The sequence below is a fragment of the Euleptes europaea genome, chromosome 3, assembly GCF_029931775.1.
Source record: "Euleptes europaea isolate rEulEur1 chromosome 3, rEulEur1.hap1, whole genome shotgun sequence".
Taxonomy (NCBI): domain Eukaryota; kingdom Metazoa; phylum Chordata; class Lepidosauria; order Squamata; family Sphaerodactylidae; genus Euleptes; species Euleptes europaea.
The window spans coordinates 58,568,525-59,145,240 of NC_079314.1; the positions used below are offsets into that span (position 1 = coordinate 58,568,525).

At 41.7% G+C, this 576,716-nt stretch overlaps 3 protein-coding genes across 5 annotated transcripts; 1 reads left to right on the forward strand and 2 right to left on the reverse strand.

The window, feature by feature from the left end:
- Positions 1 to 13,081: 13,081 nt before the first annotated feature.
- Positions 13,082 to 13,337, reverse strand: LOC130475460 (40S ribosomal protein S27-like). The gene has a single exon (XM_056847247.1). The coding sequence runs from the start codon at positions 13,317 to 13,319 to the stop codon at positions 13,086 to 13,088; it is 234 nt and encodes a 77-aa protein (XP_056703225.1). The 5' UTR covers positions 13,320 to 13,337; the 3' UTR covers positions 13,082 to 13,085.
- Positions 13,338 to 22,472: 9,135 nt separating this feature from the next.
- Positions 22,473 to 88,384, forward strand: TSPAN12 (tetraspanin 12). 3 transcript variants are annotated; one of them, XM_056847153.1, is made up of 7 exons: positions 22,473 to 22,573; positions 45,335 to 45,417; positions 48,629 to 48,764; positions 68,367 to 68,441; positions 79,918 to 80,025; positions 86,511 to 86,654; positions 87,998 to 88,384. In XM_056847153.1, exons 1-7 carry the CDS (start codon positions 22,508 to 22,510, stop codon positions 88,301 to 88,303), a joined length of 918 nt encoding a protein of 305 aa, XP_056703131.1. In that variant the 5' UTR covers positions 22,473 to 22,507; the 3' UTR covers positions 88,304 to 88,384. The 3 variants fall into 3 exon arrangements, with proteins under 3 accessions (XP_056703131.1, XP_056703132.1, XP_056703133.1); XM_056847154.1 differs by lacking the exon at positions 68,367 to 68,441; XM_056847155.1 differs by lacking the exon at positions 45,335 to 45,417 and having other exon boundaries at positions 22,497 to 22,573.
- A 12,297-nt stretch (positions 88,385 to 100,681) lies between these two features.
- KCND2 (potassium voltage-gated channel subfamily D member 2) lies at positions 100,682 to 421,323 on the reverse strand. Its single transcript, XM_056846794.1, has 6 exons — positions 420,209 to 421,323; positions 120,937 to 121,099; positions 110,777 to 110,875; positions 105,575 to 105,670; positions 103,275 to 103,516; positions 100,682 to 100,914 (listed from the first exon to the last, which is right to left on the reverse strand). Exons 1-6 carry the CDS (start codon positions 421,321 to 421,323, stop codon positions 100,737 to 100,739), a joined length of 1,893 nt encoding a protein of 630 aa, XP_056702772.1. The 3' UTR covers positions 100,682 to 100,736.
- Between the last annotated feature and the right edge of the window lie 155,393 nt (positions 421,324 to 576,716).

A 576,716-nucleotide genomic window follows, 5' to 3' on the forward strand; every position in this document is an offset into this window, starting at 1 on the left:
CAAAAGGAAAACGGTGAAAGGGAAAGGATAAAGATATCTAGCATACAATTAAAAAAACAATAATAAAAAAGTCTAGTGCAAATCAAGCAAATAACATTACTGTGAGTTTCAATATTTGGGCAGGTTATACAAATAACATAATCGATAAGTAATCACCGTTTATGTCTAGTTAAAATATCAACAAACCAAATAACTGTCTAAATATAAAATTAAAGTTACATTACGATATCATAGGAGTGTACTGATGGATGGACACTTACTTTGCAGTAAGTCCTTTGCATTTAATAGGACTTATTTTCAAGGTTTGGACTACTTAGGCATGATGCTATTTACTTCAAGATTATTTGTGTATTATTTAGTCCATTTTTTCTGCCCTTCCCCCAAGGAGATACAAAACACAGCTCATGCTGTACAATAAAGTCAATACAGAAAAATCACAGCAGCCACGGCCAATAATACAACATTCAATGCTCCCAACGTTTATATGCAAAATACTTTACCAATACTTTTTTGTGGTTTGGCAATTCCAACAAAGAAAACACTCCAAACAGAATGAAGAAAGAATTTTACTACAGCAAAAGGCAAAATTCATTCACCTTTTTGACACAGTTTCACCTAGAGGTCTGAACTCCTCACTTGACTTGGCATGTTTCCTTTAACTTACCTCTCAAGAGTGCACAGCGCTGCAGCTCACCTGTTGTTAATTTGTGGGTATAAGACTGGGTTCTTGACCTGTAAGTGTTACTGATACGAACATATGAATTCATAAACAAAGACTGGAAAATCGCAAAGGTGCATTCCTTGGTGAGTTTTTTTAAATTAAAAAAACGGTGTTATAAACATCTGTATTATAATTAGAGTATGTGCATATGTTATAATGGATTATGTAATTTATAGAATTTTGAGATATTGTTACACATCCAGGAAATATTTCAGAATGTGACTTTACACAACTGATGAAGGCACTACGAAACAGGAAGTTAGCGGATCCCTACTGGCTACGTTCTAGTGCTCCTTTTTTGTCTGACCACTGCTGTCTTTCAAGATTTGGACTGTGTACGGCAAAACTCGATGTTTGAGTTTTTTTTATTACTATATAGAAGTGAAGTGATATTCTTATTGTTTAGAGATTATTGGTAAAGCATTTTGCATATACACGTTGGGAGTGTTGAATGTCGTATTATTGGCCATGACTGTTGTGATTTTTCTGTATTGACTTCCCCCAAGGAAATCAGGGAAGTGTCCACTATTCTACCCTTCTCCGTTTTATCCTTAGAACAATCACCCACTGACTTTTCATGGCACAGTGGGGATCAGAACCTGGGGCTTCTGGCTCATAGGCCACCATCCTAACCACTACACTGTTGGCTCTTACTGTATTTTTCAGTTACAATCCTGGCAGGATGAGGAGAATAGACACTCAAGGCTTAATATTGCATGAAAATCTAACATTTTACTTTTGCCTATGCTACCTTGTGTGATTAAGGAGACACATGTCAGTGTGAATTTGCCTGAGCGTAAGGAAGAAAATCTTCCACCAACACTCTCTTCTAATGGTTATGCTGGCTTCAAAAATAAAGTTTATTGAAGGGAATGATAGACTATCAGGACTGAAGAATTAGCAAAGGCAAGCAGTCAAAATAATATCAAGCATTCACTCTAGTACCCAATATGAGAAGACCCACTACAAGGACTCAGTTGTTCTAATCATCCAAACACTGTGCGAATTAGTTCATTCAAGAGGGGAAGAAAGAGGCCAAAGAAGTAAAGGGAGTAAGAAGGCAGATCAGGGTGTAGCCTACCTTTCACATTGAGATTCAAGGCAGATTACAAAATGTACAAATGATTCAAACAAACAGCAAACAGGGCACTAAGACTAGGATTACAGAACTAGAAAACAGTGCAAACAAAAATGCTATAAACAATGCAGAAAATGGATTGCTGCAGTAGAAGACAATGCAGTAAGGGCAAGATAATACATACCATAATTAGTGTAATAGACCACAATCCTATTACCTTATAAAAGTGCCCTCTTGAACCAATCCATTACAATGCAACCCTGTATACTTTCTGAACCTTTGAAGAATAGAAATGGTAAAGATCTCCCTGGGCATGCCCATTCCTCTTGGGCAAGGCCAGAGTAGTTCTTTAGCTCATTTGATAACTGAACCCTGAAGAAACACCTGGATGTAGCTTTGAAGCCAGGTTTGTGCATGCTCTCTGATCATAAAACCCAGAATTTGATGGCCAAAAATCAAGAAAATTGTAGAATTCTGTAACTTAGACAAATGTGTATTATTTTATTCTTGTGCATATTCTGTATCTCCTGACCACTGGACGTATCAGTTTCTGAATTCTCACTAGTGATTTTTCTGTTAAGCTTATTTTCCCAAGCATAAAGGCGGGAGACTTTTCTTTAAACAATGACTGCTGAAAATGTCAGAATTTTGAATTCTGTGGACCACAAGATAGCCATGGTTATTAAATGTCCATGTCTGGCTAGGGACTGTAGTTTAATGGTAGAGTACCTTCTTTTGCATGTAGAAGGTCCCTTATTCAATCCCTGGCATTTACAAACAAAAGGATCAGGTAGTAGATGCAGATGCTGATGCTGAAGAGTTGGTTTTTATACCCTGCTTTTCTCTACCTTAAGGAGTCGCAGAGAGACTTACAATCCCTTCCTCCCCCCACAACAGGCACCTTGTGAGGTAGGTGAGGCTGAGAGAGTTCTGAGAGAACTGTGACTGGCCCATGGTCACCCAGCAGGCTTCATGTAGAGGAGGGGGAGATCAAACCCGGTTGTCCATATTGGAGTCCACTGCTTTTAAACACTACACCACGCTGTTGTGAAAGACTTCTGCCTGACTCTGGAGAGTTGCTGCTAGTCAGAGGAGACCATACTGACCATGATAAAGCAATGGCCTGACTCAGTATGAGGGAGCTTCATTTTACTGATAGTAAAAATAGATGATTAAGTTGTAGAATTCCCCCCCCCCCTGCATTTTCTATAGCAGCTGCAGTTGTTCCCAGAAAGGCAATTTCACACGGGATACTAAGATTTCCATGCACTAAGGTCCTAGTGGTATTTCTCTTTAAAAATTATGCTTGAAGGGTGGGATTCTGACTGGACCAAGGGTGTTTAAGTATTTCCCTGCATCGTTTCCCCACTTGGGAATGGCCTCAGGGAGCAGTGATTTGCCCCTTTGGGGTAAGCATACAGGAGTCTGCAGCATTATGTTTTTGAGTGGGTAGCGATATTGGTCTGCAATGGAAGAGGAAGATTTGAGTCCAGTAGCACCCTTAAACAACAATATTTCTAGGGTATAATATTTCAAGAGTCAAAGACCTGATGATGAAGAAGAAGAGTTGGTTTTTATATGCCGACTTTCTCTACCACTTAAGGCAGAATCAAACCGGCTTACAATCGCCCCTCCCCACAACAGACCCCCTGTGAGGTGGGTGAGGCTGAGAGAGAATGACTTGCCCAAGGTCACCCAGCTGGCTTCGTGTGGAGGAGTGGGGAAACAAATCTAGTTCACCAGATTAGCCTCCACCGCTCACGTGGAGGAGTTGGGGAATCAAACCCGGTTCTCCAGATCAGACTCCACCGTTCCAAACCACCACTCTTAACCCCTACACCACGCTGGCTCTGAAGGGACCATTGACTTTTGAAAACTTACATCCTGGAAATCTTGTTGATCTTTAAGGTGCTACTGAACTCAAATCTTGCATCATTATGTGTAAGCTTGTCCGAAGCAGTCAAATAGAAGCTCATCAGAATCAGTCCAGTCTAGAGTTGCCAACTCTGGGCTGGGAAATACCTGGAGATATTGGGGCTGGAGCCTGAGGAGGATGGGGTTTGGGGAGGGGAGGGAGGTATAATGCCATAGAGTCCACCTTCCAAAGTGGCCATTTTCTCCAGGTGAACTGATCTCTAATGCCTGGAGATCAGTTGTAATCCTAGGAGATCTCTAGCCGGCACCTGGAGCTTGGCAACCCGAGTCCTGCCTATGGATGATTTTTAAAGGGGGAAAAAGAGTGGTTGGAGCCAAAGTCTGCACAGAGCATTCAAAAGAGTCTTGTGTCATTACCAGTAGCCAGCAGAGGGAGCAAATGTACTGTCTCCTGGCTTAGATAAAAGGCATTTGGAGTAACTGTTGTAACACTCGGTTGTAGAATATTTGGGTACTGAAAAGCAAGTATAAATAAGCAGTGTAAAAATGATCTATAAAGAATAAAAGGGTTCCATTGATTATATTGTTGCCAAGTCACACTGCAGATCTCAAAAAGGCTCTTGTCAAATACTGAGTGTTCCCCATTTATTTATTTATTTCCTTCATTTATTCACAATTAGTTTCAAAGTTTAAATACACAAAATGGAAAGATCAAAAGTGATGCAAATTTATAAATACTATAAATATTTCTGAAGGATCTGAGCAGAAAACGGTCAAATTCCAAATTCAGGCATGTTGATAAAATGATAATTTCAAGAAGGAACAACCACATTGGATATCCATAAGGCCCTTCCATGGAGGTAAAATAGTAAACTAGATATAGTGATTGATCATTTGCTGCATCTTTGAGTCCTAAACCTTTCCACCTGAGACAACCCGTTTCATCCTCTGTGGTGAGGGGGATTATCTAGCAAGATAACGTCTCAATATGCAAGCATCCTTAGGTCTCAGTATGAGATTTGGAAGATTTTCTGCTCTTCTGACTCCATAGAAAGATAGTGGATCTCAATATCTTTTGCTTCCTTTTTGCTGAAGAAAGCATCTTGCTTCCCTTCACGTTTACAGGCAGATTGCCATGTGCCAGTGCTCTGCCCTCCTGTTGCCAGGAGTTCATGACTTCACGCACAATGTTCTTCCTAGTGTGAGGGTGGTGTGTGCCCTTTGCTGTCGGTGCTGAAGGAAACGTTTTTGTGTGTGCATACCCAGGGGTCCTGTTGGATGTGCAGAAAGCTTACTCTGTCTTGTACATGGTCCTGTTTCCATGCTGTACTGATTGGCCGACGGATAGAAGGTTCAAGTGTACACATTCCACTGTACATCCTATGGGACTGCCTGTAGCAGGAGGATGTGAACTTGAGTGGGATGACGCTAGGCATTTTCTGCGAAGGAAGTTGTTAATATTTAGCACGTTCAACTCTTGCAAACTCTATCCAGAGATGAATTGTGAGAAGGAAGTCCTGATGACAGCTTGAATGAGAACATAGCAGGCACTAACAAGCAGATGTGCTGATTAGCCAAAGCCATCATGAAGAGTGAGTGGGGGATTTACTGAGGAAAGGATATTCAGAACAGTGATTCCTAAATGGTGTGTTCCTGACAGAACTGTAATGTGTTAAGGGACATAACAGACTCCTATGAGCCCAAAGTACCCACTCATAGAGAAGGCAGTTCACAAGAAATAATTTTTTTAAACAAGTGCCCATATACAGATGGACAATTAAAATCCAGTAATTACAGATATGCAACAGGAAGGACAGAGATATTGACCCTGCCAAAATTCAACAGGCAGCTAAGACTTCCATGACCCCTCAGCCAAAGGCACTTCGAAATCCTGCATGCTCTGCAAACACTATTGAGGTAGTAGATCTTCTCTCCACTGGTAACTCATTCCAGAGCAATGAAGCAACAGCTGGAAATGCCCTGGAATGGGCCATTGCAGAACAGACTTCCTTGATAGAAGACACAGTAAGGAGACATTGGATGCAGGGATGGAGTTTGTACACAGACTCATGCTGGGAGAAATGGTCCTTCAGGTAACTGCCAGGTCCCAGAGCATAAAAAAATGTTGGGGTTCTTTTCATATTTATTTATATTTGGTTCTTAATTCATTTATACTATTCTCAACAATTGAAGTTCTCCACTACACTGCATAAACAATAACTTCCCTACCTATCTGCTTCTGTCTTCTGCGACATCCCAAATTGTGATACCCAAGGTGATACAGTAGATACCTTTGTGGGTGGGGGGAGCACAGCAGTCAGAAGAGTGAATTGGTCAAAAGTGCCCTGCCACTTTTCCACAAGAAGGAAGTACCTAGCATTAGTGGGAAAAGAAGTTAGGATCTAAACTGTATTTTTATGGCATTTATACGTACAGTTTTTGGTGGGGGTTTGCCATCAGGTCACAGCTGACTTATGGCAATCCTGTAGGGTTTTCAAGGCAAGAGGCCTTCAGAGGTGGTTTGCCATTGCCTGCCTCCGAGTCATGATCCTGGTATTCCTTGGAGGTTTCCCATCCAAATACTAGCCAGGGTCAAGGCTGAGAGTGTGTGACTGGCCCATGATTACCTGTACTTATACTCAAGTACAAGGTTCTTAAAGATGATTCTGGGCTGGATCATCAAACACAAATTTTGCATGCACAGATAATTTGATATTAGACACATAATCAAACTTCCTGGAAATCTCAGTTTCCTTTTAAAAAACAAAACCAAGATTCTAGGCCACATGGTGGCAAAGCAAGGTGCTGGTCTTGATTTTCAAAGCCCTATATGGTTTGGGAACAACATACCTGAAGGAACACATATGCCCTTATGAACCTGCCTGACCACTACAGTTATCTTCAGAGGCTTTGGGTGTCCCCACCTTTGGACATTAGGTGGGTGGCAACATGGAGAGGGACTTCTTGGTCTTGGCACCATAGCTGTGGAACTCTCTCCCCAGGAAGATTAATCTGTCTCTTCAGTTGCCATTTTCTGCCAGCAGTTGAAGACTTCTTTGTTTCAGTTGGTAGCCCCTCAGTGTTCCCTCCATCCTAACCAAATGTTTTAAGTGCTGTTTTTATGTCTTGTGTGTATTCTAACTTTGTTTTCAATTTTTTTAAGGATGTGGGGGTGGTTGATTTTAATGGCTTCTAAGATGTGAGTTAAGATGTTTTAAGTTGTTAGCCACCTTACTGGCCCTTGTGAGGGCAGAAAGGTGGGATACAAATTTTGTAAATAAATAAATAAAATAAACATGTTTGGAATACTTGTATGATACCCATGGAGCTGCCTTATACCAAATCAGACCACTGGTATATTGAGACCAATATTGCCTATGGACTAGCAGTAGCTCTGTAGGGTCACAGATAAGGTGCTTTACATCATTTACTGCCCAATCCTTTTAACTTGAGAAGCCAAAGATTGAAGCTGAGACCTTTTGCGCACAAAGCATATGATCTATCACTGAAATACTATATGTGGAAAATAATTATTCCACTTTCTTACTGCAGTGTAGCAACAAAATTAGTATGCTGTTAATCGAATAAATATCTTTAAAATAATCTAAAATAAATATGGAATGCTAATTCTTAGTTCCAAGTGATTTATATACTGGAACCAGACTACCTTTAAATAGCAAGACTTCCACCGTAAACAGGATTAAAGTAAACCAATCTGCCAGGAACACGATGATAAATTATTCTAAAGGCTATCGGTTTACAGTTGTTATTAATGGGCCTGTTATGCCTGGAATGCCTGCACTTTGTCACTTAAATGGCAACAAAGGATAGTTTGCAAGAATAGATTATAATCCTTCATAATCTACAGTAAAACTGCATAAACACTTATGGTTCTCATGATTCTTGCCACTTTATGACCTGATTTTATGACTCAGGGTACCTAAGTAGTTGTTTATAAGGACTCACAGCAATGGTGTGATGTGGGTGCAGTGATCGAGCTAGTATAGCTAGTTTACTTGTTCTGCCTTGATCCCCCCACCCCTTCTCTGCGTCATCCCTTTTCTCCCTTGCAAACATGAAGGTCTGCACAAATATGGTAGCCATAGTTGATTATCAAGGTGGGGAATATATAGGACGTCTTGTCATGTTGGATAGAGTCTTCAGATTACCCAAGTATATAGATTTGTTCATCAGTTGTAGCAGCTCCATTGGTTGTTTGAGTCACTGTAGGATGGAAAAGAGAGATCATTGCTCAGCAGCTGAGTGCAGGCTTTATGTATAGAATTTCCCAAGGTCAGTCCCTGATTGCAGGTAGTAGGCCTGGAAAGCTAAAGGCTGAGAACCTGAAGGGCTGCTGGTCTGTATAAAACTACAAGGCTAAGATGGACCACTGGTCTGCTTCACTCTGGCAGCTTCTTTTAAGCCACTTTGTAGGCTCAGGAACCGTTCTGTTGATTTTACATTCACTTTGCTTTTCCCACTTAACAGACACTGAATCTCATCCTCCATTCTGCAGACTAACCAACCAGGTTTGGAATTCTTCCCAGGCTGTTTGGGACTCTGTCATACTAAATGATTGTGTCAGGTACAGGCTTGGTTGCCTTACGATTTACTCTGACTCCAGATGACAACGGGAATGTTTATCTTTGTTACATCAGTTGTGAAATTTATCTCTGCTCACTCCTGTCTGCCATCAGATCCTATCAGTCAATATGTGAATGGTTTTATTTGCATTTAGCCATAGGCCATTACAAACATGTCAAGGATACCACAGATACATCTGTGAAATCCCAATGTGTGTAATGTTGCTTTTACTTGCAGTCACTCTCATCTGCTGTTTTGATGCCTGAATTGGAGAGATGTGGTAGCCATAGCTGGTGGTAAGGGTGGGTAATATACAGGGCTTCTTACCAAGTCCTTCACAATCTTCTTAGGAGTCCCTCAAACCATCTATACATTTGGATACCTCAAGGTCCACTCCATTGTCTGGATCACTAATAAATAATATTTGATCTGGGAAAAACTAAGGCCTAAGGTATATGTTATGTTGGATACCTCTACTCCAGCCAAATCACATCTCCTACTATGTTTTTTTATTTTTTACTCTCAAGAGCAGCTACACGTGGAGAGGCCAGCTGGACCTGTACTGCAGCATTGAGGATGGCATATTCTTTCTCTTTCCCCCATGCTGTTTCCTGGTTGAAACAGACTCCTTTGGGCTGTAATTTGCTCAGGTTATCTCCTTTCCCTGACTGGGTTACTTGCGGGCCCAGGAGTGGTGATTTCAGTGAGGGAAACAGCATAGGGAAAACAGCTAAACCCCCTCTTGGTGATTACTTTGCCCCCAATCTGGCTCCCTCCTCCACCTTTAGGTCAAAACCACTTTGGGAGATGCGATCACCAATTTACAAAGGAACATGTAGTTTGGTCCTCAATGTTTCATTTTCCTTTGTGAAATCTTATATTCTGAAATTACTATTACCACATTTTGTCTATTTAGCAATGGTGGTAAGTGTTCTGAGTAGAGACTTATTTTCAGATGCTGTATAGCACTCAGCACACCCTATTGGTGCTAAATATGTGTGTTTATTCCTGAATTCTACTTATGGTTGCCAACCTCCAGGTGTGGCCTGATGATCTCCTGGAATTACAACTGACCTCCAGACTACAGAGATCAGTTACTCTGTGGCATTATACCCCACTGAGGTCTCTCCACTCCAAAAACCCCACCCTCCCCAAGTTCCACACCTCAAATTTCTCAAGCTAGAGTGGGCAACTCTACCTCTACCACACATCCACCAAACAAAATACTTCTGGTGTGTAGTACAAAAGCAGCTGAAATTTGGATTGTATATAGGTTGAAGGTGTTCAGATAAGCAAACTCTACATAGATCTCCCAGTCCCATCCTGGTAGGGCTTTTTCTCATGCAGCTGGTCTGAAGAATCTACGTCTCTCTGGGAACAGTAATTTATCACATGATTTTATCTCACCCTGCCACTATGGTGTTTAGGATGATGTGTTTTGGGGTTATCCATTCTTTTCTCACAACACATCAGTGATACTTGATTGCTAGCCAGGCAGTATATTAGTAGACCAACTGATCAAAAAGTGTTCTGCCAGGTGTGTGTTGGGGCTGGGGGAGCTTCAGATTCTTCCCAGGCTCTTCCCATCTCTGATTGCCAGATTCTTCCCTACCACTCTAGTTGTATTGTATTGTATTCCACATCTGCAGCATCTAGATTCATCTATGCTCCACCCTAACCTGCCAAGTCCAGCCTGTTTTCACTCTCTGGCTTTGCTCAGACGTGCCTGTAATTTTTGACATCAAACATCGGCAACCCCCAAGTAGGTTGTAAGAGACAGTGATACTCCAGGTCAGCCAGTGAAGTTCCTACCTTCATAAGGATTCAACTGAGGTCTTCCTTATAAAAGTCCAATACTTTGTTCACTATCCCACACTGCCTTTTGTTCTCATTTCATCCCTGCAGGCAGAGGTAGCAGGAGCTGGCTGTAGAATCCGGCCCCGACCATGCAGAGCAGGAGCAATTCTGGCGTGCGGCTGGATGGCTACGCCCAGCTGGCGTAGCAAACCATCCTGTGCCACCAGGTGGGCGAGTGCACCACCGGTTGGATGCCTGCCTGCTTGCCCGCACGAGGGGGTGGTCATCTGGGGCAGCTGCCTGCTTGGGGCTTGGTCGGCTAATTTTTAAGTTGATTATTTTGTATGGCCCGCGAATGATGTTATAAATATCGAAATGGCCCTTGGCGGAAAAAAGGTTCCCCACCTGTTTTAATGTGTTTTATAATTGTTGTTTTATTCATATTGTAAGTTGCCTTGAGTTCCGCAAGGTAGAAAGGCAGCTAATAAATGTTTTAAATAAACAAACTTATAACTATAATCTCAATTGGTCTATACATCGACAAAATACTATTAAAGCCACCAGGATTTCCTTAAATCAACTCAAGCAGTTTTTCTACGCGAAGGGGAATCAGTGTGTTCCTGCAGTGATAAAAATCCTGAATTTGAAAATATTCCCCCAACTTCTGTTTGGAGTTCCCTTATGGCTTGGAACTCTTAATCAAGAAGTGGAGAACATCCAAGCCATATTTCTTAGACAAATATTGGGGATACCTAAATGTGTCTCATATTTCACAATTTGTTATGAAACTGGGCAAAACTTGATTGCCACCAAAGCCTGGATTCAAACAATAAGATATTGGCTCAAATTATATTTTCAAACTGAGCCAAGTTCCCTTTTATATTTCTTGAAAAGTGAACTTCATTATTTCTCATGGGACATATTGATTAGATCTAGACTCTGTCAAATTGGAATTGATTTAGATAATCTTGCTCTGGCCAATGAATCTTACATCTTTAAAAGAATCAAGCAACGTCTCCTTGATGTAGAATTGCAGAATTTTAACCCAGCTCTTCCCCCCATCTGCTCTCCGGCGGCCCTAGGCCTTAATAATGGATCGGGTAAAATGGCTAGGTATCTAGATAACCTAGAGATACCTTCTCAACGCCGCGCTTTTCTATTAGCTAGGGTTAATGCATTCCCATCTAGGATGCTCTTAGGCCGATACCTCCAGATCCCTAGACATGAACGCCTATGCACATGCCGTTTAAACTTGTTAGATACAATTGACCACATCCTTTTAGATTGCCCCTTCTATGTGACTCTGCGGGATAAACTGCTATCTACTTTGCTCCAGTACAAGACATACAGGAATAATGAAGTGAAATGCAAATTTCTTTTGAGTGACCATGATCCCAAAATTACTGCTACCGTGGCTGAATTTCTTACAGGAGTTCTTAAAGAACAAGAAAAGTTTTATTAACCCGACTGTAACTTATATGTATTGCCCTTTGGAGGTATTTTGTTGTTGTTTTTTCTATCTCTGTCTTTGGTATGCCAATAAAGGTTAATGAAATGAAATGAAAAAAAATAAACAAACAATCCCCTCTTCACTCCTACCAATTTTTCCACGCAGATCACCACACAGATATACTGCAAGAGTATATTTCACATTAAAATGAGGGTTAACCCCCCACCACCATTATAAATGTATGCCAAAGATGTCAAAATGAAAAACATACAGTGCAATACTTTTTGTGGGAATATCCACACGTTGGACATTCTGGCGTCAGATGCTGGCCAATGTGACAGAAAACTCTAAATGAAGGAAATGTGAAATTCCATTAGACTGGTGACTTATGGTTGTTGGAATTGCTTGGTGACCTCTAAAGTTACAGGACAGATGTAGTTTGCTTTCTTTATTTACTGATCCTGGCTCATAAATGCATTGGACAACACAGACAGCCCCCTTGTGAGATCCTTTAGTTGAACTTGACTGAAGAATGCCTTCCCTTTGAAAGCATAATATTTAGTTTCCAGCAGGGAACTGTGGGATACTGTTTTGAGCTATCTGGAACATAAGGGGAAGAAGAAAATTAAATTATCATGATAGCGCTCAAATGGCTTTGTGTAGACAAAATGTGAAGTACCTGTACAGAGACTGCCAGTCAATGGATGTTTCTTTCTAGTCCGCTTTGAGTTTACATTTGAGAGCCACGTTATAAGGCAGAGTTAAGCAAGTTTAAGCACATTGATTTCCAAAGGGCATAAGACTCTTAACTCTGTGTTGGATAGCGGCCAATGTAGTTGACACCAATTTATTGGGAAAAGAGCAACAAAACAAGATTTAACTGTTGTGATTCACCAAAGATTCTGACATGTCGCTAAGAAGTTGCAATATATTACTACCCTTAGATGACACTGGTGGATACTCTAAACAAAATCTCCCTGAAGCCCATATATTTTTTGTTTGCACAAATAAATCTTGAAATACATGTTTTAGGATAATTTTATATATGAAAGAGTGCCAACTTCTGCATTTTCTTCACTGTTATTTGGAGGTCAAAAGTGTACATTAGTGCAAAATGGGACTCTCTTTCACCTATAGATAGACAGTACTGTAGTAAAGGATCAGTAGCTATCAGCTGGGGCCAGGAACAAATAGAGCTCCCCAGTATGTATATGGGCTAGTGGGTGTACTGCATTATTGCATTATTGCATTATTGATGGTATATATTATACTGTTTCGTTGCCTTGTTCTTTAGTTTTGTAATCTTGCTTTATTGTATGGATGATATAATAATTTTACTTTAGATTTTATTGCATTGCTTGTTTTTTAATTTTTATCCAAACTTTATTGAGTCAAATGGGTGAGGCTACAAGGACAGTGCACATTTCCTTCTCATGTTCCATTGTGAGCGGCTGAAGTCTCAAGGGTCATGTAGTCACAGCCTGTGTTACTCACATGCCCTGATCAGCACTCTTGAGCCTTCAAGCATTTGACCCGGTGATTGTGCACATAGCCCCACCCATTCAGGACAAATGCTGCTTTCATTTGAAGGAGCATCCTTCTGTCAACCTGGCCTTTCCTCCAGTGGGCTGCCACAGGACAGTTGAGCAGCTGACACAGAGAACCACTGTCTGAGCATGACTGAACACAGTGGTGATTTTGTAGCAACCTGGACATTTCACATCCATGAAGTAAGGACTCTGAACCAAGCACTTTTTCTTATGCTCCCTCTTCTCCTCGGGGGAGGGATGCAGGAGATCTTTTGCCAGAGGCATGTTCGCGTGGAAGCAGCTACGGCCAAACATTGCTTGTTGTATGCTTTATACTGTTCCTGTTGTTTTTACTTGTGTAATCTGCCTTGAGTCTCTGCACAAAAGGTAAACCACAAATTAAGTTTTTAAAAATAATAAATAAATAAGAAGCTTGCCCCAGAGCCATCCAAAAAAACACTCCCACTGCCTTTACTTGTGACTCACCACCCACCACAGAAATGGCCCTCATGCCACCCTACACGACACAACTGGCAGCAATATTAGTGTTGTTCTCAACAAACTCTCATTCTGGTCAAAAAGGTTCATACTGTATACAGAGCCTTTTGATTCTCAGACATAAGTATTTTTTTTTTAAAAAACAAAACCCTTCCATTTAAGAGAGGCAGGAGAGGGTCATGTGTGCTCCCCAAGGGTATGGTGGCTGATGGGGAGGAGCCTGTGCTCTGGGCAATGCCATTTAATTGAGCATTCTGGATATTCAAGTGCTGGATAGCAAAGCTTTTTTTCTGTAGCTGGACTGTGTAGATGTAAAATCACCTACGTTCGTACTACCTTTCTCAATAAATTTATTATTTTTTGTAATTTAAATTAAATGAACGGCATTGAGTTGGATCCGGTCCACTTTTCACTCAGTCTTGCTCAGGTCTCCTTCTTACCAGAGCTTCCACCCCACATAGCTTTTGCCCGTGCAGATCCACCAATCCCCATCATATCTTTTTGGGCAGTCAAAGGGGATTCCCCCTTCCTTTTTCACCAGCGGAATTGCTGACTGAATCCAACCCATCTATAATGAGATGACAACTGTTATGTTAGCTTTGAAGAGGTGTTTCACTTTAACTTTCACTTCAGAAGATTTAGAAGGGTATAACTCTGTAAAATATGTAAAATGCTTATGATTTACCATTCTGAATTTAACCACTGCTTTAAACTTCTCTTACAAACATAACCAGAGGGAAGATTTGTGTGTGTGTGTGTGTGTGGGGGGGGGGGGGTTTGCATAGAAAGCAGAATATATGAAAGCAGGAATTGGAAAACCTTATCACGTTTGGGAATTAGAAAAAAAAATCTTTTGATTTTAGTTTAAAAGCATCCCAAAGTTGCTCACGACTTTTGTTTAATCTTATCAAAGTGCTAAAAAGTAAAAATAAATCCCTATTAAACTTGAGGTTTTAAAGTAATATGTATACATGCCACCTTTAAATGTGTACAGAAGCTTATTGATCCGATCCTTATGAATTTTTATAGCTTTTTAGTATAAGGGATTTTTTTTTTTAACCAGAAGGCAGTTTTAGTACAGCTAGACTGTGTATGTACTTTATAATAAGAATTTTTATAGGTTTTTTAGTATAAGGGATTTTTTTTAACCAGAAGGCAGTTTTAGTACAGCTAGACTGTGCATGTACTTTATAATAAGTAAATTGCTAGTTGCTATTATTTGCTGCTTCAGTAAAGCAGAAAGAAAACAGCAACACACCTCAGAAGACCCGTATCAGATTACTGACAAGAACATGCCAGCTGTTCTTTTTTGTTCCTGTACATTTTGTCGTTTTCAACTTTTTGGAATGATTTCCTCTTCCCTTGCTGGCCCCACTGCTTTTTAAAAGCACGTGACGTGCCTCCCATGAAATGCAACCAGCCAAACAGGAACAGTTTCAATATGTCTTATTTCAGGCAGTTATCCGTTTTGTTCACTGTATGGCTGTCCACATATAAGGGTACAGAGACACAGAAGAAGTGATGAGATTTCCTTGTCCTAAACTGGCAAGTGGAGTTTTTATTAGTGTATTTAGATATTTATACCCTGCTTTTCTCCCAGTGGGGATCCAAAGTGGCTTACAACATTGCTCTCCCCTCCTCCATTTGATCCTCACAAGCATTTCATCTCAACAAGGTAGGCCAGACGGAGCATGTGTGGCTAGCCAACATCACCCAGTGAGCTTCCATGGCACAGAGGGATTCCTAGTGTGATTTGTATTTATTTATTTTCTTCATTTATACCCTACTTCTGTCCCCTGTGGGGGCACTCTTCAATTTTATCCTCACAACAACTTTGTGAGGTAGGTTAGGCTGAGAGTGTGTGACTGGCCCAGGGTCACCCAACAAGGCTCCATGGCAGAGTCAAGATTCAAACCCAGGGTCTCCCAGATCCTAGTCTGACACTCTAACCACAATACCACACTGGCTCCATGACAAACCACTCTCAAATCTGATTCAAATGTCTGGGAAAGGATACGGCACAGTCTTCTCAAAGTGCTTGTATTTCATAATGCGGTTTGAGATTCACTTCGTCTGAATGTTCATCTGCAATGTGTGAGTGTTCACCCACATTTGGAAAGCTAGTATATCTGGGGGGGGGGAGTTTGTTGTTTTTTCCCACCCTACATAATGCAAGGAAAATTACCCATCACAGCAGATGGTACAGAACTTCATCACTGACATTCATCACCTTATTTTTCATTTTGTATTTTGGGTGCAGCATTGCAGCCGGCATCCAGAGCCATTCGAGTGTGGCTCTGGATTTTGTGGGAAAGACCATATATGGTTCTCCACTGTCTGTTCCTTCTTACATTTCCAAAAGCTTTCAGTAGAACTCAGCTGAGATGAGCAAGGACTGTCTGGAACTCATGGCTAATTTTGGACCAGAGTTAAGGCTGGCTTCCAGTACCAGGCCAGCAGGACATCTTTCATGGTTTTGGGCCCGCATGTGTGATTTATGCAGTAGTGCCTTAGGAAAGAATCCAACTGGGTTCTGAAATTCAAACAGCTTATAATAGTCTAACCGTGCTATCCTAAACAGTTATACCCTTTTAAACCTACTGAAGTCAATGAGCTTAGAGGGGTTTAACTCTGCTTAGTGTTGTTGTACTATAAGGGTCGTTAGCTATCTTGGTTGAGCTTTTTAGTCCAAACCTAGTTGTTTCCAGGTGACAACACACCCAAGCTACTAGTCACATTTTCCCAATTCAAAGAAGCCTTCAATACACTTGGAGCACGTTCTGTAAGGCAGTGCCCAGTTGTTCAAAGAGGCACGTCAGAGCAGCATAACATGAGAATTACTTTGGTAACCCCTTTAAATCTATCTTTATCTATAAAGCACAGTGAACTTTCCTTTGATCCTATAAAGATAGAACCAAGTGTTCTATAGATAGTAGTGTGATGCAATCTGGGGAGCCTGTTTAAAGTGAAGTATGCCATTGAGTTATACAAAACATCCAAACACTGTAGGGATGAGACAGAAACTTCATGATAAACAATATACGAGCAGCCGGCTTAGCATTTCATTCCGGTTCAGATCAGGAAATAAATATGGCCTTAAAAGGTACCCAGCCAATAAACATGACTTAAAGCTCCAGTCCTAAGAACACATTCCTGGAAGTATGTCCCATTGAATATTCCTGAGTTGGATTCTGAGTAGACCTGCTTATGATGAACCAGAAACATGAACAAACAACATTTTTTTTAAAGTAAGCAAATGGCGCAAGTTGTCTTGGGCTGCAGATATTCAAAGATTTGACTTAAATGTATCTTCTTTCACCATACCCCTCATTTTCTAGATCTTTCTTTCCCCTTACTGGAATTCTCCATGAACAGTGCAATCCTGAGGGGGTAGTAGTTGGGTCTGGCTTGGGTATGGCACCGTCAAGCTGCTTCCCGAGTGGCTTGCTGGCCTGAAAATGCAGGTTGAAAATGTAATTGTTTTAAAACCTTGCGAAACTCCTCCATAGAGTTCCAGGGGGCTATGCCTACCTTTTTGCTGGTTCAAGGTAATGCTGGCTAAAGGGAGCATTCCTGGAGTGAAAGGGCTTTGGGAGCCGGTGTGAGCCCTTGTGCCGGGGAAACGCTGCTGGCGAGGCTGTGCTGGTACCCATTGGCTTGCACTGCTGTTCTGCTCCCTAGAGACAGTGTAAGTAGCCCTGCACTGCATTCCCTAAACCCATTCATCCTGGGTACTGCCCCTTTTGCAGGTGCCAACTTGTGCCCGTAAAATGGCTGGCACAGCCCCTTTAAACCCGATGGAGCAGTTTCACAGGGTTTCCTACAAAATAGCATTTTTGGCTTGCTGCACTCAGCAGCAAACCTCTCAGGAGGCAGCATGGCTGCGCCGTCCCTGGATGCTTCCTAACCCTCCCCCCCCCAGGATTGCATTTTGGAACAGTAATTCCATTCATTCAATTAATCTGGATATTTCTTAGTCACACTTTAGAAATCTATTCAAGGTCATCAGCAATCAAATAGAAACAATAAAACAATCAATTAAAAGGTCCCAAACACCAGTAAAATTAATCATAAGCAGTGGCTTAAAATACGATAATAATAGACCAAACAGATAGCAGAATTGTGTTAATCCATAAGAACAAGATCAAATAAAACAAAGGAAAAATAAAATACCAACGTAAGTAAAATGGGTTAAATAAAAGAGTTCAGAGAAATCAAACAAAGTCGTGAGCAACTGAAACTGTCTTTACATGGCACCTAAAAGATAGTGGGCTGGGTGCTAGGTGGCCCCTTGGGGGCAAAGCATTCCACCGTGCCCACCATTTTAAAAGCCTTTATTGTTACCATTCACCTCTCCTTGGTAAGTGGGGACAAGCAGGACAGGGCTTGAGGTGCACTGAGGTGAAGATCACAATTGACAGGCAGGATAAACGTTTCATATAGTTTTGTTCTTGCAGTCAAAGTCTTTTCAGAGTCTGATTCCTATGCATAGTTACTCCAGTCTAAACCTCGATTTAGATTTACTCCAGATTTAGATTAGCACATGATGCAGGGCTACTCCACTCTTAAACCCACTGATTTCAGTGGGCTTTGACTGGAGTAGCCCTGTATCAGTTTGCACTGTATATTAGAGAACATGTGTTAATCTAAATCTGGGAGCACTAGGATGGTGGGAGGTCCCTTTGACACTTGTCCCAAAGGCTTAATCAGGATGCTGTACTATTCTAAGAATGTGTCTTTATATATAGTCATCTGCAAAGCCACTTTCAATGGAGCTAGGAGAAAGCGTTATAAGGCTGGTTATCTCTTCATACTCATGTAAGGACTATCATTTTGCAAATTATTTTGCAATCAATTTGTTATTGTTTGGGGGGATTTTTATGCAGCTGCATTAATACAACAATAAGTACATCAATAAATCATTTAATAATCTTGAACTAATGGCAGGGGTGAGAAATATTAACTGGAAAGGTCACGCTCCTTGCGTCCTTCTCTCAACACATTAATATTATACATATATTGCAATTTATATTTCTGAACAAGCCCCTGAAGTATCTGGAGTGGTTTTGATACTCAAGGAAACTGGAATGCACAAATAACTGCATCATTAAAGGTCACATTATATCTTTGAATTTTCTGGTTTTCAAATCCGTATTTTAAAGAATGACTAACACTGATAATAATTCCCCCCCCACACACACACACTCCTTTTCACTCATAAAAGAATTTAATTTCCCTTCAGGATGTTTTATTCTTACTTGCTCCATACAGAACAAAATGGAAAAGGAATTTCTGAGTTGTGGGTGAATTGCTAACCCGACCAGTTTCTTTGCACCACTTTAGTTGGCTGGGAACTTTTCTGAATAGCTCTTTTCCAGTTTTGGTGTCATGGAAATTTTACAAAAGTTGACACTCCAGTAGAAAGAAGCACTCCTTGGGGACTGTTCATTAGACCTACAGAGCCTGCCAAGCATTCATACGTGAACCCTGCCTTATTGCCAGAAGTGCTTGTTCATGCTATATAATTCATCACTGAAAGAGAAGTGAAATAATAGAATTATCTTTACACACATTTTGCTTCTTTTACATTAAGGCATAAAATCCCAGGAAAACAGGAAGTGTACTCTGTGTGTGTGTGTGTGTGTGTGTGTGTGTGTGTAGCTTCAGGATATTGAACATATTTTTGAAACTCATAATCACTTTTTATGTTTAAAGCCAAATATGCCCAAAGACAACAGCTCAAGGACATATGCAAGGTTTCAAAAATATCCTATTTCAATTAAATAAGAGAAAAACAATTTCCTTCTTTCTGGTTATTGTAGCATTTCCTCTAAGGGAACTGATTTCTGTGGTCTGGAAATCAGCTCGCTGTAACTCCAGGAGAACTCTAGTTCCAATTTAAGTTGTAACCCTGCAGTCTCATCTTCTGGTTCTAACTGGCAAATTGAAAAGAATGTGTGGTGGTTTTGTGTGTGTGTGGAAGGGAATCTTTGGTTTGCAGCCCTAGCCAAGGTCCTGCTTTTGGCACCTTTAGTATTTGATCCTATAATATCCTGCCAGGCAGTAGGCCACTACTTTCCTGCCCTGAGACCAACTGAGCAGCTAGGTAGTTGTGTGACATCAGAGTTATGTGATAGGAAGAAGGGGAATCTGAGTTATGAGCTGATCCTGTCATGTGGGCAGGTGATCAAGAACCCAGGGATGGAAAGACAGTCAAGCAGAGGGTGGTGGACTGCAGTGAGCTATAAGCCGAAGGTCAGAACCACTGAGAGACCACTTCTCATCATCCTGCTGCTCTCAGGGTGCCTGCAGAGAGATGCCGGAGGGTATCTACATGTACAGTGACAGCACCGTCAGACAAAAGCAACAAAGTGTGGAGTCTCTGTAGGAGCGAGGTTTATGCACCTTCAGATGGGGCCTGGAATTCCTCCCAGAATTACCTCCAGTTCCCTTGGAGAAAATGGAGGGTGACATCACATCCCTGTTGAACTCCCTCTCCTCCCCAAGCCATTGTTTACAGGTGTGGCCCCCCTCCCCAACATCATAGAGATATTCCACTGCCCTTGTCTTTGTATATGTGTTTTCTTTTCCTGGAAAAATAAAATCACATTAAGATTCTGAAAGAAATAACTAGTTCCCCCCCCCACCACCACCACCACAGTGGGGCAAGAAGCCGGCCGTTCTAGAGCTTTTGGTCCTTAGAGGTTTTTAAATTAGCAAGCCAGTGCCTCCAGGATTCTGGCTGCCATACAATGTTGTTGTATTCATGGCTACTAGTCAAAATGGATACTAGTCATGATGCATACCTATTCTCTCTGGTATCAGAGGAGCATGCCTATTATCTTAGGTGCTGTGGAACACAGGCAGAATGCTGCTGCCTCAGTGGTCTTGTTTGTGGGCTTCCTAGAGGCCCCTGGTTGGCCACCGTGCGAGCAGACCGCTGGACTTGGATGGACCTTGCTCTGACCCAGCAGGGCCTTTCTTACGTTCTTATATTCTTCGGTTCTAAGGACGGTCTCTTCTTCCCGAGACGCAGTGTGAAGGGGGGACGATTCTCAAAGATCTGAAGAGCAAGTCAACGATAAGCTGACTTGCCCGCTAACTGCGCCTGTTCGCACGTGAGACCATCGCTACCGAGAATGGCCAACCAGGGAAATCATCATCATCATCATCATCATCATCGTATATTATTAATTATTATTAATTATTATAGTATATTATTGATTATTATTAATAATTATTATTAAATCATATTATATATTGTATTATTATTATTATATATTATATTGTATTATTATTATTTTATTATTATTATTAGTCGCAGCGTGATTTCATATCGTAGAAAGCATGTGACCGGGTCGCAAAGCCCCTGTTCTTGCCCCCGCTCCGTCAAGAGGGCAGCGGGCGACCCCCGGCTCCCGAGAGCCCCAGTGCGAGACAGTGGAAGCCCAGGAAAGGAGCCGGCGCCGGCGGGGCTCTAAGACCCGACAGAAGCCTCCGAGCGGGGCGCGGAGCATGCGTGGCACGGGTTTGTGCAGCTGGTGGCTGCCTTTCACCGAGCCGCCGGGCCGGGCTGGGAAAGGAGGGGGGAGCGAAGAAGAGCTGCAAGTTACAGGGATTGACCCGGCGGCGGCGGCGGCGGCGGCGGCGGCGGCAGCGCTGTGCCTTGGCGGCTCCTGGCTGCGGCGGAGCTCTTTCTGCCTCGGCGGAGCCCTGTCGGAGCCGTTTGGCAGGGACTGTTCTGCAGCCCACGCGGTAAGCATGGTGAGTCCTGAAACTTTCCCCTCCCCTTGCAGTGTTGCGCTGCTTTCCCAGGCAAGGGAACAGGCGCTGCGTTACCGGGCACGCTCCGAGCGCCCTCGGACAGGGAGGGAATGCAAATCCCCGCGGGGCAGAGGAGCTGTCTGCAAGTCCAGCAGCACCTTCAAGACTGAACAACAATATTTTCTGGCAGAAAATTCTTTTTGTTCGTCTTTAAGGTGCTACTGCACTCTTGCTCTTTCCTACTACTGCAGACAGACCAACACGGCGACCCACTGGGAATTGTCTGGAAGTTAATGCCGTCGATTTGCCCAAAGTAGCTGGAGGGGAGGGGAGGGGGGGGGAGTTAATAACTCCATCGTTACTTTTTCTTTGCTGCCACAGCTGTGGAGCCTCTCCCACCGGGGGCTTCCTGCCTATCATTTCTTAGGGCGCGCTTTCACACACGCCAGATAATGCCCTTTCAATCCACTTTCAATGCCCCTTGAAGCTGGATTTGACTGTGGGAACTGGCCAAATCAACTTGCAAGCGAGCGTTAAAGTGTCCTGAAAGTGGATTGGAAGTGCATTCGTTGGCATGTGTGAAAGTGCCCTAAGTGACCAACCCCCCACCCCTCCATGCACACACACACATGCACGTTCCTCTCGGCTTTTCGTTTTGCAACCCTGACAGCTCCAAGTTTCAAGGGATCATATCCTTACCCCACAAGCAGGTTAATTTTTTTAAACAAGCTGGAGGCTCTATTGCCAACAGCCCCCCCCCCCCCGCCCCAAGGAGCGAAGCACCAGCAACACCCCAATCCTAAACATATCATCTCGGGGCAGAACTTGTGTTCGGATCATTGAACACACATTTGTTAATGTGTCACACTAACCATCCTGCGTCTCTATGGTTAATGTGTAATAACAGGATCAACTTTTCCCACCCTTCCAAAGCACGCCTTGTGGTTCAGCTCAGCGTAAATGACTTTGTGAGACCCGGAACAACGATCTTTTTGGGGAGGGGGATTGATTATAGTGGATTAGAAAGGTGCCATCTTGACAGGCTGTGTGACCAGATGCCAATGGACATTACTGGGTACTTCGGTTTGAAGGGAAGGATATTCCCCCCCCCTTTTTTTCTTTGCAGGTTGCTGGTATTTGGCTGTCTGGGGGCTCTAATAAGAGGACGTAGCCAGGCTGAGGATGGGGCTTTCTCCCAAGCGGCGCTCACAATGGCCAGAGAGGACTCCGTGAAGTGTTTGCGCTGCCTGCTCTATGCCCTCAACCTGCTCTTCTGGGTGAGTTCCCACGTCCCTCTGCGAGGCAAAGCAGGTGGCAATGGCCCTGCTCAAATTACAGGCCCTGCGCCTGCAGACATCGCATCAAAGGGCACAGCTATGCATGCATTTAATAGACCCGGATTCTTTATCTGTTTTTTCTGCAGGATAGAAAGTGCAAGAGAACCATTTATTTTAAAAATGCAAATACATTCTGGCCAATGTTGTGTTTGCCTTTGAATCATGTGTGGAAAAAGTAAAAACTACTTTTAATATTCCATGTGAAAACACCCCAAGAGTACCCCCTGCCGGATGCAGAGTCAGTCATGCAGATTCAAGGATGTGCTCCTTGGTATAAGTGCAGATGTTTTATTCTATCTGCAAAAATTTGGTCTTCCTTGAGTCTTTCAACTGTTTGTTAACATTTATGTATGCATGTTGATAAGCTACTGAAGATGAAATAAATTTATTTGGTTGAAACAGCCTTTGGGGTGTGTATAGAGAGCTTCTATAAGGCAAGGATTCAGAGCGGGGAGGGTGCTGGCATTTCCTTTCCTCCTCATTTCATCCCTGCAGGATCCCTTTGAGAGATGACCAGGGCCATCAGTGTTGGGCAGAGGGAGATTTTGTCCTTAACACGAAAGTAGCCTCTTTCCTCCGATAAGTGAAGTATATCCCATTTACTCCAGTGTGTATAGTGAAGCCAGTTACTGTGATGAATATAAATAAGAGCCAGTGTAATGGTTAGAGTGTTAGACTAGGACCTAGTTGAAATCACCCCACTGCCATGAAGCTCGATAAAGCTAGTCATTCTGTTTCAGCCTAACCTACCTTACAGGGTGGTTGTGTGGATAAAGTGGAGGAGAAGAGCATGAATGGGTGCCCCCTGAACTCTTTGGAGAAAGGGTGGGGTAAAAATGCAATACAATAGAAAAAATACAATAGAAAAAATACAGTACAATAGAACCATTAACCTACATGACAAAACAAAGAGGTTCACAATGGCGTGGGGAAAGGCTAAGCTGATTGTATGCCATCGGAGACTCTCTCCGTATGGCCTCATTCTTAATTTTGTTTCCTGGTCACACTAAAGTGTGATGGAATGTGAAGAGGCTGGGAAAGAATGCCAGAAACTGCTTTAGCTAATCACAAGAGCGGGACCTGTGAAGACTCTGGAGAAGGGAAATTACTCACTCCCCAAGCTGTGGCTCTGTTCCCCCCTCCCGAGGCACTCTCTCTTGCCTGCCTGCCCACCTGCTTCTTCCTACCTGTGGCCACTCACACGCCTGCCTACATTTTCTGGTTGTACCCCCTCGCTCACCTGCCTCATGATTTCACCCAGGGCAGCTCATAACTTTTTTTTTAAGCATGATAAAATAAAAGTTACAATTTGAAAACTAAATGATTCTCATTAACTTGTGCACTAAGATGGGCCGTTGAGGGGTGATCCTTTTAATTAATGTATTAATGCTGCTGTTGTTACTAATGAACAGCCTTAGATATTCACTAAAATGGAGGAGAGTGCTCACAATTAGAGGCCTAAACAGTTATAAGTGTATAAATTAGCATACTTTACAGTTCTAAATGACTCTCACAGCACCCTTGTAAGGCAGGGGGAGAGAAAGAATGATCAACTTAGGCGAAGCCACCAAACACGTTTCATGGCTCATCAAACATCCTATCTTGCCCCCCTTGTGTATAGACTCCAAACAGTCTCCATCATGTGGTCTACATTGTCCCACACTGTACTGTACCCTTGTAACTATTGTTATGCTGAATCAGGACAAATCAGCTAAATTGTTTGATTCTATCTGTATGATTACATTTGTTCTCTTTCCATTCTCTGTAATCCTCCTTGAGTCTCAGTGGGAAAGGGGAGTGATAAATAAGCTATGTAAACAAACATGTTACGGTAACTCTTGGTAACAATATGTTTATTAACAGTACAGTCCTAAACAGAGTTGTACCCTTCTAAGTCCATTGAAGTCAATGAACTTCAAAGAGTGTAAGTCTGCTTGGGGTGGGGCCGTTCAAGGATCGTCACAGCTGCCCATCTCAGCACATAACTAAAACAAGAACCTATCAGTTTTCAGATTCTGTCATATACTTATAATTTTTAAACATTTTGGCAAATTGCATTGATTTTGAGATGATTTGACCAATTTGAACATCTATTAGGGCTGCAACAAATCTGTAAAAATTCAAATTTCAGTACTTTTTTGGGAGGGAAAAATTAAACATATTCTATTTTGAGTTTCCTTCTCAGTGTTCATTGTAGCTTTGTTGAATAATGTGTGAACAATAACAGCATGTTTCGGTATACCTGGTGGGCAATCTTGTATGTGAAATGCTTTGATGATGGCGCTCCCCCCTCCTGAAATGAGCAGGGTTGCTTTTAGCAAGAATGAGCTGGGATTTGCAACCTCAGACCTGTGTTGTCTAATGCTGTTATAGGCAGAATTGGGGCTGCTGAAGGGTCTCCTCCTTATATTGGTAGGTGTTCGTTCACTTAAATAAAGGAAGCTTGTGCGAAAACCTTTCATTGTATAGAGGCAGGTAGGCATATGGAATAAACACCTGCTAAAATGAAGTTCAGGTTTTGTAAACCAAGTGTCAGCACAATAGGACGTGTGCAAGTCATGAGCAGCATTTGCTATGCCAACCAGGCAGACTTTTGCTGTGTGTTCAAATATTTGTAAACCATTTATATACTTCGTAGTGCTCAGAATATAACTTGGCTTCTGTGCAGTGCTCTTACGTAGAACAATACTGGGGTGGATCCTACCCAGATCCTACCACTCCACTGAGCAAAGTTTATTTCCTACCCTTTTTTTACCCTAGTAGTCTCCACTTCAGTTGAGGGAATTAGCTAGAGCAGGGGTGGGGAACCTTTTTCCTGCCAAGGGCCATTTGCACATTTATGACATCATTCAGGGGCCATACCAGGTGTAGATCTCCTGGGGGGGGAGAGGCTAGGGTCGCCAGGTCTCCAGCCACCACCTGGAGGTTGGCAACCCCAGGGGAGGCCACACAGAGAAGGCCTGCAGGGCGCCCCTGCTCCCCCCTCCCAGGTGGGAGGGCAGCCAGCGGTGAGCCCGAGCAAACAAGGCACCAGGGGGGCGCAGCCCACAGTCGATCGGCAAGGGAGGAAGGGAGGAAGGAAAACAGAGAAAGAGGAAAAGGGAGGGAGAGAGAAAGAGAGAGAAAGGGAGAAAGAAATGGAGAGAGGGGGAGAAAGAAAGAAAAGGACGGAGGGAAAGAAAAGGATGGAGGGAGACAAAGAAAGAGACAGAAAAAGAGGGAGAAAGAGAGGGAGAGAAAGGAGAAGGAGTGACAGAAAAAGAGGAAGAAAAGAGAGAAAAGCCTTCCCACGCACACACACTCCCGCACACGCCAGCCCTGCGCAACCGGGCCCCAGCCTCCCCGCCTCCCTTGCCCACACACACACAGTGGCGCACGGAGCCCCACGCGACCAGGCTCCAGTCTCCATACCCTTACCCCCAGAGTCCACAAAAGCCCCCCCCCCGAAGCCCAATCGACTCCCGCATGCATGCTCTGCCACCAGGAGCCGCCGGCCTCTTCCCTCCCCCTTGCTGCTCAACAGCCGACAGGCAGAGAGAGGGGCTTACAATGTGCTGCATCGTTCCTGCATGCCGCGGCTGTAGGTGGCAGCCTTGGGGAAAACATTCCTCCCCCTCCCCTCTCGCCGACCAACAGCCGACAGTCGCCGAGAGGAGGTCCAAAGGGCGCCGCAGCGCCCCTTTAAGCCACAGTCCCAGGAAGACCCTCGGGGAGGGCCACCCTGTGCCCCGCCTCTGCGGCAGGGCCTCGGAGCTCCCGAGGGCCACAAAAATGTCCTCGGGGGCCGCATACGGCCCCCGGGCCTGAGGTTCCCCATCCCAGAGCTAGAGACAGAGAGTGTGAGGGGGTAACTGGGATCAATAACCTATGTATACCAAAATAGTCCTGGGTGAAAACTCATAAATGAGTACAATTAAAATATGGTTTTAGTAAAGAATAAAAATAGTAAATCAAGAAATATATTTTAAGTAATCAGTATACGCATACAAAGCATACCAGAGCCGGCTAATAGAAAAGGGAGGAAACTGGATAGGGATTCAGGGACTGGTGATAGTTACCAGTCTTGATGGGACGTCCAGGGAAAGCAGTGCTGAAGAGGAAAACAACCAGCTTTTCCAGGAGCAAAGGGAAGAGCCCACACACAAGTGGGGGTGCATGCATGGATCCAGAACACACACACACTATGAATGGCCAAAGGTCCAATATTTGTACCCCAAAATGGGTCCTGAGGCAGAAACAGCACAGGAGCAGGTAGAGTGTGTGAGTGTGTGAGTGTGTGTCTGAAATCTCTGCCCCTTCTGAAAACAGAAATGCCATTTTAATGGAAGAACTGCATAGTTGGATACACACCAGTGTTTTGCTATTTTTGCTAAAAATGCTGATCAGGCTCTGCAGCCCCACTTGCAGCTTTTTACCCATGCACAAAGGCTTTTCTGCTCCCTTCTTTTGGCAGCACTCTCCCTACCCTCCTGAAGCTTAGGATCCCACTGTGACAGCTCCCAATGATTCCAAGGTTGCTATTGATAGGGAAAAAACAACAACCACCCAAGTATGCATGGAAGCATGCTTGATGTGCAAGGTTTGTTGCACCCCAGCCGCTATTTTGGCATTTGATGGTTCTGATATTTGCAGAGATTTTCAGTGCTGGGATACCCGAGCCTCCCTCCCTCCAGATTATTTTGAAGTCGCTTTTTTATGCTCCATGCTGTTGCATGACCTTCCCTTTCAAATGCTGTTCGTAGATTTCATAACTCTTGCTGTAGGGTACGGGTGTCCTTAGTGTGCTCAACTGTCATGCCTGTCAAGGTCTGTGTGTGCGCATCAATTAAGTTCCTTTCCCCCGGCACAAGAAGACAAGCTTTGTGCTCTTCAGATTGCAGGTCTAACTGTTGCTTACTAAGAATGAAGGCTCCTTGAATTCCCTGGGACGTCCTTCTGTGCAGTCATGTTTAAGATTGGTCTCGAGTCCTGCACCTTCAAGGGTGGCGATCTTTCCTTTCTGTTTCAAAGAGCTGTTTGATGTGCTTTACCAAAGCATGGCTCTCACTTTGTCCTTCAACAATTCAGACTGATGTATCACAACAGCAAGGCTTCTTCCCCTCTTTTAGAAGTTCGGAAGCATTGTCCTTAAACCCTTTTCCTTTTAAGGCATCTTCAGATAGAATGGCAAAAGGCTGCATAGTGCATATCAGAATTCTGCAAGGGCTGGAATGTGTTGCATGGAATTTGTGTAATGGCTGCCATTCTGGAATGACAAGCATTTATTTGAGATTTCTGTCACTGGCCTCTCAACTCATATAGTCCAGGAGATGGATTACATAGAAGAAACGTGTTCCTATCCATTAAAAATAACGAAGTAACAATAAAACACACCATAACCACTAATCAAATGCTCAACTGCTAATGCTACAATGACGTAGCAACATATCCCAGTAACATCAAAAAATCACAGCACGATAAAAATGAAAGGTATTGAATTACCTCATGCCATCATCACTGTCATGGTTTACCATAGAGGGGATAACTAGATGGGTTGAACAAACAATCTTTGACACATGGGTTCAATGCTGACAACATGCTTACATGGCTAAGCATTCCTTCTGAGTATCTAAGCCAGTGATTGGATGCAAACCAGGGTTTGCATCAGCTGTGGTTGACTATCCTCATTCCCTCTCCAGCATCCCTGTTTGAGATCTTAACCAGGGTTAAAGTAAAGAGCTGGTATGGTGAAGTGCTTAGAGTATTATATTAGGATGTCGGGGATCCATGTATGAATCCCTGCTTTGCTTAAAAGGCTTGCTGGACAACTTGAACACATGAAGCTGCCTTCTACTGAATCCGACCCTTGGTCCATCAAAGTCAGTATTGTCTACTCAGACTGCCAGTGGCTCTCCAGGGTGTCAGGCAGAGGTCTTTCACATCACCTACTCGCCTAGTCCTTTTAACTAGAGATGCCGGGGATTGAACCTGGGACCTTCTGCATGCCAAGCAGATGCTCTACCACTGAGCCACACCCCCCTAACAATATTGTGCACTTGAAGCTACCTCATACCACGTCAGACTATTGGTCTTTCAGAGTCAGGATTAGTATCGCTTCTCCAGTGTCTTTCACATCACCTTTGGAAGCTTACTGGGTGACCATGGGCCAGTCACACACTCTCAGGTGAACTCACGTCATAGGGATATTGTAAGCAGAAAATGGAGGAAAGAAGAACAGTGGAAGCCACTCTGGGTCCCATTAGGGAGAAAGGTGGGGTATAAATGAAGTAAATTAATAAAAACAAATAAAGAAATGCTACCTGAGCCTGTGTTACAGTGATTCTGTGTACATCCTGCTTGTACATGGGTACATCTGTTAGTAAGAAAGAGCCCACATACATTGACTTTACGGATGTAACTGGGGACCGGTACCTGGATAAATATGGGGATTCTATTACATATTCAACTGTACATATGACTGTAACATGAAAGTAACTCAATGCATACACAAAGAGCAATCAAGTTTACAGTGTACATGGACTGTGCATGCATTCTTTGTAACTTGTGAACAGGGCTGTGACCCCACACCTCTTGTTAAGTGGTGACACCAGCGATCGAACCTAGGGCCTTCTGCAGGCCAAGCAGATGCTCTACCACTGAGCCACGGCCCTTCCCCATTGTTATGAGGAGAAATAGAAGGAGAGGAGAATGGTATTTTAAATGGTGTTGTGAAGAAAATCAGGTTATAAACATCTAAATAAATAACAAATAAGGCATGTGCTAGTAATAATTTGTGGTTATGTTTGTACTGAACTGGATTATAAGAGTGGATGGACAAACTCAACTAACCATAGAGTGCTCACATCAACCCTCCTCAGCAGATTATCTACTTTGTTTTTATATTACTTGTACCTGACTTAACTAAAAAGAAGACAGCTATTGATGGGAAGGTATTTCTTAAAGATGTCATTTTTTCCCTGATAGCTGTCTCCTCAGGGCAGGCCCAAACTTGGTGCTACTAGCCAGCAACAGTTGCTTCATTGTCCTATTACAGGCGTGTTACAACAGCTTCTCAGAGGGCAGTTGACTTTAAGATACATTACCTGTTTTATAAAATAAAGTGGTATAAAAGATACCATTGGTTTCTGATCTCTCATTCCATGTACTCGGCAGTGTTTAGTAAACCAGAGAAAATTGGCAATTCTCAAATTTAACGCCAAATATAACTGCTTTTCAAGGCACTGAGGTGGACATTTTGCTAGGCTTCGGGCGATGCATTCAATTTTGCTCTTTGGAGTACCTGGGGAGTCACAAAAATCAGTTCCCTGCATGCTGGCTGTAATTTGTTGTTCTGTGAGTGAGGCATATGAAGTCAAGGTTCATATAAAAAATGGAACAGGGCGCTGGGGCTTATTTTCTCACCTAATGCAGAAGCGACAGGATTTCTTAAGAAACCAACTTGCATCAGGAATAGAAATGAGCTGAACCACACAGAAGGAGACAATGGTTCTACAACGAATTAATGGAACAATGGCTGTCAAACAAATTAATGGAAGAATGGACTTTCACAGTGCAATCCTATATAGAGTTGCCTGTAATAATTTTTAATAGGATTGCATTGCCAGTGGATTACTCAAGATGGCCACAGGGCCTGCTCTGGATGGTCAAACACCGGATGCCCTGTAAACCCACATTTGACTAATGTCAGGAATAGAGTACTTGAATGGTTTTTTAAAATTTTGGCCATTGTAAATTTCAGCATCTGTAACAGTCTGGTGTTGGAAAGAGGATGAACTATTGCTCTGACTTTGGAATATATTTTCTTAGGAGGATGTTGTGTCTTTCCTGGAGGAAAGAATGGTTTCCTCTTCAGGAAAAGGACTCAGCATTTTCAATGGCATTTGCCCTGAAAAAGAGAAAGGAAGAAAAAACCCTGTTGCTAGAACATTTAAGTTGTTATATTGTTCTGAAGCTGTTTCAGTGCTGCCAGATACATTTGGCAAGGATCAAAACAATTCTCAAAACAAGGATCAAAACAAGATTCCTTTTGTCCATTTCCTAAAAGAGATAAAGGAATCTCCTTTGCATTCAACAGCATAGGGGCAACTACTAAAAAAGCCCTGCTCTTAGTGGATGCCGATCTTGCATCCACAACAGATGGCACCCAAAGCATGGCCCCACATGCAGGAGAGGGATGTTATATAGGAGAAGATGCTCTCTGAGATACTGTGGAACAGGCCATTCATTCATCCCTGCCGATGTAAAACATGCTTTCATCTATCCATTCATGAATATCTGAATTCATTATGGCTCCTGAAGGCTTTTAACTGTCCTATTGTTACAGTGTTTTCTGGAACTGTATAAAACTACCACATTCCAGGACTAAACAGGTACACTGTAAAACTAAATGAATGCTATTAGGGTTTAGAGTCTGAATGATATGCTAGAACCCAATGTAAAAAAAAAAAAAAGTAATGGTTAAGGTCGTAGTGGTGGTAAGCCTGTGGGGCGGTATAGCATTCAACAATGTGTTTATATTTTAAATGTTTATGTTGCAAGGTCAATTGGGAAAGGAGGAACAGACAGTTAACATGTAAAGGCAGTAAGAAAGATAGAAGAAGGCTGTGACAGTACACCACAAGATCCTTTAAAATTTATGTTTAATTCAACAAAGAATATTATTGGGAGAAGGGTTGCCAACCTCTGGGTACTATCTGGAGATCTCCTGCTACTACAACTGATCTTCAGCCGATAGAGATCAGTTCACCTGGAGAAAATGGCCGCTTTTTCAATTGGACTCTATGGCATTGAAGTCCCTTCCCTCCCCAAACCCTTCCCTCCTCAGGCTCCGCCCCAAAAACCTCCCACCAGTGGTGAAGAGGGGCCTGGCAACCCTAATTGGGAGCAAGATACAGATAGGTCAATGGGAGAACAATCTGCTTTGTGTGTGGACGGTCCCATGTTCACAGTCCCCGGCATCTCCGGTGGAAAAAGGATCAAGTAGTAGGTGATGGGAAAGACCTCAGCCTAAGACCCTGGAGGGCTGCTGCTGTGTGAGTCTGTTGGTTTTTGAGAAATTTTAGAGTACAGGCAATTCCCATGAACCATGGATGCACCCAGATCTCTTTATACTTGACTGTGTGATGGTTCCCATCTTCTGAAGAACCAGTTGTATTGAAAACTGTGCATGGAGATTGGGGACTGTTTTGTACCCAGCTGCAAGCCTACATGCCCTCACAGACAAATGTGTATATGTGCAATACATCTGCAATATATGCACAGTTTTAGCCTCTGCAAAGGCACACGGGGCAAGGAAGAGAGATCTGCCTGAGGCTAAAGCAGTTTCTGTTGCAAAAGGACAGTGATGGACTGTGTTTAATATCCAAAGCAGCCAATAGAATGGCACAGGTTTAAAAAAATTAAGACTGGAAAATATCAACCCAATTGACTGTGTAGTTCAGCTTTTGAATTTAACCAGGGCTGACTTAATTTGAACAGATAGTTCCACTGAGAATAAAGATTCCAAGCCAGATGTTTAGACCACCAAGCCATAACCTCCAGAAGAGTCTGAAAGGTCGGTCACTCCTGTGGGTGACTTCTTTAATTTTCCTGTGAAAAATCATTGTTCCTCTGTGGTGTAAATATGTATGAGAGGGACACATTGCGTTGAGTTTTTTGATGAAATAGTCTTCTGCCATGCTTTGCTTTCTGGTTCTTGAACTGGCTTAGTTTTCCAGTACATTTCTAGCAAATGAGGGCCAAAATTGATGCAATAGTGACAGATCCCTATGTTTAAAGGTGGCCTGGAATGCAGGGCCGATGGTGGAGTGTCTGAGTTAAGAACCTGGACTGTCCTCCCTCCATATGTTTCAACTATTGTCCCCTGATGCTCTTCTAGGGTTGCCAACCTCCAGGTACTGGTTAAAGGGAAAAACAGCACCAGCTCCAATTAACAATAATCAAACTGAATTTTATAATGATTACTCAAAAATAATTCAGTATTGGTGTACTATTCTGTACATTTGTCAATGATATAATCAAAACAGTCACAACCAAGGTGTCACAGGTTACCCCACCAATGAAAAATAAAAGTATTATAAACATCAAAATGAAAGAGACTACAAAATGTACAATTCAAGTTCAAATCAAAGTCCAATACTGAGTCCTCTTTAGAGAAAATGAACTGGTTCCGGGAAGATCCAGAAACCATCTGGTGTAAAACTTGTAATAATAACAGTGTTCATCAAGGTCCAAAGTCCAATAAATCCAAGACAACACCTCCGGATTTGAGTGTGTTTCGCCTGGAAAGAGCTTCTTCAGTTGATTAATCAATTTTCATAAGGGTACAACGACCTCAACTTCTTCAGTTGATTAATCAATTTTCATAAGGGTACAACGACCTCTGTAATAAATAAATATATCCAACAGAACCATATTGTATCCAAATTCCAATTAAGAAAATTATTATTAATAAAGAACCTCCCACCGATGGCAAAGAGGGATCTGGCAACCCTATGCTCTTCTCCAACTGGGTTTTGCTATCAGAGGTGAGCCTGGCTGAGTGAGAAGGACTTGGTGGGCTGAGGCTACATGCAGGTAAACTGTGGGAATGGGGAACAGGAAGGTCAGAAAAAAGAAACCAAAGTCTATAACCTCTTTGGTAATAGTCCATATTACACGCAGGAGAAAAACCTCCACAAAATGTCAACTGGCCACTGTGTCTACTTTTCATGCCTGCTAATTTCTGTCTTAATTGTAATCCTTAGTATATATAACCTTAGCTTTTCACACACTTTTATTGTTTTAAAAACAGATGCAACATAGTACCTTTTATCAAGGCCAACCAAAATAACACAAAAGATTGTGCACATTTTCAAGTTCTCCAGAGCTCGTCATCTGGCTAGAGGCTTTCTCTTTAACATCTGCCCTGATGAAGAGTTCTGGAGTACTTGAAAGCTTGGACAATGGTTTTTCTATCTGTCTTTCTGTCTAATAACATTTATACCTCACCTTTCTACCCTCATAAGAGCTACCAAGGTGTTTGTGTTATTTTGGTTAATAAAAAGTATTATGTGGCATCTGGCTTCTGGTAATAATGTGGTGATCTACATTATTATTTCATTACTCTGGACAACCACCATGCTGTGTTGGCCTGTATTATCCCCACCTTGCAGATAAAAGCTGAGGCTAAGAGAGACCTAATGGGTTTATGGCACAGGCCAGATTTGAATTGGGGACTTCCAGCTTTATTGATGTGTTTTTAGTTTCTATGTCATGCTCGTTCATTTCTTAGATGTGCCACACAACCTGGCAGGTTTGTTAACAGTGGAATGAAAGTCTAAATTGGACCATGTGATATTCCCTCATAAATTGCTGCAGATTTTCTGGTACTGGTTAAAACTTGATCATTGGGGAGCTGCACAGCTGCCAAGTCCACACGTTTATAGTTGGTCCCATTTTTCTTGCTTAACTAGGCAGGTATTTAGCTGGCTGGTAGTAACCTTGATTTCAGTGAGTGCAGAAGGGGCTTATGTTGATTCTCCCCCCTCCCGCTTTTTTCTTTTTTGAAGGCAAGTTCAGACTAAACCAAGAGGAAAAAATTATTCTCCAAAGTGCAAAGTTTGTACTGAAAACCTTAGGCACATTTTTCAGTCTGTAAAGTTTTTCTTCAATATATTAATAAAAACTGCTTTCCCTTGCAATTCAGATAGGAAACGAGAAATTTTACTGTGACTTTTAATGACCAGATTACCTTGACCTTTTATTGTATGCATAACTTTGGAATTGATAAAACTTTAAAACAATCTTGCATTTAGGAAGTAGAATGTGTTTTTTTTTAAGGATTGGGGCAAGATGTTGGTCAAGATAAAACTAGAACAGGAATTCAGGATTCATATCAGTGAGGCTGCCATTTAATCTAGGGATCGACCGTATATACTCGGGTATAAGCCGACCCGAGTATAAGCTGACCCCCCAAATTTGAGGCCAGAAAAGGGAATTTCTTATTGACCCGCGTATAAGCCGAGGGTCAATAAGAAATTCCCTTTACCGGCAATGCTGCGCTCTAAAATGGCGGCCACCATTTTAGAGCGCAGGGCCCTGCCCCAGGTCGCCCTCCCGCCGGCCTCCCAGGCCCTCCCGCCCCACCCCACCCCACCCCCAGTGCCATTCAAGGGGGGAGGGGGAAGAGCCCCTTACCTGGAAAGGCGGCGAAGGGGTGGCGGCGGCGGCGGCGCGGCCTTCCTGGGCTGGCAGGAGGCCCCCCCCCGGCCGGAGGAACGCGCCCAGGCGGGCGGCGGCGGCGTGGCCGGCAGGGGCCTCCTGCCTGGGCGGGAAGGCCCCCCCCGGCCGGAGGAACGCGCCCAGGCGCGCGGGCGGCGGTGGCGTGGCCGGCGGGGGCCTCCTGCCTGGGCGGGAAGGCCCCCCCCCGGCCGGAGGAACGCGCCCAGGCTCGCGGGCGGCGGCGGCGTGGCTGGCGGGGGCCTCCTGCCTGGGCGGGAAGGTCCCCCCCGGCCGGAGGAACGCGCCCAGGCACGTGGGCGGTGGCGGCGCAGCCGGCGGGGGCCTCCTGCCTGGGCGGGAAGGCCCCTGCCGGCCGGAGGAAGGCGCCTGAAAAACTCGGCTTATACGCAGTATATACGGTATGCCTTAAGTTACATCTGGACTATTGCAATGTGCTCTACTTGGGACTACCCTTGAAGAGTATTCGGAGTCTGCAGCTAGTGCAGAATGCTGCAGCTAGACTGCTTGTCGGCCAGTTACTGGGACCATGTGACCCCACAATCCTACAGAAGAAGAGTTGGTTTTTATATGCTGACTTTCTCTAAGGAAGAATCAAACCGGTTTACAATCACCTTCCCTTCCCCTCCCCACAAGAGACACCCTGTGAGGTAGGTGGGGCTGAGAGAGCTCTAAGAGAGCTGTGGCTAGCCCAAGGTCACCCAGCTGGCTTCATGTATGGGAGTGGGGAAACCAACCTGATTCACTAGATTAGAGTCCACCACTTATGTGGAGAAGTGGGGAATCAAACCCAGTTCTCCAGATTAGCATTCACCACTTCTAACCACCGCTCTTAACTACTACACCATGCTGGCTCTGCAATTACACTGGCTTCTGACCAATTCACAGTGTTGGTTATAATGAGAAAATGTATGTTCTGAAATACCTGATTTAACTGTTGTCTGCAGGTTTTTAAAGACCCTGGCTAGGAAAAAAAAAACTTGGATGTTTTCATTTAGGTCACATAACACTGTGTTTTGGTCATGTCTATATTAACAATTAACTCTGTAGCTTTAAGTGCCTGCTTCTTTTCTGTGCAATTAGGTAAATACCTAATTTAAATTGAGCAAATGTAGCTTGAGTTCTAAATGTCAGTCTGCATGGCTTCATCACTTATTTTCCCGGCAATCATGATAGTTGGCGCATCCAGTGAAATTTTAAAGTAGCAATTTCATGGTGATGACTATATAACATCCTGATGGTTTAAAATGAAACCAGAAGTGATTTGGGCAGCCATCTGTAACAAGTAGAAAATGTTGAATTGGTTACTGTTATGTTTATAATGCACCACAACTGATATCTGCAGAGAGAACTTGGGATCTTAGTATTAATATATTGGCATTTCCAATGCCACAAGTCATTGATTTTAAAAACAACATCCCATGCTCGCATGTCATATGGTTACCTTGGACTAGTACAGGGATCTCCAGTATGGCACCTGTGGTTACTATGGTGCCTGCTGATGTGTCTCTTGGTGGCCACTTGCTTCTTCCCCAAAGGAAAGAGCCAATCCTGGCTTTCCTCCACCCAACTGGAACAGGATATTTTTCAGAAGACCCCAGGAGTCATTGTGGTAGATCCTACCCCTATTATTTCCCCGTTATACTGAGAGAAGCACTCATTCAGAAACAAGATGCCCATGTGGGAGGATACGTGACTTGGGAGCCTTCCAGCCTTTTGTGATTGTCCCCCATGGAGGCTGTTTTGTAATTGACCCCCATCTCATGGCAGCAGTTTTGTACTGGTGCATTCTGAGTGTTGTTAGTTATGGGGGAAAAAGATGCATATAAAACAGGAATGTCAGTTTCCAATAACTTTAAGTTCTCCTTGCAATTTTTCTTCATTGTGTTGTGCTAAGTTGACACAGATCCTGAGAAAGCTAGCTGTGCAAGTTCCTCTCCCTAATACCATTGGGACTTGCAGTGCAATCCTAAACAGAACTAAACCCTTCTAAATACATTGACGTCAGTGAGTTTAGAAGGGTGAAACTGTGCTTACGATTGCACTGTCTAACATTTAACTGTGTTTGACTACTGATTTCAGAGGGAACTAGAGCTGTTCAGCAAAATCACATATGATTTCTTCTTGGACTGTATACCGCAAGTGGGAAGTTTACATTTATTGCTCCAATGTAAAAAAACAAAACAAAACAAAAAAACCCTCAATGCATTTAGAAATTACTCTAATGTGAAAGGTTCTAGTGCACCCTTTTTGTGTTTGGTATTTTATTATGGGAGTGTTAAAATGTTGTGCCTCCAGCTCAAGTCTGAACTGGTATAGTTCTAGTAGGACTGTACCATGTGATTTTTCTGAGCGCGTTGACTAGCCTGTGTGTTTTGATTGGGTGAAGGGCTAATAGATTTTAAAGATTTGCTGGACTGCACCCAAGGGATGTGATCTGAAGTCTTGTACGAACAGGGGCTTCCTCTTCTGTTCTGTGATGGGAAATGCTCTGCCTATTAATGGGAAATTCCCTGTTGCGTTTGGAGTGTTCCCCTGCTCATAAAAGAACACATGAAAGGCCCTGTTTGTGTCGATCTCTTCAGGAGTATCAGCACTAATGGACCATGGCCAAGTGTTTGTAATACAGTACAAGCATTCTGGCATAACCAGGCTGAGCACATATTATAAAGGAGCAAATCTGTGTGAGAAAGCCAGTGGGAATTTGTGTTCCTGATTTATTGACACAATCTGAGGGGGAAAGCTTGTATTTGTTTAATGCAGACATAATGCAGTAAAGGTTAATTTTGGTGTAGAAGTCCCTGCTCCTAATTTTATTGAATGCCTGTTTTAATTTTGCATACTAAGGGGAAAGAGGGAGGCTAGACAATCCTTATTTTGTCTTGGAAACCAACATAACTTCTGTGTAATTGTGGAGTGCGTCCTTTGGAATCCGTAGATACAGACAAGAGAGATTCATCTGGAAATCTTCAAAATTCAGTAGGAGGAAGTGTTGAGAAGAACAAATTACATTAGAAGCACAGATGCTGTGTGGGCCGATGTTTTTTTCCCCCTGCAGTCAAAAGCCAAAAGTGCATATTGAATATATAATCCAGATGCCAGATGGCTTCCACTTATGTGTAGTCTTTGGGCAATAACCAGGCTGTTTCTTTCTGTGTATACGTGTGGGGTATTACCCAGAGTATTCTTTACACATATCTATCTTTGGCCATCCATAATGCAAAGAGATACCAGGTTGGTGTTAATTATATTAAAAGAAGGTGCCCGCCTAGAGCAAGGCCTGTGAGTTTTATTTCAGCACAGTCTAGGGAGGACACAGAGTGCTGTAGAGATTTTGATGGTGAAGAGGAGTTGGTACTGCTTCACTGGGGAAGTTGTGGTGGCCAGCTCAGCAGTGGAATTTTCCTCTTTCTGGGGAAAGGAGGCCGGGGAATTTTTTTGCTTGTTTTTTTAAAGAGCTCTTTTGGGTGGAAAGGCATCATAGAAATGTTTCAAATAAACAAACACAGGGTAGAATATATTATAGTCTTTTTGCTTTTATCCTTACAACGGCCCTGTGAGGTAGGCTAGGACAAGTGTGTGTGTCTGGCCCAAAGGTACCCAGCAAGATTCAAAGCTGAGTGGAGGACTTGAACCTCGTTCTCCTAGTTCAGTGTTGCAACTGATATACCATACCAGTTCTAAGTACGTTTATCTGGAGGTGCCCTGGCCATTTAATTGTTATTTCAAAGTAAGGCTTGCTTTGAACATTATGAACTTCCCATGGGGAAAGCATTGAAAACTGGGTGTAGCTTGTAATGTGTGAAAATGATACATGTCTGCCATTGAAGCATATATCCCTGACTTGCTTTTTCTTCCCTTTCAAGATTCTCCTGACAAATGTGCCATTTTGTTTTTTTGGTCATGGTTGCTGTCTAGGACTGTATCTATTTCCCCTTCCTTTCTTCCTTCCTTCCAAAACAAAACATGTTTGGATAAAAAAGCTGAGATAAAACTTGTATCTCCTTTTCCTGTATCAAAAAAGATTTGGGGAGCTTGAACAAAATATTTTCTATGGCACTTGTATGTGCCACATAATTTTAGAACCCTTTGTTTAAAACTAATAGGAACACTAATTCTTGAACAACAGGAATTCCTAGTTCTAGTATCTGGATGGCATTATCTTATTATTGCAGTTGGTTTGGAAGAAGAGTTAAGAGAAGGAACAAGAAAAACATATGAGTCCCATGCTGCTGCTATAAGTTGAACTTGCTTAACTGAGGCAGTTTGATCTCTGCCTCTTATACAGGAGCTTCTGAGTTCTGACTAAAATTACCTCATCAAATTTTTCACAGACTTGCTTTACTGATAGTAATCACTAAGTCTTCCCTACAACTGGAATCACTGGTGAGACTACTTAGGAGATCCAGTTCTCTCAGTGTATGACTTTTATCCTTACTGTTTGGGTGTGAAGTCTTCCCATGCTTGCTCCCTGACTGTGTCTTAAGTGATTTCTTAATATTACTATATCTAATTCTCAACATGGCCAAATTTGGGGATATTTCTGTAGATTAGAGCTATGAACAGATCTTTCTGTTCTTGGTAGATCTTTTTATAAACCTGGCAAAAGCCCCAGGTTTGCAGAAAAATCTGAAATCTTAAAAAGTAATAATTGGAGGGTTAAAACCTTCAAATTATACAAGCAACGCTTGTAGCTTTAAGAAACAAATGCTCTCGGTGGCCATTGCGAGGCAACCACAACAGTATTACCAACCAGTTTGGAAATTTATATAGGGTTCCTCACCACCTCGGATTTTTTTTAGATAGGATGCAACTTCCATTCAGTGAAGGAGGTTTTGGTTTCCCTGATCTTAGTTTACATCTTCAGGCATACTTGTTAATTTGTACTAATTATTGGGATCACTCCTTGCAGTTGGACCATCCATCTTAGCCTCTTTTGGAGGCTTCTTTTCTGGCACCCTTCTCTAAGTGGAATGCATTGGGTCTACTTATGCTAGAGTGGACTCCCTTCCTCCTACAGTTTCTGCGACTTAATATAATATAATGTTTAATGGCATGACAATATCAGTTTCGTCCATTTTCATATGCTAAATTAACACTATGGACCAATCCAAATCTAAAAGTTGGAAAGAAATCTTTTTTCTGCAAGGCTTGGACCAACTGATTTTCCTGGGTAGAGGCTGCCAGGGGGAAGGAAGGAGGGGAAGCTGAAGACAAGGGGGCAGAAAAAGGTAGATTGACTGGGGGATGGGAAGGAGAGAATGAAAAAGGAAAAGGGAAGATGCTATGGGGATTTTCAGCAAAGGTAAAGATGAAATAGTGGGGGAGGGGGAAATGAGATGCCCCTGCAAGTCTCTGAGAGCCCCCACCTGTTTGCATAAGATTAACGCTGCATGGAAAGTACATGTATCATCTTATGTGTTCCTTCTTTTCCTTCTTGGAGTCCAGTCAATTTTATAAGTATTGGATTGTCAAAACTAACCACCTTCTAAAAAAGTACTAAAATAGAAATCAGCATCCTCGTCCTTGCATCTGTATATGCCACATGATGGATAGCATTTCTCTTGGATAATGATTTGTGATTCCCGTCTCCATGGAGAAAGGATATTTTTGAAAGGATATTTTGGGGGTTTTGGCCAACAAGACCTCGATTGAATATCACTTACAGAGTTGGGTCAAGCCAATGGGGAAATTAGCTTTGAATGTGTTTGTTAATTACTCAAGGTGACTGGGACAATAACAGAATTACTCTCAGGGCAGAAATGTTTTTTATGGTATCTGTTTTTTTGGACACAACCAATTGTTTGTGCATTAGGTACATAGGAAGGCTATTGGGTTGGAAGCCACAGTGGGTGGGGCAGAGCTCCCTGAGACACATGTGTGATTTCTCGGAATGTGACCAAGCCAGTATGCTTTTCTGGCAGTCATGGGGCCAGTTGTCATTGATAATTAGCTGGTGTATCAAAATAAATGTACCACACAAGCTTCAAGAGACGGATTCTAAGGAAATGAGAGAATTTTGGTATGAGTAAATTATCTTCCCCTTTATGATTTAGGAGATTATAGTATGCGTAGCATATCACTGAGGCCTGAAGTATAATATATAATCTGGAAATAGGTATGAACATTTCAGTTTGATATTTCATCTCATTTATTATAGATTGGTTGTTTGTAAACTGTCCCGAATGGCTGTGATAAAGGTTCTGTTCATGCATGCATGTTTATCGCTCAAAGACTGCAATGTCATTTGGTGACTAGATCATGTGAAAAAGCCATCAAACCCCACAGACAGAGGTTTTGTCTCTCTTCAGAGCCCATCCTTTTCAATGGAGGCAGTTTCCATGTTCAGTTGTGAACAGTGATCAAAGCTGTATACACATTGTTATATATTGCACAATCATTGTGATATAGCAGTAATTTACAATTGGATTAGCTTGTCCTCAAGGGAAAATCCAGTTGCAAACTATTCCTATATCATGCAACTGGTGTAATATATAGCAATGTGGGGATGCAGCCCAAGAAATGTATATGTCTATATGAACCGGTCCTCAGATTGTTAATTCAACAGTCTCCTATAGTAGCAGACAAAATAAAGTTTCACCAACTTGTCCATTGGGAAGTGAATAGTTCTTTTTGAGTAGAATTCTAAATGCTACTAAATGCTACTTTTTCTGTCTTCTGTTCCTTGGAAAAGGAGTGACTGAGGAGTGTGCAAATTGGGTGAGCACTTTATTGACTAAATACTATCCGGAATGCTTGCAGATTTCCTAGCTGAAACCTTATTGCATACCAAGGAGACATGCTGCCGTAGCAGCTGTTCTCTGGCTCTTCTGACATTCCAGCTACAAATATACCAAATTCTGCCTTGCATTGAGTTCCTTATGGAATGTAGTAATTGTCCATCCATCAATTCAATTTTCTTTTGAAATTTGATTTTCCAGCGAATATAGCATATAATCAAGTACTGCTGATTGAGATACAGGTGGTATTTTTAGAAGCGTTCTCGGAGTGATTACAAGCTACATTTGAAATGTATACAGTCATGAAGTATGAGGCAGTTAACTGCTGAGTAGTGGTGTCATCCTAAGCAGAGTTACACTCTTCTAAGTCCATTTAAGTCAATGGCTTAGAAAAATACAACTCTACTTAGAATAGCACCTCAAAGGAAGTAAAAGATCTGTGTGTGTCTTTCCCTTAAGGCAGAGCAGGGGAACTGCAAAAGATTAACCAAAAGATATCTGGATTATATAAATAGGCAGATAGTGGTTTTATGTGCACAGTCCGTAGAAGCTAAACAAGTAGTATTAGTAGATTCTTGTTTTTCAGTCAGTGGCTCACATATGTCAGGCTGACCAGGATTTTCTGACCAGCTCTCTAACCTTCTAGATTTTTTTTCTCTGTTAGCATTCTCTCTGCACCTTAATCTGCTGTTTGTAATTGATTTCAATCTTTAAAAATTCAAGGATTTTTTAAAAAATAAAATCTTTCTTCTATGAAAAAATTGGCATATTTGATGAAGCACTAAAAAAAACCCTCAGATGAAATATTTCCTCTTTTGGAATGAAGTGCTTTTTAAGACAAGGTTTTATTCATTCAATACATGTAGCTCAAAGATTTTTCATGTAAAACAATTTAAAGCATTAGATTATGATAATTCCTTTGTATATGTAGAAGTGGGTATCAGAAGATATGCCTTAAACTGGTTAAAATCATTCCTCATGGATTGGACTCAGAGGGTTGCTATTGGAAACCAGTTGTTACTGGTGAGGGACCTATCTTGTGGGTTTCCACAGGGCTCAGTTCTATCCCCCATGCTTTTAAATCTCTATGCAAAGCCCTTAGGACAAATCGTTTGTCGTTTGGGGGCTGGTTGTGATCAGTATGCTGGCAATACTCAGCTGTATATATCCTTATCTAAAGTCAGGCAGGGTGGGTGGCAAGTGGCTGTCCCTCTGAGCAATTATGAGTTTGTGTGTGTGTGTGGGGAATGGGATTCCCTGTCCACAAATCCTATGGGTCCCCACTTGTTATTAAAAAGTGTTTTCAACATGACTGAGTTTCACTTGACATCCAGATATGCTGGTTGGCTACATGAGACTCTTTCGATTCAAATCACTCATTTTATTTGTTTACTATTGTTTACTCGTTTTCTAATTTCAAACTTTTATTTTTTTTCTACCTCTCAGAAGACAAAAATTAAAGTAGCAGGTTTGCACCTCTCTCAAAGATTTAGTATACTAGCAATTTGCTGGCACAAAACTAAGTAGAAAATAATATATTTGGTAGAAAAATCTGTGATTTTAAATTCTATCAGTGTGCCACACAATACAATTTTATATGCTAAGTAATTCATGAATAATGCACTTTATGTTGTTAAAGATAGAAATTTATGTTTAGTAGAAAAGCAAAGGTTGCATATATTGTAATTTTTCTTGAAACTTCTGTGGGGTTTTTAATGAGAAGAAATATTTTTTAAGGAGAAAGAAAAAACACATTTTCTCCATGACATCAACATTTCCAGACATGTTATTAAGATAAACATGCATGAGAGAGGAGTGTGCATTCTTGCAGCCCAGGCCTCACTCCTTAAAAATGGTTAGGGAGTTAGTAGTGAAATCTTAATGCAGAACTGGACATATTGAGATATTGGCTGTCAGGATTTCTAAACCAGCAGAAATCCATGGGCTTAGGCTGGACTCCCTCTTCATAGGATTGCAGTACTGAAGTGTTATAGCTGTCTGGTCTTCTACAGATTGATAAAATCTAAATTATGCTAATCACTGGCAATAATAACCTTCAGTTTGTTGTACCCAATGGGCTTGACTCGAGTATAAATTCATAATGCCCTTTAGATTACGTTTTTAGTGGATAAAAGCTGAATGATGAGGATACAGGTAGTTATTTTGCGACAGTTCCTTCTATCCGTAGATTGTGAAAACTTGGCTTTCTTCTTGAAGTGGTAGATTGTCTTTTTTGTTTGGACTAGCATTTGTTGACTGAGTTTGATACTGGTTGTGTCCTTGTGTAATAATTAAGTGTTTTTTATGGTTTTTTTTATACATTGCAAAACAGAACCCAGGAGGACTCATGGGGCAGAGACTGGTCATTCTCCTCAGTTCCCCTGCCTCCACTGTGTCTGCTTCTCCTTGCTGACTTGTGCTTTTCCTACTCTTTCCTCCATACTTTCTCCAGCTCTCCTTCCCACCACCAACCATAGCTGTCTCACTTCCTTAGTTTCCAGTTTCTTCCTTCCCTTCTCCACCTCCTTTCCCCCTCACCTCTCTTATTGAGTGCTGCTTCCCTCATGACAGTGCTCTCCTTTCCTTTCAGCCTCTACTATATGGCTGCCTTACTCTTCTGTCCCTCTTCATGATTTCCTGACCCCTCTTCATGATTTCCTGACCCCTCAACTCTCTATCCTTGGGTACTGCTTTTCCTTCTCTCTAGCTTTCCTCCCCTTCCCATTCTCAGGTCCCATGTTCTTTCTCTCCACTAATACTTCCCCTTTCTGCACCTCATCTCAGACTTTTGTTGAGTTGTGTAGACTACCAAAATGGTGGTCAAGATGCTGTGAGGTATTCTTATGAGATATTGGCTGTCAGGAAGTCCCATTGTTCCTTTTCACAATGTCTTCGTAGATATTGCTTGTCCTATTGTGCAGGGGTTCAACTATCCACATTAAGTTTTAGGAATTTCCTCTAAACTACAAGGTTTTCCAGGGTTTGCAAAATTTTTTAACTTAGCCCCTCCTTCAGATTTTTTGATCCACACAGTGGGACCACGTAATGGTGTTACATATATGATGTGTTTCCAAGGGGTTTAAGGTAATAAATCCTTGTACTGGATAAAATTCACAATCTCATTTATTTTCATTTTTACTTTGATCACCCATGTCTGAATACAACACCAGGCACTGGTCAAAAGTTTGTTTTTTAAATAAGCAACTATAATGGATCTCATTAAATATATCTTAATTCATGCCTGAGTGGGCTGTGTGTTCTGCCATAACTACACAAGTGTTTTATTTACCAGCTTGTAAAAGCTACTTTTTCTTTTGTACCAGTAATCTGGTAATTGTTTATACAATGGTACCATGTTTTCTTTCACACATTACTAGCTTTTTGTGTCATGGTGGCTTGTGGATTTCTATTATGAAATCTCTGCAGGAATTATTAATCTTATAGCAAGCAGAAAATAAAACCTCAAGGCTTATGCTCTCTCTGAGGAGTACAGTTTTGAGGAGCACAGTCAATACTGAAATCACCCCATTGAGAAATGTGCTCTTCCAAGGTATTAGTAAATTGGAGAGGAGCAGATTGCTGTGTTTAGAGAAGTAATGCTTTGGTAATACATCTGCTTGCAGCACTAAGTACAAAAAAAATATTCTGCGTAAAGGCACACTGCTGATAAAGCTGTTTTAATAACCAAGCTGCTCTAAATGAGAAGTGTTTGCTAAATAAAATCCCTGCTTTTTCCCCCCAGTTGATGTCCATCACAGTTTTAGGAGTTTCGGCCTGGATGAGGGACTATCTGAATAATGTTCTCACTCTAACTGCAGAAACAAGGTAAGCTTAACCCTAAAACGGTATCTTCAGGGAACCTTGCCTGTCTCAAGGTTTTAAAAGTGTCACAATGGACTTAGGTAATGTGGGCACCTTGTTGATTGCCATATTTCTAATGCTAAATATGGGAATGGGGGGCAGGAATGACTGGTGGTAATGTTGTCAGAATACAGAACTACCGTATAAACTCGGGTATAAGCCGACCCGCGTATAAGCCGAGGTGCCTAATTTCACTCCAAAAATGGGAAAAAAATTAGGCACCCACGTAAAAGCCGAGGGGGAAATGCACCCCCTCCCCCCCGCAGGCTTACCTGACTGGGCTACAGGCGCAGGCAGGCGGTGGCGGCAGCAGCGGCCCCCTCCCTGCGTGCAGGAGGCCCTGCAGGGTCAGCTGGCAAGCGGGAGGACCGGCCCGGGTGAGGTGGGGGGTGGGGGTGGGAAGAAACCACCGCCGCCCAGCAGAAGGCGGGGTGGGGGGTGAAGAAACCGCCGCCGCGCAAAAGGCGTGATCGCGCAAAAGGTGCGATCGGGGGGGGAGAAACCGCCGCCGCCGTGCAGAAGGCGCGATCGCGTGGGGTGGGGGGGGAAGAAACCGCCGCCGCCGTGCAGAAGGCACGGTGGGGTGGGGGGGAGAAGGCAGGACAGCGCACCGGCGGGAGCGCGCTGGGAGAGGGCCCGGCCGGCGAATTACCATATTGACCTGAACATAAGCCGAGGTGAGTTTTTTAAGCCAAAAATCATGGCTAAAAAACTTGGCTTATACTCAAGTTTATACGGTAGTGGGTGAGATAAATGTCTGTTGGACAAAAGAATTCAATGAAAACTTTGAAACTCACTCTTCTAATGTCCTTTTATTTTAGGAAATGTCTTGTGGTAACTAACAAGTTTATTTTATTTATTGATCTATTTAAAACATTTTATGCTGCTTTTCCACCCGATCATAGTCCCCAAGGCGGTACACATAAAAACATTAAAATATTTAAACAATTTAAAACATTGAAAATTATAAAATAATTCAATAAAACATATAAACAAACAATGTCAGGAGGGTCAATAATAGTTATTGGGTGCAGAAGACACCAATAGAGGGGGATAGATAGATCTCCCTGGGGAGGGAGTTCCAAAGTTTTGGTGCCATGGCTGAAAAAGCCCTTTCTTGGGTTGCCACCCATATATCCTCAGATGGCAGGGGCAAACGAAGCAGGGCCTCCGAAGATGACTGAACGGGTAGGTTCATTGGGGAGAAGGCAGAAGGTATGTTGGTCCCAAACCAATAGGGACCTCCATTTTTTGGGGATTAAGTTTCAGCTTGTTAGCTCTCATCCATTTTAAAGCTGCCCCCAGGCACCTGCTCACGGTTTCCACAGCCTCCCTGGGGATCTGCTGGTCGTGTGAGATAGAGATAAGTGTCATCTTCATATTAGTGGCAACTCAGCCCAAACTTTCTGATGACCTCTCCCAGTGGCTTCACATGGATATTGAAAAGCATGAGGGACAAGATGGAACCTCAGGGAACCCCAGAGGCCAAGGGGCAGAGCAGTAGTCCCCCAGCACCACACTCTACAACTTACCCTCAAAGTAGGACAGGGATTGCAGAACAGTGCCTCCCAGTTCTAAAAGACAATCCAGAAGAATACCATGATCAATGGTATCAAAAGCCACCAAGAGGTACAGGAGATTTTACAGGGTTGCACTATATTTCCATTACAAAATACACACAAGGCCAATAGACAGTATGGATTTGGCAGCAACACCATTAAAACCATCAGAGACCAACCCATAATTACAGGTTAGCGGCATGATCAGCAAAAGCCCTTGTAAAAAGAACCAGTTTTATGCATATGGGGGAAAGCTGCTATTTATGTGCCAAGGTGGCTTTCCTTGCATGGGAATTCCCAAGCTACAGCAGCTTTTCTTTTGTAGTCACCAGTCCTTCAAACAGTAGGGGCACATGGTCTGATAAAAACTCCCCTCACAAAAAGATGACAGGTTCAAGTTGATGTGGCTGTCCTTGGATAGCGTATTCCATGGTTATTGGGACCACAACTGATCTAAATGTCTTTTATAATCCAACAGTCGGCATGAATCAAGTAGCAGCAGCCAGATGCCTCCCATTTCAGCTCCCTTCCCCCTATCCAATGTGTGTTTTCTGCTCCCCTTCAGGCTGTACAGAGTTCGCTGCTGAAAATGCCATTGTACACGCTGCAAATGTGATTGCAACATAAATTGTGAAACGGCCTCCAGTCATTTGTGACTGCCAACACAAACCCTTCATGCTACAAAGGCTGGAAAGCAAATGATGCACACTTTGTCACTTGGCTCTGGCAGGATACACAGGAAAATCTGTTTTTAAAGACATTGTGCCACCTCAGAAAAGGGCTTTCTCCCACCTCTGAGAACCATGGTTAATACCTTGAATTTGCTTTCGTAACAAGAGCCTGCTGCAGTATGAATGATATAGCAGCAAATGAAAATGAAAAAAAACATCCTTTTAGTACCTTTGTCTTTGGTAAAGGCAACACTATATTTTGTGGAATATCTCTGTGCTGTTTTTAAAAATTTCAAAGGGCTAGAGACTAACAAAGTGACCTTGGGCTAGTCACGACTCTTAGAGATCTCTCCGCCTCACCTACCTAAAACCAGGGGATCTCCAGCTATTACCTGAAGTTTGGCAACCCTAGTGGTAAAGAAAGTTGGCATATAAAAACTAACTCTTCTTCTTCTTCTTGACAGTCTCAAAATAATCTACTTTTTTCTGGGTCATTGAACAAAAGAACAGAGAAGCCTGGTTAGGGTTAGGGTTAGGGAAGGCAAAGGTGATTGTAAGCCGGTTTGATTCTTTCTTAAGTGGTAAATAGGGTTGCCAGGTCCCTCTTCGCCACCAGCAGGAGGTTTTTGGGGCGGAGCCTAAGGAGAGCAGGGTTTGGGGAGGAGAGAGGCTTCAATGCCATAGAGTCCAGTTGCCAAAGCGGCCATTTTCTCCAGGGGAACTGATCTCTATCGGCAGGAGATCAGTTGTAAAACCAGGGGATCTCCAGCTATTACCTGAAGTTTGGCAACCATAGTGGTAAAGAAAGTTAGCATATAAAAACCAACTCTTCTTCTTCTTGACAGTCTCAAAATAATCTACTTTTTTTCTGGGTCATTTGAACAAAAGAACAGAGAAGCCTGGTTGACTTAAATTTCTCTGACCCTATATTTTGTTTGCTTTCAGGGTAGAGGAAGCTGTTGTTTCCACTTATTTTCCTGTAGTTCATCCGGTCATGATTGCAGTCTGCTGCTTCCTTATCATCGTTGGGATGCTGGGGTATTGTGGAACAGTAAAAAGAAATCTTTTGCTGCTTGTATGGGTAAGTTGAATTCATTGGTGTTATTTAATATTTAACCAAAGAAGAGATTTTTTCCCGTTAAAAGTATATTGTTAATAACTATTGCTACTAGATAAATGCCCTCTAGGGGATCATGTCAGCCTATACATTTGTTAATTTTTTCAAAGAACTTACTAAACCCATGCTGATTCTTCCTCAGCGGGGCTTGTTCTTCTGTGAGTTTAATCAGTCTGCCTTGGGCGTCCACAGGAATAATTGCACTGTAAATCAGCTTAATTAGAAGTACTGAGGTTTGGTGCAGCCCATACTGACACCTGTGTCTGGACATTGCATACATTATAATACTGTCCGCCATTATGCTGTAGATTGTAAGAGGAAGATAGATGAGAATAGGAACATTCTGGAATTGCTTGATTTTTTAAAAATGCTCGTAAATCACTTTGTTTTGAAACTTAACATTTTCCTGTTTTATTAGTAAATATATCAATATAATTTTCAGAGTGATTTAATATAAACCATTATAATATAAACATAATGTTACCATAGAAAAGCTTCTTAAAAGGAACAAATTCAAACCTCACAGAAATTGTAACCTGAAATCCTAAATCAGTTCTACGCATCCTGATCTATAATAACAATCACTAACGTAATTCCAGCCTTCAGAATTTATTCCAGTTCTGTACCTTCAGATGTTTTGAATTTTCTTTGGTATATTTTGCTTTAACCTATCATTCCATAAATCTACAAATGGATTCCAATCGATAAAAAATAATGTAAAGAATAATCTAACCTTTAAAAAATCAGAATACCATTTGGTTTTATTACATTTGTTTTTCATTTTTAAATCATACAGTGTTTTTCAAATAATATCTTGAAGTACCAAAATGATTTAAAACTGGAGCTTAATCTTTTTCTTCCTCTGTTTAAAATGCTAGCGGAGAATAAGAATCAGTTACTGAGGTAGTTACTTTAAACCAATCTGGAAGTAAACACACGTAGTGTGAGTAGAGTAATCAAACTTCATTAAATCAAGCCTAGACATTCCTGGAGCTCTTAACCTCAAATATTTCACTCAGGCAAGTCTGAGAACCAGCTCTTGCTGGCCCAACTGATAAGCAAAAAATAAATGATCTTTTCCTAAGTATGCCACATTTCTTGACTAATTGTTAAATAAGCAGTTTACTGTTGTACTACAGAGATGTGCAGGCACAAGTCAATAGTTCATTCATCACAGTAATCAGAAAAAAAACCCTAACAATGATTGAAAAGAGCAAGTTTGGAAGGCTCTTGTGAACAGTGGCATTGTGTGGCACATGGGCCTGCAGGAAGAAGGTGAAATTGTTCTCTCTCCCTCTTGCACAAATGGAGCAAGTCTTGGAGCTCCACATTTAGACAAGCAGGGTGGGAGAGTAGCATGAGGTGTGATATTGCTTGATTCTCCTTCCATGCTGCAGCCTCCTCCCACCATAGGGCATGACATTTTGTTTAGGAAATATCCCCCCCCCTCCTCCAGTCTTCAGCAAAGTCTTTGTGGGGCTCACAGGAGAGAGAATGGCAACGTGGTGAAGATTTAGTTCCGTGAACTCTTTAATTAGGATCCTACCCCATATTCTTAAACCAGAAGTATCTTTAAAGTGCCATGATGGCTCTATATAAAGAATAAAGGCTGTATATGAATAATTATGAGCCAAGTCTCACTACTAACTCTATGTTAGTAGTTGCAGGGTTGGACGGTGCCAGGGTGCCGACTTGTCCAATTGTGTGGAATTCCCATTATTCAATCTGAGGATATGGACAGGAGCCTTGGAACTTTGAGGCCTACCACCTGCTTGTATGACCCTTTCCCTTCCTGGTTACTTACATCTTCTGGGTGGGGAGACTGGCTGACTGGGTTCAAGAGGTAGTTAATGCTTTCTTAAGAGAGAGGTTGGTCGCCCCAACCTGGAAACAGGCTGTGGTGCATCTACTTCTAAGAAGCCTACTCAGGACCCAGGATATCTCAGTAATTGTCAACCAGTTAGGGTTGTTTAAAAAAAAAAATTCGGGCCAGTTCGGATTCGGCCAAACCCCCTCTGTTTGGAAATGCCGAATTCGGAGGGAAATTCGGCATTCCCGAACAAATTCAGTTTAAAGACCCCACCGCCTGGTTTCCCAGGAAAGCGGGCGATGGGGGTTTAAACTGCTCCGAGCCCTTTAAACCCCCCCGCCCAGCTTCCTGGGACTCCCCCAACAGCTGAGCGTCGGGACCCAGGCAGCAGAGCAGTTTAACCCCCCCACTGCCCCGCTTCCCGGGAGTTCCAGGAAGCCGGGCAGGGGGGGTTTAAAGTGCTCGGAGCAGTTTAAACCCCCACCGCCCGCTTTCCCGGAAGTCCCGGGAAGCCGGGTGGGGGGGTTTTAATGTGCAGAGCAGTTTAAAGACCCCCCCCCTGCCCGGTTTCCTGGGACTCCCAGGAAACCGGGCGGGGGGGTGTCTTTAAAGGCGGGAAAAGGCAGGTTCAGGGAACGCCAAACCTGGCGAATTTATCCGGCGATCGCCGAACTCGCTGAATTCGTCGCATCCTTTCCCCACGTTTTTTTGAGTTTGGTTCCATCCGAACTGAAAACCCCCGAATCGGGGGAAATTCGGCTGTTTGTTCGGTTCAGTTTAACCAAATCGACAGCCCTACAACCAGTCTCAAAGGCTCTGTTCTTGAGCAAGGTGATTGAACTAGTGGTGGCTGGACAACTCCAAGCTTTCCTGGAAGACACTGTGTTGGTTTGGCCTGGTTATGGGACTGAAACATTCTTGGTCAGCCTGGTGGATGACTTGCTCCAGGAGATGAATAGAGGGAGTGTGATTCTGTTGACTGCCCTGCATCTCTCAGCAATTTTTGATACCATCAACCATGTTATCCTTCTGGACAGCTTATCTGTAGAGGGATTGGACCATTCTATGTTGGTTCTGTTCTTACCTAGAGAGTAGGTTTCAGAAGGAGGTGCTAGGGAACTGCTGTTCAGCCTATTGGCCTTTGGCATGTGGGGCCCCACAAGGCCCCATCTTGTCCCCTATGCACTTTAACACCTAAAGAAACTGCTGAGTATGTTCATATGGACATTTGGGCCAGATTGTTACCAATATGCGGAAGACACCCAACTCTGTCTCAGACGCCCAGCTGATCCCAGGGAGGCTGTAGAAATCCTGAACCATTGGCCACTATGGTGCATGCCCTGGTTACATCTAGATTTGATGACTGCAATGCGGTGTTCATGGGGATGCCCTTGAAAAGTGTTCAGAAACTTCAGTTGGTACAGAAATCTGCAGCCAAGATGTTGACTGGAGTGGGTCGTAGGGACATATCACTCCAGTCTTGGTTTATCTACACTGGCTTCCAGTTTGTTTCCAGGTGCGATTCAAGGTGCTGATCTTGACCTTCAAAGTCCTATATGGTTTGGTACCAATGTACCTGAAGTAAAAAGGTAAAGGTCCCCTGTGCAAGAACCAGGTCATTCCTGACCCATGGAGTGATGTCACATCCCGACGTTTACTAGGCAGACTTTTGTTTACGAGGTGGTTTGCCAGTGCCTTCCCCAGTCATCTTCTCTTTACCCCCAGCAAGCTAGGTACTCATTTTACTGACCTCGGAAGGATGGAAGGCTGAGTGAACCTTGAGCCGGCTACCTGAAACCAACTTCCGTTGGGATAGAACTCAGGTCATGAGCAGAGCTTGGACTGCAGTACTGCAGCTTACCACTCTGCGCCACGGGGCTCTTAATGTACCTGAAGGACCACCTAATCCCTTATAAATGTGCCTAACTGTTATGGTCATCTTTGGAGGGCCTCCTTCAGGTGTCTCCACCTTTTGTTATTAGGTGGGTGGCAACCCAGCATTAGGCCTTCTCAGTCATGGCACCAAAGTTCTTGAACTCTCTTTTAATTTCTCCTACAATAGAGAAAGATATCAAAGATGGTTGATGTTCCAGAAAACGTACCATGAGTAAAGGTGGAAGGAAATGGATATAGCTGCAGAAGGGTAGTTTATAGTGCTATCACATGGCTTGTTCTCTGCTGCTCCATAGGGCAGAATTCATGGGTTTAAATACTGGAGAGTAGATTTTGTTTTAATGTTAGCAGAAAACCTCCTAATGATAAACAGTTTGACAGTAAAACCAGTTATGGGGTACTGATGTTTTTTCTTTACTAGAGGACTTTAAGCAGTCTTCTTTTGGGAATGCTCTAGCTTTGAGATGGTGTTGGACTAAATGACTGTCCAGGGCATCTTTCCCCTCTTTCTTACTGTAAGGCCGAGAACTGGGAGAGATGTGGCCTGGCCCCATGGAGGGCCCAGGAACATTGGAAAACAGCCAGGCCTGGAAATGCAGCGGGACACGGCATGGCAACTGGAGAGGTGCAGCCTGAGACCTGACCTCCTGCTGCACTGTGGGGCTTGGCAGCCCCCGAGAAGCAAGGCAAGGCAGTGAGTGGAGAGGAGCTGCCAAGGCCGATTTTGTAGCTGATGAGCCAGCCTCAAAAGACTCAGCCTGCAGTTTGCGGGGAGGAAGGATGGGGGAGGAAAGGGGAAGCCTTGCCTTCCTTAGGCCTGGCCAGGCTTGAAATGCTGGTCCTTGAAGACTCCTGGTGGGTGGAGCTGATGAAGGAGAGACCCAGGCAGGCACCCTATTGGCTCTAGGCCTTGAATGGCCCAGCCCTCACAAGGGGGAGGAGGAGGTCTGAGGACGCCCCTCCCTCTGGGTGGCCCTTGCAAAGAGCCAAGGAGGAAGAGCAAGGCCCCTCTCTAGGTTATGTGGGAAGGTCCTCGTGTGTGCAGGGGAGAGGGAGCTGGATGAAAGTAAAGCTGCTTGCTCCTCACATAGCAGAGGCTCTTCCAAGGTGCCGGCAAGGGAAACCCTGGAAAGCATCACAGCCTTGGCCTCCATCCCAGCACAGAAAGAGATGGACAATGACCTAAGGCCCTTTCCAACTCTGGGAGTCTGATTCTGTAAGTAAACAATTCTCATTAATAGCTAAGGAGAGAAGCAAAGTGCTATACTTTGAGGAATGGTCCATTTGAGGGAGTTCAAGAAGGAGACTATGCCCCCTCCATCACACATAAGTCCACCTCAGATATGAATCCTCTTCCCAAGGAACATGGGATTGGAATGAGATTTGTACTGCTTGTATTCCAGTAAAATGCTTTGGGTACCTAAATAAATACACGTGAGAGAGTGTGAAAGGGTTACTGAAGGAATGGAAGAGAGATCTAGGACAGGAGGAAGGGAAGAACAGGAGAAGGCCAGAGAAGTGGGAAAGGAATGAATATTTTGGGTGGGAGTATAGGATGCTGCGTAAGGAGTGGTAAAAGTGAAAGGGTGGAATGAAAAGTTATCAGAGAAGGAGATGAAATCTTCTTCTAACACCAGTCCCTTCTACTGTCTTGAAATTTCGGAGTCCAGTTGTCAGTAATTTTTATGAGAGCTTTGCTGGGAGGCCAGTAGTGGACCAAGAAGAAGGATGGAAGAGACAGACAGACAGACAGATAGATAGAGCAAAACACGGTGAGCTTGTTTGGATTAGAAACAAAATGGAACCAGTGATTTCATGGTGAAAGCTGGATTTCTGTACACTGTTTATTCTCGGCCCCTAAAATGCCATCTTTCATTTGCAAAATGCAACCTTGTAGTAAAATTTAACGCAAATGGAAGTTTTTTTGATTGGATGTTAGACACAAGTCTAAACCAAACTGACATGTTTAGCCTCTCTAATAGCATTAGAGTATAGCTACAAGACGATCGCCATCTGTCATCTTCTACTGCTTACACAGGGGTCACTTGGCAGCAGTCTAAACTGAGAGATTTAAAAGGAGGCTTCCCTATAGTTACTATTGAAGTTGTTTGTGTCAGGATAGTTTGGATTACATTGATTGCAAGTCTATTAGTGAAGAGTTTAGTTCACAAGAACTAAACAGGCAGTACAAAAAAAACCCTGGAATGGTCCCTATAAAATGAAAATGGTCACCATTATCTGTCAGATTGGACACCATCTGTGCAATAAACTGCACTTAGAACTAAAACTTCTCAGGGCTCTTAGGACCTCACATTTTAATGTGATCTGATATGTAACAGTACAGTCCCTATGCAGACTTACTTCAGTCTAAGCCCATTGATTTAAATGGGTTTAGACTGGAGTAACTCCGCACAGGAATATACTGTATGTCTTATGGGTACTCTCAGTGCCATGCCTCTTTTCTGTTGAGTGCCTAGCCTTATGTGAACCATATACAAATATTAACAGCCCAATTCTATGGGGTCCCTGTGGAGACCTAATACTATGTCCTATTAGTGCAAGCCTGTCTGTACCCTTTTCCTAGCCAGCATCATGGCTAGGACAGTCTGGTATTTGTTCATGGTTCTTTGTTCTGTTCTTTTTGTTGTAGTCTTCAAAGGGTAACTGTTTGTCTGTTGTAGCAAAATAAAAACAGAAGTCAAATGGCAAATCAAATGGCACCCTTAGATATGAATGGGAAGATGTCTGTGGCAATGCCTGATCGTTGGGATTTTCCATTCTCTTTTTCCTCATGTCAAAGTTCCTGTTTCTTCAGTGTTTTTTAAAGTTCCACACGTGTTTTGCTCCCTCTAGTGATTGATTCGATATTACACCCATTTTATGACGAGTAAACAGCTGCTGCATAATTCAGCAGAGCAATAAGCTACATTTAATCTTCTGCTATATCGAATCAACTACTAGAGGGAGCAAAACACGTGCAGAACTTTTTTAACCTTCCCCCCAAAGAATAACATTTTTTGACATCAGGAAAAAGATAATGCAGAAAAGCCCATTGCATTTTTAAGTGTATCATTGTCTATCTGTAAGTCTGCTGAGGCCTGTGTGGCTACTCATACTGATGGTTTTGAACATTATGTTTTATGTCATGTTTTATGCATGCTTTGTGGTTGTGTAAGAGAGTGTGCATGAATTGTCTCCTAGTCCTGCTTAGTCCCAGTCCAGTTTTTCTTTAAATCTTATCATAGCCTGTTCCTACATACTTGAAGGACCTCCTCTCTCCGAGTGAACCTGTACACTGCCCTTCATCCCTGGACCAATTTTTTCCTAACTTTTCCTGCAAGCAGGTGCAGACAGCTGTGGTTCGTTTGTGTTCTTTTATAGTTTCAGCTCCTGTTTTGTAGAATAGGCTTCCTGAAGATGTGAGAAAGACGCTCCTCATTTTTAGGAACAGCTGCAAAAGTGAGCCTTTTCAAAGGGCTGGTGGCACTGCTTGATTTGTTGGGACGCAGTAGGAGACACAGCGAATGCAGGCATTAAATGTTTTTATTGTTCTATTTTAATGTGTGGTGTTAGTTATGGTTTTATGTTGTTCCTGTATTATGAGAAAGGCGAGTCTATAAATGTCTTAAAAGTAGCATCAATAAAATACTGGATAATATTGTGAAAGTTGCATTCTGAACATCTGTTAGGTTTCCAGCCTTAGATCTAGCAACTATAAAGCTTGAAGGGAGAAAGAGAACTTCATGTACAGCCTCCCAGATTCAGGATTGTGTTTGGAAGTCCATATGTGAGCATGTTTCTTTATTTCTTCTACAAAGCTAGAAAAATGGAGCTTGGTATGTAGTTCCCGGAGTGCAGCCCAGTTTAAAAACCAGGGATACATTTTTGAGGCTGTATGTCTTGTTGTCGATATCTCCTGATTAACCTTGAAGAGTCGGTGTCTTTTAAAACCAAGAGCTCACTAAAACTAGAAAGGGCAAAGAGAGTTTGTCAGGTTTCCTGGCAACATGTCTTATTTGCCACAGATGATTGGGCAAATGTCAGATGGCAAGCCTGGCTTGAGTGGTTCTTGAGGCAGCAGAGAGCAATCCTAAGCAAGTCTACTCAGAATCCTAGTCAGGTTTATGCAGTGTGGCTTACTCCCAGGAAAGTGTTCTTAAGATTACAATATTATCTTCTGCATTTATTTATTTGTGCAACTCTACGGCCTCATTATTGAAGGATCTGCAAGACCAACTCTCCCATTGTACTCCTGTGCAGCAACTGTGCTCCTATGATAAGGGTCTGTTTCAGGTTTGATCCTTGTATGTGTGGAGCAACACCTTTTTTGGTTGTGGTGTGTGTGGTATTTTAGTCTTCTGGCAACAGTGTAAAACCTAATTATTTAACACAACAGTTGTTTTAAATGAATTCATTAGATGATTCTGTATGACTTATTTTACACAGCATTAACAATCGTCCAATTAATCCATCTGGAAGAATTATTGAGTTAAATAAATAGATTACTGGATTTTATTTTGTGTTATATGTAATATTGTAACCTGCCCTGAGTCTCTTGGGAGAAAGGCTGACTAGAACTGCTTTAAATAAAGATCATCATAGAAGGAAACCACACAAATTAAATGGTTCTTAATGTAATGTATTCGGGTTAAAATTTCCAGTGAAGGTAGCTTTTGACGTTTATTTAGATGACTTCTCATAAGAAAGATGGTGTCTTAAACTGAACATTCTACATGACTTTTGAAACATGCACAGAGACTGAACTCTGAATGCTCAGTCTGCCGAATGATTCTGCTAGGAAGAAAACCTGCTCATTTCAGTGGAGAATATGCCAGTCCAGTCCTTTGGAGTAAGGTATCAATTGCTGGCTGGCCTTTTGAGAAAACTAAATTCTTAGTTTCTATAATGCTAAGCTTCCTGAACAGATGTGAATTAACATCAGTGCTGCTGGGGAAATAGCGGTTAACACAATGAACAAGTTTATAGTCTTGTTTTTCAAAGTGTGGGTCTAAAAATAAAAGCCAGCAGAACTAGATAGATAATGGTGGTCATTCTCATTTTCCAGGTACAATACAACATTCTTTTGTATTTCCCATTTCCTCTTAACTAGACTCTTCAATGTGTTCACTAATAGAATTGTAGGGATAGTAATTCTAGTAAGAGACAATTTAAGAAGAGGCAAAGGATAAAAGATATCAATTTCAGCGGAGTTCAGTCCTGGAGGTGTCAAGAAATTGAACTTCCATGTAACTCAATGAGAATTTGGGCACCAATCACCTCTCAAGATTAGTTCATTGCAGAGTAATCTACTTTTCCCTTTAGTATAGATGACTTACAGAGATCCTGGTTCTTAAATATTTAGTTGCAATGGTTCAGTTATTAAAACACACACACACAAATGCCATTATTTGCTATCTTTGCTGTTATCTGACACATCTGAAATGGCTATCTATCTATCTATCTATCTATCTATCTATCTATCTATCTATCTATCTATCTATCTATCATCTCCTGCCCTTCCCTTCCCTTGGGTCACAGGGCACAAGATGGCTCAAAACATACAATGATCATTTGGCACCCAACAACCATGTGGAGGTGAGGGGAGTCAAACTCGGTTCTCCAGATTAGAGTCCACCCTCCTAACCACCGCTCTTAACCACTACACAATGCTGTCAAAAACAGGTGACATGTCTAATAGGTGGTAGAAAACTGTCCTTGACTGTCCTCAATGGAATGCCTGGTGGATTTTTCAATGTTATTTCTTTTATTTCTCTAAGCTTCTTCTTATGAGATTCATATGCACTGATCCTCATATTACAGATGATAGGACTGAGGCTGGGAATGTAGGGTTGCCAATCTCCAGAGATCTCCTGCTGTTATAATTGATCTTCAGAGAAAATGGCTGCTTTGGAAGGTGGACTATGGCATTACCTGATGAGGTCCCTACCTTCCCCAAACCCCACCTTCCCCAGGCTCCACCACCCAAATTCTCCAGGCATTTCCCAACCCAGAGCTGACAACCCTAAGAGAATGGGTTGCCTAAGGCCACATAGTAAGTTCCTTGCAGACACGAGATTAGAACCTGGAAGTTCCTTGATCATAGCTCATTTTCTTAGCTACTGTATTACATCAAGTCCTATTAGTGCTGCCCCCTACTCCCAGACATTTGGGAGGCTGTTTTGGTTTATCAGCGGTGTGGAAAAATGCACTCTTCAGAGGCTGTTTCCTCTGTTACTACCTTTTCTAGGACTGAAAGAAACTCTGGGGCTAAGATGAAACCTTGGACATTTCAGATTGTAACAAGTTACATCCATAAATATTTTCTGCTCTTGAAATTCATTATAATCTTGCTTAGTCAATTAAAACAAATTAATTTGTCACTATTTGACAAAACATTTGTTACACCCAACAGAAGCATGCAGTCTAGAATTATTGCTTTCCTGTGGATTTGTATCTCTACAACAAAGAAAATCTGTTAGGAATATATCTCCAAGCTGACGGCACAAATCTCTTTACTAATAGCCTTTATCGGGAAAATGGCAGAAAAATAAATATTGTTTGGTAGATAAGCACTGGAAGGGCCTTAGTGAACAGCCAAGGGATTTGTATTTTAACATTTGCTTAACACAGTCATGGTACAATGAATCTATAAATTGGCCTGTCCCCATCTACGTCAGCCCCATCTCTACAGTGTGTAATAACATAGTTTAACAATGATTAAGCTCTTTTATGATAGAATTAAGTTGTATAGATATAGCCAAACTTATCATAACAACAGATAAGGTCCAGGCATTTGTATGTACTGGTAGTAGAAGATAAATGGCTAACAAACATGGCCTTTGTGTGAACCATTAAATTGTACAATTACGGTAATTATTTTACATATGGATAGCAGCATTTTGGTTGGTATGGAAATGAAGGATATTTCTTGGAACTGAATTTGACCCTCTGAAATAAAATGTCCTCAATAATTGTGAACATGGGCTGCCACAGGGAAATACTGCTTGCAGTCTGAAGGACAGAATCTTATAAAATGTTTCACGATGTACAGAAAGTGGATAGAGAAAACTTTACCTTGCTCTCCCATTATTAGGAACACCAGTGAAATTGATGGGTGGTAGATTCAGGACAGAAAAAATAAAATACTTTTAAACGCAACATACACTTTACTTATGGAACTGACTGTCTTAGGATAGATTGATACATCAGTAACTATCAATAATGACGGCTAAGTGAAATTCCCATGTATAGAGCAGTTAGGGAAGAAAACAGCCTTGAGATACCTCACCCCCAATTGCTGGGGAACATAATCAGGGACACTTTGACATCCATTAACTGCAGGGGTGAGGAACCTTTTTCCTGCCAAGGGCCATTTGCACATTTATAACATCATTCGGGGGCCATATCAGGTGTAGATCTCCCGGTGGGGGGGGAGGCTAGGGTTGCCAGGTCTCCGGCCACCACCTGGAGGTTGGCAACCACAGGGGAGGCAACGCAGAGAAGGCCTGGGGGCTCCCCCGCTCCTCCCCCCTCCCAGGAGGGAGGGCAGCCAGCGGTGGGCCCGAGCAAACGAGGTGCTGGGGGCGCAGCCCGCAGTCGATCAGTAAGGGAGGAAGGAAGGAAAACAGAGAAAGAGGAAAAGGGAGAGAGGGAGAAAGAAATGGAAAGAGGGGGAGAAAGAAAAGGCTGGAGGGAGACAGACAAAGAAAGAGAGGGAGAGAGAAAAGCCCCCCACACATACCCGCCAGCCCCACGCACTCTGGCCCCAGGCTCCATGCCCTCCCACCCCCAGAATCCACAAAAGGCCCCCCCGAAGCCCGATCGGCTCCTGCGTGCATGCTCTGCCACCAGGAGCCGCAGGCCTCTTTCCCCCTACTCCCTCTCGCTGCTCAACAGCCGACAGGCAGCAAAAGGGGCTTACATTGTGCCCCGGCATTCCTGCACGCTGCGGCTATAGGGGGCAGCATTGGGGAAGTGTCCCTCCCCCTCCTCTTGCCGACTAACAGCCGTCAGTTGGCGAGAGGTGGTCCAAAGGGCGCCGCAGCACCCCTGCAAGCCGTGGCCCCAGGAACACCCTCAGGGAGGGCCACCCTGTGCCGTTTCTCCTCGGTGGGGGCCCCGAGCCCCCGAGGGCCACAAAAAATGTCCTCGGGGGCCGCATACGGCCCCCGGGCCTGAGGTTCCCCACCCCTGATTAACTGTTTCTGGGAACATTTTGCTAGCCATGTGAGAAATGGTATCCTGGTCTAGATGTACCATTGCACTCATCCAGCAGGACTCAGGATTTTTTGTGAACCCCATATCCATCATGTCCCCCTCTTCTGAAAGTATTCACACTGTACCACTTAACAAATCCCTCCAGAATTCAGGTAAATAACAGCACAGTTGTATTGTTTACAGACAGATAAGAATTGGACATACATCCATGGCCAAACTATGGCCCACTCTAGATTGTACTGATTACCCATTGTTTATGGTTATCAACTCTGGCTTGGGAAATTCCTGGAGATTGAGGGGTGATGCCTGGGGAAAGTGGAGTTCGGAGAGGGGATGGGGCTCATTGGGGATGTGATACTAAAGAGTCCACACTCCACAGCTGCCATTTCCTCCTAATCAACTCATCTGTATAGCCTGGAGATCAGTTGTAATTCTGGGAGAAGTCCATGCCCCACTTTGAAGTTGGTAAGTCTACTAAAGAAGTGATCATTTGATTTGGGGTTCCTTCTCTAGCACTGAGAGCGGCAGATTTCTAATCTGGTGAGCTGGGATTGTTTCCCCACTCCTTCACATGAAGCCAGCTGGGTGACCTTGGGCTAGTCACAGTTCTCTTTGAACTCTCAGCCTCACCTACCTCACAAGGTGTCTGTTGTAGGGAGAGGAAGGGAAGGAGATTGTAAGCCGATTTGATTCTCCTTAAAAGGTAGAGAAAAAGTCGGTATATAAAAACCAACTCTTCTTCTGAGCTTCAATATAGGTACAGATCTAATTTCTGTGTAATTTTATATTGATAAATAGAGATCTTTAGAAAGAAATGCATTGGCCAACAGAGAAGGAATCCACAAGACTCTAAATACCATACAGTATTAACGCATTTTGAAAGTAATTCACAACATTCGGAATTCTCTCCTTCTCTAAACATTAGGCATTGGCCATCCCCATTAACAAAAAAAACCTGCTGAAAGACATAGAATCCACAAGTGATGGATTCCAGTCTCTGTCATGTCTAGTTCTTTGTAAACAGCAGTGCTGAAAAATCTGCCAGTTTCTTTCCCCCACTCATTCATTCTCATTAGGTATTGAGTGATATATTGAAATGTCTCCATTCAGTAAATAATCAAAGTCCAGTGTCAATATTTGACAAGGTAATGGAGGAGCTGCTGCGCTGTTAATTCTGTACTTACATTGTGACACATTCCTTTATAAATAGGCATGCCGAAGTGCAGGTGCTTGGTTGTTCCAAGTGACTAGCAGTGCAGTCCTAAGCAGAGTTACACCCTTCTTAGCCCCTTGAAGTCAATGGGTTTAGAAGGGTTTAACCTTGCTTAGGATGGCGCTGTAAGGGTCTGTGCCTGCATGGGGAAAAATGAGGAAAATATGTGAGAAATTGTACTGGTAGGAGAAGGAACGGTGTTATGAAGACAAAACTTGTGCCTACGCTTGTGCTTAGACCCAGGTACACACTGAACCAACTATTGCTGGCCATGTGACCAGCCCTCAATTGCAATTAGAGCCCTCACGGTGGAGCCTGAAATTCTCTTGGAATTGCAACTTTCCCTTGAGGAAATGGTGGCTGTGGATTGCCAGCATCATGTCCCCATTGAGCTCTCCCCAGGCAGAGTCTCCAGAAATTCACCAAGCAAGCTCCTGCTAGTCAGGAGTAATGATGGATGGGGGAGAAGAGTCACTCTGGAATGAGTAAGTCTTCATAGCCTTTTCAGGAAGCATGACTTTCTGAGTTCTTATCCTTCTGGGATCAGTGGCTAGTGGTACCCCAGCTATGTAATGAGTACCACTTCTGCCACTCAATTGTTTTATTCAGGATTGTGGAAGGGATCAAGAGCACATTGTCCACATCCTTTTTGAAGTGAGTCCTCCAGAACTGTACACAATACTCCAGGTGTGGCCTGACACAGTGGGACTACGGGATCTTGTGATTTGGACGCTATGCTTCTGTTGATACACCTCAAGATCGCATTGGCCTTTTGTCGCTGCATCACACTGGCTGCTCATATTTAACTTACGGTCCACCTGTACCCCAAGATTTTGTACACTCACACTGCTACCCAGAAATGTATCCCCCATCCAGTATGCATGTTCCTCATTTTTGTTACCCAGATGTATAACTTGGCACTTATCCTTGTTGAATTGCATCTTGTTCACGTCTGCCCACTTTTCCAGCGTGTTCAGATCTCGTTGAATTTTATATCTTCTGAGGTGTTTGCTGCACCTCCCAATTTGGTGTCAACCGCAAATTTAATGTGGCACCCCACTGGACACCTCTGTCCATTCAGATGAAATGCCATTGACAGCTGCTCTTCGTGGTTCTCCAACCGGTTCCCTATTCACCTAACTATCCTAGAGTCCAGTCCACACTCCTCCAGTTTACCCATCAGAACATCATGGGGAATCCTGTTGAAAGCTTTACTGAAATCCAGGTAAAGAACATTGACAGCAGATATCTGAAGGACAATTTGGTGATCTGGAGAAGTCAGCATGGATTTGTTCCAAACAGGTCCTGCCAGACCAACCTCATTTCCTTCTTTGATCGAGTGATGGGCTTACTGGATTGCTTGAATGCTGTCGATGTTGCTTACCTGGATTTCAATAAAGCTTTCGACAGGGTTCCCCATTATGTCCCCATGATGACTCTCATGGTACAGGTAAACTAGACAGTACAATTAATTTGTCAGCTGTTGATTCTAGAAATTGTAGCATCAGTTACATTTTATTTTTCATTGCAACCAGTAGGTTAAATCCAACTAGCTTTTCTGCAGGTGAAAGAGAAAGGAAACATCACCTCTGACCACCTAAAAAGGCTATTCTGAGAATCATGGGTCCTGCATGCACAAAAACCCTGTAGGTTGGGGGCTGCAGTATAGAGGTATTGGGTGAGACTGATGAAAAACCTGGCTGGATACAACCCATTGCATAGAATGCTTGACTTGCATAGAGGCACTGAAAAGGTGGGGTGTGTCAGTTGTGGAATGTTTGATGGCCTTCTCAGAGTGAACAGAATAAGCCAGTATAGATGGATGCAGAAAAAGTGGTGGAACTCTGAAGGCAGAATATTTTTTTTATTGCCTTATCTGCATTAACTTTGTCATTGTCTAAAATAATGATTGTGAAGACTGTCCTCATGATAGATTCTTTGCTGCTCAGAGACAGTAAAAGGAAGCAAGTGGATAAAAACAGTTGGGAAGCCCTGACACGTTCGTTTTTCTAGCGGTGATGTAACTGACAGGGCAGAGAAAATAGGAAACATTTGCTTTATTTTTGCAGACCAGGAGACCAAACTTTCCTCCTGTGCTCCAGATTGCCTCTTCTGCTACCTCTGCATCTGCTTGGCAATGCCTGGTCTGCCGTTGCCCATGTAGTTACAGTCTGTTGTACTAAATCTGCCCACCTATCTTGGCTGGCTTCATTTGTATTTTGCTGCGACAGGTAATATACTGTGCATAACAGAGTGGGTGGGACTATGTCTTGGCAAACTGGGGTCTTGAATGAAGAAAGTGCCTGGAGCTGCAGCTTCCTTTGCCAATTTGCTTCTTTTAATGAGGCTTAGGGTTCATTTTTTCTTGGGATCTTTTTATTCCTGGTGCTTTTCTTGCCGAGATGCAGTAACAAAATAAACTTTCTTTTTGAAAACATAACCTCTAAAAAGATTCCAGTGACTCTTCTCCCCATGTTCTCAGTTGCAGGCAAATGAATACAATCTTGGAAGAAGGGTATTCTTTAAAAGTAATACATTCTCTCCCATTCGTACACAAGCAGTGCAATCCTAAAATGAGTCACACCCTTCCAAGCTCATTGATGTCAGTGGGCTTAGAAAGGTGTTACTCTGTTTAGGATTGCACTGCTAGTCTTAACACACACACACACACACACCCTTAATATTTAACCTTACTGGGGATAAAAACCTGGTATAAGTTTGACTGTCCACTAAAGTGACCTGGTATTATGACTAAATCAGAAGACAGTGGAAATCTGGGGTCTGGAGACCAAGTCCTATGAGGAAAGGTTGAAGGAGCTGGGTATGTTTAGCCTGAAGAGGAGAAAACTGAGAGGGGACATGATAACCATCTTCAAGTACTTGAAAGGCTGTCATAGAGAGGATGGTGCCGAGTTGTTTTCTGTTGCCCCAGGAGGTCGGACCAGAACCAACGGGTTGAAATTAAATCAAAACAGTTTCTGTCTTGTTATTAGAAATAATTTCCTAAGTTACAGCAGTTCCTCAGTGGAACAGGCTTCCTCGGGAGGTGGTAAGCTCTCCTTCCCTGCAGGTTTTTAAGAAGAGGTTAGCCATTTATCAGCAGTGCTGATTCTGTGACCTTAGGCAGATGATGAGAGGGAAGGCATCTTGGCCATCTTCTGGTCACTGGGGGTGTGGGTGGGGGAGGTAGTTGTGAATGTCCTGCATTGTGCAGGGGGTTGGACTAAATGACCCTGGTGGTCGCTTCCAGCTCTATAATTCTATAATTCTAATTCTATGATTCTTTGTATAACTGAGAGATGATACCCAAAATAAATCTTTAGAACTGCATTTTTAAACTAAAGTTTTTAAATAGTTGGTGGAGAACAGCGCTTTTGAGAGCGTGCCAGGACATCACTGGTCCAAAGAGCTCCTTGGGCATATTTATTTATTTCATTTATGCCCCACCTTTCTCCACAGTAGGGACCCAAGAGGCTGACCTCCTTTTACTCCATTTTATCCTCACAGCAACCCTGTGAAGTAGGTTAGGCTGAGAGTGTATGACTGGCCCAGGGACACCCACCAAGTTTCCATGGCAGAGTGGGGATTTGAACCTGGGTCTACCAGGCACTCTAACCACTACACATACTGGCTGTCATCAGATAACCGTACAGCACAAACCTGTGCAGATGTACTCCAGGCGAAGCCCAGAGATTTCAATTTGCACAACTCTGCACAGGATTGCACTGTTAGACATATCACTTTGGCCTCTGCTTACCATATGATTTATACTGGCCTACCATATAGGGTTTTGTTTTTTTTGTAAGACTATTAATATACTTGAAGTGCTTTGAAAACTCAGATTTTGTTACTGCTAGGGTATGGGTTGGGCAGGTTGAACACTGGTGGCTATACTGCTAAGGCATTCTTGTGAAATAGTACTATCAACCACTTCCCCTTGGCTGTATAGTAAACAGTTGCCTTGCAATTTGATCCTAAATGTATCACTTAGAAGCGAACAGCCCTAGATATGTAACATGCTATATAATGTAAGAAACTGATAGCAGCAGCTGCCCATTCTGAGTTCCTCTCTTTCATCTTTTACTGATGAAAACTACTCTCCTGTCAACAAACAATATAGCTCTTCTGTAAGTAGATTTTATTGGGACTGGATTAACTATTCTCCTAACAACCCAGTCTCTCTTTGTGCACAGCACAGCCCTAAACAGAGTTACACCCTTCTAGGTCAACTGACTTCAACAGAACTCATTAGGGTTGCCAGCTCCGTACTGGGAAATACCTGGAGATTTTGGGGTTGGAGCCTGAGGAGGGTGGGGTTTGGAGAGGGGAGGGACTTCAATGCCATAGAATGCAATTGCCAAAGTGGCCATTTTCTGCAGGTGATCTCTCTCGCCAGGAGATCTGTAGTAATAGCAGGAGAGCTCCAGCCACCACCTGGAGGTTGGCAATCCTAGAAACAGTGTAGCTTAGTTTTGGATTGCTGATGTTTACTCCTTGATCTTACGCTACAAAACAGAACACTAGCTTTATTTATTCATCATTATCCCAATGTGAATGGTTAGCCAACCTTTGCATGAACTCTATTTATTTGTGTTGCAAACATCATTAAAATTGCTGTCCTTATATGTTTTAGAAATCAAAAGATTGGCCTCTTTGGGTTTGTTTCTTTATTAAAATTTTATTATTCTGCTACATTTCTTAAAAACTAACTCATGTCCCTGGAGCAGTATTTCATAAATGTGTATTCCATCAATGTAAAATAAAGTATATTTCTTTTATAATTTCACACTGTTAAAGGCAGGGGTGGGGAACCTCCGGCCGTTTACGGCCCACGGGATCATTTTATCCGGCCCCCGGCCCACCTGCGGAGGTCCACCTGCCAAGCCCCTTCCCGTTTGAACCCCCGGATGGCGCGCGCTTCCTGAGCGGATGCCGGAGGGCCCCCTGGCCAGCCCGTCCCTGCTGGATCTCCCGGCTGGCGCAGACTTCCCGCACGGCAACTAGAGGGACCCCTGCCAAGCCCCTCCCCGCTTGAACCTTCAGCTGGCGCGCTGTGACGGATAAGGGGTTAACCAGCAGCAAGAGCTGACAGGCGAAGAGTGGGCGGAGCCAGAGAGCTGACTCTTCTGAGCAATAGGAGACAGAGAAAGCATTCGAAGTTTGGGACCCAGCCTGACAGGAGGGCTGTGATAGGATTCGAAGCGTGGAGCCAGCCTGAGAGGAGGCTGAGAAAGTAGTGGAAGCTTGGGACCAGCCAGAGAAGGCTGTGATAGATTGAGAGCTGGGTGAAGAGACGAAGAAGAAGCCAGACTAGACTCTGAGAACCTGAGGGGGGTTCTGTGAAAGCCAAAGCTATTGACACACACAACCTGTGGGAGTGACAGGAGTGAGAATTGGGTTAGAGAGGGCCCATTCTCAAGTCACAAGGGGAATTAGTCTCTGAGGTGGAGCTATTCCAGTAGCAGGAAGGTGTGGAGGGTTACAGCCACTTAGGTGGGGTAGTCAGAGAGAGAGAGCTAGGCTGGGAACAGAGTGAGAGTCTGAAGCTGAATGACAGACTGAGAGTCTGAACGTCTGAATAATAGTTCTGTGAGGTAGAACGAAGCTTGAGAACTGAAGGAACTTGTGTGAAGGAAACATCTCCTTGGCAGGGGCTGTGGATCAGGGGGAGAGCATCTTCTTGGCAGGGGCTGTGGATTAGGGGGAGAGCCTCTGCTTGGCAGGGGTTGTGGCTCAGAGGTAGAGCATCTGCTTGGCATGCAGAAGGTCCCAGGTGCGGCATTGCTGGCTCGGGCAAGAAATGAACAGAGGTGGGTTGCCATTGCCTTTCTCTGCATAACGACTCCGGTATTCCTTGGTGGTCTCATATCCAAGTACTAACCAGGGCCGATTAGCTTTTGAGATCTGATGAGATCAGGCTGGGCTGGGCCATCCAAGTCAAGTTCCAGGCAGCATGTAAAATTTCCCAATAAACAAATGTACTTCATAGTTTCTCTGGGCCAAAATGGGTAGGTTGCCAATAGGTTAAGATCCTAGACATCTGCAGGACAAACCTACTGACACTTTCCAATGAGTAAGCCCTGCTGACTGGACTTCAGTAGGATTTAGAGTAGACCTGCATAAGATTGCACTGCTGATCACTTTTTGTTATATATATATATAAATTTTATATATATAAATTTTGTATTGCCCCCGAATAATGTCCAAGATATCAAATGGCCCTTGGCAAAAAAAAAGGTTCCCCACCCCTGGTTAAAGGAATCAGAACCTTAACTTTATGTTATTTAAAAAGTGATTAGTACCTCATACTTTGGATTTCCAATGAGGGGGGGATGCTTTTGCATTTTAATTAATATGCTTTTTTCATGACAATAATTTTGGAGGGAGGTACTAATTTTTAGAAATATAAGTAACATTCTCTTGTGTTCTGCAGTATTTTGGCAGTTTGCTTGTGATATTCTGTGTTGAACTGGCATGTGGCGTTTGGACCTATGAACAAGAAATTACGGTGAGTGAGATAAAACTACACACAGGTAAACAAGACCAAAAATTTCTACTAACTAATTAATTTTAAAAAGAAACTTCTAAAACAAGAGTGGAAGACTTTCCTTCTAACTTACACTCCAATCCTAAACCTACCATGCATAACTGTAACTTATATGTGAATTTTAGGCTTCTGTTTTTCTTGATTGCATATGAGCGCAAAAAACCCCTCATCTTCCTTTCAGGTAAATAGGGTACTTAGAAGTCTGATCAATAATACGTATTATTTAGGATGAAGGAAGTTTGAAACTCATACAAGTGCTTTCCCTCCCTTTAAAAGTCTCCTAAAACATTTAATGTAATGCACTCTGAATTGCTTGTGTGTAGATTGGATTTTTTAAGTTTAAAAGGAACAGCTCTGTCTTGTCTTCTTAGATATATGTGGGTTGAGTACAGTCATCAGGTGCATTCTGCATGCTTCATATTATTTTACACGTTCCCCAAGCTGAACTCTAGCAGTGGAAACAGAGTGTAGGGCTGCGTTCTAGCTCAGGTTAATTCTTGGCTAGCTATCCTTGGCTTAACAGCTGGTGCTTTTATCTTTTTGTCAACTCTGTTTTGTATGCGAATGATTCTAAGCAGTCTTTCTGGAAAAGCAATTGTTTCTAAAATGTGCCTAATATGACTGCATTCATAATGTTCCTCATTACAGGTCAACACAAGATCATTCCATTCCTCAATTGCAATAGCATTACTTTCTTGAAGGGTGAATCTTTATGTCTTGTGCCTTACAGAGGCTATTCAAAAGGATTAGAGGCCTATGTTTTGAGAGAAGTTGCATAAAAGTGGGTGCATTTACTGACCAAATGAAAGTGTTTCAGAATCAAGTTAAACCAGAGACCTTATTTTCAAAATGGAGTCTCTTTATGGCTTAGGCTGATGGGATATGACCAAACACTGCACCATCTGTTGGTTACAAAGTATTGTTGTTATTTTATCTATCCGTACTTATTGATATGTAGTCACATCGTTAATGAACCTAGTTTAGCTCTGTTCTGTGAATATCTTTTGTTATTTTTAAAGGGTTGGAGTTTGGGAAACTTCAACCATTTCCCCAAAAACTTCTATAAATAATTTTAAAAATGGCAGCATCATTCACCAAGTTTCTCATTTCTCATTTCTCATTTGCTACCACACACCCCAGATTAAAATGTCAGATGTTTGTTTGGCTTAAGCTGAAGTTTATTCAAACTTTAAAGTTGAATTGCTAAAACATTCACTGTAATTTTTTTATCATTAGTGTAGACCCTTGAAAGGTTTCCCAACAGGCTCGCTAAAATTTGAGCAGAGTCACCATGGCTTGAAGCATGGCTTGGTACCATCTTCATGACTTGTTTTTCCTTGCAGCACATCAAACCTATGCTGAGATACTTTTCATCAGCATTGTTCCCCTGTGCTGGTGAAGGTGTGAGTTCAAGTGATGATGCTCAACACTGAGGGAACTCCCTCACCAGACACTTGAACTGTTTAGGCCACAGTGTCAGAATTGGTGACCTCTTCCTCCAGGCTCCTTGCAATCTAAACAAGTCAATAAAAATACCTACTGTACTAATCCTGCCTTCCTTAGCTAGAGCATTACCAGCAAAAGCCAGGTAAGCCATGAACAGGAGTCTTGTTGTGCTATGCATGCCACTCTAAATCTGATTGGTTCAAGACACCCCAGCAACAATGGGCTTTCCTATAATATGGGCTTCTTTAATTTGAAACAATGTGGTGGCAGCCACTAACTGATTCAAAATTCATCCTAAGGAACATGGATCTCAGTATTCTATATTTTATGATCCAGGCATAGCCCCAGTGTAGTTAAAGCTAGTTGTATATAAATCCAATTTAAACCAGTTGAACAACTAACTAAATTCCTCTTTCTGCCTTACATTTTTATCCAGCCTTTCCTCCAAAGAGCTCGGTGCACCTACATGGTTCCCCCTCTCGTCCATTTTATCCTCACATCCTATACCAGAGGTTCCCAAACTGAGCTCCACGGAGCACTTGTGCTCCGCGAAACATATCCTAGTGCTCCATGATGAGATTGGAAAGAAAAATACTACTGTCATTCAGTTTAGTATATAGGTGCTAGGTGTAAATTAGTGCTCCGTGACGAATTTGTCTCCTGAAAAGTGCTCCATGACTCCAAAGGTTTGGGAACCTCTGCCCTACACAGTAGTCTAGGTTGTGAGAAAGAGTTATTGGTTCAAGGTGAGATTCATAGCTGAGTGAGGATTTGGACCTAGGTCTCCTATAACCTAGTTAAAAACAAACCATTTTACCGCATTGGCTCTCTGTTGTTCAGCAGGAACTTGATCACTACTAACTAGCTGGCTCAAGGCCACTGCATTCCATATGCTAAGTAAAATTGGCTTGAATCTATAGCCACTACTTTTTAAATGCTTGCATTTTATGTCAAGCACATATCTGTTTTAAAGTACAAATATTTAAAAGAGCATTTGCCATTTTTCCTTCTCAAGCGAGAGGTGTAATTCTTATGTGGGAAAATAGTTTAATCACTGAGGAGAAAACAAGCTGGCATGCTATTCCACTAGCTGTTAAATTCTCCCATCTTATTTTCCATTTGGTACATATTTATGAAGAGAGTGATGAGAGTTTTCCATAGAGCTGCCAAGATACACCCAAGGTGCTGGCCTTTTCAGTAGTAGCAAGTGTATTAGAAATTATCTTGCTGTGTTGTTGCTTTTTTATTTTTTAAAGGTTCATTTGTTGTTTGCACAGCACTGGGACCAAAAGTATTTCTGGCAGATCTTCAGATTTGAAATTGCATGCTAACGGTTTTCATCAGAATTCATTCCCTTGCTATACAGATTCCAGCGAGAGGCTACTATTCCAAATATAACTGTGGTTAAAAATATCACTTTGTTGAAATGTCAGAATAAAAATGGGATTGTAACTATATGTGCTTCATTCACCCCGCAAGCATGGTTACCTTCCTTTGGGATTCTGATGAGGAAGAGCTTTTTTAAGCTTTATAATTAAGCTGCTCGCCAAGGGTTTCATGCAGGATGGATTGAAAGGGAATTCTTCTATGTGTACAGGCCCTGTTGCCCTACTTTCAGGCAGCGCCACTGGCTGTGATCAGCAATGAGATACCCTTTCTCTTTTGCGGGCTTTTGTGTCCCTGTGTTGCTCTGTCAGCAGCTGATAAGTCGTAGAACTCAAACAAGCTTGTGCATTTGTGGTTTGGAATCAATATATTTTGAAACATGAGAATAGGAAGTGTTGTTTTCTATTGCTTGCACAATGGTAAAAGTTTTTTTTTTTTGGTTCTATTTGTCGTTATGGTGATATCTTGGCCTCCCTTTAAGGAGTGCAAAATCCCATTTTATCCTTTCAATAATCCTGTGAAGTTTTAATTTTGTTCACACCATTTTTGAGACATTTCACCCCCCTCCTTGGTATAAATGAATTGCTTTCTTTTGTTTTTTGCTTATATTTATTATTTTATGCAAATCTTTCTAAGCCGAAATTATTTTTGTAACATTATTATTAATTGCTCCTGAAAAATGAAGCATTTGTCTTTAGTTCCATTAGGGCTTTTTTCTAGTAAGATTTTCATCTTGCATTTTTAAAATCTTTATTTTAAACATATTTGTGATGGGTAGGATTCTTAAGGTTCCAGTCCTGTAAACACTTTCCTGGGAGCAAGCCCCACTGAATAAAATGGGACTTACTTCTGAGTAGACATGCTTAAAAGTGTTCCCCATGTCTTTTGTACATGAATGGGCACATCCATTTTTGTGTGTGGTCATCCCTTCTCTTATGGTAGACACCCCCCCAACAACATTTCAGGGAGCGCAGCAGGCTGGAGTGAGAAACGGGAGGTGAGGAAGGTCTGCTGTACTCAGTGACTTTAGGATCCAGCCCATTGATATCTTCTAAAAATACACACTTTTAATATTTGAATGCAGTAGATGTGTGTTAATAATTCCTATTAAGTTGTATTTGTGCATAAATGTTCATGAATGACCTCTGCTTTGGCATTTCCCTGCCTTTTTCACAGTTGTGAGGTTGTTTTTGATAGCATAGTTAATGTAGTAATATTTATGATCATTTTCCCCCTTCAGAGTTCCTCTTTCCACAAACCTTTGCGTCCATCTGTTTTAAATGGTTACTAATACCTAGACTTTATTTGAATTGAATACAGTTATTTCTACCCTTGTCAAGGTCATTACGGTTCTTCCTTTTGTTAGGAGGAGGGGGGAGTTGAACAACTATTCGAATTACTTGTCTGCTTGTGAATGTTTCTCACTTTTTAAATGTTATGTTTAGACAATATCTCCCGGTTCCCTCTTACTTTACTGAGTGAGCTTACTATTGGTATTCAGCCTTTGAAAACAGTTTCAAATATTTCTTCAATATTTTAAAAATATTCATTTCTCCCCTCAGATTTCATTTTTTCATGTACATTTATGTTTTCCACCAATATTAGTGGTTTATGATCTTAACTGAAACCTATTTCCTTCTTTTATAATTTTGCTTGATAATTTCCCACCTTTTGAGGGTCTATGAAAACCCTCGTATGGTTTTGTATCGGTCAGTTTCCTTTATTCATCAGAACATGTTCAGACATTTAAACACGCACAGTGCTAAGTTTCTCAGATTTCTCTGTTTCTTCTATTTAAAAAAAAAACCAGCAAGATGTTTAGAAAATATTAACAAATGACACTCTTACTTGCATGCTTTACATATTCCAACCGAAATGCCCATTTCATCTGTATGCAAGGTCTCTTCTGCATTAATAGTAGTTCCTGCCTTTGTTCCTCTGCACAGCCCTTAATTTCCACTGCTTGGCCTTATATTTCTCCAACTCTGCTAACATAGATGGTCTGTTCTTTTTTAAAATGGTGCCTGACATCTAAATCTTAGCAGTATGTGTGGCCTTTACCTCATAGAGCTAGCACGGCACAAGACTAAGCTCTGGGACACTCAGATTTGAATCCCTACTCTGCCATGGATGCTAACTGGTTGACCTTGGGCCAGCCTCTCTCTCTCTCTCTCTCTCTCTCTCTCTAACTCTCTCTCTCTCTCAGCATAACTTAATCATGGTGGCTGTAGTGAAAATAAAATGGAGGAGGGGAGAACCATGTTGTAAGCTGCTTGAGGGAAAAAGAAGGTTTTTATATACTGACTTTCTCTACTACTTAAGGGAGACTCAGACAGGCTTACAATCACCTTCCCTTCCCCTCCCCACAACAGACTCCCTGTGAGGTAGGTGAGGCCGAGAGAGCTGTGACTAGCCCAAGGTCACCCAGCTGGCTTCATGTGTAGGAGTGGGGAAACAAATCTAGTTCACTAGATTAGCCTCCACCGCTCATGTGGAAGAGTGGGGAATCAAACCTAGTTCTCTTAGGGTTGCCAGGTCCCTCTTTGACACCGGTGGAGGTTTTCGGGGCGAGCCTGGGGAGGGCAGGGTTTGAGGAGGGGAGGGACTTCAATGCCATAAAGTCCAATTGCCAAAGCGGCACCGCACGGGTGGTTTACGGAATTCTGTGCCCGTGCCAAAAATTATATTTTGGTTCCATCATTCGACCAATTAGGATTAGGATTAGTGAACATAAGTTGCGCATACGCGCAAAATTTTTGGAAGCGCCCCTCGTTTCCCATTTTGTCAAATGCCATCATGATGCCAACTATTTGAGATTTTTTGTTGCATGGACACATAAAGGGCACCCTTATAATGAGAGTAATATTTCTCAAATCCTTCTTAGACAGGAAATGAGACTAATTTATATGTTCCAAACACTGGCCCCCTCCGGTCTCAACACAGACTTTGATTTATCATGTTTTTTATAGAATTTTCATAGGATATTTGTCTCTAGTACACCATGCAGGATTGATTGAGATTAGGACATTTGGTCACATTGGAAGTTAGGAAAGATCCATTATTCATATAGAGAAAGATTTGTACATTTGTGTGTCTATATCACTTTAAGAGCAGAAGCGGGGTTTGTAACTTCTCCACCTGAGGCTTATTGCTCTGCTGTATTTTTAAATAGCCTATGCATGTTCTGACCTTATGGCTGGAGAATTCTCTGTGAATCCTGCCATAGAAACCTAGGTGTAGGTCTGCAGAAAGTAACACTGATGGTATGTATAAAACTATTTATTGTCAAATTGTAATTTATTATTCTGTGTGGCAGCACAATGAAAAAATTCTTTATTGTTTGTTAGAAAGCTGGGCTGATGAAGCCAATTGGCGAAAGCGTTTCCGGATAGAACGCTCCCTTTGTTTGTTTCGGAGCGCGGCTCTTACCGGCCGCGCCGGGACCTCCCGGTCTCCCGACCTCGCCTCGTTGTGGGAGGCGAAGAGTTCTAGCAGCCTTCGGGCATACTCAGGACGCCACTGGGATCTTTATTGACGCGACCGCTCTTGTCTTCAGCGTCCTGTTCGAACTCATAGCTACCAACTTGCTTTGGACTTGGTATATTACGGTCTCTTCCATTTCATGGACAATTCCACAGCCTGAGAAATCATTTGTTTGTATATAAACTGTTGAGGTATACTATAGTGAGTATTTATACTGTGTTAAAATTTATTCAACAAATATAAGGGTATTGTGTATAATATAGAGCTTGTGGGCTGTTTATTTCCTAACTACCTGGAGGTTGGCAACCCTAGGTTCTCCAGATAAGAGCCCACCACTCCTAGCCTCCACTCTTAACCTCTACACCATGCTTGCTCTTAGGAGAGTTTAGATAACTAAATAGAGTAAGCAGGTATAAAAACCAATTCTGCTGGGTCCCATGATGGTTTCAACTTAGCTTAAAGGTATGAAAATACCTGAAACAGTGCCAAAATACTTGGATCTAACTAGATTATATTCTTGTAAGCTGCCCTGAGCCCTACTTTGGTAGGGATAAGACGGTATAAAAATCTAATAAAATTAATAAATAAATTATACATCTACATTCCCAGATATTCACATGCCCATTTCAGAATTAAATAATTTCCCCACCAATAGCATATGGTGTGCCACAACTGAAAATACTTTTTTTCACTGAACATCTTATACTTTATAGAAGAAAATAATTCATTCTGATGGATGCATTAGAGAGAGATGAGATTGCAAATAAATATGCTTGATTTCATAATTAATTTGTATTACAGTTGAAATTTAGAATGCCAGTTTTAGAAAGATTAAAAATATATATATACCTTATTTAATGACAGCATTTGCGTGAAGCCATTACGGTGTCTTGTAGATGATCAGACATTTACTGAGATATCCAATTACCCTGAAGATTGAGACTTTAATTTCTTTGCTTATACAGTACAGATATTTTAAGCGCCTGTTGTTGCAAGTTCACATATGTTAATCTTTACAAAAACTGGAAGAATTCCAGCAAGGCAGTCAAGCTAGCCAATTAACTCCATCCACAGCTGTGTCTGGATATCCTCAGGTGACACAACAGATTGTCCCGTCTGTCTTTAACAGTAGTTTCCAGTTTCCTCTGGAGTTGTCATTTCACTTTCTTACTCTTTGTCATGGTGTGATATTTCGTTTTCAGGAAACAATTAGTATTAATGAAAAATGTGACAATGTCTGATTTCACCAGTTTAGTATTGTAACGAGCTATGGTATAAGCAAGTGACCTGTTCACTTTTACCTCTCTCCTTCTAATAGAAAAAAATAACCAACCAGTACAAAATTTGAAGTGTGGTTTGCACAACATCTGAGAAAGGGAATAAAGTCTTAAGGTTTATTTTGGCATTTCTGAGCTTTTCAGACAAGCTGCCCTCAGACTTACACATTTATTTCTAAGACTAGAACATAAGAACATAAGAATGGCCCTGCTGGATCAGACCAAGGCCCATCAGGTCCAGCAGTCTGTTCACACAGTGGCCAACCAGGTACCTCTAGGAAGCCACAAACAAGACTATGAGCAATGCCACATGTTATGATATTTGCTTGACAATTATAGTTATTATTTGTCAGCATGAATGCTCAAAAGTTATTTCTCAGGTGGGTGATGTTTCAGTACAGATAGGAACCACATCACCTAAGGTAAAAACATTCAACAAGTAATCCCACAGTGACAAGAAGCAAAAGTCTATGACGACACACTATTTGGTGATGGATGCTGGCATTACTTTGAGTATGAAGCTGTTGTGTCCCTTCTGAGCTCATTGGTGAGCTGCCGTTTGAGAGCTGTTTTTAATGGGGAACGTTGCCCAGTCAAGCTTACTAATATTAGGCAAGCGCATTCAGATGCATTTATAGGAGTTTTGTTCTGGTTTGCTGATTATGTTGATAAACCAGCTTGACATGTTGCAAAGCCATCCAAACACTGAGTTTATTGATCATGAATAATTTTATGGTTTTTTTTTTTATTTGGTTGATTATATCTCTTTCCAGTTTACTCTGCATAAAATGTTTATGAACTTTTGGTATTGATTTTTTCTTTCTTGGCAAATTGTTACTTAGGAGGCAATTGTTAATCTGTCTTCATAATAATAATCATACTTTTTTCTTTTTGTTTGGTGCACTTTTGTCTTGAGTTTACATCTGCTTTTTAAAACTGTGATAAAGTGTGGGAGAAATAAACAAAGGTAGTAGCTCATGCATGCAAAATGTTCACACCAGAAGACTAATGGATCAGTATTCATTGAGGTGTTTATGGGCTAACCGTGCTTTGGAATCAATGTAATAATTAACAGAGGTTGTTTTAATATAGAAAAATACTACACACATATTTTTGCAATGCTATACTTTTGTCAGTTTTATAACACAGCAATTACTATTGTTTAATATCTGCTGATAGCCCTTTTAAACTCCATGTAAATCACTAGCCATCAACACATTTCATGGCAGTAAGTTCCACAAGTCAAACACATTGTGTGAAGCAATATTTCTTTTTATCTGCTTTGAATCTGTTGCCCAGTCATAGGATGACCCAGAGTATTATGGGAGAGTGAGCCATTAATTAGTTTGTAGACTTCTATTGTGTCACCCCTCAATCTCCTTTTTCCCTAAACTACAAAGCCCTCGATGCTTTACCCTTGTCTCATACACTGTGATCATTTTGGTTGTGCGGTTCTGCACTCCCCCACCCAGCTCTTTAATATCCTTTTTGAGGTGCAGCAACCAAAACCACACTTAATATTCCAACAGTAGAATACTATGCAGAGCTATTTCAATCTAAGTTCCTGCAGTCTAAGCCCACTAACTTCAATAGACGTAGATTGGAATAATTGCACAGGGTGTACTGTAAAAGAAATTGCACTAAGGATGTGTATACTGGCAGTTTGATTCTCCATCCCTAGTATCCTTCACATCTTTCAAACAATCCCTTTGTTTTCATTTGTCTATTTTGAAAAGAAGAACAAGAGTTGGTTTTTATATCCCAATTTTCTCTACCTTTAAGGAATCTCAAACCAGCTTACCACTGCCTTCCTTTCCTCTCCCCACAACAGATACCATGTGAGGTAGGTAGGGCTGAAAGAGTTCTGAGAGAACTGTGACTAGCCCAAGGTCACCCAGCAGGCTTCATGTGGAGGAGTGGGGAATCAAACCTGGTTCTCCAGGTGAGAGTCCGCCACTCTTAACCACTACACCATGCTGGCTCTCCATCAAATTACATGCACAGTAAAATCATAAGTTTCCCCAAGATAACAAAAATGTTACAATAGCTGAGGAGTCTTGAGCTCCTTAAGTACATAAGAACATAAGAAAGGCCATGTTGGATCAGACCAAGGCCCATCAAGTCCAGCAGTCTGTTCACACAGTGGCCAACCAGGTGCCTCTAGGAAGCCACAAACAGGATGATTTGGATGATTGTCAGCAATTTATCATCCAGAGGTCTAAAGTCTGGCGGCAATGTCAAGATTGTTGTTATATACTTTGGGGAAGGTACTGATTGTGTTCTTTACCAAGCATAGTGGTGACTTCTTGACTGGGTACTGAAATGTGGTGCTACAAGAAAATGAACATGCAAGTGTCCCCCTGAATTTAAAGATTGATTTAAACAATATTATTTGAAGTTGGCGTAATTTTAACAGTGGATCTCAAAGAACGGAGGTTTATGCTCCAAAATGTATTCTTTATTGGAACATTCATTATGAACAAAAGTTTTGAATTGTGCCATCTGTTTTCACAATAGGTATTAGCATTATTTCCTACATGATAAATTGCTGCTATGTCATAGTTGCTTGATTTACAAGATGCGATTATTGCAGGCCTCCTACTGTGGAATTTTTATCCTTTCCTATTTTTTTTTTACCTAATAAGGAAAGACAGGGCCAAGATGAGATATGATGGAGTCTATAATAGCGGCTTCATTGTGACAATAGCCCATGAATAAGCAGTGGAAAGATACTAGCAGTTTGTCACATGGAAAATCAGATGGGATATCACTGAAATAATTGTGTTAAATCAGTAATCTTTGGTTTATTGTAATATTACTCAGCCAAATAATAAAAGGCCAAAAGCCGTAATACATAATATGGGAATACAGAATTATACAGTAAGGATATTTGATTATTGGTGTTTTACTCAGTAAACTAAAAATCACTTTTAAATCTTGACAGTTATGCTAGAGGAAGCAAAACTGTGCTTAATGTTGTTACTCATGCGCTGATTGGGGTCATGTTCTGTGACATGAGAAAGCAAGCTGTACATCTAAAAATAGTTTTATTTTGGGAAAGTCATTGGAAAGGAAATACTTTCTCAGTACCTACAAAACACACATTGCAAAAGTAAAAAGAACATGCTAGGCAAACCCTCCCGCTTCTAGAGCTTTTGGAATATGCTTTACCCATGAATAGAAATGTGTCTTCTAATTATTGATTTGAATCTTGGGTGATCATGTCCTTTGTATACAAAAACAAAGATTGCAATAGAAAATGTGATTATTTTGCTCACTAATTTGGATGCTTTTTTTTTGGAGAGATATAAAATGAAAGTCCAAATTATGATTTTAATCAATGCTGCTGAAAACATAGACATTATTAGAACTAAAATGTAATTTCCCCCTACATTGAAGTGCCAGGATCATTTTATATAAACAAAATACATGTCAGACGTATATCCACTTTTTTGAAAGGGGATTAATGGCCACAAGAAGGCTTATCTTCTTTCCTTACGGTTGTTCATTTAACTTTATGTGAAATGATACTGGTATTTCAATGCAGGAAAAATACATTGTAGCTGTAGTAATATTTACAGTAAAAAGAGAAAAAAGTCCCATCATGAAAAACACTAGGTAACAATTTTGGGGACATAAAAGCCTTGTTATCATATTAGAGAACATTTCCTCATGACCATTTTACTATATGACCAGTGCTGAAAGGCAATAAGTCATCTCCAGTGGTTCTCCTCAGAAGTGTTGCTATGAATCTGCCCCAATTTCTGCAATTTTCTATGAATATCTTCCAGTTGTTTTCTGGACATGTGACTTTGTTTATTTAAATGTTTCCCTTTTCCCCTCAGGTTCCTGTGCAGTGGTCAGACATGGTCACTTTGAAAGCCAGAATGACCAACTATGGCTTACCTAGATATCAGTGGCTTACTCATGCTTGGAATTTCTTTCAGAGAGAGGTAAGATGACAGCCAGTTCATCATGTGGCTATGAAGTAAATTAATTGTGTACTTTAAACTAGCTAGAACAGTTCTTGGTTGGGCTGATGCACATGATTTCACATCTCATTCCCCCCCCCCCCAAGTGCTAGAAGTTGATAGGCAATTAAATAACTATGCAATAGTTCTTCACCCCTCCTTGTGATGCATGTTATCTTCAAAGAGACCTATTGTTGAAAAGCAGAAGAAAGCAGAACCATATTAAAGTAACTTAATTTGGACAAATGAGGGGGTTATCTCTCACACATATTTTTATCTTACCATTCCTCTGAGAGTGGCATTCATAGTTCTGCCGCCATTTTATTTTCACAGCACTCCGTGTGAGGTAGGTCAGACCATAGGTTATAGAGAGAGAATAACTAGGCCAAAATCACCCAGTGAGCTTCCTAGCTGAATGGGGATTTGAGACTGGTTCTTTCTTTCTTTCTTTCTTTCTTTCTTTCTTTCTTTCTTTCTTTCTTTCTTTCTTTCTTTCTTTCTTTCTTTCTTTCTTTCTTTCTTTCTTTCTTTCTTTCTTTCTTTCTTTCTTTCTTTCTTTCTTTCTTTCTTTCTTTCTTTCTCAACTTGTATTCATCGATTGAGTTCCTTCTCATCAAACATGTCAATTTTGACATCAAAGCAAAGTCAAATAGTTTGTTAGTCCACTCAGCCACATCTGGTATCTTTACATCTTTCCAGTATCTTGCATATACAATTCTGGCGGTGGTGACCGCATATTGAAAACGTTCTGTGTACACCACATTTAGTTGAGGAGGTAGTATTCCCAGAGACTGGTCTTTCCAGTTCTAGTACACCACTCTAACCATTAAACCATCTCCCCACTGATACTTCTACCACACTATTCTTTTGAGCTTCTCTGAAACATTAGCTTCCCACGGCTGGATATCAAGTACTGAGCTAAATGGACGTTTGGTCCTACCCAGGGGGACAAGTCCTATGATAGTTATGATTGTAAGATAAGCTTTTCCAGTATACTAAAGAAAGAACTGAATTTGTTCCTTAACTGAAAATACAAATGTCTAAAACTGGGTTAGGGGCAGAAAGTTTAGGAAAGCTTGGAAAGAGCCTGAAAGTTTTTACAGAATAGCAGTTTATGACTTGCACGACTGCAAAGTAGTGCATTTTATTTTTTGCCTCTCTAACTGATGATGAAAATAGCACACTTATATTTTTGGTCCTTAGCTGAGGGAGAAACACAGAGCTCCTTTTTAAAAGAATGAACTATTATATTGCACAAACATGGAAGTGCACAAGGTAAAAGCCATTAATTCAAGATATATGTTCGTGTGCAGGAAAAGAACACTTTAAATGCCTATCATTCTCTTGCCTAGTTGAAATTTATCACTGTTGCACAGATTTCCTGTTTATTTAAACACTACCTTGCTACATATGATAAGAATGTATTTGTTTCAGAAAGAGCCCAGCAGACAGAATATAAAATTAACTAGTTTTATGTTATTTTCCTCCAAAGATGCTCCTGTATTAGAAGAAACAATGTAGCTTTTTATGAAGACAGTGTTTTTATTAACTTAGTTCCTTTCACCTGAATGAACTTGCTCTTCCTTCATCCTCTGGGGTCAGATTAAATATGGAGTCACTAATGTCTGCATCTGGAAAGACCAAGTTCTAAAATAGCCATAAGGAGCACTTGTGGGGTCATCAACCCCCTAGCAATGATTTGAGGCCTTTTCCCTGAATTTTTGACGTTAGTTGGAAAAAAAAAGGAAGCATGTAACCCTTATCTCTTTCTAGCTTCAAGCTATTGAATGAAAGGCATTGGTATGACCAGCAAGAAGGGAAAAGAGTTATTTCCCAGCAGTGCTTATAAAGAGAATTTCTATATGTCTTTCTTTTGGGTCTAAGAGTTAGTTTGTTCCAGTTGCCCATGGCTCCATTTCTTCCCTCCAGTTTATGCAATGCCCCCTTGACTTTCTAGTCTCAGAACAAAATGAAGCATATTAAGCACTTGTTTCACAATTTTATTAAAAATTAAGTTTATTATAACAATTTAACAAATATCTTTAGCCTTAACCAGGCTGGCAACTGACGCAAAAAGCAGCAACAATACCAGCAGAGGGATTTAGATTTGGGGCAGTTTTCAAACAGCTTAGTCAGCCGGAGTGGACAGGAAGAAAGTCAAAACCAATGAAAATAGGAGCAGTAAAGAAAATGGAGGCCAGTGGAGGAAGACAATCAGTACAGCCTGAAGCTATGAGTCAGGCAGGAGGGTCTGAGTCAAACTGTAGACAGGAGCAGTGACAATATTAGGGCAGAAAGGAACACCAGAATCAGAGAACTCAAGGCAGAGGAGAAGAGTAAAGGGATGACCTGCTCTCCCAGGCCTTTCTGAGGTCAGAGGCTAAGCCCTCAGATACAGGAGAAGGAGGAGGAGAAAGGAATGAAAAGGAATGAAAATACAGGGAAGAGTGAGGCTCAAATAGGACAAAGGAGCGGCTTGGATCTATATTGGAGACTAGAGTAGGGTTGCCAGCCTCCAGGTGGTGGCTGGAGATCTTCCGCTATTACAACAACTCCAGGTGACAGAGATCAGTTCACCTTTGAGAAAATGGCTACTTTGGAAACCAGACTCTATGGCATTATACCCCATCCAAGTCTCTCCTCCCCAAATTGGGTTGCCAAGTCCCTCCTCGCAACCAGCGGGAGGTTTACAGAAGTGGTGTTGGGGACATCAATTAGTGTCATCTACACAATGACATCACTTTCAGTTTATGCAGAAGTTCCAGCATCGCACTGGGGGAACGCTCTAGCACTTGTGGGAAAACTCTATGGTTTCCATAGAGTTTTTTTTCTTCATGAGTGCTAGAGTGTCCCCCCAGTGCAATGCCGGAACTTCTGCATAAACCAGAAGTGACATCATGGACTAGATGCTGCCAACCACTCCCCCCTCCGCCCACGGACCAGCTGAGAGTCGGTGGGCAGCAGAAGCGATTGGCGGACAACTTCCTGCCATAAATTGGCAGTTGGAAACCCTATCCCCAAACCCCACCCTCTCAGGCTCCTCCCCCAAATTCTCCAGGTATTTCTCAACCTGGAGCTGGCAACCCTAGCCTAGAGAGATCTGTGTCACTCAGTACTCAAAGAGCAGTATTGCACGAGACACATACCAAGCAATTAGTGGGGTTGATAATCCAAATGGAAAGCATCAAGCTGGTTGCAATGGCAAATGCTGCCTACCTAGCTGATGGCAAAGACACCAGTCTGGAAAGAGGGGAATGAAGAAGGAGGCATACTTAGCAATGCACTAGTGGGTGGATCTTCTCACACAATTGATAGGTTATTTAAAGCAGGGACAAATCCTATGGTGAGAAACCAGACAAGGACAAGGAAGGGAAGAGAGCCAGAGCCCACAGAAGAAGAGTATAGGCAGAAAGGTAATATACAAGTATACAGACCTTACTTTTTCCAAATACAACTTTTGAAAAGGATTACCTACCCTACTGAAAATGATTGTAGAATATAGGTAAAGTGAAGGAAAAAAAGAAAAGGTGAGGGAAGGTGGAGGAAACTGAAGAAGCCCAGAATATGATTATATCCTGATCATGAAAAAGACAGTGGCAGGAAGCCCAAAACAGTACAGGAAGTCAGCTGGAACAGGAAGAGGAAAAAGAAGATGACAGACAAATGAAGGTCTCACCAAGCCCAGAAGAATGTGCTTAAATTCCCAGTCAAAGGAGAACAGGAAGTAAGAGTCGCAACAGCAGCAGTTCAGACCAATAAAGCCTAACCCTAACACAAATTAAAAATAAGATAAATTGGGAATTCAGGCATCTTCCTACTTTAAGAAAGATCAAATGAAGCTGGTATAAAGTGCAATTTAGTTTTAATTTTCCCCAAGCTGCAATCTTAAACTCTAACCTGTTTACCCTCAACCTTAACCGGACTGTCAACTGACTAAAAAGCAGAAGCAAGACCAACAGAGGGACTTATCCTCAGGGCAGCCTCCAAACAGCCCAGCTAAGTCTAAACCTTTTCTTAAAGTTTACCTGGCAACTTATCTTTCAGTCCCAGCAGGGGAGAATGGATAGGGTTGCCAGCTCCAGGTTGGGAAATACCTGGAGATTTTTGGGACAGACCTTGAGGAGGGTGGGGTTTGGGGAGAGGAGATTTTAGAATCCAATTGCCTAAGTGGCCATTTTCTTGAGGTGAACTGATCTCTATCGGCTGGATCAGTTGTAATAGCAGGAGATCTCCAGCTACTACCAGGAGGTTGGCAACCCTAAGAATGGACCTGTGTGAGGCATTGCCGTAGTCCCTGGCTACTGGAGGTTATGTTCCTTTTTTACTTTCTAATAAGTTGCCCATATACTTTCAAAGCTGGCTTTGGCCTTGAGCACCAGAAACTTGAAATTGTTCTTTAAAAGGAAAAAAACAACGCACTGAGGTTATCAAGATGCAGAACATGCACAGTACTGAACTCTGCCCTTGTTCTGATTATAATGCCATAGAAGTGAATTAATAGACATATCCTGTCCTAAACTTCACTTTGAAATAAGCTAAACTGCCCAAAATGCTTCCTTGCCAAATATACAAACCCTTATTTTTCCAAAGACAACATTTGAATAGGATTACTTAGGAAAGATGCTTCACTGTAATAGAATATATATCTGATTTAGGGTATTTCTGATGTTGAACACTATGCAAACTATTTTTCACCACTCAGCTACAGAGAGCATTAACAGCCTTACTCCCGTTACTTTCTAGTATGTGCCTGTTCTTTTATTGTATTGAAAACACATATTTTTTAGTTCAGAAATGCTTTTTATTGTTTTGTTTATTCCCAGATTCCTTTTGTGGCTGTGTTTTTATGCAGTGGTCTCTGATTTCTTAAAATTGAGTTGTTAAAAGAACTCGGTTCACCAAAATCAGTCACAAGCAAACAAATAGACCTGTGGCTAGGAGGACAGTGTTAAAGGCTGCAAATCACAAAACGTATTCTTGGAGGAATTTTGCCGGGGCTTTCCAACTTGGCCACCTCCAGAGTAGTTTATGAGTTTCTGCCCAGGCAGAAGAATGGCAAAGCACCCCAATAGCCTAGCACAGCCGGATCTTGTCTGAGGTTTGAAGTTAAGCAGAGACAGCCTCCATTAGTATATGGATGGGATACCACCAAGGAAGACTGGGGTTGCTGTGCAAAGGCAGGGAATGACAAGCCACCTTGGCTTATCTGTTGCCTTGAAAATCCCATGAACTGAGTGTGCCCTGAGTCAGTTATGACTTGATGGCACACGATTATTATTAGAAGAATGGCCAATAGAAGTATCAGCTTGCTTTGGTTTAGTTACCACACCAAATAGTATGCCCAGGTTTTCTTTTGAAGATCTCCAGTGAAGGAAGGAAGGAACTGCAGTCAGCAGGAGCCATGTTGGTTTGCTAACCCGGCGTTTAATTGGGGAGCGGTTGGAGCCGGCTACACAGATCCCAACCCCATGACCAAAACCCTAGCATGAAAAAAAGAACACAGACAACTTATTGGGATAGAAAATGGCCACGACTTTTATTGGTTACAGCATAAGGGCATTGGCGTAGCATAGGGGCCGGATCCAGGGCGTTGGCCAACCTGCCTGCTGGCTGATGTACCTCCAACTCTCTGCCCACCTGCTGGAGAGTAACCTGGGAGGACCTCCTACTCCCGGCACACCTGCGGGGGAGTACCCTGGGATGACAGTATGCAGGACATCACTTGGACATGAGCCCCTGGCACTTGGAGGGAGGCCGCCTGATAGCCCCCAAGCTGGGCATGTTCCCTGCTAGGCCTCTCCCAAAATCCCTTATTGGGATACCCAGAGTGGGAGAAAGGGGGCATGCAGGCCGGCTTTTCCTCCAAACTGGATCTGGCTTCATGCAACACCGCCAAAAGTTGTGATGACAATAACACAAGAAAAGCAAAGAACAAACCAACTGCCAAATTATAGGGACGGAGGGTGGGACAATCCAGAGGCAAGCGAGCTGGGAGTGGGCGAGGGCTCCTTAAAATACTCGACCAGCGTACCTGAGAGAGAAGCTTAGGCTGGCGGTCCACTGGCTTGGCCTGCCGCCAAAGAGCCCAGGCCTGATTGGCCCATTTGAATCTGGGAGTGGGCCAGGAGGGAGAATGGCCGGGTGGGAAAGTTCCCGCTGTGGAAAACACCACAGCAGTGACTGGCCTTCCCAGCCAGCTGCCATTTCGCTGCCGCCTCCGGCTGAGCCACTGCCACCTCTGCCAAGCCTGGGACTGGCCGGGCAAGCCTCGCCTCACCCGGCCCCCTCCCCAGCCCCTCCCCAGCACGGGCCAGCAAACAGGGCTCCTGGTAATTCATGAGGCCGTGCTTCTGGCTGCATGGTGTAGTGGACTTTATGAGATCTTTGGGAGGTGGGAAAGTACCTGGGTTTCTTTTAAGCTTTCATTGGCCATAGAGTATTATGCTTGAGTGGACTTTCTTTTGCAGTTTAAATGCTGTGGAGTAGTTTACTTCACGGACTGGTTGGAAATGACAGAGATGGATTGGCCTCCCGATTCTTGTTGCGTAAGAGAGTTCCCAGGATGCTCCAAGCAAGCCCACCAAGAGGATCTTAGTGACCTTTATCAGGAGGTAAGAGGGGAAAGGAAATGTTGGCAGTAATATTTCAAAATGTGTGCTGCTAATGCTATGATAACTTTTTTATGGATACATCATATACCATAAAGGAGCTTCCCAAATCTTTTGCTGCATGACATCAGAGAGAAAAATAGGTGACAGAGGGTACCTCATAGGAAAAATAATCTCCCTCAGCAAGGAACCATGCTACAATGCACACATATAACTTCTGCATGTTAGCTACCTCCCAAAGGGCCACTCACACAGAATAGCTTGTTTATTGGAAATAAATGGAAAAACTATTTTGGGCAGAGTAACATGTCTGGTTTTTTTAGCTCCGTCACTTGCAGCAAATCACTGGATTGATCATAGCCTAAGCGCCCCCCCCCCATCCCCCACTGTTCTAAGCTTCCTCCCTGAATGCTCCTTTAAAAGTTAGTAAAAAATATTTTCACATTCTGGCAGGAAGAAAATTGGTAGAAGGGGGAAGTGTGCCCACTGTGAATAAAACAGTTGATCTTTCCTCACCTTCCCTCTCACTTCTGCCACCTGAAGAGCTGAAGAATTTCTTGTGGAGGTTTAGACGCAGTAGGAACCTTTGCCCTTCATAACCTTTGGAGAGCAATTATTGGTGGCTCTGGCCTCACTTGCCAGAGCCCTCAAAAGGAGCCCTCAAAAGTACTTGGAGAATGTGGCCTTTTATATTTCCACCATTAAAATCTGTAGCTTTTTAAATCAAAATTGTATGTTTTTTGTTTTTTTGTTTTTTTTTGTAAAAGGAGCCATTTATCTAATCTGCTGAACAGTTCTTTTAAAAAATCTCTGTAACATTATTAGGAGCTTTGCTTCATATCAACCTCGAATAATTCACTAGGAAAGGGAAAAGAGAGCTCTAAGTTTAACCCAAAAAAGGTGATCATGACTAGGAAACTCAAGACAGGTACAGGGTGTATATGTATCTGCTCCTTCTTTGATAGCTTTTAATTACCCTGTTAGACTTGATTTGATTTTTGGTTACTATAAAAATTACAAATATCTGTAGCATTTTTCATAGTACAAAATGCTTTATCTTACTGTCACAGCATTCCTGAGGAAGAGAAGACTGAGATACAGGGACCTGATCTATTGAGTTTCAGTACAGAGATTTGAACCCTGTGTTCTTGCCATCCTACCTCAGACAACTTTCCATCCATTGGCTTGTTATTAAAGACATGTGTCACCTGGACCAGCTTAATTTCCCCATTTGAGTCTTCTATTACATTAAAGATAAAGAGAGGCTTTGCGCAAAAGAAGTTGAGATGTCTGAGGTATATTGTAATAATGGCAGCTGACCTTTTCCATCTTTCTTTGTTGCACAGGGTTGTGGTAAAAAGATGTACACTTTCTTAAGAGGAACCAAGCAACTGCAGGTGCTCCGATTTCTCGGAATCTCTATTGGGGTTACCCAAATTCTGGCTATGATTCTTACTATTACTTTGTTGTGGGCTCTGTATTATGACCGACGGGATCCAGGAGCAGATCAAATGCTGTCCTTGAAGAATGACACAGCCCAGCACCTGTCATGTCATTCAGTGGAGCTGCTGAAACCCAGCCTGACCAGGATCTTTGAGCACACATCCATGGTGAACGGCTTTAATACACACTTTGAAATGGAGGAACTGTAGGCTGATGAAACAGACCTGAGAGTCACTGCAATCTCTTCCTGTTTTTCAAGTGCACCGTACTAATTAATCTATATTAGAAAAGAAAATAGACACCAATGATATTCTTAAGGAAGGGCAAGGATCATGCCTTCTGCCTCTTAACACCGTGTTGTGGTTCTAACCCTAGTTTTTACTGGTATTTTTAACTACTAGTTTTCACTAGTAAACTAGTTTTCACTAGTCAAAACTTCTCTTTTGTTTTTTTCTTTTAAGTGAACTGGCTCTTCCCTGTTCTCCACACATGCACGTTCTGTAGAACTGTGCATGTTACGAATACTATTCTGCTGCAGAAGACAACATAGCATTTTTAAAGAAGCAGCATTTTTTTAAAAAAAATCATGATTTTTGTTAGGCTGTTGGATAACACCCCTTTTTAGAAGAAGGGTGGACAACTGGTTCAACACTGAAAGCCTTACTGAGAATATATCAGGAACGGAGGGCCATGGCTAATCATGGTTTGTCAGCTGAATGTAACTTAAGTAATTTTTATATCATTGTGAAGAAATGTTGGATGGCAAACCTCATATGTTGGGATATGTTGCACTGTGATATACTTATTCTGGAATTTATTGCATCTGAGCAAACTCTCATAGTCAGTCCTCTTCAAATCCTGAATATGCTTCTAAAAGCCGTGAGGCTGGAATAATAGTTACAGCTTTCACTTGCCCCCATTGTATTGTTCCTTTTCACACTAATCAGCACAATCATGAAGGCCAGAAGCTTGAAAATGTGGCATTCTCAGGATTTAGCAGGAACACATAACCCTAAACAAACATCTAGTGTTGCATGTAAGAAAATAATTCAGAGTGGTACCCGTCTCTGTGTGGGGGATGCACATTTCCATCTGCATAGGGAGATGGACTGAAAGGCTCGCTGACATCCTTATGTTGGGATAGTAATGTTTGTATGCATATGAGAGTGGTAGTGTGTGCACATGATATTCAGGAGATCTGCACCCAGCTCCAAGTGTGTCAGTTATTGGTGCACAGTTGCATCCAATGCAGACATAAGTAGAGTCTTCCCTTTTGTCCTTGTATTGCACCATTCAGGGTATGTTGAATAGTTTGTCTGAATATGCACAAAACCCCATAACCCGCGGGCACAGTGGCCCAAGGCAATGGAATGCCCAAATTTGCTTTGGGAAAGCAGATTTCAACTCTTGTACCAAGCCATTATGGGAAAAGATCAGGGATATTTTTGTATATAAATGGTGTGCGTATGTATAGCAGAATTGCAATCCATATGAATGCTTGATTTTTTTAAAATTGCAGTTTTTATAAAAAGAGAGACCTTTTTAACAACACTTTGATTTGAGCTGTTTTTAAAGGAGATATCTTAAATATGATATTTTTTCTAACATGACTTTTTAATTTCTTAAATTAAAATGTTTAGTCTAAGGTGAATTTTAAAATACTGCTAAGTGAGTGTATCTCAAATGTGATCCACTTTGAAATTTTTAAAGCTAATGTACGTTTTGGAACTGGACTTATTGAGGAGTACATTGTATATTCTTTCCTGACAAGAGTTCATTAAGTACACACATACACACACACTTTTCTGCAGTCCACAGTCCAAATAGAGTTTAATATTGGTGAGCCTCACTATTTTGACTGAGAGAGGTTCACAAAAATCTTTAACTGTCCCAGTGACATCCGAGATACTTACAACACAATCCTAAGCAGAGTTACACCCCTTTCTGTCTGTTCTGTCAGCGGCTTTAGTGTGCAACTCTGCTTGCACTGTTTGCACTGTTAAACTCTGTCTGGAAATGTCACCTTCACTGTTGGACTTCTGCTGTGGCTTACGTGAAGCTTCTGGGCCGGTCTGTGCTGCAGGCAGAGTTTCAATGGTGGCCCGCGCTCTGCTAACGGCATCCCGTGGCCCGGATTATGTGTAATCGGGAGACGAAGCCTTGTGTTAGTCAGCTAAACTAGATAACGTTTTGATCCCTCTCAACTCTATAATTCCATAACTACAGGGAATCGATTAGCTACTTTTATTCATGCTGTTCAACAGAGTGTAACATCACATTGTAAGATGCTTGCTCTTCCCCCAACCTTTAGAATATTTGGTGGATAAAATGGCCACCTGTTAAAGATTAAAATATATTTATTGAGTTGTCAAAAAAGTGCATTTTACTGTATTTTATACATACTACGGGCTTTTATTTTCCAGCTAGCCATGTCTCGTTTTGCAGTCTATGACAGTGAATTCCAGCGCTCAGGAGCCATGTGGTAGCTGTTTCAGAGTTTACGACATAAAACCTGTAATGTCATGGAGAGGGGATCATCTGTAGTCTCTGACCACATTGCTAAGCACAACTTGACCCCCACCACAATTCTGGGGAATTGAGGGGGAAGGTTGCTGATCCAAAACAAATGACTTGGGTCTACAGATTCCTGCAATCTTTTAAACTGCCACATGGGCCTGGGTCATTTGAATCCTCCTTCAAGCACAATTCTTTGAGAATCTTTGCTGTGCCCCTGCCACGTGCAGTTGACATTCATTTCTGCGTGGTTTAGATCGGTAAGCTTTGGATAATGGAGCTCTGGGACAAGTGGGAATTTGTAGTCTTAGATGGTTTAAAATTTGTTCCAGTTTGCACAGGTATTGATGAGGGAGGGGAAAGTATTGTGTAAAGTGGCAATCAATAAAAACCACAATTGTCTTATTTTTTTTATATAACTTAATTCATTTGAAATCCAGAAGGTTTTCCCCATATCAGTTCCTTCTGTGATTTCCTTGATTGTAGAAGCTTTTGCCTACAGTTATCTTTACTGGTGTGGTTATTTTCGATAATCCTTTTGGAGCTGGGCTTTTTTAATTTTGTCACAGTGAGGCTCTCCAAGTTTTCCACTCCTTCCCAGTTAACAGCCAGGAGCTTTCAATCTGTGGCTATAACTCCCACTAAAAGAAGAGAAAAGGGAAAAGGAATGCCTAAGCCAATAGCATCTTTAACATTCCAAAAAGGGACAGGGGACGGGGGAATAAATAGAGGAATTCCAGAAGGGATACCTGAATTAGTCAACTGAAAACAACAACAGTGAGTCTTGTGGCATCTTGAAGATAACATGTTGGGAGTCATGTGGGATAAATGATTAGGACATTTCTGTCCCAGTACTAAATCTCTGTGCTAGGACACTGTAAGCTCTTCAGAGTCTGAACAGGTCAAATGTCCATTCTCCTCCATTTTCTTTTTTTGTCCCTTTAACTAACACTGAAACTACCAATAAAATCCAGTGCTTCTAAGAGATCAATTAAAATGCCCAGTCTTCATCAAGCTCTTTGTTGTGGAAAAGTGATGGGGGTGCTCTTTTTTTAAAATAAAACTATGCAACATTTTCCTGCATGTCTTGAGTTCCACATGAATGCAGAAACCCCTTCCTTCTCTGTGGCTGGTCCCTCTCTGCTACCCTGATGACAAGTACTTGACCTTTAAGTTTGCTAATAAAGAGAATAAGCCGGGGGAGGGGGGGGCACAACGAAACATGGGGCAGGCAAACAATTTTCCTGAATAATGTAACAATGCTGAGCTCTGGAGCTAGATGAAAAGCTTCTTTCTCACCTTGGCCTGGATTTGCACAGTGTAGCACTATAATACAATTGTTCCATAAGCCGCTCTGAGCTTGGCCTTTGGCTGGGGATTAGATAAATAAATAATACAGATTGATGAGTATGTAGGGGAAAGTGAAAGTGTGTAGGTGTGAGAGCATGCCTCATGCCCTCAAGGGTAATAAGCTCCTCGGTCTTGAGCAGGCCAGTTTCTGCTTCCCTTCTGTTTACCCCCCCCCTTTGACTGACACCTTTCTGTCCTTAATATTCCACACCTCTGGGAGGACAATGAACATCAAGCCATGTGGGTGTCTTTTGGAGGCAGGGCTGGTGCCTTGTTTTGTTCCTTTCCTGGTAGGCACTTGACAACCTGGAGGCCCAAGATGAAATGTGAGGGAGGGGTAAACTGTTGGGAACTGTTCACCAAATCTTTCCTTGTATAAGAGTTACTTAAGCAGCCCAAGCCCCCCACTGATTCTCAACCGCTGTCAACATAATCATAGTCATGAAGAGGAGGCTGAGAGGGGAAATGATTGCTCTCTTTATTTAAGGTACCAACTGGATATTAGGAAAACTTTTTTTTTTTACAGTATGAGTTGTTCAACAGTGGAATCGGCTACCTAGAGAGGTGGTGAGCTCCCTCTCATTGGCAGCCTTTAAGCAGAAGCTGGACAAATACTTGTCAGGTGCTCTAGGCTGATCCTGCATTGAGCAGGAGGTTGGACTAGATTGCCTGTATGGCCCCTTCCAACTCTATGATTCTATTATATGCTTCCTGGCAAATGCCCAGTCCTTATCAGCCCATTTTTTTCTGTGTGCTTTTATTTGGTTTATTTTAAAACTCATACCTTGTTAGAGGATGGCCTGCTTTTGCTACTTTCATGATTGTCATGCCATGAGTCACCCATTTACTGTTATAATAATTATGACTGAAATCCAGACTAATTTGTGCATGGGAGCTTTTCAGCACTCCCATTCTGGTAGCAACCATCAGCTCCATCAACTCAGAGAATGTATATGGTTGTAGTTCTACAGTGAATGCCAGCATAAACAACAAACATCTCTGGACTGAAACATAGACAGCCACTGAGTGGGGTGGGACCTAAAAAATTCCTGGGGCCCAAGTTGGCTGGAAGGCCGCTGAAACCCGTATCATTCTGCTTTCAGAATGCATCTGGATTTGGAACACAAGTTAGAACTCCTTCGCTCTCCCATTCCCTTAATTAGATTTATTTGCATTTTACACACTATTTAGGCAGTGGCTGTTGTTGTATAATGATACTGCTCATTTAGCCTACAGGCCTTGAGCAATGTCACACTAGATACAACAAAAAATAAATAATTTAACTAACCAACCAGCTATTGTGCTTGAGGTCCTTTGGATTTAATTACATGAGCAAAAAAAAAAAAATTGGCTACAGCTAATGTAACTCCTAAATCTACACCTGCCTAGAGTTTCTTGACCTTATCTGGTGTTGACAGCCCCTCATTATTGCAGAAAAGAGGAGTAATCCACAAATCCCTAATACTGTAAAAGGTACCACATTCCAGTAAGCAATGTTCCAAAGTTTCTAGCTGTTCAGAAGCAAAGTCTGAGTATGGAGGAGTGGGGAATCAAACCCTGTTCTCCAGATCAGACGCCACCACTCCAAACTACCGCTCTTATCCACTACACCACGCTTCTAAAATCCCACACTGCTAAAATCACTACTGCTAAATCCCAGTCTCCATAAGTCCTAGTCTCCATTAATTTTCTCCATGGGGTGGCATATGAGTTAGATTTTAATAGATAGAGGCACCCTTTAGCTTCTGTGGCAAATCAAAATTTTCAGCCAAAGCCCATGCTTCCAGAAACTGTAAACCTAGTTCTGCCCTTAAAGAGACATTAGCCACACAACTTGGCATCTCTGTGATCTTCCACAAGAATAATGATAAAAGGGACGCTATAGTCTCTCTATAGGCCTCGATCCATACCAGGGCCCCATAGAGAAGCCAATCGCCTACTTTTGCGTTAAAAACCGAAATAGCAGTAGGAATAAACTGGCCACCTTTGCTGTAAAACCCTCCCACACTAGGGTTGTGCATATTGATAAACCTAAACCAAAAATAAGCCGAAAAAAACAATTTTGGTAAATTTCAGGTTTGCGTTTACGGAATTCCAAAACCTGGAATAAAAACAAAAGCCGAATTGGCCATTCCTCCCCAAAATGGGTAATTATCCAGCTTTTTCGGGTTCTCCCCAGGTTTGTACACAATCCCCATTCTGCTTATGTATACTATCCCACCTCCCAGTATGGAGGACACCTTCCTTATCATGCTATTTCTGTGGCTAAGTGACTAGTGGGGCCAGTATTATTCAGCAAACCAGTTTATGAAATCAGATGTCACAGCAAACCACAATCAGCACAAACTGTGGCCATCAAACTAGTTCCAGACAACATCCTTGTTTGTGCTCCATTTGGATGTTTGTGTTCCATTTGGATGGTTAATCATAGCTTCAACAAACCATGATTTGTAAACTGCAGTTTATCATAATGTCTGAATGCTGCCTAAAACTATGGATGGATAGCTGAATCACACTGAATATCTGTCAAAAATAGTCCTACATTAGAAAGATTTGTAGTAGAAGAAAGTTAAAGTGTGGGTTATTTTGAGTCATTTGTGATTTGTGCATATTTACCTGTGAAAGAATTAGAATAACTGGCATCTTCCATCACAAGAGGAATTTAAGGAAAGTTACCCACATTCACTTGAGCTTCATTAGAAAATCTGGGCAGGCACACAATGCTCCATGAATGAGGTTATTGCAAAACCAGTTGTCCCATTCAAGCATGCAGAAGTTTTATTTAAATATTCCTCAGATGTCTGATTTATTCAGCATAACACATCTTGTTACACTGCCCTTCTGAAGTACAATATGAATTTCAAAGCAAAAAAATGGTTAAAAACAACAACCTCCGTTTCTTTGTGTGATACACAGAAATAATTACATTTCATTTACAGTACAGATGCTCATTTTACACAGTCGCCAAGTCATTCACTATTAAAAAACAGCATTTAAATCATTTAAACACTATCAGAGAAAAAAATTGTAATGGTTTTTGCATGAGTGATGGGAGTTGTCTAGCATTATGCAAAATCATTCCAAATCTAAGGGCAGGGTATTCCATTATGGTTACACTGCTTGAGTGCAGCCTGTTAGGTGACCATTGTTGTGTTCCACTTTCCCATTGGTATGAAATTAATCATCAATAGAGACAGAATCTTTTACATGGCTTCACTGGGTTATGTAGCTTGCAGTTTGGAAGAGTCACCTCTCATCAAAAGGAAATATGGAATAGGAAATGGGAAGTAGTAGAAATGATGCTGCATCCATGGAACGACATTGTACAAGCTTAGGGGTGCATGGAGATCCCTGTGGGATGAGACTTAGAGTTCCACTTGCATTACTCCATGGTTGAGTCTGTTCTTTTTTCATCAGCCCAGCAGGGCCATTTGAACATCATCTGTGCATGCAGACCCTGGATTAGGGTCTGCATTTTGAGCAGCTTTGGGCAAGAGCCCTTTTCTATCAGAAAGTGAGCATCAATACATGTGATTAAGAAACTCTGTGTGATCTGTTTTCAAAGAAGAAGCTGTTGGAAATTGTTAATATTAGGGATTTTTAAATCCAGAGATAGTTTCAGTACAAAAAAGTGTCACCAACATTAGTTGTGAGTAGATATTGCAAACCTTGTGACACTACTCCTTGTTTTATTAGTCAAAAGGGCACATAGTCAATTCTGCCCTTAGCGAATGGTAAGCATGTCAAGGACTGCTTCACCATAGGCATAGTGTAGCATACTAGGAGTAAAGGGTTGCACCAGTTGGGTGCTAAATGGGAAGTCATGTACAAATCTACTGAATCTAGGTCATTGGCTTCACTAGAGTCACTTGGATAGAGAACAGAAAATCTAGAAGAAGGAGAAGAGTTGTTTTTTATATGCCGATTTTCTCTACCTTTAAGGAGAATCAAACCGGCTTACAATCGCCTTCCCTTCCTCTCCTCACAGCAGACACCTTGTGAGGTAGGTGGGGCTGAGAGAGTTCTGAGAGAACTATGACTAGCCCAAGGTCACCCAGCAGGCTTTATGTGGAGGAGTCAGGAAACCAACCTGGTTCACCAGATTAGAGTCTGCCGCTCATGTGGAGGACTGGGGAATCACACCGGTTTCTCCTGATTAGAGTCCACCGCTTTTAGCCGTTGCACCACACTGGCTCTAGCTTTGCAACTTTGTAAAATTTCAGTCCAGTTTAGACTTAATTCACAAGTATAGTATTTTCAATTTTCAGTGATGAACTAGAATCTAATGTAAATAAATAATGTTAGTTCTTCCCTCATAAGCTATCTGTCTTTCTTCTTTAATGGGGTCTATAAATAAGCATCAGTGGGACCAATTTATACAATGTTTTTAAATTTAATCAAATAGGGTATCAGTCTAGTTCAGCATCTGCTGCAATGTCTCTTAGCAGAAACTGATTACTATTTTATTTATTTATTTAAATATTTATATTCTACTTTGTCTCCCCCAGCTTACGGCAGCTAGTTTTAGAAGTGTGTCTCTCTCTCTTAGTTGGTAGCATGAGATGAAGGGATGGAGAAACTCTCATAGCCCAATATTAATATAGGCCATGGCAGCAGACCTAGTGCTCATATGTTGAGAAGCAAAATGTTGGTTCTGACACGAGTATACTCAGGTGCGCTTCTAGGTAAACTTTTTAAAGGAGAAACATTTGGTTTGTTTTCATGATAAAGAGAATAAGATGGAGGAGGGACAAAGGTATTTGACTGAATTCCTGCAGGTTGTAGAGACAATACACTTTGGATCTATGTATCCAAATAAATATATGGAAGAAATATACTCAATATATATTTTAAACCGACATTTCATTCCTGGTATTTGTCTGTCATCTTTAAATGTTACATTCCATTTAGTGCCAGAGTCTGAAAAAAATAGCACCACTGCAGCAGAAAATATTAATGGTTGCCCCGGTATAGTCCCTCTGCTCCTCTGCATTGCAACAAGATCTGTCCCTTGTTGCAGTGAAGCATGATCAAAGAAGCCCTCTTCACAAATTACAGTGAATACATGCACTATCTGTGTACAATGTATACTTGACTTTAAAAAAAAACATCTGTTGAGTAATTCTCATATTACATTCAATGCATGTGTGATAACAAACCCTATATTTACCCAGGTACTGTTCCCTGGATTTGTTTGCAAAAGGAACACATGTTGGCTCTTTCTTACAAACAGATGGATGTACATTCACTGTAATGTGGTAACCAGGCTACTGAGATGGGATATTCTAGAGCCCTGAAGTATCCCCTGCATTAGGGTTGCCAGCTCCGGGTTGAAAAATACCTGGAGATTTTGGGGGTGGTGCCTGAGGAGGGGGGATTTGGAGAGGGGAGGGACTTCACTGCCATAGAGTCCAACTGCCAAAGCAGCCATTTTCTCCAGGTGAACTGATCTTTATCGGCTGGAGATCAGTTGTAATTGCAGGAGATCTCCAGCCACCACTGGGAGATTGGCAACCCTACCCTACATCTACTCATGCAAACTCTTGCCTTGAGCCTGATAGTTGTAGGTTCCAGTATCTCCCCTTCCCACCTGATCTCTCAGAGGTGCTACAAAAATGGCAGAAGGAGACACAGCCATAGACAAATCCTTCATTTTAGGGAATGAAAGCCTTGCATTCTACCTTTGTTAATAACAACATGATCCAATGGTCTGGGAAAGTGAAATGCATTTCTTCAGATGAGATGCTGATTACAATAAACTACAGCAATAGATGTGGCTAAGCCACACTGGACAAACAGGAAAGAGATGACAATGGAATCCAATGACCAACATCCAATTTTTTATAGAAACATAATGTGTGATGAGAAATCACTTAAGGACATTCTTAGTTTCATACATTAGTGGATTTGATGATCAGATGAATCTGACAATACACTATCAAATAAGACCTCAGTTTTAGAGGTGCTATACAAATCCATCTAGCAATTTCTTTAGTAGTACTTCAAGATTCATTTACACATTCTTACTTAGAAATATCTTTTTTGCTTCAAGACTTGAAAGGATGGGAAGCCACCATGATCTTAAAAAGATTAGCAACTATTTAAAAAGTGACTTTTCTGGAAACAACATTTTAAAATTTCTCTAGACAATGAAACAAAAAGACAAGTTTTTAACAGTAAAGTCTGTGTATTGATCCTACAGTGGCACATCCTTCAATGCCAACTATTGTTTTGCAATCTTGGGTTGCAAGCTTCCATTTCAGCAACAGTCTTTGTTAGGCTATCTTACTAAATGTTCCAGACGTTTAATGTGACCAACAACCTTTTGAGTAATCTTCAGCCAAACTTAATTGAATGTCTCTCAGTACTCAGTTTCCCCAATAATAGTACACAATACCAATTACCAAACCATGTTATTGTTACTTGAGAGGAGAACTATATTGTAACACTACACTAGGAAGACTGCTCGTTTGTTCAGAAAACATAAAACTATAACTGGTGTTCATAAAACAGGGTTTCTTAGCTAATTTATGAAAACCCTGGACATTCAGAGAGGAAAGAAATATAGCAGAAGGCAAAGATTGGCATTAAGGAGTTATAGGGTAATGATAATTATAAGAAGCATGATGTAAAAACAAAAGTACATCTGCGATAACAACCAGTTTTGGTTATGAGGTTATTTACTTTTCCATATTATGGAAAATACTGTACTGTCTTAAAATATTGTCGAAGGCTTTCACGGTCAGAGTTCATTGGTTCTTGTAGGTTATCCGGGCTGTGTAACCGTGGTCTTGGAATTTTCTTTCCTGACGTTTCGCCAGCAACTGTGGCAGGCATCTTCAGAGTAGTAACACTGAAGGACAGTGTCTCTCAGTGTCAAGGGTGTAGAAAGAGTAATATATAGTCAGAAAGGGGTTGGGTTTGAGCTGAGTATTGTCCTGCAAAAGTATTGTCCTGTAAGTATCAAGATAATGTGCTAATGAGGGTATGGTATGTTAATATGGAACCATTGTATCCTGAAGTGATCTGTTAATGTGTGTAATCCAAAACTAATCTGTATGGCTATTGTTGAATGTTGTCTTTGTCTGGAGGTGTTTCAGGGCAGGAAGCCAAGCCTTATTCATTCTTAAACTCTCCTCTTTTCTGTTAAAGTTGTGCTGATGTTTGTGAATTTCAATGGCTTCTCTGTGCAATCTGACAAAATAGTTGGTAGAATTGTCCAGTCTTTCAGTGTCTTGGAATAAGACCCTGTGTCCTGTGGAGAAGTTTACATCGGGACCACAAAACGCAGCATACAAACAAGGATAAAAGAACATGAAAGATACTGCAGACTTGGCCAACCTGAGAAATCAGCAGTGGCTGAACATGGACTGACACAAACAGGACACAGGGTCTTATTCCAAGACACTGAAAGACTGGACAATTCTACCAACTATTTTGTCAGATTGCACAGAGAAGCCATTGAAATTCACAAACATCAGCACAACTTTAACAGAAAAGAGGAGAGTTTAAGAATGAATAAGGCTTGGCTTCCTGCCCTGAAACACCTCCAGACAAAGACAACATTCAACAATAGCCATACAGATTAGTTTTGGATTACACACATTAACAGATCACTTCAGGATACAATGGTTCCATATTAACATACCATACCCTCATTAGCACATTATCTTGATACTTACAGGACAATACTTTTGCAGGACAATACTCAGCTCAAACCCAACCCCTTTCTGACTATATATTACTCTTTCTACACCCTTGACACTGAGAGACACTGTCCTTCAGTGTTACTACTCTGAAGATGCCTGCCACAGTTGCTGGCGAAACGTCAGGAAAGAAAATTCCAAGACCACGGTTACACAGCCCGGATAACCTACAAGAACCACTGTACTGTCTATCCATGTGGTTGTGTTATCTGTTTTGCTGAAATTGTGCAGAGATATAGGAACAAAAGCCTGATTCCTGATACAACAGATGTACATTGAATTATTGCAGTTGTAACAGTACCAAGGAAGCAAGATAAAACAATAATAAATACTGAATTAACTGAACACCTCAAGTCCACTAATGAGTGTTTGGGTAAGAAATACTTCTTTTTTCCCTCTGAAAAAGGAAGCTATTTGTACAACTACCATGGAACATTAATAATCAGCTTTTAAAAAATCCACAGAAATGTCCCTTTTTCTACAGTAAAATGTTATCATGCCTAACCTGAAGAGAAAAAAAAACAACAGAAGTAAACTCAGATCACACAGCTCCAAAGAATTTTCACATGCATTATGGTTGTGTTTCTTTCAGTCAGTACAAATATTTTATGAGACACACTCTCTCTCTCTCTCATTGAAAGTCAGTTAGTCAACAGGTTCATGGTTTATTAACAGGAAAAAGAGAACACATTATCAAAACATTGTTTCCATCCTGGATTTTGCATTCAGTTGAAACATAAATTGTCTGAATGCTTTTTTGTTTTCGTTTTATTTTAGATATTTTATTAAAAAGATTTTTCATGGAAAGAAGCATCAATGGGGGACATTTCATTGTGCTCATAGAGTAAATCAAAAGAGTCACAGAATAGTTTCTTATGGAAAAATTCAAGTGACATGTAGAAATTCCATTTGGTTGCCCACTGCACACAACTTTGTACTGAAAACCCAAAATTGTTTTGTATCATCAGAACCATTCAGTCATCTGTTCCTGATCCACTGAACAAAGGGGTTTGCTGTGTCCTTTCTTCAGAATCCACAATTCAACTTTTAAGTGGTCTTTATTCTAAGTGTTTTATAAAGCAGATACTCTGACAATGTTTCCTCCTGAATACGCTGGAGATCCTGGTCTATCATTTCCCTCTGGTGTGGTCACAGGTGGTGTTGGAATGCTGATTATTGCTGTGGTTACATAAGGCTGCTCACAGTTTAGTTTAACACACTCTTCCATTTTGGCATTTAGACTGGATCGGCTAGAAAAGTAAAAAAATAACAAAATGGGTATAATAATTATAGAAATGTTTCATCTGCTTAATGTTCTTATTAAATTATGGCAAGTAAAAAACCATCATTCATCATAAAGATTCAACTAACAGGGTGGCCCTAAGCAGAGTTACACCCTTCTAAGTCCACTGAAATCAATGGGCTTATAAAGGTGTAACTCTGCTTAGGCTTTCACTGTAAAATGTCTCTCTTCCTCCCTCCCAGTAGTAATTACACTAGTTAGCTATTAGGGTGCGTTAGAAACTAAGATCTCATTGTGCAGAATAAAAACAAACAAACCATAGTACCCCAAATACATGCAGATCAGAGGAAGATAGGGTTGCCAGCCTCCCTGTGGTAGTTGGAGATCTCCCGCTATTACAGCTGATTGCCAGGTGACAGAGATCAGTTCACCTGGAGAAAATGGCCACTTTGGAAGGTGGACTCTGTAGCATTATACCTCACTGAAATCCTCCCCTCCCCAAACCTTGCCCTCCTCAAGTTCCATCCCCCAAATCTCCAGGTATTTCCCAACCTGGAACTGGCAACCCTAGAGGAAGTAACAAGGCTGTTGTCTTGGCTTCTGATTATACTCATCTTAGTAAGTGCCCACCATATCATCCCAACTTGCTGCATTGTTGTTGAGAATAAAGGAACTTTAAAACTCAAATGACTAACAATAATCATCTGATCCATTATACATTCATATATATTACAACAAAAATTCTTACATTCTTAGCTCTTCAACTTTTAACTGAATATGCTCAAGAACTGCAAAGCACTTGGACCTTAGTAAATCAAAGTTCTCATTGTTTTGGCGAGATGTAAGTTTTAGCATAAGATGAACATCCTTTACTTTATTGAGCCATTCACTAACTTCAGGCGTCTTGTTTTATTTCCAATAATGTGCAAAAGTTAAACATGCTACAGTAACTAAATACAAATATATCTTGTAACCTCATCAGAACTCTTGGTACATAATTCAATAACCAGCATTCTGGTTTTTTTTCTATGGTCCTTTCCAAACCAACACTCACCAAAAAAGCAATTTTTTCCCAATAAGAAACAGCTCTTGGGCAAAATCAAAACCACCCAAAGATAGTTTTAAGGCTGAGGAATTTTAATTCATTTACACATGTAGCTCCCCGTTCACAAAAATCTTGGAACAACCACCATATATGAGTATAAAGAAGTTTATAAATGTTTATACATTTATGCATAGGGTAGACAAAGTAGGTAGATAGAGCTTTTTCTCCATCTTCCATAATACGAGAACTTAGGGGCACCCAATGAAGTTGTCAGGAAATAGGATCAGGACAGAGTTAAGAAAATACTTTACTCAAAAAGTAATTAAACTGTGGAATTCACTGTCAGTGATGGTCACAATGATATATGGCTTTAAAAGGGGGTTGGCCAGATTCATGGAATACAGGTGCTTCGATAGCTGCTAGCTATAGTGAATAAAGGGACCTTCCATATACAGGCGTATTGGACCTGAATACCAGTGCTGGGGTGCAGCGTCAAAGCAAGGCCTCAGCCTTTATAACCTGTTAGTTTGGTTGTCCAGGAAAAGTGTTTGGCTGCTGTGTGAAACAGTATGCTGGACTAGCTGGATCACTGGTCTGATCTAGCAGGCTCTACTTATGTCCTTAAGTGCTTGTTGAGATTGGGGTACCTCATTGACATTTATAGAACTGATCACACATGCAGGAGATCCTTGTGCTCTTTTGAGAACATAAAGATCTCTGAGAGGGATTGCATGTTCAGAATTTAAGCTCAGGACAGGAACTAGATAGGTTAAGAACCTTGGTGATAGGGGCTTTTGATGGAGTAAGCTAGTTTTCAGATAGTTTTCAAAAAAGGTTGTCTTAATATGGGCCAGAGCTTTCACAAGAAGTATACTCTGTGTCATGAAAGCTCATGCTGGAATAAATGTTTTTAGTCTTTAAGGTGCCACCAGACTTGCTTTATTTGACACATGGCTACCCTTCTGGAATTAAAATGTTCAGACCTCTATATACAGAGGCAGCAAACCTCTGAATACCAGTGCTAGGTGACAGCATCAGGGGAAATCAGGGCAAGGACCTGGCCTCTGTGTCTTGTTTGTTGGCTCTCTAGGGCAACTGGTTGGCTGCTGTGTGAAATAATATGCTGGACAAGACGGACTACTGGTCTGATCTAGCAGAGCTCTTCTTATGTTCAGACACCAACGTGCCTTGGCTTCAGCATTTTAAAAAAAGGACTTGTGAATGTATTGGAATTCCTGAGTAATCTCAGACCAATATATTCTTAGTAGTGCTTCTGAAAAGACTGAGCATGTAGTATCTATTTAATATTATTTCGAACATACCTGTTAGATAGAGGTGTCCTCTCCATGCATCTGATCTGAATGGTACTAAGTTCTTGAACGCTACTTGGGCGGCTGCTGGTTATGTTGGCATTTGGGATGTGGAATGTCTTTTTATGTCGCCGTGAACAGCAAGTGCTTGTAACTCCTTGTTGGGAAGAAAGAGAAGGGCTGGACTGTCTGTTAACAGTAGAAACCTCCATGCAGTTTTCTCCGTAGGTATGTTCGTCCACAAAATCATGGTTCTGTTTAGAAAGAAAAGCAGCATTAAAGTTGCTTTAAAAATGAGGGCTTACAAAAGCATTATGCCTAATCGTATGCATGTTGAATTCAAGTAAGTTTCAGGGTATTCAATGAGACTTGCTGTCAAGTAGTACACCAGCATTTGTCAGCCTTAAATTATATTAGAATGTTTTGAGGAAACACAAGTCAAAATTCTTCCTCACACCAAACAAAGAAAACCCAACCATGCCCCCCATAGAACTAGTTCTTTGGATTTAAGGGGGCTTTGGCCTTGAATCTCCTGAACCACTCATGCTGTTGGTCAAAATCTTTTAAAACTAAGGGGACCCTCAAAAAGAGTTTGTGACATGATCTGAGAGCCTGCTGACCACAGTACCCTAAGCCCTCCCTGAAAGTCCCATTATGAGGTCTTGGGGTATGGGATTATCTAAAGAAGCTCTTTGGACTCCAGCCACTGTTTGCACCCCCACGGGTGATGTGCTTTACATACAAATAGTACAATAAAACCACATTTATATATAAAAAAATGAAATAGTGTTAAGGTGAAGGGGAGGAATGGCAAAGAAAAAAATACTATGGGCAACTAATAATGGATCTGTACTGAAGGGAATGAAAGAGTGGCTGCAGAGATTATTATATTAAAAAACACACTCCTTCCACCAAATCAATACAATGGAAGGTTTATCAGAAAGAACATGGAGATACACTTAGTTGAGTTTCCAGAAGCATGTGAAAGTCATGAAAGTTAAAGCAATATAAAATAATGTAACTATTTTGTAAAGAAAACATATAGGTCTGCTAATCCAGTAGTTTTGACTTTTTCCTGACCAAGGGCCCATTTTTCATCCCAACCTGCAACATTGAACTCAGTGTTTCAAAGCAGACACTGATTTGTAGTGGAGATATATTCTCCTCATCTTTCCCCATCTACTTGTTTTAAAAATTGTCATACCAATAGTGTGATTCACCTTAGGCCAAGCCATTATGCATTGGGGGGTCTGGGCCAGGGTTGACAGTTTTTTACCAGGGGTGGGGAATTTCCTGCCCTGGCTCCTGTTTTTCCCCACCGCTCCTGCAGCTGGTCGGAGAAAAATAATGGGCGGCGGGGGGGAACACCATCATGATAGTGTGAGATCACTTCTGGGACAAACCCAGAAGGGACATCAGTTGTCTCTAGGAATCATCAGAAAATCTATGGTTTTACCACAGTTTCTGGCAATTCCTAGATAGGCCAGACATCTCTTCCAGGTTTTCCCTGGAAGTGTCATCAGGCTATTGCCAGTGGTGTCTCCCAATGTCCCTGCCCCCACTGGACTCCTATTGATTGCCAGCCAGTGCCTGGTAAATCTAGCCTGGCCACCTAGTTGGTCCAGTGTGAGTCCCAGCATAGTACAGTGGTTAAAAGTGTGTCAAACTAGGATCTCAAAGACCTAGGTTCCAATATCCCCTCTTTCTTTTTCTCAGCTTGGTCACATTTTGCTACCAGAATTACCAAAGACAGGTATGGACATTGGCTGCCTAGTGTTGCCTGCCCAGCAGTCTGTATGAACTGTATGAACAGTGACCTCTCTAATTTCCCTATGGCTCTCCTCCTCCCCACACTTTGATACTACTTGCTACTGTCAGAAAGCTCTCAAGAATGGGGATTTGAGGAGAGGACCTCGAAAAGCAAAGGTTTGAAACCAGCAGGCTCATCACTCAAGAAGTTTAGTGTGTGTGTAGGAAGGGGGACCAGAGATTACTACAACTCAATGTTATAGTTACTCCTCCATCATCATTTGATAGAAAACTTTCTGATCAGGCTGTTCATGTGTTAAACTGAAACAATTATCACACAATTCAGTTATGTTCTGACCAGAACTAATAAAGTCCAAAATGAGGGCCATGCTATACATATACATGCATTCAGACTAATCATGTTCCATGAAATTGCCTTTGATAAACATATGCATAATGGCATCAGAGTATGTCTTAATTAGAAACAACAAGTCAACAAAAGTAAGTCAACACCATATCTGTTTTTCACAGATTACAAGGAGGTTGGAGGTTTATTTTCTTACTGTAGTTTTTTCCAGACAGTGAAGCAGGTGGTGGTGTTGGATTTCAAAGGAAGAGCCATATTTGCCAACAAATCCGCCTTGTTCTTCACCAGATAACTGTTAATAAATGAAAACAACATAATATTCAATGTGAGGATCAATGAGTGTTAGATTATGGTTTGGGCTAAGGGGTAAATAAATAAATAAATAAATAAACAAACAAATAAATAAATACCCTGCCTGCAATATTTCACCATGGAAATGCTGGCGAATGTAAAATAATTATGCATATTGTATTAATTTAAGAAAACTGGCTTTAGAATAGATTGCAACTATGTTTCTCTCAATAAAACATAATTCATATTAGCCAAAATACTTGCGCTTAATACTAGAACACAATAAAGCACTGAAACAACTGGACAGCATCCCCCAACCCAGAATCACTGAGATGAAGTTTTCATAATAACTTCAATGAAAAATTGGGTGTAGCTTGCATCTGTTTGCTTAGTTGACATCCACAGAAGCAGTTGGACACTACTAATACAGGGGGGCTGTTAAATTCAACAGGGCTTTAAAATAAATCCCTTTATAATCGGGCCATTATATTTTATGAGCGGATGAAATAATAGTTCCACAAGCAGACTCTTACTTGCAGTTTTCTTGATCCAGGCTTCCATTTACAATGACTTCAAACTGCCACAAGAATGGCTACTTTATTGTCTACATATTGTTTTTCTGTCTTATCTTTTTTTTTAAAGTTGCAGATAGCATTTTTATTGGGATTTATTTGTACTGCAGGAAAAGGATTTTTTAAAAAAGAAAATTCAAATCACTCAGCAACTTTTCTTTGAGTTAGAAAGAGTAGTGTGGATGCTCAAAGAGAGCACGTAATCAGAAATAACATGAACATTATCCACTGATTTATTAACTGCGGCCTTATTCATTCATGACAAGGCAATAAACTAAAACTATGGAATACAATAATAGGAAATGATTGTTAGAATCAGACCGGGCACAAACTCTAGGAGTAATCCAGTCTCTGAAACCTTGGTCTCTTATGTAAAAGTTTTCAATCATCCACAAGCATAAACATATCAAGAAAAGTGAAACTGGTATATTTTGCTCCTACTTTTCTTTAGTTAGATAACAGGTCTTTTCCTAAATCTATACACTTGACATTCTTTTCATTTTTCATTGCTTTAGTTTCTATTGATTACTGTATGCAATTTTGTAATGCATGTAACATTATTTTGTAGCATGCCTACTTTTAAATTGTCATTTTTCTTTGCAAGTTTGCACTGTTTTTACTTTATAGTTTTTATTATTTGCATACACATTCAGATCTTTCTTTCCTAGGGCTACCAGCCCCCTAGTGGAGACAGGGCATCCCCTGCCCCCACTTGGTGTTTTCCATTGCTGCTTACAGCATTGTTGAGAAAAATATAAAATTTAAATTTAAAAAAATGGCTGACAGTGTGATGGTTCTTCCAGGGATACCTGGAAGTGATGTCAAGCCTCTCTAGAAATTGGCCAAAGCTCGTGAAATGGAAAAGACCATGCCTTTTCCTGGAGGTCTCACCACTGATGTTAAGGGAACATAGAACAGAGTTCTTGAAAATGAGCTCAAGCAGTAGGATATTTGACTGAATAAGTAAATGGACTGAGTTGCTTACTATCTGATGTCCATTCTGAATGTAATGCATAATGTGTGCATCCATCCACCTGAGTGGCAGGCAGCCAGGCCCTTCTCTTGTCACCAGATTCTGGATTGGTGGTTCAATGACATGCTATAGTGCCTACCCAGTGAGGGATGCTGTGGTAGGGGTGACTTCCCCACAGCATGGGGGTGGGAACTCATATGCCAAGGGTGCCAAAAATCCTTGGGCTGGCCCTGACTCTGCTTAAGATTGCACCAAACATTGATTGCCAAAGCCAAGCTCTGGTACTGAAATATTCTCAGAACAGTGGAGATTGGATGTAGGGCTGTCAATTCGGTTCGAACCAAAAAAACAGCAGAATTTCCCCTGATTCGGGGGTTTTCAGTTTGGATGGAATCGAATTAAAAAAGGGGGGGAAACGACGAGCCGAATTCGGTGAGTTTGGGGCAATCACCGAATAAATTCAGCAAATTCGGGGGCTCTGAATCAGCAGCATAACCGTCAGTTAGTAAACAACTAGCAGCATTCTCCCGCGGCCAATCAGTGGCCAAGCTGGGTCTTCTTCTGGCCAATTAGTCGCGGTTGAGTGCGTGAGCCCAGCTGCTGCGTGGCCCAGGGAAAGAAAGAGAGAGCGTCTTGTTTGTGTGTGAGAGAGATCCCCGTGGGGTGTGTGTGCGTGTGCACATTTGCGGCTTTCTGCGGCTCCGGGGGGGCATTTTTGGAGGTAGACGTCCCAAACTTTCAGGGTAGCTTGAGGGAGCCCTTCTTGCAAGAACCCCCCAGGTTTTGTAAAGATTGGATCAGAGGGTCCTGAGATATGGGGCCCGGAAGGGGTCACCCCCCAAAATCGCCCACAGGAATAAAGCCATTAAAAACACATTCGTGCCTTTCCGTGGCTCCGGGGGGGCATTTTTGGGGATGGAGGTCCCAAACTTTCAGTGTAGCTTGAGGGGACCCTTCTTGCAAGAACCCCCAGGATTTGTGAAGATTGGATCAGAGGGTCCTGAGATATGGGGCCCGGAAGGGGTCGCCCCCCCCAAATTGCCAATTGGAGTAAAGCCACTTAAAGCACATTGGCTGCATTCCGCTGTTCCGGGGGGGGGCATTTTAGAGGTAGATGTCCCAAACTTTCAGGGTAGCTTGAGGGGACCCTTCTTGCAAGAACCCCACGTTTTGTTAAGATTGGTCAGAGGGTCCCGAGATATGGGGCCCTGAAGAGGTCGCCCCCCAAAAAAAATTGCCCACAGGAATAAAGCCACTTTAAGCATATTGGTGGCATTCTGTGGCTCCAGGGGGACATTTTTGGAGGTAGATGTCCCAAACTTTCAGGGTAGCTTGAGAACCCCCAAGTTTTGTGAAGATTGGATCAGAGGGTCCCGAGATATGGGGTCTCCCCCAACTGCCCATTGGGATGAATGGGATCAGGCGATCCTGAATGTGCATCTCTACAGAGCGGCAAATCCAAGGCAAAACCTCCCATGCATAAATGGCCAGAGAGTCGTGAGAGATCCTGAGCAGCTACTGCAGCCCTGCTTCTGCTGGAACAGAAGACATCCACAGTGACCCATTTTGGGGCTTTTATCTATAACTTTTTTCCTGTGTGTGTGTGTGTGTGGGGGGGGAAAGCAGATTCTGTGTGTGCGTGTGAGGGGGGAAGCCAAAGTGGGGTGGATTTGATTGCCTCTGTGTGGGACTGTGCTTTCTCCTGTTTTCATCGGTTGCCAACTTCGTCTGGAGTTAACTATGGGTCAGTGAGTCTCTTTCTGGCTGGCTGCTATTGTTTCCAATGGGCTGTGCAACTGTTCCTGTTGTTTCTAATAGGCTAGCCTGTCATTCGTTTTAGTGCATCCCCTGTAATGTATTTTCAATGGAGTCAATGTAAGTCAACTGACATTCCCCTCTCCCATTTTCTTCAATGGGCTGGGCAGCCTCTTCCATTGTTTCCAATGGGCTGACTTGTCATTCCTTTTAGTACATCCCTTTTAATGGCTTTATTCCCCAGGGCCGGAGTAATGGTACGGCCCAACTGCTGAGGCAGCCAGACCCCCGGCCAGGCAGATGGGGGGCCACCCCTTCCGGGCCCCATATCTCGGGACCCTCTGATCCAATCTTCACAAAACGTGAGGGTTCTTGCAAGAAGTGTCCCCTCAAGCTACCCTGAAAGTTTGGGACCTCTACCCCCAAAAATGCCCCCCTGGAGCCGCGGAAAGGTGTGAATGTGTTTTTAATGGCTTTATTCCAATTGGCGATTTTTGGGGGGGTGACCCCTTCCGGGCCCCATATCTCGGGACCCTCTGATCAAATCTTCACAAAACTTGGGGTTTCTTGCAAGAAGGGACCCCTCAAGCTACCCTGAAAGGTTGGGACCTCTACCCCCAAAAATGCCCCCCAGAGCCACGGAATGCCTCCAATATGCTTTAAGTGGCTTTATTCCTGTGGGCGATTTTGGGGGGGTGACCCCTTCTGGGCCCCATATCTCGGGACCCTCTGATCCAATCTTCACAAAACGTGGGGGTTCTTGCAAGAAGGGTCCCCTCAAGCTACCCTGAAAGTTTGGGACCTCTACCCCCAAAAATGTCCCCCCCTGGAGCCGCGGAAAGGCACAAATGTGTTTTTAATTGCTTTATTCGGCCGAATTTCCCCCCGAACTCGGAAATTGGCGCCGAATTCCATGGATCCAAATCGGGGGAGTTTGGACTTCGGCATTTCCTGAATTAAAACGGGCCAAATTTTGCCGAATCCGAATTTTACCGAATTTTTTTTTCAACAGCCCTAATTGGATGTGCTTTGCAACAAATTTTATGATATCCTGGAAACAAATGCATGAATCTGCCCTTTACTGGATTGCAGCATTGGTCTAAATGGACTCTTCAGAACTCTCAGCATATTCATACCAAGTTGCCCTATGCTGAGACAGGCCATTGATCTATGACTGGCTGCAGCTCTCCATCATCTCAGGCAGATGTCTCACATCACCCACCTATGATCCTTTTAACCCAAGATACCAGGAATTGAATGTGGGACGTTCTGCATGTGAAGCAGATGTTTTACCACAGAGTTACAGTGTTTCTCTCCAGTATGGCATGCACTGGAGGCTAGCAAGCTGTGTTCTCTTTTGGCATACAATTGAATAAGTATGGACACAAGCTGAGGGGAGAGCTACATTTTGGACGATGGTCTGAGACTCTTCGTGTTCACCAAATGAAGTCTGTTATTAGAGCTGAACAGGGGAAGCAGATGCCCCCCCTTCCCCAGATATTAGCTGATGGGCATTAGGAAATTTCCCCTCAGGAAATCCACTTGCCTGACTTGCAGATGTGCAATCCTATGCCAAGTTACTTGAGTCATTCATTTCAGTGTGCTCAGATTGGAGTAACTCTGCATAAGAGCGCACTGTCGGATGCTCGCTGTCTCTGCTAAGAACAATTACTCCTTGCTCAGTCTGAAAGGAAGTTGTCACGCTATGCTGGGAGTCAGATTGACTTGTTCTGATGAAAAGCAGAACATGGACATTTGGGCTATTATTAAATAGGGTTTCTGGATTTAGAATGCACATGCTCATTACCTGCTGCAGCTGGTTACTGAGTAAGCCATTTCTTTTGCTCTGCATGTAAGCGTTTGCACTCCCACTCTTTGCAGCACGGATTCGAGCAAGCCTGGATTTCTGTGCAAAGAAAGGGGGTGGAATGAGGAAGAGAGAAATTCATTATTTGTCTTTGCATCCTGCTTTCAGAAAATTACACTGCTAAAAAGAATGGCTTCTTTATGAGTTTCAAAGCACCTAACCAAGAAGGGCTTTTTCAATGGGGCTTTCAAGCACCAAGCCTCAAAAGTATTTCCATATTTATAATGCAAATGAGAGAGGAGCATTTGTTTCTCACCATGCATCAGCCAACAAGAAGAATGAATGGTGTTTGGAGTCAGTGTTTACATATACTTTCACATTAGGTGCTTGTTTTCCCCTTTTTACTGTCAGTGTGATCATGCCTCTGCTCGTACGTCAAGGTCAGGAGTGTGGCTTTCATCGCGGCTTTAATTAAACGACGTTTGATTCTCTCACTAATGGTTCCTTGAGAGAAAGGACAATAGACCAAAAGAATGTATAGTTGTTCAACCACTGGGAAGTGTTGCACATAATTACTCAGAACATTCTGATTTGCCCAGGAACATCTGCGTAGCACAATGAGATCTAAACCAGTGGTTCTTGGTTTGTTTGTGCACTGGGACGAGGAACATGAAAAGCAGTATACACCATGGCCTGGTTTATGTTACTTGCCTTGGGTAGACTCCAAAACATTGCAAAATTCAAACGAGAACCTTTAGGCATAAATAGTCTATTTTTAATTGCTAAGGGAATCTAGGAATTCCCACCAAAGCTAAAGTATTAAAACATTAACGAGTCACTGATAAATGCAAAACATTTTTAGTTTTCCAGGGATTGAGGTGCAGAAGTCCAAGGCTGGAATCTTGAGAAAGAGTGACCTAAACAAGACGTGTCAGAGGATAACGCTGAAACGCTCTCTCTTTTCTACAAAATTTAATGCTATGCTTGACTGGCAAGTGGAGCTGTCACATATTATGAAAGGGGCCCAAACTGGAACTATGAGCGAGTACAGCAACCTGTTTTCACCCCTATTGTTTTTGTAATGTTTGAAAAACTGGGGCCATTTTTCTCTGCTGTGTGATTGAACACTTGTGCAGCAACTGAAAAAAGATGCAGGGTCTTCTAGGGTAGAAAAAATGGTACCAGTGTTGAAATATTGATCAGTTCTGTGTGCATGAACTTTTGTGTTCTGTATGCTTGTTCTACATGCAAGATTTTCTTCTGTAGTTTTTGACTTTGTTATATAATACACAGTGGATTGTTATATTGTTTGAGATATGGTGTATCCTTTGGCATTTTTTTTTGGCAATCATTTATTGGATAGGAAGAATTTTGATTTTGGGGAGTTTATTATTTTATTGTAGTATTTGTTTTACAGTTCTATTTTATATGGTTTGGGAAGCTGCTTTGTGTATAGAATAATGGTATAAATTGTAAAAACAAACAAACAAACAACATGCTGTAGTCTTGTGAATTTCCAAGACTGGGAATGACCAACTTCTGGAAACATTCAAAGATGCAAGTAAGAAAGTTTGGACTCTTTAATCTCCACACAGTAAGGATCTATAATAAAGTAACGCTTGCTTTTAAAAGTTTCTAACAGTAGTGATGACACTTTAAAAATTATAGCAAACACAACACACACCATCAAATGCACCTCTTCTTTGTCTAATTGACTTTGAATGCAGCTCAGGTTGAACCTTTGAACTTTGCTGAATGAAGCCTTTCCCCACTTCTCAGTGTCTTTTACTTACCCAAATTTGAAATTATATCTCTGCCTTGATCCTTTCCAGTTCTGTGTGGCTAAGAAGATAATCTTCTTTCAATAGGGGTTTTGTCATAGAAATCTATTCCTGGCCATGTGCTGATCCCAATGCATGTTAAATTCATTTTAAATAGAATTTAATAAGCATTCAAAGGAGACTTCAGACATGCCATCATCTTCTTTCTAGAACTTCTGAACTAAACATATCACTTCTGGGGTTTTCATATTGCAGGGCTTTACCATACCTGTAAGGGCTGAGGCAGTTACAGAAAAATATAATGATAGTATGGGTAGCAAAGTATGTGGTAGATTCTGGGTGGTTATAATGGTGGAGAAAAAAGGAGTAAACAGCTGTATTGGCTTATACAAAACCCAGAACAAGAAACAAAATCCATGCAATACCTTGCATTGGGGCCAATCAAAACAACATCTGGCTTGGTGAAGAGTTCTGATGAGCTTGAAAGTTTGCACAAACTTTCAAGCTCATCAGAACTCTTCACCAAGCCAGATGTTACAGATTAAAAAAATGGTCACATGGTGGGTCAGTTCCCAGGGCCAGTGCATTCATTCCCCCTCCATTTCTCCACATAGGGTTTTCAACATGCTGATGTTGTCTAAAGAGGACTAGTGTATACTTGGGTATCAGGCATGGGGGGAAAGAAGAATACATACAGCCCATTCCTGAAATAACGGCATGTAGAGTTGGCGGGAAAGAGGCGCAGAACTGCGAGGCTGCACCTGCTCGGAAACAGGCACAGCACTGCCATTTCTGGCACCGGCGTAGCCGGCCGAACTGGGATAGGAAGCCACCTAACCGGCGGCTCCTCCTCCACCCCGCCCCCGGAACACCCCCCTGCGCCGGCACGTCCTCTCTACGCCAGCATAAGTGCATGTAATCACGGTTTTACACGCACTTACACTGGCGGCGTGACCCTAAAGACTTTCAGCCCAAATTTTCAGGAATGGGCTGATTGTTGGCACAACTCTCTCATACACTCAGCTAGATGCAATCTTTTGCAGATACTGACAATCACTAATCATTGCTCTGGGTTTCTTTGGGGTTTCTCCTCTAACAGGTGCAGAGTTGAGGGTATACTCCATTCACAGTACAGACCAGACTAGAAAGGAAGACCTAGAGCTACACCAGCAGCAACCATGAGCAGCAGTGATGACCTGTGTGCATCCTGCCATTATTATCCTTTGAAGTTGCTCTCTGCTCTTGTCCTAGCAGAGTTGTTGCACCTCTGTAAGCTGCTTAACAGACAATCATGTTTGAATCCTAACATGGATGCAGTGATAGAGAAAGCTTTGCTTGTTGCTGTTCTTCACATATCTGGCATTTCATTCCAGAAGTGGGAGAGGGAATGATTCTAATGGATCACAATCCCCCTGATCCCTGCTGGTGTGATGTTAAGTTAGGTGGCATGATGTGGAGAGGAGATAGATAGCAAGATGTTTTTTAAAAATCCTGGTGGAATTTCTCTTCCATATTGGCCATTCCTTCCTTCCATATCCATCCCTCTTTTCTATGGGGTAGCCATTTGCTGTCTGTATGGTGTAAAGAGTATCAAATCCCTATTCAGAAACCATAGTGATTCATTCATTTGAGGTGATGTGTTGTTATTATGCCCACAAGGTGCTGTTATATGTGTGTGGTAGGACATTGTTACATCACATCACAACATTGCCACAAGCAAACTGGCTCCTTCCATGTATAGCTAATACATCAGCATGCTGATTCTTGACTGGAGGGTGGTGATGATGTCACACTGGTGGTGTTTCTGTGCTCCCTGTTCTTTAAATTGACAGCAGTTTTTTCAGTGTCTCTTTGGGGAGGCCACAGGACAGCAATTACATTACACTGAAATTATGCCAGTATTAGTGGGCTGCAACTTAATGGGATTACTGGACGTTTTAGTTTATGGGTTGGATGTAGACCAAGTTGTCGATTCTCTCTGATTCAACCTTCCTGCAGCATGACATTCCTCTGGGTCCTCTATCCCCAGGAGTAGCATCATATAGAGATCAATGGGCTGTAGTGGGAGGGGGGAAACAGAAAAGTTCAATTCTGCCATTGGAAAATTTAGGCTGGATCCAGCCATATTTTCCCCATTCTATAATTAGAATTTTGACAAGTGGCAAATTTTAAGACACATATCTACCCTCCTTTTCTCCTCCCACCAAATATCCCACAAGGAATGGTAATGCTGAAATAGATGACAATAACATTAAGGAAGATAAAGAAGACCAAAAAAATGTCAGATAACAATATCAGCTTAAGCTACTAAGATATGTAAACTGAACAGGAGGAAGCCAACAGTAAAGATAACAAGGATAAAGAAATCAGATATGTAGTAGATAATGCAACAGTCATTCCTTGTGAGAAGTTGCACCTTTCTCCAATACTTTTTATGGTTGAATCCCTACACAGGATGCAGCCATCTTGAATTTGTTCTCATACTTAAGTCACCTACTTGTGATGCCCGAAGTCAATTACAGAGAAACATTTTTTTCTAAGTGCAGTTCAGGTCTACTTTTAGAATACAAGATACAGCAAGGTGGATGTGCCTTGACTGAAGTTTACTTCCAAGGAGACTGGAGTGTTCCTTTACTAAAGAGATACCCAGTTGAATGTTCTTGAGAAACGGGGGAGTTTCTATCCCAACCCCTGTGATGCTGGGAATAAAAGAAATTGTTAATAGCGTAAATTGATGACAAAATGCCTTGAATAATATCCATTATTATGGATTTTTATCCATTATTATAATATCCATGGGTAGAAAGCTTTATTATTAATCCATTATTTTATTTATTAATCCATTATTATAATATCCATGGGTAGAAACAGAAGAATCATTGTTATCACTCAAATGTGCTTCCTTGGGGTCAAATATTGTGCTACCTGCAATTAGGGTTGCCAGGTCCTTCTTCGCCATGGGAAGGAGTTTTTTGGGAAGAAGCTTGAGGAGGGCAGGGTTTGGGGAGGGGAGGGACTTCAATGACATAGAGTCAAATTGTCAAAGCGGCCATTTTTTCCAGGTGAACTGATCTCTATCAGCTGGGTATAAGTTGTAATAGCAGGAGATCTCCAGTTAGTACCTGGAGGTTGGCTACCCTACCTGCAATAGAGCTCTATGTCTGAAAACAGACTGTGTAAATGTAAAATCAAACTGGGAGAGAACAACATGTCTATTCTGCTTTTCTTCTAGATCCCCTAACAACACGTGGTAGAGAAAGCCTTTCACTACACTAAATCTTTGCAACGTGAGCAACATTAATGGCGATGCAATCTGTGGGCAATTCCTTCTTTTCCAAGTGGTGTTCCAAGCAAATACGTGTCCAGTAAATAGCACTTAGTTGTTCTCGAAATTACTGCTGTCATTTTTTCTCTCGTGCTGCCACTGCGCTACTAATCATGGAACAGGCTGCCAAAATTGAACTTATCAGTTACTGTTCATATTCAGCCGCTTTTGACAGAATTCACTGGGGCGATATAATACGTTTAGTCCCCGCGAGGTGCCAGGTGGAGAATGGATGTTTTTTGTATGTCATCAGAGAAAGAAGGGAACTGTATTTTTTTCATTAGCATCTGCCACCAGAGTGTTTTGTCAGGTGTAGTGAAGGGGCTTGGGGTTTGATTTAGCCAATGCAAAGCACTTTTCTTTTTTGTGCGATAGGGGGAAAAAAAGAACAGAAAAAGGAAGGGAAGCACCACTGAGCAAGTCATCTCTATTTGCGGTGATGTCTTCCATTTCTCCCCTTAATCAGTAGGATGCTGACACTGTACAAAGGCAGCTGTGAGTCTTGTAGTCTCTGGAGGAAGGGCAGAACGCCTAAGATTAAAGATTCCTTTTTTTGTACACTCAAAAAAATGCCAACAATAACCTGGCAAGTGGAACTTTTGGGGAAATCTGTATTTTCTCCCCAGGATTTTTAAAATAGATACAGTACCTGCTTTGACACTCAGTTGCTTGCTGAGGTATACTGAATTTGTACCCAGTGCTTAAGAGTTCTTACCCATTGTATTTAGATGGCTGGGCAGAATATAGTCTGCCTCAATAATATTGGCCTTTGACATTTTCTCAAGTGAAAAGTCAAAATGGCATGTCTCCTTTGCTGATTTATTTAATGACACACAGAACTGGAATTTGGAATAGAATTCCCTTTGGAACCTGTTGCCTGAAGCAACTATTTCACTTGTTGCATAGTTAACAGTGCAATCCTAAGAACACCTTCCTGGAAGTAAGTGCCACTGAGTAGACCTGAATAAGGTTCTGAGTAGATGTGGTTAAGATTGCCCTGTAAGTCTGGCCCCAAACCTTACAAGTGGACTTGATCTCACAACCTCCTTACCATATAATTAATTCTAAACCAAACAAACAAAACAAAACAAAACTTTAGTATTTTGGAAGAAAGCTGTTAAATAGCTGGAAAAAATATGCTGCCAAGATTAAGGTTGGAAGTATTATTTGGCTGGATATACCAACAGACCCACAGAAATAGAGCTCACTTTCCTTGCTCATGTACTGTAAGAACTTTGTTTACATCACACAAAATGGATGGTCAGTATACCTTTGTCAAATGTTGAATAGCATGGATATCCAATAAATACACTTGGGTAACAAAAGCCTGAATATATCCAGGGGTCTCCTTGTACAAAACAATCCAGTCTTCTCAGTGTGAGGGAATTCCACAGTTTTGCTGACACCCCCCACCCCACCCCCGGATGCCACATTTCATGTTTTCCCAGAAGGTTCGAAGACTGGGTCATTGGGAAGGGGAAGGCAGGGAAGTCCCATCCTGTAAGAGCAGAGCTTTTGCGGGTACTCCTCTTCTTTCTCCATCTTAATACATATTCAATGTTATTGAACCTTTAAGTTTATTAGTATTAGTTTTTCCTATGTTTAAAAAGACAAAGCCCTACCAGAAAAGAAATGGTAGCAGTGAAAATTCTGCAAAATATAAGGCATCCTTACATGTAGTTCAGAACACAGATTTATATTTTCCATGGAACTACTCATAGCATAATAATTTTAAGTGAAGAAATTTCTTTCCCTTATCTTTTCACAGAGATATGTGCTTATGACAAATGGAAGATTCACAGATCCTTAAGGAATTGTTGTCTAAGGGGTGCTTAGAGTGTATTTATACAATGCATAGACCTCGTTTCCCATAATAAATACCCAAAGTGATACTCAATAGATCAGTTTATCTTCTGAGTTAGGCAAAGGACAGGACTGATAACTCAGCCCCTTGTGGATTTTATAATCATTCAGAAAATCAGCAATGGCAAATAAATCAAAGCAATGTCAAGCCAAGAATCTTAATAGATCACAATAATATGGAAGGGCTAGGCTTAATTGGCCATAATAGTCAACTTCTCTTTAAGCTCCTGGTCGTGGCACATTTTATTAAAAGAATCCCACTGGACTCTTCTGGGGAACAAGGTTTTGTGGCTTGTTAATTAAAGTTTCCTATACTCATTTAGAAGGAAATTGATTTCTGTTGATTCAGAGGACTATTCCATTCATAATTCCTTGGCTGTGCAGAGATTAAGTGTTTCATGAAAGTCTCATGAATGAGTGAATGCAAAATTGGAAAGAAGGATGACAGAAAGAGGATTTGGAGATAAATGTTGAGTCCATGGGAAAAATACAAAATGCTCTCACGAATAATGCCGCCCTAAGCAGAGTTAACAACCTTCTAAGTCCATTCACTTGCTGTGGGAGACCAGTTGTCATCAGTGTAGGACCTATCCTGTGGAGTTCCACAGGGCACAATCCTATCCTCCACGCTTTTCAATCTCTCTGTAAAGATCTTAGGACAACTCATTCATAGCTTTGGGGCTGGAGGTCATCAATATGCAGATGATACTCGGTTCTATATATCCTAATCCAATTCCCCTAGTGTCATGGTAGAGATCCTGAATGACTGCCTTGCAGCTGTGGTAAATTGGCTAAGAGTGACCAAATTGAAATGAAACTTTGAAAAGACAGAGATAATGCTAGTTGGGAAGTCAGAGATCTTGAAGGACGTTGTGCTCCCCACTTTTGACCATTTCTGACTCAGTTAAGAGTCTTGGGGTTATACTGGAAATGTTATCTATTTGTTTATTTAATCACACTTCTACTCCGCCCTCCCCGGAGAGGAGAAGCAAGTTAATGCAGTTGCAAAAAAGGTTTTCTTCCTACTCAGCCTAGCCTGAAAGATGGCCCCTTACCTTGATATAGCTGATCTGGCCACCTGGATCCATGCCTCAGTAACATTGAGACCAGACTACTGTAATGCTATGTACATTGGTCTCCCCTCAAAATCATTGCAGAAACTCCATTTGGTGCAGAATGCCACAGTGTGGCCAATATCAGGAGCTAGATGGAGCATGCATATTACTCCCATCCTGTAGGCTGGCTGTCCATCAGTTACTAGGCTCAATTTAAGGTATTAGTTATGATGGCCTTGGATCCTCATATCTGTGAGACTGCCTCTTCCCCCATGCTCTACCACGATGGCTTTGCTCATTGGAGCAGGGTCTTTTGCAGATGCCAAACTGAAAATGGGCAAAACTAACAACTGCCTGTACCTGTGCTTTCTCTGTTGTGGCCCCTACCTTATGGAATGGCCTGCCTGAAAAGGTCAGGAAGGCTCCCACTCCCCTGGCTTTCCACAAACTATGCAAACCTGAATTATTTAAGATGGCTTTCCTACGCAGGCAATAAAGTTGCTCTGTACTAAACAATTCACAAAGTTTACTTGGAAACAATTATTAGGGACTGTGATCTATATTAATGTGTATAGCTTGCTGAAACTAAGAGTCCTCTATGAAATTTTGCATCATTTAATGTGTCATGTTTATACTTTGCTTCAGTTCTGTTTTTAGACTTCTAGTTTAGTTCTACAGCCCTAATCCTATTACCTTGTTTATTGAATGTCCCATCCTGTCAATCGTATTGATCTCACTCTGTGTAATCCGCTTTAAGTCCAAGTGAGAAATGTGGACTATAAGTAACATAAATAAATGGACTTAGAAGGGCGTGACTTTGCTTAGGATGGTACAGTCACAGTGCAATCCTAAGAATACTTCCCTGGAAATAAGCCCCATTGAACCAGTCTGAGCAGGATTCTGAGAACTTCTACTTAGGATGACACTGTAAATCACTTAAACTATCTCATGTAAATTAATTAATCTGGCTGAAGTCTTATGTGCTCACTGATAGTACCCATGCTTTCTAACTACCACTAATTTTAATTATGATTATTTGCAGGTATGCAGAAGATCAGTCTTAAAGGATCCAGATAAACATCCCTCCACATGAAAATTCTAAATTTCAAAAATAAAAATACATGTTTCAAATTCATTAAAAATTGCATACAAACCCATTAAAAAGTACACTGGACTGGACCCAAGAGTTTCTTTCTACTAAGTGAGGGGGCTTCCATGGAAGGAGGGAAGGAGACTTCTTCAAATGAATGACTTCTTTGGCTAAGAAGGGTCTTCCATACTTAGCAAAAGATTCCTTGCCTGGCAAAAAAGAACCATTGGATCCACCCCATTATCTTTTTTAAAAACTATAAGCTATGTCATCCAACATTTATACATCTTATTTTCTGAGCTCATCAAGTGACTGTTATAGCTGTCTGAAATGGATTTTAGATCACATATGATTTAATATCTGCACGCATGTAGATTGTGTGTTTTCATTTTTATTGTTAGTTAAACAAAGTTATTACTTCTTTATGGTAAAATTGAAATCTATTCTCAGTTGGATGAAACAGAGATCCAATAGCACTTTATAAAAGACTTAAAATTTACTCCTGCATGCATTTTTTTTTGTGAGTCGGGGTTGATGCAACAAGCAGCTGATGAAGTGAGCTCTGACTCACAAATATTCAGGTCCAGTAGCACCTTAAAGACCAACAAAATTTTCCATAGTATAAGCTACGCCGAGGCAGGCAATGGCAAACCACCTCTGAACTTCTCTTGCCTTGAAAACCCTACAGGGTTGCCATACGTCGGGCTGCACCACCACCATAAGCTTTTGTTAGCCAAAGCTCACTTAGTCAGATATGGTGATATTACATGCCTACCCACCTGAAACTATATAACAGCATAGCTACTGTTAGTCTTTAAGGTCACACTGGATTACTGTTCTATTTAAACGCAACAGACTAACATGGCTACCCTTTTAGAATTAGCTTGGTACGCCAAGCTAATTCTAAAAGGGTAGCCATGTTAGTCTTTATGGGTTTCCTATCAAATAAAGAAAAAAAAATCAATTTGATAACAAGACAGTGAACAGAAGAACCACCTGTCTACTCCATGCCAAACCAGAGTGTGGAATGGAAATGGGGAGCGCACCTTTTGTGCCCTGCGCTTATCTGCTCGTTGGTTCTGGTGGTAGATGCGACTGAAGTTGGACACAATGACAGGAACTGGAAGGGCAATGACTAAGACCCCACTCAGGGAACATATCGAGCCAAATATCTTGCCAGCTATAGTCTTCGGCACCATGTCACCATACCTGGGATTTAAACAAAAAACAACAACAACAAAAATTGTTTAAAAATTATGTTTCCCATGTTAGAGCTTTAGTTAAAACAGTCACAGTACTCTTTCCTTTCTGTTTGCAAATACTTTTCCATGCTTCATATCGCTTGCTTGTGTCAGCTTTCAGAGCCTCAGGTTAGCTGCTGATAAGTCCACACAGTGCCTGCCATGTTCGTATTCCAAATATGCGGCCTTCCTTCTGTCTTACAGGAGGAATTTAGGTACCACACTGAATAGTGTGGGAATTCATGGTGGTGGTGGTGGTGGTGGTGGTGGTGAGAAAGTCAATATTTTAGAGGGTGAAAACACTTTGTAAATAAGTACTTCTCCTTCCTTACCTGATAAATAAGTACCCAAAGAAATCAGGCATTTATCATAGATTGAAATGCTCAGACATTTTGGTTTAGGAATAACAACTCACTAAGAGAAGGATGTGATAAAGGTCTGTAAAATTATGCCTGGTGTTGAAAAAACTGGTGGAGTGAAAATTTCAGAAAAAGAGAAATGCAACTTTGCTTGTGTAAGCAGCAATTGGCTACCAAAAAAAGAAGAAGCATAGAACCACTGACCATCAATACTGGAGCAAAGAAAAATAAATAAAAGGAGTGATACACATCCTCTCACCCTAGGTCTAAAACGTACCCACTATGGTGATAAATTAAGAGATAGGTAGAACAAGCTTATGACTTCCAGGTTTCGGGGCAGGCCCTGATAATGACATCACTTTCTCTGCCATCTTGTAGGCCTCTTCCCCTTGAGGTTAGACTCACCTCAACCCTCCAAAAGGATTCTAAATAGCCTTGATATAGTCTGTGAGACACCTCCCTTGTGACCTAGTGAAAAAGAAGATTCCTGCTCCCTTCACTGAGAATGTGCAGTTCCCTAGGACTTGGGTTGCCAACCTCCAGGTACTAGCTGAAGATCTCCTGCTATGACAACTGATCTCCAGCTGATAGAGATCAGTTCACCTGGAGAAAACGGACGCTTTGGCAATTGCACTCTGTGGCATTGAAGTCCTTCCCCTGCCCAAACCCCACCCTTCTCAGGCTCCACCCCAAAAACCTCCCGCTGGTGGCAAAGAGATACCTGGCAACCCCATCTAGGACCCTGGCACAAGGCTATTTATTTTCTGGCTAATTCATCAGCATATGAATTGACACATCCTGCCAGCTTTTGTACACTGGAAGCGAGAAGGAAAAAAATCTGTTCAGCAAACCTTGGCCTACCTGTAAATATATTTTAGGTTAGCCTCTGAGAATTCACAGAGTGCAAATTCAAAGTTAACCATGCAACGCTCTATAGATACCTGGGGTGAAGTGACATTTCTCCACAGAGGGTAGATCTGATACCTTTCCTAATTGATTTAAAAGGTTAAAATAATGGATACTGAATACCGCAGATAAATTTTTAAATCTTTTGAGTCACGAATGGATCCAATGTATCAATGAAAGAGGGCTACTGCAGCAGAGAAAAATTAATGTTTTGCAATGATCAGATACTCCACTAGAGGGCATAAAACACCATTAGAAAAAAGGTAGACTACTAAAATGTGTCATATTTTACACCACAAGACACAAATGGTACCCAAACACGTATAGATACCCTCCCTTCCACTTCAATTACATTCTCTCCACAAATGCTATACCCATGTGGGGTTTCTTGTCTAACTTCTGCTGTGCTTGCTGAAAGAGAAAAAGATGGTACAATGAATTTTCTTTTTTACAGCTTATAAAAGGGGGATGATGGAGATTGGGAAAGTAAAACCAATAGAAGGTCATTGAACCTGACAGCATTCCTTTTAAAAGGCAAGGTCATCTCTTACTCATGCATAAAAAGATGAAAAACTGTAGGCACCAGTAATCATAGTCCTTGATAAATAAATTAGAAGGCAAAAATTCAAATTTTGCAAGAAAAAACCAGGCTGGAACACAGCAAGCAAATATATTCAAATTTGCATTATTTATTCCCGTCTGAAAATATGGTCCTTCTGGTTGAACACAAAGATGTTTAGCAATTCTGAAAAAGGGGGGAAATCGTTGGTATCTTAAATTGACTGCAGCGGAAGCTTCTGTAAACCATATACAGAAAGTAGTCACCTTGACTGGTATGTACAGGTTCCCCTTAGCAGACAGTCTCTCTGTCTAGTAAAGATAGCACACCACATCATGGTGCTCATCGGTGCCACGGTGCCTGCCGGTACTTCCCTGCATGGCTGCCAAGCTTTTAAGAAGGTGGATGGGGCCATTGGAAGGCAGAGCTTGTTATTGGCTGCCCTCAGTCAAATGAAAGGAATTTCCATGGATGCAACAGCAGCAACTGCCACTGAAGCAACAGGAGGACCAGCAAGCATCCAAGCTCGTGGTTCCATCCCCTGCCCCAATCAGGATTTGCTTCTTTTTATTTCCCTTCAGCAATTCTTTTGCAAAGCAGGGAGGGAATATCCACCTTTTGTGGCAGCCATTGTGGGGTGGTTCCTCAATAAACATATTCCATTTCTCAAATGGCTCCAGCTATATATGACCCAGCTTACTGGGGGTAAAGTGTAGATGACTGGGGAAAGCAGTGGCAAAGCACCCCGTAAAAATAGTCTGCCTAGTAAACACCAAGATGTGACGTCACCCCATGGGTCAGTAAAGACCCGGTGCTTGCACAGGGGACTACCTTTACCTCATATATGACCTCGGGCTGTGGAATGGTATGGTATAGCCTGATCTCAGCAAATCTCAGAAGCTAAGCAGGGTTGGTACTTGAATAGAGGACCACCAAGGAAGACTCTGCAGAGGAAGTTAAAGTGCCCCTCACTTGCCTTGAAAGCCCCTTGCTGGGGTCTCCATAAGTCAGTTGGGACTTCATGGCACATATGTATGTATATAGGACCTTATAGATCAAATCTGGCATACTGACATGCTCAGAAGAATACTGGAAATCATGACAGAAATTTGCACCTGGATATTATATCCCCAGTTCTGTTAGGAGATATCAATTGTACTAACATCACCCTGTATATAAACATTGCATCTCACCTTGAACACTTTATGGTAAAAACAAAATAGAGGAAACTGAGAAATGTTTCTGTGGACCTATGGGAACCAGAAAAAGAGAGGATAACAGAGATTGGGGTGCATACATATGGTGGTGCAGTGTGGGAGAAAATAAAGGAGGGAGTGTACATTATTGGGTACTGAGGAGAAAAAAAGAGGTTAACAGGTTCAAAAGACTGAATTAAAATTGTTTCCAAAGTGCTTCTTCACAGTTAATGTGGCTTTCCTGGGTCAGTAAAAAAATGTAAAAGTGTTTTGTGCAACCCCCATCTATTTCATTAATTTAGCTCAGGAGTTAAATCCTGATGTGCATGTCTGATTGCTCTGGTCAGCTCCAGTGCATTCTTGGTAACATTTTTAATTACTAGAAAAATCCTTTAGGGAGTGGATTGCCCTCTAAGTGAGAATAAAACTGTGATCCTAAGCACATTTTCTTGAAAGTTTGAATTCAACGGGACTTGCATCCTAAGGGTGTGTGTGTGTTTGCAGGAGGTGAAGAAAGGGTCACCATGCTAGCACTTTCCATTTTCAGTCCTTAACTGTAGTATTATATTCTTTCTGGTATACACCGATAAATATTGACTGCTACTGCACATAAGAGGGAATAAGCCATGGGCATCCCTATTAACATAAACCATGTCTAATACAGTGTAATAGTTCTGCACACTGTGCATAGAACATAGAGTACTTTCAAGGGGTGTGCACTCAGACATCGATTAATAAAATAAAAAAGCCATTTTCATTGTTGCCAGTACAATAACATATCCAGTCACTAGAAATTCCTATCGTTGGTAATCTCCAGACATCATTGCAAACATCTAACTTCTAGCACCTGCACTGCCTGCTTTTCACACTGCCAAGAGGCACTTAGAAACAGGAGGGAGATAGATTGGTTGGGAGAGAGAAAGAGTGAGTCAGCAATGAATGTAAAAGATAGACACTTCATCCAGACAGAAGAGTTAGCAGGCATTCTGAAGCAGACTGCAGTGATAGTGCATAGTATTGCTCTGACCATTATGTTGTCCCATAGGCCTGGAAAGGGCTTTTTGGATCTATATAAGTTGAGATCCTCTTCTCGAGCCCTACTCTCTGTGCTGCCACCTGCAGCAGTAAGGTGGGTGGTAACCAGAAACAAGACTTTTTCAGCAGTGGCAACTCAGCTTTGGAATTCCTTCCCCCTTGTGGGCCTGGCACCTACTTTCCTGTCCCTTAGGCACCAGGCCAAAACATCTTTCCCAGGCTTTTAACTTAAGAGGGTCCATCATTTGTAGCTGTTTTATGGTCTGTTCATATCCCAAAGACTGTTTTTATCAAAATCATTTTAGACTACACTAAAATGTGTTTTTATGCCCTGGCTTGCTCTTATTGGCTGTTTTTATTGACATTTTAAATTAAATGAACATTTTATTTGTGTTACTGATTTGGATTGTTTTATAGACATGTTTCGATTGATAGGACATGGTTTTTATTGCCTTATTGCCTCCTTGCTCTTCTCTAATGGATGGAGGGTAAAAAGTTACTTATGACTTTCAAAACGATTGAGGCTAACAACAAACAAGCGAACAACGCAATCCTATGCAGAGTGACTTCATTTTATGGCAATGTGTAACTTTAGGCACATTACACATGAATCATTTTCCACAACTGGGTCTTCAAATAAAAGTTGTAGAAAGCACTTGTACCACTAAGAAAATGTCAATTGATCAATATTAACTGGCATTCCATGCCAGAACCTAGAAAGAGAAAGGTATTTGTTGACACAAGAGAAATATGACCTATGCCTTGTGTGCTGGTTAGGGTTGCACATATTGATAAACCTGAACTGAAAATAAACCCGAAATTAGCTGTTTCAGTAAATTTCAGGATTCGGGTTTACTGGATACCAAAACCTGGGGATAAAGTTGAAGCTGAATAGGCAATTCCTGAAAAAGCCAAATAGATATTTTGCTTTTCGCGTTTGGGTAATCGCTTTTGCTCAGAGGCATGGCTCTGTGCTTTCTCCCCCCCCCCTTTTTTCTTTTCTTTGACTGGTTTTGTTAGGGCCCAATGGTTGGGGCCCTTTTGAGATGGGGATCGGGTAATGGGAGCCAACTTGGTCTGACCAACTTTCCAGGTATATCACCCAACAGAAGACTACCCTGCATAGCAGAAGAGTCATTTAAAAGATGGGGCTCACCCAGTCCCGTCCAGAGGAATATACCCTCCAACTAAAAAGAGCCAGCTTCAACAGCTGCGGACACCATCAGGCTCCCAAAGAAGATTTCTTCATCCACATGGATGAGCAATCTCCTTCAGACAGCCCCTGTGGTCGAGACTTTGGCTGGCTCCAATATCAACCCCCTCCCCAAAAATCTGCTTTCCAAAAGACGGTCACCCCAAGTGGAGGCTTCATTTCCCTGCACTGTGACCATTTCTTGAAATCAGATTTTTGATGACCATAATAAAGGACTGTTCACAGGATGTCATTTGCCACCAAAAGAAATGTTTTCTGTGCCTTATTTTTCTTGCATTTAAGCCCTTTCCCTCCGTTTGGAAGCTAATTTGCATGGACATGATGCAAAGCGACCCAGAAATGAAGGCAGCCCCCAGACTTTGAAGTACCAGCCTGGAATCAGCTCTTTCTGCCAGTCCTCGGCAATGCTGAACTTTTGAACCTGAAAACTGATGGAGACCTCGCCTCACAAATGCCTGCAGGATGGGGGTGACCCCTTTGTGGGCCCATAAAACTGGACCCCCTGTTCCAAAGTTCACCAAACTTTGGCGACCATCTAAAGGAGAGCCACACTGCAAATCTGGGGATTCTACCTCCAAAAATGTCCCCCCAGGAGCTTAAAAAAAAATCGCCATAAACTATAATGGGCCCAAATTTTTCAGGAAACCCGAAAATAAGCCAAATATCCATATTTACCGATATGGGTATTCGGCTTATTTTGGGTTTAGTGAAAAAAATCGGGCCCAATAAACCAGAACCTGATTTTTTTTTTTTTGCACAACCCTAGTGCTGGTGTTTACAGCAATTACCACTACCTATAAGTTGCCAGAGCCTGCAACGTCTGCTTATTCTGAGTACAACAAATTTCAGAGGGGTGCTGAGTTATAGAGAAAAAGGTATAATTCTGTGTAGGCTTTCACTGTTCATATGTCACACCCAAATCAACAAACTTGCGACATTTTAAAGCCTGAGAAATTTATTGAGAACCCAGAATGTATAATCTGGATGCTGTTGACATGCCTTGTAAGTGTGCATGTGTAGGACCTATGCAGAGATGTTCTAGGTGCCTGTTATACAACCAAGGAATTTTACTTGAGCAGATGCACTGAAGGCTGAGCTTTGGTAATGCAAGATACTTCCATTTAATCTTGGATGTGGTTGTGCAAATGCATGAAATTGCCTTTATACTGATTCAGGTCATCAGTCTATGAAGGTCCTCTAACTGGCAGTAGCTCCCCAGGGTCTTAGGCAGAGATCTTACAATTCACCCGCTAACTGATTTTTTAAACTGGAGATGCTGGGAATAGAACCTAGGACATTCTACATGCCTTGCTGGTGGTCTACCACTTAGCCATGCTCTCTCCCCGGTTGTTTGAATCAAACCTGAACAGAGCTATTATACAGAGCTATTTGACTTTAACACATTTCATATTTTTAATATAGTATTTTCTTTAAATATTATCATGCCCACCTTGATTTCTGAGAGCAAGCAGGAAAAAGCACACACACACACAAAACATTTACTCACTAATAGCAGATCAATTAATGTGGAAAATGATGGGAATTCTCCAGTGCTGGCATGCCTCATTGTACATTAAAAAAAATAAATAAGTTGGTCACTTTCATTTTGGAAAGTGGCTCGAGAAAAGACCATTAGTGAAGGACAGAAGCGGTTTGTGTTGACACAGTAGAATAAGAAATGCCAAATATGAAATAATATTATAGAGTTGTCAAATTATATGTGACAACTGCAAAATACGCTGCCTTGTCTGAGGAGGATGCAGCAAATTGTTATAAAGCTGTTCCCTATAGCTTCCAAGCTGCTTGGTGACTAAACACTGGCAAGTGGACCCTAATTAGTCATTTATTTCAGCATTGCACACTACAGCGGATAATTCAAAATGCCACTGGTAATAACTTTAAGTAGCATTTGGAAGCAGTCATGACCATTCCAAAACGCATGTGGGCATTCCGACTGCCTCGCGTTCAGGTTTCCACTGTTTGCAGTTTCTATTTCAACATAAGCCAGAGTCATCTCCATGCAACCCCCCAACCCTCCTGTGAATGTGTACGTGGCATGAGCAGGGGCTCCCCACTGTCAACAGTGCAGGGAAAACGCTTCATGTGCAATTTACACATGGGAGATAGCAGGCCGGAAGAGCTTCAGGTTCTTAAGCTCATGCAGAGCTTTGTGGGGACAAAACATTGGATCACTGCTGTTCCTTGAACAAAAATTCTATGGCAGGATAAGAGGTTTGTAATTGGCTGGCTTTTCCCTTCAAACAAAGAAGGTTAGAGAAAATGTTTTATTTCCTATGAATCAGAGCTGGTGCCAAGAAAATTACGCTGCACTAAATAATTAGAAGTGCAGTCCTAACCAGCCCACTGGCTTACTGGAGTGTAACTTTGTTTAAATAGCGCTTGAAAGGGCAGCAGCAACTATTTGCTGACCCAGCACCAAATGGGGGTGGTGGCGGAGACGGCTAGATGGGGAACCCCCAACCCCCACATAAATAAGACCATGACACAGTGTTGGGGTGTAAATGGCCACAACTTTTATTGGTTATAGCTGATAGGGCATTGGCATGGCATAGGGGCTGGATCCAGGTCACTGGCCGACCCGCCTGCTGACCGATGCATGACCTCCTACTCCCAGCCCGCCTGCTGGAGAGTATCCTGGGATAGCAGTATGCAGGACACTACTTGGACTTGAGCAGCTGTGTGATTCCCCTGCCATTTGGAGGGAGGCTGCCCTGACAGCCCCTGAGCTGGGCATGTCCCTTGTAAGGCCTCCCCCCCAAATTCCTTATTGGGATCCCCAGAGTGGGGAAAAGTAGGCATGCAGGTCGGCTTTCCCCCCAAAACTGGATCCGGCTCCATGCCAACATAGCCACAAGAGATGGCTGTGGACCAAGCAGGACCAGATCGACTCTCGCCAAAGCACTCACAGCTGTGGCAAGCACTGGGGAGCCAAATGTCCTGTTCCAAAAAAGAAAGGTGGACTCCATCCGGGCGAAACAGTCCAGGTGGACTGAAATGTCTGGGTGGCAAATCCTACGGCGACCCGCCTGCTGCCTGATGTATCAATATCCCCCCCAGCCCACCTGCTTGGGGGGGGGCGTGGACTGTGGAGCAGCAAGACCCAGGGTCCCCTGAAGGCAGTGTGTGGATCACCTGCCACCTGATGGTGAAGTCTAGCCGACAGCCTCTGAGCTGGGCATGCCACTTAATGGCTCCCCTCTCAAGACCCCTTAAAAGGGTGGGGGTCATGTGGGCTAACAGCCACCACTACCACCATCTCCCCAAACAGATCCACTTGTTGCCCAAATCACCAGCTAAGCTGTGACAAAGAGTAAAGCATGGAACATGTGAACAAGGAGGTAGAAGATCATCCAATCCAACCCCCTGCCAATGCAGGGAATTTACCACCACCTGGTGACCCCATGCTCCATGTCCAGAGGAAGGCAAAAACCTCCAGGATACCTGGCCAATCTAGCCTGGAGGAAAATTCCTTCCTGTCCCCAAAGTGGCAATCAGCACTACCCTGGGCATGTAAGCAAGGACCATGAAACAATCCATCAAGCTCAGGAGCATGCCACAGCCAGTAAAGTTGCATACCTGCCCAGAGCACGACTCTGCGCCTGCAGGTCTGGGCCCATTTTGCCAATGAGCTGAAACTAAAAAGACAGGTTATAGGATACCATGTTGTGGCCAGATGTATGCCTTAGAATGCCATGAACCTCTCCTGCTAACGGCCTTGATGCGAGAGGTGGAAAAATCCTGGCTGTCCACCATGGCAGCAGCACTGATCCTGAAAGAAAGGAGCCCAAACTCACAGGGTGAGAAGCGAGCCATGCCAGGCCCCACCTACATTATATAGCACCAAAAGGATTGATGGTGTTTACTGACCCAAAAGCATCCAATGCGACTGGCATTGGGCTCAGAAATACCTGGAAATTGGAGGTGAAGCCAGGGAGAGTGTGGCCTAGGGAAGAGAGAAACCCTGCGCCATGCAGTTCATCCTCTGAAACAGCCCTGTATTCCAGGAGATGTAGCATCTATGAATGCAATAGAGTAGAAGGGATCATGTAGACTGGAGGTCAGTTGTAATCCTGAGCAATCTCCCACCCCCACCTGGGGGCTGGCACTGCAAGTGTGCCACCGTGAACTGAGACAAACCACAGCAACCTAAGCATGCTGATCTGTTCCGCACTGTCATGGGCCCCCAACACACACACACACACTGAACAGTTTCAAATCTCACAGGGACAAGTCCCAGGGTATTCCAAAAGCCAAGTCCAAGGGTTCAAGCCAAGGTCCAGATAAAGCAAACAGTTCACAGCAAGGTCAGGAGTAGATAGACGTGTTGCTTCCACACAGCTATGCCCTTTCCATCTGCTTATGAACAGGATGCCACTCAGGCAGCCTGTAATGCCGTGCACCTGCCAGCCACCTCAGGCCTATTCCTGCAAACACTCCTCCCCCACTGTCAGTGCCGGCTCGGTACCGAGCTGCTAGGTGGGCACTTTGTCTCTTGTCCTGTAAGACCCTACGTGTTCGCCTCCTCCGCTGTTCCTGAGGCTCCAGTGATGAGGGGTGGGTGGGTGAGCAGACAGGCAGCTGGCTCTCTGCAGCCTGCTCAGAGCTGGAGGGCTGAGGGGTTGCTGTGCTAGTTGCTGGCTGCAGCTCTGGGTCCGGCCCCTCAGGGGCTGTTTCTTTCTGTACAATCTCAGCCGCTGGCTGGGATAGAAGCCAGGGCTGCCGGCTAACTCTTCGTCAGAGGAGTCAGCAGTGTCTCCTGGACCCGGCTGCGCCATGAAACACACTCTCCTGCAATGATAGCAACCCCAAAGCATTCACAGACAGAAAGCCTAAACAGCCAGCATCAAAACTGGCCAGCTTCTACTCCAAAAGGCCCCTAAAACCTGCTCGCTTATCCTCCACCTGCTACAAGAAACAAGTTACTATCTTGAGGAATGTGTGATGAGAGGGAAGGCCCTGGTCCCCTTCTAGCTTGAAGCTCCCCCTGAGGGCCCCTGTTTTCATCCAGGCACTGGCTTGCCCGGATAGAAGACCATCTACGAGACTTGAGAAAACAAGAATGGGTCCAAGTTCAACGGCTCCAGACATCATGATTATGCATTTTGCTCCCCCCCCAAAAAAAGTGCAAGGTTCCCACTTTGGAGCCCCTGGAGCCCTCCTCCAGCCAACCCCCCAGCACAGAGCCAGCAAACAGGGCTCAGGATAAGTCCTGAACCCGCGCTCATGACACCCAGGTGATGGGGTCAAGTAAATCTTTTATCATAACCTTTTCTTATGATTTATGGCAGACTGTTGTGATCAAAAGAGAATGTTTTATCAAATAGAATTAAATACTTGTTACCATATTCAATGTGGATGATTTTTTAAATAAAATCTCTTAAGCGTATACTATTACTACACCCTAGGGTTTCCAGGTCCCTCTCCATCACTGGCGGGAGGGTTTTTGGGCAGAGCCTGAGGAAGGTGGGGTTTATGGAGGGGAGGGGCTTCAATGCCATAGAGTCCAATTGCCAAAGCAGCCATTTTCTCCAGGTGAACTGATCTCTATCAGCTGGAGATTAATTGTAATAGCAGGAGATCTCCAGATAGTACCTGGAGGCTGGCAACCCTACTACACCCATTAAATATATTTGACTTTAACATTAATCATGAGGTCCTGCGTGAAGTTCCTGTTTTAAATCCATGATGCTGACAGAGTTGACACAGATGTTACTTCATTCTGGCAAATCTGTGAACATTGTAATGTGCTATTCCAAAGATTTGCAGAAGACTGCAACAATTCCTTCTCAGATTAGAAACAATGGTCAAATGCAGCTTTTCCTGAGCATGGAAGAAGTCTTCAGTGACTCCCATCATCAGATGCGATGCTGCTCGTGCTGATATTTGCACATATGATCTGGCCATGGTAACAGCGGCAACAATTCACAACTATCAGCACTTGGAAAATGGGGCAGATGCGGCTAGATCATTATTGACAGACTTGCAACAGGAGTACAAAAGAAAATAATCGTCTGTACTGCATCTCTCCGGAGGCTTCGCTGCTAGGCAGTAATTATGTGGGGGCCAACGTGCTTTTATTTTACACTGATCAAAGAAAAACAAGTCAGCAAAAAGCTGATATAAATGCTCAGGGCAGATTCTTCCTCATTTCCCCATCTTACCGATCTTCAGAATGGATTTTTTTTCCAAGTGGCACAATGCTATTTTTCAACAAGGTTGTTGCATTCTTGTTTTCCCACCCTGTGGTGGAAAGATTAGGTTGTCTGACTCTTGGGGGATTCAAGAAGAGAAACAAGGACAAGATTTGAGAGAATGTGCTTCTTTCCCTCCTACAGCATCTTACAAAGTGATGCATTACTATTGGAGTCATTGCTTCTGTTCAGAACAACATAATGTCACAAGATGTATTAATGATATTTTGGTTTTGGTGAAGGACATTAATCTGTGACATTCACAATTTACAACCACCGTCATTTTTGTATTGTTCAGGTTAGATCTTAAACACATATATGAATTAATTATGACTGTTCAGGTCCTGACAAAGAAGATTTAAACTACTACACTGAACCCTTGGGAGAGAGTTATTTCTGAAACCGTGTTACAATATTTCCTGTATCCCATTGTCCATAATATAGGGGTATGTTGAAGTATTGTTCAGTGGAACTTCACTTATTTTGGATGGAGTAAATAGTGCTGATGCTATCACCAGATCCTGCTACATGAAACTCCAAGCAGATTTTCATTTGGCTGCTAGAAGCAAAGTATGGCCAGACTCCAAAGATGTAAGAGATTTCTTGAGTTGTACCTGTGAGAGGGAAAGAGAGCATGAGGGAACTGCTCCCTTGAAATTCTGGTGAGTAGAATTTGCCTCCATTCAATATGGAGATGTTGAACCCCCATGACACTTTGAGTGGCAAAAACACAACTGCAGCCAGGCAGATACAATATCGTTTAAAACAACCATTGATGCATTAGATGTATGCATTAGATGTATGTAACTTACCATTGTGACATGGAATGGCATGTGTTGCTGTAGTTACAGCGCATTTCTTTGCAAGAGGAACAGACACTGCCAACCAAATCATGTATCAGTTGCAATCCTAACTATTACTGTATTTCCAGTGAAGGTTTTCATCAATGCATATGATGACAGGTATAGCCATTTAGATTATTCCCTAGTATTAGATATAATAACTAGCCAAGGACCATGAATTTACTAGTCTTTGGATAGCAGGAAAACAGAAAAATGGAGTTGAGAGATATTCACTGTGGTATAATCACACTGCCTCCACTTTGTCTCTGTTCTTTCCATCTTGGTACCAAGACCTACATTCTTCCAAGTTTGCATTAAAACAAGTGTGTCTATACCCAGTGCAAATCTAAAGGCGGAAACTGAAGGTGAAGGAAGCCGGGCAATGTTTCATTAAATCACCCAGCGTGTGTGCCACAGTTTACTTATGGTGACCTCATAGGTTTTCAAGGCAAGAGACATTTAGAGGTGGTTTGCCATTTCCTTCCTCCGTGTGGGCTGAGAGAGTTCTGAGAGAACTGTGACTGGCCCAAGGTCACCCAACAGGCTTCATGTGGAGGAGTGAGGAATCCAACCCAGTTCTCCAAATTTGAGTCCACCGCTCTTAACCATTACACCAAGCTGGCTCTTAAATCACACTAGGTAAGTGTAAATATTCTGGCTATGGAAAACACAGGGATAGAGAGGATTCAACCAGAAATGTTATTCCAATTATTAATAAAGGATCTTCTCATGAGTGGATCCTGCACCACAACTGACTCTGATGTTACTACCACATCCAATCCTCTTCCCCAGTATCACCCAGAAAAATGTAAAGACCTGTCTACAATGGAAAGCATTCAATATTGGCTGATAGATGTTCTAGTCTTATGCTTTAATTTGACTAGGCCTGGGGCTTTAATTTGGTACTGTTTTAGCATTTTATGGATTTGCTGCTGATTTTAACTTTGTTGTATTCTTTTCTTTTGATATTATTTGCTTTATGAAAAAGTGAGATATAAATGCTCTAAAATGAATCAATGGATACATTAAGGGAAATAATCCATTGTAATCCTAATTTAATGTTTGGAGGATCATATAATTGCCTTGATCCAGAGGGTGGCTAGAAGGTTGACATAGATGCCTTAGAGCTTTTGATAAAGAAGTAGATGTAATGATGTATGCATAATTAATTATAAATACTTCATGGAGGTATTGGAGGTGGTATTGTTTTCTGTCCTGTAGTCACTTGGTATAGCTCACTGGTTCCCAACCGGGTGTCCACGGACCCCCAGGGGTCTGTGAGAACTAAATTAAGGTCCGCGAAACAAAGTTATAAACCCATAATAAATATTTTCAATTAAAAGTTCTCTATTATAAAAAAATATATTCAAATATTATTCTAAGCTTAATGTTTAACTAACAGTTATGATTAAAGTTTATTTTCAAATTCTCGGAATTTTTATTTTGAACCTTGGGGTCCCTGCACCGAACAAAAAAGTCCTAGTGGTCCCTGGTCAAAAAAAGGTTTGGAACCACTGGTATAGCTGATCGAGACCAAGAAACCTATTTCTATAAGTAGATTGCATTGTCTGAAGCAAATTACTATTGTACTAATAAACACTTTTCCTGTGTAAAAGACACACATGATCCTCATGGACTGACCCTCCTAACTTTGATGAAACAAGTTTTAAGATAAGACTAAGGCACTAGTTCTAAACTTATTCATGATATCGATACAATTTTTCTTTATCTTCACTTTATAGTATCTTATCCTCATGCTTAACATCCTTTGACTTCAGCATCCCAATCCCTTCTGTGTATTTATTAGCTAAGTGAACATTTTGAGGACTAGGCTTTCATAATGTGACTCTTACTTCTCTTAGGAATCATTAACCTCACGGAGGTTAATACAGAATGCTTATTTGAATGTAGCTGAGCTGCCAAATTGCACAACAATAACTGCAAACCCAACTTGCTAAACTATTATTTCTTTTTCCTTTAAGTCTTGTGATTGTGGCTATTACATGCTTAATTTATTCCAATTTTATATTAATTGTAAAGTATTGCCATCATTGGGCCTTGCAACACTTCTGTGATTAGCCTGGCAAATCTCTGACTATGGATGCCATTTGCCTGCTGTTGGCAGGTTTACTGCTGCCCACCCCTTCCCCTGCCAATGCTCATTGGAGCAGTGGCAAAAATGGGGTGGGGGACCAGTGTTTCTCAATGCATTCATGTTACTCTAGGAATCCCCCCAATCCATGGTTTTTACCATAGAGATAGGGAAATTCTTAGAGAGTTGTATAACATGATGATGTCAGTTCTGGCACTCCATCTGTAAGTGATGTCTACATGTTGAGCAATGCCGTTTTTTTCAGTCTCTGCCCCTCAGACCTCCTGCCAGTTGCCAACCCTGTCTTTGACTCTTCTCTACCCTCTTCATTGACCCATTTCTTCTGGGGTCCTGGGGCCATTTGCCGGGTTTACTTATGTTTCTACCCAAACATAGTGGATGGTGGTGGCCCCAGTCAGTCCCAGAATGAGCAGTAGGTGTGCTGATCTAAGGTAGCAGGTCAAGAGGCACATCCATCTAGTATTTAATTGGACAGCATTGCTCTCCTGTTTAATAAAAATTAATGAATTACAACAGCTTGCATTATTACACACTCGCAATTTCAAATTTGGTTAATTGCAATGAGTTTGAAAACACAATCATGTCACGAAGTTCAAGGCATTAATGAAACCTACCGGTAAGTGTTATTTATTGAGGCATGCAGTGGGTGGGAGTGGGGGTGGAGTGAGAAGCCTTTGCAATCCAGAATACATAAAAGCATGTTCACCTCCAGCTATAATATCTATCCAATCAGATGCTGGAAATTAACTGCACATGAAATTACCTCTACAGCAAAGTGATTATATTTTACAGCATCTCACCAAACTTTGCCATTGCGTCTTAGCAGACATGGAAGCAGGTGCCTGCAAGCTAACAAACACAGACTGTTTACTAACTCAGGCCAAGGGAATCAGCTCCCAAGGCCTGGCTGCCCCAACCAAGTCTCATTATGTCCATGGTACAGATGGTAAACTAAGCCACAGCAAGCTTTAGGGACCTGCCAAAGGTTTCACAGGAAGAGAAGCCAGGAATTTCATATCTGTTAGAATGAGCCTCTAAAAACTCTCCCATGTGGGAACAAGCTTTGTTACACAATGCTGTTGAGACATGAATTCAAGCTACACTTGCTAAAAATAATGCCACAACTTATGCTGTTGCTGCTTGTTCACTAAAGATACCCTTTTCCAGCTTTCCTGTAAGACCAAAAGCCCCACTTCCACCGCAGATATTGTTCTAAGAACAGGGAGTACATTTCATAGCCTAAAGGCTTAAGTATAGAAGCTGGATAAAGGCCTGGTGAAGGTTTTGATTCGGAAATAAAATATGTTATAAAGTTTCCAAAAAGTCACAAAGATACCTACGTGCAATATAAGCTAATGCTGAAATTCTAATTAGGTCAGGCTTGGTTCATTAGCAGGCAATAAATATAAAAGTGGAGTTTGTCACTTCAGCCTAAGACTGCATTCCAAGAATATTCATACATGTATTTCTTAAGATTTTAAGAAATTAATTTAGCATGTTTTCAACAGACTATATGTTAGTCAATACACACAGTCAATCAATATATCTAATAATCAACATGGCCAAATCAGTGGATAATTAGGTCTGGAGACTAGAGCCATGAACAGGCAAGACAAATCTTTCTACAAACCTGAAAAACACCCCAGGTTTGCAGAACAATTTGAAATGTAAAAATAAATAAATACAAATAATTTTTTTGGGTGCGGGTGTTAAACTCCTCCCACATGATAGAAACAGTACCTGTAGCTGTACCTGTAGCTTTAAGTTACTGGGCAACCACTGTATTGCCAGCTTGCAAGCCTTGGTTTCTCTCAGTAAAAGGTAGGGGGAGGGCCGTTTGAGGGCTGTTTTGGCTAAGGGAAGACACCCTGGGGCCGGTCCCATAGCAACTGCTGGGTAACTTGCTACTACATGACTTGCATGACTCACCCAGGCCCGTCTGCTAGCTACTGTTCAACAGCAGCCACCTCACAATAGCCACTGTGGTATAGCAATTAGAGTTTCAAATTAGGATCTAGGAGACCCAGGTCTGAATTCCCACTCTATCATGGACGCTCACTGCGTGACCTTGGACAGTAGGGTTGCCAGGTCCCTCTTCACCACCAGTGGGAGGTTTTCAGGGGCAGGGTTTGGGGAGGGCAGAGACTTCAATGCCATAGAGTCCAATTGACAAAGCGGCCATTTTCTCCAGGTGAACTGATCTTTATCGGCTGGAGATCAGTTGTAATAGAAGGAGATCTCCAGCTAGTACCTGGAGGTTGGCAACCCTATTGGCCAGTCACATACACTCAGTCTAATTTAACTTTGAAGGGTTGTTACGAGGATAAAATGGAGGACAGGGAAGTGATGTAAGCTGCCTTGGTCCATCATTGTGGAGAAAGGTGGAGCATAAATGAACTAACTAAATAATAAATATAACTGAAGATGGGGGGCAAATAAAAGGCAGGCTGATTGGTGGGTGGGAAGGAGAGAAAGAAGCAGAGAAAGATGATATGGGGCTTGCCAGGAGAAGGGAAAGAGTAAATAGTGTGGATAGAGGGATAACAGGGAATGAGGTGCCCTAAGGAAGTCCTTGCAGGTTCCTCACCATGCCACTAGGCACAAGCCCAGCAGCTGGCATTGGGAACTCAGCCCATCTTTTCCCAGGGAGAAGCTACTGGGGTAGGGAAGGAGAGAAAACTGAAGATGGGAGGCAGGGGAGATAAAGGTATGTTGGCTGGTGGGTAGGAAGGAGAGGAGGCAGAAAAAGGGAAGATGCTATGGAGGCTTTCAGGGAAGCGCAAGTGGAAATTGTGGGGGATGGGATGATGACCCCCCACACAAGTCCATGCAGGTCCCCTGCTTATACCTACAAAATTTCCAAACAGAAAGCTGGATTCTGCAATTGGTTATACAAATACAGCAAAAGTACCTAATGTTCTGGTTCCCAGACTATTTACGACTTTTTGTACTCCCGGGTTTCCCCCCCAAATTTTTCAAATAAAGATTTGGAACTTTATGGACTAATGAGGCTGACATAAGGACTTGGGGCAAAGGAGGGTGGAAAAAGGGCAGTGATGGATGAGGTAACACCATCCCTTGTCACTTGAAGTGCCACCTAGACCTCCACTGATTTATATCAGTTATATCCAGCAGAGGATGGAAGTCTTACCCCCCCACACACAAGCTTGTTTCCTTGATCAAATAGCCACTATATTCAAGATTCACTGAAGCTATATTCTAGATAGGATTACCAACTCTGGCTTGGGAAATTCCTGGAGATTTAGGGGCAGTACCTGGGAAAGGACTTCCATTCTACTGGACTCTATGATATGGTCTGTTATCTGAAGCTCCAGGGGAACAAATATCTGACACTTGGAAATTTGTGATAATTCTAGAACTACAGCCCCCACCTGGAGGTTGGCAAGCCTAATTCTGGGTAGCACATGTGATTCTTAGACTCTATGATTATACTGCATTTTTCAATGCAGATGTAAATTCCAATAGGAGTTGTTAAATAGCAATGGTACCAGTGCTACAACTATCTGATCCTTGTTTGTTTATTTTTAATTTCATGGTGGCTGTTAAGTCTAGTTTAATAACATGGTACTGGATAAATATCAGAAACATGACGTGACTTACCTTACCTCTCATATATCACAATCATATATCATGACCACAAGCAGTAATTCAGGCATGGTGGATGTTATAGGAGAGCCAGCGTGGTGGATGTTATAGGAGAGCCAGTAGTTGTTAGTGTTGGAGTAGGAAGCTTGCTGGATGACCTTGGGCCAGTAAAACACACTTAATGTAACCAACCTCACAGGTTGTTGTGAAGATAAAATGGAGGACAGGAGAATGATGTACGATGCTTTGGGTCCCCATTGGGAAAAAAGGTAGGATATAAATGAAGTAAATAAATGAAATAGATAAAACCATCTCTGGACTCTCAAAAACAGGACTAAAAAATTTCTGAAGTTGGCTATGAATCCTCTGCGAGTCTATTCAGTGAGGGTTACTCGCAGGAAAACTCTTTTAGGATTTCCCTGAAAGTTATCTAGACATCAGTAACTAACTTAATTCAGCATCCTAGAACTTGTTTAGGAAACACTATGTCTGGGAGCATAAGAAATTGCACACCAGGCCGCTTCATGTATCACAGTTGTCACAGTCCTCACAGGCTGTGTCTCAGTTCAGTTGGTTTATAACAAAATGTGACAGTTTATATTCCAGAAGGAGAGATACCTGGCTACTCTGATTCATCACAGTAGCCAAAATAAAGGGCTGTGATACCCTACCATCAGAAGTAAGCTTGCCAGATCTCCTGAGGACCAGGAGACAGAGCCTAGGACCCAAAGAGTGATTTTGAGCAAATTGCAGGAATGGAGTCTGCTAGATTATTGGTGGAGCCCAATGCGACAATGGTGGCCAGAGGATGGTGCCTAATGTGCCAGGGACCGCCCCAGAAGCCATGTAATGAAAGAGGATATTGCAGCATCACAGAACATAGCACAGCATGGACCATCTCAGGCACTAATCAGGAATAAACCCAATCCCTTCCTAGCAAAGGGGGCCTGGTAGCATCAGGAGTATGGAGTGAGGCCAAGTTTTTATTATTCCTTTAAAACATTTTTATTTCATTTGCGAATGGGATCTTAGATCAAGCTAAGCAGCTGACAAACAAGAGCAGTGTAGCATTTTGCTTATTGCCATTATTCTCAACGGGGAAAACTGTTTCCAGATTTTTATCTCTGCTTCAGGCAAACCAGGAATACACAATATGGTTTGCGCCAGTGAGAGATTGATACTGGCACAACATTTTGCACGAAATGCTGCCAATTATTGAACACAGCAGCACAAGACGTGATTGAGAAACACTAATTAAAAAGTTTATTTTAAGGATGGAATTAAAATACTAAGAGCTGCTATAATATAAAGAACCATTTATGGCCAGGGGGGGACCCCCCCATTTTTTTCAATATTAAGATATAAAACCTAGTTGTGGCTTACCTGCTCTCTTGATCAACAGTAAAAATAATATTTCCCTCCTAGCTAATGCTTTCCAGGCCTTTTGAATCCCTTTTTCTGGATTCAGTTGTCCCTAGTCTTTAAGATACCACAAGACCCTGTTAATTTTTTTGCCTCAACGGACTGACACTACTACCTCAATGTTTCCTATTATATTTCCTTTCTAGCGGAAAAATGTTACTGAGATACTTTTTACATTTTAGTGATAGATTCCTTTTCCTATCTCACTCTCATCCCGTCCATTGATTCATTTATATAGGCCCCTACATCAGAACAGATAACTGGGGAAACAAACCACTGTTTTGAGCAAAGGAAATGTAGGAACCAGAATCTGAGTTCAGATAATAAGGCTTGTCACTACTAAGAAGGCTCACTACTACCAAAGCTTTCACTACCAACATTTCCTCTACACTCAGGTCAAGTCTCTAGGAAAACAAGGTGGACAATACTGCACTCAGACCTTTTACACTCCCCTAGCTGGCTTAATTTGTTCCTGCTAAATCCAGTTTAACCTTTCCCTACCTAGTACTATCCACTTGTATCACATTGAGGTAGGACAGACAAAATTCTTCGTTTATCAAACCCCTTGAGCATTCTTTGTTCAATGGATAAAACATCATGCCCTTTGTTATAGATCCATCTTGTCCAAAGAAATAAGGCATGAGATTATTGATCTGAATAACCTCATGCCTTATTTCTTTGTACCAGGTTGGTAAATAATATACCAGGGCTGTGCAAAAAAGTTTTTTGGGTAAATTTCGGGTTCAGGTTTATTGGGCCCGATTTTTTTGGGTAAGCTCAAAATAAGCCGAATACTCTTACCAGTAAATATCGGTATTCGGCTTATTTTCAGGTTTCCTGAAAAATTCAGGTGTGGTGTAGTGGTTAAAAGTGGTGGTTTGGAGCGGTGGACTCTAATTTGGAGGTCCGGGTTTGATACTCCACTCCTCCACATGAGTGGCGGAGGCTAATCTGGTGAACTGGATTTGTTTCTCGACTCCTACACACGAAGCCAGCTGGGTAACCTTGGTAACCTGTTAGAGCTCTCTCAGCCCCACCTACCTCACAGGGTGTCTGTTGTGGGGAGGGGAAGGGAAGGTGATTGTAAGCCGGTTTGAGTCTCCCTTAAATGGTAGAGAAAGTTGGCATATAAAAACCAACTCTTCTTTTTCTTCTTCAATCGGTTTTTTTTCCGAAGCTCCTGGTTGGCATTTTTGGGGGTAGAGTTCCCAAATTTGCAGCGTGGTGGCAAGGGACTCTCCTTTGATGGTCTCCAAAGTTTGGTGAACTTTGGGATAGGAGGTCCAATTGTATGGGCCCGCAAAGAGTTTACCCCATCCTGTAGGCATTGTCCATCGGTTTTCAGGTTCAAAAGTTCAGTGTTGCTGAGGGACTGGTGGAAAGAGCCGATTCCAGGCTGGTGCCTCAAAGTCTGGGGGCTGCCTTCATTTCTGGGTTGCTTTGCATGATGTCCATGCAAATGAACTTCCAAATGGAGGAAAAAGGCTTAAATGCAAAAGAAATAAGGCATGGAAAACATTTCTCCTTCCTCAAGCATGATATCTTGGGTCCCTGACTGAGAATACAGAAGAGAACTGTGCTTCCAGAATTAGCAGGATGAATCCATGGATTTATTGGGTGACACATAATTTCCTTATGAGAAAGATCTTTGATTTGGCATTTATGGGTAAAATAATATGACCTAAAGTAATGTTCGCTCTTGGAAATCCACTACAAGCAAACAGTGGAGCTGGATGAACCAAAGTATGACTTGCAGTGTCATTTCTGAGTAGTTACACCCTTTTAAGCTCATGGACTTCAATAGACACAGAAGGGAGTAACCTCTGCTCCTGCTTTTCCCCTTCACATACTCTCTCACTACATGCTTTTTTCAGCCAGTGAAAGGGCATATGGCATTGGGGTTGTCAACTGCGAGGAGTAAAAATGTCCTGTCCCTTTAATAGAGGCTTGAAACATTATTTACTTGGTGACGTTATTTACATTCATGCCATGGAAAACTTCAGCATCCCATTTCCACACATTAAGCCTCTATTAAAGGAAAATAACATTTCTGCAAGCTGGGAACCTGCGTGCTATGCATCTCATCCCAAAGCATTTAAACTATGTTATTTATTTATTTATACACTGCTTTTTCACTCAAGGTCTATTTTATCCTCACAACAACCTTGTAAAGTAGCTTAGGCTGATAGAGATTGACTGACCCAAGGTCCCCCAGTCAGTTTTCATGGCAGAGTGGGCATTTGAACCTGCATCTCCCAGATCCTAGCCCAGGACTCTAACCACCACACAGTGCTGGCTCCTAATACTGTAACCCACTGTTTCCCAACCTGTGGATTTGGACCCAAATGTGGGTCACAAAGCCTCTGAACGTGGGTCACAGGCCAGCCCTCCCTTAAGCCAACCCTGCCTTTTCCATTGTTTTCATTTGTATTTTAGAAACCAGGATCTTACCCTGGAAACGGTATCTTCCATGTCATATGTTAGTTGGTATTTTTTCTTCACTGCATATACATGTTGAGTGAGTTTCTTATACTCTTAGAGGGGGTAATGAAGAAGGAGGGGGTGGTCAGAGGGTGGAATGTATTCTTCATATGCAAAGGCTGCATATATTGGAATGCCGCTTGCTTGGGGTTCATGGTAGGGGCAGCAGTTCCCTTTGTGCTATGTTGGTTTTTCAACAACATCTGGTTAGCCACTGTAAAAAAATGGAACACTGAGATACATGTGAGCCAAGGCTTGCCTAGGGCACCAAACAACCTTGGGCCAGCCCTGGATGGGTCACCATACCAAGTAAATTTTTACTTGTGGGTCAACATATCAAAAAGGTTGGGAACTGCTGCTGTAAACTATACAGGACACAATTCTTTCAAACAGAAAGTCTCATTTGTAATACATCTGAAGCACTAGTCAACACTGATGCTTAATGAAAACATGACTCTCCAAATATGTTTCCCCTGTACTTTAGAACCCTATCACCTTCTTCCAACGGTTGTAAGGATCTACTGCACTATTCAAGATAAGAACACTCTGAAAGCTTTTCTCTTCCTTAGATGCCGTTCAAATGATGCTCCATATCAGCTCAAAATGTTTTGTCAGATGCAGTCAGTACTACCTGACCACCTTCTGTTTTAACTCAGCATAGTTCTCTTTGGCAAATGCCTTTAGATTTTCTCTATTTCTGTTCAAGGTTTGATTCAACCTGGCTACTTTTATCTCCGTGACAGCCTGCTTTAAACAGAAGGGAGCATCAATTAAATGATGTCCATCAAGGCCTCTGTGTTTTATAGGTTTTAATTTTCTTTTTCTCCCCATTGATTCTAACAGTCCTTTTGGAAATCCTAAAATAACAAGTCTCCTGTCCTTTTTTGTTGTCAGGTTTGTCCTTTTCTGTTTGTCAAACATTGATTTTTTTTACTCCCTACTGCAGCTTTCTTTTTTTTTATTTTGGATACTCCCTTGTTTGAACCTACAATACAATGTTGGCAGAGCTGCAGGGAGGCAGTTAGTTAATTAATTGCTATTCCTGGTCCAGCAGAGCACGTTAACTGCAGTCACATTCTTAATACCACTGTGAAAAGGAGCTTCACAAGCTGAGCAACAATCTCTTTTTTGAATTGTTTGCATGCCAGTGAAGGAGACAATTCCCCACTCTCAGGAAGGGCTTCTCTAGTGTACCTGACATTGGGGTGGGCTTAAGAGGGCAGGAGCAGGTCAGTAGGCAGATAAATTCTACTCAATGACTTTCATCCATGATCCTGACACATTGCTATCAAAGGCCTGCCCCTTGAGGCCTTCCTCAGACGTTGGCTCTCACATAGGGTTGCCAACCTCCAGGTGGTAGCTGGAGATCTCCTGGGATTAAAACGTATCTCTAGGTGACAAAGATCAGTTCACCTAGAGAAAATGGCCGCTTTGGAAGGTGGACTCTATGGCATTATACTCCATTGAAGTCCCTCCCCTCCCCAAACCTCACCCGCCCCAGGCTCTACCCCCCAAATCTTCAGTCATTTCCCAGCCCAGAGCTGGCAACCCTACTCTCACAGGTGATCTGGAGGGGAAGCCTGCTTCTCTCTAGTCCATTCCCAGGCTGCAAATGCTGTAGCTGATTATGTCATAAATAATTTGGGCTTTTGGAGCAGAAAGAATGGAATTCTCATTCCGAATATTGAACATTGCTGGTGCCTTGACATTGTACCAGTCCTTCTTCGAAAAGGGATCAACCACTTTTTTCTTAGCGCCTTTCTTGCCTCCTTTCATGAGGCGCTTGTTCTTGCCGACCGCCATAGTGCCGCGCCGGGAACCAAAGAGGTCGGAAACACTCGACCACATGAGATTAGGCGAGAACTGGGCTCGAGTTCTTCTACCCTTAAAGGGCGCAGGGGTAAGATATTATGGGTCATTACAGTTTGGGAGATGTTTTAGCAGCTACATTCAGATTGATGGTAGAGGATAGACAAAGAACCTGTCTGTTTTCTTAACCCATTCTTCCTCTCTGAGTGTTCAGCATTCTGGCTGTGGGTTCTTGCATTGTTATCAGGTGGCCAGCCAACTTGGAAATGCCTTTTCTGTGTAATGCCTAATCTTGTGGAAGCTACAACCAATGAACTTGTGACCACAACTAAGTTTTTCTAAAGCTATTCTGTGTATTTACTCATCAGCAGCTTATCATATGTCTCTATCATATGTCCCTAGTCCCTATAAAATGAAACAGGGGTGAGTGGCACCTTCAAGACCAGCAACAGGTATTCCAGGCTATGCTTTCATAAGTCAGAGCTCACTTCATCAAATGCATCCAATGAAGTGAACTCTGACTCATGAAAACTTCACTTGGAATATCTTTTGTTAGTCTTGAAGATGCCACTTGACTACTGTTTTATTTTGCTGCTACAGATTGACACACCTAGCCATCTGGAATTATCATAATGGAAGTCTCTAGTCCCTACAGTTTATAATGTTTGAAAGTCAGCAGGGTTTGCCTTATTCTGACAATGACCTGATAATGTCTGGCTTTAGAACCAGGAGGTATTGATCACCCATCAAAGAAGGAATGTAACTTCATGGATTGTCATGGCTAATGCCATGATCACACCTGGAGAAACCTACCCATTGTCCTTAAAATCAGTTGCTAGGAAAATCAGTTGCAGCAAAGTAGAAGCAAGGCTATAAGGCAGGTATCCAGCCTTCCAATATTTATACCTGGTCTGAAGTTTCCTGTACCCTGCCAACTGTATGGAGCTGATTGCACAGAGCCTTGCTTGATCAAACCAGTGGTCCATCTGGTCCAGCATCCTGTTTGACACCAACTCTAGTAAGCCATTCATAGACCTTTCTTCCATGAATCTAATTCTTTCAGCACCACCTATGCTTGTGGCCCTCATTACATCATCACAGCAAGTAATCTGCAGTGTCCTGTGGTAGCAGGAAATGTAACAAATGAACAGGGTGTTAAAGCAGAGAGAGGTCCAGTAAGTGCCACAGAGTTTGTGTGTGTGTGTGTGTGTGTGTGTAGCTTCGTTGCTCAGGCAGGATGATATGGCTGACAAGGGGAGCATTTAAAGGAATTGTAAGAAGACGTGAATTAATATGTAATGGGAAACCTTTAGGGTCTGTCCACCCAGGAGAAGTTCCCAGTTAGGCTGCTGTCACCTCTTATATGAACATATCCACTAAATCCTCGGTGTCTACGCCATGTTTTCTTGAACCCATTCTTCCTCTTCCCCTTCTTGGCAGTAGACGTAGCTCAGCAACAGCCATAAGTGAACTGAGCCTTCACCTAAGAAAAATAATCATGTTTTCTCATCACTTTTCCCATCACTCCTGTTTCTAAAATTAAATTGCAAGATTGTCAGGGCAGGCATCTCACCCATTTCATTGTATTGCAATTTTCGATGCTACAAGCCAGGGGTTTCAAACTGCATCCCAGCCAACCTGCCTTAAGTTGCCAACCCTGCACTCCTGAATATGCTTCTTTAAGTCTCTCCAAATGTAAAAAAATATATAGATTTACAACACGACATTTTATGTTGCATTGCAAACCTGCTGTCTCTGTGACACATGCCACAACATGCTGTCTCTCAGCTCAGTCCACATTTCCAAGATTTTCCAGACGTTAGAACATTTATAAAGAGCACTTAAAATATACATTGCTCTGTGGGGTACAACCCACCCATGTGACCGCAACATGTTTAGTTTTCAGGCAACATTGGTTTAAAAAAGCCTTGGGAAAATTATGCATGATCTCAAAAACCCTACCAAGGGACTATATTTCAAAGTTGCTTGTTTGGCTGATTCAGACTTACAACATGGAACAGGAAGACTTTTAACTTTTTTTTGACAGGAATAGCACCCAAACCTTTATAACACAGAGCAGATAGGCTTCCATCTTTTTCAGTGTTTTTGACAAGAACACTAAACCCTATCTATCTTCATGTTACCTTAAGTGCCTTCTTGCCTAACCAGCAGACCTCCTAACTTTTCACTCACCCAAATACAACAACCCTCCACTCTGTCAGTTGGCCAGCAATTAAACTGCCAAAATCCTCCTTTTTTCTTCTTAATTAATCCATTCCACTATTTGCAAATGATTGGCTGAGGCTCCTGGAGAGTGGAACTTGAAACTGTCCATCACAAGTGTCATTTTTCATATGGGGTTCTTTTAAGTAAATTGCTTTCCTTGTGAAAGCTAAGAGAATGTCATCCCATGAGAAGACTGTGCCACTTTTCAGTGTTGGTTGAAATGTCCCTCAAAAATGGAGGGAGGCACCACCATCACATGTAATTTCTGGTAAAAACTGGAAATGATGTCAGGGGCAATGTGCTAGGATTTGCCCAAATCTCTGTGGTTTAACCATAGGGTTTTGGGGAAATCCTAGAGCATCACCCCCCATGTCATGATGTCACTTCCGGTTTCCACTGCAAGTGATGTCACATACTAGTGCAATGCTGGAGCACCTGTTTCCACCTCCCTCCAAATCCTCCCAGCAGTCGGCCAACCTATGCCAGTATGTTTGCCCTAATGGAACAAGCCATTGATTCAGGGATGTTTCAAGTTGGAAAAATAACATGGGGGGAAAGGGAAATCCCACTTCCACCTGTGCCATCATTCTGATCCAGATTGGGGTCCTGTTGAATTAGTATTTTGGGAATAAAGTTTGAGAACTCTAATCACATCACCACAGCATTACAGTTCCTCATGTAGTTTGACCGTAGGCATACTAGTTATTTATTTATTTATTTATTAGACATATAGCCTGCCCTCCCTGGCAGAAGTTGGGCTCAGGGCAGCTCACATAATAGGAAATATACAATAAAATATTGTAGACTTATAAGACCAATTGATTAAAACAGCCCTATAAAATGATAAATGATAGTTCTCTCCAATGGTGCTTGGATTGTGACAAAAGGCCACAGTAGTCCCCGCAGATGGTTCATATAAGGTGCAGAGCCTGCAGATGGAATAGTAGCTTCCACGCATGGTGGAGTAGGATAGGGAGGCCAGCAGAAATGAAGAAAACCATACCTGGCCTCAATCATAAGCCTGGTGGAATAGTACTGTCTTACATGCCCTGCAGAACTCCAGAAGGTCCCATAGGGCCCTTTTCTCATTGGAGAGACTATTCCATCAGGCTGGTGGTCGAGGACAGCTGGACACTCTTTGGGCTGAGGACCACCAGTAAATGAGTATTTGGGAAAGTACCAGGAGAGGTGGTCCTATAGATATGCATAGGTGGTCCTATAGGTGGTCCTATAGATTACTGCAGTAATCTTAAAAGCTACAGAGGCACTTAGGTCATAAGGCTATTCTTCCTTCACTCTGGAATAAATGCCACTTCTGAAATCTTTCTTCATGTTCACCAATATGAATTAGTATCACAGTTCCACATTTAGGTTGCATTCTCAGTATTAATGAATGGGAATTAGTTATTCCTTTATATCCTTTGACTATGCACCTTTGTCTATACAGACAGGGCAGTTAACCTTTAATTAGGTGGTAGATGTAATTCTTTCCACTGTATTTTTTTTTTTTTAGTGGGAGCATTCTTGTAATGTTACATTACTCCATTTACATTACACTCCCCAAATAATCAGGAGTATTCTTGCAAAATTTAACATGGATTAGAATAACCAATCAATCATTTAAATGCTTTTAGAATACTAGAAATAATCCCTCCCATTTTAAATGCTCTTTGTTAAGAGGTAATGACTGTTAGGTGATTCTGTGAAGGTTCCCTATAAATAAATAACTAAGGCTGAAATCCTATGCATGTTTAGCAGGGAACAAGACCTATTGAACACAGTGGGAATTACAGCCAGGTAAACATACACAAGATGAAAATAGATCTTTTTTCAAGGGAAAGCTTAATTTAGTTTACTTTTAATAGCATTTCTTTATCAACATTTTGCCTGATACAAGAAGGGAATTTTATAAAATACTGCCTTGTAAGCTTGGGCTGTTTTCTCTACACAGGTCTTTGCTTTGGCAACAAAAAATTCTGAACAGCTTCAAATAAATGGTAAAGACAGAAGTTTATAACATTCAAAATAACTGATCCATTTTTGCTTTCGGCTGAAGGGTTTAAGGGATTTATTTAATCCTTGGGGGTGGGGTGAGAAGGAAACTTAAGAAGTTCAGCGAGCCATAAATTGTGTCCTCTGAAAATAAATTAGAATATAATAGAAACTTCCCCATAGGTATTCCATTTATTTTTGAAAATATTTTTTTCCTGTCAGACACAATTACTTCATATTTCATATTTCAAATCAAAGGACTGGGGGTAGAAGGTTATCATGTGCTGTATATCATATTAACTGTGCAATCCTAAGAAGAGTTGTACCCTTCTAAGACCAATGAATTCAAAGGTCTTATAAGGATGCAACTCTGCTTGGGATTGCACTATAACCTGTTCCATCCCATCAAGCTGCTTTGCAGAATGTACAACTAGTGGACAGTTAACAATATTTTGCATATGCCTATCAATGCATCAAAAGGCAGTTTCCCTACATCCAAACAAATCCCCCTGAGTGCAATGCTGACCCCCCTCCAAACAGTGGGCCTATAAAACCTGCTTGAAATTTTTTTTCATTCCCAGCAACAAAGAATACAACAAACATGTAGAAACAAGTATGGGCTCCAGCTTTTGGCATCCAGCTCCAAGTGGTACATTTGGGGCATCTGCTGATGTATTCCGAAGACTGTATAATTTATGTGATGGCAGACTCACGTTGCCAGCTGTATGAGGCTAGGATCTAGCATGTACTAAGGCCAACCTAACTAGAAACATCTTGTGATCAAAAAGGTGCATCCTTAGAATGCTTTGAATTACAACACTTAACAAACACTTAACAAACATTTAACAACATTTAACAAAGAATGCTTTGAACTGCAACATTTAACAAAGATTAGTGGGATTCTGAACAAAAGACAATTCAGTAGGAAAATTGCTATAATTCAATGACAGTTTCTCCTGCGAAAACCAACTGAAATGAAGAAAGAACTGAGCAAGATAATAGTAATGCTTTTAGAGCCGTTGCCTTAATTCATTGAAAAGTTCTTCAAACTCCATGCAAATGAATGTATGCTTTGTTGAATATGAAGGAGAGATTCCATTCATTACAATGGAGCGTGTGTATGAGATATTCCTGGTGAATTATATGCTATGTGGCTAACACAGAGATAAATATGAGGAAGATTAGAGTCTAGTAGCACCTTGGAGACCAATAAGTTTTTCAGTGTGTAAACTTTCAAGAATTAAAGCTCCCTTCATCAGATAAGTAGGAGCTATTCATTCCCTTCCCAACTACTACTTTTGAAAATGCCCAGTATGAACTCAGAGTCAAATATTGACCTCCCAGTTTGGATGCCAATCTCAGAGTCTGAAATCAGAGGCCTGATTGCCTCATTGTCACTTGGAAAATCCCCTGGGGAGGTCATTATCATCCCTGAACTATATAAAGCTTTCCTAAACTGGTGGTCTCCTGTTCTAGCCAGAGTCTTTACACATATCAACAAAACAGGTTTAATTCCCTCTGGCTGGAAACTAAGCATTGTCATCCCCATCCATAAGAAGGGGAGCAAGACAGAGCCACAGAACTATAGACCCATAAGCCTGCTTGACATTGCAGCAAAGCTATATAGCAAACATCTGCTGCATAAATTGGAAGAGTGGGTGACCAAGAACCTTCTGCACCCACACCAAGCAGGATTCAGAAAGGGATTCTGCACAGTAGGTCATTGCCAAACACTCTACCAACTTGCTTTTTCAGGTGTAAATGGCCCAACCAAAGCACTATTTGTAGCATTTGTAGACCTGGCCGCCGCATTTGATTCCATCGATAGGGACCGTCTGTGGTCAAAATTATTAAAGAAAAACATTGATAAACGGCTACTCTTTTTGTTGCATGCGTTACATACGGACATCTATGCCCAAATTAGGGTGGGTATAACTGGCTCTTTGACCAACAAAATTCCAATCTGTAAGGGAGTGAAACAGGGGTGTGTTTTGGCCCCCTTGTTATTCAATTTGTTTATAAACGATATCGTTGAAAGGCTGTCAGGTCCACATTTTGTTCCACCCTCACTTGTACATCAAAATCTCAGTCCTATTATATGCGGACGATATGGCCCTAATCTCCCTTACCAAAGTTGGCTTGAGAAGGTTGCTGCAACAACTGGGAACGTACTGTAAGGAAGAGGCCCTTAATATTAACTACGAGAAGACAAAAGTCATGGTCTTCAGGAAAATGCCCAAAATATCATCTTGGAGTATACTTGGCAACCCAATCAAGAAGTGTAGCTCCTTTAAATACCTCGAAGTTACATTTAAGGAGACCCTCAACTGGAATGTGCACCTAGCAACATCTAGGGCCTCTGCATTAAGGATAGTGGGGTCTATTTTACATGTTTTCTACTCCAAGGGAGGTTTTCTTATAGACCCTGTCCTAAAACTATACAAAAGCAAGGTCATACCACATCTCCTCAATGGAGTGGAAGTATGGGGCTGGAAAGATGATATTCTTATCAGTCTAGAATCAATCCAAAATCACTTTCTCAGGCGTATCTTAGCTCTCCCCAAGGGGACTCCTGCTGCCCTGATGAGGGCCGAAACAGGTCTTCCCTCACTCAGGGCGCGTGTATACCTAGCGGTATTAAAATTATGGGGGGGAAAACAAAATAGCTAGAACAAAATCATTTAGCAATCAATCATTCAACATCATGCTAATGAAAGATCCATCATGCCTTAATTTCTTAAATACGATATTATCTCAGTACTCAATTCCAGATGACCTCTTAGGGCTATCAGCAGATTTTCCCTAACTTAAAGACTGGGTCTACAAATTAGATGCCCTGATGGTCAGAACAAAGATTCTGAAATCGGGAACTGCTCCTTGGTTTAAACTTTTCAAAACTGACCATCTTAGAGCTACTTATTTTGTCAATATACCAAACCCCAAGCTTAGAGCAGCCTTTACATCCCTGTGGTTTCAAACAATGCCAATGGCTGTACTGTGTGGGCGTTATTGCCAAATTCCAAAAGACCAACATTTTTACATCTGTGGAACATCTGCTCTAGAGGACTTATATCTCTACTTATTTGAATGCCCTCTATATGTGGAACCCAGGGCTAAATTTCTTGCTGGGTTGGTTTCTGGCCTAAACACCTGTCCTAGAGCCAAGAAACTAGTATTTTTGTTAAAAGATACAAATGGGTTTGTCTCTTATAGGACTGCCCTGTATGCTCTGGCAGCAAAGAAAATAAGGGCCAATATAGCTGCTAAGGGAGTAGATCCTTCAAGTTGATTGTAATGGTTGCTAGGTCCCATTGTCCGATTGGGACACCACCACAATTTTTAGCTATTATTTTGTTGTTTTGTATGCATAGTTTTAGCAAAGTTTTATTATGTATATTTATTATTAATCCAGTATGTTATTAATCTAATATTTTATTATGTATTTGTGGTATCCTTGATATGTTTGTAATGGCCTAAGGCTAAATGCAAATAAAACCATTCATTCATTCAATGCCATAGAGTCCACCCTCCTACGCAGCTATTTTCTCCAGAGGATGTGATCTTTGCAGTCTGGAGATCAGTTGTAATTCCAGGAAATGGCAACCCTATTCCCAAGGATCCTGAGGATTGTTGCTGGTTTTGCCTCTGAACTGCTCTTCAACCTCTGGCAAATCACTTAGCCTCATCACCGGTTTGGGCTCTTCTCTTAATTATCGCTCTTGCTGAGTGTGGTATACATTTTGCTCCCTCTTACTGTGCAGTATTTTGCTAATGGAGCCTTAGACCTTCAGGCACTGTTCGCAATGCAAATATGAAACAACAGTGTTAAAAAGATTAATGAGATATAGTCAAATAAAGGCCTAAGAGCTGGAATTCTTCCCATGGAACAGCTTATACAGTGCCACTAAAGTTGACAGGATGTCTAGCTAATATCAATATGCAAGCCTCGGGATCTTCACTTCTGTTTAGTGTCACACCAGAGCTGAATTAAAAATAACCAAAAACCCGTTTGTGTCTAGTAGCCCAAGGCTATGGAAATACTGATCGGCTAATGGTGTTTCTGAATTCTTGCCCCAATGTTTCTGCTCTAGGCTACTTTCCTAGCAAGATTATTAAATGAAGCTGAGTATGTGACATGGTACTCAAATCAGAAGTCCCTCGTTTTAAAAGGATTAACTGATTCTTATTGGTTTCATTTTTCATTTAATTTTAAGCTCTCTCTTCTCAGTGTAATTTCAGCCTTTTGTTTTCACAAATTGGGGTCTGTGGGACAGACTTTCTTTCTAATAAAACAATATGGCATTTGGTTTGCAAAAATGATCAGTCATATTGTTCTATTTTGTTTCCATAATCTACTGCTGTCATCAACTTCAAACTGGGTTGAAATTTTTAATCAGCATATTAGGTCTAATGAAGATATGGCTGATTAATCACTGGGCATCATTTTTTAATTAGTGGGCAAAGAGATTTTTTAAAGACCATTCTATTGCTAGTGTGTTACTGAGACAGAAAATATTGAAGACTGGCTTTCTATCCAATGGCAAGTTTCACTTTTTGGTATCCCCCAAAGATGTCAACTATTTTACTTTTCAGTATCTCAAAAAGTGTCATATTGAGAGAGCACACATGCGCTAAATCAAGCCGGTCACTGAACTCCAAGCTCTCCTTTGAACTAAAGTATTTACAGCTCAAAAGAATGTAAATAGGGGAGTTCTAGTATATACTTACGAGATAAGAGGGGAGGGAAACCAAGAGAAGCAGAGGAGACTAAACTCTAAGTGGTAAGACTTTTATTTATAGCTCTTTTCTAAGGAAATGCCCTGTGCCTGCAAACAGCTTACTCATTAATCCTCAAATTAGCTACTAAAGATGGCAAAGAATATCACGGAACCGCTCTTATTTATTATAGCGATAGAACAGTTAGCTGAAGGGATAAGAAACAGTGCAAGGATAGAAGGCTATAAGATGAAAAAAGAAGAAATGAAAATCAATTTATTTTCAGACGACATCATAGTTATCATGACAAACCCTAAAGAAGCGATAAAAGAAATAAAGATTATACTAGAAGATTTTGAACGCTGCTCAGGATTAAGAGTCAATATGGCTAAATCAGAAATTATATATCTCAATGTGAACAAAGATGAAAAAAGAGATAAATAAAATTACAAATATAGGGATGGGAGCTAAAAAGTTTAAATATTTAGGTATAGTACTACAAAAGAATATTAATAGCATTCCGGAGGTCAATTATAATATGATATGGAGAAAGATAAGGAAGGATATGAAAAAGTGGAGAAATAAAACTCTAGGTATTTCTTCTAGAATTAGAAGTACTAAAATGTTCTGGGTGCCTAAGTTAATGTATTTATTTCAGATGATACCACTAGAAATTCGTACAAATAAGTTAGAACAATGGAATAGAATGATAAGAGGGTGGATATTTGGTAATAAAAAATGTAGAATTCAAAAAAGGTTGGTATATAGCCATAGATCAGAATTGGGTTGGGGAGTCCCCAACTTGAATAGATATTATGATGCCTTTCAAGTAAAGTCATTATTAGAGATAGGATAAGGAAGCGACCAGAAATGGGTTAGATTCGAAAACGAGATGAACAGTGACATAGGAAGTTTTGGTATCTTCTCCAAAATTATAAATAAAGACTTAAAATCAATCACAGGGCCCAGACGCTCAGCACTAGAAGTATGGAGTAAATGGCAGCCTTTATGGCTAGGGAGGACCTCAAGATGGGCACCACTAGAGACCATGTACAGCGAGACAAGGGAAAGTAAATGGTGGGAAATCCTAAGGTCAAAAGGATACTATAGACTGGGAGATATGTTCAGAGGAGGAACCCTAAAACCTGTACAGGAGATAGTAGAAGAGATAGGTAAGCAATACTGGTTAAAATAACAGGTCTCTATAAAATGGTTAAAAAGAATAATGAAAAAGGGAATATATGGATAGAGGAACCAATGGAAGAAATATACAAAGAAATGCAAAAATCAAAACAAGGATTAGCAGGAAAAATTTATAGGAAAATGATATCAAACAAAGACAAGACAATATCATATTTACAAAAAACTTGGAGTAAAGAAGGTCAGATATCAGAAAACAAAGTAGGTAAAATTATGAAAGGAATAGAGGAAATTAAAGTGATTAAATTTAATGAGTTGGAACATAAATTCTTTACAAAATGGTATAAAACACCAGCGCAATTAGCAAATATGTTTCCGGGATTGAGCCCCATGTGCTGGCATTGTAGACAATCTAAAGGATGGTTCTCCCACATGTGGTGGGAATGCCCAGAGGTCAGGGTTTTTTGGACAAAATATTAAAAATTATAAGGAGAATATGTAAAGTACCCTTAACTATAGATTTTAATCTAATGTTAATAAGTATAACAGGGAACCTGGCAGTAAACAAGGGGGATCAGGCCACATTTAAGGCTATGATACTAGCAAGCAAAGCAGTTATTGCTCTGGGATGGAAGGATAAAAGTAAATGGACGGTAGAAATCTGGCACAATTATTTGTTTGAATTTATACAGTCAGATATAGTCGAGAGGCTGTGCCAGAAGACTACATGGGAAGACAAGATTACAGAAATCAGGAGGAGATGGAAGACCTACCTAGAGTGGATATCAACAGAAGGAAGAAAAGACATTCAGTGGAAGATTCAGACTTTGTGCCCATGGCTGGGACTAAAAGATTAAAAACTACAAGAAGAAGGAGGGGGGAAGGGAGGGGGGTTGAAGGGGTTAAAAGGAAATATGAAATGTACGGGATAAAAACAATAAGTAACATATATCAAAAACCTGTATAAAAAGAACTAATAAAAAAGTGTCATATTGTGCTTAAAATTACTTAAAATTAGCCAGTTAATCAAAGTGATAAATCATATAATCCTATAATAAATTGGCTGCCCTACTTTTAAAGGGGCTACAGAAACTGGTAATTGTATCCCCACATTTCATTGCATTTCTGTCTACTGAAAATTCAATCAAGTGAAGATCATGACTGTATTGTAATTGTATCTTCATATTTCACTACTGACCTTATTTATCAAACATTTTTATTATGTGCCCATCACTTTTTGCTCTAATGCCCATGCTAAGTATATTTCAGAATGAATTCATCAATGAATTTTCATTGTTCAATGACTGTAACATCAAATGTTGATTTCAGTATGTGAAGCAGTCATCACGGGTGAAACAGCACAGTCAACACTTTCATATTCTCTGATATCATCACATACACTAAATTCCCTTCATCTCCTTTCATATCAAACTGCAGATATCAATCAACCAAAGTTTCTCCCAAAATTGACTTGCCTTCCCTGAAATAAGATGGGCAGGGATTCATGGAAAGGCCTTTTCAGCTGCTCCTTCCAGTTTGTGGAACTTTTGCTTCCAGGGATGGATTTAGCTTACCAGGAAAGTTCACCAGGGCTGCTGCCCTGGAGGGTGACTGGCAGCTACGAACAAGTAGAGCCAATCTTAAGCAACTCTACCCAGCACTGCTGGAGTTGCTTGGTTCAGGCTCTTCAGCAGCAACAATGGTTGGAGTTTTCATTTCCTGCCCTGCCACTGATGGAAATGGGTAGGGTTGCCAGCTCCAGGTTGGGAAATACCTGGAGATTTTGGGGGCAGAGACTGAAAAGGGTGGGGTTTGGAGAGGGGAGGGACTTCAATGGGGTATAATGTCATATCTACCTTTCAAAGCAGCCATTTTCTCCAGGTGAACTAATCTCTATCTCCTGGAGATCAGTTGTTACAGCGGGAGATCTCCAGCCACCCCCGAAGGCTGGCAACCCTAGCAATGGGTGAACTGAGGCCAATTACTGGCACAGCTGAGCTGCGTGATCCCTGCAGAGCTAGCTCACAGCACTGCAGGATCAGCTCAGCTTGGCTTGTTCTCGGGCCATTGCTCTTTCCCAGTCCACCCCTGCTCTTGCCTCTGGCAGGTGAGGCTGAAACTGTCTCTGCAGCAGGCTATCCAGAAAAAACTGAAAATGTTTCTGACCCAGAATCCATTTGGACTACCTAACACTTCCATGTCTTTTTCTTCTTTCCCTGTGTTTTTATGTATCCTGCTGTTGTTTTAAAGTTTTTAGGTAAATCACTTTGGAGGGTATTGTGTGTGTAAAGTGCCGTCAAGTCGCAGCCAACTTATGGCGACCCCTTTTGGGGTTTTCATGGCAAGAGACTAACAGAGGTGGTTTGCCAGTGCCTTCCTCTGCACAGCAACCCTGGTAATTCCTTGGTAGTCTCCCATCCAAATACTAACCAGGGCTGACCCTGCTTAGCTTCTGAGATCTGACGAGATCAGGCTAGCCTGGGCCATCCAGGTCAGGGCTTGGAGGGTATTAGATGAGGCTAAATTTCAGCATACGTATTAATTAACTAAATAAATGTTAATTAATTATTATCACAGGACCACATTATTATCACAGGACCAACAAAGATTTGGAAGAAAGATTTGTCCTAATGCATTCTCAATGAAGTCTCAGGAATAGTTCTTGTAGCAAGACACAATGGGCAAAAATGCACGGGAGGTTTTGCCTTGGATTTGCCGCTCTCTAAGTGCACATTTTCCCCAGCCAAATTCTCAAAACTCAACAATAAGGCCCCATGCAGAGTTTTCAGAATTTGAATGGGGGAAATGTGCATTTAGAGAGTGGCAAATCCAAGGCAAAACCTCTCATGTGTTTTCGCCCAATTATTCCTCTCCTCCCTCCCCCACGCACAGAAACATGCTTCATTAATGGCTTCAGATTACACCACAAAGATAACAAAAAATTACAGCTTAATTACAGTAAATTTTCTGCTCATGTAAGGCATGTTTCTCAGTGAAACAGAATGTTATGGCCTCTCCCCTTCCACTGTAGCCCATAGATCTCCCCCAAAATAGTGCTTCTGGGGGACGAAGAACCCTCAGGAACAGCATGAGAGGCAAACCAGAGGTCTGCAGTGGAACGGGAGAACTGGTGGGAACTACCGCACTTCTTGTTAGCAAAAAAATTAGTCTGGATCCATCCCTATTTTTACAAGGAAATTGCCATGTTGTGTTGTTTCTTGTACTTCTGCCTTGACCACTGTATGGAATGTGAGAATAGAAAAACACATATGGCCTTATTCAGGTTGTACAGTGAATAAATCCATTCTGTTATTAATAAGACATTACGGCTTCCTTTATAGTTAACCAAATACAATTTTCTACTGTGCAGGGATTCTGGTCCCCTGGGCAAAAATCCAGACTGAGACCCCATAATCACTGCCACCCCATTTTGCCCACCCAAGGGCCAAGCAAGAGATGGCCCTCGCTCTGTTCAAGGTGGGCCAGAAGCCAGCTGCCCAAGCCCCAGGCAGAGTGGGCTTAAGTTGTGGCACAGCCTACTCTTCTTTTTGCCCCTCCTTAGGAGGTGGTGGGGTGGCCAGAGCCCCTTCTCGCGTGATGCCTGGGGCAGCTCCCCCGGTTGCCCATTGGCCAAGACTACCCTGGTTTTCTTTCTTTTTTAATCAGGTCTGAGACTCAACAGTCAAGAGATCTGACCAAAATGATTCTCTTAATTGATCAGTTCTGTCTATCAGGAACCAGTGCTCCATTCTTCTGCACTCAACTATGGTAACCATTATTCATGTCTCCACAGTCTTGAGGCTAGACTTCTGTATGCTTTAAAAAAAACACACACAACTGAAGCACTTCCCTCTGTGACTATATAAGAACTGCAGAAGCCACCAAATAAATTGCTTGCTTCTTGGCAGGGACTAACTGCTGGGAGCACTGAAATGAGTGCTGCAGGTTTTGCATGTCAACCTCACATCGCAATGACTTGTGTTGTATTTAAGACACCATCATCCAATTTCCAGCCATGTGATTTCAGATGGATCAAATGCATTATCCTCCTTGACCTGACTTACAGCTCATTCCTGAGCCCTACAGTGGCTGGGGATGGTGTGGTTGTGGTGCTACCGCAGTGCCTCCAAGGAGGGGGAAAGGGGGGCATTTTTAAAGTAAACATTTTAAAAGGGAGAGAAGCCCCATAGAGGAAAGTGATGCTGCACTAGCAAAAACCTGGTGCAGCAACGGTGAAGCATAAGGAAGTGTTCCCTGCCTGAAAGGGGTTAGGAGTCTGCCTACTTGCGCTGACAGGACACCAGTGGGAGGCTGAGCTGGCATCTGAGGGGTGTGCTGCTGCAGCAGTCCTGGGGGCCACTGCAAGTGGCCCTATGCCAACCATCCATGCCAGTTTGCACGGCACAAGTAGCACAGATGCTGATGCTGGGGTCTGGGCGCCTCCTAGGCCCATTCAGCCCCTAGGCTCAGGAATGCACTGTTATTCATGTACCTAGAGGTTTTGACAAAGAAGTATAGAAAGACTCTCAAAATGCATAATAATGACGATAATAATAATATTTTCTTTTTGGGGACCCAGAAAAATCTGAGCTTGGTCAGGTTTTCATATTGCTTGTTTTAAAAGTTTATCCAGAGAATAAAATGGGACACAATTTTAAATAAATGCAGTATGAGCATAACCTCCAACAATTTATCCACTTAGACAGCAATATCATGGTGCTCTCTGTGTCTCCAGAACCAGGCACCTGATTTTATGCAGGTCCTGATATGGATGGCAGTGTCAGACAGTTGATGTAAAGCCTAAAGGTCTTTCAGGAGATCACTTTATCAGTTTCAAACACAGACTGTATTTTTGCCTTTTGCTTTTTTTTTTTTACATTTGCATGGCTGTTTTCACTTTCATGCCTGGTTAGCTGCCTACCTGGGTATCAGTGACAGAATGTTCTCCTCCTAGCAAGTTTGCTAGGACTTGGGAATGTTTTTTGCAAGGAAGATGAATCATTACAGGGGGAAAGTCCACTAGTGTAGCACCCAAAGGAAACAGGATAATAACAACATCATCTATTTTCCCTTGCAATAGTCTGCCATTAATTCATCTGGAAATGAGCACTCTTGTCCTACTTCTAGCAGACTGCCAAAGCATGTATCGGAAATGAGTGTGTATCAGAAATTAGTGTGTATATGAGCCCAGGAAGCAATCAGGATTGAACAGGTACATGGCAGAAAAGTGCCTTTCAGAGTTAAGAGCTCAGAGGACCCAAACTAATGAGACGAGTTGTATTTTGCAAGGGAAGGCAAAATAAGCACAACCAGAGTCTATCTCTAGCTTATCAAAACTGGGGGAAGGGGCTACTTTCTCATCTCAGATCTGGCTATTGATTAGACCTTGACCATAAGCAAAATGCATTCACCGCACAAAGTCTTTCCAAAGATACAAATCCATGACCCCCAATGTACAAATTATAGCTCAGATCCACTCATGCATTAAAGTTTATTGGGGTCTATGTCAATCATCCAAATTCACAAGCTTCAAAAAAGGGTATTGAGATTTGTCAAGTAACCCAATAAATCCAGAAACACATGTACTGTTTGGGACTCTTGCTTCAAATTGCAGGACCCAGATAATATTAATGCACTGAGCATGGAAAGGTAAGCCCACCATTGCGAAATACCCTCCCATTGGTGCCTACACACATCAAATGAACTATAACAAGCAAAGCCAGTCCATAACAAAAATATCAGCTTACAAGGGGATCATATGAAAATTGCAATTCTCATCTGAAAAACACATATGTTATACATCCATCCATGGTTTTAGGAAAGAATTTTGGATAGAAGAAAGAAGCCAGAGACCTTCAGCGAATGAACAGTACAATCCAAAGCAGTCTAAACCTATTGACGCAGAAGTATGTAACTCCATTTAGGATTACATGACAAATGTGGTAAAACAACCCACTCAATCTGCAGCACAGTGAAGTTTATGGCAGCACTGGAAAAAACAAGAACCAGAAATAAATAATACTGCCAAATTATGTCTGCCTTAAAAAAAAAAAAAAGAAAGCCTAGGGTTTTTGTTTTTTTTACAGATAAAATGTGCTTATTTAAAATACAGCTGCAAATGTCAGCTGTGTTCTGGCTAATGTCAGATCATGGAAACCGCCTTAGAGTTAATATGCAAGAATTGTAATGAAGTTTAAATATAGTACTCTCTGACAGAGCACATATGTGCCGCACAGATAAGGCTCACTTTCAGTGAATGGAACTGAGGATGAGAGTCGGTTTCAGTTCACTAAAGCTATCTATTGCCCTGACAGTTCAACAAAAGAAAAAGATGGTTCACAAATTGATGATTATGCCCTCAGTTAAGGAGATAGATGGAACCCTGATTACAGTATATGGTGCACAGATTAGTTTCAGGCATCCAGAAATAATGCTTGCTAAAAATATTTCAGAATGGTCCAATGCATCATTAGAAGCGTTTGCTTTTTAAAATTTTGGTGCCATGTAGCAGATGATACCTGAAAGGCAAAGGAAGAAGTTGCAGGATGTTACCAAGGTTACAGGAACAAAAGGATAGCTAGGTTTTTCTAATAACGATCTCAAAGACGTTGGACTCGGCCTCCTCCAGAAAGCAGAGCTATCATCACCTAGAAAGGACATTTGTGGAGCAAAGCTGGAAAAATGTTGACTGAGCACTTGCACATGCTTAAAGCAAAACACTGTTGATGCTCACTTCACACAGAACTATGCACACTACCATAGACATAGACTTGCATATAATCATCCACACAAGATGATTATTGACAAGAATCTCTTGTTTTTTTTTACCAGAGGTCAGAAGCCAAAAGAACAGCCTTAAAAACCATGCTTGGGGCATACAAATGTTGGTCATTAACAATGAAATCCTAAGTGGAGTTACATCCTTCTAAGCCCAATGAGTTCAGGGGACTTGGAAGGGTGTAACTCTGTTTAAGATTGCATGGTAAAACTGGGTGCACCTGGGACTGCTTAGTAATTTCTGTTACCTCCAGCATGCTGCTGATCAATGTACTGTGCATCTGAATTGGTTTGAAGCTGTGGACATTTGCCCTTGTAACAGGCCTCACTACTCACTGAAGCTGATAATTAGTCGCTTTGGGATTCTAGACTAAGTGGCTGCCAATGGAAAGCATGTTGCTAGTTCATACAGTTATTTCCGCTCCACTGCTACCACCAGATACTGCTGACGGCACCTTAAAATTCTTGACAACAGGATGGCTCAAAGCACTGTTGGGTTCCATGGCTTTTATAATTATAAGACTGAGCAGCAATGCCAAGTGGAAAGATGAGAAGATGAAATGGATGCTCAAGGAGAGGCCTCATGGAACCATCAAATGTATCTCTGCATAGTAGAACACATGCTCCTGCTATTAAACTGTGTAACAATCTTGCTCTTCTAAAGCCTGCTGAAGAACTAGCACCCCGGTTCGGTCGGTTACGCCGCCGGAGGGAACAGCGGTGCTCAGAGACAGGGAATGACTTGAAAAAAAAAAAAAGCCTTGAAAAGGCTTTTTTGGGTCCTGCAGTGTGTGTGAATCGGCTTAGGAAGAGGCGCCGCTGCCTTAGGAAGAGGCGCCGCTGCCTTAGGAAAAGGCCCCACCTACTTTGCACACCACCATTTGAGGTATGCACTGCTAGTCACCCCATCAAAGGCTATACCTTCTGTTGCAAAGAACCATTGAAAACATCTATTATTTCATGATTTTTCGTAGTGAAGAAATGGCTTTAAAAATATTTTGTACAGAATACTTAAAAAAAGGAAAGAAATGGCATTTTGGTACTAAAGCCAAGTAGCAAAATGTATAACTGGTGGAATGGTACAAGAAACATGACGTTTTCATACGTATGTAAAGAAACAACTGTAGATCAAGATTATAATGTTTTAGGTAATTGTCAGCTTTATTGTATAACAAGTATGATTGAGAGAGAAAGACTATATATTCTGAATAGCGAAGATTAATTAATTGCAAGTTGTTAATGGAATATTACTGTTTGATTATGTTGATGGGACTTGGTCCAGACATGGGCCCAACCATGTGTAAATGCCCTTGCCTCCCCCTTTCCCTACTTTTCTCTTTTTGTATCATTCCTATACAAAAATTTAATGGAAAAAAAGAAACATGACGTTTTCCATGAAAACATACACATTTCAGTTTCTTGAGGGTACACTATATGAAACAATGAAAACAATAGTATTATTATAGTGAGGGGAATTTCTTTTCCCCAAATTCACTTTTTAAGATATAATGATTGATTTCCTCTCATTCTGTTTTCTCCTTTTTAAAAAGGGGATTTCTTATTTCACTCTTTGTACAGAAATCCATGCACCCCTTTGTAACTTCAGCCCTTGCAGTTGTTTTATGTTATATATCACAAAGTGGTACTCTAGTGAGAGGACAGGAAGATTTGAAAGTCATTCCCTGTCTCTGAGCATTTACAGAGTGAAATTCTGAAATTCTGTAGAACCTCTCTTCCTGCCCCTCCTCACTTGGAATTTTTCTTTGACCAAATACAGAATTTGAAATAGACTCCCAGTTCATCAAAACTGAAAAATAGATGGATTATTGGAATTCAGGGAACAATTGGGTAAAGAGGAATTAAGAGAATTGCTTTGAATAACACAAGAAAATTACTACTATTGATTGGATGTTTCAAACATATTTGTTACTGAACATGACCCATTAGTCCACTGAGTTAAGCTATTGCTGTTCTGATTGGCAGTGGTTCTCTGGCAAGAAAGTTACTTCTGAACTCCTGGCGTCTTTGAATGGGAGGTACAAGGGACCTAATTTAGGATCTTCTGTTTGCAAAAAATGCTGCTTAGAGAAATACAGAGGAGCTCACTGGGCCAAAAGTCTGCCCCATCTGTGCTTCTTTGCTGTCTCCCATCAGGTGTTCCATGCTACAGTGTAAAAGTGATGACCAAGCGATAGGGTTTCAAAACACAGAAGTGGCTCATTGATTCTATTCAATTAGCAATTAGGATATTGAATGTACAATAGACACAAAGCTGTCTTATACTGAATCAGAACATTGGTCTAGCAAGGTCAGTGTTGTCCACACAGAGCAATCCTCAAGGGGATGGTGGTGAATGGCCTCAGGAGGCGGCATAACCCCTGTGCCGGCGTTAGTGCCACTAACACTGGCTAAACTGGCGCTAACAACGGGATGACACCATTTATGCTGGTGCTGTGGAGCTGTGGCAGTGTTTCCATGGTGCAAGGGCTCACGTCAGCACCAAATGGGGCATTCCCAGGTGAGGGGTTGACTTTAGTCAACTTCCTAAGCCCTTTTGCCCCGGGAACATCCCCTTTTACCAGCACGAGCTTGCACCTGCAAAAAGGGAGGTGCAGCCCTGTGGAACTCTGTGGAGCAGCTTCACGGCAGCAAACTGTTCAGAAGACGGCCCAGCTACTCCAACCCTGGGATTGCCTCTACTACCTCCCCTTAGGATTGCACTCTCAGACTGGCAGCCTCTGTAGGATCTCAGGAAAAGGTCTTTCACATCAGCTACTACTTAACTTTCACCCTGATGATTGACTCTGGCGACTCCTTCTTTATGCAAAACAGAAGTTCTACTACTGAACTATAGCCCCCCCTCCAGAATGCTCAACTACATTACTAATGTTTCTTCTTTGCTTTCTCTACCACATTCAGATGTTACTCCAAATAGCACAAAGAAGCCTTAAACAAGCCACTCATATGCACACTCCTGTAGAGGCCTATACATTATGTGATACTATCTGCTCAAAAAAGGAAGTGAGTGTGCAATTCTAGCCTTCATATAGCTGCCCTTCCTGCTGTGGAGAGTTGCTCTTGGATAAATGCTGGAACCAAGCCTGTGTGCATCATCCGTGTCCCACATCTGCAGTCACCTGGTCAGCATGAGACTGACCAACTATGGTTTTTGTGTTTTCCTTTCTCTGAATTGACTATAGACAGGTATCAAGCCAACTGAGCTTCCTCTTTGCACTCTGTGTTCCAGTTTCTAAATTTACCCCTGCTGTTGTACCATGACAGTAGAGTCTACCTGTGTTTCCCTCACTCTGCTGTTTATATTGAATTTTCAGATCCCTCTAGTTTTGAATCACCAGTGCATTAAATGCTCCATATTATGAAATGACAGCATCTGAAAACCTAGTAATTCATTATTTTTTCAAGTGGCCAGAGACAAAAGGAGTAAAGTGTTGGATGAGAAATGTAAAACAGATCCAGTTACCATGGCAAATATCTGCACTCATGGTCCCCAAAGAATGTAAACAATTGATCTGAATTCGTGTTATTTTCTATTTCTCAACTCAACGTGAAGCCTGCCTTCAATAAAATAGATTATGCTCATAAACATTTAAAAGATTATAGTGTAAACTCCAGTTTATTGGTGAAGTGTTTTATTGAAAGCATCACTACTTCTTTACAGTACACTTCTACTAACACCAGTCCACAAAAGGAAAGGGAAAAACTATTTTCTTGAAACTCAAAATCTGGGGGAGAACATTGAATGTTGGGCTATGAAATAAAACACCACTGTGTGAACTAGGGACGTGCATGGATATTTTATTCAGTTTAGAAATCAGATCAGTTTTTATCAGTAATCTTGTTTTGATTCTTTAATAGTGTATTGGCACATGTTCAGATTAGTCTTCATTAGCTGTTTCCATGGATTTCAGTGGGAAACCCATTTCTACTTGTAACATTTCTCCACTCACTCAATTAGAATGAAATCACCAGGGATTGTAGACCTCATCCAAGGGATCCACCTAATCTCAGCCAGTCCTGGAAAATATCAGCCTCAATCTCTGATTGACCATGCAAGCCTACTAAGGCCTAAGACCACCATTGTAACCCTGATTGTTTGGGACCTTGGAGCTTCCACATGAAATGGTGCTCCCCATTCTTGATTTTCTTTCATAGAAATCCATGCACCAGATATGATCCCCACTGGTATTTTCATGGATGGGCAAGAAGACATGTTAGGTCATAATCCCATTAAATTCTCATTGAGTTGAATCCTATGGACATTCTTCTGATGGAAGAAGGAAGAGGAGATGTAATCTTGCCCTACTGTGGCCCCCTGACCCTCATGGGCTTTGGCTGCAAGTTCCCCACAACCCCTAGCAGTGCCTTTTGGGAAGTCACAGAAGATTGCTGGTGGAAGAGGTAGGGAAAGATCCATTTATTCCAGCAGGATATGCATAGCATGCAACCCTTTCATTCAAGAAAATTTCATGGTAAGGCTGCAACACGAGTGAGTTCTAACTATTTAGAAATGTTAAAGAACAACTTGTGACAAACTGTGCAGTAGATGGTCTATTACCTAAAAGCCTTGTGGGTAAGCCAAGATAGACCATAAAATCCATGGAAAGACTCGTATATCTGAAATGTAACATTTGTGTTTGTTAGTGCATGTGGAAAAAGGTTTGCTTCCAGCAGCTGCTATCATCATGTACCACAGAAAAAGCAGTAGGGACTGAGTTTGGGGAGCCATTATGCTCCTTTATGTCTCTTTCAATTTGTTTCTACACCATTGATGCATGACTGCCACCCAACCCTGTCTTGAGGGTTGTGTAAATTGTGGAGTCTTTTAATACATGGGCAGCAGGATCTCATGTGATTGCTAATTGAACATTCCTAAGCAGAAACATTGTTTTCTTCTTTGGCTCTACTCGAAGCAATAGGAGTAGGTGTCAAGAAATGTGCAGTTTCCTGTGCTCTTACATGTTGGTTCAGGCTTCAGGCCTACAATAGAAAAGTTTAGTTGGAAAATAACTGTGCTGTTGCCTGAGATTCAGCAAGCTGCAACCTTTTGCAACTGAGATAAGAGTCCAGGTGCCGGGAGGAAGCAGTTTCTATCCTGACTTCCCTCTAGCCTCCAAGGCCGAGAACAGAGGAGCCCCATTCCATCCAATTAGTGAAGATGAAATCATGAGCCTCAACTCCTGTGAGAACTCGGTGGGCTTAGCTGCAGATGAGCCTTCACCAATCCATCACACTCTGTCTGCCCCAGGTCATCTGGCACCAGGTCACCTATGTAACAGGGTTACATAGCTAATTGATATCACGAGCCATGGATCTGATTGGTCAAATGAGCTCAGGCCAACTCAAACCCTTGGCCATGAAGTTTAGCATTTTCAGTATAGTTTTCCTCTTGGTGCCTTATTCATGGCTCCTTGATCCAACCTTGGACCTTTTGATTTTATACCTGCTTTATGGGTCAGACAGGCTGTCTGTCCATGCTGACTCTTGGAAAGAGTGCTCCTTTATTCCCCATTTCAGCCAGGATCAAAGAGGTCATAAAAGGGGAAACACTTTGTTAAAGTTTCTAGCACATGCTGTTTTTGTCACATAGCTATCAACGAGACCTTCCTCACTGAGCAACAGAATTAAGATGTAAAGTAATTGTTCAGTGCAGTCCTATGCATAGGTACTCTGAATTAAATTCCACTGAGTTAAATGGGACTTACTCCCAAGTAAATGTGGTTGCAGGTTTTCATGGGATAAATCTAATTCTACCAAATGTAGACCTCCAAAATGTATAACTTTGTAAAAAATATAAATCTAGGCCCATTGAAATTCATCAAAATGAAAAGACAGAAAAAATATAATGTATATTTTCATGTAATATTTCATCTAAAATCAAATCGGTCTGTGGGCTCACCATGCACTTTGATTAATTTATTATTACTCTTTATACTCACAAGATTAGGTTTACCAATATGCCTATAATCCTCTATAAAGAACGGGCAGTAAAATTTTAGAAGCTTCCAGCGGCACAGCTGTTTGGAAACCTTGAGCTGCCATAAAATATTTCTGAGTGAAACTAGTCATGCTTTACTAGAGCTCATGGCTATTAGAGAAATAACTACACAATGGAAGATAAAATGAAATGATGTGGCACCTCTTTTATATATTTTAACAACACAATACTTTTAAAGATGATTGAACTGGTGCTATAATTTCATTGATTTGCTGTACCCATTCGATTTCTAATGACTTGTTGAAAATATTCTTTACAGAAGAATATATGTGCTTACTGGAGTAATGTGCTATTGGTAATGGAGAACCTGTGTTGAGTTTGAAGCTCCTCAGACCATTTATTAATCTAGATCAGGCTTGTCTATTCAGCTTCCAATGAAGCATCTCTCCAGGATCTTATCAGGTCTTCCCAGCCAGGAACAGTGCCATCAAAAAAGGGGGGTAGGATTACTATGTGTCTGCTGGGGCAGAAGATCTCCTGCTCCAAGCATACCTTCTCCAGCAGACAATGAGAGAAAGAAAAAATTAAAATAATTGCTGTTGGTGGTGGTACGATATCACTTCCAGGAAATCTTGGAAGTGATGTCAGTCCTCTCTAGGAATTGCTGAAAACCCAGAAGTGACACCAGTCTTCTCTAGGAATTGCTGAAAACTCTATGGTTTTACAATAGAGTTTCTGGTGATTCCTAGAGAGGTGTGACATCACTTCCAGGGTTTCCTGGAAGTAATACCATGCTGTCATTGTCAGCCACCTCCCCACTTCTGCTGGGGAAGAACAAAATACCTCAGGCGTGGTTGACCTGGGGACCAGAAAAGCCAGACAGCTCACCTGCCTTATTTTGCTCTCATGTGAGAGCAAGGGGGCAGCTGTTATTATAATCTCTGAGCTTCAGAATCAACTAGAAATCTCTTTAGCCATTAATAAATCCTTTGCTCGGCTTGAAATCATAGCAAGTGCTCTCCTGCAGAAAGATAGCATTTGCTATGTTTTCCACTTATGTGAAGAGATCAAGGGAAGAATTATGGATTCCTAGAGAGGCTCCCCTGTTTTGTTAAGGATTCAAAAGTTTCCTCCTTCTCAGTGTGTGTGTTCTTTAAATGTGGACAGTTTTTTCTGGAGGCACATAATGGCTTTTGGCAGTCCTGGCCAAGGTCTGAATCTGGGATCTTCTGCATGCACAGCATGTGCTTAATCACTGAATTATAGCCCCCAAACCTTTAGGATACAGATAGGAGTGGAAAGAACAATTCAAAACCCTGTAGATCTGAAGTTATATCTTTGAATTTTCAACAGCAATATAAATGCCCCTGACTCACATGATAGTTAGCAAAAATTTGAAAATGATTTAAAATAATCTCTATATACAGGCACACAATACATTTAAGAGGATGTTTATTTTATTTCTTATCAGTATGGTTGCCACCACATTGAACTCAATTGCAAATTTTAAAATACTATTTTAGAATCTCAGGATTGTAAAATGTTCAGTTTAACACTCCTGGTGCTTACCTGATGAATATTGTTCAATATGAACATGCTTTATGAATTATGACTCTGTATTAAGCATTTCAGGGCTTTATTTTAATCACACAGTATTTTATTTTGTTAAGAATAGCAGCATTATATAGTGTAATACAGTCTTAAGATAATTAGAAAATGTTTTACTACCATTCATGTGTGGAATCTTTTGGACTTCAAAGTGCCTGATTTAGATAGTTCAAGGGACATAAATTAAAGGATAATCCGAGGACACAGGAAAAATATTCAGAGCATATTTTCCTCTATATATTCCGTTAAGTATGTATCTGCTTTATAACTAGGGTTTCCAGGTCCCTCTTCTACATCAGTGGGAGGTTTTGGGGGCGGAGCCTGAGGAGGGCGGGGTTTGGGGAGGGACTTCAATGTCATAGAGTCCAATTGCCAAAGTGCCCATTTTCTCCAGGTGAACTCATCTCTGTCGCCTGGAGACCAATTGAAATAGCAGGAGATCTCCGGCCACCACCTGGAGATTGGCAACCCTATTTATAACGTTTTTGCTTTTGGTTTTTATACCAAGATGGCTGTCAAGTATTAGTGAGAGAAGTATCCTTTAGGTCAGGGGTGGGGAATGTCAGGCCCGGGGGCCGTATAAGGCCCACAAAATCATTTGGTCTGGCCCTTCATGGGTCCTAGCAGATCTCTAGCTCAGAAAGATCTATGCCTGGTGATCCACACCCTCCCACGGACAGGAATAGCCTCTATTCAAGGCAGTTATGAGTTTGTTTTACCGAGAAAAGGAACCTTTTTCCCCCTTGCAGAAGAGTCGTTAGCTATGGAGCTGCTAAGACCACCCAAGAAACTGTGTTAACCCTTTCCCACATGGGCCATGGAGAAACGTATTGGTCGGCTAATTTTAAAGTTGATAATTTTGTATGGCCCGCGAATGATGTTATAAATATCCAAATGGTCGTTGGCGGAAAAAAGGTTCCCCACCCCTGCTTTAGGTCATGAATAGATAGTACAAGAGGGACCCTGTAAGGACTTGTGGGAGGCATCTCATTTCTCCCTCCCTATTTCCTTTTTCCCTTCCCTAAAAGCCCCCATAGCTTCTCCCCTTTTCCTGCTTCCTTCTACTCTTCCCACCCAACAGCCAACCTACATTTATCTGCCCCTCTGTCGTCAGGTTTCTCTCCTCCCCCCCAGTAGCCTCTACCTAGGAAAACTACCTGTATGGGCCAGTTGTGTGGTACTGGCCCCTGGGCAAGGCTCCTTGAATGGTAGGGAACCACCTCACCTTCCTCTATATCCCCCTCCCCACACAATTTCTCTTTCTTTCCTCCTGGCAACCCTATATCTGCTCCCCTTTCCCTGCCTCATTTGTGCCTTCTCAGCCATCCACCAGCCTACCTTTTATCTGCCTCCCATCTTCAGATATGTACCATATTATTCTGTGTATAAGATGCCCCTGTGTATAAGATGCACCCTATGTGGAGATAAGTCCACATAGGGTTGCCAGGCCTGGAAACCAGGGGAGACTGGGGAGGGGGCTAGGAAATGGGGGGTCAGCAGTCAGAGATAGTGTGATATCACTTTGGGGAAAAACCTCTCTAGTAATTGACAAAAATGTTATGGTTTTCCCATTGTTCTGGCAATTCCCAAATATGTCTGATGTCATTTCTGGTTTTCTCCCAGAAGTGATATCACACCACTGCTGATGCCTTTTAAAAAAAAATTATCTTGTCAGCCGTTGGATTTTTAAATTCTCTTGCCAGCCGCTGCATTGCCAGGCAATGCATGGTGGGGCTTGGAGATCTGCTCACAGCAGGCATATGGAAACCCTAATTCCACCGAACCCTGGGAAGGGAGATAGAATTGTGAAGGTGCAGACCATTTGTTCAATGTTCTGTGATCAATCCTGTGCTTAAATTACAATTAAATTCCTTTCCTTTCTTTTTATCCCTTAGAAGCTCGTTGATCCATTGATCTTGAGCAGCATATATCTAGTGTTTGAGGGATATAAGGACTGAAACAAATCTTGCCACTGACAATGTAGCCTTGGGATCCCTATCACTTAGTAAAAAAGGCATTATGTCAGACACAGAGGCATTAGATTTGTATGTTAAAAGGGGGGAAATATAATGTGATCGAAGTTCCTCGTAAAAGCGGCATTCCAAAAGGGCATGAGCTAGTGAATCGATAGAGCCAGAAGAGCAAGGACAGGTCCAGTCTGAATATGGTATATTCAAAATTCTGCCCTGCATAACCATAGAGGGGTTAGCATTCAATCTAGCTAAACGAAAAGCTCTAAATTACAATTAAATTGCATCCAACCTTCTTGAACAATTAAACAAAATGTCTACTTTTTATCAAGCACTTAAAATTCATCTAACTTGTATGGCAAATGTTTTGTATGTACACTTTCTCACAGAGCTGCCCCATGCATCTTCTCCATTTTGGGACAAATTCTCTTTCTGAGGATACTCATTCATTTGAATTAAATTTTGCTTCTTTGGATAATTAATCATTTGAGTTTAATTTGGTCGTATAATTGTTGTAAAGTACTCCTGATATCAGAGTAAAGTTTCTTCCATCTGTCTTAATTTTGCTGTGAAATGAAAAATCAGGTGAAGCTCCCAAGTGATAAAAAAATCGGTCAGTTAATAAGCATGGGAACATAAATTGGATGAGCATTTTTAAAAAGTAAAACATCCTGCAAAGGTTCCAAATTTATTTTATTTTCATTTTACTTGTAAATAATTTTTATACAGCCTCTTTCCTCACTATCCTCGCGGAGTAAAAGCCCCCCCAAAAGCATTACGTAATTCCCTTTGTGACTGAAATTTGTTGTATCTATGTCTATAATAATAAAATCAGCTAGTGAAGAATTTCATCAATTTATAATTGAGGGCTTTTATAGTTCAAGTGTTGCTTAACAGGTATGGATTAAGCCAAGAAGGATTTTAAAATGTCACAATAAGCCAGCATTATTGGCATTACCAAATGAGATTATATCATTGGCTGATGGAATTCCAGAAACTCTGAGGGCACCTTGTCTGAATAGCATCTAAATGGGTAAGGAGATGCACCATTATTTTCTCCTTGTAGGGTGCTAGCTGTAAGGCAATTCAAACTGTTTATTCTCAATGCCACAGGTCCTCTACCAGGTCCTGCTCTTGGATTCCCTCCACTGTTGATTCCTCCTACTAGCCCCTAAATGGAGATCACTTTCATGTAGGAAAATGACTAATTAATGTGTGTGTGTTAATTTCACTGTATATATGCACAGCAGGAAGCATCTGTTGATTAGCATACAGCAAAAAAAAGGCATGTGTGCATTCATTGCACATTGCTTGGGATACACAAAATTTGCTGCAGGGAAGTAATACTCTCACAGGAGATTGGGTATGCAAGAAAAGAGACGATAAATAAGTTCATAAACAGTTAATGTCTGAGTTTAATAGCTTACCCCTTCCAGAGTTTTCCTAATTGCCTATGTTTTTTTCACTTTTAAATTCTGAGCCTGTGGGTTTCTATACTAAAAACCATGACTCCTAATTTCAATATACAATTGAGGCTTAGGGTTGCCAACCTCCAGGTAGAAAATGGCCTCTTTGGCAATTGGACTCTATGGCATTGAAGTCCCTCCCCTCCCCAAACCCCACCGTCCTCAGGCTCCAGCCCAAAAATGTCCCACCAGTGGCAAAGAGGAACCTGGCAACCCTATTGAGGATTCATAATATTTTTCTTTTTACAAAAGTGTAATTTTCCAAGGAAACTGGTATTCCATTTTTATACCGCCCTCAGCATTTTGTATATACAAGGTTGCTGTCTTTATAAAATCAAATAGGGTTTTATTATATGGTCAACAGAACTTTCAGTAATACATTCTTTAAAACAAAATATAGGAATTGTACATGTCTGATTAACAGAGTTCTATCAACATCCTCTGGGGAGGGTGGGGTATAAATCTAATAAACAAACACACAAATAAACGAAGTATATATGACAAATCTGATGCAATGAAAAAGCTGGTCACTCCTATATGATTCAGGAAACGTCTCTTAATTGTTTAGTTCCCTGCCCTGGCTTAACAAGGCATGCTACAAAGTCAAAATGACATCCTGTCACCCTATTAACGTCCACTGCTGATATTTTCCCTTTGACTGCTGCTGCCACATGGCATCTTCAATGGAATGTTGGGTCAAAAATACCCCAATGTAGCTCTTAAGGTAAATCCTGCATTATTGGTGGCAGAGGCAGGGGAGGTGGATATTGTTGCTTCATTTCATTGGGCTGCATTGGCTGGACAATTCATTCAGTCAGGTCAACTGGAATAATATGCAGACATTGCAATTTATAACTCAGCATTAGGGATGAGATGCTGGTTTTAGTTTGATGTGTTCATTACCAGGAGCAGAAGCCAGATATCTGTGCAGCTTAATTTTATAGTTTATAGAAATGTCAGCATAATATTTTGTCATATATGGCTTACAATATTAGTTGCATATGAGAAGCACTGCATGTATTGGGGGCATTTTTTAAAATTGAGAGAACAAGTCATCGCTATGTTCAATAAATTTCATTAAGGGAAAGGTTAGGGAATATATTTTCATTATCAGATGCAGTAGCTCTGACTCGAATATCATATTGCATTACCAAGACACAAATCATTTGATATGATTCTGTCTTTTCATTTCAAAATGGGCTATGTATACAGTGTTTTAGTCAAAAGTTTTTATTTGCAGGAAGTTTACACAAAGTCACTCCTTTTGTATGTTCCACATGATTTGATTATGGATCGCTACAAACCCCAGGGCTACCCAATGTATGGAGAGCTATGATTGGGTACTGTGAGAGTTCCCAACCACTTTGTGCAAACTCCATAAAATCACTTGCTCAGACGGTGATGCAGAAACAAGGACTTTATTGAAGGCTTCAAGTAGTACAGGTCAAACACGAGTAAAAGTTGCAAGTGAGCAAGACTCCAAAACTACAGAATTATATCTCCTACAGGGCAACAAAGTTCACACCTATGTTATGGGAAGCTACAAGATAGATGGGTACAATACAGACATCAATCGACCCCAGAGGGCTTGTTAGGGCTATCAGGTCTCCAAGGCCGAATCTGGCAAGAGGGAGTGAATCAAAGCGCAGCAGGGGAGGCATATGCAGAGAGGGGAGGCATTCCAGCCAAGGCCTGACAGATACGGCGCCTGAACCCAGGAAATGCCAAACGGTGTGAACTGCTTTTACGAGTTCAAAGGAGAGGGGGGCGGAAAGACAGAGACATGCAGACTCTCACAGGTACCCATATATGTGCAATCCCTGGATTGCTTCTCATGTGAATTAATGTAGCAGTTTGGGAACTGCCAGACAGGGACTTAGATCCTGAGCCTTGATTCCGCTTAAAATGTTGTCCACTGCAGAGCATTCCTCTGCTGCACAGAATTGGCTCATATTTTATTGTTTTTTAAACAATAGGGTTGTTTTTTCTACTTAGAACTTTTTTTGGTTTTCCAGTTTTTGAGTGAGTTTAAGTTTAATTCCCCTTCCCTTCCCCACTGGGTTTACTTCCCATTAGCCACTGCTTGTCACCTGTGGGGATGTCATCTCACACCACACTATATCACAATACAAAGAATAACAATATAAGCAGTGTCACATAAGCACTGAACAATTGTAAAGCAGTGCAAAGGTTCCGCACAAATAGCAACATAAGATAACAGCACCCTCCCACACACACTTAGCTAGCCGCCTATATCAATGAAAAGGCATTAACATGGTAAATTACTGCAAATGTGCTTTCTGAAAGATTGGTTTTGCAGCATTTTTGACTGGTTTTGCAACAAAGTGAAAAAACAGGTTTATGCATCAGGAATAGGGTTGCCAGCTCTGGGTTGGAAAATACTTGGAGATTTTGGGGGGGGTGGCCTAGGGAGGGCAGGGTTTGGGAAGGAAAGGGACCTTAGCCAAATATAATACCATAGAGTCCACCCTCCAAAGCAGCCATTTTCTCCAAGTAACTGATCTCTGTCACCTAGACGTCAATGGTAATAGTGGGAGATAGTGGGAGATCTCCAGGTGCCACTTGGAGGGTGGCAACCTTAATCAGGAAATATTTTGATATCTTTATAAGCGCTACATTTGTTTCCCCCCCCCCCCCACAAAATAGGGAGACAGTCACCACAGTCCTGGTTAAAAACAATAAATCTCCAGTTTAATAAAAACAGTTAATTTGTGGATTGTGTGTGTGTGTGTGTATAACATGTCTTTGTCTATATAAAAACGGTAAACTGATATTGTTTCTAAGAATTGCATAGTAGTTCATTGTTTTCATTTTTTCCTGCTTATGCACAGCAAAAATGGGTGTCGGGGTGTCTACAGAATACTACGTGCCGCTTAGAAGTTAGAATTTTAGATCAACATTGTTTTTCCCGTCTGATGAAAGGAGCAATCACAATGGTGTAATAACTATAGTTACTAAGGCATAATTAGCAACGCAACTGTGAGAAAGTAATGGTGTGTAAATTACTACTGTCTCAAGAATCCAGTAGCTTATATGTACCTCTTTTGCAAAAGTTTGCACTTTGATTATCATGCCTCATTTATGCCATCAAAAATGGAAATCTTTGTGCCTTAAAAAAAATAAGGCTGACTTTGCTGCCTTTTGAGCAAAATAACTAATGAGCAAAATAACTAATTAACAGCCAAGGTTTGAGGCAATGCTTAATTTGTAAAATAAGAGGTGCTGATTCTGCTTGGAAGGTAGAACTTGTGATGTTGCAACTCTCCCCCTGACTGTTATCTGTCTTGTGAATTAATGTGTTTGCTTGGTAGCAACAGAGAAAAACTTTGCCTGAGACCCTGGAGAGCTGCTGCTGGTCTGAGTAGACAATACTGACTTTGATGGACCAAGGGTCTGATTCAGTATAAGGCAGCTTCATGTGTTCAAAATTGCAGAGTGAATTTTATTATAGAATCAGTACATTGGTCATTAAGGCCAATAGGAAGAGTTCCAGTGAGCTGATGGCCTGCCTCCCCACTGGGACCCCCCTGGTTCCAAGTAAGGAGTAGCCCTCACCCTGTGCACTGTGGGCAGCAGCCACAGCCTACACAAGCCAGTGGCTCTCACCCTGTGTGGAGCAGGCAGCAGTGCTGTTGGCCCAAGCTCCATGAGGACCAAAGAAGGAGGCATGGGTTGCTAGGGTTGCTAGATAGCTGGGGTTGCCAACCTCCAGGTAGTAACTGGAGATTTCCTGGGATTACAACTGATCTCCAGGAGACAGAGATCTATCCATGTGGAGAAAATGGATGCTTAGGAAGGTTGACTCTATGGCATTATACCCCACTGAAGTTTCTCCCCTCCCCAAATCCTGCCATACTCAGGCTCCACCCCCAAAATCTCCATGTATTTCCCAACCTGAAGCTGGTAGCCCAAGGCCTGGCCGAGCCATGTGCAGTGCAGGGAAGGAGGTGCACTGCCTGTCTAAGCAGGTGAGGAAGGAGGTGCACAGTATGGTAAAGGAGATGCCCGGGCAAATGATGCATGGTTCAGAGCTGTCGGGACAGGATCTTTTTGCCTTCCTTCTTTTAGTGGGCAGGGATGGGGGCAAGATGTGTGTGTGGAGATAGGGTTCTTTTCCTGGGCCATTTTTTCCTCCTAGTCCACTCCTGTATAGAATCAAATTAATTTTGTGGTGATCTAGAAATCTAAAATTCTGATCAAGCCCATTTAGACTTCCATTCCTTTTAAAATATTGACCTATGTTCACTGATGTAAGACATAATTTTATGCACTTGTGTTTTTCTCACAATTGACCTGCATTATGGGTTTGTAAATCTGGCATAAAACCAGTATATGTTCATGCATGCATGTGTGGTGGGATTCTACCATGTTAAAGTTGACAGTTTGCCGTAAATAATAGATCATGAGATAAGAATACAGAATGCTGGCTCCCATGACTCCAAATTAGACAGGCAATCAATCTCCCAGTCCAAATTCACACATGGTTTAAACAGTTTAAAAGGGATCATGTCAGAGCTTCATACCTGGTCAGTATACTCTTCCATAATCTCAGAATAGTTTTTATCTCCATCTGGTTTCAAACTATGCCAATGACTTTGTTAGCTGGACGTTACTCCCAAACACCATGGGCCTCTTGCCTATGTATTTGTGGAGCCACAGTTCCAGAAGACCTAATGTGTTTTGCTTTATTTTCTCCTCTTTATACAGAGCCCAGATTTAAATTTCTCACGGCATTCCTAAAGGGCCTAAATCTTTTTTCAGATCCAGAGAAGCTACTCTTTCTCCTATCAGATGCCAATCCAGATGTTTCCTACGAAGTGTCACTTTTTGCTTTAGCAGCCCAGAAAATCTGAGCTAAAGTTGTTTTTAATCACGGTGTTTAATATATTTAATTACTAGCTTCTTGGGGGGGGGTCAGACTGTTTTAATGTAATTTTAATGTTATTTTAACGTTTTCTGTAGGGCTGTTGATTCGGTTCGGCCCGAACTGAAAATCAGCCGAATTTCCCTTGATTCGGTGGTTTTTAGTTCGGGACGAACCAAACTCAAAAATGGCGGGCAACCGGGAGCGCCGAATTCAGCGAGTTCGGGAGTTCACGAATAAATCCGGCAAATTCGGCCGTCAGTAAGCAGCATAACCGTCAGTAAGCAGCATTCTCCTCCCCTGGCCAATCGGTGGCCAAGCTGGGTCTTCTTCTAGCCAATCAGTCAGGATTGAGTACTGGAGGAATCAGCTGATGTGCGGCCCGGCCGGGGAGAGAGAGAGAGAGGGAAATCCTTGTGTGTGTGTGTGGGGTGCTTGTGCACATTCACTCCTTTCCGTGGCTGCAGGGGGTGCATTTTTTGGGGTACAGACCCCAAACTTTCAGGGGATATTCAGACAAGCCTTCTTAAGAGACCACCCAAGTTTTGTAAACATTGGGTCAGGGGTCCCGAGATATGGGCTCCCCCCTTTTTCTTTCCATGGCTGCAGGGGGCGCATTTTTGGGTGTGCCAACCCCAAACTTTCAGGGGATATTCAGACAAGCCTTCTTAAGAGACCCCCCAAGTTTTGTAAACATTGGGTCAGGGCCCCCCGAGATATGGGCTCCACCCCTTTTTCCTCTCCCCCATTTTCCATTTCCGTGGCTGCAGGGGGTGCTTTTTTGGGGGTGCAGCCCCCAAAATTTTATCATAGCTTCAGACAATCCTTCTTAAGAGACCACCCAAGTTTTGTAAACATTGGGACAGGGCCCCCCGAGATATGGGCTTTCCCCTTTTCCCTATTGGGACGAATGGATCACCCTCGAGAGATGCATACATATGGATCTCATATTGGATACAAATGGAATCATATTGGATTACCCAGCCTCCCAGCCCCTCCTGATGGAACAGAAGACAGCCACAGTAAGACCCCTTTGGGGGCTTTAATCTGTAATTTTTTTTCTGTGTGTGTGTGTAGGGGGAAAGCAGGGTCTGTGTGTGTGTGGAGAGGGAGCAGTTTCTGTGGGTGGGTGGGGGAAGCCAAAGGGGGCTTTTGCCGGTTCTGCCTGGGGTGTGTGTTCCCCCTCCAGTCTCTCTCTCTCTGGTTTGAGGGGGGGCTTCATTAATATGTCTTCAGGTTTTCCCTCATTCATAAGATCAGTTAGGTTATTTTGATGCTTGCTCAAAACTGGTTTTCAAATGGTGACTTAAAGAATGTATCTGCCTGGTCACAAGTCCAATGCAAAAGGAGAAATTCCACCCCCTCCTGCTCATTATGCATAGCTAGCTGCCTCTGTCCCTTTCCATGGTTTGCAAACTCCCAGGTGTCAGGTGTTGCTTTGCACTGTTGCAAAGGTGTTGCATTGCGTGCTTGTGTTGCTTTGCAGTTGTATTGTTTTGCAAAATTCTTCACACCTGCCCCACCCTTTGCATGTTTTCAAAGGTGTTGCTTTGCAGTTGTGTTCCTTTGCAAAGTTCTTAGCACCTGCCCCGCCCTTGCTCTCATCAGCTGTTTGTCGGGGCTGGGAGCTTTGTGCGTGGGCTGCAAGCTCTGCTCAGAGATGCACATTAAGGGTGGGGGGGACCCCTTTCGGGGCCCATATCTCAGCCCCCCCTGACCCAATCTTTACAAAACTTGGGGGGTCTGGCAAGAAGGGTCCTTTGAAGCTCCTCTGAAAGTTTGGAACCTCTACCCCAAAAATGCCCCCCCAGAGCCGCGGAAAGGCGCGGTTGTGTTTTTAATGGCTTTATTTGGCTGAATTTTTTTCCGGAACTTTGAATTCCTGCCGAATTACACAGACCCGAAGTGGGGGAGTTCGGACTTCGGCATATGCCGAATCTAAACGGGCCAAATTCAGCCGAATCCGAACTATACCGAATTTTTTTTAATTCAACAGCCCTAGTTTTCTGTGATAGTGATGGCCTTTGGCCACAAACAATAAACTTTTATCGACTTTTTATCAACTCCAAATTAGTGTATTTCCTGTCCTGATACTGCAGATTGACAAAGACTTGGACATTTTCATAAAATCTTCCATAACTTTAGAAATCTATTCCAAAATTAAATTTAAATTCAGCTTCAAATGTTTTTGGACATCAGCTCTAAAAGTTTTTGTTTTCGTGCAGTGCAATCCCAAACAGAGTCTAAGCCTACTGACTTCAATTTATAAGGGCACATTTCTGGCTAGGGTGGCACTGGCAGTCAATGACTCTTACAACAAGAAATACCTAGTTATTTTGCTATATTGAGACCTTGCTGACCTACACTTTTATGTGAAAAAGTATGAAATAATCTAATGGGAATTTTCATACCAGCTGTGTGAATTTGCAGTGCAGTCCTAAACAGAGTTATACTCTTCTCAGTCCATTCACATCAATGGCTTTAGAAGGGTGTAAATCTGTTTAGAATTGCAGTTTTACATGGACCTTTTCTCTGCTTCAAACTGAGATTTATTCATTCCATCTTCCTGATTTTCTGAATACATCTGTTAACTGAACAGCCTCCTAAATCTAAAATATTAATTGCATAGGCAAATAAAATTCACTTGCCGTAGTAGCAAGCCTTACTATCAGATCGAAATATAATGTGTACTTTATCTCACAAATTAAAAGATAATGTACAAAATAGGGTTGCCAGGTCCTTCCTGGCCACTGGAGGGGGAAAGGGGGTAGGGTCGCCAGATCCAGGCTGGGAAACTCCTGAAGATTTGGTGATGGAGCATGTGGAGGACAGGGACCTTAGTGGGGTACAATGCCATAGAGTTCACCCTCCAAAGCATCAGTTTTCCCTAGGGGAACTGATCTCTGTAGTCTGGAGAGGAGTTGTAATTCCTGGGGATCCCTAGGTCCCACCTGGAGGCTGGCAATCCTAGTACAAAATGGTTTTATTTTTCAGGCTGAGTAAACAAATATCTTCTGAATCTACAGATTATCTGAGAATAATTATTTTCTTGTGTTTAAATATGAACAAAATAATTGTTCTTTGTTAGCACTGGTCCACCAGTAAAATTAATAAAGCAGCCACCTGTATATCTAGGTTTACAGTGCAATTCTAAACAGAGTTACACTCTTCTAAATCTAATGAGTTCAGTCTGAATTAAGACTCAGACCAAATGTATAATATGGCTCTTATTTTACATGGAATATAACATTTCCTGAAGTCTTAGCATGAAGATCTGATGCAACCATTTAGAAGCCTCAGCCTTCTTAACATGCTGTCTACAGTTCATCCCTTCCCCCTCTCTCTCACCAAACTGCCAAGTGGTAAGGATACCTGCTGTCAATTAGATTTCCAAAAGTAGTAGAAAAGGGTGGGCGGGCAAAGAGAGCACTACTGACTGATTTTAATTGCTATCACCAGCTGCAGGGCTTTTGCCTACCTAGAATAGGGCAGTAGCCTGAAAACCTTCCAGTTGAATAATAGAGTGCCATTAGCAAACTCACTGTTGATCATAAAGACAGAATTGCCATTGCAAAAGTCAGCAAATTTTAATCAGGCTCTTTCCCAATGAACCCAAGTACTGAATCTAATTCATTTTGGCTAACCTATATTTAGTAATCACCTATTCCAATGGCTTCCTCCTAAACTGCTTAACAGGTTAATGTATGTCTGCCCAATCATTCAGTCAGGGTGGGAGGTAGACCCTTGACTGACTTAGCTTTCTGTCTTTCTTGTTGCTTGAGCTAGCAAATGGCCCAGGTGTCAAGAAAACCACACTTGGCAGTAAAACAGCAGCCAGGGGGCAACCTCAAACAGACCCCACTGTCAGCACAGCACGGCAATGGCTTGTTACCCACCAGGCTGCCAACAGTATTACATTTCACTAGACATATTTTAACATATTGGGTAATGACTGAACTCTTTTATTTCTTCTGAGTCTGGAGGGTGAAGTGTTACCAGCAACTGCTTGCACAGCTCAGAGTGAAAGTATTTCTAACGAAGATGTTGCTACAAAAGTGATAATTTTGAAAAGGGATTTCAAATATTGTTGTGTAACCAGTGTCTTCTGTAACTGCTCCACTTCTACCAAGTGACATTACCAAATAAGCCACTAAGTAAAAATACAAAACACTATCCAGATTTCTGCTGTGCACATAACACCTGGGCAGGCTAAATTTGTTCAGGGCAAAATAACGCTTTGAAATTATTTTTTATTAAAAGAAATAATAAATGTTTGAAAAGACCATAAATAGCAAGCAGCAGCAGCTTTTTGCTGGGTAAAGGGAATGCAGACTAGGGCAATGACAAGGGAGCATCCAATTGCACAGTTGCAAATCTCCAATACTGGGTTGCTGGCAACCAGCAGGAGAGTACAACGTTCTAGCAAATACCCAGAAGTAATATCACTGTGTGTGTGTGTAAAGTGCTGTCAAGTCGCAGCCAACTTTACATCAACCCAGTAGGGTTTTCAAGGCAAGAGACTAACAGAGATGTTTTGCCATTGCTTTCTTCTGCATAGCGACCCTGGTATTCCTTGGTAGTTATACAGAGACAGGGAAAGCTATGATTGGCTGCAGACTTATCTGGTATCCTAATTTGCACTTTGGCCTGGGGGTACGGCATGATACTAAGTGGGCAGTTGGTATTTTCACAATCTGTGATCTCTATGTGAATATTTCAAGTTACACTAGGGTTGGTACTTTCATAATAATACTATGACAGCAGCAGGATGAAAGCTGGAGAGGCTTTTAGGATAGCAATATACCACTAGTGTTGCTCAATTCTGTGTTGGCATATCAACCCCATATTGGCATAGTACACCTTGGCCACAGGGTTTCTCCAGGTTTGCTGGGATATCTCCCCTTTATGCCAGTGTATTACGTTGACAGAGAGTTTATCAACTATCATAAGACAATGCAGGGACAGGATGGCTCCTTTAGCTGATTATAGAAACAACCAATATTATTAATAAATAAACAAAGGATAATTTAGATAATTAAAAAAACCACTGAATTTATCATTCCAAAATGCCACAAACGATATTAGTTTTCCAATTCATTTGGATAAAAATGGGGGAGAGGGGAACAATGCAAGCCACTTTGGATGCTCTATCTAGAAAATGAGTTCCGTTGATGCTCCTCTCCTTAATGAGCTGCCCTGAGCCTGGCCTTGCTGGGGAGGGCGATATATAAGATAAATAAATAAATAAAGGGATCATCTATGTTTTTTGATGGTTCAGATTAATAGAGCATAGCCCAACACTCCCCAGTTTGGCTTCTGCATTCCCCCACCACTTTATAAATATGTGAGCCAACTTATGATGACCCCATGGAATTTTCAAGGCAAGTGAGAAACAGAGGTGGTTTGCTGTTGCCTTCTTCTTTCTTGCAAAGTCTTCCTTGGTAGTCTCCCATCCAAATACCTACCCTGCTTAGCTTCTGAGATCTGATGAGATTGGGCTATACTGTACCATACTGTAAATAGCCCTCTCTAAAAGAAATACCAAAAACCTAACATCTCAACACAATTATATTCATAACTGGCATTTATGCTCATTCTGGTGACATCTCTCACTGAACAATCCTCTCTCCCACATATTTGCATAAAGGTTCAGGTAATCATGGAATTCTTGTTTACCAAACACATTAGAATCAAATCATATTCCAAACTTCATACCTTGATTACACTAAGAGCATGTTTATTCATTCATGGTCCTTGCATCATTATTAAGCTTCCCTAAAAATATTTTTATCAAAGAATGTTATAACTTTGTAAAATAAAGAAAACCACATCAAGCTGAAATGAAACAAAGTAAAATAATAAGCATTTCCATTAGATGGTATTCATAATGGCAACCTTGAATTACATTAATGAGTTTAAAAACTGTGTTAATTACTCTGCCTCATTCCTAGCTGCAAAAATATGTGAATATAAATGTACTTTAAAAATTGAAATGTAAATCTGACACAGAATACAATGAACATCACAAAACATCATAGCTAATAAAACAAAACAAAAATAATTACCAGCAAACTAGGAGCAGGCTACAAGACATACTGTTAAATCTCCGAGTCAGCTTTCTTGAAGTTAATGTAGTGCTGTTGAATTAAAAAAAATTCAGTATAGTTCGGATTCGGCTGAATTCAGCCCGTTTAGATTCGGGATATGCCGAAGTCCGAACTCCCCCGCTTCGGGTCCGTGCAATTCGGCGGGAATTCAAAGTTCGGAAAAGAAATTCGGCCGAATAAAGCCATTAAAAACACAACCGCGCCTTTCCACGGCTCTGGGGGGCATTTTTGAGGGTAAAGGTCCCAAACTTTCAGAGGAGCTTCAAAGGACGCTTCTTGAAAGACCCTCCAAGTTTTGTAAAGATTGGGTCAGGGGGGCCTGAGATATGGGCCCCGAAAGGGGTCCCCCCACCCTTAATGTGTATCTCCGAGCAGAGCTTGCCGCCCACGCACAAAGCTCCCAGCCCCGACAAACAGCTGAGAGCAAGGGCGAGGCAGGTGTGAAAAAATTTGCAAAGCAATACAACTGCAAACCAACACAAGCACGCAATGCAACACCTTTGCAACAGTGCAAAGCAAAACCTGACACCTGGGAGTTTGCAAACCATGGAAAGGGACAGAGGCAGCTAGCTATGCATAATGAGCAGGAGGGGGTGGAATTTCTCCTTTTGCATTGGACTGGGGACCAGGCAGATGCATTCTTTAAGTCACCATTTGAAAACCAGTTTTGAGCAAGCATCAAAATAACCTAACTGATTTTATGAATGAGGGAAAACCTGAAGACACAAAACTGAAGCCCCCCCTCAAACCAGGGAGAGAGAGACTGGAGGGGGAACACACACCCCAGGCAGAACCGGCAAAAGCCCCCTTTGGCTCCCCCCCACCCAAAGAAACTGCTCCCTCCCCCCCCACACAGACTCTGCTCCCCCCCCCACACACACAGAAAGGAAATTTTTTAGATTAAAGCCCCCAAAGGGGTCTTATTGTGGCTGTCTTCTGTTCCATCAGGAGGGGCTGGGAGGCTGGGTAATCCAATATGATTCCATTTGTATCCAATATGAGATTCATATGTATGCATCTCTCGAGGGTGATCCATTCATCCCAATAGGGAAAAGGGGAAAGCCCATCTCTCGCCCCCCCTGACCCAATGTTTACAAAACTTGGGTGGTCTCTTAAGAAGCCTTGTCTGAAGCTCCGCTGAAAATTTGGGGTCAGCACACCCAAAAATGCGCCCCCTGCAGCCACGGAAAGAGAAAAGGGTGGGAGCCGATATTTCTGCCCCCACTGAACCCATCTTTACAAAACTTGGGTGGTCTCTTAAGAAGGATTGTCTGAAGCTATGCTGAAAGTTTGGGGGCTGCACCCCCCAAAAAGCGCCCCCTGCAGCCACGGAAATGGAAAAGGGGGAGAGGAAAAAGGGGTGGAGCCCATATCTCAGGCCCCCCTGACCCAATGTTTACAAAACTTGGGGGGTCTCTTAAGAAGGCTCATCTGAAGCTTCGTTGAAAGTTTGGGGTCTGCACCACCAAAAATGCGCCCCCTGCAGCCATGGAAAGAAAAAAAGGGGGAGCCCATATCTCGGGACCCCCTGACCCAATGTTTACAAAACTTGGGTGGTCTCTTAAGAAGGCTTGTCTGAATCTCTGCTGAAAGTTTTGTGTCCCTACACCAAAAAATACTCCCCCTGCAGCCACAGAAATGAGCGAATGTGCACAAGCACTCCCCCCCCACACACGAGGATTTCCCCCTCTCTCTCTCTCTCCCCCCAGCCGGGCCGCACATCAGCTGATTCCTCCAGTACTCAATCCTGACTGATTGGCCAGAAGAAGACCCAGCTTGGCCACCGATTGGCCGGGGGAGGAGAATGCTGCTTACTGATGGTTATGCTGCTTACTGACGGCCCCGAATTTGCCGGATTTATTCGTGAACTCCCGAACTCGCTGAATTCGGCTCCCCGGTTGCCCGCCAGTTTTGAGTTCGGTTCGTCCCGAACGAAAAACCGCCAAATCAAGGGAAATTCAGCTGATTTTCAGTTTGGGCCGAACCGAATCAACAGCCCTATGTTAATGTAATAGTGTAAACAGTCAGAATGAATAAATAGCAGAATGCACCAGTATTAAAGATGTGCATTGGATTGAAAGGAAGGAAGCCATGCTGCAGGCTTCTTGTATTCCTCGATAATGAAAGGATGTACTGCATCCATTCTCCAGTAATCTGTATTTGAACCCAAGACTTGACATATTCTTCACACACATGAATGTTTCCTGCAGACCAACCCTACTTTCCTAAATGCCAAAGTGCATGTTCACCAGCTCCCCGCAGATCAGCACCCACAAATTAGACCACAACATAGCAAACTAGAGAGTATGTGCAATGGGAAAAATGCCTGGAATGAAGTCAACCGGTAGGAGATTTATGGGGGGAGGGGCTCACTGATGGCATGGAAGCCATTTTTGGACATATTATTTTAGTTCTTTAGCTATTTTCCCGCAATTTAAATTTAAACATTTAGTTCTATCTTTACTTAGCCAGATACCTAGATATTTAACGTTTTCTGCTTTTCTTAGATCTTCTGTCTGTATTTGTTTCTCCTTTTTATTGTCAAAGTTAAAAAAATAACTTCTGATTTATTTGCATTTAATTTTTTAAACTCTGTGATAACTTTTCTAATCTCAGTTCCAGATGTATCTGTTTCTGTTAGAAAGAGCACTGTGTCATCTGCATAAAGGCTTAATTTAAATTCCCCGCCTTTAATCCGTATGCCTTTAATTTGATTATTATCTCTTATTGAGATTGCTACAGGTTCTAGAAATAGAGCATTTAATAGAGCAGACAGAGGGCAGCCTTGCCTAACCCTGTTATTTCCCTATTAATTCTTATTTTAGCTTGACATTTATTATATATGATGTTAATCCATTTGTAAAAATTTTCTCCGAAACTAAGTATGGTTGCTTTCAAATATTGGTGTTCCACTCTATCAAACACTTTTTCAGCATCTAAGAATAAAAAAGCGGCTTTATCTCTTGTCTTCTTTATATACTCCTGCAGGTTAAATTTTTTCTGGATGTTCAATGTTAAATATCTTTTAGGGATGAAACCTGTTTGGTCTGGATTAACATTTTTGTTTATTATTTGTCTTAATCTATTTGCTAAAATTGAAGTTAAGATTTTATAGTCAATATTTAGAAGACTAGTGGGTCTATAGGAACTAGTTAGAGTTGGGTCTTTTTCTGGTTTGGGAATAACTATAATGTTACTTTCTGCCCATGTATTTGGTAATTTTCCGTTTCTAAAAATATCATTTAATGCTTTAAATAATGGAATTTTAATTATGTGACTTAATTTTTTTTATATAAAATTCAGCTATATAGCCATCCAAACCCGGGGCTTTATTAACTTTCAAATTTTGAATAGCCGTTTCTATTTCTTGTATGGTAATATCTTTTTCCATAAACTCCTTATCATCTAAGTTTAGTTTACGTATATTGGTTTTTTGTAAAAACGTTTTGATATATTTTTCTACAGAACCTGCCTTATATAATTCCTGGTAATATTCTATAAAGGAATTTTTAATTTTATTAATGTCATTGCTAATTTCTCCATCTTTTAATTCCAATAATTAACTTTTTGCTTCTTTCTTTTTTGACTTTCTGGGCTAATAGTTTCTCTACTTTATCTCCTTTTTCAAAATACCTTTGTTTAGTAAAAAGTAAGTTTTTATGTATGGAAATTGTATCTATTCTTTCTAAGGTCTCTCTCTCTGATTTCAGCTCCTTTGTTATTTTTTTACACAAATTAAGTTTGGCTTGTTTTTCCAATTCTGCAATTTTTTTAAACATATTTTCCTTTCCTTATCTCTGTTCTTTTCTAGGAACAATGATTCACTTAGAACAATCCCCCTAAAAAAGACTTTAGCTGTTTCCCAAACCACTATATCTGAGCTGGTGGGTAAGTTAGTATTCTTATGCCCATGTAGCAGATGGGGGAACTGAAGACTGAGGTTGAAAGACATAGGCCTGCCTTAACATTACCTAAATAGTAGGTTTGACCTGGGGACCTTCTTTTTTGTAGCTAAAGTCTCTTAAAAAGTGTGTTATGGCTGGTGTTCAGTGCAATTCTGCCCTTCCTTCCTTCTTTTTCTTTGTATATGATCATAGGTTATTAGGACTGCACTCAAAAGAATAGCAACCCTCTTCAAATCTATTGAATGGGCTTAGAAAGGTGCAGTTCTACTTAGGAGTCTGTTTTTTGTGGCTTTATGGAAATTCAAAGACATATATCTTCATTCCTTTTGCTTTGCAAAACTTCATAAATCCAATGGAGAGCTCATGTATCCTAGAAGCAAATATATGCAGTAATATAAAAAAGGCATTTAAAAGGCTTACTTTACTATCCGAAAAGCCATCTGTGCAAAGATAGAACATGTTTCTAGACACTAATGGTGCAAACCTAAAAACATTTTCCTGGGAGTAAGCAACATTGAATAGACCTGAGTAGGATTCTGAGTAGGTCTCCTTACAATTGCTCTCTAAACCATTTTAAGGAGACCGCTTATCCCATACCTGTGCTAAACATGTGGCATATAAAATATGACAATTGGAGCCATACATTGTGGTGAACACATTTTATTTAAAAAATTGTTCCACCACAACTTATGGCTCCAATTGCATCTCAAGTTGTCACGTTTTGTGTGCCACATATTGTTTTTAAAAAAACAGTCAGTTATGTGTTTGTAGAATAACCATTGTGACATGTTCCTGCTCCTTCCCCCTCAGCTTCTTCTCTTTCCTCCAAGGAAGGTCTCATCTTTCTGGTCCCCCATCTTACATTCTACATATGTATATGTAGCCCTCTATAAATTAAATCCACATAATCATGAGGGTCATCAGATGTGCTACTGGAATTATTTATTGACATCACAGTGAGTGAATTCAGCAACACACTCTTCAGTGAGTCAACCATGGGGACATATTTAGTTGATTAATCTTGTGCCATTTAGTTAATGAATGAATGAATGTATTAATATTGTAGTAAATTGACTTGAAATACTTTGCATATTATCAATATAGAGGGAGCCATGAGAAACAGAACATAGTTTATGAGGCCTACAATTTAATAAACAAAAACTACCATTGACTGTTTGAAGGAAAGGTAATCTTTAATATTTCCCTTTTCCATCACTGTTACGAGAATCAAAATATCCACCACAAAAGTCAGTACTTAACTCAGTAAAGTTTGCCCTTACCAATTAAAATCGGCCCTTAATCAATTAATCAACTTATGCTTACCTTTTAGTCTAGACTAAATTTTTTATTTCAATTCTTGCCGATTGATATTCCAGACAGAACAATAGAAAGTTGGCAAAAACAAATCAACCGATTTGTTTGGAATGGGAAAAAACCTAGAATCAGATTTAAGGTGCTACAAGACGAAAAGAAAAGAGGAGGACTGGCGTTACCTAATCTCAAATTATATTATCATGCTGCTTGTCTAACTTGGATCACAGAATGGATAAAATACCCCGATGCTAGCCATGTCATTCTAGAACGAGCGGATCTTAGACAAGGTTTCCACAAAGTCTTGTGGGACTCTACAACAAAAATTCAAAAGGATAAAATACCAGAAGATTGCGATATCAAAATAGCGCTTATGAAAATATGGAAAAAATATCAAAAGAGAATAAGTCCTTCTCCACCATCTATAATGTCCCCAGTTGAGGCTTACCATGATAACGTTAAACTAAAACCGGGTGTCCTTTTTACCTACAATCAAATGATAGAGCCTACCGGAGAAATCAAGACTCTGACCAAACTCCAAGAAAAATTCCAAAAACTGAATTGGCTGACCTATCTACAACTGAGGTCCAATTTACAAAAAGACTGTTTTTATCCTCAGCCATTTCGTGAACTAACAGAATTTGAGCAGATAATATCTAAAGATGATTCACATTTATTAGGTAAAATCTATAGACTTCTTTTGAAATATGAAACAGAAGAGGAACAAGTGAAAACTAATATGATAAAATGGATGCAAAATTTCGGAGAAATGATTAACATGGATATATGGGAAAAACTCTGTACTCATGAACTGAAATATACTGTGTCGCAAGAAGTGAAAGAAAACTGGTATAAAACATTTTATAGATGGTATCTGACTCCTAATATGCTTTCCCAGATGATCACTCCTGGCAAAACTGGCAAAAGGGGCGCCTGCTGGAAATGTCAGGACACGGACGGTTCCTATTTTCATGTTTGGTGGACATGTTCAAAGATACAAACATTGGAAAAGAATTCATCAAGAATTGCAGTTGATGTTAAATATCAAGCTTACATTTGACCCAAAATTCTATTTACTCAGCATAACGCCACAGAACTTGCCTTTAAAATATCATGATGTTTTTAAGTATGCAACAACCGCAGCTAGAACGGTTTTGGCAAGAACTTGGAAACAAAATCACATTCCCGAAATAGAAACTTGGAAAGAAAAATTGTTGGAATATGCCAGCATGGCTAAGATGACACACGAGATAAATTCAAAATCCAGCGAATCTACAGAGCAATTTGACGATAAGTGGGCGCTATTTTATACTTATATGACTTGCAACTAATTAATTGAAATATGCTGGCACTGTATTACAGAACTCTGTTTCAAATAGTTGTTACGCTAATAAACTCTTACACTATAGAATAGTATTATATATAGAGTAATCTAATGACACACAGTATTACATTTCTTCTCTTTATTATTATTACTATCATTGGCATAGAAAATGTTTTATAATATACAATTTATAATATATTACTGAGCTTACTTTTTATATAATATCTATATTTACTGTTTTTATATTTACAACGCTTATCCCTTCCCTTTTTTTTCCTGTACCCCTTCAATTATATAAATAAAAATTAAAAAAAAAACAAAAACTTATGCTTACCTGATTAATCTGCCAATTAAACCCCACAACCACTAAAAAACTGGCTTTTTAAAATACTAAAATAGCCAACCAACTGATTGCTTGAGAAGGTTCTAGCAGTGATTGTAAATCTCTTTACAACACAGAGAACTACCTAATGTTGACATGTAGGATTTACTATGTCTTTTAAATTTAAGGTGCCTTTTCACGCTAAGCAACCATTTAATGAAAGTGTTCAGCCATGCTTATTGACATTTACTCTTCCCTTTACCATACATTTATTAAGCCTGATACCACATAAAATATAAAATAGCTGGAAAAGAACACAAGACATATTTTAGCACTTTGATGTTGATGCCAAAGTTTTATTTAAGATATTTATATCGCCTAAAAAGGATAATAAATTTCACTGAAGGCTCACTATATTACCAGACATTCCATCAACAAACTCCACAGGGTATGCTAAAAGTGCCGAAAGGGGAGGGAGACAGAAATACTACTGAATAATCAATCTTCAAAAGCACTGGATGTTATTAAAAAAATACGTTTAAGATACTCATAATTTAAAAGCTGATTTATGAAAAGTGGAATGATGTATATATTGTAGTTCTAGGTCAGGCACCAGAAGCAATTCAAGTAGCTTCTTTTTAATTTCATTTTTCTAATCTGCTTTATAAGCATTGACAGGGAAAAAAAGTATTTTGCATGAAGTACTGAGTTTGAAGTGTGATATGATTTAGGAATGCTTACTTTGGGTCACAGCCAGGGGAAGGTGAAGGTAATTCCCATGACTTTCCAGTCACTACTAAAGGGGAGCTAGATGAAAATAAATCTTGTATAGATTTGTAGAACACATGCACAGGCGTAGGATGAACCAGATTCCATTCATTCTGCTGTAAAACCACAGGGAACTAAAAAAGGGATACAATTGGTCCTTAGGTATTAGAGGCAAGAAAACACAACCTGTTTACATGCTGGCTGCCCTCTGAAATAACGTAATGAATAAATATTTGGAACAGAATGTTACATCTCAGTTTTCAGTTTTGGTAATGACATTTCTGGACGAAAAACTGCCCGATGTGGAGTTTTAGAATATTCTTCATGAATTCCATGAGCCATGGTTGGAAATAGCTTGAGAGCAAAAAGTAGCTTACATCATTTCCCTCTCATCCATTTTATCCTCTCAACAATCCTGTGAGGTTAATTAAGCTGAGTTTGTGTTACTTGCCCAAGGTCACCCAGTGAGCTTCCATGACAGAATGGGAATTCAAACTGGGTCTCCTGGATCCTAGTCTGGTATTCTAACCATTACGCCACACTGGCTGTAGAGACATGGAGGCTCAAACTATGAGTCTAACAGTCCTGGCTTATTCCAGCATTCACTTGCTGGTGCTTAATCTGAATGCAATAGAAATAGAAATTTTGTTGGCTGAAGGTGATGGCAACAGTACTATCAGATGGCTGTTTATAATTCTGTACGTATCTTCTTTGAACTGTCTGTGCAAATATTACAACATTCCCCATTGACCTGTACAGAATTGCACATTTTTATGTTCCACAATGGGAGGTAATTTCATCGCATCCTGTCCAAACCCTTCTTTTCAAATGTCAGAGAGTTCCACACTCAAATATTATAGCTGTTTGAAAGATGAGTACTCTCTTAGGTTTAGAAACAAAGATAATATGCTTCAACATGCTGGAATAAAGTATTAGCATCGTTGTTAACGGCCCTGCAACATGAAACAAATTCATAGACAAAGATCCTAAAACATTACTTAAATATGCACAAGCACAATTTTATGATGCCCTGCATTTGATTTAATGCCAGCAACCAAAATGCACTAAGACATTACCTTGATCACATTTGCAGACTGAACCTTAAGATAATCGATGTGCAGTACCTTTTGTCAACAGCTTTAGAAACAGTTGTTTGCAATATATGTAATCGCTTTCAAACTGCATCTCCTCAAGGCTGATGTGAGCACTAAGCCAAAGGATTTTCCCCTCTAACTTACAGATTTTGTTATCAGATGCAGTTAGCAGGACTCTCAGAGCATTAGCAGTCATATAAGCCTAATTTCAAATTCTGCCATACGACATTATATTAGAAGTCTGCTTCTGGCTAGAATCATTTGCATAGTAATACAGTTGGGGAAAAACATGGAAAGGAGATGTGAAATTTTTATTCTGAAACAGTCCAGAGTCCCATGGTTTATCATAAACACAAAATATGAGAAAATATGATCGCAAAAGCTTATTTTTACCTACAGGACACAATGCCCAACTTGTTTAAGCAGGTCTACTTGAATTCATGCTGATAGGTTCGTCTGGCTTTAGGGTTTATGTATGGATAATGCCCACAGTTTACATTGGTTAATTTTAAATTTTACTGTATTGTCAAAAATGACTAGAAATATAAGCGGCAGACATGCTGATCATCACATTTAAAAAGCCATAGACTTTGGCATGGTAAGCACTTGTCTGAAACAACCCTGAGTCCCACTTCCTTTATTAGGATGGGCATCTGCTTTATCTGCAGCAGCCCTATGCACCGTAATGTCCTGCCTCAGACAATGCAGTGAAGTAGGCTGAACAAGTAGCTATGTCCTACACCCAGGCAACCCTCCATACTAAAGCCCTCACTATTAAATCAGGTTTCCATAGCATTGGACTGGTCTCTGTGACTCTGAGTAACTCAACCCAGTGGTTGCTTTGGGGATGAAAAGATGTCTGAGTTCAGTAAACTGATGATAGGAGTGTTTGTAATCCCAGGTCCAGTGCCTTCTTTCCTAGCAATTGCTTCAGAGATGAAAGGAGAACTGAAGCAGGTTTTGAAAAAGAGACATGGCATCTCTGAAGCAGGTTTTGAAAAAGAGACATGGCTTAGGGAAGGCAGCTATGCAATAATTAAGATGCAGTTATCCAGTAACTTCTCAGGTATATATTTATAGACTGATACATAAGAAAGAAGCACAAAATCCTTCATGAGCATCTAGCCTAATCCCTGACATTTCAATTTTCAAATTTGAGGCATAATTTGGGTTATTAGTGTAACCCTTTTTGCTGTAAAAAGGGCCAGGTTAGTGACCACAGGATTTTAGAGGCCCTATTCAAAACCTGGAACGCTTAAATGTTTATTGAAAGGGGAAGGGAATAATAAAGTCAAACTGGGAGTGTGAAGCAAAACAGTGAGAATAACCAGTCCCAAAGTCAGTGGGGAAAGGGGAGGAAGTCTCTTTAGTCTCTGGGTCCTGACTCACAAACCCAGACGGCTACATAGTTCTCCTCACAGTTCCTGAGAGAAACCCCTTTTCCTCACAGTCACAGCAAAGTCCCCGTGACTCTCAGGATCAAAGTCCAGAAGATGGCCACTCTTCTGCCAGCTGGCGTTCTCTGCGTCCCCGGCTGCTTTCTCCTCTGTAGAGTCTTCTTAAATTCCCCACAACATCAGGAGGACAATCCTCAGCTTCTCCTCTAGCTGAGCCTCCATCTTGGAGTTCTCTCCCCTCCTTTCTTTCTTCCTGTTCCCAAGCCCAAAGCCTTTTTTCCCCCAGCCTCCCCTGTAATAGGCACCTCCCTCTAGAGGGCAGTGCTTCTAGGTTAGTGTTTCATAACTTTGCAAGTCAAACAGGGCAATACACTTTTCAACATAAATGCAATTTTTTACAAGGCTTACATTAGTATGATGGCTGAGCAGATTATCATATTGTTGTCAGTCTATAGGTTTGAAGAGAAAAGCATGTGCACAGCCCATCTGAAAAATCATATTCAAAATAAATTAAGATTAAGCCTTGATTCTCAAAGAGAGGCATGTGTGTATAGTGAACGCTTCTAAGAACAACAGCAGCAGTATGCTGCAGCTAAAACACGGGGTTGGACCCCATCTAAATTTTCCTCTTGCACAACGGGGACCAATTTTTATTGATTCGCCCTCCCAAAGAAGACCTTCAACTGACTCCCAAGGTATTCCTGGAAGTGCCCCATGCCCTAGGAGCAGCATGTGGGACAGCACTTCAGGCTGCTGTGAGGTATAGCAGAAGTCATGCTTCCACAGAAGGAAATCCTTCCATCCTCTGAAAGTGCAGGTGGGATCCAAGCGTATGGAAAGAACGTAACTGAGCACCAATTTAGTCCATGGCATCTTCAATTAAATGATCTCGGATCACAGTGTTGAGAGGGCTTGCTTGGGACAACTTTTGGTAGCAATGATTTGCTGCCAATAAGGAATGACAGCCCTTAACTTGCTCTGACTCAGAACAACTCATCTCCTTATATACTAATTTGGCGTTAATTGTCCAAGTGAAATTCAGAAATTTGTCTCAGAAGAGCATGAAGATCATTATATATTTAAAATTACAAAGAGCAGAGAAAAGCACAGAGGAAAGTGGATGCTCTTCAGTGAGAAGAGGAATAATATTCTTCCTAAGCACTGGCCCAGTGCAGTTTTCGCAAGCTGTTATTGAGCAGAGACTCACAGATCAGATTTATGCCGGTAATTTATACTGATCTATTTTTGTTTGGGGATCCAAGCAGCTGCCATTCAGCTTCTGGAAACATTCAGGAGAGACTATGGATGAAGTCAGAAGGTTTGGACAGGGACTGAAGTGATAGAATGAGTAATCTTTGCTGAGATATATTTAATGAGACTATTAAATTTTGCTATTAATAGCTATTGCTTTGCTGTGCTGTTTTGCTACTCTTTCTTCAATTACTTAATTTGCTTCACTGGCTCTAAGTGATGGGATGTGCTAAATTACTTTTTGCTGGACACTGTGTAATAAGGTTACTGGTAAGACACCATAATTAATTCTGTGCCAGTTATAGGAAATGGGAAGTTTTTCTATATATATATTTGGTTTTATATATATATATGTGTGTGTGTGTATATGTATATATATGTATGTATGTATATATATGTATGTGTATGTATATATATATGTATGTGTATGTGTGTGTGTGTGTATATATATATATTGCCAATATGTGCGTGTGTGTGTCCAAAGCAATGATAAATTGTTTGCCTAATAGTTATACACTATTTACCTAGTCAGAATTTCAGAAATATACAAGTCAATAGAATTATAACTAAAAAGAGCCAATAAGCTACCCCACTAATAGGAACATACAAACACCTGATGCGACAAACGCTAATAACTACTGATTAATATATTTTCATAAAGATCTTAATTAATCTCAAGAAAATGGAAAGCAAGTTAAAATAAGATCATAAGAATGATGCAAATCCCAAAATAAAAAAATGTTAAAAATCAGGAAATAGGAGTAACAAAATGGTCACCTGTTCAAGTCACGAATACATGTCCTAGTTTTCCTGCCAATTTTTAGTACAGAAATAGCATATAATAAAAAAAAAATTGCAACTCTTTTGGTGGTGGAGGAAAGTGCCATCAAGTCACAGCTGACTTATGATGACCTCCAAAGGGTTTTCAAGGCAAGAGACGTAAGGCATGAGATGCTCAAAGGTGGTTTGCCATTGCCTGCCTCTGAGTAGCAACCCTGAACTTCCGTGGGGGTCTCCCATCCAAATACTAATTAGGGCCAACCCTGCTTAAATTCCAAGAACAGACTAGATTGAGCTAGCCTGGGTCATCCAGGTCAGGGCTTTCAAACTTCTTAAGCCCAGTCTAAATAATGGGAAAACTGAACTGGAACCATGGACAGCTCCATCTTATAGATACCTTCCTAGGCTGCTTGGGATACATACATACACTGGCCAATTTTCTACATACTACATTACTTACGGAGACTCTGAGTTTTCTAATATTCTGTCCTAATTAGTACTCATTTTACCAGTTTTATGAACGGCATATACATGGATCAGAAAACAACAAAAAAGAAACATTTGTCTCCTATTTCAAGAACACAAAAATATATAAAATATATAACATTTTGCTTCTTCTTTATACCAATGCGCCCTTCACATGAAATTAAAAAGCTAAATCCTTCTAGCAATTATAGGTTTGGCAGGGCTTCCTTCCCCAAAAGCCATTGTGGTGGAGATTTGGGCTTAGATACAATGCTCTGAAGAGTCGCTGTTGCTGAGGCCAATTTATCTCCATTCCCCTAAAATAGCTTCACAGGAGAGGAGGGTTCACTCTCCCTTCAGTACTGAAGCAACCACTGAGAGAAAAGGTTTGAGTTATGAGGCACTGTGGGCTGGAACCCAAATTGCCTCTTATGGTCACTTCTGAGGAAAAGAAAAAGCTACAGTCGTGCAGAAGTGTGGACTCAGACTTAGGACATGTTGCATCAGCCCAACCGCTTCCTCTCCTAGTGATTGATTTAGACTGAGCCTCCCTTCAAGATGGCCATGGCAATTGATTTGGAATGCATAGTGCTATATGCCTGGGAGCACACTGTCTCCAACTCCAATTTTGCATGTGCTAGTGACTGTGTTAAAAGGGAATGGAGGTTTCAGCTTCCCTTCATAACTAAGGCAACTATTGGAGGGGATAGCTCTGGACTCACAGACAGCATGCCCCAAAGAAAGTTGTGCTCAGCAAATGCAACTACATTTCCTGTTCTTGGTCAGGCTAGTGTTTTGTGTGCTGTCTTCTGCTGTTGTGGTATTCCTTATACCAATTCTTGTTGGAGATGGTTTTTGGAGCTAGAGGGACTTGCCTCTTCCAAGTGCAGGATATTCCTGAGTATTTTGGTGATCCCACTGCCTGGAGGGACTCAGTCTCTCTCTCCTTCATGACATTTGCATGCCCAGCACATCAACACACTGGCACTTTACTAATAGGAGGAATGATGAAAGTTTCTCTTATTAATGGTCTCATAACAATTGATAAATGCTGTTTTACTTGCCATGAACATTACTGATGCTGTTTTGAGCACATCTGTAAAAAATAATGGATGCGAGAGGCGGCAATAACCAACCCATATTAGTATAGATAATCACCTACATATTTATCAGTGAAAACTGTCAATAATTTATGGTCTACATCAAATATTTATAAATATTTCAAATAATAATTTATCAGAATAATTTATCCTGTGTACTTTGTGAAATTTCTCTTCTTTGCTGAACTGAAAGCATTTAATGTACCCAGTAACCTAGAAAGAGGAAATATTTCCTTCCTAAATAATGATTTCATGTACTGAACTGCATCTATGGAAAGATTAAGGTCATATTGCATCACCAAAACTCTTTGTTTGTGTGCTTTGTTCATCTTGAATTGTAATTGAGGGACACATACAATACGAACCAAGCTCTGAAACAGTGTATCCATTGTGAGGCTGTATATAAACATATATGTGCAGTATATTCCCAAGATTTCCTTTTTTTTCACTACACTGTATATAGTTACATTAACACATTCTAGTATTTTAAAAAATCTAGTCTGCACAATTAATTTTTGCAGATACATATTCTTGCAGTTTTCATGAATAAGTATATTTCTTTTCTTGATCTCAGATAAATGCCATCCCTTGGTTGTACTCTTGAATTAATCTGGCTGCATTTTGGTCTGCATTCTCAAGGTCAGTTAAGATGGAGTACTTACACCTTAGCACACACAGAAAAGTGGAAGAATCCATCTTTTGACTACATTTTACCTTCCAGGTTAAGCATGCTTAATAAGAAGCAACTAATCAATGTTAAATGACCTTCTGAGTGCCTTGTAGAATGTTCGGGCTACTATGGATATAATAATGTTTTGTGTTTTTGGGGGGGGGCGGGGGGAGGTTGTCTGGATGTATAACGGAAGCCTCTATCTATTCCAATGCTGCACAATTTTAAACAACTTATGAAAACAAGGTTCAGGTCTGAATATAGGTGGGCAAATTGTTCTAATCACAAAGCTGGCCCAACCATATAAGAGAACTAGGTGGTTGCCTAGGGTACCAGGTGGCACATTAGACAGAAGTCCTCTGTGGACTTTGTGGAGCAGTACTTCCCTGTTTCCCCTCTCCTACTACAGCTCACTGAGGCCCCACCAACTTTGTTCCTGGGGTTGAGGAGACCCTTGGGAATGACACAGGGGACAAAGTGGGGATTGCAGTAGCACCTGGAAATTGGCAGAAATATCAGGTTCCTGTTCTGCAAATGGAAACACCATTCTTTCCTTTAATGGTTGACTCATTTGACCTAAGGTCTCAAGTCAGGCCACACTAAATTATTTTTATTTTTTCTTTATTATATCTATTGTTATACGTACATGTTACTATATATTTTAAATTCTACTCTATTACTAAATTTGAGATTAACCCTATAATTTTTCTTAACCCCATCATCTTTTCCTTCCATGTAATCATCACTGAGAAGAATTTGCTTTGGCTAAAGTAATTCTCAGATGTTGGATCCTCATGCTTTAATAAAAATGGTACAATCTTAGTTCTATTAACATATACTAAATTCCTCAGGAATGGTGTGGAAAATGGTGTGGAAACACCATTCTGTTGGTGGAAGTGCATGGTTGAATACATTCCACTGCTTGGAAGTGACCACTAGTTCAAGTGATAGGAGAAACTAAATGGTGTGGAAAAGTGAGGACAGGAGCCTTATAACCAATATGTGATAAAATATCCCACAGAGCTCACACTCTACAGCCTGCTTAGTACCTATACATCCTATTGAATACCCCCCCCCCCAGTTTTTTTTTCCTGCAGAGGAAAACCCACACTGCATAACATCTTCAAATCACTAATTATCCTCCTTCTCAAATATATTTTCATCTAATATAATAAAAGCCATGTTCTCATTTTCACCAATTTTTGGTGGAAGGATGAAAACAGACCCTTGAATGCCACTCTGTGACATTGGAGCAGGGGGTCCAACAATTTTTTATGCTAATGATAAAGGGAGGAAGGGTCCCTTTAGACCACCCCCAAAGGTTATGCAGATGATTATGACCTACATGGACAAAAGCCATGTGAGACAGGGGTGTAGTAAGGAGGGGAGTTAGGCATGATTGAGTAGAAAAGATGGCTGGAGCCACCTCATTACATCGCCCCCCAACCTAAGAGTTAATATCCTTTTCCAGTTTCTTGGATTACATTTTCTTACTCTTTACTTACAGTAATCTACAATCTTATCAATGGCTCACAGTCATTACCTCTTGTGACTTCAGCTCTTAATTCTAAACAATAGCACACCAATGCCACAGCTTCCAAACCCATGTTCTAGGTCTGACCATGTTATTTATTCAAAGGACCAACATGGCTATGAAGAATTGCATGCCTTCAACAAAATTCATTGGAATACGGAATTCGTTGGAAGAACCTCAAGCAGGACAATTGAATTTGACCATGTTTTGGCTGAAGAAGTTAATATAACTATACCTTGGCTGATAAAGCTAATATATTAGTGAAAACGCATAAGATTTATTCCGGAAAGAGCGTTTTCAACACAGTTTGCAGTCCGGGTCCTCCCGGTCCCCCAGCTGTCCTGCCCAGACTCTGCACTTCTCAGCACTGCACGCACCGTTTTCAAGCTATTTCATCTCGGGCTCTCCCGGTCTCCCGACCTCCTGCCGGGATCCCCTTTCTTCTCCACAGCGCTGATGCAGCATATCTGCATGCGCCATCATCAAATTATTCCAGCTGATACACAGCTTGTGCCCCGTGGTTCGGCTGCCACAGCTGCACACTCCATGTCTGACTTCACCGCCCAGCTGGGAATGTAGATTTTGGTTTCATCCGCACTCACCTGGATTGGGACTGGCTCTTTGTACTTTCCGTTTGTCCAGCTAAGATTAATAACCCATTGGGTTAGTATACCTACCTTAAGCAATGTTAAAAAATATAGTTGGCCTCCTGAATTTACAAGTGAATCCAACCACAGCCGAGAAAGGCAATACTCACATTTCCCAGATATTACCATCACCACTGGATATTTTATTTCATTCTAATAAATTATATTTATTTACACACATAAAAATCATATATCACATCCATTTGGGGAACATCCAACAAGCTTGCTCTTCCTCTCTTCCCACTCTTTTATAGGGTGATCAATTTTGAACATTGCTTTTTCCTTCCAGGGCAGGAAAAAAAAACGCCTCCAAGATACATCTTTTATATCTATTCATATTTCAGTGTAAGCAACAAGAACAGCTGTGCAATATAACAAAAAGGTACTAATCTTCCACTTATATTAATAAGGTGACTTTTTGCAGGTTATTTATAAAATTATGGATACAATGCATAGTGTATAATAAATTGTGTAGAATTGTGGGGCATAACTATATTGTTGGGACAGATGCATAAAGCTGTTGGAGGGAAACAGTTTCAGAATTTGTTATAATTGTGATATGATTAGGGGTGACATGGAGGCTCCATTCGGAAAGATCTAAGTATACTTCACTGGCCATTATTTCTTTTTGAGGTCAAACTAGATATTCTCTTTCAACCTTCAGTTTTATGAATCAATGAATATCAAATGAAATCAGATGTAGCCTGATGCAATGAAATGGGTGTTTTAAAATCACAATCTGCAACACCCCCCACCAAATTCTATAGTACCTGCAAAGGCAACAAGAAAGTCTACATCTCCAATGATGTCCATCCAAACATCATTAGAATAATTCCTTTGCAGCCATGCATATGTAAAATTTTATGATGGAATTTATGATACCAGAAGTGGGTTTTTCAAGAAATGTATGCAAGCAAAAGTTGGCAGATGTCTTACTTACAAGTCTTCCTAAAATATCTACATGGATTTCAATTCTGATGTTATGTTGGGTCAGATCCTTCCATGAAAATTATTCCAAAATTTCTATAGAGGAATGCCCTCAGAACTTTCCCACTGTATATTATGGAAGTCCCTTTAGATTCAAGTGCAGCGAGGTTACTTTTTTTTTAAGTTACTTATTCATCATGTAGCTTACATCCTGTACCTCCTCGAACTATCATGATATCAAATTAAGTTTTCTTCCTCTTCTGAACGTGATTATCTTAAACAAACAAAATAGAGCAGTTTATATCAAAGTTGTACAATCTGAACCTATGGTAATTTTAATTTCCCCAAATAAATTAGGTAGATAACCAATTACAATATAGTGGGCAGAAGTGGGGATATACTATATCACTTGAATTTATAATCTTAGGCATATAATCAAGCACCCATGCTAATGAATTACTATCCCTGTGGATATTTTACACTGAAGTTACTGCTTATGTTAGTTTGATATGACAAAGTAGCTCAACAACCTTTCAGGATGAATAGCTTCTCAGTGTTTCAAAAATCACAGCTACATTTTATCCTGATTTAGATGATGAAGAAGAAGAGTTGCTTTTTATATGCTGGCTTTCTTTACCACTTAAAGAAGAATCAAACTGGCTTACAATCACCTTCCCTTCCCCACAACAGACACCCTGTGAGGTAGGTGGGGCTGAGAGAGCTCTAAGAGAGCTGTGACTAGCCCAAGGTCACCCAGCTGGCATCATGTACAGGAGGGGGGAAACCAAACCAGTTCACCAGATTAGCGTCTACTGCTCATTTGGAGGAGTGGGGAATCAAACCCAGTTCTCCAGATTAGAGTCCACCGCTCCAAACCACCACTCTTAACCACTACACCATGCTGGCTCTTCTAAACTAAAGAAGCAGATACAATGGAAAGAAAGGGAAAGGCTGCAGTACTGCAGACCAGTGATTTTCAAACTTTCAGTTTTCAAGAGACAATTTCCACACTGGACAATCTGGTGAGAGACCTGCAGATATCGGCCATGGCTCTAAGTAAAAAGGATTTCTAGAAAGCAATGTACTGGAACCAACCAGTTTTTCCACTAGTGAAAAAGTCTGGAATTCTCTTTGACCACCAAAAAGGCTATGCTGAGAATTAGGGGTCCTATATGGGAAAGGGACTGTTAAAAGGGGGAGGGGGATTGAGGGATATTGAGTGAAAAAGCTGGATAAATCCAATCCAAAGCTTATAAGCAAATTCAGTCAAAAATAACCATTGCTTTGAACTAACCAAGAATTCTTGCTGCTATGGGAATGTTTTGGTGATGTACACAGAGTGTTGGGAATGGGGGATAGGGTTGGAACAGGGGACAAAGTACCCAATGTTGGAATAGTATATGATACTAATGAAACTCAAAACAGAATGCTTCATAGGCAGGTTAGTAGTATCACACACTTTAGTTGGAAAAAATAAGTGTTTTTACATGGCATCACAATGTTGAAATGAAGTCTTACTTTGACAGCAAATTGAGTACTGGAACACATAGGAAACATAGGATGGATTTTATGAAGAATGAGTAGAAGGTGTTAATGTAAGGGGCAGTTGGTCCCCTTTCCCCCAGCAGTGTCAGAAGACCTCTGAAATGACAATACTGGGGAAGGGGATGTGAACAAAATTCCATGAGGAGAGGAATGAAATCACCTCCAGTTCCTTCATCCACTGCTGGAACAAGTGAAGTGGAGCATGATTTCAACTGGGGTGGAGAGAGAAGGGTGATTTTTTTTCTGATTCCACCCCAATTGTGTCTCACAGCATTTTGTCCATAAAGCTCCCCTGATTCCCAGCACTGGCTTTTCAAGGGTCTTAGGGGGCTGCTGCAGGATGGAGAAGAGGTGGGCCAAGGGGCTTTAAGCATGGCTAACCCCCTTGTTTAGTAGAGACAGGGCAGGTTGCTCATGATAGGTAGGGAAGAGCAGCGAGCATCTTAATCCATCAGACATGAGGAAGGGCATGTCCTGATCACTGGCTTCATTGAAGGATGGGGCTTGCGAAGGAATGCCTTTGGTACTGACCAACATCTTACTGAACCTGGTAGTGGCTTTATGGCACATCAGGGAAGGTGGCTGGGGCTGGATGCCTCTTATCACTATATGTGCCAGCAAGGATAAACAAGGCTAGCAGTACCTGCTGGTTGAGTTTGGAGCCAGGCAGGATTTGCCAGAAAAAGGCAGCTATGACCAGGCTGCCTAGCACAGCTCAATTAATATTAGTCTAATTAATAATTATTTAATTACATAGATCAGTTAATTTTAATAAGCTACTTACACCAAATCTGTGGTCTCATATCTTTATTAGGGGTACTGGGGCAATAGGTTTGTTGTGGTGATTTTAATTTCCAACAGGTTTTGGTCATGACTAACTTCGGCTAGATTTAGGCCTTTAAAAAATTAATGAAAGGGGTCATTGTCCAGAATTGGATGCACGACTCACACTGGACAGGAACCAGAATTTGTGACTCATTTTGCAATCATGCCAGTGTGGTGTAGTGGTTAAGAGCTTTGGCCCAGTATCTGGAAGACCCAGGTTTGTATCCCCACTTGTACCATGGAGGCTCGCTGGGTGACATTCTCTCAGCCTAACCTACTTCACAGGTTTGTTGTAAGGATAAAATGGAGGAGAGGTGAATTATGTAAGTTGCTTTGGGTTCCCATTGGGGATAAAGGTGAGGTATAAATGAATTAAATAAATAAACAATTATGTCTGTGGATTAAGCAATCCATTCCAGCCAACAAACAAAGTAGATTGGTCCATGTACAACTCTATTTTCTGAGAGTTTGTGTGGGAGGGTCATGCAAGCTATAAAATGAAGAAGAGTTGGTTTTTATACCCTATTTTCTCTACCTTTAAGGAGTCTCAAACCAGCTTACAATCACCTTCCCTCCCCTTCCCCAACAGACACCTTGTGAGGTAGGTGGGGTTGAGAGAGTTTGGAGAGAACTGTAAGCCCAAGGTCACTGAGCAGGCTTCATGTGGAGGAGTGGGGAAACCAATCCAGTTCACCAGATTACAGTCTGCCGATCACGTGGAGGAATGGGGAATCAAACTTGGTTCTCCAGATTAGAGTCCACCGGTCTTAACCACTACAACACACCGGCTCTCCATGAATGGAGGCTATGCTTTAGAAATAAAGGCTGGAATCCTAAACAGTGTTTCATCCTCCTAAACTAACTGATTTCAGTTGGCTCAGCCTGGAGCATTTCTACATATGTTCACTCCATACATATGCTGAGAGAAAGGGACCATGACTGCATAAAATAATAAAGTCAAAATTGCTCCATAGTGCCAGAACTGAATAATTTTAGAATATATACAAGACAAATATACAGCTTTAGAACATATATAGGAATAGAATTCAGTCAGAAAGTGATGTGAACAGATGCTGCAGACAGCAAAAGTTCAAAAATAGAATATTGTAGCAAAAGAGAGAGAAATGTGTGTTTCCATGTTCCAATATAGAAGAGAACAGAAATGAAATGCACTCAGCTGTGCCATGTGTTTAATATTTTGCCACTAGCAGAGACTTTTAATATCACCCTGAAAAGATTGGGATATTGGCTTGGCAGATATTGGTACATTTGAACAAAACATCCATCAGTTTAATGATATCTTCCTGAAGATCATTTCATGGAAGTCCAGATTAATTTCTTTTGAGGAGTCTTTTGAAGCTCAGGCATACTGCTTTTCCAATCCCTCCTAGGCCTTAAAATACTCTCCCAGTTGCAGAAGCTAGTATGTTTTTATATTTGAGCAAAGGTATTTGTAAAGAGCACAGAGCAAATATTATTCTGGTTTTACATCACATGTAGGGATGCATGTTCAGATGTTTCCCATCCCAATATATATATTAAAAAATACATTATTGGTATTTTTTGAGATATATTTGGGTATCTGGATGGTATTTGGAATTTTGGGGATAATGGTAAATGGATCCTGAAAAAAATCTGGAAATATTTGTGAATATCCGGGGTCAGCATTTTGAGGCTCCTAAAACTGTTTTTCTTCAATTACCCAGTGTGTCTGTATCAGAGTCTTCTTGCTGGGTCTTGGTATTGGCTTGCCATGTTGGTTTGGGTTGGAATCCCATGTTTAAAATTGGTTACGTTGGTCTCACAATGGTGTTCCTTGCTATAGTTGGTTTGCCTTGTCTTATCTGGTTTGACTTTGGTTGTGGTGGACATGCCATAGTGGCCCATGTTTCTGTTGGGATCCTTGGGTTTAACATTGGTTCTGTTGTGCTTGAAACAGTGTCCCTTGCTTCTGTTGGTTTAGCTTGGATTATCTGGTTTGACATTGGTTGTTATAAGCTTGCCCCATTGCCCTGTGTTTCTGCTGGAATTCTCTGTTTGATGTTGGCTTTGTTGGGCTTGTTGGTTCTGTTTTCATTGTGAAGCTTTTGGCCAGTGGTTGCTTGCTGTTGTGTGTTTGGAGAAAGCATGGAATCCCCCCTTCCCCAGGAAACAACAGAGACAAGTAGGATTGCTGGGAACACCTTGTTCAGGGGCCAATAGAATTGGACTCATTGATCCAATCTACTTCTAATTTGGGGGATATTTAGTGGACTGCCTGGACTAGGATTCCTATGATTTTAGTATTATTTGTTTGAAAAACAGCCACTTCAGCCCTCTGGAATTTTTTCCATAAGGAATAATTCCATGGGGAATTCTGAAAAAACATTCTGAAAAACAAACAAACACCACCACCCCAAATCCAAATACCAAAATCATAGAATCATAGAGTTGGAAGGGACCATCAGGTTATCTAGTCAAATCCTCTGCATAATGCAGGAAATTCACAACTACCTCCCCCACACACCCCCAGTGACCCCCAGAAAATGGTATTGGGGACCCAAATAACCTGGGATACCAGTGTTTATGCCATTTGTGAAATTGGAATCTTAAAAATACAGGTTTTTTTCAGGTGCATATCCCTACTTACATGATCCATAGGCAGACTATCACTACATGAGGTTGTCTAAAGATTTAACAAATCTGTGAATTACTGTCTAGGTTCTATCATTGGTTCAGATGCAATTAGATTGTGTTTCTTGATTCATTTTATGCATTTTTAACATTTAAACAAAAATGGCAGGGATGGAAGGTTTGCGGTTAATACTGTTACTATGTGTTTCTCATTGTTAACAACTCCAGCCCCCTCCCTTTTGTCCCTTTGACATCAAAAATTTCATTGATTAGGTGGTAAATATGAATTTCAATTATTTTTTATTTATAAAATATTTTGAGAAGCAAAGCCAATTCCCCTCTGCAAAGTTACAAAAGATACAAAGCAACCTTATAGAAATTATTCAGTCCCCAATACCTAACCACTTTAAAATGTAACAAAACGAGGTCATGTATCATTATGATATAAATGTTATGAGTTATGGGCTGTCCTGCTAACGGGCTTGGCCATTAACGATTGTCAATAAACATGGGGAATCAAGATCAGCTAGGAATGCAGGCCTACCTGCCGAGAGAAGGACTGAAAGCAGGGTCATGTAAAGGATGATGTGAGCTGAGAAAGAGAGTTGGGGCAGTGTCACATGAAGCTGCCTTGTACTGAATCAGACCATTGGTCTATCAGAGTCTGTATTGGCCACTCAGATTGGCCACACTTCTCCAGGGTCTCAGATGGAGGTGTTTCACATCACCTACTGCCTGATCCTTTTCACTGGGCCAGGGATTGAGCCTTCTGCATGCAAAGCTCTACCACTGAACCATGGCCCCTCCCCAGCCACAGCTTACCTGTATATAACATGGAAAATCCATAGGATCTCCTAATTTAGCTGGAAGAGGGTTGGATCAGGGCCATGGGGTAGAGGTAAGGTATTTCATCTTGTCCCCTCCGCCCTTGTCCCAACAGAAATCCCTCCTTGAGCTGCTATTACTTCTGCTGCACGAGGGAGGAACCATGTGTGTCTGCTTTTTCCCTGTTGGGAGTTAGCAAATATTAAATCCTCTTGCCCCAGTGCCACAGCTCTGATCCAAACCCCCTTCCCCCAGCTTGTGCAATTAAACCCTCAAATTATCCAGAGAAATAGAAATAGTTTTTTTTTTTTGGGGGGGGTTATTTGCATATAGTTGGCAAGAAAATCCTTTGTTGAAGTAGTGGTTGTTTTTGAGGACTGATGATCTGGAAGTATTTGTGTACACACCCACTTTCTGTCTGCTTAGCCTATACACTTGTAAATAAACAGTGCATGATGAAGGGTTTCATCAGCCTCCAAAACTCTCTACTCAAGAAAGCTGATCCTATAAATGTCTGCTTCTGGAACTTCCTACCACTCCTTGAAATGTTGTAATACCAATTCCTTCATTTGTCACAATGTTATTTATAGAAAACAGGAAATTTCTCCACAGAGTTTGATTCCAGGAAATGAAGCAAGCTTCAATTACTGACACACTGAAAGTTAAATTTGTGGTTTAAAATGCTGGTTGTTTTGGGTTATGCACTTGCTTTAGATTAAAGACGTATATCTGTGGGAAACTAATATCCATCTGGTTGTCAGATTCAGATGATTAATATATTTCTGTTCTACTACCGCTGTGATGTTGATACAATTGAATAATAACCAAATGAATAACTATATAAGAAACTCAAGGTAAAAATGCTATTTGATAAAGAATTAGATTGACAACCTTCCTTCACAGAGGTACAAATAAGCCCAGTTCCCATAAAAGCAAGTTTGCAAACTCACTGGAAAAAATCAGGGTTGATCAACATTTGCAATATGAGTTTTTGAAAATTGAGTTGAAAGAACTGTGACTAGCCCAAGGTCACCTAGCAGGCTTCATGTGGAGGAGTGGGAAACCAAATTCAGTTCTCCAGATCAGAGTCCACCGCTCTTACCACTACACCCCAATGGCTCTCCATGGGTTACCATGGGACAAGTTATGCGTCATGTAAAATCAGCTGTGTTATGTGGTGCCTTTATACTTGAACAGTTGGTGCCTTACGTAATTTATTTATTTATTTAAAATATTTATTAGCTGTCGTTCTTTTTTGCAGAGCTCAAGGCAGCTTACAATATAGATAAAATACATAACATAAAATTACTAAAAAGCATAAAAACCCAGAATTTAAAGGCATAGTTGAAGAGTGCTAGTAAACTTAACCAGTTGTGGTCCTAAGTAAAACTACATGCTGGCACATGCTCACAACTTACTGGATCAGACTGCATTTTCCTGGCAGGAGTGTGAGAACACATAAGTGCAATCAATGTATAATAAACAGAAATGCTCAGCTATGGGAGACAAGCAGGGAAGAAAAATGGTGAGGCTCAAATGCCACAAAGAAAAGCTATGCTGCTTCCCCACCACAGCAGGACAGAAACATCTGAGTAGAAAACTCTTTGTAAGTGATTTTTTTTGCTTCATAGTGCATGACAGAGGAAGGGAACAGCTACAGAAAAAGCAACATGAAAATGTGCACATGCTATATATATATATATATATATATATATATATATATATATATAAAGAGAAGGCATGCAGTTCCCCACTTCTACCCACTTCTACTTCTTTTTATTTTATTTTGTGCTTACCATATAGCAAAAATGGTAGATAAATAATGGAGTTGGGGGGAAAGTATGTGAATGCACATATGCAAAGAATTTGTAATCCAACCTGAACATCTGAAAAAAAATGAACCCCTCCCCCCAACTATTCAAGTGTACTATGATCATCTCACCTGTGGGTTGTCTGCCACTCCTGTTGCCACATAACAGAAAGGCGCATTTTCCTGCCCCATCCAGTTTTCTAACCCTCCCCTATTTTATATGAAAAAAGCAGGAGACATGATGGTGTCTGAAAGAAGAGTAAATATGGTACAGCTAAACTAATAGGGAGAAAGGGGGAAACTCAGAATTGGAGGAGTTTTAAACACAAACGTTTCCAGTTCAGCAAACATCATGCAATTACAAGCTTGGCCAAACCTATCTGAACTGGGATTGTAATGGGGTTTATCTACACCACTAGCAGACACTAGTTCTCCAAAACAACAAAACAAAGGGAAACATCCTCCCTCCAATCACAATCAAGAAGGCAATCGAAAGTATGTTTAGGAGCATCAGTTTCAGCTATCTCTGCTTTTCCTAATGTGCCGCCCCACTGGTTACCCCCCTCCCTTCACAAGGAAAAGTGTTTTGCCTGGAAAAGATGGAAGTACTTTCTGCATTCACTTTTTAATGTGGAGGAGGAGGAGGAAGAAGAAGAGGAGGAGGAAGAAGAAGAGGAAGAGGAGGAGGAAGGAAGAAGAAGAGGAGGAAGAAGAGAAAGAAAAGTAAAAAAAACCCTCAAGGTTCCCCCCCCCCTCCAAGAATTTGGAAAAGCTGAACAGACTCTGAAGGATGTCAGGAGGTGCTTGCCCAACATCTGCATTACAGTGAAGCCACACGTTCCTGGTTGGTTCCATTTGAGCCTGCAGAGCCAGCAGACCAGTCTTGACAGCTACCTGTGTATGCCCCTCTTCACTCCCTGCCTGAGAGCACTGCCTCTGGCCAACAGCTCCATAGGTCCTCCAACACTCATGACTAGGGTTTTGCATATTGATAAACCTGAACCGAGAATAAACCTGAAATTAGCAGTTTCGGCAATATTTGCATTTTAGTTTTACCGAATGCTAAAACCTGGGGATCCCCCTGAAGCCGAATAGGCGATTCCTGAAAAAGTCAAATAAAAAATCCGGCTTTCCCCAGGCTTTTCCTTATGGGAATTTTTAAAATGAGCTCTGGGGGAGACATTTTTAGAGGTAGAATTCCCAAATTTTCAGGGTAGCTTCAAGGGACTCTCCTTGCATGAACCCTAAAGTTTGGTGAAGATTAGTTCAGGGGGTCTGGTTTTATGGGGTCTGGAAGGAGTTGCTCCCTCCTCCATAGAGAAGTGTTGTAAACTTTACCATACTTCTCTATGGAAGAGGGGGACGATCCCTTCCAGACCCCATAAAATTGGACTCCTGTCCCATTCTTCACCAAACTTCGGGGTTCATACCCTGAAAATTTGGGAACTCTACCTCCAAAAATGCCCCCACAGGAGCTTCCCAAAAAATCCCCATAGACTATAATGGACCCACATTTTTTCAGTAAACCCAGAAATAAAGCTGAAATACAAATTTACCAGTATGCTTTTTAGTGTTCCCAAACAGCATGGAAGAACATTCTTCTCATATCTCTATAAATAGTGTGGAAGCCTTCAGGTATGCATATGTTCCTGTACTTTCTAGATATCACTTTATGGTATCTCTTAGTGAAAAAAAACTGGTGGGATATGAAATGGAATTAGTAGTCTTTGTAGTATAATCTGCCACACTGTTAGAACACAGATCCCAAGCTTTTCTTGGGCTTTAAAGTGAGTGGATTGAATTGTACTTAGAATGAAGTACTTCCTTGAATATTCCAACAAGACATGCTCATATTCTACATCTCAGTGCCTTAAAATGGTTATGTGCATTAACCTCAACTGCTTTTGAGTAAACAGGGTTAGGATCAAGCTGCAAGGAAGGACTTTATCATTATTTTACCTACTATAGCATTATCCAGGCTAAATACCACCACGGACAAATGGTGTTAAAACATGGATTGAAATGTTTATTGCAAACTTGTAGGGGTCGCCTTGACCTTTACTTGCTGCCTGTAGCAACACTGAAATAATGGTCTACATGCAATTATATTACCACACTTCCTTTCCTTGAGGGAAAGAAAACACAATTATGGTTACTTGGAAATTTCATCTCAAGTTCAGTTCAGAACACACCAAGAGAGACTTTTAAATTATGCTTAAATATATCTTACAAGACAGGCATAAATTGATCTCCAGATTGCTCTGCCATAGGGTTGCCAGGTACCCCTGTGCACTGGAAGTGATGTCATCACATCTGCGGCACATGGGGACGTTCTGGTATTTGGGCAAAAACTCTATGGTATAAGCTGTTTTTACCACAAAGCTTTGCCCAAGTACCAAAGTGTCCATGTGGGCACCAGCGATGTGAAGACATCACTTTTGGTGTGCATCAGAAGTGACATTGCTGCATTGCCAGCAACAGATGCCTAGACCTCAGTTTTCTGCTGGTAAGTCCCTCTGCTGGCTGGCTGAACGGGTCCAGGGGACGGGCCATCCCCTGCCCCCTCTGGGGGTCTTGAAACCCTGTGCCATACAATATACATAGTCAGCCTGCTTCAAAACTATATTAAGGCTGCACAATTAAACACTAAACATATAATGGGATATCAATATTAATTTGCAGCAATTAACTATTGCTCCTGTATGCATTCATAGTCATATAACTGTCAAGTATCTGGGGCTCTTAATGGGAAAAAATCTCATTAAGTACTGAGATGGTAGGCTCTTAGCACAATTTTAAAGCACAAACGGAAATAAACACAATACTGAGCTGGAAAATAAGTTCAATTAAAAAAAAGAGTGGGGATGGGGGAATAAACCCCAAAGTTCTGTCTGTTCCATTCATTTAGGTACCCCAAAATTAAGGGGGAAAACAACCAATTAACAAATGCCTTCATTCACCAATTTTATTCCTCTTGCTCCTTCTTCCTTCTTGTCCCCTCCAACAGCCCTTTTGGGGTGATTGCAGCTACCTCTCCAAGCTGGTGGCTTCCAACAGGTGGGAAGAAAATTTCTCCTTTCTTCCCAATCCATGCCTCCTTGTGGATCTGAGGAATGAGTCTTCAGGGTGTTTGCCTGACACTATGTCAGGCACCCTAAGGACTACATTACCTATGGTACAGCTGGCATGTCACTTTGAACATGTGAGAAACAGAGTCTTGAGTTGCTGGAGGAGGCACAGAGGGCAGGGGATAAGAGAGAGCTTCTTTTCCCACCCTTCCAACCACTAGTTTGACAAGTAAGTCCAAGAGCTATCCACCTGCCTACATGGCTGGCTGAGTGACACCGCTACCAGCCTAGAGCCCAGTAAGTTCTATAGGGAGAAGGTGAAGTAAGGGCTAAGAGGGAGAGGAAGAGGATGACAATCACAACAATGAAAACATGCCCAACAATGGAAATGGGCATGACTTCATGCCATAAATGAAAATGAATTTTATAAAACTAAACTGAAACAATGAAAAAAATTACACTACACTTAAATAAAAAGGCTTTCTTGACCTTTGTCCTTCAGTGTCTATCACAACAATCAGAGTATGGCACCATGTTGTGAGGTATCAGAAGTCCAATAAGCCATTCACAATGATTAGTGACTTTCTACTATATCTAAGGTCAACAAATGAATAAAGAAAAGTTTGGTTCCTTTTATCTCCTAGGTCCATTAAATACACATACCTCTTTCCCAATATGTCTGATGGTGTTAGGCAAGCGCCTTTTCTTAATTTTGCAGAAGTTTTATCTTCCTATGTTACTTTTAAAGAAGAGTTAAGACTACGGTGCTGGCTACCAAAGAAAGAATGGCACAAGTCTGTATTTTCTTTCCTGATGATGTTTAAATTACCCTATTTTAATGCAATTTGTCCCTGTTGAATTTCCATGTGTTTCTGAAGTGTCAGAGGCTAATTTACAAGTGCCTACTGTAGTCAAGTACTTCCAGGTGATGCACACATGCAATTGAATGAGAAGTATCATCCTGCGTGGCAGCATGCTATTCATTTTGACATTCTTTCTGCTTCATCCTTTATGTGATGCCAGCTTTCCCCTTGCTTATCTTCTCACCAGTTACTTACTCTCCCCTTCCATTTCCCCATGAGAAAATTCCTGAACAATTGCTCTTTGTTTAAGGGATGTGCTAACATTTTTTTAAATGATGGCCACTAGCTTATTTTTTTAAGGGATTGGGATTGAACACATTTTGACAAATTTATGGAGATAAAACTACTAATTGGTTCTTGTAGGTTATCCGGGCTGTGTAACCGTGGTCTTGGTATTTTCTTTCCTGACGTTTCGCCAGCAGCTGTGGCAGGCATCTTCAGAGGAGTAACACTGAAGGACAGTGTCTCTCAGTGTCAAGTGTGTAGGAAGAGTAATATATAGTCAGAAAGGGGTTGGGTTGAGCTGAATCATTGTCCTGCAAAAAGTATCAAAGGTAATGTGCTAATCATAAAACTACTAATGGCTATTAACCCTGAAAATATATAGCACCTCTGTGTTCAGCAGCAACCCGTCCTGTAAGTGCCACTCTCTGGGGACAAATAATAGCAGCCCTTGAACTCTGCTCAGGAGATTTCCATTAGCAGGAGCCTGGCTTCTTTTAGAAACAGAATACTGGATGTACGTGCAATCCTTTACACATTTACTCAAAAATAAGCCCTACTTTGTTCAATGGGGATTGTTCCCATGTGAACATGCTTTGGACTGTGATGTAACTGGATCTTTGGTCTGATCTAGAAGGCATTTCTCATGCTTTTATGACACATTTGCAAAAAAGCAGCACCACAACCTGTGGTGACTTCCCAGTTTTCAGCTGTATCAGCTCAACCAGGACATTAGGCATAATAATGTTAATTATCACTGCTTTGTTGGTAATTGATATCATTGCTAAATGGAGTTAAGAGCATTCACTAAGAGGGACTACAGATGACCATCTACTAATTTACCACAGTAACTTCACGGCAGGCCACTTACTCTAACCCCCTGCCGAAGTTGTTACAGGCTTTCGCCATACATACACCTAATCAGAAATCTAGGAATGCATGGGAGAGATAACATTCTCCTTTATATACAGAAAAACTTTAAAATTTATCACCTTTCTAAATGTTATATGCACACAGGGGTGACTTGCTATTTTATAAATGATTGTTTATATTCACCCAAAGATACAGAGCCATGGTAGTGGAGGATTTGGATCAACTATTCTCAGCCGGCAAATTTTTGGGTGCCAAACAGCAAGTTATTTCAGAGCAATGCTATGTACCTAATATTTGCTAGTCATTTTTTATAATGGAACTGTGCCTCAGACGACAGCAAAGGATTGGACATGTCTCATTTGGTCAAGTCTGTAAGCACAAGATGTATTGTAGCAAAGACAGCATATATATGAGTGCCAAGTTACTTAATACTGGAGAGTCCACTCTATTTTTGAACTTCGAATACTAGACAAAATATTTCACTCCCAGTGCATCTGATAAAAAAGATCTACACAGTAATACTAACCAACAATTCTCACTTTAAACGATGAGACCATGGCAGCAACTGTTAGCAAGTCTACTCATAAGTAAGTCCCGCTTATTCAGCCTAAATTATCATTTATCAATAATCAAACATCTTACATAAAACAAAAACTTTGATTCATTGCTCATTAATGGAGAAACATAGATTCCCAAAGTAATAAACTGTACCAACACAAAAAATTATGATACATGATGTATAAACATAAGGAAATAACAGATCTTTTTAAGGACACTAAGGGAGCAATCCTTAGCCGATTTACTCAGAAGGAAGTCCCATGTTATTCTATTCTATTTATGTATTTAACCATTTATACCCCACTTTTCTCCTCAATGGAGGCCTGAAGTAGCTTACAACATTCTCCCTTATTCCATGTTATCTTTACATCAATTCTGTATGAAGTATGGTAGGTTGGGCTAAAAGCATGTGACTGACCCATGGTCACCCAGAAAACTTCCATGGAAAAGTGGGGATGTGAACTGGGTCTCCCAGATCCTAGTCTGACACTTTCACTGCTATACCACACTGCCTCTCAGTGTGGGTTACTCCCAGGAAAGTATCCTTAGGATTGCAGCCAAAACCTGTACCAGCATTTCCAAACCCACTACAGTCAGTTATGAATACAAACTGTGCAAATATAGAAAACATCTCATTGTGTCTTGACCCACAGGCTCTGACGCTGGTCCTGTAGCTACCACAAAGGCAGAGCAGGAGGGGGGACTGCAGCCCCTTGGTGGGGACACAGTTCTTACCTACAGTTCTAGAGGCAAGGCTGGTGGTTGCAGGACTGGGCTTTCCAGGGCAGCAGATATGAGTTGCAAGCTGGCAATGCTTTTTCTTCAAGCCGTGACAGGCCAGAAACCAAAGCTATGCATCCGTGGCCCAACAGCATCAGGCCAAGGAAGAGGCCTGAGAAAAGTTGGCCACAAGGGAGGGCAGACTGTTCCCAAGCTTTTTCTAGCGATGGGAGGCAACACCTGGGTTTGGCTGGTTTCCCATGAACTAGAGGAAGGAGGAGGGACTTGCAGGGACTGTGAGAAGCAATTCAAGCTCCTCTAGCCCTGAGCCAAGCAGGACATGGTCAGGGCTACTCTTCTCTCCATGGATGATGGAGCTAGCTTGGAGAAAAGGGCAGGAGAGTGAAGGGAGAGTCCTGATGGAAGGAGATGGACCAAGGTGAAGATTCACACCCCCAGTCTGGGGCCTCTGCAGGGGTGGGGGGTGAACTTGGGATACCCTCTGGTGACCTCACCTCTGTGGAGGCAGATGTGCAACTCTTTTGCTCAATGACCTGCCAAAAACAGATTGGATGGCCTTCACTTTGCACTTTATCATTCACATAACTTTACATCCTGATCGGTAGCACCAATAATTTTTCATTCACTTTATCATTTACATAACTTTACATCCTGATCAGTAGCACCAATAATTTTTCCTCCAGTAGTACGCTAGGCCTTTCAGCAGTTGAAGGGATGGTAACAATGTCATCCCTGCTAGTGCATCTACCATGAAGAGAGCCTCAGTTTTGTCAACGGCCTTCCATTCTACACTTAGCACATGCACATCTATAGCCAATAAATTAGTAAGTACGACAAAGGAGAACCAAGTTAAGGCAGTTGCAAAAAATACATTCTACCAACTTCACTTAACTTGTAAGATGGTTCCTACCTTGACTTGGCTGATCAGGATCCAGTCTTCATCACAAGACTACCATAATACACTCTCCATGGGTCTTCCCTTACCGATAACTCAGAAACTCCCGTTAATGCAGAACACCACAGCCCTGTTAATGTTGGGCACCCAGCAGAAACCACATATCACACCCATTCTGCAGGCCCTCCAGTGGCTACCAGTCAGTTACCAAGTTCAATTCAAGGTTCTGGTTATCAGCTACAAAGCCCTGAATGGCCATAAACCCATACACCAACAGGACCTCCTTGTCTGCCATGCTTTGCTGCAACAACTGTGCTCATTGTGAGACCCCTGTCCTCCCTCTGGATGAGACCCCCTCAATCTGATCCCCAATCCCCTTTTAGTTGTTTTGAAGGGCATTCCTTTAAAAGCCTAAGTGCAGTGGAGATCCCTAGGATGAGTCTCAGAAATAGCACATCTGATCTTCCATGACCCAGGTACATTCTATCATGGAGGCAGCTTACCTTTAGTCACACAATGAAAATCCTTGTGAAGTGGTGGCAGCTGCCACCAAAGCAACATTTAAAAACAAAATCTGCCCAGCCAATCAAATCTCAAATGGCTAATCAGAAGCCTTGCTGGGCAAAAGCCCCTCCTGGACCCATCCATTTTCTAAAAACATTTGGTGGGCAGCTGGGAAGGTGTTGGTGGGAATCATGGTGCCCACAGACACCACGCTGGGGATCTTTGGTTTACAGTATACCTTGTCTTAGATAGTTTGCTGTTTGCATTGTTCTCAAATTCTGTAATTTTAATCCTATTGCATTGTTCATTGACTGTGTTATGCTGGCTGATTGCATTGTTCGTATCCTTGAGTCTCAGTAAGAAAGTAAGTAAAAAAGGCAGACTACAAATAAAGTAAATACATGAAGACTTGGGGTTTTATTTACAGGTGGTTGTCTTACATTAACACAAAAGTTAAAAGTTTGTATGGTAATAAAATTGTATGTAGTTCTTCAAGGAGCATCTTATATTCATGGTCATTTTCCTTTTGAGTAAATATGGTATCTAACCCAAAAGCAGCTGTGATTGCTGATATCTCCTGTATATTTCCACATCCCTTTCATTTCAACATAGAGGCAACTTGTTGAACTGGGTCCTATTCAACTTTTATTTTGATATATTAAACTTTGATTTTAACAAAATATTTTGGATGTCCCACTATACCTCTGGGATAAGTAAAGGTGCATTTTTCTTGTCACTTGAAATCTTAATGCATGCGGACAGATTTTCATCCTTTTGCTTCATTTCTGTAGGGATGCAAAGATGTCATTGAGATGAAATTTATGATAAAATTAGATTAAATTACAACAGCGTGTAGCCATTAATAATTCTCAAGTTTTTTTTAAAGCACTGAATCATTCTGGGTCAAAAAGCTTAGAAATAGAAATTCTTTCTCTGTGTGATAACATGCTGAGCCAATCTGTTAAAGTTTTGTTCTTTATTGAAACAAGCTTACTGGATCTGATCCAACTCTGAAACATCTTTGTTCTTGATTCTGAAGCAGAGGTGGTTGTATGGATAGTTTTATCATTGTTTTATTATATATTACAATATTCATTATGCTTTTTCTGAGCTGTCTTGAGAGCCCTATTGATTAAGGGAGATGTATGCATTCAGTAAACAAATAAAATATAAATATATTTGTCTCAATTTTACTGATTTTTTCGCATTAACACTCTTAATTTCCTAATCTGAATGTTTTAGATCCAAAGAGGTGTATAAAATATACATAATCCTAGATATGAACATGTAAGAAAAAGTGCTTGTTCTGAAGTTTCATTAACTGGGCGGAGTGCCTTTTCAAATCTTACCCTGGATGTCTCATTCAGCCTTGCTTTCACGGAATTTTTTTTTTTTAAGTTTCCATTGCATTAAATAACTTTTATGAAGACCATGCAATACTAATATTTCCCTTGAAGAAAACCCCCAAAGAAATCCCAGTTTTTAAAGATGTTTCAAGAGTTGAGAAACTTCATTGTGCTGAAATTTTTACAAGGTCATACAGAATTATTTATGTCTCACTGTTGCTACTGTAGTTACTTGCTCATTAACATTTTGCTGATTTAAAACAGACGCTCCTGTAACACCCTTAAGGCACAAACAGATATGATAAAGGTCATGGATTTATGTTTATTTGTAAAAGGAAGATGGTGTTCACACACAACCCTATTTCAAGCTGGGGCCACATGGAAAGAGAATTTACAGCACAATCCTAAGCAAAGTTACAATGTGCTAAATCTGTTGACTTCAGTGGATTTAGATGGGTGTAATTCTGCTTAGGACAGCACTTGAATCCTTCAACTACCACTTGGTTTTGCAAAACTGAACTCCCCAATGCTATCATGAAAAGGAAAAGGCAGTTTTTAAAGGCTGTGTATTTTTGTTCCTTTTAAAGTACTAATAACCACACAGGTACCCTGGTTTCAATTAGCATAATTGAGCTAGGGTTGAAGGGTCAAATCCCCTTTCTCCTCCTCATATTGTCCCCATCTGAATCAGAGCTGTGCATGTACGTGAAGAAAACACAATGTTCATGAAGTTTCATATCAAGTTCACTTAGGTTGTTCCTGGCAACTGGCAGGAGGTTTGGGGGTGGGGACATGGAGGGTACCATGCCATCATCTGCACTGGTATGTCACTTCAAGGAGAAACCAAGAAGTGACATAGGGCAGTTCTGGGAATCACCAGAAACTATGGTTTTACCACAGAGTTTCTGGCAATCCCTAGAACTACTCTGTGTCACTTCCTGGCTTCCCTAGAAGTGACATGGCAATGTACACAACTCCGACTTAAATTTTTTCTCTCCTGCTGCTGCTTGGAGTTTCAGTGGGCAAGGAAAGCTACCAGTGGGTGGCCTCCCACCATAGAGGGAGGCCTGGCAGCCCTAGGTTCACTGTTTCCCACCTTCCTGTAGCACAATCCCAAAGGTGCTTCTTTTCCTGAAGTTTATTTATTTGGTCTTTACTAGCATCTGAAGCAGGCTCTGTTAGTAAGCTGCTTGGAACATCTCCCCCCCTGCCCACACACAGGATTTTTAGTCAAACATTCAATCTCACAACAGATGTGGATGCATTTCAATAATAATAATTTATATAGCCCATCAATGAGCACAATGCTTTACAGAGTGCAAGAAGTCAGGTCTCTGTCCTGAGGCATTTACAATCTAAAACTGGCCATTGAAGAGACAAGGGAGGGAATGGAGGGCAGGGATCAATGGGGAGATGACATGTGTTCATTTCAGCTAGAGGCTCTTAGGCTTTGCTTCAGTAGGAACGTTGTACTGGAGGCTTTACAATGAAATTATTAAATACTGCGTGGTATGATTCAATGTCCAGCTCTGTGTGTGTATGTCTATGCATGTGTGTGTATGTTCTCCCTCCCTCCCTTCCTTCCTTGAATATCACTTATATAAAAATTATGTTGCACTTTTAATCAAGCTTTCTTTTTTTAAAATCAAATTTTTTTTCAGAAGTAATATAGTTAGGGAGAACTCCATGGTATGCGGGAAACCCATTAGTATTTAATAGCTGTTCAGACTGTTTAGTTCAGATATTTACTCTATTTGGGCTGTTTTTGCAGGGGGGTTTTAACCAATGAATTAAATTATCCATTATTTTAAAGCTTTTCAAAAAGACAATAAGCAAGAAAATGCAAAATGTAATGTTTCAAATTAGATTAAACTATATAATCTCTGGTGCTAGAGATCTTAGGAAATGTAAATGATTTTGATACAGCAGGACTATATAATTAAGTAAGGGTATTAGAGTTTTTGTTTTGTTATATTTCAACTGACTTGCTTACATAGTCACTAACTAAATAAAGTATTAAGCATTGCTGTAACACTGAATATCACCTTTTACCCTCATTTCTATTGTTTGGATCAGGTTTTATATTTTCCTTATAACAGAATAACAGTGCAGTCCTAAACTGAGTCACACCCCTCTAAGTCCACTGATTTCAACACACTCAGAAGACGACATTGTAAGGTCCTGTTTAGGTTGGCATTGTAAGGTCATTTATGCATGGGTACTTTCACTCATTTATGCATGGGTACTTTCACGAACTTTAGACTAGCGTTACACATCAAGTGGAGAGTCAAGTCTTGATTGAACAACTCGAAGTTGTAGAGAGAGTGGAAGGGATCTGGCGCAGAGAAGCTTGGCTGGGGATGAGAGGTTAACCAATATCCTGATTGCCACTTTCTCCTGTACTTGTACCCCCATCCCCAGTTGGGGATTGTGTTGCTGTGTCAAGAGAATAATGGCTGAGGAAAAGTGTAGCCATCTTAAATTGTATTCTGCTCCCCCCAAAAGCCATTTCACCCATGTCTCTGACAAATGCATCATTCCAGTTTTAGGCCACATGTATTTGAGATTACACATATGCCAAGAGAGATTTTCCTTTCTCCTGAAGGCTTTGGAATCTGTGAACTACCGTATTTTTCGCTCTATAAGACGCACCTGACCATAAGACGCACCTAGTTTTTAAAGGAGGAAAAAGAAGAAAAAATATATATTTTTTTAAAGACCCGCTGCGTCTTTAAGAAAATATTTCTCTTCTTTTTCCTCCTTTTTCCTTCTCTTTCCCCACCGGGACTCCCGGGAAGGGGGGCGGTGGTGGTTTAAACTGCTCTGCGCTGCCTGCCCAGGCAGCGCAGAGCAGTTTAACGTCCGCACACACACACACACCGCTTCCCGACCAACAGCTGAGAGGTTATTATGGCCAGGGCTGGGTGGAGGGATTACTGCACTCCACTTCCAGTTTCCTAGTCCTGCTCTGTGGAGCGTGCGCACAGCAGGGCTAGGAGGAAAGCTCCAGCCTCCCTTTCCAGGCTGTAAGCCCGATTGGGACCAGTCAGGCTTGCAGCCTGGAAAGGGAGGCTGAAGCCTTCAAAGCCCCACTGTGTGCACGAGCTGAGAGCTCAGAGCGTGCGCACAGCGGGGCTTGGGGGAAGTCTCCAGTCTCCCTTTCCAGACTGCAAGCCGGATTGGGACCAGTCAGGCTTGCAGTCTGGAAAGCGAGGCTGAAGCCTTCAAAGCCCCACTGTGTGCACGCGCTGAGAGATCAGAGCGTGCGCACAGCGGGGCTTGGGGGAAGTCTCCAGTCTCCCTTTCCAGACTGCAAGCCGGATTGGGACCAGTCAGGCTTGCAGCCTGGAAAGGGAGGCTGAAGCCTTCAAAGCCCCACTGTGTGCACGCGCTGAGAGCTCAGAGCGTGCGCACAGCGGGGCTTGGGGGAAGGCTTCCGCCTCCCTTTCCAGGCTGCAAGCCCGATCGGGACCAGTCAGGCAAGCCCGATCAGGAGGGGCGGTGGGTCTTTAAACTGCTCCTACGCACCCCCCCCCCGCTTCCCGGTCCCGAGGCTCAGCTGAGCCTCGGACCAGGAAGCGGGGGAGGTTAAACTGCTCTGCGCTGCTTGGGCAGGCAGCACAGAGCAGTTTAAAGACCCCCCCACGCTTCCTGTTCCGAGGATCCCCCCAGCAGCTGAGCCTCGGGACCGGGAAGCGGGGGGGGGGGAGGTTAAACTTCTCTGCCCTGTGCTGGGTGGCTGGGAGGGGCCTTCCAGCTGCAGCTGGCGTCGTCCCAGCTGGCTCCCGGGGCGGCCGGCGCTGCATTCGCACCTTAAGACGCACTGACATTTCCCCTCACTTTTGAGGAAGAAAAAAGTGCGTCTTATAGTGCGAAAAATACGGTACTTGTACATCTTCTGGGGACATCTGGTTGACCTCTCTGAAACAGAATGCTAGACTAGATGGACCATGCAGGACAGATGCGCTTATGTTCCTCTGTTCTTTCACTCACAACAGTAGCTTGCAAAATATGATCCTGATTCATGTTTCTGGCATATGGCTTTGATGGCTCAACAGCTAACACAAACCTGACCAGGGTAGGGTTGCCAAATGGGCACTGGCAACCAGTGGCAGTTTTAAGGGTGGGGACATTCAAACTGATGTTGTGGCATCACCATGACGTTACTTCCGACATGGACCCAGAAGTGATCCCAGAGCATTGGTGTGACACTCTAGGATTCCACCCAAACTGTACAGAGTTTGGGTGGAATCCTAGAGTGTCCTGCCAACATGCTGAAGGGGTGGCATTGGCACTTTCTCCATCATTTTTCTCTCACTGCTGCACTAGGCAGCAGCACAAAGCTGGGACCCTGATCTGGGTCAATTCTGAAGGGTCTGCCAAATGTGTTTATAAGTAACAGTTTTGTAGATTTCTATGAGTATTTAAAAGATATCATCATTTTGGCACTGAATCCTGCTACTCGTATGACTATTTTTCATTGGCCTGTTCCTCTCTAATTTCTGTTCTTCCCTTTTCCTTCTTTTCCCCCCATATTTCATCTGATATAAATTATCAGACTGTGCTGAACTGCAGAAGAGATTGAAGATGGCAGGCTGTTTGACAAGTCAATTCCCTTCTTGCCATGTTTTCTGGATTTGCTTAATCTATTTCTAGCTATCTGCTCTGTTTGTTTGTTTGTTTATTCAGGTGCTACCGGTTACCTTTAAAACGCTGCTCATGGCTGCAATCCCAGTACTGCTCAGAACGGAAATGAAAAAGCTTTTCTAGGAGCGGGTTATTGAAAGAGCCACTAGTGGTGTAATGCCGAGATTTAGATACCTAAATTAAATAGGTGCCACATCCTATCATTGCTTTTCTAAGGGATATACAACATTTACAATTTGAGGATAATTAAGCCACATTGTGGTTATTCTCTGCATAGGGCAGCACACTGAACTTGTAAACAGAGAATAACAGAGGACAATATAGATCTCTGAGGACCAAAATTTGGAAGATAGTGCTCCATGATTCCTGTTACTTTGACCTTTCTAGTTGGATTTCTCAAGGCTTCTACGCCAAATTGCTTTCCCTTTATATTGGGTCAGTTCTGTAAATCTTTTTTTGCTTAGTACCATTTAGAATTCTGCTTCTGCCTCTCAAACTGAGTAGCTGAAAAGATTTCTTTCCTTTTTTTCTTCTTTAATACCCTAGCAAGTCAATTTGGCTGGATGCGTGCTTTCTCACTGAAGCCAAGTCATTTCTCTGGATGGAAGTAATGGTGTTGTGAGAACAGCACTCGAAGTGCCATTTCAGTGCTTCACTATAAAATATTTATTAACCAAAGAAACTATCTACAGGATCCAAATAAAACTGAGAATGCCTAAAGGGAACACCCCCCCCCCCCATTTATCTCTGTTCAGTTTTAACAGGGCCTAGCACACTTATGCGGAAGGTTGCAGCAAACCAGCTGAAACGGAAAGCTGTATATGTCTGGTGGACTCACAGTGCTGCAACTGCCAAAATGCAGCAAACGTAACCTAGAGAAGGGTATGTTAATGCAACTTAAAGGAAGTGTTTACATCATTGAGCAAAGGGGAGCATGAAGACACAGTGGAGTTCTAGCCATGCAGACTGGTCTAGCTCTCTACCCTACATGCCACCATGACAATGGCTCAGAGGACAGAGCAGTGTGTAGAGCTGTCAACTCTTGGAAGGTGCAGATCTGGCAAAGGGTGGGCTCTGCTCAGGGCCCACCTAACTAGGGGTAGGACTAATGGGGTCAAGGGTGGAATGCATGAGCTCAGGGATAGCTGGGGAGGGGTCAAAGGGCAAAGCCAAAAGAAAATATTCATTTAAGGGGCCCATCTCTCTCTGGCTGACAAAATATCAGTAGAGAACAGGAAGCAGGAAAGGCATCCAAAGATAGCTACAGTGTTTAGAGAAGCTGCTTTTGAGGCACAAAAAGTTGGCCTGAAAATTAAAATTAAAACTAGCTGAAGCCTAGTACAACAGAAGTCTTAAACGATTTGCATAACAAGGCCCTTTGCTTTAAAGGCAGTAAAAAGTTGAATATTGGCTTCACTCATATTCCCTCCATTATATACATATTTTAAAACTCTTAATTGGGTAACAAACCAGGGTTGTGGTGGCCATATCCATGGAATTCCACTAGGCAACACTAGCTGCACATGGTTTAGGCCAGAATACTAATGTCACAAACCAGACTCTTCTTGGCTCCAGGACTTGGGTTCCCAACTCTGATGAGGAAATTCCTGGAAATGTTTGGGGTGGAGCCTGGGGAAAGCAGGGTTTGGGGATGGTGGGAGCTCAGCAGGGTAAAATGCTATAGAGTCCAATGTCCAAAGCAGCCACTTTCTCCAGGGGAACTGCTCAAGTTCTTGATTTCTGATTCTCCATAATTCATAGTGTAGCTGTCACACCAACTTCTGCCATCAAAAGTCTGCATCATGTTTTGGGCAGCAATCCTAAGAACACTTTTCTGGGAGTAAGTTGGAGAAAATGGGACTTACCTTTGAGTAGATCTGCTTAAGTTTACTCCTTTTGTTTCTTAACCTCATTCAAACCGTTATTCATGGGAGTGATGCATGAATGGAAGTGGGAAGATGTGCAAAGTAAACCTCCCCTAACCACCACACTGTTCTCAGAACTTATGGATACAGTCTGAACACACAAATGCATATAGTTACAGTATGCATGGTCCATACTCTGGAAAAGAACTCATGTGCATGAGAGTGTGTTTAAGTTCTATGTAGAAGGTCTGATGAGTTTGTAGAGGCTGAGAGGGTGAGCTGGACTGGCTCTGATTTTTTACTTTGCACATTCATTCCTACCAAGAAAGACTGTCTAAATGGACCTGGAGTCAAGGTTTTGTGTGTGTGTGTGTGTTTTAAGAGTTACTGACTGCTCCTTGTACTTCTTCCCTTTATCCTTAAGGAAAAAACTAGTGGGGCAAGTTCTTGCTCTCAGTGATGTTGGCCATCTGGGTGTTCAAGGCCTCTGCTTTGCAGGCAGATAACACTGAAAAAAACCAACCTACTCTGTAGTTTGCTATGAGTGATTTACCAGTTCTCCACCTCAGAATCTCCATCTTTTCCTGTAACACAGACAAGGCTTTGAACAAAGGCAGGACAGTCATTCCAGACACCTTAATCCCCACAACTTTATTTTTCTGTCCATCCTTTATTATCACATTGATCACTTAATCTCTGATTTAAACTCAGCTGCTATGATTTTTCACCTTCCCCACAGTGCTTTGTCAGTAACTAGCTGCTAATATCATATGCATACATTTTAAATATCAAGCAAATCTATTTAAGATCACTCAGACTACAGGAAGTATTTATAGGGCCCTGGGTGTCTACTTTGAATGAATTTCTAATACCTTCTAAGCTTAATACCATTTCCATAGATGTAAGTAGTCCTAATTAGAAGACCACCCCCATCTTTGGTCAGCTAATTCCTTGAGCATGGTCAGGAGACTATGCACTGCTGGAGTTCACTTAATTGGTCTACTAGAAAGGAAAAGAAATGCCTATCTTATAAAAGATATCAATGATGTTGTAATACTAAAGGGAAATTTCCTTAGGTTCACCACTACTTCTCTAATCAGCATCAATTTGCCAGGAGAAAGAAATGTCTCTTTCCCAATGGTTCTCATTAACAAAGTTCTTTTGAACTTTAGGAAATATAAATGCTGTTCTGTCAGTGTATTCTAGTTGACTGTGATGGTGGAAGGGGGCAGGCAATTGTGCTACCATTTTGCCATGAGGCCCCAGTGAGTAATTTGCAAAGGGGCTTGTGAGAGAAGCCAGAGCAGGCCATCGCAGCTGAGCCTGCCATTATTTTATAAGCTAAACATTTCCAATTAGACCTCCAACATAATTAATTAAATAGTTAATTAAAATGGTCTGATTCTCTATCTTTCACTTATTTGTCAGGATATAGGACTTCTGATCACCCTGATGTTGGGAAAAGGATGCCTGTTCTCCCCAAAATCATGGGTACCATTGGCAGTCTTGGTGAGATTAAAATAACTCTCAAGCAGCTGCTCACAAATAGTGGAAATTAGGAGAAAATACACTTTGTTCTACCTTTTATGACAAAGCACCAATCTAATATAATCTTTGCTCTACAAAGGAAGTTTAGAAAGCAGTCTGTTAAGGAGTTATCCAGTATACACCTCATGTATGCACCTCAAATAAATGTGAACTGGAAAAAGCACCTTATCCTCTGACAAACAGATTGGAAGATACCCCAAAGAGATGGTGCAGCCCCCCCAATGTCTAATCAAATTTAGTAGTGCTGTGGCATCACAACATTCTTTGTTTTCCCACACTATCACATTTTTATCCTGCACTTCTTCCAAGGAGCTCAAGACAACACATCCAATTCTCACCACTCTGCCTCCATTATATACTCATAATAATGATGTGTGGTAGAGAGCATGTTCAACTAGTGAGCTTCATGGCAGAGTGGAGACCTGACCCTTGCTCCCCCAGTCCTATGCTCCAGCCACTACATAACATAGGTTCCACTGCCATTGGCAGCCAATAGGGTAGAGCAGAAGCAGGGAAATGAAACAAGTTCTACTAAATGTAGCAGAGGGGGAAAGGGGAAAGTAGATGTGAAGCAGCCACAAGGTTACTATTGCATTTAGCTTGGCTCTTTGGGTCAAAGCAAAAGAAAGATGGAAAGATGAAAGGTAACATGGTGTGGTATAACGACAAACGCCCCTCCCCCATCAATTGTGTAAAAATAGTGCAATATTTATCAAAGTTTTCTGACATGTGATTCTGTCATAAGTACTGGTTTTCACAATTTTGGATTCCCCCCATTTCTGTAGTGACATTTGTGTGTTGCACCCCTCCCCCCAATATATTACATCTGATTAGATGCGAAATCCTCCCCATCTTGCTATAGAAGCTAAAGAAGATTGAGAGAAACATCTGGGTTTCCCCGGAGGTGTGTGATAAGTTTTTCACGCTTCACTACCATCTTCTATGCTATTGTGCTCATTCTTGAATGGAAGTGTAAAGGCCAGCACAATGGCAATTTAAGCTTGATGATGCAAAGTTACAACCCAGGGCATACCACACAGAAATGATGGATATCATTCACAAAATGTAAATTGCACCTTAGAGGTGTATAGGTTCTCATGCATTCATTGTTAGAAGGTCAGACTCCCTTGAACCATACCAAGGAACTCATGAGGTGAGGGAAAGAAGAAACTGGAGTCCTCAGTCTGGATTAAATATTAGCAATTTCCTATCTGTTTCTTACGGGAAGGCAATCGGGCTCCTCTGCTAATTAGTCACTTTTGCTACATCACTGTAACCTGCCCTCCTCCTGTTTAAATTATCAATTGACAATTTACCTCCACTGTCTGCTGCTTTCCCTTGGAAAGGACGTTTAAGAGATTAAAAACTAATGAAGTCTGCATTCCACTTTAAAATCGTTAGTATTCTTGTACACCAGCTGTACCACCCACACTGATGTGTTTTCCAGTATCCATCAGAACACAGCACCCAAAGATGTTGTCATAGTTCACATGTACACAGAAAGTTTTATGTGAAATCCCACATATCTAATATTTAACATTTTCAGAAAAATTGGAAATCTATCAGCTTGCCATAGAGTTCATTCATTGTCTCTCCCCCTCCTCCATTCTAATTAATTTGCAGAGGGTTTACATATTATTAGTGCAAGCTTTAATAACAAGTCAAATAAGTTAATGAATTTTACATTAGGATTCAGAGTTGTCTAGTATACATTCAGCCAGTGACTCCAATATATAACTCCTATGCCAATATCTGAAATATGTCATAACAGACATTGCTAAATGAGGTACAAAATAATCTTGAATATGGCATATGGAATAAACAGGTTTTTTTTAACTTTCCAGGAAAGCCAATAATTTCTGAAAGAACTTGAATTTGATAACTGCTGCTTTATTCAAGGGTAGACCTTTATTCAGTTGTATGACCGTGGTACATGAGGCACAGCTTCTTGGAGCTGTAAGCAGAATCTTACAATGTTGGTGTTGTACACAGCACATATTAATGCAGTTACATTTTACAGAAATCTATCTGACACATCTACAGTAATATGTTTGAAGGCACAGAGGATACGTTGACTCTGGTAGTAATAAATAAATACTTATTTTAGTGGCATTTACTCCTATTAAATATGCTCTAGGGCCCCTCTGCCCCTTAGGTAAGAGGTATTAAGTGTTCCTACATCTCTGACATATAATTAGGCTTCCTAACTCATGCGGCTCAGACAGTTTTCTTCTTTGTTGAGCTCTCATCTGGCAAGGAGTCAGAAATGGGATGACAGAATCACAGGGGAGCATGAGATTAAAAGATACATCAGGACATGACAGCTGACACTGTGTGACAATAATTTTAAATAATAAAGAACACACCTGTCTCTGTGGTATAGTGATTAGACTAGGCCCTGAGATTCCAGGGTTCAAATCTCCACTCAGCCATGAAGCCCCCTGTGTGAGCCTTGGCCAGTCACTTTCTTGCAGAAGGGTTGTTGTAAGGACAAAATGGGAGGAAACTCATGTGTGTCACCTTGAGTTCCTTGGAGAAAGAGCAGGATAAAAATGGACAGATAGGAAAATAGAGATGTAGGATATGAGCTGTGCAATCCTCTGCAGAGTTACTCTAGATCAGGCTCATTGAAATAAGCGGATATAGGATGAGGAGCTCTGCATATGATTGGAATGTCTTGATCCACTCTACCACTCCACTGTGGTGTAGTGGTGTAGTGGTTAAGAGCAGTGGTTTGGAGGGGCGGACTCTGATCTGGAGAACCGGGTTTGATTCTCCACTCCTCCACATGAGCAGCGGAGGCTAATCTGGTGTACTGGATTTGTTTCCCCACTACTACACATGAAGCCAGCTGGGCGACCTTGGGCTAGTCACAGCTCTCTTAGCCTCACCTACCCCACAGGGTGTCTGTTGTGGGGAGGGGAAGGGAAGGTGATTGTAAGCCGGTTTGATTCTTCCTTAAGTGGTAGAGAAAGCTGGCATATAAAAACCAACTCTTCCTCCTTCTTCTACTGCATCCTCTACTGTGAGGACAAAGCTCTCCATAGAGTAGGATACTGGTGGTGGGAAGTCTCATTGCTGTTGCATTCTTCTTTGGAGATGCTCAGAATACCTTCAAAGCTGGTTCTGACTACAGGGGCCAGCCACCACAGGCCCAAGGTGGGGCAGGAAGTAGGGAGTTCATCACTACAATCACAGCTCTTGGGTGTGGTGGCAGTGTTCACAGAACACTTGCTGTAGCATCCCCTCCTCAGTTGTTCAGCGGGTGCTTTTATATACCTTAGCTTTTAGAAATAATTGCTGCTAAGTGAAAGTTGAGTCACAGTGGTAGTTGTATCGGCAGCATGCTATTGGCACTTCATTAACTTATTGAGGAGCATCAGCAAGTGGACTGGGACCTCCACAGACCCATCTATGACTCTGAAGAGTAATAGAAAATGTGTTTGGCATTAAGAAAATAGAAGAACTGAGGAGGAAAGGAAACATTCTGAAACAGTTTAGTACAGTGAATTTTCGGCTTATTCTACAGCAAGAAGATAGATCACGATGTGTTGTATGTGGGATTGTTCTGTGTATACTGCTAGTTTTATGATTGTGAGGATGCCTGGTAAGTCAAAACACATCCTGCACTTAAAGGGTGGTGGTGGTTTCTTTTTCTTTTCTTTTGTTTACCTTCCTGTATTTCTAAAAGGATAAATGTTTCTGTATGTCTTTCACATCAGTTGAGTTTTGCATTGATAAACTCAAAGCAATTTCAGTTTTAATGACAGTTAACAATCTGTGAGGCTACATTATGTAGATGTTTTACATTTTAGAAATGTTTAAAGAATATGGTGTGACTTAAAAACATACACATCTGTTTTGCAAAATTTTCCATCTTAAAATCTGAGCATGGTGCCCAGCTTGTATGGAGTTTATTTGTCTGAAATATTTTTTCCTGTACAACCTTTCTTGGAGTCAAAGTTTGTACCAGGGCCATCTGGGTTCACATCTCAGTCTATTAGGCTGCAATATTAAGTACACTTTCCTGGGAGTAAACCCCATTAAGCCACTACTCAATTTATACTTATTTATTGCTTAATTTACCCTACCTTCCTTCCCAAAGGGCCCCCAATGTGGCTCCTTTCTTCTATTTTATCCTTACAACAACCCCTGTGAGGTAGATTAGGCTGAGAGTGAGCGACTAGCCCAACGTCACCCAGAAAGCTTCCATGGCAGAGTGAGGATTTGAACCTAGGTCTCCCAGGTCCTACTCCAACACTCTAACAAGTAGACTGCACTACTTAGTATGAGAACTCCAATCCTTCTGTAATTCACATGCAAGGCTAAAAAATGCTGGTAAGGAAAGGAAAGCTAGACACTAGAATGCAATTCACAGTGGGTAGCCGTGTTAGTCTGTTTGCAGTAGTCAAAAAGGGCAAGAGTCCAGTAGCACCTTAAAGACTAACAAAAATATTTTCTGGTAGGGTATGAGCTTTCTGAAGAAGTATCTGAAGAAGTGAGCTGTGGCTCACGAAAGCTCATACCATACCAGAAAATATTTTTGTTAGTCTTTAAGGTGCTACTGGACTCTTGCCCTTTTTGACTACCAGAATGCAAGACCTTTTAAAAAATAAAACAATCTGTCAAGATTTCTGGAAGACATAATTCTCTTGATTTAGATGTTTTCTTGGTCACTGAATTACATATGTTAGCACTCTTCTTACCACCGGAAGAAGGGGAACAGGAGACTTACAGTTTAACAGGGATGTGTTGTTAATTCTCTGGAAACAGTCACCTATTAAGTAACCTGGGCATGAAGAGCACTCTGGAGAGGGAGTACACATTGTCATGAGCAAGTGTATATGCTATGAAAGCAGTTATTGAAATGCAGACCTGTTTTGATTGATGCGCATGCTTCAGAGGAGGGATGTTTTCTTTGCTTCAGATGATTCAAAGTAACATTCCACTGATGTGCACTGAAATCCAGAGTATTATACACCTGTCTGTTCAGCAAAATAAGATGCACCTGGTATTTTTTGGCTCCTTCCAAGAATATGAAGGATAAAAAAGATGTCAAATTCAATTAAAATGACATGATGCTTTTATCACAGAGGTGCTTCTGTATGATCACTCTACAAACAATGCCTTCTGCAGCCATTGGAGGCAAACTGCCATTTCCCTTGTATTCAGTGAAAACCGTTTAGCATTTGAGAATCCGTACTATTCAAACTGGTAGTGATAGTAAAAAAAAACCAAACAAACAAATTTTCTCTGTGATGAAAGAAGTTAAGCAAAGCCTAATTGGTGTCATTTTAAGCAGAGTGTCACGACTATCTTGGGAGAACCATGGTGAAATGTCTCTTTTCCATTTTTAAATTAGTAATGCAAGGCTTTGTAAACTGTTTTGTATGTGGGAGGGGGTTGTAAAAGGGAGATTTCTTTTAAATAGAACTATTGCTTTCAAGCCAAACTTGAATTTTAATATTCTATAGACAGAGATGATACTGGAAGGTTAATATCTACTGTTTCTTAACATTTGTGCAAATGCTTTTGACTAGATGTAAAATGTAGTAGGAGGATTTATGAATTAATGGGTGATTGATAACTATAAGCCATTTTTGAATTATACTTTCCCCCCTTTTAATTTGACTTTTTATTATGCCTAGGCTAGGCTAAAGGGATGTTACATTTTATTTGCTTTTTATTTAAGTTAAAGCAACACTGCTGCACTAAACTGCAGGAGCTTTTTGTATTATGGTTTGGTTGCTTAGGCTGATGCCTTTCAGGATTCATTCAGATTTTAAAGATGGAATTCACAGAAACATCTTGGGTGTTTTGGATATAATGCAGTCAAAGCTATGCATTTTTATAACTACATTCTGCATTCATTTCTATTTATAACCAATTGTCACAATAGCATTTAATTTAATAAAAATTAATAGAGCAAACATGAAAATAAGCTATTTTAAATTAATCAGAAATATGTTTAATCATAATTCTTCTAGCACCTTATCCCTGTGCAACCAATTTGACTTGTTTAATTCTGACGGATTTCAGTGCAATAGAAAATTGCTTTATTTTGGGTGGATTGTGCCTTTAGTTACAACCCAGGAATAACACTAGTATAGCTCTTTAAATGTAACATTTGTTATGACTGCAGCAGTAGATCCCCTATATGTCCTATTCCATTTCAAGACAGATTAGGCTCTTTGGAGAAAGTTGGCTGCTACATCCCTGACAACAGTGTTTTCAACTTGACCCTTTGCTCCCTAAAACTGGTAGAATTTATTATGCCTGTGATGACTCATTTGTAGTTGTGGCTCTCTGGACTGCCTACTACTACTACTACTACTGGACTGCCTACTACTGCCTACTACTACTACTACTACTACTGCTGCTGCTGCTTCATATTCTTTTTGACAGTACACCAGTGCTTTTGAAAGCTTGATAACATGTGACAGTTGTCTCAATTTCCTAAGATGGAAATGCCTGGAAGGGGGAAAAAGTCTGCTGAAATTCTGCTGTTGAGTAAACTACAGGAACTGTTCCAAAGAAAGTGGCAATTCTATTGCAGGGCAGACTTGCTCTCTGACTTCCATTTTTACCAGATCTCTAATTCAGGCTTTGCAGAAATGGATAGCTCTGAAGTTGCCATTGGTTCATCTAATCTAGTACTTCCTACACCAACCTGGTACCCATGGTGACTTTTCTGGGGCCCACTTGCTTCTTCCCCAAAGCAAATAGCTAGTCCAGCATTTGCACTTAATTAAAATAGAAGGTGCTTCAGAAGTCTCTGGGAGGCATAACCTTTCTGTCTTCAGGGAGCACCCATTTGAAAACAGATATGTCCATCATAAGAACATGCATGGATTGGGATCTCCTAAAATTTAACAGAATCTCCCAACATTTTGTGGTTGGATTCAGCATGACAACAGTTTTGTTGTGGTGCCTACTACCTAGCCTTAAAATTCCAGAAGTTTCCACAGTTTAACAAGGTGGAGAATGTTTGTTGTACACTAACTAGCAAAAGCCCTGAAAAGTCTAGTGTTTCCCAGCAACTGTACTTGATATCCCTCAACTGAAGATTGTAATTGGGACTTTTTGCATGCAAACTATTACTCTTGCCCATCCCATAGTGGTCCATCCCATAGTTCAGTGGTAAAGACTAGATCACAAACTATACCGTCTTCTTGCCCATTCAAACATTCTGAAGGAGTATCACACTCTGATTCTCCACTGGTCCCACCTTTACTACCTGGTATAACAAGACAAATTCTTGTTTTATCCTATAGCATGGGGTGGGGGGAGCAGGCTGAATAATGGGGTAAAAAGCACAGTAATTGTATATTCTCCCATGTCCTCCAAATTGTTAAGTATATGGTAAGGTTTCCAGGATGCAATCTGATAATCTTATCCCTACCTCACCTCCTATGATGGAAGTGTTATAAGCTTTGGCAGAAATTACAGTACTAAAAATCCCAAGGAATCAGTAAGAACAGTGCTTCTTTCTCCTTTTATCATATTCTGGTTTTCTGTGTAAAATTAAGGCTTTCTTAATTTAAAAAATTCATGTTCTGTCAAGTAGTAGGTTATTAACTCCAGAATCTTCTCTTAAATGGATGAAATTGGCTTTAGCTGGGTAACCTCCATTAACATTGGTGACAGCAATGTGTCTAAAAAGCCTTCAGAATCAACAATGAAAATATCACACTTAAAAATTATTTTAATTTCTAGCATACTTCATTCCAGGTCTCTAATACTGGCCTCTATGTGCATATTTGCATTAAAATTATCTTTTTATCTGCCCCTCAATAATTTTCATTTACAGTGATCCTTTCACTTATGTAGCTATAGACGGGTTTGGGTTTTTAAAAAAAATCAACAACAACAAAGAAAGAAATAGCATAGTTAAAATAAAATTCTGATTAGCTTATGTGTATAGTAACTAATTCTATTCAAATTAGTCCATTTAAAATTCTGAATAACAGAAACAACTTTCAAATGTTCATGATTCATAACAGAAAAAGATAGACTTTTCCCAATGAAATGTGAATAAACATTGCTTTAGCACTGTAAGTATCAAATTTATTGCAATCCAAAACATTGCACTGAAGACAAGAATACACTGTGATGTAAATGACTGGAGGATTTCAACCACAAACATGTAACACAATTTGGTCAAAGTCAAATATATTTAAGCCCCATTGGTTATGACATGGGAGAAGTCCAAACTTGAGTCTATGTCAAAATAAATTTATGGGACTTAAAAGTCTTTAACTCTGGCTGGATTATGGCCATTTACACGTTGCTTCATACTCTTAATCATAATAAATTCTAACAAGAGAAAACATTTATCTAGTGCATTTTTATCCCACGCTTCTTCCAAGGAGCTCAGTGTTTCTCCTTCCTCATTTTATCCCCCCCAAAATGTCATGAAGTACACATGAACACATGAAGCTGCCTTATACTGAATCAGACCCTTGGTCTATCAAAGTCAGTATTTTCTACTCAGATCAGCAGCAGCTCTCCAGGGTGTCAGGCAGAGGTCTTTCACATCACCTACTTGCCTGGTCCCTTTTAAACTGGAAATGCCGTGGATTGAACCTGGAACCTTCTGCATGCCAAGCAAATGCTCTACCACTGAGCACCTTAGGGAGGGGTTAGGCTGAGAAAGACTGGCTGGCTCAAGGTCACACAGTGACTTTCTTGACAGCTTTCCCAGTTTCTAGTCTAAAACCTTAACCATTATTCTACACTGGCTCTCACCATGATTTGAACTGGAAGAAGAAGACTTGGTTTTTATATGGCAACTTTAGCACTTAAGGAAGAATCAAACCACCTTCCCTTCCCCTCCCCACAACAGACCCCCTGTGAGGTAGGTGGGGCTGAGAGAGCTCTAAGAGAGCTGTGACTAGCCCAAGGTCACCCAGCTGGCATCATGTGTAGGTGTGGGGGAAACCAACCCGGTTCACCAGATTAGCATCTGCTGCTCATGTGGAGGAGTAGGGAATCAAACCAGGTTCTCCAGATTAGAGTCCACTGCTCCAAACAACCGCTCTTAACTAGTACACCACACTAGCGCTTCTTAACTAAAGAAGCAGATACAATAGAAAGAAGGGGAAAGGCTGCAGTACTGTAGACCAGTGATTTTCAAGCTTTCAGTTTTCGAGGGACAATTTCTGCACTGAACAACCTGCAAATATCTGCCATGGCCAATATCGGGCTTGGAAAATAAGTGCATTGTAGAGAATTCTGGTACCCAGTGACTGTGCAGTAGTAAGTCAACAGTAATCATGTCCAAATGTTAACCAAGGGCAACAGTAGTCTAATATCATGTTGTGCCTTTTGTGTTGACCTTTGCATGTTTGATGAGGAAGACTCTTCAGTAGAACAGTCAAGCTGACTATATACCAATTGAGTAACATTTTGTGTTAATTAGTTAACGTCCTAGATATTATCGTATTTTTCGCTCCATAAGATGCACTTTTTTCCTCATCAAAAGTGAGGGGAAATGTCTGTGCATCTTATGGAGTAAATGTGCGTCTTATGGACCCTAGCCCGGTCCATCCGGGACTCCCAGAGCCGGGCGGAGGGACCCCCTCCCCTCCCGCCAGCCAGCTGGGTGCGCCGGAACAACGCGAGCCGGCTTTCCTCGCCCCGACAGCTAGCTGGGAGGCGGTCGGGGCGCACAGAGCCAGCTGGCCGCGCTGGAACAACGCGAGCCGGCGTTCCCCGCCCCAACGGCCAGCTGGGAGGCGGGTGGGGTGCAAAGAGCTTGGCGCATCGGGACAGCGCACTGGGAGGCAGGCGGGGCGCACAGAGCTGGGCGCATCAGGAGGGCGTAAGCTGGCGTTCCCCGCCCCGACGGCCAGCTGGGAGGCGGGCGAGCCCGCACAGAGCCTGCTGGGTGCATCGGGACGGCGCAAGCTGGCGTTCCCTGATCCAACGGCCAGCTGGGGGGGGCGTCTTATGGTCAGGTGTGTCTTATGGAGCAAAAAATATGATAATCACAATTTCGAACTAAATAAGAGCTCCAAAGGGAATACACAAGTATTTTTCAAAAATAGAAAAAATGAATATAATCATTTATCCCCTGCTCTAATCAACCTGGTTACATTTTGCATTGTACCATTGCGTCCTGATTCTTTTCTTTGCAGCACCCCTCCCACTTTCTGACTGGGATATAAAAACGGAGTTACCTGAGTTCTTATATATGAAGGAATTTTTTACTCTTAAAAGCTTATACCCTGAAAATCTTGGTGGTCTCTAAGGTGCTACTGGACCTAGCTCTACAGTAATTCAGGCTCAATTCTATTTGGGTCTTGGATTTCAGCTTTCTACCCTGAGTTGTAGGACTTTCTCCAAACATTAACCTTTTGTGCTATATTGGTTCTACTACACTGTTCATCAATCTACCACCCAGAATTCTTCTAATAAATTATCTGTGGTTTGCAGATTATCATCAGTATGCCCCCCAATGTATATAGACAGCACCACATAAATAATGCAACCAGGTGCACAGTTCTTACAACCGGATGAGTACCTTCCACCTCATTAAATGAAAATCAGTGAGAAAGACCTGCACTATTGGCCCCATACTTATAGTCACATCTGATCCCCTACAGCATGACCTAACATGTGTTGTGTATTTGCCCCTTCCTCCTTACCCAGCAGAAGATTTCCTAATGACTTTGTTTCACTGAGAAGTCTTCAGTCTCACAAAGTCACAATGAGAACAAGGCAGAAGAACAATATTTTCACAAGCAGAGAGGAGGCATGCACCTAAACAGTATATAGATGACTCAAACACAGAAGAGCCACAAACATAAGAGCCACATTTTAATTCAGAGAATATAGGACATATAGCTTTGTCACCTTGGTCTGGAACTCTGGCCTTGGCCAGTTTGTTTGTTTGTTGCTATGTCATTGTGTTTTTGTCTATTTTAGTATAACTTCAGAAAATTTGTAGGGACATCAGTGAAGATGGGATATGGGGGGAAAATCTCTGGGTTATTGGTAATAGTTGCTCTGAGGATCTATTGGCTGTCTCTAGGTTGTCTTTGGACATATCTTTGAGATAGGGCACAGTATAGTACACTGGTTTAGGAGGTATGATGGTGGAAGGCATGTAGGTTTGGGGAGACAAGGTAGTCACCATTTGTCCTAATGGTCAAATCACAATCATTTGTCCTGACTCTGCCTTGAGGAATGTAGGAACTCCTAAGGTCAGTTACTAATAAAACCTCCCTCATATGTGATTTGATGGAGGAACATGAAGTTGATCTAGCTTGCATGACTGAAACAAGGCTGGATAAAGCTGACCTCTAGTTCTGATGCAAATTACTCTAACCTGGTATGCAGTTTTTTATCACCTCTGAACTTGGGAATGGTGGCAGAGGTTCTCCACCATCACCACGCTTCCCTAGTTTGGGGATGAGAATAGGTTCATCAATGGCAACTAGTCATGGAGAATAAAAGTAACGTCCACATTTAGAGTCAGTACATCTCCGAATATCAGCGCCAGGAGATGACATCAAGGGAAGGCCTTTACGTTTGTGTCGTTAGTTGGTCCTGCAAGAAAACTGGGTAGTCACTGTCTGAAAAAGGATAGTGGATTAGATGGGCCATTGTTTGATCCAGCATGGTTCTTATGTTCTTACATCTTGAGTTTGATGCAGAAGACCCTTGACTGATTGTGACCTGATCCTGTGTTTGGAGATTTCAACAGCCTTAGGACTTCATGGCCACCATAGGTCTGTCCCAAGTTGTGTTGGGCCGGACTCATGAGAAAGGTTATTTATTTATTTATTGTTCCAAGCAAATAGCTGTTCATCTGGTAAGGGGAATTAATTTAATCTCCGTGTTATGTTTGAACCACTGTCTGCTCAAGAGATGGTTGGTCATGGCTCTTTGGCAAAGAAACCATTAGGATGGTCCATACTCGGTCCATACTCATGTATCTAATTGGTTAACAGATTGCTTTGGGGGACTCTGTAAACTTCAATAGTGTCTCAACGGTGCCTTTGTAAACCTCAACACAGCCAGGGTTGTGTAGTGGTTAAGAGCAGTGGACTCTAATCTGGAGAACTGGGTTGGTTTCCCCACTCCCACACATGAAGCCAACTGTGTGACCTTGGGGTAGTCACAGTTCTCTATGAGCTCTCTCAGCCTCACCTACCTCACAAGGTGTCTGTTGTGAGGAGAGGAAGGGAAGGAGATTGTAAGCCAACTTGAGTCTCCAAAAAAAAGTTAGATAAAATCGGCATTTAAAAACCAACTCTTCTTCTTCTTCTGGTGCTCAAAAGGGTATAGAATGTCAAGTTCTCAGAGGCAAAGTTGTTCCTAAGCATCCTCTCCAGAGTTTTACCCAAAAAGATTCTGCTTATGAAGGACAGCAGGAGGATCTGATGACTGCTTCTGCTGAAGATCTGGAGGCTCAGAAAACCTCCCAGTGTTGCTAGAGCCCCCTTAGAATCTGGGCCCCTCGATTCAGAGACTTGCTTCAGAAGTCACGCCAAAAGGACCATGTCAACCTTCCTGCCTCAGGGGCAGTTGCCCCTTGGTCACATTGGACCAAGACTTGAACGAGCAGTCCCCCATGCTCTCCTTCAACCCAACAGCACAGTCAGAAACAGTAATCCCCCGAGGAAGCAGCCCAGTATAGAAGTGCCTAGCTTTGTAGCCCAGGCTAAAGCCATCAAGTCATACTAATGCTCCTGGGTATATTGCCCCTCACAGGATCATGGCCTAATTGAGTTCTTGAGGCCTCTGGTGGCAGTTGTGTTGGCAAACAACACCTACCTAGTTGTTTCTGAGAAGCCTTGCTCCAGCTCCAGCATCTTGCCACCAAAGAATGAAACACCTTCCTGCCATCATCTTGGTTTATGACGGATCTGGGGGAAATCAAGGGGGTGGGCACATGAACATAGTACTGGTGCTGGAAGACTCATATGAAATCAGATTTGCAGATCTATGAGATGGCAGTGAAAGTGATGAATAGGGCTTTTTCTCTCTGCTACCACTGTGTTTGCTGAATCATATCCAGCTCAATTATTGAGGATAAGTGGAATCTAATGACTGCTAAGTTGGAGTCTCAAAATGAGAGTAATTTGACAATTACTGTGATGATTTTGCACATTTCTTTGCTGACAAAATCTCTCAGATCTGATCTGATTTGGATAGTAATTTAAGTCATGTAGCAGAAGGGTCAGATGGACTCTCTGGTCAATTTTCTATGGAGAAAATAAGGGCAGTACTGGTGAATATTATCTACTTATCATTGTGAGATGATTACATTTATCTATAATTTCCCAAAGCTTTGGAAAGAGGCAATAATTTAATCTTTGTTGAAAAAACTTTATTTTGATATAGAAAGTGTGGTCAATTATTAGCAAGTTCAGTGCAAAACTACTCTTTCGGTGTTAAAGTGATTGACAGGGGGGTGATGAAGTACCTTCAGGGTTGCCTGGATAATTCCTCTACCCTTGACCTATCACAGTCTGGCTTCAGGCCTAGTTTGGGACAGAGACTATAATTGTTACTGTGACCTCTATTTGCACACAGACAAAGCAAAATGTGCCTTTTAAAATTCTGACTTACCTTTCTCCTGTCTTTAACACAGTATACCCTCTATACTGATGAGCTGCACTGAGACCAGATTGAATGTTAAAGTCACCACATTGAAGTGGTTTTGGTCTTTTTTGTCTACATGAACCCAGAGAATCATTGTTGGCAACTCTGAATCAAAGGCCTTATGCTGTTGTGTTTCACAGCCACCCTTTCATCAATGCTGCTTAATTGGTATGCTAGCACTTTAAGTGAAATCATCCAGAGCTTTGGGGTTGGAATCTATCAATATGCTGATGTCACCCAGCTCTATATTTATTATTTCTTTGAATAAATCACTTGTAGTAGAAGTATATCTGCTTGGTCAGTATCTGGATGCCCTTCAGGTGCCCAAGGTAGGGTTGCCAGGTCCCTCTTCACCACTAGCGGAAGGTTTTTGGGGCGGAGCCTGAAGAGGGGGGTTTGGGGAGGGGAGGGACTTCAATGCCATAGAGTCCAATTGCCAAAGTGCCCATTTTCTCCAGATGAACTGATCTCTATTGGCTGGAGATCAGTAGCAATAGCGGGAGATCTCCAGCTATTACCTGGCGGTTGGCAACCCTAGCCCAAGGTGTAATGATCTAAAACTCAATCCAGCCAAGATGGAGGCGATGTTGGCCACTAAATCTGATATTCTGGAGGAGAATGAACTTGGATGGAGTGGTGCTTATTTGGAAAGAGTTTTTTGAAGAGCCTGGGAATTGTATTGGATCCTGCATTGTTGCTAGACAATAAAGTCAGCATGGTGTGTGAAGAATGCTTTGTTTTCAGCTGCTTTTAGAGTGGAAACTGTCCTTTGGTAGACTCAATCAATCTGGCCATGCTGATTCATGTCTCTGTACCTTCAGGCTACATTACTGCAACATATGTTATACATATATTTGGCCTTGAAGACAAATAGGAAACTTCAGATGGCGCAGCTGCTTGTCTGTTGACTACAGCACTCGTGGATTGGGACCCTTAGGTCCCAGCTTGTAGGTCTGCTGTCATAAAGAATTAACATAAATTCTTTTGCTGCTTTTTTGAAGGACCTGCTGCTAGTGCACATGCACAGAGATCAAGGATGCCTTTGCACACATGTTGAGAGGAACACCAAGACAACAATGTGAGCTTGCTCAATAGTTGGAGAGGTTTCTTCCATGGTTCTAACCCTTGGCTTGTTCCACTCTATGGTATACCTACCTCCTGGTGCTCAAACTTGTATTTTCTGTCTTATGACTCTCTTGGTCTTATGACTATGGTTCTAGCCTTGACACTGTTGAGTTCTTAACTATGGTTTTCCCTATTCCTATCATATAACTCAGATAGTCCAGTGTCTTCCTGTCATATGCTTGCAATTCACTAGGTCCCATACTGCTGCTTGGGGGGTTAAAGGTGGGTGGTAGGTCTGGAAAACTAGAAGACCATCAAACTAGACATATAAAACAATGTTTTATATGTTGTTTGCACAGTTTTAAATTTTTGTGCCATGTCTTTTTGACACATGCTGTTAGAGGTTTCACGGACAGAGGGAAGGGTGGGAAGGGAAGGGTGGGTTAGAAATATTTTAATTAAAAATAAATCTGCAATTAGTCTTTTCTATGAGCACAATACAAACTAAAAAAGCAATATGTTTTCTCCTGTTGTTTAGATGACTAATCTCATACTGATAATAAAACAAAATTAGGTTTGGGTCTCTTCTGGTAGTTATTTAACCCTTTCATGTAGTTATCTTTCTTCAGTGTTCTTTATGATGTTAAACACCTTTGTGAAAAAATGACTAAATTTCTAGAGAGATCATTTAAACTAATAGAAGAAGATAGTACAATGTGACTAATTTAACCTGCTTTGCTAATTCATGAACATGGCACCATATAGAAAGAAAGGTATAATTCAGGTACAACATAAATTATTGCCGTCATGATTCATGGGTTTCTAACAAAGTACCTAATGGTGTACTATAAAATGTTATCTTTTTTTAATAATAAACTTTTTACTACAGACTGTGAAATAATAGAAGCAGCAGAGGCTCTGTCGTACAGTTTGCCTTTTAGCTCCCATTCTCCCATATTTAAAAAAGCAATACAAGAGAACCTCAATTAGGATTAATAATACAGCCACACAAAAAGCTGTTGAGAGGTGCAGTTTAATTTTTGAACAGAACATTATAGGCACAATTATTCGTACTACATGTTCAGTGCAAAGCATGATCATTCATGGGCTTTTCCACATTCTCATTTTCCTGGCTTGTAAGTTCCTGTTTCTTTGGGGTTTTTTTCCTGATCTGCATGTGGTTTGCTCACTCCAGTGGTTGATTCGATATTACACTGGTTTATGTCCAGCATATATCCCTGCCTATTTAAACTGCAGGTTTTTATGCCAGACATAAACCAGTGTAATATATAAAAGATGACTAGAGTAAGCAAAATGCTTGTGGAACAGACCCCCACCCCCAAAAAAAGAAACAGAAATTTACAAGTGAGGATAATGAGAATGTGGAAAAGCCCCTGCACACACAGTCTTAAATAAGCAGATCTGCCCTATGGAAGAACATAAAGGACTCCCATAGAAGATAATGGCCAGGGCGTTTTGTTGTGTAAACATCCAGCCAAAGGTGGCAGGTTCAGTTCAGTCCTATGAGATTTCCTTCCCATAATTCCAGATGCATACATAAGAGGATGGATCATAACTTTATTTGCTGAATTCTATTAGATGCTGATTATTTCATGCACTACAGCCCATTTCAGATGCATAGAGATCCATAGATACAAATGGGTGTAGAATTTAATAAGCGGGGGGGGGGAGATGATGGCTTGTGCTTTTACTATGGTCACTGTCACTTTATGGGACAGTTTTTCCAAGGAGGTGAGAAGAGTGATGCCCTTGGAAACATTTAAGAGGCTCTGTAAGCCTGCTTTATTCACCAGAGATTCAATGGAATGACAGTTGTTGCAGATTTTTTTATTGCAGATTATTAGGCTTCACTAGGTTTTATTAGGTTGGGGGTAATTTGGGTTTTTGCCCTGACCTGGATGGCCCAGATTAGTTCAAACTTGATAGATCTCAGATGCTAAGCACAGTTGGCCCTGGTTAGTACTTGGATAGGAGACCACCAAGGAAGTCCAGGGTTGCTATTCAGAGCCAGGCAATGGCAAACCACCTCTGAATGTCTCTTGCCTTGAAAACCCAACTGGGATGCCATAGGTCAGGTGTGACTTGACAGCACTTCCCACCACCACCATGATGTTTGTTTGTTTGTTTGTTTGTTTTTGAATTTATACCCTGCTCTATTACTTTTGAATTTATACTCCCGCAAGTCCTCCCCTTCCCATTTGCAGCTTCCCGGCCTCTACTGCAGCACGACATCCCCCCAGCTGCCTGCATTACCTCTTGAACAGTATCTGTGGTGACTCCCCTGCCTGCCTGTAGCTTCATTGCCTAAGTAGTGGTAACAATGACTTCTCCCACTTGCAGTTTTCTAGCCTCAGTGGCAGAGCTGTGGAGGAGATTGTCTGCTGTATGAGTGTACCTCTGCAGTTCATGTTATACTCTTTTCGGGGGGTTCATCCCCTTTCCCTGTATTCCTCTGCTTCTCACTCTTTCTCCCTTCTACCACCCCTTCTGCCTCTCCAACCCGGTCACTCTTTTTCTCTTTCTGCCCCCACTCCTTCACTCTCTCTTTCTCTGTCTTTCTGCCCCCATCTCATGACTATTTCTTTCTCTTTCTGACCCCACCCCCCCAGGCCTGGTCATCCCATTACTGTTGCTGCAGGCCCGATGCAGCTTCTTTCACACACACCCCTCTCAGCAGTTTGCCTGGCATGGCTGTCAGCATGCCTGCTGAGGCTCCCCCATCACTGCTAGGCTTTCCCCACTCCACCAGGCCCACCAACAGAGGAGGAGGAGGTAAGAGAGTTGTATGCACTTGCTCAGGCAATGTTTTTCTTTTTAGTTTCAGATTTTTGTGCAAATCTGGGGGTGGGCCCCCCAAGTTTGCAGAAGTAAGTCTTTTCTTTTTGTGTGGCTGCAATCCATAGCTTTAGATATCTGCAGATGGGACCACACTTGAGAAATAGATATATAGATGTTATTGGCTGTTTTCCTGTTTGCACTTTGTTTTTATTGTTGTGAGCAGCATTGGACCAATTCTTCCCCAGAAAGGCAGCATACATCACCACACCACTAAAGTTATGTCAAAAAGAAAACTAGATGTCAGGAAGAAGGATTCTAGTTTTCTATGTGCAGTTGAATGTTTTTGTATGGAGCAGCATTAAATCATTGGTGCCCCCATACACTATCTAAAGCGATAAAGGCCAGAAACACATTAGCCACCTTAATTCTTCAGGCTACTATGAAAACCCTTAATACTGTTCTCAAGAAAAGTAGTATGGAACAAGAAACAGTATGTTGCTATGTTGCAAAGACTTGACATGTACCTCTCCAAGAGGTAAAGCTGATCCCATTGATACACCTGATGTCAGAAAATCTGTAGGTTCATGATAATCTGATCAGCATCAGGATCAAGACTCAAGGAAGTACTGCCAGATGCTAAACTCTGGATTGCCAAACAAGAAACATGAGAATAGGATCTGACATTAGGCCATTTCAGATATTATGGTTGGAGGGAAGTTTCCACCCATGCATATTAGGGGTGTACACTACCCATGATGCTGCTGATACACACAGTTGCCTTTTTGTCTAAATACGGAAATGCAGGGTTGTTGTTTTTTAAAGCTTTGGCATGCACAAATGGAATACTACATTTTTTTAGAATATGAGTTCTTGTTTCCTGAAGCCATAAAATAAGCATGTTTTCCTCTTCAGACAAATTGGCAACCGTTTATATTGGGTTTGCTATGGATAGTGTGTGCTCCCACCAGATTGAATATGAAAAGGGATAGTGAGGGCTCATTTTGTTTGTTCACACTGGTAATCAAACTCCCAGTACTGGATAAGTGGTCGTGGCATGTAAGCAGTAAGGGGGAAGTCATTCCAGTTGTTCCACAAAAATAATCAGCCAGGGAAATATCTCATTCTCTTTCCCCTCTTTCCAAATTAAGGAACAGATCAAGACCCCTTTCACTACTAGTTATGAGTGCCAACTCCATCTACAAACAACCTGACATTCACATATTAAAAAATAATACAAATTAATTGCTTCAAAACTGTAAGCCCACCATTTCCCACTTCCCACCACTTTGGAATGTATCTTCACAAGCTTTGCATCTTGTCAAAGTACAGCAGATGCATACTACATGGGTGTCTCAAACAGTCTTCCCACTCTCCGGTGTCTGGTACACCCTGATGCTGTGGGTTTATATACCAACTATCCTGCATGAATGTCAACTCTAATTATTGTAGTCCTCACGTTATTTTTCTTTTAAAATCTTTGTTCATTATGAGAGCTGTAATCTCGGAGGTGAATCAATGAAAAGGGAAGAAAAAGAAAAAAACTCATCCTGAACTAAACAAAGAACCTGAAAGTTGAGCTGAAAGTTATAACAAAATAATAATATTTATTATACAGTGTACACAGAAATATAAACACTGGGCCTTATTTACAGGCCAATCAATTAAAAATTAATATAAAATGACCAATATAAAAATCAATATAAATTACCAATAAATAACCAGACACATTTTGGCCTGTATGGCGTTCTTCAGTGTTCATATAGACAATTATAATAATTATAGAGACACATCCAGAAATACATGTAAAAGATGTGCTATAAAGCAATAACCTTATATATTGGGTGGCCCATTGTCACTTATTGTTGTATATCATGGATATTTCACCATTTGAATTTCTTGCTTAATTTTTAATTTTTTTCTGCTTTCCGTTAATATTAACATTTGCTGCTTCAAAACAACAACCCCCCAAAAAAACTCCACTATGTGTGTGATCAACAATTCCACCTCTTTGACTGGAATTTAGAGACATAATCCATGAAACTTGCTTCACTCTTCTGAAGTATCCTCATCAAGGCTGAGTGGTTTGAATGCCGAAGTAAGAAGTGCTCATTGTTATCTACTTACAGTGATTTCAGCATGATGAAAGGAACTGTGATTTTCTTTTTCTGAGGCTAGATCTATACCTTAACATTTGGTTTGACGTCAAAGGGGGTGCAACACACCTTATACTTTTAAAGTCAATGACAATGCTCTTAGAAATTTGAACGGCTCAGAATTCCACTTCAAACCTAATTGATTCCAATGATGGCAGGAATCTAAGTAGCTCTTGAAAACTCTGCTTTACTGATGTTGGTTAGAGTTTCTATCAGATTTTGCAAGCTAGCTACTTCAATTCAAATATCAGTATTTTGATTTTGCTTCTCCCTTGTGCAAATATGATCTGAGAGTCTTTGTTTTTACTTCACTTGCTTTCTTCATAATATTTTCCCCCATTAAATTTATATATATTTCATTGTTACTGCTGTATCAGTAAATCATCACTATACACATATTTATTCATTGATTTATTGCATTTCTAGCCTGCCCTCCTTGACCAAAACCAGGCTCATGGCGAGTAACAACAGTAAAATCACAGGTTATGTGTGTGTGTATAAATAAATGAAAACATCTAAAACAATAAAATATCGACTCACAAATTATTAAAACCAGATGGTGCACCAATTAATATAGTATCCGCTGCAGCATAGTAAATGTTGAACCAAACAAGTGGGCCACCCCCTTATAGATACAACAGTTGTAAAAAAGAAGGGGGGAATAGGGAGGCCAGCATTAATACCACCTGCAGCTGTCGTCAGTTTTAGGCCTGGTGGAACAGCTTTGTCTTGCAGCCCTGCGGAACTCTTTCAGGTGCCACAGGGCCCTGATGTTATTAGGCAGCGCATTCCACCAGGCCGTAGCCAGGGCCAATAAATCCCTGGCTCTTGTTGAGTACAGCCGCACACTCTTAGGGCCAGGGACCACCAACAAGTTATTATCAGCAGAATGCAATATGACATACATTATACATATAAGTCAATACATATAACAGGGGTGGGGAACCTTTTTCTTGCCAAGGGCCATTTGCACAATTATAACATCATTTGGGGGCCATATCAGGCGTAGATCTCCCAGCGGGGGGGGGGGGGAGGCTAGAGCAGCGCACACCCGCCCCGAGCAAACAGTACCCAGCTTCTCCGCCTCCCCCCCACACACACGGTGGCACACGCAGCCCCACGCGACTGGGCCCCAGTGTCCATGCCCTCCCCCCTGAGTCCACAAAAGGCCCCCTGAATCTCAATCAGCTCCCGAGCGCATACTCTGCTGCCTGGAGCCGTGGGCCTCTTTCCCCACCCCCCGCCGCTCAACAGCCGACAGGTGGCAAGAGGGGCTTACAGTGTGCTGCGGCGTTCATGCATGCCGCGGCTGTAGGGGGCAGCCTTGGGGGAAGCGTCCCTCCCCCTCCCCCTCCTCTCGTCGACCAACAGCCGACAGTCAGCGAGAGGAGGTCCAAAGGGCGCCGCAGCACCCCTGCAAGCCGTGGCCCCAGGAACACCCTCGAGGAGGGCAGTGCCTCTGCAGCAGGGCCCCAGAGCTCCCGAGGGCCACAAAAAATGTCCTCGGGGGCCGCATACAGCCCCTGGGCCAGAGGTTCTCCATCCCTGATATATAACTTTCAACATGGCCAGATCTGAGAATACTTAAATCCAGAGACTGGAGACATGGACAGACTAGACAGATCTTTCAGCAAACCTGAGAAAAGCCTCAACTTTGCAGAAAAATCTGCAATATAAAATAACCCAAAACATAGGGGTGGAGGTTAAATTCATCCACAATGATAGAAGCAGTGCCTTGTAGGTAGGATTGCCAACCTCCAGATGGTGGTCAAAGATTTTCCGCTATTACAACTGATCTCCAGGTGACAGAGATCAGTTCCCCTGGAGAAAATGGCCACTTTGGCAATTGGACTCTATGACACTGAAGTCCTTCCCCTCTTCAAACCCCACCCTCCTCAGGCTTCACCCCCAAAATCTCCAGGTATTTCTCAACCTGAAGCTAGCAACGGGGGGCAAATAAAGTAGGCTGGCTGGTATGTGGGAAGGACAGAAGGAAGCATGAAAAGGGGGGAAGCTATGGGGTTTTCAGAGAAGGGAAAGAGTAAATAGTGGAGGAGGGGGAAATGATTTCCTGTGGCTCTGCTGCTTGCACAATATAATTTGCCATTTAGTGATGATGGCGTGAACCCCAGAATCTGCTATTTGACCATTCAACATCTGTCCCCCTTTAAGAGACTGAGTAGAGCTTTCTAATGCAAATGGTAGGATATGCTCAGTGTTAGTACATACTGAATTAATTTTTTTAAAACAAGGGATTATAAGGCTGTGGAGTGGAATATAATGTTCAAGAATAGTGTCTTCCTCTGATCATATGCAAAGTACTTTATTTCCGAGCATTGTTATGACTTTTCCCTCTTTCCTCTCCCCCCACAAAAACATGTTTTGTCAATCCCAGAAGATTCCCACGCAGAAACAAAAAACAGTGCAGCAGTAAATAAAAAATAGTTTTTATCATTAATTATGTATTTTGAATGAAGAAAACACCAATAAGGAAACAGTCAATGTCCCTCTCTTTTTTGCCCTCTCTCTGTTGCAAGATAAAGTGGAATACGAGAGGAGAGAAGGTAGATCACATCATTCATTCCTGGGCTTGCATTATTGGCAGGTAGGAAAAATGATGTTCCCTTATGGTTGCAGCTACTGTCTGTGCCTGCAACTATATTCACTTTGTAAGACCCCTGTAAAGTACAAGGGAGCTACTGACACAAATTGCCCACAGTCAATCAGAAGTAAAACAGCCCATTTCTGAGCCTGAATGTTGAGGGGGGAAACCATGAGTTTGGATCCAATCAGCTTTCTGCTGCTGAAAAAGGAAGAGACATCCTCTGACCACCCAAACGGCTATGCTAAGAATCATGCCGTTCATATGTATACAAACCACATGGGATGTAATTGGGGGGAGGATTGGATGAGATTGAGTGAAGATGTTGGCTGGATCCATCCCATGACAAAGTTGGTATTCAGATCCTTTGCACTGAACAGGAAATAAAAGGGAGAGGCACTCTTGAATGTCCTATCAACCAAAGAACTTGTCTGATGGGTACATGAGAAGAAGGCCTTTTCAGTGGCAGCCCCACAATTATGGAACAACCACTAACAGGAAATGTGCCTGGCCCCCTCACTCTCTTTAGGAGGCAGATGAAGAAAGGTTTATTCATGATGGTATTTGATTTCTTCTTCTTTAAATTATTCATTTTAATTAGTGTTTTTTATCTATTTTATGTGTTTTGTTGTATTTTATTGTTATTTACAATGAAAGTCACATTGAGTTCCTAGAAGGTAGAAAGGCAGCTAATAAACATTTTAAATAAATAAATAATAAAATAAATAAGTGTTGAAATCACTGTTGGAAAGTTAGGATTTCTTTTTCTCCCACATGCATAAGGCAGGAGACTGGCATGGGAGCAATTTTCAAGGCTAAAATCAAGTCATAAAAATAGAGATGAAAGGGTTAAAATAACTTCCAGATGCCAGAAAATCTGGTAGATTGCTGCAGTACGCAATTCTCCAAACTAGCCACCCCTAGGTGATGAATAGAATCTAGAAAACATTCTTCATTCATATGGGGAGGGGAGGAGGGGGGTAACACTGATGCTCCACTAAGGCTAGCTTATATTCAGCATAAACTATGTGTCCTCAACAAGAAGCCCTGACCTGGATGGCTCAAGCTAGACTGATCTCATCAGATCTCTGAAGTCAAACAGGTCAGCCATGGTTGGTACTTGGATGGAAGACCACCTAAAAAGTCCAGGGTTGCTATGCAGCGGCTGGCAATGGCAAACCACAGCTGAATGTCTCTTGCCTTGAAATCCCAATGGGGTTGCCATGAGTCAGTTGCTACTTGACGGTACTCCCCACCACCAACCTAGAAGATGGAATAGAAGCCATTGCAATGTAAGGCTTTATTCAGAAGATAACCTGATCTGAAAAATGTTCCCTAAAAGGTGGTGGTGGTGGAAGTGCCATCAAGTCGCAGCCAACTTATGTTGACCCTATAGGGGTTTCAAGACAAGAGATGAGCAGAGGTGGTTTGCCATTGCCTGACTCTGCATAGCAACACTGGACTTCTTTGGTGATCTCTTATCCAAGTACTAACCAGGGCTGACCCTGCTTAACTTCTGAGCTCTGATGAGATTGGACAGGCTTGGACCATCCAGGCCAGGGTGTAGCTAAAAGGTAGAATGCATGAAAGAACAGGGATTTATTAGTATTAAAATGTTTGGTTGCAGGTCATTTGACTTCTTAGCAGTCTAATCTTCAGTTTACTTGTATGTTTATCTGATATATAAAAATGATCTAATTTTCTACACGGGGAGGCAAGGTGGCATGGTATAGTCCAATCTCAGAAGCTAAGCAGGGTCAGTACTTGGAAGGGTGACTACAAAGGAATACTCTGCAGAGTAAAGCAATGGGAAACTACCTCTGCTTCTCACTTGTCATAAAAGCCCCTTGCTGGGGTTGAAATAAGTCAGCTGTGACTTGACAGCACATTTTACACACAATTTTCTACACTTCTTTATAGGAGAAATATAAATCTTTCTATGCTGCCTAAAACAATGAAAACATTTGTTTTACTATAGAAGATCTGTGTTAATTATTTCATTATTTCAGCATTGGCCATTGCTTGTTCATATCTTCTTCTGTTTAAAGTGCTTTCCCTCCTCCCTCTACATGTGAGTTCTCTCTCAGCTCCTTCTCTTTCCTCAAGAATTTACCTTCCAGCAACAACAGCAGCAGCATGGGGGCACACAGTGGTGTTAGATTCATACTGGTACTTTCCTTATTTGTTTATTGATGTCTATATTTATAACCTGCTTTTCTCCCCAATGGGGTCTTAAAGTGGCTTAGAGCATCATTCTCTCCCCCTTGTATTTATCCTAACAACAATCCTGAGAGGTAGGTTAGTCTGAGACAGAGTGATTGGCCCAAGGTCACTCTAGGAGTTTCCATTTCAGAGTGGGAATTTAAACCTGGGTCTCTCAGATCCTAGTCCAACATGCTAACCACTGTACACACTGTACTTTCCTGATTTGTATCTTACAGTGCAGTTCTAAGCAGGTGTGTGTATGTGTGTGTGTGTGTGTGTAAAGTGCCGTTAAGTTGCAGCTGACTTAATATACACCCTTCCAAATCCATTGAAGTCAATGCACAGTCTCTCAGCCCCTGTGCATTCAGGAAGAGACATTAATATATTTTATTAAATAATCTTGATTGCTCAACACATTTTTCCATGTAATTCTGACCAGAATTCAAAATTGCTGACTCAGCAGAAGGTGAACACATGTTCGAGGAGGCAATTTAAATCATGTCTCAGACATCCTGTAGAAATGACAAAGATTTCTTATATTATCTAAAAATATATATATGCCCATATGTCTATGTCAGTAGTGCATGCCAGGAACTTTATTTGGTTCCATCACACTTTCTCAAAAGAACAAGAAGTTGGAATTATTTACTGAAAACGAAGACAGCTCCACACTTCCTTGTGGAGAAATCCAGCTTTACACACTTCATGTATTTCTATCTCATCCTGTGCAATAATTCTTTATGATACCTTGTTCTTAAAATAAATAAATCCACTTCTTAATGGTTATTAAGTAACAGAAAAGAAACATTTTACATTTTAAAAGTCTATTGGTGTGTTTTATCTATTTAAGATATTTCATATGCTATCCCTTAGGCACAAGGCTCTTAAGACAGTGTACAAGAAAAAAACTACATAATGACCATTAGAAGAAACCCCCCCCCCAAAAAAAAATTAGTACAAATGAGCAATGACAGTGCATTCCATTTCCCCGGCACCAAAAACACAAAAAAAGCCTTTTAAAGGCTTTTAAAATTTTATATGGGGCTTTTTATCCCATAGAGAACAGCGAGACCGTGCCTGCTAAAAAGCAGGCACAACAACACCATTCTCAGCGCCAGCATTACGGGGCGAAAGGGGATAGAAGGCTGTCTAACAGCAGCAGCACTCCCCGGAATGCTAGAGAGAGACAGAGACAGAGACAGAGACAGAGACAGAGAGAGTCTTACCTATGTAGGTCATAAAGGTAAAGGTAAAGGTCCCCTGTGCAAGCACCGGGTCATTCCTGACCCATGGGGTGACGTCACATCCCGACGTTTCCAAGGCAGACTTTGTTTGCGGGGTGGTTTGCCAGTGCCTTCCCCAGTCATCTTCCCTTTACCCCCAGCAAGCTGGGTACTCATTTCACCGACCTCGGAAGGATGGAAGGCTGAGTCAACCTTGAGCCGGCTACCTGAAACCAACTTCCATTGGGATCGAACTCAGGTCGTGAGCAGAGCTTTTGACTGCAGTACTGCAGCTTAACACTCTGCGCCACGGGGCTCCTATGTAGGTCATACAACAACATTATTTCAATGAAATTCTGGGGATATTTGAAATTGGCAATATAAAACAATGTGTCAGAAATTATGTGCATACCAATAAAATATATTCAATTCATCTAAGGAAATGTAACTCAGCACTTTGAGGAGGCAGGGAAGCAATATCATGATGACCTTTTTAAGTATTACTATTTCAAGGCACTTCCTTACCCTTTACCACATCCATTACTATAGTCTAGCTAGAAAAAAACAAGTGAAGACCTGTATACTACCAAAATGTCAACTGAAATATCATCATTAACTTTAATGTGTTGCTCTTTGCGATCACTATCTAGACAATGATGTCACAGTTCAAGGTCTAGTTTAGTATAGCTCCACCGCCAGTTAAACTAGACACTTTTAGAGATACATGTTTAATTTGTTACTATATCATCCAACACAATAAAAGATGCCTTTTTGCTCTTCCTGGAGAGTAATATTCTACTTATCTCTTGGCAGAGCTTCCTTAATTCCTTTAATTCCTTATTTCATTTTCTTTAAGTAACCAATATCTAAATTTACTATACATTTCACAAGTAAAGTTGCAAATGAATGGTTGTTCTAAAAATTTCTATGCTTCAGAACTCTCTCTTAACATGAACTTACCTTCATGCAATTGGCTTACAGGGCCATTCTAAGGTCACTTTCCTGGGATTCTGAAAATCCAGTAGGATTCTGAGTTGACCAGTTTAGGATTGCTTGCTTAAAGTCAGAGCCTTAAGGTTCTCCTTCTATATTGTGTTGATTTCCTATTCATTTCCAGTGCTGTAATGTCTTTCACTGCAGTGTGTTTCACTTTGTCTAAGGACTAATTAATATGAGTGATTTTCATCTGAGGAGTGCCTTTTAGTAATAGTAAAATATATGTGACCCACCTCTATGTATCTAACAAGCTTTTTTTTTTCCTTGCTGGACCCATGTAGCGGTATCTCAGGAACATGGATATCTCCACTGGATGTGGCAAAATAATTCTATTTAGGGTGTCTGACGTAACATGGAAATTCAGGCTCATCAAGGTATTAGATTACAGATGTATCATGTATCCTTTTGACAAGAAACACAGTTTGAATGGGGAATAAAGGCCTATGTGAGCGGAAAATTTAGCCTGGATCCAGCCCACAAGTAGGGTTGCCAGGTCCCTCTTTGCCACTGGCAGGAGGTTTTGGGGTGGAGCCTGAGGAGGTCAGGATTTGAGGAGGGGAGGGACTTCAATGCCATAGAGTCCAACTGCCAAAGTGGCCATTTTGTCCAGGTGAACTGATCTCTATCAGTTGGAGATCAGTTGTAATAGCAGGAGATCTCCAGCTAGTACCAGGAGGTTGGCAACCCTACCCACAAGGCAGGCATTTTTCTGCGTATGTAAAACTTACGATCTGATCATTGGGACAAATACATAGCAAAACAGTGGATTTAAATGGTCATCCTATTATTTGCATGTGTTTTAGACATCCACAGAGATCTCCTAGTAGAGATCTTCCTATGCCTGCATTAGCCACTTCCTGCAAAGATTTAGATCAAAACACTGGGAAAGATTTCTCAAAGATACAGATGGCCATCTCATTTTTATCAGCTCCTTAACATTCTTTGGGATTTACTGACTTTAGTTCTGCTACCCTATCACTTGGACAACATGTATTCACAGAGCAGATGTGGGTCTGGGATTCAAAGTTTCATATGAATTCATATGAATTTTTGGACATCACTATCAGATAGGGGTTCCTCTTGTTCTATTCCTTTTGACCAATGTCTTAGGATGAGATGGCTAAGATACATTCTTTCAGTATTGGACATAACAGTCAGTCTCATTGCTACTGCAACAAAATTCTGGTACAGAAAGCTCCAACATGCTCTCTTCTTCCATAAAAGATGCAAAGCAAAATTATTCTGATGTGCCTTTGGTGTAGGTAACAATTAACATCTCTGATTGGCAGCTGGTTGTGATAGCTGTTGCAGGAGTTGCAGGGTTAAGTTGTTGTACTTGATGCAGTTTTAATTTGGTTTATGTGACTCAACTATATTTTAATTGTATGTGTTTATATTTCATAAGCCCTGACTTGGATGGCCCAAGCTAGCCTGATCTCATCAGATGGCCCAAGCTAGCCTGATCTCATGCCTCTGCCAAGTTCTGCTAGCCACCCAGTATCTGTACATTTAGATGGTATTGTAACTGTGCCTCCAACCACTCTCTGTTGCTGCCCCCTGACACACTGCAGTAAGGATGGCTCATTTGTTTCTCCGTATTCTGCCCCAACAGTAGCCTGTTGTCCAGAGCACAGGTTGCCCATCAAAACAATCAGATGCAGTGGCACACTCACTTCCTTTAAAACCAGTCATAGCTTTTTGTGATCCACACAGTCAAAGCTTTGCTGTAATCTATGAAATTTGCTTCTGAAATTCTCTCGTATGCTCCAGTAACCAATGTAAATTTGCAATATGCTCTCTAGTGCTTCTTCTTTTTCTGAATCCAGCTTGAACATCAGGCATTTCTCAGTCAATGTATGATAATATTCTTTGTTATAAGATTTTGATCATCACTTTACTCATGTGATAAATTAATGAGATGGTCCGATATTTGCTGCAGTCTTTGATGTCTCCCTTTTTTGGAATTGGAATGTAAATTGGCTGTTTCCAGTCTCTGGGTCATTGTTTTGTTTTCCAAATTAGTTGGCATATTCTTATTAAAATTTTGACGGACTCCGTTTCTGTGGCTTGGAATAGCTCTATTGATATCCCATCTGCTCCTGGTGATTTGTTTCTCCCAATTACTCTTGGGGCAGCTTTCACTTCACTTTCTATAACTGTAGCTTCTTCTTCAAAAGATTCTTCTTGGAAGGAATCTGTCATCCTTTCATCTCACCTGTATAGTTCTTTAGTATATTGTTCCCACCTTTTCTTTATTTTCTTTTGCTCAGTTAATGTATTTCTACATTTATATTTCAGCAGGCCTGACCATACTTTACATTTCCCTTTGATTTCTTGGCTTTTGTGGAACAGATCTCTTGTTCTTCCTTTTTTGTTGTTTTCTTCTATTTCTTTACACTGGTTATTATAATAGTTCTCTTTGAGTTTCTGAAATGCTTATAACATTTAGGATCCCCTAATGAGTGGGTATTCAGACCTATTACACCTACTTGAAAAACCAATATTTGTATGCCTTACTGATCATGCAGGAAAGTATAAACAGTAAGTCATACTATTGTCGAAGGCTTTCACGGTCAGAGTTCATTGGTTCTTGTAGGTTATCCGGGCTGTGTAACCGTGGTCTTGGTATTATATAAAAAATACCAAGACCACAGTTACACAGCCCGGATAACCTACAAGAACCGGTAAGTCATACTATTCAACAAAAACAGCTGCATTTAAAGCTCTAAAACAGCTACAGCCCAGTCCTGGCATGATTTTTAGACTTGCCCCTTCGTGTCCAGCTGTATTCTTCTCTGCATGCACTCTCCCCTGATTCACCCACTCTACTGTGACAATTACAATATGGCATCACAAGGAATACATCTCTGAGAAGACAGAGGAGGCCTGCTTTTCTGTTGCCTATTACTGGAGGCTAAAGCAATCAGACATGCTTGACAATGCATAGGAGAGATGCCTTCAAATACACACAGAGAAAAGGACCATTTATATATGGTAAGTGGGTATCTTAATCCTTCCAAAGTACACCAATAAGCTCCAATGTCATGCATGAGAAACTGTTCCATGGTGACCACCCAACTTACTTTTCTTAGAGCCACTCAAGGGTGACTCTCTCACATGTTGGAAGAAGTACACAAGATTTCACTCTATAATTCAACAATGGTAACTAAACATGACAGTCTTAGCTATCTAAAAAGAAATATATATACACATCCATATAATGATAATATTAGCAAACTTTGAATATGTTAACTGTGCCCCCCTTACACCACAGCAAACACATTTATTTACATTTTTGCCACTATCAACACTCATTTGGGGGACTGTTCCCCCCTCCACATACACACACATTGGGCTTCAGAATCAATTCATGAATCACAGCCTAACCAGAAATGGGGAAATAGACTGCATAAACAGGTCAGCTCCAGAATATATTTCTGTTATTCTCAGAAATTTACTAAGCGATCAAAACATCCCAGTCTGATTAAATGTGACGACATCTGGATACATATTCCAACCACCCATACTCTCTTTGGTTTGATTTAGAACAAAGTACTGAATTTGCAAAGCTCTTCCTGAGAGAATCAATGTGCTGTTTATTCCTCAGTAGTGGCTTTTCAAACATATTCACTGTACTCTGTAACAGATTAAAAAGAGACTGAGAAGTTTTTGTGCTATTATTTTCAAGTTATCAGACATTAAAATATATTAACAGAGAGTGTTTAAGAAAAAGTTCCAAAACACCAGCAGTAAATAATCAATATAAATTACATTCCAGATGTCTCATTTATTTCCCCAAAGAGTGAAGTTCGAGTTGGTGTGGCAGACTATTCACATCACTCCACTAACTATATTAGCACTTGTCAAATACAAATTGATTTCTGTCTAAACTGTCCTTCAGCCTCTTTAGCTTCTAATCAGCTAAATCAGAAAGCTGGATGGTTTTAAGTACTTTTAATTTATCTCAGTTTTTGTATACATACATACATGATTCAGCCCCTAGGAAGTGTCTGTGAGAAAAATTAAGGAGGACCACAACTGACCGGAGGCTCTTGTGGCTAATACAAAAACTTTATGAATCTTCAGCTGCCCAGGTTTCTTGTAGCTTATCCAATTCCTTCTCTATACAGAAGGAAGTAAGACAGGGATGTCTGCTGGCTCCCACTTTGTTCAATCTCTATATTAACATCATGGCCTTCAGACTAAATAACCAACAGTTCCATCCCCCTGTACTGGCACAAACTCCTATCTCGATCCTACTGTATGCTGATGACATACTGCTACTTTCTAGATCCCCAGTGGGTCTACGTCAACTTCTGAGCTCTTTTGCAGAATACTGCTGTTCAGTAAATCTAAAGTGATGCAGTTCTCTAGGTCCTGATATCAGCAGAGACATCTTTGGTGTGTTAATAGTAAACTTATTGATCAGGTCACCCAGTTCAAATATCTCAGGGTTTACTTCCAGTCCAATATGTTCTGGACAACCCATATTAGAAATGCACAGACCAAAGCACTTACTGCCATAAAGCTGATAATCAGTGTTTTTCCACTCTAAAGGCGGTCAATATATTCCAGCTGCTATCACTGTATCCAACAGTAAAGTAGCATCACAATTTTTATATGGTGCACCTATCTGGGTTGTAGCTTGTGGATAATCTATTGATTCCCTTTTGAACTATTTTCTTCATTAAATTATTGGTGCTCCTAATTGCCAGGGTATCACTGCATGCTGATCTGGGCCATAGCCACCTTGAAGCTCGGATTTGGGCCGCGGCTTTTAGATTCTGGGTCAAGATTTATTTTTCCATGGAGTCGAATGGATACTTACATCTACTTCAAGCTGATTCTTATCAGACCTCATGGAGTAAACTGGTTGAACGTCATATCCAGTCTTTAGGAATCTCTCTTTCTGATCTAAAGGATCATGGGTCATTGCCAGCTCTTTCTTTAATCCTGAGCTGCTTGCAAAAAACTGGATTTCAGAAGTACTACAATAAGAGCACATAGAATATGTTCACCTCTATACCCAGGTCTAAACTTGCCGCAATCTCTTCTGATTTATTTTGGTTTTCTGACAATCCCACAATACAGACTATTATTTATGTTGGCTAGACTGAATGCAGTTCCATCAGGGGAGTTAATGGGTCATTTAAATAGTCTACCGTATTGTGACAGAGTATGTCAATGTGGTTTTGGCCAAACAGAGGCTCTTCAGCATTCCTTGTTTAGCTGCAACCTGCTCAACGAAGCTAGAGACAGATGGATAAAGCATTTTATTTGGGAATCTGTGAATTGGATAATAATGTTTTAGCAGGGGTGGATTTTAATACTACATTGGCAGTTGCCAAGTCCCCCCCCCAGTCAATTAAGATAAAAAAATATTAATTTTCTTATTGGTTATCTATATAGTTCTTTTTCCTTAATTTTGATCTTAGTGTGACAGTGTTCAGACCCAAATTGAATAATATCATTAAAGAAAGACATGCATAGATGTTTATGAACACACACATACACTGAATGTTTTAGCCATGTTTAGCCATGCCCTCCAAGGTAAGAGAATAATGTTTGTATTTTTTAAAAATGGTAAATATTGCAGAAGGTAAAATGGCAGCTCTAGTAGAAGGAGGAAAATATTTGACCTGTGAAATATTGATGCATCAGATTAGCAATGTTAAGATGCATGACTAGAACTGGACCAGGCCAAAATGTTGCCACCAAGTAGTCTTGGCTATTTTGTCTCAACAACAGACATACATATTATCTGTGCCTGCCCTTAGATTGAGGGCAATGCTAGAGATTTGCTTGTCCTTCATGATGTCAAATCTAACTAGCTTTGCTGCACTATGATGTCATTGTATCACATGCACCTTGACTGGTTGGAATCGGTTGCAGTGAAGATGAAAGAAGCCTTAGAGATAGCGCCCAACCTGCAGTACCAAGGCTACAAACAGGTGGCAAAATTGTAAAAGATTACTGAGGCAGGTTTTTCTGAGAGGCTTTTCATGCCCTTTGAAAGCCCACTTTCCTCTTGAAAATGTTCAAGTGTGACAATGGTGCAGCATTAATGTCATCAGCTGTTTATCAACTTGGCAGCTGAAAACAGCAATGCAATCCAACAGTAATGGGGAAGTTACTGAAGCAAAGCCCAGGGCCAGGGTTTTAAGAACCTGTGTAACATAATGTATAATATGGCTTCAATGCTGCATTTATACACATAGAACAATCATAAATAAATAGTTCATCTATAAAAGTTTTTACATGTTAAGTATAATTGAACACAAAAATAAAAGTGTAAAATAATAAAGTATTCTGCTGTGAAATATTTACATTTTCAGAGAAAGAGTAATTACTGCTCAGAGCAAATTGCTGTTTATAAATAAAAAGAGACAATTCTGAGCAAATTAGAGAAATTTTCTTCAGAGATAATAATTAGAGATAATATGTGATATAATTACTGAAATTCCTATCAGGGCTTTTCTTTGCAACAAATCTGATATTATCCAGAAATTTGCTTAATGATTTGCTGACGCTGGATACAATGCATTTGCTAGTGCCCATAGCCATTCTTCTCTTTTCTCCTGAATGGAGTTTGCATGAAAATAATGATTGCATAATATTCCCATTCTTTAGAATTTGAGCCAGATACATTGGCATGGCATTATTTCAAATGAGTGTAGAAAATTCATTTCTAATCAAAGTATTTTATCATATAAAATAAAAGCCTAGTTTCAGAGCTGAACCCTGTTTTCGTATTTTTGTATTGTAAAATTGGATTACATAAAATATTTTAATGAACATCAGCTTGATTAAGCAATAAAATTTAACAGTAGTCAACACTGCTTGAATTGTCTCCCAATGTCTCATTATATGCTTCCTGAAATCTGATCATATATGCCACCTTCTTACCATATTTTAACGTCACTAATATATAGAAGGCAACTGAGTTTGCTTCTGGTAATTGTCGACTAATATTTTTGCCACTGGAAAAAATAAAGTTATTTATTTACATTATTTCTCAAATTGTGCTAATACAGATAGGAGCACAATACCTAAGAGTGCCAGTATGGTAGTCAGGTTAGAGAGCGCATTGGACAAGGATGTGGCAAACCCGGTTTAGGATCCCCACTCCGCCATGGAAGCTCACTGGGTGGCCTTGGGCCAGTTACTCTCTCTCAGCCTAGCCTGTTGTGTAATAACATGGAATAGGAGGAAAAGACGTTGTAAGTTGCTTTGGTCCTTGTTGGGGAGAAAAGTGGGGTATAAAGAAACAGTTTGTTAAGCAATTTGGTTCCCAAAATATGATTGTTTTTTCAATTTACCTGGTACTTTACAGAGTACACACACATATACACGAAACTGCCTTGTATTGAATTAGACTATTGGTACAGTACCAATACCAAAAACCTTTAATGGTCTATCAAGGTCAGAATTGTCAACCCAGACTGGCAGCAATTCTCCAGGGTCTCAAGTGGAGGTCTTTCACACCACCTACTATCTTTGAACTGAAGATGCCAAGAAATGAACTTGGGACTTTCTGTAAGCTAAGCAGATGCTTTACCACTGAGCCATGTCCCCTCCCCTAAGGTTTGGCATAAGGAAGACAACAAATGAATGGGAGAAATGTAGAGGCAAGTATGTGAGTAGGGTTGCCAGCTCTGAGTTGGGAAATTCCTGGAGATATTTGGGAGTGGAGCCTGAGAAGGGTGGGATTTGGAGAGGGGAGGGGCTTCAATGGGGTATAATGCCATAGAATTCACCTTCCAAAGCAGTCATTTTCTCCAGATGAACTGATCTCTGCCACCTGGAGATCAGTAATTGTAATCCCAGGAGATCTCCAGAGATTGTAATCCCAGGAGATCTCCAGCCACCACCTGGAGGTTGGCAACCCTACTTTTTCACCATTCAGAAAGGTATGCTGGAGATCACAGGACATGCATGTGAGGGTCTGTATGCCTTGTCTTGTATGCTTGTATGCTCCCCCCCCCCCTGGACTCGTAAAAGCAGTTCAGGTCTCTTGACCTTCCTTGGTTCAGGCTCAGCGTGTGACGGGCCCCAGTTGGAATGTCTCTCCCTCTTCCCACACCCCTCCCTTGCTGCTCCTACTGACTCCCTTTTACCACTGTGGCCTTGGTGGTTGATAGTACTAACAAGCTCTGAGTTCTTTTGATGTTTAGTACCATGCACTATTATCTCGTAGGTTCCCATAATACACGTTTGACATCTGCTTCCCTGTAGGGGTTATAATTCTGTCTTTGAGAATCTGAATTCACTTGCAACTTTTCCAGTGTAAGACTTGTACCACCTGAAGCTTTCAATAAAGATCCTTGTTTCTGCATGACAGTCTGATCAAGTGATTTTATGGAATTTGCACAGGGAGGTCAGGGACTCTCACATTAAGTTGCAAGTCCTGCCGCGTTGACCTGCTCCTGTACCGTTCCTGGACAGCTATGGCAGGCAACGGGGACACCAATGGCAAGCCGGACGACGGCGACAAAAAGGACAATGCTGTACCCAAGAAGCCTGTTCTACCCCCTTCAGAAGGAAAGTCTACTGGGAAGACGCCCAGTGGAGCCGACTCCAGATCAGGTTTGGGAACAAAGCCCAAGCAAACTCGCTTGGAGAGCTGGCTGGAAACTCCCAAGCATTGGTCGCTCTCGAAGAGCGACGCGCAGTCAAGACGGACTGTGGTTCACGGGTTGGGGTTCGAGGACGATCCCGCCCAAAAGGAAGCCCTGCTGCTTCACCAGATGGATGAGGAGCGGCTGCGCTGGCAGAGCGCCAGGATTTACTGGAACGGATGGATACTATGCAAGCAGTGATGCTGGAGATGGCCCGGGCCATGGATGAACTGAAAGTTCAGGCGCCACCTGTGGCTCCGCAGGACGGAGGGCAACAGCCCCCCGCGGCCCCAGCACCTCCCATCCGCCCCGCTCCACCGGCTCGCAGAGATTTGAAAATCACGTATGACGGGTCGAGTGACCAGCTAACGTTTTTCATGGTACAAGTGGACGTTTTTATGCGTGAACAGGCCCGGACTTTTACTTCGGAAGACTCCCGGGTCCAATACGTCGCTTCTCTCCTACAAGGGGAGGCGGCCGCCTGGATGGTACAGCAGTATGAACTTCGCTCCCCGGTATTGCGAAGCCTCGATGACTTCATGGTCGCCCTTCGACACCGTTTTGAGGACCCGCATTTGGGTGAACGAGCCAAGACTGCCTTGCAACAACTGCGCCAAGTGACTAAGACTGTCGCGCAGTATGCAAGCGAGTTCCAGTCGCTCTCGAGTCGAATTTTGGATTGGAGCGAAGCTACCAGGGTGCAGTGTTTCTGCGAAGGGTTGAACCCGGAATTGCAACACTGGGCTTTCATGCAGGGCAACCCTCCCGATGTTGAAGGTTGGGTTCGCCATGCCGCCGACATCGAAAACCGAAAGCAACTTCTGCTCCTGTCCCGACAACGCACCGGGCAAGAGACCAAGACCCGTGGAGACAGACCCGGTGGTCCGAAGGACTCTCGACCCCCCTCGGGGGGGGACCCTCCATGGCCGAACGCCGCAGGCGCTTTGAGAGCGGGGTCTGTCTCGTTTGCGGGGGAAAAGGACACTTTGCTTCTCAATGCCCCTCACGACCCGGACGTCCGAGACCGACTCGGCCGGCTACGACCGAACCTGAGAAGCCCCCTCCTGAGGGGCAACCTCGCCGCCGGAGCGGCGCACTGACACCGAGCCGACGCAGCGCACCCTCGGCCTTGCACGCTCGCACCGAGGTCGAAGCCTCGGACTCTGCCGACCCATCGGGGTCACGGATTACAAAGGAAGCCTTTGACTTATTGGAGTCACGGATTACAAATACCACAGCCGCTTCCTCCAGCGAAGAGGAGGACTGGGACCTGCCGGCAAAAAACGCCGTCGGTCTGCTGTAAGGGGGGCTCCTCAGCAGACCGCTCCAAACGTTGTGCACGGAGCTCCACTAATGGTAAGCGCTCAAGAGGACAATGTGTATGTAAAAGTCAATCTCTCCTTGCCCACGTTAGAGTTTACGGCCCTAGTTGACTCGGGTTGTGCCCGCACCATGATGAGCGAAGAGGCCGCCCAACTGTTGCGCGTTAAGCGAAAGAGGTTACCCGAACCCATCCGTTTTTCTCAGATGGATGGCAGTGATTTTAAGAAAGGACCTGTAACTCACCGCACCGCGGCGGTCATCATGGCTATAGGGGAGCATTGGGAACGCCTTTATTTTACCATTGCCCCCATTGTCGCACCTATTGTGTTAGGCATGAATTGGTTGCTGGGGCACAATCCCTCCATAGACTGGGTTGAGCGAACACTCACCTTTCCCCGCAACCCGTGTGAACTTCATGACAAGGACCGAGTGCTGCACACCCCCGCGGCCGCCCTCGTAGGGGCCCCTTCCATTGAACTTCCATTGCCCCAACTTCCCAAAGAGTATTCCCAGTTCGCCGATGTGTTTGACGTGCGGGAGTGCGACGAACTGCCCCCCCACCGGGAAACAGACTGTGCCATCGAGATAGTGGGGGACGGCAAATTGTCTAAGGGAAAGGTTTACCCCATGAGTCCTAATGAAAAGGCAGTGTTGTGAGACTATTTGGACGTCAATTTGGCACGGGGCTTTATCCACCCGTCTAAGGCTCCATTCTCGGCCCCCGCCTTTTTTGTCAAGAAAAAGACGGGAGATTTGCGACTGTGTATTGACTTTCGTAGACTGAATGCTGTCACTCAGTCTAATGCATACCCCCTCCCTCTCATTCCAGACCTTCTCGCACAATTGAAAGAGGGGTGAATCTTCACCAAATTGGATTTGATGGAGGCCTACCACCGAGTCCGCATACGAGATGGGGATGAACCAAAGACTGCCTTCTCCAGTTGTTTTGGAACGTTTGAGTATTTAGTGATGCCGTTCGGACTTTCGGGGGCTCCGAGTGTGTTCATGCAATTAATTAATGAAGTGCTTCATGATTTATTGTTTCGCGGGGTGGTGGTTTTCTTGGACGATATTCTCATTTATACTAAAACCATGGAGGAGCATGTACAATTAGTGCGGGAAGTGCTGCAGCGGTTGCGCGAGCACAAACTGTTTGCCAAGGTTTCTAAATGTGATTTTCACCAACCCTCCATCACCTTCTTGGGGTACGTGATTTCCCATTAAGGCTTGGAAATGGATCCCGAAAAGGTTCGGGCGGTAATGGAATGGGACCCACCCACCACGCGCAGACATTTGCAGCAATTTTTGGGCTTTGCTAACTTTTACCGGAACTTCATTCCCAATTTTGCCCAAGTAGCGCTCCCCCTCACCTCGCTCCTACGCACAAAAGGGAAGGGAGCGGGAGCCACCTTGCCCTCGGCTCGGTTGCAATGGACTTCGGACTGCCAGCAGGCTTTCGATAAGCTCAAGCTGCTTTTTTCGTCCGAACCCGTTCTTGCGCACCCTGATTGTGAAAAACCTTTCGTGGTCCAGGTCGATGCCTCTGATGTAGCCATGGGGGGGGGGGCTCTCTTGCAACGGGACGAGAACGGTCAACTGAAACCCTGTGCCTATTTTTCTAAAAAATTCTCCCAATCCGAAATCAACTGGGCCATTTGGGAGAAGGAAGCCGCTGCGGTTAAACACACCCTCACCATTTGGAGACATTTTTTGGAAGGGGCAGAGATCCCTTTTGAGGTTTGCACCGATCACAAGAATCTTGAGGCTCTAAAGGGGGCTAGAAAGCTCACCGCGAAACAGATTCGGTGGGCACAGTTTTTTGCCAAATTCCGCTTTGTCCTGAAACATGTGCCAGGGAAGGACAATGCATTGGCGGATGCTCTTTCCAGGCTCCCCCAATATCGCAATGACTTTGACCGGCCGGTGGATTCCCTGTTTACCCCCGAACAGAGAGGGGAAGTGTTGGGACTCGCAGTGACCACCCGGTCCCAGTCCCACCGCCAGGATATTCCTCTCCTCAAGGGCATCCCGGAGACTTTCCAGCAGCGACTCCGGGACGCTTCTCTGAGGGAGGCGGATCAGCAGGTCCTCCCCGCACAGCTCAACCAACAGGGCTCCTTGTGGTTGCAAGGGGGTAAGCTTTATGTCCCCGAGATACTCCGAAAAGAGGTGCTGGGACTGGTTCACGGGGCCAAACTTGCGGGGCATTTTGGGTTTGTAAAAACTTTGCATTTATTGCGGCGTCAATTTTGGTGGCCAGGTATGAGGGCCGATGTGGAACTGTACGTGCGCAGCTGCCCCATTTGCGCCACAGCCAAAAAACGGATGGGGAAGCCCCCCGGACTCTTGAAGCCTCTGGAAACCCCGACCATGCCCTGGGAAGTGATCGCCATGGATTTCATCACGGATTTGCCCCCAAGTCGGGGGAAGACTGTACTGTGGGTAATAACAGACTTATTTTCCAAACAGGTTCATTTTGTTCCTTGTGCAGGACTACCGTCGGCCCAGAAGTTGGCTAAACTGTTTATCAATCACGTGGTGAAGCATCCTTCGATCCCGAGGAAGGTCCTCTCTGACAGAGGGGCTCAGTTCGTAGCCAAATTCTGGAGGGCCTTCCTGAAAGTCATGGGGGTGGAAGAACAGGGACTCTCTTCAGCCTATCACCCCCAAACCGATGGTCAGACTGAACGAGTTAATGCTGTTGTAGAATGCTATCTAAGGTGTTATGTCAATTACCACCAGGACGATTGGGTGGACCTACTGCCTTTTGCTGAATATGCCTACAATAACGCCCCCCATTCCTCCACAGGTTTCAGTCCTTTTCACGTGGTGTATGGAAAGGACTTTGGACCCTTTGGCTCTCCTAACATCACTCCTGAGCTTGAGGGGGTGCAGGAGGTCCAGGATTGGGTTCAAGTAGTGCAGACCAAAGAACTTGGAGAGGGCCAAGCGCAAGTACAACGACCAGGCCGATAAACATCGGTCTCCGGGGTGGGAACTCAAAGTGGGAGGGCAGGTTTACCTTTCCACCAAGAACCTACGGTCACTTCGGCCTTGTAAAAAGCTTAGTGACAAGTATGTAGGTCCTTTCCCCATCACCCGGGTGATCAATGACGTCACGGTAGAATTGGAACTCCCCAAGTCTCTTCGTGGGGTACATCCGGTGTTCCATATCAGCCTACTGAAGCCGTACGTCGCTGCCCCTCAGTTCCACCCCCTCCCTAATACTGAAGTTCCTACAGTGGTGGGAGGGGAATCGCATCTTGAAGTTTCTAAAGTGTTGGACTCAAAACTGAAAAAGGGAAAACTGTTCTATTTGATACGCTGGAAGCACCTGGGCTCTGCCCAGGATGAGTGGGTAGCTGCTCCCCACGTGGCGGCTCCCCGTCTGGTTCGAGAATTTCATTCTGCCTATCCCGACAAGCCTCGTCCGCCCGGACTCGGGGAAGGGGGGCCTTAAGGGGGGCAGAATGTGAGGGTCTGTATGCCTTGTCTTGTATGCTTGTATGCTCCCCCCCCCCCTGGACTCGTAAAAGCAGTTCAGGTCTCTTGACCTGCCTTGGTTCAGGCTCAGCGTGTGACGGGCCCCAGTTGGAATGTCTCTCCCTCTTCCCACACCCCTCCCTTGCTGCTCCTACTGACTCCCTTTTACCACTGTGGCCTTGGTGGTTGATAGTACTAACAAGCTCTGAGTTCTTTTGATGTTTAGTACCATGCACTATTATCTCGTAGGTTCCCATAATACACGTTTGACATCTGCTTCCCTGTAGGGGTTAGTCAAGTTTATTTAAAACAGTCATAGACCAGAATATAAATAAGAACACAATTAATCCATAAGTAAAATAGCTTACATACTGCCAATAAACATCTTATTAAAATACGAATTTACATAAGGCATCTTTATACTCCACTCCCCCTTTTCTTAATTTTAAGAACCAGCCAACCAAATTTGGCAACTTTACAGGTAATCTCCTGCTGCTTATCCGATAGCAGGATTGAAAGAAGAGACCTTCTATTTTCATGAGGGTAACATGCAATTATAGGCACAATCAGGGATTCTCTAATCTGCCTATATATTCTACACTCAAAAAGAATATGTTCTAAAGTCTCTACAGAGCCATCACCGCACTCACATAGACAACTTCCATATGGCACGCCTCTATATCTTCCCTCTAGAACAGCTGTGGGTAGCATGTTATATCTTAACAAGGTAAAAATCCTCCTATATTCCTGGTTATCCAATAACTTAATATATGGCATCATGACCACCCTATTCAACCCACTTATATCATAAAGAGGGCTCCTTAGCCTATTCATATCGTGCTGTCTTTCGACATCCAATATACGGAGTTTAACAATTTCTCTTGCCTGAGCATAGTCATTTGTTTTGTAAAGTTGTTTTGACAGGCCATAGTAGCTCAGTTTTTGCTCAATCATCTTACTCCAAGGGGAGACAAAGGTATCTGCCAGGGTGAGTGAAACAAGTCGCCCAGGGAAGTAAATCAGCTTAAGCCAGTAAAAAATGGCAGCGATCCAAGCTCTAGCCTCGACCATAACCATTCCAACCTCCAGTCGAATGGCAGCATTTGACACTCCAGTAGATACTTGGAGGATATTTCTTAAAAATTTAGATTGAGTTTTTTCAAGTAACATCTTATTTGCCATTATACAGAGTGGGGCTCCATATAATAATTGAGCCAAGGATTTCATATTAAAAAGCTTAATAGCGGCCGCCACATTCCTACCCCCCTTAGACCAATAAAATCTTTGAATAGCCCCCGCACTCATCTGAGCATTCAGTGAGACATGGGCTAAGTGGGCATTCTTCGAACCAGACTCTTGTAAAGTTACACCTAGATATTTATAGGTATGTACCTGTTCTATCGGGGTAGTGTCTATACGCCATGAGTGTTTTTTTGGCCTCTTAGCAAAGGCCATTATTTTTGTTTTTGAATAATTGATCTCCAAGCAGTTCTCCTTACAGTACTGGTTAAATGCATGGAGGGCCCTTCTGAGACCAATGGGAGTTCTAGATAATATTACTGTATCATCAGCATAAAGAAGAAGATGTAGGTGTTTGTCAGCTAACTTAGGGGGATGAAACGCTGGACTTCTCAAATAATCCACAAGATCATTAATGTAGAAGTTAAACAGTAAGGGAGCCAATATACAGCCTTGTTTCACTCCCTTTAGTGTTCTTATTTCCTTGGTCAGCTGACCCTGGGGATTACATCTTATTTTAATAGAGGTGTTTTCATGCAGGGCTCTAATCAGAAATAACAGTCGCCTATCTATATTGGTTGCTTCCAGTTTTTCCCATAGGATGATTCTAGACACAGAATCGAAAGCTGACTTAAGATCAATAAATGCTGTATATAGGGAGACCGTTGATTTAGAGGAGTATTTAGCTATTAAATGCTCCATAATCATACAATGGTCCAAGCATGAGCGACCCTCTCTAAATCCGGCTTGTTCTTCTGAAAGACAATTTTCCTGTTCTAACCAATCTCTAAATTTCCATTGCAGATGTCTTGCGTACAACTTACTAATTATGTTTAATAGACTGATAGGTCTATAATTGGCTGGGTTTTCTTTGCAACCTTTCTTATAAATAGGGACAATTATTGCTAGGCCCCAATCAGGAGGGATCCTACCTGTTCTATCAACTGCAGTGAATAGTGCGGCCAGGAGGGGTGTCCACCATTCCACATTCCTTTTAATTAGGTCTGCAGAGATTAAGTCACTTCCCGGAGCTTTACCGTTCTTTAGTGTACTTATAAGATTCCTCACCTCTGCATATTGCACAGGGGGCCAGCATGGGACACTATTCAAGTTCTCAGTGGAGGGGGCTGAGCTCTCCAAGCTAGAGTAGAGGGATCTAAAATGTTTTTCCCATGCTTCAGGTAGAATAGTATTATTGAACGCCATAGCGGAATTGGTTGTGTAGGGGTTATAATTCTGTCTTTGAGAATCTGAATTCACTTGCAACTTTTCCAGTGTAAGACTTGTACCACCTGAAGCTTTCAATAAAGATCCTTGTTTCTGCATGACAGCCTGAGCAAGTGATTTTATGGAATTTGCACAGGGAGGTCAGGGACTCTCACAATGGATGGACAAAAGCCCTGTGGCCCAAGAGCTTTAGTGTGGCATGGGATTAGGACAGAGTGAGTAAAGAAGCTGACTGGGTCCAACCCATAGTTTTATTACTGACATGTTTTGGAAAGTATGGACTTCCTCATCTGGGTTGGTTTCCCAACTCCTACACATGAAGCCAGCTGGGTGACCTTGGGCTAGTCACAGTTCTATTAAGAGCTCTCTCAGCCTCATCTACCTAACAAGGTACCTGTTGTGGGTAGGGGAAGGGAAGGTGATTGTAAGCCGGTTTGATTCTGCCTTAACTGGTAGAGAAAGTCAGCATATAAAAAACAACTCTTCTTCTTCTTCTTGATTGTAATCTATGTCTTCTATGCACTGAAATTAAACATTTCAAAGAAAAAGGTACTTGCTTGAAGATATGCCTAGCTTGGTCATTTCTGGATATAACAATGCTATCATAGCAGCCAACTCTGCTACACAATATTATACAGACCAAAAAAGGCATTGTGAATATCCCTACCAATTTAATTTTTGTACTATTTGTCCCCCTGACCTCCCCAAATGGGGTTCTGCTACCTTTTGAGAGGTGCTGCTTGAGGTCATCTTATTTCATTGTTTTACACCCACAAGAGCACATATGGCCCTGCATACATATCATGTACCAAATGTACTTGGAGGACTTTCTCAGCTCTCCCCACTTCCTGCCCACTTCCTTCCATTCCACAGCAGTGGGAGCAGCAGCGGCTCTCCCCATCGCCCACCCACTTCTTCCTCCCCGCACAGCAGCAGTGATTGGGGACTCTCCCAGCTGCCTACCTGCTTCTTTCCCTCTCACAGCAGCAGCGGTGGGTCTCCCAGCCACCCACCCACTTCCTCCTCCCACAGCAGCAGTGGAAGGGGCTTTCCTGATGCCTATTTCTTTCTTCCTCTTTCTGCACAGCAGCAGTGGTGGCTGCTCTCCATGCCATCAGCCCACTTCTCTCCCCATCCCCAAGCAGCAGCAGGGACCTGGGCAGCTGGCCTATGGAGTTAATGTAAGGTTGTTGGCAGCAACCATGTTGGTGGCAGGGCCCCTGAGAGCCACAACAGCAGTAGCACGACCCCCATGAGCACCCGCACCAGTCACAGGGTCCCCTTCCAGTAAGTGCTCTGCTCGAGCACACATAATGTTTTTGTTTTGGGAGGATTTAAACCTCCCAATACTTTTTTTTATGTTTTTAGATTTTTCTGCAAACCTGGGGTTTCCCCTAAGTTTGGTGAAAAAGCTCCTTTCTCTCAGTGTGGGCCTGATCCGTGGATTTAGGTATCCACAGATCTGGCCACACTTGAGAAATAGATTCATAGAGGATGATTTACTTTGTTATAAATTGCCTCTTGAGAATGGCAAGATTTTAGTTAAAATATAGAACAATGAAATGTATGATCAATATTTGACTACATTCACATGGTACCTTGTATTCTCAGGACTTTGAACACCAATGATCTTTATTTTTTTTTACTATTACATATTAGCATGCTAACATGGCATAAAAGGGCATCTTAGAAAATCTAAAGTCTTACAGATAGTATGAGAGTTGCAGGTTGTCTCATATTTAACCACAAGGGCCACTTCTAGGGTTGCCGACCTCCAAGTGATGGCTGGAGATCTTCCGCTATTACAACGGATCTTCAGCCTATAGAGACCAGTTCACCAGGAGAAAATGGCCGCTTTGGCAATTGGACTCTATGGCATTGAAGTTCCTATCCTCTCCAAACCCTCCTCTCTTCAGGCTCTGCCTCAAAAATCTCCAGGTGTTTCCCAAACCGGAGCTGGCAACCCTAACCACTTACCCAGAGAACCAATATGGAGGCATTGAAAGTGGGAAGGAGTGGCTGACATTTTCTGGTGCAACACAGAAGTTGCTTCTAACTTCAGCAAGTACCTGAACAAAAACTTATGACATTTTTATGGTTTGTAGAGCTTTTTATAGACTTCTTACAACTCTGTGGAAGGGACTTATACCTTGGTCTCATGAAAGCAGAGGCAGCAATGAGAAGTGCAGTACTCCAAAATCTGTTCAGAAATCTGTGAAATAATTTTTATTCTAAGGAAGCATGTTTGTAGAATGTTTTCAGCTATGGTTTCACAGATTCACCTCAGATGATATCAGGGCTGGCAATCAATCACTTTACTGTCATAGCAGGATGGGAAGCCGATGGAGCAGAGCGACAGCATGGCAATTGCAGCAGGTGATGATAGCTAGAGGCACATCACATGCAAGGTCAAGACAGCAGGCAGTGGGTCAAAGCTGGGTGAGCTGCATGTAAAAGTGAGGTAGACACGTAAATAGGAGGGCAGTTGAGACAAGTTGCTCATACTACAGAGGAAGAACATGCTGTGAGGATTCACAGTGCAAGTTGAACCATCACTGGCTGCCTGATATTTATATTTATATCCCATTTTTCTGAACAGCTTAGTGCAGTTTATAATTTATAGTTTCGTATTTAAAAATTAGCAAAAACTCAGCTTTTCTTTAATAGCTTTTTTTAAAGCCTCCAAACAGCCAGAGACTTTTGCTACCACCAGGGAACAACTACTAGTTCTAAAGGTTTTTTTTAAAGGGAGCTGTCAGAATTTTGGCAAAGGCGTAGGGTATGTTGCTTCGGCTTTCCTTTACTAGTGGACAGACTTCTTGATATGAGGAGAGGCAAGCTCCCAGCAAATTTTAGTCCCCTGGGTGGGTGCCTGGGGGAGGGGTGGAGTCCCCATCTTTGGAGGTCTTTAAGCAGAGGTTGGATGGCCATCTGTCGGGAGTGCTTTGGTTGTGGGATCCTGCATGGCAGAGGGTTGGACTGGATGGCCCTTGTGGACTGGATGGTCTCTTCCAACCTTGTGTGATTTTGTGATTTTTGGGTGGCTGTTGCACACACCCATGTTGTCTAGTTCTTGGCTTATTGTGAAGACAAAGACCAACTGATAGTTCTGGTGGAATCCTAAGTGAGTTGGGCTTTGCTGCTATGCCTTCCTCTCATGGATGGGGTTCCTGCTGGATATGCCACATACTTGGCAATTGTCATTTCACTGGCTGATGGATGGAGACCAAAGCTGATGGATGGAGATTTCAAGGAAATAGACTTTTCCTACAGCACTGGTATTTGTGCAGCTTAAATTGCCTTTTAATATCTTGTGTACTATAACATCTGAATGTAAATGCAGATGAGATAGGAAAGAACATGTATTTGCAGTTTGAGTGAGCAGTCATGTCAGTATAGGTTTTATACATGAACATGTTACTGACAGCTCATTCCTGAGAGGAATGCCCTGGTGACTGGAGACAATGCAGCCGTGCTGCCCCCAAGGGAGGTCCCCCCCTTACTGAGGCCAAAACCTTCCCCTTCCTGAAAAAAACCGTGCAACCGCTCCATAGGGTTGCACCTAAAAAGGTGGCATATCTCAGGAAAATAGAAAGGGGGCGTTCCCAGGCAAAAAGGGCTTTGGAGGGCACCTAAAGGCAGCTCCTCCCCTGGCCCTGTGCTGGAATGCCCCAGGAATGCCCCTGGGAAGACGGTATCCAGGCCTCCCCACTGGCATTTGTGCCACCCTGGACAGCGTAAGTGGCATGTACTTCCATCCTGTAGGCTCAGGAATGGGCTGTGAATCAGACCATCACACATCAAGGTCAGTATTGTCTCCTCAGGCTGGTAGAGGCTCTCCACATTTCAGGCAGAGTTCTTTTGCATCATATCCTTTAACTGGAAATGCTGGGGATTAAACCTGGGACCTTCTGTGTGCCAAGTAGAAGTTCTACCACTGAGCCACAGCAATTGTATATAATTGTGTTGTTGTTAGCTGCCCTGAGCTTGACTTTTGTCCGGAAAGGGTGGGATAGAAATCAAATCAAATAAATCATGTATGAAAAACCTATCATTAACTGTCTATGAAACTGTAACAAATATGGTCCAGCAGGCCTTTGGAACACTTCCAAAAGTTATATCTGCAGCTTCTTGCTTAATATTAACAAATCAAAAGGCCCCATGTTTCTCTTCAGAGTTTTGTCAGTTGTTTTTCCCCATGAGACATTTGACACTGCAGACAGAATAAAAAAATGTCTGCTGTCATAAACATTTGTTTTTTTAACAGTATTTTGAATCCATGAATTATTCAGTGATGCAAAATTTCACTTACTGATTATAATGAAGTCAAAGGTTTTTGCATCAATAACTGCTACTCCATTAGCTGGTAGCCTACACTTTTGAAAATGGCAGATGTTGTGAGAAGAATGAAATATATATTCATTCAAAGGTTTCTTTCCGTTCTTTTGGTGCAACTCTGATTAACTTCTAGAGGGTGCTTTATATGGGATACTTGAGGCAAAAGGTGGAATTCAGAGCAGCCCTGGCATACCTAGTTATTTTACATAATGCCTACATAATTACTAACTTGGACTCTCCTTTAACCTTTTACTTGTGTTAGGTTCTCAGTATTTAACCTTTTAATTGTACTAGGTTTCCAGTATACAATAGCAATCGTTAGATAATAAAATTTCCATTTTTAAATTTTTTATTTTATTTAATTACACACACACATTTTTAAATATACCACAAGAATCTCTTTGCTGTCTGTGTATTTCTAGTTCTTGTTTCATGTTAGAGGCACACTGTGGTCCTTGGAATTATGTGGCAAGCATTGTTGTCTCATATCTGTGGAAGACATTTTTCTTCTAAAGTTAGAATCCCACTCCTGAATGGCGATGAATTTCCCCAAAAGCTGCAAAGATTTTGGTATGGATGCCAGCTGTGGGTTGGGAAATACCTGGAGATTTTTGGGGTGGAGACTGAGGAAAGTAGGGCTTAGGGAAGGGAGGGACTTCAATGGGGTATAGTGCCATAGAGTTCATCTTCCAAAGTGACCATTTTCTCCAGGTGAACTGATCTCTGACTCCTGGAGATCAGTTATAATAGTGGGAGATCTCCACCTACTACCTGGAGGTTGGCAACCCAAATTTTTGTCTAAGTGTTCATGTTTGCAATTTACATTAATTTCCCATGTTCTCATTGTAACAGCCACAAAACTTCTGTTGCAACTATGGAAAAAAATAAGATACACGTGGAATGAGATGTGCCAAAACTGAGGGAGTGAGACAGTGTAGCTCTGGGAGATGATGTTCACCAACATGATGTTTTATCTCTAGGCAGTGGAGAAAGGAGGAGGATGGGGTGAACCTCCAATCCCTTTCCCTGTCTAGGACAGAGGACTTAAAATGGATCAGGCAAGTGGTCTGCCTGACAGAATCTTGCACTGGCAGTAGGGAGCCTGAGCAGGGAATGTGACACCTGAAACATCCATGCATCAGAGAAGGTATTTAAGGCCTGGGCATGCCACCATGCCCAGCAGCATTTCTGGTAGGGGAGGAACTGGGGAAGATCCTGCTATTTAGCAGCTGTTGAATAACAGCTCACTGAATTTGCTTTCCTCTCTGCACACAGGTATTTAAGGCCTGGGCATGCCCAGAAGCACAAGTTGAAGAACTCTTAGCCTAGGGTGGGAACCTAGAACTAGGTTGATCAATTGGTAGAGAGAGTAAGGTGGAGAGAGAAGCTTCCTGTCCCTTTCTTATTTCTTGCTGTATTTGTTTTGTTTTCTCTGTTTTGTTACCCACTTTGAGTGCCCACTGGGTAGGAAAGAAGGATACAAATATACAAAATAAATAATAAAGAAAAATAATAAAGAAAAATGAGGTGGTTCATTGTGAAAGTATAAATATCTTTAAAAAATTATTTTTTGAAAATAATTCCTGTTTATAAAACAGCATACAAAACACTGTTTTGTACAAGCAAAATCAACACCTGCCCAGTTCAAATAAATCAATTGTTCATGACACACTATCCTTAAAATAAGAGTGTTCAATTTTTGCAATCACATAATTCCAAGTTCTCTTAACACTTACATTATCTTGGGATCTTTGCCACAGAGTTAATTTTAACCATTTGAATAATAATTTAAATAATAATGTAACTAATCTCATATTGAGGGTCTAAGCTTCAACTTCAAAACTTCAGCAAAAATTAAACACTTGTCTGATATAGTTTTGGAATAAATAATATATAATTAAGAAGGATAAGTTCGGCTTTTCCCCTCAAATTCACCTTGAAGGCCACAGTCATCCAATTTATTATCAAGTCCCAAAAAGATTCTGCTCTGTTCAATGCCATCACATGTGCAGAAAGGTAGCATCCAGCTGCTCACAAAACCAATAATCACTGCTGTTTCTAAAAATACTGGCAATCTGAAGTGGGGAGAGGTGCCAATGATGGAACATCTTACAAATACTCTCCTTAATGAAGTAGAAACTGAGAAGAAGGAACCATAAGTGAATAAATGACCATACTCCTGAGTCTATATTATAGCCTTATGACTTCCTCCATTTCTTAATGTAACTGGGAATCAAATCACTAATATTTTTCAGTTGCTAAGAAAAAGTAATTGACATCATACCTTGATTTTGTAATAAACAAATTTCAAACTTATTTTTCTCAGCCCATAAATCTCTATTATGCAAACTCTGATTCATAAAACTGTGCAACTGCATATACTGAAACAGAGTAATAGTATAATTGCTATGGTAAAACTGCTTTAAAAGCCTGCAATAATTGTTTAAACAGAAATGACTATGAAGCATACACAAAAATAAAAAGAAAAAAAGGAAACATTACAAGTGACAGTTGCTATCAGACCATTTTCAAATATCTGAAAAAAATCAAATTGCCTCTCTACAGCCAGAGAGACAAGAAGCACAAGATATTTACACTTTCACAAATGGCAAAAGAAACCAGGTCCCCATATTCCCTCTTCGGTCTCTGCCATAACTGAAATAGGATGTAAGATTGATTGGACTAGGGAGCACTCTAGATCATTTTTATCAAATAATTAAACACAACAAAGTTGAGCCTTATGAAGTAGGGAGTTAGCACAAAACCCCTGACCAGAAAAAAATAATTGAGTAAAATTATAGACAGTAATTGGCATCTTGCCTTCTTGTCCCACCTTTGATTCTTTTCAGATATTGTCTGTATTCAGCCTCAATGTCATAAAAATAGAACTCCATGGCAGAAATGCACCAGCTGCTCTGTCCTGGATATCAGGAGTGTGTGCAACTCCCCTCCAGAAGAGACAAAATGGAAAAGTGTAGAAACAAGAAGCACAAGACATTTGAGCTTTCTTTTTACTCTGAACTACTATATCCGCAGCCAGCCCCAGTGATTATGTCTTGGAGAAAATATTCATTCTGACATAAAGGAAAGAGACAGGACAAGAAGAATGTGATTAAATATGAAAGAAGTAAAGTAGTATGCCTAATTGCTGTGACCTAACATAGAAAAAGATAAAATAAATGTAGGGTGAAACAAATAAAAGAGGAAGACAAGACAGAATACTTCCTCCACCACAGTACAAGTACTAATTTTGTGTTTGAAGGATTATTTCACAGCTCATGAAAGCAATACAAGGCTGGGTCGTATGGGTAGGGCTCCCAATGCCAGTTTTGGAAATTCCTGAAGATTTAGAGGCAGGATTTGGGGAGGGAGCTCAGCTGGGATGTCATACCATATAGAGTCCACTCTCTGAACCATCCATTTCCTCCAAGGGAACAGATTTGTTTGATCTGGAGATAATCGGTAATTCTGGGAGAACTCCAGACCCCATCTGATGATTCATAAGCCCACATGTGGGTCATGCCCATGATTTGCTTGCTGGTGAGGAGAGAGGGCGGCATCTAAGCATGGCATTCTTCAAGGCATCCCATAACTGATCCAAAATAGGTTCAGTTGCTGTACAATAAGCCAGCTGGAAGCACCCCAGTATTGCCTGCCTCTGTATGACCCAATATACAGCATCACTCAGCTGAAATTTTACTCTGTCCATGTATAGGCTTCAGAAGATAAATCTCATATTTAAGTACCCAATCTTTCTTTCATTCCCCAGAAATTTGTAATTGAAAGTGGCTTTGAATTACCTCATTTCCCCCTGCATTTGCAGATAGTAACCATCTACCTCTACTTCATGTTTATTACTTTGTTGTTGGGTCACATATCCTCCAAGTTTATGCTTTGTCCTTTCCATCTAACTGAGCAGGGTCACTATTTGTGGGCAAGGGCCACATAATATCTGCATTTGTGCCACGCTGGGCATATTGTCTATGTCATGTACGTGTTGCAATGTGGAATGGTACAGTATAGCCTGATCTTGTCAGATCTCAGAAGCTAAGCAAGTTCAGTACTTGGATGAGAGACCACCAAGGAAGACTTTGCAGAGGAAGGCAATGCTTCTCGCTTGCCTTGACAGTGCCTTGCCGGGGTTGCCATAACTTGGCTGTGATAACTTGGCTGTGACTTGGCGGCACAAATACAAGTATGTGTTAATTAATAAAGCACTAAATAATAAATTAGTCTGCCAAGGTTAATATTTTGGCTTCCCAATGGATAAAGGAAACACCTGACTTGTCATTACCCTGTATTATAATGCAGCAACGTTGGCAGCATTGTATCGAGCATCTGTCATTGTTTTGTGCCCTTAATCCAGATGATAAAATGATGAAAACGTGCATCATTCATTTGATATGATAGGTATAAAGTCACTGTCACAAGATCGATGCCTGTTACTTTGGGAGAATAAACATCTTTGCTTTCCAGAGGTATTTATTTGGCAGCTGGAGACAATTAACCTAAGACAACTTTTTATTTCATTGACATAATAGCTTAATTAAAAGCATGCTGTCAAGAGTTTTAAGAGGGTGTGTGTTCACATTTAAAAATTGATTCTGACAACAGAAAACATATATCTCCAATAGGAATTATGTAAAGAGATCCTAAATGTAAAATCAACTAATTACAGTGCAATTTAATTGAATATAGCTACATGAAGCTAAAGCATACAAATATCAAATGTTAACAAAGAAATAAACTCTGACAGGGAAAAAGGAATCGTTATTTAACGACCTTCCGATTTCCCTATAAAAATACATGTAAATATATCATTATACCTACAATTATTTTTTCTAAAATGTAATTTATTTATATTATTTATATACATTGGTTCTTGTAGATTATCCGGGTTGTGAGACTGTGGTCTTGGTATTTTCTTTCCTAACGTTTCGCCCATAGCTGTGGCAGGCATCTTCAGAGGAGTAACACTGAAGGACAGTGTCTCTCAGTGTTAAGTGTGTAGGAAGAGCAATATATAGTCAGAAGTGGGTTGGGTTTGACCTGAGTCATTGACCTGCAAAGTATTGAAGGTAATGTGCTAATCACTGTCCTGTAAGTATCAAGATAATGTGCTAATGAGGGTGTGATATGTTAATGTGGAACCATTGTATCCTGAAGTGATCTGTTAACATGTGGAATCCAAAGGTAATCTGCATGGCTATTGTGGACTGTAGTCTTTGTTAGTCTGGAGGTTTTCAGGACAGGAAGCCAAGCCTTATTCATTCTTAAACTCTCTTCTTTTCTGATAAAGTTGTGCTGATGTTTATGAATTTCAATGGCTTCTCTGTGCAATCGGACAAATTAGCTGGTAGAATTGTCCAGTATTTCAGTGTCTTGGAATAAGACCCTGTGTCCTGTTTGGGTCAGTCCATGTTCAGATTTCTCAGGTTGGCCAAGTCTGCAGTATCTTTCATGTTCTTTTATCCTTGTTTGTATGCTGCGTTTTGTGGTCCCGATGAAAACTTGTCCACAACTGCAAGGTATACAATTATACTCCTGCAGAGGAGAGGGGGTCTCTTTTGTCTTTTGCTGATCGTAGCATTTGTTGTATTTTCTTGGTGGGTTTAAACACTGTTTTAGGTTATGTTTTTTCAAAAGTTTCGCCATCCTATCAGTGACTCCTTTAATAAATGGCAATAATACCTTTCCTATGGGAGACTGTTTTTCTTGAGTTTTCCAATTTTTGTTTGGTTTAATGGCTCTTCTGATTTCATTTCTGGAATAGCCGTTTGCTAGCATTGTGTGATTTAGATGATTAATTTCTTCCTTGAGAAACTGTGGTTCACAGATCCGTCTTGCACGGTCCATTAATGTTTCGATATTCCTCTTTTCTGTTGGGGGTGGTGGTTCGAGTTTTTGTGTAAGTAGCGATCTGTGTGAGTTGGTTTCCGGTAGACCTTGTGACCTAACTGAAATTTTGCTTTACGGATACCCTTGTCATCCATAAAACAAACTTTCAGTTAGGTCATAAGGTCTACCGGAAACCAACTCACACAGTGCTGACACATTACCAAAAACAAAAAACCTCTACTTAGACTTGAAGGCCACAGTTTATTCAGTCAATTCCTTGGAAATCATCCAAGTATGTATGCTCAGAACGGCCTCTGTCAATTAGGTGGACTTCCCTCCTGCTTGTGTTGTGCTTTCCACCCATCTGTCTACTGGCATCTCTGCTGCCTTTGCCAAGGAGAGTGTCTGCTTGCTGAGCACTGGGGAGGAGTGGATGGGGCACCCAGCACCAGTGGACAGCCGCAGCCTCTGACCTGGCTGCTGCCGCCCCTTCTCTGCCCTCTGCTTAGGGCAGCTGCCCACTCTTACCCCCAAGATCTGGCCCTTTCCCCCCTGATTTTCAACTTTTTTCAGACCTTTACATCTCTAATAGAAATTATCTTCATTTAACGCTGTAAATGATATTTCATGAATATTTTTACTACACCTTCTGAGCAAGTAAAACCTTGTCTTAAAAAGCATTTAACTCATTCAAAAAAATTTTCACAGGAGTTGTTACAGTGTTCCTCAAAAAATTCAATTTTTTTTTCACTGGAAAAATGGGGGGGAGTCCTTGGAAACCCCCCACATTTTCCACCCAGAGGTTTTTCTCCACCCCCCATGAGACTCCACATCTCTAGTCCCTGTATGGCACCCCACCCATTACACTACACTTGCTCTCAGTATAACATTGTACTTCCTTGCCATTCCTTTAAAAAAAAGTATAAGCAGAATGTTTACATTGTTTTCACTTTGAAAATGTGTGCAAAAGAAAAGAAAAAAGAAAAGTTGTGCAGAAGATCTTAAAATTTTGCTTGTAGTTCTGCCGTTCCACATTTACCTTGCACAGTCATATTATTCTAAAGAGACCTCAAAAAATACAAAATAGCTCTCCTCACCAGAGACACATCAGAATGAAATGTACTGTTCAAACAGACAGCTAGTACAAGAAGGAAATTACTCTATCCTTGTCAAATGTCATCTTTAATGAATATTTTTGACAATTTTTGAGATCCTTAGTAGTACATAATGGCATTAAATGACTGAGACCAGGTAATACCTTGCTTTTTTCAATTTCAGATTAGATTCCATGAATATGAAATTCCATGAGCTCATATAACAAGAAGTTGAAATCGAGACTGCTTTCTCATTAGTAAGGTTGCCAACAACCTGGAGGAAAAAATGTTCAGTCCCTTTAATAGAGACCTTAAATGTGGAAATGAGCAGGTGAAGATTTTTATGGTATGGCATGACCCAGTAAATAACAACCCATTTAGACTCTGTTAAGGAACAAGACACCTTTTCTCCAGGCTGCTGGCAACCCTACTCATGAGGAAAACATGTTTTTTTTCCAGATTGTTATTTAATTCACTGCTAAATTTCTCTTTTATTCACCAGTGAATTAAAAATACTCAACAAGTGTGTTTTTAATTCAGTGGTGAATAGGTCAACAAAATCAAGCAATGACTAACATGTGCTACAACTGGTTATTGGTGAGCAGAACTTTAATATAATTTGACAACATCCACTGAGACATAACAGATTTCAAATGAGGCAGTTTATAAGCTCTACCACAAGTCAATAAACACAGAGTAATCAAGCTCCAAAGATTTAAATTTCAAATTATAAAACAGTGCTGCACCCTCTCACAATCATAACCAAGCAAGATTTTTTTAGAGCTTGCAACAATGTTTAGAGCTGGACAGGGGTGGGTTTTTTTTCTTCCTGAAACCATTAGAAACACAGAATTTAGATTCCATCCATCATCATGATCATGATCATTTACAAATTACATTTTTATCCTGCCCTTCTTCCAAGAGCTCCAGGTGGTGCAGATGGTTCTTTCTCTCTATACCTCCATTTTGTCCTCACAACAACACTGTAAGGAAAGTTAGGGTGAGGGAGAGTGATCAGCCCATGGCTGCCCAGTGAGCTTCATGGCTGAATGAGGGTTTCTATATTTTCTTTAAATTATACCAGTGTTGAAGAAATGATCATACCGATTCCTTTTCAGTACTGAAGAAACAAGGACATCGAAAGAACTATGCAAACAGGTCTGTGTTTCCAAGGAAGATTTGAGCTTGTGCTTCTAGAATAGCAGTTGGCTGCTTGAAAAAGAAACAGTGGGCTTGTCCGAACATCTCTTCAGATCCTCTCATTGCCACATACAATCTAAGAATGGGTTGCCAACTTCCAGGTGGTGATATATATATATATATATATATATATATATATATATATATATATATATATATATATATATATATATATATATATATATATATAAGCATAGCGAAATTCACAATAGAGAATCTCACCACGACCACTTCATTATTTCTTCTCTATGGAGGAGGATGGGATGAGCCCTTCCTGACACCATAAAAATGGATCCCTACACCCTATCTTCACCAAACTAGGGGGCTCAGGCAAGGAGAGTCCCTTGCAGCTACGCGGTAAATTTGGGGGCTGTACCTCAAAAATGCCCCCACCAGGAGCTTCGCAAAGCCTGGGGAAAGCTGAATTTGAAAAAGCCGAATAAACACCTTTTTTTTGTGACTGGCCAATTAGGCTTTGGCTTTCTCCCCAGGTTTCGGTATTCGGTAAACCTGAACCCAAAATTAACCGAAATGGCTTGGGGGGGTTATTTTCGGTTTGGGTTTATCAATATGCACAACTTTAAACCTGAGAACCTTACTCTTCAAAAAAGAAGGACTTCACTGCAGAAAGCCAACTAGCTGAGGGAACATAATGTCCAGGCAGTCTTAAGCCCTACCCCCTCTCACTGCAGAAAAATAAAGTATCTGAGAGGCTCTAAATCAATCTGAGTCAAGAATGCTCTGAATATTGAAACTGCAAACACGCTGCTTGTATGCAGAGTGCTTCTTCCTCACTACACAGTAATCCACATCTGTCTACTTGGTACTGGGGGACAATTTCTAGGTTGGTATGTTTAATTTAGGATTCTCCTGCTGTAGTAATTAAAACACTAATTAATTGCCATCTCCTGCATCCTAGCATTCCCAACATGGTTTTGGACCTTACTGACCAGCTTCCTGCTTTGCTACAACACCTGAGAGAAAATTTTAGGTATAATAATGAAGAAAGGACTCCTATTATGATTATACAAGTGCAAGAAATGACTTTTCTCTGGATAGCTCATAGTGTGCCATACTGCAGATATATATGGTTATTTCTAAAACTTCCATGCTTGCATGTGGAAACTACTCCACATATAAATTGGAGACTAGAGGCAATAATCTAGCACTAACTACACTGTGCCCTGACCTGGATGGCCCAGACTAGCCGGGGGATGTCCATGCCCTACCTGGATGCCAGCAACCCAAGTAACCATAAAGGGATATCATGTGCTAGTGGTGTATGAAAATCCTAGTTAATACTGAAATTCAGCATGATATTACCAGGTCTCAGCCCATAAACACCACTCATGTCATGATCAGGGCCCATCCATTGAGTCTCAGGGTTTGAGATTATGAAGAACTGGCAAATGTTCCCCTTTTCGGAGTCCTCATACTCTCTTACCATGAAAAATCTGGCAGTGATCCTATTCATCATGAATCTGTAATGATGAAATGCTGCACCACATTCTCCTGCAGTAGGAGCAAGGAAGAAAGGAAAAGCTGCTTGCATCCATGATGAGTTAGAAACATTCTGGAACAGTTTTAGACAAACCTCTAACAGAGTCTAATTGGAGATATATAAAAAAGTGACCAAAATAGCATACACCCAGCCCATCTGATGAGTAGCCAGAAGCAAAGTGAACACTTTCTACCCAGTACACTATTCATCTCCATCCTTTGATTTTTGAAATGTTAAGTAAGCCCAGGAACACAAACCATCATAATAGTGAATGAATTTTAATTTATCTGATTTATCTATGTAAACTGAATTGGATGGAAAAATGTGTCTTTCTCTGGTTTGCGGATATTTCTAGGTCAGCACTGTGTCTTTCTAGGAAAGGTGTTTTGCTGTTGGCCAGAGTTTCCCTCTTTGTGATTTAACTGACACAGTTGAAACTCTGCCAAGGTGAGAGAGCATTTTAAGTTCAGCAATGAGGAGAGATGCTTGGGTCAGTGCCATGAAAGGAAAAAAGAGCTTTCTAAGAGAGACACAGAAGTTCATACAATTTTCAAAGTGAGAAAAACCAGCATATTATTAACTCTTCCCAAACACTGGGAGTTTTCAAGGATAGTCTCTGAACAGGAGACAGGTTCTTTTGCTTTAATACAAAGAGATCTGAAGTGAACTGAAATTATAGGGATTATGTTTAAGAGAAATAATAAGCAGAATTTCTCTTTGCCTTGAATGATGGAACAGGAAAGTTCCAAGAGTGGGGATGAAAATGAATAAAATCAAACTACTCAGGGGGTTATGTTTAATAGACCAATAAGTAACCATGGTAGCAATGGGACCACACTGCAAGCTAAAGAAGAGTATAGGAAATTATGATAAAATAGTTTCATATTTACATTTGTTGGGGGGAAAGCTCTGAAATGCCTGCTTCTTTACACAAAAGAGAAGGTTTCCTCTTAGGTCATCTATGCATGGTCGCTTTACCCTCCTTTATTCCCTGTTTCAGCCAGGATCAAATTTTTCAGTGTGCATTTTACCTCATTCCTTGGAAACTCAACACAGTTTCAATGCAAAACAAACCCGGCTTTTCCCATTCCTCTTCTGGCCTGAATTAAACTGTTCATCCTGGCTCATTCAGGAGTCACAGAGCATGCATACTCTGTTCTCGGGTTGAGCTTCGCCCCACCCTTTTCCAAACCCCTCTTCAAGGCAGCATGCAGATAGCCAAACAGGGGAAGCACAGAAGATTGGCTTCTCTCACAGTCAATCACAAAGCAGTGTGTAAAGGCAGGGATTCAAGTGCTTCCTGCTGCCTTGGAGCTCTTTCTGAGCAAAAGAAAGGCTTTTTAAAAACGAGGGTTGGATTTCACCCCCCACCCGTACTTTCAGATTGCTCTGTTTTTTGTTTTTTGTTCTTAAAATGCTTTTTTATGCGGCAGTTGGGTCTGGGGGGGGGGAGGAGATCTTCTCGCAGGGTGAGTACTGCAAGTCAGCCAATTACAGAGCAGCATTTAAAGGGGTGGGACTTGATTTGAACTTGGGAGGCTGCTTTTCTGCATTCATGCCTCCATTAGCACACAGTTTCATCACTGATAATTCCAGTCAATGCATACAGTTTTCCCCAACCCGGGTTAATTTGATCCTGGCTGAAACGGGGAATAAAGGAGGTTAAAGCGACCATGTATAAATGACCTTAATCATCCTCATTCAGATCCCAGTATCTATTCTTGGGGGGAAATACTACACCTGAGCTCCCCTTCCCTCTTACCTCCTTTTTTCCCTTTCCTGGTTTCCTATTCTCATCTCCTTTTTCCTGTCTACCTCCAACCTCCTGAAATAGAACACTCAAAAGAGTGTTGATTGACAGCCACCAGAAGAACACCACTCCTCGGTAGGAATGGATAAGTCAAAACTAGATATACTATTATTCTCAGCGTTATTTTAATCTAGTGCTTTAAACTGCGATGTATATTATTTATCATTGTTTTTATGTTTGTTGATATATACCAATGTAAGCCGCCCTGAGCCTAGCTTTGCTGGGGGAGGGTGGGATATTAAAAAATATTCATCATCATCATCATCACTGTCATCATTGTCATCATTGTTGTTAATGCTTTTAACTTTTTTAATACTGTACAACTCCCCTCTATCTGTTTCTTTTCTCTGTGTCAGATTTTAGATAGTAAACTCCATAGGGCCCAAGCCTGATTTTCTGGTTGCTACTCTGTAAATTACATATACTAACTAACTCTCCACACAGAACATGGGTAATAATGACTTGGAAATGTAGGAAGGAAAAACTTCAATAGTGTTTTTTGTTGCTCCAAATCCACTTATTGGTATTGGGGGTGGGAAAACACTCTACCTGTGGATTTTGGTCAGTTTGTGGATAAACTTTTTTGTGTAAAATTTAAGCATTTGGACTGATGGCCAGAATTTGTTTTTTTAATATTTTTTAATTTTTTTAAATATTAAACACATATTACAACATATACTAATAATCAATAAACATCAAAATAGATAAAAACATTTATCCATATTACTACATTTAATCTTAAGTTAAGTTCCCCTACACTCTCCTCCATCTCAAGATAAATTTGTATATTCTTTTGCATAAAATTTCTAATCCTGATATTTATTTCCATTATTTACCTATCCCTTATTATAACATATAAGGAAACAAAAAGAAATAAGAAAAAAGGGGTTAATAATTAATTCTGTCTTATAATAGAATAAAAATAAAAAATAAAAAACAATAATAATAAAAGGATTAGTAGAACAAAGTAGCATTAATTACTTCCATTAAAAAAATTAATTTGTTTTAAGTTCTCCATTCCTCCCAACAAAACCTAAAGCCATTTAGGTTAATCCCCAGTAACTTATTTCTAATAGATTTATTATCAAATAAGATCACTATCCATTTAAATCTTGTCCTTTTGGCAATTCCATTTATCAGTCTTCACCACAGAAGCCATTAAAATTATTTAGTATAGTTCCTTAATACGGGTTTTCCAACATCTTCTTCTTTCCATCATATGTATCAAGCACCGAAGATGATCCTTTGAATTTGTTGAAGGGCTCTCTTCCACAAATAGGTAATCTTCCAATCGCATCCCAGTTGTGATGTTTTCCTTATCCAGTTCCAGAAGGGAAATCCCAACATTGCGAAATTTCCTGTCCACGTAGATGCTGAACCATTCATTGAATGAGTTAAAAAGATCGGTTATTTGCAACTCCATTGGTATCAGCAAGGCTTTTGGGATTTGATGTGGTAAGTGTTCTTTTTCCTCTTCAGCCAGAGGGCCCTCTAACGCTGGTAAATTGGAGATACATCTTCAGTTAATTCATTACTGCTTTGAAGTGTGAGTTGGGTGAAGATATTGAGTGTAATCATCATCTGCTCCAATTGTGATGACATTTGCTCATAAAACCTTGCATTTGTCTCATTTTGTAAATTAATCATATCTTGAATGAACTTTTCCATAATAGCTTTACCAGAATGCCCTTTTCAGCTGTAGTCACTTTATATCGGCGGCTAACAGGAAGCAGAAAGTTGCCCGGAAGTGTATAATTACAGACTCCTCTTTTTTTTTGTAGTTTTTGTAGTTTTTTAAAGAGAGGCTTGCATGCTGCAGGGGGACGTCTTTAAGTCACATAGTTTTAAGTCTCCTTTCCCTCTCAGACATCGCAGTATTTGATTGGTTCCTTACACATCAATCTGGAAATTCGTTAATTTTGTCTGCTCCCAGATCAAACTGATAGAGTCCTAGGCACGTTATCTGGTGATTTATCTTAGCGAAAAGGGGAGCAAATGATGAGGGGGAGGCATACGGAGTTCTCAGTAATTGCTGACAGCCCAGTTAATTTTCTGTTCCCAGTAAGATCAAAAGAATTCTTGTACTCACATGGACGTCGGAGAATAAGGTATTTTTTCTTTAATTGTTTCTTTAGATGGTAATAGGTGCTGGATGTCCTGGCCGGTAACCAAGGAAAACGCTCTTGGCGATGCTTCTCCTGTCAAAGCCTAAGCAGGACACACATCCACAATTCCAAGGGTTTTGAGACTCCCTCGGAAAATATGGGGGTCAGACTGCTATCTTCAGGCAGCAGAGGAATTCCTGCTTCCCCGGTCCACTGTTTAGGACCGGGTTGGAGTGTTGAACCACTCCAATTTAGAGCTAATCTTGGAGTCTCCTAGGAGCTTCCCTAAGAGGCTGGTGCCAGGGCAAGCTCAGTCACCGGAAGTCGATGGCCAGAATTTGTTGAAGTCAAGTTGCTTAGTCAAGTTGCTTAGTGCTTACTTAAGCTGCAGAAGTTACTTATACATACTAAGGTTGTTGACTTTGACTTTAGTGTACAGCTACATGCTATGCTACTGTACATGAGTTATGCTCTTCCTCCTCAGTGTACCCTCTATTAGAGCGATCCACTCTGTGTCAGACCAGAGAAGAACATTTTAGGTTGTGGAGCTAGTGCTGTGGAATACTTTGCCTGAAGAAGTGGGGAGGGCACCTTCACTTGCAATTTGTTGTAGGACTTGTAAATCTGGATTATTTTGGAGAATATTACTTTGATAATCTTGAGTTATTAGATTCTGACAGTTGCATCTGGTAGCATTTATATTGTTTGATTGTATTTTGTGCTTATCGTTTTTATCTTTATTGCAACTGGGGGTTGTCTTTATAAGCCACTTTGAGTCATTGGAGAAAGGTGTGGTATAAATATTTTAAATAAATACATGTTGAAAATTATTACACATGTGTTTATATTTCTATATAACTCTCTGCCCTGGCTCCATTGAGCTGAAGGAAGTAAAGAATGTGAAGAACAAATTCAAGCCATCAAGAGGAGCAGCTGTAATAGATGCCAGTTTAGTGGGGAAGAAATTCAGATGGAGAGAAAGAAGAAGTCGTCGTTATAGTAGTTGGTGAACAACAATAAGAAATCCAACATGTTTGATGGAGTATGGAGTAAATCGCTTTTACTTTCAAAGAGATGCTTATTATCAAACTGTAGATATTTAAAACTCTGCTAGTTCCCCCACCCCACTAGTCCTACTGGGCCCAGTACCTAGCAAAACATTTAGTCCCTTGGGTACAAGGTATTCTCGAAATAGTCACTCAATCAGAGGGCAGAGTAGTTAAGATATGCAGCATGTATTGACTGACAAGCCAGCTGAATGGAACAGGTGGTATGTCATATTCGGGCTTGATTACATTACATGATTCCAATTTAATTTCAATGGGTATGATGTGTGCAAGCATTAAATTATTTGGGAGACGACAAAGATAATCTGAAGAGGTATCTGCCATTCACAAATAATACAGTTAGAATACAGTATCTCATTATGCACTGTTGGCTGCAGAAAGATAAAGCTACTCCAGGGGTAGTTTAATGTAACATAACCAGAAAGGAATGTAGTCTTTGCCTTCCTGGAAATGTTGCCAAAGTAAAATGACAAGATAAACTATATTGTTGTGTGAGTTATTATACTGTTATTACGAACTGTTTGTTTAACCATTGACATATTATTGAACATAGAATCATACCACTTGGAGAAAACTATGGTTCAGTTAGTCCAATCCATTGGCAGAGCAGGATTCTTAGATTTCAACTCGAGCTGACAGGTGCTCATCCACTTTGACCTTTAAAAGATTCAGGGAAGGAAATTTGTCTCTGGAAATGCTAAATTTTCTTTTTTCTAACTTTGCTTCAGCTCTCTCACCTTAACAATTTGTCCTGAATTCTGAGGAGCAAGAGCCCATGCAGGAAGAAAAAGCTCTGTATACATCATATGCTTTCAGTATTTTCCTTCCGTAATCACTAAGGTAAACCATTTTCATATGTGGATCTTAGAATTTTGGCATTTGTTTTTGAGAAACGATTGATATATAGAAACTGCTGTAACAACCCTTCCTTTGATCATGTCTCTTTTTTGAAGCTAAACTCAGTGTGTTCCTTCAGCATTTCTTCATAAGACTCTGGATCACTTTGTTTTTTACTCCCACTGATATTTTTTGAATTGGTGCAGTAGTAAATTAACAATGTTAATAAACTATACTTTGGCTGCACCTAACAAGTACCAAAGAGACCTATAGTATTAAGTACCATGTTTCCCTTCTGAAGCATTCTAATATGCATTAGCTGTGTATTGCAATAGCACCAGATTATTTATTAAAATATCACTGCTAGTTGCTAAATATAATTACTATTTTAGAAATGACTACATTGCCTAAATGCTGAAGAGTTCAGTATTCCTGAACTTTTGAACTCTGAAACAAACCTTTTATAGCTGTTACCCTCTCTTTTCTCTTACTAGGGTTGCCAACCTCCAGGTACCATCTAAAAAACAGCCTCCCCTATAGCCAATTTGTTCGCTTGAAAAGGAATTCCTCAAGAGAGCAAGATTTTATAACAGCAGCTAGAGATAATTGATAATTAGGGGGTATCCTGAACATATAGTGGAAAGAGCATTTCATAGAGCTAGGAATATAGATTGAAAACAGCTTTTGGAAATAAGAAAATTAATGAAAGTAAGTCACTATCCTTTTCCTTAACATACACACATTTGGCTCCAGCAATAAAAGCTATAATATATACAAATTGGCAAATAATTGGTGATATCTCTGGATGCAATTCTTTACCTAAAATAGGTTTAAAAAAAACTCAGGCAATCAGGGATCATCTTATATGATCTGATTTTAGTATAAAAAAGCAAGTTCAACCTATTATCAAGGGTCATTTTTCATGTGGACGATGTGTCCAATGCCATTTATCATTACCTGTAAAAGAATTTGTTTGCCAACAAACAGGTTTTCGTTTTGTACTTAAATCTTTCACAAATTGTGATTCAAAAGGAGTAATTTATATCATCAAATGTGTTTGTAATTTAATTTATATTGGTAAAACCCTTAGATCATTAAAGTATAGGATAGGGGAACATAGTTCTAGAATTCGCAATAAAGTATTAGAGACGCCCATGGTCCCCCATTTTATAGAAAAAGGACATCGAGATGTAAACTTACAATTTTTTGCCATTTGGCAAATACAAAAAGGTCCCTATGTAAATGCTGAAAGGATCCTATGTCAGCAAGAGGCAAGGTTCATTCATTTGTTTCAGTCTATTCATCCCCATAGATTAAATTCAGCTTTGGATCTGTCCAGTTATTTATAAATATTTATAAATATTAATACATAATTTATTCCATTTTTAGAAAATTATATATATATATTTAATTATCCACAGGAGTCATGTTCTCAGTATTTTCTTAAAATTCTTAAAAATCTTAAAAGGTTAAAATTTAAATTAATTAAAAAATAAATGTATTTAAAACTATATGCATTCAATTGAAATAATTAATAACATTTTAAGCCTATACAGAATACTCACCATAGTAGACTTTAGTGTTTACACCTGGTAGATATTATTTAAAGACAGATGAATGGTACCCAAAGAAACAGAGACTATGGGTCATTCTTATGAACTGCAAGTTTGCAGTCAGGTAGGACAAGATCACTTGTATTTATTATTCTGTTTGCACAAGGGTGGGTTTAAGAGGAAATTGTATTTAATTGATATATGTTGTTAATATTTTAGAGATATTGCACAGTCTGAAGAAGCAAATTGCACTTATATGAGAAACAAGGATTAACAACCGGGAACTTGTTACTTTTCTATGTGCCATATACATCATAACAACAAACAACACATAGCTGTGGATGCTAGCGTTTACAACCGGCTCAACCAGCAGTAACGGGAATTGAATCACTTGATTGGTCTACACGTGATCAGCTGACCGCAATTGAGAATGATTTTGATTTGTACTGCCTGATTTGTGGCGGAGTGTAATACACCTGCAAGGACTTTGTGGACTTTGTGGACCTTACTGCTGGTCGTAAGAATTATTCCCCGGGGGGGCTTATGTTCTGGAATGTTTGTAAGATAAGGAGGAGAATTGTGTATATGTATAGAAGGTTAAAGCCTATTACTGACATCACATTTAGACTATTTTCAGTTCTGAACTTTATTGAATAGAGTGTTACGCATACACAACGTGCATATTGGAATAGTATTTAAGTAAAGTTGCATATGTTGAAACGATTAGTGGCTGTGTACTGAGATTATTTCCTTAGGGAATTACTAACCTCCAGGTACTAGCTGGAGAACTCCTGCTATTACAACTGATCTCCAGCCAATAGAGATCAGTTCACCTGGAGAAAATGGCCGGTTTGCCAATTGTACTCCATGGCATTGATGAGTCAGAAGCCATGGGGTGGGGGAGGGATGGAGATAAGGCAGAAGCAATGAAGGAGGATGTGTACCGAGCACCCTTTGATAGCTGAATAGCTCTATTACAAAGTACAGAGAACAAGCCAGATACAAACCAGTTCAGAAGCCTAGTTCACCACATGTCAGTAAATTACAATTTGTTGGGAAGCATGCACTTCAACATCACAATAAATCCCATTTCAATGAAACCATGGTTTATTAACTGAAGTTAATTGTGATATCTCAGTATAGATACTGTCATCTCTCAAAATACTTGATGCCTGCACACATTGTATCAGCACTGTAGAATGTGTTTTCTGCTGACATGGCACAGAAGTTAAGTAGGTAGCCTTAAAGGGGGTTTAACGGTTAACATATTGGCTGGGAGAGCTGGGTTCAAATACCCCCTTGGGAGTATTTGGACCAGCCATTCTCTAGCAGCTTAATTTATCTCAAAGGGTTCTTGGGATGATAAAATGGGAAGATAAAACAATGTATGCCGTCCTGAGTTCTGCTGAGGTAAGGCAGGATTAAAATGTATTACAGATAGATAACTGAAGAAGTGAGCTGTGGCTCACGAAAACTCATACCCTACCAGAAAATATTTTTGTTAGTCTTTAAGGTGCTAATGGACTCTTGCCCTTTTCTGCTACTGAGATAGATAACTTGTAATTTCCACATTCCACAAATGCTGCCACTGCCAGAAACGTTCAGTGCTGTGATACAGAATGGACAATATATATGACAGGAGCCATGCGTATCATGACGACCTTTCAAAAATGACATCCACTACACAGAGAATGCAGAAAGCTGACACTCCCATTAGGGGGGAGGCTGTAATATTTAAATCTTTGCTTGAACACAAAAGCAAACACGATTATGGTTTGAAAACAGCCAATTACATGCTAACATTAATAATGAGCTACTAATAAATGTTTACTTTTCTACTAGGTTAATCAAAACAGCTACAGAATTTCTTACTATAAGAAGAAATTTGAAATTGGCAGTTTTCTTTTTTCTTTTTTTAGTTTTACTTTTTGCTGTATATGGTCCTTCTGTTGAAACAAATAATGAATTTTAGTGGCAATCCTGGCTACTCTAGTACTGGCTTCTAAATATACATAAGAGTGGGTGAGTCTTCTGTGAGAATGAGATGTGGTCTAAGAGGTCTCTGGCTCAAATATCATCACTGCCATAAACTCACTATGGGACCTTCCTTAGGCAAATCATTGTCTCTTCCAACCTTCTTGTTTTCAATATAGAGGTAATAATACTAACCTACCATACAGGATATGATGTGCAATTATAGTTAAATGACTTCTGGTCAGAACTTTTAGTACTACTAGAGCTATACAAATGATAAACATTGTTATTACGAGACATCTATATTATCCAAGTATGCATGAAATTTAAATAGAACCACAATGACACAATGTATATCTGGGCAATATGCCCACCTGCATACATTGGTATATAAATACCAGCAGACTGTATAAATTATTCAGAGAAGGTCAAATGATAACCTGGCCTACAGAGACATTATTCAAACAATTAATTCATGTAATCCTCTTTGAGATAATGAATGAAACCATTACTCCTATAAAAATATGATTTCTCCCTGCAAATATTATGATGTTTAATAATTATGTTAATCTATAATTCATATTCTAAACTCATCTGACAAAATCATTATATGTCTTTACATTGATTGCATAAATATTACATTCCCTTTAATCACACACTGACTGTGCAATTTAGTTAATTTTTTTTTAAAAAACCATTCAGATAAATCAACTGATTTTTTAAAACTGATTTTAAAAATAGTCCTTCAATAGATACTAATCCTTGACTTCCTTAATTAAAACAAGAATTCTCATGGTTTTTCCTCTTAGGGTTCATTCCTGAGGTTGGGGGGTGATTGGGATTAGGAGGTGGTGTTACCCCACTGCGAGCATAAGTGCCTTTTATTCTGTGATGAGAGGCACTTACACTGGCAGCAGGAGCAGTTCTATTGGCGTCTGAGCGCCGTGGAGCTGCACGCCACTCCCCCAGCAGCTTAGTCTCACTGGGACGTAAATCCCAGAAGAGACATACGGTGCTGGCATTGGGGGGGGGCATTACTGGGGCAAAGCTGATGTTAGTCAGCTTCCACAGCCCCTCCAGGCCGGGAACGCCCCCTCCGGGAACAACATTGTTGTGCCAGGTTTTTCCTGGTGCACTCTTGCTGTTCACAGCGGGGGGAAATGCCCCATTTTTTCTTTTTTAAAATTCAAAAGGCTTTTTGCAGCCTTTCAGAGGCCAGGAAACCTCTTTGTAGGCACCACAGCGACACCTCAGCCACGCCGTCCCCGGCTGCTAAAGGCTCAGGAATGGGCTGCCACATGCAGGGGAATGGTAGAATCAGGGCTCCTTGATCACTTGCTAGTTCAACTTGCATTCTGTTCATTGATAATTAACATAGAAGTAGAACCAACATGATGTTTGTCAGCATCCAAATAAGTTGAATAGATTGCAAGGGACTGCACATAGATTGTTGTTGTTGTTGTAGTTGCCCCCTGTCCATTTACCACCACCACCTCCAACTTAAAAAGCCCATTATTAAAAGAAAAAAGTTTGACATTTTGAGTTGAGACTTACTACTTCACCATCTTCTTTGCAAGAAGGTGCATGGCTCACTCATGTATCTAGGCGATGAATCTTGCAATATATGCAATGTTGGCTATTTAAAAGATGCATCTAATTGTGTCAGTAAAAAGGTGATCCCACGCTTAAAAAACTAGATTACTTTAATGATCCAACCATGACCCTGAGGGATACATGGCTTTTTCCTGGTGATGAGAATATTCACTTTCCAGACTGTTCAAGTGCAAGCAGCAAGCAGGTCTGCTAAGAAGGGGGGGGACTAGGGGGCTAAATTCAAGGGGGCACAGTCACACTGGAGGCCCAGAGAGCTGGGCAAATCATTTGCTTTCATATGAAGTTTGGTTTTAATCTGGAATGGGTGGTGTGAAAGGGGCTATGAAGTAATTTTATTTATTTAGGATATTTCTATAGAGGCAATGGGGTGAGAGGGTTTGAGTTGCATATAAACAAGGAGTTTGGTCTGGGTAGGTTTGCAAAATTCTCAGCATCCCTGAATATAATAAAATAGGTTTCCAAATATGTAGATTATGAATAGGGTTGCCAGTTCCAGGTTGGGAAATACCTGGAGATTTTGGGGGTGGAGCCTGAGGAGGGTTTAGGGAGGGGAGGGACTTCAATGCCATTGAGTCCAATTACCAGAGTGGCCATTTTTTCCAGGGGAACTGATCTCTGTCGCCTGGAGATCAGTTGTAATAGAAGGAGATCTCCAGCTACCACCTGGAGATTGGCAACCCAAATTATGAACTATAGTGATGACATGTCTTACACTATCACCTTACCCACATTTTTATGTAGATTTTATCATTTTCTCAATAGCCGTTACTGCATTTTTCATAGAATTCAAATTGTTTATAAGACTTTCACCTAGACTTTGATGGGCTTGGCTTTGTTCAAGCATATTACCTGTGCTTATATATATATTTAAAAACATATATATATGTGTGTGTGTGTTTTTGAAGGTCACAAGACAAGGGCCACACATGGTAATATGAGCGTGCCACTGTTTCAGACAAACTATGAACAGAGTCTAGAAAACCAGGATCTGAAACTTTTTTGCAAAAAGGAGCTTTCATGCTTCCCCCTCCTGCATCTCCTGAAAAACTACTTCTGGGGTTCACAGCACTCTCAGGAATGGTTTAGGGGTCTGTTGCTGAGCAAAAGGAACCCACAGAAACCATGAACTTCAAATATATAAGCAGAAATGATGCCTGCATACAAGAGAGGATCTCAATTGGGATGTTCCCCTGGTACTCTAACAAAATAATCAATGGAAGTCAACGTGATCAGCTCTTGCTAATGAGAAAAACCCCTGATTCAAGGAGCTTTTCAAAGTACAGTCATGTTTTAGCAGAAAATATGATACAACATTGTTTCCAAATAACTCAAATATCCCAATAGCTTCATTTGTAGGGTTGCCAGGTTGCTTAGATTGGTGGGCAATTGCCTGCCAATCCATTGCTCGGCTCAAAAGCGGGGATCGCGTGTGCGCGCAGCTGCACTGATGCGATCGCATCCCTTTCGGTGTACACCTGGAAGCGCTGCATTGCAACGGGCCTTTTGCCACTCAAACTCATACTGGAAATGACGTGATCATGTTGGAGTGGCAGCGCGCATGCGATCCCTGCCTCCGCCCCAAAAACCTCCTGGGGGAGCCAAGGGGGGACCTGGCAACCCTATTCATTTGGAATAGTGTTAGCTTGTGGAAGTGGAACATCACAACTTCTAAAGCTATCTGTGGCTTATTTCTGTTCTTACATTGTTGAATTCTGAAGGATCCATAAATCATTTCTCACTTAAGTAGTGTCTGTGTCTGGGCTGTAGCACTTTAGATGTGGTGAATTCTTCCTCCCCATAGAAAACTAGATGTCACAAAGAAGGATTCTAATCTAGCCTTCTCTTTGGTATACTAATTTTCTTTCTGAAGGGATTTTGAGGAGGATGGAGAAGCAATCCGCAATGCAAGTCTCCACCCACAGTCTAAAATGGTGTAGCCTAGACACAGTTTTACCACCTAAATGAGAACTATGCCTAACTGACAGTCCAGAAGTAAATTGAAGAGGAACACTGAACACTTATGTTTTGTTTTTTTCTTAAGAGCTACTGTTGGCCTTTTGGCATGAAGATATAGCCCATCTGTGGTTAAAAAAAGAAGAAGATAATTAAGGGAATATTTAACAAAGCTGTGATTGTACAGATGGTTTAACTGAGACCTAACCTTGTTGTCTTTCAACAGGAAAACTGTTCGTGGATGTAAGCCATAATTGATCATAACAAGCACGTATTATATATAAATAACCTAATCAACATTCAGCAAGGAGTTGCATAAATGAGCCCATCTACACGTTGCACCTTATAATGAGCCACTACAAGACTAATGACTTATTAGTGCCACAGGCGATGAATGATTAATTAGTCAATTCAAAAGTGACTTTTTAAGGGTCTAATTGTTACCTTCCCTAATTTCTGAAGGTTACATGGAATTATTGCTATGTTGGCACATTACTACTGATATAATAGTATTTTGTTTACCTGCAGCAAAAATGAAAGTAAAGAGTATTTTGAGAAAAATCAAGCCAACTGAACAGTACAGAAAATGCTTTTTTAAATTTTTGATTTTGAAGATACATGTGTGTGATTCATTGTTGCATAAGTAGTACTATAAAGATATACCATATATACTCGAGTATAAGCTGAGTTTTTCAGCCCAAAAAAAGGGCTGAAAAAGCTGGCCTCAGCTTATACGCGGGTCAATACGGTAGAGGGGGGAGGGAGAAGGGAGGAGGGAGGGGGGAGGGGGGAACTTACCGCCGCCACCTTTTCCAGGCCGGGAGCGGCCTCCAGAGGCCCCCTGCGGCCGCGGGGAGGCCGCTCCGCTGCCCCCACCGCCTTCTCCCGGCCGGGAGCGGCCTCCAGAGGCCCCCTGCTGCCGCGGGGAGGCCGCTCCGCCGCCCCCGCTGCCTTCTCCCGGCCGGGAGCGGCCTCCAGAGGCCCCCTGCGGCTGCAGGGAGGCCGCTCAGCTGCCCCCGCTGGGCCCGCACCACTTCCCGCCACCAGGAGCGGCCTGGGGGGGCCTCCTGCAGCTTCAGGAAGGCCCCCCCGCCAGATCCGCAGCTTCCCGCCGCCAGGAGCCCAGAAGGTAAGTCTGCGGGGGGGGGGAGGTGTTATAAGCCGACCCTCGGCTTATACGCGGGTGCCTAATTTTTCCCCATTTTTGCGGAGAAATTAGGCACCTTGGCTTATACGCGGGTCGGCTTATACACGGGTATATACGGTATGCATTGTTGGGTATTGCCTTATTGTTTTCTCAATCTGATGCCTTTATGTTCATCTAGGAAAAATTGTGGAGAAGGAAAGAAAGTTAGGTGGGATGCGTAAGACTTCTGATGTGCACACTGAGAACTGGTTCTTCCATTACAGAATTTTTTTTTGTATACCCAAGAACTTCAAACTGTCTAGTTGTAAAGAAAAGGTGAAGTAGTAGTACTGAATATAAACCCTGATATAAACTCGATGGATCCTGGAAAAGAGTAAGGATACATTGGGTTGTTCGCAGTTTCTTTTTAAATTTGTGAACTGTTTTCCCCCAGATGTGGGAAGTCCTTTCAGTAGGTAGAACTACTTAGCATGTCTGCAGGTGGTTTTGCTGCATTGTTATTTTTGAAGTTTACATATACAGAGTTTCAAGTTATATGGAAAGTAAGCACTGATAACTAGATAGCAAAAAATTGTAAGTTTTCTTCAAAAGCAGCAAAAACCTATGTTGCTTTCAGTATGAGGGTTGTCAGCTATAATGTGGGGAAAGATTTGGAGGTTATGCTTAAGGAGCATGGAGTTTGTGGGGAGAGTTCAGCAGGGATGTGATGTCACATCATGACATACCACACCCAGGTCAAAGGTTCATTCATCCAACACATTCTCTCCCTGTGAGGTCACTTCCTCCCACGAAAACTCAAATTTTAAATTAAAATTTATCACTTTCCCAGCCTTTTTCTCCCACCTTACATCACTTGTAGGCTTCTATAAGCAAGTGTTCATACTAATTGGACTTTACGGCATTGAAGTCCCTCCCCTCCCCAAACACCACCCTTTTCAGGCTCCGCCCCACAAACCTCCCGCCAGTGGTGAAGAGGGACCTGGCAACCCTACATACTAACCCCTTCATACAAAATGTATAACTGTTCCAGTAAGTCTAAGAAACTTCTCAAAATCCTCTTTCCGTTTTTCTCAGAGTTAAAGAGAAAAATTAACTCATAGGGGAGCACCAGCCAACGCCTGTTCCATCTCACCAAAGGCATCTGGCTTTTAGTGTCTTTACAAATGACAATCAGTTTCTCTTAGTATCTATAGTATACCACACGAGAAACAGATATCCTACAGCCTCCACCCTCTGTAGCTTTCTAGGATTTCCATTTCTCCCAGACTGGGAGATCACCAGGTGCTACCTGGAGATTGGCAACCTTACTCCTGAAACTGATATTTCCTCTAGCACAAATTATCTCTGAGGCTAGTAATCTTAGTGAATAGGGATGTCTTTTGAACAAGGGGGAGGGGATGTGGCTCAGTGGTAGATCATCTGTTTGGCATGCAGAAGGTCCCAGGTTCAATCCCTGGCACCTCCAGTTAAAGGGACTTGGCAAGCAGGTGATGTGAAAGACCTCTGCCTGAGACCCAGAAGAGCTGCTGCTGGTCTAGGTAGACAATACTGACTTTGATAGACCAAGGGTCTGATTCAGTATAAGGCAGCTTCATGTGTTCAAGGGGTACTTATATTTGCCCTTAAGAATTTCCAACCTCAATAGCTCTGCAAAGTTTCTGAGTGAGGGGTGATTGTTAAAGAGGACTTGGCTAGCCCGTCTGGGGATGTCTCTGTGAATGAGAGAGGACCTGACGTGTAAAAGGGTGAGGGCTCTCTATATATTTTAAAAGAGGTAAGACATGTGGGAAACTGTGACTGCGTGACCTACTTGCAACCCTGAGCCTATGTGATAGAGGTGTCTGTGAGTAAGCAGCAGGTAGTGTCTGTGAGTAAGCAGCAGGTCACAATAAGTTTAGAAAGGTGTAACTCTGTTTAGGATTTCATTGTCTGTGCCCTTAGTTTACTGACCTATTCCTTTGACTCAGTTTTCCTTAGCTGTAAATTGACTCAAATGGCTTTAAATGTGTCCTCAAAGTAATATAAATGCATCATTTCTAAAAGTTTTAGTGTATATATTGTATTACATATTTAAAATGCCTTGAGTCTGTGGCTTAGCTCATGTTTTGTAATCTCAAATTGTGTGCTATATATTTATGGGGAAGATGTGCCTGCATGCCTGCCTTCCCCTGTTTGGGGACCCCCAAAAGGGGTTTTGGGGTCAAGTCCTATGGCTGATGTTCAGCTCAGGGGCATGTGGCTCTACTCCCAAGAGGCAAAGGTACCACTTAGAGATCCATGTCCTAGTGCAACCATTAATTTTCCACTCCATGGCTGCCCCCAACACTCAGGTTGGGGATTGTTTCATCGGCCGGCAACGTGGGCACCCAATGCCTGGATCCATGCACTATGCTTTGCCAGTGCTCCATCTGCTGTAATCAATAAAGCTGTGGCCTTAGTTTAACCACTTCCTGGTGTTTTGTGTTCACTTTCTTCATTTCCCCACGGTGCTCATGCCCTTGGGACCACAATTACCTTTGACTTTCAGTAAGAAACCAAATAGGAAACATTAGAGGAGGCAAATTTCAGGAACACACTGTTTCAATTTACAAATATGTATCTTGTTTTATCTGGCCAAGGGCCGCAAATTATCTATCTATCTATCTATCTATCTATCTATCTATCTATCTATCTATCTATCTATCTATCTATCTATCTATCTATCTATCTATCTATCCAAGTTTCTGACATGGGTTTTCTCTGCTTGGGATAAGTCAATCATCATCTTTCCTGACCAAATTAGAAAATTATACTGTCAAATAGGGTTGCCAGGTCCCTCTTTGCTACTGGTGGTTTATGGGGTGGAGCCTGAGGAGGGTGGGGTTTGGGGAGGGGAGGGACTTCAATGCCGTAGAGTCCAATTGCCAAAGCAGTCATTTTCTCCAGGTGAACTGATCTCTATCAGCTGGAGATCAGTTGTGACAGCAGGAGATCTCCAGCTAGTACCTGGAGGTTGGCAACCCTGCTGTCAATACTGATTACTCTTGCTTGCATATAAATGGCTATTGTTACCAACCTCCAGGTGGGGCCTGGAGTTCTCAGAGAATTACAACTGATCTCCAGACTACAGAGATCGGCTCCTCTGGCAGCTTTGGAAGGCAGACTCTATGGTATCACATCCCTACTGAACTCCCTCCTCTTCCCACATTCCATCTTCCTCAGACCCACCCCCCTCACAATCTTCAGGAATTTCTCCTAGAAGAGTTGGTAACCTTTAAAATGGCATAAAATGCAGTAAATGAAAAAAAAAGAAAAAAGAATCTGGAGAACCACAACAAGGAGACTCACAGCATATGAAAAAAGGAAGAAAGAAAAAGGGTGCATTCAGACACCCTTTGCCTCTTTTGAGCATTAGCTTTGACAGCAGCACAATCTCCATAATAGTACTCTGCTTTCAGTTTCAGTGTCTCTGTGTCAGCATTAACATTCCGTTTCCCCAGGATAACAAATAGGACGGGAGAGCAGGAAGGGGACAGACTGCCTGACAGAGAACCCTCTCCGACTAAAACACTAAGACCATGTTTATGCCAAATAGAATAATTGTGGTTGGTTTTCTAGGCACAGAAAACATTCTCATCATGTAAAGACTCAGGAATTTGGGAGGGCTTTCTCAATCAGATGAATTAAATAGGGCTGCATACAAACTAGACAGGCCTTCTTGGTGCCTGTTCGTAAATCTTACAAGTCTTTCCCTGAGTTGTCAGGGAAGCCTTCCCTGCAAGACTTTTCAAAAAGTTTTGGGCAAGCAAATCTATTTTTACACAATTGTGGAAAATTCAAATCATTCCAAGAACTTTTTCTGATCACAACCCGGTTGCATTTGAATGGAATAATAGACAAGCATTTAGGTGGAGACTAAATGATAAACTTTTAAAAGATGTGAAATTCCAGAATAAAATAAATACTCTTATTAAAGACTTTTTTGAAATTAATTTGAATGGAGAAATTATCTTGAATACTGTTTGGGATGCCTTTAAAGCTGTCCTAAGAGGATTTATGATTCAGAAACATACCGCATGGAAGAAATCACAATTGCAACTTACCAACAATATTCTTTGGGATTTACAAAACTTGGAACAACAACTTATTGCAGCAACACAAGAAGTGGAAAAAAATGATATTGTGATGAAGATTTCTGTATGTAAACATCAATTGAACTTGGTGCTGATGGAAGAAATGAATAAAAATTTGAAATTTGCTAAACAAAAATACTTTGAACATGCAAATAAACCTGGGAAATTTCTGGCTTCTCAATTGAAAGACTCCTTTCAAAAAAGAATTATAACAAAACTGCAATCAGCAAGAGGACCAGTATATACAACTGTGGAAATACAGAAAGAATTTGTCTCATTTTATACTAAATTATATAAAAAAGATGATATTTCAAATAAGAAAATAGAAAAGTTATTGAATTCAATACAAATGAATGCTCTTACAACTGCCCAACGGAAACTTATAGATGCTCCTATTACTATGGAAGAATTGCAAGAAGTGATACTGAAACAAAAAACTGATAAAACTCCCGGACCAGATGGTATTACTACTTTATTTTATCGAACATTTAAAGACAATATAATGAATCCTCTTTTGACACTTTGTAATACAATTTTGGACAATGGAACATCTCCTGAGATGTGGTCACATGCTTTCATATCATTGATCCATAAAGAGGGAAGAGATCCAGAGAAAACTTCAAATTATAGGCCTATTTCCCTGTTCAATGTGGATTACAAAATTTATGCTTCGATTTTATCAAATAGACTAAAACAGTTTATTAAAGACTTAATACATGAGGACCAAGCAGGCTTTGTACCAGGAAGACAAATTAAGGATAATATTAGGATATTATTGGACTCCTTGGAATACTATGAACAGAACAATCAGCATAAAGCAGCTTTTATTTTCCTAGATGCGGAAAAAGCGTTTGATATGGTCTCTTGGGACTTCATGAAAAAAATCTTGGAGAAATTAAATTTTGGAGAAAGCTTTATGAGAGGCATAACCGCTATATACGCATCACAACAAGTGAAAATTTTGGTGAATGAATCAATGTCAGATAAATGCTCAATACAAAAAGGGACAAGACAAGGATGCCCATTATCTCCACTATTGTTTATTTTAGTGTTGGAATCCCTATGCTGTAAGATAAGAGCAACGGAGGCCATCCGTGGATTACGAATTAAAAAACATGAATTTAAAATGAGAGCATTTGCGGATGACCTCTTATTAATCCTGGAAAATCCAACACAATCGATGGGTAAGCTGATGGAAATTTTGAACAAGTTTGGCTATGTCTCAGGGTTTAAGATTAACCAAGAAAAAACAAAAACAATATTTAAGAACATACCAGAAACAGAACAGTTGGACTTTGTATCATACACAGGATGGGAAAAGGCTACTAAAATTAAATACTTGGGAATCTGGATCTCTGCAAAAAACAAAGATTTGATAGCAAATAATTACCTTAAACTTTGGGAGAAAATAAAGAAAGATATGATAATTTGGTCAAATAAAAAACTTTCTTTTCTGGGACGTATATCAACAGTCCAAATGAATATTTTACCGAGGATATTTTTTTTATTTCAAAATTTACCTGTCATTTCACATGTTAAATATTTTGAAGCTTGGAAAAAAGATTTACTAAATTTCATCTGGCAAGGGAAAAAATCAAGAATTGCTTATAAATATCTTGTGGACTCTAAAGACAGAGGAGGATTTGCACTTCCAAATTTCCAACTGTATGCTGAAGCGGCTGCTTTAGTATGGCTGAAGGACTGGATCAATTTGTCAAATGCACAGCTACTTGACCTAGAAGGTTTCAATAATATAAGTGGATGGCATGGTTATTTATGGTACTATAAAATCAAGATTCAAGCATCATTTCGGAACCATAGAATTAAATCTTCTTTATTCAGGATATGGATGAAATATAAACATCTTCTTGAACCAAAGACACCAATGTGGATATCATCACAAGAAATGTTGACATTGCGTCCACTTAGACCTGAACAATTTGTTAAATATCAAGATCTATTAAAATGGGATGGTAAAAAATGTATTTTAAAAGATTACCAGGAGGTGAAAGATGTTTTAACCTGGTTTCAATATTACCAAATTAATTCAGTCTTTTTACAGGATTTGAAAACAGGCTTTTCTAAAGATAAGTCACCTTTTCACAATTGTTATTGGACAATAATACTCAATTAATTTCCAGGATGTACAAATTGTTATTGGAAATCTATTGCGAACAAGAAAGAATTAAACCGACCATGATTAATTGGGCACAAACTTTGGCTCATGATATTTCTTTGGACAACTGGGAAAGAATGTGGTCTCGAGATTTAAAAGGTATCAATGCACAATCAATGAGAGAAAATTTCTACAAAATGACGTATAGATGGTACTTGACACCTAAGAAGATGGCGAAGATGTATAAGGTGATGTCCCCGAAATGTTGGAAATGTAATAAAGAAGTTGGTTCATTTTACCACATGTGGTGGACATGTGATAAGGCAAAAAACTTTTGGGATATGATATATAATGAGATAAGGCTGATTATTCAGAAAAATATACCCAAAACACCAGAGATGATGTTACTTAGTATGATTCCGAATGACATTTTGACTCAAAGTAAAATTGATATAATAAATGAGAGCTAAGGGTAAATTGGATATTTAGATTAATATCAGGATCAGAATTATAAACGATAGATTATACCACTTTATTTTGAGGTAGATGGAGGTGGGGGGGAAGTCAGTATATATATATTCATTAAATTACATTTATAACAACATATGGACATTTTCACGTCGAAGATCTATTCCTTCATTTGTTGTTAAATTGTTGATAAGTTTATATTTTGAAAATTAATAAAAAAATATTTTTAAAAAAGACTTCAAAAAGTTTTTAAAAACATATTTTAATTTATGCTTATCTTTGATTTGGGGCTTTAATGTTTTTATTATTATATTTTATGTGGTTTTTTTGTAAGGTGCTGGACATAATTTTATGGAAAGGCTCCGAGCAAATGAATAGCAAATGCATTCCTACTATTTTATCTGTAAAATATATTCTCTACTTCCCATATGCTAGGCCTGGAGTGTCGAACTAATTTGTTATGAGTGCCGGATATGACATAAATGTCACTTGTGTGTGGCTGCCTTGGCTGGTGACCCTGTAGCAGGCTCCCCAGCACAGATAGAGAGTGGCGGTGGGGTGGCTGTCATGGCTGGCTCATGGGCTAGATAAGAGCTCTCAAGGGGCTAGATCCGGGCCCCGGGCCTTATGTTTGACACCCCTGTTCTATGTGATTTGTGCATTCAGTGACCATCATAGGTGACCTGCGACCACTGATAAGAGGAAAGTTGTGGATGATGAGCCTATGCAAAGAACTGTAGTGCTTCCCCTTACAAGACCCAGCTACCTAAGAGCAGAATGGATTTTTTCACTGGGCTGCTAAAGCTTTTCTAGACTTCCATCGGGAATAAGTGAATCAGCACATCAACTGAACAACACAAACTGGGCTGTCCATTCTTCTATCATTAATGCTTGATGATAGCAGTTAATGGCAGAGTCTCTTCCCTAGAGATGGTGAGAAGTGTAATGCAAATGCCAACATGGGCTACTATAGCTGCAGTGTCAATGTCTGAGACAAAAGCAGCTGAACACTGAAAAGAAAGCATGAGCAAAGCTAAAAGATTGGACTATGGAGTTGTTTGTTTTTAACCTCAAACGAGCTATTAAATGAGTAAGTTAGAACTTTAGTAAGCATGGTATGGGTAGTTATGGAGGGCATTCTTTAGATTGGAAGGTTGGATTTTTATTTTTATAAACTTGTCTTCAACTGAACAACCTTCCCTCTAGATACAAATTATGATCTAGCTAATACAATACTTTTTACATGCTTAGAGATAAATACATTCACAGCACATTTCTGTAGAAAACATTATTAGGTGCTTTAATTTTAGGAGAGCTGTGTTTGGGTCTCTTTGGTAATGTTGAAAAGGGAACCAAAGCAATTGCATCTAAAATTAATACATCTAATTAACATCTGAGACCTCTGTTAATGTAGGTCATTACTAGAAAAGTGCTGGAATAATTAACAAACCAATGTGAAGCTGAAGAGCAAGTAACAAACAGCACACAAAAAATTTAGAGGTGTACTATTCATCATTTTGAGTATATAAACTGGTCCAGTTATGAACCATAATACATGTTGTACCATCATAAACCTATATGTATCCTTGCAATTTTATGTTCTACAAGTATAGCTTAAAATAAAAATGAAAGCTGGTGAAACTGACCAGATACAACCCACTCCTCTAATTAACATGTCAGTGGTGTGGATCCTACCCCTATCCTATCACTCCTCTTAGCAAACTTTATTTATATACTTATTAATTAAAATATTTACCCCCACTGTTCGTTTTGTCTCAAGTTTGAAGCCTTCTTCCACTCTAAGGAGGCTTCATCTGAATAAAGTGCCTCTTCCATTGGAGGAAGAGCCAGTTAAGTTGGATGAAGGCTCCTTAGGCTGGAGGAAGGCTGTTTGGGGATGGCTGCACCTATCCCACTGATTTCTTTTCAGATTTATTGTTATATGATATGAATTAACTTGCATAGCATTTTGGGATGCCGTCACACAAGTAGGAATGGAAACTCCTGATCCAAGGCTATAGTTCATTTCATTATAGTCTCTTTTGTAGGTACCAGTGCCCTATCTTATTTATTTATTTATTTATTTATTTATTTATTTGCATTGTTTATAGTCTGCCTTTCTCTCAGGGACTCAAGGCAGATTACACAGAGAGTCAGTACAATCAACAAAATGAGAACATTCAATAACCAAAGCATTAGGGTTTTAGAAGTCTGGAACCACCAGAAGGAACTGAAGCATAGCATAAGTATTAACATGACACATTAACACTTTGTCATGGGACTCTCTAGGATTCTTCTGAACTAGAGTTTCAGGTGAATTCTAGAGCATCCTGTTATGTGGTGACATCACTTTAATTATGTAGCTGTTCCCTAGTAAGTATGTGTCACATGTTGTCCTCCCCTCAGGGCTCCCGGGACGTCAAAAGTCTCCTGCCCGAGGGACAGCAACCAGAAGACGCCGCGGAGAGGAAGGGAGTGGGTTGCGGACCCGACTTATCCAGAGGCATGCAGGGCCAACAGCAACCCCGAGATGGATTCCTCCTGGCTTGTGCGCCGGTCTCAGAAGATGCTGCTGCCACGCCCAGCAGCTGATAGGCGGCAAAAGGCGCAGGCGGCCAAAGGGCCGGGTTGCTCCACGAGCTGGTGTCCTCTGAACCTGCAAACTGGAGATGGCTGACCCTGCAGCAACCCCCGCCCAACAGCTGAGGGGAGGGGAGTGGGGGGGAAGCCAGGCTATTCCGGCCAGGCTTCCCATGGCTCTTATGCCTGGGGCCGACAGCTCCGCCCTGCTGCTGAAGTGTGGGGAAGAGCCGGGCAAGCAAGAGAACCAGCTGGGAAGTGTCGGCGCAGGGTGGCAACCTAAGGACGGAGTGGGACGGAGCCCACACTGTCGAGGCCGATCGGAAGGGCAAGGGCGGAGCAATGCTGGGTAGCATGACCCCACCAAGCTCTCTGATGGAAGAGAGCTTGGGAAAAGGAAGAAAGGTGGGCCTTTTATGGCCTCGGGGATGGGAGATGGGAAGAGAATAGAACACAGGGGGGCAGGACTGAAAGAGGGCTTGGGTATAAAGCTAAGGGGATGGAGGCCAAGGAGGGGGCTGGCTGGCTGGCTGGGAACTCTGTAGACACACACAGACTGCCAAGCTGGCAACCTCAAAGGAGGAGAGTTCAGAATCCCCTCTGAGTGTTCAGGCCGAGGAGATCCCCTTAGCTCAGGCCTCAGGGATGACAGTGAAAGTCCCTCCGACAGGGGACAGCAGTGGGGAAGTGGCAGCGGCACAACAGTGTGCTTTGAACTGCAGCTTTAATGTACTCTGGAAGAGAGCATAAATTAACAGAGAAAAGGAGGGAACAGAAATCCTTCTCCTCATGCCTAAGTGTTTAGAGAATTCTGGAGAGAGACATCTTGGGAAATAGAGGTTGGATTTCAAAATTGTTCTTTCTCTTATGATTCCTCACCAACCCTAGTCTCTGTAAATGTGTATGTTAAATGAATGTGCATTTTAACAAAGTAGCATTACCGATGCAACATGCATTTCCTAAAGAATATGCACCAGTGACAGTATTTGATTGACCAGGAAAATGGTTACTGACCTTGGTTCAAATTATTTGTTCCATCACTAGATTACTGATTATCCTTTAGGAAGTCACTGTTTCTCAGTCTCAGTGACCAATATGTAAGTAACATATCTCCCATAGATGCACTGATGTAAGTTATAATGTGTATTAATAGAATCCACCAAAAATGATTGCAGGTTTATCGTCCCAGCAATCCTGAAATGCAGATGAAGTATCTACTCAGCGAAACAAAATTTTCATAAACTCAAAAGCATCTAAAGCCTAAATCTCCATGAAAATGGAACAAGCATTTCCAAAGTGATTTATAAAGGGACTCTGATATTCATTGGGAATATATTTTCAAAATGTTAATCATGACGTAGGTAGCTTTTATGTTTTTCTGAATAAAACTTTAATTAGAAGCATATACACAGTTGTGCCATGGTTAGCATGTATGGTAATAGACAATAAAACACTGAGGTTCATTAAAGTGATCAAAGCGAACTGCATACCCCCCTCACACTTGCTAATAAGTGTTCTGCAGAGAGCTAGAATGGTTTTTTAAAGCCCGAACAGGCCTTGCCATTAGCAAAATAAGTGACTGTAATTACCTAAATCAAGAAAAGACAACTTATTTGCAATGAACTTCCCAAATTAAAATAAACGTTTGACTGCTAACGCAATGAGTTTTGGCTCATGAAAATGCTAATCAGAATGAGACCACAAACTATTACTTTAAAATAGAATGAGTCCATAGGACATTGCCTAGTCATATGTTTGTGAGAGCTGTTCTTTCTAATCTAGGTAATGTCTAGGTTCTCTAAAGGGAAAAAGTATCTGCAATATAGAACATTACATAATAAATGGAATTTAACAGAAAGAAAGAAAGAAAGAAAGAAAGAAAGAAAGAAAGAAAGAAAGAAAGAAAGAAAGAAAGAAAGAAAAGATCCCATCAAAGAGAAACCTTTAAATATCATTGATTTCATGGGAGAATTAAGTACATGCTTAAATCTCTGCCATATGAACCATGCCCATATTTATTTACTGAATAACTTTACTAAAGATAGCAATTAGAGTTGATCCTTAGCATGTTTTGTTTGCATAGAAAAAAGAAAGTCATTTTAATGTAAAATTATGTCTGCTCTAAACATTCTGTTTCACTGTTACATGGAAGTTTTAATATGCTGGAGTACTTCCACCAGTTCAGGTTTTAAATCACCCAGTTTCCCTCCATTATTTAGACTTAGCTGTTCATCAGAGAAAGATTCTGGTAGGCTTTACTCTGGGTGAAGAGAGACGTAGTGTAAAAAAAGGACTCATGGCATGTAGCACTGTTGCACTGCAAGGCCAACTCCACAATTAAAATGAGAGATGAACATCCAAATTCTGAATCAACCTGTCAGTCTCATCCCTCCCCACTTGCCCATTTCCTCAGTGCATCCTCTGCTGCTTCCTCCGGCTTGGGATAGTTTGCTCCAACAGCAATAAATCAATTAATTTGCGAAGCCAGGAAGAACCCATTGTAAGTGCTCCTCTTATTTTATGTCTTTATTCACTTCTGCTTTACATTTCCAATTCATATCAAGCACCCTGTTTCAATAAAATCCATCCATGTACATCTGTGCAAGTGTCAGGTTAGGGTTGCCAACTCCATGTTGGGAAATCCCTGGAGATTTGGGGATGGACCCTGGGGAGGGCAGAGTTTGGAGAGGGAAGGGACCTCAGAAGTGTATAGGGCCATAGAGTTCACCCTCCAAAACAGTTATTTTCTCCAGGTGGGCTGATTTGTAATTCCAGGGGATCTCCAGGCCCCACCTGGAGGTTGGCTATCCTATATTGGGTCCATGAAGTACATTGGCCAAGACTATTCAACGAACTTGCAAGTTGTACGAGGCTGCAACCCTAAGAAGAGTTTCCTGTGAGTAAGCCCCATTGAATAAAATGGAACACTTCTGAATAGACCTGTTAGGCCTTCCCTCTAAGTCAAATAGGAAGAAAACCATGGTGAATATAGCATGTAGCCCATGAGTGCTTTACAAAGGGAGAGTGATATAAATGCTGTATACATATGTAAACAGTAATATATCAATTGTATTTATGGCTTATTCTTCACTGCAGTAATTGACAGCATAGAAAAATATAGGGACCTTGGGTCATTTCATTTAATGACCTAACTAATAACCCTGTCTACTAACCATCTGGGCTAGGAGCCATTGATAATTTTTCTTTTCCTCCAAGAATCTCTTCAGAAACACAAAACCAAAATGCAATCTCTATTTCAACTGGCTTAGCCTTTTAAATAAAAGAAGGATAAAATAATTACCGTATTTTTCGCTCTATAAGACGTACCTGACCATAAGACGCACCTATTTTTAGAGGAGGAAAAAGAAGAAAAAATATATTTTTCTTCTTTTTCCTCCTTTTTCCCCCTCTTTCCCCACCGCCTCCCTTCCCAACCAACTATTTTTAACTGATGTAAAGCAAATCCTTTTTTTAAAAAACCATGAAGGCTACCTACTACCTGCAGGGGGTGAGGAGGCCCCTGTGAGCGGCCGAGCACAGCGGGACAGGGCCGCTGCGGGAGCCGGCCAAGACTCCAGCCAGCTGGGGGTGGGAAGCCCCTGTGAGCTGCCGAGCGCAGAGGGGCTGGGCCGCCCTGGGAGCCGGCCAAGACTCTTTCCAGGGAGGGGGAAGCGGAGCAGGTTTCCAGCGCCAGCGGCCCTTTGTCATTCCAGGCGAGCGAGTGCCCTCGCTCTCTTCCTCTCCCTCTTTCGCTGGTGCGGCGCCTGGGTGCGGCGGCGCAACCCCAGCCTGGGCCGGTTCCCACGGCGGCCCGGCCCCGCTGCGCTCGGCAGCTCACAGGGGCTTCCCACCCCCAGCTTGCTGGAGTCTTGGCCGGCTCCTGGGGCGGCCCGGCCCCGCTGTGCTTGGCAGCTCACAGGGGCCTCCCACCCCAGCTGGCTGGAGTTTTGGCCGGCTCCCGGGGCAGCCCGGCCCCGCTGCCACTGTGCTGGGTGGCTGGGAGGGGCCTCCCGCCCCCCAGCTGGCTGGCGGCTTCCTAGCCGGCTCCTGGGCGCACCGGCTCTGCGCTGGGCTGCCACGGCCGGGCCTCTCCGCAGCTTTGCCCTTCTCCCCGGGGGCCGGATTCCCCCACATTCGCTCCATAAGACGCACAGATATTTCCCCTCACTTTTGAGGAGGAAAAAAGTGCGTCTTATGGAGCAGTATGTTTTCATATAATTGGGGAAGTATACAAAACAGCATCACCTGACACACAGCCATGCCTTGCTCAGTTGGTTTATCCAGTTGTCCCTTTGCTGATTTTTTAAAAAAATAAAAATGCAGTGGGATAAATATTTTCTTTCTCACCAACTACAGCCTTTTTTCTCTGGACAAATCTAAACAACTTGGATTATTTCATATTTTGCTTTAAAAAAATTAATGTGGCTTGGCTTCATAACCTGCAACATAAAACAGGAATAGCCTTGCAAATTTTGCCCTCTGCTTAAACCTAGAATCATTCTTGAGCCTCTCGCTCTTTCATACACACATGCTCACTGCTGTATATTAGGCTGAAAGTAATTGGAACGTTTACAGGGGACATAACTCAAGGCTAAATCAGCTGTGACTTGGGAGATCCATGGCTGGGTTTCCCAATACCTTTAACTGTATTTAAATTAAGCAGCTGCAGGAAAATCCTAATTGAATGGGGGCAGAGGTGCTTGGGGAAATGAGGGTAAATCTTACCTATGCACCATTTCCCTAATCTCAAATTTCCCTGAAGGTATTAGTACCCATCTTTTCCCCCCAGTGCAGGACTAATAGCTTCAAGAAGCCAAATTCATGGAAATGGCTCAAAGGGAAAATATTAAACCCTTCTCCCACAACACTGTAGCCCTGAATACGTTCAGGTCCTCTGTGGTTTCCTTTACATTAAAGATATTGGAAGATCTGGTAATGGATTTCTGGCATCATGTCTGGTTTGGTACTTAGGAATACGAATCAAGGATGGCTCATTCAGAAGATGAGTCATCCTCATTTGACCAAGGGAAGTGATGATTCCATCCATGTCTGTCTTTCTATTACAATTGCATTCTTTCGTGCAAGTAAGCTGGCCCTGGACATTTCACATCATCCATTTGCAAAGCCTCCTTAGCCACGTGGCATGACCATGACAATCTCTTTCCTAATGGTTGTTATAAAGTCTGTTGCAAGCAATATGCCCACACCTACCCACCTGCTACGAAAATGAGCTGGTATTCATGAGCTGCTGTTCTATGTCATAAAGGGAGGGGAGAAATGACTCACTGCCACTTTGGGAATGATAAGAGTCTCATTTTTAAAGCTAGTTTAAAATTATGACGAGAAGTAACATTTGTAACATTTTGTAGAATGTTTTGAAACGTTTTGCACCCTTAATTCTAAATTCAAATATGCATGTTAATATTTTCCTAATTTTAATGACAATTGTATCACCTGACTCCAAGGATGGCATGATGCCCAGAAAATGTTTCAGTTAATTACACACCAAGATGATCTACTCTTTGGATTTTCTCCAGGACAAAGGTCTTGGCATATAATTAAAAACAATGAACAATTAACATGCATCAAATATAACATGAAGGACAAGAGCAGTAAGTTTTACTATAGATAGCAGCAACCCCTCCAACCAGCCCATTTTCCTTAAAAATTATCAAGTAGTCCTGTATGTAGAATTTACATTTATATTATTTTGCCGCTATAAATATTCCCTTACAGCCACTTGTACAAATTAAAATGAAAAGTGAACAGTTACAAAACATATTCAGAATGAACAACACATATTATTCATGTCACAAGTGCCTGGCAGACAAGGGGTCATGAAGTACCCTGACATTCCACATCCCACACTGGAAAATCATGTGGGATTTGTCTTTTTAATGAACAGATCCGATTAAGAGAATATATAAAATACAAGAATGAGAGCTGTTTTTCTTTTACAAAGCAACGAATGGAGGCCCTAAGGAAGCCCATAAGCATGCATACGGGTTCAAGAACTTTTGTCCTTGGGAAACGGGGAGTTGCAGAGTTCTATCTTCTCTTTCAGAATGGCAGTAAGGTGCATTCACATCCTTCCCATACTTTCTGAAGTCAAGGGCTGGTAATGACCCAGATTCACTGTTCCCCTTCTTTCCATTCTGTATGCAGTTAATCTCATTTATAAGTCTGCTGCCACCTTAAGGGATCTGCCATATAAATATTTCTAATGATCAGTCAATACTACCAGGGCTCTCATCAGTCACTGCAGAACAAGTCCTCTTTTGGACAGTAATCACATAAATCGTGCTCTAAGAAATTATAATTCTTCCAGACACACCTCTTGATATCTTTCAAGGTCATACAGGAAAAAATATGCAGAAAAGATGCATAAAATGGACTCGAAAAACTCAGAATGTCACAACAGGGAAAGGAAAGTACACAGCCTTATTAATCATTCATTTGGTTATTTGTTAATTAAAACATTTTTACCCCCACTTTTACCATGGCACAAGATAGCTTACAATACATAAATAAAACATCACACAAAATAAAACCTCAATTTTCTTAACTGTGTGTGCAGAGAAACTCTCAGACTCAATATGATTGTATATTCTTGGGAGATATTTAAGGCTAAAGTACTAAGTATGTGTGCTTAGTTAGTCCTACTTAAATGGATGTTAACTTGAAAATTAGAATTTGACTTTTAGGTTGTGACCTTATACACATTTTTTCATGGGAACCAATGAAGTCCCACTGAAATTAATAGGAAGTAGGAAGGCACAGAACATCAGCCCAAATATTACTTCAGCTATGAGAATTTTCTATTTCTGTGAAGGCTAAATGCTGCAAGCTATGTTTGGCTTTAGCATTTATCTGTGGAGGATTCATGACTTGGGACAAAACCAAACAATAACCTCCTACTTGGGAACTTCTGTTTGCACATTAGTTAAAGAGAAGCAGTCAGGTACTGCTGGAGCAACAGAATCAGAGGCCAAAGGGCACAGGATCTTTCCCCACCTTTCTTGTTCTACCATCTTTCCACACAATTTGTGCAATTGTTCAAGAAGATAGTTGGGACAAATCCTAGCCTGAGCAAAGGGTCGTGTAAAGATACATTTTCTATTATACTTCCCTAACTTCTGTTGTAATAGGAGAAAATGGTGGACATCACAACAATTAAATGTGCTCAGTTTTCATAATTAGCAAACTGTTTGCAAAATATGTACCAAAGGTCACCCTTACCCTAAAGTCAATTCATATTCTTCACTTGAAAATCAGAAATATATTACAAAATTATTCAAGCCAAATCATTAAGTTGGGTAATAACATTGTTATTCTAATCCGACTTTATGCTAGCAATAGAAAGAGCTCTAATGGAGAGGAGGAGCTGCTGTTATAAGCATATGAGATTTTAACAAATGCAATTATTGGCTAAGATAAATCATAAGGAGGTTATTTTCTGCCTCTTCTGAATCTGATAAACTCTTACTTCTTTAATGGACTGGCACAAGCAAGTTTATAGTGCATGTCATCTGTTCAATAGTAACCTTTTTGTTGTAAGGGGAAAAAACTGAAGGGAGAAATGTTCTTAAATTCAGTGTTTGTATTATTAGTATCTCTTCTCACACCTATTAACTTAATTGCCTCTCTGGTAGCTTTTACAGTGATGAGAAACCAATAAAATGCAGCCAGAAGGGAAAGCAAGAACTGTTTCAATGCATCCAAAAATTATTGACTGGTTCTCTCTGTGTCCTGCCCTCCCAGTTTCTTGAGCTTACGCTACATTTGCCAACCTCCAGGTGGCACCGGGAGTTCTCCTGCTATTACAATTGACTGCCAAGATCAGTTTCCCTGGAGAAAATGGCTGCTTTGGAGAGTGGACTATATGTCATTATACCCTGTTGAGGTCCCTCCCCTCCACAAACCCCACCTTCCTCAGACACCCCCTCCCAAATCTCCAGGTATTTCCCAACCCAGAGCTGGCAAGCCTAGCTTATGCAATGCAACCAAAATGACCCTCTGTCTTCTCTTTTACACAGACTCACTTACCCAGGTGCTGTCATGCTCACCAGGTAATCTTTTGGCAACTGTTTGAACAGGAGAGCCACAGCTACAGAAAAAAATGAAACTTTTGCTGATAATATAATAGAAAACTTGGGCCAAAAAATCACACTCAAGATTTCTGTAAAGAAGCTGTACTGCAAAAGAACCAATTGTATTCCCTAGAGAGCAAATATAACAAATTTATTTTAAAGTGCAATTTTACAGAATCATTTTCCAGACAATCAGGAATACACTAGGGAAAATCTTGAACCCGTTTTTGTCAGAAGGAATTCAATTATTGTTTAACTATAACATTATCTTCAAGTCATAATTCATTCCGGTAGTGTATGTACTCAAGGTAAATTACTTTAACATTCAGCTTAGGAGTGCCCTATTATTCTCTAAAGTGGTGTAATAATTAATAGTTCTTAGAGTTTAGAAATACTTATTAATATATTTCTGGTAAAAAGTAACTAAACACAACTCATAATCCAATTAATTTAAAATGTTGAGATTTAAATAAGTTTGATCCCATTGTAATCAAGGTGATTCACAACTAAACTTGATTCAAAGTTACATGTGCAGCAAATCCATATACTGAATACAGCATGCAATGCTTGTCGCAATGTCATGACCACAATAAAGGACTGTTCACAGGATGTCATTTGCCACCAAAAGAAATGTTTACCATGCCTTATTTCTCTTGCATTTAAGCCTTTTTTCCTCCATTTGGAAGCTCATTTGCATGGACATCATGCAAGCGACCTAAAAATGAAGGCAGACCCCAGATTGAAGGCAGACCCCAGACTATAAGGCATGACTTCTTTTATTGTAGTTGTGAACCAGCTATCACAGTTCCAGAAGTGGTGGTGATCCAACTATCACAGTTCCAGTAGTGAAATTTATTTTGGGTTTATTTGAATTTAAGAAACATGAGGAAAATCTAAAGAACATATACATGATCAAATAAATTATACAAAATAACATAAATAAAATAATTAAAAGAAAACAAATTCTGCTGAGCAGTTCAATGTGGTTAGCTCACTGTCTGTTGGCAGTGACACCATTAGAAGTATTCCCACTAGGATTTCTACTTCTGCAAGATCTTCTGCAACTAATTTCTGAGCAATGTAATATATAGGGAGGAAAGTGCTAGGTGTTACACAAGATCTTACACAAGTAGAACTGTGTCATGTCCATTTATGTTTCTGTTTGTGCATAACTGGATACAAGTCACTCTTTCTAAGCAGTTTGGCAACAGCGTCACTAACTTCTCTAACTAGATTTTAGGCACTGTTCAATGGTTTGCTATTTTTTTCTTAACTCACTTTGCCTCCTGTGGTCTCCTGGGATGATCCAGTCACAGATTTCTTACAATCATTTCTGGTTTGGCTCTGACTTTTCCAATCATGTGTCATATCTAGAAATTACGGTCTGCTCTGTAAAGGGAAGAGTATTCCATCAACTCTGCTAGAAGAATCTCTTTCATCAATGGATTATCCTGTCTTTGGCTGCATGGGGTGCTAGACCCATTGTCCCTTCCCCATGACCTGATCTTACCAATTCACTCTGAGGATAAATTGAAGTCACCCATAATTGCAATAGCACTAGAAATGATGGGTGTCAGTTGCACTTATATATTCCACCAAATGTTGTCTTTGTTCCACCCACAGGTAAACTTTCATATGATAGTAACTTAAAAATATCATGCTGATTTTGAATGTGTGCACTAGAGAATTTTCCACAGTAGATAAGCAGCTAGTATTTAAGTGTAAAGTCAGAATGGCACTATAGTCTGAAGAGAACAGAGGAAGAATGAGTATGAAATTATGTTACCAAATTATGTATTGCCTTCACAGCTGCCTTTGGGCTTCTCTTAAGAGTTGGTTTAGCTTCTTTCTTTATTCCTGTTTTATTTCCTGCATATGGTGATGATAGAAACAAACAGATTGGAACAGTTGAACTATATTTTTAGTATTTTTCAGTAATGCTAAGCTTTATCAATATGTACTTCACAGACACATTTTGCCAACTCTCTAACAACCTACAGTAATTTTAAACAGGGCATGCAGGACTCATTCCCACATTACACTTGTATTATGAGAGTTGCTGTTTCATCCCATCAAACACTGGCAATGTGAGCATTTCTAGTCTGGGTTGGTGGAGCAATACTGTGGTTCTCCCATATTGTGCCCCTCCTTACACCAGCACTGAAAGGGGCCCTCATGGTGACCCACAAAGACTCATGGGGGAGGGGAAATCCCATTTTCTTCTTCCCTTCCTCACTAGTAGCCATGGATCCAGTTTCTCATCCCATCATCAATGGATCTGGCTTGCTTCTTCCAGATCCAGTTTCCTTTCCCCTCCCACTGGCTCTCTCTCATTTCCCCCCTCACCTACTTCTCTCACTGGCCTCTTCCACTGCCTACTCCTTCTCCTTCCACTCCCTACTGCCAGTTTGAACAGGGCATCTCAGTAGGGCTGTCAATTCGGTTCAGCCCGAACTGAAAATCAGCCGAATTTCCCTTGATTCGGCGGTTTTTAGTTCGGACGGATCCGAACTCAAAACTGGCGGGCAACCGGGGGGGCCGAATTCAGCGAGTTCGGGAGTTCGGCGAATAAATTCGGCCAATTCGGCCGTCAGTAAGCAGCATAACCGTCAGTAAGCAGCATTCTCCTCCCCCGGCCAATCGGTGGCCAAGCTGGGTCTTCTTCTGGCCAATCAGTCAGGATTGAGTGCTGGAGGAATCAGCTGATGTGCGGCCGGCCGGGGAAAGAGAGAGAGAGAGGGAAATCCTCATGTGTGTGTGAGGGGGTGCTTGTGCACATTCGCTCCTTTCCGTGGCTGCAGGGGGCGCATTTTTTGGGGTACCGACCCCAAACTTTCAGGGGATATTCAGACAGGTTTTTTTAAGAGACCACCCAAGTTTTGTAAACATTGGGTTAGGGGGTCCCGAGATATGGGCTCCCCCCCTTTTTTCTTTCCATGGCTGCAGAGGGCGCATTTTTGGGTGTGCCGACCCCAAACTTTCAGCGGAGCATCAGACTAGGCTTCTTAAGATACCCCCCAAGTTTTGTAAACACTGGGTCAGGGGCCCCCGAGATATGGGCTCCACCCCTTTTTCCTCTCCCCCTTTTCCATTTTCGTGGCTGCAGGGGGCGCTTTTTTGGGGGTTCAGCCCCCAAACTTTTGTCATAGCTTCAGAGAATCCCTCTTAAGAGACCACCCAAGTTTTGTAAAGATGGGTTCAGTGGGGGCTGAAATATTGGCTCCCCCCCTTTTCTCTTTCCATGGCTGCAGGGGGCGCATTTTTGGGTGTGCCGATCCCAGACTTTCGGCGGAGCTTCAGTCAAGGCTTTTTAAGAGACCACCCAAGTTTTGTAAACATTGGGTCAGGGCCCCCCGAGATATGGGCTTTCCCCTTTCCCCTATTGGGATGAATGGATCACCCTCGAGAGATGCATACATATGGATCTTATATTGGATACAAATGGAATCAGATTGGATTACCCAGCCTCCCAGCCCCTCCTGCTGGAACAGAAGACAGCCACAGTAAGACCCCTTTGGGGGCTTTAATCTATATTTTTTCTTTTCTGTGTGTGTGTGTGGGGGAAAGCAGAGTCTGTGTGTGTGTGTGGGGAGGGAGCAGTTTCTGTGGGTGGGGGGGGGAAGCCAAAGGGGGCTTTTGCCGGTTCTGCCTGGGGTGTGTGTTCCCCCTCCAGTCTCTCTCTCCCTAGTTTGAGGGGGGGCTTCATTTTTATTCTTCAGGTTTTTCCTCATTCATAAGATCAGTTAGGTTATTGATGCTTGCTCAAAACTGGTTTTCAAATGGTGACTTAAAGAATGCATCTGCCTGGTCCCAAGTCCAATGCAAAAGGAGACATTCCACCCCCTCCTGCTCATTATGCATAGCTAGCTGCCTCTGTCCCTTTCCATGGTATGCAAACTCCCAGGTGTCAGGTGTTGCTATGCACTGTTGCAAAGGTTTTGCATTGCGTGCTTGTGTTGCTTTGCAGTTGTATTGTTTTGCAAAATTCTTCACACCTGCCCCGCCCTTTGCATATTTGCAAAGGGGTTGCTCTGCAGTTGTGTTGCTTTGCAAAGTTCTTAGCACCTGCCCCGCCCTTGCTCTCATCAGCTGTTTGTCGGGCCGGGAGCTTTGTGCGTGGGCGGCAAGCTCTGCGGAGAGATCCACATTAAGGGTGGGGGGGACCCCTTTCAGGGCCCATATCTCAGCCCCCCCTGACCCAATCTTTACAAAACTTGGGGAGTCTTTCAATATACGTCCTTTGAAGCTCTGCTGAAAGTTTGGGACCTCTAAGCCCAAAAATGCCCCCCCCAGAGCCGCGGAAAGGCGCGGTTGTGTTTTTAATGGCTTTATTCGGCCGAATTTTTTTCCCGAACTTTGAATTCCCGCCGAATTGAACGGATCCGAAGTGGGGGAGTTCGGACTTCGGCACGTACCGAACCCACAAGGGCCAAATTCGGCCGAATCCGAACTGTACCGAATTTTTTTTTTATTGACAGCCCTACATCTCAGTTTACTTTTTTTTTAACTATCAAGTCACAACTGACTTATGGAGATCCCATAGGGTTTTCAAGGCAAGAGATTTTCAGAGGTGATTTGCCATTGCCGGCCTCTGCCTGGCAACCCGACTTTTCTTAGTAGTCTCCCATCCAAGTGTTAACCAGGGCTGACCCTGCATAGCTTCCAAGATCGGATGAGACTGGGCTAGCGGGTTTTTTGAATGGCATCTCTGTTTATCATAGCAACCCAAAAAGCTCACCAAACTGCAGCAGTTTGGTTTTTATGACATCGGCACATGCACTAAAATTGTTATTATCTTATAACGGGGTTTTAACCCTCAAATCAGTTTTTAAACTTTTTTTTTCCTGTCTTGAATGATAGTACTTTATTATTATGAAGCTGAACAGAATCATTTCCAACATTTGGGAGTGGTTGGAAACTGCAAGTTTATTTTGTGAAACGGGAGGTGGGAGAAGATGAAATAAGGAAAGAAGGTGACTCGGTATCAAAACATATGTACATCATTTCAATCATAAGAGTTCTGATTGGATCATCCCAATTGGTGTGTATTGTGCTCAGCATTTCAACTTTTGGTACATCATTACATCATCTCAGTGGCTTTTGGAGAGCTTTGAAAGTTAGCTAAGGCTGCATCCATACATCACTGGTAGTATTGGGCTATAGCAGTTACAAGCAAGGTGAAAGTTTTATCCACACAGGATAAACTAGTTGTGAATTATCACCATAGACCACTGATACTGAATATCCAATAATATGTGGATGAAGCTCATCTCTGTATTCTAGACCAGTGAAAAGATTTTCCTTTGTCCTTGTTGCTTCTAGTACAGATAGTTTATACTTTCTATGTGTTTGTTTAGTTAAAGGTTCCAGAGAGGAGTTTGTTTGGTTTACTATAATTGGTAGTGATTTGATTGATTGCTAGCTTGTTGAGAGAGAGAGAGAGAGAGATCTGATTAGACTGATAGATTGTTCAGTTTTCTCTGTCCAGCTACCCACCATTTATTGCTCTTAGTTCAAGTATAGTGTGTGTTACATTTCTTTAATTTTTGTACTGCATACAATTCAGCTCTGATAATGTGAGTAGTTCTACGTGTTCCTCTTACAGTGACTGCACTGTGTTCACAGTAAGCACTCACATGCACTGAACAATGAGCAAGAGATATAGAGAATAACAATATTTAGAAAATGTTAGCTATCCTCTAACCTCTGCACTGTTCTGCATGCCTTCTGAGTGCATCAGCAGCACATCTCCATCTGTCTTTAATACCACAGCTCCCAAAATCCAGCTCGGCTGACTGTCTCTTCTAGAGGGTGCAAGAAAAACAACTGCCTCTACAGAGAGGAAGGCACCTCTACTGCAGCTCTGGCCTTTCATGTCAAATGTTTCTCTGTGCCTGCTTTGCAAGCCAGAATATGAATGGGTCATCAAATAGGGGATCTTTCTCCAATTCACCAGGAATACAGCACATTTGATCCCTTGCAATCTCTGATCATTCTATTTCAATGAAAACACAGATGTTGTATCAAAAATATGTTTTTTTTAAATGTCCTACAAATCAGAGATGTCTTCTTTTTATCTGTGGAATCTGGTAGGGAAGATTCTTTGGGTAGAATATACCCTCTACCCAAAGAATCTTCCCTCTTTTGCACACAGCTACTCCTGCCACTACAAGGGCCATTGCTCAGTTGTAGAGCATCTGCTTTGAATACAGAAAATTCTAGGTTAAATCCCTAGGGTATCCAGTTAAAAGGATCAAGTAGGAAGTGATGTGAAAGGCCCCTACCTGTGACCCTGGAGAGCCACTGCCAGTCTTACTAGACAATACTGATCTTGATGGACCAATGGTCTGATTCAGTATAAGGCAGCTTCATGTGTTCATGGCTTCATAATTTCAACCTGGGCTCTCTGCTTTGATTCTGTATGAAAATTTCCTCACAATTAAAGTGGTCTTTCCTTTTCTTCACAGAAGCAAATGCTTTTTGTTGCTGACAGACATAGCTGACTGTGAATGTTCCATGACATCACAGCATTTCAGTCAATGATAAGAAAGCGACAGTTAGTTTTTAGCCTTATCTAATGTGAGGAGTTTATTTCCTAAGAAACTCCCTTCCTTTCTAAAACATATCTGTGACCCAAACAACATTTTTTCAAAGAATACTATTCTCTTGTAATGAAATATCTAATGAAAGATAAAAGCAAAACATAATGATGTAATCTCTCTCTTGGTTGCCTAGAGACCTAGCCAGGATTAGAGCCTCAGAAGAAAAGCCATTTATATCTTCTTCACTATTATTTGTATTATTTTCTGATAAAAATACACAAACAAAGAAATAAAACTGCTACTGACATTCTATGCAAAGGAATTAATCATTTTTTGTTCTTCGTTTATTTTGTTATGGCACTTTAATTTAAAGCAAATTATAATAAAAGAGGAATACAAAGTAGACATGATAAGCAATTGATAAGAGCAATATGTGATAATAGAACAAATAAATGAAGTAATCTAACAACTCTGAAGCAATGGAAAAACCAACCCTGGTTGATACACACAATCAAGACACAAGAGTATATTAGGGCATAGATAAGCAAGCAATCAGTTTTAGAGAATAATAATAAAGTTAATAAAATCTTCATCGGCCTGACAAATTAGCTAACATATTTTCAGTCTCTTCTTCCCTAAACTACTGATATGCATTATCAGATTGAGAAAATGTGAAAATTACTTTTGTAGAGATGTAAAGGCACTATTTTTGGAGGAAATAAAACAGCTATATCATTTTTATTCCAAATTCAAAGTACAGTATAAAATATTGTCGAAGGCTTTCACGGTCAGAGTTCATTGGTTCTTGTAGGTTATCCGGGCTGTGTAACCGTGGTCTTGGAATTTTCTTTCCTGACGTTTCGCCAGCAGCTGTGGCAGGCATCTTCAGAGTAGTAACACTGAAGGACAGTATCTCTCAGTGTCAAGGGTGTAGGAAGAGTAATATATAGTCAGAAAGGGGTTGGGTTTGAGCTGAGTATTGTCCTGCAAAAGTATTGTCCTGTAAGTATCAAGATAATGTGCTAATGAGGGTATGGTATGTTAATATGGAACCATTGTATCCTGAAGTGATCTGTTAATGTGTGTAATCCAAAGCTAATCTGTATGGCTATTGTAGAATGTTGTCTTTGTCTGGAGGTTTTTCAGGGCAGGAAGCCAAGCCTTATTCATTCTTAAACTCTCCTCTTTTCTGTTAAAGTTGTGCTGATGTTTATGAATTTCAATGGCTTCTCTGTGCAATCTGACAAAATAGTTGGTAGAATTGTCCAGTCTTTCAGTGTCTTGGAATAAGACCCTGTGTCCTGTTTGTGTCAGTCCATGTTCAGCCACTGCTGATTTCTCAGGTTGGCCAAGTCTGCAGTATCTTTCATGTTCTTTTATCCTTGTTTGTATGCTACGTTTTGTGGTCCCGATGTAAACTTCTCCACAGCTGCAAGGTATACGATATACTCCTGCAGAGGTGAGGGGGTCTCTTTTGTCTTTTGCTGATCGTAGCATTTGTTGTATTTTCTTGGTGGGTTTAAACACTGTTTGTAGGTTATGTTTTTTCAAAAGTTTCTCCATCCTATCAGTGACTCCTTTAATAAATGGCAAGAATACCTTTCCTACGGGAGACTGTTTTTCTTGAGTTTTCTGATTTTTGTTTGGTTTAATGGCCCTTCTGATTTCATTCTTGGAGTAGCCGTTTGCTAGCAGTGCGTGATTTAGATGATTAGTTTCTTCCTTGAGAAACTGTGGTTCACAGATCCGTCTTGCACGGTCCATTAATGTTTTGATTATTCCTCTTTTCTGTCGGGGGTGGTGGTTGGAGTTTTTGTGTAAGTAGCGATCTGTGTGAGTTGGTTTCCGGTAGACCTTGTGACCTAACTGAAGGTTTGTTTTACGGATGACAAGGGTATCAAGAAATGGGAGTTTACCCTCAATTTCCTTTTCCATGGTAAACTGAATGTTTGGATGGATATTATTAAGATGGTTTAGAAAGTCCATTAATTTTTCTTCACCATGGCTCCAAATGGTAAATGTATCATCTACGAACCTGAACCAGACTGTAGGTTTGTAAGGTGCTGATTCTAATGCTGTCTTTTCAAAATATTCCATGTAAAAGTTTGCTATTACTGGACTGAGTGGACTTCCCATAGCTACTCCATCAATCTGTTCATAAAATTCTTGATCCCATAGGAAATAACTTGTTGTCAAACAATGGTGAAATAAGGCTGTTATATCTTCTGGAAAAATCTGGTTAATCAATGAGATTGTGTCTTTTACTGGAACCTTGGTAAAGAGGGATACAACATCTAAACTGATTAATATATCCTTTGGATTGAGTCTTAACGGACTGATTTTGTTGATGAAGTGAGTTGAATCTTTGATGTAAGAAGTGGTTTTTCCAATGTGGTCCTGTAGGAGGGTGGTCAAATATTTAGCTAATTCATATGTTGGGGAACCAATGGCACTCACGATGGGTCGGAGTGGAACGGAATCCTTATGAATTTTAGGTAGTCCATATAATCGTGGTGGTTGTGCTTCAGTCTTGCATAGTTTTCTGTGTGTGTCGGGATGAAGAGTAGAATTCTTGATCAGAATGCTAGTTTTCCTGGTAATTTTGCAAGTTGGATCTCGTTTTAGTTTTTTGTATGTGGCAGGGTCCAGAAGTTCCTCAATCTTCTTTTTGTATTCTTCTGTTTTCATGATCACTGTGGCATTGCCTTTGTCATTTATGACCATCTAGAACGGGCTCTCTTACGAGAGAGAATTCACACTACCCGCAGAGAACTTGCTGCCACAGACAAGGAGTTGTTTTCCTTACATATCAATACTAGCCACAAAATGAGAAGCCATGATTGGGACAAGATTGATAATCTCACCTACAGAAAAATGGAACAGGGGTTAACCAGCCATACTTCCAGACAGAAGCAAAAGTTTAACAAATTACAGGAAAGAAGACAGAACAGTCCAAAACTTGACAACAAACGGATTATCTTCAATCTGACAGACCGACAACTCTCACCTGAAGAAACTTCCATCTTAGCTAAGGGAGGAAACTTTGCAGTCACTCCCACCCAAATTCCAGTGGAAGACATCATTGCGAATGTAGAATCTGCCATTTGTAATCTACCTGAAGAAGATGCTGAGGAAATAAGAGGAGAGACAGCAAGAATTCTATGAAAAGCAAAGCCCCCTGCTAGCAATATAACACGCAAGGAGAGAAACGCCATCAAGACCCTCAATGCAGATCCAGAAATCATTATTCTACCAGCTGACAAAGGCAATGCCACAGTGATCATGAAAACAGAAGAATACAAAAAGAAGATTGAGGAACTTCTGGACCCTGCCACATACAAAAAACTAAAACGAGATCCAACTTGCAAAATTACCAGGAAAACTAGCATTCTGATCAAGAATTCCACTCTTCATCCCGACACACACAGAAAACTATGCAAGACTGAAGCACAACCACCACGATTATATGGACTACCTAAAATTCATAAGGATTCCGTTCCACTCCGACCCATCGTGAGTGCCATTGGTTCCCCAACATATGAATTAGCTAAATATTTGACCACCCTCCTACAGGACCACATTGGAAAAACCACTTCTTACATCAAAGATTCAACTCACTTCATCAACAAAATCAGTCCGTTAAGACTCAATCCAAAGGATATATTAATCAGTTTAGATGTTGTATCCCTCTTTACCAAGGTTCCAGTAAAAGACACAATCTCATTGATTAACCAGATTTTTCCAGAAGATATAACAGCCTTATTTCACCATTGTTTGACAACAAGTTATTTCCTATGGGATCAAGAATTTTATGAACAGATTGATGGAGTAGCTATGGGAAGTCCACTCAGTCCAGTAATAGCAAACTTTTACATGGAATATTTTGAAAAGACAGCATTAGAATCAGCACCTTACAAACCTACAGTCTGGTTCAGGTTCGTAGATGATACATTTACCATTTGGAGCCATGGTGAAGAAAAATTAATGGACTTTCTAAACCATCTTAATAATATCCATCCAAACATTCAGTTTACCATGGAAAAGGACATTGAGGGTAAACTCCCATTTCTTGATACCCTTGTCATCCGTAAAACAAACCTTCAGTTAGGTCACAAGGTCTACCGGAAACCAACTCACACAGATCGCTACTTACACAAAAACTCCAACCACCACCCCCGACAGAAAAGAGGAATAATCAAAACATTAATGGACCGTGCAAGACGGATCTGTGAACCACAGTTTCTCAAGGAAGAAACTAATCATCTAAATCACGCACTGCTAGCAAACGGCTACTCCAAGAATGAAATCAGAAGGGCCATTAAACCAAACAAAAATCAGAAAACTCAAGAAAAACAGTCTCCCGTAGGAAAGGTATTCTTGCCATTTATTAAAGGAGTCACTGATAGGATGGAGAAACTTTTGAAAAAACATAACCTACAAACAGTGTTTAAACCCACCAAGAAAATACAACAAATGCTACGATCAGCAAAAGACAAAAGAGACCCCCTCACCTCTGCAGGAGTATATCGTATACCTTGCAGCTGTGGAGAAGTTTACATCGGGACCACAAAACGTAGCATACAAACAAGGATAAAAGAACATGAAAGATACTGCAGACTTGGCCAACCTGAGAAATCAGCAGTGGCTGAACATGGACTGACACAAACAGGACACAGGGTCTTATTCCAAGACACTGAAAGACTGGACAATTCTACCAACTATTTTGTCAGATTGCACAGAGAAGCCATTGAAATTCATAAACATCAGCACAACTTTAACAGAAAAGAGGAGAGTTTAAGAATGAATAAGGCTTGGCTTCCTGCCCTGAAAAACCTCCAGACAAAGACAACATTCAACAATAGCCATACAGATTAGCTTTGGATTACACACATTAACAGATCACTTCAGGATACAATGGTTCCATATTAACATACCATACCCTCATTAGCACATTATCTTGATACTTACAGGACAATACTTTTGCAGGACAATACTCAGTTCAAACCCAACCCCTTTCTGACTATATATTACTCTTCCTACACCCTTGACACTGAGAGACACTGTCCTTCAGTGTTACTACTCTGAAGATGCCTGCCACAGCTGCTGGCGAAACGTCAGGAAAGAAAATTCCAAGACCACGGTTACACAGCCCGGATAACCTACAAGAACCAATCAAAGTACAGTGTTTGTTAAAGCCTTATTGCTGATTGCAAAGAATGCCGATGTATGCCCATTTGGGTTTTTTTCCAGATGCTGATTGATATTTTGCAGATTTTTGCTGAAACATAAGTAAGTCACACTGAGTACTATGGGTCTTTCTTCTTAGTAAGTGTGTACTTAATACTGCAAAATATTGTTGAAGGCTTTCACGGTCAGAGTTCATTGGTTCTTGTAGGTTATCCAGGCTGTGTGACCGTGGTCTTGGTATTTTCTTTCCTGACGTTTCGCCAGCAGCTGTGGCAGGCATCTTCAGAGGAGTAACACTGAAGGACAGTGTCTCTCAGTGTCAAGTGTGTAGGAAGAGTAATATATAGTCAGAAAGGGGTTGGGTTTGAGCTGAATCATTGTCCTGCAAAAAGTATCAAAGGTAATGTGCTAATCATTGTCCTTTAAGTATCAAGATAATGTGCTAATGAGGGTGTGGTATGTTAATATGGAACCATTGTATCCTGAAGTGATCTGTTAATGTGTGAAATCCAAAGCTAATCTGCATTAGGTTTGGATTTCAATAGCCATGCAGATTAGTTTTGGATTTCACACATTAACAGATCACTTCAGGATACAATGGTTCCATATTAACATACCACACCCTCATTAGCACATTATCTTGATACTTACAGGACAATGATTAGCACATTACCTTTGATACTTTTTTGCAGGACAATGATTCAGCTCAAACCCAACCCCTTTCTGACTATATATTACTCTTCCTACACACTTGACACTGAGAGACACTGTCCTTCAGTGTTACTCCTCTGAAGATGCCTGCCACAGCTGTGGGCGAAACGTCAGGAAAGAAAATACCAAGACCACGGTCACACAGCCGGGATAACCTACAAGAACCAATTAATATTGCAACCTTATAAAGTCAGCAAATCTTAAAAGAACATTAAAAGGTGGTCCAATCTATAAGCCAGTTTTATCAGAATTAATAGAATTTATAGTGCTGCTAAAACCTCAATATATCTATTGAGGAAAAAAGTGTGGATTCGGATGACCATTTTAGTTGAAATGACCAGTTATAAAAGCAACTGAAAATAATCTTGATTGTTTCTAGATACTTACTAGTATGTAGTTTTATATAAAACATGAATATATTTCTTTCGGTTATTATCCACAAAAGTACCTCTCACCAAGAAAGCATGATTGGAAGCAAAATTGTGACCTTCAGAAAACAAGCTGTCCACTCATACATTAATGCTTGTCTTTGGGTCTGTTAATAGCCCATCTGCAGGCCAACTTCCGAAATCAAATGGGTGTCTGCTCCATTGAAAGCCTTTGGAGTAGAAGCTCCTTGTTTATAGAATATCTTCATGAGAAACCTTCATTGTTCTCCTTTTAGTGCCAGGTTTAAAACCACACTATGTTCTGTTAGGATTGATTTCTGTTTTTGCTGTTATAGGCTTTTACCAGACTGCTTTGTTTATTTCTTGTTTCTTTTATAGAGATTCCTATGCTTTAGCTTGAATTTTTAAAACGTTTTTTAAAGTAGAAAAATGACGTAGTCTGCAATCCCAAGGGCACTTTCCTGGGAGAAAGCCCCATTGAATAATATGGAATTTATTTTCAAGTAGATCTGCTCATAAATCAACAATGTAATCTTTAGAAGGGTGTAATGATTTAAGTCAATGGGATTAGAAGCATGGAACTCTGCTGTGGATTGCAAATCAGCAATCTTTAACTCAATACTAGGGCCTAAAACACTTGAGCACATGCACAGAACTTTTCTGATTTTTGCTTTAGCTGTAGTCTTATGAATTGTGAGATGTTGTAATAAAGGAGGCTTTTCAGAAATGGCTGGGATCAGGTCATACTGGAACCTGGCGTATCTCCTTAAATTCCCATTATAACAGTGCCCAGAAATACATTCCTGGTACAGTGACTGTGAGGGACTGGTTGTCACTGTCTAATCTGGTAAAGGAGAGGGACTTTGTACATGCTCATAGAGCACTCCATTATTACTGAAGTCAGAAAATCAGTCCTGCATCCTAAGTTTTGTGTGTAGTGGAGAGAACACGGGGACATATATATCACTTCTGGGGAAAACAGGAGGCCTAGAGATGACTGACGTCACCTCTGGGTTTCCCCCAGAAGTGACATCACATCACTGCCTGACTGATTTTTTTAAAAAAATATTTTTTCTCCCACTGGTCACAGCAGCAGTAGCAGGAAACAGGATCCAGAGGTGGGGGCTTGGCAGCCCTATTTGTTTGTACACAACACACCATAGAAAATTATATATGCAGATCCAATTGAAATACAGGAGACTTGAAGGAAGTAGTGACCTGTGTCCACAACCAACCTCAGAATGCTCCAAACATTAAAAAATAAATAAGGCTCCCATATAATCTTAGTGTAAAATATAATCTTAGTGTAAAATACACATTTTATGAATTATCTGAAGATTAATAGCCATTTCCATTTCTTAACAGTGGTGGGACAGAGACAAAGTACTGAGCATTTCAATACAGAGAATGCAATTCATCTATGTTTTGAACTTTCCTCATGGTTGACATCTAAGGAATTTACACAATAAAGTACATTTTGGGTCAAAACCTAGTAAATCTGTGGTGTAGTCTTTAAATAAAAAGCTATATCTTCCTGTCATGGTAATCTGCACATTTTTTAAAGTGGATTGCTGTCCTCTAGCAGGGCTAGGGCTGCAGAAACGATTCAGAAGAAACTTGCATTATCTAGGCAAGTCCGTGGGAGGCCTTGAGCGAGATCTTTTACACATTCAAGAAAAGCTGAGTCACAGACAGACAAGAAATGTAATACATCAAAGTTTGGAGCTTGTTACTGACCTCAATGATCACTTCTCATTGACTTTGCACAGATTTAAGAACATAAGAACATAAGAAAGGCCCTGCTGGATCAGACCAAGGCCCATCAAGTCCAGCAGTCTGTTCACACAGTGGCCAACCAGGTGCCTCTAAGAAGCCACAAACAAGATGACTGCAGCAGTCCTGCCTGTGTTCCACCACACCCAAAATAATAGGCATGCTCCTCTGATACTAAAGAGAATAGGTATGCAGCATGACTAGTATCCATTTTAACTAATAGCCATGAATACCCCTTTCCTCCATGAATATGTCTACTCCCCTCTTAAAGCCTTCCAAGTTGGCAGCCATCACCACATCCTGGGGCAGGGAGTTCCACAATTTAACAATGCGTTGTGTGAAAAAATACTTCCTTTTATCTGTTTTGAATCTGTCACCCTCCAGCTTCAACAGATGACCTCGCGTTCCAGTATTATGGGAGAGGGAGAAAAACATCTCCCTGTCCACTTTCTCCAAACCATGCATAATTTTATAGACCTCTATCATGTCACCTCTTAGCCGCCTTCTTTCCAAGCTAAACAGTCCTAAGCGTCTTAACCGCTCCCCATAGGACAGTTGCTCTAGTCCCCTAATCATTTTGGTTGCTCTTTTCTGCACCTTCTCAAGCGCTGTAATATCCTTTATGCCTTCCTTGATATACATAGCAACACCCCCTCCAATACACCCTTCCCTGTCATTTCTATACAGTTTGTAACCAGGGTTGACCGCATCCCACTGTTTCTCTCCCCTCCACCAGGTTTCTGTAATGCTCACTATATGTTTTCTCTTAAAACCATGCACTCTAACTCCCCCATTTTTGCTTGGAGGCTTCTAGCATTAGCATAGAAACACCTCAACACTGTTTCTCTCTTTCGACTTGCCTGGCAAGTGCCTTTGGGCATCTTTAAGTGGCTATCCAGCATTTTCCCCCCATCCCCTTCCATGTCCAAGTAATTCCCATGTGGGCAATCTGAAGCAATTTTCCCTTTGTCTGTGTGCACTGAGTTTGCCCGAACTGGATGCTTCTCTGCTCCTGTCAGCTTTCCCCACAGGATCAGTTTAAAAGCTGCTCTGCCACCTTTTTTTTATATTATGCGCCAGCAGTCTGGTTCCATCCTGGTTCAAGTGGAGCCCATCCCTTTTGTATAGGCCCGGCTTGTCCCAAAATGTTGCCCAGTTCCTTACAAATCTAAAGCCCTCTTCCCTGCACCACAGTCTCATCCACGCATTGAAACTCACCAACTGTGCCTGCCTAGCTGGTCCTGCATGTGGAACAGGTAGCATTTCTGAGAAAGCTACCTTGGAGGTCCTAGCTTTTAGTCTCCTGCCTAGCAACCTAAATTTGGATTCCAAGACCTCCGGACTACATTTCCCCACGTTGTTGGTGCCAACATGCACCACAACCACTGGCTTCTCCCCAGCACTATCTACCAGACTACCTATATGATGAGTAATGTCTGCAACCTTCGCACCAGGCAGGCAAGTCACCATGCGGTTCATGCACCCACCAGAAACCCAGCTATCTACATTCCTAAGGATTGAATCCCCTCTACAAGAAGCCCCTCTCCCCCCTGAGGCATTTCCTCGGTATGAGAGAATATCTGTTCATCCACCAAGGAAGAGGTCCCTTCTAAGGTACCACATCCCCTTACCTCAGTGAGATGGCCTCCTTCCCCAAGGGCTCCATCATCCGTGACTAGCAGGTTGCCGTCACCTTGGGACTGGGATGTGACTATTTCATCCCCGGAGTCCTTATTTGTATAAGTGCATGAAATAAATGAGTAAATGGCACACACAGCTTAGCCTCCAGTGTGTCTCACAAGCTACATTCATAATTGAATAATTAATTTTATTTTTCATTTACCATGCATAATCCCACCTTTGTTGCCAATATTATGTATGTGTGGGTGATACATGAGACCGGAGATGGAGTTCCATCAACAACCCCTGCTTATATGCCCGCTCGGCCACATGGGGCCCCGCCTTCCAAGTCCATGTTTGGGCAGCTGCAACCCCTTGAGACAATGAGAACACACAAGCGCAGGAGCCTGGAGAGGCTCCAAGCACAAAATGATTCCAGCTTCCCGCTGCATACATAACACTGACTTTCCCCTCACACCACTTTCCCCTCACAGTTCTCTTGTGAGGGAGGTGGGGATGAGCACTGTGACTGGCCCAAGGTCACCCAGCAGACTCCATGGGGAGGAGTGGGGAATCAAACCTGTTTCTCCAAATTAGAGTCCACTGCTTGTAACCACTGCACCACTATGTTATATAACCTCCTGGATGAGTCTGGGAGGTGTTTTCAGAACTCTTTGTAATGACAGCATCACTTTTTCCATTTAAAAGGTAGCACTGTCCGCAATGCTTTATGGGTCTTCTGGGAGATAACAGATTAAAATCTTCAGAAGCGAGAATAAAACACAGTGTGAAGAAAACGAAAATAACGTATTATGCACACGTGCTTACAGATTAAGTGATTTCTCTGCAAAAAAAACAGCAACACAAAATGTTGTAAGCCACTCCGAGCCTGACTTGTCAGTATAGAGTGGCCTAAAAATCTATGTTGTTGTTGTTGTTGTTGTTGTTGTTGTTGTTGTTATGAAGTGCCCTGATCTGGGCAGCTCAGGCTAGCCCAACCTTGTCAGATCTTGGAAGCTAGTCAGGGTCCACCCTAGTCAGTATTTGGATGGGAGACCACCAAGGAATCAGTGTCCAGTTGAACCCTGAGCAAAGCAGAGACTTACACAATACTGTGTTATCAGTGCCCATGAACAGTAAAGTCAAGCTCTTCTGTTCAAGCAAGTTGAAGCATTGGTATTGCATGAGTTCTGACCTTACACTGTGGACTACTCCAGGTAGCTGTTAAGTAAGCAAAAATGTGCACGAATCAACTTTTATTTCCAATGGGCTCAAAAATGATCTGTGCTTTTTTTTTCAAAATCCCTTAAAGTTGGTCCCTAATATTCAGATTGTGATTAATCAAATATGTCTGCTGAAAACCCATTTAGCAGATGATGGCTGAAAGTGAAGGCTTTTACAGCTTCATTGACTACATCTACATTCCATCTTTTCTCTATGGAACTTTTAAATTGCATACATGGATTTGCTCCACTTTTCAAAACAAGCTTGAGGGTTGATGATGGGCTGAAGGCCATGTTCTGAACAACAGTGTAGTTGGGTGCTTTTAGACTTTGGGTGTAATGGTCATAACCCCCTAGTTCCCAGAATGCACAGGGAAGTAGAAAATGAAAGAATAAATAATGTATAGAGGTGAGCTAAGTGAAGCTGGTCCATCTCTAATAACAACCTGCATGGTGGAGGGGGCACTAGATTTTAAACCTCAATTCTGGCCCTGACAGCATTACTGCATTGTTGCTGGATTCTACATTATGTATACTATGAAGTTCATAGGGTGAGTGGATTGAAATTTTGCTTTCCTACTTAGGACTCCAACCACCAATTACAGTCCTTCTAGTTGTCTAAAGGTAGTAATTGTTTACTTGGGCTATTAATGGGATTTGAATTGTGGGTGTTTGATTTGGGTGGATGAATGTTAATTGGCCTTTATTGTATCATGCATGGTTTTAAATTGGAATTATAAGCCACTTTGAGTCACAAAGAAAAGGCAGACTATAAACTTTTTAATTCATAAATATAAATAAATCCAACCCTAACACTATAGCCACTGTACCCCACAGCTCTCCTGAATTGTGAAGCTATTCTGCATCTATTTAATATTGTTAATTGTTTTAATGAAGAATCAGGCAACCTATGATCCTTCCTGCCCACCAAAGTATTTTCTCCAGAAAATGCTTCTCCCATCTCTTTTGATGTATCTGATTTATCACCTGGCTTTGTTGTTGTATGAGCAGTACATTGGAGGATGTGATAGGTGTCTTCAATGAAAATCTATCATTCCAAATTCTTGCTCCAAATGAATATATATTTGCCAGTTTTCAAAATCTGTTTTTGTACTCCCAATTTTATTTTTTTAATTTTGTTCTTTCTAGGTTTCTTTACAGCTTGGTTTGCAGTATTCAATACCTACTTGATTGGTATGCAATTGCAGAAAATTAAATCAATATAGCTATTTTGTGTTCTACTTCAGCTACCAAGTTTCAAACAGAAGTTGATAGCCTGTCTCTTGAAACATCTGGGTACTAAAATTAAGTACCTTCTTTTTAATCCACATATAAATGATAAAAGAAATAAGCCAAGAAACCAAAATCAGGCAGTAACATCTATTGCAATTCAACTAAAAATGGTTGCACTGGTAATGCCATATAAAAATGATGGAAATCATAAGCATTGTGTTAATATTGTCCGACAACACAATAGTGCATGGGCAGGTTGCAGGAAATACTTTGATGTAATTTGCCCCCAAATTCAATTCATTTCAGGTTAAGAAAATGGCATGCGGAGCAGAACGCTGAAGCCACTTCAACATATGCACCATGTTTCTGATTTGAATTTGGTACCATGCATGTGGGAATTGAGGGGAACCCACAAATTACATTTGACTCTCACTGAGTGGTGATTTACCCTTATGTGTGAATCTGCAAAATAAAGAAAGAAAAATCCTTAAACCAGGGCTGGGGATGGTTAACTACTGTACACCTGTTCTTGTAATCCCTCTTCCCAGAAAGCTGAGCTGGGCACTGCCCAGTTTAGAAACATAGAGCTAGAAGGGACCTCAAGTGTCATCTAGTACAACCCACTGCACAACGCAAGAAATTGACAAATAACCCCCCACACCCCCAGAGGAAGGCAAAAAACCTCCAGGATCCCATGCCAATCTGACCTGGAGGAAAATTCCTTCTGTTAATGCTGCTTAGACATGACATCTAAAAACAGAAATGAAAATAGCTTAAAAGGTCCAGGCAGACTAAAGACAGAGGGTTTTACATAGCAGTGAGAAAACCCAATCATGCAGAAAAATAACCACTCTCCCCTTCACTCCCATAGGGAACTAAATCCACCTAGAACAGCAGAAGGAGACATCCTCATTTACCCTGACTGCATTAGGCTGAAGGTTGCTAGCTTACAGTCTGGAAGGGACCTAGAATCTATACAGTCTTACAGAGCTTTAAAGAACACTGAAAATCTCACTACTTTCCAAAGCTCTAAGTGTGTGTGCAAGTCTGTGTGAGAGAGACTTCTCCTTTGTTTGGAATAAGGGACAGGAAATCTCTCTGCCTCGTGCTAAGTTTGAGAGAGCCTGGAAAACTGGCAAAATATCTCCCTGCTTTCAAAATTTCTTAGAGGTTCAGCCTGAGGCAGAGAGATTTTTCCCTTCCTTTTCCAAACTATGGTGAAATATGGAGTAGTCTCTCTCAGTTTGGATAGGTTTTTATGGACTTTATGAAAAAACTTTGTCTTCTAATAGTGATAAAGGACTTAGATCAAGACCAAAAATGTTTCTTAACAACAGGGTGCAGTATATTTTATCACTACGTAGCAGTTGATGAGGAAAACCTCTAGAGCAGCCGTCCAATCTGAGGATGGCCTGTCAATTACTTTCTTTCCCTCCTCCTTTTCCTCCTTGTCCCATGATCCAACCCAACTCTGATGGGCGCTGCCCCTACCCTTGACCACTTTTGTCTCCCTCCTTCATTGGGGGGCTGTCGAGGTGGGGCAAGTTGCCTGCCCATCCTCAGGGATGCCCTGGAGGGTGGCTTCCTTCCCCTGCAACATCTGGCTTTGCTGGGGCTCTTCCTGCTGTGCCAGCCGGCTCTCTGCCTCCCTGCTGCCATTCACCACCATCAACTGTGGGGTTGCCGGCACTGAAGTCACCCCCCCCCCACACACACACACACCTGGAGAGATGCTGGGCAACCTGCTGGGCAGCTCGGCCTACTCTTCCCTTGCTGGCCCCATTCTCAGTCTCCCCGCAGACCTCAGGTAAGGTGCAGCTGTCTCCTGGTCACCTTGGCATCTCCCAGGCTGTGCAACATCCCGGGGGGGGGGGAGTCCAGGTCAGATGCCAGTCCCGGACACTGCCACAGCTGTGGGATCGAAAGGACTGGTAAGCATCTGCGCTTTCCTTAGTGTGTGGTTTCATTTCCCCTTTAGGCTTTCCTTCTTTTTCGTTCTCCTTTTCTTTTTCCCTCCCACCCCTTGACCTTTCTTTCATTTCTTTTTATTCCACATCTGTAATTCTTTTGCAAAGCAAGGAAGGGGGTGTTGCATTTAGCTCCACCTCCTGCAGCAGCCATGTTTATTTGGCTCTACCTCCTGTTGCAGCCATTTTTGGGGTAGTGCTACCATCTCCTCAAAATTCCAAAGGCTCAAGAAGTTTGAAAATGTATTATTTTAACCTTTACCTGATCTAAAATCTCTCCAATGCCCCATGCATGAACTGGAGTGATGCATAGCTCCAACATTCATCAAAATCACAGCAGTCCTTTTAGGGGATGGGAGAACTACGCCACAACATTTTGAATGGATCCACACATCACTAGATATTGCAATCATTCCCCTCCTAGATTTTTCCATCCACACTACCCTATCCAGCAATATGTGGATCCTACTCTAGTTGTGAATCCTCAGTTATTAATTTTAAATGTGAAGTTTCATAGTTGATTCAAACAAGCTTAGTAATTGTAGCATTTTCCATGGTCATTTCTGATGGTCTTTAATCTAGGTCTCTAGGTTACTAAATAAAATGCATGCCCTAACAACTAGGCGGTCTTTCTGTGGATGGCACTTTTGTTCTTGACACCAAATCTTAGATGACAGGTCACCTATAGTCACTCTAGTTTGGGCTAATGTTCTGTAATTAACTGATGTAACTGTTTCTGAAACTACCTTCTGAAACAAGCATTATTTAAAAATTCTGTGCCACTTTACCACAGTTTAGTGTGCCTTTGTGTTTCCATGAACAGTTCACAAATAAGATAGAAGGGTTACTAACCCTTCATTGAAAATCATCTCGCTCTAACTGAAAACACCTCTTACAGACATTATAGAGTGATGTATTTTTTATCTGCACTGTGAATATTCTTATAATTTCCATGTCCTCCAACTTTTCACAAATAAAAATAACTTCTTATACCAATGTTCTCACGTCAATGAACATTAATGTTGTGTTCTTAATGCTAAGCATCAAAATAAGGAGGCAACATAGTTTCAAATTGGAACACAGTTTAATAAATCCAGTTCTTTCTCTGTCTGGAGCTACAATGAGTACATCTTCCTTTCTCCCTGTTCCTGCCCACATCAAGTCCTGGAGTGGATTAGGGCAGTCTGAAACACTGGCCTGGATTGATGGAACAGAGTTGTCAAAAAACCACGGTTATCTGAGCTCTCCCCCCCCCACACACACACACATTTCTGAAGGCTGTTCTCCACCAGTGATGTGTTGTATTTCATTGACTCTGCAATTACCTATGCTGCACATAGGGTTGCCAGGTCCCTCTTAGCCATCGGCAGGAGGTTTTTAGGGTGGAGCTTGAGGAGGGTGGGGTTTGGGGAGGGGAGGATTTCAAAGCTATAGAGTCCAATTGCCAAAGTGGCCATTTGCTCCAGGGGAACTGATCTCTAAAGGCTGGAGATCTCCAGCTAGTACCTGGACGTTGACAACCCTAGCTGCACAACAACAACCAAAAAGAATGATGAATAAAGTGTTTAAGCCTAAAATGGATCTGGTTGTTATTATTGTTAAATAGCTGCACTCAAACCACATTTAGCATCAGATTGATAGTGATTAGAGGGGATAGAAAGAATTGTCATGTTGTGCCCATGTGTATGTATTTGTATGCATGGGTTAAGAAATTCAGATGAATCTGTTCTGCCTGCCCCCTCCAGATGCCTCTGTACAAAAGGGGCATCTCTCAAAACCTTCCCAGCTGGAAAAATAGAGACAATAAAATTTACCACATACTAATAAAATAAAACAGAGACTGCTCCTGGAAAATAGGTATAGTTGGGGCATTTTTCTTTACACTTTTAATTTGGAGGTGTAGCAAATAAAGCTAAGGGTATGAGTCACATTCCCTGGGATAAGGAAGGTAAATTTGTATGTTACTCAAAATATAGCCTGAATGGATAAATAAAGAAAACACACACAGAGATGGGTTCCTAAGAAGCAACTCTACCAGAAGACATAAAACTGTGATCTATGAAATGCCAAAAGGGAAACATGTATAATAAAATAATTTGCACTGACTCAAAACAGAACCAAACTGATTGAAATGACTAAAAATTATTGAAAATGTTCCACACACAAAGTGTAAGTATCTTTTATTTAACACATTCTGCATAAAACTGTGTTTTATACAAGTTACAAGCCATTTGAAGATGAGACCAATGAATGCTTTCACAATGCCAGCTGTAAATTTCTATTGCTTCTGGGAGATTGGAACGTGTTCATTTCTCACAACACTGCAGCCAATAGCACCAAGTTCAGTCACTAAACATTTGCTGCCTTCATTACTTCACTGCCTTAGGTAATATTTGTTCTTCTTGTAGAATGGTTTGGTTTTTAGAAATTAGTCCAAGGCATGAGGTACAAAGAACATGAATTGGCAAGGCATCATTATATTAGTCTCAGTAGCTACCAGAAGCTCAAAGCCACTCTATAGAATAATGTCTTTCTTGCCTTTGCAAGCAATCTTAACATTCTCTGGTATATAGTTGGGTGGGCAAGTGTTTGTGTGATTTAAGTGATCCCAAAATATGGCTGGCAGCAGTTTCTATGTTTGTGACAACTGAAAAAAACTGGAGCATGATGAAGACAAATACTGCATTCAGTATCTGCGATTGTCCAAATTTCCTGGGAACATTTATCTAGAAAAAAAACAGTGCTGCTGGTGGTATTGTTACATAAACCCTGCTCATCCCTGATGCAACTTGAAGTGGCTTCCATAAAGTTTTTATAGAGTTTCCTATCCAGAATATCTACTGCGCTGCATCTTTCCAGGTGGAATATAATTTTTTAAATAAATATGTAAGAGTAATATCAGAGATCCTGTCCTGTGTGCACCTCATGGCAAGCAGAGGCAGGGCCTTTTCTGTAGGGCCATTTCTATGTCAGGAGACCACTGAGAAATCCTGACCATTGATTGATGGCACCTTAAATGCTTTAAAAAAATGCTTAAAAAGTGGGAGAAAAACTGGGGGAAATGTGGGAAGTGCACTGGCATTATCCAGATAAATTGGCAAAAGTGGAAGTGATATCATAACCTCAGGGGCATTGCTCCAAAACTCTATGGATAAACCAGAGAGCATCACCTCCCAACATCATGACATCACATCCAGTTTTTACCAGCATGCCTGTCCCTCCTCCCATCCTCCCAAGGGTGCCAGGTTATGGCCTAGCATCTCTACTTCACTAGCAGAATAGTAGCTTATAGGTGCCCATTGAACAGAAAAAGCTAGTGCCCCCCACTGCCATGGCCAAGCTCATGAGGCCCCAAGCAGCTCAGGATGCCAACTACAAGCGCAACCAATCAACTCCTCCCCTGTGGTGGCTGAGCCCCCAGCCCAGCACCCAATTGCGGCCCCCTAACCTTAAAAAAGCCTCATCCAAGATACCTCACAATTCACAAGGTAAGACACATGGCACAGGACTCTGGCTGACCACTTTCTGACATGCAGACCTAGAATGAGAGGTGAGGCACTTTGGTGGTAAAGAAGGCAAGGCACAGTGAGAGCACTTAGCACTACTAGGCAAGAACTTCATGCTGGACCCACAGGGGAGAGCAAAGTCCAAACTCTGTGACTGACTTCTCCAATTTTAGAACACCATGTCCGGAGGCACCACCCAAAGAGGTGGCATTGATAAGTAAGCAGGGCCCAGTCCCCCAAACCTCCTTCCCCACCCCCCTTGCTCATGGCCGGGAGCTGCCCCAACAACGCCACCTCCCACACTCGAGCACAGCAGCACAGCAGTCAAGCGGGGGTGTGGGGCCAGAATAAATATCAGGTCCATGTAAAGAAACTGGAATGGTCAGCATTAAATATACATATCTTAGTGGGGCTGCCAGAGCATCCAACAGCTGAATAATCATTAGTGAACACACTTTATCTAATGTGGGGTTGTTTTCGAACATGACCACATTATACTTTGAAGACAAACTGCTTTGAAAAAAAGTTTGTTGCTACTCCCCAGTTTTAATGAATATATTCTTTGTTATATACATGAACTTGATATTTATTCTTATAATGCTTTTGTACAGCTGATGAGTTGATCACCTGGGCATATGCCTCTTCATTAATTCTAGGTCAAGGTAATTGCCTATATTATTCTTTGACAATAATGATTTTTTGAACTTGTGTATTTTATTGTTATTGTGATGTAACATGTATTTTGAATTTTATCTTAGACTACATGACTTTATGTGAACCACTTTTCTGTCTCCAAATAATGAGAAAGATTTCAGTAACTGAAGAAGCTTTTTCCTCAAAATGAGTCACACCTCGTCTTTTTGTACAGCAAATGTAACCTTCAGCTTCTTGTAACTTAGATACATGTAATTAAGTGGTTTTTTGCTCAACAATTGTAACTTTCAGCCTTGTAATCCAGATATATGTAACCAAGTTGTTCCTGTGGTATGATAGTCTGACATTGACACACTAATTTTGTATGTGTGTTTATTGCATTTTACCCTAATTACAGTGTTAATTTTTGATGAGGTCTTGACTTGGTAGTTTTCTTTTTGTTGTTTACACATGGCACCATATTAAATCATGCAATTTTAAAATCTACATTCCTAAAAGCTAGCTTATAAGATGCTATTATGGTCTAACGATGTGACTGACAGAGCAGTTTTACCCGGGGTTATACTGTACTAATTCCATTGAAGTCAAAGGCCTAGAAGGGTGTAGCTCTGTTTAGGATGGCCCTGTTAGTGAACTCTATATGACTCTCCAATCTATGCCATCCCCCGCCCCTTGCAGTGGTGTAATAGATTGTGGAAAGGTGATGTATGGCAATGGGAACATCAGCACGTAACGCCACAGCTGTGCTAAATTCTTTTGCACCCAGTGATGTCCATTAGGGTGTACTGATGCTCCTAAGCTGAGTTATGAGCTGGAGGTAGAAGTACTGTGGAGTGTTGAAGAGGTTTGGCAGCCAGCCAGGTCTGTGCTACAGTGCTGCATGCTTGGTGGAGTGTAGCAGATGACAGCCAATTGCTGGAAATTACAGTGCTCTCATGCTGCCTAGAATTATGATGTGGTGTGAAGTACTGGCAAATGGTGCCAATGATGTTATGGTACAACTGAGCTGCATTAAGGAACAGGGAAGTGTTGCTTAACCGCTTTAAGTCTGTGACAATTTGCTTTTTACTTGCCGAGAATGAACAGCAGAGCATTATGGTTCCAGGACCCAGGGTATAAGAAACTAGCTAAGCCTCACAGAAGTATAGCCAAGACTGCCTAAATATTGACCAGAATGTTGTTTTTTTCCTGTGGAATCATTGTACGTTTTCAATGAGCCAGATTTCTTTCAGAAGACAACTGCACCCTTTCAAATATGAACTGAAAGCAGACAGCAACAATTTTCTTTATTATCCAGCTTGTTTTTCTATAAAGCATTATGTTGGGAAGGGCAAAGCTGCACCTCAGAATAAACAGTATACAGGCAGAAAGAACTAAACGTTTGCCAAATGCATAAAAACCAATCACTACCCTGAAACAGCATCTCTAGAAATGAATCCACATTGTTGTAAATATTGCTACTTGAGACTGGAGGGATACAGAAATACACTCTCATACATTTGGATGCAGTGTAAATCAGGCAAGCCTGACACTCCACATGGAAGAAGCTGCTTTCCTTCATTCATATGAGAGAACAGCACCAATCTAATGTGAATACCGCTCAGGAGATGTGCAAAGAACGGTACCATGAATGTTGTTTATGTGTTTTTGGTGTCAAGCTGCAGGTTCAAGTTAGAGAAGGCAAAAAAAGTGGAATATTGTGAGCCTAGTATTTTGGTATTATTTCCATGGGTGCATGACAATACCTGTATTTTGTTTTATTTCTTTTTAAACTGTTTACAAATAACTTGAAGAAAATCCTCCTTCCACAAGAGAACATTACACCCCTATATTCAGTTATTTCAGTTCCTGGATAAGGGTGCAGAATCTGTAAAAATCACAAGCATTTATTAGTTTGAGGTAGCATGGTATGGTGGTTAGAATGCTGAATAGTGCTGAGGAGCCCTAGGTTAAAATCCTCATTCAGCCTTGAAGCTCCCAAGGTGATCTTGGGCCAGTTATGCTCTCTCAGCCTAATCTATCACACAGGTTTGTAAAATGGCAGAAGGGAGAACTATACACACTATCCTGAGGTAAGCTGGAATAAAAATGTATTGATAGATATGATTAATGTAGAGCTAGTGGAAGAAAGAAAGCACATTACATATACCATAATACTTCTATGACTCAGCATGCATAAAGAAGATCCCTTGCCTGAGCTCGCAAAAAGAAAGAGTAAAATGAAACTTCAATTAATATACTTCCAAGTGAGGGCTTCCCTATCTGAATGATTTGTTTTGCGTAAGTAAACCTGTGCACTTAGGTGCAATTCAAAATGGAATTACAATGCATGTAGAATTACAGACTTCTAATTCCATTGATTTAGATTGCACTGCTAATGTCTCACATCAGTAGCATAAGGATTTGTTGCGTGTAGCTGATTGCACCATTTTGAATATTTGTTTGATACTGCACCACAAAAGATTTATTACTTTAAAAAGACTGGAGGTGAGAGGGTGAAAGTATGGGCACATATGGTGCACCAGTAAGAAAGTGGCTCAAGTCCCAGTTGGAATCAATCTTTGAAATATCACCAAGACATTGGCCAAGAAAGTGGCAGCTGACTGGGGGATGGATGAGGTACTCACATCAGGTGAGCAGCAAGAACCAGGCTGGGGGATGGGAAAAGTACCTGCATGCTGCCAGTGGTAGCAGTTCAACAGGCCAGGGGATAGTCAAGTGTTCATTGCCTGCATCAGGTGAGCAGCGGATGTAGGACTGGATGAAGTGTGTTCCTTGCACCCTCCTGGCCAGCTGATGTTGGCATTTCAAAGGATACTAGCTGGTGATGTGACAAGCCTTCTACCCAAGAGCTGCAGACAATCACAGTAGACCATAGGGCTTGATAGACCAGTGTTAAGAGGGGCATATATGATCCATTCCTTTTTATCCTCATATCTGTATTATGAAGTGTGACAAATAGGTTAGGTAGGGTTGCCAGCTCTGGGTTGGGAAATACCTGGAGATTTTGGGGGTGGAGCCTGAGGAGGGCAGGATTAGGAATGAGAGGGACTTCAATGGAGTGTAATGCCATAGAGTCCACCTTTTAAAGCGGCCATTTTCTCCAGGTGAACTGATCTCTGTCACTAACCCTAAGGTTAGGTTAGGTTCCACCTCTCCCTAGGAGCGACCAATGGGAGCTGACAAAATGTAAGGGAGAGTTGGAAAACAGCAGTTAGGAATGCATTTGGGAGTTGGCAGCTAGGTAGTAAGCAGGTAAAAAATATGTCTGACTTAGTGAAGCTGAAGTGAAGATCAGTTTTAATAAAAATAAAAGTCAATTTGGAACAAAAGATCCCAAATTCTGGAACAAGGAAACATTTCAAAAGTTCAGGGAACAGAAATGTTGTAACCCATCAGTGACCACTGTAGAGGTTGCTATAGTTTTTCCTGTTGTCACTTGCATGAGGCAGGAAGAAAAATCCATCCAAGTCAAGGCCCATTATGCAAGACATCACTGGGCTGTCAAGTGGATCCTTTCCTCATTCATACAAATGGAAAATAAAACCAGAGAAGAGTTATAGTGCAATCCTAAATAGAGTCACTCTATTCTGTGCCCGGTGACTTCAGTGGACTTAGAAGAATATAACTCTGCTTAGAATTCTACCAACAGAAACCTAGACTTCTTTTCATCCATATAAAGTGCCAGCTTCTTTGAAGAAACACGATCTCTAGGGAGCAGTAATAAATAATTAAAAAGAGGAGGCACCTAAGTGTAAATAAAAGAGGAATCATAAATACTACAGAAGTATTAATAGCACAATGTGTTAAAAGCTATTCATCACAAAAACGAAGGAATTCTATTTCACAGTATATACCCAGTGGGAATTCATTCCACATCTGTTCAACCTAAAGGCTACAGACACAGAAAGGTGATATTAAAGAGAGCAAGTGAAGAAAAGAGATGAAATTCTACGATTTTTTTAAAAAACCCTTCAGTTTAAAATCTTAACTGTTATCGTAACTCGCACACCATGGGTTGGATCCCACAATCTGTGAGTGCAAAGATCTTCTCATTCCCCAAGCAGCTCCCTGTGATTCCTCTGGAGAAATGCCCTCCACTCTAGAATTCACCCCAATATTTCAACCAGTGGGACTACATTTGGCTTATATGTTGGAACCCAGCTGGAAACTTGTAGCTGGCAGAAAGGAGGGGACTGGAGGATGAACCATCAAGCCCCAAGCACAGAGTACTTTAGTGCTTACATATGCTACTGAATCTGGCTGAAGTAGGACAATGCTCTTCCATCTCATATCTTGCTAGAATGTGGCACCTAAAAGGACAGAGAAGGAAACAGCCAAATGGCTGGACAGTTTTCTCTTCCTCTTTGCCTCAGGATGAACATAATTCACAGTGGGTAGCCCTGTTAGTCTGTCTTCAGTAGTAGAAAAGAGCAAGAGTCCAGTAGCACCTTAAAGACTAACAAATATATTTTCTGGCAGGGTATGAGCTTTCGTGAGCCACAGCTCACTTCTTCAGATACAGAATGACTCCCCCCCCCCCCCAAGACTCTCCACGGAGAGATTATAAATTCCCAGGACACAAGGAAGAAGCTCTCTTTTTTTTTCCATCTTACTCTTTTCCTTGGATGGGCACATGGCATGAAGGACTAAACTTTTACCTAGGGACTCCCAACTTGCCCATGTGGTGAGGGAAAATGGCGAGAAATCCCCAACTATGAGAACTAAGAGAATGGACAGTGGGTGGGCAGTGGGTGGGCACTATCCCCTGAGCATTCCCAAAATTGCAAAATACAATCAATCACCCCCATGCTAGCTTGGAGGAGCAAAGCAGAAGATGTGGCAACTAGGCAGGGCCTCTAAATGGCAGCACAGGTGTAGAGTGCTGGATGTGCACACCCATCCAGCAGAAGATACTCTTTGATTTGCTGGTGCCATGGTTACTACTCAGTTTGATTTTGGTACCCTGTCATGGTTCCGCCTGCTGACCTCTCCTCAGATGAGGTGAAGGTAGAGGAAGTCAATCTCAGCCCTGGGCTGATAACAGAGGTGCAGTTGCAGGCAGAAGCTGTTGCACTGTGCCCTCAGCCCTCTAGCTCAAGAACTCAAGCCATGCCTGAAACCCAGCAACCATCAGCCTCACCTTTAGGTTCACTGGAGCCATTGGAAGAAAGGAGGAAGCATTTTTGAAGGGAACACCAGGAGACACAGACAAGTGTGAGATTGCTGGCTCAGCATAAACCAGTTTCTGACAGCAGCACTGAGGCAGATGACTTACACCTGGCTTGGAACTGAGCATAAAATCTGGTGGGTTCCAGAAAATATTTCCTGTAGTACAGAACACACACCCCCCAAAAAAAAGGGGGGAGAAAAAAGAACATTTTGTAAACTTTGCCAACCTTTCTGTCTAATACTTTCCACTCTGGCAGTGGAGAACTAAGACTTCTCTGTAGATCTAATAGGGATTCTTTAAAGCATTAACTTATTTCCCCCTATTTTTCTAAGTGAATGAAAAAGCATGTTATTTTTCTCCTTAGATTTTGTACTGCAATATCATGCAACAGGATCCATTAAGTTCAATAGGAGTCGTACGCACTGCCAAGATATAAAGTGTTTCTGTAATTATGTTATGCATTGGGATCAATGTACAGATAAACCAATTGGAATTAGACTTGGCTGGATGTCCTTATAACCTTAGGTGGTAGTTAACGTTAAGTTCCCAAATTAACTGGATATTCATGAAACAAAATATTTCACATATGCAAAAGTCAGTCTCTGTTTTAAGTGATACTTAGCAATTTACTGGTCATTTGTTTCAGCTTCAGCTACAAATGAACTGTTCACTTAAATTGCTTTATAAATTTTCTGCATGGGTTAACTCAGAAGACATATGCCATATAGGATAGGGAAATGAAATTATAAAATGATTTAACTTTCTCTCTTCCTACGACCGCTTTAATGTAAAGAATATAAATGAATACAAATCTTTACAAGCTGATCTAAGCACTGAGATAGCATTAGATACTATGAGAAATCATGAACAATGCGATCTTCTTCATCTGAGGTGCCCTTAATGCCCTTATGCCTTTATCTAGAATGTTGATTCACGCTCAGGGTTAGATTTCAGTGCACACGTTTCACACATACAAATGGAAACAGCACAGAGAACTTTACACTTTTTCCTCCACAGCCACATAGTCACGAAAGCTCACAAAAGCTCATAACCTGCCAGAAAATATTTTTGTTAGTCTTTAAGGTGCTACTGGACTCTTGCTCTTTTCTACTACTGCAGACAGACTAACACGGCTACTCACTGTGAATTAGCCACATAGTCAGTATCTCTTTTCTGAATGAAACCCCATATAGTGCCAAAGTGAAAGGACTGAATCCCATTCCTCTTCCAAAATGGAGACTACTGACAAGGCATGCCATTTGCCCACTCAACCACTGCTCTCAATCCCCTACTTCAATGATTTCAGGAATGGGAGAAAAAAATGGTGGGGGGATAGTGTCAGTGGTGACACTCTAGGAATTTCCCAAAACGTTATGGTAAAAACCATAGATACTGCAGGGATTCATGGAGTATCACCCAGAAGTAATGGCATATCCCCCACCTTCACCCATAAGTGACGTCACATCCCCTGCAACACTATAGGGATTTCTAGCATCTCCAGTCATATCCCCTAAAATTTCACCCTCGTCAGGCACTACCCCCAAATCTCCTGTGATTTGCTGATGCAGGGCTGGCAACCCTACTGCTGACATTTCTTTGCCACTGTGTAAATGAGGTTTCTCATGGGCTTCAGTGTGCACACAGCCTGCTGCTATCCATAAGGATCTGAAGAGCCGCTCTGAGCCTGGCTTTGGCCGGGAAGAGCGGGGTAACAAATAGAAATAATAAATAAAAAATTAGTTCAGGCTTGAAGCTAAAGCAGTTTGGTTAATGTATTAATAGGGCACATTTAGAACACCTGAATTCTAGGGGAAGCTGTAATGAATGTTTCTACTTTTGAAAGCTTGTTGAACTTGTTTTTTACCTGTTTTTCACTTGTTTTTCCTGGTTTTTCACTACCTCCTGTTATGCCTCTTTTCTGCCTGTAAAAGTAATATATTCTGAAAGTATCTTTGTTACTGGAAGATCTACAGTTAGTTAATGCTTTTCACAATCCTCTTATTGCAGTAAACTTTATAGGATGCAACTCTGCATGTGTGGGACTGATTTATTTCCTCAGCCTTGCTAACACAGATGAAGGGGAATGGTGTACATATATATATATCAGGGTTATCAATTCCAATTCTTTGTTAGGGCTGCCAGCTTAAATCCTGCTAACAGTCAAAAACAGATTAGTTGATTTCTGAAATAACAGGGATCCATTATGTGTAGTTTGGACATATTTTTACTCATTATTTTTCTGTTATGTTTCATATCTTCTATGGCTCTATGAGGCTTTGAAATAATGAGCATCCCATCACATTGGAATGCTTTTCACAGAGAGCTGCCTTACAAATAACAGCAATCTCCCCAATTCAGGAAGAACCAGAGACAATTTCATGACTGTAGGGGACAAATATGTTGGCATTATTTGATAATGTGTTGTTATGGTTCTAGTAATTATTTGTGTACCGGGTCAAAGTTTTGGTGCTTTGGTAACTGTCTTGCTTCCTGGCTCTTAAGTGTCGATTTCTACCATGCCATAGATACATTGAATAATTACTCAAGTGGAAATAATAAAAACAATATTATGGAGGAAAAAACCCAGCAATAATAAACGATTTTGCTCATCAGAATCTGGGTTTCTTGCATGGTCTCCATTGAAATACATTACAGCACAAAACCAATTGCAAAGAAAATGCAAAATGGATTTTCCATTAAGGTCACTTGGCCCAGATAGACTACTCTGGTACTGGATTGACAGCCCCCAGAGTGCACCATTCCACTCTGGGTGAGTACAGATTCTGTTCCCTGGGTCTGTTACTCCACTCTGGGGGCTGTCATTATTCAATGCTGGGGGCTGTCAATCCAGTGCCAGAGTAGTCTATCTGGGCCAAGTGACCTTAATGGAAAATCCATTCCACATTTTCTTTGCAACTGTTTTTGTGCTGTAATGTATTTCAATGGAGACCATGCAAGTGCAGCTAAGTTGGTTCCTGATTATGCAAACATTTGCTTCCTCCCCACCCCGCAGCTGGGCTGGAGGAGGAGGGGGAAACCCGGAATGCCTTATGCACAACATTTGAACCAAGTTGATCTCAGAACCCACCTTAAATCTGTGGCAAAACAGTATTGGGAAAACCCGAGAAAAGTGTGCAGTGAACGCAAGGTCAACTCTGAGGGATGGAAAAATCATGCATAACTCCAAGGAACAACCGAGTCAGTCTGGGGGCGAACGTGAGTCAAAGTACCCATGCATAAAGAACTACAGTGGGTCTATATGTAAAAAAAAAACTCAAGCAATACCATGGTGGGGGTGATGGTGGAAAGAGAGAAAGCATCTGCTGGTTTCTTGTAGCAAACTCCACCCAAATGTAGCTTCTATGCCGACAGCCATCATTTTCTTTAGAACAGACTGGCTAACTGCTGGGGGAAAATCAGCCAATTTTTAAAGTTGCTCAAGTTTGAAGAATAAACACTATTTGCCTAAATTTGTTTGAAATTGCATGGCTCCATATTACTTCTGGGTGCTCTTTATTTCACAACTTTGATAATGGATCACAAGACTTCAAACTGTGACAGAACGACATAAAAGTCCAAAACATGTGATTTGTATGGATCTTTCTAAAAGAAACGTGATTCTATTATATGTAACTATGTATATAGAACCTGATTTTCAAAAGAAGGAAATTCAGAATCATGCACAAACACAACCCCAATTTGCATAAGCAGTTATCATGATTGCATAGGCAAAACATGTACTGCATACAGAAATGTTCCATTATGGGATTGTCTGGTGTTGCATGCAAATATCTTGTCTATGCACAAAATAACGTCTTTTAAGACATGTAAATATTTTGTGTGATTAAACTCCCAGTTGTAAATGGCCCCTCAGATCCTGCACTTAGGAAAACTGAACATATAGCACTGCATAGTAAATACGGGCTTGGAATTCCAATTTAAAACGAAAGTTTAAAAGAATCTTAAGGTAGCTGCTGATGCACACAAGCCATCATCTTCTGGTTAATGTGGCTAATACTATAACAGAAAATGCCATGAGCTGTCATATGAGACCAACTGTCATATTACTTTTAGATGTAGTGACATCAGTGTGATGTGGCACATATGTTGTATAATTGCACCATTACTTATTAAGATCTTAAATCTCTGGATTTCTTGCGGCAACCCCTGGGTTTCAGAGTTTCACTGAGCATCGGGAAATTCTTTTGCAGGGGTAACTTGGAGGACACTATCTACTAGCCATGGTGACTAAAAGGACCTTCCACTTTCAGAGGCACTAAATCTCTGAATACCAGTGCCAAGAGCCCCCATCAGGGGGAAGGCCTTGGCCTTTATGTCCTGTTGTTGGCCCTCCAGAGTAAGGTTGCCAGTTCCCCCTTGGCCGCCAGCAGGGGTTGGGGGGAGTTGCAAGATTCAGGTTGGGAAACCCCTGGAGATTTGGGGATGAATCCTGGGGAGGACAAGAACCTCAGTGGGGTTCAATACCATAGAGGTCACCCTTCAAAGCATCTATTTTGACTAGGGGAAAAAAAGGGGGACCTGACTAATCAGGTCCCCCCATTGTGGACTTACCGGACAGGATGCAAGAAAGGGGAAAAGGTCTCCACCAGGCTGGACTGCAGCCCGTCGCCGTCTCGCGAGGCTACACTTGCCTGGGGGTTTCTCCCCCTCCCCCGCCCTTCCCAGCGGTTGGGCGAGGCGTCCTGACGTCACCCTTTCCCGTGACAATTTAAGCCGGCGTAGACCAGCAGCCATCCTGTTTTGCTGCAGGACGGCGAGGTTTTCCATGCGGGGCCAAGGCAAAGCGCGCGATGGTGCAGAGGAGCGAGTCTGGCACGTGGCTGAGAGCGGCAGCAGCTGCATTTTCGACGGACTCCTCGCTCCTTTTCTATTGCGGCGCCTGGCCCCTTAAGAGGCTGGTGTTGTTGTTGTTGTTTTTTTTCTTCTTCCTGTGCTGGGCTTGCGTTTTTCCTGGGGCCGGAGGAGGCAACGGAGATTTTGGAGGTGGACAGCTGATCTCTATCGCAAGTATCTTGCTTCCACACGCTCCCCGATCCCCTCGCCTCTCGAGCCCCGTGGAGGGCTTTTTAAAACGCAGCAGCATTATTCCTTTGCCTCCAGCAAAATCTCTCCCACCCGCATGCAAAACAAGAACAACTTTAAAAGACAAAAGGAGGAACTGGGTTCTTTTAAAGGGGATCTTGCCTTCTATCCTCTCTGTATAAGAGGGAGCTTGGCTTTCTTGGGGGGGTCTTAATCCCCTCCCCTCCATTTTCTGTACTGGAGGACAGTGGGGTCTGTTAACAGGGCAGTAGCCTTCGCCTGGGGGCTTAATTATTGCTTCTGGGGTGCTTAGTTCCCTTGCCTTGATTTTGGCTGTGTTTTCTCTATTGCATTGCTGCTGGTTTATTTGCTTTGTTAAGTCGGTTCTTGCTATTAAACAGTGGTTGGGGCCATTCATTTTGCCTTGCCACATGGTTCTCTCTGCTTAATTCTTAATACTAAAGAGTAGTATCCCCCCCTTGTGTTGTTGCTAGGGCTTACTTTAAGACATTTGGCTGGTTTTTACGGCCTAGGCGAGTAAATATCATGTGGCTTGGGGAAAGGGGTCTATCCGCCTCCCCCCTTCTGCCCCATCTTGAGTTTCAGGATCCCAGTTGTCCTTACCTGACTGTGGCACATCCAGCAGGCACTGACCTTTTCCATCCCATTTGGGGGACTGTGTTGCATTGTCTGAGGCAGATACACAAGCTATAGCTTTCTGAGACCCCCCTTTTCCCCCCTCCTTTTAACAGAACAAACAAACAAAAACTAAGATTGGTGTTCTGAATACGGGGAGTAGTAATTAAGTTTGCGGGCTCTTGCTCCCTTCTTTTACCTTCAGCTTGATTGTGCTGTGTAGCTTCTCAGCACTCCTATTTGGATTTAAGAGCCTAATTTTAGTTCACTTTTCTTGGCTCTGCTGTTTTTGTCCACCTTGGATAACTTATTAATAAATCAATGGTGTACTGATTAGTTGTATTAACTAAATTAATTGTTGATTAAATTCATTTTGTGCTGAGCATTAAATTGAGCCCTTGGGAGTATGTAGAGACCGGACAGGGGTTGAAACTGGATTATGTGATGTTACAGTTCTCCTTTGCAGATACATGGTAAGAAATGGGTTAATACATTCCTGCATCTGGTTGGCTCAGCATTTTCATTAATACTAGGAGCATTAACTGGCTCTGCTGCTGGCAGCAGCCCTACCCCTCCCCCCAGCTGTGAGTTAGAGGCACTATTTTCTCTGTAGTGTAGGCTGCAGTTCTCAGTACTACTGTGTGAGCCTTTAACATTGCTATGCGGTTTTTGTTTTTTGTTTTGTTTTTCTCTATGCATGATTCTCAGCCCCAGGGAGCTCTATTTGGCCCTGTTGTCTGTTCCCACTGGGGGCCAACATGAGAAGGAAATTATTGTGCTAAGCGTTAAATGGCAGCATCAGAAATATACGGAGAACCTAGGGGAGTAGTACTCCGTGTACTATGGCTCACTCTTGCTGCTTAAGTGTATTACCAACATGGTCTAGTGGTTGAGAGTGGTGTTTGAATCGGTGAAGTACCGGGTTTGATTCCCACACACTTGGACCAGACCCAATGGGTTGAAATTAAATCAAAAGACTTTCTGTCTAGACATTAAGTTGGATTTTCTATCAGTGGAAGGTTCCTCGGGGACAGGTTTCTGTGGGAGGTGGTAAGCTCTCCTTCCCTGGAGGTTTTGAAGCAGAGGTTGGATGGCCATCTGTCAGCAATGCTGCTTCGGTGACCTTCAGCAGATGCTGTGAGGACAGGTATTTTGGCCATCATCTAGTCATGGCGTGGGGGCCACTAGGGATATTGGGGTAATTTTCCTGCATTGTGCAGGGGTTGGACTAGATGATCTTGGTGGTCCCTTCCAACTCCACATTTCTATATCCTCCACAAGAGCAGCTAACGCCAACTGGGTGACTAGGTGATTTTCCTGCATTGTGCAGGGGTTGGACTAGATGATCTTGGTGGTCCCTTCCAACTCCACATTTCTATATCCTCCACAAGAGCAGCTAACGCCAACTGGGTGACCTTGTTCGGATTACACCCTCTTGGCCCCACCGGCCTCGTGTGGTGTCTGTTGCGGGGAGGGGAGGATGATTGTGAAACATGAAAGAAAATAAAAGGAACCCTCTGCTTCACTTCATTATTTCACTCGGGTGCCCCCTTTCATCGCAGTAGAATTATAAATGGTTTATTTTGCTGCAGATCTATTAATTGAACTGGGATTGATAAACTAAAAGGGAAAGAGCGCTGGTTTGTTTCATTTTGCTGTGCCCAGTTGCTGACCTGGGAATTGATACACTAAAAAGGGGGTGAGCTACTTTTCTGTTACCTTTTTTGGCCAGTCACATTTCCTTAATGGGGTAATTTGGCTTGATAGGAACAGTTCATTGTCGTCTCTAGTCCTTTGCAATTTCGGCTATGGGCCATGCCTCCAAATCTGTGCTGAATGCCCATATGAAAGGGTGCTGCGCCCCCCCCCTTGCTGCAGCAGGACGGAAAGGGAAGGACCCACACACACACGCCAGGCAAAAGGTCTGATCTGCAGAGGCAGCTACTTCAGGCAAACCTGCTAGCACATGAGTCTGGGAAGCGCGTGCCCGTGCCATGAACCATTAAGGACTTCCTTAGCCGAGCATCACACAGCAGCTGTGTTTAGGGGCTTGCCCAAACTCTGGCATGCCTAGTCGCCAGGGTGAATACATTAGAGACCTGGCAGGCCAAGCCCCCATCTACCACTAGGGAGTCAGGTAACGCCCCCTCATACATCGGGGTGACATTGGGTAGAGGCGGCCTGTGTGCCTGGTTTACCGGCATGGGCAGCGAAGGGGGGGACATGTGGGGCTAGGGCATAGGGCAGCGTGGTTCCTAGTCGAGCCTCCACCTCAGGATAGAGGCGGTGGCCTATATGGCTGCTGATCCACCTGCATTCACCTCACCCAGAAGGGACTAGGTATAATTTTACCGCGATTGAAACCAATTCTTGCCCAAGTAAGAACAAGGGTAAGGTTATGCTGCAGACTGTACCTTGTTAGTTGGTTGTCAGGCTACACTGTCTTTATGGGGCTGGTTTAAGGCTCATGCCCGTAAAGGGCATTGCACCTCACTATTCACATGAGCAATGACTACAGGCAAGAGAGCTGCAAGTGACTCGGGACTATGGACTAGGATGAAGCATTTTAGTTCAAGGGTTTCACACGAGGAGTGCACTTGGTGGGACTTTTAATGAGATGAGCTATGGCTTTTGTGGGTTGGCTCATGGTTCAAGGGCAATGTGTATACCGGCAGGCCTGGCAAGGGTGATGCGGGGGGCAGAACAGGTGATAGAGAGTTTTTGCTGGAATATAACCAGGGCAGGTGTCACCACACTTGTGACAGGTAAGGGCATGCTGGTAATAATTGTTGCGGCCTCCACCCTAAGCCCTCCTGTTTCTGAGCCCATACCTCCCTGTTGCTTTGGGTTGTCCCACTGCATCTGGCATCACCAGTTTCACCACATAATTCTGTTGTAGCCGCAGCTGGTTTTTTCCCTATTCCTCTCCCCAGTGCATCTTGGACTGACCCCCCCACCCTTGTTTTAAACTCAATGGATTCTGGTATGTTCATAAGACTATGCCTGTGGGCATCTCCATTTTACAGGCTGCCTTGAAGGCCTTTAACATGTTCTATGAAGGGGATGCAACACATGGGTCATGCTCCTCAGTGCCAGTCAATATTGCTTGGCTTATTCACAGCCTATCTTCTATAGTTCGGCATACCTCAGGCACCTATGATAATGGTGGACACATTACAGCTTTCAAGTCCTGAGTTCCCAAGTGTTGGCACCGCCTCTTATGGGGTGGCTTCGATGGTAGATGACATGGCAACGTAACTTATTGGGTTCACCTCCCCCTGCATGGCCTAACTTTGCGTATCCCTCAGGGTGTGGTACCCTAAGGCTCCTGTGGATTATAGACATATGCCCTACTGTCTTACCCCTGGGGTTCCTCAGTCACCTATGCCATTCCTACTAATTTGGTTCGGTGTGTTATGCCTCCTTCCACCACACAGTTAGCGACCTATGGGCCTGTGGGGGTGGGTCCCCTTTTCGGCACATGTGGCATGGATGTGACCACCAGTTCTGTTGGGAACCTGTGGGTTCATTGGCCTTGAGCTTTGGGATCAACAGATTGTGGTGTGATAAGGTGTTACATATGGGCCTCGGTATCTTGTGCCACCTTAGGCCTTTTTGACAATTTTCCTGGATGGTTTTTCAGACAAGCACTCATGCACCCTTTCCTGTCATGTACCCTTCTGATTTCCTTCCTGGACCGTGGATGGTGCTCCATTCTGCCAGGGTGAATACTGCTGCCATGGTGGGAGCCTCTGTGCTCACTGTTTATGGGATGTGTCTATTGCAGGAAGCATCCGCTAACATGTCCTCTCGTTTCAGCTCTACATTGGAGAAGGGCTAGACCCTTTGTGTGCAGCCTCGGGTCCCAGAACTGTATGGTTGCAGCTTTACAGGTGGCTCCCAGTGACATACTGATCGCGCAGTGCTCCTGTTTCATATGCCCAGGGTAACACCGACCGCCGTTTTGGGGTCAGGAAGGAATTTTTCCTACAGGCCAGATTGGCCATTGGCCCTGTGGGTTTTTGCCTTCCTCTGGGCAGTGGGCAGGTGTCACTTGGTAAAAAACCCGGGAATGGGTTTTGGAGTTGGAGCTGCCTGAGCCTGACAGGGTGGACTTTGCCAGGAAGAAGATGTGCCGTGCTGTGGGCCGTTTTATCGAGACACTTGGGGGTGTCATGATTCGCCACACGGAGATGTCATTCAGGTCACAGGAGCTGTGTCGCCCTGATGGAGTGCACCTGTTTGACTGGGGTCAGGATCTGTGGCTGCACGATATTCGGGGCTCGCTACTTTGTTGGTCACAGCAGTAGGAGCGTTGGCGGGAGCAGGGCGGTAGTCCCTGCTCTTTGGCGGGTTTTTGCATGGGGTCTGATCCAAGAAGGGAAGATGTGCTTTTCCTTCCCGTTTGTGGGGACCCCCATAAGGGGTCTTGGGATGGAGTACAACAGCGATGCCCAGCTCGGGGGCCTGTATTGGGTGCTCCAATCCCAGGTGGCGCTGGCTCCACACAGAGATGTGCGTCCGGTGGGGCCACTTAAGTGCTACTCCGGTGCTGTGCCCACAGGTGGTTGGGCTGTTTATCGATGCTTTCGATATATATCGGGTTACAGGGTGGTGACCCGATATCTTGGATCCGCCCCCATGGTTTTCCGCCAATGCTCCATTCTGTTGTGATCAATAAAAACTGTGGCCATTTACTTCCCAAAAAGTACGTGTATGTGTGTTTATTTAAGGTTACTTCTCCTTCCCCTTTCCTTGGAGCCGCTTGCCCGTGAGTCCACAATGATCTCTGTAGTCTGGAGATGAGGTGTAATTTCGGGGGATCCCACCTGGAGGCTGGCAACCATACTCTGGAGTAACTGGTTGGCCACTGTGTTACAGGAGACTAGACTAGATGGACCGCTGGTCTCTTCTTATGTTCTTAACTTTACCACATCCAAAAACACCATAAGAATCTAGCACCACATATGCACTCTCTTCAACTCTCTATCTAAGCTATTATTCTAGAAATGCTAATTCCATGTCTTCAAACTATAAGAATATGACAGGAATAGCAGCATATTTCAATGAGAGGCAATGAGGGGAGGGGCCATGGCTCAGTGACAAAGCATAGGGTTTGCATTCATAAGGTCTCATGTTAGTCCTTGACATTTCCATTTAAATGATCTCAAGTCTTTGTCTGGCTGAAACTTCAGAGCTGCTGCAGAGCAGAATAAACAATACATAACTATATGGATCAGTGGTCTGATTCAGTATAATTCCTCACTCTTTCTGAGTTCATTCATTCTCATCCATGGTTTGAGTGTAGCAAGTACTATTCTGCCAAGATTTGTGCTGCCTTGTTTTGAACGAAGACAGTGATGAAGATGCTAAAAATACACACAGAGTGATGCATATGCAAACATAGAGCCCCCCATATAAAACTGCAGAAAAGTTATAGGGTTGTCCAAAAAAGATTTTGACACTTGACCTGGAAAACTACTACAGGGTCAGATCTGTGTACATTCATTGTATATCAGGTACTAAGTAGCTCTGGTTCTTTCTCTAATCTTGTCAGTGCTGAATGTGTTAGCTTTCTCATTTAGATTCAAAAAAGCAAAATATGTAGTGATGCAGAAACGCCTCTCATCTGAAATCACCAATGGCTCACCAACTGCAAAGAGCGTCTGTGAAGGCTGCCTTTTTATTATCTGTTCCAAACTGGTCTACCTTTTTGTTGTTGTTGTTCATAATCACAATGAATTTAAGACACCCTCCCCTCTTATACTTTCATCTCTACACATTTGAAATGATTTTATTTATTTAAAAAAAACCCTTTGAAGAAGCACACAAGCACTCTTCCATGGTAATAACTGAGTAAATGAAAACAATTACAATAAATAAATCACGTCTGTTTTGTCAGAATTTTAATGTACTTTAAAAAAATGATCTCCTGAGTGTATTAATTTACCCAACAATTTAGAAATAAAAACATTAAACCCCCCTTGCACATTAGTAGAATTTTTCAAGTTTTATTCTCTACCACCATATCTACATGAGCACAGTAGTGTTCCTAGGCAGTTTAAAGGTGTAATTTTTTTTAAACCTGCTATATTATTTCAGTCTAGTTTTATCATCTGTTTTGGAATGGAAAGTGCCTTGATTGCCCTAATAGGAGATACCAGGTAAATGCATCCCTGTGTATTTTCCAGGATCTCTAATAGCTGTGAATGCCACCAACTGTCAGTTCTTGCCACCAACTATGTTTCTCTTTAGACTAATTGGCCAGGGTGGGGATGAGGAGCACCATACACTGATGGCTCCAGTTCTATATGGCAGACTTATACCAGGAGATTGTGCTAGGGGGTTGACTGCTCCAGCATATGACATTTATGTCGTGAGATCCTGTATGGGTCAATCTTATCCCCCCATTTTTAAAATCTACCTGAAACCACTAAATTAGGTCATTTAGAGTGAAGTGCTGGCAATATGCGGATGACACCAATATCTTATTTCTCCTTTTCATCTGGGATATGTGAGGCTGCAGTTCTTCTGAGCCAATAAACAGAAGTGACAATGTGCTGTACAAGGGCAAGAAAAAAAAGCTGGAGGCAAACATATAATCCAGGGGTCCCCAATGTGGCACCCATGAGTGCCATGGAGCCCGCCAACACCTTTTCTGGTGCCTGCTGAGTGTTTTCAGGAAGTCACTGGGGCCAGGTAGGGCTTTTGCCCAGCAAGGCTTCTGATTAACTAATGTCGATTTGACTGGTTCAGATTTTGTTTTAAATGTTGCTGTGGCAGCAGCTGCCACCACAACACAAGGATCTACTCTGTGTTACTTTAGTTAAGCTGAGTAATAATTTTGTGGCTGTCTCCTGTGGCATTTTGTGCCCGTCATTCTGTTGCTGTGCCCACCATGCCATGTCAGAATTACTTGAGCAGTGAAATTTGGCCAGAGTTATCTATGCACTGATCATATCCACATTGGGCAACTCTTGTACTTTATGTGGGGCTGTCCTTGAAGACAGTTCAGAAACTGCAATTGTGAAAAATGTGGCAGCTACTTGATGTTTCTTCTAAGGAACAAATGACATTAGCTGATCTGAGCCCAATACAAGGTGCTGGTTTTGACCTTTAAGCTTTACACAGCCCGAGACCAGCACACTACCTGAGAATGCCATATAACATCATATCTCACCTACCATTACTCACTGATCAAGAACGACTTGTTTAGTAGCAGCACTCCACATCTGAAATGCCCTGCCCTTGGCTCATCACCAGCCACCACACCTGTTAAGTTCCTGATACCACGTGAAAATGTATTTATTTGTTCAGGCCTTTTGTTTTATTTATTCATTTTATTTATTTATTGAAAACATTTCTATACAACCTTTCCACCCAGCTCAGGATCCCCAAGGTGGAGAACACCAAAACATTTAAACATTTCAGACATTAAAGCATTGTTTAGAAATCACACACAGGAAATATTTAAAACAAAGTAAACATATAAACAAATGAATGCATATAAACACACAAGCAGGGAGGAAGGCTAATAAGGGTTAGTGAAGGAAAATCAAATTTTAAAAAGTCTCCCTCTGGTGGCAGAAGAAAACAATAGAAGGAGACAGATCAATCTTCCTGGGGAGGGAGTTCCAAAGTTTCAGTGCCACAACTGAGAAGGCCCTTTCTTGGATTGTCACCCATCTAGCCTCAGGTGATGGGGAGACATGAAACAAGGCCTCCTCTGATGACTGGAGGGGTTTGCTAGATTCATATGGGTGTAGGTGGTACTTAAAATATAAGGCTTTAAAGGTCAATACCAGCACTTTGAATTGGGCCTGGAGTCATACAGTCCCTACAACCCACCTCAGTCAACATTCTGACTACAGCATTCTGTATCAGTTGAAGTTTCTGAACACTTTTCAAGGGCAGCCCCACATAAAACACAATGCAGTAATCTAATCTAGATGTTACCAGAGTATGCATAACAGAGGCAAGATCTTTTCTGCCCAGGAAGTGTCAATGCTGGTGAAAAGCACCACTGACAACATCTACCACCTGTTTATCCAATGGGAAGCCTGGGTCCAGCAACTCACCACCCCCCACAAGTTAAGAACCAGTTCGTTTAGGGGAAGTGCAACCCCATCTAGAATAAGAAACATGCCAATTCTTGGGTCAAACCTTTTCCCCACAAGTAGCACCTCTGGTTTGTTAGGATTTTTAGTTTGTTAGCCCTCATCCATCCCAAAACTGCCTCCAGGCACCTCTTCATGGTTCCCACAGCCTCCCTGGGGTATGCTAGAAGAATGAGATAGAACTGTCATCCTCATATTGGTGGCAACTCAGCCTGAATCTCTTAATGATCCCTCCCAGTAGTTTTAAGGCAGGGGTGACCACCTTCCCTCTCAAGGAGGCATCTACTTTTTAAAATAATTGGTTTGGTATTGATTTATTTCTGCTTAATTTGTTTTTTGATTGCTTCTGCATTTTAATGCTTTGTTAAAATGTTGCTGTGTAATGTGATACATATCTTGATTGTTTATTATTGTTGTTGATGTTATTGGTGTAGAATGAATTTTTAACATATATAAAATGGTTTTTATATTGCTTTATGTTGTAAGCCATGCTGACAACCTTAGAAATAAGTAGCAGGGCAGAAGTTCTTCAAATCAAATAATACTTAAACGACAAGCAGTGGACCAGTACTGTGAGTACTATGAGATGAGCAAATTCACACATCAAGCCCATTACACTCAAACTTCAGTGACATCACTAGCTAGCACATTTGTTCTAGCTAGTTAATGTAGCTTGTTAACAAAATAGAATACATGATTAAAAGTCAGAAACCAAGGCACAGAATACAAATCAATGTCAATCAAAATTCTGTAAAGGCATATCCATATACAGAATATTACAATATTTGAAAATAGGAGAAATGTGCCTAATTGTTAAAGGTTTCATTTTTGGTCCAAAGAGGCATACACACAACAGTATGAAATAGAATGTCCACAGCTGAGAGAAGTGTGAATTCATTAAAAAATCCTTTCTATTAATTTTCTGTCCAAATAATCTTGTTCCATTTCCAATCCATGCATTCTTCAAAACCCAAGAATAACAGGTGAAAAATGCAGGTAACTGGTAATAGCCGCTCTACTTAAACTGTGGTATGTGTCATTCAGATTCTGCATTGAAACTGAGCCAGTAACCATGAATTGTGGCACAAGCTATACCTCAAAAGACATACAGTATTTCTTGAAGATGTATGCATTTAATTTGATTAAAATGAACGTCAGCCATCTCTTTTGTAGACAGGCTTTCCAAACAGATTTCATTGTCCCAAGTAGTGGGGAACAGATTATCTCTAATGCGCAGAAAGAATTCTAGCCCAGTTGCAACAGACACACTATAAGAAAGGAACTGATTTAATTAAGTCTGCACAGGCTCCTGGAAGAAAATGGCTTGTTAGCTGGCTTTTCAAATGCTAGCCAATGGTTCATTAGTTTTAATGATATTCTATTCATGCCAGAGAAAGCAGAATCTGTTCACATCCAAAAATATGGTGCTCCATCTTTTAGCGACATAAATAGAGGAGGTTTTAAATATAATTCAGTTAGGTGTTCTTAAAAGAAGTGTCACCATGACACTTTAAATCAATAGTTAACTATCAAAATGTTGTAGACGGATGCCTATTCAATTTAGCTGAAATAAACTGGAGTGAAATTTAGCCTTGCCACAAGTGGGCATTCTGAATAGCAATCTGAAAAGGTGTCAACTGAAGGAGGTGAGTAACAGTTCCTAAAATGAACACCAGATCTAGCAATGGAAAAGGAAGGAAAACAGAAAGCTGTGGGTTACATCTAAAAAGTAAAGGCATACCGGTAGTTATGGTTCCAGCTCGTGAACTGTGTAAATAAGAATTATCATTATTTGTGAGTTTTTCATGTTAAGATCCCAGAATAAATGGGTGTAGTTAGATAAAGAAATGACATAACACACCACCCGATCCTTCTGAAAGTCAATCTATTCCATCAATCAACAGCGGGAAATCTACACTTCTATGACACTTGCAAACAGAGCATCTTATAATGTGTATCTGATATTATCTTCAGTATCTAGTGATTGTCCACACTTAAATGGATCAACAAATATGATTCAGCCATAGTTAATGTTCACCAGTATAAATCCATTACTTAGTCATACACCTCCTACGTGTGGGCTTGTCTACACCCATGTGTGAATGTCGGTATTATGGACATCTACATATAACCACTTGACAGTGGCTAGAACAGCATCTAAAAAAATGATGGAAGCATATGATAAAATACAATTTTGTTAGTTTTCAAGGGGCTACAAGACTCCCCCTTGTTTCTAAGGACTATATAGTGAAAAAGCCATGAAACGTTAGCAGAACCTTTCAAGAACACTATCAAATCTCTTTGAATGTGAGGCTCGCAGGTCTTTTTACTCAGGAAAAACATTCCATAAGAACATGAGAAAGGCCCTGCTGGAACAGACCAGGGTCCATCAAGTCCAGCAGTCTGCTCACACAGTGGCCAACTAGGTGCCTCTAGGAAGCCACAAACAAGATGACTGCAGCAGCACCATCCTGCCCGTGTTCCACTGAACCCAAAATAATAGGCAAGCTCCTCTGATATTAGAGAGAACAGGTATGCAGCATGACCAGCATCCATTCCAACTAATAGCCATGAATACCCCTTTCCTCCATGAACATGTCCACTACCCTCTTAAAGCCCTCCAAGCTGGCAGCCATCACCACATCCTGGGGCAGGGAGTTCCACAATTTAACTATGCATTGTGTGAAAAATTCTCTCTGGTATTGGCAGCATCACAAATGAACTATCATCTGTAGAACTTAATTTCTATGCTCCCTTTCCCAGATCATTAATGAAGATATAAAATAAGGCTGAACTAAAGCCAGTTCTGCAGTGTTCTGCCTCCCCATACAATTCAATATGTAGCTTTATATCATTCCCTTTTCTGTGGGCCACAAATACCACTTTTGCCTCTTAACTGTAGGGTTCAGAAAGGTGGTGCTTGCCAGCAGTTCACAGAGAAGAGAGGCATAGTGACAACCTGTAAGTTGTGCTTGGTAGAAGTGAGGCTATATAAGTCATTGTAGTGCCACCCCTGGGACTTCTTTTCTCTAGCAAAATAAATAGGTGAACTCTCCAAAGCATTAGTTAATGGGTGAAGATGACATTTCTCAGACCAGGGTCTCAGGACTAATGTCATGTCAACAAATTGGGACATAAATCCTCTTGGGGGTGCAATTATTGTTGACCCAAAGACTAGTCTTGGAAGAAGGGATATGGCACCTCTCCTTCAAAGATCAGTAAATGTTCGGTGAAGACAAGCCTAGACTGTTTATGGCTCAGAACCAGGGTGGACTCATCTAGATAATAGGGATGCATAAAGAGAAGAGGCCAGACTTTTCTGTACCCCCAAGCCTTCTGCAGATAGTTCTGAAAGTAGTAATTATAAAACAATTAAAGTCTGAAATGATCGAGGACAACCTCTTAAAGGCTGTGTATTTATGGATAGAATATTATACATAGATAGAAAATTGTCTTAAAATGCTGAAAAATCATGGTGGAGGTATTTCAAAATGAAAAAAAAAACCTCACACAAATTCTTGTAATTATAGGAAACTAACAGATATTTTGAGCAATTAAATAAATGTCACCTTGATCTAAGCATAAGAGCAACCCCATTAGGCCCAGACTGTATCATTTTAAAGACTCTGCTTGTGGGAATCATCTTGGTTGAAATTTGCCAACGCTGGAGGGAATTGGTCAGAATTATGTTTTTTTATAATGTCCCTTGGAGTTTCTACTGAAGGTGATGTTATTCATAATAAAACTCTTACGTTATAACGTAGGCAGCAACTTTGCTAGTCTGTGATACACACTAGTGTAAAAACCAAGCCACTTATTTTCTAAGTGACCCTCTGTCCTTTTCTCTCTCTCTTCTATCTGCAGAAGAGCTGCTGCTTTCTCTGTGATTGTTCAGCAGAAAAAGGAAACAGGGTGAGAAAGTGGAAGGATGCAGAATCTTTAGATAAATAAGAATGAATACATTTGGCATGAGAATAAAGAGTTAGACATACTTGAAAGAAAACCAAGAGCTCTCAAATGCTCTCAGTTCCTAAACAAATTCTGGAAAAAAATGATAGCCTCAATAGTTCCTACAACTACATTCACAAAAATGTAACACACATCCACCACATAATGAATGTAAAATATATCCTGCAGGGCAACTATTGAATAGGGTTGCCAACCTCCAGGTACTAGCTGGAGATTTCCTGCTATTACAACTGATCTCCAGCTGATAGAGATCAGTTCACCTGGAGAAAATGGCTGCTTTGGCAATTGGACTCTATGACATTGAAGTCCCCTCCCCAAACCCCGCCCTCTCAGGCTCCATCCCAAAAACCTCCCACCAGTTGTGAAGAGGGATCTGACAACCCTACTATTGAATGATTGACACCAACATTTCCATTCTGGAGATGAAGAGAGTTAGATTCCATCCAGAGTGATGATGCTGGCTTTAAAAGCTGTTGAGTTTATTCCTTAATGTAAAACAGAAAGAGACATGCAGAATTTGGGAAGTTCAGGGGACAGCTCTCTTTAAAATTTAGTAGCATTCACTGCATGAATAATATTCAACATTAAGTGACTCTCCCCCACCCTTGCCAATAGAAGTGCCTCAAACTTTGCAGTGAACATATTTGCCGGGCAGGAACATATTGTTTTTGAGATCCATTTGTGAGGTGCCGCCGTATCCCCACCACACCTGGCCTCAGGGGGATGATTTTTCTCGGCAGCGTCTCCCACTGTAAGTCTGTAATGAAGCAGAGAGGGCTCAGCTAGGCCTCAGAATGTAGAGGAGGGGGAGTTAAAAAAATAATATATTTCTGCCTGTCAAACATGTTCAATGCAAAGTTCGCAGGGAAGTCACTTCTTCCTCTCACTTAAATCTGGGGAGTGTTTGCTTCCTTCCTCCCTGGCCTGCTGAAACATTGTGTGTGTTAAGTGCCGTCAAGTCGCTTCCGACTCATGGCGACCCTATGAATGAAAGTCCTCCAAAATGTCCTATCTTTGACAGCCTTGTTCAGATCTTGCAAATTGAAGGCTGTGGCTTCCTTTATTGCCTGCTGAAACAGCCCCTTTTTATTCCTCCCCACAAGGCTTTGAGGAGTCGTGAGGAGTCCCTGCCACACAAGAGGGTAAGGAGATCCTGGCCACTCCCATGGTCTCAACCAGCTCCATTTCCTTCCTGTAGTGGCTGATAGGGTTACCAACCTCCAGGTGGTGGCTGGAGATCTCCGGCTATTACAAATGATCTCCAGGCAACAGAAATCAACTCATCTGGAGATAAGGGCCACTTTGGAAGGTGGACTCTATGGTATTATAGCCCTTGAAGTCCCTCACCTCCCCAAACCCTGACCTCTTCAGGCTCCACCCCCCAAATCTCCAGGTATTATTGAACCTGGATCTGGCAACCCTAGTGGCTGAGCAGGCATTCTTCACTGCAGCCACTCCTTCCACGCTTTTAATGGGCCGGATTCTCCTGGGTTGACACCCCACTAATCAGAGGCCTCACATATGCCCAACTCATATCTGCCTGACCCATTTTTGGCTCAAGCTGCAAGGGAGTAGATACTGTTGAAGGCAGAGAGAAGTCTGGACTTGTGCTCTGAGCTAGATACCATAATCACTCATGAGCTGAGCCTCAGAATCCCTCACCTAACTTTCATCCAACCTGAGTGGCTGCTGAACAGCTTTGCAGCTGTGCAGTAGCATGGTGGTGGAGTTTCATGATATTATGCTTTGCAACCAATTGCATGTACACAGTAGGCAAATTGATTCTTCTCCAAGGTCATGGGTGGTTGGTTTAGGAAATTAAATGATACCAGGGGGTATAATATAACTCCCATAGGGCTATGTAAAATAATGTTGATAACACAGCATGGACTCAGATTACTACCAAAGGTAAGAGTTTTAAAAACACAGTGTCTAAAAATAACTGATTCACTGGTTTACTCATTCTTTATTTAAACAGTGGTATGCAGTAAGTGCAGGTCTATGCAGTGTAAAGCTAGGACCTGATTGCACTATATAGGACTTTTTGAACGTGAAAAGTAGCCCCACCAAACAAGCTTGAGCTGCTCACAAACAACTAATCTGCTCCACAAAAGATCACCTCTCTGCTCACAACTGGTGAGCAGAATGTGAGCTGCACAAAGAGATGTTTGAGCATCCCACAGTCAGTGGTATTAAATATATTATTGGGGATAGAAAATTGGATACAGAGATGCCAATAACTATGACCACTGCAAAATAGAACCCAACATTTGAGCCACCTGCTGGCAACCCTCTCCTTCTCTTGAATTTCTGAGTAACAATCACTCTTGCAGGGACATAAGATGACATTTCTCTAGCTCTCTGTCCATTATTTTAACTGTCTTGGTTGACATAAAATCATAAACAACTCTGGTTACATTTTAATGTGTTTTGTTATACTATTCAGATTCCCATAGATCATTTTAGGAATGTACAGCTTTCTATACAGTTCCAAGCACTACTGGAAAGCCTTTAGTGTTCAGAATCTTGCAGAATGGGCTAGCAATTAAGAAAAAGTGAAGATAAAGTAGGCATAGGATGACTTGTTTTATCTCTAAGCCAATTTTATATTTGTGCAGAAGCAGGTCAGTTATCTTCTACTGAAATGTACTTGAAACTCAATGCTGTGCTTTAAAGCTTTGAGACCTTACCAATGCACAAATCAGTACTTTAATACTTAATTTCATATATTTTTCCCAAAGAGAAGTTATTAATAATTGTAGTCACTGAAGCATGTACTTTAAAAGACTGACCCTGCAAGCTGAAGCAGGGGGAAGGAGGAGGGCAAAAGAAAAGCAGGAGATTAGAAAATTATCTAGGTTTCAGCTACAGCTCACCACCCATGTGACATCATTTGTATTTCACAGAGCTGCAAAGCTTATCATGGTAAGTTCCAAAAAGTAACTTATTATTAGCAAATGCTTGACAATGATGAGTTAGGTATTGCACAGCATTTAAAAAGTACAGTATGGCTGCTTATTTTTTTATTAGATCTTAATGACGAGCTCATTGAAAGATGTAGCAAAATTAGAAGCATCTTTCTCTAATTTAACTTTTGAAAGATCAGAATCAGGTCAGAAAAAAAAATATTTTATCAAAATACCCTGCACCACAGTCAACTGAATTTCTGCCAATGCTCCCTTAACACACACACACACACACACACACACAGAGGGGTGGGAACCACTTCCACATTATAATGATACTATGATGCCAGAGAGAGTTTATAAAAAAAAATCCATCGCTAACCATTGGCTAGGACAAGTCATATTGGTCTTTCCCACTTGGAACTGTGTATGGTGTGTGTGTGTGTGTGTGTCTCTGTGTGTGTGTGCATATATGCACACATGTGAAAGAATGGCCTGAGGTAGTGGCACTTTTTTATTGATCTTTCTTCAGGGTATGCCAAGACCAGCATATCATTGCAACTCTTTTATTAGTTACTACATGCTTCTGGTTGAGGATGCGTGTTTAGAACTAGAAAAATGAAAGCCATCCACTATATTAGGCTTTTAAATATCAAGGTCTTTATGTGTATTCAACATGCCTCCTTATCTTCTGTCCAGCTCTTTCCGCCAGGCAAACAGAACAGTGTAAGTGGGTTGTGCAGTTTCCACAAATGATAGCAATGAATTATGGTGCTGAGGCTAAAATAGATAATGCTTTAAAGAAGTAAAAGGAAAAAATTAAATGCTTTGTATGGACTGCAGTAGGAACAGAGCACCACAATGATCTATTTACAGAATAAAGATGAAATGAAAACAATTTCATATACCTGCGCCTCAATTCGACACCTCTAAAGCACTGGACAAAAACAACCAGTTATGACATCATCATTTTGAGGCAGGTAAACATTATAAGTAATGGAGTTATTAGTTGACAGATGCTTGCTTTCCATACTCTTTTTAATGCATGAAAATGCATGCCCTAATGTCGCCTTCCTGGCAGAATTTTTAAAGCTAACATGATATTAAAAGCAGCCACAGATTGTCACATTACCTTCTAGTCTGTTCCTACCTGAAATTGACTCTTTGGTAACACATGCATACTTACATGGACTAGGCTTCTACTAGTCCACATGCTCTTGATGGAGCTAAGTATATATGTATAGTTTCACAATTATTTTTTTCAACATTTTAAAACAGATTATAGCCACAGTGGCTGTAATTTATAGAGGAAACAAGAAGGCGGTGGGTGTTACCCCCAGCTCACCTACACTGAGACAATAACTATCACCCACCTACAGCCACCCATATTCCTGCAGTCTTTGCCCTAGCTGTAGGATGACTTCATCTTAAATTAAACCAGAGAATCCTAGTATGGATTAAAAGTAATACAATGCCGTTTTATGAGGTGAGAGCCAGGCCTATGTGACAAACTGTCAAGTGGGCTTTTTGGTGATTCCATGGGATTTTCCCAGAGCCAGGCTAAAATGAATGACCAGTGTTTACAGTATAACAACATTACATCCAATTCTTATTAAGACTGTCTGTTACAATATAGATCTGCCCAGTAACTTAATCAAGGCCTTAATCAAAAGGATAACTTCATCACCTGCACCATTATTAGCATCCTCCTCAAAATAAAATCAAGTACTCTAAAAATCTGGTTCCCACAACTGCCAGAAAAGGATGTGAATTTTAAGTATAAAAGGCATATTTTAGATGGCATATTAGGGTCCGTTCTACTTTTGGACCTCTTTCTTCCCACCTCATACCCACCAACACTCATCATCATTCATCCAGTTTCTTTTCTTCAGCTTCTCTCTTGGGACACAACACACATTGACACCCATGAGTGGACACCACATACTAGATGTGGGTGGCCACACCTAGCTTAACAGGACAGCATACACTAGGAACTGTTAAAGTGCTTGTTGATTTCTTATTCCCCATATTGTGTCATTTACTTGCTTTCTACTCTATTCTGTTTCTGCCCTTTCTACTTGCTTTCTACTCTATTCTGTTTCTGTTTTTCCTCCTGCTTACCTTTTTAAAAATGATTAAAAATTTTAAAACATGTACTATTAAAAACATATTTTCCTAGCATAACATTTTCCTTGAGCTTCTAATAAGCAAACACTTTCATACCATAGCCAATGGACAATATTTCTTAATTTATTTGGCATTCTATGATGAATAAGACATCTGCAAGTGCTAGCAAAGTTAAGAGGTGGTTTGAGACTGAGAAGGAAGATTTAAAAACATCAAGGAAGGGGAAAAGAATTAAAGCATTTAAATGAAAATTTTTATCAAAAAAAAAATCATTAAGTTTACCAAAGCTTCTCTTGGGGCTAGTTAAAACTTCATAAGAATATTTTTGAATATTAAAAAGCATATCATTTTCATAAACTGCCAACCTGATAATCACAGTCAAACATGCCTGTTAGTGTTGCTTATTAATACATACCTGGGGAGCATTTGGGCCCTCTGTTTTGTCTTTGCTTTCCTTTACATCTTTGAGGTGAGTACTAATTAATCAACACTAACACATGGTTTGTCATTCTTTAATCATAATCCTCTCTCCTGTGGGTTACAGCTCTGTGCTCATCCATATTCCCATGAAAGTATATTCTCTTTAATGTTGAGCAATTAGTAAAATGTACAGCAGAAAGCTTCTTGGGTGGTTTAAATGGATAAATCTTGCTTAACTGTGCAGATACTTAGTTAACACTGGTTCTGTTCATCTGAACTATGACACAGTTTAAACTTGTGCCTGGTTTGTTTAATTTGTCACTGCATCTGACCAACATAAAATTTGCAGTGCAACTGGAGCTGTGTTTAGATTTTTTAAAAAGCTGATACAATCCAATCCCCCACTTTCCCTTTTGAACAGATATGAGCAGGATTTCAACTATTTTAAAGGAGTATGTATGCACAGGCCTGGCTGTTGGACAGAGCTGTGGAATTATACAAGCAGTGGCCATGTCCATGCACAAATTTCCCATTCATCTAGAAATACGAGTGTGGAAACTTACTTTATGACACATGTAATACCTAGCTGAAAGGTGGTGAACCACAGTATTATCTGTGCTATGAAAAAATAAATTCAGTCCAGCTTCAGGAAAAATGCAGGGGATTTTGCAGAAAAGTGCCGTGTTCAGAAAGTAGAAAGTAATTTAGTATACTATTGTTAACATTCTCTCATCACTGAATGATTCATTAGAAGCATATGTTACAGCCAAACATTTTCTTTTAAGTGGTTTTTCCTAATTGCAATATTTATATCCCAAGGTCCTGATGATATAATAAGTTCCACTGAAGAAGACTCACAGGATCCCACAATAAAGCAAAGAGGTCTGCCAAGATGAAGGCTCTGGACTGGTAAAAGAATGAAAAGCCTAATTCTCAAAAGGCTCTTCCAGCACCTCAATTATTTTAATGGAATTACTGCAGGAATTGATGTGTAAATCACATTGACAAAAGCCTATAATGCTGTGCATACTGTCTCTGGGGTGTCCGACTGATCTCAGCAGAACACACTCTCAAGAAAGTGGGTGGAAAATTAGAGCTCAAAAGCAGGAAGCTCTGCCTACATCTGTAAATAATCATGAGGTTCAATGTTTTATTTAGCCATTAATATAAAATAACGGGTGTCAAAGGGCATCTAATCTTCAAGTTAGAGATGACATTATTTCTCCAGCATCACATATAAGTTACTGAAAAGGTGGCAAATGTATTGATTAAATCTTATTTGTGGTGCAATACTATGCATGTCTATTGAAAATCAAATCATTATTTCATCAGCCTTAAGGTAACTAGGATTCCCATTTGCCTGTTTATGTTGAGAGACCTTCAGTAAACTGTGGTGTTGCCTCCCCATGCTCAGCTGATCGGCAGGCAGAAAATGAGGCCAAAGGGGGAATCTCAATAATCCTGGGGAGAAAAAGAAAAAATAAGGCCTCATCTACTTACAAAATGTTCTGGCCATAGAGTTCCAGACAATTCCTAGAATTGGTACCCTTCCCAGAAGGGTAGCTTTAACTATTGTCAGAAACTATTATATTCTCACCACGGAGTTTCTGGAGATTAATAGGGCTATTCTTGTCATTTCTGGGTAGCTCTAGGAACTCTATGATCAGAACTTTTGCCAAGTAACAGAGGTCTTATTTTTCTTTTAAATTTTTCTCCTGGGACTTTTCACCCCCACAACCCCTCTGCTGGTTGGCAGGTACTGCATGGTAATGCTAAAAAGCGTGTAGGATTGCTGTCTTAATTTATTAACAGCATAAATAACAATATAAAGTATTTATTTATTTAAATATTTATTTACTGCTTTTTTATTTCAACTTGGATGTGGCTTACAAAAACACACACATAAAAAACCCTCTTATCATATGTCATTAACAGGGGTCCCATCTTCCCAGGTATGGCAGGCAATTGCCCGCAAAATTGACTGGGCTGCCTCAGCTGCTCGGTGGGCAGAAGCAGGCCAGTTGAAGGGGGAAAAGAGCCATGCGTTCAGCACGATGACTTCTCTTCCAAGTTTACCCAGAGGCACTGGCAATGCACCAGGGATGCACTAGCAATCTCCCCCCAAACTGTATGGAAACACCAGCCCCGCCTCCACGAAACTCCCATTGGTGGCCAGAAGGAACCTGGAAACCCTAGTCATTAAATACCCAGGTGATTAAAATTGTTTTTACTTGATGCTAAAGCTCATTACCAAGTGGGTGGACATTATTTAGTTGTTTCAAAATATGTGGAGAAGAAGTTAAGAAAATATACACATCCTGAGCACTTATGTTCTGCACAGGCATCACCATTCTGCATTGAACCCTGTTTTTGGATTAAGGCCATGTGCATAATGTCAGACAACTTCAAAAGCCTTGGACATCTGCTTCGTGCTGGTGATAGTGATTCTTCCCTAGTACCATGGCTGAGGAAGCTGACAAAACTATCTGTTCAGCTGAAAGCATCTTGCACACACATATAGTCAGCTGCTGCAGGCAAGGATCAGTGGATCATATCCCAAAAGTAATATAATAAATTAAAACATTGTGTCTACCTGCTTAAATTGAGGTGTAAATCAGTATAGGATTGTACTGTAATACTTTCAATTCAAGGAGTCATGGAGCTACAAAACAATGTTAATTTTTTCAGCAATTAAATTGGCTTCTGTTTGGGACTGAAACATACTGTTCATTGCTTCCCCCACCCACTCCCGGGCAGTGCCTTGTAGGTTTTTATCATTATTATCTCAAATGGGGGGGAAAAAACCCTGAAACAATGGTAATTACATATGTTTATGGATGCCATGATGGCTACAACAATTTTGCTGCTTTATCTTTTAAGCCCAAAAGCAAATAAAAGGATATATTACCTTTGCCATGATGAGTGTACTGAAGTGTGACCCTCTACTGGGCCCAAGGAAGGTGTCAGAAGTCCTAACAGGAAGTGCATGTGTGTGGGGATGGAACAGAAACTCACTGGAAAGGAACTCAGTGAGGAAAGCTGTTTTGTTTATATGTTTGCAATAGTTATTGAAAAAGTCACTGAGTCTCTGGTGTTATTCTGACAACAGGATCATCTCTGACAGCAAAGTTACGGGTAGGAGTTGTAAAGCACTGTGGGGAGGAATACAGTGCATAAATTTTAAATGCTTCCTCTGACATTTAGTAACTAACAAATAATAGCTCAAAAATATAAGATTGTAAAATATGAATAAACCAGACAGACGATGTACTGAATGTGAGATTCTTCTTTTGAAGGGGGGGGGAAGAAAAAAGGCAATTTGTTTTGTCTTGCCTGATCAGTTAGGAGTAAATCCTGTCACCAGCAGAGCCTGCAGAATAGAGACTGTAGGAACTATGGGGCCTGCTGGGATCTAAAATCATGCATTGTTAAACAAATTCTGAGGGAAAAGTAGTCTCCACTTGAGGCAGCCACAAAAAACACACCACACTATCATATTTTTCTTCAGTGGGGCACAGCTGGAGAGCACTGTCAAAGGAGGTTGTCTCCCTATGTTTGTGGGTATCAGTATCAGTTTTGGCATAGCCATGTTTCTTAAAACATTTGAGAGCTTCTAAAGTTATGGTAAACTCATGCCCTTCCAACACAGCACTAACCATCTGTCATCATAGCAGAGCAGGCAGAAATCCTTGCATGTAGTCATGGACATGTAGTTTGCTGCTGACTGCCAACATCTGTGGACTGAAACACTAATCCAAGACTGGTATTAGAAAAGGTATTAGACTAGAAAAAGACATATCTGACTCCCCCTTCAACCACATACACAGAAACACTGTTAGGGAAAAGCAGCAGTTTGTCTCAAATCAGGTTGCAATGCTATGGCAAGAGGGAGGGAAAAAACCCATAAATCCAGTTTGAACAAATGTAAAATCATCTGCCACAGAAAGCTGTACATTGGCTGATGAGAGGAAAGAAGCTCTACAACAGGGGTCCCCAGCAGGGCGCCTGTGGGCACCATGGTGCCCGCTGACACCTTTTCTGACGCCTGCCAAGTGTTTTTAGAAAGTGGGTGGGACCAGGTGCGGCTTTTGCCCAGCAAGGCTTCTGATTGGCTATACAGATTTCTTAAAATGTTGCTTTGGCAGCAGCTACCACCACAGCACCAGAATCTTCACTGTATGACTTGAAGGTAAACTGCTGCAGCCATTTTGTGGCTGGCTTCACCTCCCCCAGCAGCCATTTTGAGGCAGTCATTTTGTGGCTATGCCCACCATGCTGTGTTAGAATTCCAAAAGATGCTCACAGGCTCAAAAAGATTGGGGACCCCTACTCTACAACCTCAGGAGCCTATCCCTCTGTGAAACCTTATGCCTCTTCTTTAAGGATGCCAAGCCCAGCCTGGCAGCCAACTGCAGATGGAGGGGGTGGAGACAGCCATCAGTGACGGCATGGTCACTTTTGGGAAAATGATCCCTAGAGAGATGTGATGTCATACCATCACAGATGTCACACCATCATAGGTGTCATTTTTTTCAAGTTCTCCCACCAGCCACTGGAGTGTCAGCAGGAAAGACAAACTGGGAGCGAGAAACGTGCTGTCAAGTCACAGCCAATTTATGGCGAACCCTTAGGCAAGAGACTGCAGAGATGGGTTGTCATTACTTGCCTCTGAGTAGCAAGCTTGAACTTCCTTGATGCTCACCCATCCAGGTACCAGGCAGGGTCAACCCTACTTATTTTCTGAGATAAGGCTAGCCTGGGCCATCCAGGTTACAGCTTTTGAACACATTTACTCCAGTCTAAATAATGGGAAAACTGAACTGGAACCATGGACAGCTCTCTCCATCTTAAAGATACCTTATCTTCCTAGGCTCTTTGGGATATATGCATGCACTGGCCAATTTTATACAGTGGCATACCACATTACTTACTGAGATACTGAGGTTTCTAATGAGTATGCATAATCCAGGTCAGGGCATCCCTAGACATACATACTATTAAAATCTAGTCCTGTTCATCTCAAGCCAGTAGGGTATACTAGAATGACATGATTGCCCTGAATGTGTAAGTCTTCCTGTAACATATAATACATATGTTTCTTAGCTTGGAGAGAAGTGCATGACTTTTTTATCTCATTTTAAGCCATTATTACAGTTAATTGTATTCCAACATGAAAAGAGTTTTGTTCAGGATAATTAAAAGTGAGAAAAACAGTTCTTGACATGCAATTATTCACATATTTTGTCACCATGAAAATAAAAGGCAAACACCACCTGAATCACACCCTCTCCTACACTTCTAAAATTATTTATTTATGATACTTACATCTTTCTTTTTTTCCAAAAAGCTCAAAGCAGCTAACAATGGGAGGTTCTCAGCTGGTCTCCCATCTAGCAATATATATGGCCAGACTTACAGAAGAGCTGCACCAATGTGCTTTCAGAATATCCTTTAGTTGTGAAATAGCAGGTAGTCACTGGAGAGGCCTAGATACCTCTGGTGAGACAGACTGAATCCTGCTGGGCATTGTGGATAACTTTTCAAGATGACCATGGCATTATACATAGTTTTGCCAGAGAAAGTAACTGTGCTGCAATGTGAATTTTAATTTGCTGTGCAACATTATCTTGTTATTCATGTCTCTTTAATATTTTTATTAGGGCCATTTTGTGATTTGACAGATTTAATTTCACAGAGAACATATTCAGAAACATATTTTGAATTTCAAGTGAGTGTTTTTCCTGCGTTTTGTTCTGGAATCATTGCTTCAGAGGAAAACTAGTAGCCGACACCCCCAGTCCAGATGAGCAATCTAAGCATCAGAGAATTATTGCAAAGGAAGAATTATTCATTATATTTATAGTGATGGCCTATTAGTAATATTACCATTTGCTGACTTTTTTTTAGTTTGAATTTCACAAGGTAGAATAATTACATGGAATCTGAACAATAATTTAATAGCAGCTGTTAGACAAGAGAGGCTATATATTTCTCTGTATAATTAGGTTTTCTGTGATTATTTGTTTATTGACCTTTTGCTGTTGAATCATAATATTCTATGTGGCATGTGATTACTACCTATAAATATAGTTCTTCATACTTGGGCCTTATTGTAATGATCCCCCCCTTTTTTATGTCAAGCGTGGTGAGTACAAAAATATCAGAGATGACACAAATACAAGATGTGCATTTCAAAACAAAACCCAAAAAATAGACTCTGCCTCCTACTCAGAACAGCATCAGACAGGATAGAAGGGATAAAAACATATTCTTGCACTAAGGAACACAGCTGCTCAAGTCTTCATGCAGGGAGCAGACACCAACTGGAAAAAAAAATTGCTCTGTTGTTTTGTGCTTCAGAAAACAAGGAAAATAGAATTCCACTACATTTACTTTCTTTTAAAAAAAAGAAAAACTCTTTTAAAGGTATACATTTAGAAAAATTTCAAAAAACAAAAAAGGCAGAAGTGCCATTTCTGACCTAATAATTTGTAAGTCAGTTGATGGAGACTTATACAAATTTTCTGTGTATCTCATTTCATAAAACATTTCCACTCTAAATTCCAAAACCGCAGTAGAAATAGACGTACATGGCTCAGAGACAGAGCATCTGTTTTGCATACGGAATATACAGGTTCAAACCTCGGGGTCTCCAGTTAAAAGGATCAGATAGTAAGTTATGTGAAAGACCTCAACCTGAGACTCTGGAGAGCCACTGCCTGTCAGAGGGAAAACTGGCTTTGATAGACAAATGATCTGACTCAGTATAAGGGTGTTTCATATATGTTCATCACACATAGCTATCCAGGGAAGTTACAAGTGGAACTCTTTTTTGCCTGGGAGCCCCAGCATGAGAAAGGTGAAAATTTCCATAGTAGGACCGTTATAATAACACAAGTGAAGGAAAGCATAGCTGCACATGCCTTCACATGTTTTACAAAATATTAGCTAGTATTGGCAGCAAGTTATGCAACAAGGCTGGCTTGAAACCAAAAGGCAGCCATATGTAATCTTCTATTTGAGAGTCAATGCCCTTGTGACCACCCACCTAGACAAGAATCCCGGTTGTGGCTTGTGAACCTCACCCAAGAGAAGAAGCAGGAGATGAAGCCATCATTGAGTGGCTGAAAGACATGCATCAGCCATGGCTGATAAACATGCATCAGCCAAACTGAAGGGGGAGTGTGGCCAGCTGGAGCCAGCACAAGACCCAGCTTGTGAGCATGGTTTTGGGAATGGTGGATGGCTATATCTTGTCAAGAAAATCCTTCCTGAGAGAAGCAAGGACAGGGGGCAGACAAATCAAGGGATATAAAGAACAACAACAGAGGGGAGGAAAGGGAAAACTAGGAAAAGTGAAGGAGGAGGAAGAAAGATGAACAAGAGGGAAGAAATATTGTTGAAGGCTTTCACGGTCAGAGTTCATTGGTTCTTGTGGGTTATCCGAGCTGTGTAACCGTGGTCTTGGTATTTTCTTTCCTGACGTTTCGCCAGCAGCTGTGGCAGGCATCTTCAGAGGAGAAGATAACCATGGGTGTCACATTCTATACCAACCCTTAACTATAAAATACAACTTCAGTGGGCATCAGCTATGCCTTATTCAGAGAAGGAAGGTTCAATATGCCCTTCCCATTGGGGGGGGCAAAGTGGTTGGCATCTAAACAAGATGACCAGGGAAACAGGAAAAATTCATATAAAAGTTGCCTGGCTTCATCAGACATCTCCTCTAAGACCCAGGGACCTGCAATCATCATTGTAAAAAAGGACTGCCCATGCCCATTAAACCTTGCCCTTCTCAGAACACCTTCAGAACACCTGTGGATGCTCTATCCTTGAAGATTAGGCGGGTGGCAACCAGAGACATTATTTTTGTGTGACTATGCCAAATTTATGAAACTCCCTACTGAGGAAAGCCTGTCAGCTTTTCTGTTGTCTTTTAGACACAAGTCAATTCTGTTCACTCCGGATTTTGCAATGCAAGTTGTTGGTGTGTTTTGTTTACCTTTCTTTCTTCCTTTTCTGTTGTTGCTCATCCCATTGTAATCTGGCTGTTGTACTGCTGCTGACTGCCTGATTTCCTGATCTTCAGAAGAGGGGGCAGCGATTTCCACTGACCCTCCCTCCAGCTGCAAACACCAACTTTTACTGACCCTTGGAAACAAAATTTCATGGGGCTCAATAGATTGCAGTGGGAGAGGGTAGTGGGTGAGTCCTACTCCACAAAGATCATGCACACTTGTATACAGGGCCCACTTATAAATTGGGATGTGTCTGTACAATGAGTACTGTGCAAAATAAACAAGTGTGCAATGAGAACTGCCCAGAAATATGTTCTGGCTCACAAAGCTGTTAACAATGGCTATTTGTTAGTGGATACAGGTGCTATGATCTGCACTTGCATGTGACTTGATCTATGGACTGGAGTCACAAAATATAGACTCTGGTCAGCAAATATAGAGAACCATTTTACAATCACATTTCCATTTTCTGTTAAGTCAGCCTGACCTAAGCAAAAAGTCAGGTTTTCTTTTAACCAGCAGGAAGAACAATTTCATCAGTCATTCCTCTGATTCTGCTGCTGTACATATGTAAGAAATTCTAGAAGATCATTTAAATGGATACATGGCATTAGTGTATCAAACTTTGCAAGCGTATCTGAATATTTTACGGCATTTAATAAGCATACCAGCTTACCTTATCACATCAAACTGCAAAAAATCGAATTTTTAGCTAATATATTCTTCTATCTAGGTAATTCAGGATTTTTCCCAAGTCACTCCTTCTGAGTGCCCTTGAGATGATGTTCAACAGTTTTTCTATCTCAACCGGAGCTAATCTGCTAGACATATGATCTATTATGAATTAATTTTAAGTACCAATTAATCATAGTGAGCTCTCCTGTCAAGTTAAAATATACAGTTACAGGATAATTTGACAAAACTGAGAGTTTGAGAGTATTTTAACATTTAACTCATTCTATTTTATGCGTTAGTTGTATCTTTAATATAGAACCTATAACAGGAATAATCCTTGTCTAAGATAATATGCTTATTTGGAGTATGAACTGTGAAGATTAAGTCTTCATCTGAGCATAACAAAAAATATCAAAAAGAGATTGAATATCTCCCTCATATGTAGAAAGTTAGTTCAATGCAGAAGAAAATACTATTTTTTCAGTATAGCACTTTGACTAAACAGCTATCCTGTGGTCAGCTGCAGAAGAGCAGTGCTAAAGAACAATGACATTTTGGTTGAAGACCATGGGAGTGGCATTCATGCTATATATTGTCATACATCTATTCCTTTCACTCTCTTTCATAGAAATGATGGATTCTTAGCCCATACTTTGCTTCTCTTTAACGATAATTAGGTCTAATTATCACATGAATGGAGAAAATGAGTCTTCTTCTGTAAATTAATTCTGGTATTACCCTTGACCAAGTTTGGCTATTTTTTTTTAATTTTTTTTTTGGTAATTTATGAGCCTTCTAGAGTTAAGTTTTCACACTTCAGATAACTGTTTCTCTGGAAAGTGTATGGGAAGATATTCACAACTTTCTCTTTGACCATAATTTGATTCAATTGTTTCTCTGGTAAATAGGACATCATATTAATCTTTTGGGTTGGCTCTCTTGTTGTTTTGTATGCTTATGCAATCTGACTGGACACAAGGCATGCATCCATTAAGAGATGTGTATCTCTGGAAGATGCTGAACTGAACATGCTTTGGTCATTTCTAATTGCTTTTAATTGAAGTAATTGGCCCACATTTCACTGTTCTTCTAAATCTAAATTATTTTAACAATGGCATTTCTCAGCCTACTTGTGGGGTCATATTTGCCACTATCCCTTAGAGTGTGGTAGCAACCTTATGTTGCACACAATTAAGGGTAGACCATGTTTATTCACAGTCATGGTTATTTAAAGGGACTGAATAAGAATTTATGTTATCTAGTCCTAAACAGATTCCTGAATAGGACCATTGTTTTCGCCTACACTTCACTGGATAGAGGATTTAACTGATTCACAGTGCCATCTTCACCAGAGTTATAGCCTTCTAAGTCCACTGAAGTCAATAGGCTTAGAAGAGTACGACTGTGCTTAGAATCCCACTGTTATTTGGCTTATTTGCAAATGCACTTATTTATATATTTCGAATATTTATACTTTCTGCTCTCAGATACCCAGATTTGGTGAACAAACATAAAATATCATAACAACAGAAACCATAAAGTAATAAATATCCAATATTAAAATTTTAAATATTAAAACACTGACTAAACAATAATAAAAATACGCAATAACAATGCAAACTAGCACCAAGGTTGCAAACATAAGTTATAACTGACTCATTGGTTGTGAGTTAGACAGAAAAGGATATGTAAGGAACAACTCAGGGTAACCCCTTCATTTAACCCAAATTCTGTGCGAAGTATCCATTCGAGTAATATGGCGGAAACAAAATGTTTCTTTTTCAAATTTCTAATGAGGCTCAATGTTCTGTGTCTCCTAAATACTTTGTTTTGCTCAAGATTAATCTTTTCACCCCGGAGCACTAACGTCACATAAGACTTGCTCCCCCTTGATTCTATGCTGCTTAGGGAAGATTCATAGGTTAGTAGTATTGTGTGGCGGCTGCTTCCTTGGTGATGGATGCTACACCATTTTGTTAACGTTTGAATTGAACTGGACAGATAGATTGCATGGGAAGTTCTTCTGTCAAATCTCTAAGACCAAGGTTGATGCTGTTGTCTACAGGGAGTAACAGCATTTTCCAGGTACATAGAATGGGCTGAATCCATGCTAGGACTTCCATATTGCCCCTTCCCCCCACAGCCCACTGATCGCCAATGTGTTGTATATATGTGTGTATGCCTTTAAGACAGCCTTCACAAACTAGTTTCTGTTTCGCCCCTCAAGGCCTGTATGAGAAGGGCCTCATTTAGTTCAGTGCGTGTTGGTTATAGTTGTCAGTTTTCCTTCCCCTTTGGAAGCAATAAAGAAGCCTATTGTTGAAGCTGCCAGAGTCTCCTGTGTGCAGTCTATCTGGATAGGTAAGCTTCGGATTGCACACCTCAGAATCCAGAGGATAGTACACCCATGAAATGCAGTTCCTAGACAATGAGGCCATGAGGAATGACATGAAGGGGGTCTTTTTGTGGAAATTGCCAATTTACACTGGATCCGAGCCTTTGATTTGAGCCAAACTCTTCAGCAAACTCCTGCATACGATGGCTAGATAATATAAACCTTTGAATGTACAAATTAAGTATTCCATTCCTCCTATCTGAACTGAAACAATGCCTCCATACATGGACCAGAATCTCAACAGTGGTCTTCTAACAAACCTATAGCATTGATACTATATTCCTCCAGCCTCTATGTCAGAAACATGCAGTATTCTAAACTCAGGGTCTTCTGTTACTTTTCTTTTAAAAGTTGTTGGTAATGCTACCATAATTATGATGACTAGAATTAAGCATTCACTTTCCTTGAGGAATTACAAGAAAAACTTGCAAAATGCTATGTCCTTTGAACTGGAAAGTTCCTTTTAAAAAAAGAATAGCATCTCTTAGGAATCATACTGGCATCATCACCATTTGTTGTCACAGAGGAAATGCAGCCACAGTGAATAGACTGTTGCACAGAAATGTCTAGGGGATTAAATAATTTAAAGAACAATTTGCAAAAGCACCTAACAGCTGTATGTATGTGATCCTGCTGCTTGCTTAATTGTTAATGGTGTTATTTTTATTTACTTCTTAAGAGACTTACACTGTTTGTTCAATAACACAATATTTTCCAGTTTAGCTCAATTTTTAATTGAATTAAGCTTCCTTGAATATTTAGCTAGTTTAATGTGTATAAATTATGTACTTTGAAAGCATATTATTTAATAAAAGAAATCATTTCCACCCCAACATTTAATATAACAGTTAGCTATGTATAAATAATCCACCACAGTGTTCTACTGTAGCTACACTTTTTTCAGTTCAGGCTATCTGCAGATTTCACATTTTGCTGCAACAGTTTTCAGACTCAGGATCACAGCGTTAAAATAATTATTCAATTCCAAAGTTATTTTTACAAGTGACACACAGCCCAGAATACTTTACTGCATTTATAATCACCTTATCATAAATTACAGATTGATGGATTTTTTAAAATCCAATTTGCCCTACAAGGAGCTCAGAGTGGTGTGTGTATATATGTATTAAGTTAACCCCCTTGGGGTTTTCAAGGCAAGAGATGTTCAGAGGTGGTTTGCCATTGCCTTCCTCTGCATAGTGACCCTGGACTTCCTTGGTGGTCTCCCATCTAAATACTAACCAGAGCTGAGCCTGTTTAGCTTCCAAGATCTGATGAGATTGGACTAGCCTGGGCTATCCAGCCTTCACAAACTGGGCTATCCAGGTCAAGGCTTCAGAGTGGCATACATAGGAATAATTTTATACTCATAACAACAAACCTATGAAGAAAGCTAGGCTGAGATATAGTGATTCAGCCTGGGACAACACTCTTACTTTATAGACATGGTTAAATGGGGATTTGAACTTGGATTCTCTACAATCAAACCCAACAAACTCCTATATTACACATATTCTTCTGTAGTTAAAATCAAGCAAGATATGGACAGAACCTATACATATTTACTCAGAAATAAGCCCCAATATGTACAATACACTTACTCCTATGAAAATGGGCTATGTTTTTAATGTGCTGTGTTTTTTAAGGCTGCAGAAGCAAGCAGGCATGTGAAACTGCATTTAGTTAGGGGGGCAGTAATGCACATATATTACTTTGCAAGGTAAATGCACAAATTATCCACAAATGAGGTTCTCAAGCCTTAATTATGCTAAAAGCTATACATTATGAAAGGCTACTGGTTCAGGCTTATAGCTGTCTAATAATACAGTGTTTATATATGACCCCTATTAACAGCTCCAGGGAAGTCTGCACCTTTGTTTGAGAAATAAATGTAAAGTTGTAAATCACAGCTTATCCACTGATGCGTACTTAAGACTACACACTTCAGGTGTTTAGAAATACAGTAGAGAGTTTACTCTTCAGTTTTTCCAGGATGGCTCATTTGCAGTACAATTCTAAACAGCTGTACCCTTCTAAGACCAATAACCTCAGTTTTGCATAGGATGGCACTGCTAATTCTGTTCGCAGTTTGCTAACGGGAATTTCTGAAGTTATATATTAATATTATTGGTATTTTATCTGTTTACCAGATGGAACTGCACAAGATCTATTACATACAATAAATTCTTCCTTCCTTCAGGAGGCCATGCTACAAGTATAGCTTTTCCTCCCCAGGCTGGTTCTTACTTTGGTTGTTTCAACAGTAGCTGTTCAGACTAGAATATAAACCAGTAATATGGTTTATATTCAAAAAACTTTCTGGAAAACTTTTAGATTTCCTAAATAGAATGGCAGACCATTCTCGACTGCGGGGAGGGGGTAGTTAGTCAACGGCCGGGAGCTACGCTGCCTCCTCAGAAGCTTCGCAGTTGGGAAGAAAATAATTTTAAATGGCTTTTCACAAAAACCCCATGAAACTCTCCCATTAAATTTCACAGGGCTACGCCAGCTATTTTGCTGGCGTAGCAACGCTGCAGCATAAAGGGGCATTCCCTGGACATTAGTCAGCTCCACCCCTGGGAACGCCCCAGGAAAGCCCCCCAACACCGGCACAGGTACTCGCTTCCAGGATTTTGCTGCCTCCATGGCAGTGCCAGTGTCCGAGGCCTGTGGTGCTGCCTTGGTGTCACTCCCCAGTGCCAGTATAAATGCCCCCCCATTCTGGTGTCTGTGCCACTTATCAAGGTGCAAAGTGGCACAGACACCAGTGCAGGGTCATGCTAGCTCCTATGGTGCTTTGCCCCCCCTTCAGGATTGCACAGATAATCTGACTTAGCATGTTTATTTTGACTTATGTATAGTAAAATTTGAAATGCAACAAATGTGAATTCTTTGTCCCAACAGCAATAAATACATGAAATGAAATATTTGATTAGGAAAAAAAAAATAATTCAAGTGTGGATTGTTACATTCTAACAAATTGCAAAGCTTTATGTGAACATTTAACTTTCTTCCATGGAGGTTGCAGGGGCACATCCATTTCACTGCCACTCTCCATAGCATCATGGGTTCTACTACTTTTTCTTTCAGGCCACATTGGAGATTAAAAACTCCCTTCTATCATGCGAGAGGATACACATATATACAAATTTTAGCTTGGGTTTTGTTTTAATTTGCACAGCCATTCAGGAAACTTCATAACTTGATTTTTATATGGAATATATATCTATAGATGTGTGTGGTGCAATTTCATTTCCCCTCCTCTTATTTACATATTTATTTGTTTGTTTGCTGATTTTATTAGATTTTTATCCTGCCCTACTCCTGCTGAACTTTATAAAACATTCATGTTCTCTCACACGTAAATCCTGGAAATAATCAACTGAAAAAAACATTAGTTGCACTTTGAAAGATGCCAAGATTGCCTAACATTGTATGGGCAATGGCATCCATTCATTGCCACTAGTTCTAATGAAGCAATTTGTCTTTAGAAATGAAAATTTTTCCACAGCCACATAGAACACTGAGAATATTTTTGCCTCACATGTCTGGTATCAGTAGACAAATTGCTCAGGGCAAAGGGTTGAGCCTGGGGGCAGAAATTTTCTATCTCCAGGCTAGGTTTTATTGGATCCTTCAGTACTCTGTTTCCTATAGCTCTTTTTGGATCCCTTCCTCCGCATGGTGCACTTCCTCTGTGGACCATCTTGAGAAGGGCAGTGCAGTAATGAGTACATTAGGCCAGCAGCTCTTCCTGAAAACAGCCAGCTCTGGAGCTGGGGGCCTTAAATTCTAGTGGCACCTGACATAATACAGTAAGAGCCTTATAATTCCATCATATTTAAGTTCATTAATAACTATAGTTCCATATATTTTATATAGCAGCCTGAATAGCCCAAACTAGCCTGAGCTTGGAATCTAAGGGGTCAGTCATAATTACTATTTGGATGGGAGACCACCAAGGAAGACCAGGATTGCTATGCAGTATGCACAGCAAGGCAATGGCATCATCTCTTGCCTTGAAAACCCCATGAGGGGTCAGTTGAGACTCGACAGCACTTAATTATATTATTATTTATTGTTGTTGTTGTTGTTGCTGTTGATATACTATATATACCATATTGATGGGTTCCTATGGATTTTAATTTATTTTTCAAAGAATATAAAACTGTGACAATTCTACTATGCAGGTTTCTCTGCAGCATTCATTTAAAATAGTTTTGATTTCCAACCTATTCTGGTTAAAGGAAAATAAATCAATGACAGCACCAATGACAAAAAAAGAACCAGAATTGTTCATTCTCTGGTGAATATATATGAAGTGATCAAAGGTTTCTACCTTTCCTGAAACCAATTTCCATAGCAAAGGATCCTGTTGTTTTCAAGACCCTGGGGTTCCATTATCACATTCACTCCAGCAGGTCAGGCATTGAACCAAATTTTTCTTCTGCTGAATTCTATGGAGCATTGTCATTGACATCAGTGGGATTAAGAACTGGACAACTGATGAATACATTAGCATAAATACAGCTATAAATCTGGCAGTGTTTAATGTAATCCCATGTGGCTTATTTTTGTTGTTTACCACACATGTTAATATACATAATTTATTTCTTATAATTATCCATATTTTTCAGATTTAACAGACATAACTAGAATTTTTAAGGAAGAGAATGAGAGGGTAAGGAACGGCAACCACTGTTATGCAAATTTTAACTATGTAAATTCATGTTGTCTCTCTTATTTAATGACATAACACTGTTTTGTACATAACTTCCAATGACAGCCATGTTTTGGTTGTTCTTGGCTACAAGAGACTGAATTGACCTGGCTTGCATAACATAGACAAGGTTGGAAGAAAATGACATGGTGTGTCTGGTCCAATTAACACCACCTGGTTATGTGGTCTCCACCAGCCCCATGTAACTAGTTGTGGGGAAACATGGCTACTATCCTCCATCAATTCTTCAGTTTCCACAGACTTCCAGCACAAACTATCACTGGCATTGACTGTAAGCTCTTTACATTAGGGACTAAAGATAGATTCGGCATTCTACTTGTCTACTGGTCACCTTGTTCTCTAGTGGGCACTGTCTATGAGTTGACTGATCATTCTGGGGGAGATCAACATTCATGCTGACAATACCTCAACAGGACCAGCCTAGGATTTTACAGCTTCTTTGGCTTCCTTGGACCTCTTTCAAATGGTGACAGGCCCAACACATGAAAGAGGTCGCACCTTGGACTTAAATCTTTTACACTGAGCCTTTGAGGGAAGATTTAGTTTCAGGATCAGAGATTCAATCTGAAGCACAATCTGACTACTACCTACTCAGGGCAAATGTGAAAGTGACCCCAATGCCCCAAAGGAAAGGGTTAATGATGTGCCCACGAGGCTCATTTATCCTACTGGATTTCAGAATGCTCTGGGGCATTTTAGGATTCAAAATATGTGCTTAGTTGAAGCTCCAGTGGGAATGTGGAGCTCCTTGAACAAGGTTGGCCCTCATCAACCACTGCCACATTTGAGGTGGTTCTTGACCCCTTAGTTTACCACAGAGCTGGGTAACCTGAAGAGACCAGGAGACATCTAGAACAATTCTGGTGGAAAACTCATACATAATCAGATTATACTGTAGAGCCCTATGGAGTGGCAGTGATGGTGGCAAAGAAATGTTACTTCTCTGCTACTATTGCATCAGCTAGTTCACGACCATTACAATTGTTCAAGGTACCTCAGCACCTGCTGCCTCGTAAATCAACAGGTGTAGGTTTCTGAGCTTTTGTTGTCTTAGGAACAGACAATTAGATGTGATATTTTGCAAAAATCTTTGTTGATAAAAAATCAAGAATATGCTCTGATCTGAATGTAACATATTTGCCAGAAGAAATGCCTATTACTGTACCTGGTCTGTTTATGGAAACGATAAAATTATGCTTGGGCTATGATTATACACATAGCACTGCCACTGAAAACTGCAGCCTCGTGCTCTCTCCTTAATATAAAATACTACTTATTCTGTGTCCTTATGTTGTTAGTGTGTTTTTCACCACTCCCATTCCTCATCATTGGCTACTACTGGCTGGCATGAGAAAACTCATAGGTTAGTGGTGTCAGTGTCAAGGAGGTGACAGGTTAGGTTAAGAGCAAAACGCACTGCCCAGGGTAATGAGCTACCACCAGCCCCTCTAAGCTAACTCTCAGCAGAGATGCTGAGGGCCCAAGTCTTTAGCCCTGTGTGTGTGTGTTACATGCCATCAAGTTGTTAATTAAGAAGTAAGTCCTGCAAGGTAGAACAATTGCAAGCCGAGTTCCAAAAACCATTGCTTTGGTAGCTGTAGTCAAAACAGGCCAAGGTACTGGGTTTAGATTGAAACCCCAAAACCCACATACCACCACAGGAATTTAATTGATGAGGTTTATTAAAATGAAAGTGAAGAAACAATTGGTGCAAGGGAAATAATATTTTAATCAGTTCTGTAACCCCAATGTGTTTTGTGTAAGATTCTTCTTCCATGCAAGAAATGGGCAAAAGCTTACACATATAAGAGCAGTCCAAAACAGGAAAGAAAATAATAAAACTAAATAGCTAACCTAGAATACTTATTTAGGCTTTTTAGTCCTCTGACTAAGGTTGCCAGCTCTAGGTTGGGAAATACCAGGCGATTTTGGGGGCAGAGCCTGAGGAGGGCGGGGTTTGAAGAGGGCGGGGACTTCAATGTCATAGTGGCCATTTTTTCCAGGGGAACTGATCTGTATTGACTGGAGATCTCGAACCACCACCTGGAGGTTGGCAATCCTACCTCTGACTCAGATTTTACCTGGCCAGACTGAAGTACTGAGTCCAAACAGAATTTGATGTCTGGTGTCCAGAAGCAGGTATTCTGTCCACACAAGGCCCAACCTGCAGTCAAAAGAATGGCTGGAAGCGCCTGAAGGAATCATGGGTCAAAATTATAATGAATTGCTTTATGCCAGACTGCCCACAGTTTGGCCAGTCAGGTGTGTTGCTAAGACATGTGACCATGTACCTCTGTAACTGAGACATATTCATAAGTAGACAGCTTTTCTATGTCCAGGTTTCCTTGCACTAATGAGATGAAATTCCCTCTTGGTCTCTAGCCTTGAAGCTCTCAGGCCCATGATCTCACTTAACTGTGTTTGCCTCCATCTCATTCCTTATCTCTTTCTCTGAAACTGCAAGTCATTGTGACATTTGCTTCCAAGAGATGGGCCTTCAATAATTTAATTAGGCCCAAAGATTTTGAAAGGCCACAGAATGGCTAGAGAAGGCCAGTGTCTTGACAATCAGCACTCAAGGTAGGCTGTAAGTCGAGCTGTGAAGGGTGCATGGAAAGAAACTGGATACTGTTTTCAGCAGCCCCATTTTTGCTATATCATTTAATTCCACCTTTACCCATATACTCAAAGTAATTTCACTCAGTTCTTACTTAGAAAGAAATCCCATTCATTTTGATGGAATGTTTCCTAATAACATTATTTCAGATAATAGTTAATTCATATATTCAAATATTGAAACTACTTATGAAGTCACTCCTATCAAAAGGCTGGATGACAGAACAGATAATGAATTCTAAATAATAGTTTTTCTTCATTCCATACTCTGATGACTTTTCAACTAAGCTTCATGTGTGTTAGCTTTTTATTTTATTTTTTTCAAATGAAAGTCCTGTTAGGCTACAGACTCTGACTTGAAAGATATAATTCATTCAGCCAACCAAAAAATAACTTTTCACTTCTGTCTCAGAAAGCAAGTTATTAGGGATAATATAACTGCCAGATGTAATCACAGCCAGAGAATGCATTGCCCTCTTTTCATATCAACCTTGATTCAAAATAGAATTTTTTATTCAGCTTCTCTTCTCAATTTCTTAGTTCGTTTTAGTAACCTTTATTATGTGTCTACAGAACTCAATATTCCATTCTGAAATAATTAATTATAAGTAAAGACTGCAGTACAAGCTGTGCTCTGACCATAGCAGTTTTAACACAGAACATAAAAAATCTCTTTCTGTATCCTGACTGATGATTAAACTGTGTGAATCTGTTTTTGGCTCCACAGCCACTAAATTTTAAAGGCAACAGGATTTTTCATATTATTTTAACATCTGCATTAAACACTCTATCATTCACTACGTATCTATTTGGATATTTATATTTTTGTCTTCCTTAACTAGTTTTAAAAGTTTTTTTCTTTAGCTTTAATGCACTTAGCATAAAGCAAATTATTGCTTTAGTTTTGAGGTAGAATCATAGAATCATAGAGTTGGAAGGGACCACCAGGGTCATCTAGTCCAACCCCCTGCCCAATGCAGGAAATTAACAACTACCTCCCTCCCACATCCCCAGTGACCCCAACCCTCCCCCCACCATGCAGGATCCCACAATCAAAGCACCCCCGACAGATGGCCATCCAGCCTCTGCTTAAAGACCTCCAAAGATGGGGACTCCACCACTCTTCGAGGCAGTGCATTCCACCATCACAAGGGAATTTCTAATCAAAGCTTAAAAGAACAGAGCAGAAACAAAAGAAATGGATACTCACTACTCTCACCTTCAAAATGAAGGATACAAGCTGTACAGGATCTTATGGGATTCTTCACACTGTTTACTGTACACATATTTCACTATGAAACAGTGTTCATCAATGACCTGGAGTTGGGGTTAAACAATGAAGTAGCCAAGTTTGCAGATGACAACAAATTATTTAGGGTGGTTAAAACAAAATCGGACTGTGAAGAGCTCCAGAAGGATCTCTGCATACTGGAAGAATGGGCATTAAAATGGCAAATGAGATTCAATGTGAGTAAATGTAAAGTGATGCATATTGGGACAAAAAATCCCAACTTCACATATACACTGATGGGATCTGTGCTGGCAGCGACAGACAAAGAAAGGGATCTTGGGGTGGTAGTGGATAGCTCAATGAAGATGTCAACCCAGTGTGCGGCTGCTGTAAAAAAGGCAAATTCCATGCTGGCTATAATTAGACAAGGAATAGAGAATAAAACTGCTGATATCATACTGCCCTTGTACAAATCTATGGTGAGACCACACTTGGAATACTGTGTACAGTTCTGGTCACCACACCTAAAAAAGGATATTACAGTCAGAAGGAACTGGGACACCCAGGTCTGAATTCCCACTATGCCATGGAAGTTCACTGGGTGACCTTTGGCCAGTCGCTTTCCCTCAGCCTAACCTGCCTCACATGATTGTTATAGTCAGGGGTGAACAATGTCAGTGGCTTTGGCTCTCCACTGGGGAGAAAATTAGGGTTTAAATAAATAAAACAAGGGGGATATGATGAAGGATAGAGAAATACTTATAAAGCAACAGCACTAGGATCTGTGAAATAATTAAGTTCTGCTATACTAATGCATTTCTAAATATGAAATGAGTTTATTTAGACTGATTAAAAGCACTCCATTTGATAAGTATTGCTCTGAATATGTAATAGATAAAATATCTCCTGCAATTCAGAATGAAACTATTGTTTATCTTTCTCATAATTTGTTTTATGATATGATCTTCAGTGTTCTTCTCAAGTGCTTCCAAAATAGACCTCTCTAATGCAAGGTTATGAGTAATTTGCCTCTCACGCCACAAGCAATGAAAGCAAAAAATTATATGACAGCCAGATTCTGTCTCTAAATATGGGATTCTAGTTGCCATTTTGTGTTAAGAAAGGAAAAGTGAGATAGAGATAGGATTGCTGACCTCCAGGTCAGGACTGGAGGTCTACTGGGATTACAACTGATCTCCGGGCAACAGAGATCAGTGTAACATGAGAAAATGGGCACTTTGGAAAGTGGACTCTATGGCATTATACCCCATTGAAGCCCTCCCTCACCAAAACCTACCCACCTCAGGCTCCACTCCAAAAATCTCCAGGTATTTCCCAACCCGGAACTGGCAACCCTATAGAGATGACCGAATATCCTAAAACTTTTTCAAATCTCCTGTTTTAAGGAAACCCTTTTTACGTAATACCAAATCAGTAATATCACAAGCCAGAACAAACATTGTGCATCATTCTCCTCCCCATTTAAAAAACCACCCCTACAAAGGTTTGCATCGGTCTTCTGATACAGCAATGAAGGAATGCACAGAAAATTGCTTTCTATTGCAAAATTGTGGGAAATTGTGAAAGATCAGAGCTTAAGATAGAAGAGAAGCAAAACATGATATTAAATGTGAACACTAAGATAGACATTTTATCTGAAGGTTATCTTTTTTCCCTACTCAAACTAGGTAAAGAAATTTGCCCTACATGATAATTAGAGAACTGCTCATCAAAGGATTAGAATCTGACAAAGATGCTGTATTAGGAAAGAAGTTCTAACCGCACAATCCTAAGTGGGGTGGGTGGGGTAAGAAGCGCCTTGGGCTAGCGCCGCTGCACCGCCTCCTGAGTGGCTTCTTGGCCCAAAAAAGGAAGGCAAAAAGGTAATTTTAACAAAATCCTGTGAAACTCCTCCATAGGATTTCACAGGGCTATGCCTGCCTTTTTGAAGGCGTAACTTGGTGCCGGCTAAAGGGGGGCGTTCCCGGGCCAAAAGGGAAAACACTGCTGGCGAGGCTGCACTAGTGCTCAAGCTTCCGTGCTGCTCCCCACACCAGCATTAGTACCAGTTTAGACATCACAAGTGGCACTAACTCCGGTGCTGGGGTCATGCCAGCTCCTAAGCTGGTCCCCCCCGCCCCCCGTTAGGATTGAGCAGCCCATCCTTCGGGAATAATTCCTTCAACTTTCTGAGTTTGGGGGCATGACTGAATTTAGTCTGAACTTAGAGCACTGTACAAATTGTGAAATAAATTTTGAACAACCAAAATCCAAAGCTACATATGTTTGAAAACATTACCTAGCTGAAATGTGGAAAGGCATAAAGATAAGCTTTAAATGTGCAGATGTCTCCAACTGTATATTATGAAATGCTTTCAAAATCACCTACATGCTTCTGGAATATGCTGAGAATGAGATTTTGCTTTTATTGCTCTTCTTGTTCTTTGACATATCAAAGCAACTATTGCTTCTGCAAGGTACCAAATTATGTTTTACAGTTTGTATGCAACCCTGTCAAAAATGTATCACATTCTGCTGTTCCTAGGAAAGAGATTACTGGCATATAGGAAACCATATCCCAGAAAGAATTTATTTCGACAATGTTTTAGTCAGTCTAGCTTTCTGAATTCCACATTATTAGCACAGCTCTTCTAAACAGAAGCTGTCTATCATTCTAGAGAACTACACAATACTAAACTAGATGGATGCTTGGACTGAGTCAGCACTGCTACTTTTTATGATCTTTGTGAACTAGTTTGCATAAATAACAGTACTGGAAATATGATAGGTTTGGTTTAAATGTGTAAACATGAATCTGGATAAATTCAGCAATAAGTACTCTAACATGTAGCATTCAATATAATCTTATTAACAGTCCACTCTCTTCTTTTCTGTTAAAGTTGTGCTGATGTTTATGAATTTCAATGGCTTATTCCAAGACACTGAAATACTGGACAATTCTACCAACTATTTTATCCGATTGCACAGAGAAGCCATTGAAATTCATAAACATCAGCACAACCTTTACAGAAAAGAAGAGAGTTTAAGAATGAATAAGGCTTGACTTCCTGTCCTGAAAACCTCCAGACTAACAAAGACTACAGTCCACAATAGCCATGCAGATTAGCCTTGGATTTCACATATTAACAGATCAGGATACAATGGTTCCATATTAACATACCACACCCTCATTAGCACATTATCTTGATACTTACAAGACAATGATTAGCACATTACCTTTGATACTTTTTGCAGGACAATGATTCAGCTCAAACCCAACCCCTTTCTGACTATATATTACTCTTCCTACACACTTGACACTGAGAGACACTGTCCTTCAGTGTTACTCCTCTGAAGATGCCTGCCACAGCTGCTGGCGAAACGTCAGGAAAGAAAATACCAAGCCCACGGTCACACAGCCCGGATAACCTACAAGAACCAATTTGTATTTTCTTATGAGGTCTGCCAGTAACTATAAAGAAAGTGTCTCGGAATTAGTGGTTTGAAATATCTTAGATTCTTTCTCCACATATATTTTAAATCATTGGTTTTACACATGCATAATTAACTAACAATTGTAGAGTTTTAAAGAGAATAACATCAGTAAAGCTGGCATGCAGGCAGGGATGAAGATTAGCAGCCATTGTATAACAGCTGCTGATATTTGCACTGTTTCCAGACATTACAGTTATGCCCATTTCCTTGCACTTCAGTATTGTGCATTTTAAAATCTTTTTTCAGCTTCCAGTTTTCTGTAGGAACTGCAGAAAGGGTGGAGAGATGGGGAAGCTCAGTTCTTCAGGCAGAGCTATGCTCAGAGCCCTTTGGAAACAAGGCACTGTTTTGAGCATACTTGGAAAAGAGGCCATAATAAGAAGGGTGAGCATATTACAAAGCTGGCTTTATATAAAATTAATTACATTGTTTTTGATCAATGAAATTGTCACCATAAATGCTCATCTCAGAAGAACTAAAAGGAACTAACAAAAGAGCTAAAAGGAACTAACAAAACCAGTCTAAATTCAGGGGGAGTTTACTTTTCAATCAGGTTTGGTTTATAAAGAACCAACCCTTGCTGCAGGCAAACATTTCCATTAAGTAAATTAAACCGAAGTTTAGATTTAAATTTTTTGTTGTTAGATGGTGATAAAAAGCAATCTATCAGATAATGTGGATGAATTCACATTAATCTGATCACAATCTTCTCCCTTTTGTTCCTCTTACCTGAGTACAGCAAGAGTCAACACCAGAGAAAAATTCAGTCTTTCTTCCCAAAAGATCTTACCAAATAGCAGATTGACAGGTAGAAATGTGCAATACATGCTTCAGTGATGAACAGAGCTGAAGCAATAGAAAATACACACACACAATCGTGTGCTATAGTTGGTCTGTGAATCCACAGTAAAATCTGCATGAGAGCTGTAACGGTGAAGGTCAGTTGCCTAAACAAGGACACATTTTAGCATCCGGCAACAACCTCATTTTGCAGTGGTACCGACAATATTGTAAAACGAGGCCTCCTCTTATTATGACCCCAGAGCACTGTGTGATAACCGCAAAGGTAAAAAGCCTGGAAAATTCTATCTTTCATACGTGCATATGCGTGTAAGCACCCTCAAGTCACAACTGACTCATGGCAACCTTTCAAGGGGGCTTTCAAGGCAAGTAAGACATAGAGGTGGTTTGCCATTGCCTTCCTTTGCAGAATCATCCTTGATGGTCTCCCTGCCAAGTACCGACCCTGATGAGATCTGATGAGACTGGGCTATGCCATGCCTCCTTCCCTCCCAATGCTTCATACAGCCATGCTAAAATACATGATTAAAACTGTAATAGTCTCTTCAGCAATACGTAAGGTTGCCAACCTTCAGGTTCTAGCTGGAGATCTGCTATTACAACTGACCTCCCGCCAATAGAGATCAGATCACCTGGAGAAAATGGCCGCTTTGGCAATTGGACTCTTATGACATTGAAGCCCCTCCCCTTCCCAAACTCCACCCTCTTCAGGCTCCACCCCAAAAACCTCCCATCGGTGGAGAAGAGGGACATGGCAACCCTAGCAATAGGCCTGTTTCTGCCTAAAACTACCTATGCTTATCCCATGTTCTTCATTCAAACCCTCCATTGATGCTATGAGGCTCATACTGAGCTTCCAATGAGTGCAGGTATTCTGTTTCATTGCATTGTCAGAAACAGCTTCTTATGCACAATAAGGATAAATATAACAAGTAAAGATGTTTCAGAGTTCCTCCCCAATAGGAATTAACCTTGGAACAATCTGAGTAAACCCATTTTGTGGTACAGAACATCATACTCTTTTTGCCCATATTCCATTCTTATGTCTCATATGCTCTGAAGGTATGCATAGAGATACGTCTTATCTTTAGGGGTTTACTATAGAAGTGCAGATTGCGGCATATGTTCATATGTGTATAAAATTCATACTGAAATGTGTGTTGTTTACAGCAGATCACTGGAAAGATGTTGAATGGAACACTTCATGCTGGAAAAACTATGGAACCATAAAACAAAATGAATAACATTTGTCCAATTCTAAGAAACAAGTGTCCCAAATACTGTATGTAATGAGGAAGTATTGTGGGCAGAGTTTCTGCCCTTGGGAGCTGCTGAGATTTGCATGGAGATTTACAACATGTTAGCAGAATCCATGAGACAACTATATGCCATAGTATCTGCATACTATTTTGGTAGTATCTATAACATGTGTGTTGGCTCTCAAGCTGCTGTAGTGTCTAAACTAAAAATCAGCTTTTGGGGGAGAGAAATCCTAAGCAGATCTACTCAGAGTCCTACTCAAGTCCATTCCATGGGCTTACTCTCAGGAAAGTGCTCTTAGGATGGTACTGTTCTTTAGTAATGTAAGAGACTAGCAGTGCATTCTTATACCAAGTTACACCCTGATAAGCATAATGATTTTTAATATACTTAGAATGGTGTAACTCTGCTTAGGATTGCACTGTTCAGGTGCAACTTCAAAGGAAATTCTGGCAACATGCAAAGATCTCCTTATGTTTGCATATAACTTTATTGGGTCATGGACACAGGTACTTACATTTAGCTACATTTGTAAACAATTGGTTTCACTCTGATGTGGTCTGCTTACAGAAACATGCATTCACGAGAGAAAAAACTCATCAGCTGACAGAATAAGATAATGAACACAGTGATGAAACATGTAAACCACTAATTGATTCACCATTGATTCACTGTAATGAAAGAAATATAACACACTTTAAAATTTCCTGGTCTTACACCATAGTTAGTGAACCTTTGGTATATTCACAATATGTCAGTAAGCCTGAAAATGGCAACTCCCTTACCAAGTTAAAGTTCCAAAATGTTATCAGAAATTTTAACAGTATCTGTAAAGTTTTCCTTGTCTCAGTAGTCCAGTAAAGTAATAACAGGCAAAAAAAAAAAAAAAATCCAGACTAATGTGTTTGTTTAACATGTAGTTTTAAAAATGGAGCAGGCACTACAAAACTCTACAAGTTTTTAGCTTTTCTGTCGCATTTCGGTGCACTTAATATCCTCCTGTCATTTGATTTTCGAATGCAGAAAGAAATAGGCGGTTTCCTCTTATCCTTTCAATAAATAAGTAAAGCAGCACATACTACAGAACTAGTTTGTTACTGAGACAGCCTAAAAGTTTGCCATGATGTATACTTGTAGATACTTGCACAGCGTCTAACCCTTAGAGTTCAATAATGAAGAGTAATTGCATTTTAAAACATGGAATGTTGAAGTCCAAAAGCTTTCTGAAATGAATTACATAAATCAGCTGAAGAATCCAAATCAAATAACACATTCTTCATGTGGGTATGGAATAGAATGTTGTTGACTCTAGCTAGTAAGGTGATTTCTGTTCTGGACTTTCAATATTTGCAGTTCAAAGTGAATAAGGTGACATCTTAAAGACAGATGAATTTATTTGTGATATAAGCTTTCATGGCTATGGTTCATGAAAGCTTATGCCACAATAGTTTCATTACACTTTGATACCACAAGAGTTTATTTTACCAGCCTAGAGGAGACTTAAGGCCAAACTAGACGATACTCATTACACAAGTTTGCCAGAGCAACTGCAGCCATCATGCAGCTACAGGTCACTGGTGAAAACTCTTGTGAAAAAAGTACAGATGGGTCCAATTCTGATTGGGACTGTTGTGCAGGGTTCCTCTGCAACATTTTTGGCAGCTGAAATGACCTGTGGGCTATGAGGGGATGTTATTTGCTCAATTTTATATGCTACACAATTATTTCCAATAATGTTATTTTGAGCACAATCCTAAGGGGGGGGGCTGAATGTGCTCAGGGAGCTGATTGATCTTTACACTGGTGTGTCTTCAAGATATTGGCATAAGGGCCAGAATAGCAATGCTGTTATCTGATATAGAGATATCTCAATTCTTTTCTCATCTTGAATATCTTGTAGCTTATCTGGTTTGGCCCAAAGCCTTTTTTGTCTGTGTGTCTTTCTGTGGAGCAGGAAGATTTTGCTTCTACTCTCCCTCACCAAGTCAGCAGCTGTTTGCATTCCAGAGAGTACAACCAAGGAATCTGGTTCTACTGCAGATGCACTTCCTATTGCAAGGGGGTGGGCCACCTCTGCCTCTATCCGTTCCTCATTCTGCAGGTGCCTGAATTCTAAAGAGTACATGAAAAATGTCTGTATCTGTGCCTGCCTAATAAGCACAGTACCAAAGCAGCAGATAATGGAACAGCAAGCAAAGATGAACCACCTGCTGCTTATATGTAATCAACAAAGCCTCCCTCAAGTCACTGACAGTGTGATAATTGGTGGGAAATGGAAATACAATGTACAGATACTCATATGAGGACAGTTTTTCTTAGCAAATATGTCTTATATCTATTCTGGTTGTAGGTTGCCAACCTCCAGGTACTAACTGGAGATCTCCTGCTATTACAACTGATCTCCAGCTGATAGAGATCAGTTCACCAGGAGAAAATGGCCGCTTTGGCAATTGGACTCTATGGCATTGAAACACCTTCCCTCTCCAAACCCCGCCCTCCTCAGGTTCCGCCCCAAAAACCTTCTGCCGGTGGCGAAGAGGGACCTGGAAACCTTATCTGGTCGTCAGATTCCTCTGACAATTAGATTATCTGCTGAGTCATTCTTATCCATTTCTTCCTGTGAAAAGTAGTCAATAGGGTTGTGCATATTGATAAACCGAAAATGAAAATAAACCTGAAATTAGCCATTTCGGCAATATTTGGGTTTCAGGTTTACCGGATACCAAAACCTGGGAATAAAGCCAAAGTTGAATAGCCGATCGCCGAATCAGCTGAATGGGGGAGGGGGGAGTTTTTGCCATGGCACAGAGTAGCAAGATGCAGTACTGCAGTCCAAGCTCTGCTCATGTCCTCACTTCGATCCCGATGGAAGTCTGTTTCAGGTAGCTGGCTCAAGGTTGATTCAGCCTTCCATCCTTTCAAGATCGGTAAAATGAGTACCCAGCTTGCTGGGGGTAAAGGGAAGACAACTGGGGAAGGCGGTGCAATTGCCATTGCAAACCATTCTGTTTTGATATTTTGATATGAAGGGTTTTTTTTGTTTTTGCAATTTGCTTGAGGATATTGCATATACTAAATCCACATCCCTTTTTTACTATTCCATGACAATAAAGCTTGTTTCTAAATTTATTTTATTTTTATTTAAAACACTTTATGTGATCTTTCCACTCAATCAGGGTCAACAAGACAGGCTCACAAATTGAAACTATTATTTACACTATTGCCTCTTTCATAAATAATAAACTTCTAAATAATACACTTTTTGCTTTTACAAAATATTTTAAAACCAATAAATATTATCTCATCCCCAATATTAACTGTTTTCCCAACCCCCATACAAAGTATCCTCTAACAGGCAGTATATGAGGACTGGATATCATGCTATCGGATTGAATTCTACCATTCTCAAATGGCAGGTGCTCACATGAATTGATCCTCTCTGCTTTTTGCTTCCTGAGTAGCCTGTTCATTCTCTAACAGTTTCTGCTGAGTGTTAGGGGACTCTTCGGAACAATAGGCCATGAAGGGGATCCAGTAAGGATGGAAATCATATGAAATTACACCTATCCATCATTCTTGTACTAGAGGAGCAAGGCTTGGAGCTGAATTTGTACCTCTTACACAATGGGGTAGGGTTGCCAACCTCCAGGTACTAGCTGGAGATCTCCTGCTATTACAACTGATCTCCAGCCCATAGAGATCAGTTCACTTGGAAAAAATGGCCACTTTGGCAATTGGACTCTATAGCTTTGAAGTCCCTCCCAAACCCTGCCCTGCACAGGCTCCGCCCCCAAAATCTCCAGGTATTTCACAACCTGGAGCTGGCAGTCCTACTAGGTAAAGGTAAAGGTCCCCTGTGCAAGCGCAGGGTCATTCCTGACCCCTGGGGTGATGTCACATCCCTACGTTTTCTAGGCAGACTTTGTTTACGGGGTGGTTTGCCAGTGCCTTCCCCAGTCATCTTCCCTTTACCCCCAGCAAGCTGGGTACTCATTTGACCGACCTCGGAAGGATGGAAGGCTGAGTCAACCTTGAGCCGGCTACCTGAAACCAACTTCCATTGGGATCGAACTCAGGTCGTGAGCAGAGTTTGGACTGCAGTACTACAGCTTACTACTCTGCGCCATGGGCTCCTAGTCCTACTGGGGGGTGCAATTTTGTTTGATTCCCACTTTTCCCTGCAGCTCACTATGTCACCTGGCATATTGTTCAAGAGAGTCAGACCCTCAGCAGAAGCTTTTCAGGCACACAGAGGGCCTCTGGTGAGAAGGGAAAGAGGGGAAGATCTGCTTCTATAAATTCATTTTGTTTGCAAATGGTTAGATCCAACACACCGACTTTTTACTGAAACTGCATATCGGACAAAGGCTTAGATAACTATTGTCGAAGGCTTTCACGGTCAGAGTTCATTGGTTCTTGTAGGTTATCCGGGCTGTGTAACCGTGGTCTTGGAATTTTCTTTCCTGACGTTTCGCCAGCAACTGTGGCAGGCATCTTCAGAGTAGTAACACTGAAGGACAGTGTCTCTCAGTGTCAAGGGTGTAGGAAGAGTAATATATAGTCAGAAAGGGGTTGGGTTTGAGCTGAGTATTGTCCTGCAAAAGTATTGTCCTGTAAGTATCAAGATAATGTGCTAATGAGGGTATGGTATGTTAATATGGAACCATTGTATCCTGAAGTGATCTGTTAATGTGTGTAATCCAAAGCTAATCTGTATGGCTATTGTTGAATGTTGTCTTTGTCTGGAGGTTTTTCTGGGCAGGAAGCCAAGCCTTATTCATTCTTAAACTCTCCTCTTTTCTGTTAAAGTTGTGCTGATGTTTATGAATTTCAATGGCTTCTCTGTGCAATCTGACAAAATAGTTGGTAGAATTGTCCAGTCTTTCAGTGTCTTGGAATAAGACCGTGTGTCCTGTTTGTGTCAGTCCATGTTCAGCCACTGCTGATTTCTCAGGTTGGCCAAGTCTGCAGTATCTTTCATGTTCTTTTATCCTTGTTTGTATGCTGCGTTTTGTGGTCCCGATGTAAACTTCTCCACAGCTGCAAGGTATACGATATACTCCTGCAGAGGTGAGGGGGTCTCTTTTGTCTTTTGCTGATCGTAGCATTTGTTGTATTTTCTTGGTGGGTTTAAACACTGTTTGTAGGTTATGTTTTTTCAAAAGTTTCTCCATCCTATCAGTGACTCCTTTAATAAATGGCAAGAATACCTTTCCTATGGGAGACTGTTTTTCTTGAGTTTTCTGATTTTTGTTTGGTTTAATGGCCCTTCTGATTTCATTCTTGGAGTAGCCGTTTGCTAGCAGTGCGTGATTTAGATGATTAGTTTCTTCCTTGAGAAACTGTGGTTCACAGATCCGTCTTGCACGGTCCATTAATGTTTTGATTATTTCTCTTTTCTGTCGGGGGTGGTGGTTGGAGTTTTTGTGTAAGTAGCGATCTGTGTGAGTTGGTTTCCGGTCTACCGGAAACCAACTCACACAGATCGCTACTTACACAAAAACTCCAACCACCACCCCCGACAGAAAAGAGGAATAATCAAAACATTAATGGACCGTGCAAGACGGATCTGTGAACCACAGTTTCTCAAGGAAAAACTAATCATCTAAATCACGCACTGCTAGCAAACGGCTACTCCAAGAATGAAATCAGAAGGGCCATTAAACCAAACAAAAATCAGAAAACTCAAGAAAAACAGTCTCCCGTAGGAAAGGTATTCTTGCCATTTATTAAAGGAGTCACTGATAGGATGGAGAAACTTTTGAAAAAACATAACCTACAAACAGTGTTTAAACCCACCAAGAAAATACAACAAATGCTACGATCAGCAAAAGACAAAAGAGACCCCCTCACCTCTGCAGGAGTATATCGTATACCTTGCAGCTGTGGAGAAGTTTACATCGGGACCACAAAACGCAGCATACAAACAAGGATAAAAGAACATGAAAGATACTGCAGACTTGGCCAACCTGAGAAATCAGCAGTGGCTGAACATGGACTGACACAAACAGGACACAGGGTCTTATTCCAAGACACTGAAAGACTGGACAATTCTACCAACTATTTTGTCAGATTGCACAGAGAAGCCATTGAAATTCATAAACATCAGCACAACTTTAACAGAAAAGAGGAGAGTTTAAGAATGAATAAGGCTTGGCTTCCTGCCCAGAAAAACCTCCAGACAAAGACAACATTCAACAATAGCCATACAGATTAGCTTTGGATTACACACATTAACAGATCACTTCAGGATACAATGGTTCCATATTAACATACCATACCCTCATTAGCACATTATCTTGATACTTACAGGACAATACTTTTGCAAGACAATACTCAGCTCAAACCCAACCCCTTTCTGACTATATATTACTCTTCCTACACCCTTGACACTGAGAGACACTGTCCTTCAGTGTTACTACTCTGAAGATGCCTGCCACAGTTGCTGGCGAAACGTCAGGAAAGAAAATTCCAAGACCACGGTTGCTTAGATAACTGTTGGTATCAAAGATTCGTATGTTGAATAATTTATGCTTTGTTCTCTTGCATTCCTTATTCAAATTTACTATAGTTATCAGCAAATAGGATAGTCACCGCTATGTATTATCCCCAAGGGGTTTTAATAGTAAGAATGGATTTACTTATAGAATGAGCTAGTATCCTATTAAAATTATTATAATTACTACAATCAACAGATTATTAGATTTTGAGCAGTGTTGGTATAGCAAGGAACTATAACCTAGTTCCTACAAAGTTTTGGAGCTATTTCTACTTTTCACCCTTAACCTGGAGAGGAGAGTGTGAACCTCTTTGTAAAGCCTTCTGTTCAATAATGAAAGTATGAAAATAACCATTCATTATACTTCAATAGACTCACCAAACTCTCTTCTGAAGTTTGTTTTAGAAGACAAAGATTTTTAATGTAGTTGATAACACTGCATCTAATAAATATTGTAACATCAAAACAGTACACGTCTGCTCTTATTATTTCAATTATTTACTTGCCCCAACACATCTATCTACCATCTGGTGTGCACCTCTGATTGCATATTCATCTTTGTTTGGGCTTCTTATTAACACTGTCTTAAGTGGATTTGATTTACTGATAAAAACAAAGAATAATTATTTTAATTAAATTCATTCTTGAGAAACGTAAAGAATCCTCAAAATCTTGTTCAACGAAAAATCATAGAGCATTTCAGAGTACAGTGTACTTTAATGTTAAGTGCAAACTCCAGATATACTGAACCGACAAATCAGCCAGTGCTACTTATGGAGAATCCAAAGCTAAGCCCTGAGGTGCCACTTAGTCACCAATGCCAGCAATGTCAGTGCCTGGCATCACATGCTTATAAGCACAGGGAAAAGAAGTACCAAAAAGAGACCCAACTCAAACGTGTGGAGAGCATTGCAATTGAACCAAAGTCTGTATATACCGGATTTCCAATGGCTAATCAGAAAGTCTGCTGGGTAATAGCCCTACCTGGCCCTGCCTACTTTCCAAAAAGACTTAATGGATGCCAGGAAGGGAGTCAGTGGACACTGCGACACACATGGGCAACATATTGGCGATTGCTGCCATTAGGGCCTTAGGAATCCCCCAACAACCATGTTATTGAGATCAGCCATATACACCTGGGAATAGAGGACTCTAGAGAAAGATATAGTGCAGTAGAACTGCATAGATATATCATATCCAGGATTCTCAATAAATATATCATATCCAGGATTCCCACATGGGGCTGTCTACAAGGTAAGACTGAAAGGAGACCCAGGCAAAATGCAATCACTTAGGTTATGTTCCTTGTGGAGAAATGAATTTATTTGGAAGTTTGGATTCTGCACAAACCTCACCCTAGGTTAAAAAAAACTGTGAGCAGAAAATAAGCAGTAAGAGTGAAGCCAATTGCTCTCAGTATTGCCCATTCTACAAGTGGATGGAAGTTGGAATGGCTGCTAGTCACCTAGGACTGTGGTTGTGATCCCTTTGTACCTCCACTTCCATGCGGAGGGTTAAAGAAACATGACATTACGCAGACAATAAGGTGATATGCTATTATCATATTTGCAAGAGAGCTCATCTGTTCTGTACCATGCATGTTTACTACTAGCAACTGTTGAGGGAGGCAAAATGATTAAGAGAAACACGTGGTGGGTACAGAAAAACATCTGCAACTTTGAGGCAGGGAAATTCCCCCTCCCCTGTTTATTTGAGTGCTGTGCATTGATCCTGCATCTTCCATTGGAGAAGTGTTGTACCATTTGGTGTTAAGTATCTAACATGGAGTGTCTCTAAGTGTTCCAAGCAGAGTAGTGTTAGCAATAGGTTGCCTATGTGACAATGTTTATTCGCTTATTTGACTGCGCAGAAGTACTCTCTTTTGTGCAAAGTGCCCTTGTTCCAGTTTCTTTTACCAAAGTCCCCCCCATGTGTAGTCTAGCATTTGTGTGTTACATGCCGTGAAGTAACTTCCTTCTTATAGCAACCGTATGAATTAATGTCCTCCAAAATGTCCTATCATTAACAGCCTTGCTTAGGACTTGTGAACTGAGGGCCTTAGCTTCCTTTATTGAGTTAATCCATCTCATACTGGGTCTTCCCCTTTTTCCTGTGGCCTTCAAATTTCCTAGCGTTGTTGTCTTTTTCAGGGACTCTTGTCTTTTCATGATGTGACCAAAGTATGATAGGCTCGATTTGGTCATTTAAGCTTCTAGGGAGGGTTCAGGCTTGATTTTATCTGCAACCCATTTGTCTTTTTGGCAGTCCATGGTATCTGCAAGATTCTCCTCCAACACCACATTTCAAAACTCATACTTTCTTCTAGTCAGCTTTCGTCATTGACCAACTTTCACACCCATACATAGTAATGGGGAATACTGTAGTATGAATTTTCTTGATCTTAATCTCCAGCAACACATCCTTACACTTATGGATCTTTTCTAGCTCCTTCATAGCTGCCCTTCTCAGTCTCAAACTTCTTATGATTATGATTTCTTAGTTGCAGTCTCACTTTAGGTTGATGATGGAGCCAAGAAATTTCTTCATTGTCAACCTTAAAGTTGTGTAATTCCCCAGTAATCATTACTTTTTTCCCCCTTGCTCTCTGCTGTTTTTTTACATGGATTGTTATAATAATTTTCATTGTCTTTATGAGTGAGTCACTGGAATGCTGCATTTAGACTTCTGATTCTATTTCTATCACCTTTTACTTAGCTTCTTATCTATCTTTAGCAATTGTCAGGCTTGCCCTTACTCACTGTGTTGTCCCTCTTGGCCGCTGCAGCCCCATATGCCTACTGCCTTCCCACCAGCATAAGAGTGGGCAGAGAGATTGGAGCCAGGCTCTTTTGCAGTTCTCTACTTCCCCTATATCTGTCTGACCTTTTCTGCAGTGCTTTCTCTCTGGCAGCTCAGGCTCCTGAGCTAAGATGCTCCATCTCCTCCCAGGCTGGCATCTTGCTTGGGGTATTTATCTTCTCCCATCACCAAACCACTCGCATCCTCCTTGCTACAGCTCTTTCCCCAAGTGTTTTCCATTCCTCTGTTAATTTGCCACCTCCTCCCTGTTGTGTATTGCTCCCCTGTGAGTGTTCTCACTCTCCCTTTTCATGCCCTGCTCATATCCTCTTGCTCCTTATCCCATGTAAGGTTACTTGAGAGTAGGTCCCCTGGCTCTCCCCTTCTGGATTGAGGCAAGGACAATGGAGATCACAGCCATGGCATCCCAGTCCTCTCTCCAGAGCCTCGGGCTCCTTCTGCAACTCCTGCCTTGTCTCTGCCTTCTCTGGTCCTCTGCCGAGGGGCTGTCCCAGGTCCTCTGCCAGAGGCCTGTGTTCTCCCCAGGTCATCAGGGCTGAAGTTGCAGCTGTGCTCGGCACTCTTGACATGCCTAGAAGGGACAGGGAAGTGCCTTGCTGGCCCAATGTTCTTGCTTCAGGTAAGCCTGGGGCCAGTGGGGCTTGGTTGGGGTTGCTGCAAAAGGGAGGGGAGAGGCTGCCAGGGCTTCAGGGGAGGAGAAGGGCTGGCATCAGGCCTTGGCCCAACAGCAATTTTAAGAGTTTCATCAGTCATCCACTGAGGCTTTTCATTTCTTTTGTCTACAAGAATAGTCTTTGCACATTCTTCCTTGATAATATCACAGGTTTCAACCCATTGTTCTTCTGGTCCAAGTTCACTTGAACTTAGTAGTGCAAATGTGTTCTTTATATGGTCTTTAAGCTCTTCGGGAATGTGGCTTAGATTGTATTATGGCACTATGAATGTTTTGGTGTTTTTCTTCAGCTTCATTCTGAAGAATGAACCAGGAATTGATATTAACAATTCCTGGTCTGTACCCCAATCAGTGCTTGGTCTTGTTCGAGCAGAAAGGACAGAGCTTCTCCATCTTCTGCTTCCAATTATGCAATCTACTTGATTTCTGTATTGGCCATCTAGTGAAATATCTGAATGCTTGACATGAATGCTGGCCATTGCAAATGATAATATGCATTGCATAGTTTAGACATTTATGCAAAAATGTTTCCATTGTCTTGTCTTTCCCCCCTTCCCTTTCTAAAGCTCGATGTTCCATATCCCATGAATCACAGTTAACTTTCTAAGAGAAATTATATCCAAAGTCAGTGTTTAAAGTAGAACTACAGACACAGAGATGGCTAGATAGTGTCCGTTCTTTCAGATGATTTGAAATTAGGATTGCCAGGTCCCCCCGGCTACTGGCAGGAAATGGGGGGAAGGGTTGCCAAATGCCAAAGCAGCCATTTTCTCCAGGGGAACGGATCTCTGTAGTCTGGAGATGAGCTGTAATTCTGGGGGATCCCTATTTGTAATCCCTATTTGGAATCAGAACAAAATTGTCAAGAGATACATGATGTCACTAAAAACTTTATTCCTTCCCCCACCAAGAAAATCATATCACAGGCTAAAAAGATCACATCAAAGCATTAAGGAATTCTGAGGTGACTAGCTAATAACTAATCCTGCCAAATACATAATTTTTACAAATGAACCAATGTCACATGAAAACAGAAAACTCCCTCTGATGTGTACCATTTAGACTAGGTTTAAGTGTGCTTGATATGAGGCCAGAGAGATGTGGCCCCTTGCCATACATGCAATCATATAAGTTATGTTCTTGATGGGGCTTATATAGTGCTTGAGAGAGCTGTAATTGACTGCAGGTTTAGTCAGTATCCTAAGAAATACCATGGCTTAGAGATGTGGCAAAAAACTGGTGTGCAATTGTATTTTTATTCTTCATAAATTCTATGGAAGTTTTCCCCATTATGACACGGTTGTTGCTAACATAAATTTACACCAGAACCTGTTCCATGATGTAAACTGCTTTGAGCTTTTAGCTGAAGAGGAGTATAAAAATTAAATACATCAATTTTAAGGGCTTCTATTTTCTTTTGAAGAAGAAAGCCTTCATAATTTTATTAAAAATATGTGGACACAAACTATCTGGAAGATACACAGAAGATCTGAAGGTAATATAGAATATTAAGAGTGCAATATTAAGATCACAGTGTATACCCCAGTCAAACTGTTGATGATAACATAAATCTTCTGTTCAGATAAGTTAGGGAGAACTGAATCCTCGGCTCTCCTTTCAGTGTCCTGAACATATCATAGTCCTCACTAAACATCTGAGTGTTTATGCACTGCGCAGGCTGAATGACATTTTTTGTCCCAGCAAAATGTGCGTGCAGCATTCCAATTATCATGAAAATGTTTTTATGAAACTTTCTGGGAAGGAAAACAGCTAAGATCCTTTAGGGACTGGTTTCCACTTACAGGAAAAAATGTTGTGAATCTCCTCTGTTCCTATAACTTATTAACTTATTATTTTAACTTTGGTTCTATGGTAAATGAAGGGGAAAACTATTCAGTTCAGTGCAGTTTCACTGGAACAATTCTCATATGAAAATGTTTTGGTTTTTATTAATGACCAGATTAAACTCCTTTTAAAAAACCAATGTACAGTGCTTTCTTCTAATTTTGTGATAGGCAACATACCTGTTATTTCTGAGTATAAGAGCCGTGGTGCAGCTGAAATCCACAATAGCAAAATACATCAACTTTATTCCTAACCTTTTTTTTAACACAGCCTTGTGGCTCCTGTCCACCACTGATAAAGGCAGCTCAAGAAAATGTTAGCAGGTTTCAAGGTGTACAAATAGAGATTACAAAAATCGATTGTAAAGTCTCTGCACCATTATAGTATATTTTCAACTCCTATTATAAAGACCAGATCAAAATAAAATGGAACATAAAGAACAACCTTTTCACTTTATTTTAAGTACTACAGATGTGTGGCAATTCCTAAAGATTCAGGAGAAATAATTTTCCTAGGTATAAATTCAGAAAATATTTACCATGATATAGAAACTAAATTATTGTTTCAGCATGATTGATTGCATAAAAAACAACTTTAATTAGAATAGGGATTTTAAGCAGCAGTATCAGTTCAGATAGTTTGTTCTACCATAGTAATAATAACAACACTACAGCCCATTCCTCAAGGGGGGGGGAAATCTGCAGTGGCTGGGAGCGACACATCCACACCACCTCCTCAGAGGCTTCCCAGCAGCCGAAATGAAAGTTAAAACATTTTATAAAGAAATAAAAAATAAAATGCCCCCACTGCAATCAACTTGGCTGCACCACCAAATAAGGTGGCGCAGCAACGCTGTAGCACGAGGGGCCCTTCCCAGGGTGAAAGGGGTTAGGAAGCTGCCTAAAGGTAGCTCTGCCCCCAGGAATGCCCCTCCCCACTGGTGTGGGCTTTACCTTCCAGGAATTCCCTGCCTGCATGACTGGGCTGGCAGCCACGACACCAGTGTGTTTGTCCCCAGGACAGTGTAGGTGCCCCTTATCTCAGGTTAAAGGGGCACTTACTCCGGTGCGGGGTCATGCTGGCTCCTAAGAAGCTTCGCCCTTCCCTTCAGGATTGCAGCCTTAGAGTTTATATGGCATATTTCAAGAGCATATATGGCATATTTCAAGTGCTTTGCATTGATTATTTCAGTAAACCTTATAACAACACTTTATGAATTATTAGGGATATGTGTTCAGAAATTTACTAATCAAGATCTGACATAAACTGTGTTTGTTTATTTATACAGTAAATACTCCAAATCAAAAATAAATTATTTCCAACATTTGGGAGTAGTTGGAAATATTCCAGTCTGGTGGTTATTCTGGCATTTCATTGTCACAGGAGCAGAAAACAGCAAGGGCAGACAGAAGAGAGGGTGATTCAACAGTCACTGCCCCACAGGGCTGCTGTCCAACCACAACTGTTAGCAGATCTTCTGGCTGAACAGGATCATTCTGATTATTTCACTTTCCACCAATCATTGTGGTGTCTCACAAGCTTTCTGAACAGTTTTTTAATTTATTTAAAATATTTATATCCTGCCTTATCTCTTCTGATTCAAGATGGCTAATAAAGAAGCAATAGCGACAAGGACACAGAAACAACAAAGATGTCTGGAAACAAGATTAAAAATGACAGAAACACAGGTAATAAATTCCAAATCTTCCAGAATATTTTACCCTGCACCAAATGCCCTTTGGAATAAAATCGATATACATGCCTTCCTAAAGGCAACAAGTCAATGCGCCTTCCACAGCCACTCCTTTAAGCCATTCCAGAGGAAGGGGCCTACAACATAAAAAGTCCATGGTTCAACTGTTGCTGTAAGGAAATTAAGAGAGAGTATCACCAAGAGAAGGCTGTCTGGGGAACATTACTGGGACATGAGAGTACACCAGAAGTCATTATGCCTTCATCTCCCCTTTCCCCAATATAAGCATGAATACTGTCCATGTATGGGCTACTTTGGTTTTGGGGGCTCTACTTGCTGGGCAGGACCAATGGCTTTATTTAAACAAACTGAAAAGCATGGCAGGAGGGGATAAAGGCAAAAACTGTAGCTCCCCACCCAATCGAGAGTCTACCTTCAGGGTTACCAACCTCCAGGTGAGACCTGGAGTTCTTCTAGAATTACACCTGCTCTTCAGATCAGTTTCTCTCGAGAAAATGGCAGCTTTGGAGGGCAGACTTTATGGTATCAAATTAACCTTGAGCTTCCTCCTGCCTCCAAACTCCTCCTCCCCAGGCATCACCTCTAAATCTGTAGGAATTTTCCAAACTGGAATTGGCAACCCTATCTGCAAATTGGAGAGGGGACAGATGCAGGAGCTTTGACTTGCACCTACTGACAGACAGGTATGGCTGCAGAGTGTTGGGGGAAATTACAGGAAAAGGCACAAACTTTGCACCTTGATGACAATCTACCTCCCCTGCAGAACCTGAGGAAATACAGATAGAGGTTTAAGTATCCCCTACACACGCACATACATGCTTGTAAAGAGAACACAACAGTAAAGAGTACACACATGCACAGAAAATGAAAGAGAGTTCAATGACAATGAAAATTTAAATTTTTCTATACTAGAGATAGATATAGCATGAGCAGGTCTATCTTTTAAGGAAAACTAGAATGCATGGTTGAGACCTGCTCCCACTTTCCCTTATGGTTATCTGCTGTTTGAAGTATATTTTCTTCTACTCAGGCTGCAATGCAAAAGTCAGCTTAAAAGGGAGGAAATAGCGAACAGGAAGGAAAGAAACAGGAGGGAGCAGGATGTAGCACCCCTCACCTATGCAATATATTTGCGAAGGGGTGGGGGAATCCCTAGAAAGGAGAGGAAAGTTCACTCTCATGCTAATTCACACCTTCCTATATCCAAGGGAGAATCTTAATTACTGATCAAATGGGGATGTTTCCCCCTTCTTTGTTGAAATTTGAAAAGAAGATCTCATGGGTGAGTAGTACAATTTCATCCCAAATGGGTGGCTAATGATGGGTAGACAATGTTTTCGATTGAAGCTAATTGAAACAACTATTGGACCAACTTTCTAATGAGTAGCTTTAATTTCAATATTAAAGAACTACAATTTTTAAAAAGGTCAGTTACTGAAATCCATATCCACCATATTTTTTTTGCATGCACATAGAGAGCAGAGTGAGGGGATAATAGTTTCATTGAGGCAAACTGGTAAATTTGTGAGTATGATGAGATTTGAACTAAGGATTTCTTGTAGCCAAAATGCTATGGCACTGTTCAAATACTGCACAGTTTGTTGATCTTTGAAGAACATATGTACTGGATAAGGCTGGGTAAAATGGTAACGTTTTGTCATGATTACTCATGTCTGAAAAAGCATGGGTAATCATGACAAAATAAATATTTTCAGATGTAATGTATACATGGTCACACTTTTTTCCTATGTGAAGATCATCTCCCTATAGGGCAGATGTCTGATTCAGAAAAATCAACCATGGTGATTATAGGCTTGTTCTAAACATTGCTGCATGCATTAGTGCAGTACAACCACCTTGGTATAGTGATTAAAATGTTGCACTAGGGTCTGGGAGACCCAAGTTCAAATCTCTGCTGTGAAGCTTGCTGGATGACCATGGGCCAATCACTCTTTTTAAACTTAACCTACCTCACACAATTATTAAGAGAGTAAAATGTAGGAGGGGGAGACTGTCATATGCTACCCTAAGCTCCTTGGAAGAAGGGCAGAATACAAATGTAGTAAATCAATTAATAGTGGCTTTTATACAAAGATCTTTTCAACATCCAAGGGAATCATGGAATCAAATTACGGTATATTCTATGATCATGTCTTGGTCCCACTCCTTTGGACTGTAAACCGATACGTAGGAATTCCTATTGCTAGTCTGTGGGGGAGTATCAATCCCCCCCCCATTCCCCCAAGGTTTATTCCCCATTACTTTTCCTTTGTCATCTGCCAAGACTGAACACTGAAGATTTTGTTTTGAAGTACAACAGCGGAAGGCCAGGACCTGGGAGACCCAGATTCACACCCCCACTCAGCCATGAAGCTTATAGGATGATCTTAGGCCAGTCGCTTTCCCTAAACCTAATTTACTTCACAGGGTTCCTGTAGGAACAAAATGGAAAAATGGGCCACTCTGAGCAACTTAGAGGACAAGCAGGATGGAAATGTGATAGATGCAGAACTGACAAGTAAAGCACACCCAAACCAATAAATAAAAACAAATAAATATTGACTTGTGGATGTATATACCCAAGACTTCAATAAAGATTATTTCTGGTGTACTTGGAGAATTTTTGAAATTCTCTTTGTATATCCAGGCTTTTGTTTTGTTATCAAAGTCATCAGTCTGTCAGATCCACTCCTATTTAAGTTTGAGTACTTATTTTGGTTGATTTTTTTGCTTCAGTAAAATACATAGAACCAAAGGATCTTACATATAGACTAAATCCTTAACTTGATTGGGGATTGGGCTACACACCACGATCTATTCTTTGATGTGTGAATGTGTAATAGCTAATAGGATTTCATGCGATGGCTGCAGAAAGTATGTGTATTTTGGTCCAAGAAGCTTATACAAGAAACCTTCTATCTAGAGTTTTGCTCTATGAGACACATCTTATACCGGAAACACTATTATGCTTGTGAATGAAGATGAGCACATTGCCTTTGTAGCAAGCAAGAAATGTAAGCTAAGAGTACCTTCTCAGGAAAAGGCAGCTTCATGTGTTCATGCTGGATTTAAATTGAGCTAATGGGCTCAAATTAAGCACTTAAGATCCATTGATTTTAATGGGAGAGAGTTAAGCATGTGTGTTTAGAGCAAGCTAGCTGCATAAGCCTGATTAATCATGTGCTTTATTTTCCCATTGAATTCTGTGAGACTTAAATGTGCTTAGGTTTGGCTATATCATCCTTATAAGGAATCATTCTAAGAAGGTCTACTCAGTCGAGTTTTATTCAGTGGGGCATACTCCCAGGAAAGTGCTCGTAGGATTGAAGCCATAGTCACTAAATGAGCATCTTTGTTACTATTTTTCTTACATTTTATGATTAATAATAACGTACTTATGCAAATGTATATATCTAAAACCCTATATAAGTGCAAGAAAGAAAACGTGTCAACTATAATATTTCAATATCTGTTTCTGACTCAGAAAAGAGGAGAATGTTTTCCATCTCACTAGTATTTATTTTATTCAACATGTTAGAGTATAAAATACTTTAAAAGTTTGAGGAGGCTACTTATTTTCACCAGAACAATTTTGTATCACTCTTTCTCTCTGAGTTTGTTTTTTGTTCTATGATGTGAAAACTGGACAAGATTTCTTTATAATTATTTATAAACATAATTTCAAATTAAGCATAATAAGCATAATGTCAAATTATTGCATTTTAAGTTAACGTGGCCCTGATTCACCTGTAATCATGGACAGCTAATCTCATATCATGCAGATGTAAACACACATCCCATTTGCAACAGCAGATGTGTCCATTCAGAAGGGCTTAGTATGAAAGAGAAGGGCTTAGTAGGGAGAGGCCATGGCTTAGTGGTAGCGCATCTGCTTGGCATGCAGAAGGTCCCAGGTTCAATCCCTACATCTCCAGTTAAAGGGACTAGGCAAGTAGGTGATGTGAAAGACCTCTGCCTGCGACCCCGGAGAGCCGCTGCAGGTCTGAGTAGACAATACTGACTTCGATGGACCAAGGGTCTGATTCAGTATAAGGCAGCTTCATGTGTTCAAAGAGAATATGCATGTAGATTCACATACGAATCAGGAAATTCTTGCTAATGTGATTATTCTTGCTAAGTCAAGACACAAGGACAGAATACAAAAGCATTCCATGTGTAATACAACTTTGACTGTAACCATGTTAAAAATGACAGTTTAAATTAGATTATTACTGATTTTAGCGAAGAAAAAAGGGACGGTATATTGAGCTATTATTCCAAAACATTCAACTAACTTGAAAGCCTTTTATTCACTGCATGAGCAACGGAGCTAAATAGTATATAAACCAATGTTAAATTAAAAGGAAAAAAATCTTGTCATTTATATCACACAGGGAACTATAGGCACAATAACATATGGCATATTTTCCACACTGGTACCAACAAAGCCAATGGAATCTGACAAGTCTGCTACTAAAAGTATATCACTACGGTTGGGGAGTGGTTTCATTTGTGTTATTTTATCTTAAGTAATTATTGGTTTGGTGCAAATTCACTCTGCAGAGATGTCTAGCACCATCCTAAACAAAGGAATATCTTTCTAAGTTAATTGAAGTCAATGGGATTAAAATGGCATAACTCTGTTTAGGATTGCAATGTTAAGCACTAAAGGACTTACATCTTAAATGACAAATGAGTAACAAATCCAGTAAAGTTTATTGGTAAATAATAAATAGTGTATTTTGACTTGTGCTTGTGAAATATTGTGCATTTCAAGAAGATATATTTCATAATAAAAGTTTTTAAAGTTATATTTAACAGTGCAATTATCCTCCCCAAACAAATACATGCATAACAACAACATTCTGAATACAAATATTACAGTTTCATCAAAAATCTGATTCTTCCTCCAATCTCCTTGGAGGGCCAAGAGATGAGTTAGCATTCAACCTTCCAGAATATTTTGCTATTTAAATCAGACCCAAGTTGATTGGAATTTATTCCTTAGTAAATGTGTTTGTGTGTAAAGTGCCGTCAAGTCGCAGCCGACTTATGGCGACCCCTTTTGGGGTTTTCATGGCAAGAGACTAACAGAGGTGGTTTGCCAGTGCCTTCCTCTGCACAGCAACCCTGGTATTCCTTGGTGGTCTCCCATCCGAATTCTAACCAGGGCTGACCCTGCTTAGCTTCTGAGATCTGACGAGATCAGGCTAGCCTGGGCCATCCAGGAAAGGGCTGTGCAGAGGAAGGCACTGGCAAACCACCTCTGTTAGTCTCTTGCCATGAAAACCCCAAAAAGGGGTCGCCATAAGTCGGCTGCGACTTGAAGGCACTTTACACACACACGGGTTTAAGATTGCAGCCTTACAGCCCATTCCTGAGCTTTTGGCAGCCGGGGACAGCATAGCCAAAGCACTGCTGCAGCGCCTCCAAAGCCATTTCCTGGCTTTTTAATTTTGCCACACTGAGAACAGCGAGGCTGAGCCAGCAAAAAATCAGGCGCAGCAATGCTATTCTCCTCCCAGGTATGCCGGGCCAAGACCGGAAGCTGCCTACTGGCAGCTCTGCCCCGGGAACGCCCCCAGTGACACCGGCATGGGGCTTTGTGTCAGTGGGATGCCAGTGGAAGGCCCAGATGGCATCCCTGGGTGGCGCTGCCACAGCAGCACCGGGAGACCAGCATCCGGGTCCTCCCGCTGGCATCCGAGCCCACCAGGACGGTGTAAGCGGGACAGCTGCCAGCGGCCATCCCATTTATGCCAGCGCAGCCCCTTTTTGGCCACCAAAGGACTTTTGTCCTTTGAGGTCAGGAATGGGCTCTTAGCCTCATTCTAGTATCACAGATCACAGAATTCAATGGGAGCATTTTAATGTTTTTTTTAATGGTATTGGTTTGTACATTTTAAAATTGCTGTTATATTGTTTTAAATTGTGATGGCCTATGGTCTTATACAATAAACTACTACTACTACTAGTATCACAGATCACCACATACATAATGGGTCTATAATCAATAAATCATGCCCCACTGTCATTATCACACATGAGAGCTCCTACTGTTAGTACTGCAGAAAAATATTTATCGTTGTGCTTGCCTTTTAACCTCCACAGCACCAGCTGAATTATTATTTTTAATTTATGAGTTGGCTGCTAGAAAACTAGATTCCATCTGTTTCTGACAAAAGAGAAGGAAAATGGAATACCTGCTACCAAGCTATAGCTGCATGTAACAATAAAAAAAATCCCTCATGCTGTGTATGGTTTGGTGAAGTTAACAAAATAGTTAATCAGTGGACAACTAGGTTGTATGCAGAGAAAAAAAAATCATTAGTTTTGGAACCAGGCTTCAGGAGGCAAAACTTTTTACTGTGATATCTTTGTTTCAGGCAGGGCATTACCAGTTCAAGTTTAAATCTGTGCCATGTTTTCATGTTCTAGATTTTTGGGACCATTTTCTGGGCAGATGCACTGCAGACACCATTCTTTTTAATGCACAGTCAATTCCAGGGTCTCCTGCACAGTAGTCATGGCACATAACACCATCAAAATCACACAGAATGCAGTTGTTCCTCTCCTCTCCAGACCCTCCAAATTGTAGCCAAATGCCACAAAGTAGCTCTGTTTTATTGGGCCCCACAAGTACCTCATTTATGCACGCGTGTACCACAGTCATCATTCTTTTCAATACACAGCTAATTCGAGCATCTCCCATGTAGTAGTCATGCCACATCCCCACCAAAATTGCATGGAACACAGTCCTCCCTTTCCTCTCCAGACCTTCCAAATCTCAGCCACATGCATCAAAGCAGATCTGTTTTACGAGGGTTTCCACAGGAAGCTCATTTATGCTCACACATACTGCATACCCTATCTTCAGCTTGTCTGCAAAGGTGATTGGCTGGGAGCATTAGAACTTTGCCAGGATCCAACTGACTGGAAGAATGCTGTTGCCTGGGAAAACAAGCAAAATCAAATAATAATATGGCGAGCAAGCAAATACTCCTACTGGCTTGGTAAACACCTGAACTCAAAACAATACAGTTTTTCAGGGAGCATAGTTTCATTTCAGAAAGAATCCTGGATTCCTAATACTGTTCCGAGAACCCAAAGTAACAACCTGAAACAGAATTTTCATATATATTTTCAGTGAAGGAGTTCCATACATATCTTAGCACATATGCTGATATTCTTAGCGTGTATTGTTCCCTTGTCCCTTCTGTATCCAAAATTCTTTGTCCTTACCTTGAAAACTTTACATTGCCTTGTTGCACCCTATTTTTTTTTTTTAGGCTTCAGTTGTAAAGACACTTGGGAATAACATGGGGGTTACTTCTGAGTAATTTGCTTAGGATTGCTCCCTTTGTCTTGCTATATTCCTGACCTTCTTTCCTTCAGTTCTATCACCCTGAACTGTCACAAATTCTCCTGGCCCTTTATACAACACATATTCTCCATCATTGCCCCTACATTCTGAAACATCGCACGCAGTACTCGCCTTCCTCTCTTTAAATCCCTCCTCATAACCTACCTTTTCCCTACAAAGTCTTTGAATGAACCCCTTCGCCCTCATCTGAAATGTACAGTCTGCACCCTTTAACTTCAGCGGATTTAGAAGATTATACTTCAGTTTAGGATTGCACTGTAAATCTAAACTGCATATTCAGATTCCTTTCCTGGTGCGTTGCATCTCCCTTTCCTTTCTTGACTCCCCTCCCTTTCTTGTTTTGCCCTTTGTCTAATTTTACATTGTAAGCTCCATCAGGCAAGGACAAGCATAGTTTTTATTTGCTTGTTACTCTGTAAAGTGTACATCTTTATTTATAACCTCTATATAAACAATAAAAAACAGCACTATAAAAATCATCATCAGCTCGATGTCAAGCAGATGAGTTCACTTCAACTCCCTATTTGTTTTTGCAATCAAAACGATTACAGAATAGGAAATGGAACCTTGATCTTTTCTCTGTGTAGTAGTGAGCAGAGTTAAATTTACAAAACAAAGCAGAAATCAAGTGGCACCTTAAAGACTAACAAATTTATTACAGTGAAAGCTTTTATGAGATGCATGAAGTGTAAATCCATTACAAAAGATCATGCTGGAATAAATTTTGTTAGTCTTTAAGATGCCATTGGACTCTTGTTTTATCTTGTTGCTATAGATTAACTTGGACTGCCCATCTGAAATAATAAAATGTATTTCAAGACACAATTGATATTTCATCAGATAAATATATTCAAGGTACAGTCTAAAACAACAGTGTGATGGGCCATTATTGAAAGGCTATTTATGGCTCAAAATTCATTGGGTTTTGTTTACAAATATTTGTCTCTTTGCCTTCTATAGATTTTATTTTCATAGTATGCTTAGAGAGCCCCTTCCTTCCTTGAGCACATTTCTCACTATGCATGTGGAATGAGAATTCTTACAGCCATTCTATAATTCATGAAGAGTGAGTTGATAGTTGAAGGTAGTAGAATTTTGGAGCAGATCCTTTCAGACTGTAGAAGGAAGAGTATTGCATTTTTGAATGGTGTCCCACAGAAAACCCTCCTGTAGAAAACATTCTGCATGCCTTGTTGAATGGCTCCCAGTTTCAGTGATTTTGTATATGAAATCAAGGGCATGGAAGCTCCAGATAAATTCAGAACAAGTATTTTGATTCTATCATAGCATGATAGCCCTAATACAGCAGCATCCTATACTCAGCAAGTGAACAAGTTCTTTCAGTACAGAAGAGCCGACAAATAGCAATCCCACTGTAAAAATTACTGCCATATGTTAGATGTAGAGTTGTGTCAATATTGATGTCTCAGTTGAGAATTATATGCTATTAGAATACCATCAATTGAATCATGTCTAGTCCTACCTTTTTAAGATGTACCCTACAGCCTAACTCTGTTCCATGCAGAAGCTTTGTGCAACTCTGCTATGCCGTATAAGTTAGTTATGGTTATTGCCATTGTAGCAATGCTAGTATACTTCACTGAACTCATAGAGTCATTTGCTACACTGTATAATATGGACTCTGTATTGCTACAGCAGTTATTGCACCTCATCCTAAACCAATTATACTCATGCAGTGGCTCAGGAGGCACATTTGGCTCTTCTGAGCACTGTTTCCCATGTGGAACTCACTTGATATTTCAGGAAATTGGGCAAGGCCCTTGCCCATTTGGCAGGTGGTTCCCACCCTAAACAGCCACCACTGGAGGTACAGTTAGGCCTCCTTGAGCTGCAGTTAGGCCTCCTTGAGCTGTTTTGCCCATAGAGCCAGCATGGTGTAGTGGTTAAGAGCAGTGATTAGGAGCAGTGGACTCTAATCTGGTGAACCAGGTTGGTTTCCCCACACCTATACATGAAGCCAGCTGGGTGACCTTGGGCTAATCACAGTTTTTTTAGAGCTCTCTCAGCCCTACCTACCTCACAGGGTGACTGCTGTGGGGAGAGGAAGGGAAGGTGATGGTAAGCTGGTTTGATTCTTCCTTAAGTGGTAGAGAAAGTTGGCATATTAAAACCATCTCTTCTCCTTTTCATGACAGATGTAGAAGTAATTGCAGCTCTTTTGGATGATGGCAATTGTGAATGTGGCTCTCCATGAGTCACCAAATAAGTACCAGTATCCTAAACACTCAGGATGGCTGCTCAGTTAAAAATGCATAGGCATTCGCTAGCTGAACTACTGCAAAAGAACTTACACCTGTATCATGATTCCACTCTTTGTACAACAGTAGTACTTCGGCAACATCCCTACTAGGAGCTTTTTATCTTCATCCTATCAAAATCCAATAAACTGTACAAGTATAGATAACAGCAAACAAAAAGTGATGCGAAGGAAAAAAGTAAGTGATGCTGAAAATTATTTGCAATAAGAATGATAAAGGAGCAAAGGCTTCATAAAATAGTAAAGATGGTTTAAGTCACTGATGACCAACTAGTAGCACACTAATAGCATCCAGTCTCTGCTGACTTCCTCTAATCAGTTTTTGAGTATCAAACATATCACTGGCTCTGATCTGACACAGAGACCCTTTATTTCCTAAGTGCATGGCAAAATGAGACCATGATTCAAAGTCATATTTTAAATGATGGTAAGAACCAGAAAAAACATGCTTTGCTTCTTTTTGTAGGGGAATCTCCCACATAACAAAAAGCCATGGGATAATCTCACATGTTGGATTATTTATTTGAAAAAAATGCTATCTTTCTGGCCCCTGTAGCAAACATCCTCAATGTACCAGCTGTCCAATCTTCAAGAGATTTCTCCAGAAGCACCAAAGCCTCTAGAGGAAACCTCTCAGATCTTTTTGACTCTGGAGAAATATGGCCTCGAAAGTCATTTATGTTACCCTATCCCAGATTGCTTTTCACATTTCAGATACCACTATCCATTTCTTGACCTTTGGGAGGATTGTGCATGTTCTCTGGCCAATCTTTGATTCCCTCATATAGTTGGGGGTAGCCCTCAGACAGACTGACCAAGGACAATCTTGTTCCTTAACGCAGTAAGTTGGCTGTCGATGACAGTATTATCATATGAATTGCATTAATGTAAGTTCAAACCTCAGTCTTCAAATTCATGGAGGAAAAAATGTTGATGTGGTTGGTAAGCTTGACAGTCAAAATGCTTTCAGAAGTTATCAGAAGGACATATTTCAGTGAGGTCAAACAGGTCCAGAGTTGAGGTTTTTGGGGACACTTTTAGGGGCTGGACTGGAAATAAATCTGATGCTTATGATACCATAGGTAAAAATGGCAGCTTAATATCTTTAGTATGAAAAACTTTCTGACATCAGCAAAACAGCAACAGAAGCCTGAAGTCTTGTTTACAAATAACCTTCAAAATCTACTATCTGAGTGAAATATAATCAGGCGCAGCTATACACTCTACATATGAAAATATTACCTGGCTGATTAGTTGTGATCTGCCTGCCAAAAGATGTGTATGTTCATCAGCTGAAGTTTAAAATATGTGGTAGCGCACAAAGTACAACACTGACTAAACATACAAATACACATTCTCATTTCATCCAAATGTTAGTAGCCAGAGTCTTCATGATGGATTTACTATGGAGATCTCAGGCATTGCCAGCATTGCCAACATCATATAAAATAGATTTATGCTGTAGCAAAAGGAAGTAGCAAATTCTAATAAGAGTGTATAGATCTCTGATTTAGGAACACAGCTATATAAGTTTGCTTTGGTTATAATTTCAACAGGTAAAATACTTTCTTCCACTATCTTTCTTCCACTATCTTAAGCCTCTTCTTGTCTGAGAGAATTAAAATCCAAGTTGTCAGGCTAAAATATAGCAATATTTAACATTAGTGGTGCTCTGCAAAAAGAAAGTGTAATCTATAGGGCTTTTAGAAGACTGTTTAATTGCACAGCAATCATGTAGAACTGAGAAATGAAGCTCTGCTCACAACATAATAACTTCTCAAATTACCAAGGTTGCCATTTAATACCCCTACTGTCTCAAGAAAAGAAAAAAAGAGTACTAGCCGTTATCTACAATGTATATAGTTAGTCTTTTGCTTATAATCAACTTTTATATGACTTTACAGCATCTCCAATGATATGCTCAGCAGCTGCTGTCAGCAATCTAAGAATTCATTTGACTTTGCTGATAATTAACAAAATATGTCCCTACACAGACAAATATTAAAAGATGTAGACTTGAGAAACTATTAATGTAAATTAAAAGTTATTTTCTAATAGAGGATTGGGGTGTTTATATAAGATCTTTTCCATATCTATCTGTTGCTTCTCTTGACCTTGTTCTCATAGAAAATATTACTGAAATGTAAGTACTGCTTAAATTATCTTTTAGTTTTTTACTACAATTTGAATATCATTAGCATTACAGTATAGTGTTGTTGTTTCTCAACAACACTCCATACCCCAGGGTTAATGTCAATATACTTTCCTAGTATTAGCACTTCCTTCTTACTAATACTAGTAATAATATTCATAGAACAACTTGATACTTTATGCAAGTGTGTGAGTTCGTAACAAAAGGAGGTAACATACCAGATTAGGAATTCTATTTTCTAAGCTTTCTTGCAAAAGTCAATATGAGCAGTTTTTCCACGCAACATGGCTTGTTCATGGGTTTCTTCAGAGTCTGAAGTAAGAAAGCACTGCTATCTATCTGATGAGAGTGCCTGCTGCTATTAGCCCACTAAGTAGCAATAATATGAAGAAGATATTTCCAGCTTGGAACAACAGAAAACCATAAAGTACTGATACAAAAATCACAATTATCCTGTTCAGTACCATGGACAAGACCATCCAGATGGTACATCCTGCAATTAATATAGTCACTTAAATATGTCTTAAACACAAGCTGAGCTATAACAGCTACTGACCAGATTATTTGACTTCAATTATATGGTAAACATTAGAATCAGTGGATCTAATTTTCAGTTGGAGATACTAATTTTAACAGAATGAGGAATATACAGATGGAGGTGTTCAACCTTCTAGACTGTCTTCCACATACTTTTCTCTGTTAGAATGGGATATCAGAAGTGAGCCTGGCTGCAAGGAATATACAGAAGTGATCCAGGGAACACTGAAGAAGGGGTCATACACAACTTCAACACTTAAACTGGTTCCCACCCCTAGTTTATTCATAACTAGATTTTATATATATTCTATCCCAGTCCCAGACTGATTAATTGACCTGATCCAGCCACATTTAAACACTATTACATCATATCAATGGAACAGTTGAGAACAGCTTTACAGTACAATCCTAAACAGAGTTATGCCCATTTAAATGCAATTTGGTCAATGGGTTTAGGAGGGTGTGACTCAGTTTAGGACAGCACTCTAAATATCCTCTGTTCAAATCAGTAGGGCTTAAGTGGCCCTATTTTGCTCTATGTGTGAAGCAACATATAAAGGGAAAGTAATAATACAATATACAAATGCTATTCATTTCACTGCCCATTACTAAATTGGCAAGTCATCTCTATGAGGAGCTGTTACTTAGTATACAAAATTTATTCCCATAATCATTTCCCCAATTTGTCACCAAACAATACATTACTGAAAGAATTGATGTCAGGGTCCTCTCTCCATCTTCTTGAATGCTATCCTCATACCTCTTTGTATTGAGCACAGTTCCTGCTGTCATGGCTGAGGTAATCAACTGCTTACGTTTATTTTGATGAAGTAATACGCAGACACAGATTATCTTACACTTGATCCTAATCAGTTACACCATTCTAAATCCATTAAAGTCATTAGGATTAAAATGGTCTAACTCTGTTTAGGAATGCATTGTTAATCATTTAAATAAAATGAAATATCTGTTTTCTGGTTCTATTATCTTCCTTTTTTTGATAACAGTACATAGAAGAGATGCAGAAATCAAAGAAACTTTAGTTTTTTTCAAAAAGATACCTCAGTTTTACTAAGATGCTGAACTGTAACAATTTAAGCATATTATAAAAAACTGGCTTATCACTTCAAATGGATTTAGGCCCAATCCTGAAAATTAAGCACCTTTTCAATGAGAGATTTAGACATGAATTACTCCCTCTGAATGGTACCTTATCTTATGTTAAAACATGTTCCTTTGAAATCAAATACATTTCTACAACTCCAACTATAGACCACCAGGTTTGCAAAAAAATAACCTTGGAAACCTAACCAGCCTTCCCAAATTATAGGTCTTCCCATATACATTCCAGTATGTGGGTAAATAATTTTGAAGTAAGTTATCACAATGAAGGAGTTATATCCTTAACTAGAACTTCAGCATATACTTAGAAATGTAGCTAAAACACCTTGCATGTTAATCAGAATGTCTAATTCATTAACATACATCTATGTAAATTGTTCAATGTCATATCAACCCTGATCCTGTTGGAGTTTTAACAATAGAGTTACTGAGGTCAGAGTCAACTTAGTAAAATTATAGTTGCTCTTTCTTGTACGGTCATAGACAACTGTAAAATATCTAAAATATTTATCTTCAACAGGCAAGCAAAGTTTATTAAAGTTCAACAGGCAAGCAAAACCACAATTTCTTTAGTTAGATTTCAACTGCATTACTCTTTTCTTCTCTTATTACTTTAGCTATGAAAGGAAAGTAGGTGAATGATAACTCAGAGAAACTTTAACACTGGCATAATACCATGAGGATGTCCTCTTATGGTTTATTTTTAATCCTTTTCATGTCATACTTATGTGCATCACCATAAATGGACCTTGTTCAGATATACACTCTCACTTTTCTTAGCAGACTTCTTAAACAGATAATCCATAGCATAACAATAAAATACAAAAACCAAATGCACTCACCCAAGGGTGGTCATAGTGACAATGGTATACCAGAAGGCAGCAGGGATGCTGGTGAATTTGCTGGCTGAGGAGCCTTTCTCAGCATAAAACATAACTGTAGCAAATATTATTATGGCCATAGTGAGAGAAAAGAGGAGAAAGCCAAGTTCTGATGCACAACTTTTCAGAGTGTAGCCCAGGATACGTAAACCCTGTGAGTGGCGGGAAAATTTAAAGATCCGGAAGACCCGGAAGACACGCAATGTTACAAAGGCCCCACTGACATCCTCATTGTTGGTCATCACAAGAGCAATGTAATAAGGCATAATAGCCACTACATCAATGATGCTCATTACACTTCGCATGAACTTGTAACGGCTTGGGGCAGCCACCAGACGCAACAGATACTCAACCGTGAAGATCATGACACAGGCTGTATCCAAGCAGAAGAAAGCCACATCATACCGCTCTCCACAGGACAGTTCCTTGATGGCACCAGGACTTACCCCACAGGGCACTGTCTCCACCACATTGGCCATGACAGAAACAGCAATGAAGAAGCCAGTTACATAGTAGAAGACCAGGGCCAGGGTGCTGGTGTGTGGATTCTCAAAGGCCCGCCACATCCTTTGTCGAGCTGTCATGGAGGGCAAATTGCTTTCATTAGCATTATCCTGATCAGCATCATCCTGAAGACGCTCAGCATTCTCCCGTCGTCGATCCTTGTATTCCTCATAGCAGCAATCACCAATGATCTCAGGAATTATACCAAAGAATGCCAGCTCCTCATCATAGGCTGCGATGCACTCTTGACGGGGATAGTGTAGCTTCCCTGTACGATAGAAATTGAGGATGTGTCGGAAGATGTCAGGGTCCCGGTCAAAAAAGTATTGCTGTGTCTCTGGATGGTAGAAAAAATCCCTCTCTGAGCTGCCCAGCAGCGTGTCAGGATAGCGTTCCAGGGTGTCCAGCCAAGTCTGGAACTGGGTACCGCTCACATTCAGCACTATGAGGGAGTCCTGGTTTCGCTTCTTCTCCTGGCGGGGAGCATTCGGCATGGGGTTTGTGGCCACCGGCATCCATCCTATAGCAGCTGCCCGAGCAAAAGGCAACCACGCTGCTACTCCTGCTGCCATTCTGAAAGCTGCTACTGGTGTTACCGACAGATCTTTTGGTAAACAATCCAATCTACTAGAATGTAAAAAAAAAAGTGTATCAAGCAATTAGGATGTTCACCATTTCTAAATGACAAAAAACATATCCTTTTGCCTCTTCTTTTATGTCACCTTCCCCCATTTCTCCCTGCTCCACTATTCATTCAACTCAGTTTAAGATACTTTGATTTAGTATCTTAAAAAACTATCGTACATAAGGAGCTGACAGACACTATCATACAAAATCCAATACCACCTATATTTACCAGATGGCTGCAGATGAAGAAAAATCTATATGTAGAAAAATACGAGGAAAAGATACTGTCTGGAATAACTAATCAGCCAGTCTGAAAGGGCCAGTAAACAGTAATCAACTGAACAGGCAGGCCAAAAGCACAACCTCCTAGCTAGTAAGACTGCTGCTCCATCCTGGTTCCTGGTGATAGGTCCCAAAATACAAATCCAAGTCTCCTCCCACCAGTTTCTATACTGCCAATCAGCTGCCAATAATGGGCTGAGAAGAAAGGAAAGCAGAAGCTGGGTTGCTTGGGATAAATCCTTGAGCAGCTGAAACATATCTTCCTTATTGTTCCCTGTCTGCCACAGCATGTTCTGTAAACAGCATGTAGCAGCAGTGTGAAGAAGATACCCCTTCTTTTCATAGGTGATTTTTATTTCATTCTTATTATGCACGCATAATATCTAAACCACCTGTATACACTTCCTGCTCTATGAAAAGAGGGTACACAGCAAACCAGCAACTTCAAACTTTGACAAACCAAAGCTTTCTTTCAACAAAACATAAGGAAGAACAGTATGGGGAACAGGAAACTGAAGAAAGAAAGGTTGGGGAACATGAGGCAAGGAAAGAGTGAGGAAAGTCTAGATTTGGTTGGGTCTGGAGAAAAATGATGGAAGAAGATGCAGCAGCAGAAGAGCCATAAGGAGGTGTGGAAGTAAAAAAAAAAAAGGAGACTGAAGAAGAGGATCCAACGAATCCAGTGAAAAAGACACATTTTACACAGGAAGAAAATTCAGAAGTGTCATACAACATGTGATGAGATGGAGGATTGAGTCTAAGAGTGAAGTGGGAGACAGAGATGAAAAAAAGAAACATGTTGGGGAGTTTAGTCATAAGTGCAAGGACCTTAGGAAGTCTTAGGAGGGGACCTAAATATGCCAGAGAGAAAAGTCTGTTCAGGTGCAAAGCGCAGGTGAATTGGCAATGAAATGGGCTGAAGGGGAATCCTATGAAAGGACTTAACATCAAGCTTCGTTCTGAAGGGATTATAAAAGATATTGGAGTTTTGTGGAAAAGAGTCGGATTTCAGAAACACAAATAGTTGACTGGGTGCAAAATGGGGGAGAATGTGTGTCCAGGGCTGTTAAGGAGCAGTTTAAGGGTATCAGAAGGCCAGAACTGTCAAGTTGCGAGGGGGGGGGGGTGAGAGCAGTCCGGACAACAATCCACAGGGAGTCTTGTGGCCCCTCAAAGACCACCAGCGTTTTACTGCAGCCTCCACTTGGGGGGGACTCGAGCTGATCTTTTCCAAACGCCACAGTCCGAGAGCTGGGAAAGAAGAGGCCGGCGGAAAAGAGTCGGAAGGAGAGTTTGACCGGCAAAGGAAGGAGGTCGGGGCGGGGTCAGCAAGAAGGTCCCCGGGTTCGCGCCTCTCAGGCCGGAGCGAGAGGGGCGGCGGCGGCGTGGGAGCCACGCGGTCGCCGGCCCGCGCCTGCACGAGGGCGCTTCCTCGGGAGAAAGAACCCCCCCCCCCGGAACTCAGCGGGGCACGTTTAGGATTGCACGGCGCCTCCGAGGCGGAGGTTCGGGCGCGCCCCCCCCCCACACACACACACCCACACCCCACCAAGAGGCGTGGGGGGCGACGAGGGCGCGCTTCGTTCCCCTCCGCCGCCGCCGCCTTCTTCGCGCGCGCGCGCGCACACACACACACCAGTTGCCCTCGCCATCCCCGCGCCGGGCGCCTCTCCAACTCTCTCCTCCGCCACTGAGCAGGTGGCCGGGCGCCCCGCTCTCCGGGGTGTGTGTGTGTGGGGGGGGGGAAGGGGCTCGGGGTTACCGCCGAAAGGGGCGCGCGCGTGGGGGGGAGGGGGAAGAGCGCGAATGGCGGGAAGGAGGGCAAAGGGGGGGGACGGCCTTCTCCCCTCGGACGACCCGGGCGAGGCGCCCTCGCCTCCCCCCCCCCCGCAGTTTCCTTACCTGGAGAAGTCTGGCCGGAGCGCTGGGTTTGCATAGAGGCTCGAAGGGGGGGGAGGGGGCGCCTCTCCGCCGGAGACGCGGCCGAGGGGGGGGGGCTCTTCTGGCCGGCTGGGCTGGGCTGCCCTCCCTCGGGCTCCCGGCAGCAACAAGTTCAGCGGCAGGCGCGGAGGGAGGGAGGGCGGCGCAGTGCCGCCCGGCGCCTCACTGCAGCCCCTCTTCTCCTCCCAGGGCGGCGGCGGCGGGTCTGTTCAGGCGGGAGGCTCCATGCCGCGGGCTGCTGGGCAGGGCTGGGGGTCGGGCTGCTCCTCGCCGCGCCGGGGGGGCCATGCCCGGGCGAGCCGGCCCAGGAGCTTCACTCGCCGCCGCCGCCGCCGCCGCTGCAGACGAGGAAGGCAGGAGGCAAAGGCTGGCGGGGCGGGCGTGTGTGCGTGTTGGGGGGGGGGGAGAAACCCACCCTGCTCCTGCCGCCGCCGCAGGTTAGTCTTTCGCAGGCGCCTGGCTTTGCCTGCAAATGTCACTGGAGGGAGGAGAAGGCAGCGGGAAGTCGCGGCGTGGAGGAGGAGGAGGAGGAGGAGGAGGGCATCGATCCGGAGAGGAACAAAGAGAATTACAAATCGGCGCACACGCGCCGGCTTGGCGGGGCCGGCGAAGGGACGGCGCGGGTGGGTCGTTCAGCCCCATCCACAGCGGCATCTCTCTCTCTCTCTCGCACGCACACAACCATGGGATCTTCGAGTGGCTTCTCCTTTCTGGCGGGAATCAAAATCACAACGGGCGGTTTTTTTTTTAAACAAATGGGTTCTCTTTACCGCAATGGGAGTTGTTGAAACTTTATGGGCTCGCCGCCCTCCTTTGAAAGAAAACGATCCCTGAAAGCCTCAGACCTGCCCGATGGTGCGGACCCGAGCACGCCGGCTGCGTTGGGCGGCACGTCTCCAAATCGCCTTGAGCCAGGCTTAAGTGAGCGCCATCCCTGGGACGCTGCCCGGAAGCTTTTTGCTCAAATCTTCTGCCTCGTATCTTGTCCGTCTGTCGACCTGGGGGGGGGGGGGGGGAGAGAGAGAGAGAGAGAGAGCTCTGTTTCCTGGCCGCTAGATGGCGCATGGAGGACAAGAACTTCACTCCGCGCCTTCCGTTGCTCAAACTCCAGGGAACAAAATCTGACCTAGTTGATACCGAAGTGATAAAGCAGCGTCTGTGGTGCCTAAAAGTCATATATATGTCCACGTAGACTTTTCTGTGCGTGAAAGGCACATTTGTGGCATGGAGTAACAGTCACGGGAACCCCCACCAGCAGTCTGAAGTAGTACACAGCAGACAGAATTATCACTGGTATGTGAAATCTACAACTACTTGTCACTAAAGGACCAATGAGGCAAAACGTAGCCTGACTGCAGCTGACTGATGGCAACCCCATAGGGTTTCAAAGCAAGAGATGTTCAGCAGTGGTTTAGCCATTGCCTATCTCTGGATAGAGACTCTACTATTGCTTGGTGGTTTCCCCATCCAAATACTAACCAGGGGCAACCAACCCTGCTTAGCAGCAGAGTTTTGACAGCATCAAACTAGGTTGGGTAATCCAGGGCAGGACTCTGATCTATTGTTTAACCTTGTAAAGAAGAAAGTAGTTACAACTTTCAGCCCATTCCTGAAGGAGGGGCAGTTAAGCAGCAGCTAGGAGTGGAGCAGCCGCACTGCCTCCACAGAGGCTTCCTGCCTGGAATAAAGGTGAAAAACTCCTTTTAAAAACAAAAAATAGAAAAATAGCCCCGCTGCCTTTAGAAGAAGAAGAAGAGTTGGTTTTTATATGCTGACTTTCTCCACCACTTAAGGAAGAATCAAACTGGCTTACAATCGCCTCCCCTCCCCCTCCCCACAACAGACACCCCATGAGGTAGGCGAGGCTGAGAGCTGTGACTAGCCCAAGGTCACCCAGCAGGCTTCATGTGGAGGAGCGGGGAATCAAACCCAGATTAGAGTCCACCACTCCAAACCACCGCTCTTAACCACTACACCACGCTGGCTACGCCACAGCGTGAAGGGCGTTCCCCAGCTCCGCCCCCAGGTACACCCTGGGAATGCCTCCTAGGATGCCAGCATGGGGAGAGATGCCAGGCACCTGCTGGCGGGAGGCTGCACCAACGTTCGAGAACTATGCTGGCTCCACGGTCCAGGGGGGCCGACGTAAGTCATCTTACACCATCTTCCATGACTGTTTGCACAGAGCGTGGCACAGACGCTGGTGTAGGGGTCACACTGGCTCCTATGGACATTCACCCCTCCCTTCAGGATTGCACACTATGTGTTAGAAATATTTGTCCGATAAGATTTTTTTCACCTAAAATTAGGTTTTTTTGAAAATATAGCATATATCTTAAAATTTCAATCAACTGCTGAGATTAATAGTGCTGTTTTAACCAGAGTTACACCCTTCTTCTATTGAAGAAAGTAGGCTTAGAAGGGTACAACTCTGTTTAAAATTGCACTGTAAATCAAGAAGTTATGGAATCGTAAATATAATTGGATCCTAATTGTGGAAACCCTAAATTAAACATCGTACATGCTAACAGAAGCAGTAAATTGCCTTTCTATAAATGTAAACGACAATGTACAATAAAACTATAAAACATTTAGCAAAGCCACCTAAAGTACATCAGTAACACAATATTACAATTTTATTCTCATAAAACTATATGGTGGCTCCTAACATGGCAGAGACCATTAGATTTGTGATGCCCCAGCTAACAACCTAATCTATCTATCTATTTACTTGAATAACTCACCTGCTTTATCCTTAAGTCCATAGGTAAAGATGTATAAGGTAATTACAAAGGTAATTAAAGACCCAAAATAACATAATGGATTTTTTAAAATATTGTGTTCTGTACATCATAAGAGGTTGCCTCTGACTTTTTAGCAAGACCTAGGTAGGACTCAGCCTGGCTCATTCCTGAAGCATCTTTATAAAGTTCCAACTTAGCACTGCATTCCACTGAATTCACAGCAGGCTTCCCATCTAGGAGGTTCTGATCTAGACTCATTTAGCTTCATAACATTCCATATCGTGTCCATCAGCCACAACCTGGGTTCCAAAATCTATGCATAAATATGCTTGATTTTATGCTAAAAATATTTATTTCAGACTGTCCACTCACAGCTGCTCTTGTTCACAAGTGAGTGTTTTTCCACTCAAAAATGTGTCTTAGTAATAAATTAATTAATTTTAATAAACCTTTTTAATAAATTGAACCTATCTTGCCATTAGCAATGGAATGGAAGAGAATGGAAAATGTTTCCAATGGAGGCTCCCACACCAAGCATCTCCATAGTGATGATTAAAGGTACGCAATATGTACTGTACAGCATTTACAGAAGTGATTTATGATGGCAAAGATATGAAGTCATTGTTGATGGTGCGATGCTGCATTACATTTACATAATGTTTAAATAAAATGTGCTTGGTAAACAAACACAGGCTTTTCATTTTAAACAACACAGTTTACGCTCACACTTTAAAAAAAATCAATTGGATCCTGCAATAACCATAAACCAGATCAATTAAAAAAAAACCAGATGCATTGATGGGTTTTAGAGTACTTATGGTGTGAACAAAGATATACCCTTTGGGAACTGGTAATAATTTTTTTTGTTTTGTTTTTTTACAACTGGGATAATGTGGGTTCTCAAACGTTTGGTATAAGTAGAGCTGGCTGCATTTAAATGGTGGAAAGTGGATCATTGGGAATAAAACATTAATACTTGGAAGTAATGATGCTTTAAATACACTGACTTTTTTGGGGAAAAACTTGTTATATTGAGTTTTGTACTGAACAGAACTTTAACACTCCACATATTGCAAAGATGCAGTAAATAATTGTATTATAATAAGCCCTGCTCTTCAATTTCCTGTAAGCTAGACAAGGCATGTAGCATAAATGTCAGTGATGCCATTTTCCAATTCTAAGTGATAGGCCAGGACCTCTGATCTAATAATGTTGGAAGATAATGTTTTGACTTCTATCAAAGCACTTGCCTGATGTCTTCAGTAGCAATGCAACAAGTTATATATGACAAAAAGATCCTTTAAAAACATCTACTTTTCAGCTGGCCAATCTGCTTCAAAATAGCCTTATTTAAAATGTTCTAATGTAACCCTTTGTATAATTGCAGCTTAAGCATGTTCAATCAAAAGTAAGTTTCACTGAGTTCAATGGGACTTACTTCATATTAAGGCTGTAATGCTATGTGCAATTGTGTGTGTGTAGTCAAGTCACAGCTGACTTACGACGACCCCATAGGGTTTTTAAAGCAAGAGACAAAAAGAGGTGGTTTACCATTGCCTGCTTCTGGTAGCAACCCTGGACATCCTCTTATCCAAATACTAACAAGACCAACTCCACATAGCATTTTAGATCAACAAGATCAGGCAAGCCTGGGCCATCCAGTTAAGGACTATGAATCCTTACCTGACAGTAAGTAGGAATGCTCAAACACATGCTGGTTTTGCTCACTTTCCGTTCACCTGTCAGAAGAAGGGAGCCATTTGTTCACTGGACAGTTTGGGTTGTTCATAAATAGTGTGAACCTGAGGTTACTTTCCATGCATACACAGCGCGCCTTAACTCCACACACACCAATCACTGCCACCTTGCACCATTCACCACTAATTGTTTAAATCAGAGGAGCCCGAGAGATGCGCTACCGCTCGGGGCTCTTGTTCACCAACACCAGCCCCAGGAGGCCTGAGGAGGGCGAGGCCAGCAGGAGGAGGGTGAGGCGGCGGGAAAGGGGGTGGCCGGGCCTGGCCAGGGGGTCGCTGAGGCGGCGGCGAAGAGCCACATTTACCTCACGGGTCGACACTGCATTGAGGGAGGAAAAAAGAGGCACGGGGCAGAATTTCGCCTCTGTGAGGGAAAAAGGCAGGAAGGGAAGGGTGGCCGCGGCTGCCTGTCTGTCTGGGGTGGGGGTGGGGGGGTCTTCCTCGATGCCTGGAGCATGTGCAGTGCTCAGTGGAGAAGCAACCTCAGGAAGGGCTGGAGGGGGTCTCTCGCCTCCCTTTGGGTCTTGGTGGCATGGTATGGGGCAGGGGTTAGAGTGCCGGACTAGGATCTGGGAGACCCAGACTAGGCAGGTAGGTGATGTGAAAGACCTCTGCCTGAGACCCTGGAGAGCTGCTGCCAGTCTGAGTAGACAATACTGACTTTGATGGACCGAGTTTCTGATTCAGTATAAGACAGCTTCATATGTTCATATAAATGAAGAATGAACAAAAACAGTCAGTCATATATAAATACTGTAATTTTAAAAATATAGTCTTCCCACTTCGTGTTCATTGGTATCTGTATGATTGACACTACTGGTTGCTTGCCTGTCTAGATCTGCAGAAGATTCCACATGCACACTTTCTTGCACAGCTCCATGGGTGTTAGTTTTCCACACACACACACACCCCAGTGACATTGAATTGCCTGACCCAACTATATGTGGCCTTGGGGGGAAATCAACTTAACCTACTATACAGGTTCAAAAAGCAGCAACAAGGCAGTGCAGCTATTGGACAGCTGCAAGGCTCAGTTCATGAGTGACAGTGGCTGTCAAAAATAGTGGTCTGCCAAATGTGTTCACTGTAAAGTTCTAGGGATCCCTCATAGTAAAGCCTATGGAACGAAATGGGGCTTAAACATGCATAGAATTGCACTGAAAGAGTGATTTGATTGCAGCTCAGAAACATTGCTGTTTAGCGTGGCTTTCACATGGGGATGGTACTTTGTGGTTTCCCCATTGCTGGCAAGCTAGCACCAGGTTTCCTCACAGGTTTCCATGCCCCCAAGCCCCACAAGCGGTTTCCCACTTCCCCTGTCCCACCAGGGCTTTTGCATTAAAAAAAAATCAGCACTACAATATCATCAGATTGATATACCATTGTAACAATAGGTGGTACAGGTTCTCTGAATTCCCAGCTTTCTTTTTTTTTTAAAGTAAGTCTCTAGCCCTTTGCTTTGAGAAGATATGCTTTTCCTCTTATACCTTATCAAGGGAAGGGGCTAGAGATATGTTTAGAAGTGCTTTGGTCATATACTGACTGGCCAGATTCACTTATATTTTCTCTCAACACTATAAGAGTGTATTCCTCATTACAACATCAAATTGACAATTTGTCTTTCATGCAGTCACCAAAGGCTTATGAGATGAGTTCAACAACAATTTCAGCTTGGAAAAAAACTTCTGGTGTTTACTTTGACATGTCATGTGATCTATATTTTGACACTTAAGGTAAGTCCAGCAAGTACTCCCAACGTTTGAATGCAAGAGTGATATGGTGTAGTAGATCATTAATATGAAGCCCACTGAGAAACATAGGAACTGCAAGCTGATTTGTTCTTCATATAGTTCTTACATTACCTACATGTACCAAACATTTTCACATGCATTCAGGTATGTGGGAAGGATCAATGTTTCATTTTGGCGTATGTAGCTACATTTTCCTTTTTCATGCTTTTTTGATGCTTAAACTAGCTATTGTTTAGCAGACCTTCCTGAAATCTAGTTAACTACATTCAGTCTTTCATGAACAAGGTGAAGATGAATCCTTCTAGCTTGAACTGGCTGAATATGATCTGTACAATGGAGCCTGTAGCTGCTGGCAATTCCAGTTTACTAACATATTTAAAAGTATTATTTCTATTGGACATATTTCACACCTTCAACTATTCAAGCAGCACTTTTCTCCAAACTGAATGTACCAATAATGTTTTCTATGAGTTGTACTGATGCTACCTGCAGCAATCATGTAAAATATGAATGACAGATGCTTATTACTAAACATCTGTGTACATGTTTGGAGGCCACAGCTTCATATGTTTAAGAGCTGTAGTGGTAGAATTTACCATCTAGATACATTCCCTAGTTTATTTACAGTGTGTTAATTTGTGGACTATCCCTAAGATTACATGTCCTTAGTTTGTTTTAGAACAAGGCTTACAGCCCATTCCTGAGCTGGTCTTGGGCTAGGGTCACCAAGCCCCAGGCAGAGGCAGATCTACTGTGAAACTAATGAAGCTGAAGCTTCAGGGCCCCTAATCCCAGAGGGGCCCCCTGAAGCAACATTTTTTAATGAGTGAATTTCTCAACAAAATCGATGGAGTTTTTTAAGTGATAGAATCATAAGCCGATGGGTTGAAGTACTTAATATTGACTTTAGAATATGCTCTAATACCCATTTCATAGGGCCTCAAAATGTCCCTGTAATTGGTAAAATTTCAAAATTTTCTCGGGGGCTTGCAGTGCTTGAACCCCCCTGCAGTGCTTGAACCCCCTCAGTGAGCTGTAAGGGCTCACTGAGCTCGCCAGAATCTATTCACAGCCTACATTTTGGCAGCTGTATTGTCAGATCCTTTGTTGGTGCATGGCTTAATAATACTGTAGTTTTATTTCATCACTGTATGGCCCATTTTCAAGGACTCCACCCCATCACCCTGTTCTCCACCATTTGAGCCTCGAGATCCTTGCAAGGGCAGCAAGGCCCTTTGGACCTTGTTGGATGTTGCCCTATTGTTGCTGGTTGCGAAGGGGCACCCATAACAGTTCAAGCTTCAGGTCCCCAAAAATGTAGGTCCGCCACTGCCCCCAGATGGGACCTGAAATTCTACTGAATTACAAATGATGTCCAGACTACAAAGATCAGATCCTGTAAGATAAAATGGCAGCTTTGGAGGGTAGAGTCTGGAATAATCCCTGCTGAGTTCCCTCCTCTCCCCAAACTCCATCCTCCCCCACACTCTGCCCCCAAATTTCACATTTCTCAGTCCATAGTTGGCAGCCCTATCTTGGGCTAGGGTTGCCTGCCAATTCCCACTCGTTAAATTTTGGGATGCTGCCTGAGGAGGGCAGTGTTTGAGGAGGTGAAGCAGCCTCCTCTTGAAGCAGCCATTTCTTCACAGGAACTGACCTCTGTAGTCTGAAGATCAATTGTAATTCTGGAAGAATTCCAGCGCTACCTGGTGGCTGATAATTTTATCTTGGGCCATGTGCTAGTTTAAAATCTTCTATAGCAGCCATGGTCTGTGTATCTCCACAGGTAGAAGTGAGATAGATTAAGATGAGAGGGCTTCTCTGTGGTGGTGCCAAGATTACAGAATGCCTTTCCCACAAAGGCTCACCTGGTGCCGTATTTATGATGTGCCATTAGTCATTTTTATCTGTCCAGCTGATGGTTTTATTTGATTTTAATTACCCCTTCACTGGTTATGTTAGTCTATTTTTTAGCTGATTGTTTTGTTGTTGTTGACTTAAAAAAAAGTAAAGGTCCCCTGTGCAAACACCGGGTCATTCTTGACCCATGGGGTGATGTCACATCCCAACATTTTCTAGGCAGACTTTGTTTACGGGTGGTTTGCCAGTGCCTTCCCCAGTCATCTTCCCTTTACCCCCAGCAAGCTGGGTACTCATTTGACCGACCTCAGAAGGATGGAAAGCTGAGTCAACCTTGAGCCGGCTACCTGAAACCAACTTCCGTTGAGATCGAACTCAGGTCGTGAGCAAAGCTTTGGACTGCATTACTGTAGCTTACCACTCTGCGCCACAGGGCTCCTTATTAACATATTAATTTTGGTTTGGTTTTAATTTGTTAAGAGTTGTCAAGTATATTTTTGTAGAAAGGCGGGAATTAATTATTTTAAATAAATTAGAAAGCTACAGTGTAGGTGCACTACAATACATTAAATTAATTTATTAGATAAATTCCTTTTGTTTGCTGCTTATGTAAATTCATATGTAAAGTCTGCTCCGAGCTGCCTCTCCTTGCAAGTGGCTCGGGACTCTCACAAGCCACCGCTCAGTCCCCACTTACCAGAGCAGCTGCCACACAACCCAGATGTCCCTCAAAGGGCCGGGTAAGACGAACCCCAGATGCACGACTGCTGCTGGCCCTGGGAAGCATAGCGAGATGCGAGGCTGTCAAGGAGTCGGGCAGGTGGAAGAACGTTGGGTGGTCACCAGTGCAGGGGCCAGGTGCCTCAGACCCAGCAGGAACAGTGAGCCCTGCCATGGTGAGAAGGCCGACACCATGGCAAAAAGCCCTGACACACCCAGCCTTGGCAGGGCCTTATGCAGCTGCTGGACGCAACCAGGGTGGTGGTGTCCAGACAGCCGGTGGACAAGGTCCTCCCCCGTCGCTAGGAAAGTGACAGGACCCAGGATGGGTCAGACAGAGACAGGGGTGAGCCATCAGGCCCAGTTTCACCCAAACTCGTAAGGCAGGCCAGGAGGCCTCTTATATAGCTTTCCAGGGGAGGAACGTGGGAGGAGCCTGGGAGGGGCCTGGAAGGGGAAGGGTGGTGCCTGAGAAGGACCTTGGCTATAAAGAATGCTGAGGCTGAGAAGGTAGCCACAGGCTGCGAGATTGAGGCTACCTAGCAACCACAGAGGGGGAGGACAGTTCTGAAGCAGAGGAGGCTCCTCTGGTGCAAGTGAGGCAGGTCCTGGAGGGCACTCCAACTCCCCCTTCCAGGCCAGTGCTTTACGAAGTCTGACAGTGTTTTGCAGAAAGAAAAACCATACTCAGCCAGCTGGGGGGAAAGCAGAGGAAGATAGTAGTTGCAGGGCAACATGGGTTTGAGAATATTTCCAAAATACTTAATTATTTTACTGCCTGTAAGGAATTTTAGGAATAATTGGTAAACATGAGCCATTTTCAGTCAGAATGATTTTGGCTTTTCTACCATGCATGCCAGGAGAGGGTGCTATGCACGATCCTCTTGATATGCACAGTTGTCATTTTGCCTGAATATGGCAATCTGTGCATTTTCCAGCTTTGCGTCTTACAGTTGGATACCTTGATATTTTGAAGATTCACATTGATGTGTACTGAAGCTGTATTATATATTCATTCAAAATGGGAACCACATATTTGGATAGAATCATGCATAGCACATTTTTCAAGTGCACAAGGTAGGAGCACCAAAAGCATAATAATTGAAATGTTAGGGCAGGTTTGATCACAATTCTTGTGATGAATTCAGAGTGTTTGGGAGGCGGATGGGGGGTATTTAGGATTCCAGCCAGCCCCAATTACCATTTACAATGGCTTCTGGCTTTGAGCAGAGAAAACTTGTTTCATACTGCTCACTGCACCCTAAGGATCAAATCCTAGTTTTCTCCATCAAGTATTTAAGAAAGCAGCACACAGCAAATAATGACTATATGTTACATTAAGGCTGATGCCTTTTTTACACTGGCTTCTCACTGAATGTATGCTTGAGATCTGTATCTTGCATGCATATATCACAAATATACCTATATAAATGAAATTGCCTTGCCTAGAGTGCTGCTTTTATGTCCTAATTTTAACTGGGGGGTAGTGTTCAGTGATAATGTTGTAGATTTGGTTGCTGGTAATGAATTAAAAGCTTAAAAATTGGGGGGCTGGGCCCACTGTTCCCCTCCACTGCTTAACACAATGGTGGGAGGATGAAGGGGGCTCCTTAGTATCAGTCCAATGTGAGCCATCATTTCTGGCAAAAAAAAGAAGAAGAAAAGAGAGAGAGCTCCTCATGCCAGGGTGATGCTCTAAGAGTCACTCAGAACTCTGAGGTTTAACCATAGAAGTTTGGGTGAATCCTAGACTATTATCCTGGTGCAATGATGCCAATTTTGTTATTTTTAATTTTTTGTTTGTTTGTTTTTGCTGGGGCAAGATGTCAATAAAATTGTCCCCACTGCTAACTCTCTGAGTGAGTCGCCAGTGTTGGCCCGCCACCTTGTTAAGAACTAGTGATGTAGAACACATGAACACGTGAGGCTGCCTTATACGGAATCAGGCCCTTGGTCTACCAAGGTCAGCATTGTCTAATCAGTCTGGCAGTGGCTCTCCAGGATCTTTCACATCACCTACTGCTTGGTCCTTTCAATTGGAAATTCTGGAGATTGAACCTGGAACCTTCTGAATGCAAAGCATATGGTCTACCACAGAGCCACAGCCCATCCCCAACATTATGGTATTTCTGACAAAAGGCTACAATATTACTCATGAGGCCTTTGATAGTCTTTCCAAACCACGTTCAATGAATAAGATTAAGGATCAATCATTAGGTTGTACATTTTATTAATGTTGTATTTAAATAATATCAGAATAATGAAGCAATAATCATTATGCATGAATAACAGGAAGAGCAGCATTTATTATATTCAGAAACATAATATTGAAATGTAGCCAAAGTTATGCACCTTAGAATCCAAATTAATTCTCCCATTAAATTCAGAGTTTCTTAAAAGTGCTTACCTGTCAATAAATCATGTCAAAAGTCCCTGTGTGTCTTTCTGTACTATTTGTAATGGGAACATATTTAACTTTTCACAAAAGTATTTCATTTCTAGAAGATGGATGCTGCTCAATTTCACAAGATATACAATACCATACATCCAAAAGCCACTTGACCTACTTTTATGCTTACAGCAACATACTGTAGATTTTTAGAGCCCCTCCAAATTGTTACTCTTATCAGCTATCTGAACTCTGAGGTAAAATATATATGAGACTGGACTGAATTTTTTAAAAAATGGCTTGTGGTAACCAAATGGAATTTGTATGTGTTATAGTAGACAGGCAGTACCTGTAGAATCTTAATGTACCATTTTTAGCCCAATCAATGTGCATTCCTTTATTCTTTTTTTCCTGTCATGGTGCAGACTGAAAGCATTAATGTTTTGAGAGTTAACAGCTATCTTTTCAGTCTCCTAGCAAAGATAAGATGTGGGTAACCAATTTGTTTTAATTATGGGCTTTTATGCTAGGTAGCATAGAGCAAGATTATACAGGAGGGGATTATGAAATCAAAGGATCAGTAAATGAAGCAATGAAGTGGACATGAAAATGATAAAATATAGAAACCAAAAAAAGACTTTTTTTGCCCATGGAGATTGTCTGATAGAAAAATCCAGCTGTTTCATGGGCAGAATGGGTGGCCTTAACTAAAAGGAATAACTGCAGCAAGATGACTTGAAACAGAAATCACTGATGTTTGATAATGTGTAGTAGAAGCAAAATGCTCACTGGTACGGCTGTGCATAGCGATATACCCAAACCAAAAATAAATCCGAAATTAGCCGATTCAGCAATATTTCGGTTTCGGTTCAACCAAATACCAAAACATGAGAATCTGCCCGAAGCCGAATAGGCAATTCCCAAAATGCTGAGTACTTATTTGGCTTTTTTGGGTTTCATCAATTTGCCTTTGCTCAGATGCATGACTCTGTGCTTTCTCCCATTTTTCTATCTTTGACTGGTTTTGTTAGGGCCCCATAGTTGTTGTGTAGGGGTCGTATAATCGGAGCCAGCTTGGTCAGACCAAACTGGAAGGGTCATTTTAAAAGTTGGGGCTCACCCAGTGCCATCCTGAGGGATATACTCTCCAACTAAAAAATGCCAGCATCTGCAGCTGCTTACCAGGCTTCTGAAGAAGAGTCCTCATCTGCGCGGATGAGCAATCTTCTTCACAATAGCTGCCTTGGTCATGACTTCTAATATATAAAGAGGGGAGTGGTACCTGAACATAAACTAATAGAAGCCAATGCCACTATACAAATATGAATCTATTTTGTATACATTCATTAATGATGAACTAGGGCTGTCAATTCGGTTCGGTCCGAACTGAAAATCAACCGAATTTCCCCTGATTCGGTGCTTTTCTGTTCGGACGGATCCGAACTCAAAACTGGCGGGCAACCGGGGGGGCCGAATTCAGCGAGTTCGGGAGTTCGCAAATAAATTCAGCCAATTCGGCCGTCAGTAAGCAGCATAACCGTCAGTAAGCAGCATTCTCCTCCCCCGGCCAATCGGTGGGCAAGCTGGGTCTTCTTCTGGCCAATCAGTCAGGATTGAGTACTGGAGGAATCAGCTGATGTGTGGCCCGGCCAGGGAGAGAGAGCGAGAGAGTGAAATTTTCGTGTGTGTGTGTGGGGTGCTTGTGCACATTCGCTCCTTTCTGTGGCTGCAGGGGGCGCATTTTTTGGGGTGCACACACAAAACTTTCACTGGAACTTCAGATGAAGCTTCTTAAGGTACCCCCCAAGTTTTGTAAACATTGGGTCAGGGGGTCCCGAGATATGGGCTCCCCCCTTTTTCTTTCCATGGCTGCAGGGGGCGCATTTTTGGGGGTACAAATCCCAAACTTTGAGCGGAGTTTCAGACCAGTGTTCTTAAGATACCCCCCAAGTTTTGTAAACATTGGGCCAGGGGGTCTCGATATATGGGCTCTCCCCCTTTTCCCTCCCCCCCTTTTCCATTTATGTGGCTGCAGGGGGCGCTTTTTTGGGGATATAGCCCCCAAACTTTTAGCATAGCTTCAGTGAATTATTCTTAAGATACTACCCAAGGTTTGTAAAGATGGGTTCAGTGGGGGCAGAAATATCGCCTCCCCCCTTTTCTCTTTCCATGGCTGCAGGGGGCGCATTTTTGGGGGTGCAGACACAAAACTTTCACTGGAACTTTAGATTAAGCTTCTTAAGGAACCCCCCAAGTTTTGTGAACATTGGGTCAGGGGGTCCCGAGATATGGGCTTTCCCCTTTCCCCTATTGGGATGAATGGGGCAGCCGATCCGATCCTGTGTGCATCTCCTCTCCAGAGCAAAACGTTCCGTGCCTAATTGGAATCATCTTGGATTACAGCCCGTCCTGATGGAACAGAAGACAGCCACAGTAAGACCCCTTTGGGGGCTTTAATCTATAATTTTTCTCCTGTGTATGTGTGTGTGTGGGGGGGAAAGCAGAGTCTGTGTGTGTGTGGGGAGGGAGCAGTTTCTGTGGGTGGGGGGAAGCCAAAGGGGGCTTTCGTCGGTTCTGCCTGGGGTGTGTGTTCCCCCTCGAGTCTCTCGCTCTCTGGTTTGAGGGGGGAGGTTTCAGTTGTGTTGCAAAGGTGTTGTTTAACAAGGTTGTGTTTGCAGTTGTTTTGCTAATTTCTCCGCTGTTGTCGGGCTGGGAGCTTTGTGCGTGGGCGGCAAGCTCTGCTGAGAGATGCACAACATTAAGGGTGGGGGGGACCCCTTTCAGGGCCCATATCTCAGCCCCCCCTAACCCAATCTTTACAAAACTTGGGGAGTCTTTCAATAAACGTCCTTTGAAGCTCTGCCAAAAGTTTGGGACCTCTAAGCCCAAAAATGCCCCCCCCCAGAGCCGTGGAAAGGCGCGGTTGTGTTTTTAATGGCTTTATTCGGCCGAATTTGTTTCCGAACTTTGAATTCCCGCCGAATTGAACGGATCCGAAGTGGGGGAGTTCGGACTTCGTCATGTACCGAACCCACAAGGGCCAAATTCGGCCGAATCCGAACTGTACTGAATTTTTTTTTTTTTACAGCCCTATGGTGAACTTCATTAAAAGCTTATATATGTAACCTTGTCAAAAGCTTATGTATTTATGTTACAATATCTGTATAAAAGCTTGTGTATATAATGGAGTTAACCATTAATGAATGTATATAAAATAGACTCATATTTGTATATTGTATTGGGTTTTTTTTGGTCATGACTTCGGCTGGCTCCCAAATAATGGCATTGTTTCCCTGCACTGTGACCATCTCTTGAAATCAGATATTTTATTATTATAATAAAGGACAGTTTACAGGATGTCATTTGCCACCAAAAGAAATGTTTTCTGTGCCTTATTTTCCTTGCATTTAAGCCATTTCCCTCAGTTTGGAAGATAATTTGCATGGACATCATGCTATGCACCCCAGATACAAATGGAGTCCCCAGACTTTGAAGCGCCAGCCTGTCAATCGGCTCTTTCCACCAGTACTTGGCAACGCTGAACTTCTGAACCTGAAAACCGATTGACAGCTGGGCTCTCACAAATACCTGGAGAATGGGGGCAGCCCCTTTGCAGGCCCATATAATTGGACCCTCTGTCCCAAACTTCCCCAAACTTTGATGTCTGTCTAAGGATAGTCCCTTGCAGCTATGCTGCAAATTTGGTGGCTCTACCTCCAAAAATGCCCTCACAGGAGGTTCGGGGGAAATCCCCGTAGACTATAATGGACCCAAATTTTTTCAGGAAACCCAGAAATAAAGCCAAAATACCCATTTACCGGTATTGGTATTCAGCTTATTTCAGGTTTGCTGAAAAAATGGCACCTAATAAACCCAAACCTGAAATTTACCGTTGTTTTTTCATAACCCGTCATTGGTATCCACTATTGTCCTGCAAAAGTGAAGAGGATATAATGACTACCCTGTTTCCACAGATTTCTGATGAGAAAGTGCATAATCTGAATTATGATCAAGTTGCTCTTACTTATACAAATATAATGATACAGCTGATTATTCAAGTGGATGTGTACACAAAATTATCAGTTTGTAAACTGATAAAGAAGGACATTTCCATTGTTACCCACATACTATGAGGTTACCATGTTTGCTAAACCATCAACCAATGGTAAAAATTTCACTACATTTCTCAGAGAACCATCAACAGATTCAGAACAATGGCTGCTTTTTCATTTCTAAAAAAGCAACACAGTCTAAGACCATTCCATGGCCAACTGTTGAGTTGTTAAAGCCAGTGTTAATATACAGGTAGTAACAGGACCAAAAATATGCCTATGTAACCCAAGATGATAATTTGTGCAACATTTGAGGGGGGAAAGAAAATTATATGGCAATTTGCTCAGACACAGAATCACCGTAGGTCTCATTTTTAACAGCAGATTAATGGTGTCACAGAGGTGACATTCCATGAGACCCTGTGGAAAATTGGAGATATGCAGAGCGCTCAGTACTGTGTAAATTAAAGCATTTTTGAAGCCATTAATTCTAAGAACAGGCCATACACAGAACAAATTGCCATGATTTCCTTTAACTGTACCTACTGGCAAATGGGGGAAATGATTACAACACAGACACTTTCTCACAGGGTAGCAAGGAGAAGTTTTATTTTATTTTTCTATTCTCATGGCTCCAGAGGCTCCAGAAAACTAAGAGAAAGAAAAGAGTGAGAGAGATCGAATGAGGATGTGTCCAAATATTAGTACACTTGCTGAGAAACATTTTCATGACAGTGTTGTGATATTATGGTATTTTAGACATATTATGGTATTTTAGACATTATGGGCATGGTTATCGGCCTCCTTTTCTCCTCCATTCATTTTATTTCCCCCGTCGTCATGCTATACATATAAGTATCACCCTTGGTGCTGCAAAGGAGTCACCATAAGTTCTCCAAATAAAAAGGTTCCCCTAAGCGCATATTTAGTCTGCTTTCGGGTAACTAATGAGATAAGTAATAAGGAGCTGTGATACATGACAGTAAGAGGTCACATATGATAGCAGTTGCTGAAGTAACCTTCTTGAAAACAAGTCAGTTACAGTGCAAAAGTATTTTAAGCTCCGCGTCTGTCTCTTGTCTTACATGTTTATAGTACAAAAGTCACAGAGAGAAATTACATATCATTATTACACCTAAGAATTAAACTCAACCTTTTTTCCTAGGAGCAAAAAACAAACACTGTCAAACTTTTAAGATGACGTTAGGACTGTGCCACTTATCCTCAGAAGAGAATTAATGCTTTGGAACTTAAAAGTAACAAAATTTTATGAAGTCAGAATCTCTTCATAGACAGATGTTTGTTTATCAATTAAAAGGGATTTTCCAGAACTAATGTTGTCTATAAAGCAAAATGTAAGGGCAAATGTCATGTTGAATTATTCTTTTATTAGTAAAAATAATCACCAAATGAAATATGCCACTTTCTTTTTAACGTGCATGGGGTGTTAACATTTTCCCTTAGAAATGATGTGCTGTAGCAGAATATCAAACCGCCTTGAGATGACGTGTCAAATGGTCTGGAAATCTTGTACTTCAGTACTGAATTTAGAAGTATGAGATATATGGAATGTCAACTTCTTATAGTTGGTATCACATGGATGGAGAAATTTTGTTCTGAGTTTCAAGGAGAATTCTGCTTTTTCTTTCAAAATTTAAAATTGAATGGAAGCAGATACTTGTCTTAAGTGTCTCTCATCTCTGCATTCCTCAAATAGTAAAATCCTCTTCAAACTAGAAGTGCGCATTAAAAAATTGGTATTTTTATATTTGGGTATATTGGAGCCAAAACGTAATGGTATTCCCAATTTTTCGGGATACCAATACCAGTATGATATTTGATCCAGGTTTCATTCAGGAATCCAAATTTATTCAGCTCCATTATAGTTTATGAGAAAGCTATCCAAGGTCTGGGGGGGGATTTAATCTAGAGACACCCCCAAGTTTCAAGAGGATTGGGTCAGGGGTGTAATTCTATGGCCCCCAAAGAAGGTGCCCTATCCATCCTCCATTTTTTCCAACTGGGGAAAAAAACAGATGTTTTTGTCCAGGGCAAAAGCAAAGAGGGAGCAACCACTGATCAATGCATCCCATGCCAAGAACCAACACAATGCCAACAGAATCTAAGCAGAACCCAAGAATCTCAGCAGAACCACAAGCCAATGTTGCAAGCCTTCAGAACCAATGTCAAACCAGACAATCCCTGCAGAACTACAGGGATTAAAGCAAGGTGGACACTTTTGCAAACCCAACAGAACTCAAGAGTAACAGAAATACCCAGCAGAACTCAGGGACAATGTGGCAGTGCAAGCCCAACAGAACAAATGAAACCAGGGAAATCCACAGAAGCCCAGCAGAACAATCTGAAGCACTCTTCTGCAAGCCACTTCTGCAAGCCCAGTAGAACCAAGAGCAATCCACAGAAGCCCAACGGAACCCAGGGCCAATTTGGCAGTGGAAGCGCAACAGAACCAATGTTGAACTAGAGAATCCCAGCAGGGTGTTGTTGGTTTGTTTGGATTGGGGGGCAGAACCTAGGACAATCCACAGAAGCCCAGCAGAACAATCTTACACACAGGGTCACTTTTGCAAGCCCAACACAACCAATGGCAATCCACTGAACAGAATCACTCACATTTATAGACCTACATAAAATCAAGGCCTTCTTCAAGCCAGTGAGCTATCAAGGGAGTTATTATAAGCACTTTTGGAAGGCAGATGCATTGGCAGCTCTCCTGATTAACATGTCCCTGAGCCAAACTAAACAGTGATGGTGGCCATGGGTCCATCCAGTGGCCACCAACACCATTTTAGAAGCAGCTGTCATTAAAAAAAAAGCTGCCTTAGGCCCCAATCTGGCTTGGGCTCATGCGTACTGACCTCAAAAGCTCTTATTCTCCCCTGTACCTTTTCTGAACCTGAAAAGGTACGGGGAAACCAAGAGCTCCTGGGGTCACCATGCAGCACCCCTGATCCAGATTGGGGCTTTGCAGCAATTTTTAAAGAACTACAACTGCTTCTAAAATGGCACTGGCAGCCATGGGATGAACCTGTGGCAGCCATCACGTTTAGTTTGGCTCCCTGTCAGGCACATTAGGTACAGATATACCTTTTCCCTCTTTTCTCTAAGCAAGGCAACCAGGCATCAAAATAGCAAATATATCCAAAAACATTTGAGTATTATTACATGTTGTAATTTTTAGAAATTTCAATATAATCACAATTGTTTCTTCATTCTGTTGTTTGGTTAGCCAATATCTGAATGCACATCTCTAGTATAGGGACCCTGTAACCTTATCATGTATACTACTCAGAAGGTTCAAATTGAATTTCCCCCTCCCCATGTGTATTGACTTTTGTAGCTATTGTGTTCAGACAATCAAATAGAAGATTTTCACACCTTGGCCAATGAGTGAGGGTTTTAGAACTATCGTGTTGAATGCAGGCTGAGTCTCTTCAGGCTGGTGACTGCAAAAGTTTACACATATTGGAAGAAAATTGAATTGCTCAGCAGGCCTGTGAACTGTACTTAGGCTGTAGGATTGTGCCCAACATGTGGCTATGTGACACAAAACAACTGCATAACTGTAGCCATTTTCATTACAGCAAGCTTTCCAAAATCAAATTATACACAAAATAAATGCTTAAAAAATGGGCATTACTGTGCAGTCTATGATATCTAGAGGAATTAACTAAGACACGTTTTCCTTAAAATTGGGTTATTTTGCAAGATTTTATTTAGTGTTACCCTGCTGAAAATACTGTCAATCAATGTACATGTCTTCAGTTCACCAGTGTGAATTCACCAGCTATCAAAACATTAATGTTTTATTAATAATTATTTAAATCAGAGAAACTGCTACTCTCATTACCGCAAATATTTTATTTTATTTTGAGGAGCTCTAGTAGCTGTTTATTAAATATGCATGTAATCCAATGATGAGTTGAAGCTAAAGAGATAACTATTGGAATACTAGTTCAGATATACATAATGTATAATGCATCACCCTGAATTAAGACAGTGTAGTGACCCAACCTTTCTGGCTTTGCTGCCTACCTGAGATGGCAAAAACAGCCAAGATTGTCCATGGCAAGTGAACTGCATTTTGCTTGGCAGGTTACAAATTGAGTGGGCCAGATTAATTAGCACCTCTAATGTATTTGGACCATCTCAGGAACATGTATTTAAATTCAGAAAATATGCTTTACATACTCTGCTAATCATACATCTAGTAGTCAAGTGTGGGTCCATGAGCAGATACTTAAATCTGCAGAGTGGGCCCACACTGGCAGAAAACAGATAGTTCAGCAAACTTGGGGGACTTACCAGGCTTCCAGAAAAATCTGAAAACATTTAAAAATACATTCGGGAATTTTAATCCCCCTCCCCCAAACACAAGCATTATCTGCGCATGTGCAGACAATACATCTGCCTCCTCTGTCAACAGAGTCCTGGCAGCGGTGACAGTGGGGAGGCTGGGAACCACAGCGGGCCCAGTGGCAGAGGCCAGGAGCAGCTCTGGGCTCTCCAGCAACAATGGTGGTGAGAGACAGGAGCTGCAATAGGCCTGGCAGCTTAGGCCAGGAGCTATTCAGGCTTGCTGCCAGTGGCAGGGGGCCAGGAGCCATGGCAGTGGCAGTGGTGATGGGGGAGGCGGCAGAGCCCAGGAGCCATTCCAGGCTCACTGGTTGTGACTGCGATGGTGGGGTGGGGCCCAGTGGCAGTGCCTGGGACACATGCTGAGCTCACTAGCAGCAGTTTTATATTATTATATTAATAAATTAATTCATTGTTCATGGTACACCTTTCTCACTGAGACTCAAGGCAGATTGCAAAGTGTAAATCAATGCAACCAATAGAATGAAACATCTAATAGGCAGTATAATAGGACTAGGATTACAGAAATCTGAAATGAAGGATAAACATGATATGTTCAACAATGCAGAAAACAATATTACCCCTTTCTGAACCATTGTTTTTATAGCCCTATTACTGTTATAAAAATGTCTTCCTGAACAGTTCTATTTTACACTGTTTGTGAAATGTGGGAGCTTTCCTGACCTCTATAGGCAAGCCATTCCACAAGGGGGGGGGGGGCATGACAGAGAATGCATGTGCACCCTTGCCCATTTGCTGGGTGGCATCCCCAGAAGGGTGGCACTCCATTATGTAAAACCCCTTCTCTTGCTCTCACACCTTGCAATGTCAATGACAACATTCTGCCTTGAACATTTGCTCAGAAAAATATCTGCATCCAGTCAGTCCCAATTCTTTTTATGCACCTTGCCATTGGCCAAGCCTGAGGTGGCCTGTCGGCTTTTTAATTTCATTTAATGCTATGTGCTCCTTTTGTACAAGAGAGATTGCAGTGATCTCTGGTGAGGAGGAAAGTAGGAGTACTACAATTTTTCTTACTAAAGTGGGAAAAAAAATAAGAGAGACTTAATTAGTCTTGAAGACCAAGTCTTTTTTCCCTGTGACCTCCATTCTGCTGTTAATTCCCCCCCCCCAAGTGAGTTTATTCTTCACAAATTACATAGTAAAGTCAACATTGCAACTGAACTGAGTGCTCATAGTGAAGTTCACATCCATCAAATTTAGTGGATTCAATTGGCCCAATTTTGGATAAAAGACTTCAGTGAATTTACGAACGGCAAGTGCTATTCTTGCAGGTGTTTAACAAATGGTACAGCTGAGCACACAACACCATTACTTCAGCATCCAAGGAAAATGCATGAGTGACCAAACTAAGTACAGGCTTTAAAAAACTATTCCCAATGCAATACAAATTCAGACTGACACCACCACCACCCCGGTCAGCTCACAAGAGTTTGTTTCAAAGTTCACTGAGAAAGACAAGAAAGAAAGAAAAATCCTGCAGGTGTCCTCTGCAAACCCAGTAATAAAAGCAGGAAGGTAACAATTATGTACAAACTCACAACCAGAGCACCATAAGCCTTTCAGAAATCACTGGACTAGGGCATGACTTTGCTGGGGGTGCATTCCATTGCTGCTGTATTCATATTTTGCTTGAACTCTAGCGACCAACTTACTGACAGATGGCAGTGAAAAATCAATATTTGGATATTGGCAACTTTCCCTGGTAGGATATATAATGGATTATGACAAAGACATTCTCAGAAAAAAAATCTCTTTTGGCTTCAGAATTACTGTGCTAATCTTAAGTGAATGCATGTATGGATCACAGTCTTCATTGTTAAGTATGTTGACAGTCTTGCAGGCATTTATTTTCAAGTCTGAAATTGGGGGATTAATTATTACTGTACTGTGATAGCTCATTTGTGACACAATACAGCATTTTAAAGATGGACACTGTGTACTGCAGGTAAAAGCTATCTGTTATGTGCCATTACTTCCATGGATTTATGTATGTATAGCCCCAGATGAACGTTTAACTCATTCTACTATTCGTAGTTGGACTTGGATATAGTTAAGTTTCTCTGGTGGGCACCATCAGATGTCTTTTCAGAATCTGTTTTAACTTTGTGCAGGCTGTTTACACATCAGTGGGAATGTTATGTTCAGACTGTAATAGTACAAAGTTATTACAATCTGACCAATTATTCTTGTCATTACTGTTCTCTTCACATTTAAAACATTCTGGCCTTAGTTACTCAGCAGCATATATGGATATATTGGTCATATTAGTAGAGCTAGAAATTCATATGAATAATCCACAGATTTAGATATCCACAGATGTGGGCCACACTTCAGAAATATATATAAATGGATCCCCTTAAACTGTAATATGTCCCTTAATTGACTTACAAGATCTTGAATCACCACTATGCTACTTTGTCCATTGTTCAGCTGAAATTTGTACCCTTAGTTTGAGAATCTGTGCCTTCTGGAAAACTTGCCTGTCTTTTTACAACTGTATAATTAGCCCAATATAACAAAAACCAACACCCGCAATTTTGTGTGACCTTTATTGTGTAACATTGTTATCTCAGAGAATATATGACAACCTAATTGGTTCTGGCACTCACCCATGCAAGAAATGAGCATAACAGTTTTCTGATCTTTGATGGTATGCATGATGGTGTTTCATTCTAACATCATTAATTTTCTTTACATTAATATGAGTTTTAAGAAGCAGTTAAATATTCCCAATGGAAGATCATATTTTTTTTAAAATGGACTTTCTTAGAGGTTAATAATATTAGATTATACCACAATGTAATATCCAGAATGCAAGCACCGGTTACATAGTGCATGTATGGACTATGGGACAGCAATTTATTGAAAGGAGGCTGTGCTATGATAACCATGTGGCATGTTACCTGGAAGTAGCAAGAGTTACTCATGCGTCCTGTACAAATGCTTCATGGTGTCATGTGATGGGAGAATATATACTTGTTTCCTGTGGAGAGATGAATACCTCCATCAGTGAGAACTATATAATCTAGACTGATTTGTGCAATTGTCAGAAAGTTCCATGGAGAGATAGATAGCTACTTCTGAAAAATATCATTGAGCAGTCTGAAGCAAGTCCTGGTCATATAGCATAATGGAGTCAGGGTGACGTGATAGTGCACAGAACACAATTTTCTGTGTTCTTCTCTGTTCCAACAACATTCTGTGCAAGGAACACAATTTTCCTGTGTTCCTCAGTGTCTTCTGACCTCCAGAAAGATCATCCCCAGCCACAGGATCCAGACAGAGGGATAGTCACTCAGGTGGAGGGAGGATGCAGTGAGGAAGGATGTAAAAGAGGGTGCCCCCCGGGTGCTATAGTACCTGCTAAGATATTTTCTGGTGCACACTAAGTGGTTTTTGAAAATGGGCAGCTGGGGCTTTTACTTAGCAAAGCTTCTGCTTGGCCATTGGAGGTTTGATTGGCTGATATTTAAAGACACTGACTTTGGCAGCAGCTGCCATCACAGCACAACGATCTTCACTGTATGACTGAAGGTAAGCTATGGCAAGCATTTTATGACTGGCTGCACCTCCTGCAGCAGCCATTGTGTGGCTTTGCCCACCACACGAAGTCAAAATTCCAAAGGTGCCTGCAGGCTCAAAAAAGTTGGTGTAAAATAAGTCTTTTTGCAAGCACAGCTTTCCAGAGGAAGGTGTCAGTTTCACCCCTTCTCCTTCCTCACTGCTGTGCTCCAACATATACATCTATTCCTCTGCATGGATCATACAGGAATGGAGAGAAATACAAGAAAATTCTGTGTGCCTTCTGTTCCCAGATAGTTGGATACAGGCTATTAGTATGTGACTATCCATCTCCACCAGCTATATATTTTGAAATATCTATAGTGCCAAAAATTCCTTCATCAATCCATTAGTAGGAATTCACTGTTGCTTGGTAGTAAATGGACTTTAAGTACTCCTCTCATATTCCATTTAGCGTTGTGAAAGTGTTTCAACATGTACTGTCCCTTTTATCACTGATCAAACTTAAGAATTCAAAAAGATTGAACTCTGCAGCAACTGCAGGAAAAGGTTTAGTGAAGCAACAATGTCCTTTAAAATGACTGCTCTGCCCAGCTATAGATGCGATAGAAAGGTTTAATTTCAGGTTTCTATTCTGACAGCCAGCATGGTGTAGAGGTTAATAGCGGTGGTTTGGAGTGGTGGACTCTAATCTGGAGAACCAGGTTTGATTCCCCACTCCTACACATGAAGCCAGCTGGTCACAGCTCTTGCAGGACTCTCTCAGCCTCACCTATCTCACAGGGTGTCTGTTGTGGGGAGGGAGAGGGAAGGTGATTGTAAGCCGGTTTGAGTCTCCCTTAAGTAGTAGAGAAAGTCAGCATATAAAAACCAACTCTTCTTCTTCTTGCAAAATGTTTTTTTCCTCCCACTTAAAAAAAATTTCTAGTAGCACCTACAGAGAATGTTACACCTGTGATGGAAAATCCACACACTTAACACATGTTATTTAATTTGTCAGAAATACTTCAAACCCTGAGTGGGTCTAATGAAGTTCAATAGATTTATAAGCGTATCTTCAGCTTCCTATCTACTGAAAAGCCCCCAGTTCATTTTGCACAAAAATCTAATTATAGGAAAGGAAGAAATAAGGCTTGAGTTATGAGTGAGCAAAGTCCCAGGCTTAGTCCCAGGCTATGAAAGGTTGGGAACTATATCCCTCCGAGGAAATTAATGCAATGTTTAAGCTGTGGTTAACTCCGAACTAAGGATAGCCAATCTAAGGGGCTGTGGGGATAGCACTGGGCTTCACACAGGGTGCTGCGAGCATGTCAAGACAGAACAGGTGCTTCTAAGGTCCATTTCATGTACAGTACTACAACTCTGTGCTTTCTCCCATATTTCTCTTCAAATAATTATTTGGCTTTTTAGGGAATTGCCTATTTGGATTTGGGCAGATCCCCAGGTTTTGGTGTTTGGTTAACCCAAAACCCAAAAATTACTGAAATGGTTAATTTCAGGTTTATTTTCAGTTCGGGTTTATCGATATGCACAACTCTAATCCAGCTTTATTGCTAGAGAAGCAAGCTGATGCAGCTGAAAAACAGGTGCTCTACCAACACCACTTAGCTCAGAAAATGACCCCCCACCTTAACTCAGCTGGCCTGGCAACATAGATCCATGCTGTGGTTACCTTAAGGCTATTCTACTGTAATTTACATGGGTCTTTCCCGTAAAGACAACTCAAAAACTACAGTTGGTACAGAACGCCACACCTCAACTACTAATGTACCCACTTTCCTGCAGGACTTCCTCCCCAACAGTTTCACTCATCAGAGCAAAGCCTTTTGAAGGTGCCACCCTGCAAACAGATAAAAGTGGCAACTGCCCATTCATGGGGAGTGATGGCTGTGATGCTTCTTTCATTATGGAACATTCTGCCTGAGGCTATTAGGAAGGGCCCCATTCTTTTATCATTTTGCAAAATGTGCAAAAACAGAATTGTTCAGGAGGGCATTCTTGTAGAGGAGTGGAGCAGTATTGTAATGGATCAGCTTGGAAAATGACCTCTATTAGAGATACTGTGTGTTTTCTTTTAGTTCATTTCCAGCCCCAGTGCGTTATGTTATTTTACTAGGAATCTTTGCAGTTAGATTAAAATATTATCACCCAAATGTTATATTTTAATTGGATTGATTGACTGAATTGTTCTATTACATAACAATATGAACTAATTTCCAAACACTTATTGAATACACATGGTCTTCTGCATTATAAATGTTATCTTGTTTAGTGTCATTGTACAATAGATATATTTATCCATTTTGAGCATTCTTGTGTACTATAAACATTTCCAGAAGTGTACTATTTTAAAGAGCTACAAGTACACTCAGAACTCAAGTACCTAGTCTTAATAGAAACATAAACATTATAAATGTAATAATATTCATATCCTTGATTCTGTTGACTTTGAATAGGTACTTCAACAGTTTTAAGATCACTTAAAATACATGAAGGATGCAGATGCTATACTTTGGGTCAGAAATCTGTGGGTAAAACTTGTGCACTATGCTTGGTGCATTTAAGAGCTAAAACAATATTAATGATAGTAGTAATTGCAACTTGTGCATTCTAGCTGCCACCATCTGATCTAGCTCCATCTGATTGCCCTGTCTTTTACCCTTCATCTTGGAGGCCTGCCCAACTCCTTAGTCACAAGGAGCCCAGAAGTTGACTTTGGGGGCATTTCCAATACAAAGGTTGGGAGGCAGCACAGAAGGTGGATGATCCAGTGTAATCACAGATAATCTAATCATGCTTGCTAGAAATGATACCAATCACAAAGAGAAACAAGACTGTCCCTTTACCTTGCACTCAGACTATTAATCAGGACCTTGTGATAATTATTCAGGAGTACTTTATTACAAAGAATCTGGCTGCCTTAGTACTTAAGACTTAAAAAGAACTCAACCCTATATTTAACATCAAGTATTCTTGATCATCTGCTATTTTTTCTTGGGTCTTTCTTGCTGGTCACAATCAGGAAGCTTATCATTCACTGAGCTGTTTGGATGTGACCAAATGATTTCTGATGTGTCTGTTTGCCTGACTATACTGTTTTCTCAACTACCGCCCTGGCCACGCATCTTCTGTTGTCACTCCAATTATTGCAAGGCAACTTACTGCTTAAATACTCTTTGTATCTTTGGTTTCTGCACAGAAACCCAGCTAATCCTGTTATCCTCTCTTGTAATCACTTCATGAATAGATGCTGCTTACTGTGAAGTGGGTGTAAAAGCAAGTGTAAAAAACTTTTTTTTTGTAGTCAAGTCAAGACTTATGGTGCCTAGGGGTTTCTGAGTTTATTCAACCTGAACCTGAAAAATACAAAAAAAAAAAAAAAAAGGTGCACAGCCCTAATGGCAACTCCATAGGGTTTTCAATGCAAGAGACATTCAGAGGTGGTTTCCCATTGTCTGCCTCTCCTTGACTTCCTTGTAGGGCTGTCAATTCGGTTCGGCCCGAACTGAAAATCAGCCGAATTTCCCTTGATTCGGCGGTTTTTAGTTTGGACGGATCCGAACTCAAAACTGGCGGGCAACCGGGGGGGCCGAATTCAGCGAGTTCGGGAGTTCGGCGAATAAATTCGGCCAATTCGGCCGTCAGTAAGCAGCATAACCGTCAGTAAGCAGCATTCTCCTCCCCCGGCCAATCGGTGGCCAAGCTGGGTCTTCTTCTGGCCAATCAGTCAGGATTGAGTGCTGGAGGAATCAGCTGATGTGCGGCCGGCCGGGGAAAGAGAGAGAGAGAGGGAAATCCTCATGTGTGTGTGAGGGGGTGCTTGTGCACATTCGCTCCTTTCCGTGGCTGCAGGGGGCGCATTTTTTGGGGTACCGACCCCAAACTTTCAGGGGATATTCAGACAGGTTTTTTTAAGAGACCACCCAAGTTTTGTAAACATTGGGTCAGGGGGTCCCGAGATATGGGCTCCCCCCCTTTTTTCTTTCCATGGCTGCAGAGGGCGCATTTTTGGGTGTGCCGACCCCAAACTTTCAGCGGAGCATCAGACTAGGCTTCTTAAGATACCCCCCAAGTTTTGTAAACATTGGGTCAGGGCCCCCCGAGATATGGGCTCCACCCCTTTTTCCTCTCCCCCCTTTTCCATTTTCGTGGCTGCAGGGGGCGCTTTTTTGGGGGTGCAGCCCCCAAACTTTTGTCATAGCTTCAGAGAATCCCTCTTAAGAGACCACCCAAGTTTTGTAAAGATGGGTTCAGTGGGGGCTGAAATATTGGCTCCCCCCCTTTTCTCTTTCCATGGCTGCAGGGGGCGCATTTTTGGGTGTGCCGATCCCAGACTTTCGGCGGAGCTTCAGTCAAGGCTTTTTAAGAGACCACCCAAGTTTTGTAAACATTGGGTCAGGGCCCCCCGAGATATGGGCTTTCCCCTTTCCCCTATTGGGATGAATGGATCACCCTCGAGAGATGCATACATATGGATCTTATATTGGATACAAATGGAATCATATTGGATTACCCAGCCTCCCAGCCCCTCCTGCTGGAACAGAAGACAGCCACAGTAAGACCCCTTTGGGGGCTTTAATCTATATTTTTTCTTTTCTGTGTGTGTGGGGGGGGGAAAGCAGAGTCTGTGTGTGTGTGTGGGGAGGGAGCAGTTTCTGTGGGTGGGGGGGGGAAGCCAAAGGGGGCTTTTGCCGGTTCTGCCTGGGGTGTGTGTTCCCCCTCCAGTCTCTCTCTCCCTGGTTTGAGGGGGGGGGGCTTCATTTTTATTCTTCAGGTTTTTCCTCATTCATAAGATCAGTTAGGTTATTGATGCTTGCTCAAAACTGGTTTTCAAATGGTGACTTAAAGAATGCATCTGCCTGGTCCCAAGTCCAATGCAAAAGGAGACATTCCACCCCCTCCTGCTCATTATGCATAGCTAGCTGCCTCTGTCCCTTTCCATGGTATGCAAACTCCCAGGTGTCAGGTGTTGCTATGCACTGTTGCAAAGGTTTTGCATTGCGTGCTTGTGTTGCTTTGCAGTTGTATTGTTTTGCAAAATTCTTCACACCTGCCCCGCCCTTTGCATATTTGCAAAGGGGTTGCTCTGCAGTTGTGTTGCTTTGCAAAGTTCTTAGCACCTGCCCCGCCCTTGCTCTCATCAGCTGTTTGTCGGGCCGGGAGCTTTGTGCGTGGGCGGCAAGCTCTGTGGAGAGATCCACATTAAGGGTGGGGGGACCCTTTTCAGGGCCCATATCTCAGCCCCCCCTGACCCAATCTTTACAAAACTTGGGGAGTCTTTCAATATACGTCCTTTGAAGCTCTGCTGAAAGTTTGGGACCTCTAAGCCCAAAAATGCCCCCCCCAGAGCCACGGAAAGGCGCGGTTGTGTTTTTAATGGCTTTATTCGGCCGAATTTTTTTCCCGAACTTTGAATTCCCGCCGAATTGAACGGATCCGAAGTGGGGGAGTTCGGACTTCGGCACGTACCGAACCCACAAGGGCCAAATTCGGCCGAATCCGAACTGTACCGAATTTTTTTTTTTTTGACAGCTCTACTTCCTTGGTGGTCTCCCACCCAATAGTAAGCAGGGTTGACCAGATTAGCTTGTGAGATGTGATGAGATCAGGATAGCCTTGGCAGGAAAAAAATGTATTAAATAGGTAAGTAAGTAAGCATGGAGATGAAGAAACTCAGCATGGAGATGAAGTGGGTATTTCCACTGAAAAAGGAGAATTTTTTTAATTGCCCTCTTTTCCCTCAATAAAAGTATTATTCAACTGTCTTAAGTGCCATTATGCTGATTATTTATTTATTTACTTCATTTATACCTCACCTTTCTTTCCAATGGCCACTAAAAGCAACTTACATCATCCCCCTCTCCTGCATTTCCATTTAGCCCTTGTTTTCCATCTCTTTCTCTCTCCAAAGAAGAATAATAAAAAGTACATTCCAGTCTAGTAGGGCTAGTTGGCAAATTTTAGATAATAGTATTTACTGCTGCCCAATGCATATAAAACTATGGATGAAATGTCTGCCACTCTAATTTGAAAGATTAATCAGCTGCAGTTTTAGTTGTTTGATCAACAGAAGTCAATTTTAATCACTGAGTACCAATTTTAATTGGTTGGTCATATCTTTAGAGCGCTATTTTTGTGTGAGTGGTAATGCAATATAGAATGAAAAAAGAGATGGCCTTTGTTTTCTACAACAATCATAAATTGTTATGATGCTGTGAATTAGCTTATTCTTCCTTTGACATTCCAAAAAGACATCTATATTGAGTTTTTGGTAACATGTAAATTAAAGTGTTAAATGCTTCTGGATTAGGGTTGCCAGGTAGCTCTTTGCCACCGGCAGGAGGTTTTTGGGGCAGAGCCTGAGGAGGGTGGGGTTTGGAGAGGGGAGGGACTTCAATGCCATAGAGTCCAATTGCCAAAGCTGGAGATCAGTTGTAATAACAGGGGATCTCCAGCCACCACCTGGAGGTTGGGAACCCTATTCTGGATCAATCAACTAAAATTTCTAAAACTGGTTGAAAGCCCTCATTAATGAGAACCCTAAATGTAAATCATACTTTGTGCTGTACGTTTTCCTTTCAAAAGAACAAATATCATTTAACACTACAACCAAAGGATATGCAGGCCTAACTAGGGCTGTTGATTCGGTTCAGCCCGAACTGAAAATCAGCCGAATTTCCCCTGATTCGGTGGTTTTTAGTTCGGGAGGAACCAAACTCAAAACTGGCGGGCAACTTGGGGGGGGGGCGAATTCAGCGAGTTCGCGAGTTCGTGAATAAATTCGGCAAATTCGGGGCCGTCAGTAAGCAGCATAACCGTCAGTAAGCAGCATTGTCCTCCACCGGCCAATCGGTGGCCAAGCTGGGTCTTCTTCTGGCCAATCAGTCAGGATTGAGTACTGGAGGAATCAGCTGATGTGTGGCCCGGCCAGGGAGAGAGAGAGAGAGAGAGAGCAAAATCCTCGTGTGTGTGGGGGGGTGCTTGTGCACATTCGCTCCTTTCTGTGGCTGCAGGGGGCGTATTTTTTGGGGTACAGACACAAAACTTTAACTGGAGCTTCAGATGAAGCTTCTTAAGATACCCCCCAAGTTTTGTAAACATTGGGTCAGGGGGTCCCGAGATATGGGCTCCCCCCTTTTTCTTTCCATGGCTGCAGGGGGTGCATTTTTGGGGGTACAGACCCCAAACTTTGAGCGGAGTTTCAGACCAGTGTTCTTAAGATACCCCACAAGTTTTGTGAACATTGGGTCAGGGGGTCCCGAGATATGGGCTTTCCCCTTTCCCCTTTTCCCTATTGGGATGAATGGATCAGCCGATCCTGTGCATCTTCTCCAGAGCTAAACGTCCCGTGCCTAATTGGAATCATCTTGGATTACAAGTCCTCTTCAGCCCCTCTTGATGGAACAGAAGACAGCCACAGTAAGACCCCTTTGGGGGCTTTAATCTATAATTTTTCTCCTGTGTATGTGTGTGTGTGGGTGGGGGAAGCAGAGTCTGTGTGTGTGTGGGGAGGGAGCAGTTTCTGTGGGTGGGGGGAAGCCAAAAGGGGCTTTCGTCGGTTCTGCCTGGGGTGTGTGTTCCCCCTCGAGTCTCTCGCTCCCTGGTTTGAGGGGGGAGGTTTCAGTTGTGTGTTGCAAAGGTGTTGTTTAACAAGGTTGTGTTGTTTTGCAGTTGTTTTGCAGTTGCTTTGCAAATTTCTCAGCTGTTGTCAGGGCTGGGAGCTTTGTGCATGGGCGGCAAGCTCTGCTGAGAGATGCACATTAAGGGTGGGGGGGACCCCTTTCAGGGCCCATATCTCAGCCCCCCCTCACCCAATCTTTACAAAACTTGGGGAGTCTTTCAATAAACGTCCTTTGAAGCTCTGCTGAAAGTTTGGGACCTCTAAGCCCAAAAATGCCCCCCCCCAGAGCCACGGAAAGGCGCGATTGTGTTTTTAATGGCTTTATTCGGCCGAATTTTTTTCCGAACTTTGAATTCCCGCCGAATTGAACGGATCCGAAGTGGGGGAGTTCGGACTTCGGCATATCCCGAATCTAAACGGGCTGAATTCGGCCGAATCTGAACTATACCGAATTTTTTTTTATTCAACAGCCCTAGGCCTAACATGCCGAAAAATATTGTGGAGGTCAATTCAAACTTCAGTATCAGCAATAATTCATGAACCTGTTTCTCTTTTTATTTATACATATATAAACAGCTATCCAAACTCCTAAAGAAAATTGCTTTCAGTTACAGAGTTTTAAACAGCCTTTGCTTTTAGAAATGTTAAATACATTTACAGTATAATCCTAAATCAATGGGTGTAACTCTGGCTAGGATTGCACAGTTAATCTTAGTTGTTAGAATTAAGCTTTATCAGTTTTGAAAGACATGTGTCAAATATTATTATTTCTTAAATAAACCAGAACACTTTCAGGATAATTCTGAGCTAGGGTACCAAAGGAAGAGAGAGAAAGAGAAATAACAGTGGGATTAGAAGATGCTTTTCAAAAAGAAAATTGCAGGCTTGAATAATTGTAGTGAACAGTATTTGAGGGTCATGATAACACTTCTTTATGCAAGACAGATGAAATGTCAGAATAAATTTACAACCTTATTTTAGTTTTGGTAAATTAAGTGAGGAAAATCCTTTGAAGTGTGCTGTGTAATATATTTTTAATTTGTGTCTCATACCATGGCAAAACTTGTAAAAAACTTTCACATTACAATGTGAGCATCACTTGCTATGTGATCTGCCTCTGTATGAACGTTCTCCAGTTCCTAAGAAACTAGCACAATATTTTGATGAGTTAGCCGACACTCGCCGAATGACATTAGATCTATTAATTTCTTAAAATTTAATTGTTTGGAAATACTACTAGGAAGGCATAATAAGCCACATGCTTCTCGTTGAATGCAATCATTGGAAAGGTAATTTCTCTTCAGAAGTTTACAAAATTGTGCTTAATTGCTGAAATTATTCTTCAGCTGCCACCTCCACATTGCAATCATATACGCAATACTGTTTGGACCGTAATTTCCATAAAGAGGAAAATAAACAAATAGCACTGCCAAGATATGAAGTTTGCTCCACCAAGGCAATTATTTTTATATTAGCGATGTTCTAATGTATTTCTCATTAGGTGGGATGTTGTAATTACAAAGGCTGATAGATTAGAATTTACTTTACCATAGATCACAAAGTCTGGAAAGTATGGCATATTTGCATATTTATTGTATTATTTTAGCTTATTAGGACGGTATATTTTATGGCATGCATATTTATTAGTTCTGTGAAAAGCAGCAAGAGACTTACAGAACTGTCATTTGTGCCACAAAAGTCTGTCTCCCTTTTCATTATGATTGATTATTAATAATTATAGATTTATTATGGACTGTGTGATAACCTCCATGTGTTCCCCTCAGTATATAGTTTCAGTAACCTTTTTTGCATAATTTACACAAAACATTTTAGTGGTTGCATTTCATCTTCAGAGAACCAGTGTAGGTATAACAGTGGGCTAGGCTAGGGTGTGGAAGCCCTGACCTGGATGGCCCAGGCTAGCCTGATCTCGTCAGATCTCAGAAGCTAAGCAGGGTCAGCCCTGATTAGTATTTGGATGGGAGACCACCAAGGAAGTCCAGGGTTGCTATATAGAGGAAGGCATTGGCAATCCACCTCTGTTAGTCTCTTGCCATGAAAACCCCAAAAGGGGTCGCCATAGGTCGGCTGCGACTTGAAGGCACTTTACACACACACAGGGTCTGGAAAGCCTGGGTTCAAATCTGCACCCGGCCATGAAGCTCACTGGATGACCTTGGGCCTCTCACACTTTCTCAGCCTAACCTACCTCTATGAGACTGTTGTAAAGATAAAATTGAAAACAATCTAGGCTGCTATAAAATCCAAACAGAAATGGTGAGATTAAAAAACAACAACAACCTAGACAGAGAGATCCTATGCTAATAACAGTTGATGCTATTCAAACTGTCCCTGTGCCTTAAGGTTAAGTTCATGTGGAAACAGAACCCCTACATTTTGGAATATCATAGAGAATTAAGATGCAGTGATTAGTTGTTTCCTGTGGTGCATTTTATACTGGCTGCATTCAGATGTCACACCACACTATAATCAAAATGCTACTGGGCATCTGTGCCATGTTCCCATCCTTCCTTCTCTCCTCCTACTTCCCTTCTCCCCTCACACATGGAGATTTCCAGATTCATTAAGCTTTGTCATAACGTCCAAATGCAGATACCTTAACTAACTGGAGTTTGTTTTCTCTCACCAGCCAGGATTCCAAGAGTATAATCCTATGTATAGTTATTCCAGTTTGAGCAAATTAATGCTGATTTAACTCTGATTGAAGTAACTCATAACAGGATTGCACTGTAAATCTCAGTTAATCCTAGTTTAGAATCTTGGTTTGTGGGGAATAAACCAGGAAGTTTTCAGTCCAGTTCCATGGGCAAGAGGAATAAGGAGGTGAGGGGTGTATGCAAGCACAGCAGACAATCTGTGTTCATGCCCACCACTGAAAAACCTTTATTTGATTACATTTGATTGCCGTGATGTCAAAATACAGTCATAGTATTTTTTTAAATAAATTTTCAGTTTATTGGCTATAGTTTGTATTGATACAGAAACAAAGAGGGGTTTTTCCCTAATTGTTTAGTTTGTATTGACAACAAAGTGATATTAGGTGTATTTTTTTTTTTAAAGAAAAAGAGCCACTGTGCTTTTTTCTGTTGCGCTATTTAATTCTTTTTCTGGTCACATTTATCTAATGAATGAGAACTAGTCAAACCAGTACCTTGTTTCTGGAATGCCCTCCATCTTGAGGGCGGCTTGCTTGGCTCCTATCCTACCTTGCTTGGTTCCAATCCTACTTTCATGTAGGCACATTTCTTTTACACAGGATTTTAATTGAACAGTTCTATCTTTTTTTTAGCTATTCTATGGTTGATTCTAGCCTTAGGACTGCTTTATAGTATATTAAGCTGCTGAAAATTGTTGTACAGTGCTTTTATTACATGGCTTGTTTTTATGTCATGGTTTATATGGCTTGTTTTCTTGCTTTGTTTCTGATTATTTTATTGTTGTGTTTAACTTAGAGCCTCCTCAAGCAATTTCAAACTAAATATTTTCAAACTAAATAAATAATACTCTGCTGTAATGAAAGCATGAGACACAGTATAGTAAAGGGTACCTTGAACAATATATCATGAATATCCGTCCGACAATGGGTCACTCATACTGCCTGGCTGCCCCACATGCCAATCATTTTGGTCAGCAAACCCACATGATCTATCTGTATTGAAGGGGCTCTTTGCCACCACCTGTTCCTATTCATTCCAGCAACCTTTCTGCCCCATCCACCAGCAGCGATCAGAAAGATTGGGCAGCTTGGAGCATCTCCTGTTCTTTGCTAGAGCACAACTGTGCAGATGGGGAAAGACACCCTCAGCTTCCTGTACTGTGAATCCTGTCTGTTAAAAACAGCTACAGTCATTCAGGAGCAAGAGGTAGGAACAAATCCTTATCTATCAAGTTGAAGTCAGAGACACAGCTGTGAAATGATCCATGCATCTATCAAACACTATCGTGTAACAAAGGCAGATGAATGATTGCCAAGTCTCTTGTTACACTAAGGTTCCTGTGGATTGCCAACTACACTGACATATTGCTGGGTAACAGGTAGAGCTCTCTGTATCATCATGGCATACCCATTTGAAGAAAAAGTATTCAGATGAAACAACTATCTATTAAGCAGCTTCCAATGGGGTTAAGAGCCTAATTAGTTCAAGAGAACCGGCAACCTCCCAACTAGGGTTGCCTAGTTGGGAGGTTGCCAGCTTAATAGAGTCCAATTGCTAAAGTGGCCATTTTCTCCAGGGGAACTGATTTCTATTGCCTGAAGAACAGTTGTAATAGCTGGAGATCTCCAGCCACCACCTGGAGGTTGGCAACCCAACTCCCAACAGAACAGTTAGATGTATGCTAGGCATTGAAGCTACTGTGTTCTAGGTTCTATGGATGGTTGGTACTGTGAATGGAGTCTATCCTATCCTCTTTCAGCAAAAAAGATGGTTGCCCGTAAAGAGTCAAGAGACACTAGTAATGAGTTGTGTTCCATAGTAGCAAGAAACAGTAAGTGGCTTCTAACCCTCTTCACCTTCTAAGCCTCTTGTGGCTCCCTGAGCTCCCTCCTGCTTTTGGGATTCCAATATGGTGAGATACTATTGGGAGACACAGCATATTGCTTGAGCCAAAACTTATGCATCATTGGCATTGGAACTGTGCTTGCACATGCTGTAGGAGCAGCTAGGGCTGTTGAAATTTTTTTTTGGTAAAGTTCGGCTTCAGCAAAATTTGTACCTTTTAAATTCGGGACCTGCCAAAGTCTGAACTCCCCCGCTTCGGATCCGTGAAATTCGGCGTGAGATCCGGAGTTCGGGGGGAAATTCGGCCCCCGTGGGCCTTCACAGGGCTTCCATGAAGGCGCGCGGGGGGCTCTTTAAACAGATCTGTGGCGCAGATCTGTTTAAAGAGCCCCCCATGCGCCTTCACGGGGCTTTGTCTTTTTGATTTACTAATGCAGTCAATTTCGCCATTTCTGCTAGTTCAAACATTTTATTTATCCAATCAGTTTTGTCCGGTGTCTCAGTCATTTTCCATTTAGCTGCTTAGACCATTCTTGCAGCTGTGGTGGCATAAAGTAAAAAAGTCCGTTGTGTTATAATATGGTCTGGTATAATGCTTAACAACATAATCTCTGAAGTTTTTTGGATTTTTTGTTGTAACATTAATCTTAACTCGTTATATATCATATCCCAAATTTTTTTTGCTTTGTCACAAAGCCACCAAACATGGTGAAAAGAACCAACTTTTTCCTGACATTTCCAGCAATTTGGTGACATTGTACTGTACATTTTGAATAGTTTTTTCGGTGTCAAGTACCATCTGTAAATCATTTTGTAAATATTCTCCCTTATCGATTGGGAAAGAATCTTTTTCATATCTCTTGACCAAAGTCTTTCCCAGCAATTCAAGGAAATAGTATGACCAATTGTCTGTGCCCAGGTAATCATTGTTGGCTTGATTCTTTCTTGTTCTGTATATAACAACAAAAGCTTATACATCTTTGAAATTAAATGATCAGTATTATCCAAAAGTGTCTGTGGTAAAATTGATTTTTCCTTAAGAAATCCCGTTTTCATATCTTGTATATATACAGATTGTATTTGATGGTATTGAAACCAAGTTAAATATTCTTTGACATCTTCAAAGTCTTTTAAGGCACATTTGTTCTCTTCCCATTTTAAAAGATCTTGATATGTTATAAATTGTGATGGTCTTAATGGTCGCAAAGTTAACATTTCTTGTGAAGATATACATAGCGATGTCTTTATCTCTACCAGATGTTTATATCTCAGCCAAGTTTTTTTTAATCAAAGATGATCTAATAATATGATGCTGAAAAGCTATATGAATTTTAGTTTTATCATACCACAGATACCCATGCCACCCAAATCTATTATCAATGCCTTCCAAGTCTAGTAAACGAGCATTCTTCAACAATATCCAATCTTTTAGCCATACCAAAGCTGAAGCTTCTGCATAAAGTTTGAAATTAGGGCAAAACCTCCTCTCTCTTTCGTATCTACTAGATATTTATATGCAATCCTTGGCTTTTTCCCTTGCCAAATAAAGTTCAACAGGTCTTTCCTCCATGTATCAAAATATTTTGTTTGTGTTAGTATTGGTGGATTCTGAAACAACAACAACCTTGGCAAAATATTCATTTGTACTACAGCAATACGACCCAGTAATGAAATATTTTTATTTGACCACAATATCATATCTTTTTTGACTGCTTCCCAAAGTTTAGAATAGTTATTTGTCAATAAGTCCTTGCTTTTATTTGTTCCTTTAGTCTTTGTATTCACTGAGGCAATGAAAGCTTGCCCCAAAGAATTCCTTTGAAGGTATTTCTTGTCTTTTCTTGCAATATGTGTTTCTTGCAGGCAGATCAAAGAGTATCTCTGTTGTTGTAGAAATTTGAAAATCCGTCGCCTTTTCACTTTTTCATTAAGTCCATTCACATTCCACGAAATGACTTTAGCCATAGTGTCAGAGTTAAATTTTAAAGTCCACCTACAGCACCTTTTGAGGATTCCTCTTCTTCATCTTGACTAGAGTCGTGGTGGTGTTCCGATGTAGATCCCAATAGTTCTTTTTTATACTTCCTAATAAACTTCCCAACATCTTCTTTGGTTGTTATGGTAAATTTCACTTCCTTGTAGGTAAAGGTTAAGCCTTGTGGTAACAACCACCTGCATTTGATCCCACTCTTTCTCAAAGTTGATGTAAAATCCTTGAACAATGCCCGTTTTGTCATTAAGTGTCTTGGGATGTCCTTTAACAAGATTAATGGATTGCCTTCCAATATTATTGGATATTTATAGTGATGTTGCATCATCATATCTTTCATTCTGATATCATAAAAGGATATCATCACATCTCTTGCTTTTGCTTTTTAAATTCGGAGGCAAGGGCATCCTGTAGATTCTATTCACAGCATTGTCCAGATCATTTAGGTGGAGCATCCCTTCTAATTCTTTTATCAGTGATTCTCTGGTGGTCCCACAATCTTCAGGCAGATTTTGTATGCGTAGATTGGGCTCTCTGACTTTCATGTCCATCATTGCCAATTGATCTTTCATGGATTCCTCTTGTAATTGAATTTTATCCAGTTGCTTATCATGCATTTCTACCTTTTTCTTAACTTCTTTGTGCTCTTCAGTCATTTTCTTAAAGGAAGTATCCATTGCCTTCATGCCCGTTTGAAGTGTAGTCATCTGGGTCTTCATCTCCTGAACTTCTTTGGTAACGTTATCCATTTTTCCAACCAGCAACTCAGTTTGCTGTGTCATCTGCTTTTCCATAAGTTTAGTGAAAGTCTCAGTCTGTCTGGTCAGAAGATCTTGCATTTTTTTATCCAGTTTATCCATTGCCATGTCTGTGGTCGGCTTAGCTGTTACTGGGCTATGAAAAGATCCCGAACGTTGCCTTGGTACAGACATGCAAACTAGCAGTTCTTGAGTTAAATATAAACGCGGCTCCAATCCAGTTAGATTTCAGTACTCCAGTTGCCATACATCCTCCCACCTATTTCACTTGGTTTAGAAATTAACTTTAAAATTATTGTAGAAAACTTATTTTTAAAAATCCATATACCATAGAGTATCAGGACGCTCTAGGTCGGCTTCTAGGACGGGAAGTAGGAAGTACCTCGGACTTTCTATCTCCTCCTCTCTATTTCCTCAGCAGTCGGATAGATTTACCTGCTACACCGGGAGGAGCATTTCCGGTCTGTCGGTCTCGCTTGCAGCCAGAATTCCTTATCCACAGCCAGGAACAATCAACTGTATGGAATGTCGCAGTTAGATTCTTTTCCTCTTAAACGCCATTTCAAAGAGGTGGGATTTCCTCCTTCTCTCCCGATTTTCCAGTCATTTCATTGGAGGTTAGTACTTCAATTCCAAAACTTTTGTTTAGTCTAACTCTAAGTACTTTATTTAAGACTTTTTTTTGCCGCGTTTTTATTTGGAAGTTGCCCAAATCTAAAGTCCAACATTAGGTTTGTTTAGTGGGAGGTCAGGTTTTCATTTCGACATTTGTTAAGTTCATTTAATTATGGATAGCCAGGCAAAGAGGTTCTTAGTACTTCCTAGGATTTCGAAGGTCAAGGCTTTCGTTGCCTTTATTCATTTATTTGATGGCATTAGGTAGGAGAGAACGAAACCTGTTTCCAAAGAGACGTCTGCGGTGATGCTATCCCCTTAGCCGGCGGCGCCAGCCTCCGAGCCTCCGAGAGTCTTAAAAAGCACTCTCGAAGAGTTCGGGAGTCAAACCGCTCTTGATCGGCAGCAGGAGTATTCCTGATATCCCGTTCCACTTTTTAGGAATTGGGGGGCCCCGGGGGGGCGTTTTCAAGACGTTTCTTGGTTCTCCGCCAGGAACACCGAGGAGAAGCTGCGTTTCGGTCAGCAAGCCTACTGGAAGTCCCTCCTTTCTTCACTGTGTTGAGGGACAGAAAGTTGTTGAGGCAATATACAGAGGTATGTACAGGGGAAGCAAGAAAAAACATTTTCAGCAGTGCAAGTTTAAGGCAGGGAACCCCTTTCCCTCTGTGGAGGGTATTGTCCTTGCATCCCAAGTGGAAGGAGTGGAGGCTTCTATTTTTGTTTGTTCTCTTCCTTGGCTGTTTACATAAAGTGCACCACTGTTGTTTAAAGTCTGCATTCTCTGGGGTTCTGATCAGCAAAGTCCCTCCCCTAATGCAAGTTTGAATTGTGCTCAATATGAAACCAAAAAGATTTAGCTCCATACTATGCACCTTATCACCTAAGTCAGGACAGGACAGGATGCCCTGTCGGGCATTTATATAATACTTGGGAGAGCTGTATCTGGTGGTGGAGGAATGAAGGCTGGAGATGTTATATGACATTGCTAGGGATATACATGTGCGGAATTGGGATATCTTCATATACACCAGTGTATTTTTGAGTTATGCCAGCATAGGGCTTGGTCATTCAAAGAGAGGGTTTAAGATTTCTTCCCAATTTATTGACTTACCTAGGACAGATATATAGGTACACTCACACCCTTTGATTATACAACTATCAACTGATTACTGATCTATAGCACATATTTGTTAAGATTCAAATATCATGTGTGCATCTATAGAAAGATCAGCTTCTAATAGGTGGCATGCAGCTGGGAAGACTTCTGTTCTAAGCATTCATGTCACAAATGATCCTCCAGTGTTCTCAGTGCAATATTTTTAATTTAAGCCTGTTGAAATCACAGTGTCATTTCTGAGCTGTGTAGCTTGGGGTATAGTGTGAAGACTAGATTGATTCTTATGAAGCATTCTGTACACAGCAACTAAATAAAAACACGCAGCTTCTTTGACACCAGCATAGAAATCTTCATGTAAATTTCATTGCAATACAACTACTGTAATAGAAAATATAATCTAGCTGGGAGTAGGTACAAGCATTTAGATAGTAGGTATGTAGCACTCCATTAATTGTGTTCGAAATTCTTTAGCTGAGTTGCATCCCCTTCTTAACTGAAAGCAAAGAAAGAAAGCCCAAAGAACTGGGATTAATGCCCTAGGTTTGTTTCACATCAGCACTGGTTGTCCACTTTATTTGAAATATCAGAGCCTCTAACCATTTATTTCACTCAATAAAGGCAAGCAACATCAGCAGAAAAGAGCATACACTCATTTTCTTTTTTCTTTCTTTCATGGTTCTCCAAATGGATGTTGCTTTTTGAACAGAAAAATATGTACAAAAACATCTGCATTTCATAATATCAGCTAGCATTTCAGTGCCTTAAAATGAAGCAATAGATGGATGTAGATTTTCCTTTATTCTCTGAAGAGAAAGTTAACAGTATAGCTAAACATGGCCATAAACCATACCTGAATCCATAACACACAAAAATATATGTAGCAGCAAATATTTCCAGTATACCTTTACCTGTTCATGTGATGGAAAAAAATTACCAAGTACACACAATGAAACATATGGTGCTATTTACTATTTTATGGTAGAACACATGGTTTGCATGTATCCCAGGATCCAGTTCCTGGCATCCCTATTACAGGATATCAGGTGCTCAGAACTGCTGCTAATCAGAATAGCCAATATACTGCTGCAAAGAATAAAAGTGTAATCAGTATAAGGCAGTTTCACATGTAAATATCTACGTGATTACTCCCACAATTGTGCAAAAATAATCAATTTCCCTTAAATTGAAGAGCCAAACAAAGTATGTGACTAGACAATCCATTCTGCTTATGGTAAAAGGCTGTCCTTATTCAAAGCTCTGGATTTTATCATCTGTATGTATTGGGCAACTTTCATGTAAAATGACCAAAAAAAGTGATGAAGAAACCCATCCCCCAATTCAAAGAAGCAATTTGATTGCAAATGGAAGAAAGCACCTTTCAATGCCTAGAACAGTGGTTCCCAAAGTGGGCAGTACCTCCCCCTGGGGAGCAGTGAGATTACCTAGGGGGGCACTAGGAGGCAAGAGGTCAGCAGAGGGCGCTAGAGGTGGGCCCCTTCAACTGTGTTGTTGGATAGGGTAGGGGGCTCTGGGGTTGAGTTTGTGGAACCAAGGGGGCAGTGGCCTGAAAAGTTTAGGAACCATTGGCCTAGAACAATGTTCACATTTTAACACTCAAGATTGCTCTAAATTGTATTGTCCATACATATTCTCACACTGTTTTCTTGTGGCTGTCCTTTTTCTTCTCCCCATATATGCCAGCTCCCCAACACACCTGAAAGGATAAAACTGTGATTTACACAATGTTCCTTTGTTGTTAGGATTATGCAGGAGGGGAAGCTGTGTGGCTTATGGTCTGCCTGACCTTCATTGCTGAACATGTTCAGATTAATGTATTGTTCTAAACTGCATCACAATTACTTTATATGCCCTGGGAACTGTTGCAGTTTTTAGAAGAAGATTTGGTTTTTTATACTCCACTTTTCTTTACTTTGAGGAGTCTCAAAGCAGTTTACAATCACCTTCCCCTCCCCACAACAGACACCCTGGGAGGTAGTTGGGGCTGAGAGAGAGCTGTGACTAGCCCAAGGTCACCCAGCAGGCTTCATGGGTAGGAGTGAGAAAACAAACCTGGTTCACCAGATTAGAGTCCACAGTTTATGTGGAGGAGTGGGGAATCAAACCTGGTTCTCCAGATTAGAGTTTGCTGCCGGGAAAAAATAAGTACTTCTTTAAATAATAAATGTATGAATTCACTGACATTATGACTAACACCTGAGATAGATGGCTCTGAAAGGGGATTTAGACAAATTTATGGGTAGCCATATTTTAGAGACAGCATGCCTATTAATGCCAGGTGCAGGGGTATAAACAGGATCTATTGAGTTCACATCCTGCTTGTGGGCTTTACAGAAGCATTTGATCCAACAGCATTCTTCCTCCATGTTTATGTACATTTGCAAATAGGACCTGGAATACAACAGTGGAAATGTATTCTGTAAAACTCTGGAGTCTGTTAGTTAAGTTTCAAGAAAAGAGGTTACTAGAAGGTACAATCGCTACAAAGCACAAACACCTGGAGAACAACTGTATGAAACTTACCATAAGTAAATAAATTCTGTGGTGTGGAGAAAGTATAATTTTGTGATGCTGAAATTACCCAAGGAAGGTCAGTTTCTGTCTAAGATGGCACTCTTAACTGATTAATAAAAACTTTATTCCATTTAATACCAGGGAGTACTAAGAACACATTCTCTTTTGCCTTCCCAAATGCAATGAAGGACTATGAAATAAAATAATACGTCAATTTTTCTATTTTATTAATATCATTAGATACCATTGAGTATTGAAAATGGATCAACAGGCAAAGGCAGATGATCTCTAGTAGCGCCATTATCAGGTTGGACCTGTAATTTACAGTGCAATCCTAATCAGAGTTGTAACCTTCTAAATCCACTACAGTCTTAACTGTGCTTAGGATGGCACAGTAGCATGGGTTTTCTCTACAATGTAGAGGTCTGAAGGGTGTCCGTCCATCCAGGAATCATCTACTGTGCAAGAATTAGAGAAATAATTAATTCCATTAATTCAATAGATGGTCTTTGTGTAAAGTATCAGATTGTCAGTTTACCTGGATTGTTTTCCTCTGAGAATTCAGATATTTCCAAGAGAGGCAGTGCAAGATCCCATAATATTCTGAATTGTGTTATAGTAACGCTGTAGGCTTCCTACACCAGTTTCCATAGAAACAGCCAGATTGCAGAATTAGATTCTTATAGTACAACATGTGAAATAGCTGGATGATGTACTTTTACCGTCAAGATAGTAAAACAAGACTAACTTTCCATGGTTTAAAATATTTATTATCTTAATGCTGAAACCAAGAGAGTATTTCTAGGAAGAAAGATGTACCTCAAAGCAAATAAGCATGGATCAAGGAATGCTATAGATCAACGTGTGACGTGCAATGCAATCTTTCTGATAATACTTTTTAGAAGACTGACTACATGATTTTGCCTAAAGGCTTTTGACATAAGTGTTTTTTTTGTTTTTTTTATTCCATATTATTGTGGTCTCTGTACATTTCCTAGAATTGTGCCAACAGTATAGAAACAAAAAGATCATTTGAAACAAGAAACAATCTGGGGATTTTTTTTTAACAAAAGGGTAAACGATTCCTTGTTCTGCTTTTCAGGACTGATCTTGCCATCAGCTGGTGATCACCCATGAATGCCTTGGGCTAGGGCTGTCAAAAAAAAAAATTCGGCACAGTTCGGATTCGGCCGAATTTGGCCCTTGTGAGTTCGGTACATGCCGAAGTCCGAACTCCCCCACTTCGGATCCGTTCAATTTGGCGGGAATTTAAAGTTCGGAAACAAATTCGGCCGAATAAAGCCATTAAAAACACAACCACGCCTTTCCGCGGCTCTGGGGGGGCATTTTTTAAGGTGGAGGTCCCAAAATTTCAGGGTAGCTTGGAGGGACCCTCCTTGCAAGAACCCCAAAGTTTGGTTAAGATTGGACCAGGGGGTCCGGAGTTATGGGGCCCGGAAGGGGTCCCCCCCATCCACCCATAGGAAAGAAAGAACAGAAGCCGGCTGCTATTCATGCAATGGGCGGGGGGGGACCCCTTCCGGGCCCCATAACTCCGGACCCCCTTACCCAATTCTCACCAAACTTGGGGGTTCTTGCAAGAAGAGTCCCCCCAAGCTACCCTCAAAGTTTGGGACCCCCACCTCAAAAAATTCCCCCTCCAGAGCCGTGGGAAAAACCTCCCTATGCCTGCTGGTGCTGAGAGATTTCTCATTAAGCTTGTTTCCTCTGCGGTTAACCACAGACGGCCAAAGTGTTAACCCCTCATGGGAAGTAGGTTAATGAGAAATCTCCCAGCATAGGCAGGCATAGGGAGGTTTTTCCCACGGCTCTGGGGGGGGGGCATTTTTTGAGGTGGGGGTCCCAAACTTTTAGGTTAGCTTGGTGGGACACTCCTTGCAAGAACCCCCGTGTTTGGTGAGGATTGGGTTGGGGGGGCTGGAAGGGGGCTTGCCCCCTTCTCCATAAAAACCAATGCAAAACTTTTGGTTTAGGGCTTAGGGCTATCCATGGCTACTAGTCAAAGTGAATACTAGTCATGATGCATATCTATAATCTCCAGGGTCAGAGAGGTTTTGCCTTGGATTTGCCACTCTCTAGATGCACATTCCCCCCAGCCAAATTCTCAAAACTCAACAATAAGCCCCCATGCAGAGTTTGGAGAATCTGGCTGGGAAAATGTGCATCTGGAGAGTGGCAAATCCAAGGCAAAACCTCCCCTGCTTAAATGACCAAGAGGTTTACCTCCCTCACCCAAGCCTGGGTGCTACCCTACCTAATAACTAGTGCACCCTTAAACAAAGTTAACCACCAACATCACAATTCACAAACAAGGCAGCTACCTTGAAGCAGATGGATCTCCCCTGCAAGCAGGAATCACACAGGTGAGGCGGCGCAACACTCTAGGAACCCAAGCTAACTTCAACCAAAGTACACTAGATCCCCCCCCCCGCGGGCAGAGACTCACACTGACCCACTTAACTCCAGCCAAAGTTGGCAACCACAAAAAACAGCAGGAATACCACTCCCACAAAGGGGAGCCCACCCCAACCAGAACAGGTAATCCCCCCAACCAGAAATCACAGCGTACACACACAGAGCAACAACCCAAACATCAAATTTAACATAAAGAGCCCCAAACCAGGCCAAGCTTAACAGAGACTCAGTCAGTAAAAGCCTATGCCAACTCCAGGCCACAGCAGGAATTAGAAAGCCAAACTTGGGAACAGTAGCACAGGCCAGAAATCACAGCCCGCACACACAGAGCAACAAACCAAACACCTTTAAAATGACTATTCACTGTCCGATGCAAAAGGAGAAATTCCCACCCCACTGCACTCGCCTGCTCATTGTTTGCATGTGTGTGTTAAGTGCCGTCAAGTTGCTTCCGACTCATGGCGACCCTATGGCCATTTATTCATGGAAAGGTTTGCATTGGAGTTGTCACTCTCTAGATGCACATTTTCCCCATCTGAATTCTCAAAACTCTGCACGGCGGCTTATTGTTGAGTTTGGAGAATATGGATGGGGGGAAAAGTGCATCTAAAGAGTGGCAACTCTGATGCAAAACCTTCCATGAATGAAAGTCCTCCAAAATGTCCCATCTTTGACAGCCCTGCTCAGATCTTGCAAACGGAGGGCCGTGGCTTCTGTGGCCCCCGCAGGCGGCAGGATCGCTCGGGAGATTGGAGGGGGGATTGGAGGGGGGGAAGGGCAGGCGATCCACTGCAGATCCCTCGCCTGTCTTCCCGGGACTCCCAGGAAGGCGAGCGGGGGGTTGGCAAGCTCCTCTGCTCTGCCTGGACAGGCAAAGCAGAGGGGTTTAAAGACCCGTCGCCTGTCTTCCCGGGACTCCCAGGAAGGCGAGCGGGGGGTTGGCAAGCTCCTCTGCTCTGCCTGGACAGGCAAAGCAGAGGGGTTTAAAGTCCCCTCGCCTGTCTTCCCGGGACTCCCAGGAAGGCGAGGAACACACACCCCAGGCAGAACCGACGACAGCCCCCTTTGGCTTCCCCCCCACCCACAGAAACTGCTCCCTCCCCACACACACACAGACTCTGCTTTCCCCCCCACACACACACACATACACAGAAGAAAAGTTATAGATTAAAGCCCCCAAAGGGGTCTTACTGTGGCTGTCTTCTGTTCCATCAAGAGGGGCTGAAGAGGACTTGTAAAGTAATCCAAGATGATTCCAATTAGGCACGGAACGTTTTGCTCTGGAGAAGATGCACACAGGATCGGCTCGCTGATCCATTCATCCCAAAAGGGGAAAGGGGAAAGGGGAAAGCCCATATCTCGGGACCCCCTGACCCAATGTTCACAAAACTTGGGGGGTTCCTTAAGAAGCTTAATCTAAAGTTCCAGTGAAAGTTTTGTGTCTGCACCCCCAAAAATACGCCCCCTGCAGCCATGGAAAGAGAAAAGGGGGGGAGGCGATATTTCTGCCCCCACTGAACCCATCTTTACAAAACTTGGGTAGTATCTTAAGAATAATTCACTGAAGCTATGCTAAAAGTTTGGGGGCTATATCCCCCAAAAAAGCGCCCCCTGCAGCCACATAAATGGAAAAGGGGGGGAGGGAAAAGGGGGAGAGCCCATATCTCGAGACCCCCTGACCCAATGTTTACAAAACTTGGGGGGTATCTTAAGAACACTGGTCTGAAACTCCGCTCAAAGTTTGGGGTCTGTACCCCCAAAAATGCACCCCATGCAGCCATGGAAAGAAAAAGGGGGGAGCCCATATCTCGGGACCCCCTGACCCAATGTTTACAAAACTTGGGGGGTATCTTAAGAAGCTTCATCTGAAGTTCCAGTGAAAGTTTTGTGTCTGTACCCCAAAAAATACGCCCCCTGCAGCCACAGAAAGGAGCGAATGTGCACAAGCACCCCACACACACACACGAGGATTTCGCTCTCTCTCTCTCTCTCCCTGGCCGGGCCGCACATCAGCTGATTCCTCCAGTACTTAATCCTGACTGATTGGCCAGAAGAAGACCCAGCTTGCCCACCGATTGGCCGGGGGAGGAGAATGCTGCTTACTGACGGTTATGCTGCTTACTGACGGCCGAATTGGCCGAATTTATTCGCGAACTCCCGAACTCGCTGAATTCGGGGGCCCCGGTTGCCTGCCAGTTTTGAGTTCGGATCCGTCCGAACAGAAAAGCACCGAATCAGGGGAAATTCGGTTGATTTTCAGTTCGGACCGAACCGAATTGACAGCCCTACCTTGGGCTGAATGTTATCTATGGTTTACTCTGAAAGATGCAAAGTTGCAAGAATACGTTAAGACAATAATCAAAGACACCACACTGAATTTGTTACACAGACAGAAATTCTGCAGAAAAATGTAGTTCTTGCAGTAACTAATTTGTTGTTGTTGTTTTGAAGAGACTATTTTTTTCATTACATTAGAAATAAAGGATAAAGGGAATGTTTTAAACAAGGGAACACTGCAAAGCAGCAGGGTAATGGCTGCGGTGGCCTCTGCACCTGAGTGGGCTTCCCCCAGTCTGGCCAATCAGGCTGGTGGACCGCACAAAGGAAGTCTTCCCTCTGGTCTGCCTGGCAGGCTTATTAAGGGGCCCTGCTGACCTGCTGGGTCCAGTCAGCCTTGTGACTTTCCCCACCCATCCCTCCCTCCCTCAGTTATGGCATTCAGGATGTTGCATTGGGTTTCTCTGTGTAATCTGTGGCTTGTTACTTTCTTTTCTCTGCCACAACTTTGTTGGGCAGTATCTAGGGTTGCCAGGCCCCCCATGGCCAACGATGGGGGATGGGGAGGTAGGGTTGCCATGTCCAGCTTGGGAAACTCCTGGAGATTTGGGGGTGGAACCTGGGGAGGACAGGGCCCTCATAGGGTGGAATGCCACAGCATCCACCCTTCAAAGCAACTATTTTCTCCAGGGGAACTGATTGATCTCTGTAGTCTGGAGATGAGCTGTAATTCTTGTGGATCTTCAGGTCCCATCTGGAGGCTGACATCCCTAGAAGTATCAGCATGGGGTTGGATCCATTTTGAGCGGAGGTGGAGGTGGCCTGTGTGCCCATTTCCCCCATCTTTGGGGATCCCCTTAAGGCATTTGGGGGTGAGAGCTTACAGGGGACATGCCCAGCTGGCAAGGGAAACCACACAGTGGTTTCAGATGGCAAGGGAACCCACACAGATGGCCGGTGCCCATGGCAAGGGAAACCACACAGTGGCCAGTGCCCATGAGGAATCCTGCATCCTGCCATCTCACAGTATCCACCCTCCAGCAGGAGGGCTGGGCTGGGATAGGGGTACATTGTGTCAATGCTCTGACAGCAGCTGTAACCAACAAAGTTGGGGCCATTTTCAATCCAGAACTTTGTCTGTTGTCATTGCATGTACTTGGTGGGTGTCTGCCTTGCCATCTCCTTTCTCCTTCAGTGCAGGAAAAACAAACAGGACCTTTAAATAGCTGTAACCCCTGATTTACTCTCTTGCTGTATCTCTTTAGTCTTTTGCTTTCCCTTTTAAGTGGAGTACAGGTGCAGCATGTGGGTGCTTGGCATATATGGCTCCTCTACAGTGCAATCCTAAGAACACAGTCCTTGTAGTGAGCCCCATTGAATACACCTGAGTAGGCTTCTGAGTAGACCTGCTGAGGATTGGTGTCTTAGTGGGCTTTCTACTGTTCTACCACAGCACACTGATCTCCATGAAATGCTACTCCTGGGGGGATAGGGGACCCTGAGAAAGGACATGAGGAGGGTCTGCAGTTGGAAAGGGGAATAAGAGTAAATTGCATATTTAGTCTGGATCCAATCCAATGAGTCCTAAAATGTTATTTTAAAAGGAAGTGAATGAACACCATCTACTAAAGAGTTCCATACAAAAGTAGCAATAAGAGAAAAAAGCCCAAAGACATGAAACAAAGGAAGAGATAGAGGGCTTAATAAGGAACAAAAAATGCAAAGTCTGTGAAGTACCATATAGAGAAATAACAGATGAATTTTAAACAGGAGCTAGAAAATGAACACATTTGAAGGTAACTAACACAGCCCTATATTAAAAAAGAAGAATAATTAAAAGCAAAAAATGTGAATATGTGTGTGGGCACATGAGCAGAAAAAAAATAATTTGAGTGAACCTGTCTGTGCTTGAATTACAATGGGCCTGACAACTTATGAGCCACACTGGGGAATTCTTGCTCCTTCCCCCCAAGAGTTCTAAAATAACTTGTAATTGTTACAAACCTCTCCACCGTAGCTCCTTTTCTCTGCCCTGGTATCAAGCACCCTAAGCAATGAAAGAAAAAGAAACCTACAGTTTCCAGATTCCTTTGTGCTTTGAACACTGCTATAGTACATTCAGCTTGCTAGGGAAGGGGGAAGAGTGCACAGAGTTGAAGGATGCTGAGACCTCCCCTGCCGTGACCCCAGAGAAGGGTAGGAGAGAAAAGTCTTGTTCCTGCTGCCACCAGAGAAGCAGAACTAACAGTAGCAGCTAGTAAGCAGGCAAGAATGGGAAGAAGCTCTCAGAACTGGGTAAAAATTCACACTGAAGAAGAACTCAGTGACATAAATCTATTCTTAATATGGAAAGTGAGCATTACAAGCCGCTGAATTTTTTTTCTGTGCAAAGTAATCAGACAATTCATCAATAAATAAAAACTAACTGAACTGGTCGATAGAAGAATGCAATACACAAGCAAGAGGTTTAAAAGGGGAACCATGAAAACTGACTAAAAGAGCATTACAAGAGGACATCATAAGACAATGAATCAAACTATAGGAAGAAGCAACAGAAAGAAGACATGATATTTTAGCGCTATCTGACCATTGAAAATGGCAGGAATGAAGAAAACTGGAAAGTAAAATAAATGTGTCCAAATAACACTAACACATCTAAGGCCTAAAGAGAAGTATTGTCGAAGGCTTTCACGGTCAGAGTTCATTGGTTCTTGTAGGTTATCCGGGTTGTGTAACCGTGGTCTTGGAATTTTCTTTCCTGACGTTTCGCCAGCAACTGTGGCAGGCATCTTCAGAGTAGTAACACTGAAGGAGAGACACTGTCCTTCAGTGTTACTACTCTGAAGATGCCTGCCACAGTTGCTGGCGAAACGTCAGGAAAGAAAATTCCAAGACCACGGTTACACAACCCGGATAACCTACAAGAACCTAAAGAGAAGATTTGATAACAACAGCAGTAACTAAAGGAACAGGAGCGGGAAATGAAGAATCTGGAGGAAAAACAATTCTGAGTTGAATCCTACAAATCTATTTTGCTAACAGTGATGCTTTCCTTTGTCATAAAGAACCTTCTGCTGAAAGAGCCACAGAGAGTAACAGAATCCAACTCAGAATTTCTCTTGCATCAGAGGTAGCCTCCGTGCATGGGAGGAAAGCACTATTGTTAGCAGAACAGACCCATAGGGTTCAACTTGTTCTCTAAAGAATTTAGTTTCCAAGAATAAACAGACAGCCACAATAGGAAGTTAAGATGAAAGATTAACACAAGAAGAAGAAGGCAGATAGGCGATAGGTAAGACTAACTGAGCATTGTCAGTATAGGCATGAAAATTAATGCCGAAATAAAATGAAACCTGGGATGAAGGAAGTAAAACAACAAAGATCCTAAAACAGCAGCATAAGCAAACCCAGTACATGAAGAAGAGAGCAACCATGTATGGAAACCAATAGGTACAGTTAAAAAAACAAGTTAAAAATTCAGACAGAACAGAAACTGTGAAAAACATGATTGTACAAAGAAGGAATTGTCAACTATACTGAATGGGGACAACAGGTGCTAATGCTTCTGTTAAGAGAGTGAAAGATAATGAGGATAATAAACGAATTTCTTCTGAATAGTATGCATGCAAACCAGATTAATATGAATTGGTATGAATTAAAAAAAAGAAGTAGATAAAAGAAAATCCACATACTGAAGTAAAGCAACATATGAACTGAAAAAACCAGGCTGTGCTTAGGACTTGCACCATAAATGTCTAGCTACACAAGTACATGAACAAAGGGAATTTACCTCCTCATTTATCTTGTTCTGCTGGCACATCCTGGGACATCTAGTAACATTTCTCAAAAGATAATGCCATTTAATGGTTTACCACTGAGAAACCTTAGTGACTGGTCATTGTTCATTTGTGACTGGAAGAAGTTAAGGAACAGGAGAAAACAGTAGGATATAGGGATGGATCAGAGTCTCCCACTCCTCTGACACTTTCTTATGATCAGGTCTGATCTGTTGCCTCCTCATATCCCTGAGCCCTTTCATCCTATCTGACAGCTGTCTAGAGCATTTTTATACTGCCCTCCCTCCAAGGAGCTCAGAGGGGAACATGGCTCTCTCTTCCTCATTTTATCTTGTCAAGACCTTTGTGAAGAAGGGTGAGCTGAGAGTGTGACTGGTGAAGAAAGTGCTTGTTGGATACCCACAAGCATCATGTGCCTCAGCATCAAACTCCTCCATACAATGTAGGCTAGGAGCCAAAAGTCATACTCTAGACTGTATGCCGGACCCATCCTTCCACATCTGGAGGGTTACCTTGCATAAAAGCCCAGTGTTGCAATTCCGGGTTTAACCCTTTGCGGAAATATTGCACTCTGGTAGCCTCACTCCAGTTTAAAATCTTACTTGAGAGTGACTGAAATTCACTTGCATACTGCGCCACCGACTTAATCCTTTGGCGCAATTGTAGCAAGGCTGTTTTGGCTCTCTCACCCAAGTGTGGATCCTCAAAACGATGCTGAAGGGCTATCATGAAGTCATTGAGACTTTGCAAGACAGGGGAGCGGAGCTCATACTGCAGGACCATCCAGGCGGCTGCCTCACCCTGCAGTAGAGAGGCCACATATTGGACCCTGGACTCTTCCGAGGTGAAGGTCCTGGCCTGCTTCCGCATAAAAATATTCACTTGCACCATAAAAAATGTTAACTGGTTACTTGACCCATCATACGTGATTTTCAAATTTCGGCGGACCGGCGGAGTGGGGCGGACGGGCGGTGCGGGAGCCACGGGCTGCATTGGCTGCTGTCCTCCACCCGCCGGGGCTGCCGGCGGCTGCGGTGGATTTACTTGCAGGTCATCTAGTGCTTGAGCCATGTCCCCTATCACCGGTGTTATGGCATCCATTTGTTCAAGCATGTCCTGCCGTTCCACCTGCCACTGTTGACGTTCCTCTTCCATCTGGTTCAGCAGGAGGGCTTTCTTACGGGCTGGATCGTCCTCGAACCCAACCCCGGGAACTTCGGTCCTCCGCGCCCGCGCTTCACTCTTCGGAAGCGACCAACCTTGGGGGGACTTCAGCCAGGTGTTTAACCGGGTGGATTTAGGCTTCGTACCCGGACCCAATCCTGAGTTGGTTCAACTGGGCGTCTTCCCAGTCGACTTCCCTTCCGAGGGGGCCGGATCGGGTTTCTTTGGTACGGTGTCATCCTCCTCTTTCCCCATTGCCTGCCATAGCTGTCCAAACGTGGTACAGGAGCAGGAATCGAGGCAAAGGGACTTGCAACTTAATGTAAGGCTTTTCAGCCTTCCTGGGCAGTTTTTATAAAATCACTTGCTTAGACGACTATTTAGAAACAGGTACGTTTATTGAAACGCATTAGGTAGGACTAGGCCCCTACAGGGTTAAAGTTGCAAGTGCTAGCATTTTTAAAAGAGCAAGATTATAAACATTTTTACACAGCAGTTGTCCGTTGCATGTTTTAAAAACCATAAAATAATCGTGTCAGGCCATGCCTTGCACAAAAACATTAAAAGGTTTCAAAAAGCTTGTTATTGCAATTTACAAAAGCCAAGGCCAGGGAAGCAGAAAGCAAGAAGGAGGCAGGGAAAAAATGGGACTCAGCATGACATTCCAGCTTGGGGCCTGCTAGAATTTACAACAGCCTGAACCAAAGTTAGCACAGATCTGTTTTGCTGCTTATACAAGCAAAAACAGAAGCACACACACACAAAAAAAACATTACAATCCTTTACATTATGCTGTTTATGCCCTGGCTTGTTTTTTTATTGTTAGTTATATAATTTTATTGAATTGTTTTACTTTGTCATCTGCCTCAAGCAGGTCTCTGAAGAGGTGACTTATACATTTCCTAACTGATTATTAAAATTTGCAGAATTTGGAATTTGTTGGTAGCAGAACATGAAAGAGATCTTGTTAATACTGCCAGATTAATTGAACCTCGGGTCTGCATGTTGACTTGGTTGTTCTCTCATGTGCCATTTTAGGATAGCATTCTTTTACAAAAAATCATTCTTGAAGGAGCTTATCATAGATGCTTTTGCTAATAAAGCCAAAGGCAGTGCAGCAACAAAGGAAAGAAAACAAGAAACAGTAAGTAGTTTGTTGTTTGGAAAAGGAAGCATGTACAATATTTTCTCTGTCGTCTTACTGGCATCTCTAAATTCAGACTGTTTATCTCTTGAAAAGCGAGGGAGCCTGAGCCCAGGGAACTCAACAAGGGAAGAAGGCTGAAAGGAAAGAGAACTTTTTCCACAGACTTAATGACTGACAATGCAGAGTAAAGGTGGGCCTGATAAAGCAGGTTTAGAAAGAGCCCTAGTATCTTGGCTCTTCATCACTCTCTGTGTAGAAGGATTTAGAAGAGATTTAAGAGAATTTGTGGTTGGCTTCTTCAGCAGCAGCAGGATAGAGAAGGAAAAGCAATTTCAAGAAAAGAGCTGATTGTGTTAAGTTTTATGTCTGGCATCCAAATTTGGTCTTCTTGAATGTTTTCAGTAGATTTTAGCATGTATGGCAGCCATTAGACCAAGGCAGTGGTCCATGAGATAGGATTTGTCCATTCCTGGAGGAAATTATGCACCCTCTGCACCCATGATGACTCCTGTGCCAGCCAGTTCATGCATCTATATGCATTTAATACAATAGCAGAACCATGGGTTTGGACGGATTGTGTCTCCTGGTTCATTTCATGGTACTTCAGAGGAGCAGAGTTAATGGAAGCATGTGACGGTAGAAGTGTCTTGGTGTTCTTGCTGCTGTTGGCTTTCCATGGCAATCTGGTGTGTGTTAACGCATTTACTCAGGGCCAGTTTGCATTTGTTGGTAGTCACTCACAAGAACTCTGAGAATGCATAGGGCCATTATTGTGCTCATGGCAAGCTCATAATCACACACAGGGACCAGTGCAATGGCGCTCCACAGGAGGCTTATATATAATTATCAGAACCCATTTTAGTGTTCCATTTTCCATCATTAGACTGTGGGTGCTTCATACCACAGCACTTTGAAAGACACTCTATGTAAAACTTCACAAAAAGTGGGGCTGCAAAAACATAGCAATAATTGTAGGTGCAGTTCCTCTTAGGAGGCACCTATCCATGAACCCAAATTGCTCATCTGAGCTGAGCAAGTGTGACTTGGCCCACATGACAATTTCCAGATAAACAAGAGTTTGTCCACTGAAAACTGATGTACAGCGTCATGGCAGTTTCATTGCATTTTGCCACACACAAAACAGATGCCTTTTTATTGATTCACTGGGTCTCATGATTTCTTTGAATAGCTTTCTATAAGTAGCATAGATAAATTTCATTAAATTTCAAAGCAAATGATTAACTTCCGTATAACGCCTCCTTAGAGATTAGATGCTTTAATCTTCCAAAAAATAGCATACCAGAGGAATACAGAGATGTCAGTAGACTTAAGTCCAGCAATGGATTTGCACTATTGATTCTTAAATCCTGACGTGTTTCTATATTCTGTCATTATTATAATATTTTCCCCAATATCATTTAAAGCATATAGATAACATTTGAGGTTGCTAACCATCAACTACTGTTCAAACATCTGGAAACTGTAGAAGTGGTTACAGGGACTGCACTGTGATAGTTCTGGTCTTTTAAAAAAAACAGTGTTCACAAAGAGCCTCTACTGGAGAGGATGATTTATCAGTTTATGATCTGAACGATGGAAGCTCTCAGGGACCCATCCTTTCTCCAGTGTCTTTTTCATAGCTATATGAAGCCATTAAATGCAATCATCTGGAGATCTGGAATATTAGGGAATTTATGTTTTTTGTTTTTTTAAAAAAAAAATACAGTTAGCAGAGGTACTCATCAATGAAGTGTGAGTAGCATCACAGCAAACATGCAAGACAGAAATAATAATTTTAAAAAGGAAAACTTACTTTACTGAAGTAGGTTGACATCCACTTGGTTATCCACATCTAGTATATTATTTATTCCTACAAACAGCCCCTCATTGCTGGCTGCATGAGTGCAAGTATGAATGCCTGGCCTTGCCCAGCACGGTCCTTCACAGGAGAGACCCAAAGAGATGTCCTGCTTCTACCAAGAAAACAGAAGAAGAGAAAAAAACAAAGACATGGGAAGAGAAGGAGAGGGTCAGAATTTAAAAGGGACTTAGCTTACTTTTGGACAAGAGGCACAGCTCTTTTTGTTGAGGAGAGAACACACACATTTTTATTCCAGTATGAAGGGAAACATAGGACCCACAAGTGTTAGGGCCGCCAGCCTCCAGGTGGTGGCAGGAGATATCCTGCTATTACAACTGATCTCCAGTCGATAGAGATCAGTTCGTCTGGAGAAAATGGCTGCTTTGGCAATTGGACTCTATGGCATTCAAACCCCGCCCTCCTCAGGCTCTGCCCCAAAAACCTCCCACCAATGGTGAAGAGGCACCTGGCAACCATATCAATTGTCCAAAGCATCAGAGTTGCCTTTAACATGGAGCTGGGTGTCATCAATATGTTGATGACATCTGGCTAAACTGTCCTTTATAAAATCCCAGAAACAGCCAACTCAGTCCTGAATTAGTGCCTAAGTGCTGGGGTTTAATGCCTGGGGGTGAAACAAGATGCAAACAAAATGGAGATGGTGCTAGATAGGAAAGGTGATGTTTTGGATGGAATGGATTTGCCAGCATTAGATGGGGGTGTAATTGTTGATGGCTAATCTGATGAAGAGGCTGGGGTGCTCTTAAACTCTGCCTTGTTAATTGAAAAAAGAGCTTGGAATTGTTACTAGGAGGTTTTTTTTAATTTTTTGTACTTACTCCCAGACATAGTGGCCTAGTCACAGTGATTCATGCTTCTGTAATCTCTTGACTAGATTACTATAATTTTCCTTTATGAGGGATGACTCTTGAAGATGACTTGCCAATTTCAGTCATCTCAAAACCACAATGGCCTGCTTATTAACTGGACCTGCCCTCTCTATACATATTAAGCCAACACTGAAATGCCTATGGTGGTTTCCAGTTTGCTTTTGTGTCCAGTTCAAGATGCTTGCATTTATTTTTAAATGTCTTCATGGCCTTGGAACCACTAAAGGACTGCCTCTCCCTATATCAGCCTGTTCATCAGCTCAGATCAGCTAAGAAATATCTTTTGACAGAGCTTTCATTATAGCGGACCCATCTGGTAATAAATCATTCTCCATCATGGCTCCAGTCTTTGGGATGGACTCTCCATTATGGTGCAGAGAATTCCTTCCCTGTTGGCTTTCAGGAGACTGTTTCCAAATCAGTCATCTTTGTGAGAGAGTATGCATATTTTTTCTTCTGCTTTTTTCTGTCCTTATGCTTAGGCTCTTTTTTACTTGTTCATTTTCCCCTGGCATGTAAGCTTCCTGTAAGCTATTTGAAGGCCAGGTATAAATATTAAATGTCCTATATTTCTAGGCAAAATCAAATAAAAATTCTTCAATTACTTCATATTTGTAATGAACGGGTCTAGATAAACTTTACAATATATGAAGCATTTCTGGCATCTGGATGTGCTTGGCACCATGGAAGATGTTAGCTGCTGAAGAACATGGGAAATAGTATGTGGAGGTGGATCTGTCATTTAGAGAAAGGGAGATGTGTGACAGAACTGCAACTGGAAGTACAGTCAGTCTGAAAACATGGCTGCCAACAAGCGTAACCTTGAGAGATGACACTGAGATGTGACACCAAGCACCAGAAGATGTCACGGGAGCTGAAAAATCCAGTCAAAAGAAGTTAAATGACACCCTCAAAAAAGCTATAAACTTCTCAGAAGGAGCAGTTAGAGAATTTAATAGACAATTAAGGAGACAGACAGTCAAAGACAGAAGAGAGCAGAGATAAACCCAAAGAAGGACAGAAACAAGGAGGATTTCACCCCTATTTAAATTCAAGTGAGTATGAAGTCTAAAAAAGGAGTATATATAAGCTCATGTGAGACATTCAGTTCCAAGACTTGTTAAACCATGCACATGAAAGGACTGCCCTGAAATTACCCAGAATTCATTTGTAATGTTATCGAGCCATTTTTCTGTTCAACCAGCATTTAATGCATGACTGCTTGAAAGATAGAAAGAAGGACAGTCTTGCAATACTTATTACAGAATAATTCAAACAAAATGAGTCCTACAGGATCTTCACAATGAAGCCATGTCGACGTGGAGAATGCATGTTATATCTGATTAGTTTACACCAGCAATAACAACAAAGTAAATTAGTTCTGATTTTTTTATTTACTTTTTGCCCTTGTCATAAAGGTATACTATTAACTTGTCCAAATCCATTATTTTTAATATGTCAAATGATAGATTCATTTTTCATTGTCTCTTAATTATAAAACTGTACAGATGGAAAATCTAATTTTGTCTGGTGGATATTACTTTTCCCATTTGCTTAGTACATATCAACACACAACATTATGTAAGCAGTTGTTGCTGGTAGTAAGTGCATAAAAAAATCAACTGTATTAATAGATACTTTATTTTATACTGTAGTCCTAAGCAAGTTTTCTTAGAAGAAAGTCATGTACTTCTTAAATCAGTGGTACTTGCATACAAAAAAACCTTACATGTGACTACTGCTGATTTTATTTTTTAATTTGAAAGGATGTTTATTCACGGGGGGGGGGGGGGGAAGAAAGGTAGCTATTTTTGACCAGTACTGATGAAAGATGGTGACTGACACTCAGAGCTAAGCTAGACCCTAGTGGTTTTATTTTATGGGAGACAATTTTGGACTAGCACCATCTCAGGTCACTATTTGGATGGGAGACTGCCAAGGAAGACCAGGGTTACTAAGCAGAGGAAGGCAATGACAAACTACCTGTGCACATCTCTTGCCTTGAAAACCCTACGAGGGTCACTATAAGGCACTTGTGACCTGATGGCACTCAATTAGTATTTTTTATTACAAGTTTTTTTGCAGGCAGTGGGGTTTTATACCAGCATTCCCCCAAATGAGGATACTATTATTTGTGTGGGCAACACTAAGACTGTGTTAATTAAATGGCTGCTCTGCATTAGAATAGATATATTTTGTCTATGAAGGGCAGTTTGCATTTGGATAATCACCAGGTGACCCTAATTTTGGACAACTCCACTCTGGCTCCAAACTTGGCCAGCACTACTGCCGGCTGTGTTTACCCTCACCTGCACATTAAGTGTGTGGAGAGATGCCAAGCCTTGTCCCAACTTCCCACATCATGCTACCCTGACAACTAATGGTTTAGTTGATGCTCAGCAACTAGGGCATCCTCTCCACAACCCACCATACTAATCCATCAACCGATGGGTTGTTTCAAGAAGAGTCCTTCATCCTTAGAATCCTGAAGACACTCGGCAGTTATCCCTGTCTATGTTGTAGCAACTCCTCCTATTCCTGCTGGCCTTAGTTATGGTTTAACCAGTCAAAGAACAGGTATCAGCATATATCAGGCAAAAAAGAATCCTCAGCCCCACCCTGTGCCAATTTGAGAAGATCCTAAAAATTCTTGCTCAGCACCTAAGCAACCAGCTAGTCCCAGGCTGAACCCCATGGGAGGGTGAGTGGTTTGGCAACACAGCACAAATACCAGCACAGGAAGAAACAGCCTGCTCAATCCAGACGTTGCCCAGCCAGCCAACTGCATATCTTGACTCTTTTAGAAGTATAATGGAGGAGGCAGCTCCTGCTCCTCTTTTGCCCACTTAATTCGGCTCAGCCCCCCTGCCCTCCTGGCTCAAGGTGGTGATGGGGGTGAAGCAGCTCCCACATGCCCACCCTGCCCAACTCCCCGCTTCCCCCCATCTTTCATGTGATGTCAAACCTGCATGGTTAGAACCTTGAAATGGATTTGATGCATATTCCAAGGCCCCTGCCTCAGGCCTGTGCCTTTTGTGACCAAACAAACTATACTTGTTCTGCCCTGCCAATAGGGTTGCCAACCTCCAGGTACTGTGGTAAACAAAGGTTAGCGTGCTGTAGGATACTCAGCAAACTAGAAACAGCACTTCACAAAGCTAGGCACAATGATTATAAAGTAGTGGTATTTAATAACATATCCACCACTGATAGTATGTAGGCAAAAACATGTGTTGTTAATTATTGCCTTAAAAGTAACGCCAAAGAGAGGACTTTGCCTTGTTACAAACAAATAACAGTATTATAGGTAAGTCCATGAAAGGGGGTGCCAACCTTCCTTTCTTCCACAGATATGCTTCTTGAGAGTAGCAATTCGTGCAGTTGTTCTCAACAGAAGCCCGGTGATCTTTCTGTTTCAGCGATTAACACCTTCTTCAGGGACCACTATATCATAAATTAGTACATAATACTAATTAACAAATAATAATTAACATGAATATGCTAGCAATTGGCTTAAACAAGGGAGAAAATAGAGAGAGATAGAGCATCATACTCACACGCTGGCTGTTCTGCGTTGGCAATTTACCAAAGATACTGCCCTTAATTTTAAATGGTGCAGTCACATGTAAGAATCAACCATTAAAGAGACAGTTACATTTTACATTACAGAAAAACTGAATTCAATTAAAGAGACAGCTGTTACATATATTATGTTACAAATAGCATGCTAAATCCATCGAGGTATTCAGTCCTTTAGGATACAAAGTATCAAACATGTGGATGTATTTAGATTCTTGACGTCTTAATATGAGATCCACATCAGACCTATCATATTTCTGTTGATTGAATCGCCATAACACAAAAAATGAAAGATCCTCATCAGTGTGATTATTGTCAAGGAAATGCTGTGTTAGAGGGGCCTCCAATACACGTTGCCTAATCCTGGACCTGTGTTCACTTATGCGATATTTGAGTTGTCTATGGGTTTTTCCAATGTACCAAAAATGGCAAGCACATTTTATCGCATAAATTAAATGTTTGGAATCACAGTTGTTGAAACTCTCAATCATGAACTTTTGGCCAGTAGCTGGATTAGTGGGAGATCTACTGCTATTCAACTTATCTCCAGCGATAGAGATCAGTTCACCTGGAGAAAATGGCTGCTGTGGCCATTGGACTCTATGGCATTGAAGTCCATTCCCTCCCCAAACCCCACCCTCCTCAGGCTACAACCCAAAAACCTCCCACCAGTGGTGAAAAGGGACCTAGCAACCCTACCTGCCAAGTGCTTACCAGCTTCCATGTTTTGTAACCCCAGTCAGGTAGGTGCTTTATCCTAGGGGAGGTTTGTTTGAACATGTGTAAAAGAGCCTCAGATGGTTGATTGATAGGTCACAGGTTGTACAGGCCTGCCCTGTCGAGCACATAACTCCATCACTGGATTGGTGTGATTGACTTCAAGATCCCTTCAGTCCAAGTAAGCAAGCTTAAAATTGCAGCACTAGTCCTTTAGTAGTATTTGAGGATGAAATAAAAACAAAAGCAAAACAAGGTAAACATACTTTTATCAGAGTACAGACAATTGTTAATTAATTAATCCTGCTCTGCTGCAATTCTCCTTTTTCAGAGGAGAAGGTTATTTCCTCATTACTGAACTATTATCATTTCAAAGCAAATGTTGTTTAAAAAAAACACCCTTTAAAACAATTAGCCCTCTTAAACTATTCAATGCAACCAATATTTGCTTGAAGGCAAAGATTTCAAATTTCTCTGACTCACAACAATGCCGATTCAGAAGCAATTTGGGGGGCTATTTTCCATGCTTGTTCTTAGGTGGAACTTTCAAAATTCAATTTTTCTTGCAGACTGTGGGCTCTCCTCCAATTTGATGAACAACAGACTGAGGCAGCTCCTGCCAACCTTACACAAGAGGAGGGCCACCCATGGCTTAGCCCTGGTGGAGGAGTCAACGGTGTGTGGCAGAATCTCTGGGGCCCCATCCTGGACTTTTACCCTGGGCCCCAGGTTCACTAAGACCACTCCTGAAATAGAATTAGCTCTCCACTCCTCCTCTACTCCTGCTGTAATCACTTTTCTTATCCTTCCATTTAAAACTGCTGCAGTAGCTTCTCTCCTCTTTCTCTTTTGTGCGAAGAAGGTGGTACACACAAAAATCCACCTTTGCTTTGGTTGGGAAAATATTAGCACCAGCACACTTTTCCATCTGCCTCCCCTTCTTCTCCTCCCCTCCCCCCCCCTCCCCTCCCCCCCACTATATGCTTGCTCTGGACAGCAAAAGAGTGTACTGTTGACTCCCCCTGCATCAAAGCTGCTATTAGTTGGGTTGCCAGGTCGCTTAGATTGCCCGCCAATCCAGTGCCCAGCTTGGAAGTAGGGATTATGTGTGCATGCAGCCCCACCAATGTGATCACATCACTTCCGGTTTACACCCAGAAGCGCCACATCGCGACGGGCCTTTTACCACTCAAACTCCTGGCGTTTCCGGGTGTAAACTGGAAGTGATGTGATTGCATCGGCGCGGCCGCACACACGTGATCCCCACCTTATCTCCACCCAAAAAACCTCCCGCTGGAGCCAAGGGGGGACCTGGCAACCCTAGCTATTAGCCTCTTCCAGGGAACGCATGGAAGTACCTGTATATTTTTCTGTTGCAGAGCAAATTACAGTTTGGAGTGGTGGTTTGCTTTTGGGAAACAAAAAAGGAAAGGTTTCCCTAACTAGGCACTGCAGACCTGCTCTGAAATGCTGTAACTTGTGTACAAGCTGCCATGTTGTGACTGGCCTACCTACAGAACCACCATGTTGTGACTGGCTCTACCCACCCACCCCATTTTATGACTAGTAGCTCTAGGATTGCCAACCTCCAGGTAGTAGGTTGAGATCTCCCACTATTACAACTGATCTCCAGCCGATAGAGATCAGTTCACCTGGAGAAAATAGCCACTTTGGCAATTGGACTCTATGGCATTGAAATCCCTCTCCTCCCCAAACCCCACCCTCCTCAGGCTCCAACCCAAAAACCTCCTGTTGGTTGTGAAGAGAGACCTGACAACCCTAGGTAGCTACTAAGTCTCCTGAAAAGTGTTAAGTAGATACCGGACCCAGAAACTTAAATCTGTTTTCTGGGTTTGTAGCACTTTCAGTGATCCAAACACTTAATGTACATTATCTTGCTGTAATCCTTGTAAAAGCTCTGCAAAGTAGGCCCATATTATTGTCCTTATATTTGGAGGGGGTGAACTACCAAATGAGCTTGTGGCAGAGGCAAGATTTGAACTGGGGACCTCCTGGATCACAGCTTAAACTTTAAGCTTCTTCACTATGCCACTCGCTGACTTTATCAGCTACTTACTGATAGCAAAAAGGGCTAGACATTTACTTTTAAACAATGAAATTCAGGAATTCAGAATCGAGCATGCCATATTTGGAGAGGGAGTGTTACCCCAACCCCCTGGTAGCTATGGATCCATTCTTTTCAAAATATCCCTACACAGAGATGGGTCAGAAGTACTCAAATAGAGTTTTCATGCTATTTACTCTTGTGTGGTAAAGTTAGACAAGTCAGCCCCCAGTGACTGTGAACATGAGATGAAGTTGTCATATAATAACTCCAATGTATGTCCAGGATTCAGTCTGTCATTTTCCACTCACATTTTCCTTTTCACCATTAAACCCACTATCAGGAAACTTTATAGTGAGACAGAAAAATTTGATCGCGTACTGAACAATCTGACTATGATTGCTCAGTAAGGTAATCATACAATTGCTTCTTGATTATTCTAACACCAGAATCTATTCAATCTACATGGTATCATAGCAGTCTGAAATAATTTGCTCTCCTTTTGAACTCTTAATAACACTCAAAGAATGGAAAAGACTAAGACACAATGTTTTATACTTGTCTTCCCCAAATGTTGCTGGATGCTGCCTTTGCATCTTATTTCAATGGCTGATATACTACTGAGACAGAACACCAATCACATCTAATTGATAGCAGAAACATTTCCCCTTTCTCAAAGCTATATGATCTGTGGCATGAATGAGTGTGACCATATCCATTAATACAGAAACCAACATGATTTACTGCTTGTATCAGTTATCTGGGCCTGCAGTGGTCTGGGTTCATTATCCACAACCTACTTGCAAACTTCAATCTTCATACAGTTCATCAGGTATTATAACTGGTGGCCACGTAAAGCACTTTCACTCCAAAAACATCATCAAATGTCTCAGTGTAGCACATGGATTTTGTCAGCTGGCATTAGGTCACAGAGCAAGATCTTTCTGAAGAAGCAGGTATTCATAGTTGTGGAAAGTGGATAGCTTTCTACCCACTTTGCCAGTCTAAGAAACATCTTTTTCTTATGTGCTTGCCTTCACCATCTCATAAATAGAAATAAGCCACCAGCAGCTATTGACAGAGCAATCTCACTCAAGTAGGAGCATTCCCAGCTGTAGCAATGGTGCAAACTCCAATAAGTCCCTGCAGAAGTTTACAGAGCTGGCCATCTCTACCCCACAAATATACACCACTGGAAAATCCTTTATTTGAGCAGTGTAGGCTCTGGTAAGTTCCCACATGACTCAGGGACAGATTCAGTTGAATTAGCTGTTGCAGAAGTTGCCACCATTGGAACACAGTCCAGATTCTGGTATATTTAGCTGGAGCTGCAGCAGATGGGAATGAGAAAAGGGGAAAACTGCAGGATGTTAAGACTCTTCTTCATCATGTTTTCAATGTAAGAAGTCCTCTTCCGTCATCACCTGATAAGTTTGTAAGGATACTGTATCTTTGAGATGCTGTCAGTACTTCCTTCTGCTAGTGTTCTTACCCTTCCAAACACTATTCTTATGTGGGCTCCAACTTGGGGGTGGTTGTGTGTCTCCACTCCATTCTATTCTTGATAATATTTCAGGTGGGGTCTAATTTTTGCTAATTATATAGCAAAAGTGCCCAACAGTTGGACATACAGGGCAATTAGAAATGCTGATCATTGGGTCTGTTCAGTTCAGCACTCAGCAGCTTGAACACCTACCAAACAGATTTGTATCATGTTTTTGCAAAGCTTTGTATGTACAAAGACACTGATGATCCAAAGAGATTGCCATCCATTAACCTTGCTAAAGTCTGCTTAGTGAACACTAGGGTTTTTCAAAGCAAGAGTTTATTTATGGCTGATCTATATTATTTATGACAGATTATTGTCCTAGTTAAAGAATTACCTCCAGAGCAGAAAAAGGACAGGGGGAAATAGAACTCCATCAGCCTTAGTGAAAACTTACATGCGTGGAAAGCAGGTTGTGCTGTACAATTCTGTTAAGAAGGAATGGTTGAAGCAACCCAGCAAAGCCATGAATGAATCAGTGAACATGAATGAATGGTTTTATTTGCATTTAGCCATAGGCCATTACAAACATGTCAAGGATACCACAGATACAGATCAATGAACATAAAAATGGTCCATCAAAAACGTGGCTCCTTGTGACTGGCAAACAGGATATGAGCAGAAACAGCAGGTATCTGAGCATCTTTACATGGAACAGACTACAAAATTCTTCCTTATTGGAAATAGTTGCTCTGAATTGCTCCAGATACATAGACTGTTCTAACAGATCTGATCTTGTTCTAAATATTATTCATTAATGCAATTCATGACTGTTTACCCTGTCTTGTAGATCACTAATAAGAATGGCAAACAATGCAGGAACTGACCCAGATGCCCAGTAGAGTGAGCTCTTGAATGTTTGATGCTGATGACCTTCTCTGGCTCTGGAGTAGGCACTAAACATTCACACTATCATAAGAGCTACTTGGGCACTCTACACCAAATCAAGCCAAATTCTTTGCCAAGGAACAACAGTGCTCTCAATAAATGATTCAAACTAAGCAAATTTGCTTACATCACCCAGCTTTATTTGTTCTGGAGTACATGCCTTTCAATAAAGTATGGCTCTCCCCACCCCCAGTATTCTGAAGGGTTAAAGAAAGATGAGGGATTGAATATGGTTGTTCCTGTTTTCAGAAACAAACCATAGCAGTGGAGTTCCCTTGTCACAGAAAAGCCACAACCCTTTCCGCTACATCTGCGCTTTTGAAGTAGGACTTTTAGATCAGGTGGTATAGCCAGAGATGTTGCACCCCTCTCTTAAAATGTAGGCACTGTATGTCAGCTTTTTACAGTATTGCCCTAAGGTAATTTTCTTGGGAATAATCCCTATTTAATGGACTTAAGTAGGATTCTGAATAGACCTACTTATGGTTGCTCTCTCTGGCACTTGGTTCACATCTGAGAATCAGGTGGAGAATGTTCTAGTGGTGGTACAATGAACAACTTCAGGCTGCACTGAAAAATCACAGAGGATCATTTTTAAATGTTCCCCTTATGTTTAAAATTCCTAGGAAATCGAAAAATAGAATAGCAAGCAAAGAGAGGCCAGAACCCCTCCCTGCGGTGCTAGTTATCCATTTCCATGAGTTGTTCTAATGCAAAAGAACACCAACCTGCAAATTTGGTGATGCAGTTCATTCTATAATCTTAGCATGCTTGTTTATCATTCTCACCTTGTTTTCCTGCATGTGTGAGACCTTATTCTCTAGTCTGCATACTGTTTGCAGTGTGAGTTCTATTTGTAGAATGGTCACAAAAATCTGAACACATGAAACTGCCTTACACCGAGTAAGAATATTGCTCTATCAAGGTTAGTATTGTCTACTATTACTAGCCACAGGTCTCTGAGGACCCAGGCAGAGGTCTTTCATAGCACCTGTTACCTAATCTCATTAACTGGAAATGCTAGAGATCATACCTGGGACTCTGTATGCAAACCAGATGCTCTATCATTGTGCCAAAGCTGTACCCAAAATCTCTTGGGGAGCACAATTTGAAACAAATCTGGTATGCTCTCCTTTAACAAAACAGTTGAGAAATTTTGGGGACACCAATAGAAGCACACAAACAGGGACACTCAAGAAACTCACAGAGGAGGGGGATCCTGGTGGTGCCATCGTGTCTTTCAACTTCCCTGATTCTGCCCCCATCACTAACTCACCCACCCCTCTTGTCCACCCCTTCTCTCCCTGCTTTGATTCCTGCACACACACCCTGCTTGCTTTTCTGTCTGAAATAAAGCCAAATACTCCTTTACTGGTATGGATATTCAACTTTATTTCTGGGTTTACCAAAAAAATCAGGCCTAATAAACCTGAACCCGAAATTTACTGACTTTTTTTTTTTTTGCACAACCCTAGTAGGGAATCTGCAAGGACTTCTAAGGGGCACCTCACTTTCCCCTCTAACCCTGTCCCTCCACTATTTCCTCTTTCTCTCCTCCTGGCACTGGCCATATTCTCACCTTTCCTTGCTTCCTTCTCTCCTTCCCACTTACTAAGCGACCTACCTTTTCTCTGCCCCTATCTTCAGCTATATTATTTATTTAAAGGTAAAGGTCCCCTGTACAAGCACCAGGCCATTCCTGACCCATGGGTCTGCCTAGTAAACGTCATGATGTGACATCACCATGGGGTGATGTCACATCATGACCTTTACTAGGCAGACTTTGTTTACGGGGAGGTTTGCCAGTGCCTTCTCCAGTCATCTTCCCTTTACCTCCAGCAAGCTGGGTACTCATTTGACCGACCTCAGAAGGATGGAAGGCTGAGTCAACCTTGAGCCGGCTACCTGAAATCAACTTCCGCTGGGATCGAACTCAGGTCGTGAGCAGAGCTTGGACTGCAGTACTGCAGCTTACCACTCTGCGCCACAGGGCTCCTTATTTACTTAATTTATATCCTGCCTTTCTCTGTAATGGGGACCCAAAGCAGCTCACATAATTCTCCTCTCATCGACTTTATTCTCACAACAACTCTGTGAGGTAGATTAGGTCGAGAGTGTCACTGGCCCAGTAAACGTCCACAGGAGTGCGGAGATTCAGTGGTAGGTCTCCCAGCTCCTACTCTGAAATTCTAACCACTATACTGCACTGGCTTCTGTGCAATGACAGTAGTGAGCAACTGGGCCTGGATAAGTCATGGAAGTCACATTGTAGCAAGCCACCTGGTGGTTGCTGCTGGGCCAGACTGCAATCAGTCCTCCCTCAAAGAGCAAAAAAGCTCTGGAAAGGGCCCTCCCCAAGGCTTTTGATGACTGAAACCAAGCTTGAAGGCTGGCAATACTGTAATAGCTACATAGCAATGGTCACTAAATGCATTAGTTTTTTAAAGCCCCCATTAAAAAAAAGATTTAATATTTTATACAAACCTGGGGGTTTTCTCAGGTTTATAGAAACTAGAAAGATGTGTCTTGTCTGTTCATGGTTCCAGTCTCCAAACTGAAGTATCAACAGACTGGGCCATATTGAAAATTAGGTATATTTATGATAAGATTAGAAGAGCCCCATGGCACAGAGTGTTAAGCTGCAGTACTACAGTCAAAAGCTCTGCTCACGACCTGAGTTCGATCCCGACAGAAGTCGGTTTCAGGTAGCCGGCTCAAGGTTGACTCAGCCTTCCATCCTTCCGAGGTCGGTAAAATGAGTACCCAGCTTGCTGGAGGTAAAGGGAAGATGACTGGGGAAGGCACTGGCAAACCACCCCGCAAACAAAGTCTGCCTTGGAAACGTCGGGATGTGACGTCACCCCATGGGTCAGGAATGACCCGGTGCTGGCACAGGGGACCTTTACCTTTATGATAAGATTGGGAGAAATTCTCAAAGGGTTTGATGTGGCTGGTTTGACACCCAATTTAGCCTAACACAAAATCTGAAACAAATCTGGAGATTCCTCAATCAAGAATTTTCAGAGAGGTTAATGAAATTTCAAGATTGCTTCTCAATACCTGACGAATTTTAAAGGAAGCCAGCTGTGTTTCAGAGAGAAAAGTGGGATTTCTTAGGAAATTTGATCATTTATATTTCTGTGACATATAAACTACCCCTTTTCTAGTTATTTCTATCTCAAAGTCTATCAGGTCACAAAATCCTTTCATAGAAGTTATTATGAATATAGTTCTAATAGCCTTCTTCAGTTAGAGATCTTCTCTGAAGTGCAAGTACCCCATATAGAAATTTATTTTGAAACATAATCAGTATTGTAATAATACATTCAGGACAATTCTATGACGTTATAAACAGGCTCCTAGCATGAGTGCAAAGTAAATCTTATAAACCCTATAAATCATATTAATAATGCTCTGCCTGTTAGGAAAATGGAATGTAGCTCTTGAATATCAAGAAAAACTATTCAGAGAACAGGAGACTGTAATACATACCCATGTATTTGCTACAGTAATTCTTCTTAAAAGCCATTCCTAATCCCATTGAAAAACTTTATTTACCCATTAAAGTACATAAACGTTAATGCAGAAGCTTAGAAAATGACTTTTATAAAGCTATTATGATGAACAATCCTGGTTCACACCTTCCTTCTTTTTTATTACCTGCCACCTTTAAAAATACTTTGGGTATGATCTGTGAGAGCTAAAATGGGAGGCTTTTTGGGTAAATTTCCTGCAAATTATTTCTAAGCCTAATTAGGGGGCTTTTTCAAAGCCCCTCAGATCCTGCTTGATTGAATGCCTAAATTTGTTGAAAGGTATAGATTAAAATGTTTTTAACTTGGAACTTCTCATAATTTTCAACACTTATCCTAGTTAGTTTAATTTATATTATACAATTTCTAATTTGGATGATAAGCCTCTCAGTCACTAACACAAGTGGAGCAATTAAGCAGAATTTGATATCGAACATTTTTATTTAAATAGATTGCTTCAGGAACTGCCCATTACAGTTGATGACTATAGCCAATTCTGCTACATTCAAAGTCTAAATGCATCACACCCTTATTAACTAACACTCAGATCACAACCATTTGTTGGCGTAAACCCTACTGAAACTTTAGGAACACCTTTCGTCTTTCATCACAGGCATTCAGTTTTGATAATTTAAGTGTGTCTACTCTGCTTAATAAAGTCTTCCTCCACTGGAAGAATCCTCCTATCATGGAAGTGGCTTCACCTCCACAGGAAGAACAAACTTCTATCAAAGGAAGTCTCCTTAAACTATTGATACTGTTCTGTACAAATGAAGGGGTAAAAAACTAATCCACTTAAGACAATTGGAGTCCAACAGCCAATTCACAAGATGAATTTCCTACAATACCGCAGGAAATGTTATTTATTTATCATATTCATACCCCATTGCTCATCTGAGCAGCTCACATATGGTTCACAGACAGGCCATATTTCATCCTGTGTACACACAACAGGAAACCCTGAATGGCAGCAGAGGACTTCAGTGAATTCTCCTCACTTTCAGTGGGCCACATTCACCACTAGCTATGTTGGCACAATACCAAATCTGACTGGCAGTTTGCCATTGTGACATTATTGGTCACAGAGGTATCAGGTGGTAAGGAAGAAAGAGCCTTGGTAGAAAACAGGTGTGGAAGCTGCTCCTTGGAGGAGCAGTAAACAGTACAAGGAACAGGCACAGTGAAGGTGGATCTTTTGGTAGACATTTTCACCCCCACCCCCCAAGCCTCATCTTTATGCCAAAATCTTCTTCCAAGAAGATCTGGCTCAGCCCTAGCACAATGATGTACAAATCCCATAACCCTAATTTTCCTCCTTCCCAAGCTCTCCGATACAGCATAAGGAGGAGAAGTAGAAGAAGTAGTAGTGCCAGTATTCATATGTAAGGAGCACCAGTTTCCTCCAATTTCCCCTCCACGTGCAGATCCCCACTTTTGGCCCTGCGACAATAAAAAAAAATCTTTCCCTCCCTTGCTCCCTCCCTCACTTATCTACTGTTAGCTGGGGTCGCTGCAGCGATGCTAAACTGTGCTTTTTTGTTTGTTTAGCATCACCGCCCGCTCTGAAGTCCAGGACTTTGGAAACCTGCAGTGACACCTCCCAGCTGGGAGCTACCACAATCTTCAGTTCCTCCCCACCCCAGCCAAGCTCTGTGTGGAGTTTGGCTGGGGTGGGAAAAAACCTGAAGATTGTGCTGAACCCTGGGGGGATCAGATCCACGCTGCTTGCCAGCTCCCACCTCCTCCAGAAGCCAGAAGCTAGCAAGCAGCACTCATCTAACCCCCCAAGAGGTTCAGAAATGGGCTCCGGGAAGCCCACTGTTCAGCTCTGAGGTGTATTTTTTGGGTTTCGGTTTTATAAACCTAAATTTTTTGTTTTCCAGAAAAGCAGAATCCATTGTAACCAGCTTTTCAGGTTTTCCCAAAAAAATCTGGGTATGCACTCCCATACAAAAGAGTCAGTGAATGGCAAACAGTACAAAAGCAAAAGTAGCAGACGTTGAAGCATCCCAGGCCTCTTTCAAGCATCCCCTCTTGCTTAGCCACACTTAATTGAGTCAGCTGCTGGGTCATAGCTTCTTCTCTTAAAGGAGCCACACAGCATATAGCTGGCCAATAATGCATATCGTTCATGTACAGTTCTGTTCATCCCACCTCAAAGAGAGTACAATACATCTACAAAAGATGCAGAAAAGGGCGATGAAAAATAATCAAAGTTGAAATATCCCCCCCGAGTAAAGGCTAATGATTTGGGGGCCTTTCATTTTAAGAAAAGAACATTACTAAAGGAACATGACTAGGGTTGTGCATATCGATAAACCCAAACTGAAAATAAACCAGAAATTAGCCATTTTGGCTTCGTTCAGGTTTTGGGTTTACTGAATTCCAAAACCTGGGGATAAAGCCAAAGCCAAATAGGCAATTCCCAAAAAAGCCTAACAACAACAATAAGAAGAAGTCTGTCCCAAAGTTCACCAAACTTCAGTGTCCATCTAGGAAAGTCCCTTGCAGCCACGCTGTAAATTTGGGGACTCTATCTCCAAAACTGCTCCCCAGGAGCTTCAAAAACAATTTACATAGACAATGGGTCCAAATTTTTCAGTAAAACCAAAAATAAGCTGAATACTGAAATTTACCGGTATGGTTATTCAGCTTATTCCAGGTTTACAAAAAAAAAAAAAAAAAAAAATCAGGCCCAATAAACCCAAGCCCGAAATTTACCATTTTTTTCATAACCCTAAACATGACAGACATTTGTAAAATGATGCACCATGTGGAAAAAGTGGATAGAAGGACCAGTTCTTCCTCTCAAAATACTGGAGCTTTTAGGCACCCACTAAAATCGATAAACAGGAGATTCAGCACAGACAAAAAAAAAACCCAACTTCTTCATACCTACTTGTTCATATTCTTGTAGAACTGCCATGGGATGTGGGGATGCACACTCATGGTTTTAAATGGAGCGTAAATACATTTCTGGAGTATAGATCCATCGGTGGCTCTGAATTCTGATGGCTGAATGGGATCTATATGTTTAGAGACAGTATACCGTATTTTCCGGCGTATAAGACGACTTTTTAACCCAGGAAAATCTCCTCAAAAGTTGGGGGCCGTCTTATACGCCGGGTATATAAGGGCGGGTGCTGAATTCCGAGCCGGACTGGAGAATGTCCATGTCCGCCGGAGGAGGGAGGGGAGGCGAGCCCTGCCGCTGCCCGGCTGGGAATCGGAGCCAGGCGCGCCGGGGCGCACGGAGGGAAGCGCTCGGCAGCGCTCCAGCGGCAGCACAAGGCAGGCAGGCGGCTGGCTGGCCGGGGCTGGGGCGGCCGCTCTCCCCGCATCCTTCTCCGCCTCCTGGCTCCTGCCCACCCGCTCCGGCGTCGCAACTGCAGCCGCGCCACTAAGCCGCTTTGAATGGCGAAGAGGGGCGTTCTGCTTTCTCTCCCTCTCCTCCATTTGCCACGTGCAAGATCCCAAGAGCGGGGGGGGGAGGGGCCGTTAAGCCACGAAGCGCCTCTCCTGAAGGCTCCAGAACTTTTTTAACAGGGGGCCAGTTCACTGCCCCTCAAACACTGTTGGGGGCAGGACTATAGTTTGAAAAAAATATGAACAAATTCCCCGCGTGTGCGGGAGAGGAGGAGGAGGAAGCGGCGCGAGGGAGCTCTCCTGAAAAGCATCCTCCTCCCGAGCCCGGACCTTCCCCCTTCGCTCTGCGGCAGACGCAGCCTCGCCCCTGCCCCAGCCTCCCTTGCCCTCTCCGCACGCACGCACAGAGGTGAGTTAATGGGGAATAAAGAGGCTGCGGCAAGTGCCTGTGCCTTACAAATGTAGTGGTTAAGAGTGGCGGTTTGGAGCAGGGACTCTGATCTAGAGAACCGGGTTTGATTCCCCACTCCTCCATGTGAGAAGTGGAGGTTGGTTTCCCCACCCCTAGACACGAAGCCAGCTGGCTGACCTTGGGCAAGTTACAGCTCTGTTAGAGCTCTCTCAGCCCCACCTGCCTCACAGGGCGTCTGTTGTGGGAGTGTATGGGAAGGGGATTGTAAGGCAATTTGAGTCTCCCTTTAGTGGTAGAGAAAGTTGGCATGTAAAAACCAAGGCCATTTATGCACGGGAGGTTTTGCCTTGGATTTGCCGCTCTCCAGATGCACATTTCCCCCATCTGAATTCTCCAAACTCTGCCTGGAGGTGGGGGAGCTTACTTTTGAGTTCTGAGAATTCGGATGGGGAAAATGTGCATCTGGAAAGCGGCAAATCCAAGGCAAAACCTCCCATGCATCTATGGCCACAAGTCTTTTTCTTCTTCTCCCTGGAGATATGCCCAGCACCCCCCCCAAGGGGCCCTTACAATTACCTCCAGGCCACAAGGATACCCCCAGGAGGAGAGAGAGCCCGAAGCCGTGAGAACGCTGCCCGACTACAGCCAAAACAGGAATGCCAGGGCCATGTTGGGCTGCATCGTGGAGGGCCCCGAAGGACCAGGCGCCTCTGCATGGAGCTCGAGGAGGCCAGGCCCAGCCACAAAGCTAGGCAATGGGAGAAGTCTCCCGGTGGGGCGTGCTGCGGAAGAGAAGAGGGCGACTGGGCCCAGGAAAGGGGATTTCAGGCCTGGGAGGGAGAGGGCGAAGGGGGCGACTGGGCGGTGCGCGAGGCGGCAAGACGTCTCATGCGCCCAGGAAAGGTGGTTTTGGGTCGGGGAGGGTGGGAGGGAGAGGGCGAAGGAGGCGACTGGGTGGCATGCGAGGCGGCAAGATGCCTCGCTCGCCCAGAAAAGGGGGTTTGGGGCTGGAGAGGGAGCAGGGAAGGGGGCGACTGGGGCGGGAGAGAGGCTTCCGGCTGGGCGCACGCGGCCAGGAAGCCCAGAAAAGCTCTGGGGAGGGGGGCAAGGGGGGACTGGCTTTTTCGGTTCCCGGGCTGGAAAAAAGCCCTTTGAGGACCCCTGCTCCAGAAGCTAGGGAGGAAAAGGAAGGAGAATCCCCCCTCACCGCATGGGCGCCGCAGGAACCCCCCTCCTCCGTCCCCCTGACGGCCGCCGCGCCTGCCTTTGTGCCTCTCCCCCCCCATCCCGATCCAAGCAGCCGAGCGGGGATAGCCCTTCCCGTCCCCTCCCACCCCCCGTCCTTCCGGGGAGGGGGAAGCGGAGCAGGAGGTTATTTTTAATTTTTATTGGGAGTGCGTTGGAAGAGAGGGGTAGTCTTATACGGCGAGTATATCCCAAACTCTATATTTTAACTGGAAAAGTTGGGAGTCGTCTTATACGCCCAGTCGTCTTATACGCCGGAAAATACGGTACCTCTGAATTCTAGTTACTGGGTTGGGGTAGGGCTTTGTACTCATGCCTCTGCTGTGGGACTTCCAGTGTAAGCAGTTGGCTACTATGGTAAACAGGATGCTGGACTAGATGGACAATGCACCTTATCTAGCCATGTTCTTATCTGCTTCTTTGCATCAGTTCTTAACACCTCAGTGGACTGAAACCTAGTATCAGAGCAACATCTAAGGCTACCTGTTTGCTAATCTTACTCCTGAATCCAGTTCTCTAAGTACATCACAGGATCTCTTAATTAATACTCATGGGAGCCACTTTTTATGAGTAGAATTATCATCCCATTCCTGAGCTGGCGGCATGTGGGGACGGTGGGGAGGAGGCACTGCCACGGTGCCTCCTAAGCAGTTCCCTGCATGCCAAAAACATTTAAAAAGCCTTATTGCAGCTTTTAAATTTTAAATGGGGCTTTTTGCCCCATAGAGAATAGCGAGGCTGTACTTACTAAAAAGCAGGTGCAACAATAGCATTCTCAGAGCCAGCGTCCAGGGCCAAAAGGAAACAGGAAGCTGACAGCTGGCAGCTCCTCCCCCTGGAACACCCTGGGAATGCCTCCTGGGATGCCGGGATGCTCCCGGAATGCCAGCGTGGGCCTTTAAACTGGTGGGAAGCATCTGGGCCTCCCCACCAGCGTTGGGGCCACTTACGGCGGCATAAGCGTCTTCCTGGCCTCCTGAATACTTTTGTCCTCAGAAGTCAGGAATGCACTTTCTCTCTTCATGTCCAAGTGCTTACACAGAACAATCTCCTTTTTGCCCACTTCCTTCCTGGATCTCGCTGGCTCTTCTGTTCCCCCCTACTCATGAGCATAGCACCTACCTACCTGCATCTTTTTTTCCTGAAGAGTGGCAGAGATTTTATTTTTTAAAATATAAATTTTTATTCAAATTTTACAAGAAAGAAAGATAGCAATGTACATAGTGATAGAAAAAGAAGTATATGAATAAACAGTACCTAAACCACTCACCTAATAACCCTGCCATACCCTCAACCCCCACCCGTGAGTGACTTCCGTTAGAGTAACTCCTAGGAAAATTCCCATAATCTTTTTATTGGCCTTTTGTTATGTGGTCCTTACAACCCTTTCACGAGTATTGAACAGTCTGCTTTTGCCATGGTTGACCAATATGCAAAGGCCTTTTTCCATTGTTTTTTAAATACATCTATATCGTTGCCCTGTAGGGAATAAGTTAGTTTAACCAAATGCATATAATCCAGAAGTTTAGTTCCCCAGTCTCTTTTATATAATTTTTTTTTCCCTCTCCAAGATTTAGCAATTACTATTCCAGCTGCAGCAAAGCTATATTGGCAGGCTGTTTTGTCCTCCTTCTCAAGATCTTTTGGTAATAAACCTAATAAGCAGTATTATGGTTTTCTTTTTATGTTGCCCTGTATCAAATTTTGCGTTTCCATTGTTATAGATTTCCAATTTTTTTAAACAACTTTGCAGGTCCACCAAGCGTGGTAGAAGGTTCCCTTTTGTTCTTTACATCTCCAACATGTGTCAGGAAGTGACTTAACTATCTTTGCTAGCAGAACTGGTATAATATGCCATCTATAAAACATTTTATACATGTTCTCCCTTGTACTGCTAGCATTGGTAAATTTAAACTCCTTTGACCAAAGCCTTTCCCAGTTCTCCATGTTTATATTATGACCAAAATCTCTTGCCCAGGCTGTCATAGTTGGTTTAAATCTTTCTTCTTCTAAATTGTAATCTAAAATTAACTGATATAGTTTGGAGATTTGCCCCTTGTTCCCAAATTCTATTATTTTTTCTAGGTCTGATTTTTGATCTGTGAAACCAAGTTTCTTATCTTTTTGAAAGATATCATGTAGTTGAAAATATTTAATCCAGTCTGTTATACCTAAATCTTCCATACTTCTTAATTCCCATTTGTCCTTCCCCTTTTGTATACAATCCCTGTAAATTATACTATCATTGTCCATAATGGTTTTTTTTCTTATGATCGCTTCAAACGGGTTGAGCCAGCCCGGTGTTTTTGTCTCAAACCCTCTTTTATACCTTTTCCAGACCTTCAGTAGGCTGGCTCTTATGGTGTGTCGGTTGAAATCTCTATTTAATTTATCATTCTCATGCCATAAATAGGCATGCCAACCATATCTTAGATTAAAACCTTTTACGTCTAATAATATCAGATTTTTTAAATTGATCCAATCCTTTAGCCAGCTAAAGCAAGCTGCTTCATAGTAAAATCTTAAATCTGGAAGGGCCAGACCTCCTCTGTCTTTACTATCTATTAAATTTTTGTATGCAATTCTGTCTGCCACTATCCCATATAAACTTTACCATATCCTTCTTCCACTGTTGGAAAACTGCAATTCCTCTCAAAATAGGTATGTTCTGAAAAAGGAACAAATTTTTTGGTAAAAACATCATCTTTATTATCGAAATTCTACCTACCCATGAGACTTGAAGTTTTCCCCAATTTTTGAATTGGTATTTGACCACTTACCATGTTTTGGAGTAATTATTTTGAAAAAGATTTATATTATTGTTAGATATCCATATACCTAATATTTAATTTTATTCTCTACTTTACATCCTGCCATTTCAGCTATAGCTTGTTTTTCCTTTATTGTCATATTTTTTGCCAGAATTTTTGTTTTTTCTTTATTAAGTCTAAATCCTGAGAGAGTCCCATATATGTGGAAGATTTCCATAAATCTTTTTATGTTATGTGATGGATCAGTTAGAATACAGACCATGTCATCTGCGTATGGTCTTACTCTATGTTCATTTTTACCTCTTATAATGGGGTCTGTTCTAATTTTTATATTGAGTACCTCTAAAACCAGAATAAACAAAAGTGGGGAAAGTGGACATCCTTGTCTTGTTCCCTTTTGTATTTCTATCCTGGCTGTAGATTCCCCATTTATCAAGATTGAAGCTGTTTGCCTTGTGTAAATACTATTTATTGCTCTAATGAACTTGTGACCAAAGTTCATATTATGTAACACCTGTTTCATAAATCCCCATTGTACATTGTCAAATGCTTTTTCTGCGTCTACAAACATCAATGCCATTTGCAAATCTGGTTTTTGTTCAGCTAGTTCTATCAGATTTATCGCCATTCTAACATTTTGATTTATTTGTCTACCCAGGAGGAAGCCTACCTGGTCTTCATGTATTAATTCTTTTAGTACTTTTTAAAATCTTTCCGCTAATATATCAGCGAAGAGTTTGTAATCATTATTGAAGAAACTGGTCTGTAATTTTTTACCTCTGTTTGATCTGTTTCAGGTTTCGGAATCAAGGTAATATTAGCTTGATTCCAAGACTCTGGTATCCTCCCCTGTTCTAGACTTGTATTCATAACCTCCAAAAGTAATGGGCCTAATTCCTCTTTGAAGGTCTTATAATATAAAGCTGTAAACCCATCTGGTCCTGGTACCTTATTTGTTTTACTTTTGGAGATTGGTTTAGTTCTTCAATAGAAATTTTGGATAAATCTTCAATTAAAGAGTGGAGAGAGAAATTATGGATGTATATGCGGATGGCCAAAATTACAGATTCTTTACATGGTAAAGATATGGATGAATTTAAACATACATGGTTAAAGGCCATCGCATATTGGGATAAATTGGCAAAAACGGATTTTAAAGGTATAATTAATGAATTGTAGTTCAATGTGATTTTTAACTAATGAGTATAATAATTGGTTTTTATATACTGTCATAACACTTCGCCGGAAGTCCAATGGTGAAGGGCACACTGGTGGGTGGTAGGGTTTAAGGTTTAGGGCACTATAGGCCTTTATTAAAAGATAGTAACAATGTATTAGTAATGTAATAGTGCTCTGTATATGTGTTTTATGTATTTTATGTTGTATGAATTATGATTTAATTTTTATTACATTTATATATTTTTTCTTTTTTTCTTTTTGTATGTGTTATTGTAAAAAGCAATAATTTTTTTTATAAAAAATAGAAATTTTGGCTTCTAGTATTTCATTTAGTGAGTCATTTATCTTCTCCAGATTAATTTCTTCTAAATATTTTTTCTATTTTTACTCTTTTGTCTTCTTTGTTTTTATAGAGGTTGGTGTAAAAGTCTGTAAATACCCTTTGTATTTGGTTTAAATTTGTTGTAATTACTTCACCTCTTTTTATTTTCAAAATATGTTCCCTAATATTTTTAGCTTTTAGTTGCCAAGCAAGTAGCTTCCCAGGTTTGTTCGCATTCTCAAAGAATTTTTGTCTGTTGAGTAGAATTTTCTCTCTCTAATTCTGATTCAATTAGAACAGCATGTTGTTCTTGTAAACTCTTTAAATCCTGCAATATATTTAATTTATCTTTTTTATCTGAAGTTTTAGTTAGTTGGATCTCCTTTTGTTTAATGTGCTCTAGCAGTAATTTTCTAGACTGTTCTCTTTTTTTATACCAGATACTGTTTTGTTGAATCAAGATCTCTCTGATCCCTGCTTTCCCAGTGTCCCAGACTACATTTTCTGGGGTTCCTTTATTTACATTATTCTCTAGTTAATCAATAATTGCTATTTGAATTACCTTCTTACTATCTATTCTTTTTTGTAAATTTTCATTAATTCTCCAAATTCTTTTTTTGTTGGTAGCCGAGTTTGATTTTGGCTATAATTGGATTATGGTCTGTTAAAACCCTTGGGAGAATATCAGCCTTTTCTAATTTACCAATCAAGTTTTTAGATACCCAGATCATATAAATTCTTGAATTGGAGAGGTGTCTTGAGGAGAAGAAAGTATATTCTTGATGCAGTAATTTTTTTACTCTCCAAGTATCATACATCTCCCAGTGGCTGACCATGTTGCAAAAAATGCCTGGAAGTTTCCCTTCCCTCTTATCTTTCTTTTTTCTAGTACTCCTATCCAATTTGGATAGGAGTACCTACTTGCATCTTGACTGCCTCTCCTCAGGCCATTTGAAATGACCCTCTCACATCTGCTATATCAGAAATAGTCAGGTAATATTCCTTTTTACTTAATTATTTTGTGAAAGACCTCTGTACCTTCTTTAAGCTGTTGGTCATTGTCTCTGTAACAGAATGTGAAAGCTGAATTCATAACTGTTAATGGACAACCCCATAACAATATATGTGTTTGTGACAATGAAAACACACACTCAGAAAATGCTGTGACACATTAAAACACATTGCTTTATTTTAAAATGGCTACAGCCTATGGCCCATTGTTAGTGCTTTTAACAGAGTTCAGACAAGAGTTCAGTAAGTTGAAATAATTTCAGATAGTCCATTGTGAATTCTTATTAAAACATTCACTCACTCATTCTGAATGTCTCTCAAAGTCATGCTCCACTATCTTCTTGTCTATGATTGTGATGTACACACAGATGTCTGCGTAATGGATTCCTCGAGTTTCCCCTGCTCTGGACGAAAGGCAGTTAGGAAGACTCTACTGTTACTGATTTTTACACATTTGTTGGGAGGACCAGTCATTTTAGACTTGGGGCCACCATTGAACAAAGACTCATGTGGACACTTGGCATGGTAATGTTGATGCTTTTGTGAGAGTTAAACTCTGTGGTTGAGAAGCTGACCCCACACTACGTTAATTATGCACCTTATATTCCTGTTAAATGGCAACCCAATCTGTTTTTTCACCACTGTAGAAGAAATGTAAAAATTTCATCTTATACTTGGACTTGCTGTCTTTATAAATGGTAACTTTGATTTATTTCTGTGCAGTTACCCATTTGTTTAATACTTCTTTGGTGTGGTTAAGCTTCTAAAGTGACAAGGCCTTTTCCTCACACCCATTTGAATCTTGCAGCACAGTGCCAAAAATATATCAAAGAATCAATTCCTTTATCTCATAAAGAGGAAAATGTAGCTTCTTCAAGGCCCATTTAAATTAGGTTTTGCTCTCCAATTTATGTACTTTGGATAAGATACTGTATCAAAAGCTGTATTATCTATAGTATTTTACACAGCTTTGGTGACAAAAGATTAAGGCAAACTGTTTAAAGAGAAGAAAAACTCTCTTACATTCTACAATTCTTCCACAAAATATACAGTTCTATCTGGAACTTGATTTTCTTTATAATCTTAGAAGTTTTTGAACATGGGAAAACCAAGAAGGTGTTTTTTTTTTAATGTCTTCAAAACTTGGAAGTAAAAGCTGGAAAGTCAAAATGTCCATGAAACATACTTACAGCCTAATCCTTCCAAGTATTTGCAAGTAAGCTCCATTGATTTCAGTGGAATTTACTTTCATGAAAATTGATACTTGAGATTATGATGCTTAGATGAGTAGCAGTGAAACCAAATGTAAATGACCCCTAGTCCTGCATCATTGTAGTCCTGCATTTACTACTCCATTCACCTGGTTTTCTTTTTCTTTTGATTACACATTCAAATGTTAAATGTAATCATTGGGTCTATACATATTGAAGTACTGAACAACAATTTGTTCTGTCACAGCAGTGAGAGTTTGTTAATAAAGAGACCAACCTCATAGGTATTTCAAGGGCCTGGCAGAAACATATCCAATCACTTAGTATTGATATGAATGGGCTTTGCAAAGACAATTTGCATGACAACTCATGACCAATTTCTTATCAATATATTATTGTGACATGGTAGTGATGCAAAGTGCCGTTAAGTTGCAGCCGACTTATGGCAATCTTTAGGGTTTTCTAGGCAAGGAACGTTCAGAGGTGGTTTGCCATTGCCTGCCTCCTCATAGCGACTCTGGACTTCCTTGGTGGTCTCCCATCCAAGTACTAACCAGGGCTGACCCTGCTTAGTTTCTGAAATTGGACTAGCCCGGACTGTGTAAGTCAGGGCACATCATCTACTACCTGGTCCTTTAAACAGGAGGGTCACACATGAAATCACCCTACACTGGTCCATCATGGTCAGTACTGCCTACTCAGACAAGCAAGCAGCTCTCCAACGTCTCAGGCTGAGGTTTTTCGTGTTATCTACCACCTGGTCCTTTTAACAGGAGATGCTGAGGATTGAATCTGAGACCTTCTGCATGCCAAGCAGATGCCTTGCCGCTGAACCCGCTCCTATTGTGTGTCCCTGCTTTTCCCTATGCTCACTGTATGTTCTTTTAAGAAAAATAAGAGGGCTTGAGAAGCCAGTAGACCACCAGCTACTCCTCTTTTCTGCTTCCTCAACTTCCTCCACTAGCATGAACACTTGCAAAGGATATACACAATGGCACCCTGGATCAGTACTGTACTGCTGCAGCAACCTATACAGGTCAGAGTATCCCAGAAGATGGGCAAGCACATATGCAACTTATGAAGGTGAACACAACATGGGTATACTCTATGACTTTTATCATCCTCTCTATCAGCCACAGATTCTATTCCCATTTCTAAAACAAGATTACATTTACACTACATCAGGGATCCAAAGCATGGTGCCCACTAAAACCTTTCTTGGTGCCCACCAAGTGCTGTGCAGATTCTTAAAAACGTTGCTTTGGCAGCAACTGCTTCCACAGCACAAGGATCTTCACTGTGTGAATGAAGGTAAGATGTGGCAGCCATTTTATTTATTTATTTATTTATTTATTTAATCAGATTTCTGCCAAGGCTCGGTTCAGAGTGGCTTACAGACCATATAAACGGTACCTACCTTGACAGAAGCCTTGTTGGGTTTTGCTCATCAGGGCTTGCCCTTCTATATGCATGACAATTCTATCTTTAATAGTGATTTCCATCAATTTACCTGGAACAGATGTTTAGCTAACCGGCCTGTAATTTCCTGGGTCCCCCCTGGGACCTTTTTTTTTTTTTAATAAATGGGTGTTACACTGGCCATTCTCCAGTCCTCTGGTACAGAGGGTGATCTAAGGGACATGTTACATATAATTGTTAGAAGTTCAGCAATTTCACATTTGAGTTCTTGAAGAACTCTAGGATGAATACCGTTTGGTCCCTGTGACTTGTTAGTTTGCAGTTTGTCTAGACGTTCTAGGACTTCCTGCCTTGTTACCACTATTTGCCCCAGTTCCTCATTCTCCCCTCCCCAAAACCTCTGTTCAGGATAAGGTATCTGCCCTATATCTTTAACAGTGAAGACAGATGAGAAGAATTCATTTAGTTTCTCAGCAATTTATTATCCCTTATTGTTCTTTTACTCCCATTGCCATTCAGTGGTCCAACCACTTCCGTAGCTGGTTTCCTACTCCTAATGTATTTAAATAATTTCTTCTTTACAAGCTTCAGACCTAGTATCTTCCATGGCGGCACCGGGACTCTCCCAGGTTCTTTCAGGTCCCACACACCAAGCAGGCCACATGTTGGATTTGGTCATGTTATGGGTGTGGATATGGGTTTGCTATCTATAGATAAGAGTGCTGTGGTCAGACCATTTTGCCCTGAAGGCCCATCTGGGATTCCCAGCCCACCACTTTGTAGGTGGGGAGCAGATTTATGATCACTTGCAGATATTTATGGATCCAATCAGTTTCCAGAATGCTGTGCAGGATGTAATACTCCTTGGCAACTCATTAGATGAATTGATAGATGAATGGCATTGCCGTGTCTCTGAAGCCATCAGTGAAATTGCACCCCAACTTTCTCTTTTCCCTCACTCTAAGCTAGCACCCTGGTATATCATGGATCTACAGATGAAAAAGTGAGAGCTAAGATGACTAAAATGAGTTCGGTGGTGCACTCATGATGAAGCTATAAGGACAGCTTATAGGATGTTTATGAGATCCTATGAGCTGGCAGTGAAGGCTGTGAAGAAATGTTACTATGCAGCCTCCATTGCATTCACTAGCTCTTGCCTGGCTCAATTTTTTACAGTGATTAGGACTCTTACACCCCTCTCTAAAAGATCCCAAAATGTTAGTGAATTGGCAATCAGCTGTGAAGCTTTTGCAAGCTGTTTTGCGGTCAAAGTTTTGTCGCTCCACCAGGACCTCCCCACCAATGTTGATACAGTGAGTGAACTGTAGGCCCCTTGACCGTCTTCAGGTCCTTTATTGGACTAATTCAGCTGACTCTCCCAGACTGATGTTGACAGAATCTTGTTTGCTGTGAAGCTAAATACCTGCCTCTTGGACCTGTGCCCATCCTGGCTGGTCAAGGCCAGTGGGGGTAGGGTGTGGGCTTCCCGGAAGACATTATCAACCTGCACCTGAGTTCAGTGTTTTTTCTTGGAAGATTGAAAGAGGCAATGGTAAGACCACTCTTAAAGAAAACAGTTCTTGATCCCTTTGAGCCAGCAAACTACCACCTAGTGTCTAACCTTCCATTTCTGGGTAAGGTAGTTGAGAGAGTGGCAGATCAGCTTCAAGCTTTTTTTTGGAGTATATATCAGCTCTGGACCCATTTCAATCTGGCTTCCGGCCTGGCCATGGGACAGAAACAATGATGGTTGCCCTCACAGATGATCTCTATAGAAAGCTGGGTCATGGCAGGTTAGCACTGCTGTTACTACTCAATCTCTCAGCAGCATTTGATATGGTAGATTATGATCTATTGACCCACGACCTTGCCAGTGTTGGCTTACGTGGGATAATCCTTCAGTGGCTGATCTCATTTCTTTATGATCAGGGACAGAAGTGCTGCTGGGGGAGAGGGTCTCGTCATGATATCAGTTGGTATGTGGGGTCCTTCAGGGGGCAATCCTCTACCCAATGCTCTTTATCATCTACATGTGCCCCCTTGCCCAGCTAGTCCAGAGTTTGAGGCTCGGTTGTCATCAATATGCAGATGACACTCAGCTGTATCTGTTGATGGATGGCCAGCCAGGCACCATCCCAGATACATTGGCCAGATGTCTGAAGGCAGAGGTGAAGTGGTTGATACAGAGACAGTTGGAATTGGATCCATCAAAGATGGAGGTCCTGTGGCTGGGCCAGGGTGATCCAAGTCTGGGATATCACCTTCCAACTCTTGATGGTGTGCAATTGACACCGGCCTCCACTGCCAAGAGTGTGGGTGTGATCCTGGATGCCTCCCTTTCCTTGGAGGCAAAAGTCAGAAATACAGCCTAGATGGCATTTTTGTACCTTCATCAAGCCAGGCAGCTGGTTCCCTATCTGTTCTGCCCTGACCTAGAAGAAGAAGAGTTGGTTTTTACACCTCACTTTTTTCTACCTTTAAGGTGTCTCAAAGTGGCTTACAATCACCTTTCCTTCCTCTCCCCACAACAGGCATCTTGTGAGGTAGGTGGGGCTGAGAGAGTTTGGAGAGAATTATGACTATCTCAAGGTCACCCAGCAGGCTTCATGTGTAGGAGTGGGGAAACAAACCCAGTTCACTAGATTAGAGTCCACTGCTCATGTGGAGGAGTGGAGCATCAAACCCAGTTCTCCAGATTAGAGTCTGCCGCTCTTAACCACTACACCACACTGGCTCTCACACTAGCCACAGTGATCCATGCAATGGTTGGGAGTGGGGATGGCTGCCTTGCTGGCTCATGGGTTGGATAAGAGCTCACAAGTGGCCAGATCTGGCCCCATGGCCTTATGTTTGGCACTAGGGCTGTTGAAAAAAAAAATCGGTAAAATTCAGATTTGGCAAAATTCGGTCATTTTGATTCAAGAAATGCCAAAGTCCAAACTTCCCCGATTCGGATCCATGGAATTCGGCACAAAGTTCGGAGTTCGGGAAAAAATTTGGCCGAATAAAGCCATTAAAAACACATTCGTGCCTTTCTGCGGCTCCGGGGGGGCATGTTTGGAGGTAGAGGTCCCAAACTTTCAGTGTAGCTTGAGGGGACCCTTCTTGCAAGAACCCCCATGTTTTGTGAAGATTGGGTCAGGGCCCCCTGAGTTATGGGGCCTGGAAGGGGGTCCCCATCTGCCCATTGGAGTAAAGCCATTAAAAACACATTCACGGCTTTCCGCGGCTCCGGTGGGGCATGTTTGGAGGTAGAGGTCCAAACTTTCAGTGTAGCTTAAGGGACCCTTCTTGCAAGAACCCCCAATTTTTGTGAAGATTGGGTCAGGGCCCCCCGAGATATTGGGCCCGGAAGGGGTCCCCCCCCATCTGCCCATTGGAATAAAGCCATTAAAAGGGATGGACTAAAACAAATGACAAGTCAGCCTATTGGAAGCAATGGGAGAGGCTGCCCAGCCCATTGAAGATAATGGCAGAGGGGAATGTCGGTTGACTTGCATTGACTCCACTGAAATACATTACAGGGGATGTACTAAAACAAATGACAGGCTAGCCCATTAGAAACAACAGGAGCGGCTGCATAGCCCATTGGAAACAATAGGAACCAGCCAGAGAGAGACTCACTGACCCACAGTTAACTCCACACGAAGTTGGCAACCGGTGAAAACAGTAAAAAGCCCAGTCCCACACAGAGGCAATCAAGCCCACCCCCCAGCAGAACAGGTAAACCCACCCCCCCTTTGGCTTCCCCCCTCACACACACACACAAACACACACATACACACACAGAGAGAATCTCCCCCCCACATACACACAGGAAAAAAATTATAGAGAATTATAGAGAAAAGCCCCCAAATGGGTCTTACTGTGAATGTCTTCTTCTCTTCCATCAGGAGCAGGGACTGGGACTCAGGACTCAGGAGTAATCCAATACGATTCTAGTGGACTCACACACACATACTCTCTGGCCATTTATGCACAGGAGGTTTTGCTTTGGATTTGCCGCTCTCTAGATGCACATTAAGGATTGCCTGCTCCTATTCATTCCAATGGGTGGATGGGGGGGACCTCATAACTCAGGATTAATTGCCTTTTAGTCAGACCCCCGGGCCAGGGTAATGGTATGGCCCAACTGCTGAGGCAACCAGACCCCCGGGCCGGGGTAATAGTATGGCCCAACACGAATGTGTTTTTAAAGGCTGTATTACAATGGGCAGATGGGTGGAGGGACCCCTTCTGGGCCCCATAATTTGGGACCTCCTGACCCAATCTTCACAAAACTTGGGGGTTCTTGCAAGAAGGATCTCCTCAAGCTACACTGAAAGTGTGGGACCTCTACCTCCAAAAATGCCCCCCTGGAGCCGCGGAGAGATGCAAATGTGCACACGCACCCCCCCCCCATGGGGATCTCTCTCTAACTCAAACTCTCTCTTTCTCTCCCTGGGCAGCGCAGCAGCTGGGCTCATGCACTCAACCACGACTGATTGGCCAGAAGAAGACCTGGCTTGGCCACCATTGGCCACGGGAGAATGCTGCTAGTTGCTTACTAACTGATGGTTATGCTGCTGATTTGGAGCCCACGGATTTGCTGAATTTATTCGGCAATTGCCCTGAACTCACCGAATCCGTCTTGTCGTTTTTCTGCCTTTTTAAAATTTGGTTCCATCCGAACTGAAAACCACCGAATCGGGGGAAATTCGGCTGTTTTTCAGTTTGGGACGAATTGAATCGACAGCCCTATTTGACACTCTGGCCCTAAATGGTCTGGGGCCATCGTACCTACAGCACTGTCTCTCTTAATATATACCCCAAAGGGCATTACCTCAGCTGGCAGCAACTTATTGGAGGTCCTGGGCCCAAAAAGTGTTTGGCTGTCCAACCTGATGGAACTCCCTATCTAATGAGACCCAGTCCCTGTGGGACTTGGCTCAGTTCCACAGGGCCTGTAAGACAGATATTCCACTGGGCTTATGTTTGAGGACAGCGACGGTTCCATCCTAGCTGGCCTCCCTCCTCCATCATGCTCCTTCATCCATGATGCTAAGCATGTATGAAGAATCTCCAGAAAGTAAACAACAGAAGGGGAGTTGTTGTAGCAACAGAGACAAAGGAGGAACAGGTTGTCCAAAAAGCTCCTATCAGGGCCCTAGGGTTGCCAAATGCCAGGTGGTGGCGGACAAACCCCCGCCAATCCACTTGGCCACCTGCTTTTTAAAAAAATATATTTTTATTATTTTTCCATAATAGTTTACATTTCATTTGACCATACATCCTCTGTATCAATAAAAATAATAATAATGTTTTTTAAAAAAAAATTGTTAGGTGTATGTCTTCAATGTTTATATATGATTTTATTTAGCCTTTATTTTCATGGATGCGGAAAAAGCCTTTGACAACATTTCATGGAATTTTATAAAACAGGTGGTCTATAGCATAAGCAATGACGGCAACTTATTTCATTGGATATCTAGTATATATACGGATCAACAAGCGAAACTTTTAATAAATGGCACCCTAACTAAAGATATCAATATTGAAAAAGGAACTAGACAAGGTTGCCCTTTATCACCCTTGTTATTTAACCTAACACTAGAAGTATTGGCAAATAAAATTAGAACAAATCAGAGAATAACGGGCCTAAGTGTACAAGGAGAACAATTTAAAATCAGAGCATATGCCGATGATGTTTTGTTAACAATTTCACAACCAAAGTCTAGCATTAAAGAACTTATGAATGACATTCAGGTCTATGGACAACTGGCGGGTTATAAACTTAATAAAACCAAAATAAAAATCTTTTTAGAACATCTAACAAAAGAAGAGGAATTAGAAATAACAAATATCTCAGGATTCACAATATCAACTAAACCAATAAAATATCTGGGAATAACTTTTCCAAAAAAATCCCAAGATTTATATAATCACAATTATCAAACGGTCTGGAACAAAATTGAATGTGAACTCCAAACTTGGTCTAAGCTAAAAGTTTCCTGGTTGGGCAGAATATCTTTAATTAAAATGAATATACTTCCAAGACTTAATTTTCTGTTTCAAACGATCCCCATCAAAATTCAAGGTTTTAAAATCTTGGCAACGTAAAATCAACAGATTTGTCTGGGACAAAAAAAGTCCACGAATAACATTTAAAATTATGACGGACGAAAAGAAAAGAGGAGGCATGTCTCTTCCAAATCTAACAATGTATCATCAAGCGGCGACCTTGGTATGGATTAAAGACTGGATCATGCAAACTAACGAAAGGACTACCAAACTAGAGTTGGCAACCTTGCAAGGTGGAGTACATCATCTATTATGGGGAAAGAACTGGAAGAAGAGCCTAGAAGCAATGGGAGGCCACCCAATTGTAGAAAATATGGTGGCAGTGTGGTGAAAATTGAAACCCAGATTGAGTTTTGAAAAATCACTATTGATGGCGCCCTTTAACGCTTATGGCTTAGTAACTGAGAGGAAAACATATGGGAAAATACAATATCAGGATTTGGTAAAAACAGATGGCTCCATCAAGACACTAATAGAATTACAAATTGACTATCCACAGATGTCTTGGCTGATATATCATCAATTAATTTCAAGATTTAAAGAGGACTGCTGGACTCGGGGAGTTCTAAAAGGTAAAACAGATTTTGAACAGTTGATAAGCAAGCCAACAGATCATCTTTTAGGTAAAATTTATCAGCTACTGTTGACATACGATACGGAAGATGAACAAATAAAATCATGCCAAATCAAATGGATGGAAAACCTCAACGAGATCATAACAACGGACGAATGGGAACAGCTATTTCATGGAAATCTCAAATTTACTCTGTCAAGGAATTCAAGAAAATTGGCTGAAAATGTTGCACAGATGGTACATTACACCAAGCGACATCCAGAACGTGAACAGCTCGACATCTGGCTTGTGTTGGAAGTGTGGTAAAGCTAGAGGCACTTTCTATCACTGTTGGTGGACGTGTACATTAGTCCAAAAGTTTTGGAAGAAAATTCATAGGAACATAGAAACTATAGTCAGCCAACCTATTACATACGACCCTAAACTTCTTCCTCCTGAGTAAAATACCAGACACATGCACTAAAGATCAACAGATCATATTAAAATACTTAATAACAGCGTCAAGAATAGTCCTAGCTTCACTGTGGAAAACAGAAAAAATACCAAAAATTGAACTCTGGATTGATAAAGCATATGAATTTATAACAATGGCACACCTAACAGAATTATTACAAACAGATACTCAAAATTCAAAAAAAGACAAATGGCACGCCTTCTATGAATTTATTAAAACCAAAAAGCAACAATAAATTTTATAAACGTTATGAAAATAAAGTTGATGATTCAACATAGCATGTTAAAAACTGACGACAACTTCAACCTTGTTAAGGGGGTAAAATATGTATTTTTTTGCTAATGTTTCTCTTTATCCTTTTGCCTTTCCTGTATTCCCATTTAATACTAGAAATTAATAAAAATATGTATATAAAAATGTTTATATATGAGTAATAATAGTTGACATTCCCTCCGTCTTCCTCCCTCTCTAAAATCTCTAAAATATCTAAAATTGTTAGCTTGGCAACTTAAACATAGAGAGAAGAAAATACCTATATTAAAAATACAGGACGGTAAAGTTATAACAGATAAACAAAAAATTATAGAAACTTTTATAGAATATTATTTGAATCTTTATTAACAAGGAGTGGTTTCTGAGAAGGAAATAGAGGTATATCTAAATCAATCTGAATGGGAAGGAATTCTGAAAGAACATAAAGATTTATTAGATGCTGATATAACCATGGAGGAATTAAAAGTAGTAATAGGTAAAAGTAAAGTAAATAAAGCACCAGGCGAAGATGGATTTACAGCATTTTATTATAAAGTTTTTATAGAACAATTATCTCCATATTTATTAAAGGCAATGAATAATTGCTTGCAGAACGGATCTATTCCAAACACCTGGAAACAAACAAATATAGTTTTAATTCCTAAACCTAACTCAGATTTGTTATATGCTAAAAATTATAGGCCAATTTCATTACTGAATAATGATTATAAACTTTTTGTAGCAATTTTAGCAAATAGATTGAAGATTGTAATGAACCAGGTTATACATGAAGACCAAGCAGGTTTCCTTCCAGGAAGACTGATTAGTCAAAATGTCAGAGTAGTATTAGATCTTTTAGAATATGCGGAATTTAGTACTATACCTTTTGCAATGATATTTTTGGATGCAGAAAAAGCATTTGATAATGTAAATTGAAAATTAATGAGAAAAGTATGAGAACATATGGATTTGGGGGGGGGAATTCAATTAGTTATTGGAAATATTTATACCTATCAAACTGCTAGGTTGTTGATTAATGGGAATTTAACATCACAATTTGAAATTCGAAAGGGTACTAGACAAGGCTGTCCTCTCTCACCTTTATTGTTTATTATAACGTTAGAAGTTTTATTGAGAAAGATTAGAAATAATGTAGTTATTATAGGTTATAAAATTGGGAGAAATCATTTTAAGGTTAAAGCTTATGCAGATTATTTAGTTTGTTTTTTAACTAACCCTAATAGTCAGATTGTAGAATGAAATAAAATGGTTGAGGTTTATGGTAAGCTTGCGGGTTTTAAAATAAATAAAAATAAAACAAAAATATTGGTTAAGGACATGACACTTTTGCAGCAGCAAGAACTATCAAAACATACTGGTTTTATTATTGAACATAAAATAAAGTATTTGGGAGTTTGGTTAACTTCAAATAATTTTAATTTATTTAAAAACAATTATATAAAACTTTGGCAACAAATTAGTATGGGTTTAAAAACTTGGGAAAAAATACCTTTATCATTATGGGGTAGAATTTCGGTAATTAAAATGATGGTTTTACCTAAGATGCTTTTTTAATTTCAGAATTTACCAATTATAAGAGGAACCAAAATATTTAAAATTTGGAAAAAAGATATTTTAAATTTTTTAGGAGTAAAGGAAAACATAGAATAGCATATAATAATCTGATTCAATCAAGGGAAACAGGAGGTTTAGGGTTACTAGACTTAAAAATGTATTATGAGGCATCTTGTTTCGTATGGTTAAAGACTTGGATTATGTTGGAGAACATCAAAATATTAGAATTAGAGGGTTATAATTTACGTTTTGGTTGGCATGCATATTTATGGTATGAGAAGTAAAAGGTAAATAAAGAGTTTAATATTCATATTATTAGAGTTGGACTATTCCAAATATGGAAAAAGTATAGAAGGATTTTAGAAAACAAGATTCCGGGATGGGTTAACCCAGTAGAAGCTCATATGAGAAGTGGAATACACTTGAATTTAGAAATGGATATTTATAGGAATATTATTGAATGGAAAGATAGAAAATGGGTTTTAAAAAGCAGGAAAGAACTTGAAATAAAGGATTGGTTTATGTATTATAGGTTAAGAGATATATTTAATAAAGATATATCAGTTTGGATTTAATAAAAGTAAATCTGAATTAGAGAAAATATTAATAAAAGGAAATAAAGGATTGATGGGTAGAATGTATAAATTATTAATTGTAACTAATTTGGAACAAGAAAGGATTAAACCAGTTATGATTAAATGGATGAAGGAGTTAGGATCTAATATTGACTTGGAAATATGGGGAAACTTATGGAAGAGAGAATTTCAGTTTACAATAACTAACGAAATTAGAGAAAACCTTTATAAAATGTTTTATAGATGGCATATAACCCCAGTGATGATATCTAAGATAAAGAGAGGAGACATGGGATTATGTTGGAAATGTGGAAAGGAAAGAGGTACATATATGCATGTATGGTGGTTATGTAAAAAAATTAGAAGCTTTTGGATAAAAGTACTGAGGGAAACGAATAATCTGATTAATGATAGAGTAAAAAGAAAGCCAATTTTTTGTTTATTGGGTATTCCGCCAAAAAATGTGAGTAATAATGATAGGGTTGTTTGCCAATATAGTTTTGCTGCTGCAAGAATCGTGATAGCTAAAGTTTGGAAGCAAGCAAATAAGCCTTCAATTACTGACTGGAGAAATTATGGATGTATATGAGGATGGCCAAATTAACGGAATTCCTACATGGTAAAGATATGGAAGAATTTAAAAAAACATGGTCTAAGGCCGCCTCATATTGGGATAATTTGGCAAAAATGGATTTTACAGTATTAATTAATGAGTTATAGAAACTAGTTTTAATAATTTTACATTTTTATGTTAATTAACATAATAAATACTGTTAAGACACTTCTTCGGAAGTCGGGTGAAGGGTCACTTTTTTAGGTGGGTGGAGGGGGAAGGGGTATCTTTTTGAAGTATATAATTAAGCAAATGTGAATGTATTACTTAAGATATAAAGATACTCTTCTGTGTTTTGTTTTTTCCTTTTGTATTGTTTATGTTAATTTCATTGTATTTGTTTTTTATGTTTTGTTATAAAAATTAATAAAAAATTATAAAAATAAAATAAAATATCTAAAATCTCCTTTGCATTCTTATATTCTAATTCATTATAAGTCATCATATTCATATTATACTTTCCCCTTATCTGATGACTTTCAGTAAACAATAGTCATATAATGTTAATAGTAAGAAGGAAAGAGAAATAGAAACATTTAAAAAATAAAGAGATACAAATCTCATTTAATATAGTTCCCTCCAGTTGTTCATCTCTAAATAGTTTGTATAGATCTTAAAAAAACCTTTTATATCCCAAATAAAAAAATCATATTGATAATATTTTTCCTCCACCCCCACCTTTCCCATATTAGAAGTTAAATTGGTATTCTTCCAACTTTCTCAGCCTTTCTTCTTATACTTTTTCTTCTGTTGGGAATTTCTATCGCCATTCACTTGCTTTCTTGAGGTGGTCTCCTGTCTGGAACAGTCAATACCCTGAGCTCCGTGGGCTGCTGAATTTTCTTCTTGTATTCCAACAATTTGAGTTGTCACTATTTATTGTCAAAAAAATTTCAACGTCTTCCAGTGAATTGATAGCATGTTTAATTTGTTTGTAAGTAAAGGTAAGGCCTTGTGGTAACAGCCAGCTGTACTTTATTCCTTTATTTCTTAGCAATTCAGCAAAGTCTTTATATATGGCTCTCTTTTCAATCAGGTGACGTGGGATGTTTTTGAGAATTATCAGCGGTGTATTATCGACACTCAGTTGATTCTCCAGTTGGAATTTCATGATAATATTTTTCATCCTGATGTCAAAGAAAGAGATCAAGATCTCTCTGGCTTTTGTTTTCTGTACTTGTGTTGATAAAGGAATTCTATATATCTTGTTTATTATCATTCAATTCTTGTACATGTAAATGAAATATTTCAGCCAGTGATCTGATGATATCTTCTCTAGTGCCCCCAAGTCTTTCCGGTAAATTGCGTATGCGTAAATTAAATTCTCTTTGTTGTAAATCCAGAATGGCTAATTGAGCTTTCATTTTTTGTTCCTGGAGTTGTATTGCTTCAATTTGTTGTGCTTGGGATTTCATGTCTTTTTGAAGTCCTTTCAAATCTTCTGTATTATTTTTAATTGAAAGTTCCATCTTGTTCATGCCATCTTTCATTTGTATTATTTGGTCTTTTATTTCCTTGATCTCATTTATGATGCCAACAAATTTCTGGGTAATAATTAAAGTCATTTGTGTAGCTAATTGTTCTTGTTGCTTGGAGACCTGTTCAAAATTCTTCTTTACTAGTTCATTTATTAATTCATTTTGCTTAGCCAACATTTCCTGTATCTTTTGATAATTAATTTCCATGATTCTCTGTGGCTTTTTCTCCTTTTCTCTGACTAAAAATATATATAAGCAGGCAGTCCAGTGTTAGAAAACTACTGAGTTATGAAGAGAGTCTATTGGCTTTGGTGCTGTTGCTAGGCAGAACAGGAAGATACGAGGTTGTGAGCCTTCCATGACTCTCACATTAGTTAAAGAAGATAGGATATGTTTTGTTGCTGCACTGAGTGAGGCACATCCGGCTCAACCCTCCTCTTTGAATTCCAAGTCCTAGAAAGGTCACTTCCTGAGTATGTGCCTGGAGGACTCGTCCAAGATAGCAGGGAAATCGAAAGCAAAGAAATACTCCTCTTCCCCTTCACACCGCGGCCGCCAATTGGAAGCTATCGATGCCACTCAAGTCTTTCAGGTTGTTTTTATTTGCCTGCTAATTCAATTTTTGCTAATTGAACAGTCCTTTTAGTTGGAAGATTATTTAAAGTCCTGGGTAATGGGGTGCAGAGTCTTAATCGTATTTTAAAAAGTTCCAGTCGTCCAAAATCAGATTTGATAAGCAAAGGGAGTTCATGAAACATACACAGAGATTGGAAGACGGGGTTCTCTGTTATTTACTTGTTCGATGTTTGGTGTAAGGTAGAGGAGATCATGGGTTCTATCCTCGAGGCGTTCGCGGCGGTTGACGTCCTTTTCAGCCGGCAGGACTTCGACCAACCCTCCTCCTCAGCGAGAACTGTCACGGGAGGGAGCTGGGAGTCAAACCGCTCTTCTACGGCAGCAGGGGGTTGCCTGCATTCCGATCCCCTGTTTAGGATAGGAGACAGGGCTTTTTGATGGAGCCCCAATTCAAAACGCCTCTTGGTTCCTCCGAGCGAACTCGGGGGACATGGCGCTGGGTCAGCGTCTCTACCGGAAGTCCACTTGGCCACCTGCTGACCAGGCTGAGGGTCAGCAGGCAATCTGTGCAGGCAGGGACAGGTCACTTCCAGCTCACATCTGGAAGTGCTGCATTGCAAAGGGCCGGTTTCCACCTTGTTGCGATGCGGCACTTCCAGGTGCAAAAATGCATCACAAGGAGCCATTTGAGTGGAAAATGGCCGGAAGTACCGGGAGCGCGTGACCTCCCCCCCCCACTCCAAAAACCCCGCCAAAGAAGAAGAGGGACCTGGTAAGCCTATATCAGGCTCAAATAAAAACAGGCACTTTTTGGACAACCTCTTTCTCCACTGTCTGCTTCGATCATAAGCGTATGGCCTGTATCATATTGTTTTGTCAGAAATGCTATTTAGATATTCTAAGTTTTCCTTGTGGCTAGGGGGAGGCACTCAATGATAGTATTGTGTACCTAGTAGGTGGCATTGGATTAAGAACTGCTATTGGAGCTTGGTAAAGAAGATCAGTGTTTTAGCCAAGGAGCTTATAGTGTGCAAAGAAGGTTATCAATGGGCTTAGACTGGAGTAACTCTGCATAGGCTTGCACAGTAAATGATTTTTCCCAAAGTCACAAAAGAAGCCTAAGGTAAATCCCTATTCTCTAAGGGCCATTTCAGTTGTTAAAAATCTTTTTTGTGTAATGGACACTCATTGTCTCCAAGCAATCAGTTTCCATGGAGAGTGCAACATATGCATTCAAATGGTTATCGATGAATACAAGTGCAACTACCTGAAACTGATATCTACAATCATGTGGCAGAATGTTTTGCTGTTGTGATCATAGGAACTGGTTTGGAGTAGCTGTGGCTGTAACAACATAGGACAAAGTATTGATTCTCCATAAAACTAAGCCCCAAGTATAGTTGGAGCACGTTTTATGAAGAATATGTGAAATCCTGACATATACCATAAACTCCAGCTCATTCTGAAACCTCCCTGACATTCCAAAATATGTGTTTAGATCTGTCTGCAAAAAACAATACTGATAAACTCAGAATAAGGGCTGATTGGTTAGAAGTAAATTATAATAGCATCCCAGAATGACAAACTAAAGCCTGCAAAATTGCAGTGAATTATTTTTCTTTTTTTTGTGCAGAGACAATATCATTCATAAAGAAAGCTGCAATTTTAAATTCTTATTAACAATGTTACATATTCCAACCACTTTTATAGACAATTGTTATTGCTGGACATCACCAGACAAAAGCACAGCAGACAAACATTTCTGACTTGTTGAAAATATAGATTTGCAATATCAATACTCCTGGTTAGAATATAATACTAGGGTTTCTTTTGTTTCACTGTCCCACTTCCACTCTCATTTCCAAACCAGAGTATTATGGATAAGTTAATGCTGCATTGTAATCCTTCACAAACATTCACAAGAACTCTAGAGATATGTTAGATTTATAAGCACATATAAGCACAAACAACTATAAACTCAAATACTGTGTGTGTGTTAAGTGCCGTCAAGTCGCTTCCAACTCATGGCGACCCTATGAATGAAAGTCCTCCAAAATGTCCTATCTTTGACAGCCCTGCTCAGATCCTGCAAATTGAAGGCGGTGGCCAAGCTGGGTCTCCTTCTGGCCAATCAGTCGTGGATGAGTGCGTGACCCCAGCCGCTGCGCGGCCCGGGGAAAGAAAGAGAGACTGGGAGTGTCTGTTTGTGTGTGAGAGAGATCCCCGCGGGTGGTGTGTGTGTGCACATTCGCTGCTTTCCATGGCTCTGGGGGAGAATTTTGGGAGGTATAGCTTCAGGGGACCCTTCTTGCAAGAACCCCCAAGTTTTGTAAAAATTGGGTCAGGGGGTCCCAAGATATGGGGCCCGGAAGGGGTCCCCCCCAAAATACTTACAGGACAATGATTAGCACATTACCTTTGATACTTTTTGCAGGACAATGATTCAGCTCAAACCCTACCCCTTTCTGACTATATATTACCCTTCCTACACACTTGACACTGAGAGACACTGTCCTTCAGTGTTACTCCTCTGAAGATGCCTGCCACAGCTGCTGGCGAAACGTCAGGAAAGAAAATACCAAGACCACGGTCACACAGCCCGGATAACCTACAAGAACCAATGAACTCTGACCATGAAAGCCTTCGACAATATTTCATTAACTTGTTTCTTTTGATTTATGTTTGTGGAGGAGAGAGGGACTGGTAGGGCCAGGCATCAGCCCTGCAGCACAGTTGACCTGATCAGAAGTAAACAGCCAGGCTGGAAATGAACATATGAACACATGAAGCTGCCTTATACTGAATCCGACCCTTGGTCCATCAAAGTCAGTATTGTCTACTCAGACAGGCAGTGGCTGTTCAGGGTCTCAGGTAGATGTCTTTCACATCACCTACTTGCCTAGTCCCTTTAACTGGAGATGCCGGCGATTGAACCTGGGACCTTCTGCATGCCAAGCAGATGTTCTACCACTGAGCCACAGCCCTTCTTCCCTGTGGCCCTCATGCAAAACTGATGTCAAACTGCTACAGGCATAGTGGCTCTCTTCTACCCCTACCAGAACCCTATAAAGGGCTGGAACAGCTGAGGGATGGGATCCCTTGGAGTTGAAGGGTTGACAGAGCACATGGCCACAGCACTTTTGGTGGTAAGATCAAGGAAGAGGCAAACATGGAGGGTCCCTGGAACAGCCCAGCTGGAAAGCCATGCTGAGGCAGTCATTAGGTGCCGCGTCAGGAGGCACCACCTGTCTGACTCAGGGACACCACAATACATGCACTGTTGCCTTCAGGAAACTCATCTTCTCTGACCTGATAAACTCACAGGTACTCTCCTAATATGAATAAAAAAGGTTGGATACATCTCCAACTGTGTTGTAGCTGTTTCTGTGGTTGTTGGTCATTCCCTGCTGAGGTTGCCTGAAACCCCACCCTTTTCAAACATCTGACAATGTTTGAAGATGAATCCATTTTGTAATGTAGGATTTTTCTGGTAGCAGTGTACATTTCTTACCCCAGTATAAGCAATTGATCCTTGCAGAGACTTCCCAACATGCACATTGAGAAGGGAGAAAATGCTCTTGTGTGTTCCCTCTTGATGAAATATGCAAGTATATTTGAGTATAAAAAGACACAGGAAATCAGACCTTAATTTATTCTGCCAGTTCTAAATTCTCAGTTTCTGCATATTCACTGCAAAGTACGATGGCCTCAGCTAATAATATATCCCTTGGTGTATTTCCTTGGATTTCTAATTTAACACAGCTATTTCTATAATGAACAAGAAAAGCTTAGTTGTGATTAGTCTTAAAAACATCCGCTAAAATCGAGAGCTTCCTATTCCCATCCTGCCTAAATTTTGTTTCCATAGAGTCCTTACTGTGCACATCTTGAGTAATTCCTCCTGTACTGTTCAGCCTCCATTAAATGAGATGCCTTAGTACCCTGTCCTGAAGAGCTCTTCCCGATGAATAAAGAATACCTGGAGAGTGGAGACTCCTCCTCTTTTCATTATGTTTCTTTTACAGTACTGTAAGTGCAAATATACCATTGTGTTTTCCCCCCATCTGTCTATTGTATTATTATTCATAGAAAATTTGGAAGGAATTCTTTGAATACTGAAGCAATTGTGATTCTGGTTATTGGCTGTTTATAACCACAGAAAGAGGCTCATCATTTTACCTCCAGAACACATATTCAATAAGGCTTAATATCTCATTAAAAATCAACAAGCAACCCAGAAGTCAAGTTTGAAATACATCCTCAAATCCTTAAGGAGGGTTTCCCCTCTTAAATCAGATTGGTCTTTCCCCTCCCCATTTTTGCTGCCCTAGGCAGTTATGTATAGCTTATTTACTGTATCAACTTTTATTTTTTAAAAAATTATCTGATCTTCATTAAACTCTTGGACATTTTGGAAAAGTAAGGGGAAATTGCAGAAATAAAGTGAAGAAGCATACTTTCCTGTTTCATCTTTGTTCCGCTTGCTTACTGGAGCATGTGATTGAGATGATTGACTTAAGTTTGTTTGTAATTAGACTTCCTATGTAAACTTATGCAGAATTATATAATTCCAAGCCCATTGAAATCAAGGCGCTTAGACCAGAGCAACTCCACACAGAATTGAACTGCAGATCACCTATGCATTGTATCTTTTATTCTCTAACAGTCTGTTTTTTGTCCTGCTGGTTTCCTTTGCCTATATTTTAGAATGTAAGTATGCAGTGACTGAACCTTTACATGAAAACTGGTGTGATTTGATTTCAAGTAAACATATTTTGGATCAGGGCTGTCATCTTGTGAAGCACCTCATTAAGCTATCCATGCTAGAAGCTATGTATAATAATGAAAACACTAAAACTCAAAAGAGAAGACAGTATGGAACCTTCTTTTACCAGCTCCATTAGAAGCCATATGCACAACTCAAGTGCAAGAAATGATGAGGGACTGAGCACTTCAGAGGAGTACTGAACTGGCCAGCAACCAAAGTACTTGTGGAAATCGCATCTGAAGAGCCATTTGTGGATATCAGCCTGAAAAAGACTAAAAAGTCTTTTTTTGCAGCTATCCATCAAGAAGCCCTCATAAAAACCTAGCAGAGATATATAAATAAATAAATCACTCACTTTATATTACATGGATACAGTGTAAATGTGCTGGGTTAAGAAAAAAATCTGTGTATGTCTGGGTGGGGTGAGGGAGATATGACAAAAACCTCATGACCAATGGATAAGTGCAGGGGTATTTGCAAGAAAATTTGAATGTGTACTTTTCAACAACCATCCAAGTGCCTTCACCCAATGTCATCGAATGAAGCACAATTCTAAGAATGTTCTCAATGGGATTTAGTCTCTTGCGGCCTTCATATTTCCTTGTTTACCAGTCAGTTTTTGGAATTGGATACAGGTTGGCAAATGCTTGACCTTGTTAGAAGTATAGCTTTCCAGACATATTTTGTCTTGTACTGTGATTTACAAGCAATCATCAGAAATATGTGTGTCCTGAGGCTTGTTTTGAACATTTACAACCAGGCCATGGAAAAATGTCATTCTTCTACCAGTAAAGAGTGGCAATATGGACAGAAATGTGGTAATTTGATTGGCCTTGAGTTTACAGTGTGACAATGAAAGCTACACAATTATCCACACTGGAGAGCCTGTTTCATGACTAGGAGCCTGTCTCCTCCAGTACCAGTTTAAGAATCTTTCAAGCCTTTGTTGAAATTATGAGATGTCTCCCAGTCAGAAATTACAATATTGTAGAGGGACAGCACTGTATATCCATAGCAAGTTTCTAGGGTGCACATCAACAATTATGCTCAGACTTCAAGGAAATGATTCATATTATTGTTTTGGCTCTCTGCAGTGAACCATTGGCCCACTGGGCTTTGCATTACTAACACACTATTATTCACATTCATGCAAATAACTTTGAAGTACTTGGCCATTCTTATGGCATCACAGCCTGCCTCTCTACTTTAGCTGAAGTGACATCACAGCTGCTTAAGGGGCAACAGTCAATTAATCCATAGCTCTTCAAGTGTGGATGAGCAGGGCAAAAGAGAAGTTTTTTTCTCAGGGGCAAGCCATGTGCGAAACATCCCTAAAGTGATGCAGAACGAGAACTATATAGTGCTGCAGAATCTAGGGGAAAATGAAGCAACTTTTGAATATACTATGAACAATTTTGGAAGGACACAATTCATGCTAGGGGAGAAACAATGGGTGGCAGAGAAGACATATTTTAAAAAATCCCTACAGCTTAGCCAAAGACAGGAGAAAGGTGATAATGGCCAACATTAATACCTGAATTATAAATAGACAGTCTATTCACCACCAGCAAAGGAAGATTTCTTTTTATCTTGAAATATCATGACAAAAAGCACCTCACTTAGTTGGCTGAGGTAGGTAGGTAATGCATATCATCCTCCCAGATGATTGACACAAATACACATGAAAAGTGAATATGATTTAGTACCTTCCTGTGTATATCACACCATGCCATTATAATATGGGGTACATTGCTGGAAAATCAACAGAGAGACTTCAGAGGGGGTGGGGAAAACCAGTGAAAATTTTCTTATGCAAAAAGCATGAAAAGCTGGAGAAGAGCTACACCCTCACTTGGAAAATGATAGCTTTCAGCAGGCAGCCTTTTATTTGAAGGGGAAAAGGTAGGTGATCTTTTACTACAGTGACAGCAAGCAACTGTGGGAAAGGATGTCATGGCAGCACTGGAGGAACGGCAGAAATGTCTGAAGCTTCAGAGGGAATAACTGAAAAGGACTTCTAGTGATGCTTCCACACTAGCCATTTAGTCCGGAACTGCTATATTCATTCACTTGAACAGAGAATCCATTCTTGTGATTAACCCAATGCATTCTACTATTTTCATAATTGTTTTCCTATCTTTTATCAGACCTGATCTATGACAATACATTATTTTTTTTAAAAAAATGCAATTGTAGTGCCTGAGTGTGAACTGTCAAAGCACCATTGAGGTTCCTCAGAGCTATTGTCTAGGGATGTGCACTTGAAAAATTATCATTTTAATTTTGTATTGTAATTGATTCAGGGGGTCGCCATGAGTCGGAAGTGACTTGACAGCATTTAATACACAGGATAGTGAAGCCAAAATTCTACTTATCAAAAGCACCTAAAAAAAGTTAGAGATTGTGAGAAAACAAGGTAGGAAAGGTTGCAGGTGGCAACAAATTATTAAAGGTAATAATTGCTCCTTGTGCAAGCACCAGGTCATTACTGATGACCCATGGGGTGACGTCACATCCCGACGTTTACTAAGCAGACTAAGTTTACGGGGTGGTTTGCCATTGTCTACACTTTACCCCCAGCAAGCTGGGTACTCATTTTACCAACCTCAGAAGGATGGAAGGCTGAGTCAACCTTGAGCTGGCTACCTAAAACCGATTCCCGTCGGGATCGAACTTAGAGCAGAGCTTTTGAGCACAGTACAAATTATTAGAGGACTGAAAATACCAAACTGACTGCAAAGTGCTTAGCTTTAAACTCAACATTTCCAACCACTGAATAAATCTTTTCCTTTCCTGCAGCTTCAGACTCTTATGTCCTGATTTACAATGAAAACCCAGGAGATTGACCATTTTGGGTCACCAGCATACCAAAACAGTGATCAGCTAGCAGGTTACACCATTCTTAGTCCATTGAAGCCAATGGGCTTAGAAGGATGCAACTCTGCTTAGGATGGCACTGTCAGTTCCAAAGCCCTGAACCACGGTCATCAGTTCTGATGTCTATTTTTCTGTTGAAGTTGAACATGTTTGGCAGTTGCAACTTCACCCCTCTGCTTGAAACACCTCACCCAAACCATCAAAATTTGAGTCAAACCAGCAAATGTGTGAAATTCTTTTACATCCCATATTTTCCCCCTGTTTGGTTCATGTATGGCCATGTGATGAAAGGAGAGCAGTAGATGAATGTAACAGAGGGCTGGAAGGACGGACAGGCAGAACATCTGTGAACAAACATGTATGGGGGGAAAGGGCAGAGAATTCAATACAGGAAAAAATAGCCAAATTAAAAGTCTAAAAAAAAAAAAATTAAAATCACTTGTCAACTCAAAAGGTTAATCCATGAAAAATATAACTTTGAAAGACATTCCTAAAACAACCTGTTAAGGAATTAATGCTGGATTTATAACTATTTCAAATGGCACCAAAATGTCATTCTGAACCTATTTTCTAATGGTTCTCTAGGGTACATTTTCAAAAGTGTGCGTGCGTGAGTGCACACATATGTATGGATTTGTAGATGGAAAAACCCATTAACAAACAGCCCCCTTTCCCTTTTGTTCATGGTTTTCAGAATGTATTCAAAGCATTTACCTGCAGCCATTTAAATTTTCTATGCACAGAAGTCACCCACCTTACAGTTTTGTGACAGACAGGAAGTCAAGAAGTGAAACTTTTCCCTTCAATGCCTTTCCCTGCTGAGAAAAGATGCAGCCACTAGATCAGTTTGCCTGTCCTGTGTCTGCTAAAGGCACAGGAGCTCTGACAGAGAAAAAGACAACCATAATAATTTCCCTCAGAGTTCTGCTCTTTCATTCCATACTCTTGGTGAATTTACTAAACTACTTGCGATGTGTTTGCTGGCAAGTAATTGCTCACACGCCATCTTTTTTCTGAAACAAAGGCATTTGACATGACAGATGAAAATTTGCAGAGAAATATTTTGAGATGTGAGAAAATACCGTTGACTAAATTTATTTCTACGTGGAAAATTAGAATTCAGTATCCTGATGATAGCAGATGGCTGTATTTAGGTCCAGTTTACTTCTGACAATTACCACATAGAGGTGTTAGTAATGTATATATATAAAAAAAGGCAAATCAGTTACCATCAGTGGTGGGGAATTTAAAACTTGCCTGCACAGAGATTGCCTTGGACATAGTACTTTTGCAGCAAATGTTGTGCGTGGTATGAAGTAGGAAGCTGTGCGGCATGCTGCCTGCGGACACTTTGCCAGGGCTTCCAAGGCAAATAGAAGTGATATCTGTCACAAGCCATCCCAGTTTGTGTGTCTGCGCATGTTTGTTCTTCGGTTGACACCACCCAAATTGAAAACCAACCTTTTATGCTTACTGGTGGTCTGGAGTCACTGGAAGAGGCTGTCTCTTTGCATGTGCAAGGGCAGAGTTTCCCAACTGCTACTCCCTTTTTTCTCTGTGTGTATGTCCAGTGCAGGTGTATGGGGAGGTCTGCTCTCTTAAACAGGAAAGCCTTTATTTACTAAAGCTTAACAAACTAGAGCATGTTACAAGATTAAATGTCTATCATACAATAGGCTATGACAAATCTAGGAAAACACAAGGAAAATCACATCTCTAGTTTAACCTTGATGTTATAGGGTGTTTACCTCAGCATCCCTCTCCTTGAAGGCATAGTGGAGCAAACTCTGATCCTGGTTCTCCTCGTGATGCTGGAGTTTAAACAACATTAAAGGGTTGTTCAGACCTTTTAACCCTTCCTGCTCTAGCTGGCTGGAAGTCCTTTACCCAATCCAGACTTAGGGAATCTTCTTCCCTTGTGGGACTGTGGACTCCTATCTTCAGTCATCGTAGAGCTCACAGTCCTCATGCCTCAATACCCAGCTCATGTTTTGTCAACAGCCATCCATCTTGCCCTTCCTGACAGTTTGAGCAAATCATTATCTCTTCATGGAAACGCATCGCCACTTTGCTGACTGTGCACTTTATGGCCCTTTTTCTTGGGAATGAGTGATGTTCCCAGAGCATTTGAGAGTAGACCCCCTCAGTGAGCTTCAAAGCATCTTTCATCTCTGGACATGACAATATTGTCCACCAGTATTCAAAACCACTTATAAAAAACAGATGCCAGGTTTCATTACCTCTGAGGTCATAGATGAAAGGAAGGTGACAAGCAGGAGTATTTCAGGGGTGCTGTGGAAAACTCTTTGGGGGCAATCCAGTCCCAAGGAGCAGTAAAGTATTGCACTGTATATGGGGCTGGCCATGAAAAGTGTTGGGAAACTTCAACTGGTGCAGAATGCTGCCGCCAGGATGTTGTTGTGCCCATCTGCAATGATTTCCAATTTGTTTTGGGGCTCAATTCAAGATGCTGTTATTAACCTTTAATGCCCTATATGGCTTGGGACCAGCACAATCATCTTCCAGAACCCTGCTTCAAGAGCACCTGCCTTCTGAGATTAGGCAGGTGGCAAACAGAGAGAGGGCCTTTTTTCTCATGGCACCAAAACTTTGGAACTATCTCCCCAGGGAGACTTGTCTAGCTTCTTCGGTTGTCAACGTCTGCCAGTGGGTGAAGACTTGCTTTTTATATGCCATTCCCTCAGTGATCCTTTCTTCCTGCCCTGTGTTTTAATTGTTGTTTTTAGAAATTTTTACGTGTATTTTAACTTTGGTTTTAATTGTTTTAGTGATGTGATTTTGTTTGCTTTTTAATAGTTTTTAAGTTTTTTAAAAAAATATTGTGTATGCTTTTAATCTGTTAGCCTCCTTGCTGCCCCAATGAAGGCAAAAAGGCAGGGTACACATTTTTAGATAAATAAAAATAAAGACACTTCTGGGGAAAGGTATGCAGTAACATCCTCACTCTGAGAACACATATACATATTTGACCTGAGATGAAGTATATTTGTCCTCCCTGACAGGGACTGGGCTTTAGTACCAGGCAGACAAAAGTTTTGGGCCGGGACTGTGCCCTCTGGGGTCTTGAGAACTTCAAATGAGACATACTACATCACTACATTCATATTTTTGGCCCATGAAAGTGGATTTATGCCCTTGAGTTTACTTCTAAAGCAAATTTGGAGGACTTTATATTATAGTGGTAGTGTATATTTGAGTGGAGAGACACCGTTTTTATTTTTATTTGATTTGATTTCTACTCTGCTCTTTCCCATCACAATTATAGTATGGTGGTACAGATAGTTAACTCCCAGTCTCCTTGGTCAGTGAAGCTGGCTCAGAAATAAAACCATTAGAAATAACCAAAATGAATTATCTTGCTCTACCTTTGGAGGACCAGACTTCCCTGATGGGTTATTCAGATTCATAGTCTATTCTGATTTGAAGGCTCAGAGTAGCTAACAATAGTTAAAATATATCTCCTAGTGCTAAAAGTGATGGATGAACTGTCATTTTCCTTTTGAGTCTTTAGATTTTATGGCTTTTCACACAAGATATAGGTCCAGTCTTTGGCTAATAAGTACCATTGCATGCTTTACAAATATTTTGTATAGGTATTAGTCTAAAGGATGGCAACAGAGGAAGAAATCTCCTGGCCTTCTCCTGTACTTCCTGCAAAATAAATGCTTATTCTGGGAAGGTAGTATAGTGTCTTTATAACCCTTCAGATATATGTGTAGTTAGTTAAAAAAAAAAAACCCAGTTCTGTCCTAATCAGATCTATCCAAACTATTGCCCACCATAGTAAATCTGTTTAGGATTGCTCTCTTGGTTTGTAAACCTGGAAAATGTAGCTGCCATTTCCTCCCTGAATGTGAACTGTATTGACTCCCTAATTTCTTCTTCTCCTTCTCCCTTTAAGTCTTCTTTATACCCATTACATTTCACAGTCTCTTTATAATTTCCACTTCTGTGTGTAGCCTTGTATAGGAGTCTATCCAGCTGAGACACACAAACAGTGAGTCGATGACACGACTGAAGTGGTCTTGTCAGAATCCAAAATTGAGGTCAAGCATTAAACTGTAGAATATATTTGTATTGTAGAATCTTTTTGTTTGCTACAACAATGACTTGATAGCTGATCTATTATTAGAAGTCTAGTCTTGTTCAGGTTTTTATTTACTAGTCTATCACAGTGAATTTAAATTTGGGTCCTAACAGGGAGAATTCAAAAGAAATGAAAGAATAGAGGATGTGTCTCTGGTCTATTGCCTTCGAGTTTCCCCAGGAAGAAAAACATTTCTCATAGAAAAGGATAATGAGATCTTTTGAAGCTTCTCTCAATATTATGTTGATATTAAAGGAAAATGTTCAATGTGGCAAGATTGTTAAACAGTCAGGAATGCTCTTTTCCCACATTATAATAACATCCCTTTATTACTAGACCAGACAGCACTGATTCAATAAAGTGATACTTGGATAATGAGAAATATACTGACATACAACTGATGAGCAGTGACAATGAAGATTGTTTTCAGGGACCTCAAACCACTGTGAGTGTTAATTTATTTTCAGGAATATTGAGAAAAAAGAGGTAAACTACAAAAGAGGTTATCTACAAAGCATGTAAAGACTTCTTCACTGTATGTGTGACTGTGTACGAACAGAGAAACGAAAAATGCAAATAATATATAGCATTTGCATTTTATTTACTCATTCATCTTTATTGTATTTCAGCATAAAGGGGAGCTATTATTCTTATTTAAGCAACTGAATTGTTCGGTGTATAATTATATCTATACCATTATGCCACAGAGAGAGAAAAAAATGTTTAAAAGACAATTCACCTCTTTTATGCTTTATACAATATATAGGTTGATAAGTTACATAGCTGTAGATTTTCATACATCCAGTCTTTTCCTATGGAACTGGTCAAATACATATTAAAAAGGAAGAAAGGTAAATCAGTAGCATGAATCATGGTGACATTTAGAACTCACAAGCAGGGGCCCCCACAAAGAATCATGGAAGGGGCAAACATTTTGAAAAATCCTATCAACCATCAAAATCTCCCCCACTGTGATTCAAATAAACTCTCAGGGGCTTGATCATGTTAATTTCTTCTGCCCCTTTTCCTTTTAACTGAGGCTTTGTCTAGATTATGCAGGAACCATTGGAACTATTTGTTCATTAAAAGCCTTACCATGTTCATTTGCCACCTCAGCAAGGCACCTCAACATTTCTGTGATAGTTTCCCACGATCTTTCTAGCCAGGCTGTAAATGTTACAACAAGATCATGCATATGATGTACTTTGGGTCGGGTCCAACCAGCTTTTTACTCAGCCTCACCTAATTCTCCTTCTTACTACAGCCCTCGTCCCACTTCATAATATGGGGACTAGGGCTGTTGATTCGGTTCGGCCCAAACTGAAAAACAGCCGAATTTCCCCTGATTCGGTGGTTTTTAGTTCGGGACGAACCGAACTCAAAAATGGCAGGCAACCGGGGAGCCAAATTCAGCGAGTTCGGGAGTTCACGAATAAATCTGGCCAATTCGGGGAGGCAGTAAGCAGCATAACCGTCAGTAAGCAGCATTCTCCTTCCCCGGCCAATTGGTGGCCAAGCTGGGTCTTCTTCTGGCCAATCAGTCAGGATTGAGTACTGGAGGAATCAGCTGATGTGCGGCCCAGCCGGGGAGAGAGAGAGAGAGGGAAATCCTCGTGTGTGTGTGTGTGGGGTGCTTGTGCACATTCACTCCTTTCTGTGGCTGCAGGGGGTGTATTTTTTGGGGTACAGACCCCAAACTTTCAGCAGAGATTCAGACAAGCCTTCTTAAGATACCCCCCAAGTTTTGTAAACATTGGGTCAGGGGGTCTTGAAATATGGGCTCCACCCCTTTTCCCTCCCTCCCTTTTCCATTTCCGTGGCTGCAGGGGGCGCTTTTTTGGGGATACAGCCCCCAAACCTTCAGCATAGCTTCAGTCAATCCTTCTTAAGATACCACCCAAGTTTTGTAAAGATGGGTTCAGTGGGGGCAGAAATATCGGCTCCCCCCTTTTCTCTTTCCGTGGCTGCAGGGGGCGCATTTTTGGGGGTGCAGATCCCAAACTTTGAGCGGAGCTTCAGACAAGCCTTCTTAAGAGACCACCCAAGTTTTGTAAACATTGGGTCAGGGGGTCCTGAGATATGGGCTTTCCCCTTTCCCCTTTTCCCTATTGGGATGAATAGGATCCTGTATGCATCTCCAGAGCAAAACGTCCCATGCCTAAATGGAATCGTCTTGGATTACCCAGTCCTCCCCAGCCCCTCCTGATGGAACAGAAGACAGCCACCTTTGGGGGCTTTAATCTATAATTTTTCTCCTGTGTGTGTGTGCGTGGGGGGGAAGCAGAGTCTGTGTGTGTGTGGGGAGGGAGCAGTTTCTGTGGGTGGGGGGAAGCGAAAGGGGGCTTTTGCTGGTTCTGCCTGGGGTGTGTGTTCCCCGTCGAGTCTCTCTCTCCCTGGTTTGAGGGGGGGTTTCAGTTGTGTGTCTTCAGGTTTTCCCTCATTCATAAGAGCAGTTAGGTCTATTTGGATGCTTGCTCAAAACTGGTTTTCAAATGGTGACTTAAAGAATGCATTTGGAGTCCCATGCAAAAGGGGAAATTCCACCCCTCCTGCTCATTATGCATAGCTAGCTGCCTCTGTCCCTTTCCATGGTTTGCAATCTCCCAGGTGTCAGGTGTTGCTTTGCACAGTTGCAAAGGTGTTGCTGTCGTGTTGCTTTGCAGTTGTGTTGCAATGCTTTTCAAACTTCTCAGCTGTTTGTCAGGGCTGGGAGCTTTGTGCGTGGGCGGCAAGCTCTGCTCAGAGATGCACATTAAGGGTGGGGGGACCCCTTTCGGGGCCCATATCTCAGCCCCCCCTGACCCAATCTTTACAAATCTTGGGGGGTCTTTCAAGAAATGTCCTTTGAAGCTCTGCTGAAAGTTTGGGACCTCTACCCCCAAAAATGCCCCCCCAGAGCCGCGGAAAGGCGCGGTTGTGTTTTTAATGGCTTTATTTGGCCGAATTTTTTTCCCGAACTTTGAATTCCCGCCGAATTGTACGGACCTGAAGCGGGGGAGTTCGGACTTCGGCATATCCCGAATCTAAACGGGCCGTATTCAGCCAAATCCTAACTATACCGAATTTTTTTTAATTCAACAGCCCTAATGGGGACTGTTCATTCAGGTCCTGTGATTCCCAGCATTGCCTTTTTGATGGCCAAAGGGGGACTTTTCCCTCTCTTTTTCATCCTCAGAAGACTTGGTTGGATCCAGCCCTCAGTCTCCATATAAAAGCTGTTTTGTTAGAAATGAAGACAATCACTTAAAATAATGCCTATTCCTATTGCAATATAATGTATGGTTAAATTAGGTCAAGTTACTAACTGGACAGCCTCACTACCTAATACCAAAAAAGCAAAACAGCTAATACTCACTAATACCAAAAAAGCAAAACAACGCCCTCTTACTTTTTCTCTTTAAGCATAAGAAGAATCACAGTACAACAATTTTGATTTATCTTGTTTTGGAGCCAGTTCATTCCAAGGCACAATTCCAAGGGCTGGTTGTGACCTTCAAAGCCCTAAATGGTTTGGAGCTGGAATAGCTGACAATGGGCCTTCTCCGATATCATCATACCAACCAGCTGAGATCAGCTAATAAGGCCCTGCTTTGTATGCCACTTTTTATCAGGTAGTCAAATGTTTCAGTGGTAGAATCATGATTGTGGAATGCCCTATTCTTGGAAGTTTGTTTAGCTCCTCCTTAATTTTTAGAAAGTCAATTAAGGCACATTTGTTCTGTCTGGCTTTTCAGAGCAGGATACAGTGCAATACTAATGCACAGTTACTCCAGTCTAAACCAATTGTAATCAATTGGCTTAGAGTAGATTAGCTCTGCATAAATTTCCACAGATAGTTTGCAATCCTCGTTTGCAAGGGAGTAAGTCCCACTGAAGTAAACCAAACTTACTTCTAAGTATACATGCTTGGAACTACAGTGCTAGCCTAGTTTATTGCCCTTATGTCCTGCTTTTTATCAGCAGGTGTTGTTTTTAGCTTCTATTCACTCTTTTCTGTGCATTTGAAAGGATTTATCTGCGGGCTGCTCTTATGCTCCTATGCTTTTTAAATGGTTTTATTTTTTTATTTTTTTTAGAGGTGGGTTATGTCATTGTGACTTAATTGTAGTTGCTTTATGTAGAACTTTGTCTTATAAACTGCCTCAGGGCTAGATTGTCTTGAAAGGCAGGAAACCAATGTTGTAAATACATGATAAAAAGGTGTGCAGGATGTCTGGTGAAAGGCTACAATAAGCTGCTTTTAATTTCTCCTGCTAAGAACAGTTAACACTACAGGCTGCCTTTGTATCCCTTTAACTCATTATTGAGCTAGCGTTAAAACATGTTCATTGCCTTTAATCTTAAACATTAGACCAATCGTTCAAAAAACAGTGATGGCTTCAAACTAAATTTGAGTTAACCAAGTCACTTGTCACTTATTATCTTGTACTAATTGCTTTTGTCACACTGTAGATTTATATGAAGACTTATAGAGAAATCTTAAACAGAGTTACAGTCTTCCAAATTGACTGAAGTAAATGGGATTAGAAGAATAAATAACTCTGTTTAGGATGGCAATGTTACAGTGTTAATATCCTTCAGTGTCTGCAGATTTTGTTGGGCAGCAATAAGGATTTAGCCTACTGCAATTATTACTGCACATTTCAGAAACTCTAAGTGAAATTAACACTCAGCTCTAAGCAGAGTTACCCCTTTCTGGGTCTACTGACTTCCATGAACTTATAAGGGTTTAACCCTGCTTCTTTCTTTCCTTATTCACAAAACTTGTATCCTGCCTTTCCGCCATAAGTAAGCCATACCAGGTCCTGGTCAGAAGTAAGATTTGAGACACATATTCATCCATCCATCTATCCATCCATCCATCCATCCATCCTTCCATTTCAGATCTACACTGCTGCTTCTCCAAGAAGCTCAGAGTTGCATACTTAAGGTGTTCCTATTTTATCCTCACAATAGGTTGGTGAGATATAACTGGCTGACAGCAGGTGATACACAATCTGAACAGGATTGCACCATGATGAAGTGTTCCCCATGCTGCTGCAAGTATGTACAAACTTACAGATGATTTTAGTTTCATCAGTTTGGCAACTATGTTTCCATGCACCCCTGCTTAATGACTTGAGATGCTGTGGCTGAATTCTGGGACTGCACAAAGGCAAAGAATGTTCTTACCACTGACTAGTCCAGTGGTATTGGCACACAAAACTAGTGCTCTCAGCTAATGCCAAATGGCCTATTTACTGTGAGCAGAAAGGTAAAACAAACCAATACTTCCATAATGATTTGTGGATTGAAATATTTTCTTGAAGACATGCCTTTCTATTGTTGACATCAAATTTTATCTATAGTGAAATTTTGTTTGAATGGCCCTGCATTAAGGAGGCATCTGAAGAATTTCAGGTTTTTTTAAAGGCTTCAACATAGCTAGCCCAAATGTTCATGAAATTTTGCAGGGGTTTGCATTTCTGAATTGTTAATGATGTTTGCCTTCCTGTGAAATGTAGGGTTGCCGACCTCCAGGCGTGAATTACAACTGATCTCCAGGCTAGAGATAGCAGTTCTTCTGGAGGAAATGGCATCTTCAGACAGTAGACTGTATAGAACCACATCTATGCTGAGGCCTCTTCTCCCCCAAACCCTGCCCTCCTCAGGCTCCACCCCCAAATCTCCAAAAAATTCCCAACCTGAAGTTGTCAATCTTAATGAAATCTCAAGATGAACTTGGTGGTTTCTGCATGGACATAACATCTATGGAGTTTAGAGGGAAGCAAAATACTTCTTATAAGACTACTAAAATGTCCATGATGGAATTTAGCATGCCCCCATTTTTTGCCTCCTCCTGGAATAAAGCACATTTCAAAATTCATTGAAGCTTTGTGAATTTTTTTGATCTGAGCTGCTATTCCAAACAGCCAGCTTTCCATTTTCTTCACTTCACTGAGGAATCTGAGTAGTACGTGAAATGAAGAACATAAAAAGAATGGTCCTTTGTCCTGACCCCTTGGGGATGAAACCCCAAACTGACTTTGGAAAAACTAAATAGCTGGAGAACTCCCCTCTTAGAGTATGGTGCAGATTTAATCCTCCCACCCATACAGCATTCCCAAAAACATTGCTTTAATGTCATAATGATTTTGTTGTCCGTGAGCATGAACAATGAATGAAAACATTTCCCCCAAAATAATGAATCAGAATCTGAACACATTCATATTACAGCAGTCTTTAAAAAAAATCCTCCAGTTGCTGCTTTATGAAAGTGGCTCCTGTTAGCTATGCTTGAGTTCTAGAATGTGCGCATTAGCTGTCTATTTTATGTATGGGACAGAAGACATCAAACTGGAAAATTCATTAACATGTGGCTCTAATCCTTCAAAGATGTTTTCTGCTGTGTGAAAGAATGATTGCTCCAACAGAGGAAGCTTTCAATGAACTACATGCTGCTGTTCATTTAGAAAAATGCTCCCTTTCCTCTGAGCTTTATTTATTTTTTGTGCTAAAAACACCATTGAGGAGAGGGATTAAATGATTCAATGCATCCCCATTTCATTTTGATGCAGTGGAACAGATCTGATGCTGGAGGGATGGGAGAGATGCAATAACCAAATACTATGCATTCTGAAAATGAAAGACGGTTGCAGGAAAAACCGTCTTCTGGAGTTAATGGCAAGGTTTTAATGGCTTCTTTATTGGGCAGATGGATAATTAGCTGCACCACTAGTCTTATGTTCTCTTCAACACCTTCTTGCCGGAACAATTCTCAGGAGTTCTCTCTGAAGATGTTGCAGTATTTATGGGTAGAGCAATTGGTTGTGTTTAGTTGAGGTCCTTCAAGATTCCAAAGGGAAGTGAGGCAAAGCCAAAGGGCCTATAAAAAAAGGAAGCTTTGGATACACGCGATTGCCATTGGATTATCACAGCAAATGTCAACAAGAAGTAACACTTTTACATGGGGCCTATAGAACTGAATTAATATATAATACGTAGCTCCTACTGGCTGCATTTATATCTGAAAGGAGCTTAGTGTGGCACAGCTAACAGTTATTTGACAGCCCATGTGGTGTAGTGGTTTGAGTGAGACTAGGATCTGGGAGACCCTGATTCAAATCCCCACTCAGCCATGAAGCTCACTGGGCGAATCACACCCTTCCAGTTTAATATCCTTGAGAGGGCTTTTGTGAGGAGAACCAAAAATGATGGCTGTGACATGAAGGACGATGCAATGTCTCTTCCCACCAGCTACAACAGTACTGTAGAGGAGGCAGTAGAGCTAGTAAGTGAGCAAGTCAGATCCCTCTGTATCCTTTCTCTTGTCTGTTTGGTTCCTGTCTTTTTGATCACAGATTATTATTCTTAGGGACTACATTCCTTCTGGCTACCTCACTCTTTGTCTTCTCTCTCTCTCTAACTTTCAAGAGAGCAACGTGTTCTCTCTGACTCTGTCTCCATCCTTGAACTAGATAGATAGCTGGAATGCCTATCCTTTCCTATCACAGTATGGATGTGTTTTACAAGCAAAACTACCTATTTCTTCCTTTAAGCAACAAGCCTTGTGTGGACTTTATCCCTAAAGTAGCCCCTCCCTTCCACAAGCGTACAGCCAGCTCATGGGAAAAGTATGCAGCTCTGAGCTCCTTGGAAGAAGGGCAGAATAAAGATGTTAGAGTATTGCTCACAACTGCCCTAGAAGGTAGTTTTAGGCTGAGAAAAAGAAGAAAAAGAGGAGGAGGAAGAAGAGTTGGTTTTTATATGCCGACTTTCTCTACCAATTAAGGGAGAATCAAACAGGCTTACAATCACCTTCCCTTCCCCTCCCCACAACAGACACCCTGTGAGGTAGCTGGGGTTGAGAGAGTGTGACTAGCTATGCTATCAAGTGTAGACACATTTGTCCATCACTAATTCTAAGGATATAAAAAAGCATGACAAAGTGTGACGTTAAGGCTTGGTTTCAGAGTGCCAGAAGATCTAGTTCAAAATTCTATGGAGCAGTTCTGTACATGGACTTTAGGTCCTGATATTCTGGGGTTGTGCTTCTAAAAAAACAGCACACTCAGATAGTTTTATTATGATGTGCAGAAAAGTATAAGGGAGTAGACAGGGTCTCTGAATTCATTTTAATAGCCTTTCATGTTAAACCAGGGGATCCATTTTTTTTTTTTTGCAAAGGTCATACACTGTCCACAACATTTGATGCCACTTCAAGTCTTTTTTTAAAGGAGTTCTGTCAATTTTTGAGTCCCCAAACTGGGAAAACCATAACCTCCTAACACTGAGTATGGCCAAACTGCTCATTGTAAAGCACATTTCAAAAGGTAATTTCATAACCTGACAGTCCTGGTCTCACAGGCTATGTATAGAAGTCTAGAGAAAGGCAAGAGGGAAGAAGAAAGAAAACTGACAGAGAATGAAGTTGAATCTATTGCTTTTGTTATTTACAGTATTATTTTTTCTTACAGAAAAGGCAAATAGCAATGACTTGTATTTGCCATGTGTTTGTGTATATTCATGAACCACTACAAATATAGTTCAAGCTTGTAGGTATAGTAAAATAATAACTTCTAACTCTTAAGTACTCACACACATGAAGATAAGCATAAGTAAAGTCTCAGGAGGATCTGTCATGACTGGTTGCTGTGTGTGTGTGTGCGTGAATGTGCGCATGCATGCTTGCTTCTGACTCTTTGTTCATTCTAATTTAAAAGAAGCTGGCTCCCCCCCCCTTTCCATATGGTCTACTGTTAATGGCCCAAGCAAGAACCCTTTGATATGCAGAAAGTGCTCACAGCCTTTTGATGTAAAATTTCCCTGTGGCACTTGCTCATCTGCAGGAAGGAGGATGTTGTCTCAATGTTTATGATTTGACCAAATGCTGACCAAATGTTGACTGTGACTGCTTGATCTGTCAGGTTGATTTATACTAGGATGTCCATCTCTTGACACCCATGCAGAACCCTTGCTTTTTTATTAGCTGAATTAGTTAGATAAGATTGTCTGACTTTACCGGCTCCATTTGCTCTGCAGATCTAAGATATCCTCACTATCCTTTTTAGAAAACTGTTTGGTAGCATGAAACTTCATTGGTCTAATATTGTGCAAGTGAGGCTTCAAATTCCTTTCTCATCTCAACAGCATTCCATTTGTCTAGGGAAAAGGTGTTAGAGGTCTGTGATTCAGACTAGATCAAACTCAGCATGGAACTGGGTCCAAATTTCGACTTTTCACTATGAGCTATCCATTTAACACTTACTCAGATTTATTTCCTCCCACCTCTCCATTTAGTTAGATGTCTCGATGTCAATTTTCAGTGGTTCTCTGTACCTTACACTTCATAACTAAGCCAACAATGCAGGCCAAGAAATGTGCAGAAATGATTCTGATAAATCTGTCTACATATTAGAGGAGCAGCCATGGCTCAATGGTAGAGCATCCATTTTTGTGCAAAAGGTCCCAGGTTCAATTCCCAGCATCTCCACTTAAAAGATTCAGTGATGTGACATGTGGAAGACCTCAAGTTGAGAACCTAGTCAGAGTAGACAGTAGTGACCACAGTAGACCAATGGTCTGATTCTAGCTAGGCTCCCCAATGTTTTGGTGCCTGCAGGCACCTTAGGAATTTTAACACAACATGGTGGGTGCAGCCACAAAATGGCTGCCTCAGGAGGTGGAGCCAGCCACAAAATGGCTGCTGCAGCTAACATTCAGTCACACAGTGAAGACTCTTGTGCTGTGGTGGCAGCTGCTGCCAAAGCAAAGTTTTTAAAAATCTGTGCAGCCAATCAAATCTCCAATGGCCAATCTGAAACCTTGCTCAGCAAAAGCCCTACCTGGCTTAATTCACTTTCCGAAGACACTTGGTGGGCACCAGGAAAGGTGTTGGAAGGTGCTATGTTGCCCACGAGCATAGGGTTGCCAAGTGCCCGGTGGTGGCGGGTACAATCCTGCCAATCCACTGGGCTGCCCGCTGACCAGCTGAGGTCCGACGTGCACTGCGTGCACATGCACGCACATGCAGCGCGCATGTCACTTTCAGGTTTACCCGGAAGCAACGCAGATGCTCTGGCAACCTCGGCTAAAACTCTGTGGAAACCATAGAGTTTCGACTGAGATCGCTAGAGTGTCCGCATTGCTTCTGGGTAAACCCAGAAGTGATGTAGGCACTTTGCGCGGGGTGCACTTGCGTGCTGCGACAGGTGCAAATACACATCACGCACCTCAGTCATAGTCAGGTAAAGCTCCTGCCAGTGGAGCTACAGGCCCTGGCAAGCCTACATGAGCACCAAATAGAATCATAGAGTTGGAAGGGACCACTAGGGTCAGCTAGTCCAACCCCCTGCACAATGCAGGAAATTCACAACTGCTTTTCCCCCCCACACACCCCCAGTGACCCCTACTCCATGCCCAGAAGCTGTGGGACCCCTGTTTAAAGGAATGATCAGGTCTGCAAGCAAATCATTCTGTGTGTTTCCAATTTTTCCTCTATACCTGCTCCCATCCTTCTATCTGTTCCCAGCCAGCCAGCCAGTGCACCCAACAGAAGAAAAAACCTTACCAATGAGGTGTTTTTCTTGGTTGTCTCAATCGTGCAGAGGACCATAGGGTATGTGAGTGAGAGGGAGAAGGTGCATGGTTTATCATTTTAGCTTTACAGCTTTGCACATTTTGCATGGCCTGAAACTACAGGCAAGTCAGCCTGATCTCTGTCCCAGGGAAGATACTGGAGCAGATATTAAAGAGATCAATCTGCGAGCATCTGAAAGATAACTTGGTGCTCTGGGGAAGTCAGCATGGATTTGCTCCCAACAGGTCCTGCCAAACCAACTTCGTTCCCTTCTTTGATCAAGTGACTAGCTTACTGGATTGAGGGAATGTGGTCAATGTTGTTTACCTGGATTTCAGTAAAGCTTTTGACAGGGTTCCCCATGATGCTCTGATGGATAAACTAGAGTACTGTGGACTTGACCCTAGGATAGTTAGGTGGATACGGAACTGGTTGGAGAACTGCACTCAAAGAGTAATTGTCAATGGCATTTCATCTGAATGGACAGAGGTGTCCAGTGGGGTGCCACAGGGTTCAGTTCTGGGCCTGGTACTTTTCAATATTTTTATAAATGATCTGGAATGAGAGGGTGGAGGACTACGCAGTTGCAGATTACACCAAATTGGAAGGAGCAGCGAACACACCAGAAGATAGATATAGAATTCAATGAGATCTGAACACTCTGGAAAAGTGGGCAGACATGAACAAGATGCAATTCAACAAAGATAAGTGCTGAGTTCTACATCTGGGTAACAAAACTGAGGGAGGTGCATACTGGATGAGGGATACATTTCTGGGTAGCAGTGTGTGTGAAAAAGATCTTGGGGTACAGGTGGGCCATAAGTTAAATATGAGCAGCCAATGTGATGCAGCAACAAAAAAGGCTAATGTGGTCTTGGGGTGTATCAGCAGAGGCATTACATCCAAACTGCAAGATGTCATAGTTCTGCTGTACACTGCATTAGCTAGGCCACACCTGGAGTATTGTGTGCAATTCTGGAGGCCTCACTTCAAAAAGGATGTGGACAGAATCGGGTTGGTGCAGAGGAGAGTGACAAGGATGATCAGGGACCTGGAGACCAACCCTATGAGGAAAGGCTGAGGGATTTGGGAATGTTTCATCTGGAGAAGAGAAAGCTGAGGAGGGACACAACTGCTCTCTTTAAGTATTTGAAGGGCTGTCACTGAAAGGAGGGCAGGGAGCTGTTCCTGTTGGCAGCAGAGAATAAGATTTGCAATAATGGGTTTAAATTGCAGGCAGAAAGGTACCGGCTGGATAATTAGGGAGGGGAAATCTACAGTAAGAGTTGTTCAACAGTGGAATCAGCTACCTAGGAAGGTGGTGAGTTCCCCTCACTGGCAGTCTTTAAGCAAAGGCTGAACAAACACTTGTCAGGGATGCTCTAGGCTGATCCTGCATTAAGCCGCGGGTTGAACTAGATGGCATGTATGGCCCCTTCCAACTCTATGATTCTTCACTCCTTGATTCTGATTGCACTTACATTTAGGGCTGTTGATTCGGTTCGTCCCGAAGGCGGGAAACGGGAGAGACGAATTTGCCGACTTTGGGGGTTCGCCGAATAAATTTGGCAGATTCGGGGTTCCCCCCGCGCCTTCATGGGGCTTCCCTGAAGGCCCGCGGGGCCCCCTTTAAATAGATTTGTGCCTCCCGGCCGTGAGGCTAACATCTATTCTACCCCCCCGTGCGCCTTCAGGGGGCTTCCCTGAAGGCACACAGGGGGGCCTTTAAACAGATCTGCGTCTCCCAGCTGGGAGTTGCAGATCTGTTTAAAGGCCCCCCTGTGCCTTCAGGGAAGCTCCCTGAAGGCGCACAGGGGCCCGAATTTTCCCCCGAACTCCAGATCTTGCCCGAATTTCGGGGGTCCGAAGCAGGGGAGTTCGGACTTCGGCATGGCCCAAATCAAAATGGGCCAAATTTTGCCGAATCTGAATTTTACCGAATTTTTTTTTAACAGCCCTACTTACATTGTGTCTAGAAAATGTAGTTTGATACAGTACATTTTGAGTATGGGACAGCAAGATGAATACCACTAACTGTGTTAGAGCATAGGCAGCACATACACTCTGCCTCAGCTGATTGTAAACAATACCATGACCTTCCAAATGATCACTCTGGGGCATACAATAACCCAAGAAAGCAACTGTGAGCATCAATAGCAGTAATTTGGCCAGCCACCATACTGAATGCCACTTCAGGACTGCAAAAAATGAAGAGTTTAGAGGAAGCAAAATAATTCAAGCAACAGTGCCCCCCCCCCACAAACATACACACCACATTCTATTTATTGGTACATTTATTTTTCTATTATTACTAAATCCTTTAACCTGGTCACCTGCTGATAGGACAATTTACAGAACTGGGATGAAGGACCCCAGTGTGGATCAAGAGAATAACTGTATCACTGTACCAGCCCATTTCCCAGTACCCATATGGCACATATTTTCTTGAGATAGAAGGGTTCTCTGATCTACAAACATAGCAAGTATTTTCAAAAGTAAGGTAAGGGCTTTAAGGCATTTATGCTACTTGGGATGTTGCTTTAGATCTATCTCTGGTACTGAATGTACAATTGTCACTTGGGGATGCTATTATACTGTGATCCTGAAATCTCTGTGGGGTTGTGCTAAGGGTAAGGCATTTAAGAGTAAAATATATTTTATATATGTAGGCTCTCCCCCTATATATGTGCTTTGGAGCTTGCACTGTACCTTGAGTCTAATCTTTATTTGTTATTGTTAACATCATTTTAGGAACTGAACAAATCTATTTTTCCTTTCTCTTCTGGATTTCACTCAAATGTTGTCAGGAAGCAAGATATTAACTATACTGAATGTGTCATTATTCTGTTCACAAAGAAAAGCAATTTTCTGTTTTCTTATGGTTTCAGTATTATCTACACAAATGCTATTTCTTCCATACTCCCATCTCTCTTCTTTACTGCCAAGCTGACTTCTTCATAAATTAGTGTTTTAGAGAAGAGAATAGCTGGAAGAAGGAACAAAGGAAATGCTTATTGTTTGGACACTTGTAATTCTGCAAAAATAACTGGAATATTTGGAATTTATTTTAAATGTTTGTTGTGGGCCAACACTTTATTTGGCTGGGTTTCTATAGAATGCGTATAACAATATAAAAATGAGTAACTTTGTAATCACTTATAAAATATACAAATGAGTAACTTTAAATGTAAGTTATTGGTAATGGTTGCCTAGGTATTCTGTCACTACATTAAAGTGTTAGAACAGCAAGGAACAAACCCCTGATTTCTTTATAAATCTTTAAATGGCTCTCCATGTTAACAAGCTTAAGGTCACCTTTACTTGTTGTTACTTAAAAGCATGTGTGTGCCTACTGCTAGGTGCTTTCTAAGAAGAAAGAGGTGCATTTTCCTAAAATGCTATTCATCCAATGGGTAATCTCTGCGAAACAGAATCCAACATTTCTCCTCTATTCCTCTATATTTTATATATGTAGGCTCTCCCCCTATATATGTGCTTTGGAGCTTGCACTGTACCTTGAGTCTAATCTTTATCTCCATTTTTAGAATTCCATTTCTATATGCTGTCTTGCTTAATTCTTCCATTGTACACATCTCAGAGGGCCGTCAGATCTCCTTTTATATTTTCATTAAACAGAGACTTAATTTTGCTATCAGAATGAAGAATATTTTTAGCTCTTATTTCTGTGTATTGTAAAATAATCACCAAATTCATTTCAATTACAGAGCAATTCAATCAGTTTCTATTCAGATATGTAATTTACTTTGCTGGGCAGAAACTGAATGCTCACTATGTTCCATATGTCACCTAGAGGGGCTGTGAACTGGCTACCAGCGCTCAGAGGCCCATTTTTGTTTATTTGTTCATTTGTACCCCACCTTTCTCCCCAATGGGGACCTGAAGCAGCTTACATTGTTCTCCTGTCCTCCATTTTATCCTCACTACAATCCTGTCAGGTAGGTTAGGCTGAGAGAATGTGACTGGCCCAAGGTCACCCAATGAGCTTCCATGGCATGAGTGAGGATTCAAACCCAGGTCTCCCAGATAGTAATCTGACACTCTTAACCACTGGACCCTTTGCTACTTGAGGATGGCACAGTCTACATAATCGCACAGAGTTTTTTTTGCAATGTCTTTTTATGTTCTGTTCTGAATTCCATGTGATTTGATTTCATAATAAAAATTAATGTCTATCACACAATTGTCTCTGAATTTGAACCATCTATGACTGTCCATGTGCTTCGTTGCCCCTTAGTTCTACTTGTCAACACTAACCAGATATTTGGATTTTATAGGGTAAATAGTTTCTAAGGACAAAGGTCTATTTCCTGAAGCTGCATGCAATGAAGCACACATTGGTGCATGTGTTGGAAGAAAACTAAATAAGCAGGGACTTTCCCCATGGCCATAGACTTTCTGAATGAAGCATAATCTCTGAACACAAATTTCCCTAGAAACCAGTGGCCTGCCCTTTACTGGAAAAACCTTCAGGATTGGAAAAGAATGAATAATCAAACCTTGTGACATAGACCAATCAATATCTTACAACAAGAAGCAGAGCTTTTTAAAGGCTAAGACGACAACCCTTTGGAGGAGAGTTCTGTCATTGTTCATGCTAACGCAGATCAATGACTGCAGGGGAAAGATCTAATTTCCACTTCTCTGGGTTTAGTCTCACCAGGAATTAAGAACAGTAAATGGTGATTAAAAGTGAACAGGCAGCCATTATCTAGGTAGCATGGTAGTGGAAGACCTGGGATTTGGCTCTCAGCATTAGGTGACAGAAGAGAAATACACATCCAAATAAGGCAAACTGGCTTTGCTTACTACCTAAGTGGAATATTGCTCTTTGCAAATGGCAGCTGCTGTGTCAAGCAGGGTACTATTGGAGGTCTGATGTTGAGTTGGTTCTCCGAATACTCATAGGTCCATGCTTGTATGGGGTTAGACCAAGGTTGTGCTATTTTCCAGTCAATCTAGGTACTCCTGAGAGTTTGCTGCTGTTGAAGGGGTATATACTATTTAAGTTGCAGTGTGACTGTTCTTGGCCTTATCTGACATTTGCAAAGAAAAGTTTGCCAAACAAATATGGAAACTTCCCATATCAGTGGGATTGCCAGCCTCCAGGTGATGGCTGGAGATCTCCCACTATTACAGCTGATCTCCAGGCGACAGAGATCAGTTCCTCTGGACAAAATGGTTGCTTTGGCAATTGGACTCTATGGCATTGAAGTCCCTCCAAACTCTGCCTTCCTCAGGCAACCCCCCAAAAAAAATCTCCAGGTATTTCCCAACCTGGAGCTGGCAACCCTAGACATCAGAAATTTGCAGCTCATGATATTCACAGAAGCAAAACAAACCCAACAGCAAACACAAATATTTAATAAATTGTAAGTTACGTGATACAGATACCTTGAAATCGTGTAATATGAAAGAACATTCACAAAAGACATCATAGAGGAATTTTAAAACCTTGGAATTCTTTGGTTCTTGTAGGTTATCCGGGCTGTGTAACCGTGGTCTTGGTATTTTCTTTCCTGACGTTTCGCCAGCAGCTGTGGCAGGCATCTTCAGAGTAGTAACACTGAAGGACAGTGTCTCTCAGTGTCAAGTGTCAAGTGTCTCAGTGACACTTGACACTGAGAGACACTGTCCTTCAGTGTTACTACTCTGAAGATGCTTGCCACAGCTGCTGGCGAAACGTCAGGAAAGAAAATACCAAGACCACGGTTACACAGCCCGGATAACCTACAAGAAACGCGGCCACGACTCACCGGAGGCCGCAGGTTGCTGGGTTGTGCCGGGCGGGGCGCGGACGAGCCGGAGCTGGGGCCGACGAGCCCCAGGGGGCCAGGAGCCTATAGGGCTGCTGGTCGGGCCGGGGGCCCCCGCGCCTGCCCCAGAATGGCGGCGGAAGGGAAATGGCGGTTCCTCCCAACTCCCAGCTGGGAAGCCACGTGACTTCCTGTTAGGGCTGGGAGCCGGTTTGAATGAGCCAATTGGGCTCAAGGCTGCTGGGGGGGCGGGGCCCCTCCGGAGGTCGGACCTGAGAGGTTTCACTCAGGTCCGACCTTGCAGCATAAAAGGAGGGGGCGCTGGCCGGCATTTCCTCTTCCTTTTTGGTTTGACCGGCAGCGGCTGAGTGCAGAGCGCACTCCACCCCCTCCTTAACCCGGCGGCGGCGGCGGCGGCAGAGAGCGGCGCGAACACCCCACCCCATTAGCGGCTGGGAGCAGCGGCTGAGGCAGGGCAATCTCCCCCCCCTCTTTGATTCGGCGGCTGGGGGCTGCAGCTGAGGCGGCGCGACCCCCCCACCTTGATCCGGCGGCTGGGAGCGGCGGCTGAAAGGCAGCGTGCTCACCCCCCCCTCGGTTCTCCCGCAAAAAAAAAAAAAAAGGCTGATTTCACTGCTGGTGCGGGGAACCGTTTGGGAGAGGGCTGCGGCGGCGGTCCATTGGGGCAGGGAGCCGGCTTGGCGTGCGGCCCAGACGACGATACAGCCCAGCGGGGGCAGGAGCAGACGGCTGCCGGCTCGGACGTGCGGAGGCGAGTGGTGAGGAATACTGCCCCTCCCCCATTCTTGATTGCAAAGCGGAGGCCTGCCCCACGCAGAGGGAAGGTGTATAGGGGGCCCAGCTAACTCCTCTCAACATGCCATCTAAAAAGTCTACTTCTGCTAAGCAGAAGGGCGGCGCTGCAATTTCTAAGAGACCTTGCCAGCAAGTCCCATCGCCTCCTCACACTCGGGGCTGGGGCGGTGGTGCCAGAAAATCTTGGGCGGCATTGGCCCCCAAGGCTAGGCAACTTCCCAAGGCAACTGCAGCAAGCATGGTAGCCTCCAATGCTGAGTCTGACCCCACCATACAGGGGCTCACAGAAGTTGTCCAACAGTTTGTCAGTGAGGTTGGCCAACTGAAGTCCCAATCATTGAGGACGGGCGCTGCCGACCCAGCAGGGGCCCGGGACTTGGCACCCAAGGGCAAAGCACGGAAGGCACAGCGTAGGAAGAGGGCGGACTCGTCCGCTAGTTCCACCAGTTCCAGCAGCTCTAGCCGTGGCAACAGTTCCAGTGGACGCAGCAGCTCCAGCAGGTCCAGCTCGAGGGGAAGGCGGGCACAGCGGCGCACGAAGGGCACCAAGAAAAGCGGTCAGCGCAAGAAGAAAGGGAAGCGGTCGGGCAAGAGAGTTGGAGGCAGGGAGTCGTCTGGTGAGTCATCTTCTGGGGATGAGTCTGAGGATGCGCCCGAAGGTTATTGGCACACATGCGCTGATTTGCCCGGTCTACCGGCTTGGGCTTGGCGCAGGAGGTTGGAGGAGGGCCAGGATTCTGATAATGGGGTCAAGGCCATTTGGGAATCTGGAGCTAAGGGAAAGAGCTCTAAGGTTCAATCTACTTATAAAGAAAAGGAGAACCCCCCTGGGTTACACCTTCCCCGCAAGATTCGGGAAAAGATACTCGAGGGATGTTACGTAGATGTCTTCGCCCTCATCAAGCTTGATTCAGTTAAGGGGAGGGGTGCCAGTTCGGCCAGTAAGGAGCAGAAGGCCGAGCCGGGAGATAAATCTATCAGGAAATGGCGTAAGGGCTTTGGGGTTTATGCCGGTGTCGTGACCATGGCATACCCTAAGTGGGGGTGGCACCTGTGGAACTATGCTTCGTCTGTCGAACGGGCGGCAGAATTGGCGGGTGAAGCCGCGGCCCTTGAGTACGATGAAGAATTTAGAAAAAGGGCCTCCTACAACGCTAGGACCCGTTGGGACCTGGTGAACCATGACATTTGGAGCATGGTTGTTAACCCACACATTAGGAGCAAGGGGGATGCCGCAAGGACTACAAAATGGGGTGCCAGGAGGGAGGCAGCTCGGAGGGTATGTTGGGAGTTTAATAAAGGGTCATGTGGTCGGGCCAAGTGCAAATATGACCATGTGTGTGAAATTTGCGCTGGCCAACATTCTAAGGGTTCTTGTCCCAGGTCGCAGGGTGGCTCGCAGCCCTTTCGCGGTGGCCGGCCCTCTGCAAAAAGGGATGGGGGGGCCGGCGGAGCCTCAGGTGAAGGTAAATGAGGAGCCCCTTCTGGGGAGCTTGGCAAAATCTCCCATTAAGTTAAATGCCTTGCTGTGGTGGGTGGAAAGGTACCTGCATCGGGAGGCCGCCAAGTATTTGTGGGATGGGTTCACGCAAGGGTTCCGAATTCCGTTTATGGGTCCGAGGGTGGCAATGGATGCGAACAACTTAAAGTCGGCCCGTGATATGCCGCTGGTGGTGGAATGTAAGGTGAAAAAGGAATGCGATGCAGGTAGAGTGGCAGGCCCCTTTAGGGCCCCTCCGCTGCCCAATCTGAGGGTGTCCCCTCTAGGGGTTGCCCCGAAGAAGTCCCCAGGGGAGTTCCGTTTAATTCACCACCTTTCTTCCCCCCCGGGGGCTTCAGTGAATGAAGCCATACCGCCCGAACTTTGTTCGGTACGGTATGCTTCCTTCGATCAAGCGGTCCGCCTGGCATTGTCCTGCGGGCAGGGTACCCTGATGGCCAAATGCGACATCCAGTCGGCGTTTCGCCTCCTCCCAGTACATCCAAGCGATTTCTGTTTATTAGGCTTCAGGGTGGGCGATGCCTGGTATGTGGACAAAGCCATGCCAATGGGGTGTTCGGTGGCCTGCGCTGCCTTTGAGAAATTTAGCAGCTTCCTAGAATGGGCAGTTAAAGTAAGAACAGGCTCTCCGCATGTCACCCACTACCTTGATGACTTCCTGTTTTTAGGGGAGGCGGGCACCGGTGCATACGCAACACTACTACAGGCCTTTTGTGCATTGGCCCGAGAATTGGGGGTTCCATTGGCACAAGACAAAACTGAGGGTCCCACTACAAAACTGGTTTACTTAGGGATCGAACTCGACTCCATTCAAGGGGTGTCCCGCCTCCCTGAGGATAAGTTGCTCGCATTGCAGGCACTGGTTTCACTTTTCTTGGAGCGCAAGAAGTGCACTTTGAGGGAGCTGCAGTCTTTGGTTGGGCATTTAAATTTCGCCTGCCGGGTGGTATCCCCTGGGTGCCCCTTTTGCGCTCGTTTAGCCAAAGCCACAGCCCAGGCATCCAGGCCGCACCACAAAATACGGGTCACGCAGGGGATGAAGGCAGATTTGGAGGTATGGCATGCATTTCTCAGCACATACAACGGGGTTTCCTTATGGCAAACGCCCCTCGAAGTTGGGGGTGGGGTTCTGCAGGTCCAGTCAGATGCAGCTGGGGGTGTGGGCTTCGGGGTTTATTATAATGGGCATTGGTGTGCCCAGCCCTGGCCCAGGCATTGGTCCATGACGGGTGTGTCACGGGACCTGACCTTTTTGGAGCTGTTCCCCATTTTGGTGGCGGTGGTTATTTGGAGCTCCAAGTTCCGTAACAGAAAGGTATTGTTCTGGTGTGACAACTTGGCCGCAGTGCAGGTCCTCAATAAACAATCATCCAAATCACCCCGGGTGATGCACCTGATACGAAAGTTTGTGCTGACTTGCTTGGAGGCTAACATATCCTTCAAGGCCAAGCATGTGGCGGGAGTTCAAAATGATTTAGCAGATGCTTTATCTCGCCTCCAGGAGGAGAGGTTTCGCAGGCTGGCCCCAGGGGCAAACTTGCACCCAGACCCCTTCCCGGAGGAGTTATGGACCATTGGCGACAGACCATAATGACGGGGGTTTTCCAGTCGGTAGCCCCATCCACGCTAAGGTCATATACCTCAGCAGCTTCAGCGTTTTTGTCATTCGCAGCTGGGTCTGAGGGGCAGGCCACGTGGCCAACATCTGAGGAGATGGTGTTGCGGTACATGGTCAGTCTCCGGGAACAGGGGGTGGCTCCCAGAACTATCAGTTGCCACATGGCGGCTATTTCCTTCTTTAGTAGAGCCTATGGGCACCCTGACCCTTGTTCGTCCTTTATGGCAAAAAAAGCTGTTGAAGTTGGCGGCGTAACTCCCCCCGCCAGCCAGACCCTCGGCGGCTGATCACTCCCCTCTTGCTGGCCAAAATAATTCGCTTCCTGGGGGTAGTCTGCCGGTCACGCTACGAGGCGCACTTGTTTGAGGCTGCATTTACGTTGGCCTTTTTCGGGGCACTCAGGGTGGGGGAACTGGTGGTTAGTTCAAGAAGGGACACTTCAGGCCAGGCTTTGAATTGGTCAGACGTCCACGTCAGGGACAAGGAGGTCCGGATCAACATTAGGCGATCCAAAACTGACCAGCGGGGTGGGGGGGGGGCGTGATCAAGCTGGGGTCAGCACCTTCAAAGCCACTGTGTCCCGTGCGAACTTTGTCGATCTTCATGGCGGTGCGCCCAAAGGGGGAGGGTCCACTGTTGGTGCATGCCAACGGTTCCCCTTTGACCAGGTACCAGTTCGCCTGTGTGCTGCGGTTAGCCCTGGCCAAGATCGGGCTCCCCCCCGGGTTGTTTAGCGCGCACTCGTTTCGAATAGGTGCGGCTACAACCGCGGCTTCTGAAGGGCTGTCGGAATCGATTATAAAAACCATCGGCAGATGGCGTTCCGGCGCTTACAAAGTATACATCAGGCCATAGGGTGGGGGCGGGTCCTAACTGTTTGTGTTTAAGTTGCAGCTTTATCTCAAGTTACAGCACGGAGGCTTCAAGTTTGGATGTGTGGCCACAGCATCGTCCATTGGGCTGGGGAATACGCTGAATCGTCAGGGTGGGGTCAGCACTTGGGGCTGGATGGAGCGGTTCGGGTGTCTTGGCTGGGTTTTAGGGGCATGAGATGGGGAGCCCTAGTCCCTACGCTTCGGGAGAAAGCCGCTGTTGGCGGGCCCCCAGATGTGTTGGTCATACAACTGGGTGAGAATGACCTGGGGAAGGTGCACGGTGTCGACCTACGAGCAGCGGCATCTGGTGACCTGAGAACCCTGGCGGCCGAGTGGCGGAATACTGGCATCTTGTGGTCTGACCTGCTGGAGAGACGGTCCTGGCGAGGGGCGTTGCACCCGAAGAGGGTGGACAGAGCTCGGCAGAGAGTTACGTCAGCCGTGGGGAGAGTAGCCCTTGAGTTGTGTGGCTTGGTGATTCAGCACACGGACATTACTCATCGGATCAGTGCCTTGTTTCGCAGAGATGGGGTCCACCTTTCATCTTGGGGCTTGGACATTTGGTTGCACAGCATTCGCCACAGCCTACGGACTTGGTTGCAGCGCTAGGCATTGGTGGGAGTCAGCCGGGGTCTGGGGACTCCGTCCGGCTCTGGTGGCGGTTTGGCATTGGGGCAGTATCCAGTTTTTTGGGGAAAAGCAGCCTGCGTGCCAATTTTCCCATAGGAGGATCCCGGTACGGGATTTTGGGGGAGGCCGGATAGGGACATGCCAAGATGGAAGGCTGCCAGGGACAAGCCTCACCCAGGGCTGTCTGGGGGGCATGGCTTTCCATGGGCGGTCAGGCGGACCTCCTCCAAGTGGCAGGGGACCACACAGCTGGCTGCCGCCCTCGTGTGTCCCTGAGCTGCCATCTCTAGCCTTCCCAGCAGGGGTGCTGGGAGATGTGCATCGGCCTGCAGGGTGGCAGGTCGATGATAGGATACGCCCCTCATGCCATGCCAATGCCTTGCTGCTGCAATCAATAAAAGTTGTGCCATTTCATCCAAACTGGCTTCTGTGTTTTCTGTCTAATGTTGTAAATGTTGGGGGGTTTGTTTGTGGGTCAGGTGTGCGGCTTGGGAGCGCAACGCACAGCTAAGCACTAAGCTGGCAAACGCGGCCACGACTCACCGGAGGCCGCAGGTTGCTGGGTTGTGCCGGGCGGGGCGCGGACGAGCCAGAGCTGGGGGCGACGAGCCCCAGGGGGCCGGGAGCCTATAGGGCTGCTGGTCGGGCCAGGGGCCCCCGCGCCTGCCCCGGAATGGCGGCGGAAGGGAAATGGCGGTTCCTCCCAACTCCCCCCCCAAAAAAATCTCCAGGTATTTCCCAACCTGGAGCTGGCAACCCTAGACATCAGAAATTTGCAGCTCGTGATATTCACAGAAGCAAAACAAACCCAACAGCAAACACAAATATTTAATAAATTGTAAGTTACGTGATACAGATACCTTGAAATCGTGTAATATGAAAGAACATTCACAAAAGACATCATAGAGGAATTTTAAAACCTTGGAATTCTTTGGTTCTTGTAGGTTATCCGGGCTGTGTAACCGTGGTCTTGGAATTTTCTTTCCTGACACTTGACACTGAGAGACACTGTCCTTCAGTGTTACTACTCTGAAGATGCCTGCCACAGCTGCTGGCGAAACGTCAGGAAAGAAAATACCAAGACCACAGTTACACAGCCCGGATAACCTACAAGAACCAATGAACTCTGACCTTGAAAGCCTTCGACAATACTTGGAATTCTTAGTCACAATAACAAATACTGTTTTCCTAACACTTGCATTCCTAAAATAGTTCAGATTATTCCAAAAAGCAATATTATAAATACAAATATGGCACATAGCATTCAAATTAAACATATTCAAAAGTTCATGGCTTTTGATGGTAGCCTTTGTGATACTGTTTCAGCCCTTTTCCAGGATCCATTATTGGCGTGGCAAATATTTAGCACTATACTCAACAGCTTTGTTGTGTTTTTAGCCATTTTTTATGTCTTAGTCAATTTCTTATTATTTTATGTGAGCTTTTAAAGTTTTCACATCACCCTGCGCACCAATGGAAAGGTGTCTTTTTAAAAACCAAATGAATAGAGAGTAAAAAACACACACAAAAAACCACCAAAGAAGCAGGCTGAATGCCAGGATATTTATCCTTTGTTTCCCCACATTTTGGGGAATATTGTGATAGTTGTAGAGGCTCAAACATTAACTCACTGGAGGGTGCTCTGAGACAATGTAAATTTCAACAGGAGATGGGCCTATCTTTGTGATTAAATTGGGAAGGTGTCTAGTTTGTCCTATATGATCTGCAAATCAACATGACTTTTCTCAAACATTTGCTCACAAGCATTGACTATTTTTCATGTGTCCAGAATATGAAATGACCCCATGGAGCCAGGAAGCAAGCCCTCCAGATGCATTGCATATTTCTCATGTGCTTCTTGCATGGGTTAATGAGTGGCCTTTGGACTTTGGTGGACTGCATTTTTTCCCCAAATGAGATGACCCTCCATTGTTTGCTTTTTCTTCTCAGAAAGCAAGTGCTGTGATCTTAACAACCACAGCAATTAAAACTGTGAGCCTGTCAGCATTTAACACCAAAGGCTGACAAGACAGGGTCTTAAGATCTTGACCTGGAAAATCAGCTTTTTTCCTCCTTCATGTTTTAGTTTTTGTAACATCCATCTGGATGAACAGTTCTGATGAGCTTGAAGGCTTACATAGTGTTTCATGTCATTTTGGTTGGTCCTCATAAAAGGTATTACATGGGTTATGTTTATTGTTCTGGATTTTGCTTGGGCCAAATACAGCTGTTCACAATATATCTCTTATGAGATACCTAAATTTCTCACCTGAAGATGGAATGTATGTGAGCTTAATTTCTTGTGGGCCTGATTTAAGGTGGAATTCCCCTTTTGCTAATTCTGGGCTTTCCCCCGTGTTAATGTATGCACTGGCAAAAGTAGGGCGGATGCTGAGGCCTGTCAAAGAACTGTGAAGCCCAAAGTCTTTCTTAAGGGTGACAGGCTGGTCAAGACAAACCAAAAGAGCACCCCAGAGTATCATTATCCCCAGTCCCCTTCCTACACCATCAGCCAGAGACCAAGGAATTAAGCCTCTAGCCCTTCAGGGTCTAAGAACAAGAAAGTCAACCCTGCAAGGTAGAATGTTTACAAGTAGGGTTGCCAGCTTTGGGTGGGGAAATACCTGTAAATTTGGAGGCGGAGCCTGAGGAAGGTGGGGTTTGAGGAGAGGAGGGGCTTCAATGGCTTATAATGCCATAGATTCCACCTTCCAAAGTTTCCCTTTTCTCCAGGGGAACTGATCAGTTGTAATAGCAAAAGATCTCCAGCCGCCACCTGGTGGTTGGCAACCCTACTTACAAGGTAAGTTTCAGGAAACTTTGTTGTAGCCAATATGGGCCAAAGTACTGGATTCTGATTGAAGCCCCAAAACTCGAGAACAGCACAAGTTATATTTAAAGTGATTTATTAAAAGATTGTGTGGGAATATACAATAAAAGAGCAGTGAACTGTGAGGATAAAATAATAAAGCTAAATATCTAACCTAAGCACTTTTATAAGCATTGGCTCTAAATCCTGATTCCAACAGAGTTTCACTATGCAAGTTAAATAGGTGTTTTGGCCCACCCAGAATCAAGAACTGTCCCAAAGTTAAATGTAATCTGGACAAAGGGCAGAAACTAAACTGAAGAATCTTTAAGTTCCACGACCTGTGTTGGCCTGATTCTTGTTGACCAATCAAACATATAGCCAGAGATGTAACTTGACAAATCATTTGTGTTTCTAACCTGGTGACTTAACAATCAGGTGGGTTGCCCATTAGATCAAATACTCTGCAGCTATATAAGGTCCAGTTAAGGAAGGTCCTTACTTTAGCAAAATGAAATGGGTGGAACCACTCCTAGAGCCCTTGAAACTGCTCAATTTAATGGCCTGCCCAGCACCTGTAACAATAGGGTTGCCAGGTCCCTCTTTCCCACCGGTGGGAGGTTTTTTTTGACATAGCCTGAGGAGGGCGGGGTTTGGGGAGGGGAGGGACTTCAATGCCATAGAGTCCAATTGCCAAAGTGGCCATTTTCTCCAGGTGAACTGATCTCTATTGGCTGGAGATCAGTTGTAATAGCAGGAGATCTCCAGCTAGTACCTGGAGGTTGGAGCAACCCAAAACAGCACTATAACACTATAAAGCAAATAAGTGAATTTTATAAAGTGCAAAGTGAATAAATATATACAGCATATACAAAGGGAGTACAAACAGATACAAAATTTACAATAACAATCCAATAAACATGACTTATCAAGAGGATGCCAAAGATCCTGATTCAACAGGTAAGTTCAAGTAATCAACCAATTAAGGTATCATTTGATATTAGAATTTTTTTGAATCTTTCAAATTCTTTTTAGGTTGCAGTTATTGGAACAAAGCCACAGGAAAAAAGATGTCAGACGTGTTGTCTAGATCGGGACCACGTTTCGCATATGGCTTCTTCGGTGACCTGTATCTGTGTATCAAAAATGCATGTATTCAACTAATAAATCAACATTTATAATAGACATTAAAACATTATTTAATCAATAATAAAAAGACTATGCAAGCATAAATATTCTTACCAATAATAAATAATGTATAAGTGCCTTAGTAGGTGTTGTCTCATAGGGACCGCAAAGATTTGTATCCAGGTCTCCAAAAGGACAGAATATGCCAAGGAAAGATAAGGATGGTATTTAAAAGTAAAAGGATTTGGTCTTAAATGATCGCAGCTGTAGCAGACAGGCTCAGAAAAAACTCAGAAAAAAAGGGTTCCTATAGTGATGCTATCCTAAAAAACAGGAATAATCTAATTCATTGTTTAGACCATTGGGAGACAATGTTCCCATAAGGAAAATGAGTTTAGTCTCCATTTGGTGCAATGTTTTTTGGATATTTTGCGAGTCATAGGGTCGACCACGGAATTGCCATAAAACACAAAAGGAGAAATCCCTATCTCCATGTCCTTTTTCCAAAAAATGGGCTGTGAGCGGGGCTTCAAAATTTCTGGAGCGAATTCTAGAAGAATATTCAGAGATCCTGGTCCTCACGGGATGTATGGTACTGCCAATGTATTTTAAACCACATTTGCATTCCACGCAATAAACAACATTTTTTGAAGCACAATTAAAGAAATTTTTTAGAAAAAAACGGAAACCAGTGGTAGTAGATGTGAGCTCTTTGACTGTAAGGCATAAATTACACACTGAGCACGTACCGCAACGATGATGTCCTATTGCTGGCGGCAAAAGTAAAGAAGTGGAAAAAGAAGGCTGGGGAGAAATGTCAGTGTGGACCAGGAAGTCACGCATGGATCGAGTTGAATTCCGCTTTGTTCTTAAAAAATTTCAAGTCAGTGACTGCCTACAAACATTTTTTAGAATGGATTAATACTCTTCATACTCACCTTACTTTTACTGGTACGTTCAGTAAGACTTCCATTCCATTTTTGGATTTGGAAGTGTTTGTTACTGCTGGGTCTACTCTGGCAGTAAAACCCTATACCAAACCCTTAACTAAGCATGCAGGACTTGATTTTTCTTCTTTTCATCCACCACACTTAATTAACAACCTTCTTTATAGTCATTTTTTAAGAATAAAGCGGAATTCAACTCTTTCAACAGACTATCACTATACAGCTGCTTCTTTAAACAATGCATTGTCAGCCAAAGGATATCCACCCCACGTTTTACAGTCAGCCAAAACCAGAGCAGATCTGAAAGACAGACAGGAACTTTTAAGATCAAAACCACCTACATCTTCTACTAACATTACTTGGTCCTTACAACATAGCTCTAAGGCTCATCTGATCAATAACATAATTAAAAGACATTGGCACCTAGTAGAAACCTTACCTGGCTGTAAAAATCCACCTCCATGCGGATTACGCCGCCCACGATCCATGCGTGACTTCCTGGTCCACACTGACATTTCTCCCCAGCCTTCTTTTTCCACTTCTTTACTTTTGCCGCCAGCAATAGGACATCATCGTTGCGGTATGTGCTCAGTGTGTAATTTATGCCTTACAGTCAAAGAGCTCACATCTACTATCACTGGTTTCCGTTTTTTTCTAAAAAATTTCTTTAATTGTGCTTCAAAAAATGTTGTTTATTGCGTGGAATGCAAATGTGGTTTAAAATACATTGGCAGCACCATACGTCCCGTGAGGACCAGGATCTCTGAACATTCTTCTAGAATTCGCTCCAGAAATTTTGAAGCCCTGCTCACGGCCCATTTTTTGGAAAAAGGACATGGAGATAGGGATTTCTCCTTTTGTGTTTTATGGCAATTCCGTGGTCGACCCTATGACTCGCAAAATATCCAAAAAACATTGCACCAAATGGAGACTAAACTTATTTTCCTTATGGGAACATTGTCTCCCAATGGTCTAAACAATGAATTAGATTATTCCTGTTTTTTAGGATAGCATCACTTTAAGAACCCTTTTTTTCTGAGTTTTTTCTGAGCCTGAGCTGCGATCATTTAAGAGCCAAATCCTTTTACTTTTAAATACCATCCTTATCTTTCCTTGACTATTCTGTCCTTTTGGAGACCTGGATACAAATCTTTGCGGTCCCTATGAGACAACACCTACTAAGGCACTTATACATTATTTATTATTGGTAAGAATATTTATGCTTGCATAGTCTTTTTATTATTGATTAAATAATGTTTTAATGTCTATTATAAATGTTGATTTATTAGTTGAATACATGCATTTTTGATACACAGATACAGGTCACCGAAGAAGCCATATGCGAAACGTGGTCCCGATCTAGACAACACGTCTGACATCTTTTTTCCTGTGGCTTTGTTCCAATAACTGCAACCTAAAAAGAATTTGAAAGATTCAAAAAAATTCTAATATCAAATGATACCTTAATTGGTTGATTACTTGAACTTACCTGTTGAATCAGGATCTTTGGCATCCTCTTGATAAGTCATGTTTATTGGATTGTTATTGTAAATTTTGTATCTGTTTGTACTCCCTTTGTATATGCTGTATATATTTATTCACTTTGCACTTTATAAAATTCACTTATTTGCTTTATAGTGTTATAGTGCTGTTTTGGGTTGCTCCAATTATCCTTACAGCACTGAGCCTTCTTTTCTTGTGGAGTACCTGGAGGTTGGCAACCCTATGTGACAACCTCCTATCTCCTTATCACATTCTTTGAAACTACAGTTAGCTTGACCTTGGTTTCTCAGAGAACAGGAAAACTTCCATGAGTTTTGCTTAGTCCTCAGCCTGGATCATTGTTTGAATTGATAAGAGACTGCTAAAAAGGGACCAGTCTCTTGACAAGGCCCACACCTGCAGTGAACTAATTGTGATTCTTTCTCATCACTTGCAAACTTCACAGGGCAGTAAAGGTGAGAATGCCAGCTTTACTGTTTTATAGTGATGGATTATGTGAGAAAGCAAGCATCTGCCAAGATCTCATCAAGAAGCCAAGGAACAATTTGCCTACTCTAATCACACACACTCCCTCTGTCTTTAAAAGGTAAAGGTAGTCCTCTGTGCAAGCAGTGGGTCATTACTGACTGGCTCATGGGCTGAAATTACATCATGACGTTTACTAGGCAAACTATTTTTATGAGGTGGTTTGCCATTGCCTTCTGCCATAATCTACGTTTTACCCCCAGCTAGCTGGGTACTCATTTTACCGACCTTGGAAGGATGGAAGGCTGAGTGAACCTTGATCCAGCTACCTAAAACTGACTTCCATTGGGATCTAACTCGGGTCATGAGCAGAGCTTTGACTGCAGAACTGCAGCTTACCACTCAGCATGTGATGTAACATCCCAACGTTTACTAGGGGCAGACTTTGTTTATGGGGTGGTTTGCTAGTGCTTTCCCCAGTCTTCTTCCCTTTACCCCCAGCATTTTACTGACCTCAGAAGGATGGAAGACTGAGTCAACCTTGATCTGGCTACTTGAAACCAACTTCCGTCAGGATCGAACTCAGGTCATGAGTAGAGCTTGGACTGCAGTACTGCAGCTTACCACTCTGCACCATGGGGGGCTCCTAATGTAATGTAGACAGCTGTTTAATCTTGTTCAAACTCCCAACATACCAAAGAAAGATGAAAATATTTACTCTGTTCCCCAGTTTCCCATCTTGTGATACAAGCCTTTCCTGCCTATATGTGATATCTACACAGAATGCTCTTCTTAAAGCAACCCAGGCTGTAAAAATAGTGTAGGTGTATAGAGATGGGAAACATACTGTGGGGTTCATGAAACAATAGTTTAAGATAGCAATTTTAAAAATCTTGGGTTCATAGTTGAGATTGCCTCAACTAAAAATAGCTCCTTTATATTGTACATGACCACTGCTCTAGGGATGCAGAGCCCATCTCTCCTTTTCTGTTGCTGACATCTTGTTAGTGCTTCTTTTTTCTTTCAGGCCCACCAGGACTTCTATCTTTTTAGAGTCCTTTGATTTTAAAAGTCAGAAATAGTTTCCATTTATATACAGAAATCTTTTGTTGTACCCCTCCCATCCCAACAGACATATAATCACCTCCCATTAGAAAAGGGATTGTTTTTCTAGCCTTAATCTTTTCCAGTTACTCAATCTCTTATCTTCTAGAGCCCTGAGGTGCACAAGTGTCCCCTACATTGTGTTAATTCCAGCCATGTAGCTTTGTGATCCTGATGAGGTTATCTGACTTTCGAAAAGATCCACCTCATTTTCCCTAAAGTGAAAGTGAAGTTAGAGTGAACTCCACAGGCAAACATCTAAGGAATGGCAACAGAAACTAAAGTTTCACTAAGACTAGCAATATCGTAGTCACGTTTTGCAACTCTGTGTTTAGTGCTAATTGAAGAGCTTTGTGTTTGTTATGAAAGAAAACAGGAAATACTGTGCATTGTTTATAATTGCTGGTAGTAGTCTGTTTTAATAGATAAACAAATAGGTTGGAACTGACAGGACTTATCATCAAGACTCCCTTTCAGATGTTATATCCACATGTACCAAGGAGCCTGTTGACCAGATATATCAAGGGCATGCAATACCCATGATCCTCTCGATATTGTAGTCACCTGTTGTTTGGACAGAGACAACATATGCATGTTGCATTAAGGCTGCCAATCTCCCAGTGGGGCCTTGAGTTCTTCTGGAATTACAACTGATCTCCATACTACAGAAATCAGCTCCCCTGGAGGAAAATGGCAGCTTCAGAGATTAGACTTTATGGCATCATCTCCTGCTGAGGTCCTTCCTTTCCTCAGGCTCCACCCCCAAATCTCCCAGAATTTCCCAACCTGGAGTTCATGATCCTATATATATAAATTTTTAGCATGCACAAATCAAAACCTTGGAAAATCTAGAGGTCAGTTCATGTTTATCAAAGCTGTTCTTACATGCAAAATATATCTGTTGCTCCTGTTTTGACAATACGATGACCACACATATGAGGTTCTACACTCAGGGCACTTCCACACAGCCCACAATAATGCATTTTCAGTCCACTTTCACTGCACCTAATGATTTTTTGCAAGTGGATTTTGCCAGTTCACACAGTAAAATCCATCTTAAAAGTCCATTGAAAGTGGGTTGAAAGTGCATTATTTGGGTGGTGTGAAAGTGGGATCAGTTCCCAACCTCCCGGTATGTATGGATGTAACATCTGAAAAGGTGTATGATCTTCTGCTGATTCTTTACAGTTTCTATGTACAATAAGAAGCTAATCGGAAATGTCTGTACTTGGGAAAATGGAAGCCAAGTTGATAGAATTTTAAAGAAATGACCAAACATAGATTTTGTTAAGGTTTTGGATCTAACTTGTGCAAAAAGTGTTTCCTTCAGTGAATGAATAGCAACAGAAAACCAGGCAAATCAGAAATTGACACCTTAAAAATAGAAAAAAAGTAGGGTATAAACAACTCTTCTATTAGGGGACAGATCTATCTATTTGCCTGTACATAGCTACATATAGTATCTAGTATTCCTGGCTGCAGAAACAGGCATTTGGAATGAAAAAAATGCATGATTTAGCAATAAGTTAGCTATGTAGAGAGCACCACCTGTGATAGTTCTTTTGGGGGTTCCTGTCAATGTGACCCAGTAGGGGAATCACTTAACCTGAAGCATCTCTCACCCACTGAACAAAGAGATGAGTTCTTGAACAGTATACATAATTTTCAAAATTAGAGCTCTTGAAACTCCAATACTTCAGGCTTCATTGCAACACTGTGAGCAACATCCCACTAGGAAATGCTTCATGTATTCCTTAAAAATTGATGGAGTTGTTCCATTTATGAAACATTAAAAAATACCTGATTGCTTCTCTTCCAAAACCTGAGTTCCTTTACTTGCCAATCTAATTCCAGAAAGTTAAATGCTTAGCTATACATTGCTCAACAAATCAGTAAATTGAGAAGCAAATCGGAAGAATGTGGAATCTACGCTTAGTTTCCTTGGTGTTTTTCAGCAGCACAGACAGTCATTACATGCAGTAAGGATCTAATTGAACCAGTGCATAATGGCAGAAAATTACAACTCTGGTAGTGTAATAGAAAACTGTGATTTTGCAGCATTACCAGCACTGTTAAAATATCTTATAATGCAAATGGATCATGGTTAAAGCAAGGCAATTACTAGAATAGATGGAAAAAGCTCATGTACACTCCCTAGACTGTGTTAACTTTATAGGTTTGGGATCTACTTTTCAAAAATTATTTTAATTCCCTACCTAGTTAATTAAACTTAAAATCTACACTGCTTCAAACAGGAATATATTTCTAGGAAAACTGGTTTGAACTCTGGACTCTGAAATATATTACCCATCTTCCGTTTCTCTTTAAAAATAAATTTCTTCCAAAGTTCATCTAAGAGTTATAAGCAGAAATATTCTTCTATGTAAAATCAGGGCTTTTTCAGCTTTCAAAAACAAATAAATATATTTAATACTATTATATCATTACAACAGAGTATCAGATTCACCAAATCACCAGTTCTGATTTTTTTTTAAAAAAGTGAGTTTCGAGTCCCTTTCATTGCTTAGATATGCCTTTCTCCTGATATCTCTACAATGAAAGGGGATAGAGACTTTCAATGAAAGCTTGAAATTCAGAGAACTTAATACACTGATTATTACAATGATTGGGGGGGGGAAATGATTATTGTGGGGATGAGACAGGGAAAATTAGCTGTCATGTGAGGCAAAAAATCCAAACTTTCCCAGACACATGGTACCCATCCAAGCTTGGCTGTGATCTTTCCCAAAATTTTGTAGCAAAGGAATATTGGGAAATGTAAGAGAACAGTCTGGGGGTACACAATTATGCTATGGAGAAGCAGGCAAAAACTCACTTCCCAGCAGCACCAAAGCTGGGGCAAATAACCCATGTGGAAATGATAGCAGTTTTGGAAAACCTGATGAAAACCTATTGAGCAGGTGTTTCAGTCATTTGGTGTCAAACTGATCAGACCAGGTGATCAGCTCACAACTGATTGCCACAATTGAACATGGCAAGTTTAAATATTGAACACATTCACCACAAAATTTGTGCCATCTGTAATTCTCAACCACATCCCATGAACTATAGATTTGGTTGGGAAGGGAGAGGAGGGCAGGAAATGAGAGCGCAAGCTCTTCCGAGTTTTATGCTTTTGACTTTTTCAGGCAGCTCTCAAAAAGACCAAGATTTTTTTTCTGAAAATTCTCGAAAAAAGCCAATAGTGGTGAATTGTGGGAGCTTTACCATCTTCAGTTTAAGTGAAAAAAGGAGAGAGCGAGTAGGGGTGTACACTTCAAAAATTATCATTGTAAATTCTGTACTGGAAAGTTAGGAAGGGCATGATTGTCACTTCCAATTTAGTGAAAATGATACTCATGCCCAAGCTGAACTACAAAAGGAAATTAAAACAATAATTTCTAAGTGCCCCAGCCACCAGAGGCAGCAGGAGTGGGAGGAGGGAGACAGATGACCCTTTCACACATGCTGAATAATACACTTTCAATCCATTTTCAATGCACTTTAACGATTGTTTGCAAGTGGATTTTGTCATTTCACACAGTAAAATCTAGCTTCAAAGTGCATTGAAAGTGGATTGAAAGTGCATTATTTGGCATGTGTGAAAGCGCCCCAGCTGCTCTCTGGTCCATTGTATACTGGCCTTTTAAACTTTAAAAGGCCAGTTGTTTAAAGGGCTGCCATTGCAGGCCTTGAAAAAAATGGGTAGTTGACCTAGTTTCTGAACTCTGGAGGTCAGGCCCCGTGTCGCAGATTGGTAAGCTGTAGTACTGCATGTTGACATGTAAGACTGCTCATGGCAAGCAGATAGAAAAGATCTAAGTGACAGCCAGGTGATTGGTGATGTCACATGACAGCTCAATGACTGAGCAGAAAAACTGGCTTGCACTGGACTGAGCTAGATGGTCCTGGAGACAAGGCAGCCAACTGCTGATTGGCTGGGAGATTGTGCCAGTAATGTATATAAGTGTAACATATATATATTTGGTTGTGGGTTGAGAGAAGTGGATGCTTTGCGAAGCACTTTGACACTGTGAAATAAAATAGCACTTTTGTATACGTGCTGACTCTGTGGTATTCACTCGCTTCTGAGGTGCCAGAAACTTCTTCCAAACACCAACACTGCAGTCCAAGCTCTGCTCACGACCTGAATTCGATCCCGATGGAAGTTGGTTTCAGGTAGCCGGCTCAAGGTTGACTCAGCCTTCCATCTTTCCGAGGTCAGTAAAATGAGTACCCGGCTTGCTGGGGGTAAAGGGAAGATGACTGGAGAAGGCACTGGCAAACCACCCCGTAAACAAAGTCTGCCTAGTAAACATTGGGATGTGACGTCACCCCATGGTTCAGGAATGACCCGGTGCTTGCACAGGGGACCTTTACCTTTTTTTTTTTTTTTTTTTGCAGGCATTGAAAATAAGGGGTAGACCACCTAGTTTCTGAACTCTGGAGGTCAGGTCTACCACCCATTATTTAGAGTGCCTCCAGCTGGTCCTCAGTACAGTGACACTTTAAACAGCCACTGTTTTCAACAGAAAGAGTCCAAGTCTTCCCTTTAGAAATAATAGCCCTTTAATGTTTAAAGGGCTGATATGACGCAGACCAGCTATGGACAATAAAAGGCTTCTTCCCAACCTAGTTCTGGATATTTCCAATATTTATTGGAAGAAAAATATCAGAATCAGAAAATGGTGACAGTGCCTTGAACATTATCAGATATCGCCAATCTAATACAGGACATATTGGACATTGTATTGAACACCCCTAGGGGTGAGGAAAAGAGGGAGAGGAGGAGGGGGGGAGAGTATGTGTCCTGCACTCTGCAGACTGGCCCAGTCAGGCCTCCTCTAAAGCAGTGCACTCAGGTCTAGAGCAAAAGGCTTGGGGATGTTGATAGGTGCTGGCAGCCAGAAACTGGAGCTGGCACACAATTTTGCACGAGTGCACCAGTTGATCCAGCAACACAGCCTTTCCAAGCCTCACCCTAAATAGGCTGGGAGGTAATGAGGCTTATCTACACTGCTAGAGGTGATGATCTCCTGCTGCTGTGCTGTGGCCAGGATCCTGCAAATAAATATCATCCTCACTGCCTGGCTCTGAGACAGTGTTGCACATTACCAGTCTGACAATTTGCCTTCTTTGGGCTGCTGCAACCTGGGCCTTCTGTCATCACCGTTGCCATGTTGAGGGGGCAGGTTTCAGGGGACTATGGGCCTAGCTTCAAGAGCTGCACAGTGGAGGCATGGTGGCTAACTCTGGGGCTAGTGTAGGGTTGCCAGATCCCTCTTCGCCACTGGTGGGAAGTTTTTGGGGCGAGCCTGAGGAGGGTGGGGTTTGGGGAGGGACTTCAATGCCATAGGGTCCAATTGCCAAAGTGACCATTTTCTCCAGGTGAACTGATCTCTATTGGCTGGAGATCAGTTGTAATAGCAGATCTCCAGCTAGTACCTGGAGGATGACAACCCTAGGCTAGTGGCAACATTTAACTTGCAGATTCTGACAGCGTGGTTTCTGGCATGCCATCTGCTGGCACCTCTGCCATGTTAGGCCCTCCTTGGTCCCAATGGTCCTCCTCAGCTGGTGGTTTTGGTTCCTCGGTTTCTTCCTCTGAGGCCTCTGAGTCTAAGTCGCTGGGCTGGTTGGTGGGTGTCATGGCACAGAGAGAGAGAGAGAAGGAAGGAAGGAAGGAAGGAAGGAAGGAAGGAAGGAAGGAAGGAAGGAAGGAAGGAAGGAAGGAAGGAAGGAAGGAAGGAAGGAAGGAAGGAAAATCAGATATGAGCAACTCATATCCCTGGCAGCCAACACAATACAAAATTCTTCACTGTGATATTAGGCCCTCTCCAATCCTTTTTAGGATGCTTGCAAATATATCATAATGTTGCAGGTGGAAAAATGTGAATACATGTTGCTGAAAAAGAGAATGTCTCAAAAGTGCTTAAAATGTATTTAGTAGAAAAAATACTTTAATAGCCCAACATGTTTTGAGTCCCTCAAGGCTCTTTATGTAACATTTCTGGGGACCACTAAGGATCAGCTACATCTCAAAGGACCTTCAGGATTAACAGCACATTTTAGCACCATTGAGATTCCCTTCTCCCCCTTAAAATATAGAGGTACAGCCTTTGATTTTTATTGTTGCATCAGTAGAGCAAACCATGAAGATTTCATGGTTATCTTTCTCATAGTCTAACAAGCAGTAGTGTTAGCCAAATTGCTCTTTAACTTGGGGAATTAGCAAGCAAGATGGCAAACTACAATATTTATATAGCGAGAGCAATCTTTGTCTACCAGAGCCGGTAACTGTGACCTTCAAATAAAGACAGAAGCAATGGGTTCCAAATTAAGAGAGTTTATGTCTTTTCAATTAAATCAGTGTTGCATACACACATACAGAGAAATCTAGGAAATTCAAAGAGAGTAGTACAAGCACAGATGCCAACGTGGCAGGGATCGTTGATGGGGTGATATTTACCGTCCTTGAAGAGGTGCTGTCCAAGTTCATGTAGACTAAGACAGAAGAAATTAATAGCAAAGGCGGGGACAAGAGGTTCCCGTAGACTTGGCCAGCAAGGCGGGAGGGAGCGTGGTCAGGCTGCGCAAAACCCAAACCAACAGAGTAACGGCAAAGGTGTCAGGAAAGACCTAAGGTAACATAATGAGCAGGGGGCACCCCAGATATACTGTTTTTCTGGGGGCGGGGAGAGGGGGTTTACCCTTCCTAGGTTCCCAGGTGACAAAAGGTGACAAAAGGATTAATCTGTGGCTACCGGGGTGGGGATGGTGAGAATTTGGAAATCTATTCTGATTCCAATGGCTTTTGCAACCCGGGAGGAAACGGGAGATCTCTGCTGGAGTGATTAACGTTCTGGAACAATGGGTGTGTCCTCTGCAAACGTTCGGGGATCGCTGCTGCATAACTGGAAGAATGACTCATTGCTGATATCAGGATCGCTGCTGATTGCCAATTAAGCTTCTGATGTTGCAATGGGAAAGGGGGTGTTGGCACTGACTACGTGACTGTCTGCTTTCCACGACATGGCTGCGGCTGGAACAGAGTTTGCACAGGAACATGGAGTCTCTCAGGTTCGCTGGAGGTTGCCCTTGCTTCTGTTTCCTAGCTGCTGGCTGCACGGAGCTCGCAGGAGCGGCCATGTCAGTTTCAACGGAGGTCGCAGCGGCCGTCCTGTAGCATTGGGAGCGGGCACGCGGCTGGAACAATAGTCGTGTGCCTGCATATCGGGTTGCCAGGTCCAGTCCAGGAGTTTAGGCGGCCCATATGCTTTCAGTAGGTTTTCCAAAGTGGGTGTCTTTACACCCATACCCACACACATATATATGCACATCTAGGAATAGATTTATTGCCCAGTGCAATCCAATGTCAACATCAATATTTCTTTCTTTCTGTACGTTCTGTCAATTTAAACATGCAGAAAAAATACCACAGACACTGCACCCTTAGGATGGTATCACTTCAGAAGGCAGCAAAGCATAACATTTAATGTCAAATCCCTTTATGTCCGAGTTGGCGAACCTATGGCAAACGTGCCACAAGCGGCACGCTGAGCCCTTTCTATGGGCACGCGTGGAGCCGCCGTCCCCCCCGCCTGTCCCCTGCCCGTCCCTCGCCCCCTCCTTGCGGTCTCGACGCAATCTGCCTCCCGCCGCCCCGCTCCGCCTTAGCAGCAGCAGCAGCGCCGCCGCCCCACCCAGGCGCCGCTCCAGACCCGCCGCTGCCTGCTCATGCTCGGCCCCGAGGGCTGCCCTGCCGGCCGCACCGCTACGCCCGCAGAGTCGCCCCCTCCTCCGCCCCCTTGGCTGCCCATCCCCCTCCTCCGTCCCTCCTCGCGGCCTCGGCACAAGTTTCCGCCGTGCCGCAGCCAACTTTGTCGAGGGTTGGGGGCGAATTGGCGGGCTTAGCAGGGTGGCCGGCAGGGCAGCCCTTGGGGCCGAGCATGAGCGGCCGCGGCCACGGCGGGTCCAGAGCGGCGCCTGGGTGCGGCAGCGGCGCTGCTGCTGAGGTGGAGCGGGGCGACGGGAAGCTTGCGGGAGGCTTGCAGCGGGCGGCTCTTTCGCTTGGACTTGCCACTTCGATGCACATTTCCCCCATCCAGATTCTCAAAACTGCATGGGGGGGTTATTGTCCATTTGTGTATGGGAGGTTTAGCCTTGGACTTGCCACTCAGATGCACATTTCCCCCATCCAGATTCTCAAAACTGCATGGGGGGTTATTGTCCATTTGTGAATGGGAGGTTTAGCCTTGGACTTGCCACTCAGATGCACATTTCCCCCATCCAGATTCTCAAAACTGCATGGGGGGGGGTTATTGTCCATTTGTGTATGGGAGGTTTAGCCTTGGACTTGCCACTCAGATGCACATTTCCCCCATCCAGATTCTCAAAACTGCATTGAGGGGGGGGGGGTTGTTGTCCATTTGTGAATGGGAGGTTTTGCCTTGGACTTGCCACTCAGATGCACAATTCAACAATAAGCCCCCCTGCAGAGTTTTGAGAATGCAGATGGGGAAAATGGTGTTTGTCAGTCATTGCCATGATTTAATTTTATGGATGACAAAGGATAGTACAGTTAGTTCTGAAAATGAAATCCTTAAAGTGTGGAATTCTCTGCCAAATAATTTTAAATCAATGAAAGCATTTGGGATTGCTTTCCTTACTTTGTTAGGATCATTTTATGCTTGTGAGCATAAGATGTTAACGTATGAGTTGTTTTTTCTAAACTAAAACCTCAGTAGTCAGGTTAAATTGCCGTGTTGGCACTTTACAATGAATAAGTGGATTTTGGGTTGCAGTTTAGGCACTCAGTCTCTAAAAGGTTCGCCATCACTGCTTTATGTCAAAACCACCCTTCATGTAGGAAGCTAGCACTTTAGAAAAAAGGGGTCAAGCTGAGCCTTCTGTCTAAGGTGCCAAAGTATTTTCATTGATACCGAGGACCATTCAAAGAGGCATCTTCCCCCTATTTGCATTATAATTAGTAGAGTCCTGGGAGAACTGTACTGCTTGTCTTTACTGAATTTTAAAACCGTTCATTAAAATTCAGACCTTTACAATTTTGTGTATTGCACACATACGCGCGCACACACAAACACACCCCTTTCCATCTCCCATTAATGCTTTTTCTTTTTCCTCTGCCCCTACTGCCACTTTCTCTTCCTGCACTGCTGATTTCTTTCATTTTCCCCTTTCTTCCCTTTTCCTATGCTCATCACTTTTTCTCCCTGTCCTAGGGTTGCTGGGCTATCCTAAAATGACATACACGATCTTGTGAACTTTCTTGAGAGCTTCATTGAAATTCTCCACTTTGGAGTGCCTTACTGCCTTTAACTCCTTTTAAAATTTTGAGCTTTTTGTTGTTGTTGCAAGCCTGGGGTTCCTTTTGCAGAAACGTCTCCCCTATATGAAACTGGCCACACTGTGTGGGTGTGTTGATCCACAGTCTAGGGGCTAGGTTTGGAATTAGATACAAGATCACACTCCTTTTGTCTTCTTAAACCAATTGACAAATGTACATCTGAATGCACATTTGAATGAGGAAGTCAGTTACCTGCAATGCATTAATTTCACTGGTATGCACATCACTATTTGGCTATGGTTGGGGAAGTGTAGAGTTGTATAAGCCAGCCTTTGCATTAAGATGAGCATTTTGTTTATACTTGCAGTTCCTGATATGAGCACAAAAACTGTTTTGGGGTGTAGAGCACTTTCTCATGATGGAATTTGCACGTTAGATTCATAAGATAAAAGTCCTGTCATTTAAAACATCCTGCTTCACTTTCTCTGTTATTAGTCTTTTATTTTAAATCAGAGAGTTATACAAATGCACTATTCAAGTTACACAGCAGCTCAGATCACAGCTTTAGAAATCTGATGACTATTTAAATCGCTAATGGTAAATTAATGAGTTCAGTCTGAACTTGATCCAGAAAACCTGAGAACTCACTGGAAAACCCTTAGAACAGGCCCCATTACCTGATATGTGATTACGTGAACTGTCGTTTGTAGTAAAGAGGATAGTTTTACTGTTCAATTTGCCTTAGCCTTAACTGAACAAGACAGATGTTCTGATCAACTGGAGTTTGCTTCAAGTTCATTTACTATAGGATAAAACCTTTTAGATTTTTCAGAGTGTTAATGCAGAAGATGAACCATTCGCTTTCGAGTTTTTCCTCCCTTAACTTGCCAGGTTTGGGGGGGGGGGGGAATCCACAACATAAGATGCTGTTAACTTGTTTCTCCACTTTTACTTAAAGTGTTACTTAGATTTTGAGAATTTCTCTTCTACCTCTTCTCTACATATAAACAAAATCTCACTATGTAACAGATCTCCTGCGTCCCCTGCTTTTGCTGTGATGGTTGTCTCCCGGCTGATAATTAATATTTACCTCAATTGTGTGTGTCTTTCTGAATAAACTTTGGTCTTGCTCATTTACAAAATGTCAACCATCTCCTTCCCTGTCAGTTTATCATTCCAGGTTTGTGTGGGCTTATAACATGGCCCAAATTCGACTCCCTGAAACCTTTTAAAAATCCACAGAAAGTCCCAGTGTAGTTGAATAGGCAGGGAATTATGGCAGGGAAATCCTGTGGGGTTGTGTCTATTTCATGGGAAATTCATCACACATGTTTTGTTGTAAACCAAGAAATGTCCAGTTATATGGTGACACACAAGGGGAGAAAGGTGAGCAGAGGGGGAAGGAGAGAGGGTGTACATGCCTGAGGATTTCCCAGGCTTGTTTGTGCAGTAACAAACCCTGGTTGGCCATTACATCTGAACCAACCATTATCTCCAAAAGGACTGTAACATCCAAGTCCATGATGTCATCATAACTGACATCAAGAGATCTGAATTCTTGGTTATTTTGTGGAATTAAATTATGTGGGGGAAAAGCAGTCTTTCAATTATGTGGATTTTGTGGGTGACTATACAAGCTTGGATCCCACAGAAGATTTCTGTATGTTCAACAGTCCTTGTACAAGCGGAAACACTCAAATTACTGTTCACCGTTTGCTTGTGGTAAGTAAAAGGGATTGTATCCCCACTATCCTTTACAGGTGTGCAAGACACAGCACAAGGTATTTGTTCTGATACAATTTCAAAAGCAAATTATATAAAATTATATGAACTGTCAGTGGCACATTCCATGCTCTGTAAACCAATTGTTATTTGTTAACAATTATATTCAAGTGTTATGTATCGCTGCACAAAATAACTGCACCAATTACTTTCCCCTTTCAATTCATGTACCACTGGATCCAACTTGCTGAGTGATTTTGGAACCCTTTGAATAAAACATGCATACCATTTGTAACTGCTTATATCTCCCCTGTAAGCCTGATTGTTATAAATATTTTGCACAGTGATTATAAATATTTGGCTCAGAAGAAGAAGAAGAAGAAGAAGAGTTGGTTTTTATATGCTGACTTTCTCTACCACTTAAGGAAGAATCAAACCAGTGTACAATCACCTTCCCTCCCCACAACAGACACCTGTGCGGAAGGTGAGGCTGAGAATATGTGACTAGCCCAAGGTCACCCAGCTGGCTTCATGTGTAGGAGTGGGTAAACAAATCCAGTTCACCAGATTAGCCTCTGCTGCTCATGTGGAGGAGTGGGGAATTAAACCTGGTTCTCCAGATCAAGGTCTACCGCTCCAAACCTCCACTCTTAATCACTACTACACCACACTGACTCTCCAGCTGGCTCTCCAGTGACAGATAGTAACAGGAACTTGAAGAAAATCAGTCGCATGTCCTCTCTATCCTTGGCTATCCTCCTCATTTTCATCTCAAAGTTGCTGTCAATGAAATGCAGTCTTGTACAATGCAGTCTTGTACAAACCATCAGAGTTCACCTGACACGGAATTTTTGTAGGACTCAATTTCCACTCCCTTTTAGGGGAGTTCTCAATTGGATTTTAATGTAACTGTACCGGACCTCCTGAAGAGAACTCCTGCTGAGAAACATCGCCCTAGTGAGACTTCCCTGAAAATATTTATATATTTTTATTATGTTTCAATATTTATGGTTTCAGTAGGATCTTTGAGATGCATATCTTCCATTTTTCTGTCTGAATTTAAATTGCATTTTGCTCTCTTGACTTGTACAAAAAAGGCTTTACATTTACATTTGAAACCTCAAATGAAAATGTATTGGTCTGGCCTACTTTCCTACAACACAGAGATAATCACCAATGTCATATCATGGCATAGAAATTATTTATATTTTGATGACCATTTTAGATTGTTTTAATAACAGTTTGAGGTAAACTGAAGGATACTCAGATGTTCTCCCTTGCCCCTTGGATGTTTCAACATATAAATCTTTGACAGATTTTGCAAAACAGCTCACCTGAGACTCAGCAAAATAAATGCAAATAAACGTCTTTGACAAAGATTGGATTTAGGGCTGCTAAGGGATTCCATGATTTACTAGGGCAGTTGCATATCTGTTTTATGGTTCTATGAAATTTCTTCCTACCCTGAAGTTGACTTTGAACACATTTAAAGTATAACTTTTTGGCATGCTGTGTGTTGGTGAAAACATTGCTCTGATCCTCTTCATGTGTGGCAGTGGGCTACACCCAAAATGCATCACTTGAGGATCTATGCTGGTGTGTCTTCTGAATACATGGGCCCCCTGACACCAGTAAGCACTTTTTGCAGGCTGGGGGAAAAGGGAGAAATGAATGCATGGACTCGGTTCTCTCATCACCCCTTAAAGGGATTAGCAGCATCAGTGCTGACCTTACCAACCCTCTGTTGGCAATGTACACATGGACCATTTCGGTCACAACACACATCCTTCCACCCGCTAGACATGTATGAGACCTACAGTGCAATCCTAAACAGGGTTACACCCTTCTAAACACATTGACTTCAATGGACATCATTACACTGCATATCTTTGTTGGAGAATGAGGAAGGAGTGAGGTGTTCAAATAGCGAGAGGGTTGCTTGGACTGCAGTATGACAGACTGTAGGTAAATGATCACATTTTGGAATATGCCTCTATTTTAATTTTTTTCCCCAAATAAATAACCTGGCATTGCAAGCAAAGATAGATGGGCAGAAATTTTCTCCTTGCAGTGTTGGTTTGGTATTTGCATAGGGTTTTTTAAAGGCAAAAATTAATTCAGGAATATATGCACCACTGCTGTTAGACATGGTACTATTTGTACTACTGTTTCAACACTCTACACTCTCATTCTTTTCCATGTGTAAAAAAAGCCTGAATATATTTGTGGAGATGTCTACAATGCTAGTAGCCACTTTTCCTTTAGCCCCAAATTGTGAACTAGGGTTGCCAACAACCTGAAGGGGGGAAAAAGTCCTGCTCTTTTAACAGAGGTTTAATGAATTATTTACTAGGTGATGTTACTTACCTTTGTGGTATGAAAACTTCAACTTCCCATTTCCATATATTAAGCCTCTGTTAAAGGAGCAAGACATTTTTTCCTCCAGGTTGTTGGTACCTTAATTGTGACACCTCTCTACACCATACAGCACCCCAGGTTGGGGGGAAAGAGAGGGGACCAAATAAGTGGCCCTAAGAGAAGTAATAGATAAGCTCAGCTGTAGAAATCAGTTCAGCTGTCTAATCAGACCATAGTAAGGTAACTACGGAGCATTAAGAGTTCACGGCCCTACCTAGCTACTTATATTAATGAAAATTTTTTGACAGTCAAGACCCACATAGCAGATCCAGATGGACGTTATCAAATTTTGATCCTTTATGGGCCAGATGGAATTTGTTCCACATTAGTACACATTTATGCTCCAAATGCTGCTAAAGAAGCCTTCTATGAAACACTGTTTAAGAATCTTGCAGAACACCACCAAGGAGAAATTATAATTCTAGGAGATTTTAATGCAGTGGCAAACCCAATGATGGACAAAACTCATAATAGCATCTCAGGAAAATTGCCTAAGAATGTTTTTAAATTAATGAAAGAATTTAATTTAATCGATATTTGGAGAATGAAGAACCCAAGAACAAAAGATTTCACATTCTACTCAAATCGTCACGGATCACACTCAAGAATTGATATGTGTTGGATCTCCAGATCAATGATAACAAATGTGGAAAAGATACAGATTGCACCTAGAATACTGTCAGATCACAATCCGATTGAATTGACTCTGTTAAAAGGCAGACTAGGGATTAGAAGATGGCGTTTAAATGACCAAATACTGCGCAGAAAACAAATACTTGAACAATGTAAACGCGATGTGGAGGAATTTTTTATACTAAATAAGACCGCAGGAATGTCGGATTTTGTTATATGGGATGCAAGCAAAGCTTTTATCAGAGGGAAAATGATTGCCTTGAACTCTAAAATTAAAAAAGACAAACAGAAAAAACTCAAAGATCTCCAAGATCAACTAAGAAAATTGGGGGAAAAAGCTCAAATTAAGCCAGACAAAAATACCCTACATGCTATCAAGATGACCAAACATCAAATTGAGGTGATAGAAACAGAGGAAATCCAAACAAAAATTAGATATGCTAAGCAAAGACTTTTTGAAAGAGCAAACAAACCTGGTCGTTTCTTAGCTAATCAACTTCGACAACAAGAGAAGGCAAGAAAGATAATTGGCGCCAACGTTAACGGCAAAATCTATAACAAACAAGAAGAAATTGAAAGAATATTCGTGGATTATTATAAGCAACTGTATGCAAAGGATGATCTGAATGAAGTTGAACTAGAAACCTATTTATCAGATGCACAATTACCCAAGTTACCAAAAGAAGACCAAGAGAGTCTTAATCAAAAGATAACAACACAAGAAATTGTGGATGCTATTCATAACCTAAAATCAGACAAGGCACCCGGCCCAGACGGTATAACACCACCATTTTACAAGCTGCTAGAACAACAACTGACTCCGGTCTTACTTTCTCTTTACAGTGAAGTACTTCAACACGGAAAGATTCCTTCGTCTTGGCAAGAGGCATACATTTCTTTGATTCCTAAAGAAGGTACAGATCAACATCTCCCACAAGCTTATAGACCAATTTCATTGTTAAATATTGACTACAAAATTTTTGTTTCTATAATTACCAAAAGATTTCAAAAATTTATTGGTAAATTGGTACATCCAGACCAAACTGGTTTTATCCCGAAGAGACTTATGAGAGATAACGTACGGCTGATCCTCAGCGCAATTAAATATACAAAGTCAAAATCATTGAAGACCGCAATGATTTTCTTAGATGCAGAGAAAGCCTTTGATAATGTCTCTTGGCACTTCATTTCTAAAACGTTACAACAAATGAACTGTGGAAACACTCTTTTAACGATTTTTAGTGCAATTTATTCTGCTCAGAAAGCACGCCTTTTGATTAATGGTTCACTGTCATCAGAGTTCGCTATTATGAAAGGAACAAGGCAAGGTTGTCCATTATCTCCTCTTTGATTTATCAATGGAAGTTCTTTCGAACTACATAAGAAATGATCCAAAAATTCAAGACTTCACAATAGCAAATGAAGAACATAAAATTAAAAGCTACGCAGATGATGTTGTTTTAATCTGTCAAAACCCCAGACAAACAATACCACAGGTTTACAACCACATTATGGAATACACAAAATACTCTGGCTATAAACTGAACAAGACAAAGATGAAAATTATGACCTTCAACACCACAATAGATGAAGACAAGTATATTAAAGAAGTTTTTGGATGTCAAATTGTTAAAGACTCTGTCAAATACTTAGGTGTACACATATCTCCCCAAAATAAGACTCTTCTAAGGTCAAACTATTTGAAAATCTGGGAAAAAATCGAAAGGGATTTGACTTTATGGTCTAAAATGAACATCTCATGGCTGGGAAGGATCTCGGCGATAAAGATGAACGTACTTCCCAGACTAAATTTTTTATTTCAATTCTTACCGATTGATATTCCAGACAGAACAATAGAAAGTTGGCAAAAACAAATCAACCGATTTGTTTGGAATGGGAAAAAACCTAGAATCAGATTTAAGGTGCTACAAGACGAAAAGAAAAGAGGAGGACTGGCGTTACCTAATCTCAAATTATATTATCATGCTGCTTGTTTAACTTGGATTACAGAATGGATAAAATACCCCGATGCTAGGCATGTTATTCTAGAACGAGCGGATCTTAGACAAGGTTTCCACAAAGTCTTGTGGGACTCTACAACAAAAATTCAAAAGGATAAAATACCAGAAGATTGCGATATCAAAATAGCGCTTATGAAAATATGGAAAAAATATCAAAAGAGAATAAGTCCTTCTCCACCATCTATAATGCCCCAGTTGAGGCTTACCATGATAACGTCAAACTAAAACCGGGTGTCCTTTTTACTTACAATCAAATGATAGAGCCTACAGGAGAAATTAAGACTTTGACCAAACTCCAAGAAAAATTCCAAAAATTGAATTGGCTGACCTATCTACAACTGAGGTCTAATTTACATAAAGACTGTTTTTATCCTCAGCCATTTCGTGAACTAACAGAATTTGAGCAGATAATATCTAAAGATGATTCACATTTATTAGGTAAAATCTATAGACTTCTTTTGAAATATGAAACAGAAGAGGAACAAGTGAAAACTAATATGATAAAATGGATGCAAAATTTCGGAGAAATGATTAATATGGATATATGGGAAAAACTCTGTACTCATGAACTGAAATATACTGTGTCGCAAGAAGTGAAAGAAAACTGGTATAAAACATTTTATAGATGGTATCTGACTCCTAATATGCTCTCCCAGATGATCACTCCTGGCAAAACTGGCAAAAGGGGCGCCTGCTGGAAATGTCAGGACACGGACGGTTCCTATTTTCATGTTTGGTGGACATGTCCAAAGATACAAACATATTGGGAAAGAATTCATCAAGAATTGCAGTTGATGTTAAATATCAAGTTTACATTTGACCCAAAATTTTATTTACTCAGCATAACGCCACAAAACTTGCCTTTAAAAAACCACGATGTTTTTAAGTATGCAACAACCGCAGCTAGAACGGTTTTGGCAAGAACCTGGAAACAAAATCATATTCCCGAAATAGAAACTTGGAAAGAAAAATTGTTGGAATATGCCAGCATGGCCAAGATGACTCACGAGATAAATTCAAAATCCAGCGAATCTATAGAGCAATTTGACGATAAGTGGGCGCTATTTTATACTTATATGACCTGCAACTAATTAACTGAAATATGCTGGCACTGTATTATAGAACTCTGTTTTAAATAGTTGTTAAGCTAATAAACTCTTATACTATAGAATAGTATTATATATAGAGTAATCTAATGACACACAGTATTACATTTCTTCTCTTTATTATTATTACTATTATTTGGTATAGAAAATGTTTTATAATATACAATTTACAATATATTACTGAGCTTACTTTTTATATAATATCTATATTTACTGTTTTTATATTTACAATGCTCACCCCTTTCCCTTTTTTTTCCTGTACCCCTTCAATTATATAAATAAAAATTATTTTTTTTTTAAAAAAAAGAGTTCACGGCCCTACCCATATAGCCTCTTTCCTTGTAGGTTCTGTGGAGCTATCTGTGGAACAGAACTTTTAAGGCAAATTTAACAAGATTCTTTAACTCAACCCCTCCCCTCCCATGCAGAACAATGCATAGTCTTTATGACTGCAAGAATGCAGGTGGTTCTTGTTTGAAACAACTTTGGAAGCCAGTCCAAATGAGAGATTCTTCTAATGCACTCCTCTTGCATAAAAAACTAAACACCACAGAAATCCCTTCCCTGTCATTTTTATACAGTTTGTTTCCAGGAATGACCGTATCCCACTGGTTCTCTCCCCTCCACCAGGTTTCTGTAATGCTCACTATATCTATGTTTTCCCTTAACACTGAGCACTCTAACTCGCCCATGTTCGCTTAGATCCAAATGGCTTTCTGATGGATCTAGGGGATTATCCTACTGATATGGTTGGTGCTCCTGTTGATGCCCTGGTTGACCTCTGGAATGAGGAAATGACATGGGCACTTGACATGATTGTTCCCAGGCACCCTTTCTCTGGTGTTAGAGCCCAGGTAGCCCTGGGCCCAGGCTAGGGCAACAGTGGAGGAAGACTCAGGCCAAATCCAACAGGTTACAGGCTAATGCTCCTTTTAAAGCAAACTCCATGGCAGAGATGGCAGTAAAGAAATGACACCTTTCTGCCACCATTGTGTCTGTACAGTGTAAACCATCAGACCTCTTCTGTAAGGTCAGAGGGCTGTTGGAATCTGGCTTGCAGGAGGAGGGGACTTCTTGGT

What these genes read in the sequence shown, in the direction of transcription:
- LOC130475460 (XM_056847247.1), bottom strand. Translation starts at nt 13,319, where the DNA reads ATGCCTCTGGCAAAAGATCTCCTGCATCCCTCCCCCGAGGAGAAGAGG.
- TSPAN12 (XM_056847153.1), top strand. Translation starts at nt 22,508, where the DNA reads ATGGCCAGAGAGGACTCCGTGAAGTGTTTGCGCTGCCTGCTCTATGCC. An exon ending in ATCTTTTGCTGCTTGTATGG is followed by an intron (nt 48,765 to 68,366) that starts GTAAGTTGAATT and finishes TGTGTTCTGCAG; the next exon opens with TATTTTGGCAGTTTGCTTGT. An exon ending in CCTATGAACAAGAAATTACG is followed by an intron (nt 68,442 to 79,917) that starts GTGAGTGAGATA and finishes TTTTCCCCTCAG; the next exon opens with GTTCCTGTGCAGTGGTCAGA.
- KCND2 (XM_056846794.1), bottom strand. Translation starts at nt 421,323, where the DNA reads ATGGCAGCAGGAGTAGCAGCGTGGTTGCCTTTTGCTCGGGCAGCTGCT. An exon ending in GTCACTATGACCACCCTTGG is followed by an intron (nt 121,100 to 420,208) that starts GTGAGTGCATTT and finishes TTTAAATCCCAG; the next exon opens with GTATGGTGACATGGTGCCGA. An exon ending in ACTGTCTGGAAAAAACTACA is followed by an intron (nt 103,517 to 105,574) that starts GTAAGAAAATAA and finishes CTTTCTAAACAG; the next exon opens with AACCATGATTTTGTGGACGA.